At 40.5% G+C, this 523,857-nt stretch overlaps 2 protein-coding genes and 1 long non-coding RNA gene across 9 annotated transcripts; 2 read left to right on the forward strand and 1 right to left on the reverse strand.

Moving 5' to 3' along the window:
• Window positions 1-68,689: 68,689 nt before the first annotated feature.
• Window positions 68,690-430,919, reverse strand: ctbp1.L (C-terminal binding protein 1 L homeolog). Of its 6 annotated transcripts, none has more exons than XM_041586903.1 (12): window positions 387,481-387,622; window positions 344,013-344,085; window positions 262,497-262,617; window positions 252,555-252,653; window positions 104,000-104,154; window positions 88,103-88,247; window positions 87,734-87,940; window positions 81,134-81,348; window positions 76,530-76,660; window positions 75,867-75,994; window positions 75,091-75,208; window positions 68,690-69,912 (listed from the first exon to the last, which is right to left on the reverse strand). In XM_041586903.1, exons 3-12 carry the CDS (start codon window positions 262,552-262,554, stop codon window positions 69,729-69,731), a joined length of 1,440 nt encoding a protein of 479 aa, XP_041442837.1. In that variant the 5' UTR covers window positions 262,555-262,617; window positions 344,013-344,085; window positions 387,481-387,622; the 3' UTR covers window positions 68,690-69,728.
• On the forward strand, window positions 411,026-415,429 carry LOC108696303. Its single transcript, XR_001932225.2, has 3 exons — window positions 411,026-411,380; window positions 411,469-411,596; window positions 414,896-415,429. It is a non-coding gene; the product is annotated as an uncharacterized LOC108696303 (long non-coding RNA).
• A 30,250-nt stretch (window positions 430,920-461,169) lies between the features above and the next one.
• On the forward strand, window positions 461,170-520,787 carry maea.L (macrophage erythroblast attacher L homeolog). 2 transcript variants are annotated; one of them, XM_018226371.2, is made up of 9 exons: window positions 461,170-461,475; window positions 472,296-472,478; window positions 480,059-480,262; window positions 501,184-501,306; window positions 507,745-507,821; window positions 513,111-513,219; window positions 514,826-514,959; window positions 516,217-516,412; window positions 519,997-520,787. In XM_018226371.2, the coding sequence occupies exons 1-9, from the start codon at window positions 461,407-461,409 to the stop codon at window positions 520,090-520,092; spliced, it is 1,191 nt and encodes a 396-aa protein (XP_018081860.1). In that variant the 5' UTR covers window positions 461,170-461,406; the 3' UTR covers window positions 520,093-520,787.
• The last annotated feature ends 3,070 nt before the right edge of the window (window positions 520,788-523,857 follow it).

A 523,857-nucleotide genomic window follows, 5' to 3' on the forward strand; every position in this document is an offset into this window, starting at 1 on the left:
GATGTTTTTAATGTGGAAAAATCTAATTTTTCATGGAAAAAAGATTTATTCTACCCCAAAGCTGCTAAATCTGAATCTAAAATTACTCCATCTCAAACTTGTCGAGGTCATGTAGAAGTCAATGGAGATGTCCCTGAAATTTTTCGTGAAAAATTGTTGATAAATGAGTTAAATTTATGGAAGGAGTTTGCTTGACTTTGTTTTCATAAAAAACTGAGATTAATTTGAGTTTTGGTGAATAACCCTCTTAGCCTTCTGTTTTTAGCTTACTGTACCAGCCCAGCAGTAGATATATACCATCAAGGTGACCACAGAGCTCCTCATCTTTATTTTCTGTTTAGACGCAGCAAATCCATAGGCCAAATCTAGGGATCTAGAAACAATATATACTCTCAAAACTAGTAATGAATTAGTCACAGGGCCAATGTTTGAAATTGTATTTCAGATTCCAAGTTTCATAAAATTTGAGAGGTCTTTTTCTGTAGCCCATACATTTAAATGCAAACACATATAAGGATTTATTAATTACAGGGGGAAGTTTAAAGGGCAAAATTTTTTTTGCCCACAATGCACCTGCCCCCAGGAGATGTGCCTGCTGCTGAGTTGTAGATCTTTGCATTTCTTCAATGAAGTACATAGAATTCTGCATTGTGAAGGTATGCAGTGTTGCATGTACCTCCAGTGCTCCATATAGCGGTAAATGGGCAGGATGGAGGCATTCATGATATACACGATGCTCTTTGGAGCCTTGTACTTAATGCATCTGGCAATAGGTACAGTATTCCCTTGTGCTTATGAGTATTGCTGTGGATATAACACTGGATTAGGGCACAGACCAGAGAGTTGTTTTGCACCAACAATGCATGTAAGTATGTCAATTGCATGTCAGTACGGTAGGTGTAAAATTTTTAGTGCAGTTTGGAAGCCATGTCACAGGAGGGTGCCAGTGTAAACTGAACATACAGAGCACAAGCTGAAAGTGCTTCAATTTAAGGATCCACCAAGACCTGCAAAAGGTGCTTAATAGTAGCGGCAACCGCGGGTGTATTTTTTTTTTAGTGTGGAACAGGGGTCAGTAGAGAATCAGACTGGGTTTGTTGCTCAAATGCAACTTGAGCTGTTGTGATCTGGTGGTTTTTATTAAAAGAATCAGATGCCACAGTATTTGTCATTGCTAAAATGTAGACATTAAGTATAACTAGGGATGCACCGAATCCAGGATTTGGTTTGGGATTTGACCAATATTCAGCTTTTTCCAGCAAGATTCAGAACTGATTCCAAATCCAAAAAATCATGTGACTTTTCATCACACAAACAAAGAAGTTCTCTTTCCCCCATTGTTTCCCTAATCTACATATGCAAATTAGGGTTCGGATTCAGTTCAGTATTTGGCCAAGTCTTTCACAAAGGATTCAGGATTCGACCAAATCCTAAAATACTGGATTCAATGCATCCTTTAGGTATTCCTGGCCTTTGTATAAGAAACAATTGGAAAGCCCTGCCCTAGAGTTATAGCTGCTTCTTAAGAATTGTTAATTGCACTTTGCATAGACGATGTCTTTTATATTCACTTCTTCCCCTCTTCTTCCCTGTTCTGCCTTTAAAGAAACATATAGTTGAAATTGAAACCACCTCTAGCACCCCAGAGCCTTTGTGTGCATTCTCAGACTTTTTGAAGGATAGAGTTCAGCTCCTCATAGACTGAAATGAAGACCAGGAGCAAAGCTGTATGTGACCGAGGGCAGGGTTCACAAAGCTTCAGAGCAGAAACTCCAAGGTCAAGTCATGAGGCAGGATCAGAATCCATTAGTAGTAGACCAGGGCAGCTGTAAAGGTCAGACAGGCAAAGATCACATTAAAAAAACAAAGAAATCTTCTTGATACTTAGAACTTCATATTAGAGTTTTGCCTGTTGTGGACAAAAGGTTTTGTTTAGAGGATTTCTTCTGCAGTAACATATATACACACACCTATGGATACACTGCTATGGACAAGATAACAGTATACTATATCAAAGTGCATAAGAACAGTAAAATTAGTTTAGAATTATCCCAAGAGGTGAGCTATAGATCAGGATGAATACTATAAAATTATAGGGATTCTGATTTTTATGGTTTACTTTTTATTTCTACACTGTTTACACTGCAAATAATTCACTCTACTATTTAAAATTGTATTATTGAACCAACAAATGTATTTCTTCAGCTGTAATATTGGTGTGGAGGCAGCCATCTCATTGCATTGTGCCTGATTCCGAGAAGGAGCCAGCACTTCAGGATGGAACTGCTTTGTGGCAGCTATTGTTTCCCTTCCATTGTACTTCAATACGACACAAGTCATACCCACCTAGTGGTAGACATGAGAATAGCATCCAAGCAATAAAAAGTTCCTTCAGCCGAGGTGTTAGGTAGCCTTCCCATTGTTCTGCTGATGGGCAGTAGAGAGTGAGCAAATGGTTGGAGGCACATGGGGAATGGACATCATGTAAAATGTCAAAATGAAATCTAAAAAAATCTTTTCTTTTAAAAAATGGATTTCAGTGCAGAATTCTGCTGGAGCAGTATTATTAACTGATGCGTTTTGGGGAAAAAAACATTTTTTCCCACAAAAGAGCAAAGGATCTGAGTGAGAAGGATATGAATATACTGAAGCTTTCAACATTATCTGGCTGCTGCCTCAGCTGATGAAACCAGGCCTGCAATTAAACCACACATTTATTACATTTACTGTGGTGTTTTGTCTCTTCATGGATCACATTTTCCAAACAGCTATTGAAAACACAAGTTTCCTATAGCAGAATTACAGCAACCTTTTGTGACACATGCTTGTATTTTGCCTTTTCTTTGCTCTCACACCATTGTCTTCCTTTGTATTTGTGAGATGTAGGGTGCATATACTACCTAAGAACTATGAAACATTGATGTTGATATATTGCTCCGCTGTATTCCACCATATTGGTTTCCCCCAAGGATGTGAGAAACCCAGCAGCTAAAATGCTGGAAAAGGGATTTACTGGTGATGAGCTAAACTGGTCCATTTAATTTGGCTGAAAATTTTGAGAAACCGCAAAGCTTTTTGCGAAAAGCATCTCAGTCAATGATCAGACACAATAAAATTTTGGTTAAGGTGTTTTTGTGGTTTGCCATGTGTGCAGTCTTGTAGCATACTTGTGGCAGTCGAGTCAATCTTGACATAAAGATGTGGCAGGCAAGTAAACAGATGCAGGGCTGTGGCAGGTGAGTCAACCTTCACGCAGGCAGTTTTTGAAATTTTCATGGCAAAATTGGAACATGGAATTGCAATTGCAAGTCGTTCGAATCGTTCGATTCAAAGTACAATCGGAGTACGATCGTACGATGTTAAAAGTACTTCGACTTTGAATGCCGAAGTAACCTATTCGATCGTCAAATTTCGAAGTTTTTTGCACTTCAAAATTCGACCCTTGATAATCTGCCCCTATATCTTCTTACCAAGGATTGATAATGAATCACATTATGAAGGTAGTGCTAAGTGATGAGTCTGGTGGGAAAAGACATTATTACAGGAGAAGGAAAGCTACCGAAGCAGTTTATTGCCTATAAATTAGCCACAATAGTGCAATCTATAACACTATACTGTATTTATTCTGCAGAATACTTCACCATACCTGAGTAAACAGCTCTAGAAGCTCTCTGTTTGTTTAGGATAGCAGCTGTCATATTAACTTGGTGTGACATCACTTCCTGCCTGAATCTCTTCCTGCTCACTCATAGCTCTGGGCTCAGATTACAGCAGGGAGGGGAGGAGGGAGGGGGGAGCAAACTGAGCATGCTCAAGCCCTAGCCCTGGAGGTTTAAGCTGAAAACAGGAAGTCTGATACAGAAGCCCATGAGTACACAATAGAAGGAAAGAAATGTGGTGTTTCTTTTTACAAAGGACTCAGAGAAACATTACTTTGAGGGTTTACTGGTGTTTTTATATAGACGTTTCTGATTAAGCTTATTTAATTTTAGCCTTTCCTTCTCCTTTAATAGCAGGAAAAGATAAATACCCATTAATAATTGAATACACATTAAAAATAACATCTAGAAATTGGTCATAAATAGAGTAACTAAGCTAAATTATATTCATTCAAACCTACATTGATTGACAGGTCTACCCACAAGGTTAGAGCTTTTATACATTGCCTTTAAAGTATAAGGTATCTATTTTATTTAAAAGAAAAAAATGTTCATAATAATTGACTAATTTTACTCACTGCCTCTTCTCCTCCAACAATTGCATTGTAAACCAAGGAGAGATTAGCAAAGGTAAAATGGAAGTTAAAGTTGTACTTGATGGCAGCTAAATTGCATAAATCCATATTGGTGGGAAAAACAATCCTATTGGGTTTATTTAGGGGCAGATTTATTAAGGTTCGAGTTGTGTTTTCCATGACAATTCAAGTTTTCGAATTGATTTGTTTGGTCAAAACTAAAAACATTTTTGGGTTAACTCAATATTTTCAAGATTTATTATACCTCAACCCTGGAAATAGCTTGAAGCTAAAAACACACTGTCTAAAACCTGTCGAGGTCATGTAGGATTCAATGACAGAGGTCCCTTGAACCATTTGAAGGTGTTGATAGCCTGTATCGTGTTTGAGGTTTTTTGTGAAGGGTTTTGCCCGAAATCTGAATAATTCAAGATTTTTCCAGCGGGTTCCAGCGAGTTTTCGGGTTTCGCTATTCGAACCTGCAGAATCACATTTTTTCCATTCCAGTTTTTTTCTTAAAAAGATATTACTCTAGTTGCAAGTTCGTTCAAGTTCGAGGTATAAAAAACCTCGAATTTGACTTTTGCTAAATAACCTCCTTACTGTTTATTGATTTTTAACAGAATCGGGGGGCATATTTATTAAAATGTGAGATTAGAGCTTAATAACTAACAACTCACCCAAGTTCTTTCTTATGGGATTTTTAGAACGGTATTTATCAATTGGTGAAAGTTAGAACTCAGCTTTGGATAAATGCTGTTTTAAAAATGCCATAGGAATGAATAGAACATGGGTGAGTTTTTAAACATTTTGATAAAACTGCCCTTTGAAGTATTGTAATCTGAACCCAGGTCCTTAGCATTCTGCATAATAAATCTTTACAATTTTATTTATTTGTACTGTATTAATTTTATTTGAGCAATAATAAACCTATGCTATTTGAAAATCTCTCTCTCTCTCTCTCTCTCTCTCTCTCTCTCTCTCTCTCTCTCTCTCTCTCTCTTTTTCTCTTTAAATCTTAGAAAATTGGATTCTAATTCTAAAGTTGCAGACCAGTGTTGGAAAAATCTGGAAGTGTTATTTAGTGAATAAAGAACAGTGGGCTTGCACCCAGGAGAAGAGGTATGACTTGAATGAGTTTGAACATTGTTTCCATAGAGGCTGTGTCATATTTACCAACACTAGAAAAAAGGAGCAAAGCTTTCAGGTCATACGAGGAGAACTCAAATTCAACTCATTTCAGCAGGCAGAAACAACAACATATTTTAGACTTTTACTATTTCACAAAAGATATTTGTGAGAATTAATAATTGTCTGTCTTTTATTAAAACACTATTACTGAAAAATCAAATGTAATTAGTATAAAATTATGGAACAGACTTATAATGCTTTCGGTAGTGTGGGTATGTCCGGGGCAGATTTACAAAAATATGTGCACCAGTGCAGTTGCCTATAGAACTGGTAGACTGATCAAAGATATGTTCTGGTTGGCTGCTATGGTCGATTGCAATTTAGCACCCAACTCTACCTCAGTCTCTGCATATTGGTTATAATTTATTGCAGTGCAAGGCATGGCTTCACGAAAGTAGGTTCAATTATGAGTGAAATCTACCTGAAGCTTTGTTAATGATAATTTAGACTTGAAATTGCATTGAACTTTCAAAAACGAATGCAATTGGTCCTGAGGGTCTTGAAAGTCACTCAGGGATTCAAGGATCTCAAGAGGCGAATAGAGGTTTTCTTCATCAAATGATGACTCTCAATCAATCTGCCTTGAAGCCAGCAACTTTTAAAAACATTTCACTTGAAGGAGCAAGAGATATGCCTTTACCATAGGTCCACATAGAAAGTTGATTCCTAATGTTTTATTGGTGGAAGGCTTCTATGGAGAAAAATATTTCTAACAAAATATGATAGGCCTTGGTCTCCCTCTCAATCTCTATGCTCTTGATTAGTAAATTGAACTTGCCATTGGTTTAATATACCTGGCTTCAGAATAATATGGACTAGAATTACTGATGCTTGATTCTCCTAATCGCCTGGTTGGGAAAATATAACAAATTCAAAATTCTGGGACATAGCAATCAAAAATGGTGACATCACCATATAACCGGTCTCAGTAAATAATAGGAACAATACTCACATAGAAATTCTACATTAGTGATGTTCCTATTATTTGCTTACATAGCATACACTCCTGATTCAGGCCTCAAATTCAGGGGTCCCCAACTTTTTTGTACCTGTAAGTAACATTCAAATGTAAAAAGAGTTGGGAAGCAACACAAGCATGAAAAAAATCTCCGGGGGTGCCAAATAAGGGCTGTGATTGAGTATTTGAAAGCCCCTCTGATGACTGACAGCCTACAGGACAGTACACTTGGTTTGGAATGTGGAGATAGATATTGTGCAGATGGCAACCTTGCTGTCTTCTGGGAATAGTACGACCACAGTAGAATAGATTTTTTTCAGTTGAGAGTATTTTCTGTAACAAAAATGTCTACGGTGGTAATCCGTTTTTCAGGCACCCTTTGAATATAATAGAAGGGAGAATAGGAGTCTAAGTCTCTCTCTCTCTTGAGAAACCTTGTTTAAAGGAGAAGGAAAGTTGTTTAGCACTTGGGGTTTCCAAGTTAGGCACCCCCAAGTGAATTTATTTACTTACCTGAAACCCCGGGCCGGTGCACCTATCAACAGAAAACTGCACCAGCCTGGGGTTATTACAGTGAGCACCACAGACCGATCCTCTTCCGTCTTCTACTTTCTTCAAATTTGAGTTTTGCCCAAAAGAGCCTGACCAGAGTTTAGGAAATAACCCCTAAAATGTCTATTAAACGCCTCTGAATTTACTGCACCACAAATTCTTCTTTTGTACCAGCAATAACCGTATTTGCCAACATTAACAAAAAAAAGTTGTTTTTTTAAAATTGAACATAGAAGTTCCGATGGATTCCTAGCAGCTATTAACAGGAAAGTATTTTAATGAATTAATTATATATATATATATATATATATATATATATATATATATATATTAATATTAATTAATTATTATTAATATATTACATTTCGAATATGATTTCAGTCAAATTTAGCATTTCATGCTAAATCTTCTTCTTCCTACTGCTGAATGGACCTGGCAAGGGAGTCTCATACACACACACACACACACACACACACACACACGGACTGCAGAGGGGTGCACATGTGAATGTGAAGCTCAAGCACAAGGCGTGTGACCTTGCACGTTTAAATGACCACAGAGCTCTTTAGTGACTTCTAAAATCCTTCTAAATTACAGCAGGGGAGATGCAATTCTCTGTATAAAAACTGGTTCTGCTTCCTTGAATTATGTAGTGGATTAACGGTACACGAAAAAAAGGTGTTTTTTTTTTCTTGGAAAAGTTTAAAACTTCTGGTAAACATTTGCCATAGTAAAGTGGGCAGAAAATTTAGGCCAAGAAATATGAGGATTCCAGTGCTTGATTGAAGCAATATCTGCATATTTATTTTAACAAGTGTTTCTTCTTTTGAGCTGCCTTCTCATTTTTTCCAAGCACGCAACGCTTTATAAACAGTTTATCCCTTTGAACCCTGTCAACAATAACCTAAATTGGCTTTAGATTATGTTTTTAAAGCACTGATGAATTCCTCTTCAGCCCCTTGTTGACAAATTTTCTGCATGCAAATTACTCAATTCAAACATGATGTTCTTTACACAGTCAAATCTCAATCAGCTAGCTGTTTACATTTTCAAGTTAAATGGCAGCTATTTTATTATTTTGTACAGGTATGGAATCCTAAAGTTTCTGGGGAAAGGACCTTTCCGTAATTTGGAGCACCGTGCATTAAAACTACTAATAGCACATTAGAAATTAAAATCTCAGTTCCTGTTTCAGGTGGAGATATGCACTTTAATTTCCGTGAGATTCAGCAGCAGACCTCTCATATTTTGTGGGGCACTAGTAGAAGCCTTATAAAGGGGACCTTGAAGTTGGCACAGGGGGGCCCTAGGAGGGTGTGTGCAGGCCCAGTGTCGGACCTGCCCACAGGATACCAGGAAAACTCCCAGTGGGCCCATGTGCCAGTGGGCCTCTTGCTTCTAACCATTTGGCCTATTTCATGGTCGTTCTCTGTTTCTTTATGGGAACAAGAGCTGGAACTATCACGAAAATGAAAATTTAAATAAGCTTCATCATGCTGTAATAAGAAACTTTCTGATTACAATTAATTTAAAATTCTGTGCTGTTTCTGAAATAATCAAGTTCATCTTCACTATCCCTCTCTCAGTATCTGTTTCTCTTCATTCAGGAGTTGGGTGTCAGATGAATGATTCAATATATCTTATAGGGGGGGCTCCTTTTGCCTAGAAGATGTATTAGAGCTCACTCTATTAAAATCACCAGACATCATGTCTCTCTACATGCAGGATTTGTGCAAAAGGCAGTTAATTTGTTGGATTTTGTTCGTACTGGAATCAGTTATTTGAGTGAGCTCTAATACATCTGCTAGGAAAGGAAGCCCCCCCTATAAGATATATTGGATCTGTCAATGAATATCTGACACCCAACTGACAGAATTTTGCGCAATTTGTTCGATCGAACGATCAAAAGAATAATCGTTTGATAGAAAATCCTTTGAATCGTTCGATTCGAAGGATTTTAATCCATCGATCGAAGAATTATCCTTCGATCAGAAAAGTGTTAGCAAGCCTATGGGGACCTTCCTCATAGGCTAACATTGGCCTCGGTAGGTTTTAGGTGGCGAACTAGGGGGTTGAAGAAATTTTTAAAGAGACAGTACTTTGATTATCGAATATTCGAACAATTTTTAGTTCAAATCGTTCGATTCGAAGTCGAAGGTCAAAGTAGCCAATTTGATGGTCGAAGTAGCCAAAAAAAATATTCGAAAAATCTAACAATTTTTCCTCTATTTTCCTCTATTCCTTCACTCGAGCTTGGTGAATGGGCCCCCATGTTTTCATTTTCGCGTTAGTTCCCCTTTAATAATGGAAGAATAGAGTATAGTATGTAGAGAAAAGAGACTAAAGAGATTAAAGGGGTTGAGTGAGGAGAGGAGGTAAAATAACTTGAAAAATGGGCCCTCGGCCTTAGGCTTTCTGGTGGGCCCCTGGCATCCCAGTCTGACACTGTGTGGGCCCCATATGTGGCAGCCCCGGTGGGCCCGTATCCCCCCCCCATTCTGACACTGCAAAAAGATAATAGGGCACCTTAAATGCAAGGGGTGTTCTCTCATTATGGATAAGTTTTATTGTTTTGGCATTCGCCTGTAGAGCCTTTTTTTATGAACTGGGTTCATTTATTTTAGAATTAGCTTATCACCCAGCTGTCTTGTATCTTTTCTAGCCACTTAAGTGAAATGACTGGATCACATAATAATTAAGATGCACAATCAGACATCTCCCCTAGCAATCACTTTCTCTGTTTTTTTTTATAAAAGTACCTCAAACCTTCTGAATATCTCTTACATTATGGCTGACCAAGTGGACGTCATCATTTTAATGTATGAGAAATAATCGTCCCACTACATGTTGGGGCACATTTAGTAAGGGTCGAATATTGAGGGTTAATTAACCCTCGATATTCGACCATCGAAGTAAAATCCTTCGACCTCGAACGAATGATCGAAGGGAAAATCGAACGATTCGAAGGATTTTAATCCATCGATCGAAGGATTTTCCTTCAATCAAAAAAAGCTTAGAAAGCTTATGGGGAAGGTCCCCATAGGCTAACATTGTAGCTCGGTAGGTTTAAAGTGCTGAAGTAGGTAGTCGAAGGTTTTTTTAAAGAGACAGTACTTCGACTATCGAATGGTCGAACAGTCAAACGATTTTTAGTTCGAATCATTAGATTCGAAGTCGTAGTCGAAGGTCGAAGTAGCCTATTCGATGGTCGAAGTACCCCAAAAAAAACTTCGAAATTCTAAGGGGCCGATTCACTAAATTCGAGTGAAGGATTCGAAGTAAAAAAACTTCGAATTTCAAAGTATTTTTTGGGCTACTTCGACCATCGAATGGGCTACTTCGACCTTCGACTACGACTTCGAATTGAAGGATTCGAACTAAAAATCGTTCGACTATTCGACCATTCGATAGTACTGTCTCTTTAAAAAAAACTTCGACCCCCTACTTCGGCAGCTAAAAGCTACCGAAGTCAATGTTAGCCTATGGGGAAGGTCCCCATAGGCTTTCCTAAGTTTTTTTGATCGAAGGATATTCCTTCGATCGTTAGATTAAAATCCAATCCAATTCCAATCCTTCAATTGTACGATCAGGGGCGATCCTGGCCCCTCTGCTGCCTGAGGCAGCAGCAGTTGCTGTTGCCCCCCCTCCCCCAGAAATTCGCTCTTAAAGTACCAGGAGCAGCATTTTTGCTGCCCCTAGTACTTAGTGGGGCGCTGCCGTCTGAGGCGAGAGCCTCAACTCGCCTCATTGGCGAAGCACCCCTGCGTACGATCGCAGTATTTGCGCTAAATCCTTCGACTTCGATATTCGAAGTCGAAGGATTTTAGTTCCTAGTTGAATATCGAGGGTTAATTAACCATCGATATTCGACCCTTAGAGAATCAGCCCCTAAGTGTTTTTACTTCGAATCCTTCACTCGAGCTTAGTAAATGTGCCCCGTAATAAATTGGACAGCACTGCACTTACATGTCAATAACATTCATTAGTTGCCCAAAGCTACTGTACTTTATGTTCTGTTATGGACGGCCTTATGTGAATCAGCTCTGACCCACTGCACCTTGTCTTCAGCAATTATAGCTCTGATCTGGGCCAGTAAACCTGTAATTATAATAGATTATGGATTACTTCTGTCACTCACATTGTTCCATATATTATTTTCCTAGAAATAGGGTGCTATCAATGAGACTGGCCTACCTTGCTTTGGAACCGTTCAGGTGCCTCCAAGTCATTTGGAGACACTATACGTAATAAACATATATAAGATAAATAGATGTAGATGTTCATTTATTCTTTTTAATATCTATCCTATAAAATATAGTATATATACAGTATATGTGGCCCATGGTTTAACCTTGCCATTAGTCAGTTATCAAATAAAATCCAAGGGCATCTGGTTGGCTGAAATGGAGAATCACTTTCTTCAGTCCATGCCTTTGAAATATTAACATGGCATCTGCTGTATGTGTTTGAATCCCAATAAAAATAACAGCCAGATGTAAGCTAAGAATAGGTTAGTTAAAGCGAGCTAACAGGCTGATAAATTGCTCGCGCATACTTGACCTATATAAATTACACCACCGCATTTTAAAAATATGCATTTATGCGTCGTTTTTTTCCAATGGAAAGTATTTGAAACCTGGCCTAATAAATAATTTAAGATGATTTAAAATTATTTAAAAGTGAGATTACTAATAAAATATAACGTTTCTATGGAAAGATTTGGATATGAGAAACTTTAATAAATTGTGAAGCGCTCTCACAAAGATACGGAATCGAATGACAAAGGAAAATTGGTTTATATTTTACTTTTGTGTCTTTATAGATCAAATATTGCAGAATTGCACTGATCAGTCCTATATTTTGGTTAAATCCAGAAATGGTATTATCATAATATGTCTCAAATAAACAGAAACACAGTAGACATAATGGTGAAGGGCCATTGGTCCATCATTAGCAGCCTATATGGGAACATATTAGGGATGTACCAAATCCAGGATTTGATTCAGTGTTCGGCCAAACCCAGGACCTTTGCAGGATTCAGATTTGATTTAACCACTATACTGATTTGGAACCCTTAGGGGCCCATTTATTAAACCTCGATTTTTTTTCTGGTCTAGGTTTTTAGGGGAAAAACTCTTCTCGTGGAAAAATAAAAACTCAAATTTTTAGAAATGGATTATACCTCAAAGCTGCTAAAAATCCTAATCTGAAAATACTTTGTCTCAAACCTGTCGAGGTCAAGTAGAAGTTAATGGCAGGTGTCCCTGAAGTTGACATTGTGAAATGTGCTGTATTAACCAATAAAGTCAGAGTTTTCGTCCGATAATCTGAAAAAGTTGAGTTTCTCAGAGAAAATTCAATAAAACCAAGTTTTCAGAACATTAATCATACAAGGGGAAATTGACGTTGGATTTCTCTGTTTTGTCGCTCCAAATTTTTCGAGAAAAATGATTGATATATAAGTTCAGTTCATGGAAGGGAGTTTGGTCGACTTTGTTTTCATAAAAACGGAGATTAATTTTAGTTAAGCAAAGCTCTGGAATACTGAACACACAATTTGTTCACAGATAATGGCACTTTATTGTGAAAATTTTGGTTCAGATTCTGCCAAATTATTTGTGAAGAATTTAATCAACAAGAAAACAGAGGGGTGTGCTCCCATATCATAAAGTCAGCAACAACAATTTATTAAATAAAAAGTATACTTACAAGTAGCACATCAAGTAAACAAGGCAAGACCAAGAGCACCCTTTGTTTTCTTGTCTATTTGGAGAAAATGGTAGTTTGACCTCCTACGTTGAGGCTGCACCCAAGTCTGACCACTCTTCTGATTCTGTTTGGTACTGCATAGTACCCTGGCCTGTGACCCCGACCTTGCTGCTGTTACCAGCCTTGGTACCTCGTAGCTCGTGTGGTTCGACCTACCCTGTTCCTTGACTTCGCTGACTACTCCTCCATCCTATCCATACACGTTTGGTTCCTGTGCTTACCCAGAACTCTCTCCCTGGTTCTCCCTCAATAAGACCTGGCATTATCTAAGTAGCAGAGGGCTCCACTTGAAGCCAGAGGTGTCTGCTATAGGCAGAAGAGCGGGCCGAGACCGGAACCTTGGAGTTAGTTCTGGGTTTCGGATACCAATCGTTACACTTATTCCCTTTGTCATTCCATTTATTACATGTAACTTCTTTTGTGGACTTATTTGTTTTGATTTTGATGTGTGAATTACTTGGGTTGTTACTGACATCTGGTGTAAATTTCATGTTAATAGCCCCATTAGACTTATATTTACTGAAAAAAACATTGACGTGTTCAATACTTATTTTCACTGCTATAGATGAGAAGTGATGCAGACTTGGCTCAGGTTGTAGTCCCCAGATACCAACATTTGTAAGTTGGCCACAATTTCACATGAAGCAACAATAAGGGGTCCCCTCTTGCAATGTCTTCAGTCTTGCTATTCTGCCATATCATACAGTCATACAGTACCATAACTACATGTCTTTTGCATTGGGATTGCTCAGCTAGACAAAGGGAAAAAATAAGTTGTGTAGGTTCCCTTGATCTCTGATATTGGGTGTTATACATATCATTTTTTCATATTTGTAGGGGATGAAACATTTAGGGGCCAATTCATTAACTTCGACTGAAGGAATAGAAGAAAAAATACTTCGAATTTCGAAGTGTTTTTTTGGCTACTTCGACCATTGAATGGGCTACTTCGACCTTCGACTACGACTTTGAATCGAAGGATTCGAACTAAAAATCGTTCGACTATTCGACCATTCGATAGTCGAAGAACTGTCTCTTTAAGAAAAAACTTCGACCTCCTAGTTCGCCACCTAAAAGCTACCGAACCCAATGTTAGCCTATGGGGAAGGTCCCCGTAGGCTTGGCTACGTTTTTTTGGTCGAAGGATAATCCTTCGATCGTTGGATTAAAATCCTTCAAATCGTTCGATTCGAAGGATTTAATCGAATATTCGATTTAAATGATTATTCCTTCGATCGTTCGATCGAAGTATTTGTGCAAAATCCTTCGACTTCGATATTCGAAGTCGAAGGATTTTCATTCTCAGTTGAATATCGAGGGTTAATTAACCCTCGATATTCGACCCTTGATGAATTTGCCCCTTAGTGACATCATGATCATCATATAATGCCTGTAGATTGTACAGTAGTAAACTTATTTTCTAGGGGTGTTTACTTCGTCTGTATAAATAAAATCCCCCTACATGTACAGATGTAGAAAAAATTCACTGTTCTCACTTTCCAGATTATTGTGGTAGTTTGGATAATATATCCCTTTGCCTTTATAGATTAGCTTGTCAGTCAAAAAGCCATTCGTCATTTAACTTGTTTCTGATGTTTATTTAAGCAGATGTTTGCCTTTAATACCTTTGTAGTAAATTATAGATGGACCTATTCTAAGCACTGTTTCAACTGGTCTAATTTTTCGGGGGGTTTTATGGGTTTCCGTGTGAATTACTTTGCAGGGATCTTGGCAGCCAAAAACATACTGACTTTGAGACTTTTGTTGTTATTCTTCTTTGTTATTGCTTAGTGTATATTCAGGACCATTCACCAACCATTCTGAGTGGATTATTGCCCTTGGTAGTTGGCACTGGCATGTAGTGTAAGCTGAAGGAGTCCTAGGGGTATATTTATCAAAGAGTGAGGTTAGAGATCACCCCAGTCCTCTAAAGTGAAATCCTGCCACTCTCAGAGAAATTGGGATAAAGCCTGATGGAATGTGTAAGGGAATTCCAAAAAAGGGGTGCAGCTCTAATGAACCCTTGAATGCTTGTGCATAAATGTACTCTATCTCATTACTACTCAAAAAGACTCATTATACTCTTTTTACTTCTTGCTCTTCAACATCTCACACATTAGAGTGAGGTGTTGAAGATAAAGGGGGTCAGTGAGTTTGAATATTAGAAGCCCATTTAGGATTGGCAGGGTAGCATGGCAGGGAAAGAGCAGCTGGTGAGGTGTATAAGCCTGACAGTTGCATCTATTATGTATTTGGTGATTGTGTCTGAAGGGGAAGTAGAATACTCAATATGTGACATGATGACAAAGAAAACTAAAATTTAGGAGGAACTTGTATTATTAGAGAATGTGATGTAGATGAAATCCGACATGAAAGTAAATCTCTGCACACAAAAAATTAATTAACGGTACTTTTTCATCTTACATAAGTCTGTAACTATGTCATATATACATACGTTCTTTAAAGCAGACGTTAGGCCCTTTTCTGGTCGTGTTTACACGTTCTGTAAATGGAGTGGAAGGTACTGTGGATACCCGTAGACCTCTTGCAAAGTTATTTTAATTCATGTATATTTAAAAGTCATCATACTCCTCCATGAGCTCATAGTGCTAATCTATGTGTTCTGTATTCACAAATCACTGAGACTTACTTACGTTGGTACTAATACATGACTCATATCTGTGCTATGTAGTATTCAAACACATTATGTAATACTGTTTTTGACCCCTTGGCATATGTATGGTAGCTCGGGGAGAAGGTTCATTAGACCACGTATCAGATCTCAGTCAGTCAGTCAAGACTTCTGATGCATCTTCTTGGCATGTGCCTGTCGCATCCCTCTAAGCTTTTTTGAATGAGGGGGTAGCATACCAGTCAAATACCCTAAAGTTGCAGTTGTTCTGCTGCTCTATAGCAAGAGAGCATCATCTCCTGGGATTTAGATGCATGACTGTAGCAATATGGTGGCAAAGGAAGACTGGTGAAACATTTGACTGGTGGACATTTACTACTATTAGAAAATTTACTATTATTTTAGAAAGAGAAGTCTGCTTGGTTTGGGTTGATTGCTGAATAAAAAAGTTAGCTTCTTGTATAACATTCTGACTCTACTTTTGTTCCATTGAAATTGGTCCTACAGCGGGGGAAAAGCATTGTATTGTACCAATGAATTGTAGAACAAGAAAACAATACTAAATGCAGTCTAGGGTTAAAAGAAACATGAAGAATGACCCGAAATCTCTAAAAATATGTAGGTCTTCTTATTTGTGGCATTACAGAGGTCTGTATAAATTTTAAACTCACTCACTTAGAGACTAATCCAAAATGGTAAACTTTGCATAAAGCTGATGCCCTCTGGGTGCTCTTCCTAAATGTTTTACCATTGGGTCTTCAACCATGTGACGACTGCCTAACTCAAAGTACAAGGAAAGGTAAAATCACAGAGATGCAAAGTTGTTAGACACCCCCCACCCGTTGCTTTCCTGTTAGCCTGGGCTAGTGCTAGTCTTCTTGTCAGGCTCTGCTGGGGTTTGATCCTGAGACCTCCTGGTTGCTGGCTGCTTGCCTTAACCACCTTGCCAGTAGAGCAGCCTGTAAATTCACATTTATTCCTCTGCTGGATCTCTGGATTCATCTCACCCCAGCATCCTAATTGGTGGGTTGAGGTCAGCCAATCAGGGCTGTCCATGTTCTATGTAAGGGCAGCCCTCCTCACAACCAGTGCCTGAGCATTTGCCTTCCAGAGCATTGTGGCTTGCCCCTAGCTCTGGTTTCCTGCTCCAGCTTGTACCTAGTACTTTGTACCTTTCCTTGTCTAGTCTGGACCTTTCTTTTATCTGTCTTGAATCCTGTCTTGTCCTGACCAGTTTTGCTCTTGCTCTTGTTCCAGTCTCTATCCACTTTATTAGTCCCATGTGTTTGTCATTCCGTAATCAGGACCCTTTATAAACCTGCCCCTGACCTTTGCTTTTTGCATTGTGATTTTGCTTCTTAGTCCTGATCTTGCCATGCTGATTCTTGTTCCTGGATTCCTGGACTCTGTTTATGTCTGCCGATTCCTTCTGTCACTGGCTAGTATATTTTTTTATATTTTCATTGAGCACCTGTTTAGTTTAGTTTTAGTCTCATTAAATCCTGTATCATCATGACTCTAAGACTCAGTTCCTCTATTTACAGGTTTATCCCTGGTTCCCCACCATACAGGCTCCCATCTGATTGCTTCAATTCAATGTTCGATCTTTACACCCTCTCTCTACGCCTGCTCCATCTTGTCCTGCACTGTTATTCATCTACTCCTGATCTGCTCCTGATTCTACTTTCTTCGTCTGCACCATAACGTTCCAGCCAACTAATTTTTTCTCTTTTCTCTCTTTTCCCTGATCCTGTCCTTCCTCTCCATGACCTGCCCTTACAGCCCCTGAAGGCCTTGCAATTCCTATCTCTGCCTCCACAGCACCCCGTAACCTATCCTTGACACTTTTTTTAAAAAACCTCCAGCCTGGGTTACAGTTTTCTTCCCTATCCCTTGCATATCAGATCTACCTTTTCTTAGATTACGGGTGTGCCTATGGGTCAGTACTAGGGATGCACCGAATCCAGGATTCGGTTCGAGATTCGGCCAGAATTCAGCCTTTTTCCGCAGGATTCGGATTCGGCCGAATCCTTCTGCCCGGCCGAACCAAATTAGAATCCTAATTTGCATATTCAAATTAGGGGCGGGAGGGAAATTTCGTGATTTTTCTTTGTCAGAAATCAAGGAAGTAAAAAATGTTTCCCCCCTCCCACCACTAATTTAACTTCTTTCGTGAAGGATTTGGGGGGTTTGGCCGAATCCAAAATAGTGGATTTGCATCCCTAGTCTAGTACAATTCATATGAATACATGATCATGCTTTGGAGGGCCTCACTTCTAATATACCCAGTTTCAAATGAGGACTTTCTTATACCTTTGCTAATGTGCAGTCTGCCCAAGTCATGAACCCATGCTCAATAACTGCCAAATATTTTGGATCATGATTGATTTCCTTTAAAACATGGAATGCACAGAGTTTTAAAAGTGTTAATGCTGAGCACAGATTTCAACAAACATTGTAGTGTGAATGTCAGGCTGTCCTTTACTAAGATGTTTTTCTTGGCTTGGCTTTACTTCTCAACAATTTATAGGTCAGCATTGCAAATGTTTTGTTTCTGTCCAGTTTAGCAGGCTTCATTGCATGAGCAGTGTTCATTATGTAAATGCATAGATTGCATATTTTTTTATTTTAGATTCCTTATAAAAAGCCAGGATTAATGAGTATTTCTGTTTCAACGCATTCAGCCAGCATGAAACATGGGGCGTCTCTTACTAAAAACTAATAGTGTAAGTGGCCTTAATCTTAAACCACAGTTGGTAAAATCCAGGGGTTCCCACAACAGAGTTGATCAATCGGCACAAGTCTTGTTCCAAAAGAATCAAATGTTGTTTTATCTATACAATGACAGTCAATGTTTTATTTTATTATTTGTGGCGACTTTTTTTAAATCAAAATACATTGGGGTCAATTGACTTGCAGTGTAGAGAAACAAACAGGAAGGATTAACTGAACTGTGCGTTATCCAGAGGACTCGTTGCTGAATCTCAAATTATATTTGACTATTAAATTGGTTAAGTTACATCCTTTAAGTTATGTTTTAGTATGTTTAGTATGAATGGCTAAATCTAAGCAACTTTTCAATTGGACTTAATTTTTTCTTTTTTATAATTATTCGCCTTCTTCTTCTTCTTTTTCTGATACCTTCCAGCTTTCAAATGGGGGTCACTGACCCCATCTAAAAAAAACAAATGTTTAGTATGAATGGCTAGTTCTAAGCAACTTTTCAATTGGACTTTATTTTTTATAGTTTTTTAATTATTTGCCTTCTTCTTCTTCTGACTCCTTCCAGCAAATGCTTTGTAATTTTTATTGTTAAAGGGATACTGTCATGGAAAAAAATTTTTTTTTCCAAAATGAATCAGTTAATAGTGCTGCTCCAGCAGAATTCTGCACTGAAATCCATTTCTCAAAAATGCAAACAGATTTTTTTATATTCAATTTTGAAATCTGACATGGGGCTAGACATATTGTCAATTTCCCAGCTGCCCCAAGTCATGTGTCTTGTGCTCTGATAAACTTCAATCACTCTTTACTGCTGTACTGCAAGTTGGAGTGATATCACCCCCTCCCTTTCCCCCCCAGCAGCCAAACAAAAGAACAATGGGAAGGTAACCAGATAACAGCTCCCTAACACAAGATAACAGCTGCCTGGTAGATCTAAGAACAACACTCAATAGTAAAAACCCATGTCTCACTGAGACACATTCAGTTACATGAGAAGGAAAAACAGCAGCCTGCCAGAAAGCATTTCTCTCCTAAAGTGCAGGCACAAGTCACATGACCAGGGGCAGCTGGGAAATTGACAAAATGTCTAGCCCCATGTCAGATTTTAAAATTAAATATAAAAAAACTGTTTGCTCTTTTGAGAAATGGATTTCAGTGCAGAATTCTGCTGGAGTAGCACTATTAACTGATGCGTTTTGAAAAAAACATGTTTTCTGATGACAGGATCCCTTTAATGCTTCTTTTTATTACTTCTTTTTATTTATCAATGTATTGAGATTGCATAAATTACAAATTGGAGAGCTGCTGGATAAAAACTAAATAACTCAACAAACCACAGATGATAAAAAATAAAAAACAATTGTAAAATCAGAATATCATACTCTACATCATACTAAAAGTTCATTCAAAGATAAACAACCCACTTAAGAATAAATCACAAGTTAGTGAGTTTGAACTGCTTAGCAGAGCTTTTTTCCTGCTGCTACAAAGTATTGGAGAAGTAAGAACTGACCTTGAAACTTAATTTCATTGATGTTTTGGTCAAAGAAAATAGTAGGAACTGTAACCGAGTGAAAGTTGGAAAAACTGGCCATAATGTCAACCTTCAATTTTCCAACCCTAATACGTGTTAAATAGGTCCATAAATGACAGTTACAGCAATGTTTAAAAAGTATTTCATGTACGTCTCTTCTTATATGAATTTACATGTCCCTTGAGACACTATGCAGATGAGCAGCTAATGTATATTAGATACTGAAGGTTATGGGCAGAAGTTGGTTCATTCAAAATGATATGATGATTATATAACTTGGGCCGTAATGCTTCATATACACAGAATTTCCAAGATGAGACTGCCATGCATGAATGTCTCTGTGTGCTTACAAGCATATAGACCAAGCACATAGTTTAGTAGCCCAATGAGCTTGGCAATGCCATAAATAGTTAAACAATTGAACAACAAACCACCTCCTATGTTATAATAGGCTCTATTTTTGAACTTGGACATCATCCAGGCATGACTCTGTTCCCCACCTACTGACCACCCTGTTAAAAAAAGAACTAAGGCCTTGTTGAAACAACTTTAAAAACTAGAACTAAAGAAAATGTATACTCATCTCAACGTCAAGAGATTTTCTTTCCAAGTCAAAAGTACTCAATTGCCACCTTCTCTTACATTCTGCCCATTATGTCTTCAAATAACGGGTTCATTCTCCACCAAACCTCCAGAAGCAGAAAATGTGTGATATTAACATTCGGGAAAGATGATCATAAAGAAACTCTGCTGAAGCATGGAGAAAGAGGTATTGATGGGAGGAGGTACTGATGTGGCAAGAGACATCAAACAAAGACAATGCATCACACAACTGCACCAAAACAATAACTGAGCTTTAGCATGCTACTTCTCAGTGGCATAATTAACAACGGGTGGTCCCAAGTGCAGGATGTACACATTGTTATATATTGCTGATATTGCATTGTAATAGGCCAACTCAACCCCTAGGCCACAACACTTTAAAGGGATGCTGTCATCGGAAAACATATTTTTTTTCAAAACGCATCAGTTAATACTGCTGCTCCAGCAGAATTCTGCACTGAAATCCATTTCTCAAAAGAGCAAACAGATTTTTTTATATTCAATTTTGAAATCTGACATGGGGCTAGACATTTTGTCAATTTCCCAGCTGCCCCTGGTCATGTGACTTGTGCCTGCACTTTAGGAGAGAAATGCTTTCTGGCAGGCTGCTGTTTTTCCTTCTCAATGTAACTGAATGTGTCTCAGTGGGACATGGGTTTTTACTATTGAGTGTTGTTCTTAGATCTACCAGGCAGCTGTTATCTTGTGTTAGGGAGCTGTTATCTGGTTACCTTCCCATTGTTCTTTTGTTTGGCTGCTGGAGGGGAAAAGGGAGGGGGGTGATATCACTCCAACTTGCAGTACAGCAGTAAAGAGTGACAGAAGTTTATCACATGACTTGGGGCAGCTGGGAAATTGACAATATATCTAGCCCCATGTCAGATTTCAAAATTGAATATAAAAAAAATCTGCTTGCTCTTTTGAGAAATGGATTTCAGTGCAGAATTCTGCTGGAGCAGCACTATTAACTGATTCATTTTGAAAAAATTTTTTCCCCCATGACAGTATCCCTTTAATGCAACCCCAAATGCAGCATGCAAAGTGTAAAAAAGGCTGATATTAGCTATTTCTTTGCACTTTACACACTGTGTTTGGGCTTGTGTAAATTGCTGGAGGCCTTTGTAGTCTGCTTCAAAGTACAGAGACCCGGACTCCCTTCACTAATACAGCTCTGACTGCCTTGGTCAGCCCTGTATTAGTGGCCCACTGATAGCTCATGTGTAGCCAAACCACAGATAGGTCCTTGTTCCTATGTGTTACACAAATCCAGTGGTGCCAAAAGAGTTAGAAGGACATTAGTGGGAGGATTGATGTTTTCTGAGCCTCCCTTTAGTAGTGAAAATGGTTCCTGTTTCATAAAGAAGAATGAAGCTGCCACTATAACTTTCAGGACTTCTTGTCCCCTTTGCTTCCCAGTTCTCTTACTATAGAGTCTTTCTCTTAAAACCTACACCCTTCTCTATCAACTGTATCCACTGTCTATCCACACTCCTAACCAATAAGAAATGCATCCGCTTATTGATCTTCACATCCTTCTACCGTTATGTAGCTCTGTTTTTTCCCATTACATAATGGTCTTTATTTGTTGTTGCTTTTAGAAATCCATCGCTATGTGATTGTTTGCAGATGTTTTTATTTTCCATCATCAAACCAAATATATCAGGGTGGTTTTTAGGCAGCTTTAGTACAATTACCAGCACTTTTCCAATCATCCCCCTGTAACAAGCTGCTTGCAAAACAGAACATCCTTTCTAGCATACTTAATAGTCACATGTATTCCACCAGAAACTGAAACCTGCCGAAACTGCTTCGTTTATGAAATTTTAAATCTATAACACCTGCTTAGTAACCATCATTGTGTTTTTATTCCATGCAGTATTTATTTTCCTGTGGCTTCACGTTGTAAAAAAAAAATATAGAAAAGTATGATTTTTTACTTAATAGCACATTTGATTTTTGTGTTGAACAAACACTTTTTTAAAACCACTAATCCTCTCCTTTACCATTCCAAAAGTCTTTTAAAATGCTGTTCTTTAGTTTCCTGTTGTGATGCCAAGTGGATGAAAGCAGCTGTTTAAGGAGACTGAGATTTAGTCCCAATAAAGGATAAGGATATTTATTCAGTGCATTGCTATATCATAGACATAATCCTTTATCAATGAGACATTGGATCTGGAACCAATAGGGCTTGAGCAACTTACAGTTGGGCCATTTTGTGGTTGGAGAGCATTGCAGTCCAGTCCTTCCTCTTATTGATAGGACTGGAGGGTTCCAGAAATGGAAACTTCCAGCTGTAGTAAATACTGGTGTAATCTCTGTCTATTCATTCTCTCAGATCTGGAAACATCACAAAAGGGGTGGGGCATGCAGGCGCAAGTCTATAAAAAGTAAAAACTGGAGGTGGAAACCAGCATGGTAAGGTCATGGGCAAAGACAGAGGAAGGAAAGCTCAACCCAAACCTACTTGCAACCAGGCAATCATGTGTGAAAGCTGGTCCGAAACCACCCTACCCATGAGATTTAAGGCCAGCGCTCATATCACTATCTTGTATGCCTCAAGGATTGTGAACCAACCTCTAAATACTATAAATATTGTGAAATCATGTGGGCCATTTTAAGGTGTGCTAAGTCAATGTATCACAAGGCACATTCTGACTATTGTTGTTAGATAAGTAATTACTAATTGTTATTAATATTTTGAATGCCTCAGCTCATGGTGATCCTCTAGGAGGTGTCTGTCATATTTTATACCTCTTTCTCTAATGCTATAAGATGATGAAGCTATTGTGATATTGTACCGACTCATCCAGATTTATTTCTGCGTGGTCTGTTAGTCTCTGCACAGTTCTGCTATTGGTCCCTTTGGAGTCAATCTGTACCCCTTGATGGAGTACAGATTGACTCCCTCTAATACAGTGGTCCCCAACCAGTGGCTCGTGAGTAACATGTTGCTCACCAACCCTTTGGATGTTGATCCCAGTGGCTTCAAAGCAGGTGCTTTTTTTAATTCCTGACTTGGAGGCAAGTTTTGGTTGCATAAAAAACAGGTTTATAGCCAAACAGAGCCTCCAGTCGGCTGCCAATCAATTTAGGGCTACCAAATTGCTAATCATAGCCCTTATTTAGCATCCCCAGGAACCCTTTTTCATGCTTGTGTTGCTCCCCAACTCTTTTTGCATTTAAATTTGGCTCTCGGGTAAAAAAGGTTAGGGATCCCTACTCTACTAGATTGGTGGTTCCTTTGCCATTCTGGTGCTGGACTCATCTTGCTGAGGCTTTTCAACTTACTAGTGAATTGTGGGAACAGGCCTCTGAACTACTGTCCATTACTGCACAGCTTTTCGATGATACTTTTCTATTGAGTAATTTATTTATTTAGGTCTAGTGACTGCTGTGACATAAGATCTTACTGGGTCTCCTAAAGTATTTTCTGATAGTTCCCTTAAACTGCCAAAAAAGTGGCAGGGTTTAAATGAGTCAGAGGGGGGTTTTGGGTGGGTCAGGGGATGGACTGGGAGGGTTCAACCTGTTTCCAGGCAGGGGTATGGGGTTCCGCCATCCCACATCTTGTAACCTAGACTGATTTCTTCATGGGGGCTTTTATTTTTACATACATTGTTTGGAAAATTTTGAGATGAATGTACAGAGTAATGATGTTACTATCTTTGATAGATCTTAAAAGGCATGTAAAGGCAAAAAAATAAAATCCAATTTTTACTTTCTTTAGTGAAAAAGAAACCTATCTCCAATATACTTTGATTAAAAAATTTGTACGATTTTTAGAATTAACCTGACTGTATGCAATGAAATTCTCCCTTCATTTACTGCTGTGGATAGGAATTGTCAGACGGTCCCTAACTGCTGAGCAGGGAAACAATCATACTTATGTACAGCAGGGGGAGCCCCCACCTTACTTCCCAGCCATGCAGAACTCAAGCAGCTTTGTTTATGACGATCCCTAAGCAGCCCAGACCACACTGAGCATGTGCACAGTCTTAGTCTTGCAAAGATGTATAACAAAGTTACAAGATGGTGACCCCCTGTAGCCAACTTTGAAAGCATAAATTATTTGTTTGATTAGGCTTGTGGTGCAGTAAGTTAATGTTTATATTTAGTATACAAAATACAGCATTTCTAGCCTTATTCTATTTTAGACTTTACATGCCCTCTTTAAATAAAATAGGCCTAGCAAGGAAAAAAAAAAAAAAGTTTGATGCATAAGTAATTGTAAATCATTTAAGGAATTAGTAAAGTTAAACAATTGGAAACTAGCTGCAATATCTGAAAAGGCAATAAACAATATCATACCTCCCGCTTCTACTTGTTTAGGCAGGACAGTGCAGATTCTGGGGGGTTCAGGGTTTTGGGGGGAGAGAGGACTTATCTATTTGTAATTGGACAGAGCCAAGGTGGATCAGGGCCATTGAGCCACAAAACGTAGTTTTCAATTCAAGAATGTTAATTGGTAAACTATATGTCTAGCGAATGGCTGCAAATAATGTATAACATATTTCCGACTTAGCACACCAACTAGAAGTCACCTTGGAGTTCCCTGACCTGTATAAAAACACTCAGCCTTCAGCCTCTGGATTTTATATGACCATGAAACTCCCGGTGATTTATAATATCCTTATATTTTACAATAGGAGTTACCTTATTCACTTTAAAATATAATATAATACATTGTGCTGTATACCAGAAGCCCAAAATAGCGAGCCTGGGACAGGTGGAGCGGAAGGGGCACATGACTGAGGGGAGAGTAGAGGAAATAAAGGGGTAGTGGTGACAGGCATTATGGGAATTGTAGTATGGAGTAAAAGGGGGCAGGGCTTAACCTTTAAATAAGGGTGAAAGTGCGGGAAATCACCTTACCTGTAGTGGGCACAGGAGAGTCAACGTCCCTCCCTCCTGCCCTATGGAGATGGATTCTTACGTCGCAGCAGTAGCATAGTGGGGCTGCCCTACTGGGTAGCCAAAAAGGGGGCTGGAAGGTAAAGTGAGGTTGGTTGGTTAGGCCTGGGGCGAGGCTCAGGGGGCAAGGAGGCACCGAAAGTGAGAAAACAGGTGACAGAGTCTTAGCCTTAGGCTGGTTAATGGGTTTTGACTAAGAGGGGTTTGAGAAGTTATTGTAAACATTGTTAAATGTTATGTGCAGCCTTCAGCGGCTATTGTTTTTACCCCAAAATGTCAAAGTGTTATGCAGTATTATTTTATGCTGGTATGTTTATTGGGAGTTAAATTGAATAAGTGAATGAAAATGTTCTTTAATAAACAAGCTGCGGGCTTTTTCACCAAAAGATCTGTGAGTGGAGTGTATTTGTGGGTGTTGGGGGATTGCATCAGAATCGAAGCATACTCTAGTCATGTCCACCGTCTTTGAATTCCCTGATACAAAGTTTAAGGACGCTTACACACCCACACATGTAACGTCCTTTATGAAACCATACTGATCTTATACATGAAATGCCGTGAAACTATTGCTCACTAAAAGCAGAAACCATTCTGTTGGCTCATATCATCCGCTTAAATGTGTGCTACCGATAATTCGATTTCCAGACACACTTTTTAAACAGGGATTGAAAAAACAGACTGAGGTTTTAAAGGAGCCAAAAAGGTGAAATCTGAAAGTTCCCGTTCCCAGGAAAGTATGTGAAATGTCTATGAGCAAACTGTCATATGAGAATCCTGTGGAAATATATGAAATATGGTGCAAATTTATGAACAGAAGACATTAGAAGAATGAGGTAAGAGTGAGGTAAATTTCGTTGGCAAATATAAGACATACTACATGACTGTTCTTTTGTTTCTTATCCTTGGCTACTCAAGGTTTTAGATGGATTTTCATGCTGAGGAAAAAAGGCCACTTCTTCAAGGTACATCACTAAGATATACAGTACATAAAACGAAGGCCTTGTTACCACGTCACTGATACTAAAGAAATACACCGTATTGTCTAAAACTTCCAGTCATACTTATGTAGGGACCCATTTGGTTAACAATGTCCCCAAAATCCCTACACTTCCTTACCTCCCTAGTTGCTAGGCAGATGCCCATGTATCTAGTCATTAATTTACATATACCAGTTATTGGTCAAGAGGCTTAATGACCACTTCCTGACACACTTAAATATAGTGCTTGGAAAAGGGTGAATCTTCCTCTTTGGCTCCTGGTGTCTGACCCAGCTGGATGTTTCCAGGGAGCTTGGGTACACCAAGGCCCAGCAAAGCCATTCTGCCCAAGAGGGGCCTGTACCTCTAGTGATAAGTCGGGGAGCAGGGACTCTGTGAATGAGGCCAGCTAGAGCTAGGATACTACCTGTAATAGCACTCTCTAGGAGAGTAAGATAAATAGGTTAAACAGCATGAGCAGCGTGGCTCCATCAAGGATTGTAGCAGCTTCCCTGAGCTATAAGATTGCCTACAGTGACAGGACTGAAGCAGATAGGGTGTCAAGTTTAGATTGTTCTCCCTGACTACTCCACTGTGTAGGATCCGGACCACTGTTGAGGCATTATTGCCTAGAGGGTTATATTTTTCTACGTCCTTAAAGGACATGCAAAAATTGAATCACTGAAGAGCCTTTTTTAAATCTTTAAATCTCTGCCACTTTGGTTGTTAAAAGTTTAAAAGTAAGGCTGCAGCATCCCCTTAATCACTTAGAAACACTTCTACTCCTCTATCCCACTCTGCCCCCTCTCTCAGGAATTTCCTTTGGCTGTTGGCTAATGAGCATGCTCAGTTCTTCTCAGCTCAGATTACTAAACACACCCTCCAGTCTAAGAGCCAATGAAGAGATGGTATTGCTGGTCCCCAAAGAAACTCCATCTGTCTGATCCTATTTTTTTCTCCAAAACACCTCTCCTGAGCTCAGAGTAACTATTACAGTGCTCAATCCAAGCAGGATTTGTCATCATAGTAAATTCTGCCCATGTTCACCTGCATTGTTCAATTGAATGAACTTTACATCGCACATGCGCAGTTTGTAGATATAAATGCATTGATGATGTGTTAGAGGGAAAATGACCACCGAGTCAAAGCTGATATTTGTTTTAGGTAAATGAAATAACACTGGCAAACAGAGGGGGTATATACAGTACAAATAATGTCATTTGGGTGGGGGAGATATGCCCAACTTATATCCATGGTAGGAAAATGAAGGCTTTATGTGTCCTTTAAGGAGCTTTACTGTATTGTTCCTGATCCTCTATTGATTACACAGCGAGTCCTAACTCATACTTACAAACAGAGGCTTTTACAGTAATGTACTATGGTTTGCTTGGCCTTTATTAGCATTTCGGTTTAATAAACCACCTGCCCCAATCCCCTCTTGTGTGTGTGTCTACTGCAGAGCACAGAAAGGTAAAAATACATATTATCTTAAGACAAACATCTGTCTTGTTGCATTTAATAAGTAAATGTATATGTTTAAACTTACAGCCCCTATCTTGTACATAACCCGGGGACTGACTGTATATCTTTGCCTCTGTGCACTGTAAGTAAACCCTGTGGACCATTTGTCTCTAAGAAATAAACTGTTTCTATTCTGTTTTACTGCAAAAACCTACTGGCGTCCTTTCTTTTACCTTTTTATGCACAGTAGCCTGTGGGAGTTGTAGTTGCACTTCCCCATTCCTTCATCTCTTCCACTTGTTAGAGTGTTAGAGTCAAGCGTAACCCATTCTCTATAGACATAGCTGGACATTAACCCCATTGGTCTAATATAGCCTTAAAAAATTGTTACACTTATTTTTTAACAAGTGATATTATAAACTTACAAGGAAATGTGGGATTCTATCTTTATAATAATATATAAATCCCATACCTACTGTATCTAGCGCTGACCTCTTTCCTGTCCTTTCCCAAATAACAGACTTCCTTTCTGCTCTATCCTCCGCTTTGCATATCCCTTCACTGGTTCCTAATTTCCTCGCAAAATCCAATTAAGATTACTAATACAGGTATGGGATCCTTTATCCGGAAACCCGTTATCCAGAAATCTCCGAAGTACGGAAAGGCTGTCTCCCATAGACTCCATTTTATCCAATTAATCCAAATTTTCAAAAATTATTTCTTTTTTCTCTGTAATGATAAAGCAGTAGCTTGTACTTGATCCCAAGATATAATTAATCCTTATTGGAAGCAAAACCAGCCTATTGGGTTTATTTAATGTTTACTTGATTTTAAGGTATGAAGATCTAAATTGTGGAAACATCAGGAAAACCCAAGGACACAAACATTCTGGATAGCAGGTCCTATACAAGATCTGTTATCCACAAAGCCCCAGGTCCTGAGCATTCTGGATAACAGGTCCCATACCTGTACTTGCATTCAGAGACGTAACCATGAAGCCTCTCCCTAGGGGGCATATTTCTAAAGGGTGAATTGTGGGTTTTTTTTAGCAAAAATTCGCCAAAATGACAATTCCCAGTTTTTGGAAGGGCTGCCCCGGGTGAAAAGTTCCTGTCCGGATTTCCAAATTAGGAAATCTGGACAGGACCTTGAAGTGAATGGCATGACGATCAGCCAATCGCTGATCACCATGTCACTGGCCCTCCCTCTGCTTTTTTTTTTCGATAGAAAAAGAGGTGCTAAACCTAGCCTCTTTTTTCCTCTCGTCAGTTCATGCCATTCCCGACCACAAACTTCTCTGGAGCTTCTGTCTCTGGAAGTCCCTAACATCACCTATCAGTCTCTCCCCTTCTCCCCCCAAACCTTCAAATGCTCCCCGAAAACCAACCTGTTTAGAGAAGCATAATCAATCCACCCTGATTGATCAGAATTCAACTTATCATAAAGAATAAACAATTGTTTTCAACATCCTTCTGTCTCAACTGTTCCGCACCCTTTTGATTGTCAGCTCTTCAGCAGGGTTCTCTGATTCCCTTTTTATTCTGTGACCCTTATTGGTTAAACTATAACAATGACCCTGTTTGTTACATTTTACCGTATGGGGCTGTAAAACATGCCGGGGCTGTATAAATAAATGATGGTAATGATGATTCGACTACAGTTTCCTGGAAACACAATTGCAGACAAAATGAGGCATTTAATATAAGATTATCGAGCAGTTTGGCTCATAGTATGAAAATGCATTACTGGGAATGGTTTCACACAACAGAAACATGTGCCTGTTACTTTTCTCTTTGATATTTTAAAAACAAACATTGACTCTTTATTTGAAATAGGATTGCCAGATTATTTCTTAAAAACCCCTTGCCTGTAGAACTGAGCCAACATCTACTGTAGTAATTTAAGCTGCGTCCCTCCTAGGAGCAATGTAATGTCCATTGTCTGTCTGATTTGGTGGCCACATACTGTGAGTAAGCCCCGTACTATCTGTGTATAGAACTGACCAGGCCTCAACAACAGCAACAAATACAAAAGGGTATCCCTCTTTTAGTATGTTGTAGAATTACCAATTCTAAGCAATATTTCAATTGGCCTTCATTTTTATAGTTTTTCAATTATTTGCCTTCTTCTTCTTGACTCTTTCCAGCTTTCAAATAGGGGTCACGGACCACATCTAAAAAACAAATGCTCTTCAAATCTACAAATGTATTGCTATTGCTACTTTTTATTATTCATATTTCTAATCAGGCCCTTGCCCATTCATATACCAGTCTCCATATACCATATACCAGTAATTTGCACCCTAGCAACCAGATAGCTGAAACTGCAAACCGGAGAGCTGCCGAATAAAAAGCTAAATAAGTCAAAAACCACAAATAATAAAAAATGAAAACCAATTACAAATTGTCTTATATTACATCATGCTAAAAGCTAACTCAAAGGAGATCAACACCCTTTAAGGGGCAGATTTATCAAGGGTCAAATTTCGAAGTAATGGGAGCTTCGAAATTCGAATAAAAAAAAGACCAACCGAAATTTATTAAAAAAAAATTGGCTGTATTCAACTGTTCGAAGTAAGATTGTATTAGGTCAAATTAGTTTCAAAGTATTTTCAAAATTGACTCCAAATAGGTTCTAGGTCCCCCATAGGCTAAAACAGCAATTCGGCAGTTTTTAGATGGCAAATGGTTGAAGTCAAAGTTTTAAAGAGACAGTACATGATACATTTTGATATTCAAATTTTTTTTCAAATTCGAATCTAATTTGGACTATTCCTTAGTCGAAGTACACAAATATAGCTCAAAATTCGCATTTTTTTCACCCCTAACTTTCCAGGAAAAAGTGCAGTGGAATTACTATAGTGATATTGTAAAATGGGGGTGCCTGCCCCACTAACAGCCGCACCTGAAGACATGGGATAGAGCTGTGAGCTGCAGGAACTGTTAGTAACAGTCTGTTACATAATAATGTGATGATAATAATCCCCCAGTCATTCCGAGATGATGTTATATCATGTCTTGTAAGATTCTTGGCAAGAACATCATCCTGACTCTTTGGAAATGGTGTTAGAAATTACACAGTGCACTTCATATCATGACAATTTGAGATTTTAAATTGTGTCCAATCTTTCACTAATACCGATGATAGCGCAACCATAGTATTGCAGTAATCATTAAAGTCAATAGCTGATATAAGACTTCTCCCTCCACTCTCAATGAAACCAATTGTTTCCACTCTTTACTTTACATTCAGCCCTATTGGAGCGAATTAACACAAGCACCCGGGGGCAAACAGATTTTTTTATATTCAATTTTGAAATCTGGCACGGGGCTAGATATATTGTCAATTTCCCAGCTGCCCCAAGTCATGTGACTTGTGCTCTGCTAAACTTCAATCACTCTTTACTGCTGTACTGCAAGTTGGAGTGATATCACCCCCTCCCTTACCCCCCCCCAGCAGTCAAACAAAAGAACAATGAGAAGGTAACCAGATAACAGCTCCCTAACACAAGATAACAGCTGCCTGGTAGATCTAAGAACAAGACTCAATGATAAAATCCAGGTCCCACTGAGACACATTCAGTTACATTGAGAAGGAAAAACAGCAGCCTGCCAGAAAGCATTTCTCTCCTAAAGTGCAGGCACAAGTCACATGACCGGGGCAGCTGGGAAATTGACAAAATGTCTAGCCCCATGTCAGATTTCAAAATTGAATATAAAAAAAAATCTGTTTGCTCTTTTGAGAAATGGATTTCAGTGCAGAATTCTGATGGAGTAGCACTATTAACTGATGTGTTTTGAAAAAAACATGTTTTCCGATGACAGGATCCCTTTAAGCAGATGCCCCTTTTTTGTGCCAAGTACAAGTACCAAGATATTCTCAGTAATTGCTGTTGTCCGTGACAAAGTCATTGGGCCCATCCCTGGCCAGAATGGACACTGCTGTTCTTGTAATTAACCTCACACACATAATCCATGTTCTTTGGCTCTTTCTTTCATACCCCCTTGTGCAGGAGGATTCAGCAGGATTGTTCTGCAGGTCATTGGCAGAGAAACAACATCTCACTGCTGCGCTGACCTTATAAAGTGTTTGCAAAACGCTCCATTCCTGTTGGAACATTGTACTGTGTTTCAAAGATTTGTCTGTTTAGGAAATTAAAACAGTATGTATTTTTTTCCTATTGTTTGCCAGAGGGCACATAATCACTTCAAAGCCACGTTTTGTTTCTGCTGTTGTTTCCTTTGCCAGTTTCCTTGGCCTTTACCAGGGCAATTCTTCCAAAAAATCCTCACTTGCACTGCACATTTCTGCTCTGATTTTCCTTCTGTACAAGTGGATCACATTTCCCCTAGCTTTCTTTGTGCATTTTACATTTACATTCTCTATGATTTATGACATCACTGCAGGTGTTTTTCCACATGTACATTTTTAAGTGATTTTCTATAGTTTTTACTTTTTTTTGCTACAAAAATGTCACATATTTGTAGTGTTCAGTTTTTACCTCAGTTTTTGTGTCCCTTCTCGTTTTTAGTATAGGTATAGGACCTGCTATCCAGAATGTTTTTGACCTTGGGTTTTCCTGATGTTTCCATAAATTGGATCTTCATCCCTTAAGTCTACTGCAAAATAATTTAAATATTATATAAACCCAATAGGCTGGTTTTGCCTCCAATGAGGATTAATTATATCTTAGTTGGGATCAAGTACAAGCTACTGTTTTATTATTACACAGAAAAAGGAAATCATTTTTAAAAATTTTAGTTATTTGATTATGATGGAGTCTAGTGGAGATGCCCTTCCTGTGAAATTTCTGGATAATGGGATTCTGGATAACAAATCCCATACTTGTACCATCTATATTTGCTAATATTTGCTTCACAAGATTTCACAGTTAGATTTCGAATGGCTTCGGCCTTCCAAAGTCGTTTTCTCATGAGTCAACTTCGCGCAACTTTGAAAATGAAGTGTTCCGAGTGCCATCCCACCAGTGATTTACATTCTAGCCGACAAGAAGGCATTTAGGAGTGAATAGTCGCCCGAAGAATAAGCGATTTGTCGCTGGGCTACTAATCTTCACCAGCAGCCACTTCTGCCACCACTCTTAAGGTATGGAGACCCAAATTATAGAACGACTCTTTATCCAGAAAACCCCAGGTCCCAAGCATTCTGGATAACAGGTCCAATACCTGTAGAATTAAGTTAATTCAGAGGAATGAACAACAGTTTATGCTTATCTCTCAATTCTGGATTTGTGGTCTTGAGGATCCTTGGGCTCCAGGATAAGATAAAAGCTAAAATGGATTTAGTGTAGAGCTGATGTTTGCCGTAACATAGTAAGTTAGGTTGAAAAAAGGCACATGTCCATCAAGTTCAACCATAAGTCTATATATAACCTGATTAGACAAAATATATGTCCCAAAACCTGTCATTCATTAAAAATATATGTATATATTAGTACATACTGATCCCATATGACCCACCTTACACGTTTCATACCCTCTGGTACTGTATCACCGGTGGGTGATGAAACGCGTAAGGTGGGTCATATGGGGTAAGTATGTACTAATTTTAATTTGATATGATGAAATATTGAATAAAACTTCAGATTTTTAACAAATGACGGGTTTTGGGACATATAACTGTGGGCCGCTGGGAAATTGGCAATATGTCTAGCCCCATGTCAGATTTCAAAATTGAATATAAAAAAAACTGTTTGCTCTTTTGAGAAATGGATTTCAGTGCAGAATTCTGCTGGAGTAGCACTATTAACTGATGCATTTTGAAAAAAAAACGTTTTCCGATGACAGGATTAGTGATGGGCGAATTTGTGCCGTTTCGCTTCGCAAAAAAATTTGCGAATTTCCCGCGAAATTCACGAAATGTCTAAAAATGCGCTAAACTTTCGCCAGCAAATTTTCATGCCCGATTCGCGAATTTGGCGCGTATTCACGCCTGGCGAATAAATTCGCCCATCACTAGACAGGGTCCCTTTAAGGAACCAGTATAATGAAAGCAGGTCTTTCTGAAATGATTTACAGTGTAGATATGGGAAAATTACATCATGCTTATCTCGATTGTCCTTTAATGGCCATTCTCCATGTATACTATGTATGGGTTATGACGTCTATGAAGGTTTTCATTCATACAGGTCATGGTATATCTAGTAGAAGTAAATCTAGACCAAATGGACTTGCTGATTATCATTGAAGACGGTTCACTACTCATCCGAGCAGCTTCAGTTGAACTGAAGATGCTGCTACTAGGATAAGTAGTGAAAAATCTAATCAGTGATTAATCAACAAGTCCAGTTGGTCTAGATTTACTTCTACTAAATATGTTTGGGTTAATTCCTTCCCTTTGATCCTAAACAGAAGACCCTCCCCTATCATAAAACTTTAAAGCCTTCCATCTCCCTTACACAGGTGTCTGAGTTATTGATGTGCGGGCCAATAAATTCGGACCGACCTCGCACCCCAATTAGCCACCTTACACTGCTGGCTTCCGACTTACGGGTTACCGTTTTATATCCGCTTGCCTGTCACATAATCAGCGGGTCTATAAAAGGAACCCAAGAAGTCAGGCTCAGGCGGGCACGGGTGGAGGGAGACCGAATCCGAGTCGGGTGTGGCTCTTATAGCAGGGTCAAACGGGAGGAGCTAACCCATACATAGCTGACATGGTGTTGGCCAAGGTAAAGTGAAATGTTGTCCATCTACTAGTTGTATGCCAGTCCTTTCAGGTTGTACTCTCACCCAATGCCATACACTGTTTCCTTAGGATCTCCTTATGAATAGAGGTAATTGTGGAAGATACGGACCCATAAGTAGAAGAATATGTAACACACCTCATTTATGAACACAGCACATTCAGGAAATATACTGTGGGAAATGTAATTAGGTCATATCACATCAATCATCTCACTCAGTCATCATGGGATTTCATATACAGTGTATTGTGTTTTTTTTCCCATTTCATAGGTCTCTTATCATTTCACACATGAATGTTGAAGCCTGGCTTTCTCAGACATAAGGGACAGATTTATTCTATTTAAGATCAAGTTTTTACTGCGATTCAGAAAAAAAAAAACTCAATCATGATATATTTTCTACAATGTAATTCGAGGTTTCAAACTATTTCAAGATTTAAAAAATTCAGCATCTAAAAACCAACGTTTCAATATATTTTCAAAATTCAGTCTTTTTAGATGTAAATGTGTGATTTCGCAGGCTCATTGGAAATAAAGAGTAGAATGTGATTTTAGTGTGATTTTAAGTTTATGCATTTTTGCATTATTTTATGATATTTGAGTTTTCGAAAAATATATGAGACCTGAAATTTTAAATCTGAGCACCAAATTGGTGCATCAAACATTTCATGGAAATTTTAAGTTTTTATAGACAAAGACAAAATAAAATTGGGCACCAAATTGGTGCATCAAACACTTCATGGGCACCAAATTGGTGCATCAAACATTTCATGGAAATTTTAAGTTTTTATAGACAAAGTAAAAAAGATCCAAAAATGTACCTGCATCATATGGAATGAATATTATGGGCATCTACACCTGTTGATATATGATCAAGGCTTAGCTGGTGGTGTATGGTCAAGAGCCCATATCATGTCCAACACAAGTCCAATACAAGCACAGAAATGGCCTAAATAATAAGCAAAGTATTGTATTTTATGCAAGTTCTGAAGTCAGGACAAACACATTTTGAACTACTTATGCAACCCCAACCTTGGTGCAGATGACTTGTTTTACAAGGGGGCACAAAGACATATTCAATGGCCATATGGCAATGTATACCCAAAGTATTTTATGACCTTATTGATGACTGTAGCTTCTCTGAAAAAAATCCAAACCTAGGGCCAAGTGCATAGTGACACAACTGCGAATTTTCCAAGAAATGATGCAATGAGGATTGGCTGCACTCACAGTTAAAATGATTCCAAAATCAAACTAAGAAATTCTATATTGAATTTCTGCCTGTCTTTGTCTCAGACAGACGTGTTACAGTGGTTAAGATTGTATTAAAACAATAATCAGTCCTTCCCGACAGCTCAGTGGGTTTATTTTTGCCAGTCAGTTTAGATTTTGATGTAGGCGGATCTGTGTTTATCGCTGCCGTATGTAACTCTTTTATGGCAAATAATGAATAGGATGACTGACAGGGTCTTATAGTGCAGTAGACTCTAGTGAAAACTTTCTTCCAGTGCCCAAATTACCATGAAAATGAATGTAACATTGCTTTTATCTTCAGTGAAGTCATAAAAACTACACAGCTGGAGTCCCCAACCTTTTTTATCTGTGAGCCACATTCAAAAATATAAAGAGTTGAGGAGCAACACAAGCATAAAAAAAGTTCCTGGGTAACAAGTAAGGGCCATGACTAGCTATTTGGTAGCCTCTATGTGTACTGACAGCCTACAGGAGACTCTGTTTGGCAGTACACCTGATTTTTATACAACCAAAGCTTTCCTCCAAGCCTGGAATTCAAAAATAAGCATCTGCGTTGAGGTCACTGGGAGCAACATCCAAGGGGTTGGAGAGCAACATGTTACTCATGAGCCACTGGTTGGGGATCACTGCTATACAGTATGTCATCAGAACAGTTTACCTAAAAAATGGATAAGGAGGAATTTGAGGCACCCTAGTAAGCCCTGTACTTGTCAATATATCTACACTTTATCTACAATCCCTAAAATCATACTATAATGGCAGGTAACATTTCACTTCTCCATAAAGATGCATCTTATTTGATTCTACATTGCTATTTGATAACTTTGAGTTGGGTTAAAATGGAAGCTTACATTTAGGGGCAAATAATGAAGACTGAAAAGCAACTATAATCCTACCTTAAAGAAATAACAATAAGATTTTCCTTTTAGTACTCGGTGCATTAGGTTGGATACCAGATAATGCAGGCCAACCCAAATTTGAGCTCTACTAAGAAAGACTATTAAAACATTAAGCAGATACAAGCTTCCTGTTAAAGGATAAAGATGGGTGCATTGCAATAGCAGATTTTTTAAATTAGGTTTTGAGACCGTTAAATAATGATCAAATTGATTCTAGATGTTCAGGACAGCCATGTCAAGCAATATTTAAATATGCAGTCTATTTAGTCTATTAAATTTTAAAGGGGGGGGGGCTGCAATGGCGTAGGAAGACCCCACACACAAAAATTGGTGATGGAACCTATTATCCAGAATTCTCAGGACCTGGGATTTTCTGGATAAGGAATCTTTTTTTAATTTAGATTTCCATACCTTAAGTCCATACCTTAAAAAAACATTTAAACATTATGGGGCCCATTTACTTAGTTCGAGTGAAGGAATTGAGGAAAAATAGTTAGAATTTCGAATGTTTTTTTTGGCTACTTCAACCATTGAATGGGCTACTTCGACCTTCGACCTTAAATCGAAGGATTCGAACTAAAAAATCGTTCGACTATTCGATAGTCAAAGTACTGTCGACCCCCTTCGACCCTCTAGTTCGCCACCTAAAACCTACCGAGGCCAATGTTAGAATATGGGGAAGGTCCCCATAGGCTTCCTAACAATTTTCTGATCGAAGGAATATCCTTCGATCGATGGATTAAAATCCTTCGAATCATAGGAATAGCGGTCAATCATTTGACTTCGATATTCAAAGTCGAAGGATTTTACTTCGACGGTCGAATATTGAGGGTTAATTAACCCTCGATATTCGACCCTAGGTAAATGTGCCCCTAAATAAAGCCAAGAGGAATGTTTTGCCACCAATATAGATAAATGCAGCTTAGATACCATCAAGTAAAAGGTACTATTTTATTACAGAGAAATAATGAAAAAATGATTAAAAATCCTATGTCTGGGTGACAGGTGCACTTTAAATAAAGCCATGAGGAATGTTTTGCCACCAATATAGATAAATGCAGCTTAGTTACCATCAAGTACAAGGTACTGTTTTATTACAGCGAAAAATAAATACATTTTTAGAAAGTTGAAATATTTGATTAAAATGAACCCTATGGATATAACCATCTCGTAATTTGGAGCTTGCTGGGCATTGGGTTTCCGAATAAGAGATCCCATACCTGTATAGGTGTGCATCAACTCATGGAATGTAGAATTGTTTTTTTCAAAGGTGGGTTATAATAAACATTTACTGGATGAAGTTCTTAATAAAGCCAGGTATACAGGGGGCAGAAAAAGATTACAAAATAAAACAAAGATAATTGTGTATCATTACTATGACATTTGATGCTGTGTTTGGGGTGATTAAACAATACTTATTCAACACTAGCCATTTTATAAAGTGCCACAGTAAAGCAAGAGTGGGGTATAAATGTCAGGGACATCTTCATGAAGGCTTAGTACAGCAGACTAGATCACCCAGGTGACCCAATTATTTTGGTGTACTCGCCAAATAAGTTTGTATGTATTGAAAGCATAGTAGAGTTTTTTTTTTACTGTTCTTTCTTTTTGGTTTACTTTCAGGCAGCTTTTCCGTTATTCTCATTGTGACTTGTGGGTGTGTCCAGTGTCCAATGGTCTTGAATTGTCTTTGAAAGATAAATAACCAGCGCAAGTTGGAAACCTCTGGTGGTACCTGGGCATGTGTCCCACTGTTCATTGGTGCAGCAGCCAATTTTCTTTCCAATCCATATCTCTCCCTCTCTCTGCATATGTATTCTCTTAGGGGTTAGTCAGTACCAGGGACAGGGCCCGGGTACAGGCTATGCAGCTGGGTCCCCCCCCTCCAAAAGCTGATATTGCAGAGGATTCGCAGGAATGGGAACCTCCGGCAGGCCCTAAGGGGGTGCGCATCTTGGTGCAGTTGCACCTCCTGCACCCCTGGTAGTTCTGCCAATGGGGATATTTATTAAAGTAAAATGCTAAAAACTCAAAAAAAGTGGAAAAACCCTAAACTTTTTTGAGCTTTATTATACCCGGCGCTGCAAAAAGTCTGAATCTTAAAATCTGCCCTTTGACCTGCCGAGGTTATATATAAGTCAATGGGAAAGGTCCCTATCCTATTTGGAAGTATGTGAGTTCTGCACTGGAATTACCCCCAAAATCCTACTATTTCGGGCTTTTCAGGGAAAAATACAAAAAATCCTGGCTTTTTCAGGCAAAAATCCAAAAAAAATTCTGGAAAAAGCCCAGAAAAATAGAGCAATGTGATTAAATCATGCTTTTTTAATAATAAGTAAGGTTGGATGTTTTTTAATTAAACAATCAGAAAAATTTGGATTTTGATAAATAACCCCCTCAGTGTTCTCCAAAAATCATTCCTTGGAGCTCACTCCCCCCCAAACGCCACATCTCACATTCCTAGCTATTTGTTTGTTTGTGAATGATATATTGTGCTTGGGATATTTTGGCTTTTTGTAATCTCAGCTGGAGCATCCAATGCACAATCTCTTATTATTACTGAATCACGTGGAGCCGTTTCCTGCATTGGCAAGCTGTTCCTCACCTCTAATAATCGGATCCCATTAAAACATTTTCCTTTTGAACAGTAATTCTGTAACTGATATAACAAAGGACATTTGAGAAAGCATTTAAAACGGCCCGGCTCAGTTACAAATCATTTACTATTAGGATACTCAGTGCAACCGCAGAAGAATGGGCTTCCTGTTCCTGCATATGAATAGGGACGTTGTGTGCAGCATAACAAAATCATCCGTTTCAACAATCTAAAATACACATAGCAAATACAAACAATGCGACTGCCCTTGAATATTTCCAGGTTTCCATTCATTATTCCTGTATTAATAATAGTAATCTGAGAAGCTGAAGGAAATATAGCAATGGATTCATGCGTGTAATGCAGCTAGATGAGCGGATTTACATATATGACTTTACTCTGTGGCATTTCCTTGCTTTAATTTATATATATATAACTGTATTCATAGGCTTTCATTATCCAATATTCTTCTAGAATGATGTAGTCAGCATTGTAGTTATAAAACGTTTATCATGCTAGTGGTACAGTTATTAGATATTGAGCCAACAAGAACATATTCCCAGAGCCTCCCCATTACACAGATTATCGGGTAAAAGGCTGGTTTGCTCATGTACACTAAAATTTAGCCCCTCTCTGTAATACTATGCCCCTTGGTCAGACTGGGCGGCAGGACACTGGGAAAAAACCCGGTGGGCCCAGGCGGCCCAGATCTATTCACAATGGCTGCAGTAGATTATGCGCTCTATGACATCCCACCACCCTGATCAGGAAGAGCAGAGAAATGCGCTGGAGGGGGAAGGGAGGTGAGGGGAGTTGCGGCTGGGGCGGGACCTGATGCTTTAGCCCCGGTGGGCCTGGACCCCTCAGTCCTATGTCCGAAGTGTTTCCTGGACCCCTCAGTCCGATGTCCGAAGTGTTTCCTGGACCCCTCAGTCTGATGTCCAAAGTGTTTCATCTATATCAATTAAAGAAAAAATGCTGGAAGCCAATTTTTACCATGTTTCATCTATAACTCTGGAATTGGGTATATTACACTCGTAAACTGTTTTTTAAAATCTGGGTAATGGGTGTAAATATGTAACAATGGTCTTAAAGGAATTCTGTCCTGATTTTTATGATGTCGTTTTTATTTCTAAATTACACTGTTTACACTGCAAATAATTCACTCTACAATATAAAATGTCCTTCCTAATCCAACAAGTGTATTTTTATAGTTGTAATATTGGTGTGCAGGTGCATCTCAGGTCATTTTGCCTGGTCATGTGCTTTCAGAAAGAGCCAGCACTTTAGGATGGAGCTGCTTTCTGGCAGGCTGTTCTTTCTCCTACTCAATGTAACTGAATGTGTCTCAGTGGGACCTGGATTTTACTATTGAGTGCTGTTCATAGATCTACTAGGCAGCTGTTATCTTGTGTTAGGGAGCTGCTATCTGGTTACCTTCCCATTGTTCTGATGTTAGGCTGGGGGGGGGGAATGGAGGGGGTGATATCAATCCAACTTGCAGTACAGCAGTAAAGAGTGACAAGTCACATGACTGGTGGCTCCTGGGAAACTGACAATATGTCTAGCCCCATATCAGATTTCTAAATTATAAAAAAATAAGGATGCTCTTTTGAAAAAAGGATTTCCGTGCAGAATTCTGCTGAAGCAGCACTCTTATCTGATGCGTTTGACAGTATACCTTTAAAGGGCACCAATCATGACCAAAATCATTTACTAAGTAAATACACTATGTGAAAGTTCAAGAAATCCGATTTTTAAAACAGTTAGAATTGTTTGTATGTAAATGATCAGCTCACTATTCATTCTGCAAGATCTCCCCTATCTCCCCTGCAGTTCTAGCTGAGGCAGCCATCTTGGATTTCTCTGGCTCCTCCTACCTATATCTTTCCAGCCAACTGTAGCTCTGAAATCTCGCACATGCTCAGTTCAAATTCCTTGCTTGCTTATCAACTCTTCTGAGGTATTTTCAAATCAGCCAAACCTGTGTGTTAGCTGCTGTACAGTAGTGCTGCCACCTGCTGGAAGTTAGTGTGTGCCCTTCATTTGCATAATAACATCACCAGCAGGGGACAAGATAGGGAAATATCCTGATACTTCTAGTGGAGGAGTTTACTAAAACAAGGCATTCTGGGTAGAATCCTCAAAGCAGTGTTACAATCTGAGCATGCTCCTGAAATTTGCACATTAGAGTCTCTGTTAGAGTCTCAATATGGCCTCCCTCAGTGAAAGAACCCATTTGACAAAGTAAGGGATTTTTTTAAAACCTGCAGTTTTTTCAAAAAACTATATATGTAGTTTGATTAAACGTGTTTAGCTTGTACTGGTCAGATTGTTAATATGTTTTTGATTTTGGTTGTGATAGGTGCCCTTTAAGATTCCTACTTGCCCGTAGCAACCAATAAGCAGGTAGCAGTTACTGGTCAGCAGTCTGAAAATAAACATCTGATTGGTTGCAAGGGTTACTACAAGTTGGCAAATTTAAGACTTTATAGTGCATTGCCCCACAAGGCTTGTTAGTGGTCACAGCTGTGTGTGAAGGCAAGTCACATATATGTCCTTTAGCCCACCCTAACCAGTAATGTTATGTTCTTGACCCAGAAGCTTATTTTATGGCAATGTAGGCAATTTATTATTATTCTCCTGGCTGCATTTTTTAAAATAAAATCCAGACCATAATGAAATCTAAAGATAAATTGGTTAGAATTGAATGTTATCAAAGCATAATTGCAACTAATGAACTGTTCATAAACTTGGGATCAAGTACAAGCTACTGTTTTATTAATACAGAGAAAAGGGAATAATTTTTTATAATAATAATTTGGATAAAAAGAAGTCTATGGGAGATGACCTTCCTGTAATTTGGAACTTTCTGGATAATTAATCTCATACCTCTACCAGTTTGGTAAATATAACTAGACACCTCTTGGTGTGCGAACATGATTAGTGATGAATGAAACTGTCCCGTTACGATTCACTGAAAAATTTGCGAAAGTAGCGAAAAGCTCACAAAACGCTTTGAAGTCAACGGGCGTCAATTTTTTTTTACGCACGACAATTTTTTATGCGGGCAACAATTTTTCTCTCTCCAAATGCATTAAAGTCAACGGGCCTCTGAGACTTTTTATACAAATGCATTAAAATCAATGGGCGTTTTTTCTCATGGCAAATTTTTTTTGTTGCAGGGAATTGTTCTGCGGCAAATAATTTGCACAATAATAATTTGCAAAATAATTTGCACAATAATAATTTGCAAAATAATTTGCACAATAATAATTTGCAAAATAATTTGCACAATAATAATTTGCAAAATAATTTGCACAATAATATTTTGCAAAATAATTTGCAGATGCAGGGTTGGACTGGGCTGGCGCGACACCGGGAAAAAAACCCGGTGGTCCTGGCCCTTATGGGCCCCTGCCGGCCCAGACCCATTCCCCTGCTGGTCCCCAAAAAGAAATATACAGTGAATTGCACCACATGCACATGCGCACAGGGCCCGTCTACAGCCAGGTCAAATCGGACCAGGCATGCACACGAGCCCCGGAGTTCACGCATGCGGCCCCTGTAGGTTTTGAGTAATCGAGTCCGACCCTGTGCAGGTGGCAAAATGCAGAATTCCGCCCCAAATCCATGGTTGCCAAAAAAATTCGCTCACCGAACGTGATGCATTTCTGAACTAATAGGTTTCCAACAGTGTGGGGCAAGTTCATCAAGGGTCGAATTTCGAGGGGTTAAATCCCTCGAAATTCGACTGGGGAATAGAATCGAATAGGCAATTCAGGCGAATTTACGCGCTGGCGAATAGTCGAATTGGCAAATATTCGCCAGGCGAATAGGCGCTCGATCGAATATTCACTCGAAGGATTTTCATTCGATCGAATGCCTTTTTATTCAATCAAAAACTTAGAAAACAAGCCTATGGGACTTTCCCATAGGCTTTTAAAGCAATTCGGTAGGTTTTAGGTGGCGAAGAAGGCAGTCGAAGTATTTTTAAAAGAGACAGTACTTCGACTATCGAATGGGCGAATAGTCGCAGCGTTTTTGCGCTCGATACAGTACTTCGACTATCGAATGGCGAATAGTCGCATCGTTTTTGCGCTCGATCTATTTGAATCATTCTACTCAGGCGAATTTACGCCAATTCGATAGTCGAGGAGCACAAAAAATGACTCGAAATTCGAGCTTTTTTTCCCTCTATTCATTCACCCAAGCTTGGTGAATGGGCCCCTAATTGTGGGGTCAGGAAGGAATTGGATTTCTCCACATGAGGTTTGATTTGCAGCTGGGCTTCTTGGACTGAATTATTTGTAATGTTTGTGTGAACCTGATGGGCTTTTATTCTCATTTTTATTTCCTGTAATTATCTCGACACAGTTGCAGAACCCCAATTAGTTGTTGTTTTAATTTTTTTAATTTAGTGAAAAAGTCAGTAGAAGAAATATCATATTGAAGTGATAGGACTATTACTCAATCTCCACATTTCCCCTTCTCTTTCATAACATCTCACAAAGCAATTTATGTCCCTTACTTCAAAATATTTATTGCGAAAGTTCTCTGTCTGCTTTTATTTGATCCCCCTCTCATCTTTCATCTCTCAAACAGATAATAAATTTCTCTTTTAAAGCCGGAATATTTTCCACTTCTGCACCGATGACTGACCGCTTGTGTTGGAAGATTGTGATGGAATGTCGCACAAATCTCTTGCAAAAGGTAAACAGCGGGGCCTTCAACTTGCCTTAATGCTTTGAAGCAACCGGGTATCAGACTTTTATCCTGGGCACAAATTAATTTTGTGATTTTAAAGGGGACCCGTCACCCAAAAAAAAAATTCCAAATCCTATTTTATCACATTAGTCAAGCAAAATGAACTTAAATTACACTATATAAATTATTTGAATCTTGTTTCCTTCAGTCTGGGAATTCATAATTATAACAAGCAGGCAGGAGCCATTTTGTGGACACTGTTATTAAGACAAGCCTTGTATCATCTCAGAATCTTGTTTGTGCACCAGAATGGGGGACCTGATGTCCATCCCCATGTCCTGGTTACACAATTAAATGGTCAAGAGAACGGGGGAATGTGGGGAGAGCAGTGACATCTAGGAAGTGCTGAATGGAAAGTGAAAGTAATTGTCTGCCCCACCTCTATGCCTAAGGCATAGAGGAGGGGCAGACAATATTTGATTGACAGCTGATATTTTTAAATGAGCTTACAACAGCTATGAATGCTTTAATAAAAAATAGAAATTGGATTTCATGTTTAATTTGAAAAGGACTTTTAGTATACGGATTTTTGTGTCTGGGTGACAGGTCCACTTTAACACATTTAAGTAGATCTGTGAGCATTGTTAAATGTTTGTTCCTCCGCCAAATGCTTTTTAAATAAAGCTGGTCATTTTCCAAACATTTTGTGATTCAGTAAAAAAATAATTGAGAGCATAAGAGTAGAGAGAAAATGAAAAGAGATGAGAAACACAAGGACACTGAGCAAATTTGTAGAAGGACCGTTGCTTCCCAATAGTTCCTACTCGTCTTGAATTTTTCCGTTTATTTCCCCCGACTCGCTCGAGTTTTTCGAGTTTTTGCCTGAAAAGTATAATTTTCTGGCGAAAACCCCCGAAGACCTCAATAACTTGAATTTGAGACACAGTAGGTGACTCTCTCATTGATTTATACATGACTTCAACAGGTCTGAGATGGCAGATTTCCGGATTAGGGCTTTTTGTAGCATCGGGGCATAATAAGCACAGGATACACAGTAGATAACGGATAAGTTCTGAAGAATCCCATTGTATACTACAGAGCATATCTGTTATCTGCTGTGTATCCTGTGCCGTTTCTCCTTTTTCAGCTTTGAATGGCTGCCCCCATGGCTACACAGCAGCTTGTTTATATAAACTATAGTAGTAATATCTGTTATCTACTGTGTATCCTGTGCTTGAATGGCTGTCCCCATGGCTACACAGCAGCTTGTTTATATAAACTATAGTAGTACTTATCTGTTACCTACTGTGTATCCTGTGCTTGAATGGCTGCCCCCATGGCTACACAGCAGCTTGTTTATATAAACTATAGTAGTACTTATCTGTTATCTACTGTGTATCCTGTGCTTGAATGGCTGTCCCCATGGCTACACAGCAGCTTGTTTATATAAACTATAGTAGTACAGAGATAATAGTATATATATATATATATATATATGTATATATACATACATATATATAGTATATAGATAAAACAGTTAATTAAAACAGGGTGATTTTGAGCTCGGAAGAGTTGGAACAATATGCTCAAAACCACCTCCATTCACTTTTATGGCAACTGCCTGCAAGTTGGGGTACCCTAGCTTGTGCTTAAAATTTTAAAGTTTTACAATAAACATGTAAAGTCACAAGTTATTCAGATGTAGTCTGAGTAAGAACAAATGTCCAAAATAGCAACCTTGCCCTCAAGGTACCCTAGCTTGTTAGCTACACATGGGATGGTTTTGGAGAAAAAAAATCCACCCTGTCTGTGCTGAAAAATAGCTGCATGATCCATTCTTTAGATTGTAAGCTCTTGTAAACAGTGCCTGATCCCATTTTTATCCTATAAAACGTGTTTGTTAAATGAGTGCAAATAAATAAATACATGTAAAGTGCTGTGTGTCATGAATACATGATAATGATAAAGGCCTTAGGCATTGCCATTGCCACTCAAATCCTCTGCATGTGCCATAAGCCCTTAGAAGTTCATGAAGGCAATATTTTTGTAGTTTTTATTTTAATTATTTGCTTCTTCTGACTCTTTCCAGCTTTCAAATTGAAAAAACAAACGCTCTGTAAGGCTACAAATGTATTGTTATTGTTTCTTTTTATTACTCATCTTTCTATTCAGGCCTCGCCTATTCATATTCCAGTCTCTTATTCAAATCAATGTGTGGTTGCTAGGGTCATTTGGACCCAAGCAACCAGACTGCTGAAACTGCAAACGGGAGAGCTGCTGAATAACTCAAAAACCACAAATAATAAAAAATGTAAACCAATTGTAAATTGTCTCAGAATATCACTCTCTACTAGTGATGGGCGAATTTATTCGCGAAACGGCCGCGGAAAAAAAAATTGTCGCAGGTGTCCAAAAAAATGGGCGCTGGCGTTAAAAACGGGCATTGGCGTCAAAAACAGGTATCGGCGTCAAAAAACTAGCGTCGGCGTAAAAAAACGGACGCCGGCGTCAAAAATGAGACGCCTGCGCCGTTTCGCAAATTTTTCGTTGTTTTGCGAATTTCACGGGAAATTTGCAAATTTTTTGGCGAATCGAAACATCGCAAATTCGCCCATCACTACTCTCTACATCATACTAAAAGTTAATTTAAATTTGAACCACCCGGAACCTTCGCTATTAGAATCAGATATGCGGAGCTCCATCCTTTAAAGTCACTGGATTGAAAGTGTGGAGATGGGATTAATCTTTTGGCCCCAGGATTCCTTTGCACGGACGTCACAGCGCGTCCCAAAATAATTGATATGTGAAACATTTTATCAGGACACTTCTGAAGAAACGTTCCCAGAGCTCATTCCAGAGCAGCGATATTAGTTCCTATCAGGGCAAGGCAAGGGCCACACGCAATGCTCTACACTAGGGCAGCACATACATAAGTGAATATTGTATATTTGTTACCCTTGTGCCTCAATGGTTTGTTTTGACAACAATGAATGGAAAACCACACTGGCATTCCTTGCGTGATGTGACCCGGCCGATGCAAAGCCCAGCAATAAAATGTATTTCTATCTTTGTACTTGTCCGTCTCTTTCCAGCTCCATCTTCATTCTTCCCTGCCCTTTTATGAGTTCTTTCCAGGCAGTTAGAGGATTTTACAGAGTGAGGACACCGGTAAATCCTCACAGCTGAGACAGGTTTGTCATTTACTGGAAGTCATCTGATGCCAACAACTTGTGCACCATTTACACCTTCCCATAAACTTTGTTTTATTAGACACCGGCCTATTGGAAACCCATGAGACTTCTGTGCCGGGGAGAATCATATTCAGCAAATTCTCTCTCCCCTTTTCCACAACATTTTTATATAGTAATAAAGGTAACTAGGTAAGTAGATAACAACGGCTGGGTAAACGGTGGCAGGGACATTTGTGCATCATTTTTATGAACCAATCTCTAATTTATTGGATTATATTTTTTAAAATCTGAATGTTTCCATGCAGACAAATGTAACAGCACATTGCCATAATTAAAGGAGTGGTTCACCTTTAAGTTAACTTTTAGGGGCAGGCTTATCAAAGGTCGAGTTGAATTTTCGAATTCAAGCTATTTTTGTGTACTTCGACTAGGGAATAGTCCAAATGAGATTTGAATTTGAAAAAAAAAATCAAAAATTTAAATTTATCATGTACTGTCTCTTTAAAAATTCGACTTCAAACATTCGCCATCTAAAACCTGCCGAATTGCTGTTTTAGCCTATGGGGGACCTCCTAGAACCTATTTGGAGTCAATTGGTGGACTATGAAAATCAAAGTTTTTTTGGGGAAAAACTTTGAATCGAATTCGATCGAATGCGCTATTCCTTCGATTCGTAAGATTCGAATTTGGCCGAATACGGACCTACTCGATCAAAAACGGACCTATTCGACCAAAAAAAACTTCGACTTAATTTCGATTGGTCTTTTTGAATTCGAATTTTGATGTTTTTTCAATTCGAAATTCGACCCTTGATAAATATGCCCCTTAGTTTGTTATAGAATAGCTACTTCTAAGCAACTTTTCAATTGGTCTTCAGTTTTTTTTTTAGTTTTTCAATTATTTGCCTTCTTCTTCTGACTCTTTCCAGCCTATTCAGACCCTTTCCTATTCATATTCCAGTCTCTTATTCAAACCAATGCATGTTTGCTTGGACTCCTTACATTATACTACAAAATACTGAAAGGTGAACAACCCCTTTAAATGACTATTATAATATGGTTGATATAAATCTCACATATTTACAAGTTAGTCATCCCACAATATCCTTTTAAAGGTGTTGTTCACCTTTTAGTATGACGTAGAGAGTGATATTCTGAGACCATTTGCAATTGGTTTTCATTTTTTATTATTTGTGGTTTTTGAGTTATTTAGCTTTTTATTCAGCAGCTCTCCAGTTTGTGGTTCCAGCAATCTGGTTGCTAGGGTCCAAATTCCCCTAGCAATCATACATTTATTTGAATAAGAGACTGAAATATGAATAGGAGAGGCCTGAATAGAAAGACGGGCAATAAAAAGTCGCAATAACAATACATTTGTAGCCTTACAGAGCATTTGTTTTTAGATGGGGTCAGTGACCCCCATTTGAAAGCTGGAAAGAGTCAGAAGAAAAAGAAGGCAAATAATTAAAAAAACTATACAAAATAAAAAAACGAAAGCTAATTGAAAAGTTGTTATTTGAATTAGCCATTCTATAGCATACTAAGGGGCAGATTTATCAAGGGTCGAATTTCGAAGTACAAAAAAACTTCGAAATTCGATGATCGAATTGAAAAACTTCGAATTCGAATATAAAATTCAAAGTTTTTTCACCTAATTTGGCAATTGTATGAACGAATAAAAATCTTTTGATGGAACGATTAAATCGAACGATTTTAGCGTACGATCGAAGGTAGAAGGTCCCCATAGGCTAACATAGCCTTATTTATTATTAAAAAGCACAATTTAATCAGGTTAAGAAGGTCACACTGGGAGATTTTGGGGAGATTTAGTCGCCAGGTGACTAATCGGCACTTGTTTGGGGTGACTAATCTCCCTGAACTGCTTCCCTCTGTCTTTCGCCTGCTAGAATGAAAAATCGCCCGTGGCATGTCACTCGCTGCGCTTCGTTTTCCGAAGTCGGCCGAAGTTTCCTCGTGAGGCAACTTCGGGCGACTCGGAAAACGAAGGCTTTAAGCATGGTTTTTAGCATGTTGCAGAATGACCAATTCTGAGCAACTTTTATATTGGTCTTCATGATTTGCCTTTTTCTTCTGACTCCTTCTAGCTTTCAAATGGCCCCATCTAAACCCCATCTAAAAAACAAATGCTCTGTAGGGTTACACATTTATTGTTACTTTTTATGACTCATCTTTCTATTCAGGCCTCTCCTATTCATATTCCAGTCTCTTATTCAAATCAATGCATGGTTGCTAGGGGAATTTGGACCCTAGCAACCACGTTGCTGAAATAGCAAACTGAAGAGCTGCTGAATAAAAAGCTAAATAACTCAAAAACCACAAAGAATAAAAAATGAAAACCAATTGCAAATTGTCTCAGAATATCACTCTCTACATCATACCAAAAGTTCATTTAAAATCGAACAACCCTTTCAACAGTAGATTCACACCCAGTCTCATTATTCCTAAAGACTTTTTATATTATTTTTGGGAATAATTCCTCCTGCCATAGAACAGTCAAGCTGTGCCTTTCTGAACCCGTAGCCACATTATGTTTCCCTGCAGAGGAATTGGCCGTAACAACCTCCTCCTATGATTTAAATATATTTCCTTGCGCAGAGATAAAAAAATAAATAGCTGCTGTTGGAAATGAGAAAACAGATTGAATAGCGGCCCTTACCTTATAAGCTGCATGACAAGTTATCTGGGGTTCAGTGCCAATGAGATGTGACATAATGAAATCTAGGAGAGAAGATATTAACCTTCCTCTGGCAGCACATTGATTAAAGGATATGAAGGCTTCTCTCTAATGTATTGCTGCTGCAATGTGAAATTGTTTTGTAATTAGAGAAACCTAGAGAAATGCTATAATTACATTCATTATTAATAACCTCGTGTTTCACAGGCTGAATGGCAAGTGGAAAGGCTCAGAGACGCTTTATCATTTCGGGAGGCTTTTCTGGGTTCCTTTTATGTTGCTGGATATTTAGGAGAGAGCAGTCCTCTTCATTGTATTGTTTAATGTTGGCCATCTATATCTGAACAACATATATCAGTTTGTTCAGCCATTATCCATCTCTTATGTGTCATTTGTACATGTCAGATTTGGGTTCACAAAGTAAATAAAAAATCTCTTTATTGTTATAAGTGATGGGTATGTGCTGAGAGTCTCAGAGGGAAAATATCGAAGGCAGAACGTGCCAAAAAAGATGATATGGCGGGTATGGGACCTGTTATCCAGAATACTCAGGACCTGGGGTTTTCCAGATAACGGATCTTTCCTTAATTTAGATCTTCATAACTTAAGTCTACTAGAAAATCATGTAAATATTAAATAAACCCAATAGGCTGGTTTTGCTTCCAATAAGGATTAATTATATCTTAGTTGGGATCAAGTACAAGGGACTGTTTTATTATTACAGAGAAAAAGGAAATCATTTGTAAAAATTTGGATTACGTGGATAAAATAGAGTCTATGGGCGATGGCCTTTCAGTAATTCAGAGCTTTCTGGATAACAGGTTTCCCGATAATGGATCCCATACCTGTGCTTCCAATAAGGGTGAATTATATCTTAGTTGGCGTCAAGTACAAGGGACTGTTTTATTATTACAGCCAAAAAGGAAATAATTTTAAAAAATTTGGATTATGTGGATAAAATGGAGTCTATGGGAGACGGCCTTTCCATAATTCAGAGCTTTCTGGTTTCCCGATAATGGATGTAATAGGAGGCATGGATTTCATTGGATTTAAAAGGACTTCCTCTGGCCCATCAGTCCTGATTCACAAACAGAGCTACATAGTAATAATATGTTTATTATGCCTCCCAAATACAAATGGAAGAAAAGGAAACTAGATAAATACCCATAAAAAATGTGTGCAATGTACCCATATTCAGCCGGTTTTTATCCAGGTGGGACATTTAGAGTCACAGTTCAACCCAAAGTCACTTCCAAGATCTAATACCCCATGTAGCACTACTGTCCCCCAAAATACCCCACCTTGACAAGGGGCAGTTGACTCTATGTGGCAGGAACACCAATATATAAGACACCACACAGGGGCCACACACTTGTATCTCAGCCAATATCCCCCCAGTGATGACTTTCCCCAGAAGAATACTCTCCAGAGTGGCACACGGGGTACTGTAGAACTGACACTCTCCACAGCACCTCATGGGCGTTTAGCAGGTAACAGGTTGGTCTTTCTTGGTGCAGCTCATTTCCTGGCTGAGTTAAGCAGAAGCAGCACCTATGCTGAACTCTTCTCTCCTGAACAGTATCTGTGCCAACGACTGGCTGCTGAGTGTCCTTCATGAGTTCTGGTCCATCACTCCAGTTTGGGCACAAAGATCAGGATCCTCTTTCCATTCTCAGCACGTAACTCTGTTTACACTGTAGAGGGCTGTTAAAGGTGCCTCAGTGTAATATTGTTGTTTGCAGATTAGGGGCCCATCTAACTTTTTCAATTATTATTTTTGTTTTATCTTCTTTAAAATTTTATTTTTATTTGCACTGCTGGGTCTGGGTTGGGTCAGGCAGGTGTATGGTACCTGGGAGAAGATTAGACAGATAGACAAGCAGGGTTGGGCTGGGGGGCCCAGGGCCCACTGGGGCTGCTGCTTTGGGGCCCCCACCTCGACTCACCCCCTTCTCCGGCAGGAAAGATGCATTAGCCAGGTCCAACCCCCTCCGCAGCTGCAACCTCTCTCGCGCCACGGGCTAACCTTTTTTCCTCTTCACAAATGGGACTGGGGTGCATGGCGTGTGTCTGAACTCTCTAACAGAGGCGGATCAACCGGGGGGAGCAGGGGGTGCACCCCCTCAGGGCACCCCGGCAGTTCGCGCACCGCTGATTCCCATAGGAAAAAATCACATACGGAGTGGGGTGGGGGGGGCCCGACTGCACGTCCTGCACCAGGTCCCGCCCCCCTTTCTAGTTCCATTACTGCTCTCTAACATGTGTTGGGTTCAGCGGCCAGTGATGTGAATGGTGTCTTAGAGAGCTCACACCAAACACAGTGCACCTGGACCCAGACCCAACTGCGCAGATAAAAATAAATATAAAAGAAAATTCAAATAATGATTGAAAAAAGTTGGATCCCTTGTGTCTCCAGGTGAAGCCGTGGCCCTGATGAATTGTTGTATTTTCTGTTGGGAGTGGGAGTGGCCTAGAAGAGGGGCCTGTGGAAAGTGTAGTGTATGGTAGAGTCCTGCTCGGGTCCATTTTTTGGGACATGTACCTGACCCGTATCTGCAACCCACATTCTTACCCACTTGGAACCGCTACCCGACCCTACCCGCAAGTACCTTATCCGCAACCCGGACCCGCTGACCATCAAGAATCAGGAAGTGCTGTCATTGTAAACCGTCTAGTGTAGGGGCCTCACATCTCATGACTCCACAGCGTTAAGATGCCCCGGCACCCTGGGCATATTTTAGAATGAATGTAATAGTCTAATAGGATTTATCATGAGGATAGTCATGTCAGGACCGGCCCGATACCCGAGGGTCGGGTGGGTTTTGGCCGACCTCGCTTCTTTCCTTGCGTGCTGGCTTCCGACTTCCAGGTTCGTCTTTTATAGACGCCGCGTCTGCTTGCCGCACCCCTTTTGTGACGTCATTGGCGGGGTGGGTCGGTGCGGGTTTATAAAAGCAACCGAGAAGCGCGGATGTGGGGCGGCCACGGGCTAAGGGAGGGCGGGCTACGGTCGAGTGCGGGTCGGGGAAATCCCAAACCGCACATCACTACTTGATGAATTGAGGGAAGACTTGGGTGGTATTAGTTGTGCTTCGTTTGATACTAGCCTTGTTCTTGTGAGGAGGATATAACTGTACAAAGCTCAGTCTGTCTGTACTGCTGTGTCACTCAGGGACAAACATCCTTTGGTCTGTCCCTGGGAAGTAACCCATAGCAACCAATCAGTGATTCTTCCAGCCAGCTGCAGTACTCTGGTTGCCACCGGTTACTGCCCAATGTTTATAAATAAGCCTTTCCTATCACATATATATCTATATTACACATATAGGGTGTTATGTAATAAAAGGCACCAAGTTTGTCCAGGAACAGTAACCTATTGCAACAATAAGATGTTTGCTTTTTAAACAGGTGACCAATACATTCTACCTGCTGATTGGTTCGAATGGATTTCTGCTCCTGGGCAAACTTAGAGCCTTTTATTATATATATGTGATAGGAAATTCTGTAAAATAGAAGGGAAACAGACAGTGCGGCTGGTGGGGATCCATTTGGTGAGCAAGGCCACAGCCCCACCTGCTGGAGACAAGATTTCTCTCATGGGCTGATTTTAATTTGGGGAAGGACATAATAAAGTGACCTTATAAACATTCCAAGGAACATCACTAACACTATTAGTGAAGAAGAAAACTCATTTACTAATACTTCTTTTATATTTCACTTGTGAGGTGTAATTATATACCAGTTACACAGTTAAAGGTTTATTATTTGCCCTTAGTAGGAAAAACAACTCTTGACATGAAAGAGACAACTGGGGCTCATTTATCAACACGGGGCAAATTTGCCCATGGGCAGTTACCTATAGCAACCAATCAGCGATGAGCTTTTTAAAGCCAGCTGCAAGTAAAACAATGAAAGCAGCAATTTGATTGGTTGCCATGCAGTGGCGGAACTACCGGGGGAGCAGGGTGTGCACCCCCCGTCAGGGGTTGCGTACGGAGGGGGGCGGGGGCCCGTCTGCGCGTCACGCACCAGGGTCCGTCCCCCTCTAGTTACGTTACTGTTGCCATGGGTTAATGCCCATGGTCAAATTTGCCCAGTGTTGATAAATCACCCCCACTGTATTAATATGAAACCTCTGCAAGTGATATAGAGCAAGAATAGCCCTCACTGTGAGAAATGCTACAGATTATAGATGCAGTATATTCGGCCTAGGGATATCAAAAGCATATGGAAATCTATTCCAAAATTGGGTGGTTCACCTTTAAGGTAATTTTTATTATGTTATAGAACGGCCAATTCTAAGCAACTTTTCAATTGGTTTTATAGTTATTTGCCTTTTTCTTCTGGCTCTTTGCAGCTTTCAAATGGGCGTCGCTGACCCCTTCTAAAAACCAAATACTCTGTAAGGCTACAAATGTATTGTTATTGTTACTTTTTATTACTCATCTTTCTATTCAGGCCTCTCCTATTCATATTGCAGTCTCTTATTCAAATCAATGCATGGTTGCTAGGGGAATTTGGACCCTAGTTACCAGATTGTTTAAGATGCAAATTAAAGAGCTGCTGAATAAAAAGCTAAACAACTCAAAAACCTTCAATAATAAAAAATGAAAACCAATTGCAAATTGTCTCAGAATATCACTAATCAAAGGTCGAATTTTAGAGGTTTTTTTTATACCTCGAATGAACTCGCAACTGGTTTCTAATTTAAGAAAAAACTCGAATGGGGAAAAACTGGAATCAGCAAATGAATCGAGTTTTGAGCAGGGAAAAAAACTCGAATCGATCAAACTCTCCGAAGAAGACTCGAATATCATGAAGGTTTTTAACATCTTCACATGGTTCAAGGGACCTCTGCCATTGACTCCTACATGACCAGCGACAGGTTTTAGATGGTGTATTTTCATGTATAATGAATCTCGACAAATTCCAGTTTTTTTTAACCCAAAAATGTGAATTTTGACCAAAAAAATGAAAACCAGAACTGCCAGCATTTATCTGCTGATCTGCTGATACCCAAGTGGGGGGGGGGGGGTCTGTGAGTACCCATCTAAATAAGCTTAATGGATTTGGGTTGCTGTCTACTTTGTTTTTAACCCTTGCAGTCCCCGGGGACAATTGGGAATCATTTTATGCACCTGTTTCCATTGTGTATAATAGAAGCACTAAGTACTATTGTAGGGACCCATAGGGTTAATGTGCCCCTATGGCTTTAATTCCCTACACTTCCTGATCTCCCTAGTTGCTGGGCAGATGCCCATGTAGCCAGGCCCGGATTTGTGGAAAGGCCACCTAGGCCCGGGCCTAGGGCAGCAGGATTTTAGGGGGGCAGCATGTGCCAATCCCCATTGTTCCTGTCCCCCCTGGAGGGGACAGGGGCGACAAACGGTAGTGGGCCTAGGGGCGCCCACTATGTAAATCCGGCCCTGCATGTAGCTAGATGTAATTTGCATATCCAAGTTATTGGCCAGGAGGCACTGTGACCACTTCCTGCCACACTCTAGGATAGTGAGTGAGAAGGGATGGATCTTCCTCTTTGGCTTCTGGTTGCTGATCCAGCTGGGTGTTTCCAGGGAGCCTGGGTACCACAAGGCCCAGTAAAGCCATGTGCTCTAGAAGGACCCGAACCTCTAGTGTGGAAGTCGGGGAGCAGGGACCCCGTGAATGAGGCTAGTGAGTGGCAAGAATATAATGTTATAGACTCTCTAGGAGAGTAAGACAGTGAGGGAAGAGAGAGAGAAAGCAGCTTTGTGCTCCGCCAAGGAGGTCTAGCAGGTAGGGTTGCCACCTTTTCCAGAAAAAATACCGGCCTTCTTATATATTTATCTTTTTTTCCCTATTAATAACATTGGGATCAACCATCATTTTTACTGGCCAGGCCGGTAAAATACCTGCCAGGTGGCAACCCTAATATCAGGGAGTAGCTTCCCAGGCTGTAAGATTTGCCTACAGTGAAGGGACACAGTGAATAGAGTGTCAGGCTTTCGGTTCTCCTCCCTGACCCCTCCACTGGGTGAGATCCAGACCACGTGTGAGGTATTTCTGCCTGGAGGTGCTGTACTGCCTTGACTACGTCCTCAGGGAATCTGATATACTGTCTGAGCTGTGTGCCTATATATTCTGAAAATGCCTCTGTACTGATGTAAGTTACCTGTGGATCATTTGTCTCTGACAAATAAAAGTTTATTCTGTTTGACTGCAAGAACCTCCTGGCGCCCATTATTTTCCTGTTTTATTGCACAGTAGCCTGTGGAAGTTGTAGTTGCACTACACCACACCTTTAATCTTCCATGTAATGAAGGCCCTAGCTTGAAGTGTTAGAGTCACGTGTAACCCATTAACCCAGTTGGCCGTGTAGCCCAAAATAGCGTTACACTATAGTAGATACTTTTGTTGCTCTCTTGCAGCTAAGAGCGCTGGGAATTTCTATCATTGGGGTAACTATGTTTCGAATTGTATTATATTATAAGTACAGTACATTGTGAGCTCAGGTAAGTGACAGCAGCCCAGAGCATGAGCAGAAAAGAAGATGGCTACCCATCTTTAGGGTCAGACTGGGGGCCCACCGGGGCTTCTGCCTCGGGCTCAGAGTCCGGCAACTTCTCCCCGTCTCACGTGTTTGCATGTGCGCACATTGTTTTTGCCGCGTCCGTCATCGGAGTGTGGATCTGGGCCCTGCTAAAGGGCTGCGGTTGCCTTGGGCTGGACCAGAACTCCAAAATATCTTGTATAGCATTTCCACCCTACTGCTTTTTTTTAATACTTAGCTCTCATTTAAAAAACAGACACATTTAGGGTCTACCATAGTTTTGGTAAAAACTTTTTAGAAAATCCTTTGTAGGTGTTGGATATAGTGACATCTCTTGTTTCCTATACAGGTATGGGACCTGTTATCCAGAATGCTCGGGACCTGGGGTTTTCCAGATTACTGATCTTTTTGTAACTTGGATATTCACACCTTAAAGGACATGTAAACCCCCCCACAAAAATGTAATCAGTGAACAGCCTCTTTGAAATCTTTAGATAACTGCCATTATGGTTAAAAGGTTAACAGTAAGGCTGCAGCATCCCCTTAATCACTTAGAAATGTTTCTACTCCTCTAACCCACTCGGCCCCCTCCCTCAGGGATTTGCTTTGGCTGATGATTTATGAGCATGCTTAGTTCTTCTCAGCTCAGATTACTAAACACACCCTCCAGTCCAACAGCCAATGAAGAGATAGCATTGTTGGTTCCCATAGAAACTCCAGCTGTCTGATCCTATTTTTTCTCCTAACCACCTCTCCTGAGCTCAGCTTAACCATTACATTGCTTAACCTGTGTAACCTGCATTCTGCATTGCATGAACTTTACAGCATACATGTCGCTGGGTTTAGCCCACAAATATGACTTTTTCAGGCTTTTCCAGCAAAAACTAAAAAAAAATTGTGCAATTCGGAAAAAAAGCCCAAAAAGTTTGTATGATTCTGGTTTTTGCTCGATTTTATTAAATTTTTTTCAAAATCTGATTAGATCAAGTTTTTTTTATTAATAAATAAGATAAAATCGGGCATGGGAGTTTGGTCTAGCTTTTTTTTATGAATATTATGTAGGGATGCACTGAATCCAGGATTTGGTTCGGGATTCGGCCTTTTTCAGCAGGATTTGGGCGAATCCTTGTGCCCGGCCAATACTAATCTGAATCCTAGTTTGCATATGCAAATTATTGGCGAGGAGGAAATCATGTGACTTTTTGTCACAAAACAAGGAATTAAAACATTTTTTCCCTGCCCACCCCTAACTTGCATATGCAAATTAGGATTCGGTTCAGTATTCTGCCAAATCTTTTGCGAAGGATTCGGGAGTTCGGCCGAATCCAAAATAGTGGATTCGATGCATCCCTAATATTATGAAATAAATTCGTATTTTAGTAACCCCCTAAATAAACCCAATAGGCTGGTTTTGCTTCCAATAAGGATTAATTATATCTTAGTTGGGATCAAGTACAAGCTACTGTTTTATTATTACACAGAAAAAGGAAATCATTTTTGAACATTTGGATTATTTGGATAAAATGGAGTCTATGGGGCAAATTCACTAAGATGCGAAGTTGCGCCAGGCGCAACTTCGCCGCACTTCGCCAGGCGTAGTTCCGCCAGGGCTCCGCAAATTCACTAAAATCCGAAGTTGCGCTCAGGGGTAGCGTAAGGTTGCAAAGTTGCGCTAGCGTTGATTCGCTATATAAAGTGAAGTTACGCTAGCGAAGGCTAATTTGCATACGGGGCGAAATTCAAATTTCGTATCTGCACTACAAATGCCTAGAAAACCTTCAAATCAGCAAATAAAAATTTTATTTTGCCCTACACAGGAAATGTAGGGGGGAGGAAGGGGAGCCCCAAAAAAATTTCATCTTTTTCAGCCATCAAGTAGAAAACACGCCAGCGTTTTTTTGGGACTTAGAAAAAAAATTTACTTTTTTTAAACAATCCCTATCTACTCTATTGCGCTTCGCCAGGTCTGAGGTGGCGAAGGAAGTCTAGCGTAAAAGGTAGCGTTCAGTACACTGCGCAAGTTAGTGAATTTGCGTAGTTTCGTCGCTAGCGAAAATTCGCCTGGCGTAAGGTTGCGAAGTAACACTAGCGAAACTACGCCAGCGTTCGTTAGTGAATTTGCGCAGTAGCGAAAATGCCAAACGCTAGCAAATTAACGCTAGCGTTCGGCGCTTCGCGGCTTAGTGAATTTGCCCCTATGGGAGACGGCCATTCTGTAATCTGGAGCTTTTTGGATAATGGGTTTCCAGATAATGGATCCTATACCTGTAATACACGTCGGAGCAAGACAAACGTAAGTAGAATGTTCATATTCCTATTTATTATTTAACATCACAAAATTCTTTTGCTCCCCTCCCCCCGACTCATAACTGGCACTAAGCGCTTGTACAAACTGTGCGACTGCCGAGCTATAGAGTAAATACCATCTGCTGGGAACGTATACAGCTCTCGCTTGCTTGTAAACATTAGCAGGGTTTCATATAATCATCTGCAAATACAATATGACACAGTGATATAACAGCAGCCATTATTCTCCCCGTTACCAGCGCTGCTTTATTGAACAACAAATGCCGACAGTCGCCGCATAATCATTAAACGGGATTATTACAAAGGAGACGGGTCTCTTCTCGAGGGAAACTAGAATCTCATGACAAGACCAGTATTTATTCATGATAAAAAGTCTAATATCAAAACATATCTTCTTTTACGTTGCTATTTTATTATTGGATCCACGAAAGAGCCACGGAGCTCTCCTTTCTCTTAAAGGGGTAGTTTACCTTTACATTAACTTTCTGTATAATGTGGACAAAACATGATATTCTGAGACTATTTGCAATTGATCTTCATTTTATAGGGGTTTTTTTTCAGTTATTTCTCTTTCTGTTCAGCAGTTTATTACTTCAGCAGCAATCTGGTTGCTGGGGTATTATTTACCATAGCATACCTCCCAACTGTCACGATTTCAGAGGGACAGTCCCTCTTTTGAAAGATTAACCCTCAGTCCCTCGTTTGTACTGGAAAGTCCAGATTTTCTCTGCACTGAACAGGCAGAAAAAGAAACAATGTTTCTAACTTAACTGGCTTTTGGCAGAGAGCCCAGAACAGGCACAGCTGCAGATAAGATACTTTTGTAACAATTTAAGATAAGCAAAGAAACAATTGTAACAATTTAAGATAAGCAGGTCTCTTGGGGGAAACTGCAGCTTAAAGGGCAATTCACCTTCATTAGCAAAACTGTAATAACTGAAAAAAACACAGAAATATGGTCCAACTTTCAGAACCTGCCACATTTTGTAAAATAAACATGGTATTTAGGGGGTGGGGCCAAAAAATGGGTGTGGTCAAAAAAATCACGCACTATGCGCAGCAAGTTTTTTGTTCCTCTTTTTATTTCCAAAATGTTGGGAGGTATGACCATAGCAACCTGGTGGCAGGGGTTTGAATGAGAGATCAGAATAGGAGAGGGACTGAATAAAAAGATAAGTAATAAGCAATAAAAATGTAGTCTAAGAGAGCAATCATTTTTGGCTGATGAAGGTCGGCGACCCCCAAGTTGACAAAAGAGGAATACAAATAATTCAAATATTATAAGATATAAATAATAAAGACCAGTTGCAAAGTTGTTAGGATAAGTTTCTTTTTCTATAAGAAACTTAAAAATTAACATGAAAATGAACAATCCTTTTAAAGAGATACTGCCAGCAGGATATCATTGAATTGCATGTTATGCTTTGGGCTTCTTTATTCAATAGAATGTCCTAAGCTCCCAGCTACTAAGGCAATAAAACTTGACTATGCTGCTTGGTGATTTCTGCCAAACCCTCAACAGCCGTTCAGAACACACTGAGCATGTGCAGTGCCACTGACACTCAGAAGATGGACTAACAAGAATAAAATGATGGGGAGCTGCTTTAACAGCCTGGATAATTACTGTTATAGGGGTCCATGGTAGCTAGGGGAGCAAAGCAAAAGAAAAGTAATTATGATTCACCCCTTTACATTTCCATAAGGCAGATATAAATAACAAATAAAACAAAATCAAGTGGGTCTTTAAAGAGGTTGTTCACATTTAAATTACCTTTTACTATGATGTACAGAGTGATATTCTGAGACAATTTGCAACTGGTTTTTATTATTTATCATTTGCGGTTTTTGAGTTATGTAGCTTTTTTATTCAGTTTGCCATTTCAGCACTCTTGTTGCTAGTGTCCTTATTACCCTAGCAACCATGCATTTGGTTGGGGATTCCAGTTGCAGGTGATGCAGCCTATTCAGTAAGTAACCAAAATTGTCGCCCCCTATCCCTTACTGTCCTGAGGATAACGTGGTAGAGTCCTGCAGTGGGTCAGGTACCCGTCGGTTTCCCACTAGTGATGGGTGAATTTGGGCCGTTTCGCCGAAAGAATTCAAGAAACGGCACTGGCGTCTCGTTTTTGACTCGAATTTTTGCGGTGGCTTTGCAAATTTATTCGCCAACGGCGAATCGCAGGAATTCGCCTCAAATTTGCACCGGGCGAATAAATTTGCCCATCACTATTACCCACAACAAAAGCAGGCTCCCTGCGGAATGAGGGGAGGATTTTCAGGTGCGGTTATAGCCGCAGGTCAGGTTGCGGGTCTCTTCTTATGTACTATTGTCTATATTTTGCTCCTTTTAAAGTTTTTAAAAGTTTACAAAACTTGTTTCTGTCCCGCCCACTTTTGATGACATCGCTTCCGGTTTGCAGCACCATCACTTCCTGTTTGATGGTGGTCGGCGGGTTGTGGGTCAGGTTGCGGATAAGGCAGTTGCGGGTCCGGGTCGGTTAGCGGATCAAAGTCGGTAAAGATGCCGGTTGCGTTTCGGGTTGTGGGCTGCTGGTTCAGGTCAGGTCCGGGTCTTAGAAATTGGTTCCGCGCAGGACTCTATAACGTGGTGCTTGAATCTGCTGCCGTCGTCTCTTGTGATAAATAAAATCCCATTCTGTCCTGCCTGATTCTCTCTCTCTCTAATTTGCCAACACTGTCACTGTTTCTAAACTGGATCATTATTTTCCCCGGGTTTTGCACGATTCACACATTAGCTCCAGAGTCGACTTATTTCGGAACCGTAGCCTCCCGTTCCCTTACAGGAGCTGAAATAAAAAGAGACAATTTCCAAGGTGATGTATTGCTAGAAAAACCAAATTAGCCTCCTTACTGAGAGCTCCGACTACTAATAGTGTCACAGTTCATAAACTATTTGCTTTTGCACTGAGACTGAATTTCTAAGCGCCCGGAATTGGGGAGTCGATTCATTAGTCATGGAAGTGCTTCATACCCGCCTCTTAATAAACACTTTCCTTTTTACTGCAGAGACATTGCAACTGTCATCAACTTCATAAAACTTATTTGCTGGATCCGACGTTAATATCGACCGTCTCGGGACATTTCTCATTCCCTAATAAAGGCTTCATGATTATCTTCAGAAGGAACACGTCTCGCAGATTAAACAGCATATCAAAGCAAGACAAGGGGGGTTATTTATTAAAGTCTGAATGCCATTATTATATTTTTTACTATTAAATCCGAATTTTAGTGGAAAATAAAAACAAGAATTTTTCGATAGAGTCTGAAAATCCGTCAGCCGACACTGTCAATGGGAGAGGTCCCTGTCCTATTTGGAAGTTTCTGTGGTCTGCGCTGGAATGAGCCCGAAAATTAGGGATGCACCAAATCCAATATTTTGGATTCAGCTGAAAATCCTTCGCAAAAGATTCGGCCGTATACCGAACTGAATCCTAATCCTAATTTGCATACGCAAATTAGGGGTGGGAAGGGGAAAATATTTTTTACTTCCTTGTTTTGTGACAAAAAGTCACGTAATTTCCCTCCCCGTCCCTAATTTTCATATGCAAATTAGGATTCGGTTTGGCAGGGCAGAGGGATTTGGCCAAATCCAAATCCTGCTGAAAAAGGCTGAATCCCAAACCAAATCCTGGATTTGGTGCATCCCTACCGAAAGACTATTTCGGAAGTTTCAGATGAAAGTTCGAAAAATTCGGGCTTTTCGGGAAAAAGAATTGATCGATTCAGGAAAAAAAAACAGAAAAATCATCCGATTCGGGGTTTCACTTGATTTAATTTGTCCCCGATCTGATTTAATTGTTCTTTTCTAATAATAAATAAGGTCACATTGTGGATTCTAGTTTGGTCTGAGTTTTTTTATTTAAATACTCAAGGCCCAAGGTGTTATATTTTAAATGTTGCTGCTCCGAGAAGCTTAAAATGTGGAGTATGGAAACCTCTGAGGAAGCAACATTTTCTTGGTTTTTATCCCTGTAGAATTATATCTCAGCAGCTTTATGTTGGGTTTATTTGGGTATTTCATCTTAGGCTTTACTAAATAACTAGAATTCTACTTCTCTGATTGGCTGCCGGTAGGGTCTAATCCTAATGGCTTCAAATTAAAACTCCAAAAAGATATGGGTTCATTTGAGCTGAGGACAGTCCTAATCAACATTTCCCATCCCTCAAATCCCCTGGTATTGGAAAATGAAGGTGGGAAAATCAGTTCTTGTTTCCAAAGCTCATGATCTCAAGCTCAACCAGAAAAACATTTTTTTTTAAATAAAAGTGCTCCCTGTCCTTTGTACGGACTCCACAACATGTTAAGCCTTGCTTATAGCAGAGAGCAAATACGCACAGACTCAAAGAAGTGGTAGACATATTAAAACTGTTGCCTTCAACGCCCCAAAGGCCTCCTTAATTGAAAGGATTTGGGGGTTGTCCTGGATAACAAGCGTTGCAGCTCTAGGCAGCGTTAGTCAGTGGCTACTAAAGCTAATGAAAAGGCATTACTTTGAGGAATTGAAACTTTGTAGGTTTCCTGATAAGGCCTCACCAGTGCAGTTTTGGGCCCCGGTTCTGAGGAAGGATATTAAAGGCCATATTAAACCCCCTTACATAAGTGCAATGAATAGGCCTTGTACTGGGTCAACTTTTTGCCTATTGTATTAATCATAAACAAAATCAATTGTTGTTATTTCATGATCTAAAGAGAGAAACTGAAGCTGGGTTTGAAGCATTTGTTCCTTGTGAGGTAGCTAATTAGATTCCCAGGGCATAAATGATACTCCTACATAATGCACTCCTTCTAACAAAACAGTCACAACAAAGGAGGCATGCGCTTGTAATCTCATTATTTAATTTGGGAGGACCAAACATGGAGTAATTCAATGTCCCTGTTTTGTTCTGTTTTACTCAAGAAAAAACAAAAAACATAGATTTATTTTTTTAATGATTAAAACAATAGGTAAAAATAATTCAGTAGAAGCCCTATTTATTGCACTCATGTTGAAATTGGGGGTTTATTGCCCATTTATGTATCAACATAACTTTTATGCAATTCGTGTAAATACTTAAAATAATTCCGTTCAACTGTGAATGATGCCACTCAGTAAATGACTGTAACATACCCATAGCCATGGGAAAACCTTATACAGGCATGGTACCCGTTATCCGGAATGTTCGGAACCTGGGGTTTTCAGGATATTCTTTCTTTCTGTAATTTGGATCTCTATGCCTTAAAGGGCATGTAAAGGCAAAAAAATGAAATCCCATTTTACTTTCTTTAATGAAAAAGAAACCTATCTCCAATATACTTGAATTGAAAAATGTGTACCATATTTATAAAAAACCTGACTGTATGCAGTGAAATTCTCCCTTCATTTACTGCTGTGGATAGGAATTGTCATACGGTCCCTAACTGCTGAGCAGGGAAACAATCATACTTATGAACAGCAGGGGGAGCCTCCATCTTACTTCCCAGCCATGCACAACTCAAGCAGCTTTGTTTATGACGATCCCTAAGCAGCCCAGACCACACTGAGCATGTGCACAGTCTTAGTCTTGCAAAGATGTATAACAAAGTTACAAGATGGTGACCCCCTGTAGCCAACTTTGAAAGCATAAATTATTTGTTTTATTTGGCTTGTGGTGCAGTAAATTCATGTCTATATTTAGTATACAAAATACAGCATTTCTAGCCTTATTCTATTTTAGACTTTACATGCCCTTTAAGTCTGCTAAAAAAATATTCAAACATTAAACCAATAGGATTATTTTGCTTCCAATAAGGATTAATTATATCTTAGTTGGGATCAAGTACAAGCTACTGTTTAATTATTACACAGAACAAGGAAATCATTTTTAAAAATTAGAATTATTTGATTAAAATGGAGTGATTTCTGGATAAAGGGTTTCTGGTAAATCTAGTTAATGATAAATATTACCCAATTTTCATTATTGTTTGGCCAGTTAAATTGAAGTCGTAATATTACTTTCATTCCCACTGGATCCATACAGTAATATCACACACGGTGCAGGTATAATTGTGCCGATGTCTCTGCTGCTGAAGGAAAAGACAATATTCCGGCACATGGAAAACACCGGCAGTGCATTTGTATCACTTGTTCCTGACTCACGTCTGTATGACAAGCGCATCAGAACTTGTTTTTATGAAAGCTGCCATTTCAGGAAGAAAAACATCCTCTTTCTGCCAAGAAGAAAACGATCAGGCTCTTCAATTAAAAGCTAATTAGTAATGTTTTATGTGTCACTCCTGTGCTGCCACGTTTGATTGGCTCATCTTTAACACAAGGAATAACAATAAGGAGAAGATTTATCTGACTGCAATGTGGATAATAAAGCCAAAGATGTGTTTCATCTCGGATCCTTCTAAATAATCTCTAATTCACCATTGGCCCAACAGAAAAAGGAGGATTTGTTCCAGTTGAATAACAATAGCAGAATGTGACTCTAATCCAGTTCCCCTTGCAGAGAAGAAAGGCACAGAGCATACACAGGGTTTTTATCTCCATATTTCTTGAGTTTCACTTGTTAACTTTATACATGGCATGGCTGGCCGGCTAAAGCGTCCACACCAAGGAATGTGCCCCGAGTATGCCTAGAATGGAGCCAACATGAGGACAGTCTAATCGAGTGATCCCCAACCAGTGGCTCATGAGCAAAATGTTGTTCACCAACCCCTTGGATGTTGCTCCCAGTGACCTCAAAGCAGGTGATTATTTTTGAATTCCAGGCTTGGAGGCAAGTTTTGGTTGTATAAAAACCAGGTGCACTGCCAAACAGAGACTCTTGTAAGCTGCCAGTCCTCATAGGGGCTACCAATAGCCAATCAAAGCCCTTATTTTGGCACCCAGGAACTTTTTTAATGCTTGTGTTGCTCCCCGACTCGTTTTTACATTTGAATGTGGCTCACTGGTAAAAAAGGTTGGGGACCCCTGGTCTAATGGGAAGAGCAGCAGATGGTTTGGGTATTTATACTGGCACCTGAGAAAATTCCAGAACCCACAAGAAAATGTTTTTTTTTTTTAAATATTTTTTCTATTTATCTGATTCCTTCTCACACTTTCATATATTTCTCACCTTCATTTTCTTCTTCTGCCTTCTTCCACTCTTTCTTCTCCTAAATTCTTCTCTGACCTTCTATTCTCCTTATCCAAATCTCTCCACATTGCCCTTTATATTTTGCTTCCCCGGTTCCCTTTCTCTTCAGTCTTTTTGCTTTTGTTCACTCCCCCTTTCTCTGTTCCACTTTTCTCCAACAATAAGTGCATTATAATGCTCACACTGCCCAGCAGCGTATATATACTGTATACATATATATATATATAGTCAACTACAAGAGGTCCTCTGCACTCAACCCAATATCAATATATTTAAGACAGAGACATTTTGTGCATACTGCTACTGAAAAATGCCTTACCCTTTAAACAACACAGGGATTGTTTGTCCATATATTGCAATATATTGAAGCTGGCCAACTACGTCAAAGTCATCCCATATCTGGCCAGTCCTACGCTTATATATATATATATATATATATATATATATATATATATATACAGTATATATATCAGCTTCTCACTGCAATGCAGCTTCCTTGTCGCTCTCTTGGTCCAGTAAAAGACATTCCATTGAATACAATTACTGAAAAATATTCCTGACATAGTTGAGTACCAAGAATGATGTTGTGCTGCAACCAACTTAAACTCGACTTAGTTGAGAGCTTGTGGGGGACACAGTGGGTCGGTAGTGGAACAGCAGATGTGGGGATCCAGGACTGACCCCCTTGTTCTGCTCCCAATAATAAACATAGAGAGAGTTGGTGCGAACTCCGCACAAAGTCCAATATTTGTTAATATAGAGCAACACCAATAAATATAATTATGGACCCACTAGTCCACGAGTCAAACAATTAAATTGAGATTTGGTGCGCTGTTAAATGAAATGCCGGATCGATCCCTGTAAAATGTTTAATACACCATAGAGTCTAGTTTTTTTCTTTTATGAACTGGGAAACCGGTATTTCATTCACTAGCGAATTCTCGATAGGCAGAAATGAGCGTTAGCGCATCTTGGCTTTGAAATGTTTGCATAGCTGAAGTAACGCTAGCGAAAAGTCACCAGCGTTCGGCGCCCAGGACGAAACCCCTCATATTAGTGAATTGGCGTAGTCTGAGTGAATTTGCGCAAAGATTTGACCAAATCTCAGTGGTTCAGATTCAGTTTGGATGTACCCTAAAAATTACATGAGTTTAAAAAGTGCTGAACAACATGGCAATTGTTTGTTGAACTCAAATTTGAATATGCTAATTAGGTTAATTGTTCAACCACATCGTTGGTGATGGATCTGGTACATTGCCAATAGGTTACCCCCATACTAAGCACAATTCTACAGTCAGGTTTTATGTGGCACTCAGGGCCGCCATCAGGGGGGCACAGGGGGTACTCCTGTACTGGGCCTGAAGGGGGGCCCGGCTGTGCTGCACTTTTTGAAATAGTCGGGCCCCCCTTGACCTCAAAAAAAAATATTCTCTGGGGCCCCAATTTTTTTTAACTTTTAAGGGAGGCCCAATGTTTGTTTTTTTTTTACAAACATTTTATGGTTGGCCCTGGCACCAAATTTTTTTTTTACTTGTAGGGGAGCCCTGACCACCAATTAAAAAAAAAAAAAAAACTTTTATGGGGGGCCCTTATGCCACTGTTTGTTTTAACTTATAAGGGGGCCCTGACGATCAAAAGCTTTTTATAACCTGTGTGTGTGTGTGTTACCTTTTTTTAGTGGGGGCCCCGAAAATAATGTTGTACGGGGCCCTGTGATTCGTAATGGCGGCCCTGGTGGCACTGATAATGGGGCTCACTCTCACTCTTGGATTGCAGCGTTTGCATCATCCGGAATGCCAACCTCTCTGCACTTGCCTGTGCTATATAAAGTCCTAAAAGTGAATTACTGGCCCACGTGGCATCCATTAAAGGGCAACTATTAGGGATGGGCGAATTTGACCCATTTCATTTCGCTAGAAATTCGCAGTGGCCGAAATGTCACCGACGCCCATTAAAGTCTATGGGCGTCAAAAAAATGTTGACTTGCATCTTTTTTTTGACACACGACGCCATACAAGTTTATGGGCGTCATTTTTGCGGCGAAACAAGGCGGAAATATTCGCCCATCCCTAGCAACTATCATTGAAACATACCCACCCCACTAAAAAAAGCCCCATGCAAGTGTTATGTTGAAGGAAGGAAATTACCCAGTGTGGGGGCCAATGTTTGGTGATACAATGAGCAAGTCTCCTAGCTCCATTATTACATGCATTCAGGTAATAATCCAGGACTTTTTTTGGGGGAAAATTAGTTTTTCTCTACAGGAACCCAGGCCCTCTGCTGTGGGGAAACAGTATTTCCTTTAAAATGGATTGTTCACCTTTAAATTACCTTTTATGTATGATATAGAGAGGGATATTCTGAGACAATCTGCAATTGGTTTTCATTTTTTTGAGTTATTTAGCTTTTTATCCAGCAGCTCTCCAGTTTGCCATTTCAGCCATCTGGTTGCTAGGGTCCAGATTACCCTAGCAACCATGCATTGATTTGAATAAGAAACTGGAATATGAATAGGAGAGGGTCTGAATAGAAATATGAGGAATAAAAAGTAGCAATAACAATACATTTGTAGCCTTACAGAGCATTTGTTTTTTAGATGGGGTCAGCGACCCCCATTTCAAAGCTGGAAAGAGTCACAAGAAGAAGGCAAATAATTCAAAAACTATAAAAAAAGAAAAAATAAGGCCAATGGAAAAGTTGCTTAGAATTAGGGATGCACCAAATCCACTATTTTGGATTTCGGCCGAACCCCTGAATCCTTTGCGAAAGATTCGGCCGCATACCAAACTGAATCCTTAATTAGGGGTGGGAAGGGGAAAACATTTTTTACTTCCTTGTTTTGTAACAAAAAGTCACGCGCTTTCCCTCCCCGTCCCTCATTTGCATATTCAAATTAGGATTTGGATTCGGTTCTGCCGGGCAGAAGGATTCGGCAAAATCCTGGCTGAATCCCAAACCAAATCCTGGATTCGGTGCATCCCTAATTAGAATTGGCCATTCTGTAACATACTAGAAGTTTACTTAAAGGTGAACCACCCCTATAAATGTAGAAGACTACCTGCTATGCTGAACATAATTATTATTTATATTATTATCATTGCACTTGAAGTACAGACACACAAATGAATAAGAGCAATGTGTATTTGTCTGGGATTTTATTTCTTAAAATAATAACTCCTACAAATGGTTACACTCACAAACATGTTCTTAACCCAAAAAACAAACAAACAAAAAAAAAAGGAAATAAAAATATTGCTAGCCTACCACATTACCAGGAAGGAATTAATGTAGGCAATGAAATGGATCTACTTTCAGTAGTCGCAATTTCCCGCACACCGCCATTAATATATACTTTTTTGCAACAACAACGACTGCTGCTTTATTTTTTTTATTTTTTTTCCTTTTTTTTTTTCTTACGAAATTCCTGCTTTTCCCTTAATATCATTCTTGCCATAGTTATCTGAGAAGAGGGGATCCGTGTCAAAATAAGGGAAATGAACCCCCACACACACACACAAAAAAAAAAAAATCCTGTTTTAACTAAATCATAAAAAAAAAAAAAAAAAGAAATGTACAAGACAAGCAGGTAGAAAAAACAATGCACTGTGTGGCTTCCAAAGTAAAAGTGGGATCACGTATTGTCCTGAGAAGTCTGCCAACCGACTGCTTTATTGGGCATATTTGAACATATAAAAGAAAATAACAATTTTTTTAATTTTTTGTTTTTGTTTTTGAACCATAAAAGTGGTTTTGCTGGATGCCTCCCTCGTGTTCTTCCCGGTTGGTAGCTCAGCGAACAAACCCCCTTTTTTTTTTGTTCTAAAAACTGTACACAAACAAAGTACATTCATGATATAATTAACTACTGACTTTTCTTGCGCAACGAAGGACCCATTGGACACAGAACAGTGAAGTTATTCCACCGGACAGGAACAAACTACAATTTTAAATGGAGGGGGAGGGGGGAGGGAGGGAAAAGGTCCCAAATTCTCTCGTCTCCTCCCCATTATGCCGTATATTTGGACCAGTCCCTAAAAACAATAAAGGTCAACTTGTTAAGTTCAGAAGGTTTGCCTCTTTTTCCAAAATCCACATTTCTCTCTCTCTCGGAGTCTTCTTCTTCTTCTTCTCTTCTGTGGAATTGAAGCTTCAATGCCGGTGGAATGCTCATGGGGGGCTACAACTGGTCGCTTGGATGGTCTCTGTCAGCTTCTGGTTTGATGGTCTGGCCGGGAGAAGGAGCATGTGGTGGGTGGGCTACAGCTGGGTGAGCATGTGATAAAGACATAGCACTTGGTACTATTCCTTCTACCGCTGCTGGGAGGCCAGCTGGAGCCACACTTACTACCCCCTGGGGGTATCTGCAAGGAGAACAAACAGGGACATTTACTTCATGAGCATGGAGTTAACATGGATGGAGCAGGGATATCCACCAGGTGGGGTTTTAAAGGAGAAGTAAACCCTAAAAATGAATGTGGCTGAAAATGCCATATTTTATATACAGAACTTATTGCACGAGGCTAAAGTTTCAGCTTGTCAATAGCAGCAATGATCCAGGACTTCAAACTTGTCACAGGGGGTCACCATCTTGGAAAGTTTCTGTGACACTCACATGCTCAGTGGGCTCTGATTGGCTGTTGAGAAGCTAAGCTTAGGCCTCATCACTAATGGTCTGTAATATAAGCTGATGCTACAGGGCTACAGGGCTGCCATGTAGTAATTATCTATATTAATTACTAATCAGCCTTATATTGTGACATTTCTATTCTATGTGTACTGTATATTGTGAGTGGGTCCCTAAGCTCAGTAAGTGACAGCAGCACAGAGCATGTGCAGTGAATCAGCAGAAAAGAAGATGGGGAGCTACTGGGGCATCTTTGGAGACAGAGATCTTTACTGCTAAAGGGCTGTGGTTGCCTTGGGCTGGTACAGAAGCACAAAACATAATGTACAACATTTCTAGCTACTTCTTTGGTTAGGCTTTAGTTCTCCTTTAAAGGGATACTGTCATGGGAGAAATTTTTTTTTCCAAAATGAATCAGTTAATAGTTCTGCTCCAGCAGAATTCTGCACTGAAATCCATTTCTCAAAAGAGCAAACAGATTTTTTTATTTTCAATTTTGAAATCTGACATGGGGCTAGACATATTGTCAATTTCCTAGCTGCCCCAAGTCATGTGACTTGTGCTCTGATAAACTTCAATCACTCTTTACTGCTGTACTGCAAGTTGGAGTGATATCACCCTCCCTTCCCCCCCCCCAGCAGCCAAACAAAAGAACAATGGGAAGGTAACCAGATAACAGCTCCCTAACACAAAATAACAGCTGCCTGGTAGATCTAAGAACAACACTCAATAGTAAAAACCCATATCCCACTGAGACACATTCAGTTACATTGAGAAGGAAAAACAGCAGCCTGCCAGAAAGCATTTCTCGCCTAAAGTGCAGGCACAAGTCACATGACCAGGGGCAGCTGGGAAATTGACAAAATGTCTAGCCCCATGTCAGATTTCAAAATTGAATATAAAAAAAATCTGTTTGCTCTTTTGAGAAATGGATTTCAGTGCAGAATTCTGCTGGAGTAGCACTATTAACTGATGCGTTTTGAAAAAAACATGTTTTCCGATGACAGGATCCCTTTAATGTAAAATTACTGGATAACAGAGGCTATTTAGCATTGCATTGCTGTTCTCCTCTGGAGGAGATACTCTATGGTAGTGATTGTGAGATCAGTTGAAGTCCCCCTTCAGGTCAGTGCCCCCTTAATTCATAACTTAGTTGCAGAAATATTGGTGTATCAGGCATTCAGCCATATCTAGGGCACCAAATATTTCCGCCCGTCTAATAGAGTGAGCTCTAATACATCTTCTAGGCAAAAGGAGCCCCCCTATAAGATATATTGGATCTGACTGTCATTGAATATCTGACACCCAACTGCTGCATGAAGACAGAATGAAGAGAAAAAAATGCTGAGAGAGGGATAGTGAAGATAAACTTGATTAGAATTTTTAATTGATTGTTTTGAGAAAGTTTCTTATTTCAGTATGATGAAGCTTATATTAAATTTTCATTTTCGCGATAGCTCCCCTTTAAGTAAACTTTTGATTCTTAAATTGAATTCTTAAATAATTGCCCCTGGCTTATTACCAAATCCTTCATTTTAATCGTGTTACCCCTTGATAACATTTAGTGAACTGTGTTTGTGATTGGTGTCGGACTGGCCCACTATGATACCCGGAAAACTCCCAGGGAGCCCAGGTGTCCGCTCCTAATCATTTGGCCTATTTCATAGTCATTCCCTAGTTCTGTATGGGAACAAAGAGGCTAAAGAGATGGAAGAATAGATTATAGTAGATAAATTATAGGGTAATGTCACACCTGGAGATTCGGGGAGATTTAGTCGCCCGGCGACTAATCGCCTCTTCTTTGGGGGCGACTAATCTTCCCGAACTGCTTCCCCCTGCAACAATGAAAAAACGCCTGCGACATTGTGAGGAACTCCCTAGTTTCGGACCAGGGACCTGTTGTGTTCCAGGCACTGCTCCTCCTGCTTAAGCCACAGTAGGGGTGCGGTGGGGGCCTGGCTCTAAAATACCTGTTGCTTTGCCTGCCCTCGAATTTCAGCCTGATTCTGCAAAGGTCAGTGATTATTTTTTGTTTAATAAATACCTTTAAGTTACCCAGCACCGTAGCTCCTGTCTGTGAATCCTAATAGTCATCCTAACAGGCATGGCACTCTCCGCGATTCGTTTTCCGAAGTCGCCCGAAGTTTCCTCGTGAGGCAACTTTAGCCGTATTCGGAAAACGAAGTGCCGCGAGGGGGAAGCCGTTCGGGAGATTAGTCGCCCCAAAGAAGAGGCAATTAGTTTTGCTGGGAGACTAAATCTCCCCGAATCTCCAGGTGTGACCTTAGAAAAAGGTTTTCTGGTGGGTTCATGCCATCCCAGTCCAACGCTGTTTGTGATGATTCCGACACCTTGGAATGAACCCCCTCCCCATAGTGTGACCAGACCCTGAGCTGCTGAATGACACCATATTCTCTCCCCACATTGGCCGTTGTGTTTCCTGGGTCAATATTACGGGACATGCAATGTGCTATATAATGGGGATGTTTCCATGACAAATGAGCAGATATGGGACATAAAGAAACATCTACCTGTTAATGTAGCAATAAAGGTCACTTTTTAGAAAGAAACATGATGAGCCGGATGGGCAGCAGATAAGAGGGGACATAATTCCCCGGGGGTGGCCCTGTATTACCAGTGTGACATTTGGGTGGGAAACAAGAGTGAATGTGTGTGGGTTTAGGTTCCTCTCGGCGTCTCATACAGAGCGAGTGGGTTTGCCACTGCAGACAGTCTATTAGCATATTAAACATGAAAGTCATCAATTCGCTCCTTATCTCTCGGTGCAGTTACATGGGGAGGTGGAGCATTCGCCCATGTGACGCACTAAATCCAATTTAATGTCCAGGATAATGGCAGGGTTAAATTATAACGGAGGAGTGAAGACTAAATGGTTCTTCTAATGTTGAGCGCCGGAGTGCAAAAATACTGTAACATGGATACGAGGGATGTTTATTACTGGGAAACTTGCAACCTTGACATGGCTGTAAACTACAGATCCCAGCATTCCTAGCAAGCAAGCAGCATGCACTAATCAGATTGCCAAATGAGAGGATCTTGCACCGATATGTCCACCTTGAGTTGGGCTGACCACAAGGCCTGGAATGCAGGAGATGGGATTGAGGACAACATCAATGAATCGGTGCAGTCCTCAATCTGACGGGAATTAAGCCTGCCCCATCAACATGTGGCTGGTTTTCGGTATGATATCGATTGTGAAGTCCATCGGAGGGCCCCATATACTGGCCAATAAGCTGCTGACTTTGTGTATGGCCACCAGAACATGTTTACTGTATGTCAGTGGAACCATTTTGTGTTCTAGAGATGGCTGTGAGTTTGGTTACGCTTTAGGGGTCTTACAATCATTTAACAAAGAAGGGAACAATAGTGAAAATACATTTCTGTTTTGTGGAAACCCCTCTTTGCAATAGAGGCCCAAACTATGGGGATGCTTCCCCAGCAGGCACAGAGTAAAGAATGGGGGCGCAAAAGATATTTGAGGTGAAAGAACATCTGCTATGCTAGAATAACAGTGATTTGGGGGTGAATACTTATTGTCTGTAATGGGTCCCCTGGGACTTTAGCAGGGTCACTGATATTATTTTCTATATGTGTAACTTTAAAATGAGTTAAGGGGAGCCCAGAATGGATGTGGGATGATAAAGAGGAAACTCTGCCCATTAACACCCAGACACACACCCATCTAGATGCAAGTACAGATATATTATTGGTGCCCATCTCTACTGCACACCAACGATATTCATGTGCAAAACAGAAGATGGATTTAAGGGGATGTGATCATGGGAAAACACGTTTTTTTCAAAACACATCAGTTAATAGTGCTGCTCCAGCAGAATTCTGCACTGAAATCTGTTTTTCAAAAGAGTAAGTTGATTTGTTTATACTTAATTTTGAAATCTGACATGGGACTAGACATATTGTCAGTTTCCCAGGTGCCCCCAGTCATGTGACTTGTGCTCTGATAAACTTCAGTCACTCTTTACTGCTGTACTGGAAGTTGGAGTGATATCGCCCCACTCCCTTTCCCCCCAGCAGCCTAACAACAGAACAATGGGAAGGTAACCAGATAGCAGCTCCCTAACACAAGATAACAGCTGCCTGGTAGATCTAAGAACAGCACTCAATAGTAAAATCCAGGTCCCACTGCAACACATTCAGTTACATTGAGTAGGAGAAACAACAGCCTGCCAGAAAGCAGTTCCATTCTAAAGTGCTGGTTCTTTCTGAAAGCACATGACCAGGCAAAATGAAAAAATGAATAACAAATTACACTTGCTGGTTCAGGAATGAAATTTTATATTGTAGAGTGAATTATTTGCAGTGTAAACAGTGTTATTAAGAAATAAAAAACTACACCGTAAAAATCAGGAGTAAATGTTAAATGCCAAGTGACTACAATAAAGAGATTTGTGCCGGAGCCGAAAGCCTCACCAAACACAGTGTCTCTGCTCAGTCTCTACATATCTGCTGACATGATACCAGATTTAAAGTCAGTGCAGAAATCATGGATGTTAAAGCTCCAGCTCTTGGGCTGACATTGAAGCTGAACTCCTTTTTCTGGGGAACTGTAGGATTTTACATTCCTGGTGACCGTTAAAACAAACCTAACCCAATGAAATCTCCTGCTGCTACAAATATTTACTCCATAGAGTCTTAATATTTACTGCAGTCAGGATCTGCCTGTGCTCAGATATTCAGCAGTTATTTCCCATATCACCACCGTGTTCTGCATACACAAATACATACAGTGCCGTTGCTGCTGGGAAAGCTGACCCCACCTTAGTAGTCACCCACAATTTTGATCAGTAGGTGGGTTTTGAGAATTAACGCCACTGTCTATATACAGTATCTAATGCCCATATTTATCTAAAAGCTATTAAGTAGCCATGTTTACCTGTAGGCACCGCCATTGAGCTCTGGATGAACAACCCCAGGATCCATGCTGGCCCAATGTGTTGCTGCAGTTAAGTGATCTTTATTAACACAGTTTTTCAGGCTGTCAGGAATGCGACCTGTGTTACAATGAAAATAAAATAGAATAAGAATACAGGTAGGGGTTTATTTATTAAGGTCTGAATGGCAAAACCCCCGAAAAATTCATGTTTTTTTACTATAAAATCCGAATATTTAGTGGGGAAAAAATAAATTTGTCTGAGGATGGAAAAAGTCAGAATCAGAAAATCCGGCATCTCAGACCTGCCAAGGTTGCATATAAGTCAATGGGAGAAGTTCCAACGATATCTTGATCTATGCCAAGTTTCATGCAATAATACAAAGATTTTGTGGTTTTCGGGCAAAAATCTGAATAAATCTGAGTTTCCGGGTGGAAAATCCGAAAAAAATTTGCATGATTCGGTTTTTTTTGGGGATTTTTTCCTGCACAGGAAATTTTTGGGAAAATGTAAAACCTGTGCAGATTTGGTTGGAGTAGTTTTCAGAAAATAATGAGAAATTCAGACTGGGCCTCCCCGAGATCTGGAATCCTTATTAATAACTAATCTAGTTTGTATGTAACGTAATTAGTCTTGATTATGGAATGGTGCTAAGGGTTGACTTATTTTTACATGTAAAAGCCACCCGTGTAAAAGTCGCAGGCAGTTTTATGCCGCTCTCATTGTCACTAGTGCAACACTGCTCCCAACTGAGAAATGAGCTCACGGTATCACCCACCAGTAATTGCCCTGCGAATTTCCCTCGCTGCTTCTTCCCGCATCTCTATAGACGCTTGCTCGCTGTACCAAGCCGCGTGTGGGGTACAGATGAGGTTTGGAGCATCTTTCAGGGGGCCCTGGGTGAAGCTGCACAGAAAACAAAGCATGAATGTTATTCTGGATATACAGTAAGTGCCGCAGAGATGATTAGCTGAGCAGATACACTGCAGTTATGGATATATCAAAGCTGAACCACTATTGTGTAATAATTTATTAGAAGGGCATTTCTTTGATGACAGTGTCCGTTGACACTAGGAATGACCAGCCTTATTAAACTACACATATATATAAAACATTTAGTAGTCCAACATAAAATGGTAACTCACCAAAAAATGGAAGAGGCCCAAGTGCACTGCCATGAGCCTTCAGCAAGGAGAGCGGTTCAAACCAAACTCTGTAAAGCAGGCATTCAAATGAAGGCAATCTTCCACCAGGCAATAGGCTATGACTAAGGGTTGGAAACGCGTAAGGCTATATATGTGACATAATAAATAATTTAACTTATTACTATTGCCTGGCCTTCATTTGCGTGCCTGCTCTACAAATTTTTGTTATTAAACCACATAACTCATACAATACTCTTATAGACACTTTATGATCATTCCGACACAACGCACAGTACCTGAAAGGCTCGGATTCATGTACATCTAATGCCGCTCCTCGTATCCTGCCCTCCTTTAAGGCCTGTGCCAGCGCCTTCTCATCCACCAAGCCCCCTCGTGCTGTGTTCACTAAGAAGGCTCCCTGCCTCATCTGTGGGTACAAACACAATTTAGTATGTCAGTGGCACACACACACGAAACATACTCGTATGAACACTAACAGTGTTCTTTGTACAACGTGCGCTCAATACTTACTAATATTAGGCATGAAGTGGCCAAACATACTAAGGTTTATTAATAATAATCATCATTTCAGTGTGTTTGCTTGCCAGAGAAGGGCAACTAGGCGCCAGTTGTAAAACTCTGGTTCGGAGACTCACCCAGTTAAGGTAAAAAATTTGGACAATTGACATCTTCTCTCCTAGATACACCTGAAAGCTCAACTTGAAGGCCAGTTATAGTTAGAATTAGGGATATTGTCCATTTACTCTACTAGATACATCTGAAAGCACAACTTGAAGGCCAGTCATGCCAAGAATAAGGGACAATAGCCATTAACTCTCCTAAAAAACACCTGAAGCTCAGCTTGAAGGTCAGTTTTGGTGAGAATTAGGAATAATGGCCATTTAATCTCTTAGATACACCTGAAAGCCCAGTTTGAAGGTCAGTTATAGAGAGAATTGTGAAAAATGCCCATTTACTCTCCTGGAAACACCTGAAAGCCCATCTTGAAGGTTAGTTATGGTGAGAATTAAAAATAATGCCCATTTACGCTTCAAGAAACACCTGAAAGCCCATCTTAAATGTCAGTTATGGTGTGAATAAGAATAATGTCCATTTATTCTCCAAGATACACCTTAAAGCCCAGACTGAAGGTCAGTTATGGTGAGAATTAGGAATAATGTCCATTCACTCTCCCAGAAACACCTAAAAGCTCAGCTTGAAGGTCAATTATAGTGAGAATTAGGAATAATGTCCATTTACTCGCCTAGATACTCCTGAAAGCCCAGATTGAAGGTCAGTTATAGTGAGCATTAGGGATAATGTCCATTTACTCTCCTAGAAACACATGAAGGCCCAGCCTGAAGGCCAGTTATGGTGAGAATTAGGAATAATGTCCATTTACTCTCCTAGATACACCTGAAAGCCCAGCTTGGAAGTAAGTTATGGTGAGAAGTAGGGATACTATTGATTTACCCTCCTAGATACACCTGAAAGCCCAGTTATGGCGAGAATTAGGGAAAATGTCTATTTACTCTCCTAGATACACTTGAAAGCTCAGATTGAAGGTCAGTTATGGTGAGAAGTAGGGATAATGTCCATTAACTCTCCTAGATACACCTGAAAGCCAAGTTATGGTGAACATTAGGGATAATGTCAATTTACTCTCCTAGATACACCTGGAGGCCCAGTTATGGTGAGAATTAGGGATAATGTCTATTTACTTTCCTAGATATACCTGAAAGAAGTAGTGAAAATGTCCATTAAATCTCCTAGATACACCTGGAAGCCAACTTAAAAGCCAGTCATGCTGAGAATAAGGGTCAATGGCCATGAACTCTCCTAGAAATGCCTGAAAGCTCAGCTTGAAAGTCCATTATGGTGACATTTAGGAATCATGCCTATTTACACTCCTAGATACACCTGAAAGCCCAGGTTGAAGGCCAGTTAGGGTTAAATGTGGGCCTTCAATGAAGGCTTGAACTGAATAAGTTCAGCACTACAAACTAAAAGCAGTAGGTTTAGCTGAATTTCATTCAAGGTTTCTAAAAGAGGCAGTTCAGCTTAATATTAACATTTAACTGAAAATGAGACAATTTGCAGCTGGTCTTTATTTATTATTTGAATTTGCCTCTATCCAGCCTGAATGCTATCTAGTTGCTAGAGGTTAAATGCCCTGGCAATCAAAAAAAACCATAATCCCAAGGCTAATTTTGTTGTTATTCCTTATCTTTCTATTCAGATCCTCTTCTAGTCATCTTTCAGTTTGTCACTCATACCACAGCCAATCAGGACAAAGTTTAAATTCCAGCTGCTGTGGAACAAAAAGTTACATATTTAAAAAAACCACAAAGAATAAAAACAAAAACATGAGATAACTGCAAATAGTCTTAGAGTGTCACTAGAGTGCCATATTGTCTCACAGTAGCTACAGGGACACTTTTGCAGAAGAGCTTGAATGTTTAGGGTAACGATTTTCTACAAAAGTGCTGAGCAATGATCAAACACTAGGGGGAGCCAAACAGCCACTGCAACTAGGGGTGTTCAGCAAAGTCACACTAATGGGGAATGTTCTATTTCAGCTGAACTTATTGCATTTAGAACACAAGAGCAACATATTAGTTTTGCTTTAAATAGCACTGGATTTGCTAACTCTGTTTAAGGGGGAAGTAAAGTCTAAAATAGAATAAGGCTAGAAATGCTGTATTTTGTATACTAAATATAAACATGAACTTACTGCACCACAAGCCTAATCAAGCAAATGATTTATGCTTTCAAAGTTGCCCACAGGGGGTCACCATCTTGTAACTTTGTTATACATCTTTGCAAGACCAAGACTGTGCACGTGCTCAGTGTGGTCTGGGCTGTTTAGGGATCAAAACAGCACAAGTCAAATAATATCTGCCAGAAGACGATACAGCAAGACTGATTAATAATCAGAATCTACAGACTGCACTGGGTCCTGTATTGTCATGTAATCTAATGTGGATTTTATAGTCTTGTATTGTTTAATACAAACTTTTTCAAACTCTGCAGAACCAGTGGCTGCAGCAAAATAAGCCTCCAAATAGAATCCCAGTTTATCTGTTTAAATCTGGCTCCATGATCTTTGTCCCTGCAGCTGGAGTTGGAAACAGTAAAGGGGATGTAGAAGGGATGCAAAAATAAAATCCAATACAAATCTCTACACAGTCGCCGACTGCTCTACAGGGAAACAAACAAAGCTGCTTGAGTTCTGCATGGCTGGGAAGTAAGGCGGGGGCTCCTCCTGCTGTTCATAAGTATGATTGTTTCCCTGCAGAGCAGTTAGGGACCGTCTGACAATTCCTATCCACAGCAGTAAATAAAGGGAGAATTTCACTGCATAAAGTCAGGTTTCTTATAAAAACAGTACACATTTTTTAATAAAGTATATTGGAGAAAAGTTTATTTTTCATTAAAGAATTTTTTTACTTTACATGCCCTTTAAACAGAGTGCAACGCCCAAAATATAATTTTGCATACACGTGTGCATCTGTAGCAGAGTTAAAGTTATATTTAGAATTTGCAAAGAGGAATCAGCATTTCCCATTTGGTTGGTATGCTAAGTATTTGCAAACTATTAAAGGCCCAGTAACACCAAAACGGCAAAGCTCTGGATTTTACTGCTGCCATCTTTTATCTGTTGTCTAAACAAAGCCCAACCCAGCCCATTGTATACACTGGAATCTTACACAATACCTGCCCTGCCCTAAAAAATACACATTTTCAAATGATGGTGTATCTAACTCTTAAATGGGGATTTGCTTTAAAATGAACTTTTATATGAACTTTAATATGATGACGACAGTGCAAGCTTTATATTTTTGTTTACTTATTTGGCTATTTTGCCTCAAAATCAGACTAATACTGTAGTTAGATTTTTCTTATTATGAATTATTTGTTCACACCTCCTGTGCATCTCATGAGGCCCTTCACACAAGTGCAAGGAGAGCGCCCTTAGTGCTCATTTAAAGGAGAAGGGAAGGTTAAAACTAAGTAAACTTTATCAGAAAGGTCTATATAAATACACTAGTAAACTCTCAAAGTAATGCTGCTCTGAGTCCTCTGTCAAAAGAAACACCACATTTCTTTCCTTCTATTGTGTACTCATGGGCTTCTGTATTAGACTTCCTGTTTTCAGCTTAAACCTCCAGGGCTAGGGCTTGAGCATGCTCAGTTTGCTCCTCTCTTCCTTTCCCCCTCCCTCCTCCCATCCCTGCTGTAATCTGATCCCAGAGCTATGACTGAGCAGGGAGAGACTCAGACAGGAAGTGATGTCACACCAAGCTTAAATGGCAGCTGCTATCCTAAACATTAGAGAGAGATTCTAGAACTGTTTACTTGGCTATGGTAAAGCATTCTGCAGAATAAATATAGGGTTATATCTTGCACTATTGTGGCTAATCTATTGGCAATAAACTGCTTTGGTAGCTTTCCTTCTCCTTTAACGAGCAGTTGTTTTGGGGGTCTAGGAGAGCTCGGCAACTCATATCAGAGAACAAAATATATCCCCAAGTGCTGATGAATGCAATTTTTAGTTTTTCCTATATATATATATGTGTGTAACAAAAAGGGTCCGCACACACAGGACTTGAATGAGAAAATAAGTTTGTCGTTTATTCAACGTTTCGGCCCAGTCACATGAGCCGTCTTCAGGAAGTCTTCCTGAAGACGGCTCATGTGACTGGGCCGAAACGTTGAATAAACGACAAACTTATTTTACTTCCATACTATGTTTAACTGCTCCAGCACCTAGGCAACGACAAACTTATTTTACTTCCATACTATGTTTAACTGCTCCAGCACCTAGGCATCCATTTTGTGTTCTGTGTGCACCGACCCCATTATAATATATATAACAGGGTTAAAAAAATGGAGGTACCTGTTTAATGGTAAAGTCGTTGATAAGGTGATGGTTGTGCTCATTTAAGCCGCAGTGCAGGGTTACACAGTCGCTATGGAAGAGAAGGTCCTGCAGGGTGCTGACCCGCTGGAGGCCGAGAGCTCGTTCAATGCCGTCGGAGAGGTAAGGGTCGTAGAAAAAGACGTTGAAACCAAATGTTTTTGCTCGCAGCGCCACCGCTTGACCAACCCGCCCTGCAAAAGAACCAAGCAGAACATACTTAAGATAAAAGAAGACATTTTGGAAAAAACATCTTTTAGCTCAGCCAGTCCCAGTACTTTTCATTGTGCCGCCTTGGAGAGAACGTAAAGCTCAAACCCTAAACTTGTTTTCTGCTCTGTAAATATTTCTCCAATATATATGAATCGTTCCTGTGCCTTTTTCTATCTTTTACTAGCCACCTGCAGAGGGCAAGCAATCACACAGCTTGGGAGGCCTTGAACCACCAGCTTGTGTGCAGCAAGTAAAAGCTGGAAGCGACCCGTTTGTTTTGTGCACAGGGCTCAGAGAAAGTCTACAAGGAAAATAAAAACCATACAGGTCCCACATATGGAATTTAGGCTCTACAGAAGTTTTCCTATAGTATTGACTGTGACATTTGCCTGGAGCTTGCAGCCAGCTATTTCGGTGCCAAATTTGCTAATACAGGTATAGGATCCCATCTGGAAACCCATTATCCATACTGTAATAACAGTAGCTTGTACTTGATCCCAACTAAGAATCCTCATTGGAAGCAACCAGCCTCTACGGTTTATTTAAAGGAACAGTAACGTCAAAAAATGAAAGTGTTTTAAGGTTATTAAAATTTAATGCCCTATTGTGTTGCACTGGTAAATCTGGTGTGTTTGCTTCAGAAACACTACTATAGTTTATATAAACAAGCTGCTGTGTAGCACTGGGGCAGCCATTCAAGCACTGGCTACACAGTAGATAACAGATAAGTACTACTATAGTTTATATAAACAAGCTGCTGTGTAGCCATGGGGGCAGCCATTCAAGCACAGGGTACACAGTAAATAATAACAGATAAGTACTATTATAGTTTATATAAACAAGCTGCTGTGTAGCCATTGGGGCAGCCATTCAAGCACAAGATACACAGTAGATAACAGATAAGTACTACTATAGTTTATATAAACAAGCTGCTGTGTAGCCATGGGGGCAGCCATTCTAGCACAGGATACACAGTAGATAACAGATAAGTACTACTATAGTTTATATAAACAAGCTGCTGTGTAGCCATGGGGGCAGCCATTCAAGCACAGGATACACAGTAGATAACAGATAAGTACTACTATAGTTTATATAAACAAGCTGCTGTGTAGCCATGGGGGCAGCCATTCAAGCACAGGATACACAGTAGATAACAGATAAGTACTACTATAGTTTATATAAACAAGCTGCTGTGTAGCCATGGGGGCAGCCATTCAAGCACAGGGTACACAGTAGATAACAGATAAGTACTACTATAGTTTATATAAACAAGCTGCTGTGTAGCCATGGGGGCAGCCATTCAAGCACAGGGTACACAGTAAATAATAACAGATAAGTACTATTATAGTTTATATAAACAAGCTGCTGTGTAGCCATTGGGGCAGCCATTCAAGCACAAGATACACAGTAGATAACAGATAAGTACTACTATAGTTTATATAAAGAAGCTGCTGTGTAGACATGGGGGCAGCCATTCAAGCACAGGGTACACAGTAAATAATAACAGATAAGTACTACTATAGTTTATATGAACAAGCTGCTGTGTAGCCATGGGGGCAGCCATTCAAGCACAGGGTACACAGTAGATAACAGATAAGTACTACTATAGTTTATATAAACAAGCTGCTGTGTAGCCATGGGGGCAGCCATTCAAGCACAGGATACACAGTAGATAACAGATAAGTACTACTATAGTTTATATAAACAAGCTGCTGTGTAGCCATGAGGGCAGCCATTCAAGCACAGGGTACACAGTAGATAACAGAAAAGTACTACTATAGTTTATGTAAACAAGCTGCTGTGTAGCCATGGGGGCAGCCATTCAAGCACAGGATACACAGTAGATAACAGATAAGTACTACTATAGTTTATATAAACAAGCTGCTGTGTAGCCATGGGGGCAGCCATTCAAGCACAGGATACACAGTAGATAACAGGTAAGTACTACTATAGTTTATATAAACAAGCTGCTTTGTAGCCATGGGGGCAGCCATTCAAGCACAGGATACACAGTAGATAACAGATAAGTACTACTATAGTTTATATAAACAAGCTGCTGTGTAGCCATGGGGGCAGCCATTCAAGCACAGGGTACACAGTAGATAACAGATAAGTACTACTATAGTTTATATAAACAAGCTGATGTGTAGCCATGGGGGCAGCCATTCAAGCACAGGATACACAGTAGATAATAAATAAGTACTACTATAGTTCATATAATGTGTGCTAATGTGTGGTCTGACAACCACTGCTCCAGACTGAGGTATTTATAATAATTATGAAGAGGAATGTTCTAAGACTCAAATGGGGAATGTAATAAAAGTCGCAAAAAGGAAAACAATTTGTACAAATAAAAATAAAAATTTGCATTCTGCAATGTAATACTCTCCCTTAAACTGTTATTGTATTGCGAATTCTAATTGTGCATTGCCCACTTTTAAGAAGAGCTTGAAGGTGTCGTAATCTTCTGGAGCAAACATAACTTTTTCAACAAGAAGTTTTATTACATTTACTGCGCACTGGCGCAAACTATAAAATTCTAGGGATGCACCAAATCCAGGATTTGGTTCAGAATTCGGACAGGATTCAGCCTTTTTCAGCAGGATTCAGATCCGGCCGAATCCTTCTGTGAGGCTGAACCAAATCCGAATTTGTATATGTAAATTGGGGCGGGGGAGGGAAATCATGTGACTTTTTGTCACAAAAAAAGGAAATAAAAACTAGGCCAAACATTAATGAACTTGGTGCACTATGCCAGTAACTGTACCATTATAAATCAAAATGAAAAATATATATAAAAAAATATAATGAGGAGAAAAATACTCACAGTTCATGCGTTTCATGGGCACTTACTCATAAGCCTTCCCACCCTAATTTGCATATGCAAATTAGACTTTGGTTCGGTAAGCGGCCAAATCTTTTGCGAAGGATTTGGGGATTCGGCCGGATACCGAACCAAATCCTAATTTGCATATGCAAAATTGGGTGGGAAGGGGGAAAATTACTTCCTTGTTTTGTGACAAAGTCACACAATTTCCCTCCTCATTCCTAATTTGCATATGCAAATTGAAATTCGGTTCGGCCAGGCAGGATTCAGCCGAATCCGAATCCTGCTGAAAAAGGCCGAATCACAAACTGAATCCTGGACTCGTGCATCCCTAGTAAAAAACGTTTTCCCCTTCCCAAATGCAAATTAGGATTCAGAATCAGTATTCAGCCAAATTTTTCCCGAAAGATTCAGGGGTTCGGCGGAATCCAAAATAGTGTTTTTCGGTGCATCCCTATAAAATTCGCAAACCTTACACTGTCGGAGGAGGTCACTAAACGGTTTCCGGGTTCAAGTATATTGAATCGGCGCAAAGCAAAAATTTTTGCGCAAAGGCATAACTTTTTGCATTTCAAATATTTTTTCCGTTACCGACTTTTATTACATTACCCCAAATAATTTGTTCCCCTACAAAGACCCGGGTGTCCTTTTTTGTCCATCAGAGAGAAGTGACTGTGTTTGCGCCCCCCACCCCTTACATTCCAGCAAAATGCTTGCAGTTATTTCAAATACTAAAGGAAATAAAGAGGTTTAGTGCTCTGTTATAGTTCCATCCATCTTCTCCAAAGTCCCAGCCCTCTGGTGGCACACGCAGTTGAAAGAACCACCCTTCTAAGATTGATTTGATTGCAATCCATCATATTTTGCCTACAATATCCCTACAAATAAGGCAAAGCTGTCGGAAGGGATGTGAGGGAATATTGCAGTCTGCTTAGTGGATGTCAGTCTACATAAACGTCGATAGAGCAGGGCTAGAGTCCTGCGCAGGTCCATTTTTTGGAACCAGTACCCAACCCATACCCGCAAAGTGCAATCCGCAACCCGCATTCTTACCCGATTGGACCCGCTACACGAACCAACCTGCAAGTACCTTATCCGCAATCCGGAACCGCGACCCGCTGACCATCAAGAATCAGCAAGTGCTGTCATTGTAAACCGTAAGTGACATTATCGGAAGTAGACGTGATCAGAAAAAAGGAGTAAATATAGTTATTGAGAAGACCCGCGGCCCGACCCGCAAAACCGCCGACCCGCGTCTATACCCGCACCCAGAACTTTTACCAGCAACCCACAGGGTAACGCATGTTTTTGTGGGTAACCCGCGGGTACCCGACCCGCTTTAGGACTCTAAACAGGGCAATATATTTTATAATATCTCCATACTTTTACAGAGAATGCCCTGACCATGGCAACAAGGTCAATAATTAGGTTCCACACTGTCATCCAATCAGACTGTGAGGCAAAGAAATCAGGCCGTACCCTGGCGATATAACACTTTCATACAAACTCATGGATGGATGAGGGTTCAGTGCCCACAACTTTAATCCTAAACCATAGCAGCCAATAAGCCAAAAAACGAATCATAAATAAAGAGACCTATCCATAATCCTTTAAGTGCAGTTTTCCTATTCCTCTGACAAGGGACAGTTAAGCTTGTGTCATCTTCTCAGAAGGAAAACAAACTGCTAAGTGGGTTGTTGGCACACGGAGCTTGTTTTTGGATGTATCGCTGCCTCAGATAAAACCAGTACATTTATCAGTATTATGCTGGTGTAAAACTTATTCGATTACATACAACTTCAACAGTGATTTATGCCAAAGGGACAAAGCCAAGCCCAGTCGTTATTGATTAGAGAAGCACAGCTACGATTCATAGTTCCCTCTAGGTCACTGATGAGTTTTAGTGCAATACGTGGGTGGTGAGGGCTGCAATATGGTGATTTATGGGTGCATGTTGGCTGACTTTGATGTCTTTTAAACATTAGCAGGGAGATATTTCTGCCCAAATTCCCATGTATCTGTAACCTAGGGGTTCGTTTGGGGTGACCAAAAAGTGTTTTAAAGTATAAAAATATAATGCAGTGTTGCCCTGCACTGGTAAAACTGATGTGTTTGCTTCAGAAACACTACTATAGTTTATATAAACAAGCTGCTGTGTAGCAATGGGGGCAGCCATTCAAAGGAGAAAAGGCTCAGGTTACACAGCAGATAAGCTCTGTAGAACATAATGGTGTTTTCTGTTATCCACTATTTAACCTGTGCCATATAGTCTTTTTTCAATTTCCGCCATTGCTACACAGCAGCTTGTTTATATGAACTATAGTAGTGTTTCTGAAGCAAACACACCAGTTTTACCAGTGCAGGGCAACAGTACATGATATTTTCATTACTTTCAAACACTTTCATTTTTTGGTTTTACTGTTCCTTTAAGTTAGGGCAAGACAGTGCTGAAATCAGTGAGAGTCCACGTTTCTCTGCTGAAATCTGCCGAGTGTGTTCGAGCAGGAGCCAACACAGTTTCCAGATGCCACCGCTGAAGAAGATAAGAAGAGGATTCTGCTAGCGATCTCATTTCAGCCCCGTCTGGCTCTAGTCTTAAACTTACAAAGTATGTTCTAACTACTCTCTCTCCGTCCATCCATCTACCTTTCTATCTGTCTGTCTATCTATCTATCCATCATCTCTCTCTATTTATCTATCCATCCACTCATCCATAATCCCTCTCTCTCTCTATCTATTGCTCTCTCTATCTCTCCACCCATCTACCTTTCTACCTACAGTATCTCTCCATCCATGATCTCTCTATATATTGCTCTCTCCATCCATCCATGCATCCATCCATCATCTCTCTTTCATTCTCTCTATCTCTCCATCCATCATCTCTCTCTCTCGCTCTCTATCTCTCCATCCATCTACCTTTCTATCTACTGTATTTCTCCATCCATCCATCATCTCTCTCTCTATCCATCATCTCTCTCTCTATCCATCCATCATCTCTCTCTCTATCCATCTATCATCTCTTTCTTTCTCTCTCTCTCTCTCTCCATCTATCTCTCCATCTATCTATGTATCTATCATCTATCTATCATCTATCTCTCTATCTATCTCTCCATCCGTCCATATACCTATCTATCTATCTATCTATCTATCTATCTATCTATCTATCTATCTATCTATCTATCTATCATCTATCCATCCATCATCTCTCTCTTTCTCTATCTTTATATATTACTCTGTCTATCTATCTATCTATCTCTTTCTCTATCTATCTATCTATCTATCCATCCATCATCTCTCTCTTTCTCTATATATTACTCTATCTATCTATCTATCTATCATCCATCTACCTATCTATTTATCTCTCTATCTCTCTCTCTCTCTCTATCTCTCTCTATCTACTCTATCTACTCTATCTATCCATCCATCATCCATCTACCTTTCTATCCATCCATCTATCTATCTATCTATCTATCTATCTATCTATCTATCAACATGCTGTCAGCATAGAGAAAAAGGGATGCGTATGCAGAAGAGCTTACCCAGTCCTATAATGCCTAAAGTTTCCCCGCGGATCCGTGCTGCCCCAGAGGCCACCTCTCTGATCTGCTCCACGCTCTGCACCCTAGTTCCTTCTCTTAATGCTTGATGCAGCCACGTCGTTCTCCTGTATAAGTTTAGAATGTGGCACATAGTCGAATCCGCTGTTTCTTCAACAGAGGCTGCTGGCACATTACACACTGCGATACCTGAAACACAGGATATATACATGAATACAATGAGAATTTTATTCTGTGGAAGATACTTTTTTTTTTCTAAATATCTGTCGACTTTCGTTAACCACAAAAAAAGAAATGAAATAGACTGTAATTTTAATGGAATGTTTGAATATGTTGCCATGCTGTTTATACCTAGATCCCCGGCTGACTTTATATCGATGTTGTCAAACCCACTTCCAATTCGGACAATTATTCGAAGAGCTTTGAACTTCTCCAGATCTTCCCTTGTTAACGTGATTGTATGATACATCAGGGCCCCCACTGCTTCATTTAGTACCTGCAAATGAGACGAGACATTTTTAACTGAGGAGGTTTCTCCTGCACAATTTAAAAAGAATACCGATTGGATACGCCGTATACGTGTGAACGAATGAAGGACTTCTAGCTTGATGTGCTCAAGTCAATGGGAATACAAACACAATGGACAGGTAGAGGCATAGTTGCCTGACAAATGACCATAGTGAGCATAGTGTCATTCCACGGCCTTCATATTCGGGTCTACACTATGAGCACTGAAACTATGCATTACACTGGGAGCCCATAGTACCAAGCCACAGCTTAGCCTTTAAAGTGATGTCATGATTTTTATGGTGTCGTTTTTATTTCTAAATGACACTGTTTACACGGCAAATTATTCACTCTACAATATAAAATGTAATTCCTGAACCAGCAAGTGTATTTTTTAGTTGTAATATTGGTGTGTGGGTGCATCTCAGGTCATTTTGCCTGGTCATGTGCTTTCAGAAAGAGCCAGCACTTTAGGATGAAACTGCTTTCTGGCAGGCTGTTGTTTCTCCTACTCAATGTAACTGAATGTGTCTCAGTGGGACCTGGATTTTACTGTTGAGTGCTGTTCTTATATCTAGCAGGCAGCTGTTATCTTGTGTTAGGGAGCTGCTATCTGGTTACCTTCCCATTGTTCTTCTGATAGGCTGCTGGGGGAAGGGGGGGTGATATCACTCAACTTGCAGTGCAGCAGTAATGAATGACTGAAGTTTATCAGAGCACAAGTCACATGACTGGGGGCTCCTCGGAAACTAACCCATATGTCTAGCCCCATGTCAGATTTAAAAATTAATTATAAAAAAAATCAGTTTGCTCTTTTGAAAAAATGGATTTCAGTGCAGAATTCTGCTGGAGCAGCATTATTAACTTATGGGTTTTGAAAAAAACATGTTTTCCCATGACATGTGCAACACCACATACTCCCCCCCCAACAACCCTTGCTGAATGTTCCATAATATAAACTGCCAGGTCACAGCTACATTTATTTTAATGTTGCTTTAGGCGCCTCTCCTGTTCTTATGGAGAGACTGTTAGACATTCTCGTGAGAAGAAGGACCCTAGGAACTCCTTTATACTGACCTGTAACACTTGAATTTAGTGTAACTAAATTCCCCAACAACAGCTTATTCGTAACCTGCCTGGGACAGGCTTCTCTTTCTAGCTAGCCTGTCTATTTCACCACTCCTAAGGGGGGTTCAATAACAGGATCCGATATGTATACATTGTTCATCATCATGGTGTCACTTTACCTACTTCACTCCTTTCCTTAAAAGGGATCCTGTCATCGGAAAACATGTTTTTTTTTCAAAACGCATCAGTTAATAGTGCTACTCCAGCAGAATTCTGCGCTGAAATCCATTTCTCAAAAGAGCAAACAGATTTTTTTATATTCAATTTTGAAATCTGACATGGAGATAGGCATTTTGTCAATTTCCCAGCTGCCCCTGGTCATGTGACTTGTGCCTGCACTTTAGGAGAGAAATGCTTTCTGGCAGGCTGCTGTTTTTCCTTCTCAATGTAACTGAATTAGGGTTGCCACCTTTTATAAAAAATTTTACCGGTTGCTGGGGGGGCCTCAAATGGGCGGGGCGTGGCGTCAAAAGGTTCGGGGTGTGACATCAAAAGGGGCGGGCCACGCGACGGAGACCCGCGGACGCTAGAAGAGGCAAAAAAAAGGTAAGTTGCAGGGGATTGGGGGCAGGCCGAGGGCTCCTTTTGATCGTATTACAAATTTACCGGCAGCTACATTGCCGGTAAATTTGTAATACCGGCCCCGGCCTTGGCAGGTATTTTACCGGCTAGGACGGTAAAATACCGGCTGGGTGGCAACCCTAAACTGAATGTGTCTCAGTGGGACATGGGTTTTTACTATTGAGTGTTTTTACTTTTGAGTGTTGTTCCAGGCAGCTGTTATCTTGTGTTAGGGAGCTGCTATCTGGTTACCTTCCCATTGTTCTTTTGTTTGGCTGCTGGGGGGAAAAGGGAGGGGTCGATATCACTCCAACTTGCAGTACAGCAGTAAAGAGTGATTGAAGTTTATCAGAGCACAAGTCACATGACTTGGGGCAGCTGGGAAATTGACAATATGTCTAGCCCCATGTCAGAATTCAAAATTGAATATAAAAAAATCTGTTTGCTCTTTTGAGAAATGGACTTCATTGCAGAATTCTGCTGGAGCAGCACTATTAACTGATTCATTTTGAAAATTTTTTTTTTTCCCATGACAGTATCCCTTTAAGGCACAGAGCTTCTTACTTAATGCTCCAGGCTGCCCAGCACATCCACCACCAGGACCAGGCGCCATCCAAAGAGAAACAGTTTTTTTTTTGTGAACGAAATCCTTCAGAAAGTGCAAAAACTATCATGCACACTTCTCACTTGTGACAATTTCTACCGAAAAAGCCTTGGATTTAGCCAAATTTTGGATTTGGTGTACTCCTAGTGCTTAGACAGACTTACTTTCCAGAACATATAGGGACGGCTATGTTCTTTCACCCTGGTGCTATATAACCTTCTGAACCCAATATTGCCAGTAAATTCTCATACATTCTGTCCCTGACGGGTTTAAAGAATTCTTAATTTAGATGCCAAGAGCACGTTTTGCCTTTCTGCACTCAACTTGGAAAGTTTCTTCATGACAATAAAGAGACAGAACAGCCTTGAAGGGTCATAAAGTAATGGGAAATCAGTGGGGAACCTTGAGTTATATAACTGCAGGATTTCACATTCCAAACCCAAGCTGGTCATGCCAGAATCCAATGATCCTCTCGTTCTCGCCTCCCGCTGCTCTGAATTCCAGCACTGACTGAGCTTAAATGGTTACAAGATGTTGACGTGTCGTTATTTGCAAACAAGCGTCATCCACAATGGGCTCCTGTAGGATATTATTAGCGGCACTGTGATTTCCCATTATCCTCACATGCTCTGTGATCTGTAGTCAAAGGACGGAATCTGACTTTGTTGCTTGTAGCATTAAATACAACGAGGCAGGGAAAGCGTACATTAGGATTCCAACACACACACATGGATAATGCATGAGAGATGAATATGTCTGTAATAAACCATTTCAAGGGAAAATGAACACAAGGGCAAGCGCCTACTACTCAGTGGTGACGGGGGATCTAAACTTGACTTGATATCAGAGCTGTGAATGTTTGACAATACACATTTCAGAAAGCATTGCAAAGGGCAATTATTTTCCAGTACAACTGGACTTAGAACTTCTCACTATGAGATTTTCTGCTATTCCCATGTATAGCAATGCAGGGACATAATGCTTCATCACAATAGCCTAAAGCAGTGATCCCCAACCAGTAGCTCATGAGTAACATGTTGCTCTCCAACCCCTTGGATGTTGCTCCCAGTGGTCTCAAAGCAGGTGCTACTAAATGGCCGATCACAGCCCTTATTTGGCACCCCAGTTGCTCACGGATTCTAAAGGTTGGGGATCCCTGGCCTAAAGGGCAACACATTTAATAAATGATTACACACCTGCCGGACTCTTGCTCTGTGTGGGTCATGTGTCACTCGCAGCCAATCCAAGAAAAGCAACACAAACCAACACGCAACCCAAATTGTACTGATAGGTCTTAATACGTTTGTGCAGTGGGGGTTGGTTTGTAGGGGTTTAAATTAATGGCCTTTGTTCATTGTAAACTAAGTGGTTTTTGGCTTGGCAAATGATGCAGTTCAGTAATGGTAAGTGTGCCTTATTAATGGACAATGCATACTTTTTGGGGGTTTCATGTCCCTTCACATGAATCTAAACACAGCGCTAAACTTTTCACTATTCTCAAAAAATTGTCACTGGCATTCTCACACTAAAGAAAATTCAATTGACACTTGATAAACACCAGAGAACGGAATAAACGAGAAATGCTCTGCAACATTTCTCATGCGGAACATTTGACAAGATGAAGCTTTATAATTAGATAAATCTTCCTCTTTTTGTTAGAAGTAACCCCAACAATATCTCATCATCTACATATCGATATAAATGGCTCGTACATGCAGCAAATCTTGGCAACCATCTTGACCACCTAGTGTGAGGGTCTAGAAAAAAGATTATTGCTTATCCATTGAACTCTGATTGTTCAGATCGTGATCAGTCAGTCTTGATGTTGAGACCAAGTGAAGATCACATTCAGATGTTGTTTCCGATGGAAATCGGAATGCATCCAGACCAGTTTAATCACTTCTGATAAAGCTGACCCTGGTTTGTGGGTGTTGGGTGACATTTAATTGTCTCTTTTAAAACCTTTTTCATTATCTGGTTCCTATTCGGCTCGGAGATACAGTTCTGGAAATGGAAGAGCTTTGCCGAGATGAAGAACGAGTAGATACTTCTGTGGGTTGGCTTATGTCCATCAGGTTCCAGGAAGTCTTGTAGACAAGTTGGAAAAGTCAGATCCACTGTCTCACGGCAGATTGAGGTAAGGATTACTTTTGTTGCCTCTAAGCTTTTTCTTAGTTTCCCTTTTCAAGTTTTAGCATTCTCCAGAAGAAGATGATGGTGTTGCTTTGTGTTTCAAGCATTTAGTAATGTCAGACACTTAAAAATAAGCTTATAGAATGGATATTTCGTAGAGTATGTTGGATATCCAGGCCCAGGCAGTATTCTTCTATATTCCGGTGCTGTAGGTCTAATTAGGTAGTTCACAGCTTGTTTGGGTAAAACAACTATTTATTAGTATGACAGTAGGCTGATTTATTAATGAAGATGGAGAATGTAATTTGCATCTATATCCCTCATCTGGTAACCAAGACAGGAATTGATGGAATAACTCAAGCTCTGTTTCATATCTTTAATGGGGATGTACTCTGTTCTCTTTAACACGCAAGGTGCTACTGGAGGTTCTTGCCTTCCAAGTCATCCACATTCAAAGTGTGTCAGTGTGATAATCCATTTACTGGAAACAAGCAGGGAGTGCATTCAAGTGACCAGTGACAGTAAAGGAACAGTAACATCAAAAAATTAAAGTGTTTTAAAGTAATTAAAATATAATGTACTGGTTTTTCTACACTGGTACAACTAGCGCCGATTCTGAGGCTCCTGCAATGCCACCCCCCCTCACCGGCTTACCTGTCGGGGGGGAGGCTGGAACGCTATTGCGGAGAGCGCAACTGCTCTCTCTCGCAATAGTACAGCCGAATTTCCGGTTTAAAAAATGGAAATTCGGCTCTTAAAGATGCAGGAGCGGCTTTTTGCCGCCCCTGGAATCCTCTCTGGCGCTGCCGCCTGAGGTGAGCGGTTCAGCTCACCTCATTGGCGGAGCGCCCCTGGGTACAACTGGCGTGTTTGTTTTAGAAACACTTATAGTTTATATAAACAAGCTACTGTTTAGCCATAAGGCCAGCCATTCAAAGCACAGGTTACATAGCAGATACCAGATGCAATATGTAGACTCTAATGATGTGTGGGTCGGGAAAAACCAGCTGAACCCCCCGTCATTTATAGAACTGCACCGCCCTGCCCCACCGATGACATCACAAAAGGAGCGGGGCAGGTGCGAGCCTAGAAAACAGGAAGCCGGAAGTCGTCAGTCTAAGGTCGTGGGCGGGAGAGAAGGCAGAAATGCTCAACCCAATCCTGCCCATGACCTGCAAGAGGAGAAGTGAGTCCAACCCGCACATCACAAGTAGAATCCCATTGTATTCTATTACATCTGTTATCTGCTAAGTTCCAAGTAGCCTAATTGTATAATATAGTAGTCTTTCTAAAGCAAACACATAACTTTTACCAACGCAAAGCAACCCTATTTTTTTTATTAAGATCACAAAATTTACAGAAAAGTTTTAAACATTTTAATTACATAGCTCTCTCAAGCTGGCAACACAAGTCAGCCAATTTGCACAATCTCAGCCAGACTGACCCTTAACCAGCCCATGTGTGTTTCTAACGTGATGGACATTACCCACTTTTGCCCTTCCATTTATGCGGCTGTTTATTCTGCCTTTTTTTATTGAGCAGCCAGGTCCTACACATTTTCACAGGTCTCTTACGGGCTAATGTGTTATGTTAGAGCAAAAAAACTTTCGCAAAGTCCATTGCGAATGTTAGCGACCATGTTTGCTTGCTTTTTGACCGATTACAGACCTCAACGACTTATTCGTAAAGTTTGTGACCAAATAGCTTTTGAGAACATTCATAGTGTTTGTAATACAATTTTGCAGTCGCAAAGCGTATTTAATGAAACTCCAGATCAGGTGTTAGCGCTAACCTGTGCTTAGTGATATCAGATTTGCCAGCAAATTATTTTACATTGTGAGCAGCACTAAACATTCGCAAAAACGCCATTTTAAACAACACTTGCAATTTTTGTTTATTTGTTCCTTCTCTAGAGCACTAGTCACTCCAGATGGTTATATCAGTCAATCTGAAGGTTCCTTCCAAATTCACATCCCTCAGTCCCCAGTCAAGATATACACAAATAAATGCCAAGCTGTCAGGTTTGAAAATCATGTTGGGAGATGATCACATGTGAATATGTGTCCTGAAATCAGCCAAGCCGCTCAGCTGCTGCATTCATCAAACATGGTCCAACAAATTCATCAAATATGGTCCTACAACTTCATCAAATATGGTCCTACAACTTCATCAAATATGGTCCTACAACTTCATCAAATATGGTCCTACAACTTCATCAAATATGGTCCTACAACTTCATCAAATATGGTCCTACAACTTCATCAAATATGGTCCTACAACTTCATCAAATATGGTCCTACAACTTCATCACATATGGTCCTACAACTTCATCAAATATGGTCCTACAACTTTATAAAATAGGGTCCTGCAACGTTATCAAATATGGTCCTGCAATGTTATCAAATATGGTCCTCCAACTTAATCAAATATGGTCCTACAACTTCATCAAATTTGGTCCTACAACTTTATCAAATATGGTCTTGCAACTTCATCAAATATGGTCCTACAACTTCATCAAATATGGTCCTACAACTTTATAAAATAGGGTCCTGCAATGTTATCAAATATGGTCCTCCAACTTAATCAAATATGGTCCTACAACTTCATCGAATATGGTCCTACAGCTATAAAATGAAGCTGGCTATGGCCAAGAACTTGCACTTGTGGCTGTAGCCTGACCACTTTGGGCAATATGATATTCAGGTTTAGCCATGGGAGGGATGTAACACTTAAAAATCTAATAATGCATGTAATCCCTTTTATCCTAATGTAAAATGCACAATAGATTTCACAAAATAGGCATCACACAATTCCTTTCCCTCTGCCTTTTAATGATCATTTGAGTCAGGAGATCTCTTTCCGTCTTTACACTGTTTAAATGGAATAGCACTTAATTAAAAAAAAAATGCTCATCTGCCGCTGACTGCTCCCTGTAAGCCCTTTGGACACACTGTATAATAAATTGTCATCATTTCATCTTGGATTACAATAAAAAAAAAATACAATCTGCACAAAGCAGACAATGCCTCCAGGCGCAAGCCATGGCCTGACAGAAAACCTAGAATGTTCCATGAGTGGAGATTGGTATAAAGAAACAGTGGAAAGTGGGCAGAGCATTTCCGAGCCAGGAGGAACGTCTCTTATTCAAATGAGTGTTTAATTAAAGCAATAAGGCAACGGAACTGTTGCATGTGACAGATACCCTTAAATTCCTTCTCGAAGTGTTGTTTGGCTGAAGTCTTTGTGTTTTTCACGTTTGACATTATGTAGTGAAGCAAGAATATTCTATTGTGGGCACTTTCATTCTGCCTCCCTTTTCCTGTTTAATTAGCAGGGGCCATGTTTCTACAGGCGCACGGACAAACGCTCCCGTTCCAGTAGGGGTATGTTTCATTCTAATCCAGGGGCCTGCTGACATTCGTTTCGGTTGGGCTTCACACTGAGCTTAAGGAAGGCAGCAGAATCGGCCTGACAAGAGGCAAGAATCAATGCAATTATATTTACATGCTTTCACGCGTCTGGGCGCTGGACAACGTGCCAAATCAGCACCTCTAGATACACTGCGTTTCCAACTCCTCGCAAATTAATGGACCTCTTTTGAAAGCGGACGTGCAGTTACATGTCCTGGCCCGGCTCCAAGTAGCAAGGTCTTCCAAAATTAAACCCATTGGAGACAGGCCGACATTCACTGCCCTGATGGGAAAGCAGCAGGTACTGTGTATTGAGGCTGAAGCTATTTTCTTGCTCACTTCACTAAGGCTACCCCCTGATATAAAACTGTCAAGAAGGAAAATAGCTGTCCTTTTCTTTATTCGGCTTGCTGTGCGAAAAGCTTTCTAACGACACAAGGACATGAATACACAGTAATCTGCAATCCTCAAACACCACCAAGGACAGCCCTTTTCTACAATTACCAGCCATAGTCCAGCGGCCTTCTACAGTCCTTCCACTAGTAGCAATCTCAAGGTGGCTTGTTTAAAAGCGTCCTTAGAATGAAGCCTATATTTTACTTAAATGTCAGTACACTTTAGCAATGTGGAAAAGAAAACCAACAACAATTTTACTTTTCCTCTTATCTAGTCTATGCATGTGCATCACATAATGTATGGCTTGTAGCAGCTGAGGGTTGGCCTTCTGCTGACATGTAAGAACGAGTAGATGTAGATGGAGGTAAGGGAGGGAGAAATTTGGATAGTAGTGATTATATAGTAGGAGGATACTACTGAAGCGAAGGAGGTAGAAGACTAGGTGTATGGTAACATGTATATAAGAGGATATTGTTCTGGTAGGAACGAGAAAGGCTTGGGTTATTGATAGCCGTGAGGTGGCCTGCTGGAATAACAGAGGATCTCCCAATGGTCCCCAGCAAAGCCCTTTCTTGTATTTCTTACTATGTCATGTCTTTCATTTATCATTGCCTTCATCTAATTGTTAGAAGATTGGGAAGCCCTCAATGCCCCAGTTTTCTGGTGTGGTTTGAGTAAATGCTATTGTGGAAGAATAACATTAAGGTGAAAATGGTAGAGGTTTGTTTTAAAGCTCACCAGAAGGTAAAGTAGGGTTGCCACCTGTCCGGTTTTGACCCGAACAGCCCGGTTTTTGGAAGGGTTGTCTGGGTGAAAACTGCCTGTCTGGATTTCCAAATTAGGAAATTCGGACAGGACATTGAAGTTAATGACATGGCGATCAGCCAATCGCCACGTCATCAGTCCCGCCCCCGCCCATCAGCCTCCCCCTTGACGGCACCAGCCAGCACACAACGTCATCCATCCCGCCCCCTGCCCAGATTCACACAATTGAAAAGGTGCCAACCCTAAGGTAGCATAATATAATGCCTTGTTTATCGAACCGAGTTAGAAAAATGGTTGGATGCATGTTTACACACGGGTAATACTGCTAACGTGAGTAATTTTAGTAGGTTAATGTAAACTTTTAAGTGATGGAGAGAACTGGATGGGTGTGGACTAAGTTACAGCTGCAAAGAGACTGGGCTCATGCCAAATTCTAGGTGGCAAGTTAAAATTAAGAGGGGTGGAGGGTAAATCTGAGGTGGGTTAATGTTCATTTGCTGTTCAGAAAATAACGGGTATTGGGACTTAGTATTAGGAATAGTGTTGGGTCTGCTGTATTTTAGGGTGCCAGGCTAATGATTTGAGACAGACTGATCTTTGAATAAGTGGTATTTATTTACAAAGAAATTAAAAGGTATAAAATAAAAAGGGAACTTACTAAGATGGAGGGAGAAAGAAAGGGATAAGGAAAGGTGCAATAGAGGGAAATGGAAAGTGCCTAAACTAACAAAGTATTTACAAATGCTCTTTGTATGTCCATGAGGAAGAACATTCAAACAAGTATACTAACATTTCCCCAGGACAGCCACACCCTAAAGACAGTCCCAGCCAATCAGGTCAAAGTTGGCTGTTTTTGGAGATGATTCATCTCTTTTTAGATAGACAAGGGAGTGAACTCAAGTCAGGATGAATTGTGAATGAAATCCCATAATTCAATGTTTCGGGTATCCCTTTGTTGACCAGCAGAGTCTCATTTCCTTGGGAACTTGGGAATCCATACCAGTGTGTCCAATTATTTGCATCTCTTTGATATGGACATTACAAGGATTGTTTTATGGCAGGATGGCTGTTGTCCAGACTTGCACCTTCACAGTTGCCATTGGTGAAAAGGAAGATATCTGTTAGCCCATTGTGTGTATGGGGCTTACTGTGAAATATCAAAAATTGAATATTACAGGTGGGTTACGGAATGGTGCAGAAAAGAACAGCATAAATACTGAGCTATAGAGAGGAGTTAGTGCACCATGAAGGACAACATTAAATGAAGGGTCCTGCTTGTACAAACACACTTTTAACTGCCTTTTCCAGGCTACAAAAATGATCATATACTTGTCCAGTTCCTCTGCTCTGTCCTGATATATTCAGCAGATTGTATGGACTTACATTGGCACTGGGGGATGGGATCTCCACACATGATAATTGGTGGCAACAGTAGACTAGATATTCTCTATCCAGATTGAATATACCCTGGTATTTTAAAGGGGTGGTTCACCTTTAAGTTATCTTTTAGTATGTTATAGAATGGCTAATTCTAAGCAACTTTTCAATTGGCCTTAATTTTTTTATTCTGTATAGTTTTTGAATTTTTTCTTCTGACCTTTTCCAGATCTCAAAAGGGGGTCACTGACCCCATCTAAAAACAAATAGCTCTAGAAGCTGTTTGTTTAGGATAGCAGCTGCCATATTAGCTTGGTGTGGCATCACTTCCTGCCTGAGTCTCTTCCTGCTCACTCATAACTCTGGGCTCAGAATACAGCATTGTTACTATTAGTGTTTGTTTTAGAGGAAAACCATATTTCACATTATTTATGGGGATCATTGGGAAATTATTGCTCGTAAAGGAGAACTAAACCCTAAAAATTAATAGGGCTAAAAATGCCATATTTTATATACAGAACTTATTGCACGAGGCTAAAGTTTCAGCTTGTCAATAGCAGCAATGATCCAGGACTTCAAACTTGTCACAGGGGGTCAACATCTTGGAAAGTGTCTGTGACACTCACATGCTCAGTGGGCTCTGATTGGCTGTTGAGAAGCTAAGCTTAGGGCTCGTCACTAATTATCCAGCAGAAAATGAGCTTCCCCTGTAATATAAGCTGATGCTACAGGTTTGCTGATTATTAAATTCTGATGCTAATTGCACTGGTTTCTGTGCTGCCATGTAGTAATTATGTGTATTAATTACTAATCAGCCTTATATTGTGACATTTCTATTCTATGTGTACTGTATATTGTGAGTGGGTCCCTAAGCTCAGTAAGTGACAGCAGCACAGAGCATGTGCAGTGAATCAGCAGAAAAGAAGATGGGGAGCTACTGGGGCATCTTTGGAGACACAGATCTTTACTGCTAAAGGGCTGTGGTTGCCTTGGGCTGGTACAGAAGCACAAAACATAATGTACAACATTTCTAGTCACTTCTTTACTTAAGCTTTAGTTCTCCTTTAAAAGCAAAAGGAAAGGTATAAATAAATCAACACAAAATAATAGAGGCAATGGAATGAAAGACACTAAGGGACAGATTTATTAAGGGTCAAATTGTAAATTCAAATTTTAATTTTTTTGTTTTTTGGTCAAAATTCTCAAATTCGAATTGGTAATATCCAAACTCGTTTGGAATTTTAACTTGGGATCAAATTCGAAAATCAAGATTTATCAAACCTTGGCCCTTGGAAAACATAGAAATAAATTAGAAAAATTCTAATTCAACTATTCGCCACCTGAAACCTCCTGAGTTCATGTAGAAGTCAGTGGAGGAGGTCCAGTGACCCCATCTGAAGATGTTAATAGCCTTCCTGGCATTCAAGTTTTTTTCAGAGAAAAACCTCGATTCGAGTTTAGTCTAATTCAATTCGAATTAGATTTGAGTTTTCGGGTCTGTAATATTCGTTTGAGTTTTAGATATTCAATATTTTTTATCAAATAACCTCCAAATCGAATTTCGAGTATATTCGAGTTTTAAAAAAAGTCAAATGGATTCGAAATTCGACCTTTGATAAATGGGCCTCCAGTCAATTTTATTAAAATTTGAAACTCAGAGGGGGTTAAAAATAACAGGCATAGAAATAGTAGAAGATGAGGAGAGAGGGGGAGATTGAGCGAATAGTCTGAGGAGACGGGAGACTCATTGGATCTATAAGTTAAAGACAATGGTACCGAATTGATTGAATGTGGACATTGATCTGGCAGCATTTATGGTCGGAAATAATTGAGTATCATTATGAACTTTTACATGTGATTTTAGGATGTTTTTAGATAAATGGGGAATGTTGATTAATTGTAATAAGGGTATTAACTAAGTGTAATAGAGCATATAATGAACTTTCATTTTTATTAAATTATTATGGGGTTGGGAGATTGGATAATAATAAAGTAGGGATGCACCGAATCCAGGATTCGGTTGGGGATTCGGCCTTTTTCAGCAGGATTTGGATTCGGCCGAATCCTTCTGCCCGGCCGAACCGAATCCAAATCCTAATTTGCATATTCAAATTAGGGGTAGGGACAGAAATCACGTGACGTCACAAAACAAGGAAGTAACAATTTTTTTCCTTTCCACCCCTAATTTGCATATGCAAATTACGGTTCGGTATTCGGCCGAATCTTTCACGAAGGATTCTGGGGTTCGGCTGAATCCAAAATAGTGGATTCGGTGCATCCAATATCGGGGGGGTTAAGTGTGATGAGAATAAGAAGGAAGTGAGGAACGAGGAAAGAAGTCCTTGAGAAAGCGGATTGGAGTCCGCGAAACGCGTTGGACAAAAGTTAGGAGTCCAAACTAAGTAACCGTTCCAAGAAGAGTGTGGGCTTGAGAGAGCTCAAAGTCCTGATCCCTGAAGGACCAATTGCTGGTACAGAAGTGAGGCTGGAACGGAGCACTAAACACACGCGGAGTGGAACAGAGACCAAGACGCATGGACAGATAAGGAACTTATATGATTTTATTTTATCCTGTGAGTGTCATTTATAAGCGGGGATTGTGTTGAACTACAACGAAATACTACACTTAGAAAGGATTCCCTGTTTTTGACGCTATATTATTTTTAAATACAGATATCCGAATATTCGGAGAGGGAGAACTCCATTACTAAAGCGGCAGAACGGAGAAGTGATTTTTTGAATAGGTGCCGATTCCTGCTAAGCTCCACTCCAAGAAGCGCCGCGGGTGTTTAATTGGTGTTATTTAAATTTGTGTTTGTTTTTTTCTACAAAATAGTGGCCAGAAACCCCACAATCTAGGAAAGCTTTGAACAAACAACACCCCCAATGTTTGCAAAGTTCGTTCGCCTCTTGCTGCCCAAAAGAGGATTGTAATGATGCAGAAAAGCTAAGGGAGCTGATAAGGAAGGCTGTGGCCAGAAGGCATGAGACAATGGCAACCTAGGCATGGCTGAAACTGCAACCTAAAATAATAATACTACTAAACTGTGCATTAATCTCATAAATCATTAGACAAAGGCATAACAAAAAGTAAAGTTGACCGGTCATATAAATCCTTCATTGACGCAAGAAACTATAAATAAATATTTCTACAAAAGATCCTCACGTCCAGGGCAGCCATCAGGGAGGGACCAGAAACGGAACTAGAGGGGGCGGGCCCTGGCGCAGGACGTGCAGCCGGGCCCCTCGCCCCCCTCCGTAAACCCGGAACTGGCCAAGATATGCGCAGCTCGCGGACTGCCGGGGGGCCCTGAGGGGGTGCGGGTCCTGGCCCGCTCGCACCCCCTGCTCCCCCGGTAGTTCCGCCCCTGGGGGGGGCAGGGGGGAGAGTTGTAGGGGGCCCGAGGGTAAGGGGGGCCCGGCCACGCCACACTTACTTGATTAGCGGGCCCCCATTTTTCTGAGAGCTGCTGACTTCGGGAAGGCATGGACGTTAAAGGGGCTCTGGCCACCAATTTTCTCATAATGTGGGGGGGGGGGAGCTGGCCACCAATTTTTTTTCCTCATGTGGGGTCCTAGCCACCAATATTTTTAATGGGGGGGCCCTGGCCACAAATGTTTTTTATGGGGGGCCCTGACCACCAATATCTTTTTATTTTTTATTAACATGTGGGAACCCCAGCCACCAATATTTTTTTTTGTTTTTTTACTGTGTGGTGGGGGGCGGACCTGTGGGGTGGGGAGGGCGGACCTGTAGGTGGGGCTTGAGGTGGGTGCAGCCCAGGAGGCCCAGGAAATTTTGTCGTATGGGGCCCTGCGATTTCTGATGGCGGTCCTGCTCACGTCACATGTACTGCGGGTACAACAAAACTGCTATTAGATTGGATCTTATTTTCCTATAAAACCAAACTGATATAAAAGGCAACTAGTCAACCTCCAGCCCAAGTTGGTTACTTATCGGCCCACCTTTATGTCCAGGCTGGGGATTTAAAAGGTTTTTCACCTTTGAGTTAACTTTTAGGGGCAGATTTATCAAGGGTGGAATTTCTAAGTAATGGGAGTTTTTTTTTAAGTTCCCTAACTTCGAAATTCGAATTAAAAAAGACCAATCGAAAATTCCGGTGAATAGGTCTGTGTCCGATCAAATTAGAATCATACGAATCGAAGTAACAGCACATTTGATCATATTTGATTCGAGTTTTTTTAAAAAAAATTTTTCAAAGTCCATCGATTGACTAGGACGTCGCCATAGGCTAAAACATCAATTCAACAGGTTGTAGATGGCGAATGGTCGAAGTTGAATTTTTAAAGTGACAGTACATGATAAATTTAGATATTCAATTTTTTTTCGAATTCAAATTGAATTTGGACTAATAATTAGCTCAAAATTCCAAATTTTCACTGCGACCTTTGATAAATCTGCCCCTTAGTATGATGTAGAGAATGATATTCTGAGACAATTTGCAATTGGTTTTTATTTTTTGTGGTTTTTGAGTTATTTAGCTTTTGATCCTGCAGTTTGCAATTTCGGCAATCTGGTTGCTAGGTTCCAAATTCCCCTAGCAACCAGGCACTGATTTGAATGAGAGACTGGATTATGAATAGGAGAGGCCTGAATAGAAAGGTGAGGAATTAAAAGTAGCAATAACAATACATTTGTAGCCTTACAGAGCTTTTGATGGGGTTAGTAACCCCCACTGGAAAGCAAGAAAGAGTCAGAAGAAGAAGGCAAATAATTCAAGAACGTTAAAAGATAAATAATGAAGACCAATTAAAAAGTTGCTTAGAATTGGCCATTCTATTACATACTAAAAATTCACTTAAATGTGAAACCCTCCTTTAACAGGATTCAAAATCCCAATGGGCAAGCACAGCATTGACCCGTTTTTGTCTGCAGAGGCCAATGTTGTGATCCAGTTGTTGGTCCAGGAGCCAAAGGCCAGTAGAACACAACTTGGGCCACCACATGGACGTCAGGTGAATGCCCGGGTTTAGTTCTGAAATCCTATGTAGCATATGCGCTGAACAATACAGTAGTTAGGATCAGATCTGTAAATCAGATTGTACATAATACCAAGAAAGGGAAGTGGTTACATTTAAATGTTTGCACTCGTATTAAGACTTATCGTTTTAAACAGGAAGTGAATTGACGATGATCATCACTGAAATGACAATTCTTCATATGAATGTACAGATATTGTGTATGAGCTGCTTCTTGAATGGACTCGCCATTCTTATGAACTGATCTTATAATAGTGGATGGTGGCCAGGGGGGACCATGGTACAAGAATTCTCAAAATGACCAGCCAGCCTTTAGCCCCGTGTTTTCTGCACACAGGACGGGACGAGCGCTAGTGCGTTGGTTACCTTTTCGTGAATTTCTTGTGTAGACTGTGCGTCGCAGAAAGCCACTGTGGCCACGTCCTTCAGAATGGGCATCTCTACGGTGCAATCTCTGCCGTCCAGCAGTGCTACCAGGGGGCGCGGGTGCATGGGCCCATTCATAATTGGAGGTCGAATGCCTGTGACAAAAGAGAGAAGCAATCAAATGAAAATGCAATATAGCAAATCCCTAAAAATTCAGTTTGGGGCAGATTTATTAAGGTTGGAATAGCTTTTTCCTCGAAAATTGGTCACAACTCATGTTTGGGTTAAAAAAAAATACTAACCGTTCAAGTTTTATTAAAAAAAACTATAATATTTGAGATTAATTATATCCCGACCCTGGAAATAGCTTCAATCGGAAAATACACCACCTTAAAACTGTCAAGGTCATGGAGACGTCAATGGCAGAAGTCCCTTAAACCAAGTCCCTTCACAATTTGTGTAGTTAAACGTTCGCACAGACCGACTAATACACACACACACTTTCATTACAGTTGTTTGCCTTGAGCTATGGAGAGATTTGCTTAAATACAAAGGTTATTTGGTTCCGGTACACACTTCTGTCTGTGGATCCATGTAACAGAAATATGGGATAATTCTTCCATCTCATGTTTTGAACCCAAGCCAAAGCCTTGAATGTTTCCCCAGGCTCTGACCTGTTTTTACCATTACATAATTCTGGTTTAAAGTAGGCACCAAATCCAAGATTCGGCCAAGATTGGGTTTTTTTCAGATGGATTCAGGCAATCCACGTGCCTGGCTGAACCAAATCTGAATCCAAAAAAATCACGTGAATTTTTGTCACACAAACAAGGAAACCAGACATTTTTTATCTGTGCACTGAGCTTGCGGCTCCCTTTCCCCCTTGTTTACCTAATTAATACACAGTATACAAATTAGGGTTCGGATTCGGGTTTGCCCAAATCTTTCACAAAGGATTCAGCCGATTCTTAAATTTAGTGGATTTTGTGCATTCCTAGTTTAAAGACTTCTACTAACAATTCTGTACAAAGTACCCCGTTTAGTTTCATTTGAAAACTGCCAAACTCCCTTTAACGATACAGGTGTGGGACCTGTTATCCAGAATGCTAGGGATCTGGGGGTTTCCTGATAACAGATCTTTCTGTAATTTGGATCTTCATGCCTAAAGTCTACTGAAATAAGAAGTACAAGGTTCTGATTTATGATAACAGGAAAAAAAGGAAATCGTTTTTAAAAAATTTGAATTACATGGATAAAATGGAGTCTATGGTAGACAGCCTTTCCGTAATTCGCTACGAATTGATACTAGGAATTACGGAAAGGATTAAACGGAAAGGATACTAGGAATTACGGAAAGGATGTCTACCATCTGGATAACAGGTTTCCAGATAATGGATCCCATACCTGTACCCATACACAGGCAGCTATAGGCTGCCGACAGATTAAGTCAGATTGGGCAGTCTATGGGGCTTCCGCGATCGATATCTGGCCAAAAGTCAGGCAGATGTCAATCAGGTGGGTTTAAAAATCCCGTCGGATAAAGGACTGAATCGGTTTGTCAATGCGGCCCTTGACCTGACTGCCCGTTTTGATCCGATTGTTGGGCCCTAGGGTGGGTAGGGGTGCCACCTTTTAAAATAATCTTCACCGGCAGGTGGAGGGGCGGGGTTAAAAGGGCGGGTTGTGACGCTAAAGGGGGCGGGGTCGTGACGCGCTATTGGCTGGCCGGGTCGTGACGTCAAAGGGGATGGAGCCAAACGTGCGCATTTGGCAAGAAGCCCAGAAAAAAAGGTGAGTTTGGAGCAGGCTGGGGGCAGGCCACGGGCTTTTTTTTAGGTGTATTACAAATTTACCAGCAGCTACATTGCCGGTAAATTTGTAATACCGGCCCCGGCCTTGGCTAGGCCGGTAAAATACCGGCCGGGTGGTAACACTAAGGGTGGGCCCTGTTGGGTGGGCCTATAGGGGAGAGGTTGCCAACTCTATGACCAGATTAACACATACACAAGAGATTCAATTAAGTGGCATTTTTCAAATTCCCGGCAGATTTAACCACTGAATTAAAGTTTGTGGGGAAAAATACAGTACCAAAAAAATTTAGTTTTTTTCATGCTTTCACATACAATTCATTAACGTCTCAGGTTTCATTTCAACTGAAAAGTTAAAGAGCCCCCAGTCAGCTTGTTATTTGAACTGCGAGCCAAGTTCATTGCAGAGGCAAAAGGAAAACAGGAAAAAGGAAAAAAATGGAGAAAAGACAAAAAAAAAAAAAAGTCAGGACTGGTTGACTGAGATTAAGCCAGTAACAACAGAGTGCTGTCCAAACACAACAGGCACAGGCTTGGCCCGGCTGATCAGGTTACATGTAATCACAATAAAAAGAAAAAAAAAAAGACACAAAAGAATTACTGTGCAGGAGTTTTGCTCAAACCACAAGCAAACGATGCGTCCAAAGGTCTCGGGTTGTTGTACAGAGAGATACGAAGGAACGGAGAGACAGCGGCAGAGCAAGGAAATATATTTACAGCAGCTTTTAAACACAGTCTGGCCCAGCGAATTGTGGTGTTTAATGTCAATAACAATCACTCCGCAAAACCGCAATGGCTTCTCCCATGGAGTTATTAATAGATACAGTCATTATTTAGGGGTTGCACCAATTCAAAGAAATCCTCCTCTACAATATAATCTGCTTCACTACCATCAGCCTGGTTACGTATACTACTGCCACATATCTCATACCTCCCAAATGTCCCGTTTTTCATGGGACAGTCCTGATTTTGACAGCTCAACCTGCAGTCACTGAAATGTCCCGACTTTCTCTTTGATCTCCTGCACTGAAGAGCCAGAAAAAGATTCAAAGTTTCTAAAACTTAACTGGCTTTTGGCAGAGAGCCCAAAATGCGTGGCAGCTGCTCTTAGATACATTTGTAACAGTTTAAAATAAGCAAAGAAACAATTGTAACAATTTAAGATAAGCAAAGAAACAATTGTAACAGTTTAAGATAAGCAGGTCTCTTGGGGAATCTGTGACTTGCAGCTTAAAGGGCAATTCACCTTCATTAGCAAAACTGTAATAACACATGAAAACCACAGAAATGTGTTCAAACTTTCATAACCTGACAAATTTTGTAAAATGAACATGGTAATTAGGGGGTGTGGTCACAAAATAGGCGTGGCTAGACAATTTCCCATGCGCTTCGCAAGGCAGAACTTTTTGTCCCTCTTTCTATTTCCAAAATGTTAGGAGGTACGATATATAAAGGGGGCATATTCCCTTTGACACAATTCAAAGGAGCAGTAACACCAAAAAATAAAAGCATTTTAAAGTAATTCACATATCATGTACTGTTGCCCTGCTTTGGTAAAAGCCATGTGTTACACACAGCACAGCAGCTTGTTTATATAAATTATAGTAGTACTTATTTGTTATCTACTGTGTATCCTGTGCTTGAATGGCTGCCCCGATGGCTACACAGCAGCTTGTTTATATAAACTATAGTAGTACTTATCTGTTATCTACTGTGTAGCCTGTGCTTGAATGGCTGCCCCCATGGCTACACAGCATCTTGTTTATATAAACTATAGTAGTACTGTTATCTACTGTGTATCCTGTGCTAGAATGGCTGCCCCCATGGCTACACAGCAGCTTGTTTATATAAACTATAGTAGTACTTATCTGTTATCTACTGTGTATCCTGTGCTTGAATGGCTGCCCCCATGGCTACACAGCATCTTTTTTATATAAACTATAGTAGTACTTATCTGTTATCTACTGTGTATCCTGTGCTTGAATGGCTGCCCCCATGACTACACAGCAGCTTGTTTATATAAACTATAGTAGTACTTATCTGTTATCTACTGTGTATCCTGTGCTTGAATGGCTGCCCCCATGACTACACAGCAGCTTGTTTATATAAACTATAGTAGTACTTATCTGTTATCTACTGTGTATCCTGTGCTTGAATGGCTGCCCCCATGGCTACACAGCAGCTTGTTTATATAAACTATAGTAGTACTTATCTGTTATCTACTGTGTATCCTGTGCTTGAATGGCTGCCCCCATGGCTACACAGCAGCTTGTTTATATAAACTGTAGTAGTACTTATCTGTTATCTACTGTGTATCCTGTGCTTGAATGGCTGTCCCCATGGCTACACATCAGCTTGTTTATATAAACTATAGTAGTACTTATCTGTTATCTACTGTGTATCCTGTGCTTGAATGGCTGCCCCCATGGCTACACAGCAGCTTGTTTATATAAACTATAGTAGTACTTATCTGTTATCTACTGTGTATCCTGTGCTTGAATAGAATTCATCCATATTTTTTAAAAATTATTTCCTTTTTCTCTGTAATAGTAAAACAGTTCAAATATATAGGGCATGCTAAAAGTTTTACAACAGACAATTCAGCTAATATACAGTACACAAGTAGCTCCACTTATCACATCTAGGGTTGCCACCTGTCCAGATTTCACCTGAACAGCCTGGTTTTTGGAAGGGCTTCCAGGGTGAAAAGTACCTGTCTGGATTTCCAAATTAGAAAATTCAGACAGGGCATTGAAGTGAATGACATCGCGATCAGCCAATTGCTGATCGCCACGTCATCAGTTCCACCCCTGCCCACTGCTTTCAGCCTACCCCCTACATCATCAGCCCGTCCCTTGCCCATTTTTGCCCAAAAAAATAAACGGTGGCAACCCGAACTAGTGATGTGCGGGCCGGCCCGAAACCCGCGGGACCCGCTGGTCGGGCGGATTCAGGTCGACAACTGCAAAAAATCTTCGGGTCGCGGGTGGGTCCGGGTCAAGCTCTTCTCCTGCTCTCCCCACCTGCGACCTAGCACTTCCGGAGCCGAAATTCATAGACTTACGCCACCCCTCCCATTTTGTGACGTCACTGCGGGGCGGGCGCGGGTCTATGAATAGAGGGGCAGCAGCGGGCCGGGTGCAGATTGGGAGGAGGTGGGTTTGGGTCGAGAAATTCTCGACCTGCACATCACTAACCTTAATCACACCTACTGTAGAAGTTGTGACTATTCTCCCTTATAGGTAGGGATGCACCGAATCCAATATTAGGTTCGGGATTCGGCCAAGATTCTGCCTTTTTCAGCTTCTGCTTCGCCGAAACAAATCCGAATCTTAGGGGTGGGGAGGGAAATTGCGTGACTTTTGGACACAAAACAAGGAAGTAAAATGTTTTTCCCCTTCCCACCCCTAATTTGCATATGCATATGCAAATTAGGGTTCGGATTTTGTTTGGTATTCGGCCGAATCTTTCACAAAGGATTCTAAATAGTGGATTCGGTGCATCCCTACTTATAGGTGAAATTTGTTCTCACAGGCAACTATAGAGGGGGCCTGGTACTGAAGCAAAGCAGAGCACCAGGCAAATAGCCAGCCAAGGGCACATGTTGATTCTGATGCAGAGGAAACTCCTACACTCAAGGTGTATGTGAGAGAAGAGGAAGTCCTTTATCCTTATCTCTGCCACTCTCATAATAATAATATGACTTCTGAAAGACTTTGAGCTTGAATAAGCAAAGGACGGCCCTTCTGTCCATCAATGGCTTCCGCCCTACACATGTTCCGCCGTTCATTTTAGAACTAGTGCAACAAAGAAGAATTGTACCCGCTGAACCCATTTCAGCCTTCAGTTTCGATAACCGAAATGTAGCTGATAGCAGCAAGTTTTGCACAAAGCAGTAATTATTTGGCATCTGGGTGTCTGTTTGTCTTCTCTATTGACACTGGGGAGGGGGTGGAGGGGTTACCTGCTCTAATTTGATGGCTTGGGTCACAGCCTCCCTTTGTTATGTTTAACTTTCCCAGACTAACCCTTGCCCAGGATATCAGCCTCCTGCACAACGGAGACTAATTGGCTTATTAATAGGTTAAACCCTCTCACCTTTTCACCCTGGGACTTCCAGAGAGACTAGTTGAACACACTTTTCTCACATTCATTTTCTGATTTTTTAAATAAAAAAAGTCTGACCAAACTAGAATCCACAATTTGACCTTAATGGGATCCTGTCATCGGAAAACATGTTTTTTTCAAAACACATCAGTTAATAGTGCTGCTCCAGCAGAATTCTGCACTAAAATCCATTTCTCAAAAGAGCAAACAGATTTTTTTATATTCAATTTTGAAATCTGACATGGGGCTAGACATTTTGTCAATTTCCCAGCTGCCCCAAGTCATGTGACTTGTGCCTGCACTTTAGGAGAGAAATGCTTTCTGGCAGGCTGCTGTTTTTCCTTCTCAATGTAACTGAATCTGTCTCAGTGAGACATGGGTTTTTACTATTGAGTCTTGTTCTTAGATCTACCAGGCAGCTGTTATCTTGTGTTAGGGAGCTGCTATCTGGTTACCTTCCCATTGTTCTTTTGTTTGGCTGCTGGGGGGGGGGGGGTGATATCACTCCAACTTGCAGTACAGCAGTAAAGAGTGATTGAGGTGTATCAGAGCACAAGTGACATGACTTGGGGCAGCTGGGAAATTGACAATATGTCTAGCCCCATGTCAGATTTCAAAATTGAATATAAAAAAATCTGTTTGCTCTTTTGAGAAATGGATTTCAGTGCAGAATTCTGCTGGAGCAGCACTATTAACTGATTTATTTAAAAAAAAAAAAAAAAATTCCCATGACAGTATCCCTTTAATTATTATTTAAAAAGCACAAATGAATTGGTCAAGGAAAACGCGAAAAAAAACATATGAAAAATCTTATGGTACAATTTTTCAGAGGTTTTTCCAGCATTGTTCGATTTTTTCCAGGTTTTTCCATGAAAAGCCTGAATTTTCCAGATTTCTGCCCAAGAAAAAGTCAGATTTTCAGGCTAATTCTAGCGCAGACCACATAAATATGCAAATAGAATTGGGACCTCTCCCATTGACTTATATACAACCTTGGCAGGTCTGAGATGGTGGATTTTCGGATTCAGACTTTTTGTATCCTCGGGGTATAATAAATCTTGAAAAAAAGTTTTTGACTTAATATTTATTAATAAATAACCCCCTAAAAGATTAAATCTGTTTTTCCAATGGCAGCAAATACAATTTTATAGCCTGTTTTATAGCGGAGTGATCAGTCAGGAATAAGATATGACCTGAAATCTGGCAGGATCACTAGATGATCTCTCAAAAATGTTCCGCAACCTGCCATTAATGTCCAGATGGTTGAGCAGTATGGTTGAACTGGGCCTTTATGGCCATCTTTAAATACTAAGACCATTGTACTGTATACAGCTTATTTGTTATCGTCCTATGCAGAAGAAGACATTTTTTGCACACTTACATGGTGTAAGTTTTACCTTTGGCAATTTCTGTGGTTTATAATGCTCACATGCAGGCAACAAATCGACCCATGTGATATTAGCCTTTATTCATAGCCTCCTTTTTGTATCCACGCCAACATTGAACTCCTCCCCAAAAACTACAACAAACACCCCTAATCTGTTGGCCTGTGAATGGCCACCTTTAAAAGGGGAGGATCAGTGATATAAAGAGGGTGGATTAGTGTCAATTAGGAATTCATTTGGAAAAGAGATAGAGGGGCAAGGGGAAAAAAGCGGCGACCTGGAAGCAGAGATTGGGACAGGCTGTAGGCGGAATAACAGTAAATTAAAAATTTAATGGTGAAACACCAGGCAGATGGCAACCCTACTCTCGTCGGAGGGCCCCATCCACTGCCTAATAAGTGTCCGACAGTCTGTTGGTAGCTTATATCAGCCTGTTTATGGCCACCTTTAAAAGGGGTGGATCAGTGATATAAAGAGGGTGGATAAGTGTCAATTAGGAATACATTTGGAAGAGAGATAGAGGAGCAGGCAACCTGGAAGATTGGGGCAGGCTGTGGGCGGAATAACAGTAAATTAAAGATTTACTGGTGAAACACCAGCCAGTGGCAACCCTACCATTGACCCAAAAATCTCTCCAACTAAAGTACTAGAACTGGCCAGAGACATACAGAATGTAAAATGTCCTGATGATCCTGAATGACACCTATGTACCAAGGATATCAGTTGGTTAGTCGATTGGGCATGTTAGAGAATCTCATCTAGAGATGCAGCATGTTGCCCAATGCAGTCTTCTTCATTTCTTGTTGTTCCAACTGTTCGAGCTGTTGGCCCAAATGAACAGAATAAAGACAGCCATACTCTGTAACGGACAACACGGGGTAAGGATAATGACAAATCAACATCTACGATGAGTGAAACTGTCCACAAACTAGAAATACTACGATCAAAAAAATAAAATTAAAGAAAAATCAAACCACCACATTTGCAATCAAACATGCAAGGCACGGCTCCCTGCCAATTATGACTACAAGGCATAAAATAAATATGAACACAGATGGGTTTCGAAGAGCAGCAACAGAGGCTGAGAGAAATTCATTGAGAAATTTCAGTGGGAGCCAATTACAGTTTTCTGATATAAATACTAATTATAAAGCGAGAGAGAGAGAGGGGGGGGTATTGTTTTCATATTCATGCGGCCTTTGAATGCGGAATGCTAAGAGGGATTAGTGCATAAAAACAACTGTGTCTCTATGACAACACGGGGAAAATGGTAGCTGGGCTCAGCGCATCCGATTTGCACAAGCACTATTTATTCATCAATTAGATACTGTCGTCGTAATTGGAGTTTTACAGAGCAAGCAATAATTCACTTTCAATCTCGAGGGAAAACAACAATAACAAAGACCTGAACAGTGTGAAGTTTGGCACACAAGGTTCTCTGGAGGGGCTTCAATTTATCTACTGTATCTCTCTGTTTGAGACAAATATCTGAATCTATCCCCCAGATCAATTGCAATGGCTCGTGTCTTTTAAAAGGAAAAAATATATATGTGATGAGAAGGAGTTAATTGTCTCTACTGCGAGGAAGTACAACCCATGCCCTGTGGGAAGAAGGTGTTTTTATTTGGTGCAGGGAAGTATGGGAATTTCCTCTTCACTGTTCTATAAAAGGAGAGGGAGCACGTGGTTCTGTCTTTGGGAAAGGGGTGGAATGTTCCTGAAAACCATAAAATTGGCCAGACATGGTGCTTCGTTGGGCCTCCCTCACAGATATCTGTAAGAAAATGCAGCAGATATCAGTCGGGAAGGTTTAAAAATTCTGTCGGGCTCCTTAACGTGGTCCTCGTCACCTGACACCTGTTGTATTGAATTGTGATCCGATCATCTGGCCCAAAGGCCAAATGATCAGTCAGCCGGGTATCAACGAGCAGATTTTTAAATGTATAGCCATGCTAAGGTCCAAAACCCTAGTGGTGTTGGTCTGGTCCATCTTGGTATGGGGAAAATCCCCCCTCCAGCCAGGGTTGTCACCCGTCTGGTTTTCAGGAGGGCTGTCCAGGTGAGAATTGCCTGTCCAGATTTCCAAATTAGAAAAGCCAGACAGGGCTTTTAAAGGAGAAGAAAAGTGCCAAAAGTTAGGCACCCCCAAGTCATCATATTTACTTACCTGACTTCTTGGGCCGATGCTTTATATCAGGAGAAAACTGCACCAGCAAGCACCGCGGAGTGATCCTCTCCTGGCTTCTTCTTGCGGCTGGGCATGCACAGTAGAGCGAAAGGCCGAACTTTAAAGGGGACCTATCACCCGAAAAAAATATTCCAAAACCTATTTTATCACGTTAGTCAAGCAAAATAAAATTTAATTACCCAATATAATTTATCTGAATCTTGTTTCCTTTGGTCTGTCTAGCTATTTCATTCTACTGTTCATGCGTCTGCCCCAGGAAGAAACTTGAAGAAAGAAGAATCGGGAAGAGGATCACCAGTGGTCACTGGTATAACCCCAGGCCAGTGAAGTTTTCTCCTGATAGGAGCACTGGCCCAGGGTGTCAGGTAAGTAAATGCGATCACTTGGGGGTGCCTAACTTTTGGCACCACTAAGTAAAAAGAACTTTACTTCTTCTTTAAGTGAATGACACAGTGATCAGCCAATTGGCAATCTCCATGTCATCAGGCCCACCCCTCGAAAAAGGTTGTAGCTTGGGTTTTGTCGGAATTGGGAGAGGGTGCACCTGAAATCGGCAACAGGGACCCTATGAATCAGGATTTGTAGACAGTAGCAGGTCTTGGTCATGAACTCCTCGGTAACTTATAATATCCTTATATTTTACAATAGGGGGAACTTTATTCACTATATAAACACATACATACATAGACTGAAGTTGGCAAAAGTACCTGCGTCAAACGAAGTCTCCGGGGCAAATGTATCAAAATGTGATTTTAGATTTCAATAACTAAAAACTCACTCCTGTTCTATTCATTCCTATGGGATTTCTAGAAGCATATGTATCAATTTGTGAAAGTTAGAAAATCCCATAGGAATGAATAGACTGTGGGTGAGTTTTTATTTATTAAAATCTAAACTCACATTTTGATAAATCTGCCTCTCCATTGTCAATAAAAAGATTTGTACAAACTTTGCAAAAAAAAATCCCCATGTTCAATTCTGGGCTAACTGAAAAACAATTAGATAACAAAGATTCCCAGCACTGTCTCACATCACATCAATCCTTTTCCTATGGAAATCCAAGACTCCCCAAAAGGACGTAAAGCCTGAGAAAGAAAAAGTACAAATGGGAACCATATGGGCAGCGCCTTTAAGACAAAAGACGGTTTTATTGCTGTTCTTATTGACGCTTGTCTCCCTTAGCTTTTAAATGGATAATTACCCAACACTCTGAATTAGAGTAAGAACCACTCAGTAGACAAAAAAATAAACGGACACACAGAAAAAGTGATTACAATTGATCTTGTAATCCATGGAATTGTGATAAATAAATCAACAGTGAAGCATTTAGTAGGATCTGGTACCAATTTTCTAATTACCAATATCCGCTGATCTCTGTACAATGTTAAGATTTCTCAGATTGTCTAAAATATTTAAATTAATTATGCAAATTGCATACATACATACATACATACATACATAGACAACTACATTCTATATAATATATACATTTATGGACCAATTTTACATGTTTGCAACACTTCATTTAATAATAGTCTAAACCAAGGTTTATAGATGGCCTGCTATCCAAGAAATTCAACTCGGCACTCTAATATGTAACTTGACTGAGCCATATTACAACTGCATTCGATTCAGGAAGGAGAATTCCACTTGCCCAGAGATCTATGCCAGTGTGGGGCTGTAGGGTGTGGGGGTGCTCATGCCATTTAGGGTAAGGATTTGGGGAAAAGGGTCTAGTTGGTCCTCTAGATACACATAAAGGCCAGCTTGATGATCCCTTGGGGTAAAAACTCAATTTATTGTCTTAAATAATCTTGGAACCATAGCTAAATGAGTGATACGCCAATGTATTTCTATATCTGTAATCATTAGGGGTGCACTGAAGCCAGGAAGCGCTACAGGATTCGGCCAAATAGAATCCTTAAAATCATGAGACTTTTCTTCGTACAAACAAGAAAGTTAAAGTTGTTTTTAAACCGCAGACGCAGTTCTTTGTAAATATGCTTAGGTGGGTTTGGATTTGGTTTGGGATTTGGTCAAATCTTTCATGAAGGATTCAGAATCCCAAAATAGTAGATTCGGGGTATCTCTAGTAAATATGTTATGCACTGTAAGGGTGGTCTAACAAAAGGTTGGATCCTCAAAAGGGATCAACTAAAGTCCACCAACCATTCAGTGGAAATGCTCCAGAAGAAATGACAATAATCTGTTAAAACAGTCACTGGTCAACCATACGGCTCCAAGTATTTTCTTTTATATAAACGAAGCCATGTTATGTAATCTCTTGAACTCTTTTATAGACATTTACTGAGGAGATCTAATATGTTCAAAACTGACTTCTCTCTTGAACTCTTTTATAGACATGTACGGAGGAGATATAATATGATCAAAACTGACGTATCTGAGGGATGCTATTGCTTTCTACAGCTTTAGAATGTGAATCGGCCGGCGAGATGGCATTCGGATTGATTCGTTTTCCGAAGTTGCCTCACGAGGAAACTTTGGGCAACTTTCGGAAAACCGAAGAAGAGCTGGTGGAAAGGCATTTTGTAGAGATTAGTCACCAGAAGAACAGGAGATGTCGCAGGGCAACTAATCTTCCCCGAATCCGCACGTCTGCCACCACGCTTAAGTCCATTAGTTTTAAGTCCATTAGTAATTTGTCTTGAGTTGGTTGGTCAAACTATGGAGGAGTTGAACAAATGCTGATCAGCCAAAACAGACACTGGGTTGACAACTGGCTCCCCTCAGTGCATGTATGAAGCCATCTGCCCAAACATTGCCATACTGGCCCACAAGTTCATCTAGTGCAGCAGTAAATTGAGTAAGTGGAATATGACCAACCACAGGTTGAGGGCATTAGTATGGACATGTTTCATACAACACCTTTTAACCCGCAGGGGTCTAGCTGTGATGGTCTACCCTCAGCAGGTTAAGGTTAGTCAGTATGTGCTCAAAAAAGTCTGCCACGAGAATGGTTGTGCCACCAGCATGCAGCTAACGAGGCCGTGAGCAGGAGTAATTTGGTGATTGGCTAATACTACATTCGCCTGAATAGATATTCTTGTCAGTATTATATTAATTGGGAATTCATGGAATCCATTATTTAGATTCCAAAGAATAATGGGTTGGTTTTTATATTTTTCACAAGCTCGCAGAGAACCTCTTGCACAAGCACAGATATATATATATATATTCTACTCTTGTTCCCTATCCAAGTGCCAGTCAAAAGGTCTTAACCGAATTCTCCTGGGAGCTTTCATTTTTCAAATGCCACCACACTAGGATTACCAGTGACATTTTGATGAATGTCATGAACATGTTTTTGTTTAGATTATTGTACCATATAGAATTCATTAGCCAGGTAATTAAAAAAAACAAAGAAAATTCAATTCCAAGAGTCCGTTATCTCAAAATATGACCAACTTAATAAATTAGTACATACTTGGCCACAACTTGAACAAGACACAGCGCATCCCATTACGTCAAGCCACTGTCCTAAGTGGCCCCCAAGACGGTTATTATATAGTGAATAAAGTACCCCCTCTTGTAAATTATAAGGATATTATAAGTCACTGAGGAGTTCCATGACCATGTGAAAACATGGAACTCCGAGGTAACTTCTAATATCCTCATATTTTGCAACTGGGGGTACTTTATTTATTATAATACACAAATTTCAGTGAGTCATGTGACAGAAATGACATCAGAACTCATCAGAACCGTTTATAACTGATGACATCAGAACTGACCGTTTATAAGGATATAATTTACAAGATATTCATAGATTTTGTGTATTATACTGTTATAATACACAAGAACCACGAATATGGGAAGGCAGTTTAGGGAGATTAGTCGCCCGAAGAAGAGGAGATTTGTCGCTGGACGACTAATCTCCCTGAATCTGAGCGTGTGTCTCTGCCTTAATTTATAATAATATCCTTATATTTTACAACAGGGGGGACTTTATTCACTATATAATATAGATCAAAAGTGTGTGATGATGTCTCTTTCACATGTGGGAGACCTATAATGCTTACAGCTCATTTTTAAATCGGTTATCTATACAGTATTTAGTGAAATCTCCTTTATATGGGTGACTGAGGGGCCCCCAAAGCTGCCATTGACAATTTACAATGGAGTACCAAATCAAAGTGGGCCCAGTAAGGGGTAGACTGGGTTGTAATTGGCCATGGGCAGGCCGTAACACAACTACATCTGTAAAATTGTGGTTTGAGGCCTAGAAGCTCAGGTTTCCTTCCAAACCTTTATTTTTTTAATGCAACTGAATCACCATCAATTAGAATAAATCCAATTTCATAACTTTATTCTGTTGATCTTTTGCTTGCGGTGGAACATTTATCTCCAAGAAGAGCCAGCTTTTCCAAAGTCATTCTAACATCCTAAAGCGCGGTTCTATAAATCTCACTTAACACGGATTTCTTTTTTTTTTTTTTAGGAAGCCTAGTAAGACATGCCACTGTCCTCAGTTTACTTTCATTCTAGGAAGGACGAAAACTTTTAAGACGCTGGGAAATCTGCCAAAGTAAATATCAGACACATCCCAAGCATCTCCACCTCCAGTTTGTGGGGCCTCCTACACACTGGAAAAGTCTCCCTATGCGCAAGCAGCACGCTTGCCAACCAACGCCTAGCATTCAGCTGGTATTGTGTCATTTCCCCCCTCTTTGAGGACAGGGCCCTATGACAAATACTTAATGCAGTCATCAGCTCCTTCAATTATTCTAACCTGAAAAACCAGGAGATGTCCAATAAGCCCAAACCAAGCAATGCAGCTAACAAACACATTTACTTTCAAGCTCTTACCACAGAACTGAAATACAAACAAGCACTTATTATACAGATGCACATTTGGCTGCACCACAATAAAAGACATCACTTGTCACTTGACCAATCTTCAAATATTAGCTCTTAGCTAAGGGCAAGTCACTCCAGAGGTTCCAGACACATTTGGTTCAGGAGTCTGCATCCTAGCAGGCGTAGAGTACAATAAAAAGAAAAAATGGTGTCTCTATATAGCACTTTGTGCCGAGAGTACCGCCAAAATTGCCAGACCAACGTTTTTTTTTACCTTTTTGGTTCAAACCCCCAAATTTTAGAACTTCATTTGGCCAGGGCTCCTCTTACGCCATAGCATGGTTACAGATACATAGTAACATAGTAAGTAAGTAGGGATGCACCGAATCCACTATTTTGGATTCGGCCAAACCCCCGAATACCGAACCGAATCCGAATTTGCATATGCAAATTAGGGATGGGAAAAACATTTTTTACTTCCTTGTATTGTGACAAATTTGTGACAATTTCCCTCCCCACCCCTAATTTGCATATGCAAATTAGGATTCGGTTTGGCCTGGCAGAAGGATTCTGCCGAATCTGAATTCTGCTGAAAAAGGCCGAATCCTGAACCAAATCCTGTATTTGATGCTTCCCTATAAGTATGGTTGAAAAAAGACACACGTCCATCAAGTTCAACCTTTTTACTTTTTTCAATCCTATAAGAAAGAACTACAATACATTAAACAATGTTGTATTTGCTATACAACCAGTTCCATGAACATCTAGAATAACCAATGACATGTCTATTATACCACTAACCACCATAATCCAACAGGGGTGGGACCTGGCACCTCTAGTGTGCACAACCAAGTGCATCAGTAAAGGTGGCCATAGACGCACCGATAATATTGAATGAAATACATTTTGGTACGATTTTCGGTGTGTTTATGGTGGGAGAAGAGCTGAACGATATCGGCAGAAGACTTGAATATCAGTCCTCTCATCAATCAGGCTGGCCGGGAAACTTTGAAGGCACCGGAACATCAGCCATTGTTAGTGCTGAATCGTCAGATACAGGTAGAATTCTATTGTTTCTATTTGTATATCTGACAATTCAGCTCTACACGTGTGTATTGAAGCAAACAATCTTTCCTGGAAACATCTTTTCCAGGAAAGATCGTAATCGTTACATCTATGGCCACCTTAAATCTGTTCACAGATGTGACATAAACAATAATACCAGATACTGAATTGAGAGATACCTTAAAATGGAATGTTCCCATCTTGCAGAGTCCAGTCCAAACCTTTTAGTGCCCTTTTAAAGGGAAGCTCATCGTGAAAATAGAACTGACCAAAATTACTGTTTATTGTTCTGATAAACCCGTCTCTTGGGTACGGCTTGAATCTGCCTGAGGAAAACGCCACAGTTCTTTATTCACTATTTACTTTAAGTTATATTGTCCCATTAGGATCTGCACCCATAAAAGCATGCTTAGCATTCTGTTCCATGAAAAATATTACTTAAATATTGATTTATGAGAGAATGTACCCTTAATATAATAAATATCTGAATGAAAAGAATGAAACAGGAGGGTGATTTAGACAAGCTGTTTGTTGACAATGTCTTGAGATCTAGTGATCACCAGCTAAAGGTCTACTGGTAGATCCCGATCTACACCCTTGTATTAAAAGGTAAAAAGAGAGTTCTGATAAATACAGGTAGATAGAGAGCTGCAGAGTTCTCCACTGGCAACCTATAGTGAACTCTATTTTCACCATTTGCTAATAATGTCACTTAGACTTAGTTTCATTTTAAGGACAATAGAACACTGTCACATTTAATGGAAAATAATCATATTTCATAACTTACAAACCTTAGTCTGCTCCCTTAAAGATCAATCCTCCATTACAAGTTTTTTTAAAGGCTTAAAATTATACAAACCAACTATGAAGAACAAATGGTTGTACTTTGGTGCCTACGTACAACAAATATGCACTTACATTTACAGCTGGCGGAACAACCACAGACAATGATCAGGCCTAAACCAGTAGTTGAATGCTAATAATTTGAATCTTTGGCGTTGCCTTGTTCAATAGAAATAAAGATGCAAGGAATTGGTGTATTGGCGGATACCGTCAAACAATGAACAACTTTTATGAACAATGAACAATTTTACATTTTCCTCTTATAATGTTCACTAGGTCCATTTTTCATTAGCTAATAACAGTTGGCAGGTCTTGGGGACCCAATTATGGCCAGCTCCCATATCTAGTGCATAGGAGCATAAGTTTCAAGCAAGCATTATAAAGGACAAATAAAAGCATATGACTGCACTCCGTGTCTAGGGTGTCACCTCTTGGCAACAATGGGAGTCAGCAGGAGAGAAAGCTCAAGAGAACAAAAACAGAGCCAGGGAAGGGGATTCCGAGCGCAAACCAGAGCAAGTCATAGAAGCCGTCAGTCAAATGACAGAAAATACTGCTGGTCCACTTCAATTCAGCTTCAGTAATCCCATGGATAAAGACATTGGACAAATTGTCCTAATTATCAGTTCATCCCCAGGACCTTTCACTAGAGCTGCCAATCCAAGTTGAAGAACAAGACAATACATTGTCTAACACTGCACACAAGCAGACAATAGCAGTTTACAAATAAAAGAGTATAAAGTACTTGCAGGGCCAGGGAGGTGAAGGAATAAAAGCCTGAAGGCCTTACAACACTGGAGGAACTGAAGCATTACTTGGAGAACAGTTGTTAAGGGTAGGAGCAGGAAGTAGATATAGTAGAAAGGATGTAACAGCAGCATAAAAAACTCAGCATATGAGACTAAGGGGTCTATTTATCAAGCTGTGTAACACACTGGAGAAAAGTATTACTGGTGATGATGACCATAGCAACCAATCACATATTTGTTTTGTTTTCTAACTTGTAGGTGACTGTTGAAATCGAATTGCTATAGGCAAAATCACCGGTGATGGTTTTATCCAAAGTTTACATTATAAATAGGCCCTTAAATGATGTTAGGAGTGATGGCCGTGAAGACCAGTTTGGGTCACATTTGGAGAAGATGTCTACATGCTCTTCTAACCATGACCAAATAATGAAACTCAAAGGGGCACTTGAACTCGAAAAGGCCAACAACCACTGGTTTTAAAAAAAGGACAAGATGGTGAATGTCAAGAAAGTATACTTTAGAGTTAAGTCTAAAACATCCTCATCCGAGAGGCAAAACGTTTTCCAAAAAAAAACTCTGAAAGTCCAGTTGCTTTACACCTAACTCTACTAGATGCTGTATATGATGACCAGGACGAATGAGAATCTCCATAGACATAAGACAGGAAAGACTAGGAGTTTGATGTACCTGCTGAACACAAAGAAGAATATTAGAAGCAAAATGTAATTGCTACATAGAAGGAGCAACTAAAGCGTGAAATACTTGCAGTACAGAAGGAAGAACTGAAGCACAGAGTTCCAGCAGCGGAGTGGGGGATATGAAAATATAAAATATTTCACTATATAAATAGGGCCAGAAGCAAGTACTTGCCATGTAGAAGGAGGAACTGAAGCATGAAGTACTGGCAGTATGAAAGAACGAATTGAAACACAAATTACTTTCAGTATAGAAACAGGAACTCAAGCATGAAGTATTTGCAGAAATGATGCACAAACAGCCTTTGGTGGGCAACAAGCAATGATCTAACAGCCACAAAAGACAAGGAAAGTCTTGTTATAACATTTAGGTCTTAATCCATGGATAAGTTGTCACAGCTTGACTGGATTTGCACTGGTAACACTCAATAAATAGAACAAAGGCACCGGGGGCAGGTGTACAGTATGTTGTTATCCTGCTGAAAAAGTGAGGTCCCCAACCTTTTTTAGCCGTGAGCCACATTCAATTGTAAAAAGAGTTCGGGAGCAACACATGCATGAAAAAAAAGGCATGCCCCTAAATCCGGCCCTGCAAACAATTCCAGACCAAGCCAGCAGCTTATGGGCCCATGTATGGAGCCTGCCCTACCTGATTACAAATTTGCCATTTATCAAAACACCATTGGAAGAGGACCACATCAACACACCAATGCAGTCTCTAGAAAGTCCGTAGTATCATCCGATCACTGGCCCAGGGCCCAACAATTAAATCAGTTCTAGCACGTGGCAACCCAAATTGAGTAAAGGTGGACGGCCTTCTAAGACTATGAATAATTCCTGAAATCCCCAGGAGTACTTCATCCTGCCCCCCAAAAACAATTTCAACCAGCAGTTTTATAGACAAGGCATGGACTACCTACAATTTTGTGTAATACAATCATACCAGGGCTTTGTGATTATATCCAATAAACTTTCCTATTAAACAGACAGCACAGTCCAAGTGTTTTTTTTGCATTCCTTGCGCATTTTAACATATTTAATTCTACGCATCCAGGCTCCATGAGCTTGTAACCAGTCCAAGTTATTTTCAGTTGAAAACATAGCAAAGGCAACTGCCCCTTTAAGGAGTCTATGTTACAATGGAAATGTTAAAAAGTCTTAAATGGATTTTTTTTTTATATGATGTATCTTGGCCTGACTACTAATGTTCAGAAATGCTTTCAAACGTTTTGCTCAAAGATAAGATGCGAGTCCTCCGGGGAACATCGGTTCAGCAATATGCAATGTCTTTACAACAAAATCAATAAATCCATTTCAAATTCACCCAGGAAAAGAAAAGCAATTGCAAAGGCCAAGGAGAAGGAAAATCACAAATTCAATAGTAGCGTGGAACATTCACGGCTCCTTGAGGTTCTATTAAAGGTGCTCTAGACGAGTGAGGAGAAACCTAGTAAGCCACATTATAGATCTCCTATTAAATCACAATGCGGTGTTAGAAAGGTCTTGTACTCAATTAATGCTTAACGGGCTGGGCCTAACGTAGAGACACAACAAATGTAGTTATATTTTAAGAAGGCACTTTATTGCATCTGAACCCTATCAATCAATATCTCCTGCTATCTTCCAGATATTCATTGACAGTTGACAGTTAGATCCAATATATCTTATAAAGAGGCTCCTTTTGCCTAGAAAATGTATTAGAGGTCACTCTATTAAAATCACCAGACATCATGTCTCTCTACATGCAGGATTTGTGCAAAAGGCAGTTATTTTGTTTGTACTGAATATAGTTATTTGAATGAACTGTAATACATCTGCTAGGAACGGGAGCCCCCCCCCCCCCTATAAGATATATTGGATCTAACTGTCAATGAATATCTGACACCCAACTGCTGCATGAAGACAGAATGAAGAGAAACAGATTCTGAGAGAGGGATAGTGAATATAAGCGTGTTTATGTCAGAAACAATACAGAATATTTAATAGATTGTATTTACAATGTTTCTTATTTCAGTATGAGGAAGCTTATATTAAATTTTAATTTTCACAATAGTTCCCCTTTAATGAAGGCCTACGGTGGGTGGCTCCATCATGGCACAAAACAATCATTATGCAATTATGTGGGGGCTCTTCCATCAGGGGCAAAGGGACACAAGAATACAAAGTTTGACATATTACTTGACTCTATAAGATGTGCCGAGCAGTTTCTGCAATGGCCACTTTGTATTCATTTAGTGACCATATGGAGGCAGCTATTTGGGTGACTAAAGCCCATTACTGATGCAGACAAGAGGGGGCTAAGAGGGGGATTTCATTTATTAGAGTAATAAATTAGTATGAGCCCCATTCACGTGCGCATCATTTAAATACAGATTAAACAGATGAACATTTTCACGTTTGACTCGTATTTTCTTTTCGTGGTGCTTTGTAATTAGGAGCTTTATAGGCAATGAGGGAATATGACAGCATACCATAAATAAAGGGTAATTTATAGAGAGACCTTGGAACTTATTGAAAATGGAAAGAAACAAAGAGGGGGAGAGTCATTCACCGTTTATCTAGATTTGGTGCAGCAGTAGAAATGGTGATTAAAGGAACAGTAACACCAAAAAAAACTAAATTAAGTTCAAAGGAGAAAAAGCTCAGGTTTACATAGCAGATAAGTACAGAGTCTGTTATCCGCTATTTATCTCTATTTTAGTTGCAGCCATTGCTACACAGCAGTGTGTTTATCTGCACAATTGTAGCTTGTCAATAGCAAACAGTATTAACAGTGCAGGACAACACTATGTTAAAACTAGGGATACACCGAATCCAGGATTCGGTTCGGGATTCGGCCTTTTTCAGCAGGATTCGGATTCGGCCGAATCCTTCTGCCTGGCCGAACCAAATCCGAATCCTAGGGCCAGGGAGGGAAATTGCATGACTTTTTGTCACAAAACAAGGAAGTCAAAAATTATTTCCCCTTCCCAACCCTAATTTGCCTATGTAAATTAGGATTTGGATTCGGTTCGGTATTCGGCCGAATCTTTCACAAAGGATTCGGGGGTTCGGCCGAATCCAAAATAGTGGATTCTGTGCATCCCTAGTTAAAACATGTTCATTTGTTGGTGTTGCTGTTCCTTTAAATAGAACTATACAAAAGTAGAAGCATAAAGATATCAAAAATAAACACCCAACGCATTTCAAGCTTACACCTGCTAAATACAGTAGATGGCACTTGTGCAGAAAGACAACTCTGGTAGGGGTCATTGTAGGTAGCCTAGACCACTGTTACTATTACTATAACACTTGTACGTAGCTACCCTGTCTGGAGTTATATTGAAGCTCAGGCGATTTACCAGTGGTCCAATGAACAGTTCCATAGTCTTCAAGGCTTAAAAGTAGTCAGGTAAATAGTAGGGCTAGATAAAAAAAATGGGGGTAATTGGGTGAAGAATGCCTTGACATGTGGCACTTTGAGGTTGAAAGATTTTTTTATTACTTTATTGCAGTGATCCCCAACTAGTGGCTCATGAGAAACATGTTGTTCACCAACTCCTTGGATATTGCTCTCAGTGGCAACTGAATTGTACTGAATTTAGTTATTTGAGTGAGCTCTAATACATCTTCTAGGCAAAAGGAGCCCCCCTATAAGATATATTGGATCTAACTGTCAATGAATATCTGACACCCAACTGCTGCATGAAGAGAGAGAATGAAGAGAAACAGATGCTGAGAGAGGGATAGTGAATATAAACTTGATTATTTCAGAAACAATACAGAATATTTAATAGATTTTATTTACAAAGTTTCTTATTTCAGTATGATGAAGCTTATATTAAACTTTAATTTTCACAATAGTTCAGTTGGCCTCAAAACAGGTGATTATTTTTGAATTCCAGGCTTGGCGGCAAGTTTTGGTTGCATAAAAACCAGGTGCACTGCCAAACAGAGTCTCCCGTAGGCTGTCAGTCCTCATAGGGACCAAATAGCCAATCACAGCCCTTATTTGGAATCCCCAAGGAGACTTTTTCATGCTTGTGTTGCTCTCAACAATTGAATGTGGCTCACTGGTAAAATAAATGTTGGGAACCCCTGCTTTATTGGAAAGCTTGGCTGCACAATAACATCTGTTCCCTCTGGCCATTGATCTATAGGTTCTCCAAGCTTTGGGGTGACGTATGGCTGAAAGGACTCTTAATTGCTGGGACACCACAGCTGGGAAAGGTCCAGACTAGAGAGGCAACTCCTGCACCTCTACTGAACTTTCAAAAACTATACAGCAATAGCCCATCTGTCCATAAACAAGAGCCTATTCCCAAGCAGGTCATCCTGCCATCCCCTACTCTATTAACTATTCTAAATAAATACCATAGGGCTGTCTAGGAAGCATCAATTGAATTGTGTTCTATACATTTCAACACAAGACAGCAGGGCCCCTAGGGACCAACAAAAACCACCCAATAATTCTGCACATGTAGTGAAAGAATTGACATTACTGTCTGTTAAAGGGATTCTGTCATTTTTATGATGTGGTTTTTATTTCTGAATTACACTGTTTACACTGTAAATAATTCACTCTACAATATAAAATGTCATTCCTGAACCAGCAAGTGTATTTTTAGTTGTAATATTGGTGTGTAGTTGCATCTCAGGTCATTTTGCCTGGTCATGTGCTTTCAGAAAGAGCCAGCACTTTAGGATGGAACTGCTTTCTGACAGGCTGTCGTTTCTCCTACTCAGTGTAACTGAATGTGTCTCAGTGGGACCTGAATTTTACTATTGAGTGTTGTTCTTAGATCTACCAGGCAGCTGTTATCTTGTGTTAGGGAGCCACTATCTGGTTACCTTCCCATTGTTCTGTTGTTTGGCTGCTGGGTGGGGGGGTTTGGAGGGGGAGTGATATCACTCCAATTTGCAGTACAGCAGTAAAGAGTGACTGAAGTTTATCAGAGCACAAGTCACATGATTGGGGGGCAGCTGGGAAATTGACAATATGTCTAGCCCCGTGTCAGATTTCAAAATTAAATATAAAAAAAATCAGTTTGCTTTTTTGAGAAATGGATCTCGGTGCAGAATTCTGCTGGAGCAGCACTATTAACTGATGCGTTTTGTCCCATGACAGTATTCCTTTAAGAACTGCCACAAAATTACTTTAAATCAAAACAAAGAAAAAATAAAATCAATGATGCCTATTTTTATATGGAAACGATTGGCGGCACACAAGAGGTTGCAGTGTTTTTTTTAGGAATTACAGGAATGAAGAACGAGGAGCAGCGGGAAGAAAAGGAGTTCATTAAGGGGTTAGTGGCAGATGGTTGTAAGAGCCTTCCCTACGTCATAATCAGATTTTACAATAGGGAAGAACTGGGGAATGGAACAGGCAAAAGCCATTGTGTGCCTCAAACAGTCTCCTTATGTTAGGGCAGTGGAACACGAGAAGCTTTTTAGGCACCATGTCGACTAGGTCATGTAATTGTGGTACAATGCCCGCGATCCCTAATAAATAAAGAGGGGAAGCACTTCATGTGGCACAGCCATTGGCCTACAGAGCCTCATCTTAATGGTAATCAAGGTAATAAGGCATTAAAAAAAACACTGGATGCACCTCAGACAATGTAGAACGTATATGGGATACTATGGAATGTAGCTACACCCTGTTGACTTCATGGGCATCAAGCAGGTTACAATAATAATACGGTTTAGCCCCCGTTAAACACAACTTTGTACCCACCACATACCACTAGCGGGTTAATAAGTGTGTCTCCAAGTGACAAGAGAAATACAATATATTTTAATATCACTCATCCTACTGTACTTCCTATAAGTAGGGCTGCAAATAAATGCTCACCCCAAGCCTCACCCTAACTGGCCTTCAGGTTTGGCTTCCAGGAATATACAGAAAAGTAGATGAGCTCTCATCCCAAATCTTACTCTAATTAGTCTTAAAGGGGACCCGTCACCCCAAAAAAATTATTCCAAATCCTATTTTATCATGTTAGTCAAGCAAAATGCACTTCAATTACACTGTATAAAATGTTTTTTGAATCTTGTTTCCATCAATCTGGGAATTCATAATTATAACAAGCAGGCAGGAGCCATTTTGTGGACACTGTTATTAAGACAAGCCTTGTATCATCTCAGAATCTTGTTTGTGCACCAGAATGGGGGACCTGATGTCCATCCCCATGCCCTGGCTACACAATTTGTGGGGAGAGTAGTGACATTTAAGAAGTGCTGAATGGAAAGTGAAAGTAATTGCCTAAGGCATAGAGGAGGGGCAGGCAATATTTGATTGACAGCTGAGATTTTTTAAATGAGCTTACAACAGCTACAAATGCTTTATTAAAAAAAGAATTTGGATTTCATGTTTAATTTGAAAAGGATTTTTATTATACAGCTATTTATATCTGGGTGACAGGTCCACTTTAACACTGCTATTCGCTGCTTGAGACCCCATAGTGGGGAGGCGGGACTGCAGTTTTGGGATCTGCTTCTCTACAATCACACATATTGCATTCAGTAAGGGTAAGGCCACACTAAGCGATAGCGCGGCGATTTGACTCGCGGCGACTTTTCGCCGCGACTTTTAATCCGCAATCGCTGGCGAAACTTTGGCGCTGGCGTCTATGGGGAATCGCGCAAAACCGCCAGCGTAAAAACACACGCGGCGATCTTTTTTCTATTGTCGCTTGAAATCGCCTAGCGAGGCGATTTCGAGCGACAATAGAAAAAAGATCGCCGCGTGTGTTTTTACGCAGCGATTCCCCATAGACGCCAGCGCCAAAGTTTCGCCAGCGATTGCCGTTTAAAAGTCGCGGCGAAAAGTCGCCGCGAGTCAAATCGCCGCGCTATCGCTTAGTGTGGCCTTCCCTAAGGGTACAGTCAGGGGCGTAACTACAGAGGAGGCAGACCCTACGACTGCAGGTGGGGCCAGGAGGTATAGGGGCCCATAAGGCCCTAATTCAATTTCAATTTCAATAAATATTGGCCCAGTAATTTCTAGTTACACCACTGGGTACGGTTACATTTGCATTAGTGATTTGCATTAGTAATGTGCGGGTCGAGAATTTCTTGACCCGTACCCAACCCTAACCCGCCCCCTCCCAAACCGCCCCACGGGCCAGGCCCGCTGTTGCCCTCTATTTATAGACCCGCACCCGCCCCGCAGTGATGTCACAAAAGGGGTGGGCTGGGGCAGGCGGAAGTCTATAAATTCGGGTGCCAGAACTGCTAGGTCGTGGGCGGAGAGAGCAGGAGAAGAGCTCGACCCGGACTCGCGACCTGAAGATTTTGTGCAGGAGTCGGCCCGAACACGTCTGACCCGTGGGTTTACCCTGCGGGTCCCGCAGTTTCGGGCCGACCCGCACATCACTAATTTGCATAATAGTTAAAAGACACTTTTGATACATTCTATTACTAATGCACAAATATCTGAGCCTTTAGCAGAATAAACAACACCCCCCCCCCAGCCAAGATCAGAAAATACCATAGCAAATTAATGTCCGTCACTTCCCAATTTCAGCTGAACTGTAAGAGTAAATCAGAGTCACACTATTCCTGGGTGGATAAATACATTTTTCTCAATCACACCACACATTTAAAATTGTGAAGACCCCCCCCCCCACCAGCGCTGCTTTTACACCCGGAACCCATCTTTTATTCATTTCAGAGCCAGCCTCCAAGGCTCCCTGTGCTTTATACAAGCCACTAATCAAATGCAATGAGATGTAGCATTCACCTCTTTATATGCAAATGTGCCCCACCGGGTATTGTTCTGCTCGCTGAGCAAATAGGTCAGAGGAGGAATAAAAATATGACACATCTAGGCCTTTCAGGAAAGCCAATATTTATATCTTTTTTCTAGCCAATGACATTGTTTGTGCAAAGGTTTTAAAGAAGGCAGCCCTACAGATGTTACTGACTACAATTCCCAGCAGCCACCAACATAAAACATCAGACACAGTAGGTATGGGACCTGTTATCCAGAATGCTCTGGACCTGGGGGTTTCCAGATAATGGATTTCTGTAATTTGGATCTTTATACCTTAAGTCTACTAGAAAATCATATAAAGATTAAATAAACCCAATAGGCTGGTTTTGCCTCCAATAAGGATTAATTATATCTTAGTTGGGATCAAGTACAAGCTACTGTTTTATTATTATAGAGAAAAAGGAAATCATTTTTAAAAATTTGGATGGTCTATGGGAGACCGGCATTCCATAATTCGGATCTTTCTGGATAACGGGTTTCCGGATAATGGATCCCATGCCTGTATCAGAAACTAGGGAGCCTCTTTAGTCGGAGCACAGTTAATAAAGCATAAATGTCCTAGGAAGCGAAGCATCATCATTGTAAACCTTTTTATTACAGAGAAAAAGGAAATCATTTTAAAAAATTTGGATAAAATGGAGTCTATGGAAGACCGGCATTCCATGAAACAGATCTTTCTGGATAACGGGTTTCCGGATAATGGATCCCATACCTGTATCAGAAACTATGGAGCCTCTTTAGTCGGAGCACAGTAAATAAAGCATAAATGTTAGAGGAAGTGAAGCATCATTATTGCAAACCTTATTATTACAGAGGAAAAGGAATGTGGACAAAAATTTGGATAAAATGGATCTTTGGATAACGGGTTTCCGGATAATGGATCCCATACCTGTATCAGAAACTACGGATCCTCTTTACTTGGAGCACAGTAAATAAAGCATAAATGTTCTAGGAAGTGAAGCATCATTATTGTAAACCCACTAAATTGCTGCCCTAAGGGTGCGAAATTCACATTATTCAGAGGTTTTCTGCTCAGTCGGCCACCATGTGCTCCCGGCAGCGCCACGGTTAATACATACGCCTCTCCCGAGGAAGGATTACCATACAACTTACATTTTTCAGCCGCCAAAGGAAAAGGAAAGTTCCAGGCGTGCATTCTAAGCGCCTACCAACACCACTAGAGGCGATTTCCTTCCCGAAACTGGAGAAAGCAGGTTAGATTTCCAAAGCCGCTGGAGATTCGCATTCGGGGAAAAAAAAAAAAGGCCTTAAATGGAAAACGCCGGGTCCTAAGCGTTTCTGCGACAAAAGGCAGATCCTTTGTAGATTCTGATCATAGGCAGCACATCTTATTCACTGCAGAATGCTGGGCTCACAGTGCTGCGCTGGGGTCCCTGCTCCATCTAAATCTCGGCAACCAGGAAAAGAAAAAACAAATCCACAGAAATATGAAAAAACCATCAGGTGGAATCAAAGTCTCCGCTCAACGTTTAACTTCAGCCGCCGGGTATTTCTTTTTCTGCTTTTTTTTTTTTTTTTTGCTGATCCCAGCAGTAATCTTTCCTTTACGAAATGGATTTTATTTCCCTTCTCTTGGAAAGTTCTTTAAAAAAAAAAAAAAAAAAGAAAAAAAGGAAAGAAAATCCCATAGCCACACGATATATATATATATTTATATATAAATTTTTTTTTTCGTTGCCGGAATTATGATCTCAACGAAATGTGTTTCTACTGCCAAAGGGGTGGGGAGTGGGGGGGGGGGGTGTTTAGGGAGGAGAAAGTTCCCTTTTCAGCTCTACAAAATTCAGCCTGTTTGCTTTAAACCAACATGTGTCAGCAGAAGTCTAAACTGAATTTTAACCCCTCGGCTGCCGCGCGGTGTCGACCCTCCGCAAAGCTAGAAAAAAAAAACGGATTAACCTGTTCACAGCTGACTTGCTCCGCAGCGAATCAAACGCAAAGGAACAGCGGAAAGACCAATCGCAAAAAAATACATTTGTAGACTGCAACAAACTTCCTGGCACAAATTTTTTTTAAAAATCCGATTCGAAAGGCTGAATTCTTACAAAATCCATTCCAATATGGGATAAATAGTAAGCAGTAAAATTAAACGATGGAACGGTGAATAATTCGGCATATGGAGTCCAGTGCTGAAAATATCAGACGCTGTTCCTCCCCACGACTCCAGCAGCTGTATTATAAATAACCTTTTATTCTCCAGCAAAAACCCTTTTAAAAAATGTACTGAGTCGCAACACACACTCACACACAAAGCCAGAGAGAAATGAAGCCAGAAGGAGGAGGGGGAAGGGACAATTACACACACATATTGTCACTGAGCTCACAGTCTCATTCCAACAATAACAAAAAAAAAAAAAAAATCCACAATATAGAAAAGTATAATTAAAAAAAAATCCAATCAATGAAAGAGTTAAAAAAAAAAAACAGGACATTACCTAGAGGCAAACCCTTGTTTAGCAAGTGAGAACTTCCCATGGAGGTGTGTGTCCGGCCTCTCTAAAAATGAGTGAGATATGGAAAATTAATCCTAAGCATATGGCCGCCACTTCAAATTTTCCCAGAAGTAATGCACACATACATGGGGATACACACTCACACACTCACACACACAGACCCAAATGCAGACTGTCTGTGCAAGTGGGAGAGGCCGGAGGAGGGAGGAGCCAATGCTTTAAACAGAAATGATCCTCTGGTTTGCAGACAGGAGGGCTCCTGTAAAAGGCAAGCGGGAGGGCGAGAATGAAACAAGAGCAAGAGGGGATCACTGGCTAAAGGGGAAGTATCGCTGTACAATAGATGGGCATATACATCAAACATCCTGATTACACAGCGTTTTCACCAAAACAGAAGGGAAAGAGAAGTCTTGTCAACAGAGCTTACAATCTAAAAAAAAGGAGAGGAGGGCAGGAGGCGCACAAGCTGTGGGAGTTATTAGCAATAGCAGCATCAATATATTTCACAGGGCTGTACATAACTGGCACACTGATATACAGACAAAGCAATGGGGTCAGTAAAACAAAGGACCTGCCCATAAGAGCTTGCAATCTAAAAAAAAAAAGGAGAGGAGAGCAGGAGGCACAAGCGGTGGGGTTATCAGCAATAGCAGCATCAATATATTTCACAGGGCTGTACATGACTGGCACACTGATATACACACAAAGCAATGGGGTCCGTAAAACAAGGGACTTGCCTGTAAGAGCTTGCAATCTAAAAAAAAAAGGAGAGGAGAGCAGGAGGCACAAGCTGTGGGGTTATCAGCAATAGTAGCATCAATATATTTCAAAGGGCTGTACATAAGGTCACATGACTGGCACACATATACAGACAAAGCAATGGGGTCCGTAAAACAAGGACCTGCCCGTAAGAGCTTGCAATCTAAAGCAACAGGTTGGTTCTGTGGACGTGGCTTGAACTGATACACGAGTCACAGCAACTGCATTTTTAGGCCATTTTTGCCACTTATTTCCCATACGCTGGATAGCAAGCAGGACCCGTGCTAACTGTTCATAAAGTTAAAGTGTCAGGCAATGAAATAAATGATGGGCTTAAATGGCACAGGAAATGACAAAGATAAATGGTGGAAGTTACTAGAAACGTATTATTACATTCTGCAACATTCAAGTCAAAAGCAACCTGCACATTACTGCATCCTTTGGCTGGGAGCAGTCAGCGCCCCTCGGCATCCTGGGAGTTGTAGTTCACAGTGACTGGGGAGCCTAAGCTTACATAGGCAACCCTTCTTTCCTGTAGTGATCATTAACTGGCAGGTCAAATGATCTTTAGACCACCAATGCACAACCTGCTGATGAACTGCAACTCCCAGCATACCCTACTGAGAGCCTTTTATTTTTCAGTGGATGTTGGGAGTTGTGGTCCAATAGCAACAGGAAGAGGCATGTTGGACAGCACTACCCCTTATAGATGGATGGGCTGAAATCAGTGGCCCTTTCACTTACTATAGAAGCCTTTGGGAGCAGCCTACTTACCTTTTGTTGCAATATCCCTATTTTACTATTTCATTGGCCGGATCCCTGTTATACAGCACTGCTGCAGAATATTTTGATATTTAATATACCGAGAATAATCCTGTCTGTAACAAACTCCATATGATACGGCCATACAAGAGCTCACATGGAAATTATAGGATCCCACAAATGATTTCCACCATGTTGGATCAATATCTGCCATTATAGAGAGGATGGTTATTGCCCCATGCATGGCCTATTGAGTCTTGAAGTGTGCGTAAGTACTGAGCATTCTGGGTAGTTAGGGCCTGTGTGCATGTGCTGTGACACCAGCGATGCACTGAATCCACTATTTTGGATTCGGCCGAACCCCAAATGCTTAGTGAAAGATTTGGCTGAATACCAAACTGAATCCAAACCCTAATTTGCATATGCAAATCAGCTAGGGGAAGTGTGCACTGTGATGAAAAGTCACATGATTTTAAAGATTCGAAATAATAATCCGGCCCTGGTTACAAAAGTATCAAAGTGCAGCTGCCACGTATTCTGCGCTCTTTGCCAAAAGCCAATTAAGTTTTACAAACTTTGTATCTTTTTCTGGCTGTTCAGTGCAGGAGATCAAAGAGAAAGCTGGTAAGAATCCGGGACTGCGGGTTGAGCTGTCAAAATCAGGACTGTCCCACAAAAAATGGGACAGTTGGGAGATATGCTGAAACTGAATCCTATATTCAGTGCATTCCCTACTTTAAATTAAGCATGGGAAAAATGGGAAATATATAGATTATGCTAAACTACAACTCCCAGGTTCTCACTGATAGCTGAAGGCCAGGTTTCCTCCTACACCCCAAAAACATACAGGCAGGATAATTGTCTCCAAATAAAAGAGAGCACAGTATGTGATAGCGACCTTAGACTGTCAGCTCCACTGGGGCAGGGACTGATTGGAATGATGTCTGATCATCTCTCTGCTGTGGAGAAAAGGTGGGCAAACATGTAGCGATCCTCTCTTTGGCGATATCACCAAACGTGCGGAACTTATAGTGTATGGCCAGCATTAGTCAGTGCTACTGTATATATAAAGCATAGTCATTATTATTTAAAAAGAAAAACTTGTTTTTAATAAAAATATGAAATGTAGAAGCTAAAACTCTATAGAAGCCATAACAGAGTCATGTCAGGCTGCTGCTAAGGGAACAATTCTTTTTGTAATGAAAAGGGATGAGAGGGAAAAAGGTTGAAGTCGGGAAGGTGAAACACAGATTTGTTTTGACTCTTTCAAAGATTCGTTAGTGGCTGGGTCAGCTGACTCCAGTAATGCAGCACACGCTGAACTGTATGTGAGAGGCGTTTATCAGCCAAACAATCAGGCCTAAAGAATGGGCCTTAATTACATCTGCCAGCCCAAGCTGCACCCCCAGTCTTAGCAACAACAAGGACTAACGCCCTGCTGCAGCCACTTCTACATATGGGAATCACACACAGGCACTGAGGATACTTAATATCCTCTTAATATTACCCATGGGTTCCTCATTGAGTAGCCTTGTTTCCAAAAGAAATCAATATTTTCTGTGACCATATAAAGGCACAAGGCCGAAGGTGGAGTTATACAGAGAATTCTCAGTATCACTCATGTATTATAAGGGATAATGTACCCCCTACTGTAAATGATAAGAATATTAGAAGTCACTGAGGGCTCTGTGGCCATATAAAGGCACAAGGCTGCAGGCTGAGTTATACAGGGAAGTCTGAGTATCACTCATGTATTATAAGGGATAATGTACCCCCTACTGTAAATGATAAGGATATTAGGAGTCACTGAGGGGTTGTTCTGAGACCATATAAAGGCACAAGGCTGCAGGCTGAGTTATACAGGGAACTCTGAGTATCACTCATGTATTATAAGGGATAATGTACCCCCTACTGTAAATGATAAGGATATTAGAAGTCACTGAGGGGTTGTTCTGTGACCATATAAAGGCACAAGGCTGCAGGCTGAGTTATACAGGGAACTCTGAGTATCACTCATGTATTATAAGGGATAATGTACCCCCTACTGTAAATGATAAGAATATTAGGAATCACTGAGGGGTTGTTCTGTGACCATATAAAGGCACAAGGCTGCAGGCTGAGTTATACAGGGAACTCTGAGTATCACTCATGTATTATAAGAGATAATGTACCCCCTACTGTAAATAATAAGGATATTAGAAGTCACTGAGGAGTTGTTCTGTGACCATATAAAGGCACAAGGCTGCAGGCTGAGTTATACAGGGAACTCTGAGTATCACTCATGTATTATAAGGGATAATGTACCCCCTACTGTAAATGATAAGGATATTAGAAGTCACTGAGGGGTTGTTCTGTGACCATATAAAGGCACAAGGCTGCAGGCTGAGTTATACAGGGAACTCTGAGTATCACTCATGTATTATAAGGGATAATGTACCCCCTACTGTAAATGATAAGGATATAAGAAGTCACTGAGGGGTTGTTCTGTCACCATATAAAGACACAAGGCTGCAGCCTGAGTTATTCAGGGAACTCTGAGTATCACTCATATTATTAATTATGAAAGAATGCATATGACTGCTTGGGCAAAATGTGTCAGCATAACCTTAAAAATGTGCTAAAAAATTGTCAAACCTTATGTTTCCCGTCTTAATCTTTTGTCTCACTGCAGCCGTCAATAACACATCTATGTATAGGTATGGAATACCCTATCCAGAAACCCATTATCCCGAAAGGTCTGAATTACAGGAAGGCCTTCTCTCATAGGGGCAAATTCACTAACCTGCGGAAATTTGCCAGCGACGGCTTCGATCACATCGCCACACTTCGCCACGCAAAAAATAAGTCAGGACAACGCTAATTCACTAAAATGCGAAGTTGCCTCCAGGACGCCGAACGATGGCAAAGTTGCGCTAGCGTTAATTCGGCAAGCAAAGCGAAGTTGCGCTAGCGTTGGATAAATTGCATACGGCGGGAAGTTAAATTTCAATGGATGTATATGTTGCAGCAAATACTTTACATTACACAAGCCTAGGGAACCTTAATAAAAGAAAATAAAGTTGTTATATTGCCCTACACATGAGCCCAGTGTATAGTTTATGTGCCATATGTAAGGAAATGTAGGGGGGAAGCCAGGTACCCTAAAAAAAATTTACGATCTCTTGCAGCCGATCACCCTGAAAAACTGGAAAGTCGCCAGCGTTTTTTGGGACTTAGAAAATTTGGGTAGTTACGTCCATTTGCCAGAGCGAAAATTCATCTGGCGTTAGAGTGCGAAGTAGCGCTACAATCTATCTCCTTCGCTAGCGAATTTACGCCAGCGCGCGAATTGTTACTCACTGCGCCATTTAGTAAATTTGTCCCATAGGCTCAATTTTATCCAAATAATCCAATTTTTTAAAAATGATTTCCCTTTTCTGTGTAATAATAAAACAGTCGCTTGTACTTGATCTCAGCTAAGATATAATTAATCCTTATTGGAAGCAAAACCAGCCTATTGGGTTTATTTAATGTTTACATGATTTTCTAGTAGATTTAAGGGATGAAGATCCAAATTATGGAATTAACGGAAGACCCCAGGTCCCAAGCATTCTGGATAACAGGTCCCATACCAACAGTCTTTCATCCAAGGTAGGGAGACAATTGCAAAGGGTATATGTTACATTCTTTCAAATATTTTAATTATAACACTAATGGACAGGCATATTATGAAGGGAACTACACTGCAGTCTCAATTCCCAACAACACAGCGGAGCTCACGGAATCACCATTAAGTGCAAAGTGAAACGTTACCTCTAGTAATGTCATTAAAATAAAAGCTCACCCCCTCCGTACATATAACAATTCCTGTGCCAGGCACAAACAGATGAATAGAGACCATTCATCGGAATCCAGATCAGTACAGAATTATTCTACGTTTTTCTCTTTTTTTTCAGTTGCAGACACCAATTTAACCACAGCCAATACAAATGACAGGATTAACGTCGACTGAAACCTGGGGTGATTCACTCGTTTCTGCCTTCCTGGCCCAGAAATATGTTAAATATGGCGGAAAAGATATTGCTATTGGGAAAGTGAAGTCCCCGCAGGCTGAGCCAAAATGAACTCATGTTCCTCTCTCAATCCACACAGAGAAAAATCAATTTTCTGATTCATTTGGAACATTCAGAAGAACCTGGTGCTACTTTACACTGTTTACAGAGGATTTATTATATGATTTTTTCCTTCAAACTGTGTTAGGCAATAAATCAAAGGGATATTGAGAAATTGCCAGATTGCTGAGGACTTGCTAACTGTGCTCCATTCCATTTAGCTTCCAACTGTCATGTTCTCCACTTTGCCTCAACTACATTCACAAGCACTTCTCTAGAAGCCCCACCTCTTCTCCAAAGGCCCTACCCTAATTACAGAGATTTTCTACAGTACGTAATTAGGTAAACATGAAAAATTTGTATAAATCTGAAATAAGAAACATTAAGAGCCTTTCTAAATGTAATATTCTGTATCACAATTGAAATTCACTTGTTTACTCTTCACTACCCGCCTCCCAATAATGTGTCTTTCTACATGCAGCTTTGTGTTGGAGTCAGTTATTCTGAAAGACAGTTTGCTCTAATACACAGGGGCAAATTTATAAAAATGTCTGATGAATGTAAGAGCTCGCCATGGAAAAACACACCCGAAGACTTGCCAACTGTGCGCCATTCTGTCCCGACCTACAGCTTCCAACTGTCATATTCTCCATTGTGCCTCAACTACATTCACAAGCACTTCTCTAGTAGCACATCCCTTCTCCATGCCCTAATTATGGAGATTTTCTACAGTACATAGCTATGTGAACAGGAAAAATTTGTATAAATATGAAATATGAAACAATAAGAGCCTTTCTAAATGTAATATTCTGTATCCTTATTGAAATTCACTTGTTTACTCTTCACTTCCCGCCTCCCAATAATGTGTCTTTCTACATGCAGCTTTGTGTCAGAGTCAGTTATTCTGATATAATACACAGGGGCAGATTAATCAAAATGTGAGATGAATGTAAGAGCTCACAATGAAAAAACTCACCCACTTTCTATGGAATTTTTAGAAACATATTTATTGACTGGTGAACTTTTACTTTCACCCATTGGTACAGGCCAGTCCGACTGACTCAAAGTAAGGAACAGCTAAAGGCAGATCCACGGAAGCCACTTCTTAATTAAATATTATAACCACCATTTATGATTCCATATCAGCAATTATAAAATGAGCAGTGAAAAACATTCTCCTGTCACTACCCAACCTGCTGCAATAGGGTAACGCCCAGCTGACTAAATCTACTGTATGTACCATAGTGGAGCATCTTTAATTTCCTACTAAATACAAATGCTGCCCTGCAGGAACAATAAACAGCGAGGTCAGGTCACCTTTTTAAATACGTTCTGAGACTGGACTTGATTTCCCATAGTAGCAAAAAGTAGTTTTCACAAGCAAAGTCTGCGGAGAGAACAGGATCAGCCTGGACACAGTGCTCCAAATTGTGTGTGACCCTTTAATTAAGAATTTGAGGATGCAAAAGGTCCTTTTGAGCCCAATTACTTCATAACTACCATGTTTCTCAACCGAAAAGCTTAATCCTCCCATTGGTGGAACAATGTAGCAATTATCAGCAACTCCACCCGCCTTTCAGTTACTTGTCTCAGTGCGTTTGTGAGAATTATTCCCTAGCACCAGTTTCACAAAGATCTCATTGCCCACGTGTTTCACAGTCTGCTGCTTCTACAACTCCCAACATTCCCAAACTAAGAAGCAGCAATACGTGTGAGGGTTTGTTGGCCAAAAACCAAAGCATAGACCACTCTAGAAGCTGGTTCTGTCACCTGCACCAATGCCCATCCTACTGGATTCTAGGATAAATTCCTAAATTTTAGTAATGCACCAAATTATGTATGCAAGATAAAAACACTCCCTTGATGTCATTAGTTATAATGACATTATAAAGTCACTTGTGTCACCTGACTCATTGAAAATACAGCATTTTATATGGTTACAGAACCCCTCAGTGACTTCTAATAATTTACAGTAGGGGGTACATTATCCCTTATAATACATGAGTGATACTCAGAGTTCCCTGTATAACTCAGCCTGTAGCCTTGTGCCTTTATATGGTCACAGAACAGCCCCTCAGTGACTTCTAATATCCTTATCATTTACAGTAGGGGGTACATTATCCCTTATAATACATGAGTGATACTCAGAGTTCCCTGTATAACTCAGCCTGCAGCCTTGTGCCTTTATATGGTCACAGAACAGCCCCTCAGTGACTTCTAATATCCTTATCATTTACAGTAGGGGGTACATTATCCCTTATAATACATGAGTGACACTCAGAGTTCCCTGTATAACTCAGGCTGCAGCCTTGTGCCTTTATATGGTCACAGAACAACCCCTCAGTGACTTCTAATATCCTTATCATTTACAGTAGGAGATACATTATCCCTTATAATACATGAGTGATACTCAGAGTTCCCTGTATAACTCAGCCTGCAGCCTTGTGCCTTTATATGGTCACATAACAACCCCTCAGTGACTTCTAATATCCTTATCATTTACAGTAGGGGGTACATTATCCCTTATAATACATGAGTGACACTCAGAGTTCCCTGTATAACTCATCCTGCAGCCTTGTGCCTTTATATGGTCACAGAACCCCTCAGTGACTTCTAATATCCTTATCATTTACAGTAGGGGGTACATTATCCCTTATAATACATGAGTGACACTCAGAGTTCCCTGTATAACTCAGCCTGCAGACTTGTGTCTTTATATGGTCACAGAACAACCCCTCAGTGACTTCTAATATCCTTATCATTTACAGTAGGGGGTACATTATCCCTTATAATACATGAGTGATACTCAGAGTTCCCTGTATAACTCAGCCTGCAGCCTTGTGCCTTTATATGGTCACAGAACAACCCCTCAGTGACTTCTAATATCCTTATCATTTACAGTAGGGGGTACATTATCCCTTATAATACACGAGTGATACTCAGAGTTCCCTGGCCTGAATGCTGAAACTGAAAATATAAATAGAAGTTACTTAGTTTATTTCATTGTGTTTTAAAGGGGTGGTTATAGAATGTCTAATTCTAAGCAACTTTTCAATTGGTCTTCATTTTTTCTAGTTTTTGCATTATTTGCCTTCTCCTTCTTCTGACTCTTTCCAGCTTTCAAATGGGGGGTCACTGACGCCATCTAAAAACAAAGGCTCTGTAAGGCTACACATTTATATTTATTGCTACTTTTTATTACTATCCAGGCCTCTCCTATTCATATTTCAGTCTCTTATTCATATCAGGGCATGATTAAAGGGTAATTTGGACCCTAGCAACCAGATGGCTGAAATAGCAAACTGGAGAGCTGCTGAATAAAAAGCTAAATAACTCAAAAACCACAAATAACAAATTGTCTCAGACTATCGCTCTCTACATCATACTAACAGTTAATTTAAAGGTAAACAACCCCTTTTTAAGGGACAGTTTTAAACCATTGCCAGATATAGAAGAAATGAAACTCCCGCCCACATCCCCAGCAGCGACCCTGCTTTCAGTATCTTCTCATTCTCAGCAGATTTGGTGCCAAATAAGAGGCCACAGTATCTGCTGGTGCAGAGAAAAGGCCGAGCAGGAAGGAACCGGCAGAGCAGATAAGGGAGTAAACGCACGCTCTCTGTACACAATGTAATGAGAGAAACAGTGAAACGAGCAGGAAATGTTTGTTCCAATTGATAAAAAAAAAAATGTATATTCAGCTGATGGAAACTCTGAAGCCTCATCATCATCGTCATCATCATTTATTTATATAGCAAACCCTGCTCAGCATATAGATCTGTCTATAGTTCTGTCCTTACAAAACACTTTGGGCACTTTCCCAGGCCCGAATGAATGACAAGGCAGTCAAAGCCGCACCCCCCATTATGACATCACATTCTATGATAAAGTTATAAACTTAAAGATAACAGAGAGGCATTATAATATCAGTCTGATCTGAGATAAGGCACAGCTAAAGTCCACATTAAAGGGGAACTCCACCCATCAATGGTCTTTTGTGAACTGAAAGGCAACGTCATTCGCAGCAACTTTCTAGTAGATTCCTGTCATTTGGAAATGTTTGTTTATCCCTTTCTGGCTCTGCTGGGAGCAGCCTTGAAGCCCGTATGCTATTACTGCTATTGGGTTGATTGCAGTATATACACAACACTTTAAGGGTAAGGCCACACTGGGCGTTTTGGGGAGATTTGGTCGCCTGGCGACTAATCACCTCGTCTTTGCGGCGGCCAATCTCCCTAAAATCATCAAGAGGACTCTTCGGACGACTTCGGAAAACTAATCGCCGCGTGCGATTAGCACCAGCATTTTTCCAATTTAGCCGGCGCAGAGTGAGGGAAGGCGTTTGGGGAGATTGGTCGTGGCAAAGACGAGGCGATTAGTCGCCAGGCGACCAAATCTCCCCAAAACGCCCAGTGTGGCCTTACCCTAAAGGAACAGTAACAACAATAAATTTAAATGTTTTAAAGGGGACCCATCACCCAAAAAAATAATTCCAAATCCTATTTTATCATGTTAGTCAAGCAAAATGAACTTTAATTACACTGTAAAAAATGTTTTAATCTTGTTTCCTTCCGCCTGGGAATTCATAATTATAACAAGCAGGCAGGGGCCATTTTGTGGACACTGTTATTAAGACAAGCCTTGTATCATCTCAGAATCTTATTTGTGCACCAGAATGGGGGAGCTAATGTCCATCCCCATGCCCTGGTTACACAATTAAATGGTGAAGAGAACTGGGGGAATGTGGGGAGAGCAGTGACATGTAGGAAGTGCTGAATGGAAAGTGAAAGTAATTGTCTAAGACATAGAGGAGGGGCAGACAACATTTGATTGACAGCTGAGATTTTTAAATGTGTTAACAGCTATGAATGCTTTAATAAAAAAAAAAAAAAAATTTGGGTATCATGTTTAATTTGAAAATGACATTTATTCTACAGCTTTTTATGTCTGGCTGACAGGTCCACTTTAAAGGAATAAAAAATATAGTGTAGTGTTGCCCTACACTGGTAAAACTGATGTGTTTGCTTCAGAAACACTACTATAGTTTATATAAACAAGCTGCTGTGTAGCAATGGGGGCAGCCATTCAAGCACAGGATACACAGTAGATAACAGATAAGTACTACTATAGTTTATATAAACAAGCTGCTGTGTAGCCATGGGGGCAGCCATTCAAGCACAGGATACACAGTAGATAACAGATAAGTACTACTATAGTTTATATAAACAAGCTGCTGTGTAGCCATGGGGGCAGCCATTCAAGCACAGGATACACAGTAGATAACAGATAAGTACTACTATAGTTTATATAAACAAGCTGCTCTGTAGCCATGGGGGCAGCCATTCGAGCACAGGATACACAGTAGATAACAGATACGTACTACTATAGTTTATATATATATATGACTGGCTGTGTAGCCTGCAGGCGTCTGACACACACACACATTCGACATTTGGAGGAGCCATGCAAGGATCGACAACACAGGATACCATCCGAGATAAGCTATTACAGTTGACCTTAGATCTATAGTTTATAATATCACTATTACCATGCAGCACCTAATGTTGTAAATCTCATAATGGAAGCCGGTCAAGTCTAGTATTTCACAAGGCGATGCTCCATGCCAAATGTACAACAGTAGCATCCCCCGAGGCAGTTGATATGTATATGAACCGTGATAGTAAGCTGATTTGTGTAGAGGCACAACAAGTATAGGTCAGTTCCAATGAAGGTGTACCCAGTGGTGGCATAAGAGTCCACAATGGATGGCATAGCAGGCAATGGACTGAATAGACCATGTAATATTATTCTATTACTTGTTCCATCACGGCTTTACAACACATAGTTCATTTCCAGAGAGCAAATAAAATCAGCGATTCCTTAATATCCTTATTTTTTATTCCATAAGTTGAGTTCAAGTCAGACAATCATCTCTGTCACAACATTGAGACAAACTATATCTGAGCTGATATCTAAGAGCATTATTTATGTGCGAAAGACCTTTAGTTGCTTCCACTCAGTCTGGTGTATCTCCATACCTAACTTCCACCCTAGTAACAAAAAATAGGTACAACAATAACGAGACATACGTTGTGCTGCTATCTTACGGAATACATTATCTGTTCTTTATTATGGAGGTCCATGATGCACCCCCGACCTGAGCTGAGCAAGGCATAAAGGCCGACTTAGATAGAACATGTGTTTCAATGGAAAGAACACCAACGTCGTTCCACAAAATTAATTATAGGTCCAACATCTAATAATTGAGTAATATCATATACTTAAGACGACTTATTGCGTGTGCGAACGAATGCTGTTTGTCTTTAAAGTCAATGGTGGGACACAGACACTGACATACTACAACCATACATATATGAGTTCACATTAGTGAACCTTGATGAAAGTTTCTTAGAATTGGCAACTCTATAACATACTAAGGGAGTTATTTAGAATCCGAAAATAATGTGAACACTACGACCAAATCCGCACCGGTTTTTCCCCCCTTATTAATCAATGCATATTTCCAAAAATTTCCTGTGTGGGAAAAAACTTGTAAAAAAAAAAAACTAATGGTACAATTTGATGCCCAAAAAATTTGGTTTTTTTTGGATTTTTGCCAGAAAACCACAAAATCTTTGGATTATTGCGCGAAACCCAGCGCAGAGCAGGATATCCTCGGCACTTGACTTCTACATGAACTCGGCAGGTCTAAATTGGAGTACTTTTTTATTCTGACTTTTAACACCCTCTGGGTTTAATAAATCTCGAAAAATTTAAGTTTTTTTTTCCCACTAAACATTCTGATTTTACAGTAAAAAAAAGAAGAATTTTTAGAGTTTTTGGCATTCAGACTTTAATAAATAACCACCTAAAAGTTATCTTGTTGATCGGTATGTCACAGAATAATGGCGGATAAAAAGGAGAGAGGGAAGGAGAAGTTGCAGCCGAAAAACAAGCTTTTGTAACATATTGGGGCAAATTCACTAAGATACGAAGTTGCGCCAGGCGCAACTTCGCCGCACTTCACCGCACTTCGCCAGGCGTAGTTTCGCCAGCGCTCCGCAAATTCACTAAAATCCGAAGTTGCGCTCAGGGGTAGCGTAAGGTTGCGAAGTTGCGCTAGCGTTGATTCGCTATGTAAAGCGAAGTTACGCTAGCGAAGGCTAATTTGCATACGGCGCGAAATTCAAATTTCAATGGAGGAACACGTATCAGCACTAAAAATGCCAAGAAAACCTTCAAATCATCAAATAAAATTTTTATTTTGCCCTACACATGTGCCCACTGTCTAGGTAAGTTGCCATGAGTCAGGAAATGTAGGGGGAAGGAGGGGAGCCCCAAAAAAAATTTCGATCTTTTTCAGCCTATCAGCCATCATGTAGAAAACACGCCAGCGTTTTTTGGGACTTAGAAAAAAATGTGACTTTTTTTGAAACAATCCCTATCTACTCTATTGCGCTTCGCCAGGTCTGAGGTGGCGAAGGAAGTCTAGCGTAAAAGGTAGCGTTCAGTACACTGCGCAAGTTAGTGAATTTGCGTAGTTACGTCGCTAGCGAAAATTCGCCTGGCGTAAGGGTGCGAAGTAACACTAGCGAAACTACGTCAGCGTTCGTTAGTGAATTTGCGCAGTAACGAAAATGCCAAACGCTAGCGAATTAACGCTAGCGTTCGGCGCTTCGGTGCTTAGTGAATTTGCCCCATAATGATTGGAAACACAAATACGTCGCTAGCGAAAATTCGCCTGGCGTAAGGGTGCGAAGTAACACTAGCGAAACTACGCCAGCGTTCGTTAGTGAATTTGCGCAGTAACGAAAATGCCAAACGCTAGCGAATTAACGCTAGCGTTCGGCGCTTCGGCGCTTAGTGAATTTGCCCCATAATGATTGGAAACACTAATAACAAACATATATCTACAATTCTATTTGAATTTAGACTGCACGTGGCTGCGAAATATTTTGAGCTTTTAGTTCTGTTTAGAAAATCAAAGACAAAGGAAATCAGGGGTAATCATGCCTATTGAGTCACCGCGGGTTCCTTGGCTACAGTGTGGCTACTGTAATCTAAAGGCCTCGTTCATGGCATGTCAACATTGCAGTCCCAATAACAAACCCATGAATCCTGTTCTGCATAATAGTCACTGGCATCACCTTGTTTATAAGTTTTGTGTTTGCATATTCATCTGGGCGTGCAACCTGCAACTGCTTACCCATAAATACAGCTTTAGACTTGCTTTGTTACAATGGAGTCCCGAAGAGCAGTCGCAATAATACCGCCATTATTATAATGTAGCAGTACCGTGGGCAGTTAGGTGCCTTCCCTTATTAAATTCTCTGCTACCTTTACCAACCACTTGTCACTATGACTTAAAGAGGTGGTTCACTTTTAAGTTAACTTTTAGGGGCCCATTTACTAAGGGTCAAAGTGAATTTTCTAATTCAAAAACTTCAAATTTCTAAGTAATTTTTGGGTACTTCGACCATCGAATAGGCCAAAATTAGATTTCAAATGAAAAAACATCAACTTCGAAAATCTAAGTACTGTCTCTTTAAAAAACAGCGCCTGCGACAGTTCGCCACCTTAAACCTGCCGAATTGCTGTTTAGCCTATAGGGGACCTCCTATAACCTTTCTGAATCTTTGCCTAAGTTCTGAGTAGTCTAAGTATTTTTTTTTTTAAATCGGTCGAATCAAACGATTTTGTAGATCGATCGAACAATTTTTACTTTGACCGAAAACTGCCGTTTTCGATAAAATACTTAGACTATCGAAGTATCAAATTTGATGGTCGAATTTCGAAGTTTTCATAGTTACATAGTTACATAGTTAAATTGGGTTGAAAAAAGACAAAGTCCATCAAGTTCAACCCCTCCAAATGAAAACCCAGCATCCATACACACACCCCTCCCTACTTTTAATTAAAATTCTATATACCCATACCTATATTAACTATAGAGTTTAGTATCACAATAGCCTTTAATATTATGTCTGTCCAAAAAATCATCCAAGCCATTCTTAAAGGCATTAACTGAATCAGCCATCACAACATCACCCGGCAGTGCATTCCACAACCTCACTGTCCTGACTGTGAAGAACCCCCTACGTTGCTTCAAATGAAAGTTCTTTTCTTCTAGTCTTAAGGGGAGGCCTCTGGTACGGTGATCCACTTTATGGGTAAAAAGGTCCCCTGCTATTTGTCTATAATGTCCTCTAATGTACTTGTAAAGTGTAATCATTTCCCCTCGCAAGCGCCTTTTTTCCAGAGAAAACAACCCCAACCTTGACAGTCTACCCTCATAATTTAAGTCTTCCGTCCCTCTAACCAATTTAGTTGCACGTCTCTGCACTCTCTCCAGCTCATTTATATCCCTCTTAAGGACTGGAGTCCAAAACTGAACTGCATACTCCAGATGAGGCCTTACCAGGGACTATAAAGAGGCATAATTATGTTTTCATCCCTTGAGTTAATGCCCTTTTTTATGCAAGACAGAACTTTATTTGCTTTAGTAGCCACAGAATGACACTGCCCAGAATTAGACAACTTGTTATCTACAAAGACCCCTAGATCCTTTTCATTTAAGGAAACTCCCAACACATTGCCATTTAGTGTATAACTTGCATTTATATTATTTTTGCCCAAAGTGCATAACCTTGCATTTATCAACATTGAACCTCATTTTCCAGTTTGCTGCCCAGTTTTCCAGTTTAGACAAATCACTTTGCAAAGTGGCAGCATCCTGCATGGAACCTATAGTTCTGCACAATTTAGTATCATCTGCAAAAATAGAAACAGTACTTTCAATGCCCACCTCCAGGTCATTAATAAACAAGTTGAAAAGCAAGGGACCTAGTACAGAGCCCTGCGGTACTCCACTAACAACACTGGTCCAATTAGAAAATGTTCCATTTACCACCACTCTTTGTAGTCTATCTTTTAGCCAGTTCGCTATCCAGGTACAAATACTATGTTCCAGGCCAACATTCCTTAATTTAACCAGTAACCTTTTGTGTGGCACTGTATCAAATGCTTTAGCAAAGTCTAAGTAAATCACATCCACTGCCATCCCAGAATCGAGGTCTCTACTTACATTCTCGTAAAAAGAAATTAATTTAGTCTGGCAAGATCTATTACGCATAAAACCATGCTGGCACAAACTCATAGTATTATGATTTGCTATGAAGTCCAGTATCTTATCCTTTATTAACCCTTCGAAAAGCTTTCCTAATACTGACGTCAGACTAACTGGCCTATAGTTTTGAGGCTGAGAACGGGATCCTTTTTTGAATAGAGGCACCACATTAGCAATTCGCCAGTCTCTTGGCACAATACCAGATCTCAATGAATCCTGAAAAATTAAGTAAAGAGGTTTGGCAATCACAGAGCTAAGCTCGCTAATTACCCTGGGATGAATACCATCTGGCCCTGGACCTTTGTTAATCTTAACCTGTTCAAGTCTCTTTTGAATTTCTTCTTGTGTGAACCATGCATCATTAGTTGTATTACTAGAATTGGGAGTGTTAAGAAGGAAACCTTCACTTACTGGTTCTTCATTTGTGTAAACAGATGAAAAATACGAGTTCAGAATCTGCGCTTTTATTTTGTTTTCATCAACCAGCTGATCCCCCTCTGATAGTAAGGGTCCCACCCCTTCCTGCTTCATTTTTTTACTATTGACATATTTAAAAAATAATTTGGGATTTTTTTTACTGCTTGCTGCAATATCCTTTTCTATAGCAATTTTAGCTTGACTTATAGCTTCTTTGCATGATTTATTGGCCTCCTTGTACCTTATAAATGTTTCGGCTGTACCAGCTAACTTGAAAGCCTTAAAAGCACGTCTTTTCTTACCCACCTCAACACCAACGCTTCTATTGAACCAAAAAGGTTTTGCTTTGCAACGACGTTCCTTGCTTACAAGTGGAATATACTGACAAGTATATTTATTAAGCAGCATTTTAAAGACTTCCCATTTTTGTTCTGTGTTTAACCCTGTGAAAAGCATTTCGATCGATAAAATAATTCGACTATCAAAGTATCAAATTCGATGTTCCAATTTTGACGTTTTTTAACTTCGAAATTCGACCCTTAGTAAATGTGCCCCTTAGTATATTGTAGCATGGCTAATTCTAAGCAACTTTCCATTTGGGGGTTATTCATCAAAATCCATGGTTTCTTAAAATAAAAAATTCCAACCAAACTAGAATCCATGATTCAAACGTATTTATTATTAAAAAAAAACATGATTTAATCGGATCGGGGGAAAACTCGATAATATCTAGCGGTTTCTAGAGGTTTTTTTCAGAATCTTATGACTTTTTTTGAAAAGCCTGAATTTTTTAGATTTTTGCCCGAAAAGCCCAAATTTTTCAGATTTCCGGGCAAATTCCAGCACAGACCACAGAAACTTCCAAATAGAATAAGGACCTCTCCCATTGACTTATATACAACCTCAGTCTAGGATAGCGGATTTTCGGATTCTGACTCTTTGCAGCTTCAGTCTTTAATAAATCCCAAACAATTTGATTTTTAAAAATTAAACCAAAAAAATTTGAGTTTTGCACCAAAAAGCACAACCGGACTTTTTTTGTTTTATAGTTTTTGAATTATTCGACTTTTTCTTCGGACTCCAGCTTTCAAATAGGGAGTCACTGATCCCATATAAATAAAAACAAACCCTCTATAAGGCTAGACATTTGGGGGGTTATTTATCAAAGATCGAGTTGTTTTTTCCACAAAAATTTTGAGTTTTCTGGGGTGTTTTTCAGTCAAAAATCAATTTTTCAGGCTTAAAAAAATATTTAATTTTTCAAGATATTTTTTTTAAAGCAACCCACATTTTTAAAGATTTAAAGTTGATAAAGATTATACCCTGAAACTGCAAATAGCTGGAATCTGAAAATACACCATCTAAAACCTGTCGAGATCACGTAGGAGTCAATGGCAGAGGTCCCTTCAACCATTTGAAGATCTTAATCGCCTTCATGATGTTTGAGTTTTTTTCAGTGGGTTTCTAATGGAAATTCGATCAATTTGAGTGATTGTAGGTTTTGAGTTTTTAATCCAGATTACATTTGAGTTTTTTCTTAAATTAGAAACCATTCGAGTTGTTAGTTCATTCGAGGTCTAAAAAAAGGCGCACAAAGCTCTAAAATTCGACCTTTGATAAATAACCCCCTTACAGTTAATGTTACTTGTTATTACTCATCTTTCCATTCAGGCCTCTCCTATTCATTTGCCAGACTCTTATTCAAATCAATGCATGGTTGCTAGGGTAATTTGGACCCTAGCAACCAGAGCAGCTGGAGAATACTTATTTAAAGCCAGAAGAAGCTGCAGACTAAAAGGGACTAGAAGAAAGGCAAGTAAATCTACTTGCAAACTGGACAAAAGGACTTAAATAATACAAAAGGAACAGACTGAGGAGTCAAAAATCAGAACAGTGCTTAGATGAGGCTCAGGCTACTAACCCTACTACATTCAAAAGGGATTTCTGAGGATTCTGATGCAGAAAATAGGAGTATATCTCCTTGCAACATTTCTCTGCAACACTCACACACACAGCATGGGGCGAGATGTTGCCCAGAGGGGGTGTTTGCACATTGTTATTCTGTGTATAAACAAACGAGGAAACATGAAACCCATTCATTGACCTGTCTACAGGCACAAGCCAGATGTGGGTGATGTTTAACACAGCCTGAGCACCAGGAAAAGCTAATGGGAATTTGAAAAATGAAATGCCAGCTGCAAGGAAACCATTTTTTTCCACCATAGCTCACAGTGAGGTGTGGCAATCACACTACTACTTGTAACATCCATGAGTAACTGGTTCCCGAGCATCATGAAAGCCTCTACACATCATGTTAGAAAGTTCCACAAGTTATGTGTCTATGAAGGTTTTCACTTATCCAGGTCATGGTGTATTGAGCAGAAGTAAATCTAGAGCAACTGGACTTGCTGAGTAATCATTGAAGACATTTCACTACTCATCCGAGGTTATTTGTGTTAAGGTGGAGAAACCATCCCTAAACAGAGGAGGGAGCCTTCAACGCCACCTGTCTGCTACATACAATGCATCTTTTCATGCAACTTTCACTAGTAACACCTGTCTCTGAGTTGACTGACACCTTGGTAATTCTATCACAGTAACTACACAGCATTCATAACCTCTGTGAGTTTCACTTGTCATCTCTCTGGATAGTTACACTGCACCATTGTGATTGAATTATTGGAAGAGTTTATATGCCGAGGACTTCCCACACCAGTCAGTTGAACTGAAGAAGCAGATGAGTAGTGAAACATCTTCAATGATTAATCAGCAAGTCCAGTTACTCTACATTTACTTCTTCTAGATACACACGTTTGATGTGCATTGCCAAGTTCTACTGATCCAGAATTCCTGCAGCGCTGATGATAATAGTCGCTGGGAAGGGAGTGTGACTGTGGGATAGCACAGGTATAGTATGGAGAGATTGTGCCTATAGTAACAGTGGATAATAGTCTCTGGGAAGGGAGTGTGACTGTGGGATAGCAAGTATGGTAGGGAGAGATGGTGCCTATAGTAACAGTGGATAATAGTCTCTGGGAAGGGAGTGTGACTGTGGGATAGCAGGTATAGTAGGGAGAGATGGTGCCTATAGTAACAGTGGATAATAGTCTCTGGGAAGGGAGTGTGACTGTGGGATAGCAGGTATAGTAGGGAGAGATGGTGCCTATAGTAACAGTGGATAATAGTCTCTGGGAAGGGAGTGTGACTGTGGGATAGGCAGGTATAGTAGGGAGAGAATGGTGGCCTATAAGTAACAGTGGGATAATAGTCTCTGGGAAGCGGAGTGTGGACTGTGGGATAACAGGTATAGTAGGGAGAGATGGGTGCCTATAGTAACAGTGGGATAATAGTCTCTGGGAAGGGAGTGTGACTGTGGGATAGCAGGTATAGTAGGGAGAGATGGTGCTCTATAGTAACAGTGGATAAATAGTCCTCTGGGAAGGGAGTGTGACTGTGGATAGCAAGGGAATATTACTGTAGGGAAGAGAGTTGCCGTTCTATCGTAACATGGATCTATAGTCTCTGGGAACAGAGGAGCGTGGGGATAGTCCGTGGTGAGATAGCAGGCGTATCTAGGGAGAGACTTGGATGCCATAAGTAACAAGTGCGCATCAATCGTGTCCTCTGGGATTAGGAGTGCTGAGGTGGGATAGCAGGTAATAAATGTGGACGAAGATGGGGGGTGCTATAGTAACAGTGGGCATAATTAGTCTCTGCGGAAGGGAGTGTGGCTGTGGGATAGCAGGTTATAGGTAGGGAGAGATGGTGCCTATATACAGTCGGATAATTAGTCTCTGGAAGCGAGTGCTGACTGTAGGATAGGCAGGTTATAGTTAGGGAGAGATTGTGGCCTATAGAACCAGTGGGAATTAATAGTCTCTCGGGAAGGAGTGTGACGGTGGGATAGCAGGTATAGTAGGAGAGATCAGTGCCTATAGTAACAGTGCCATAATAGTCTCGTGGGAAGGGAGGAGTGAACTGTGGATGAGCAAGTTATAGTAGGGAGATGATGGTGCCTATAGTAACAAGTGGATAATAGTCTCTGGGAAGGAGTGTTGACTGTGGGATAGCAGGTAGAGTAATTGGAGAGATGGTGTCTATAGTAACAGTGGGATAATAGTCTCTGGAAGGAGCTTGTGACTGTGGGATAGCCCAGGTATAGTAGAGAGAGATTGGTGTCTATAGTAACAGTGGATAATAGTCTCTGGGAAGGGAGTGTGACTGTGGGATAGCAGGTATAGTAGGGAGAGATGGTGCTCTATAGTAACAGTGGATAATAGTCTCTGGGAAGGAGTGGACTGTGGATAGCAGGTATTAGTAGGGGAGAGATGGTGCCTATAGTAACAGTGGATAATAGTCTCTGGGGAAGGGAGGTGTGACTGATGATAGCAGTATAGTAGGGAGAGATGGTTCTATAGTAACAGTGGATAATAGTCTCTGGGAAGGGAGTGTGACTGTGGGATAGCAGGTATAGTAGGAGAGATGGTGCCTATAGTAACAGTGGATAATAGTCTCTGGGAAGGGAGTGTGACTGTGGGATAGCAGGTATAGTAGGGAGAGATGGTGTCTATAGTAACAGTGGATAATAGTCTCTGGGAAGGGAGTGTGACTGTGGGATAGCAGGTATAGTAGGGAGAGATGGTGCCTATAGTAACAGTGGGGATAAAATCCTGTGGGGAGGAACTCAGGTTACTAGTATGCATGGGCTACTTTAAGACCCTGGTAGTACCAAAGTCAGTGCTTGTTTTCAAACTTTAATATATGACATTAAAAGGGAACATAACATATAAATACAAATGCAAGCCATGCTCGCTAGGGTAGCAGCCTAATGTTTTATTTCCATCACATTAAGATGAACAGCTCACGACCGATCTCAACAGAGTAATTAACAGACTACAAACAAACTAATATGAAGCTGCCAATCTTCATTGTGTAAGATTCGGATTCTTCAGAGCGGACCTGCCTTACGGAAAACTAGAGGTCACGGCTAAGTATCAGGAACATGAGTGGCCCTTACGGGCTAAGCATCTGATTAGGGCTGATAAATAACCATGAATACTAAGTGGGTGCCCAGATCTCATGGGAATAGCGTGGGGTGCTCACTGCATGGGGCTACAACTGACCAAAGAGCAGGCTGTACAGTGAGTAGGAGGAGAGATGAACCCAACAAACGCTGACTGTTATTCTATAAACACATAGAAACCCACAGGAACCCTCAACACGAGAACTTCATTGTTCCTTCTACGTAGGGAGCCACGCTTGAAATATCAGATTACATAAACTAAGGGGCACACTTACTTAGCTCGAGTGAAGGATTAGAATGAAAAATACTTCGAATTTCGAAGTTTTTTTTGGCTACTTCGACCATCGAATTGGCTACTTCGACCTTTGACTACGACTTCGAATCGAACGATTCGAACTAAAAATCATTCGACTATTCGACCATTCGATAGTCTAAGTACTGTCTCTTAAAAAAAAAACTTTGACTATCTACTTCGCCACCTAAAACCTACCGAGCACCAATGTTAGCTTATGGAGACCTTCCCCATAGGCTTTTTAAGTAATTTCTAATCGAAGGAAAATCGTTCGATCGATGGATTAAAATCCTTCCAATCGTTCGATTTTTTCCTTCGATTGTTTGTTCGAACTAAATGCGGTAAATCCTCCGACTTCGATATTCGAAGTCGAAGGATTTTACTTCGATAGTCGAATATCGAGGGGTAATTAACACCTTACATTTAATCTGCTTCAACCCAGCCCTATCAACTTGTCAGGAGCTGTGGGGAGGCTCGGGGCAATAAGGCAGACAGAGCAGCAGCTATTTTAAAGGGAGTGGTTCACCTTTAAAGGAACAGAAATATCAAAAAAATTAAAGTATTTTAAAGTAATAAAAATATAATACAGGGTTGCAATGCACTGGTAAAACACTACTATTTTTTATATAAATAAGATGCTGTGTAGCAAAGTAGAAAAGGCTCAGGTTACACAGCAGATAAGCTCTGTAGAACATAATGGTGTTATCTGTTCTATTTAACCTGTGACATATAATCTTTCTTCAACTTTCACCATTGCTACAGCAGCTTATTTATATAAACTATAGTAATGTTTCTTTATTTAATAGTTTTTTAGTAATTCACCTTCTTGTTCTAGCTCCTTCCAGGACCTCATCTAAAAAACAAACACTCTGTAAGGCTACAAATGTATCGTTATTGCTACTTTTTATGACTCATCTTTCTATTCAGGCCTCTCCTATTCATATTCCAGTCTCTTATTCTATTCAATTCATGGTTGCTGGGGTAAATTGGACCCTAGCAACCAGACAGCTGAAATTTTAAACTGGGGTAGAGCTGCTGAAAGTTAAAAAAAAACAAATAAAATGAAAACCAATTGCAAACTGTTTCAGAATATCACTCACTACATCATTCTAATAGTTTTTTAAAGCTGAACATCCCCTTTATCTATATCAGTAATTACAGACACACATGCAGGAAATGCACCATTCTCACACCTCGCATTACTGGCTTCCAGACAGACCTCTAACCACAGGCAACAAAGAGTCTGTAAATGACCAGGAAATAAAATGATTATGAATTATAAGTTCATCGTTCATCTACTACCTTAAAGGGGAAGTGCTGTCTCTTCTGGCATATGATATTGAGCTTATTAAATGGAAAGTTTAGCTTACGATTCGCATAATTTTAGCAATGGGATTCCAAATCGGTTTCTTTAAAAAAAAAAAATGATGAGGTTTTCTTGTGTTAACGGCTGTCTGTTGCTAGGGTCTTAGTGTCGGACTGGGTTGCCAGGCGCCCACCAGAAAACCTTAGATCATGGGCCCACTTTCCAAACAGTTAATCCTCCTCTCCTCACTTAACTTCATTATTCTCCAAGTTCGCCTGGCTTGAATTTGCGGCGAATTACCGCCGCAAATTCAATAAAATCGTGACTCTCCTGCGAAATCGTTGCGTCAAAACTATTTGGACGCCCATTGACTTTAACGCCAGAGTCAAAATTAACACAAGCTATTTTTCGGACGCGCATCCAATATTTTTTTTCAAAAGGTTTTTTTCTCAAAATTTTTTGCCGTCAAAACTGGAGAAATTCGCCCATCACTACTCAGGTCTGGACAATGGATCTTTTCATAATTTGGATCTTCATACCTTTAGACTAATAGAAATGTAAACATTAAATAAAGCCAATAGGCTGGTTTTGCCTCCAATAAGGATTAATTATATCTTAGTTGGGATCAAGTACAAGCTACAGTTTTATTATTACACAGAAAAAGGAAATTATTTGAAAACATTGGGATTATTTGGATAAAATGGAGTCTATGAGAGACGGCCTTTCCGTAATTCGGAGCTTTCCGGATAACAGGTTTCCGGGTAACGGATTCTATACCTGTATAATCTGAGCGCTGCCGTGTTGCTATAAAAGACAAATAAGCATAGGTTATTGGTTCTTAGAATGCTCCAGGCTACAGAAAGCATGCAGGGAAATTCAGTTCATTCCCAGCTGGAAGGCTGCAAGTTGTCCAGCTCTACTAATATATTCTGTTTTATTTGTTTGAAACCTAATACATCATGTATATGGCCTGGTCAGCTTGTCTACAAACTACACATCTAAAGGACATGAACTGAACATACACGTTTTTCCCACCATGGCCCAAATGGGATAGCAGTATAGAGTTGAATATGAATTATTAATTATTCAGCGTAATATACTTCCCTCCCTGTGCCATGTCAGTGTGTCCTTGCCTGCTTTCTATCTTGCGGTGTATGGAACGGAGTATGAAGTACGTAGTCAGCGCTTAAATGTTACTTTTTCCTGTATGGTGGGAGTGGAGGGCAATCAGAGAAGAAAATAATAATACCACTTACATGGAGGAGATTGTAGAAAAGGGTCACCATCAGAAATCAAGGAAAACCATACTATTTAGTAAGCAGGGTCCTTCCCTTAGGAGGCCTGGGTTATTAACATACTGCATGTCTGTGTGGGGTAATCTTCCAGAAAATTTAAATCAAATAGATCCCCCGATTTACTTTTATTAGGGGACCCGGAAAAAAAAACAGTGTAAAATCCTGGAAAATGCAAACTCAGAGAAATGAATTCTGCATGATATATTGACGGAACTACAAAACACAGTGTAAAACGAGGGAAACTCAGAATTAGGGTAAATAAAACTAAGGTTTCACTGTATTATTATGAAGGTCAAACCCTAATTGCCCCAGATTAGGAGCAATGTGTCTATATTTTAGGTAGCCACTAGGGATGTAGCGAACCGCCGAGTATGTGTTCGCGAACACCGGCAAAAAATGCGAACAGTTCGCGAACAGTTCGCGAACTTCGAACATCCGAAAATCGTTCGATTCGAACGATCGAAGGATTTTAATCGTTCGATCGAACGATTTTCGTTCGAATCGAACGATCGAAGCCATTCGATCGAATGATTTCATTCAATCCAATGGCTTCGATCGTTCGATTCGAACGAAAATCGTTCGATTTTAGCGATCGAATGGTCGAATGGTCGAACGATTTTGACGCGAACGCCTATTGGCGAACGTCGCGCGACGTTCGCGAACTTGCGGCGGACGCGAACAGCCGATGTTCGCGCGAACAAGTTCGCCGCAGAACAGTTCGCTACATCCCTAGTAGCCACAGAATGGGAAAGTATTCTGTGGGAAAAAATGATAAAATTAAAGCCCAGTATTTTAGACCAGTACTTGGAGAGAGGCAAGTAGGAGCCTGGACTGGCAATCTGTGAGTTCTGGTAAATACCACTATCACTATCTACTGGGCTGTATGGACCTCTGTGTACCTGAATTGCCAGGGCCTATTTTAAGTACCAGTCCAGCTGGCGTAGAGACTATTATATTTTGGGAGATTAGGAGCAAACCAACTACTTTCAGAATTGCTAGGGAAGAGGAAAGTATATTCTAAGAAACTAAAAGCAACATTCAGGGGCCGATTCATGAAGCTCGAGTGAAGGATTCGAATTAAAAAAACTTCGAATTTCGAAGTGTTTTTTGGGCTACTTCGACCATCGAATGGGCTACTTCGACCTTCGACTACTACTTCGACTTCGAATCGTTCGATTCGAACTAAAAATCGTTCGATTATTCGACCATTCGATAGTCGAAGTACTGTCTCTTTAAGAAAAACTTCGACCCCCTACTTCGGCAGCTAAAAGCTACCGAAGTCGATGTTAGCCTATGGGGAAGGTCCCCATAGGCTTGCCTGAGATTTTTTGATCGAAGGATATTCCTTCGATCGTTGGATTAAAATCCTTCGAATCGTTCGATTCGAAGGATTTAATCCAACGATCGAAGGAATAATCCTTCGATCGTAGGATTTGCGCTAAATCGTTCGACTTCGATATTCGAAGTCGAACTATTTTAGTTCCTAGTCGAATATCGAGGGTTAATTAACCCTCGATATTCGACCCTTCATACATCTGCCCCTCAGTTTCACTCAGGAGAGAGATTAGGAGCAAAGCATCTACATTTTAAGCAGCTATACCGGGGGCCCCCAACCCTTTTTACCAGTGAGCCACGATCAAATGTAAAAAAGGTGGTGCATGCAAATAGTTCCTGTGTGCCAAATAAGGGCTGTAATAGTATAATTTGGGAGAATATGTGCAAGCAACTATAGTCTGAACTACTAAGGGAGAGGCTAGAGCAAACAAGGAGCAAAGCAAACACATTTTAGGTAGCTAGAAAATGGGCAAATATATTTCATGTACAGGCAAAGCAAAGACCCGTCCAGGACCCAAGAGAAGTGTCCCAGTTCTGGAATACTAGGGGCAAGGCATACCCATTCTAAGGAGCTAGGTAAGTGGCAATTAAGTAGCACCTATGAAAAACACAGACATTGCTGTTCTAAAAATGTCTTGTTAATAAATGGATTAATGCAGTGCTAAATATAATGCCCTGGATTTATGAGACATTTACACAAAGGATTTAGGTCTGTGGTCGAAGCTATTTAGGCAGCAAGAAGTTATTGAACGCTGGGTGGGAGTGCCGGTATGATATTTAGGTAACGGGAGAGACATATACTGTCTGGGAGGGTCAGGAGAGGGACTATACTTTGGGGGCAAGTGCAGAATTTATGATATTCTGGCAAACCAGGATTGTAAGCCCTTCCATTTCAAGGGCATATACAAGGGCCTTAAACTGACTAGAAAGCGGCAGAAAAAGTCCACAGTTTCCAAAAAAAATGGCTGACATCTGCCCTGGTTTTGTTTAAACAAATCATTTTCTAATTAAAATCAACCGGCCCATATTTTCAGAGTGGCCCACATTAAAGGGGAACTATCACAAAAATGAAAATTTAATATAAGCTTTAGCATATAGAAATAAGAAACTTTCTAAATATAAAAATATTCTGTACTGTTTCTGAAATAATCAAGTTTATCTTCATTATCCCTCTCTCAGCATCTGTTTCTCTTCATTCTCTCTTCATGCAGCAGTTGGGGGTCAGATATTCATTGACAGATCCAATATATCTTATTTTTTGCCTAGAAGATGTAGTAGAGCTCACTCTATTAAAATCACCAGACTTGACGTCTCTCTACATGCAGGATTTGTGCAAAAGGCAGTTATTTTGTTCGATTTTGTTTGTACTGGAATCAGTTATTTAAGTGAGCTCTAATACATCGGCTAGGAAAGGAAGCCCCCCATGAGATATATTGGGTCTAACTGTCAATGGCTGCCATCTGCAATCATTTCCTAAACTTCTTTGGCTTCACTTCTCCCAAGGGTTCTCAGGGCAACCCAACACCACTTGAGCTACTGGTCTGAGGGGAACCGTATCATAAAAAGTCTAAGCAATTCATTACTTTGATAATACCCCGTTGATGAATGGTTCCTGTTGGGCAGTTAAGGAAGCTTAATGGGGGTGTCCAGAAGGTCAAGAAAATCCTGTCGGTTGCAGTTGGGTGGATGAAAACAACGTACAAGTGCACCAATAAATTATTTAAGGGCTTTTTGTCCCAGCAATTCTTGGGCTAAACATATTTTCTTCTTTGTAAGGAAACTGCCCCATCATCAAAACTATTGATTTACTAAAAGCCCAGGGAAATGATAATAACCAGGGATGAGATTGTCTTTCGCTGCAAGTCTCTGCAACCAAGTATTCTGTCCGGAGAGAACAGCTGGATAATGTAGATTTGGTTCAAAACATTCCCACACAAAAGATTTTTAAATAGGAAGATACTCTGGATTTTAAAGGCATAATATCACCTTGGATTTATTTTTCACTATATAATAGTCTCTATATTAGCTACGGATACTTCTGTTAAATGTAGATTTATTTTCAGTATTCAATACCCTGCTCCCAAAGCTCAAGCTGTCGGCACCAGGTTGAGGGTTCAAACGAATGAACAGAATTCAAGGACAGTAGACAAACTAAAAGGGTCCGTACATGTGCCATTATAAGCAGGTTACTGGCCTGTATATGTGGCAAAAAGGACAAACTGGGTGACCGATATCTTGGCTAGATGATCCAGAGGAAGACAAAAAACTCCATCTGAAGCCTCTCCAATTTGCCTCAGAGGAGGGAAAAATTCCTTCCTGACTCCAAGATGCAATGGGACCAGTCCCTGGATCAACTTGTACTATGAGCTATCTCCCATAACCCTGTATTCCCTCCCTTGCTAAACACCATCCAACAAAAAACAAAGCGAGAAGGCACATAAACAGGCTGCCATAGACGTGGGATCCATAAGCCAAAATGGTTAAAAGTTCAAATTTTATTCAAAGATGTTGCAATAAAAACATAGTGCAAACACAAATACGTTGCAGGCAAGGTGAGAGCATGGCTTGACGCGTTTCGTGACTCAAAACTAGTCACTTCCTCAAGAAGCCAATGCGCCTTCTGCCAAATACCCATATATGTGGCTTCCCCCCCCCTACTGTTCAATTGGGGAATTGATAATGAATGGAATAAGTTAGTGATATAAAAGTGATATAATTATATAATTAAATTATGTGATTAAATACTACATAGACAAATACTTAAAAACACAGTCACTACTATCGCCCATAACAAATAAATTAGTAAAATGAATACACGGACCTTACAAGTAGAGATTATTCTGAACTTTTAGGAGCTTGTAATATTTTTAAAATATTATTGAAAAAGTAAGGAAAGAGTTGAAAGAGTAAACAACATCCAACCCCTTCTTATACCTATCTAATGTATCAGCCTGTACCACTGATTCAGGGAGACAATTCCACATCTCCACAGCTCTCACTGTAACAAACCCCTTCCGAATATTTAGCTGGAACCTCTTTTCTTCTAATCGGAATGGGTGACCTTGTGTCAGCTGGAAAGACCTACTGGTAAAGCATTAGAGAGATTATTATATGATCCCCTTATATATTTATACATAGTTATCATATCACTCCTTAAGCGCCTCTTCTCCAGTGTGAACATCCCCACCTCGGCCAGTCTTTCCTCATAGCTAAGATTTTCAATACCTTTTACCAGCTTAGTTGCCCTTCTCTGTACCCTCTCTTATTTAATAATGTCCTGTTTGAGAGCAGTAGTGGTGTGCACGTCTTTGTGAAACCTGCAGGACACATGAAAGTCAACAAATAGTTCTGGTTGCAGATCTTAGGAGGGTGGTAGGCTGAGATTGTTATGTGTTCTTTTGCCCCACTGCCAGACCCAGGTCAGGTAGTATTGGAGCCTATGAGTAAGTGCCCAAACAGGCACAAAATGCGTTAGGCCTTCACCTATAGTGTCCTAATAAATGCTTTTGAACTTCTTACTACCTTTGGTTGACTTTTTTTGGGAAACTCGCAATTTATCGGTTTCTTTCCCATAGACTGGGGTGAACTGTGAGTATACCCTCTCCCTTACATTATTTTTGGTTTGCTCTTACTATTGAACCCCAATTTGGCTTTTTGCACCATTTCATTTTGTTGTTTCAGGTAGTATTGTAGCATGGCATCCCCAGCTCCCCCTCACTCTGCATGCCAGTCCTACCTTGCTTGGTTCACAAGTTGGTTGCCTCATGCACCTCACTGCACCAGGCAACACCAGTTTCCCTTGAGGCACATGCCCCTTCTGCTTACCCTGGCCATGATCAACAGAGGTAATGCTGCCTCTTCAGTGACATCCCCAGGCACATCCCACACCTCTCCAGGCCTATATCCTGCCTACTTCTGACATCTCAAGAGGGTTTGGATCAGGTATGGGTATATAAAGCTTGGCCTGATGCTGGGCTGGATTGCCTATGGATCAAGGGGCAAGTGTCGGTTGGGAAATTCCTTAAGCTGGCCATAGACTCAAAGATCCGCTCCTTTGGCGACATCCCCAAACGAGCAGATCTTTCCCCGATATGCCATTAACGGCATGGCTATATCGGGGGTAATTCGAATGTTCAGCCGTATGGCTGAACGATCGAATTACGATACGCCAAGGGGCTCCAACGGGTCGGTCGGTTAAAAATCAAACCTTCCCGATCTATATTGTGGCCAGATATCGATCGGGAAGACCCGTCGGAAGCCCCCATACACGGGCAGATAAGCTGTCAAATTGGTCTAAACGACAGCTTTATCTACCCGTGTATGGCCACCTTAACCCATGTATCACTATACACAATTTGACCTTTGCACCAGCCACAAAATCTATACCTGCTTATTGTATAGAAGAAAGGCAATCTTACTTACTGACCTCCTACTCCGATGCAAAACTATATTTTCAAGAATAATTCCTTTAGAACAGCAACAAAAAATATGAAGCGACTGAAAAGAGTTATTATTTGTGGTTCAAACTATGAGTTCTGTGAAGGTGACCTTCCCCTTTGATTTCTTCCTCTGTCTGGCCTGGGAATGTGCCGTGCTTCCTATTTATGTCTGAGCCTTGAGTGTCCATGATCTCACTGAGAATCATTGTTTCCTTCCCCACGTGGAGGCTTCTTTGTGAAGTATTGTATTATACACAGCTCTCGCCCTTGCTTCAGCTCATTCCCCCGTGCTTGGAAGGCTTGGCTACTCATACCCACCAACTGCTCTTCATTTGTAATGGAGCGGAATGTAAACTTCTATCTGGTCACTAAACGGGAAGAAATTATGAAATAAACCAAAAATCTGGAATTTTCGTAATCTGCACTCAAACCGCCCAATGAAGAAACAGGCTGCAGGTTTCACACAGGCTGTGGCCCCAAGATATAAAAGGCCACATTCTTAAATGCAGGTGGGGTGAAACACGCCAGAAAACATTTAATTACCCCCAAGCACATTACATAAGAGGACCCATTCAACTGTTGGGGGGTTCCCTACTCTCTCCCTTCCTATTCTGAACAACTGGCAACAGGTCAGAGGAAGTTCAGTGGCGCCTACATGAATCCCATAGAGGCAACGAACCAAGTCTATTATATTTAATGTTGCCCTACCTTAGAGTTCACTATACAATAGACAGGCACCATAGGCTACTCAACATATCTGAAAAAAAAATATGCAGTTTCTTTTAATCCAACAAATTCCGAGAATGGAGTTCAGGTCCCTCTGGCTAAATGGCCATTATTGTCCTTTGTGTAACATAACAGGCTACAAGTTAAAGTGCACTAACGTCCAGCCATCAGCCACCCAAGGAGCAGAGCCGTGAAGAGATTAAAAAGGAACAGATAAAAATAACCGACCAAGGGAAAGGGTAAAATGAAAATGAGACTGGCAAAGGCAGCTCCGATGAAAGAAACAGCACGGCCATTAAACTGGATAAGTGAAAAGTTCAGGATCTGCTAAACTGCAATGAATAAGAGTCTAATTAGTCTACAGAGAAATCTGTCATCCTATATACTAACCGAAGGTCTATCTATGTCCCGAGTGGAGGGGAGGCAGATGCGCACGCAACTTCGGTTAGGATCTATGAGATGCGCACGCAACTTCGGTTAGGATCTATGAGATGCGCGCGCAACTTCAGCCGAAAGACATAGATGCGGCCTTCGATTAGCAGATGTGCTGGAAGGTTAGGATCAGAACAGGTTAGGATCGGGGAGGCAGATGCGCTGGAAGGTTAGGATCTAGGGAGGCAGATGCGCTCACCGTCTCCTTCTGCCTCCCGCCGCCTCTTCTTTCCTGCTCACTCAGGCGGCGACCGCTGGAAGGTTAGGATCTAGGGAGGCAGATGCGCTCACCGTCACACTAGGGGAACCGGTTGCGTACCTGCACGAAAGTCTGTATAAGCGTCGGCCATCTTGCTACTCCTCTGCGACTTTGTCATCCGCCCACTGCCAAATCCGCCCACTAAAGTCTGTATAAGCGTCGGCCATCTTGCTACTCCTCTGCGAGTTTGTCATCCGCCCACTAAAGTCTGTATAAGCATCGGCCATCTTGCTACTCCTTTGCAAGTTTGTCTAATGGCGGCGCTAGCGTCACTCTAGGAGGGGAACCGGTTGCGTACCTGCACGAAAGTCTGTATAAGCGTCGGCCATCTTGCTACTCCTCTGCGACTTTGTCATCCGCCCACTGCCAAATCCGCCCACTAAAGTCTGTATAAGCGTCGGCCATCTTGCTACTCCTCTGCGAGTTTGTCATCCGCCCACTAAAGTCTGTATAAGCGTCGGCCATCTTGCTACTCCTTTGCAAGTTTGTCTAATGGCGGCGCTAGCGTCACTCTAGGAGGGGAACCGGTTGCGTACCTGCGTGGGTGGCCATTTTTAGCAAAACGGGCTATATTATCTCCAAAAAATATTGATGTTGACATGATAAACAACCAAGTGATTGCATTACTTCCTGGACAAAGCTGTGTCTTTCTGAGTACTGACTGTATTGATTCTGAAGACGAAAGTGAGAAACTTAACTTCCCATTAGAATATTTAAACACTATCAACAATGCTGGATTACCACAACACAATCTTATACTCAAAGTAGGAACAATAGTCATGCTGTTAAGAAACCTTAAGGGTAGGGGCACACGGCGCGATTTCGCCGCGATTCTGCGCTAAGCGAGTTGTCGCTGCGTTTTTTAAGCCGAAATAGCTTTGCTAACTTTGGCGCTGGCGTCAATGCAAATCGCGGCGAAATCGCTGCGCTAATTCACACGCGGCGATTCGTTTTCTATTGTCGTCCGAAGTTGCCTCGCTGAGCGTTTCCGGGCGACAGTAGAAAAAGAATCGCCGCGTGTGAATTAGCGCAGCGATTTCGCCGCGATTTGCATTGACGCCAGCGCCAAAGTTAGCAAAGCTATTTCGGCTTAAAAAACGCAGCGACAACTCGCCCAGCGCAGAATCGCGGCGAAATCGCGCCGTGTGCCCCTACCCTAACACTAAGCAAGGTTTATGTAACGGTACACGGTTGGTTGTGAAGAGCATGAGACAAAATGTTATCAAGGCAGAAGTGCTTACAGGATCCCATAGCGGTGATACTGTTTTGATTCCCAGAATTGACCTTACCAGTTCTGACCAGGAATTACCTTTTAAACTTAAACGACGACAATTCCCCATTAAGGCTGCATTTGCCATGACAATCAACAAATCACAAGGACAAACATTGGATAAAGTCGGCATTTACCTATCTGAGCCTGTGTTTGGTCATGGTCAACTTTATGTTGCATTTTCAAGAGTGCAGCGTTCATCTGATGTTAAAGTCAAGATTTTAAGTACAGCTCACCAGGGAGAACTCATTCAAGGACAGGAGAACATTTTCACAAAAAATGTTGTTTATAAAGAAATTTTTCAGTAACACTTTACTACCAATAAACTCAAAATTTAAGAATTCTAATAGCAGATAGGTAATAACAAGCAATAGGCACAGATTCACTCTACATCCCCACAAATTAGCGTCGCCAGTTGCTGCCTGGGGATGCCGAGTGAATCAGCACCCATCGCATTTTGCTGCCTCACTGTTGTTACCATTCTTTCATTAACGATTCTTTAGAGAATCGGGGGTTTACTGGTTGTTTCAGAAGCCTTGCCTTCATACTCAGCCCAAACCTTTAAATATATAAATATGCAGTAACGTAACTAGGTGGGGGAGGGCCCTGGTGCAGGCCATGCATCTGGGGCCCCCCACTTCTCGTCGTTTTTCTTTGCGGCTACAGTGGGGTGCGATCTGCCGGGGGGCCCTGCGGGGGTGTGGGCCCTGGTCCAATTGCACCCTCTGCTCCCCTGGTAGTTACGCTTCTGTAAATATGGTGCCAGAGTGACCCCCAAAGAGCTACCGGACAATTTATAGCTTGGGAAGCCAATTGATTTCCAGCAGTGAGGTGGGGGCTGAAATCTATCGCTAATAGTTCCGAACTCAACTGGGCTGATTCCAGTTGCTACATGTACCCCAACCCCTCTTCATCTTAATATTATTGTCAGACATGGCAGATTTACAAGAGGTCTCCGGGTTGGAACGGTTTAGGGGAATAAAGAAATAAACAATGGATCAGGCAAGTCAAAAAAAAGGCAATTATAGAAGCTAAACTAGCCCTGCTGCAGGGATATATTAATAGGGGGTATCTGGATGGAGATACAAAGGGACTTTGGCAAGGCAAAGTAATCCCATTATAGAAACTAACAATACTTCCCAAAAGCAACATCTATACATTTTTAAATGTGGGAGTAAGGTTTAGTCTCTCTTAAAGGCTACACTTAAAGAAGTAGGAAAGGCTAAAATTAAGCAAGCTTCAGAAAGGTCTAAATAAATACACCAGTAATGCTGCCCTGAGTCCTCTGTCAAAAGAAACACCTAATTTCTTTCCTTCTATTGTGTACTCATGGGCTTCTGTATCAGACTTCCTGTTTTCAGCATAAACCTCCAGGGCTAGGGCTTGAGCATGCTCAGTTTGCTCCTCTCTTCCTCTCCCCTTTCCCCCTCCCTGCTGTAATCTGAGCCCAGAGCTATGAGTGAGCAGGGAGAGACTCAGGCAGGAAGTGATGTCACACCAAGCTAATATGGCAGCTGCTATCCTAAACAAACAGAGAGAGCTTCTAGAGCTCAGGTATAGTAAAGCATTCTGCAGAATAAATATAGTCTTATAGCTTGCACTATTGTGGCTAATCTATTGGCAATAAACTGCCTCGGTAGCTTTCCTTCTCCTTTAAAGGTAACATTTAACCCAGAATATTGCAGGTCTTTATACAAATATCACATAAAACAGGCCACATTTTTGTGTTACAGACTGTAGAATCTACACCTGACACCTACAGGGGAACCATGTTGCTTTACAAACTTACACAAATAACACTCAAAAGATGGCTTAACACGATTAGAAGAGTTCCTATGGACAACCTCGAAGGCGTGGATCATTACTGTTATGGGGCTGCTGGATTTCTGATAAAAAATACATCATTCTTTTTTGTTCTCCTTTAAAGGAAAAGGAAAGGCTGTTTGCACTTGGGGGTGCCAAATGTTAGGCACCCCCAAGTGATTGTATTGACCTGAAACCCCGGGCCGGTGCTCCTATCAGCAGAAAACTGTACCAGCCCGGGTTATTCCAATGAGCACCACGGAGAGAACTTTAGCTAAAAAGTCGGTTATTTCGTTCTACTGCGCATGCGCTTACCCAGGGAAATTTGAAGAAGACGGATGAAGATCTCGCCGTGGTTAGTGATGGGTGAATTTATTCGGCAGGTGAATAAATTCGCGAAACGGGCTTGAAAATTCAATGGCGAAAATTCGCCGGCGTAAAAAAAAAAAAAAGGATGCCGGCGTAAAAAAAACGGACGCTGGTGTCACAAATAAGACGCCGGCGTCAAAAATGAGACGCCAGTGCCGTTTTGCTAATTTTTCGCTGTTTCATGCGAACCGCAAATTCGCCCATCATTAGCCATGGTGCTTGCTAGAAAAACCCCGGGCTAATGCAGTTTTCTGCTGATAGGAGCACTGACCAGGGTTTTCATTTAATTCAATACAATCACTTGGGGTGCCTAACATTTTGCACCCCCAAGTGCAAACAGACTTTCCTTCTCCTTTAAGACTGCATAATATATACAGTACACTACACAAGCCATGAATATCCTGTAAATTATATCCTTATAAATGGTGCTTAGTGATGTCATTGGTTATAATGGGAGCTTAGTGATGTCATTGGTTATAATGGGAGCTTAGTGATGTCATTTCTGTCACATTTCTGTCCCTGTTGCAAAATCTGAGGATATTAGAAGTTACCTCTGAGTTCTATGTCTTCAGCCTCGTGCTTTTATATGGTCATGGAACTCCTCTGTGACTTAAAATATCCTTATATTTTACAAGAGGGGGTACTTTATTCACTGTATACATTTTTTCTACAGGTCATGTAACCACGCAAGTGAAATTTCCTGTTTCCCTCCTCACAAAGATCGCAGTGTTGGTTGAGCGGATGGAGTCAGATGTTGTACTGTAATAGGAAATACATGAGAGAGCCCCTCACTTGCCACTTTCTGCACTTCCAGCCTCAGATGACAGATGAAAATGAATGGAGAGCCGAGAGCTGAAAGCTCCATTATCTGCCTTTGCACAGCTGCACCCACACCCTGTTCCAGGGGCCGCTCTGTCATTTGTCATGGGGAGAGAATACGCAGCAAGAACCTGGATTTGAGCTCAATGAGGCGTTACGTGGGCTCCTTAACAAAAGAAATCAGCTTTCCTTGAAGTTTTCTGCTGGCAGAGCCGGATACTGTGGTGCCTCTCGACAACCTGCTTGACTGATATCTGCCTACAAATCATCCAGAAATTAATGTGGAAGGTAGAAAATGCATCGGGCCTGAGTCAGGATCGTCTGCCTGGGGAAAGATCTAACCCACAAATGTAAATGCTTATGTAAATAAGATCTCCAATAAAGTGGATTGTATATAGACAGCTTATCAGTGGATATATATGGGTCCATCCCACACAGTATCAGCCCATGGGTTGTCGTGTTCTTCTGCCACCTCCATCCTGTTCCGCTCATTGAAGCAACTGCCAGAGTATTATAAACCAGGCCAAACAGGAGTAGGGTTTCCACCTGGCCGGTATTTTACAGGCCTGGCCAGTTAAAATAATGGCTGATCCCAATGTTATTAATAGGGAAAAAAGATAAATATATAGGAAGAACGGTATTTTTTTCCAAAAAGGTGGCAACCCTAGTCTGGAGGGACAATGGGAAAAAATCTGGTGGGCCCCGCAGACAGGGATTTGACTTAGGCTGGAGCTTGTGACTCAGATGGGGGACCTCTGTGGTGGGGGGCCCTGAAGTGGCAGCCCCGGTGGCAGTGGTGTAACTAGAGATTGGGTAGCCCCCCCTGCAGACAAACATGGGGTCCCCCTTGCCGAACTAATGGAGCACATGTATACCTCGCAATAGGTAAAAGTATACCTATGTCCACTATCACCACCTCCTCCCTCTCGCTCTAATAAAGTCCACAATCCCCAGCTGTAACAACCCCCTTCTCCCTGACAGCCCCAGTACAACATACCCAGCCCTTCTCAGTCCCGCCTCCTCAGGCACCTCTCTGACAGTTAGGGTTGCCACCTGGCCGGTAAAAATGATGCTTGATGCCAATGTTATTAATAGGAAAAAAAGGCAGGAATATAGGAAGGCCGGTATTTTTTTTCCAGAAAAGGTGGCAACCCTACTGACAGTTTGCACACAGTATGGCCCACCCTAGCGGTGCCTCCCCTCAGAGCCACAGCTCACCAGCCAAAGGGGTTTCCGTGGTGACAGTCCATTGCACCCACTCAGCGCCGCTTGCCTGGATGTGAGGTCAGAAAACTGGGCGTTCTGGGGATTGCAGTTCAGAAGCCAAGGAAATCGCTGTCAATGAGCTTGATCAGTAACTGATTCATAGCATAATATTCTTTAATTGGAGCGTGCCCGTTTAATCTCAGCCTCAGCATGGAACACATGGCCATCTTTGATGTATTGTGGCCGGACCGGAAAGGTGCAAAAGCTGGTGGCAGCGCCGCTGCTCCTCAGGACTTGGGGCCCTAAGGTGAGATCCTGCGGGGCTGTTATTTATGCCACTGCCCTGTGGGCCCCACACATCCCAGTTCGACACTGATTCTAAATGCAATTTAGTTAAAGGAACAATGTAGGTCTCTATTAAAAGATATTGCATAAAACAGCTCATATGTAAAACCCTGCTTCATGTAAATAAACCATTTTCATCAAAGGTGCTTTTGCCAGAGGCAAGTTCTGGGCTTCCAGCTACAGTCTGCCTAGTTATTAGCCAATGTTATCACCCTGGAGATACACATTTATTTGCATTATCCCCATTGTGACAGCAACCATACCACCACTGTATAAATGGAATACTGGCAACATAAACAAAAGTGCACTGGTCACGCTGGGGTTAATTTGAATAATAAAGCTCATGCTATTCCACTCCAATGCACAGCTTTGGGGGGGGGGGTATGCCGAATTAGATGAAGCCTTATAATTTAACATAATTATCTGGTTATTATACAACAAAATGATCAGAGTCCTGAGGGCCTCCTCCACCCATTGCCACTCTATAGGCATATAATGCAGACCATCTAAATGTCCCATTTTTCGTGGTACAGTCCCAATTTTGACAGATCATCCCCCAGTCCTGGATTGTTACTGAAATGTCCAGACTTTCTCTTTGTTCTCCTGCGCTGAACAGCCAGAAAAAGATACAATGTTTCTGAAATGTAATTAAGTAAGAGGCTTTTGCCAGAGAGCCCAGTATACTCGGCAGCTGCACTTAGATATTTTGTAACAAGTTAAAATAAGCAAAGAAACAATTGTAACCATTTAAGATAAGTAGGTCTCTTGGGGAAACTGTGACTTGCAGCTTAAAGGGCAATTCATCCTCATAAGCAAAACTATAAAAAACACAGAAATGTGTTCAAACTTCCATAACTTGCCAAATTTTGTAAAATTGAACATGGTTATGAAGGGGTGTGGCCACACAAATGGGCGGGGTCACAATTATTTTTGTCACTCTTTCTATTTCCAAAATGTTGGGAGTTATGATATTGATTGGCTAATAATGCAGTTAGCTCTGCCCTCTCCTGGATTCTTCTGCAACTTCTCACATCAGATTCTGGCTCAGTATTCCGCTGGTCTGCAACCCAACTATCTTTACCAACCTGGCGAGATAAATACAGAGCTAGTGAGATTAAACTCAAGAGTAAGCATAATGGGGCAGGACACCATTACTTTAGTGTTACTAGTAATAAAGAGACAATATATATTTAAAAATACAATTCACTTCTTTCTAACTATGCAATAACACATATTGTTATATATTCAGCTGTAGTGTATTAACATGTGCTGGGACTGCCATACTGCTAGCAGGAATTAACCATTGCCATTAGCCTTATATGGCCATGGAACTCCTCAATGACTTCTAATATTCTTATTGTCTGCAATGGGGGTATGTTACCACCTACAGAACACACTTGGTGGGATTTGCCCCATGAATAAAAAGCAAGGAAATCTCTACTTTTATGCTTCTCCTAATGGGTCAGGATAAAGTCCCTATGATGAGGCGTAGTGGCAAGTTTAAAGGAGAAGGAAAGCTACCAAAGTGGTTTATTGCCGATAGATTAGCCACAATAGTGCAAGCTATAACACTATATTTATTATGCAGAATGTTTTACCATACCAGAGTAAACAGCTCTAGAAGCAATCTTTGTTTGTTTAGGATAGCAACTGCCATATTAGTTTGGTGTGAAATCACTTCCTGCCTGAGTCTCTCCTTGCTAACTCATAGCCCTGGGCTCAGATTACAGCAGGGGGGGGGGAAAGGAAGGAGGAGAGAGGAGCAAACTGAGCATGCTCAAGCCCTAGCCCTGGAGGTTTAAGCTGAAAACAGGAAGTCTGATACAGAAGCCCATGAGTACACAATAGAAGGAAAGAAATGCAGTGTTTCTTTTGACAGAGGACTCAGAGCAGCATTACTTTGAGGATTTACTGGTGTATTTATATAGACCTTTCTGATAAAGCTTACTTAGTTTTAACCTTTCCATCTCCATTAAGGCATTCAGCTAAGCAGGTTTGGCTGTCAGAGGCACCCACGCTGCTTCATAATGACTGACAGGCTCCCTAGCATGCAAAGGGTTACACTCTGCATCCAAGTACATTTTTTTAACAATTAAGCCAACAATCTGGGCCTAACGCTTCCATGGATTATTTATCTAGAAATCTAGGTCACTCCTAATTATCCCCAGGCTAGGACAGCATTCCAACCAAGGGCACATTTGTTTAGCAAAAAAAAAAACAACAACAAAAGTTATCCTACGTGAACATGGAAACAAACAGCATTCATCTTGTTACTGGCGTCAATCAGGGCGGAATGGGGGGGACTCACTGTCAGCTCACCCCCAATGTGATGCTACCGATACCAAACCCACTGTAACTAATAGCTGAGCTGCTGGGTTGGATTTCTAACATTTCAGGTCAAGCCTTGAGCAATCACTGCAATCAGCATGAGCCATTAAGTTGATAAGTAGGCCACCAGAAAGTGAGGCACCATCAGTGCTGTGTCTAAAGGCAACCGTAAGTTCCTTTGTTTTAAATGAAAGAGAAACTGCCATTATTATTTAAAGTAAAACTATACCCCTTGAACAATGTAGGTCTCTATAAAAAGATATTACATAACACAGCTCATGTGTAAAATCCTGCTTCATGCAAATAAACCATTTTCATAATAATATACTTTTTTAGTAGTATGTGCCATTGGGTAATAATAATAATAAATAGAAAATTACCATTTTAATAAAGGCCGCCCCCTGGGATCGTAGGATTCACGCTGCACACTAACATACCAACAAACCATACATGTTAGGTCACATGAGCCAATTAACAGACAGAGTTGTGTCTTTTGCTTCCACACTTCTTCCTGTTACAGATAGAGCTGCAGTATTTCTGGTCAGGTGATCTCTGAGGCAGCACACAGACCATCACAAAATGGTGGCTCAAGGCAAGAGATGTAAAAGGGCCATATTAACTTAAATATATATCCCAGTTTGATAAGATTCTTTAATATGTCACTTAATATGATATAAACAGCCCCCACTAGCCCACTAAATACTGACTTTCTATGGCACCTTAAAGAAGCCCCTCTGCCATTTTCCAGAACCCACAGATTGCCAGTCCGGGCCTGGGCTCAGTTAGTGTTACTGATTATAATAGAAAAAAAAACAAGTTTTCTATTAAAACCAGTTACTGCTCCTCCATGTTCCTTCCATGTTTTCCTATATATATATATATATATATATATATATATATATATATATATATATATATATATATATATATATATATAAAAACATGCAGGAGCACACCCTAAAGTTGTTAGCAACTTGCCAGTGGATATTGATATTGATATTCCCGTTGAGTGCGGTACTATGTCACTATATATATATATATATATATATATATTTATATATTAGATCATTTAAGAGCACTCACGGGTGTTGTGAAGAATACTTGTAACACTCCAATAAAAAAGTATTCTTCACAACACCCGTGAGTGCTCTTAAATGATCTAATATGCTAATTCCTGAAGTAGCACCCCGGGGCTTGACGTTTTGAGGGTGAGTGCCGGTTCTACTACACGATTTATATATATATATATATATATATATATATATATATATATATATATATATATATATATATATATATATATATATATATATATATATATATATATATATACATACACACACACACACATACACAGGTATGGGATCCGTCATCCAAAAACCCATTATACGGAAAGGCTGTCTCCCATAGACTCCATTTTATCTGAATAATCCAAATGTTTTAGAATGATTTCCTTTTTCTCTGTAATAATAAAACCGTTGCTTGTACTTGATCCCAACTAATATATAATTAATCCTTATTGGAAGCAAAACCAGCCTATTGGGTTTATTTAATGTTTACATGATTTTCTAGAAGACTTAGGGGCTGATTCATTAACTTCGAGTGAAGGATTCGAAGGTAAAAAGCTTTGAATTTCGAAGTTTTTTTGGGCTACTTCGACCATCAAATGGGCTACTTCGACCTTCGACTACGACTATCGAAGGATTCGAAGTAAAAATCGTTCGACTATTCGACCATTCGATAGTCGAAGTACTGTCTCTTTAAAAAAAAATTCGACCCCCTAGTTCGGCAGCTAAAAGCTACCGAAGTCAATGTTAGCCTATGGGGAAGGTCCCCATAGGCTTGCCTAAGTTTTTTTGATCGAAGGATATTCCTTCGATCGTTGGATTTAAATCCTTCGAATCGTTCGATTCGAAGGATTCAATCGTTCAATCGAAGGAATAATCCTTCGATCGCAGAATTTGCGCTAAATCCTTCGACTTCGATATTCGAAGTCGAAGGATTTCAATTCCTAGTCGAATATCGAGGGTTAATTAACCCTCGATATTCGACCCTTGATGAATCGGCCCCTTATTGTATGAAGATCCAAATAATGGAAAGATCCATTATCTGGAAAACCCCAGGTCCCGAGCATTCTGGATAACAGGTCCCATACTTGTATAATGCTTCCACTACATTAGCCTTCAGCTCAGCTGAGTTACCCCGTTACGAGAGTCTGGGAAGGAGACAAACAAGTAGTGAATGGTGTAGGAAACACAGTGCAGTGTAATGGCCTCCTGCAGCCCCCAATGTTCCTCCCCACACATTCTTATATGATATAATAAACATTCAGCCATATTTAAAGCCTTTGCGGCGAGAAGGTGCTGATGTTTCTGCCACAGCTGTGCAGTGTCAATAGATCCAATAAATCAGTCATGGGTTATTATAGGAACCGGGTCATACCAATCAGAGACATGTAGGGGAGCTAGAATCCTTACTATACCAATGCGCCCCTGCCCCTAACATCTGAACATATGGGCATTTAGAATATGGGCACAATGAAATACAAATTTGTACTCCCGAGAAAACATGGAATATACATATAAAGTTACATTTTCATTCGTTCTTGCTTGGCAGTTGGATTTTTTGATTATTGTGTTGGATATTTATTTCAGTGGGATAATAACACCCAGAAATGTGCCAGTAGGGATCTTTCCTGGGCCGCAGGTCCCTTGGAGAAATGGAGCTTTCCCTGGTTTGCACGAACTACCCCACCTGAATGAGTTCATTATGGGATGCAGGAGAAAATACCAGGCCAGCAAGAACACAAAACCAACACACTTATTACAACATAACACTGTGCAACACTGGTGATAGCAATGTTCCTCCAAATCTCCCCAGTACATAACTCCTGACATTTTGGAAATAGAAAGAGGTACAAAAAGATTTGCTGCGTGGAACACGGTGAATCAGTTTTGTCCACGCCCATTTTTATGACCCCCTAATTACCACATTCATTTTACAAAATTTGGCAGGTCATGAAAGTTTGAACACATTTCTGTGTTTTTTATGTGTTATTATAGTTTTGCTAATGAAGGCGAATTGCCCTTTAAGCTGCACAAGAGACCTGCTTATCTTAAATTGTTCCAATTGTTTCTTTGCTTATCTTAAATTGTACCAAATGTGTCTAAGTGCACCTGCCACGTATTCTGGGCTCTCTGCCAAAAGCCAATTACGTTTTAGAAACTTTGAATCTTTTTTTGGCTGTTCAGTGCCAGAGGTGTGGGCTAACAGAGCCCGCAATCCAGTTGGGGGAAACTAATTATTTTTCAAGCAAATTGCCCCCACCAAGAGCTCTCAATGTGGGTGGCCATGTTGAGGAACACGCATGCGCATAAGGAGCGAGTGCCGCAACTACTCATTACACGTGTGTGACATCGACTTGTGATACTGGATCATTATGCACATGGGCCCAATGCAAATGGCAGCCTACAACAGGAGCTCCCTTCCGGTGCCGGATGACCTAGTGCTGCTGGAGGTTATTTTTTTTGACAAAAGACTATTGTATCCCCCAACCAAAATGTAAATGAGTGCTATGACTTTAAGGGATCGTTCACCTTTAAAGGCCCCCATACACGGGGCCGATAAAAGCTGCCGACAGACTTGAGTCGGTAGCTTATTGGCCGATGTGTGGGGCCATCTGGCAGTCGGGCCGATTCCAATTGGGCAGGTTAAAAAAATCCTGTCGGATCAAGGCCACATCTTTTCATTAATGCGGTCCCTCAATCCAACCGCCCGTATGGCCTCCATTTTGATCTGATTGTTGGCCCGTCGGGCCCATGATTGGATCAGCCCGATATCGGCCACCTCAATGTGGGCATATCTGGAACATCGCCAAACCAGCAGATCTTCCTGTGTATGGCCACCTTAAGTTAACTTTTAGTATGTTGTAGAAGGGCAAATTCTAACCAACTTTTCATTTGGTCTTCATTATTTTGTTCTTTATAGTTTTTTAATTATTTGCCTTCTTCTGCTAACTCTTTCCATCTTTCAAATATCCTCATCTAAAAACAAATGCTCTGTAAAGTTACAAATTAATTGTTATTGCTACTTTTTATTAGACAGTAAGAACTATGGATAAAGCAGATGGCACTCACGTAGCAGTTGTGCTAATATTGAGATCACAAACAACGTTTCGGGGGCTCCTCCCCCTTCCTCAAGTGTGCTCACACATGTAACAAGGATACAGGTATATATTGGTGCAGGGAACTACAACTCCTCCCTTCTAATTAACAAACGTTATATTGTGCATAATAATGTCGACACATAGTTAAACTGACTATGAAGATTTTCATTCATCCAGGTCATATATCTAGTAGTGATGGGCGAATTTGTGCCGAAATTCGCAAAATGGCGCCAGCGTCACGTTTTTGACGCCGGCGTCCGTTTTGGCGAAAAAAATTTTTGACACAGGCGAATTTTTACTAATTCACTAATATCTAGTATAGGTAGATCTAAAAACAACTGGACTTTATTAGCAGAGTCATGCAGGCATTACACAACAGTAAGATTTCACTTTCACAAGTCTTCATTGATTACTCAGCAAGTCCAATTGTTTTTAGATTTACTTATACTAGAGACATTGTTAAACTACGCCTCCCATATGTTTAAACAATATCGTTCCTCGATAGTGATGGGGCAATTTATTTGCCAGGCGCTAATTTGCTCCGAATTTGCCCATTTTGCAGCGTAAAATCACCGGCGTCGGGAAAAATTTTATGCCGGTTTCGATGACAGCGCCAATTTTGACGTTGGCGACGATAAGCGGACGCCCATTGACTTTAATAGGCGCAGGAGTCAACTTTGATGCCGGCACCCGTTTTGATGCGGGCGAATTGTTCATATTCCCATCTCTTATGCTAGGGTAATTTGGACCCTAGCAACCAGATTGCTGAATAAAAAAGCTAAATAACTCAAAAACTACAAATTATAAAAAATTAAAATCAATTCCTAATTGTCTCAGAATATCACTCTCTACATCAGGGATCCCCAACCTTTTTCACCCGTGAGCAACATTCAGATGTAAAATGAGTTGGGGAGCAACACAACAATTAAAAATGTTCCTGGATGGAGCCAAATAAGGGATGTAATTGGCTATTGGTAGCCCATATGTGGACTGGCAGCCTACAGGAGGCTCTGTTTAGCAGTACATCTGTTTTTTATCCAACCAAAACTTGCCTCCAAACCAGGAACTAAAAAATAAGCACCTACTTTGAGGCCACTGAGAGCAACATCCAAGGGTTTGGGGAGCAACATGTTGCTCACGAGCTACTGGTTGGGGATCACTGCTCTACATCATACTAAAAATTAACTCAAAGGTGAACAACCTCTTTAAAGGGAGGTCTAAAACGAATGTATCAAACTGGTGGCTTAAGTTGGCACAGACAGGCAGATCTGGGCCCAGTTTGGCCACCCACGTGCCGGGTCAAATTGGGTTGATCCGATCATTGACCCTAGGGTCAACCATCATTATCATAGGGCCAACAGACAGGGGCGATCCTGGTCCCTCCGCCTGAGGCAGCAGCAGTTGCTGCCGCCCCCCCTCCCCCGTGCGCTTACCTTTTTGCACCTGAGGGGGTCCGGGGGGTCCACCAGGGCAGCAGAGAGGGCCAGTGCACTAGCGCAGAGAGCCTAACTGCGATCTCTGCTCTAGAAGAGCCGAATTTCCGGTTTGAAAACTGGAAATTCGGCTCTTCTACAAGGAGCGGCATTTTTGCCACCCCTGGTACCGAGTGGTGCACTGCCGCCTGAGGTGACAGTCTCAAGTCGCCCCATTGGCGAAGTGCCCCTGCCTACAGAGACCCGCCAGATGAGGGTATCAACGCTTCTTGTCCGACCGTATTTTCAAGCTTACCAACTTGATATCCAGCTAATTTATAGTCACATATTGGTCTGGAAGCAGTCCTGGATTTGCAGCAAGGCCACAAAAGCCCGGGCCTAGGGCAACATAAATGAAGGGGTGGCCAAAAAGGTAATTTTTTGATTCTGAAGCACAAGAGACTTGGAACTCCGCTAGTACTCTGCTAGGAAAGGAAGCCCCCCCTATAAGATATATTGGATCTAACTGTCAATGAATATCTGACCCCCAACTGCTGAATGAAGAGAGAATGAAGAGAAACAGATGCTGAGAGAGGGACAGTGAATATAAACTTGATTATTTCAGAAACGGTACAGAATATTTAATTGATTATATTTAGAAAACTTCTTATTTCAGTATGCTGAAGCTTATAGAGAATTTTCCTTTTTGCGATAGTTTCCCTTTAAAGAAAACAGTTAAAAAGACATAGCCATAGATACAAGCTTTTATTTCTGTTCTATTCTATTTGAAAACAATACATTTCTTGACAGTATACCATATTATGGATTTCACTAAAGGATCACATTGATGTTTTACTATGAACCGGACGGAACCTTTCCAGTTAATATTCATTTTCGGCTCCTGAGCGACAGAAATCCTATTTATTGTGTCTCTAGGTGGGGACACGGTCGCCATTAACTAGGCAGGAATGTAGGCACAAAAAAGGGAAATAATAACATGCCATGCGTCGCCTCCTCCAGATGATTTGTGATCTCGCATCCAAATGAAAACATTATATGAAACTTAAAAAATCCAGCACACAATTTAACATGAAACCTCTATGGAGCCGCAGCAGCACAATGCGATGCTCGGCATAATAATTCAATTTCATTTAAGTATCACGTACGGGTCAGCTCAGAGGCAAAACAGTGTATTTAGCAACAAGATGACAACATGTTTAATATGATGATAAGACAGGAAAGGACTCATTGAATATTCAGAGAATTCCTGACAAGTCTGAGTGACACAGAAGCCAGTAGGCCTCAGTAGGGGATGGGAGGCAGCAGTGCTGGGCTCCCAGGGACTCATTATTTATATCAAATAGGATGATCTATGACCTTTCAACTGCCAGCACCCTCAATAGCCAACAGCTGTACTTCAACAACCTTGAAAGGGGTGTAGGTTGGGCAACGCTTAAAGGAGAACCAAACCCTTGCTACTAAAATCCCCTACCCCCCACCCTACATAGACTCCCTCCTTGCTCCCCCCCCCCCAGCCTAGGGGGCACCTTTGCTAAATGCCCCTAACTCTTTACTGACCCCTCTGATCCCTACAGATTCAGGTCTTCGGAGTTCATGGGAGCCATCATCTTGTCTTCGGTAATCTTCTGGAATAGATCATATTCCATAGTCGGAGCAGTTTCCTGTTTTGCGACAACTGCGGATGCGGCGAAAGTCACGGAAATTGCTGAAGCGCCAGAAAAAGACCAGAAGATTACCAAACCGGCTGAAGATGGTGCCCGTGAACTCCACTGGACAGAATCTGCACCGAGGGGTAAGTAAAGAATTAGGGTAATTTAGCAAAGGTACCACTTAGGCTGGGGGGAGCAGGGAGGGGGGTCTCTGTAGGGTAGGGGGTAGGGGATTTTAGTAGCAAAGGTTGTTTCTCCTTTAAAGGAGAAGGAAAACTGGGGGGCGCATGCACACACTGTCCAAGATGGCTGCCACTTGAGAAAAGCTCTGCACCAGCTGTGCAGTTTTAAGCTACCGGACGCTACCATTGGCACCGAATTGGCTCTCAGTCACTACAGCGATTAGGGGAATCCTCTAGCTAAGCGTATGTATAGCCAGTTGGGACCCTTTCTTCACTGACATCGGGGACGTGCCCAGTCTCAGACGTCCTGGAGAGGCCTCAACGAACTGCGACATCACCGGAAACAATTGCAATGGTGCCTCAAAGCAGTTTATTTGGGAGCCGGACTTCACCTTCCTCGGAACAGGGTGATGCTTCATTCTCCTCGGATGAGGTACTCGTAGGGAGATTTAAAATTCTGCTTCCACAGGAATTAGAAGCTACGGCCAACAAAATTACAACGGATCTCACTAAACAAATGGCGGATCTGGGCCAGTGTATTAATGATGCGGAAGCTAAAATGGACGATATTATAACTGTGATTGACTCTCATGAACAGGACATTATTTGTTTGCAAGCCCAATTGAGGAATAACAATAACAATTTTGAAATATAAAGGAGAAGGAAAACTACCAAGGTTGTTAATTGCCAATTGATTAGCCACAACTGTGCAAGTTAGAATGACATTTTTATTCTTTAGAATGCTTTTCCATACCTGAGTTAACAGCTCTAGACACTGTCACTGTTTGTTTAGGATAGCAGCTGCCATATTAGCTTGCTGTGACATCACTTCCTGCCTGAGTCTCTCCCTGCTTGCTCATAGATCTGGGCTCAGATTACAGCAGGGAGGGGATAGGGAGAGAGGAGCAAACTGAGCATGCTCAAGCCCAAGCCCTGGATGTTTAAGCTGAAAACAGGAAGTCTGATACAGAAGCCCATGAGTACACAATAGAAGGAAAGAAATGCAGTGTTTCTTTTGACAGAGGACTCAGAGCAAGATTACTTTGAGGGTTTACTGGTGTATTTATATAGACCTTTCTGATAAAGCTTACTTAGTTTTAGCATTTCCTTCTCCTTTAATAGTTTAGTTGACCTTTTGATTAACTATGGGACTTTTTTAAACTGAAAAAAGATCAGCATGGCTGCCAAATATTATGGTTTCTAAGCAATGAACATCAGTAGGTGTGTTTTAGATAGGACTCAAGGACTCAAGTCCTAACATTCCTGGCTGGAAAATCCCAGCCTCTCTTTCAGGCCCCCGACATTACAGAGATGGTTCATCATATACTTCAGTTCCTGCCCCAATGGCATTTATTCTCCTTATCTAGGGTTGCCACCTTTTAAAAAAAAAACAATTACCAGCCATGGTGGGGGGCGGAAAAGAAAGGGACGGGGCGCAAAAAGGGGCGGAGCCACGGGAGTAGCGTCACAAAAGGGGCGGAGCCATGTGGAGTAGCGTAACAAAAGGGGCAGGGCCACCGCCCGAAGCCGACGAAAATGTACATTTTCATCGGCGGGCAGGGGATTTTGTAAATGGTATTACAAATTACTGGCAGCTGCATTGCCAGTAAATCTGTAATACCGGCCCCCGGCAGGTGTTTTACCGGCTAGGCCGGTAAAATACCAGCTGGGTGGCAACCCTATCCTTATTACAAAAACACACATCCAACCTAGGCCCTACTGGGATTATCAGGTGGCAACTAGCCTATAGGTACTTGGCTCACCTAGATGATACCAGTGTCGGACTGGCCCACAGGAATACCAAGAAAACTCCCAGTGGGCTCAGGTGTCAGTGGGCTTCTTGCTTCTAACCATTCGGCCTATTTCATGGTCATTCCCTGTTCCTTTATTGTAAAAAAGAGGCTTAACAATGGAAATATAGTATAGTAATAATAAAGTATAGTAAGGAGATATAAAAGACTAGGAGAATAAAGAGGTTGACTTCAGAGAGGAGGAATAATAGTTTGGAAAGTGGGCCCATGGTCACAGTTTAACGTTGGGCCCACCATCTAAAGTTTTCTGGTGGGCCCCTGGCATTCCAGTCCGACACTGGATGATACCCAGGCATTTTAAGCAGAAACAGAGACACTATGCACACAACATCTTGGTCAGGCTCCACACAATGTCCTTCCTCAGGTGAATGTTGTACTTCTTTATACACTGTAATTATCTATTGTGTATAAAAGTTAAGTATTGCTCCCTTCTCCCAGATTCATCACGGTTCTTTGAAAATGTATGTTTTCATCAAGCTGATGGGTGCAGAATTAGCCCGGGATGAGGATACCGAAACTGTAGCAAGGAAGACATAATGACATTGGAAAAGTGTGACATGAGTGAGCAGAAATGTGTCTTGTTTATTTACAGAATGGCAGGAGGAAAACAGAAAATCGGTCACATCAAACTAGACTTCCAAGGCAGAACCAGCCATGAAATTTACGAGAAAGGGCACAAGGCATGAGAACTGTGGGTTGACTGTACATCTTTAATTGTTTATTCTAAAAGTGATACTAAAATGTTGTCCCCCCCAATTCCAATCAAAATATAACCAAACGCCATTGGCTTGGCATTCCACCACTTTTCTATAGAGGGCGGCTACTACTGGGGCCAATATAATCCAGGATGGAACCAACAGTCTCCCCAGGCCTGGTCCAGAGACCTAACAGGGGCCTAGAGTGGCACGAGTGCAGCAGCTCCATTTGTTTTATCTGATCCTTTAAAGGAGAAGGAAAGGCTAAAACTACACGTAAGTAAGCTTTATCAGAAAGGTCCTTCTACCCGGCCGAACCTAATCCTAATTTTGATATGCAAATTAGGGGCAGGAAAGGAAATTGCGTGACCTTTTGTCACAAAACAAGGAAGTAAAAATGTTTTCCACTTCTCACCTCTAATTTGCATATGCAAATTAGGATTCGGTTCGGTATTCGGCCGAATCTTTCGCAAAGGATTCGGGAGTTTGGCCGAATCCAAAATAGTGGATTCGGTGCATCCCTAATATAAATACACCAGTAAACCCTCAAAGTAATGCTGCTCTGAGTCCTCTGTCAAAAAAAAAAACCACCACATTTCTTTCCTTCAATTGTGAACACATGGGATTCGGTATCCTGTTTTCAGCTTAAACCTCTAGGGCTAGGGCTTGAGCATGCTCAGTTTGCTCCTCTCTTCTCCTCTCCCTGCTGTAATCTGAGCCCAGAGCTATAAGTGAGAAGGGAGAGACTCAGACAGGAAGTGATGTCATACCAAGCTAATATGGCAGCTGCTATCCCAAACAAACAGAGACAGTGTCTAGAGCTGGTTACTCAGGTACGGTAAAGCATTCTGCAGAATAAATATAGTCTTATAGCTTGCACTATTGTGGCTAATAAACTGCCTTGGTAGCTTTCCTTTTCCTTTAACCTAAATGATCAGTTACCATTAGAAATACAATCCAAACACAATGAATTATCACGTGCCAGCAACGCTAATGAATTTAATTACAGCAGCAAGTGTTGGAAGTGCAACAAAACTAAATTATGGCCCCTCTAATAATTCCATGAGCCCAGTACAGCGATGAAAAGTTCTAATAACCTGCCTGCTAACTGGGCCCTACGGGGCAGCAAAAATAAGAGCAATTAGGAATAAACGCAGACTCTGAAATAAGTACCAACTAATGATAAATTCTGATCTATTCTGCCTGGACTTTGTGCTTGTACAAACACAAACATTCAGCAAACCTGAGGAGTGGTTGCACATCATTATTGTATGTCCCCGACTAGTCCATATTCGTTCACAAAAAAACAGCCTTCTGCAAAAACATTGTTGAACCCTTTTTAATCAGTAGAACTGGTACAGGTTAAGTGACCTTGCTCAAGCTGAGTGACTGAGGCTCAATATCTGCCCCAGGAGTTCATATGGGTTTGCTCTTGGTACACTCTTCTCCTTCAACACTGCCCCTAGGATGATTGCTCACAAATGGGCTTATGTAATAAAAGGCACTAAGTTTGCCCTGGGGCAGTAACCCATAACAACCAATCAGCAGGTAGCATTTACTAGTCACCTGTTTAAATGCAAGAATCTTATTGGTTGTCATGGGTTACTGCTCCTGGACAAACTTAGTGCCTTACATTACATATGGGGGATAGTGTCTATACATATAGGGGGTTATTTACTAAACTCTGACTGCAAAAAAAAATATAAAAATCATGTTTTTTTACTATAAAATCAGAATTTTTCTAAGGTAATCAAACCTAGTCTGTTAAATTTTTCTCTCCTATCAATACTCTGAACTGATCTCGAGACTTGATATAATATATTGTGAAATTATACATAGGAATATACCGTTATGTTAACTTTGAATTTATTTCCTTTTCTTTCTTCTACTGTTTCTCTTCTCTCCTCATTATATGCATGTTCTTTTGACACCAATAATTAATATGCATCCATGCTTGGACGTGCCAACTGTCCAAAATATGTAAAACGTGCTTTGAAAACGAATAAAAACATTTTGGAAAAAAAAAAAAAAAAAATCAGAATTTTTAATGGGAAAAAAAACCCACAAATTTTTTGGGATTTATTATGCCCCAAGGATGGAAAAAGACAGAATCTGAAAATCCGGCATCTCAGTCCTGCTGAAGTTGCATATAAGTCAATGGGAGAAGAAAGATATCTTGATCTGCTCTGGGTTTCATGCAATAATGCGAAAATTTTGTGGTTTTCTGCAAAAATCTGACAAAAAATGTTTTTTGGGGGGGGGAAATCCAAAAAATTCTTACGAGTATTTTTCATGATTTTTCATGCAAACAAAACTTTCAGGAAAGTGTATTAATAGATAAGGAGAAAAAAAACATACGGATTTGGTCAGAAAATATTGAGATAAATTCGGAATTTGATAAATGGGCCTCATAGTCTTTAATAGAGGATGCACCGAATCCAGGATTCGGTTCGGGATTTGGCCAGGATTCAGATTCGGAATCCGAATCCTAATTTGCATATGTAAATTAAGGACAGGTAGGGAAATCACATGACTTTACTTTACAAAAGAATAATTTTTTACACTTTTTCCTTTCCTGCCCCTAATTTGCATATGCAAATTAGGATTCAGTTTGGTATTCAGACGAATCTTCCACCAAGGATTCGGGCGAATCCCAAATAGTGTATTCGGTGCATCCGGAGTCTTTATGACAATCAAATATAGCCTTGGGTAAAATATCTTTTTGGTATCCAGGGTCAGTGACCCGGATAACCAGAGACCATTTTAAAATTCAGGTTGAAGAAAGCTGAAAAACCTCAAAATAACACAGTTGAAGACCAACTCATAGTTAGCACTGTCTATATTGTACTAAAAGTTATATTATAGGGATTACCACTACATTGGATTTTTGGTAGACAGTTTCAGGGCTGAATGAAAGGCACAAATATATACAGAAAACCGGCTAATTGCCTCTGAATATACATAAGTGACGTGTCATTCATCAAAGAACAGAAAGAAAGAAAACATATTCTTCATGACTATGGAGGAATAAAGTAGGCGTATCTTCCTACAGTGAGCTACACATGAAATGACTGAACCTGAAAAGGCCTATTCAACTTGAAACTAGTTGGCGGAATTGACGTTGGTTGCTCTGTAACAATGAGCCATTGTTCTGAGACCTCGAGAGCTGTCTCGCTACTGGCCAAGCCTGGGCCAAGCAATATTAACCCATTGGAGAACATTGCTCTGGCTTTATGTGCACTGCTGCTTTTCAATCATGGGGTTTGTGGGACCAGCATGATTGATCACATGACAGTCAATCTAATCTGAATTAGGATTGTGGATACTGGTCACTTTGGTTTTAATTGCAGTTTGACCTACCAAGGGAGGAGGGTGGGTTTTTAGTTTGAGAAGGTTACCAATTTTAGGCTTTCCACTGGAGAACTTATTATATATGAACATACAGAGGCCAAATCTTGCCTAAATCTCCATTAGTTAGGTAGCAGTGCTGATCTTATGATTTGCATCTTCTAGTTTGAAAATAACTGCATTATGCTGACACTTTAGTGCATTACCAGTCATGTTGGCATGTTCCAATTAGTGATAAAGCAGCAGATATGAGGGGTGAACTAAATCATTTGCTGTTTAATTATAGAACTAAGACCAAACAGACGACAAATGCTGTCTAAAGGGAACAACATATTCTATAGTAATGTCCTTCTACATCACAATGAGCCTCCCTGATGCACCCGTGTTTAAACTGAATTAGTCCCAAGCCACGGTATCAACTGAGTCTGAGCATTATACCGGTCTGCCCATAGGAAACACTTTTAAGGTTTTTTTTTTACATAATCGTGATGTTACTTATGTAGGGTTATGAAAATCTTAGACACCCTTACACTTTACAGACAGGCACATCCCTAGTAATATGGACACCTCAGTGGGTCCTTATGGGGACCTTGTGCTTATGTAACCCCTGTAGTTCACACAGTGTACACCAGATGGCACTGTGCCAGAGTATAAAAGGTTTAGGAACCATGTGTTCTGGGTCCATTGCTTTAGCCCAACCAAGCAGGCTGGAAGGGAATGGGTAGTGCTGACCCTAGGCGCCTTGGCCCTAGTAATTAGACAGCTATACTCGTTTTATAGATCGCTCTAGGAGTGATAGAGAGGTTGTTTAGTTTAGCAGCTCAAGGCTCCGCCGAGGAGATTAGAGGGATTAAGATCCCAGGGTATTACTGACCCAGAGTAAGGAACCAAGTGTTGAGATAGGGATGTCAGGAGTTCCCCTAGTCTGCCACTGGAAGATATCCTGAAAACTGGGCAATACCCATCACATGCTGTCAACGTACTCTCTGCTGTATATTCCCTAGCCTGTGGGGATTCAGCCTATACGTGCTGTGAGTATATGCTTCCTTTATGCTGCTGTGTATGTTCTATACTCCATTGTGGATCAATGTGCTAAATGATCTATGTGCTATTGTACAGTGCTACGCAATATGTTGGCGCTATATAAATACATGTTAATAAATAATAATAATATTGTTCAATAAATACAGTTTTTTGTTCAACTGTTAAAGAACTACTGGCGCCCATCATTGTGCTATCGCACCAAGTTACAGTTACACTACACCCATGCCTCCACACCGTTGCGAGGGCTTGCCCCTGAAAAAGAGAGCTCATCCGTGGTCTCAGCTCACGAAGGAAAGTAGCTAAAACTGCCCTAGCACAAGTCAGTTTACTATAGCGCTACGCTTACAACAGAATTTTTATCTCCGCATGGCAAGGGGTCCATCTGGTTTGGTGTGCGCCATGTTCATAGTGAAAGTATCATGTGTTACACAACATAATATGCCCTTTGTACCATTTTAAGATTTCCAACAGATGCTGGGCACAGGGTAAATGCCCTCTCTACCCTAAACTACCATAATTTCAAAACAAATATATTATTAAAGTCCTTTTATGAAGGTCTTAACAGGCCCAGATTTGTGGAGAGGACACCGAGGCCTGGGCCTAGGGCGGCATCATTTTAGGGGGCAGCATGCTGCCCAACCACACCCACATTGGTCCAGAAATACTGGGGATGCGCAGGAGATACAATAGTTTTTTAAATTTCCTGTGCGCCAATCCCCGATGATGAAAATTTGAGCGAATAAAAGTAAGGGGGACAGGGGCGATGAACTTCAGCAGGCCTAGGGGTGCCCACTATGTAAATCCGGCCCTGAGTCTAACATACAATCTATTGGGAAGAAGAACTGCCAACAGTACAACCGATGGAACAAGCAATTATGGGGTAATGAGGTCTCTGGGCCCTGCTTGAGAGAACGTATAATGGTATAAGAAGCAGGCAGACAAAGTGGTGGACAACCTTGGCATCTGGTGGTGGAACTAAGGCCTATATCACAAGGGGCACATCTAAAAGGGCCAGACAGACCTCTGCTCTGAAATGATCACTTCACTGCCACTGTTGTTGGTGCAGTTACAGCGGTGGTCAAATCCCCCCGTATGCCATAGCCCTAAACAATTGCACTGATAACTAATCTTCTACTTATTTATGCATTGTGTATGTCAGAAGATTTCACATGCCACCCAAAGTGATAAACATGGACCAGTTTCTGAATGGACAGCCACTGTATGGCATCATTAGGTCCATTTATTCATCTGTAGGCTACACTCAGGGGGGTTATTTATCAAATACCAAGTTGTTTTTTGCTCAAAAAATTTGAGTTTTCGATGGTATTTTTCAGTCAAAACTTGAATTATCTAGTTAAAACTCTAAATTTTAAAAAAAAGTACTTGAATTTTTCAAGATTTCTTATAACTTCAAGCTGGAAATAGCTTGAATCCAAAATACTTCATCTAAAACCTGTCGAGGTCATGTAGAAGTCAATGGCAGAGGTCCCTTGAACCATTTTAACATGTTTGTAGCCTTCATTGATGTTCACTTCTTTTTTTGGTGGGATTCACTTGAAAACTCAATCATTCAGTGATTCAAGTTTTTTCCGCAGAAAACTCGATCAATTTGAGTATTCCAGGTTTAACCCCGACTACACTGATTCGAGTTTTTTACATTCCAGTTTTTTCTTAAATTAGAAACCATTCGAGTTGTGAGTTAATTTAGTTTCTAAAAAAGCTCACAAAGCTGTAAAATTCATATACAGGAGAAAATCTTTTCTCCAGGTCTCGTGAAATACATCAACCAATCAGATGTTTGCTTTTTAAGAGGAGACCACCGAATGCTATCTTAAGATGGTTATTATGTGTTATCAGAAATGGAACAAACATCATTGTGAGATCTTTACATCTTTGAGAATATATCATGAAAGTGGAGGGTCCATTGTTCAGCCTATATAAAAAAATGCATATATTGGGAGATGTTGCCCTCTTGTAATCCACAGACAAGTGTTTGATATGCAAGACATGTAGAATATCTCATGTTAATTTGTTATAAGAGAGCAGAATATTACAATTAGTATAAATTATATTATAAAATGAGTTGTGGCTTGGAACAGAAAAGAAACCCTGAAAGCAAGAGAAACACACAATAGGGATAAGGTTCTCTCTGGAACCCTGCCACTTCAACAAAGATGATATCAACTCTAATCCCTCCAGATGTGGCTTTTATTCTCAAAGTGCCTCTGAAATTTCTGAGACCTCGAAACCCGACTGCAAGAAACCCCTTATTTGTGTTTTAGGGAATAACATAGCCTTTTGGGAGCTTTGTTTCTATTATATTAATTTTCCTTAAAAGGATATAAATAAGCTCAGGGCACATTAAGAATGAGGAGTTGACATAGTGCTCACTGCAGATTAGACACAGTTGAAATTTCAGAAGTTATCTGTGGCGGTGGCCACCATTAGAAATCACAGGGCCCCATACAAAAAAAGTTTTCTGGGCCCTGCCCCCAAGCTCCTCCACAGATCCCGCCCACCCCACAATTAAAAGACCACACACACACACATAGAATATTAAATTAATACATTGGTGGCCAGGGTTTTAATAAAACAAAAAACAGTAGAAGTGAAGTGGTGTTCAGTAGAAGTGAACTCATGGCTTTGGGACTTCAACTTCGGCTTCTTTTGCAGCTTCAGGACTTCTACTTTGACTCCTTTCATGGCTTCGGGTCTTTTCACTGCTTTGGGACTTCAACTTCGGCTCCTTTTGAGGCTTTGGGACTTCAACTTTGGCTCATTTTGTGACTTCAGGACTTTAACTTCGGGTCCTTTTTAGGGATGTAGCGAACTGCCGATTTGGTGTTCGCGAACGCCGTTCGTGAACACCGGCAAAAAATGCGAACGTTCGCGAACAGTTCGCGAACTTCGAACACCGCTAAAATCGTTCGATCGAACGATCGAAGGATTTTAATCGTTCGATCGAAGGATTTTCATTCGAATCGAACGATCGAAGCCATTCGATCGAATGCTTTTCATTGGATCGAATGCTTACAATCGTTCGAACGAATGGAAATCGTTAGATTTTTAGCGGTCGAAGGAATTCGAATGGTCGAATGGTCGAACGATCGAACGCGAACTCAAACTGCGAACGTTCCCAAACGTTCGCGAACATTCGGCGGACGCGAACGGTCGAAGTTCGCGCGAACTAGTTCGCGGGCGAACAGTTCGCTACATCCCTAGTCCTTTTGCGGCTTCGGGTCTTTTCACGGCTTCAGGACTTTAACTTTGGGTCCTTTCGTGGCTTCTGGTCTTTTTGTGGCTTTGGGACTTCAACTCAGCTCCTTTCGCGGCTTCAGATCTTTTCACGGCTTCGGGACTTCAACTTCGGCTCCGTTCGCGGCTTTGGGTCTTTTTGTAGCTTTGGTACGACAACTCCAGGTCATTTTGCACCTTTGGGTCTTTTCGCGGCTTCAATTTTGGCTACTTTTGCAGCTTCGGAATTTAGTCTCTTCGAGAATTTATCTCTACGGCGGGTTCGGCACGACTTTAGCACTGTCAAGGGGGGGCCCCACTATTTCAAAAAGTGCAGCACTGCCGGCCCCCCTTTAGGCCTGGTACTCCGCGTGTCCCCCTGATGGCCCCCCAAATGGTGTCCCCATTTGACCCCCTCCCTTGCCAGATCAGTGCATGTGCAGATGGTTCAGCAGAAGATCCAGGCACCCAAATCCTTAAATCTAGCTGTAGACTCTTTTTTTACTGTAAATTTTTATTTACTTACCATAGACACACCCATAGGCCTCAGATTCAAATTAATTGAGCAGGGACATGGAGCCCTTCAGCCAGTGTGCCCACTAACTGTAAAGCATCAATTTCCCAAGTATTAAGTATCTTTAGTATGTGCAGATTATATGACCCACATCACTACTGGGGCGGACAGGAGCTGCCACTACACCCAGGCTCCCCCCCCATGTGAGTGTAAGAGTGATGGGGGTTCCATTGTGGAGGGTTCCAGATGTGAATCTTAACCTGGGGGCTCATTATTACTAGGGATGCACTGAATCCAGGATTCGCTAAAGATTCTGCCTTTTTTAGCAGGATTCAGATTTAGACGAATCCAAATGCCTGGCCAAACCAAATCTGAAACCAAATCCAAAAAAATCACATGACTTTTTGTCAGATCAAGGAAGTCAAACATTTTTAACCGTGTATGTTCTCTTTCCCCCTTGTTTCCCTTATTTACATATGCAAATTCGGATTCGGTTCTGAATCTTTCACAAAGGATTCAGCCAAATCCTAAAATAGTGGATTCTGAATAGCTGCCCCACTGGCCCACACCTGACAGTTTTTGAATATGGCTTTCAGCAAATGCAAGCTATAAAAGAGGGGGAGAGATTTCCATGTTCTCTATATATTGCTAATCTATTGAGTATCAGTGCAATTTCAGTACAATTAAGCCTAATTACCAAACCGAGTCTGTTCTCTATTAAATCTGTGTTTAAAGGTAAATAGGATTAGAGGCCTTTCTTGGGTGCTGGCCAGCAAGCCAATAGGCTGGGATATATTGCTGGCATTAAAAACATAACTATAGCTGGACATTAATTCTCTAAAAGAGAATCCAGCTGGGAAGGGTTATATTGAAATACACACTGGCGATTGGGGGAGAAAAAAACAGACGGAATGGGCCATTTGGAGATTGCACGCCAGGCCTGCGACTGAGAAGAAAGGGGTTGTGGCCTAAAGCAGTTACAGACAACTTGTGTATAATTCAGTGCTCCCACAACTTTCTCCTCCGTCCAAACCAATACAGGAAGGTTGACCAGATCTTGTGGCCATCTGGCAGAAGGGCTAATTGAGGCACAACATGGCAGGGCAGGATACAGGGGCCCTAATTAAAAACAGAATCCCACATCAGTGCACTAGAATTTCCATAGCACTTTCCCTAAAGGGGAACTATCGCAAAAATGAAAATGAAATATAAGCTTCATCATACAGAAAAAAGAAAAAATCGAAATGCAATCAATTAAAAATTCTCAATCATTTCTGAAATAATCAAGTTGATCTTCACAAGCCCTCTCTCAGCATCTGTGTCTCTGCATGCAGATGAATTAGAGTCCATTCAAATAACTGATTCCAGCACAGTCAAAATAACTGCCTTTTGCACAAATTCTGCATGTAGAGAGACATGATGTCTGATGATTTTAATAGAGTGAGCTCTAATACATCTTCTAGGCAAAAGGAGCCCCCCTATAAGATATATTGGATTTTACGGTCATTCAAAATCAGACACCAAGCTCCTGCATGAAGACAAACAGATGCAGAGAGGGGGAGAGTGAAGAATAAGTCGATTATTTCTGAAATTATTCAGTTGATTATATTTAGAAAATTTCTTATTCCAGTTTGATCAAGCTTATATTACATTTTCATTTTTGGCATTAGTGATGGGTGAATTTGTCCCGTTCACAAAAAATATGTGAAACGCGAATTTTGACGCCAAGTCAATGGGCGTCCGAATAATGTTGACGTGCAACGGTTTTGTTGCAATCGACTTTTCCGACACGCATCCAAAAATTTTTGAGGCAGGCGGATTTTCTCTAGGGAATTTTAGCGACAGTTTCTCAAATTTATTCACCGGCTGCAAAACGTGGGAATTGTCCGCAAATTTATTCACCCATCTTCGAATGGAAAGTATACAGTATACAGCAAGAATTGTATGTGAACTCCGGTACTCCATAGATGTGGTTAAAAAGAAAAAACTTTATTTCACATTAATCCTGATGCGTTTTGTGTCACAATTAATGTGAAATAAAGCTATTTCTCTTTAAGCACGTCCATGTATCTGTGATGGTTCTCAAATATCCAGGTCATGGTAAATCTATAGCTACTGGACTTGCTGTGTTTTCTTTTCTCTTGAAGTCGTTTCTCTAGTCATCAGACCAGGGCCGCCATTAGAAATCACGGGGCCCCGTACAACAAAATTTTCGGGCCCCCTTGGCCCTGCCCACACCAGCCCCCAAGCCCCGCCCAGATCCAGCCCACTCCACACAACAGTTAAAAGACCACACAGACATCAACGCTACAAGGTAACCCCCCCCACACACAAGTGGTGCCAGGGCCCCCCTTAAAAGTTTTTTTTAAAAATTGGTGGTCAGGGCCCCCTACAAGTTAAAAAAAATAATTGGTGACCAAGGCCCCCCCCATAAGTTAAATAAAAAAACATTGGCACCAGGGCCCCCCCCCAAAAAAAATTGAGGCCCTAAGAATATATTTTAAAAAAAAAAAACATTGGTGCCAGGGCCACCCTTACAAGTTAAAAAAAATTGGGGCCCCAAAGAATATTTTTTAAAAAAAAACATTGGTGGCAGGGGCCTATAGAAATACTAAATTAGTACATTGGTGGCAAGGCGAATAAAAAAAAACAAAAAAAAAACACATTAGTGTTCAGTAGAATTGAACTCATGGCTTCAGGACTTAAATTTCGACTGTTTTTGTGACTTCGGGTATTTTCGCCGCTTCGGGAGTTCGGCTTTGGCTGTTTTCGTTGCTTTTTGTCATTTCCACATAAAGGCTGTTCGGGAGTTCGGAAATGGCATGGGGAGTGGCTTGACTGTTTGGCCTTATTGAATGTGGGTTGGAGAAGAAGGGCTAAGCACCCGAACCAACGATATATAGTGGTGAGAGTTTGTTTCATGAACGTTCCCCTCTTTTATAGTAAGAGAACATCAAGAGTAGTTGATGTTGTGTGTGCTTCAACCACCTTACTTAACCTTGTGAGTTGGGTGCCCTTGCAAGGGGTTTACATAAAAAGAAAAGATACTGCTGCAGCACCTCTTTGTTGCAAAAAGTGAAAACTTGAATTTATTAGGTCAGACAACCAGGCAACGTTTAGGGCTTACTCTCGCCCTATATCCAGCCCCTCTTTCATACTAAGCAGCAAGGAACATACGGTGCTTTGCTTGTGATACATCGTATTCATGAGTCCGATTTTATTAATTTTGTTTATTGTATTTTTTCTCCCTTGCATCACACAATGGCTGTAACACCCGCCACTGGTTTTGAGCGCCGGCGCATAAGCGCAGGCACGCGTCAACTTGGGCGCCGGCGTCGAGGCGCCCGCGCACGTCAAATCGGATGCCTGCGCTGGAATGGATGTAATGACCTCTAATTTCGGCGCCTGGCTTCCTATTGGTCCCTGATGTGTCTGTCTTCCTCAGCCTGCTCCTGATTGGTTCCTGTTCCCTTAAATACCTTCCTCTTCCTCCTCACATTGCCCAAGCTGGCTTCAGTTCCTACTGTTCCTGCTAAAGCCCTGGTTGTTAGAGTTTCCTGGTTTTGACCCTCTGCCTGTTTTCCTGACCTCCGAACCTTCGCTGCCTGAATTCGACCTCTGCCTGCATCTAACTACGCCTTAGCCTGACCCCTTGGTACTTCGCTTCTTTGAAACCCGTCTTCTGGAAACGACCTTTGCCTGCACTTGACTACGCCTTGCCTGATTCCTTGTTACTTTGCTCCTGGTAACTCGCCTGGCTTCTCTACCACCTCCGCAGCAGAAAGCCCAGGGCCCCAAAAGGGCGTCGGTGAATACCGGAGCCGTAGAGAGGTTCCTGTTACCATCAGTTCTCCTGGATCAGCTACCTTCCTCCGGGATCCGTGTAAGCAGATCGTTATAATGGCTTAACAGTTATTTCTAAAACAATTTCCCTACTGATTTTTAATTTCCTAGCTTAATACACCTGAATTTTTCCCAACAGTGAGTAAACCATTGGCTGGGGAAGAACCTAGAGAGATTCCCGATCTCTGCTACCACTCTACTTGACCATAGAAGAGAGAGAAGAGGAGAAACAGAGCACAGCAGAGAAAATACAAATAAATAAAGGTCCAGTACAAAGAGCAATTGGTCCTTCTCACATTATGGACATTATCCTCTCCTACCCCATGAGAAGTTTTCTTTACTGTACCCTTGGCATCTGCTCCTGTGTGCGGCTCACTCCATTGTGCAGGAGAAGGAATACGAGAAAGACAAACAACCCCATCAGGTGGAACAGAAAAAAAAAGCCATTTTTGAATTGTGAAACAGATTTCTTTCTTGCTACGGTGTCAGAATCCATTTGCCAGCCGCTCAAGCAGAAGGCATCTTAAAAGAGCATCTGCCAAGAGTAATGTCCCCACTTCGGGAACAGATGTAAAATTACTTTCGTCCTCTGGAGAAGGAAATAGCATTGCAATTCTTGTGAAGCCATCACTGAATCGCCGCATTGCTTGACCTTCACGGGCCGGCCTCACACAGTGAGATATCTCTACATACCTCGCAAGGCACAAATGTAATGGGAAAGGGGGAATTACAGAGCAAGGAAACCAGAGGATGGTCTGTAGTTTAAAGAAGGTAATGTTATATGGGTCTAGTAATTAGGGATGCACCAAATCTAATATTTTGCATTCGGACGAACCTCAGAATCCTTCATGAAAGATTAAGCCAAATACCGAATCACATCCTAATTTGCATATGCAAATTAAGGGTGGGAAGGGGAAAACATTTTTTACTTCTTTGTTTTGTGACAAAAAGTCACGCGATTTACTTCCCCGCCCCTAATTTACAAGTTAGGATTCAGATTCGGTTCGGCCGGGCAGAAGGATTCGTCCGAATCCTGCTGAAAAAGGCCGAAATCCCGAACCGAATCCTGGATTCAGGTGCATCCGTACTAGACTAGACACTTCTCTATGTAAACACACACTTATTGTGTCTTTTGTTTAGTTCTCCTTTACACTCTTTCATTCTATGCTTACTTACATACATACTCCCAAATACACATACACTTTCCCTTATCACTACCATACACACCTTCACATTTCAGTTACACATGTATACACACTATTGTGCAACTGCACATATCACTCTACTTTGTTTTTAATTACAACACCTGACTTCTACTTTTCTAAAATGGGCGTTGGTTAAGGCAGTCTCTCCCTCTTAAAAGCCGCTCAGTAGTTGGCGGGGGGAGGATCTAGCACAGAGTTTGAAACCAAAGCACAGGAGATGTTTACATAAAGAATTGTTACTACACAGAGAGGTAATATTCCTTTTTTACTATGACTAAAGATAAATAAGTTAGGGACCACCATGTGGGGTTTTACCTTGACGTGGTACGGTGGCTTATCAATATTATGATCATAACTTTGTAACAAAAAAACCCTGTTTCAAAATTACATGCACTGGCATATTTACTTGAATTACTTAGACAGGGCTTTATACTTTTTGAAATTGGCCTCAGGTCTGCATCCACAACCCCCCCCCCATAGTTATGCATCCGTACTAGTAACCTTAACATATACTGTATATACAGAGCAGGACAAACAAATATAAATGTTTCTAAACAAGCAATTATAATGGGAGAGAAGAATGAGCTTAGTTGAGGCAGCTCAAACAAAACCAATTCAATCTTAAGGACAACAACATTCTAAGGTACAGGGGTGATAAATTGTTAGGAGTACAAATCCTAATGTTTTCCAAGGGCCAGTATACTGCTTCTAGGATGGGAAGCAAATCATCTCTATGTTCTTCCATCTCCCAATGACTTCTTACATGGACTTGGGCAGGGTACATGGGCAGGACTAGCTGACTTCCAGCAATTCCATTAAAAAGCCCAAATAAAAATTCCTTGGAAGTTGGAAGAATATGGTGGCTCTGTGCCCCCCATTCCAGCACCCCATGGAAGTTCGTTTTTAGTATCCAACAATTTAAGGATTCCTTGTCCTTTAAAACAAGCAAATGTAAGAGGATATACGCCGCTTTATAGTAAGTACTCACTCTATACCCAGAGAACCTGTACATGATAAACGGGACAATTTCAGGGACTATAAATGGGTACCCAATATCTCACTGTAGAATAAATTGTACATACTGTAAATGATTTATTACACTATAGTCTGTTCTTTGGGTTTGCATTATGCTGCTCCGAACCGACGAAATTGGGGGAAGTGGAGGTCCTGCTGAAGAGTGCATTCATCTGATACACAGTTCACACAATATTAATGCCTGCGTAGGGTGATGGGGGAGCGGATATAAGGTGCCCATAAGTTGAATATCACCGCATCACCCTTTCTTTCTCCTTGTCTCTCGGTGGCATGTTTGTAATGAGAAGCACAGTGAGCAATGTTCAGTGAATGATACCATTTACCTCTTGTGAGTACCTAACATAAGAGATTACATCGAGGAGCCATTTATCCTTGTAATACAGAGCTTCACTCTATGCGTTTCATCTGTCTTCTCTGAGGTTTATCACTAGCCAGTTTTCTCTTATTATCCTTGCTTCAGGAATAGGAAGGACGGTAACAAAGGCCGGAAGAATGGGAAAGCAAAAGAGCTAAAAAAAAAAAAAAGAAAGCAAAGAAGCAGGAGATGTGGAGGGATGAAGACGGTGAGAATTGGGTGGTGAAACTAAAGGTGGCCAAGAGATCTGGTTGATTAGTGACCTTGCCAAAGAATGGATCTCTCCCAGATATGCCCACATTGGGCTGATCCGATCGGATTACAACGAGGAGAATACAGGTCGTCGGACCGCGGACCGCTTCAGTGAAGATTTCTAAACCTGCCAGATCGACATCTGGATGATTGTTGGCCAAATAACGATCGGAGGAAGGGCCCCAAGAAGCTGCTGATTAAGGGTGGTGGCACACAGGGAAATTTAGTCGCCTGCGATAAATCTTTGCTACTGTGGGCGACTAACGTCCCTGAAATGCCTTCCCATCGGCAAGAATGTGAATAGCCGGCAGGGTGGCATACGTGTCCCATCAGTTTTCCGAAGCCGCCCAAAGTTTCCTTGTGAGGCAACTTTGGAAAACGGAAGCAACGCTTATGTGATCTCGCTAAACATTCACATTCTTGCCGGTGGGAAGGCATTTCGGGGAGATTAGTCGCCCACAGTAGCGAAGATTTGTCAAAGGCGACTATAGGGGCCTATGGGGGACCTCCTAGAACCTATTTGGAGTAAATTGGTGGACTTTAAAAAAATCTTTTTTTAGATCGAATCGAATTTGATCGAATACGATGTTACTTTGATTCATACGATTAGAATTTCGAACAAAAACGCCTTTTCACCCAAAAAATAACTTTGATTAATAAATTTCGGTTGGTCTTTTTTTATTCGAATTTCAAAGGTTTTTTTTTTTATTTGAAATTTGACCCTTGATAAATCCTAAGGGTCCAATAGTAAATTCTAATTCTCTAATTTTTTTGTGTCAAAATTCACATTCGAATTTTAATTCCCTATTCCAATGTAAATTCCAATGTGAGATTTATCACAACTCAAATTTTTTTCTTAAATAACCCCCCATTCAAGTTGTGATTGAATTCGAATTTATTAGAGTAAAAAAAAAAATCGACCTTTGATAAATCTGCCCATTACCGTTTTGTATCAACAGTTTGGGATATGCCCTTTCCCATTTCAGCACAGTAATGTCCACCTGAAACCTGCCAAATTGCTGTTTTAGTCAATGGGAGATGTCCTGGGATCAATCTTGAGTTGTTTGTAGTGATGGGTGAATAAATTTGTCTGGCACAAATTTGCGACGAATTTCCGTGTTTCCGATTTTCACGATTTTTTCGTGAAAACTTTCGAATTGCTTGATTTTTTCATTAAAACATTCGAATTGCTTGATTTTTTTAGTAAAATAGTTAAATTTTTTTGTAAAAACGATTGAATTTCATGATTTTTTCGTGAACTTTCCGATTTCAAGATTTTTCGCCATTTCACGAAATTTTGTGGGAAATTCGAAAAATTTTCAGCAAATCGAAACGTGAGAAATTCGTTCATTACTAGTTATTTGCAGTAGTGATGTTCGGGCTTTTCCTGCCCTAGCCCGACTTCCGGGTTCCCTTTAAAGACCCGCGCCGGCCCACAAAAGAGGCGGGGCAAGATGTGCCCGTCTATAAAAGTTCATCACGGAAGTTGGAAGCCGGCGTTTGGAAAGTCAGTCAGAAGACCTCAACCCGATCCCGCCCAGACCCATGGGAGTCGCGTTTTTAAAACTCTAATCAAATTAGAGTTTAAGAAATTTGATTTTTTTAATAAATTTCGATCGGTTGAATTTTGAGTTCATGGGAGTTTTTAAAAAAAATATTGAATAAAACAGATAAAATAATCTCTCCCCCCCCACCCTTCACCTTCAGACTCACGATTAACACTTCAGTAATAACATTATTAATTAAGAGCCGGGGAAGGACGTTTTGGTAAATGAAGCAAAATGTTCTAATCTTTCCCCGTGTAACTTCATTAAAACTGACAGGAAACCAAATATCACCATCTGTCAGGTAGCTGTAAAGTCTCTTAAAACAGCTCCGGGGAAGCAGCTTAACTCACAGCAAAGTGGAGGATATTGCAAGCGTAGCCTTTAATTCATGGGACTAACCAAAAGAAAGGGTGTTTCTCTATTGTGTATATTATGCACTCGGCCTAGCCAAAGCCCTATGCACCACACATAAGCAGCATGGACAGTGAGAGGCCTTCAACTACAACCCTACAACCATCCATTGGAATATGATGGGATAAAATTCATTAATCCCCAAAAGTGTTGTCCCCTACAGTTGTTAGCCCCCTGTATTAGTAACCAACAGATAAAAAAAAATAAAAAAATATGGTGAGGCCCAAGTACCCATAAAGAATAAGTAAACCTTTAAAATAAGTGAATTTAAAATGAATGTGAGTGCTTTTCTAAGCGCTTTTGTCATTCACATTTTTTTTTTAATTCCAAGATATTAAAGGATACATGTACTGTTAATATGAATGAATTTTGTTACAACAGCGCCACCTGCTGGTCAGTTTTCCACCAGTCTGACCACCAAGTAGTCAAGGAAGTTGTCAGGAGAGAGAAAGAGGCTGCTCTGATGTTCTTCTGCTTAGGAAAGATTTGAGAAAGGTTTCTAATTCCTTTCCTAACCGAAGAACATCAGAGCAGCCTCTTTCTTTCTCCTGACAACTTCCTTGCTCTTCCTTCCTTAATATCTTGGAATTAAAAAAAATAAATAAATAAATGTGAATGACAAAAGTGTTTAGAATAACACCCACATTCATTTTGTGAATTTCACAGGAATTTTCGCTGGCGGTTTCGCGAATTTATTCGCCAGTGGCGAATCGCGGGAGTTTGCGTCCCATCACTAGCAATTGGTTTTAATTTTTTATATTATTTAGGATTTTTGGGTTATTTTGTTTTTTTATTCAGCAGCTCTCCAGTTTGTAATTTCAGCCATCTAGTTGCTGAGGTCCAAATTCCCCTAGCAACCATGCATTGATTTGAATAAGAGACTGAAATATGAATAGCAGAGGTCCTGAATAGAAAGAGGAGTAATACAAAGTAGCAATCACAATAAAAGTGTAGGCGTAAAGAACATTTGTTTTTAGATGGGGTCAGTGACCCCCATTTGAAAGCTAGAAAGAATTAGAAGAAGATGGCTAATAATTGAATGGCCGCGAAACGTGGAAATTCGCGCCTGGCCTCATTTGTTAAGGTCACGATCTTATAGTTCACTCCATCCCCCCCCCCCCCCCCGAGACCAGGCCTGGACTGGGAGTCAAAATAGGCCCTGTCATTCCAGATGCCCAAACAGCCTGCTACCAGCCCACTATATGGTAACTTTCTATGGAGTCATACAGCAGCCCCTCTGGCATGTGCCAGAACCACAGATTTCCAGTCCGGGCCTGCCCGAGACACATTGGCTCACGCCCCAAGCTCCCTGGTACTGGATCCCCCATGAACTAGGAGCCCTGGTCCACTGCCCGTATAGGCCTAATGGCCTAATGGAGTCTACAGTTTTTACCCACTAGAGGGAATACTATACATGTTTTTTAACTACTGATGTGAATAAAATATATTTTTTTACTTAATAGCATGTTTTGGAGAAATTATTGAGATTGTGGTTTTACCCACTCATGTCAGCCCCAAACTGAAAAATGAAACGACTAAAACTAGCAACAAAATGTATTGAAAACTGACAAGTTATCTGGAAACCGTTTTCCAAAAAGCTCAGAATTACAGGAAGGCAGCCTCCCAGGCCCGGATTTGGGGAGAGGCCCCCTAGGCCCGGGCCTAGGGCGGCAAGATGTTAGGGGCGGCAGCCGCGGCAAGCAGGCCCCCTAACAACCTCAAAACCCAATGCCTCCAGCAATTTGAAGATGCAAAAGAGACATTAATGCAGCCCCACCTCGTTAAAACAATTCATCTGCACCTATACAAGCCAATTTTATATACATTACCTGCAATAATTGTGTAATTTCACAAAGATATAAAGAATGCGACGGCGTGACTGGTCTGCTTGCACAAGCGTTTATATGTAATGAGGGGCGAATTTGTTTGGCAGGCGCGAATTCGCGGCAAATTTGCGTGATTCACCGCCAGCGAATAAATTCGAAAAATGTCCGTAAAAAACGAATGCTGGCGTGTGAAAAAATGGACGCCGGCATAAAACACAGCTTCGTTTCGTGAATTTTGCGGGAAATTCGCTAATTTTTTGGCGAAGCGAAACGGCGCAAATTCGCCCATCACTATTTATATGAAGTCATCCAGATAGTTGGGCCCATTGACCTACAAACATGGATAAAACATGGGTGAATCCAGGCAGACGTTTTAAAGCTGCAAAATATCTTTATTAAGGAAGCGTATCACACAACATGGTTCGGGCAAAGCCCTTGGGTGATACACTTCTTTAATAAAGGAATTTTGCAGCTTTAAAATGTCTGCCTGGATTCATCCTGCATCTACAACCCTTCTTTGATTAACTACTCAGTACAGGATACCCCGTGGGATGAACAATATATAATCCAAGGGTGAGCTGCAGAGAAAACGTATTGAATTGAAATGGATAAAACATGAAATACACTAATATAGGATAGAAAGCTGAGGGTCCCCTCAGCTGTTAAAGGTTAAACCCTTCTCTGGATACAGCACAACAAAAAGTTCATTGTAGAGGTCAATTTCCCCTTTAAATAACCTTAATGTATGACAAGCACCAGGCAGTTTAATAGGGGCCACAGAATGAAGAGCGGGCAGCAGTGATGGAGAAATGGAGAAGAGCTTGATTCTTTTTCTTTTAGACAAAACCAGCAAAATGGGCAGATTTGGAGAAAGCAAAGCAAGAAGCGAGCGGCAGGGAAATAAAACACATTAATGGCACGGCGCATTGATTTTCCTCAAGTCTTGGAGTGCAAGGACTGCTAGGAAGTTAATAGCTTCAAAATATATATATCATCTCATGACTTGCAAACACAGCACCCCTGGCCCAGGCTCAGATTCATATTCCCTTCGCCCAAGGGACTATATATTATTTATATATATATATATATATATATATATATATATATATATATATATATATATATATATATATATATATATATATATATATATATATATATATATATATATATATATACACATATAGTCCAACAGTTATTTCCAGCACTCCATTCCGTATATCAATCTATGACCCAGGTGCTATCCAGACGTGCTTCCATATACAAAAACAGATGCACACCAGGATTTAAAAGATATTAAAAAAATTAATTTTATTTGATACATTTAAAATAGATCAGGTCAACGTTCCGGTCTCCATCTAAGACCTTTGTCAAGACCCTATCTATTTTAAATGAATTATTTTATTATTTAATTTTTAGAGTATTTTTTGTGTATATATATATATATATATATATATATATATATATATATATATATATATAAACACATACACACACATATATACACAGTAGAACCCTCATTTAACATTTTTTCAGGAAAAATGGTGTAAAATCCAAGAAAATGTAAAATGAGGGAAATATATTATTTATATATATATATATATATATAAATAAAATATATAGGCGGGACCACAAAACAACAATGTAAAATGAGGGGAAACTTAAACGCACATTTATATAAATATATATACACATCAGATATACCAGCTTGTGCACTGAGATGTGAGTAATCCTGCAGAGGCAATTATTGGGATATGGAACCAATGACTAAACAGCTGACACGGCGCACAAGATTTCTGCTATTTAAAATACTGAGCCAGCTTCCAGCATGCATCCCCACAGTCAGCTCTGCAAAGAGATTGTGCAGCAGTTTGGACTACAATTCCCAGCAGCCCCCAGCAGTGTGAGCTATGGCAGATGCATAGAAATCAGAACATCTCAGTGCTCCAGGAGGTCTGTAACAGGGGTTTGTCCACCACTGATTAGTCTCTGAAGCATGCTGGGAGTTGTAGTTCAATCACAGCTGCAGGTTGGAAGATAATTAATGAAGCCGTGACAACCTTCAATCCCCTAAACAAACAAGAGAGGCCACCCAGACAAACTCTTGTCCCCAGAGGGGGCCCCCCCACCCGCAACACTATATTTAACATCACAGGAACCACAACACAGAGATTAACCCCTTTGAGCGCCTGCTGGGTCTGCAGCCTGAACTCTTCCCTTAATGCACAGAAGCCAGATTATATTATCTGCATTATATATACGGCATTTTGTTTCAAGGGAAAGGCAGCTTCTTTACCAATCAAACTTCTGCAGAAGAATAAAGAATACACATGCATTTAGAGCAGCCAGCCTGCATTATACAATATAAATCATAACATCATGAACAATAGAAATACCCCCTCCCCATAATACCCGCTCTGATCAAGCCATTTGTGTGCAGCAAGTAAATGCAGATTAGACTGTAAAATATACAAACCACCCCCCTTTTCTTAATCCATTTACAAGACACACACACACAGCATGGGATCAAAGGCACCCCACCCACTGCTGGAGATAAAGCCCCTCTAGGGGGCTCAGCTTCAGCATTGCCCTATCCCCATGATAAAGAAAGGCAAAGGAAAACATTGCAAATAAGAGATAGGTACAAACCTTGCATCTCCAACCTTTACAGGGATTTTTCCCAAACAGAATTTGCTAGGGCTTGTGAAAATATGAAGCAGGGAAGCAGGCGGCCAATCAGCACGTACAAACACATCACAAGAGCCAATGGGAGGCAGCCACCAGCTGCATGCCGACCAATGACACGAGGGCTGACTCCTCCAGTCACACAAGCAGAGAGAGAAAGAGAGAGGAATGGAGAGAGGAGGGTGGGGAGAGGGGCAGAGAGAAAGAAAATAAAAAAGCCTCAGTGGCAGCTGAAACTGCCAGGGAGGGAGGTGGGTGGAGAAGCTACGGCTGCAGGGTGGGGAGAAAAAAAATGGAGAGGGGAGGGAAAATAGGTATTAAAGTTAAAGGGAGACAAAGACAGGAGTCATTTCCAGCCACTAGTATTGCTCCATGGAAAGGACAAAACTCCCGCAGAAGTTCTCTCTCATCAACAAGTACCGCTGCCACCTTTTCTGGAAAAAAAATACCAGCCTATATCCTATATTTTTATGGTTTTTCCCTATTAATAACATTGTCACCAAGCAGCATTTTTACCGGCCAGGCCGGGAAACTACTGGCCAGATAATAACCCTATCAACAAGCCTTTCCACTGCAACGCTGGATCTGTAGGATCATCCAGAGGACAAATCAATACATATCACTTTAAATGGGTTGTTCACCTTTGAGCTAACTGTCAGTATATTCTGAGACAATCTGCAATTGGTTTTCATTTTTTATTATTTGTGGCTTTTGAGTTATTTTGTTTTTTTTTTATTCAGCAGCTCTTCAGTTTGCAATTTCGGTAATTCGATTGCCAGGGAAACACTTAGGGATGCACCGAATCCACTTGGTTAAAGATACAGCCGAATACAGAATCTGAATTCGCATATGCAAATTAGGGGCAGGAAAGGAAAAAGTGGAAAAAATTCTCCTTTTATGATGAAAAGTCACGTAATTTCCCTACACGCCCCTAATTTACATATGCAAATTAGGATTTGGATTGGGTTTGGCCAGGCGCAAGGATTCAGCCGAATCCCAAACTGAATCCTGGATTCGGTGCATCCCTAGTAATACTTATACTAGCAACCATGCATTGGTTTGAATAAGAGACTGGAATATGAATAGCAGAGGCCTGAATAGAAAGATCAGTAATAAAAAGAAGTGATAACAATACATTTGTAGCCTTACAGAGCTTTTGTTTATTAGATGGGGGTCAGTGACCCTCATTAAAAAGCTGAAGAGAGTCAGAAGACGAAGGCAAATAATTCAAAAACTATACAAAACAAATAATGAAGACCAATTGAAAAGTTGCTTAGAAATGGTCATACTAAAAGTTAATTTAAAGGTGAACCACCCCGGTCATCGCCCTCCACAAAAAATATTCTGCATTATGAATTGTTATTCTAAGCAACTTTCCCCATTCATTACAAATTCGTTTGTATTTGTCATTGAAAGCAGCATCTGTCTGTCCCTATTCTCTGTGCAACAATGTAGCCACAGTCCCTTCCCTTGTTTCTCTGTTCAGTCAGATTCCCTGCGTTACACTGTTGCCTGAATATAAACAGCCAGAGACACTGTAACAATAATATTTACAAATAACTGTAAACGCGTTGAGCTTGTGCAATGCATGCGGATGGGAAAGTTGCTTTTAAACAACGTTCTGCACCAAATGGTGTTTGGGTGGAGTTGCCCTTTAACACTGCATGAAAGAATAATTGTATCATTCATAACTAGGGCTGTAACGTTCCCCCCCATCCCTGTCAGGGCAGGTGGTCTTCTAGGGAAGGAATCTTCGTGGATTTATCACTGGAGGGACGGTAGCCTAAGTATTTGTAAATTGCCAGCCATAGCTGCCAGCATTAACATTTAAATGGGAATGCTAATGGGAAATGCACTGAGCTGTGCTGAAATGCAGGCAGCTCAATATCAGGTGCACGGCTCTCTCTCCAGCCGGGATTTAGAGGGAATACACCTGTGGGAAAGTAGCTTTTCCGCCCAGCTCTGAACAATGCTCTCTCCCTATAGAAAGACACAGCTCCTAGGTTTATGACTTTAGGAAAAGGGAACTGGGCTTCTTGGAGTTAAAGGAGAAACAAACCATTTAGGGTAGGACTACATGGACGTTTTCAGTGCGATCCGATGTGCTGCGACAGAACGTGCAGCGTCTGCATCCGACAGCCATGTCGCATCAACGCGGTGACAATTCTATCTCTTACCTTATTTCTGTCGTATGTGTTTTTTCGCAGGCGTTTTGTTGCAGTGCGTCAGATCACGCCGAAAACGTCCATGTAGTCCTATCCTTAATAAAAAAAACCCTACCACCCACCCACCCTGCCAGCCAAATGCCCCTGCAGGCCCCCATGCATGGGCCGATAAAAGCTGCTGACAGACCGAGTCGGCAGCTTATTGGCCTGTGTGTGGGGCCATCCAACAGGCTTCGTGAAACAAGCAGATCTTTCTCCGATATGCCCACATTGAAGTGGTCGATATCGGGCTGATATGATCGTGGGCCCTAGGGCCCAATAATCAGATCATAATGGATCCGATATAGGCGGTCGAATCGCAGGACTGCGTCGATGCACCAAAACTGAAGAAAATCGACGAAGCGCCAGCCTCATTCCGAAGATTACCGAATCGGCTGAAGATAGCGTCCGTGAACTCCGCTGGACAGAATCTGCAACGAGGGGTAAGTAAAGACTTAGGGGCATTTGCCCGGGGGCAGCTAGGCTGGGGGGGAGGAGGGAGGGTGTCCATGTAGAGTAGGGGGGTAGTGTTTTTTTTTATTAAGGCTTTGTTTCTCCTTTAAGCTTAGGCACCTGGCTGGGCCCTAGGCACCTGGCTGGGCACCGCATCGGCTGAGTGTGTGCTCGAGTGCGCATGCGCCAAAAAGTGTGCTCAAGCACATGCGCAGAAGTGCATTATTACCAAAAAATATGGGGAGAGACAGGACTGGACAATGGGGTAGGTGTCAGAGCAGGTACGTGCCTGGCGCCCCCCCAGCTTTGCGCCCTAGGCACGTGCCTACTCTGCCTACCCCTAGTTCCGGCCCTGATTCAATCGGATTAAGCAGGGCTGGGCCAGGTGCCCTAGGCAACCCGATCGGCTAACCCTGCCCCCCACGTGTGTACCTGTGCCCACCATAACATACAGTAAGAGGAGGGCAACAAAGAGAAAGTGCAGGGGAGGGAGGGACAGAGGGGGTAGGCAAGAGCTGCAAAGGGGAATTAATCCGGACTAGGGGTAGGCAGAAGAATCGTGAACAGGCACCTGCCCAGCTCCCCCACAGAGTTGCGCCCTAGACAGGTGCCTCCTCTGCCAACCCCTAGTTCTGGCCCTGGAGTTGAGGACCGCATGGGTTAATTGGTGTGATCCTCGATCAGACCACCCGTATTCTTCTCATTATGATCTTATCGTTGGGACCTAGGGTCTACAATCTAATCAGCCCGATATCGCCCTCCTCAAGGTGGATACATCGGGGATTCATTTTCATGTTTCCAAAATTGTAGGAATGCTCTGAAGCCGAGTTGACAAAGGGAATGGATAAGAGTCAGTTATTATTATTATTATTATCATGTAATTATATAGCACCAACATATTTTGCAGCGCTGCATTATATTATTAAGCTTAGATGACTAGCGCGTGGAGGCCTCTGGGTAAATAATTGTTACATATGTGGCATGTTGGGTAGAAAAAGTAAGCTAATGCCATTATACTGGGTCTATAAATAGAGGGGTGCAGGCGGGTGTGTGTGGATCGGGTGTGGGTTGAGGTTTTCTTACCCGCACATCACTAACTGAGAGCACTGGGACGATCCAGAACCATACGAATGTATCATCCCTTCACCCCAAGGGGCAGATTTTATCCAGCGTCCACTTCGCACCCATCGCAACACGTCGACAGGCGCAAAATACGCTACGAATACACTAATTTGTCTCGGGCGTCAAACACTGGCGACATTTCACTAGCGTTACTTCGATTGTGTGAGCATTTCATATCGAAGATGCGCTAACGTTCATTTGTGCCTAACGAAACTTCGCTAGTGATCTTGCGCTTAGGTCAGTTTGCATAGGGCGGGAAATTTAAAGTTGTATGGACGTCTTTATTATAAATGTTGCTGCAAATGGTTTGAGTTACCGGTTTTTATTACAAATGTCCAGGGAACCTTAATAAAGATAAGTGAGTTAATAAAATGCCCTACACATGAGCCCACTATAAAATTAGGGGCATATTTATCAGGGGTCGAATTTCGAATTGAAAAAACTTCGAAATTTTAATTCAAAAAGACCAACAAAATTTAAGTTGAAGTTTTTTTTTAGTCGAATAGGTCCATTTTCGATCTAATAGGTCCCCATTAGATCGAATTCAAAATCGAAGTTTTTCCCAAAAAAAACTTTGATTTTTCAAAGTCCACCAATTGACTCCAAATGGGTTTTAGGAGGTCCCCATAGGCTAAAACAGCAATTCGGCAGGTTTTAGATGGCGAATGGTCGAAGTCGAATTTTTAAAGAGAAAGTACATGATAAATTTCGATATTCTAATTTTTGAATTTTTTTCAAATTCGAATCGAAGTGACAGAAGATTGAGGAAGATGTAGCTGCTTTTTAGCACTTCGCCTGGTCTGAGGTGGCGAAGGCAACTCTCTCAAAAGAGCTAACGTTCATTAAAATACGCACTTTAGTGAATTTGCGGAGTAACGTCCGTTCGCCCGAGTGAAAAGTCACCTGGCAATGAAGTGCGAATGACCGCTAGCGACGGTACCTTTTAGTGATTTGCTGATGGGCGAAAAGCCTCTTTAGTAAATCTGCCCCCAAATATGAAGTTGTGGAAGGGATTAAAGAAAAATCTTCAGGGGCACCTACTCCAGCCTAATACCACAAATCCTTCAACAAATGTAAAGTGCTCTGGGGGGTTTTTTTCCTATGATTATTTGAAATTTTCGGTTCTGGTCCATTTGTAGTTATGATTTTCTTAGCACAGTAAGTTTATTGTAAAGAACAGCCCTTTGCCTGCCTGACTTGATTCCGACTGAACTAAAAACATTGTGCTTCTTGCCGATGCTGCAAAATGCTGCCGTGCTGCAAAAGTTCCACTGAAACTGGCATTGTCAATAAAGAATAGGAAAAAACCAAGAAGAAAAATCTCTATTGATTCATTCATTCTCGCCTATTATATTATTGGAGAACAGTAACATCAGCGGGGGAGCTAGCCATTTGCTTAGCACATTCATACGGAAGACAAAAATAAAGCTGGGGATATTGATCTGAATGCTACACATGAGATCAGCTTTAAAGAGTTAACTTTTAGTATGTCGTAGAGAGTGATGTTCTGAGACAATTTGCAATTGGTTTTCATTTTTTATTATTTGTGGTTTTTGAGTTATTTAGCTTTTTATCCAACAGTTCCAACTGACCCTAGCAACCATTTCTTGAACGAGAAACTGGAATATACTGGAAGTAGCAATAACAATCACTGTGTGGCATTACAGAGCATTTGTTTTTCGGATGGGGTCAGTGACCCCCATTTGAAAGATGGAAAGAGGCAAAAAAAATAATAATATAAAAACTATAAAAAAATATAAATAATGAAGACTAATTAAAAAGTTGCTGAGAATTAACACAGTAACATAGAAAGTAACATAGTAAGTTAGGTTGAAAAAAGACACACATCCATCAAGTTTAACCTTTTAACTTTTTTTAACCCGCCTAACTGCCAGTTGATCCAGAGGAAGGCAAAAAACCCACCTGAAGCCTCTCCAATTTGCCTCAGAGGGGGAAAAATTCCTTCCAGGCTCCAAAATGGCAATGGGACCAGTCCCTGGATCAACTTGTACTATGAGCTATCTCCCATAACCCTGTATTCCCTCACTTGCTAAACACCATCCAACCCCTTCTTATACCTATCTAATGTATCAGCCTGTACCACTGATTCAGGGAGACAATTCCACATCTTCACAGCTCTCACTGTAACAAACCCCTTCCCAATATTTAGCTGGAACCTCTTTTCTTCTAATCGGAATGGGTGACCTTGTGTCAGCTGGAAAGATCTACTGGTAAATAAAGCATTAGAGAGATTATTATATGATCCCCTTATATATTTATACATAGTTATTATATCACCCCTTAAGTCCCTCTTCTCCAGCGTGAACATCCCCAATTTGGCCAGTCTTTCCTCATAGCTAAGATTTTCAATACCTTTTACCAGCTTAGTTGCCCTTCTCTGTACCCTCTCTAATACAATAATGTCCTGTTTGAGTGATGGAGACCAAAACTGTACGGCATATTCTAGATGGGGCCTTACCAGTGCTCTATACAGTGGAAGAATGACCCCCTCCTTCCGTGAATCACTGCCCCTTTTAATACAGCTCAAGACCTTATTTGCCCTTGATGCTGCTGACTGGCATTGCTTGCTACAGCCAAGTTTATCATCTACAAGGACTCCAAGGTCCTTTTCCATAATGGATTTGCCTAGTGCAGTCCCATTAAGGGTATAAGTGGATATTTTTACATCCCAGGTGCATGACTTTACATTTATCAACATTGAATCTCATTTGCCACTTAGCCGTCCAGATTGCCAGTTTGTCGAGATCCTGTTGCAAGTGCCACATCCTGGATGGAATTAATTGGGCTGGATAGTTTTGTGTCATCTGCAAACACTGATACATTACTTACAATACCCTCCCCTAAGTCATTAATGAATAAGTTAAATAAAAGTGGACCCAAAAAAGATTTGAGGGGTTTATTGCAACATTAGGGTAACAGCATTGCCTTACGCATTTCAGGAAACATTTCCTTACGCGTTTCAGGAAACACATAAGGAGATGCTGTTACCCTAATGTTGCAATAAACTCCCTCAAATCCATACAGAGTGCCGCCTGATTTGTTTATTTGGACCTGTATCACAGCTGGGACGCTGGTAGCTGAGCACACAGAGTTTATGGAGCTGATTGGAAGGACATCGTGTGGTGGGGTGAGTCTTGAGCAGTCACATACTTATTGACTTCCTTATATCGGGAAATTACCCGAGGATTGGGGCCACCAGGAGATCCTCTGGGCCATAGGGATCAAGGCAGAAGGATGACCGCTAAACCCTAATTGCATTTAAAGCTTATTACCTTGATTTTTGTGAATCAGGCCTGTTAAAATATATTCCCCTACACCACGGGGCCGATTCACTAACTTCGAGTGAAGGATTCGAAGTAAAAAAACTTCGAATTTCGAAGTGTTTTTTGGGCTACTTCGACCATCGAATGGGCTACTTCGACCTTCGACTACGACTTCGAATCGATGGATTCGAACTAAAAATCGTTCGACTATTCGACCATTCGATAGTCGAAGTACTGTCGCTTTAAGAAAAAACTTCGACCCCCTAGTTCGCCACCTAAAAGCTACCGAACTCAATGTTAGCTTATGGGGAAGGTCCCCATAGGCTTTCCTAAGTTTTTTTGATCGAAGGATATTCTTTCGATCGTTGGATTAAAATCCTTTTCGATTTTCGAAGTCGAAGGATTTTAATTCCCAGTCGAATATCGAGGGTTAATTAACCCTCCATATTCGACCCTTGGTGAATCGGCCCCCACGTGTTCCAGGGCCAGATTTGAATAAAATAACGCCATACACAATCATTTGCAGAGCCTCTGACAAGGCTGGAGGGGTAATAAATATCAATAGGAGGGCAGCTCGTAGCTGGGCAGCCCATTTGTCACCAATCTAAGTAACACCACTACAAGCCGTCTCATTTTGTTCTTTGTGAATGATGAATAAATCTAGTTTACACCCCGTGCAAGTGAAACACCAGCAGATCTGGCGAAGCTTTTATTTGCAAGGTGCCCCGTGCGTGGCTGCAGTCGTAGTAGTAAAATGTGAAAAACAACCAGTCGCGGTGACAAATGACCCATTCCTGTGACAATCGATAAACTGACCCACCCGGTGAATGAAATACAGATCATCAGGCGTCCGTTTTTATTAAAGAGTCGTTGTGTGATAACCAAGTCATGGGGAGGCTTCCAAGCATAAGATTAAATGACATGCCCAGCAAATCTGGAGTTGTGAGATAAAGCACAGGAGTAGTGTGAGCAGTGGAAGCCGGTGCAGCAGCCCTGACAGTCTATAAAAGGCCTTTTACAAAGCATTAAGCCAAATAATGGCGGCTAAATTCTCCAAGAGCGCCGGGTGCAAAATACGCTGTTGGACTTGCCATGATAATTATTTTTTTTTTTTTTACATTTCTCTGCATCGCACTTATTATTTATTCTTGTTTTCCCCCCACAAACAGCTTGTTAGTTTTATTATTTGTTCCATTCAACGCTAAATCACTTTCAGCCAGTGAATATGATTATGGGAAAATAACACATTATAATGATTGTTATTCTAACGGAAGCAGGAGAGTGACAATTAATCATTTTTATTACTAATTGCCAACAAACTCTAGAGGTGTAGAAAAACAATGATATGAGCTCGCAATACAGGAGCGCTGATGTGACGTGTGCTGCAAAACTATGGGAGCAGATAAAATCATGGATAAAAACATCTGATTGGATGATTTCACCCTAATATACAGTGAATAAAGTACCCCCTATTGTAAAATATAAGGATATTAGAAGTTACTGAGGAGTTCCATGACCATATAAAAGCATGAGGCCAAAGTGACTTCTAATATCCTCCTATTTTGCAACAGGGGTACTTTATTTATTATAACACACAAGTTTCAGTGAGTCATGTGAAAGAAATGACATCACTAAGCTCAGATTATAACCGATGACATCACAGCACCATTTAAAGGATATAATTTAGAGGATTTTCATGGCTTTTGTGTATTATATAGTGAATAAAGTAACCCCTCTTGTAAATTGTAAGGATATTATTCTCGTATTATGCAACAGGGGCACTTTATTTATTATAACACACAAGTTTCAGTGAGTCATGTGACAGAAATGACATCACTAAGCTCAGATTATAACCGATGACATCACAGCAACTTTTATAAGGATATCATTTACAGGATATTCATGGATTTTGTGTATTATATAGTGAATAAAGTACCCCCTCTTGTAAATTATAAGGATATTATAAGTTGACTTCTAATATCCTCGTATTTTGCAACAGGGGGTACTTTATTTATTATAACACACAAGTTTCAGTGAGTCATGTGACAGAAATGACATCACTAAGCTCCTATTATAACCGATGACATCACAGCACCATTTATAAGGATATCATTTACAGGATATTCGTGGCTGTTGTGTATTGTATACGTATATATAATGGGGGTGGAATCATTCAATATGAACTCACATGCTGTATATAAAAATATATACACACGCAGACACATATAAAACTAACTGTAGCTCTTGAGATCACAATGGCCTTGGTTTATTCTTGTCCAAGAAATCATACAAGCTCCATTTGACATTAATAGAATCAGCCCAACATCAATGCTCTCCCCATAAAGAACCATTTGTGCTGCTTCTAGTTTCTCAGTTCCTAAAGGGGACGACCTCTTGTTCTTTTCTAAGTGAAAAAAGATCCCCCCACACAATCTGTCTATAATGTCCTCTAATGTACTTGTAGAGTAACCATGTCCCCTTGCAAGCGCCTTTTCTTCAAATTAAACAACCCCAACCCTTATAATTTAAATCTTCCATCCCCTTAAAGGAGAAGGAAACCCTTTTGCGCAAAATCCCTCCTCCTCCCCCGTAGGTCCTCCTCCCGTTCGGCCTACCTCCCCCCCCCGGGTAAATGCCCCTAAGTTGCTACTTACCCCTCGGCGCAGGTCCTCTCCCGTGGATTTTGCAGGCGTCATCTTCTCCCTTGCGGTTTTCTTCCTGGAATCCCCTGGCGTTTTGGCAGCGCATGCGCAGTAGGAGCATTTGCCGATTCAGCTCTACTGCGCATGCGCCGAAAGTCACGAAGTTGGCGAAAAAAGAAATCAGAAAACTTCGTGACTGCAATTTTCGGGGAATCCAGGAAGAAGACCGCACGGGAGAAGATGGCGTTTTTGTCCACAATGCATTTGTTCTCCTGCCATTTCCCCTTCACCATGTGGGAATAAGTTGTGTGTCGTGATGGGCGACTAAATCCGACAGGTGCAAATTCGCAGCGAATTTCCTCGTTTCGGCACCGGCGTCAAAAAATTTTGGAGGTGCATTGGAAAAGTTGCTGGAGTCAAAACCGCCGTGCGTCAACAATATTCAGACGCCCATTGACTTTAACGCTGGTGTTCAAATTGATGCAAGCGTCAGAATTGACAACGGGACAAATTCGCCCATCACTAGTTGTGTGCCATGTTCAGTGCAATCTGGGTGCATGTATTATGGGGGCAGCACTAGGGATGTAGCGAACCGCCGATAATGTGTTCGCGAACGCCGTTCGCGAACACCGGCAAAAAATGCGAACAGTTCGCGAACAGTTCGCGAACTTCGAACATCCGAAAATCGTTCGATTCGAACGATCGAAGGATTTTAATCGTTCGATCGAACGATTTTCGTTCGAATCGAACGATCGAAGCCATTCGATCGAATGATTTCATTCAATCCAATGGCTTCGATCGTTCGATTCGAACGAAAATCCTTCGATTTTAGCGATCGAATGGTCGAACGATTTTGCCGCGAACGCCTATTGGCGAACGTCGCGCGACGTTCGCGAACTTGCGGCGGACGCGAACAGCCGATGTTCGCGCGAACAAGTTCGCCGGCGAACAGTCCGCGACATCCCTAGGCAGCACACTATGCAAACCCAGAATTTAAGGCCTGTCTCAGCTGCCTGCTCTGTCTGCTATTTGCACCTCATGGGCAAATCCAAGTGCAACACTATCAAGGTTGCAGAACAGATAGGGCCAAGTGTCACATGAAAAGCATTTTAATAGGTGTAAATTTAAGGCAATTAAGTATCTAGTGCTTGAGGCTATCAATACTTAACAAGGACTCACAGATCTGGATTTGTTTTACATATCCTTGGAAACTATTGGTAAATATTAACAAATTTAACATTTTCAGTTTTATTTCAAATTTTATTTGTTCTTAATTTTTAAAAATGTTCTACCGCAGATCAAATATTAATAGTAATTTGAGAGCTCAATGCTGCCAAGATCAAACTAATGGAAACATAATTTTTTGTTTAAATCAAAATATTTCACTCCACTTACTCGAAAATTCTCCATTTTGAAGTCACCTCTAAGGGGCAGATTTATCAAGGGTCGATTTTCGAAGTGGAAAATACTTCGAAATTCGACCATCGAATAGAATCCTTCAAAATTAGATTCGAAGTCGGAGGATTTTATTCATCGTACGATTGTACAATCGTAGTACGATCGTACAATCGTAGTACGATCGTACAATCGTAGTACGATCATACTTCGAATCGTACGATTCAAACTATTTTATTGTATGATCATACGATTTTCCTTCGAATGTAAAAAAATTGCTCTGGAAGGTCCCCATAGGCTAACATAGTAATTCGGCAGGTTTAAGTTGGCGAAGTATTGAAGTCGAAGTTTTTTTAAAGACACAGTACTTCGAATGGTCGAACAGTCGAACGAATTTTACTTTGAATCCAAGTAGAAGTAAATTCAAAGTCGTAGTATCCTATTCGATGGTCGAAGTATTAAAAAAATTACCTTAGTAAATCTGCCCCAAACTCAATATTAGTTATAATTAACGATATTAACAAAAACATTTTCTCGGTTGTTTTCACACTTGAGTCATTTCAAACAATGAATACCTGAAAAAAAATCCACAAGAAGCAATATCACATGTGAAATTTGCCCAAAAAAATCAAGGAAAAATTGTAAAAACTTTGATAAATATCCTGCACATGAATAATTTAAATTCGGCACTCAAACTATGTACAAAAAGTTTAAGAAGAACTGAGAATTAAAAAATAAAGCAAATAGTCTTAGGGGAAGATTTACTAAAATTCTAATACAAACATAAATAAAATTCCACTTGCAGAAAAAAAACAAAAACTTCAACCTCAAATATTTATAAAAAAAAAACTTGAATCACAAAAACTGAAATGTGTATATCTGTGAAACAAAAATCACATTGTTCCATTCATTCTTTAAAAATGGACGTTGAATTATGAAAAAGCTGTAATGTTGAAAATTCATTTTGCGTTGACTTCTATGGAAGCCTACTGGTTTTTCGTTGCCCAATTTCATTTTAATATTTGATTTTCACGATAAATTCAGGGTCAGAAAATGTACATTTGAAAACATTCAAATTTAGGGGTTACTCATTCATTTTTTTTTTAAATCATGGCAAAAACATGAGTTTTAGTAAATTAGACTTAGCCGCTTAGACAACCGCTGCCTGCTCTATATCATCAAAGTAATTTAATGAACTACCCCTTTAAAGGAGAAGGAAAGCTACAGAGGCATTTTATTGCCAATAGATTAGCTGCAATAGTGCACGCTAGAATGCTATATGTATTCTGTAGAATGTTTTACCATACCTCAGTAAAAAGCTCTAGAAACTCTCTGTTTGTTTAGAATAGGAGCTGCAGTATTAACATGGTGTGACATCACTTCCTGCCTGAGTCTCTCCCTGCTCTGGGCTCAGATTACAGTAGAGAAGGGAGGGGGTGGGGAAGAGGAGCAAACTGAGCATGCTCTTGCCCAGGGCAATGAGGTTTAAGCTGAAGGCAGGAAGTCTGATACAGAAGCCCATGAGTACACAATAGAAGGAAAGAAATGCAGTGTTTCTTTTGACAGGGGACTCAGATCAGCATTACTTTGGGGGTTTACTGGTATATTTAGATGGACCTTTCTGATAAGGCTTACTTAGTTTTAACCTTTCCTTCTCCTTTAAGTACGGCAGGGCCCCAGCTTTTGTTTCAAACTGTGGCTTTAGGTTCTCTTTTGCCCATTTTTCCTAAAAAAATAAGAACAAAGATCTTAAAATGCCCAATGTGAAGGAGTTGTGTGCAACAATTCCACGCAGGTTTGTTATTTTATTTCTTCCTTCTTTTATGCAAATATATTCTGAACCATTTCATGTGAAGGCCAACATTAAAGTCATTGTTACTGTCAACTCCCCTGTATCTGCGGTGGAACAATTTCCCTTTATAATTATAAACATTACATTTCAGTTTTACTGACGCACTGGGGTTTATGAAACCAACCTCCTCACACCACCGAAACTCAGTATAATAATAATAGGAGTATATATAGATATATATATAGATAACTAGATAGACTGGAAATCATTGCTTTCATTGGTTTGATTAAAATGTGCATTTGTTTATGTAAGTGAGCAAAGCCTAGGTGCTAGCCTTACCTGCCAAGACTTCTCAGCACAGAAAAGTGAAAAGTACTAGAATATATCTCTGCCTCTGTAGAAATCCTAGGGAAGACAGTCTGTTCTAAGCACAAGCCCATAACAAGGACATTATGGAAGCAGAAGGAGTACAGGATCAGCATATAAATAAGCAGAAAATTCAGTAAATTAAAAAAAGAGGAAAATTAAAATTTGGATTTATTTGCAGACTACTGACCTAAGGGGGAAGCAAGAGCTTCTTCAAACCTAAGGGGCAGATTCCCTAAACAGCGAAATGACTAACGGTAGCAAAACAGAGACAGACGCTAGCGATCATTCGCACTCTTATCGCCAGGCGAATTTTCGCTCTGGCGAATGGACGTAACTCTGCAAATTCACTAAGATGAGGATTTTATTGAATGTTACCTCATTCAGGTGAAGTGCAATGGAGTGCATAGGACTTCCTCAATTTTAAGTGCAAAATTTTATTTTAGTACCAAAAAAAAATTTCGAATGATTTTTTTGGCTACTTCGACCATCGAATTGGCTACTTTGACCTTCGACGACGACTTCGAATCAAACGATTCAAACTAAAAATCGTTTGACTATTCGACCATTCGATAGTCGAAGTACTGTCTCTTTAAAAAAAACGTTGACCCCCTACTTCGCCACCTAAAACCTACCGAACTGCCATGTTAGCCTATGGGGAAGGTCCCCATAGGCTTTCTAATGTTTTTTTGGTTGAAGAAAAATCGTTCGATCGATGGATTAAAATCCTTCAAATCGAACGATTCGAAGGATTTAATCGTTCGATCCAACGATTTTTCGTTCGATCGAACTATTTGCGGTAAATCCTTCGACTTCGATATTCGAAGTCGAAAGGATTTACATTCGGCAGTCGAATATTGAGAGTTAATTAACCCTCTATATTTGTCCCTGTGTAAATCTGCCCCTAAGGTGCAGATTTACTAAAGGGCGAAGTGGCTAACAGTAGCAACAATTCGCCAGCGTTACCGCCTGCAGGGACATTGTCAATTTACTAACGGGCGCAGGCGTCACTTCGCTAGCTAAAGAGACGGGTGTTAGCGGTCTTTCGCACTCTATCACCAGGTGACAATTCACTCTGACAAATGGACGTTACTCTGCAAATTCATTAAAGTGCGGATTTTACTGAACGTTACCTCTTTCTTCAGAGTTGCCTTCGCCACCTCAGACCAGGAGAAGTGCATTAAAGAAGCCACATCTTCCTCAATATTCTGTCACTTACATTATATTCTGTGAGCCGCTGGCTAGGGATGGGCGAAGTTGACCTGTTTCGCTTCGCCAAAAATCGCCAACGCCCATTAAAGTCTATGGGCGTCAAAAAATGTTGTTTGTGAAATTTTTTTTAACGTGCATATTTTTTTTTTGATGCACAACTCCATACAAGTCTATGGGCGTCATTTTTGCGGCAAAACAAGGCTGGCGTCTGATTGCCTGCAAAAGACCTAACAAACATTTTCTGGGTAACCAGTTTCCCCCACACATTTGCCAACATACAGTATGGAACATTCGTTTTATAGTGGGCTCATGTGTAGGGCATTAGAATAACTCTATTGTTTGTATTAAAGTTCCCTGGACCTGAGTTTTAAAAAGTGGAATATGTAAGTATATGCAGCAATGTTTAACATAAAGACGTCCATACAACTTAAAATGTCCCGCCCTATGCAAATTGACCTGAGCGCAAGATCACTAGCGAAGTTACTAGCGCATCTTCACTATCAAATGCTCGCATTGCCGAAGTAACGCTAGTGAAAAGTCGCCAGTGTCCGCCGCCCAGAATGAAACTCTGCATTTTAGTGAATCGGTGTAGTCTGAGCGAATTTTCGCCTGGTGAAGTGTTGCGCTGTGGATGCTGGTGAATTTTCGCCGGTTAGTAAATCTAGTAAAGCAATTTACAGTTGCAAGAGTAGTTGCGTTACTATGATGCAACAGACATAATTACTTGCCCTGAAATGAGTAGAGTAATAACAGCTCTCCATCTTCTGGTTGAGGTTGGTAATGCAAGAAATTCTCCTAAATACAATATCACCCATTCGTTCAACCAATTCACCTATCCTTTTAGTTGACAAGCACTTGTAGCTTCCATTTTATTAACAGGGAGTTTTTCGGGCACCTTAGAAGGGCCTTTCTTCTGCAAACCTTGGGACGGTGTGTTGGTCACACCTCTGCTTTAATTGCACATCAGTCTAGAGGGATCATTCACTTCTGTCGCAGCCACAAGTGCAAGAGCAATAAAGCTGGCCACACACTAGAAGATATGCTTAGAGGGATCCTGTCATCAGAAAACATGTTTTTTTCAAAATGAATCAGTTAATAGTGCTACTCCAGCAGAATTCTGCACTGAAATCTATTTCTCAAAAGAGCAAACAGATTTTTTTATATTCAATTTTGAAATCTGACATGGGGCTAGACATTTTGTCAATTTCCCAGCTGCCCCTGGTCATGTGACTTTTGCCTGCACTTTAGGAGAGAAATGCTTTCTGGCAGGCTGCTGTTTTTCCTTCTCAATGTAACTGAATGTGTCTCGGTGGGACATGGGTTTTTACTATTGAGTGTTGTTCATAGATCTACCAGGCAGCTGTTATCTTGTGTTAAGGTGGCCATACATGGAGAGATCCGCTCGTTTGACGATCGGATCCTAATGATGCCTAACGGGCGGTCGGATCGCGGGACCGCATCAACGAATAGTCCCATTTTGTCCCAGCCAATCGAGATCTGGCCGACTTTCGGCCAGATCTCGATCGGTGAAGCCCGTCGGGAGGCCCCATACATGGGCCAATAAGCTGCCGACACGGTCTGTCTGCAGCTTTTATCGGCCCCTGTATGGCCACCTTTAGGGAGCTGTTATCTGGTTACCTTCCCATTGTTCTTTTGTTTGGCTGCTGGGGGGAAAAGGGAGGGGGGTGATATCACTCCAACTTGCAGTACAGCAGTAAAGAGTGATTGAAAGTTTATCAGAGCACAAGTCACATGACTTGGGGCAGCTGGGAAATTTACAATATGTCTAGCCCCATGTCAGATTTCAAAATTGAATATAAAAAAATCTGTTTGCTCTTTTGAGAAATGGATTACAGTGCAGAATTCTGCGGGAGCAGCACTATTAACTGATTCATTTTGAAAAAATGTTTTTCCGATGACAGTATCCCTTTAAGCTGACCTTTCCCTCCCAATATGCCCACATTAAATGGGTGATAGTGGGCTAATCGGATCATTCTTTAAGGCTGGTGATGAGAAACACTTTCAAGTTGTCTATGGCATTGGATATATGGGGGACAGACTGACTGCCATTACTTGTGGAAACTACAAGTAAACACATTTTGCAATGATTGGTCCAAAAACATACAGAAATGCGATCACATTCTTTGTATAAACCTTGAAAACCATTCAGGGCCAGCCTAGGAAATAAAGGGGTAATGAATCTCAAATAAAGTAATCAATCTGCATTATTTGAAATCAAATTTGACAAGCAGACTTAAAGGGGAACTCCACCCAAAAAAAGTTTTGCAGCCAGTAACTGCCTCTGCCACAGCGCTGTCTGTAGACCCAGTGGTGATTGAGCCCTAGCATGTGCCATTGTGCAAATCTGAGTATACCAGAGAATCCTGAGACCCTACATACTGTATATCATCAATAAACCCAAAATTTGGAGTTTAAATTTGCCTGCAGTCTGGCACACTCTCTTCAACAGCACTTGGGCACTGTGCAAAATTATAATGCAAGTCGCCATGTTTCACGCCCAAAGAGGTTTTTTACAGAATTCCAGTGCAACAGTGGGTGCCCGCTAGATAACACTGGCTGCAGCTTGCACGTAATGTACCAATAACTCAATTAATTTCTGCACCATCCTCTTTGGTTTATGAAATCTCAGCTCCTGCTCCCAAATCATGGAAAATATAATGGCTAAACAAAACCCTGCAATGCTTAACCTCTAGGCTGTGGTGCATCTCTGCAGGAAACCATTATGGACTCCCTTAGTCCCAACACTCTATTACCTTTCATTTAAAGCTTTCTAAGTTATTCTAAGTTACAGTCCTTGACTAATAGGAGGTTCCGTCCCGTTTCGATACTGTATTCTGCTTTGCACGTTTTTGTCATACTGGGAGTAGCCACTGTGCTCTCATACCACATCCGTGTTGACTTTTTCCAGTTCAGTGGAGTCGCTCCATGCTGCTCTCTGGCCTCCTTTTGCCATACTTGTCAGGAAACAAGTGTCTAATTGACCGTCATGATGGAATTCCAGGAGCATATTGGAGAACCAGTAGGCATCATCTCCAAATCTCACCCTAACTGGCCTTCAAGCTGAACCCCCAACTATTGCTCTGTCATAGCAAGGGGAGCAGCTCCACAGTTTGGACACACCACTGCCTCCATGCTACTCTTTGGCCTCCTTTTGCCATACTTGCCAGGAAATAAGTGTCTAATTGACCTTCATGCTGGAATTTCAGCAGCATATTGGAGAACCAGTAGGCATTATCTCCAAATCTCACCCTAACTGGCCTTCAAGCTGGACCCACAAGCATTGCTTTGTCATAGCAAGGGGAGCAGCAAGGGGAGCAGTCTTTAGGGAGATTCTGTGGTTCCTTCTGACCCCACCCTTAGTGGAGCTAAATCTCCGTGCATCCCCCTTAAAACTCTGCTTAGCAACAAGCAACCTATGGGCTATTAGCAGCTGGCTCTTGAATATCAGTGTAGGTGGCAGATAAAGCTCCCTATGCAAGCACTACATACCATAATTCACTTATTATAGGTATATTTTCAGTCTCTTTTTGTCATTTCTCCTAATTAGAACGTGCTATCCGCTCATATCTTTGCCGCAGCTAACAGAGAAAATTCATTTCTTTGAGCTGATAATTCTTCTCTTGCCCATTTATATTGATTTTAGTTTCTACACATCCCTTGTAGTTCAGGCCTGCAGGGAAGGATTATATATGTAGGTTCAGGCGTGAATTGCCTTGCTGTTTATCACATTCTACAACATGCCTCGGTGTGATAACTTAAATTTATCTTCTTTCGTTTTTCCTGGTTAAATGCTGACTGTAAGACTCACACCAATGACTTCTGTTCAAGCTCTGGTATTTGTAGTTCATTGAAAGCATGAGAGTCATGAGGTTAAAATAATATAATGGATGTATCTGAGGATACTCCACTAATCATTTTCTCTACAGGGTATGGTCCCTCTGGTGTCCCCTCCGCTTGCACTGATGGGTAAGTAGAGGCTAAGGGTATATTTATCAAAGAGTGAAGTTAGAGATCAACGCAGTCCTCTAGAGTGAAATTCCGCCACTTTCCATTCATTTCTATGGGATTTTGAAAGGTGTATTTATCAAAGGATGAACTTTCACCCATTGATAAATACTCTTAAATGAGTATGAATGGAGAGTGGCAGAATTTCACTCTAGCGGACTGTGGCGATCTCTAACTTCACTCTTTGATAAATATACCCCCTTATCTCCTTTGCTCGTTACTTTTGATATTTAGGGGTATATTTATCAAAGAGTGAAATTAGAGATCGCCACAGTCCTCTAGAGTGAAATTCCACCACTCTCCGTTTACTTCTATGGGATTTTTAAAAGAGTATTGGTCAATGGGTGAAAGTTTGATAAATACAATTTCAAAATCCCATAGAAATGAATGGAAAGTGGAAGAATTTCACTCTAGAGGACTGTGGCGATCTCTGACTTTACTCTTTAATAAATATACCCCCAAGGAGTCTGGAGAGACTCTATAGCATCTTGTAAATGGACCAACTAGAGGAAGAACCTGGAATAATTCGCAAGATGGTTCAGGGGGGGAATTGAAGAGACCCAGGAAACCTAAGGTGGAGAAAGTTAATTTACCAACTATTTGGTGTTGAGGGGCAACAGCCTAAAAGGCAATAATGGCGATATTTGGGGTTTATAGTCCCCTATCAGAAGGATTAAATGGGGCTGTGAATATGCACATGTAGGAATGGTCTGACCAGGCCCGGATTTGCGGCAAGGCCGCATAGGCCCGGGCCTAGGGTGGCAAAAAATAGGGTGTGTGCATCCCCATTCAATTATACCAGCTGCACCGGCGTTTATTCGCCGGCGCGCTGGAAAGGCGGGCGCTAGGACCGCTCGGCCGCCAGGTCGGACCGCGCGGCCGCCTGGTCGGACCGGCAAAGAAATCCGGCGCTGGGTCTGACATTATTGGAATATGGCCAAAACCATAAGGACCAGCAATAGGAACAAAGAGGAGGCACATGGATATTTGGCTCATTTCTGTATATTTGATGATATTCCATACAGTAAGATCATAGTGTTATGTCTAGCATAAGTCTTCTTTTCCAAAGTTCCAATTAGGCAAATAAATTCCTTCTACGTTTATCTCAATTAAATGACCTCACATGCCTTCCCCCTTTTGAATACAGATTCCGTTCTTCAGCCCCATACTACAGCTAAACTATGTCCTTGGCCTCTGCTTCAGGCAATAACAAAGGCCTGTAAAAAAAACAAATATAAATCCCGAAGGCAGAGAGACAGAACAGGGAGATCAATGTTATGAGATTTCATCTAAAATCTAAGTGGCACATTCAAGAGCTCCCATTCACAAATATCAGCCAACAGCGGGGACAATAAACTGCCTGTGTGACCTCCCCTGCTCTGGACTCAGTGTTGCTGATCAATTCTGATTTTCTTAGGAAATATTGTCATTCTTTCAGTTCTAGTGCTTTCTACAATATTTTATCTGTAAGCATGCTCTGGCTTTATGTATTGCTGGTCTTCCTCCCCTCTCCTTGCTACGTCCATTCATAATCTTGCTTTTACGTTTTAATTTTATTTACATGAAGGTTAGTGATGGGCGAATTTATTCACCAGGCGCAAATTCGCGGGGAATTTGCGTGATTCGCTGCCAGCGAATAAATCCGCAAAAACGCTGCGACAATTCGTAAAAAAACGGGCGCCGGCGTCAAAAACTAGACTTTTTCGCCATTTTGCGAAATTCACGTGAAATTCACAAATTTTCCGGCGAAACGGCACAAATTCGCCCATCATTAATGAAGGTTCAATAAATGCCAAAACAGAGCAGAAACAGAGCAAAACAGAATCATTTAAGTAAATTAAAGAAGAACTAAACCCTAAAAATAAATGTGGCCAGTAACGTAACTAAAGGGGGGGGCGGGCCCTGGCCCGGGACGTGCAGCCGGGCCCCCCGCCCCCTTCCATATGCCCAGAATCAGCCCTGGCCCAATTGCACCCCCTGCTCCCCCGGTAGTTACGCCACTGAATGTGGCTAAAAATGCCATATTTTATATAATGAACTTATTGCACCAGCCTAAAGTTTCAGCTTGTCAATAGCAGCAATGATCCAGGACTTATCACGGGAGGTCACCATCTTGGAAAGTGTTTGATAATCTGACTAATTTGACAATCCCAGTTAGGCGTAGATTTGGGAATAGATGTAGAGCAGAATTGTTGTTCAAAAGGTAATTTGTGATCAGTAAAGCAGCTTGACTGAATCACCCTTCTGTCTTATTCTTTTCATTCAGATATTTATTCTGTTAAGGTTACATAAGAAATAGTTTTTTATTTATATATAAGTAATATTTTCCAGGAAACAGAATGCTAACAACGCTTTTATGGATGTAGATCATAATGAGACAACATCACTAAAAGTATACATGGGTAAAAGTATGGGCACTAGGGATGCACTGAATCCAGAATTCGGTTCGGGATTCGGTCAGGATTCTGGTGTTTTCAGCAGGATTCGGATATGGCCGAATCCTTCTGCCCAGCTGAACCGAATCTGAATCCTAATTTGCATATGTAACTTATGGACAGAGAGGGAAATCGTGTGACTTTTTGTCACAAAACAAAGAAGTAAAAAATGTTTTCCCACCCCTATGCATATGCAAATGGTTTGGTTCGTTAGATGGGCGAATCTTTCACGAACGATTCAAGGGTTCAGCCAAATCCAAAATAGGGGATTCGGTACATCCCTAATAGGCACTGCTAAATTATAGGTTCAAAACATTTTAGATCAGTGTTTTTATGTATCTTTATCGGATTTGGATATGAACCCAAAAAGTCCAATAAAAGCATGGTCCAGTAATTAAGTGGTGCACATAGGTACACCCAACCACTAGCTTTTCATATAAGACCCAAATATTCCTAAAAATGTCTATATATACAAATATGCCATATATCTGGCATATGCTAAAGCCTTAGGGGTAAATTTACTAAGTGGCAAAAATCGCCAGTGATGGCTTTGCGGCCACCGCAACACTTCACCAGGCGAAAATTTGCTCAGACAAATACCCAAATACCCCAAAAAAAATTAAAGGACTTTTGCAGGCTATCACTTTTGAAAAAAGGAAAAGACGCCAGCGTTTTTTGGACTTAGAAACTTTTTCCACTAAAAAATATGATGCAAGTAACAGAGGATTGAGGAAGATCTATACACTCCAGTGCACTTCGACTGGTCTGAGCTGGCGAAGGCAAGTCTGGCGAAAGAGGTAACGTTTAGTAAAATCTGTCTCTTAGTGAATTTGCAGAGTAACATCCATTCGCTAGAGCAAAAATTCGCCTGGCGAAAGAATGCGAATCACCAATAGCAGCTATCTCCTTCACTAGCGAAGTGACGACTGTGTCTGTTAGTAAATCTGCGAAGTCCCTGAAAACGGTAACGCTGGCGAATCTAAGTCACTTTGCCCTTTAGTAAATCATCTGCCCCTTAGACTGTAGGAGAAAGCTGAGAGATATAATGCAGAAGCCTGATTGTCACGGACTGCAGATTGCTGGTCAATTACAGGTCTTTCCGTCTGATAATATAGAGTGCAGACTCTCAAGGTTAAGAGTGTCAGAGCTTTTGATGGGCCCTGCAGCATTTGTTACCATGTGTGTTATGACTAGTGATGGGCGAATTTATTCGCCAGGCGCGAATTTGCGGCAAATAAATTCGTGAAACGGGCGTGAAAATTTGGCCATCTGCCCATCACTAGTTATGACTACAGCTTTGATATTAAAAGCTAATTTAAAGGTAAAACTTCACCTTTGATACTAGAAGTCTCACTTTATCTCCTCAACCTTTTATTTCAGGGCCAATATAACCACAGGTAGGGGAGCTAACATGATATTAGTAGTCTTAGGTTTGCTCTTCAACCTTTAGTTATACTATTCCCTCTTCTTATTCTTATATATTTTTATAATGCTTTGCTGAAGTGTCTTATTCGCTGTGCCACTGGCACAACCTGCATGTCAGGACTCCATAATTATTCTCCTTTCCACAACTGTCATGGCAGTGTGTATTTTCTTTGGTCAATATCTGAAAATGCTAAAAAAAACGAATGCATTTTTATAAACTTGAGGCGGTCTCTCTTATGTTCACCCACGCAATCATAAGTTGAAATGAAATAAAACAAAAAGACAGGATATCCAAACAACATAGAGAGGAAGTGACTGCACGGGGGAGCAAGCTCACAGCCCGCTGTAAAGTGGAAACACTTTGCAAAAACAAATATCAGGTTGGAAATAAATTCTACTGGGTGAAAGTGAGAGATGACAGATGTAGAAAAGCCATGTTTGTCCCAGTTCCAGGGTCCCTTGATGCCCAGCCAGAGCTGTATAGGAGCAAATCGTTACATGAAACTGTAAATGTTGGGTAAATGTCCTTCAGGGCACTCGCTTTTCCTCCCACGTGAAACTGCCACAATTCTATAGAAGAAATGACAGCTTGCCTTGATGTTTTCCATTTGGTGGATAACCCTCCAAGTAACCCTATTCCAACTTATTAAGGCAGAAAATTAAAATATAAGAGCTTGGGTGGGGGGGATTATGTTTTATAAGTGGCTTGTCCAAGCCAAGAACAGTGAGTGCTGCAAGACCCAATGACTATACGGGTGATGGTGATTTGTGGAAACAAATACTGTAATTGTTAGTGATCCCCAACCTTTTATACACATGAACTACATTCAAATATAGAAAAAGTTGGAGAGCATCACAAGGAAAACTATATCCCCCAAACGATGTAGGTCACTATAAAAAGATATGGCATAAAACAGCTCATATGTAAAACCCTGCTTCATGTAAATAAACCATTTTAATAATCATATAAATTGTTTTAGTAGTATGTGCCTGTCGGTCTGTGTGATAATCTATAGGTGCACTCTTCTGCTGAGCCACTGGAGGCATTCCGAGTTCACACTCCATATAGACCTGTGGTCCCCAACCAGTGGCTCGTGAGTAACATGTTGCTCCTCAACCCCCTTGGATGTTGCTCCCAGTGGTCCCAAAGCAGGTGCTTATTTTTGAATTCCAGGCTTGGAGGCAAGTTTTGGTTGTATAAAAACCAGGTGTACTGCCAAACAGAGCCTCAATGTATTTTGACAATCCACATAGGGGCTATTAATAGCCAATCACAGCCCAGGTTAGGCACTCCCTAGAACTATTTTCATGCTTGTGTTGCTCCCCAACTCTTTTTTACATTTGAATGTGGCTCACGGGTGAAAAAAGGTTGGGGATCCCTGATATAGACCATTGCTCTCTCTGTTTCCTCAGTCTCCACCCTTATGCACGTTAAGGCCAGATGTCTACAATTTGGTAATTATGGGCAGGGCAGCCATCAGGGGGGGAAAGGGGGGAGAGTTGTAGGGGGCCCCAAGGGTAAGGGGGGCACCTACAACTTACTTGATTATCTGGGCCCCCCATCTTTCTGAGAGCTGCTGACTTTGGAAAGGCATGGACATTTAAGGGGCCCTGGCCACCAATTTTCTTATAATGTGGGGGGGGCCTGGCCACTCATTTGGGGTCCTAGCCAACTATATTTTTAAATGGGGGGCCCTGGCCACAAATGTTTTTTTATGGGGGGCCCTGACCACCAATATCTTTTTATTTTTTATTAACCTAGCCATCAATATTTTTTTTGTTTTTTCGTTTTCGCAGCCCAGGGGGCCCAGGAAATTTTGTCGTATGGGGCTCTGCGATTTCACGAGGAAACTTCGGGCAACTTCTGAAAACGCAGCGCCGCATGTGCTTTAGCACAGGCAACTTTTCATTATAGCGGATGGAAAGACACGAGGAGGCAGTTTAGGGAGATTGTCTCCCAGAAGAAAAGGTGATTAGTCGCCAGGCGACAAAATCTCCCCGAATCTCCTCGTGTGAACTAACCCTCAAAAACACAACGTAAAAATGGTACATGTGACCTCGCCCTTACAGGTGCTACTGCCTCTTCACAACATCGTCTCATGGTTGGAACCCCACTGTAGTTACTGTGCCTCATCTCATGAAATCTTTAAAGGAGTGGTTCACTTTTAGTATGTTATAGAATGGCCAATTCTAAAAAAACTTTTCAATTGGTCTTCATTATTTATTATTTTTATAATTTTTAAAGTATTTATCTTTTTCTTCTGACTTGTTCCAGCTTTCAAATGGGTGTTTTTTGCTAAAAAAAACCAAATGCTCTGTTAAGATACACATTTATTGTTACTGCTACTTTTTATTACCCATCTTTCTATTCAGTCCTCTCCTATTCATATTCCAGTCTCTTATTCAAATCAGTGCATGGTTGCTAGGGGAATTTGGGCCATAGCAACCAAATTGCTGAAATTGCAAACTGGAGAGCTGCTGAATAAAAAGCTAAATAACTCAAAAACCACAAATAAAAAAATGAAAACCATTTGCAACCTATCTGGATTTCACCCGGACAGCCTGGTTTCTGTTGGGATTTCCAAATTAGGAAATCTGGACATGACATTGAAGTGAATGAAATGACGATCAGCCATTATCAGTCCCATCACTGATGTCACTGGCCTGGCCTTTATGTCACCGGCCTGTCCCATGTCCGTTTTCTCAAGAAAAAAATAAGTGACAACCCTATTTGCAAATTGTCTCAGAATATCATTCTCTACATCATATTAAAACTAAAGGTGAACAGCCTCTTTAAAGGCATCTTCCTATTGGTAGGGGGGTGCACATTGAGATTTCGACTGTTGGATTCAGTTTCATAAGAGAAAAATTGTTAGAAAAGAGGTAAATTCCTAATAAAATAGAATGGAATAGAATAGAATGATACCATTATAACCATAGCTAGAATCTCAGCCAAAAAGTGTAATAGAATTGATGATTTTAAAGAAAAAGACGACAAGGCTGAACATTTTCATGGCATTTCCCTATACAAGTGCAAATGTGACTATGTAGGTAAATCAATATTATCCAAAACAAGTTCTTTAAACCTTACATATAGGGGCAGATTTATCAAAGGTCGAAGTGAATTTTCGAATGAAAAAATTCGAATTTCAAGCTATTTTTTGTGTTCTTCAACTAGGAATAGTCCAAATTCGATTTGAATATGAAAAATATAAAAAAAATTCAAATTTCAAAATTTATCATGTACTGTCACTTTAAAAATTCAACCATTCGCCATCTAAAACCTAGCTGTTTTAGCCTATGGGGGACCTCCTAGAATTTGGACTCAATTGGTGGAATCTACATTTTTTTGGAGAAAATCGATATGATCGAATGCGATATTCCTTCGATTTGTACGATACGCATATGGGCCTATTCGACCAAAAAAAAACTTAGACTTAATTTCGGTTGGTCTTTTGAATTCAAATTTCGAAGTTTTTTCAATTCGAAATTCGACCCTTGATAAATATGCCCCCTAGTGATGGGCGAATAAATCGGCCTCTCACAAATTCATGGAGAATTTCCACAGTTTGCCCCCGGCAAATAAATCCGCGACTCGTCAAAAAATATAGGGATGCGCGCCTTAAAATTGCAGCCCGTTGTCTTCAAAATCAAGTTTTTGGACGCGCATCCAAAATTGGACAATTTTAAATTTTCGATTTTCATGTTCATTTTTCACCAGTTCGCGAATTTTCCAGGAAATTCACAAATTTTTTGGCGAAGTGAAACGGGAGAAATTCGCCCCCTCATTACTTACACATTATGACTCAGAAATGATATATATGTATGTATATAATAAAGTTCCTTTAAGAGAGTTTGAGAGTGACAGTAAAAGCAGACATGAGGTTTGTGCCTATAATGGATACAGAGCTGTAACCCAACCATTTCTTTACCATCAGATTCTCATTTGAAAACCTCAAGTATTTGACACGTAATTATAACAGCTGCATGTGAATAAAAATAGGGCAGTGCATAGGAATCTCTGCGGCCGTTGTATCACCGCGTGCTATTGAATATAGTCTCAAATTGATGTTTTTATTGGCGCGGTGCATATGGGAGCGGGTTTCTTCTGGCTGCTTTGCTTTTAAATCAAGAGCATAGTTCCAAAAAACCCCGGCAAATGCGTGTACTGGAACGTTTGTAGGGTATCCGTGTCCTTTCCACATGATAAACTCTAGAGTGACGGCACAATATTGCCTCTGCATTATGCTCTAGGTGTGACCTTGCTGGGCAGCGGGCTGGCTTCATTGCTGTCAAGAACAGCCAAATAATTCGGGATGTTAAATGATTTCAATTAGCACAACAAGGAAGCAAGCTGCTTCCTTTATTATATCTATTGATTTCTCTTTGATTTAAAGGGAAACTAAAGCCATCATCTGTTCGGGGGAGGGGGAGTCGGCCTTGGAAGTAAAGTGATGCCACAATGGTGGATATAATTATCGTTCTCTTTAACAGACTCCATTTGTGCTATTCACACCCAGCTCAACGGCATTTCTTCTCTACTTGAAACAGTTAATCATTGCCATATGAGTGGAATTTTCCATTTGAAACCCATTATTTGTGGGAATCCTGATCCCCTTAGAGATGATGATAGAAACCACGGTTTTTAGTATAATTCATGCACTTTATTGATGGAAAGGTCGAGCTGGTGTATAAGGCACATCATTATTATCACTATAGAGTATCGAATAAATATTATGGGAATTTTTCTTGTGGACATATTTGAACACAATGATATGCACTTTATAATAGAAGCTGGTAGGAGACTATCAGAAAGGGCACATTTGCACAGTGTTCTAATAGAATAGCACATGATACTATTTGTATATTGCACACAATTGTAATAGAAGAGCACATTAAATTTATATTGGACAAATTGTAAAAAATTAATTGAATATATGTTGTTTTTCTCTGCACAGTGTTAATTCTTTGGTGCCTTATATTCTTGTGGGCGTATCTGTATTAAATGGTGTATGGCTGAGAGAGAGGGACACACACCCCATAGACAGTTGTTTCACCTGGTGCCTGAGCACAATACAACACAATACAACACAATACAACACAATGCAACACAATGCAACACAATGCAACACAATGCAACACAAATACAACACAATACAACACAATACAACACAATACAACACAAGCAATGCATAAAAACGGCACTCAAAGTATTTGCAAAATCAATCTTCCAAAGGTTTATTTTGCTCAACGTTTCGGTCCCCTACATGGATATATATATACACATACATATGCGGATTAGTATCAGGTAATAAAAGTTCAACTGTAGGACTTAATATCCATTTTAGACAATGTGTATTATGATCAGAGCAGTCATTTTTAAAATGACAATTAGGGGGTTATTTATCAAAATCCAAATTTTTCTCTTATTTTTTAAGTTAAAAAAGCCCGACCAAACGAGAATCCACGATTTGGCCTTATTTATCATTGAAAAAACTCGGTTCAGAAAAAATCTCGAAAAAAATCTGTTTTTTGCAAAGAATAACCCCCCACCGTTTTCAGATTTTATGCCCGAAACGCTCTCATTTTTCGTGAAATCAAAACCATCGATTTTTGGCTGAAACGTTGGCCGATGAAGTATTTTCGGACTTTGAGCAGCCTTGGGGATAATAAATCACGAAAACATTTTCCAACAAAAAAATTCAGATTTCGTAGTAAAAAAAAACTCAAATTGTTCAAGTTTTTGGCATTCGCAATTTAATAAATAACCACCCTTAAAGGGGTTGTTCACCTTCCAACACTTTTTTCAGTTCAGTTGGACAGTTCACCAGAAATAAAGACTTTTTCCAATTACTTTCTATTTTCTATTTGTGACAGTTTTTCTGATATTGAAGTTGAAAGTGCCATTTTTCACCTTCCAAAGCAGCTCTGGGAAGGGGAGGGGGGGTCACCGACCCTGTAAACTGTTCTAAATTGATACATTTAGTTGATACATTTCTTATCTTTGTCCCTGCTGAGCAGAATCTCTGGGTTTCATTACAGGCAGCTGTTAGAATTGATACAATAGTTGCTAATACTCCAGAGATGCTGCTGAGAAATGGATCCAGTGTCGGACTGGCCCACCGGGACACCGGGAGAAATCCCGGTGGGCCCCAGTCCTTGTGGGCCCCTGTAACTACTAGTTCACGTGCTACACTATTTTTGAATTTTTTTCGTTAGGATTTGGATTGTGCGCTCTGGTTTTGAGCGCTCCGGTTTTGTGTAGTCCCCCAGTTTTATGGGCCCCCCCGCTGGACCTAGTGGGCCCCGCTGTCACTGCTCCACCTGGGCTTGCACCTGTTAGCTATGATGTGCTGTTCTTCTTCCGGTCTCCCTGCTGTGCTCAGGATCGATTGTGCAGCTTTCTTTCAGTTTTGCCTGATGATGTCACTCCAGCCAGGCAGGAATCAGTGAGCAGCGTGTTAGTGAGGCAGCTGCTGAATACAGAAGTGCTAGTGAAGTGTGGTGGTTCCTTGCTATCTATGTGTGTGCTGAATTGATCTCCTGGATATTCTGCTGCCTTCTTGACCTCTCTACTGCCAGTTCATTCCAGTTGAATTTGATCTGCCTGGCTTCTACTGTGGTGAGCAAACGATCTGGGGGGGGGGGGGAATAACATGGAACATGGAATTACCCCACATTACCCACATGAACTATTTAATCCTGAGTGCCACCACCAATTTGTTTAATTTCATTTTACATTTAACCCTGGACGTCTTTTAATTTCTGTGTGCTGCCCCACTTTTTTTTTTATTTCCAGTTGCTTCATTTCTCTACCCCTGGTTGAGCTATGCATTTTTTTACTGGGACTGGGGTGGAAGTGCTTAAAATGAATGAATTAAATTTTTATTAAATAAATGAAGTGCTTACTGTTTTTATTTGATTGATGAGGTGTAATATGATTAGGTGCGGCACTGCGTTAATTAATGAGCCCCAGTGTTTTTATTTTCCTTTCCTTTCAAGATCAATCCCCCTTGAGTAGCCCTGTTCTAAAGGCATTATTGCCTTTAGAACAGTTAATGAATTACAAGTTGATTAAATGTAATATATATCTATAATATTGTTTACCTATTGGCACATGGGCTGATGTCTGGACTTTTCATAACAGCTGTTATCACATTTCAATCAGTCCCTGCCCGATGAGCTTACAATCTAAAGTCCCTATCACATTCCCGTCAGTTCCTGCCACAGTGGTCTTACAATGTATAGTCCCTATCACATTTCCGTCAGTACATGCCTAGTGAGTTTACCATCTAAGGTCCCTATCACATTTGCATCAGTCCCTGCCCCATTGAGCTTACAATCTAAGGGCCCTATCACATTCCCATCAGTCCCTGCCCCAGTGAGCTTACAATCTAAGGTCCCTATCACATTCCCACCAGTAACGGCCCAATCAGCTTAGAATCTAAGGTCCCTTTCACATTTACATCAGTTTCTGCACCACAGTATTATTGAATGTTAAAGAAAGGTGGCAACTTGATTAATCTATAGTAAATCCATGCAAACAAACATTAACATAACCAAGCATACCATGCAGATGCAAGGTTCTAGTCACTTAGTCTGATCGGTAAATTAGTATTTTCCTCACTAAATACTAAACTTACCCATCAGAATTTTCACCTGCAGCAGTGCTAAGGACAGTGAGGTTGAGGGTGATGTGATGCTGATTCAGTTAATGACTATAAGAGGAACTTGGATGATTTCTTGGACAGACAGAATATCAAAGGATATAGTTATCTACAGTTAGTTGTATGCATATGTATTTGCAGAAACTTAAAATATATGGTACATCTATTTGGGCAATTGCATAAACACTTGATACTGAATTGCTTGAGGATGAATTTACGGTTCTGTGTTTTTAAATATAACATATTCTTGTTGCAGAATTCTGAAATCATTTAGTTTCTCGGTGTAAGTAAGACTTATTGGTGTAAAAAAAGTTATTTAATGACAGGCAAGCAGATTATGCACTGATGTTATCAGGGAAAGAAAGATAATCATTGTTATGGCTTGTTATTTGTTGGTATGAAGCAAAAGACATGCTACGATTCAGCATGATGGCATGGCTTTTTTTGTGCATGGTGTATCAGTTTGAATCTCAGTGTTTTCTTGCCTGTATCACAGTTTGGTATGCATTTCCTTTATTTTCCCTTATGGGCTTTGTGAGTAAATGGAGGGGCCCTTCAGATCAGATTCTCTGGTGGGCCCCAGGTGCCCCAGTCCGACACTGAATGGATCAACTAAATGTTGTAAAATTGTAGCAGATTATAGAGTGCACCTGAATTACTGAGCTGCCAGACTCAAACACCAGAGACACGAACATTCAACTTTAAACTTAGATTTCGGAAAAATGGTAAAAAATTAAAAATGGAAAGTAATTGGAAAAAGTCTTTATCTGAAAACAACTGAAATGAAAAAAGTGTTGGAAGGTAAACAAATTAAACTTCAGGCCAAACAACAATTATATAATGTCTTATTGTTCTACGTGTTTAGTTGTCCGTAGCAGCCCCCTATCATTCAGTAAGTGTAACGCTTCTATTACAGCCCTATCCCCAGCCAAGATTGACGATAAACAACATTCCCCAGAATTCCCATCCCTGAAGCACCTACCCAGGCAGAACAGTTGCCGAGGGTTAAGATAAGACGGTGCTTTATAGAAGCCACAAATAAAATAAAAATAAGACAACATATAGGCACCTGTTAAAGAGCTACACAATGGGACTACACAGCTGTCAGGTTCACTTAAACACTAATGGAATGAGAGGAGCTTTCCCGACTGGACTTCTTCAGCATAAAATTGTCCCTGCTGCTTCCCATTGACTTCAATGAAAACTGCCGACAGTAAAGGTATAGGGAGCTCTAAGCCTGAACAAGTGTATGAGTCTTTTCAAGCCAAGAGCTGACTTTATTGGCAATGTCAACAGGTTCCCATCAGAGGTAACACAGTGTCACTTCAACACTGGCTTCAAAGAAAATGCCTGTTTTAATGATGCTGTTGGGATCAAAATCCAATAATAGACAACTAGTTCAACTGCACCCCTCTGTGAAGTTGCTAGCACTGGAAAGCAAAAAAAAAAACCCATGCGTTAAGCTCTATGGGAAAAGAAGTGCAATGAAAGGGGGATGAAGAAGAAAGCCGTGTGGGCCAAGTGGCAGCTGGGCATGTGGACCTGACGGATAGTGGAGGAGACTAGAGACAGAAAGATCATCATGGGTTAAGGAGAACTGGGAAGGAGAACTGGGAAGGGGGTTTATTTTTAGGCAGGGTACTGGGCTAAGTGGTATTGGCTTGGCCCAGTTCTGGGTGCCAGTCTTCACCAACAACACCAGATTGAGTATTTTCTGCTACGAACTCTGATCAAATCCGCTCGGGTTTTTTACGCTTTATTTATTATTACATTTTCCCGAAAATTTGCTTTGCAGGAAAAAATCTGTTTTTCACGTTTTTTATGAATTTTCACCCGAAAACTTCAGGGTATTGCACGAAACCCAGCGCACATGAAAAAATCATTGGGACTTCTCCCATTGACTTACTGTATATGCAACCTTGACAGGTCTGAGATGCCGGATTTTCTGATTTGGACTTTTCCATCCTCGGGTATAATAATTTTCAAAAAAAAATCGAAAGGACTTTATAAAAAAAAAAAAAACACGATTAATGATTTTTGCATTCGGAGTTTAGTAAATAACCCCCTTAGCGTAATGTTGAGCAATGCAAAGAGGAAACTGTATTTAAAGACATATTGGTGCCAAAAAAAGGGGAATTCATGCATTCATGTTGTGCCAAACGTGCACCCCCAGGAGGGATTGGCTGACGTGAGGTATGGAGACGGACGGGAAGACATTGACTTGTGGTACGATATGATTTATTTTTCACAATTTTGTAATTAATTGCTGTGGTGATTTTGCACTAATAAATGTCTGAAGTGGGCTAGTGTGCATGTTTTTTTTATTTTGCTACAGAATGACTGACAGATAGTATTAGTAAGCCTGATTTTCCTCTTGCAGAGAAATGCACTTTGGGGCTAAATGAAACCTCATTTGAACAGGGCAGGAGCCTGCGGGACGTGGTGTGAATCAACAAGCCCCAGTGCTACAATGCTCAGGATTTCCAGCAGTGGAGGAATGCAAGGCAATCGGGCGGCCACATTGCACTCATGACTACACGCTGCTCCGCATCTTTATTTGGCAAAGGGAAAATTGCTTAAATTGCTGCTTAATGCAAAGAAAGCTGCGCTCTTTATTGCCCGTGAGATGCCAAATGTGATTGTGCGGCACAGACACTGAGCCACCTGAGTTCAAGGAAAGCAGTTCAGTTCTTTGTTACATTCCGAAATACGGGGATCTGTGATTCCTTCTGTGCTAAACCCCAGATAAAGGCATAAATATGGGTTGCAGAAGTGGCAGAATAAAGCTTGAAAAGCACTCGTCTCTCAATAAATCTTCTTCCGTCACTCAATCACACATATCTTAAGAAAGTATCTACTGTATTATTACTCCTTTACAAAAAGGGTCACTTTTAGGACAGGGCTCTGATGGGAACCTTGTAGATCAGTGATCCCCAACCAGTGGCTCGTGAGTAACATGTTGCTCTCCAACCCCTTGGATGTTGCTCCCAGTGGCCTCAAAGCAGGGGCTTATTTTTGAACTCCAGGCTTGGAGGCAAGTTTTGGTTGTATAAAAACCAGGTGCACTGCCAAACAGAGCCTTACTGTAGGCTGACAATCCACATAGGGGCTACTAAATGGCCAATCACAGCCCTTATTTGGCACCCAGGAATATTTTTCATGCTAGTGCTGCTCCCAAACTCCTTTTACTTCTGAATGTTGCTCACGGGTTGTAAAGGTTGGGGATCCCTGTTGTAGACCAACAACAGATTGGATTCCTTGCACATATAGCAGCAATAACTGAGAGAACAGAAGAGTGCAGAAGACATTATATAGTGAATAAACTACCCGCTTTTGTAAAATATAAGGATATTATAAGGAATTCCATGACCCACGAGGGTCGAAGGCCGAGTGTTTTTATACAGGTCATGGAACTCCGAGGTGACTTCTAATATCCTCATATTTTACAATGGAGGATACTTTATTTATTATAATACACAAGTTTCAGTGAGTCATGTGACAAAAATGGCATCACTAAGCTCCAGTAATAACTGATCATTAAGCACCTTTAATAAGGATATCATTTACTGTAGATATTCATGGCTCTTGTATATTATATAAGAATATATGTTTAATACCCCATTAGTGAAAACTGCTGTGTCCTTGTCTCTGATAAATGCATCGGGGCAGTGACATCTTTGTGCTCTGCTGAGCATAAACCACATTCCTTGCACTTCCCAAGGCGAGCCTAGCACTGTGCTGCATTTGGAAGGGAGAGCACCCAAGTTAATAGCCGCTCTCAGAACAAATCTTGTCTGTAGGCTTTTTAGTTTTAGGGCAACCAACTTCATTTCAGCCCTAATAAACAGCCATTCATTTTGCCACAATGCAGCCTGCCACCAACACACTCACTAGCAATACAGAGCAGAGAGTATAAGGGCAGCTGGCTTAAAGGTGTGGGTCACCTTTTATTTAACTTTAAGCAACCTTTCAATTGGTCTTCATTATTTATTTTTCATAGTTTTTTAAAATGATTTTCTGACTCTTTCCAGCTTTCAATTGGGGATTGCTGACCCCATCTAATAAAACAAAAAACACATTTTCTATAAGGCTACAAATGTATTGCTGTGGATTCTTTTTATTCTTTTTATGACTCATCTTTCTTATCATACTCCTATTCATATTCCAGTCTCTAATTTAAATCAATGCGTGGTTTCTAGGGTAATTTGGACCCTAGCAACCAGATTGCTGATATTGTTAACTGGAGAGCTGCCAAATAACTCAAAAAAACACACATAATAAAAAAAAGAAGACCAATAGCAAAATGTCACATAATATTACTCTCTACATCATACTAAACTTATTTTAAAGATGAACAACCCTTTTAATATTGACAGTTATCTAACTTTTAGCTTCTGGCTTAAAGGATAAGTAGACCTTGCTGATCAGGGTGTTTTTCTAAGCACTTTTGCAATTTACATTATTTTTCTTTTTTCAGTTTCAGAGCTATTTGAGTTTTTATTAACAAATAACGTAGCAACATAATACGGGTATGAAAGACACAGAAAGTCAGATCATAGCCATATAGACCATAGCAGTGTCGGACTGGGACACCAGGGGTCCATCCAAAAACCTTTGACCAGGGGCCCACCAATTAATCTTAGACCAGGGGCCCACTCTTAGTACTGTTATTCTTCCTCTTCCCACTTAACCTCTATTCTCTTAGTCTCTTTTCTTTATATACTATACTGTTATTCCATCTATTTAGCCTCTGTTCTCATAGAAATAGGGAATGACCATGAAATAGGCCAAATGTTTAGCAGCATGAGGGACCACTGACATCTGGGCCCACCGGGACTTTTCCTGGTATCCTGGTGGGCCAGTCCGACACTGGACCATAGACGTTACAATTACGATCTTTCCTGCAAAATATGTTTCCAGGTAAGATCATTTATTTCAAAACAGAAGTGTAGAGCTGAATGGTCAGATATACATAAAGAAACAATAGAATTCTACCTGTATCTGACGATTCAGCACTAACAATGGCCGATGTTCAGGTGCCTTCAAAGGCGCCCAATCGAAATTTTCCTCTCGGGCTTTACACTGATATGCTATTAACATTATCCAGATGCTCCCAGGCAAATCTCGGTTCTATTAACGACCCTTTCTCTAAGAAAAGCTCTGACAATAAAGGGTCAGAGAACGCACACCCCGTTGCTTCAAACAATAGAAGGCTCCCTTGCATTTTGGGGAAACATTTGGGGTATATTGTGCCTAGCCCTATTATAAAATGAGACCCTTGGAGCAGAGCTGGTGCCTAGAAAGTGGTACCATATCAGTAGTAGAAACATCTTCTATTGTGAAATGGCTTAAAGGAACAGTTCAGTGTCATACTTCTATAAATAGCTGCCAGTTAATGCTGAGAGATGTAGTTCAATAACAGCCAGACTCCCCCCCCCAACCTTTGTTGCATTGCCCCTCTTTTACTCCAGTACCTGGCCTTGGTGACGCTGCTGTCTACTAGTACTGAAAGGGTTACCGATATCTTTCCATTGCATAATTATAACGTGCAACTGCCTGTGGGGGAAGCAATTTGTAGCATGGCTCATGGCAAGTAGGGCCACTAACATTCACAGGGGTAGATATACTAAGCGGCGAAGATTCGCCAGCGACGGCTTCACAGCCAATGCAACACTTCGCCTGGTGAAAATTTGCTCAGACAACGCTAATTTACTAAAATGTTATGTTGCATCCAGGCCGCTGAATGCTGGCGAATTTTCGCTATCGTCACTTCGGCAATCAAAACGAAGATGTTCTAGTGTTCAATTATGCCTTCGTTATAGGTCTTCGCTCAGGCTAATTTGCATACAGTGGGAAATTATAAAGCTGAATGGACGTATATGTTGCAGCAAATACATTACATTACACAAGTCCAGGGAACCGTAATAGAGAAATAGAGTTGTTATAATGCCCTACACATGATCCCACTGTATAGTTAATGTTCCATATGTTACAAAATGTATGGGGGAACCCGGTTACCCAAAAAAAAATGTAAGGACTTCTGCAGGCTATCACTCTGAAAGAAGGAAAAGATGCCAGTGTTTTTTGTACTAAAAAATATGATGTAAGTGACAGAAGAGTGAGGAAGATCTATACACTCCAATGCACTTCTCCTGGTCTGAGCTGGTGAAGGCAAGTCTGGCGAAAGAGGTAACGTTCAGTAAAATCCGAATTTGCGGAGTAACGTCCATTCGCCAGAGCGAAAATTCACCTGGCGATAGAGTGCGAATGACAGCTAGCGTCTGTTTCTTTCGCAAGCGAAGTGACGCCTGCGCTCGTTAGTAAATCGGTGAAATGCCTGAAAGCGGTAATGCTGGTTAAACGTCGCCAGCCTTAGTCACTTCACCCTTTAGTAAATCTACCCCATAGTTAGAAGTTGTGTGTCAGATAGTCCAGTTCTCTTTTAGTTACAGAGAATAATGAGCGGGGAAATGATAGGAAACAACTCCCCCTGCTGTTGCATTTTGTGCTGCTGTATTTGTGTCATGAAAGACAACAGAACTGGGGCATAAGAGCAGTTGCCTAAAAAAACACCTTTAGTATGTTATATATTACAGCTTTTTATGGCAGATGCATAAAATTGACAGTGAAGCTGAGGGGTAGCACTTTGCACATGAGCAGTACACTAGGTCTTTCTGTGCATTGGCCGATGGAGGATTGTGGGGCTGGGCCAAGGTCCAGGGCCTGGGGTAATACCAGACTGAAATACAGCCCAGACCAAAGTTACATCAGAGGGGTCCTGGTCCATAAATCGAAGTCCCATCTTGAGGGGAAAAAAGGTGGTATCTTCAGCCTGTAAGCCTTCCGCTGTTGTTGGACTACAACTCCCTGCCAAAAGCTTTACCTTACTGGAATGGTTAAATACTGTAAGTCATAAAGACAATTGTATTTCTACATTCACAGTCTTAGTCCCAGAGTCGGATTGGGGTGTCCAAGGCCTACCGAGGCTGCCACCTTATGGGCCCCCATCCCCGTTTCGGACCTCCCAAACCCACTTGTGCCCCCCTCACCGACCTCCTGCGTACCTTTTGCGGCCATGATGGGAGGGGTGAGGAGTGGGCTCACAATTCCCAGTGGGGATCGGGCCTGGCTTGGCAGGGACACCAGGGTTTTTCCCGGTTTCCCACCTGCCCAACTTGGTCGATTGGTGCAACTAGCCAGGTATCTGAGCAGAATGTGCACCCGGGCTGCCATCTTTCCACTTTTGCTCCCTCCGGACATGTAACTCGAAAAAATTCCCCTGCTCTGTCACCCGTGATGCTTACCAGTAGGGTTGCCATTTTTTTTTGGGGAAAACGGAAAGGGGCGGGCCAGTGACGTAGGGGGCGGGGTAGGTGATATCAGGGGCAGGTGTGATGACGTGGGAATCAGCGTTTCATTCACTTCAATGTCCTGCCTGGATTTCCTAATTTGGAAATCCGGGCAGGAACTTTTCACCCAGGCAGCCATTCCAAAAACTACGCTGTCTGGGTGAAATCCAGACAGGTGACAGCCCTAGTTACCAGCCACACCCCTTGCTCTGCTCCCACCAGTGATATAGTGAATAAAGTACCCCCCTACTGTAAAATATAAGGCTATTTTAAGTTATAGAGGAGTTCCATGACCCACGAAGGCCGAGTGTTTTTATACAGGTCATGGAATTCAGAGGTGACTTCTAATATTTTTTTTAATATTAATATTTTTTTTATTCTAGTTATTATAATACACAAGTTTTAGTGAGTCATGTGACAGAAATGACATCACTAAGCTCCGACTATAACTAAGGACATCACTAAGCACCGTTTATAAGGATCTAATTTACAGGATATTCTTGAATAAAGTACCCCCTCTTGTAAATTATAAGGATATTATAATAACCGAGGAGTTTCATGACCATATAAAAACACTCGGCCAAAAACCGAGTGTTTTTATACAGGTTATGGAACTCCGAGGTCTTATACCCTCATAATTTGCATCTGGGGGTACTTTATTTATTATAATACACAACTTTCAGTGAGTCATGTGACAGAAATGATATCACTACTCAACGTTTATAACTGATGACATCAGAACTCACTGTTTATAAGGATATAATTTACAAGATATTCATGGCTTTTGTGTATTATATATATATATATATATATATATATATATATATATATATATATATATATATATATATATATATATATATATATAAATACAGATGGCTCGTAATAAAGATGGTAGCATATTTTCTTTTCAAATCCCTTGATAGGCAGAGTGCGGCTGTAGGCATCTATCCCACTGTGGGTTTATTATTTCTTGGTGCCTAATGAATTGCCATTAGCCTGAGCTGTTTGTTTTGGAAAGGCTGAAGCAGTTCATCAGTAGGGAATATCCTATTTCTGAATTCATGCAATAATTGTAATTCTGGCTGGACGTGCCCAACTGACATTCGACAAAAATGAATAAATGGATTTCAGTCCCCCCCCGCCGTGCCAAGGTAAGTAAATATAAACTTTAAAGGGCTACCGTGCCTTCGTTTTTTTATTCTCCCTTTATGGAAATATTAAGAGTCATTTATGTATTATTATTTACTGTGATGGAAATGTAGTTTACTGTTTCAGCCTTACCTAATCTGCCACTGTCTTATTGACCTCCACCATCCTCCCACACACTCATATCATGCTAACATTTCATTACTGTTAAAAACTGAACACTCCAGGCACTGGAACAGCAGCAACAGATCCTACGTTTGCTGATAATCTGTACTAAGAGATAATGTGGGTCTAAGGCAGTATAAGTATTCCCCTGTACCAAGCACAATTCAGCAGGAACAGCTCCTTGAAGGGGTTGTTCACCTTTAAATTACCTTTCCAGTATGATGTAGAGAGCGGTATTCTGAGACAATTTGCAATTGGTTTTCATTTTTTATAATTTATGGTTTTTGAGTTATTTAGCTTTTTATTCAGCAGCTCTCCAGTTTGCAATTACAGCAATCCGGTTGCTAGGGTCCACATCCCCCTAGCAACCATGCATTGATTTGAATAAGAGACTGGAATATGAATAGGAGAGGCCTGAATAGAAAGATGAGTAATACAAAGTAGCAATAACAATACATTTGTAATCTTACAGAGCATTTGTTTTTTAGATGGGGTCGGTGACTCCCATTTGAAAGCTGGAAAGAGTCAGAAGAAGAAGGCAAATAATAAAAAATAAAGAAAAAATTAAGACCTGTTGAAAAATTGCTTAGAATTAACCATTCTATAACATGAAAAGTTAACTTGAAGGTGAACCACCCCTTTAAGTTTGCTCATAACCTGTATAGTGAGCTAATTCTATGCCAGTACAAGGGCAGAGACACACGTGGAGATTTGGTGGAGATTAGTCGCCCAGAGACAAATCGCCTCTTCCCGCCGCCTAGAATATAAATCACCGGCGGGATGGCACTTGAATCGCTTTGTTTTTAGGGATACACCGATTCCAGGATTTAGTTTGGGATTCGGCCAAGATTCTGCCTTTTTCAGCAGGATTCGGATTTCACGAGGAAACTTCAGGCAACTTTCAGAAAAACCCGCTGGTGATTTATCTTGCCGGCGGGAAGGCAGTTCGGGGAGATTAGTCGCTAGAAGAAGAGGCGTTTTGACGCTGGGTCGACTAAATCTTCCCGAATCTCCATGTGTGTCTCTGCCCTAAATGTCCTCCTCCATTAAGTACAATTCAACAGGAACAGCCCCCTAAAGTAGCAGTTTAGCGATTCTCCTGTACAAATCACTGTTCAGCAGGAGCCAAGGGCTTTTCTGCCATGAGGTTCAGTTACTCACAGCTACAAAAGTCTCCTCAATGTTTTTTTTTTTTCTGTAACTGGAAATTCTGTTGTTTTGTGTTAGGAGAGCAGAACTGCACCCTCTACACTAGAGACCCCACACCCCCTGCCCCTTATTCAGGTGCAGGCAGGGGCGCTCCGCCATTGAGGCAAGTTGAGGCACTCGCCTCATGTGGCAGTGGCCCCCTGGTTGCCAGGGGCGGAAAAAAAGCCGATCCTGGTAACTAAGAGCCATGCAGAGACCATGTTGCGCAATTACGCTCTCTGCACTAGCGACGTGGACCCCCTCCGACCCCTGTCCAGCACTGAAGGTGAGTGACGTGGGGAGGCAGGGGAGTGGCAAAAACTAAGGCCGTCTCATGGGGCAAATTGGGCAGGATCAGCCCTGGGTGCAGGAGTGGTAGGTGTGGGGGACGTCAGGTTGGACAAGAAGCACCTGAGACAGGAACAGTTAGAATTGCTCATGTCCACTACACAGAGGCAGACATACTTTTTTTTAAATTCGGCAGCCTGATTTGCCTCCCCCAGTCTCCCGCCATGGAAGAGCATTGGAAAGGTACTGAAAATCAGTGTGCATATTGATTGTATTCATGAAACATACTTGCACTAGAGTCCTGCAGCAGGTCGGGTACCCTGCGGGTTGCAGGTAGAAGTTTCGGGAGCGAGTATAGACGCAGGTCAGTGGTTCTCCGGGTTTGCGGGTCGCGGGTCTTCTCAATAGTGAGTTTTACTCCTTTTTTCCTGATCACGCCTACTTCCAATGATGTCACTTCCACAACCAAACGCTAATTAGTGTAATCTTTACCTAGAAACAAACTTCCAGTTTACAACGACAGCACCTCCTGTTTTACACATTTTTTTCTGATCACGCCAACTTCTAATGATGTCACGTCCGGTTTCAATGACATCACTTTTTGTTTCTTGGTGGTCAGCGAGTCACAGATTGGGTTGCGGATAAGAAACTTGCAGGTTGGGTCGGGTAGCGTGTCCAAGCGGGTAAGTTTGCAGGTTTCAGGTTGGGTTTAACAAATTGGTTCCAGGCAGGTCTCCCACTTTTTCCCACCCAGCCTGCTCTGATGTCAATGTCCCTACTGAGGCTCTGAACCTTGGCACTAATTCCAGGATTCCAACAATGGGCTGCATCAATCACTGAAAAAGACTTGCATCAAAACTTTTCACATCTGACCTCAATTTTTGAGTGAATTTTATGGAAGTGAAGCAATTCCCTTCATACCTCCTAACATTTTGGAAATAGAAAGAGAGAGAAAAAGAATTGCTGTGCATAGCGCAGCCCATTTTTGTGGCCACACCCCCTAATTACCATGTCCATTTTACAATATTTGGCAAGTTTGAACACATTTCTGTGGTTTTTATGTGTTATTACTGTTTTGCTAATGAAGGGGAATTGTCCTTTAAGCTGCAAGACAGTTTCCCCAATAGACCTGCTTATCCTAAATTGTTACAAATGTATCTAAGTGGAGCTGCCATGTATTATGGGCTCTCTGCCAAAAGCAAAATAAGTTAGAAACTCTGTATCTTTTTCTGGCTGTTCAGTACAGGAGATCAAAGAGAAAGTCGGGACATTTCAGTAACAATTTGGGAATGTAGGTTGAGCTGTCAAAATTGTGACTTTCCCACAAAAAACGGGACAGTTGGGAAGCATGATCCCCTTGCCGAAAACGGTAGCTGAAAGTTTTGCGAGATTTTTTGGCTAACATTTTCTGGCTGTCCCTCTGCACATGCTATGATCAAACCTAGAAGGTTGCTTTTGTCTCGGGTGCTACTTGTCACACTTGATGCCCCAACACTTTTTGATGCAACAGGCAAAACGCAATGTGCGGCTGCAATGATGTTCCAGGTAAAATTGGTGCATTATGGGAAAAGAACAAGGTGATTTGCTTTCAAAAAGTGCCCTATGCACTACATTCGTAAATGAGATATACAAGCACTTCAGACATGGCCCTCTTAATTTATTGACAGTTACAGATACAATATGTAGTACAGGTATGGGACCTGTTATTCAGAAAATTCGGGACCTGGAGTTTTCTGGATAACATACCTTAGGTCTGCTAGAAAATCATATAAACATTAAATAAACCCAATAGGCTGGTTTTGCTTCCAATAAGGATTAATTATATCTTAGTTGGGATCAAGTACAAGTTATTGTTTTATTATTACAGAGAAAAAGGAAATCATTTTTAAAAATTTGGATTATTTGGATAAAATGGAGTCTATGAGAAAGGGCCTTTCCATAATTCAGAGCTTTCCTGATAATGGGTTTCCGGATAACGGGTCCCATACAGTACGGTATATAGAAACACTGGCACCCCAAAACTCACCCTAACTGGCTGTGTTCCCTTAGCCTACTACAAGGTTACAGATTTATGGGAATAACCTGCTATAGCTCCAGTCAATAAAATATCAGATTATTGTGAACCCCTATCTAACTGGCCTTGAAACATCCCCAGTGTCGGACTGGCCCGGCCAGTCCCCCGTCCCGATTGTAAAAACTGTTTTTATATGTGCCGCGCAGCGCCATTTGCGCATGCGCACGGCACCTTTCACTGAGAAGCGGCGCCTACGCGCAGGCGCACCGAGCAGCGCCTTTGCGCATGCGTGCTCGGCGCGTAATAGTAGGGAGGCAGGGGGTCGGAGGGGGCCCTGGACAGTAGTCCCGGTGGGTGCCGGGCCCCCCAGTCCGACCCTGAACATCCCTACTCCACCCCAGGCAGCCACACAGTTTGGGCATATTTTTCTGTACATCTATATACACCCTTTTCAACCTGAGCAAAATAAATTGAAAAATATGCTAAAAATCCATTCTGCATTTAAGAAAATGCATTTAAAGGGATACTGTCACATGACATGGGGCAGCTGGGAAATTGACAAAATGTCTAGCCCCATGTCACATTTCAAAATTGAATATAAAAAAATCTGTTTGCTCTTTTGAGAAATGGATTTCTGTGCAGAATTCTGCTGGAGCAGCACTATTAACTGATGTGTTTTGAAAAAATTTTTTTTTCCCATGACAGTATCCCTTTAAAAAAATGCATTTTTCTTATAAGGCAGTACCTGACCAATATTTTACTTTTAAACTTACAATCTTACAATTAATTAGCTGAGTTAGCTATATTGAGCTCTGTACAAACAACTCCCTCCATTTACCCATTGTTGTGACTGCTCTGGTTTACAGAGAAGCAGCAGTCTATTATTATCTGTGCACTGGGAATCTAGTGTAATAACAAAAAACAATGTGATGGAAACAAGTATGTTTGGCACAGGGGCTAGATAAGAATCCCTGTAGCACTGGTGTTGGACAGTAAGGGCTTTTATCTAAAGGCAGCTAGTTAGCTACACAAAGACCCGTGTAGGGTTAAATACAGTTGCACAGAGGAAAGTTGAAGGCAGCCATTCTAAGCGATTAAACCGAGCACGATAACTCGCTATATATATATAATACACAACAGCCATGAATTTCCCGTAAATTATTTCCTTATAAACGGTGAGTTCTGATGTCATCAGTTATAAACGGTGAGTTCTGATGTCATTTTTGTCACATGACTCACTGAAACTTGTGTATTATAATAAATAAAGTACCCCCAGTTGCAAAATATAAGGATATTCGAAGTTACCTCAGAGTTCCTTTGGCCTTGTGCTTTTATGGTCATGAAAATCCTCGGTAACTTATAATATCCTTATATTTTACAAGAGGGGGTACTTTATTCACTATATGTAACAGTCCATAGAGGAGTCGGCACTCTCGATACTTGGTTCAAAAACACGCCTGGTTGCAGTGTCCAAAATTTAGAGTATCTATCCCACAAAGAAGGTCCGCACTCTCAAGCCGAGGCCGAAATGTTAGTTTTTTAGTTAATAAAACATTTTTTATTTTGTTTAAGACCTGAGAGTGTGGACCTTCTTTGTGGGATATATATATATATATATACATACAATATTGAAGAAATCTTTTTTCAGTACATCAATCCGACATTTCGGCCTCGAAAAAAGCCCTAATGTGGGCCGAAACGTCGGATTGATGTACACATTATATCACTTCATCTCCTGTGCCCAGATGCATCAAGCAGCGCTACATTTAGGGGCAGATTTATCAAGGGTCAAATTAAAAATTCTAATTTGAATTTTCGAGTTTTTTTTATGGTCAAAACTGTCAAATTCAACTAGGGAGTTATTCAAATTCAGATCGAGTTTTTCAAAAAATATCTAATTTGATTTCTGAGATTTATCATACTCTGGTCCTTTAAGAACTCGAATTTGACTTTTCGCCACCTAAAACCTACCAAATTGCTGTTTAAGTGAAATGGAGACACCCAGGGATCAATTTGGAGTTGTTTGCAGCCTTCCTTAATTCTAATCGAGTTTTAAAATTTGAATAGAATTTGATTCAAATTCAATTCGAGTTTTCGGATCAATTCTATTCACTCGACTTTTCGATTGTAATGATACATTTCGATTGGTCGAATTTTGAGTTCATGGGAGTTTACGGGAATTTTAAAAAACTCCCATGAATTCGAAATTCAACCCTTAATAAATGAGCCTCCCTGACGAAGCATGTTACATTTCATCCTCAAACACAGGAGTTTGTATGAATGTTCTTGTTTAAAAATGTCCTACACCTTAGATAATCTACAGCTCTGTTTAGACTGTTAATATACATTCCTCATCTTCTTAATGCCGCACGAAAGCCTCAGCTTTTTTCAGCATCTCTTATGACAGCAAATGACGGGTTGAGGGCCGCACAGGGGGGTAGATACTCATTCTTGCAAAGAAACTTGGCAGACGACTAAAGGCAAGGCCAGACGTGGCGTTTTTGCTGCGTTTTTACGTTGCATTTTTAAAAAAGAACAGCCAGGCATAAATACGCATAAACTGCACTACCACTGAAACGAATGGAAAACGCACTATGGCAATTCACGCAGGACGTTTGCAAGCCGAAATCCGCCACAGGACGCCAGTACGTCAGGAAACTACCAGATCAATAGACTCTATGGGATCTGCACGTTTGAAACCACACTTTGTGTAAATACGCAGCGTATTTTAAATATGGCGTCCAAATTCTCAATGAGAACAATGAGAAGTGCATGTTGGGAAAAGAATCTTACGTGCTGACAAACGCATGTTAACGGTCGTATGTGGTTTCAGTGGCGTATTAAGCCTGGCTGTTCTTTTTTAAAAATGCAATGTAAAAACGCAATGTAAAAACGCCACGTCTGGCCTTTCCCCAACTGTAGGATAGCCAGACCTTCTGTTTATAGTATCCAGAGCACAGAACAGAACCAGTTACCCAGTGGAATGCTGTCCTACAATGGCATTTAATCAAATGTAGTACAGGTATGGAACCTGTTATCCAGAATGCTTGGGAGCGGATAAAGGATCCTATACCTGTAGAAGAAAAATACGCAGTATCTTGTTTCATTCAATAAGATTTATAGCAATCTATAGGTGGCCATAGATGCACCGATAATACTGTACAAAACTCATTTTTGTATGATATTCGTGAGTATATGGTGGGAACTGAATCAAACCATATTGGCAGAAAACTTGGATATCGGTCAGATCGTTGATTGGTCTGGGCATAAAAATTTGATTGTGCACCTTTGAAGACACCCGAACATCGGCCATTGTTAGTGCTGAATCATCAGATACAGGTAGAATTCTATTGTTTCCATATGTATATCTGACCATTCAGCTCTACATCACTGACTTGCCCCCCAAATTCACCAACCCGCCCACTGACATCTACGACCCACCTCCTTTTGCCGGAATTTTTCAAGTTAAGTTATTAAGTTAAATCTGCCTAAGAATAGTGCGGGTACTGGAACTGTTATCTGGAAACCCAGAAAGCGCTGAATTACAGAAAGGTTGTCTCCCGTAGACTCCATTTTATCCAGATTCTGAAAAATTGTTTCTTTTTTCTGTGTAATAATAAAACAGTAGCTTGTACTTGATCCCAACTAAGATATAATTAATCCTTAATGGAAACAAAACCAGCCTATTGGTTTTATTTAATCTTACCTGATTTTCTAGTAGACTTAAAAAACTTGTTAATAGTGCTGCTCCAGCAGAATTCTGCGCTGAAATCCATTTCTCAATAGAGCAAACAGATGTTTTTTTTAATTTAATTTTAAAATGAGGCTAGACATATTGTCAGTTTCCAAGCTGACCCCAGTCATGTGACTTGTGCTCTGATAAACTTCAGTCACTCTTTACTGCTGTACTGCAAGTTGGAGTGATATCACCCCTCCCCCCCCCCAGCAGTCTAACAACAGAACAGTGGCAGTGGCGTAACTAGATATTACTGGGCCCACAGCAAATTATTTTTCAGGCCCCCAAAATTTACCAATATTTATTGAAACTGTATATGAATTAGGGCCTCGTGGGGCCCCTATACCTTCTGGGCCCCCGTGCAGGCGCAGGGTCTGCTTCCTCTATAGTTACGCCCCTGAACAGTGGGAAGGTAACCAGATAACAGCTCCCTAACACAAGATAACAGCTGCCTGGTAGATCTAAGAACAGCACTCAATAGTAAAATCCAGGTCCCACTGAGACACATTGATTAGGAGAAACAACAGCCTGCCAGAAAGCAGTTCCATCCTAAAGTGTTGGCTCTTTCTCAAAGCACAATGGCCTTAGATGGCTGTCTACACACCAATTTTACAACTAAAAAAATACACTTTCTGGTTCAGGAATTAAATTTTATATTATCGAGTGAATTATTTGCAATGTAAACAATGTAATTTAGAAATAAAAACTGTGCCCTAAAAATCATGACAGAATCCCTTTAAGGTATGAAGATCCAAATTACAGAAAGATCTGTTATCCAGAAAACTCCAGGTCCTGAGCATTCTGGATAACAAGTCTCATACCAGTACTTCTATACACCCTTTGGAAGACTGAGGATCCCACCAATAAGACCTTTCCACTCAACCTTAAAGCAGCCCTGATTTCTTGACTAAATCACAGCCTCTATGAATGAGTATGCTTCCTTGTTTTGGCCTGTAGGAGTTAATTTCCGTTAATCTAGTGTTATGGCATCAGAGCATTCATTATATCAGGTACAGTGTGCTTGACCTTAAACAGCAGCCAAGATAACAGTTCAGCCATGTACTGAGCACGGCAAAGAATGGTCATCAATTAAAAACACGATCATGAAGTCTGGCCATTTGCCGATATTAAACAGAAATAATTCCCAAGCGAGAGAGAGAATAAACTACGTCAAGAAGGCCGGGGCTTCCAAGTGCATTATGAGGATCTTTTTTAAAACTAAAAAAAATAAAAGCAAACTATTAAATTCAATTACAAGAATTCTTTTCCCACTGACAAATTGAAACAATGAATATTTCTGTATCTGTGGCAAATACACTATATTATCCTAGCAGCTTGTAGCCACGGAATATAATCATATAAATTTAATTAAAAATGACAAAGAACGATATTGTCCCCAGAACAACGCAGTGTATATTCTATATACCCCTTCTACAGACATGTATCAAGTGTTATTAAAATAGCAGATATTTATGGGTGCATATCTATTGCATTGTTTTATAAATATTAGCCTGTGGTTTTCAATTAACGAAAAGACAAGAACCGTCAGCAGAGCGTTTGAGTTGTATTATTATGATATTCATTTGGGGGCATTGACCCAGGGGCATGAGATCACAACTAGAGTAGGGGCCTAAACAGATTCAAGACATCTAGTACAGGTACAGGATCTGTTATGCGGAATCCCGTTATCGAGAAAGCTAAGAAATACGGAAAGGCCGTCTCCCACATTTTATCCAAATAATCCAAATTTTTAAAAATATTTTCTTTTTTCTCTGTAATAATAAAACAGTAGCTTGTACTTGATCCCAACTAAGATATAATTAATCCTTATTGGAAGCAAAACCAGCCTATTGGGTTTATTTAATGTTTACATGATTTTCTATTAAACTTCAAGATTCAAATTATGGAAAGATTAGTTATGTGGAAAACCTTGGGTCCCAAGCATTCTGGATACCAGGTCCCATAGCTGTAGAAGTAAATCACTGAAGACATTTCACTAGTGATGGGCGAATTTATTCACCAGGCACGACTTTGTGGTGAATTCCCGTGATTCCCGAAACAGCAGCGAGCCGGTGCATTTTCACCAGCAAATTTGCACCGGCGTCCAAAGAACAGACCCTCAGCATCAAAAACGAGACGCCAGCCTAGTTTCTCGAATTTTTCGCCATTTTTTTGCGAATTTCGCAGGAAATTCGTGAATTTCTCGGCGAAGCAAAATGCCCCGAATTCGCCCATCACTACGTTTCACTACTCATCCAAGCAGCTTCTCCAGTTCCACTGACAGGTACAGGAAATACTCGGCATATAAACGCTTCCGATAATCCAAGCACAATGGTGCAATGTATGACTGGAGACCACGTTATCAGTCCCTACCCTCACAGCACCCACCCCCCAATGTCACCACCCTGCCCCTCCGATGTCACTGGCCCGCCCCCCCCCACATCACCAGCCCGCCCCTTGCCCGTTTTCTTCCAAAAACCCTCCGCCTGTCTCTTTAAGTTATATGACACAATGGGAATTCTATCACAGTAACTACACAGTATTCACACCTCTGTGAGTTTCACTTCTCAACCATTTTTATAGTTACCTTGCACCATTGTGATTGGATTATTGAAAGAGTTTATATGCCGAGGACTTCCCACACCAGTCAGTTGAACTGAAGAAGCTGCTCGGATGAGTAGTGAAACGTCTTCAATGATTACTCAGCAAGTCCAGTTGTTTTAGATTTACTTCTACTAGATATGACCATGACCTGGATGAATGAAAACCTTCATAGACTCAAGACGGTCAACCCTAGGCATTACAAATGCCAACTAGTGATAAGTGGATTTATTCACCAGCCATGAATTCACGGTAAAATTCAAAATTTCGGCATGTGAGAATTTTTCGTGAGAAATTTGACGTGGAAAAAGTCGATGAGAAAAAACGCCCATAAGAAAAAATGCCCATAAGAAAAAACGCCCAATGACTTTAATGCATTAGGGAAAAAAAGCCACCATAAGAAAAAATGGCCATGGACTTTAATGCATTTGGAGCAAGAAAAATTGTCACGAGCGTAAAAATTTGTAACGCATAAAAATGGCCATTGACTTCAAAATTTTGCCTTTTCGCAATTTTTTTCGCAGTTTCGCAAATTCTTCGGCGAAGAGAAACGGGACAGATTCACTCATCACTTTTGTCAACCCTAACTGCCACAATCCCTCAACTAACTGAGCCACTCGGCAATATCGATCGGCAAATTTGTCTCCGCGAAAAATTGTGAAACGCATCAATTTCGACGGCCCACGACAATTGTTATAAGCGCGCCTATTTTGGCCAAATGCATTTAAGTCAATGGGCGTATGAATAACTTGGATGCGCGACAATGTTTCTGACGTCCACCTACATTTTCCACGCGGCCGATTTTTCGCCGGCACATTTTTGCAGCAGTTTTGCGAATTTATTCGTCAGTGGTGAAACGCGGAAAATTCGCTGCAAATTTGTGCCTGACGAATTTATTCGCCCATCACTACTGGGCAATAGTCGAAGTTGTAATTAACAAAAACTGGAGCATGTCTCATGACTCCATTATACAAATAACTACTTGGATTGAAACAACTCACACTATTGGTTCTTAGTAGATATATACACACACCACAACTCTCCACAAGATATACAGCAAACCAAATAGTACAGACTGTGGTTTCCAACTAGCTCTTAATGTCCAGTTGCCATTAACTTAATTCTACTAGATACCTCCAACGAGCTGTAATAATAAATAATAAAATTCTGATACATAACATCAAATAAAGCAAAGATGGCTATTTACAAAAACAATAGATAGGAATGAAAAGTAATGAGGCACCAGTAGTGAGGGGCGAATTTGAAAAATTCGTGAATTTCACGAAACGGCGAAAAATTGACGCAAATTTCGCGGGCGTTTCGCAAATTTATTCGCTGGCGGCGAAACGCCCAAATTCACCCCTCACTACTGGTGCCTCATTACTTTTTATTCCTATCTATTTATCGCGCCTGGCGAATAAATTCGCCCAACACTAGGCACCAGCAAAACCCCTGTTATAATAAAGTTTACTCTTGTGCCATATAGTGATCAAACATAAGTATCTGATGATCTTTTACCTGGATCAGTAGAGCTGCCAATCATTGACCAGGGGGTTGCGTTACCACTGCCCGAGGAAACAAGAGCATGCTGTGCCCTCCATGATAAAGGGTAGGGTGCTGGAAAATACAAACAAGTAACAAGTATTACAGGACATATAAGATTGACTATTGCTCTCTCTATTAATTCTGTTGTTTTGTGAAAGATCTAACAAAGGTAAAACCTTGAATAATGTCGTTCACTGCCTCTTCTAATCAAGGGTTGCGAGGAGAAGCTTATGTTTTTCAAGTTTTCGAGTTTTTTTTGTCAAAAATCAAATTTTCAGGTTAAAAAAATACTCAAATTAAATAACCCCCTAATAGTTAACTAAAAGGTGAACCCTTTAAATGAATTGTTCAGTGTAAAAATAAAAACTGGGTAAATAGATAGGCTGTGCAAAATAAAAAATGTATCTAATATAGTTAGTTAGCCAAAAATGTAATGTATAAAGGCTGGAGTGATTTGATGTATAACAAGTCAGTCAGAACACTACTTCCTGCTTTTCAGCTCTCTTGGTTTACACTGACTGGTTACCCTGGCTACCAGGCAGTAACCAATCAGAGACTTGAGGGGGGGCCACATGGGTCATTTCTGTTGCTTTTGAATCTGAGCTGAATGTTGAGGATCAATTACAAACTCACTGAACAGAAATGTACCATGTGGCCCCCCTTCAAGTCACTGACTAACTCAGAGTTATAGAGCTGAAAAGCAGGAAGTTGGATTCTGGCGTTTTTATTAGACATCTGTTCACTCCAGCCTTTATACATTACATTTTTGGCTAACTAACCCTATTAAAAACATTTTTTATTTTGCACAGCCTATCTATTTACCCAGTTTTTATTTTCACATTAAACTGTTCCTATAAGTCCCAATTATAATCACACACACACTATAAAGTATTCAAATATCTTGGAAATCAAAATAAGTCACTTAAAGGGCATGTAAAGTCTAAAATAGAATAAGGCTAGAAATGTTGTATTTTATATACTAAACATAAACATGAACTTACTGCACCACAAGCCTAATCAAACAAATAATTTATGCTTTCGAGGTTGGCTACAGGGGGTCACCATCTTGTAACTTTGTTATACATCTTTGCAAGACTAAGACTGTGCACATGCTCAGTGTGGTCTGGGCTGCTTAGGGACCGTCATAAACAAAGCTGCTTGAGTTCTGCATGGCTGGGAAGTAAGGCGGGGGCTCCCCCTGCTGTTCATAAGTATGATTGTTTCCCTGCTCAGCAGTTAGGGACCGTCTGACAATTCCAATCCACAGCAGTAAATGAAGGGAGAATTTCACTGCATACAGTCAGGTTTCTTATAAAAACCGTACACATATTTAATTAAAGTATATTGGAGATAGGTTTCTTTTCCATTAAAGAAAGTAAAAATTGGATTTTATGTTTTTGCCTTTACATGCCCTTTAAAGGGCATGTAAAGGCAAAAAGATGAACTCCAATTTTTACTTTTTTAATGAAAAAGAAACCTATCTCCAATATACTTTAATTACAAAATATGTACCGTTTTCATAAGAAACCTGACTGTATGCAGTGAAATCCTCCCTTCATTTACTGCTGTGGATAGGAATTGTCAGACGGTCCCTAACTGTTGAGCAGGGAAACAATCATACTTATGAACAGCAGGGGGAGCCCCCGCCTTACTTCCCAGCCATGCAGAACTCAAGCAGCTTTGTTTATGATGATCCCTAAGCAGCCCAGACCACACTGAGCATGTGCACAGTCTTGGTCTTGCAAAGATGAATAACAAAGTTATAAGATGGTGACCCACTGTAGCCAACTTTGAAAGTATAAATTATTTGTTTGATTAGGCTTGTGGTGCAGTAAGTTCATGTTTATATTTAGTATACAAAATACAGCATTTCTAGCCTTATTTTATTTTAGACTTTACATGCCCTTTAAACAATGTTGTCGATGGCTGTGTTTCCAAAATAACAGCGAAACCCAAGAAATATCCCAAGATAAATGAACTGTGTTCCGTGCTGCGGTTAAAAATTTCCATCATTTCTCTCGGGGACAAACAGACGATTTACAAATTAAAAAAACTAAAGGGTTGTTGGTATGACTTCACCTCCTCCTCCTCCGTGCCTTTACTAATGCAATTTGAAAATGGAATATTATCATCCAGAAGGCCTGAGCTGTGAGAAGGGTAATGACATCCAAGTAGAAACGTTCTGGAATCTACATCTGTCAGGCGCATGCAGTTCCAATTTTCCAATACATAATACATGATCAAATTTTGATGTTTCAGAGGGAAGAAAAAACTATTCTCAGAGCAGAATAAAAACATCTATTGAGCGATGTTTCAGTTTCAGCAGCCTGAACTGATTTATATGCAAAGGGGAGGCTTTAAAGGAGACAATGTCTAATTTAAATAATGTACATCTCTCTGTATAACTTGGGAAACCACACAATATAACGCTTGGCAACACAGTGCCTTTATTTATGTGTGCTGGCCCTTTATTTGGGCTTCTTTGAGATCCCACTGCATAATGACACAGGAAAATGTGATTTATTTTGCAGAATTCAGAAGATCATACACATCGTACATCAAGGGGCAGATTTATCAAAGGTCGAAGTGAATTATAAAATTAAAAAACTTTGAATTTCGAAGTAATTTTTGGGTACTTTGACCATCGAATAGGCCAAATTCGACTTTGATTCGAATTGGAAATACTTTGAATATTCGGCCATTCGAAAAGTACTGTCGAAGTACTGTCTCTTTAAAAAACTTCGACTTTGCCACCTTAAACCTGCCGAATTGCTATGTTAGCCTATGGGGACCTCCTAGAACCTATAGCCAACATTTGGCTATGTTTTTAGAAGTCAAAGGTTTTTTTTTTGAAAATCGTTCGTTCATTCGATTTAATCGTTAAAATCGTTCGAACGATTTCTACGATCGATCGAACGATTGTAATTCGATTGGAAATAGCTAAATTTAAACAAAAAAAAACTTTGACTATCGAATTGTTCAATTCGATGGTCGAATTTAGAAGTTTTAGCACTTCGAAATTTGACTCTCGATAAATATACCCCCAAGTAGACAACATACACACAGAAAGGGATGGAGTGTAACAATGATCATTGTACCCCTATGAGCCCCTATTAAGTCTTCTAGAAAATCACTTAAACATTAAATAAACCCAATAGGCTGGTTTTGCTTCCAATAAGGATTAATTATATCTTAGTTGGGATCAAGTACAAGTTACTGTTTTATTATTACACAGAAAAAGGAAAACGCTATTAATAATTTGGATTATTTGGATAAAATGGAGTATATAGGAGACGCCTTTCCATAATTTGGAGCTTTCTGGAAAACGGGTTTCCGGATAACAGATCCCATACCTGTATTTCTAAGCTACAGCATAGATTGTGCATGAATAACCGAGGGAGAGAAAGGACAATGCTTTTTAAAACATGTTATCCAACATTTGGCAATGTTTGATTTTATCCCTGATAAACTGCAGTCTAAGGGGCAGATTTATCAAAGGTTGAAGTGAAAATTTAAATGAAAAAAATTCAAATTTTAAGCTAATTTTTGTGTACTTCGACTAGGGAACAGTCCAAATGCGTTTCGAATTTGAAAAAAATTTGAAAATCAGAATTTCGAAATTTATCATGTACTGTCTCTTTATAAATTCGACTTCGACCATTCGCCATCTAAAACCTGTCAAATTGCTGTTTTAGCTTATGGGGGACCTCCTAGAATTTGGAGTCAATTGGTGGACTGTCAAAGATCAAAGTTTTTTGGGGGGGAAAAAGTAGAATCGTACAATTCGAATTCGCAATTACTGCGGTTTGTCGATTCAAATCCGATCTAAACTGACCTATTTGATTGAAAACAGACCTATTCGGGCAAAAAAAATACTTCAATCTAATTTCGGTTGGCCTTTTGAATTCGAATTTCGAAGTTATTCAAATCCGAAATTCGACCCTAATTGTCATGGGTTTAGTTTTTTGTTGTACAGGTATGGGACCTGTTATCCAGAATGCTCTGGACTTGGGGTTGTCAGGATAAGGGATATTTCCATAATTTAGATCTTCATACCTGAAGTCTACCAGAAAATCATGCAAATGTTAAATAAACCCAATAGTCTTGTTTGGATCAAGTGCAAGCTACTTTATTTTTATTACAGGGAAAAATGAAAATTATTTTTTAAAAAACTGTATTATTTATATAAAATGGAGTCTATGGGAGACTGCCTTTCGGCCAATATTGCCAGCTATACTTTGAAACTAAGAAAGGAAAAAATATATATATATATATATATATATATATATATATATATATATATATATATATATATATAAATGATCAGTTAGTGGGTTAAATAGTAGGATATCCTGAATATTGACCTATTTGCATCCAGCATAAATACACTAAGGGCGACTAATCTCCCCAAACTGCCTTCTTGCCAGATAGAATCAACATCGCCAGTGGGATGGCACTCGGCCGAAGAAGAGGCGATTTCTCGAGGGGCGTCTAATTTCCCAGAATCTCCACGTGTGTCTCTGCCCTACACAGCTAAATAACAACATAGTACCTTAGAAACCCTTCATCATCTTGTTGCTTAGTTAATCTAAATGTGTTATTCACCTTTAAATTAACTTTTAGTGATATTCTGCAACATTCTGGGAGAATTTGCAATTTGGCTCTCTAACTCTGAGTTAGTCAGCGACTATAAGGGGGGCCACATGGGACATAACTGTTCAGTTTGCAATTGATCCTCAGCATTCAGCGCAGATTCAAAAGCAACAGTCCCATATGGCCCCCTCAAGTCACTGATTGGTTACTGCCTGGTAACCAATCAGTGGAAACCAATAGAGCTGAAAAGCAGGAAGTAGTGTTGTGGCTATTATGTTACACTTCCAGTCACTCCAGCCTTTATACATTACATTTTTGGTTAACTAACTATATCAGAGACTTTTTTTATTTTGCACAGCCTATCTATTTACCCAGTTTTTATTTTTAAACTGAACTGTTCCTTTAAAGGTGAACCACCCCTTCAGTATGATCACCTTCTACAATACTGTACAGCCCCTAAATCTTTACAATCTTTTAATTGTGTTTGGAAAATCTGAATACTAATATTGAGTCTATTAACTGGAAAGAGTATATATATATATATATATCAAGAATGACAAGCAGATGTATCCCCCATTTTTCCAAAAATAACTGCCCAGCAGGACACATACAGCCATTCTATCATCATGATTGCCCCAGTCCTCCCGTATCTATATATATAATATAATTAGCACAGACCATTGGAATCTGGTCATGGAAGATACTGCAGGCGCCTGCTTCACAAAGCTTAATGTTTCTCCCTATACCGCTATATGATGTTTGTAGAAAAGGAAAGGCAGGTGCTGGAAATATGTTTTCCTTCAGTTTGAAATAAAATGTTTCCCTATAAGCAGACAGTTAGTAGATGACAGCTAGAATAACTATTGGGTCACGTCATTTAGGCTGTTCCAAGGCAGATCTGTCACATTTCCAGAATCATATTCCCGTAAGTGACAATATAATAAATCATATCTTGCAAAAGACAAGGTACTGATGTGAATGACTAGGGAAAGATAGAATAAGCCATTATTTTGAGAAATCCTATGAAAACAGACCGAACAAAGACAATTAGGCTCCCAGCCATGTGCGTGGTTTGTGCCTAAGCATCCAGCAGCTCTGGTGGAATAGAAGTGTTATCCTATGCTCTGATCTAAGTGCCAAAGAGACAAGAGGAAGGAGGTCCCTGTCCCGCAGAGCTTACAATCAAAGGCATATCCTAATCAAAGTGAGCTCTATCTATCAATATGTGGTACTCCACACAGGTGGAAACCAAACAAAGAGCACGAGGAAATAAAGTATTAGACCGATAAATTAAAAAGTTTAATGAAACGTTAATCTTGTTGAAGAAAATACTATGGGCACTGTCACTCCCAATTTAACTAAATTACTGGGATATTTTTAACTGGTGACTAATGCTTAAGGCGTAAGGAGTTTTGGATTTTGCAGTGACCTGTCAGTTTAGCAGAGACCACAAAAATACAAACAATGACCAGTGGGAAAATGGATCCAGTTATTATGGATTAGTCCCTGGGATATATGTGTTGCTGCAGAGAAATGTAGGGCAGAGTGTAGGGATACACTTCAGTTTAGAAGACTTTGCAAGACTTCTATAAGGATTAAATCACACTTTGCTCTTGACAAAGAAAGAGATAAGAGCTAGATTGATTGATTGATTGATTGATTGATTGATTGATTGAGTGATGAAAGATAAATAAATGATGGATGGATAAATGATAGATAGATAGATGGATGGATAGATGGATAGATGATAGATAGATAGATAGATAGATAGATAGATAGATAGATAGATAGATAGATAGAGAGATAGATAGATGATAGATAGATAGATAGATAGATAGATAGATAGATAGATAGATAGATAGATAGATAGATAGATAGACAGATAGATGATAGATAGATAGATAGATAGATAGATAGATAGATAGATAGAGATGATAGATAGATAGATAATAGATAGATAGATAGATAGATAGATAGATAGATAGATAGATAGATAGATAGATCTGATACTCAACTGCTGCATGAAGACAGAATGAAGAGAAACAGATGCTGAGAGATTGAGAGTGAATATAAACATGATTACAGTACAGAATATTTAATTGTTTGTATTTAGAAAGTTTCTTATTTCATTATGCTGAAGCTATTATTACATTTTCATTTTCACAATAGTTCCCCTTTGAGTAAAATTACTATTGTAAGGATCTTGCTATAATCACAGAAGCAGCGCCGGGCCAGTCTGGCCTGTGGCAGCGCCCGATAGGCACGTGCATGCATGAAAACGTGCGCACGCAAAAAGACGTGCGTGCACGAATACGCGCATATGGAAAACAGTGCAACAAGGAAGAGAGCGGCAGCAGGCACCGGACCAGGAGTAGGAGGCAAAGAAGGTGCGTGACTGGCGCCCCCTCCTGCATTGCGCCCTAGGCACGTGCCTACCCCTAGTTCCGGCCCTGCACAGAAGTGTCCAGAAAAGCACCAAATCGTAGCTGAATTTTCCTTCCATCCACTCTTTGTGCCGCCCCCCCCCCATAGGTCACATTACCGTGGATGTGGAAATCCTTTACAGAATAAAAGAACTAAAATTAGCAGTGTTATGCAAGAATAAATACAATATTAATCTTGTATATAATGAGGTCCTTGAGTCATCTCTCTGGTCTCCTTTCCAGTCCGTGTTATTTCACTGAGAGATGCAAAGTGACCTTCAAGGCTGCGCCTGTTTGTTTGCAGAGTATGAATAAAGCACTTACTGTCTTTTAATTACAGCATCAAGGGAAAAAAAAAAACATTGTGACTCCTGGGCGCTTTATTCCTACTGCTTAATCCGAGAATTGATTTTCTGTAGCATTCACTGTTGTTTCAGTGCAAGTGTAACAGGGGTTGGTTAGAGAACTGTAGGATGTACATGAAAGCCATGTTGTCTACTAGAAGAAAACCCTAGGGTAGAGTCTTGCGTGGGTCCATTTTTTGGGACCCGAACCCGACCTGTACCCGCGACCTGCAATCCACAACCCGGACCAGCAACCCGCATTCTTACCCGCTTGCACCCGCTACCCGACCCTACCCGCAAGTACCTTATCCGCAACCCGGACCCACGACCCGCTGACCGTCAAGAATCAGGAAGTGCTGTCATTGTAAACCGGAAGTGACGTCATCGGAAGTAGACCAGAAGAAAGGAGTGAATATCGATATTGAGAAGACCCGCGGCCCGACCCACAACCCGCAAACCCGCCGACCAGCAGGTATACCCGCACCTGGAACTTCTAAATGCAACCGCAGGTTTTTGTGGGTAACCCGTGGGTACCCGCGGGTACCCGACCCGCTGCAGGACTCTACCCTAGGGTGATATTGTAAATTCCTTCTCATTCACACTCATACAGAAAAGCACTGTGCAATATCTTGGCGCTCTATAAAGACATTATTATTAATAATACTAATAATAATAATAATGATATAACAGAAATGGGAGATGTTTCTTAACCTTATTTTAACCCAACACATTTGGATTATATCTGGTATAGCAGAATTCAGCAGTTTACAGCAGATATATACACCACTTATCCTCCATTTCTGCTTAAAGGGGTCGTTCACCTTTAAATTAACTGTTAGTATGATGTAGAGAGTGATATTTTGAGACTATCTGCAATTGGGTGTCATTTTTTATCGTTTGTGGTTTTTTGAGTTATTTGGCTTTTTATTCAGCAGCTCTACAGTTTGCAATTTCAGCAATCTGGTTGCTAGGGTCCAAATTCCCCCAGCAACCTTGCACTGGTTTAAATAAGAGACTGGAATATGAATAAGAGAGGCCTGAATAGAAAGAGGAGTAATAAAAAGTAGCAATAACTATTAGGGGCAGATTTATCAAGGGTCGATTTTCGAAGTAAAAAATACTTTGAAATTCAACCATCGAATTAAAATACTTCGAATTCGAATATCGAATTCTAACTTTTTTCATCGAATTTGTGTATTCTGCGGTCGAAGTAAAATCATTTGACCGATTTTATCGTACGATCGAACAATTTTACTTCGACTTCAAAAAACTGTGAATGTGAAAAATGTTGTAGAAGGTCCCCATAGGCTAACATAGCACTTAGGCAGGTTTAATTTGGCGAAGTATTGAAATCAAAGTTTTTTTTAAAGAGACAGTACCTTGATTAAAGAATGGTCGAATATTCTAACTTTTTTACTTCGAATAGAATTCGAAGTAAATTCAAAGTCGCAGTATCCTATTCGATGGTCGAAGTATCCAAAAAATTTTACTTTGAAAATTCTCGAATTCACTTCAATCTGTGATAAATCTGCTCCTAAATGTGTAGCCTTACCGAGCATTTGTTTCTTAAATGGGGTCAGTGACCCCCATTTTAAGCAATCCGGTTGCTAGGCTCCAAATGACCCTAGCAACCATGCATTGATTTGAATAAGAGACTGGAATATGAACAGGAGAGGGACTGAATGGAAAGATAAGTGATAAAAAAGAAGCAATAACAAGCAAATAGCCATTTGCTTTTTAGACGGGGTCAGTGGCAAATAACTAAAACATTATGAAAACAAAAAAACGAAGGCCAGTTGAAAAGTTGCTTAGAATTGGCCAGTCTATACCACGCTACAGGGCAGATTTACATAGGGTCAAATATGGAGGGTTAATTAACCCTCCATATTCGACTGCCGAATGTAAATCCTTCGACTTCGAATATCGAAGTCGAAGGATTTACCGCAAATAGTTTGATCGAACGTAAAATCGTTTGATCGAACGATTAAATCCTTCGAATCTTTGGAGAAACAGATCTTTACTGCTAAAGGGCTTTGCTTGCCTTGGACTGGTACAGAAGCACAAAACATCATGTACAACATTTCTACCTACTTCTTTTGTTAAACTTTAGTTCTCCTTTAATTTAAAGGTGAACAACCCCTTTAATTAGCATTATTAGGCATGGTGCGCATTGGGCTGGAAAGTAATTTGCATGTTTTTTTCTTTTTTACAGAGGCAAAATGTTTGGAAAGGTTGTAAAAACATGAGTACTAATAATAACAATAAAGTGGACTGGTTATTGCTTCTTCATTTGTCTTGATTTTTAGATTGTTTTCTAGATTCCTTCTGTTTATAATTTCTTCTGTACGTTCTCACTCTGACATTGAGGCACTTGATGACTAAGCCGTGATGGCTACATATTGCCGCAGGGTTTCTAGGGGAAATACGTCTCTAAAGATGGCACATTAGACATGTAAGTGTGATGTGGGTGCACATGGCTGCACACTGAATAAAAAGGAGGGGCCTCTCCGTACATATTCTTCAATTCCAAAAAAAAAAATTTAATTGCCACTAACCTTCAAATATCCGATCTAATCTCTGCCGCTTCACTTTGTGTTTGTCCATGAAAGACATGAGCCTCTCGTGGTTAATGTCTACCGCAGGAATAGGTCGACGGGGATTCTTTCTTGGATTCACCTGCAATGAGATGAACAATACACTTTATCATTCATGGCTGTAACAGGAAAACAAAAAGCAAGTGCAATCAATCTGAATAACTCAATTTAAGGACAGAGACACACGTGGAGATTCTGGGTGATTAGTCGTCGGGGGGCAAATCGCCTCTTCTTTGGGCGACTAATCTCCCCGAACTGCCTTCCCGCCGGCTAGATTCTAAATCGTCGGCGGGATGGCACTCGGATTGCTTTGTTTTCAAAACCTTAGGATTTCGGAAAACAAAGTGCTGCCAGTGGCATCCTGCCGGCGATTTCGATTCGTGCCAGCGGGATGGCAGTTCAGGGAGATTAGTCGACCGAAGAAGAGGCGATTTGTCGTCGGCTAGAATCTAAATCGCCGGTGGGATAGCACTCGGATCACTTTGTTTTCCAAACCTTAGGGCGATTTCTGAAAACAAAGTGCTCCCAGTGCCCTCCCGCCATCTAGCCGGCGGGAAGGCAGTTCAGGGAGATTAGTCGCCCGAAGAAGAGGCTATTTGTCGTCAGGCGACTAAATCTCCCCGTGTGTCCCTGCCCTATCGATGGCAGCAGAATATGTTATAGATTAGGTCCCAGTGGACACTTTTCCAGCCCACCCACCTGCTGGAGAATGGAGGCAAGTATGTTAAAACTATTACTAGCAATACAGTACTTGTACAAGTATGGGACCTGTCATCCAGAATGCTCAGTACCTGGGGTTTTCCAGATAATGGATCTTTCAGTAATTAGGATCTTCATACCTTAAGTCTACTAGAAAATCATGTAAACATGAAATAAACCCAATAGGCTGGTTTTGCCTCCAATAAGGATTAATTGTATCTTAGTTGGGATCAAGTACAAGCTACTGTTTTATTATTACACAGAAAAAGGAAATCCTTGTAAAAAATGTGGATTATTTTAACTTCCCGCCGTATACAAATTAGCCAACGCTGGCGCAACTTTGCTTCACTTGGCGCAGTAATGCTAGTGCAACTTCTCCAGCGTTGTCCTGGCGAATCTACACCTTGCGAAGTGTTGCGATGTGAGCGAAGCCGTTGCTGGCGAATTTACGGAGGTTAGTGCATTTGCTCCTATGGGAGATGGCCATTCCGTAATTTGGAGTTTTCTGGATAACAGGTCCCATACCTCAATTACACACGCACACATATCTAAATATCCAAAATATCTGTTCATATTCCAGCACCACCTTCAGCTTCATGAATGTTCATACTGGGACACAAATATATTTAAGGACAAGTAACAGGAGAAAATTTATAAAATACTAATGTGGATTGTAATGGATGTATCACATTTTTTATTCCTTTTCTTTGGGGATCAAAATAAAGTCATAGAATTAACATTGCAACCCACAAACAGGCTAAAATTAATTATTGACCTTTTCTGCTCAGAAGAGAAAAAAATTGTATATATACGGGGGGATTATGGAAACCCACTAGAAATAACATGGTGACTTATTTTTGGGTTAGCACCCAGACCAAACCACATGGGTTAATAGGAGGCCAGCAGGGTAGCATCTGAGGGGGTTATCTACTAAACCTTGAATTTTGAGGCAAAACTCCAATATTTTTTAAAAAAACTCAAATTTTTCGAGATTTATTAAAGCCCAATGCATCAAAAAGCAGGAATCTGAAAATCTATCATCTCAGACCTGCCAGGGTTGTATATAAGTCAATAACAGAGGTCCCTATTCTAATTGGAAGTTATTGTGGTCTGCGATGGGTTTAGCCGGAAAATTCGATTGTTTTGTACTTTTCGGGAAAAAAAACCCAAAAAAACGCAGGATTTGGAGAAAAAGCCGAAACAATCGTACAATACGATTTTTTATATGATTTTTTCGAGTTTTCCCTGAACTGATAAAATCGAGCATTTTAAATAATAAATAAGGTCAAATCAGGTTTGGGAGTTTGGTCACGTTTTTTTATTACAATAATGAGATAAAATTGGATTTTAGTAAATAACCCCTACGTGTCTGCATTTACTTTAATTCTATTGGTTAACGCCATTGTTCCCAGAATGACAGCTCAGCAGGCAAAAAGTTAAAAGAAAACCCTAGCAACCCCAATGGAAGGCACGCTAGTACAGTAAATACAGTGTGGGTAGGAATAGGTGAAGGGCAGCTAATGGCAAAAGGAAACTATAAGGTGGAAGAAGGAAAAGGGGAGTCAGGCGCAATTATATAGAGGGTGAGGCAGGGGTTAAAAGAGAGAAATGGGATAAATATACAGTATTGAGGGAAGGGACATAATCAGCAGAGTAAGAAGTGATGGGATCTTTGATTTGGAATGCTTGGAGCCTAGATGGACTAGCTTCCACTGAAATACAAGAGAGCACCAGTTACTGATCAGACCCTCAGTCTCAGCTGGGGAGGAAGACAGAGGTGTTGTAGAACTATACTTCTGATCTGTTTAAAACAGGATTTCTGGCTGCCATGAATTATTTTTGATTAATATTGAGGAAGATTTAGCTGCTTTGTAGCACTTTGCCTGGTCTGAGGTTGCAAAGTCAACCCTGGCAAAAGAGGTAACGTTCAGCGGGCTACTTTTTGGGCCATTAGCTTGTCTAATGTTCCAAGCCTGCGTATCCCAATGCATGTTGGGTAATGTAGTTTTTGTTTAACATTTTGCCAACTGCCAAGTTTAATGTAAGACTACAATACCCAGCATGCAATGGGACTGGTGAGTTACCAGATTTTGGGCTCTGTACTGTGAGGGGGATACAGACATCAACAAACTAATGCAGTCATCTATCCCCTCACAAGATTCAAAGGGGGGATACAGTAAAACGTACATCATAGACAACAGAAATAATACAAAAGGTGCCTAATTTATTAAAGTTGTGGTAAAGAAATGCCTGGAATATTATATATGCTATAGATGAATTAAAAAAAAATGAGAGAAATAGTGGGCCCTACTGACTGAGCTCCACAAAATCTCCTCTGTTTTGGGCGATGGGACGTGTCATAAGCACCAGCATTTTGTACTTCCAGAAATTGTCCGATTTTATTGAGAGATTTGTTATGGCAGGGTTTATGGGTTTATGAGAAGAAGAAAATGAGTTTGCTGAGCAGCCAACAGCTGTACCACTGGGCCCAGGTAACATGACAGTGAACAGGTTGGAAGCAAAGCCTTAAGGTTAATGGGTTTATTCACAAGGGTCAATAGAGAGAGACGTGTAGTCACCTTCCAACCCAGCACTGGATCATGCCGGAGTCATTTTTTTTTTATCTTTGTAGATGACAGGGAGGATTTATTACATTCATTCCAGAGAACCTAAATTCTGTCCTTTCATAAGAGATGTGGCAATATGTCTTATATATACAGAGCTGCTCTATTTGTGTGTGTGTCACTGTGTGTATGTGTATCAGTATGTGTGTGTAACTGTGTGTGTGTCACTGTGTGTATGTGTATCAGTATGTGTGTGTAACTGTGTGTGTGTGATTGTAGGCAGTCGTGTAACTAGATGTTACTGGGCCCCACAGCAAATTCGTTTTAGAGCCCCCAACATATACAAACATACCTCCCAACTGTCCCTTTTTCAGCGGGACAGTCCCGCTTTTTGCAGCTCAACCTGCAGTCCCAGGTTTGTACTGGAAAGGCCCGACTTTCTCTGCACTGAACAGCCAGAAAAAGAAACAACGTTTCTAAATGAATCGGCTTTTGGCAGAGAGCCCAGAAGAGCCACAGGTGCAAATAAGATACTTTGTAACAATTTTGAGATCAGCAAATAAGTAACTTATTTAGATAAGGGGGTCCCTTGGGTGAAGTTAGACTCACAGCATAAAGGGAAATTTACCTTCATTAGCAAAAAAAATGTATGTGGGGTGAGCAGGACTAACTCATTTTTAAAATAAAAGAAAGTTTTTACAAAAGCTTTTCAGTAACAGAGATAAAAACCAACATCTCTAATAAAGACATATATATGATCTACATGTACCCACCCTATTCAAATTGACTTAAGCGTAATAGTACTAATGAAGTTTCGCTAGGCAGAAATAAACGTTAGCTCACTATGAAAAAGGACGAACTAATCGCTCGGCTGCCCAGACACAACTTCGCATTTTAGTGAAGTGGTTGTGAATTTTTATCCCTGTGTGTTCTGGGTAAACTAACATGTCTGCGGATGGTTACAGATTGGAAGTTCAAGGGGTGGTTTACCTTTAAGTTACCTTTTAGTATGTTATTGAATCTTTCCAGCTTTCAAATGGGGGTCACTGATAGAGATGTCGCGAACTGTTCGCCGGCGAACTTGTTCGCGCGAACATCGGGTGTTCGCGCTCGCCGGAAGTTCGCGAACGTCGCGCGACGTTCGCCATTTTGGGTTCGCCATTGTTGGCGCTTTTTTTTGCCCTCTCACCCCAGACCAGCAGGTACATGGCAGCCAATCAGGAAGCTCTCCCCTGGACCACTCCCCTTCCCTATAAAAACCGAAGCCCTGCAGCGTTTTTTCACTCTGCCTGTGTGTGCTGAAGAGATAGTGTAGGGAGAGAGCTGCTGCCTGTTAGTGATTTCAGGGACAGTTGAAAGTTTGCTGGCTAGTAATCGTTTTGATACTGCTCTGTTATTGGAGGGACAGAAGTCTGCAGGGGTTTGAGGGACATTTAAGCTTAGGTAGCTTTGCTGGCTAGTAATCTACCTTCTACTGCAGTGCTCTGTATGTAGCTGCAGTGGGCAGCTGTCCTGCTTCTGATCTCATCTGCTGACTGCTGCAATAACAGTAGTCCTTGTAAGGACTGCTTTTATTTATTTTTTTGTTGTTTTACTACTACTACTACTACTACTATAAGAGCCCAGTGCTATTAGTCTAGCAGTGTTGGGGAGTGGGACTGGTGTGCTAATCTGCTGCTCCTAGTAGTTCAGCAGCACCAACTTTAATTTTTTTTTTTTAATATTCATTTTTTTTTTATTTTACTTTTTTTTATTTTACTACCGCTGTAGTAGTGTATAAGTTGACCTTTTAGGCATTATTTGCCCTGTAGGCATTATTTGCACACTGTTTTCTTCAACCCGCCATCTAGCTGTGTGACCTTGTTCACATTCTGTCTAAATATCCATAATATTACCGTCTCCAGAAAAAACACCGGAGTGACTTTTTTCAAGCAGCCATAATATATTTTACGTAATCCGTATCCACCGCTGTAGTAGTGTATACGTTGACCTTGTAGGCATTATTTGCACACTGTTTTCTTCAACCCGCCATCTAGCTGTGTGACCTTGTTCACATTCTGTCTAAATATCCATAATATTACCGTCTCCAGAAAAAACACCGGAGTGACTTTTTTCAAGCAGCCATAATATATTTTACGTAATCCGTATCCACCGCTGTAGTAGTGTATACGTTGACCTTGTAGGCATTGTTTGCCCAGTTTTTTTGGCCGCAGCCACTGAAGCACAGAGGCCAGAAAAAATATGCCATATAAATGCTGAAAATAGTCATTTTTTGCCATACGTTGACTCAACGTATATGGCAAAAAATGACTATTTTCAGCATTTATATGGCATATTTTTTCTGGCAACTGTGCTTCAGTGGCTGCGACCAAAAAAACTGGGCAAACAATGCCTACAAGGTCAACGTATGGCAAAAAATTACTATTTTCAGCATTTATATGGCATATTTTTTCTGGCAACTGTGCTTCAGTGGCTGCAACCAAAAAAACTGGGCAAACAATGTCTACAAGGTCAACGTATGGCGAAAAATGACTATTTTCAGCATTTATATGGCATATTTTTTATGGCAACTGTGCTTCAGTGGCTGCGTCCAAAAAAACTGGGCAAACAATGCCTACAAGGTCAACGTATGGCAGTTGTTTAAAGAGAACAGTAGATTACTAGCCAGCAAAGCTACCTAAGCTAAAATGTCCCTCAAATCCCTGCAGACTTCTGTCCCTCCAATACAGAGCAGTATCAAGCAGATTACTAGCCAGCAAACTTACTATCATCTGTCCCTGAAATCACTAACAGCTCTCCCCCTACACTATCTCTTCCAAGCACACACAGGCAGATTTTTCAGATACATTTTTGCCCTTGATCCCCCTCTGGCATGCCACTGTCCAGGTCGTTGCACCCTTTAAACAACTTTAAAATCATTTTTCTGGCCAGAAATGTCTTTTCTAGATGTTAAAGTTCGCCTTCCCATTGAAGTCTATGGGGTTCGCGAACCGTTCGCGAACCGCTCGCATTTTTGCGCAAGTTCGCGAATATGTTCGCGAACTTTTTTTCCGACGTTCGCTACATCCCTAGTCACTGACCCCTATCTAAAGAACAACTGTTCTGCAAGGCTACACATGTATTGTGATTGCTACTTTTTATTACTCATCTTTCTATTCAGGCCTCTCCTATTCATTTTCTTATTCAAATCAATTCATGGTTGTTAGAGTAATTTGGAACCGAGCGACCAGACTGCTAAAATTGCAAACTGGAGAGCTGCTGAAATAATAATAATAAATAACTGAAAAAGCACTAATAATAAAAAATGAAAACCATTTGCAAATTTATCTATAATCTAATATCATACTAAAGGTTAATTTAAAGGTGAGCAACCCCTTTAAGGGTCTGGCCACACGGGCAGATTAGTCGCCAGGCGACAAATCTGCTCTTTTTGCGGCGACTAATGTCCCCGATCTGCCTTCCGCCAGCTAAAATGAAAATCGCCTGGGGGCAGGCACATGGAGTGCTTCGTTTTCCGAAGTCGCCCGAAGTTTCCTTGTGAGGCAATTACTGGCGGCTTCAGAAAATGAAGAGCTCCGTGTGCCTGCCCCCAGGTGATTTTCATTTTAGCTGGCGGAAGGCAGATCGGGGACATTAGTCGCCGCAAAGAAGCGGAGATTTGTCGACTGCCGACTAATCTCTCCGAATCTGCCCATGTGGCAAGACCCTAAGGGGCTGATTCACTAAGGGTCGAATATCGAGGGTTAATTAACCCTCAATATTAGACTAGGAATTGAAATCCTTCGACTTCGAATATCGAAGTCGAAGGATTTAGCGCAAAGTCTGCGATCAAAGAATTATTCCTTCGATCGAATGATTAAATCCTTCGAATCGAACGATTCGAAGGATTTTAATCCAACGATTGAAGGAATATCCTTCGATCAAAAAAACTTAGGCAAGCCTATGGGGACCTTCCCCATAGGCTAACATTGAGTTCAGTAGCTTTTATCTGCCGAACTAGGGGGTCGAAGTTTTTTTTAAAGAGACAGTACTTTGACTATCGAATGGTCGAATAGTCGAACGATTTTTACTTTGAATCCTTCGATTCGAAGTCGTAGTCGAAGGTCAAAGTAGCCCATTCGATGGTCGAAGTAGCCCAAAAAATACTTCGAAATTCGAAGTTTTTTTACTTCGAATCCTTCACTCGAATTTAGTGAATCGGCCCCTAAGTGATTGACAATTTATGTGTTTGAAAGATTTGGAGCAACCAGCTGAATCAGTTTGTTCATCATTAGCTATTTTTGGTTTTTCTTCTGATATGGGGTTATTAGATAACAATTTAAGCGGAGTTGAAATTCCACTATATCCACCTTTTCTTCCTGTATCTATATTAATGGACGTGCTCTACATCTCGAAACACTCTCTAAATTAAAGCTTTTGAAATCCTTTGTTCAGAAACACAAACCTGCCACGAGCTCTGGTAATTTCTCATTTTCAGATTTATTTTTAAGCATAAAACCAAATACAAAATGGCATATATGATAGCGTCAGTCTGAGACATAAATCTGAGAAACGAATTAAATGAAGGAAAATGATCCCGCTGCTCAATGCTTCAATGGAAAATCTCCAGAGAGGCAAAACAAATAACCTCAGTAACTAAAATCATGATGAAATGCAACACATAATAAGAAGAGAAAAACACAACGCACAGAATAAAGAACCAGAAGGCCTTTCCCTTTATCATTCCAATAAAGCTCCTGGTGGCCAAACAAATCGGCCGTCTCATTATTTATCAGAAGTTCCGAGTGTAAGAATACATTAAGCTTTTGGAGTCAAGTCAGAAGCACGGAATCCAAGAGGAAATGTGGACAGAGAAATGGGAACGAGGGCCAAGTTTGGTTCTGTAGCTGGAATGGAATCAGCAACTAGAGAAATATGCAAGAATTATACAGGGATTTATTTTGCTTCTATAAAATCCATCTCAATGATGCACTGTCCTTGTGTTTTTTCTTACTTCTTTAATAGCACTTCTACTAACCTTTTCACAGAAAATTTCTTTTTTGGGTTAATATAGACCAAGTAGACCTTTGCTAGAAAATGGTTCTGTGTTCTAAATCCATCCCAGTTGCCCCGGGGTCTGACAGACTTTTAGTTACAGCCACGAGAGCGGCAAAGAATAAATAAATCTCTAAATAAAAAAATTTCCCCTTTAGAAACTCGACCGGAAAAATTTGAAGTGTAATAAATCGGTCCCTAAGGGGCAGATTTATCAAGGGTCGAATTTTGAAGTAATGTGAGTTTTTTCGAACTCCCATAACTTCAAAATTTAGAGGAAAAAAAGATTAGCTGAAATGTATTTAAAAAAATCTTTCTGAATAGGTTGTATTCCAATCGTTCAAATTGAAGTAAGATCGTATTCGATCTGCTTCGATTGAAAATTTTTCCAAAAAAAAACATTGATTTTTCAATGTCTACCAAATGACTCCAAATAGGTCTGAGGAGGTCCCACATAGATTAAAACAGCGATTCGGCAGGTTTTAGATGGCGAATGGTCGAAATCCCATAGAAATGAATGGAGAGTGGTGGAATTTCACTCTAGTGGCAGAATTTCACTCTTTGATAAATTTACAGAGACAGTACATGATAAATTTCATTATTCGAATAGTCAAATTTTTTCCTAATTTTGGCCTATTCCATAATTGAAGTACACAAAAAAAGCCTGAAATTCAAATTTTTTTAACTTCAAATTTTTACTTTGACCCTTGATAAATCTGCCCCTAAGTGTTACAATTTGGTTGGGTTAACTACTAAGGTTTCAGCCCAAAGCCTGCAAAAATTGCAGGAATATATTCTAAACTAGATGTTGGATGTGCCCAATAGAGCTATTGTTTAAAATTGTTAAATATTTCTGCATTACAAAGAAGCTATTTCCCTGTTGTATTATTGTTGTGAGTAATTGAAACAGGTGCTGAGCTGTCCAGACAACTCCCCTTGTACCACGGCACCAGCAAAAACAATATTCAATAATAATAATCAATATTTTGCTGCCAATACTTCAATTATCAGTTTGGAGCATAGACAAAATCATAGCCTTCCCTTAACTTTTGTCTCCCAATAAACAGTTTGGCATCAACTTCTGAAACTGATGGTTCCATAAATACAGAACATAACTCTGGTTCCATTCCCATTTCAATGTTACTGTTTGTGAAGTTTCAGAAATATCCTAAAAAAAAAGACCAAAAATATAAAAATAAATATGTTTCTCCCTGAAATAAACTTTTTACAGGGTAATTATTCTTGTCTAGCCCCAGGAATGATTATACAATTGGCTCCCTTTAAGGGTCCTCATCCACAGCTGCTGGTCCCCAACTCCCCATCTTTCTTTTGCTTCATTCAACACAATCAAACCCATAGTAAAATTTAAAAAAATGATCTTGAATATTTGGGATAAATATTTAGTAAAATCAAAATTCAGCAGCTGCCTTGACAATCGAAACACTGTATAGAGGCTGCAACACATGTTGCCCTTATTGTATCCTTTTAAATTAGATTCTAATATTTTTTATGTACTTGAAATGATAGAAAAATACGATGAAGATTGAAGATTGTAAGCCTCTAGGGTAGTCATCTTGATATAACTTTCAATCTTTCTTACACACTTTCTTTTTATATCACATGTAGATTGATCTACCTCAGCAACACCATGGGGTAGAGTCACTAATGGACGAGTTTTTGCCAGGCGCAAATGTATATGCAGAGTTTCGTCCTGGGCGCTGAACGCTGGCGACTTTTCGCTAGTGTTACTTCGGCTGCGCAAACATTTAATTCTCTAGTGATCTTGCGCTTACGTCAATTTGCATACAGCGGGTAATTTAAAGTTGTATGGAGTTCTTTATTATAAATGTTGGTGCAAATGCTTTGTCAGGGGTCACCGACCTTTTTTGGACCGGGGACTGGGGGTGGGGTCGGGGATGGGGTCGGGGATGGGGTCAGCAGGATCAGGGTTGGGGTCGGCGGGGGTTGGTCAGGGTCAGCAGGGGTTGGCGGAGGGATCGACAGCAAGTTTGGACGCGCCAGCACGCCTCATTTTTGCGCACTGGGCTCGGCAGCCCAGTGCGGGAGTGAAGTGGGCCGCGGCCCGGCGGTTGGAAACCCCTGAATTTGCATATTCAGGCGCATTTGCACTTGTAGAAGTGGTGCGAGGGGTGCGAAGCTGATGCTGGCGATAATTTGCCAGTTAGTAAAGTGTTTCGATTTTGCTGAGAACATGGGGGTATATTTATCAAAGAGTGAAGTTAGAGATCACCACTGTCCCCTACAGTGAAATACCGCCTCTCTTCATTAATTTTTAATGGGATTTTTAAAGGCGTATTCATCAAATGGTGAAAATGAAAGTTTACTCTTTGATAAATACGCCTTTAAAAATCCCATAGAAATGAATGGAGAGAGGCGGTATTTCACTGTAGTGGACTGTGGTGACCTCTAACTTCACTCTTTGATAAATATACCCCATAGTATTTGGCCGGCTCCTGTAAAAAAGTGATAGAATATGGCTGAATACTGAACTGAATGGTGGATTTGTCTCACACCATATACAAATATTTTGCTGTGGTGCATTGTGTGCAGTGTGAGAGTCATGTGATGCCCATATCAATTTGCTCCATCTGCAGGCGACCATAATTCTTATCCATTCTTAAAAGCCTCCATTACTTTTAAACTGCCATTCAGTAAGACAATTGGGTGCCATAGACCAGGGGCCCCCAACCGCCGGGCCGTGGCCCAGAAGTGTGCAGGGGACACTCCCGCAATGGGCCGCCAAGCCCAGTGCGCAAAAACGAGGTTTGTCGGCGAGTCTAAACTTTCTACTAACCCCATCCGACCCCGCCCCTTGCCACCCCCATCTCCGGGGGACCCTGGTCCCCGGTCCAAAAAAGGGTGGAGACCCCTGCGCTAATTCACTAAAATGCAAAGTTTCATCCTGGGCGTCGAGTGCTGGCATTATTTTGCTAGCGTTACTTCGGCGTGCAAGCATTTTATAGCAAAGATGCGCTAGCGTTCATTTGTGCCTACCGAAAACTCGCTAGTCAATTTACATAGGGCAGGAAATTTAAAGTTGTATGGACGTCTTTATTATAAATGTTGGTTTAAGCATTTTGATGTAAGTGACAGAAGAAAGATGTAGCTGCTTTATAAAACTTCGCCTGGTCTGAGGTGGCGAAGTCAACTCTGGCGAAAGAGGTAACGTTCAGTAAAATGTGCACTTTACTGAATCTTTGAAGTAACGAAAGAGCGAAAAGCTGCCAGCTGATACAGTGCGAATGAACGCTAGTGTCTGTCTCTTTCACTAGCAAATTTGCACCTGCCCCTGTTAATAAATCGTCAATGTCCCTCCAGGTGGCAACGCTAGTGAAATAACTATGTCAAGACAGCCAAGACAGAATAACAGAAACACAGGTAGAACGCTAAATACCGTAATATCCTCCTTTCGTTAATCATCCTTGCTCCGGTAGGTTATATGCCGAACACCACTCAGAAAACTGCCCCACGTACAAATATGTTGTGTTCCAACAATAAATAGGAGGATATCAGTGAACCGATAAAGGTTAACATGACGCTCATGCACATCTCAAATAATAGATCACAGTAATATGAACAGCAGATTCATTTTCCTCCTCTGAAATTACAGTTTATGTCCAGCCTTTTTTCTTTCCTAAGTGACATCTTAATGGATTATAGAAATAACGTTTTGCTCGTTGACCACAGGATTCAATCACCGAGTAGCAGCTGAGAAGGCTAAAGATTTCTCTTTTAGGCTGCATCAACCTCATGCTGCCAACACAATCAATCAACTTCCAAAGGATTTGTTGCTCTCCCCTCTCTCTCAAGCCGCATCACCTCCAGAAGGACTTGTCATTACCAACGTAAGGAAAGGTTTGCGGACTTTCAAGAAACTCCAATCAGACCTGGAACCTGTAGTGTTAAAGTGAACCTGCTATTCTAAAAATATAGGATATCAGAAGTCGCCAATGTGTTCCATGACCCTACAAAGGAACATAGGGGCATATTTACTAAAGAGCGAAGTGACTAACACTGGCGAAAATTCGCCAGCATTATCGTTTTCAGCGACTTTGCCGATTTACTAAGCCTGAGCGAAGACGAACGAAGTTGCGCTAACGAAGTTGCGCTAGGCATAATTGAACGCTAGCGCATCTTCTCTTTGATTGCCAATGTAACACTAGCAAAAATGCGCCAGCGTTCAGCTCCCTGGATGCAAATTCACATTTTTAGTAAATTAGCGTTGTCTGAGCGAATTACCGGCTGGCGAAGTGTAGCAATGGGTGTGAAGCCATCGGTGGGCCAGTGCTCCTATCAGAAGCGATGGGCAAATTTCTCCCGTTTTGCCGAGAAATCCGCGAATTTCCCGCAAAATAAGCAAAACGGCGAACCGCGAATTTTGACACTGGCGTCCAAATATTTTGGACACCGGTGCTGGCGACAATTCTGACGCCCCTTAAAGTCAATGGGCGTCTAGAATTGTCCCCGGCGTCAGAATTGTCGCCAGCATCGGAATTGGCGCCGGCATCAAAAATATTTGGACGCCTGTGAATTTTCGCTGGCGAATTTTTGCTGCAATTTCGCAAATTTATTGGGAAATTCGCCGCGAATTCGCACCTGCCGAATAAATTTGCCCATCATTACCTATCAGCAGAAAACTGCACCAGCCCGGGGTTATTCCAGCGAGCACCACAGATCGATCCACTTCCGGCTTCTTCTTTCTTCTCACGGCTGCACATGCGCAAAGACGCAAAGAGCGGATCGTACGAATCGAGGATTTTTGGACCATGTGTGGAGAGTCCCGTCATTTTTCGTCCCACAGAGATCGGTCGTTTGGTCTATCGAATTAAAAAAATAGGTTAAAAGATTTCTGTTGGCTGCCGATAATATCTCTGCATGTATTGCCGGACATAACTATCGTACGATTGCTGTCAGGGGCAGAACATTGGCTGATCTGTTCTTTTACTACTTTATTTCATTGGAATGGTTAGTGCCAAGTCGAGAGATGGGGAAGTTTGATCGTTCGCGGATTCAAACGATCGGATCTTTGCATCTATGGCCAGCTTCAGAGTGAAATGCCGAACTTTAACGAAAAACTCAGCTATTTCATCCTACTGCACATGCGTCTGCCCCGGGAAATTTGAAGATAGAAGAAGCCGGAAGATAAGCACTCTGTGGTGCTTGCTGGAATAACCTCAGGCTGGTGCAGTTTTCTGCTGATAGGAGCACCGGCCCGGGGTTTTAGGTTAGTAAATACATTCACTTGAGAGTGCCTAACATTAAACGACTTTACTTCTCCTTTAAGCAACAAGCTTCCTCTGTGCTGTCCATGGGAAGAGAGTAAGAATGAGAGAAGAAGTAAAGCACATCAGACTAGATGCAGAATAAAGTGTTGGTCTCCTTTCCATATTGATGTCCAAAAACAATCATTATTGTGAAGCAGCAGAATGGCTTGGGTTTGGGAGGTAGCCATTGCCCTGTATGAGAAAAATAAAAACTTGTATTTCTCTTTAAGACCAAGCAGGATAATCCACTGAGCCGGATCTCACCGAATGGGCGAAGAGAGAGGCTGCATTTCAGAATGAATCCATGACTGTGTAAACGTGCAGTGTACTGGGAGAACTAGAATATCTCTGACAGCCAGGACACTTGATTTAGCATCAGCGAGCCTTTGTATGTATGTGTTGTTTTACTGGAAGTGCTAAACATTCCTCTGCACATGTCAGACTGAAACAAATTATAGTGCCACACAAGCACGATAGGAAAAACACTATTGAGGGCAACAAAATCCCTATAATTACCGGCACGCTGGTTATTGCAATTAGCAAATCACCATAGGAGCAACTACATCAGAAAGGAATGTAAAAAAAGATAATGAAATAACCTGTAAATTAAAATAAAAAGTCTAACTTCTCAAAAATATAAAAAAAATCGATTGAACGATCGAAGGATAATTCCTTCAATCGAACGATAAAATCCTTCGAATCGAACGATTGGAAGGATTTGAATCCAACAATCGAAGGAATATCCTTCGATCAAAAAAAGTTAGCCAAGCCTATGGGGACCTTCCCCATAGGCTAACATTGACTTCGGTAGCTTTTATCTGCCGAACTAGGGGGTCGAAGTTTTTTTTAAAGAGACAGTACTTCAACTATCGAATGGTGGAATAGTCGAAAGATTTTTAGTTCGAATCCTTCGATTCTAAGTCGTAGTCGTAGTCAAAGGTCGAAGTAGCCCATTCGATGGTCGAAGTAGCCCAAAAAAACCTTAGAAATTCAAAGTTTTTTTACTTCGAATCCTTCACTCGAATTTAGTGAATCAGCCCCTTAAAGTTAATTTAAAAGGTGAACAACCTCATTAAAAAGGAATCTTCAACTTCAACAAATGAGAGCATTTCCTCAAGTGGGATAACATCAGAATATGTGACCATTCCAGAATCTGTGTATCCCTAACTCAATGCCCAGACTAACTTTAAACTGACTGACAATTTCATTTCTATCTTTTCCCCTATTATCTTCCTCACAAACAGATTGTTGTGCCTTTATTAGTTATTTTCTCTAACATGATTGCTCTCTGGCAGCTTTTGTTGGCTTCTACGGAAGCTCTGAATGGTTCTGTAAGCACAATGGTTCCCCCACCCCCTCTCTGTTTTTTTGATTCATTTCTGTTGGACTTGTTTCCATTTGTCTGACAAACATTTTACAGATTTTCCTATTTATTTTACATGGTTTATGCTCAAAGAGATTGTTTCTCAGTTGAGGGGCAGAAGCAATGAACTTGAAAATGAGCATTCCCCTTTTACATGGCCTCAGTATAGAACCCTTGGCAGCCGCTGTTAGAGAGAGCCCAGATATTAATGGTATTACTCTTAAAGGTGAAGGAAAGGCTAAAATTAAGGTCTATATAAATACACCAGTAATCCCTTAAAGTAATGTTGCTCTGAGTCCTCTGTCAAAAGAAACACAGCATTTCTTTCCTTCTATTGTGTACACATGGGCTTCTGTATCAGACTTCCTGTTTTCAGCATAAACCTCCAGGGCTAGGGCTTGAGCATGCTCAGTTTGCTCCTCTCTCCCCTTCCCTTTTCCCTGCTCCCCTCCCTGCTGTAATCGGAACCTAGAGCTATGAGTGAGCAGGGAGAGACCCAGGCAGGAAGTGATGTCATACCAATATGGCAGCTGCTATCCTAAACAAACAGAGAGTTTCTAGAGCTGTTCACTCAGGTATGGTAAAGCATTCTACAGAATAAATATAGCAATCTATCTTGAACTAAAATGCATCCGTAGCTTTCCTTCTCCTTTAATTCTATGCAGGTCAACATTGCTCTTCTTGCCAATGATGTGTTACCAACACTATCTAACCCTATGGTATAATTATCTAATTTACATAATATGCTAGACACATACAGCTCTTTTTCTGGTTATAAATTGAACATAAGCAAAATGGAGGCTTTTCCAATTCATAGCCCATCCAGAACTCTGACGGCCCTTAGACTTAATTTTAATTATAATTAGAAAAATCAGTCATTACCCTATCTGGGCATTCAATTAGCAGTGAATCAGCTTCAGCTATATAATCTTAATTTTAAGGCTTTAATACAGTAAACAAAAAACATTCATCCGAAATGGTCTTCATATTCTATCTCATGGTTTGGGAGAATGGCAGCGATAAAAATGAGCAGTCTTCCAAAATGTCTTTATTTGTTTAAAACTTTAACAGTGGCAGTCCTATGGAAGGTGTTTCAAGAAATTCAAAGTATACCTCACAGGTTCCTATGGAATTATCCCAGAAAAAATATTGCTACCCCTTTTTCATTACTTTCGGCAGCACAATTGACCCTCTGCATATAGAACTCATTAACAGTGGAGCTAATGGGATATGCAACACTATGAATACCCCCCGCTAATTATTTAACAACTTTTTCTTAGAGATTTTCTACGTTGGAAATGTGGATTATTGATATGTACAACATGAAAAACTGTAGTTTTATCACAGCTATTGAGCCTTACCCTTTTTATTCCTACTGTTGCTCTCCTATATTGGAGTTGTAGCTCCATAAACTCTTTAATAAAAATTTATGGTGTGGAGATTGCCAATTGGCTTTTTTTGGGTCTGGACAGGTGGCAACCCTACTTGTGACCCCATCATTGCAAGAACTGAGATATTGTGCCACCCAGGTTTTGATTAATAAATGTCATTTAGCAAGCAATAAAATATAATTCACCATCTACAGGAACCACGTATCATTATTCCTTCTCCACCAACGTTACCATTGACTATGCCTTCATGCAGGTAGAGAGATTTTGAAATGCCAATTATAACTCCAGAGAACAAGTTTTCATTGCTCCAGGGTCCAATTCTGGTGACTTTTATTGCATCTGATAACCCATAATAACCCCATGCTCCCTATGAATAGTTCATGTAGTGACTTGTTTGGAACTCAACAATGAGGGGCGGATTCACTAACTTCGAGTGAAGGATTCGAAGTAAAAAAAATTCGAATTTGGAAGTGTTTTTTGGGCTACTTCGACCATCGAATGGGCTACTTCGACCTTCGACAACAACTACGACTTCGAATCAATGGATTCGAACTAAAAATCGTTCGACTATTCGACCATTCGATAGTCGAAGTACTGTCTCTTTAAAAAAAAACTTCGACCCCCTAGTTCGCCACCTAAAAGCTACCGAACTCAATGTTAGCCTATAGGGAAGGTCCCCATAGGCTTTCCTAAATTTTTTTGATCGAAGGATATTCCTTCGATCGTTGGATTAAAATCCTTCGAACAGTGACGTAACTAGAGGGGGGCGGGCCCTGGCGCGGGACGATATTCGTCCCTTGGTGAATCGGCCCCTGAGTGTTTCAACTGACAATAACAAACAAGGGAAAGTTGTGCTCACCACTACTTTTTAAAACCATTAGGCGGGGGTGCAATGAGGGTGTGACCACAAAATCACATATAGTCAACTACAAGAGCGTAGGACTGGCCAGATATGGGATGACTTTGACGTAGTTGTTCAGCTTAAATATATTGCAATATATGGACAAACAATCCCTGTGTTGTTTAAAGGGTAAGGCATTTTTCAGTAGCAGTATGTACAAAATATCTCTGTCTTAAATATATTGATAATGGGTTGAGTGCAGAGGACCTCTTGTAGTTGACTATATGTATTTTGTGGTCACACCCTCATTGCACCCCCGCCTAATGGTTTTATAAAGTAGTGGTGAGCACAACTTTCCCTTGTTTTTTATAGTTTATACAGGAGCAGTGACCAGGTCCATGTTGTAGCTCCCACCCTTCCCAGCTATAGTCAGGTGATCCCACTGGTGTCTAATAAAAGGGCAACCAAGTTTGGGAGTTTTACTTTGAAAGCAGCTAGTAAGTTGCAGGTAAAACTTAGTCCCTTTGTAAAATGTATAATGAAGCAATTGAATTCTTAATGAATCAGATGAAAATTAAGCGTAGGACTGGCCAGATATGGGATGACTTTGACGTAGTTGGCCAGCTTAAATATATTGCAATATATGGACAAACAATCCCTGTGTTGTTTAAAGGGTAAGGCATTTTTTAGTAGCAGTATGTACAAAATGTCTCTGTCTTAAATATATTGATAATGGGTTGAGTGCAGAGGACTCTTGTAGTTGACTATATGTTTCAACTGACAAGTCATTTAAGACAGACCATTCTATCTAGAGTGTCCTATAAAGGATTATGTGGACCCATCCAGTACAAATCACTACTGTAAAATAAAGATGTCCAGGTGATTGGTCAGGATCTACAGCTCAGGGTGGTGGTCACCTGGTGAGCAATGATGAGATCGCTGGCTCGTTCTGAAATGCCTTGGGCATATTTGTTTCAGGGTGAATACTGAGCTCCTCACAGTTCCTCAGGGGGAAAGTTCAAAGCTTGAATACTTTTTGTAGAATTTTTAGTAGCTTGTTGCGTATATAATTGAGAAGTCCCCCCTCTGGTATTCTTAGATAATGGAATGGTAATCTTGGATTGGTTATCTTGGATAAGTATGACCCATGTGTATATTACTCACATATAAGGTAATGGGCTGGATGAAGTTTCTTGAGAACACATTACTCTATCGTTCCTCAAGTGAAAACTTATGGGTGAGATTCAATTTGAGGAGAATATACTTCTTTTTTCCATAGACTTTAATAGATCTTTCATACAGGGTTGGACTGGGCTGGAGGGACATTGGGAAAAAACATGCTGTGCCCCACCAACCTAGACCTGCTCCAGCTGTGCAGTCCCCTGACCTTCCCCTGCACGGATTGCGGCGACAAAAAGGGAAGACAAGGCACTTGACCAGGTACGTGCTGGGGAGAAGTGGGGTGGAGGAGGGTTGTGGCACGGGGCATAGACCTCATGACTGGGGGGGACCCTTTGTGGTGTGTGGGGGCCCCTAAGGTGGCAGCCTTGGTGGGCCCTGGACCTCCCAGTCTGATGCTGCTTTCATGTGATAAACAGTGAGATAAATTTTACTCATTGAATAGCATCTGGCTCTAATCCAAAACTGAATTAGGTGATAAACTTTCTCATCAAATTGAATCTGGTCCAATATGCTTAACGCTTAGGGGCCAATTCACCAAGGGTCGAATATCGAGGGTAAATTAACCCTCAATTTTCGACTGGGAATTAAAATCCTTTAACTTCGAATATCAAAGTCAAAGGATTTTAGTGCAAATAGTTCGATCGAAGGAATAATCCTTCGATCGAACAATTAATCCAACGATCGAAGGATTATCCTTCGACCAAAAAAATTTAGGAAAGCCTATGGGGACCTTCCCCATAGGCTAACATTGAGTTCGGTAGCTTTTAGATGGCGAAGTAGGGGGTCGAAGTTTTTTCTTAAAGAGACAGTACTTCGACTATCGAATAGTCAAATAGTCGAACGATTTTTAGTTCCGATTCTTCGATTCGAAGTCGTAGTCGAAGGTCGAAGTAGCCCATTCGATGGTCAAAGTAACCCAAAAAACACTTTGAAATTCGAAGTTTTTTAACTTTGAATCCTTCACTCGAAGTTAGTGAATTGCCCCCTTAGAGTACTATACCTTGCATAAAACTTTATCAAGGACAAAGAGCAACTCATGTAAAGGAGGCTTGAAACAGGAATCTACTCCATTGCATTCTGTTCATCCACTGAAAACATATGTCAGATTTCACAATTTCCAGTAAGGAACAGAGTTAAATGCAAATGTTTGGGCTCTACACCTCCCCCATAAACCATGAAGACTAAGAAGAGCAGAGGAAGCACAAGTCTGTTTATATTGGTCATGAACTCAGAGATGTTTCGGTAACATTGTCAGACAGACTGTAAAAACTGTGCAGCAACCAACATCAATGTAATTTACACTTTCTGCTCTTCTGCTGAAAATATTTACAATAAGAAGACAAATAACATGTTCTAGGGAATTCTTTCATTGTTTAACTTTGTTTTTTCTCTTCTGTGATCACAGATAAATCCTCCTGCTTAAAATCCCAGGTGAGGGGAATGCAAGGTTTCTCATTCTAGAAAGTTAATCCATTATATTCACTTTCTAAATACTGTCTATTCTGTTAAACCCCCAAGGACAAACACTCAGCCACATTGTTAAAATCTATTTGTAAATTATGCGAATATAAATTGAAAAAATTTGCTAAAACTCCTCTAATGAAAACAATTTTATATAGTCAGTTAGCTCCCTCATGAAAAGGAATACCTTTACCCACGGCTACTATAGGCATCATCTCTCCCTACTATACTGTACCTGCTATCCCACAGTCACACTCCCTTCCCAGAGACTATTATCCACTGTTACTATAGACACCATCTCTTCCTACTACACCTGCTATCCCACAGTCACACTCCCTTCCCAGAGACTATTATCCACTGTTACTATAGACACCATCTCTCCCTACTATACCTGCTATCCCACAGTCACACTCCCTTCCCAGAGACTTTATCCACTGTTACTATAGACACCATCTCTCCCTACCTATACCTGCTATCCCACAGTCACACTCCCTTCCAGAGACTATTATCCCACTGTTACTATAGGCACCATCTCTCCCTACTATAACCTGCTATCGCCACAGTCACACTCCCTTCCCAAGAGACTATTATCCACTGTTACTATAGGCACCATCTCTCCCTACTATACCTGCTATCCCACAGTCACACTCCCTTCCCAGAGACTATTATCCACTGTTACTATAGGCACCATCTCTCCCTACTATACCTGCTATCCACAGCCACACTCCCTCCCAGAGACTATTATCCCACTGTTTACTATAGGCACCATCTCTCCCTACTATACCTGCTATCCCACAGTCACAGTCCCTTCCCAGAGACTATTATCCACTGTTACTATAGGCACCATCTCTCCCTACTATACCTGCTATCCCACAGTCACACTCCTTTCTCAGAGATTATTATCCCACTGTTACTTTGGGCACCATCTCTCCCTACTATACCTGCTATCCCACAGTCACACTCCCTTCTCAGAGACTAATATCCCATTGTTACTATAGACACCATCTCTCCCTACTATACCTGCTATCCCACAGTCACACTCCCTTCCCAGAGACTATTATCCACTGTTACTATAGGCACCATCTCTCCCTACTATACCTGCTATCCCACAGTCACACTCCCTTCCCAGAGACTATTATCCCACTGTTACTATAGGCACCATCTCTCCCTACTATACCTGCTATCCCACAGCCACTCCCTTCCCAGAGACTATTACCCACTGTTACTATAGGCACCATCTCTCCCTACTATACCTGCTATCCCACAGTCACACTCCCTTCCCAGAGACTATTATCCACTGTTACTATAGGCACCATCTCTCCCTACTATACCTGCTATCCCACAGCCACTCCCTTCCCAGAGACTATTACCCACTGTTACTATAGGCACCATCTCTCCCTACTATACCTGCTATCCCACAGTCACACTTCCTTCTCAGAGACTATTATCCACTGTTACTATAGGCACCATCTCTCCCTACTATACCTGCTATCCCAAAGTCACACTCCCTTCTCAGAGACTATTATCCACTGTTACTATCAGGCACACCATCTCTCCCTACTATACCTGCTATCCCCACAGTCACACTCCCTTCCCAGAGACTATTATCCCACTGTTACTATAGGCACCATCTCTCCCTACTATACCTGCTATCCCACAGCCACTCCCTTCCCAGAGACTATTACCCACTGTTACTATAGGCACCATCTCTCCCTACTATACCTGCTATCCCACAGTCACACTCCCTTCCCAGAGACTATTATCCCACTGTTACTATAGACACCATCTCTCCCTACTATACCTGCTATCCCACAGTCACAGTCCCTTCCCAGAGACTATTATCCACTGTTACTATAGACACCATCTCTCCCTACTATACCTGCTATCCCACAGCCACTCCCTTCCCAGAGACTATTACCCACTGTTACTATAGGCACCATCTCTCCCTACTATACCTGCTATCCCACAGTCACACTCCCTTCCCAGAGACTATTATCTACTGTTACTATAGGCACCATCTCTCCCTACTATACCTGCTATCCCACAGTCACACTCCCTTCCCAGAGACTATTATCCCACTGTTACTATAGGCACCATCTCTCCCTACTATACCTGCTATCCCACAGTCACAGTTCCTTTCCCAGAGGCTATTATCCCACTACTACTGGGATACCACAAAACATGAAAAGAGGAGACAAGGGGTAGAATCCAATCATATAAAAAGAGTTATGGAAGGATGGAAGTAAAGAAAATAGAAGGTGAATGTTCGAAACATTCTGGCAGTGGTTTCTAGGGCTTCTCATTGTGAGCCCAAACAATAAAACAGATTTAGATAAAAGACGGGTACAAGACAAGTGGCTTTTAGCCTATACCACTATATGTATTTTATTTTATTTAGGAAAAAGGAAAAAACATTCAGCCTACGAGCACAATTTTGCACAACCTGGCTATTATCCATTGCTGGGAGCAATTCTTGTGACTGCAAAGCTACATTTCACCTTCAGAAACCATTTGCAAATGTCAGTGGAACTGCAGCTCTGGTTAATACAAAAGCTGAGTCACAGCAAGACAATCTCACAACATACTTTTAATCTAAGAAAATGCATAAAGGGCATCACATTTTACCTCGCTGATTATTTTGTACCCTTTTCTGTGCCACACTGTACCTGCTGCAGGCAAGTTGGATTTCATGAGCCATGCTGTATTTTTCCAGTCCAGGAATAGAAACTGTAAACTAGTTCTTTATTACAGAAACAACCAAATATTTTGGGAATGGTCCCAAAATAAAGAAAAATAATAGATAAATACAGGCAGGGATGGAGGGTAATATTTATGATTGGGGTTACCAGTAGACGGAATTCCATGTGAGGGTTTATATGATTTGGTATTATACGGTAAAAAAAAAAACCTGCTTTCTATCTTTGATGAACGTAGCACTGTATGTATATTTTTTTCCCCTAAATCTCAGATTTGTTACTTAGTTATCTGGCTCCAGCCAATACCTGTCACCCTGACCGTTCATTAGAAGTGAGCCTGGCCAACAGGTAATGACTGGCAATTGCTTAATGACTAGGGATGCACCGAATCCACTATTTTGGATTCGGACGAACCCCCGAATCCTTCGTGAAAGATTCGGCGAATCCGAACCCTAATTTGCATATGCAAATTAGTGATGGGAAGGGGAAAACATTTTTTACTTCCTTGTTTTCTGACAAAAAGCAACGCAATTTCCCTCCCCGCCCCTAATTTGCATATGCAAATTAGGATTCGGATTCGGTTCGGCTGGGCACAAGGATTCGGCCGAATCCGAATCCTGCTGAAAAAGGCCGAATCCTGGCCGAATCCCGAACCGAATCCTGGATTCGGCGCATCCCTATTAATGACGCTTTTAGACAGCTGTATTAATAACTTTTATACTAAAAAAGAAAGGTGCCGTACAGAGGGAAAAGGCACACCGAAGATATTAATAGTAATAAGGGAAATGTGCTGAAATGAATCACTGTTACTCAAAGAATATGTAAATAGTAGTTCTAGCTGAGGGGATGACATTATTTCCTAGCGAACATATTGCACATTATCTACTGATCATAAACTGGCTCCAGGCTGTACTGCAATGAGCGTTCATTTTCATTTTGTGCATTTCAGCATATGTCTTTTTAGTTACATAGTAACATAGTAACATAGTAAGTTAGGTTGAGAAAAGACACACGTCCATCAAGTTCAACCTTTTAACTCTATTTTAACCTGCCTAACTGCCAGTTGATCCCGAGGAAGGCAGAAAACACCATTTGAGCCTCTTCAATTTGCCTCAGAGGGGGAAAAATTCCTTCCTGACTCCAAGATGCAATGGGACCAGTCCCTGGATCAACTTGTACTATGAGCTATTTCCCATATTCCTGTATTCCCTCACTTGCTAAACACCATCCAACCCCTTCTTATACCTATCTAATGTATCAGCCTGTACCACTGATTCAGGGAGACAATTCCACATCTTCACAGCTCTCACTGTAACAAACCCCTTCCCAATATTTAGGTGGAACCTATTTTCTTTTCATTGGAATGGGTGACCTTTTGTCAGCCCATTACCTACTGGTAAATAAAGCATTAGAGAGATTATTATATGATCCCCTTATATATTTATACATAGTTATCATATCACCCCTTAAAGGAGAAGGAAAGCTACCGAAGCAGTTTATTGCCAATAGATTAGCCACAATAGTGCAAGCTATAACACTATATTTATTCTGCAGAATGCTTTACCATACCTGAGTAAACAGCGCTAGAAGCTCTCTCTGTTTGTTTAGGATAGCAGCTACCATGTTAGCTTGGTGTGACATCACTTCCTGCCTGAGTCTCTCCCTGCTCACTCATAGCTCTGGGCTCAGATAACAGCAGAGAGGGAGGAGGGAGGGGCAAAGGGGGGGAGAGGAGAGAGGAGCAAACTGAGCATGCTCAAGCCCTGGCCCAGGAAGTTTAAGATGAAAACAGGAAGTCTGATACAGAAGTCCATGAGTACACAATAGAAGGGAAGAAATGCTGTGTTTCTTTTGACAGAGGACTCAGATCAGCATTATGTTGAGGGATTACTGGTGTATTTATGTAGACCTTTCTGATAAAGCTTGCATAATTTTAGCCTTTTAGTCTTTCTTCTTTAATCACCTCTTCTCCAGTGTGAACATCCCCAACTTGTCCAGTTTTTCCTCATAGCTGTGATTTTCCATACCTTTTACCAGCTTAGTTGCCCTTCTCTGTACCCTCTCTATAAAGCCAGTAAAAATCAATTTGACTGTTTAATGAACCAACCAAAATGCCGTGAACCATAAGCCCACTTCGATTAGGGTAGACATTAAGGTGAACACTTAGTACTACAACTGAATGGATGATTAGTGTTATCATGTATCTGTATCTGTAACTATATTGGGAGCTAAACCTTGACCTCAGTGGGGGTCAGAAAACTACTTATTTAGAGTCAAGTGACAGAGGTTAGTATAAATTTCTTTTGGGATAGTTCTGACTGCAGTTATATTTGTCTTGACCTGTGGTGATGTGCGGATCGACAAAAATTTTGACCCGCACCTGACCCGAACTCAGTCGAAACCTCCATTTATAGACCCAACCCGCCCATCTCTAAAAAAAAAAAGGGGATGAGGCAGGCATGTGCCTATAAATGGAGGCTGCTGGAGCCAAAAGTTGGCCGAGTATGTTTCTGTGCAGGGAAAGTAGTAGAAGAGCTCAACCTGAAATTGCCCACGACCCGCAAAATGTTTGTGGAAGTCGGCTAATCTTCAGGTAAACCTGCAGGTCTCGTGGATATCAGCCCGGCCCACACATCACTACTCACCTGTCCTGATCCTTCCTCCAGCTCAGTGTATATATAATGAATAATGTACCCCCTATTGCAACATATAAAGATATCACCAAGGAGATCCATAACCGTATATTGTCACAAGACCAAAGGGGGAGTACTTATATTCCATACTCTCCTGGTGTATTATATATTTGATATATGTGTCCAGTAAGTTCCAGAAAAATTTGCAAAACCACAACATTTTGACAAAATACATTGGAGTCAATGAAAAGGGAAAATTATACTGCAGATTAGTGTTTTTGGCAGCTGGTTTACCACAGGCTTCCTGATCTCTCCAAATGACACTTGGCACACAATGAAATGCATATGTTAGATGTGCTGATCTTGATGCAGGGATGGCAGGCCAGGGAGTCAGTCTTGCACCAGGCGAGAAAGTATGATTATCCCTAATCACAATGTCTTAACCCAATAATCACTGTATCACATCCATCAGACCAGTGGAGATTCCCATTACTTTTGCCAAGGCTTAATGTTGATGCCTATGCCAATTTACAAAATGCAAGTGAAACAAGTGCATTCTATAAAAAAATAAAAAATATATATATTTATCTGTATTTTTTTCTTAAATCTAAATGGGGAGCTACAATATCCAAAAACAGAAGCTGCCACTTCAGGTGTTTTATACCCTTGATGTTATAAGCATAAAAGATCTGAAAGAAGAAGAAGATCAAGCTCGAAGTGTTCATGTACTCCTGCTCTCCTAAACTGTATTGACTGATGTGTTTGCTTCAGTTGATTCTATTTAATAATACAATTTATCACCACTATCCGCTGAACACATTCTCACTTTTATACTCGGAGCATACATATTGATTTAGAACACTTTAAGACAATATTGACTGAACCGCTTAACCAAATCTATCGAAATGTGCACAGGCAAATTGAATTGTTGAAATTTTTTCAGATTCCAGCAGAAATGTAAATGCCTTATTCTAGCATTAAGATGTTGACAAATCACTCAGCGCCTTTTAAAGGGCCAATAATCAACATGGCCTTGTGATGATCAACTATTCCCATGTGAAGTTACCATACTTTGAGTATTGGGAACTCTACTCTAGTTATCTGTGGTGAATCCTCAACCTCACATATTCATGTCAAGGCTCCCCATGAGTCCCAACATTTGCTTAACTTGTACTAGTTCACAAAAATCATATTAATTGCTCATTAATCCACAGAATATGGCTTACAGTTCCAAATTATGTGTTCATCCAACAAATCTTATTTCTCTAATTGATCTCCAAAAAATAAGCATTATTTCCCAATCTTTCCCTAACTGAAGCTGGCCATAGACGCAAAGATACCGTCGCACGAAACAAAGGTTTGTACAATTTTCGAGCCGTATGTGGATCGTCCCAACATTGTTTGCACCATTGCGATCGGTCGTTTAGTCAGTCGGACAGGTTAAAAGATTTATATCGGCTATGGATAAGATCTCTATCTGACGATATCGATGGGTGCCTTTTGTACGATTGCTGCCTGTCAATCAATGGCCAGAATATCGTCTGATTTGTTATTTTTCCTACTTTATTTAATCTGAATGGTTAATGGTAGATCGATAGACTGAAACGAAGAATAAAAAATGCTCATCTATGGCCAACTTTAGATTTAGACTGTGCCCCTATCTATGGTCATTTATGCAATAAGGTCTGGATAGAATGTCCAACTGAGTATCTATGTAGCAGATGATATTCAGTGTACATAATGTTTTTAGGTGAATCGTTGATGGAAAATTTAAGGACTTGTAGATAACAGATTAAATTTTATGTAGCAAACATCCTTTGCAGCAGCTACAGCCAACAAGATATTGACTGCAAAAAATGTGTAGACTTTTTGGTAGTAGAGTGATATTCTCTATAGAGTGCTGGTTAGGTGTCCTCTAGAGCAATGGTCTCCAATCAGTAGCTCATGAACAATATGTTGCTCACCAATCCATTGGATATTTCTCCCAGCAGCAGTGTCTTATTTTTAAATTTTTGGCTTGGAGGCAAGTTTTGTTGCATATAAACCAGGTTTACTGCCAAAGAGAGCTCCTGTTGGCTGCCAGTCCATATTATGTGACCAATTAGCCAAGAAAAGGTTGAGGAACCCTGCTCTAGAGTATGCAGATATTGGTCTCTAGTATACATAAAAGACATTATGGACATTAGGGTAGATTTCAACTGGAGCTACTTTATCACCTTGCATGTTTTTGGAGTGAGCAAGGAAACCAGAGCACCATGGAAAAAACCCACACGTGCACCTATAGAACATACTAACCATACAAACGCTTTGCCCTGACTGGAATCAACCCAAGACCCCAACACTGCAAGACAGTAATTACCCACTGAGACACCGTGCTTAAAGGACAAGGAAAGTCTAAAATAGAATAAGGCTAGAAATGCTGTATTTTGTATACTAAACATAAGCATGAATTTACTGCACCACAAGCCTAATCAAACAAATGATTTATGCTTTCAAAGTTGGCCACAGGGGGCTGTCATCTTGTAACTTTGTTAAACATATTTGCCTGACCCTGACCCCGCACATGCTCAGTGTGGTCTGGGCTGCTTAGGGATCGTCATTAACAAAGTTGCTTGAATTCTGCATGGCTGGTAAGTAAGGCGGGGGCTCCCCCTGCTGTTCATAAGTATGATTGTTTCCCTGCTCAGCAGTTAGGGACCGTCTAACAATTCCTATCCACAGCAGTAAATGAAGGGAGAATTTCACTGCATACAGTCAGGTTTCTTATAAAAACGGTACACATTTTTTAATTTAAGTATATTGGAGATAGGTTTCTTTTTCATTAAAGAAAGTAAAAATGGGATTATATTTTTTTGCCTTTCCTTGTCCTTTAAAGGTCATGTAAAGGCAAAAAAAAAAAATCCCATTTTTACTTTCTTTAATGAAAAGGAAACCTATCTCCAATATACTTTAATTAAAAAATGTGTACCGTTTTTATAAGAAACCTGACTGTATGCAGTGAAATTCTCCCTTCATTTACTGCTGTGGATAGGAATTGTCAGATGGTCCCTAACTGCTGAGCAGGGCAACAATCATACTTATGAACAGCAGGGGGAGCCCCCGCCTTACTTCCCAGCCATGCAGAACTCAAGCAGCTTTGTTTATGATGATCCCTAAGCAGCCCAGACCACACTGAGCATGTGCACAGTCTTAGTCTTGCAAAGATGTTTAATAAAGTTACAAGATGGTGACCCCCTGTGGCCAACTGTGAAAGCATCATTTATTTGTTTGATTAGGCTTGTGGTGCAGTAAGTTCATGTTTATGTTTAGTAAACAAAATACAGCATTTCTAGCCTTAATCTATTTTAGACTTTACTTCCCCTTTAAAAACATAGTTTAAAACATGGATGCCTTATTAGTAGCCGAGAAGTCGGAAATTCATTGGTATGTTGTTATAATCCAGGAATAGGTGGGACACTTTAAGTCGCCTACTTGTGAGTAAAAATTCCCTTTGATGGCAGCAAGGGAATTGTATCTCTTGAGTATTTTCTCTGAGCTACCAGCTCCACGATGTGTAAGGCTTTCATGGAATTTTTACAGAGATGTAATACATACACACGATTCTAAGAAAACTTGATTTCCCCTGGGCATTGTTCCCACGTTTGTTTCAGGCTTTCACCAAGATACCTCCCCAAGGAGCAGCTTATGATTTAATTACTAGTTCCTTGCTAGATTATCTACATCTTCCAAAGCATTAAATTGACTGTCAAAGGGTGAAACAATTTAACCGAAACACTCTTTTCTTAGTTTATATATACATATGGAAATATCATTCCTGAATATGCAGACTGGTGCACTGTTGCCAGGGGATTAGTACGCTAGGATCTTGCCTGCCCTTAGGTCTTGAGAAGTCAACAGAGGTTCTGTTACTGAATAATTTATCAAACCATATTTATATGCAATGTAACCACATCCCAAGTTCCTAATGATTCAGTCTGAATATTTATGACAATTACATGCATTTTCTACTATTTAATCCCTCTCTGTCCATACACTGAACCATTTAAAGGAGAACTAACCCCTAAAAATGAATATGGCTAAAAATGCCATATTTTATATACAGAACTTATTGCACGAGGCTAAAGTTTCAGCTTGTCAATAGCAGCAATGATCCAGGACTTCAAACTTGTCACAGGGGGTCACCATCTTGGAAAGTGTCTGTGACACGCACATGCTCAGTGGGCTCTGATTGGCTGTTGAGAAGCTAAGCTTAGGGCTCGTCACTAATTATCCAGCAGAAAATGAGCTTCCCTGGCTGTAATATAAGCTGATGCTACAGGTTTGCTGATTATTAAATTCTGATGCTAATTGCACTGGTTTCTGTGCTGCCATGTAGTAATTATCTGTATTAATTACTAATCAGCCTTATATTGTGACATTTCTATTCTATGTGTACTGTATATTGTGAGTGGGTCCCTAAGCTCAGTAAGTGACAGCAGCACAGAGCATGTGCAGTGAATCAGCAGAAAAGAAGATGGGGAGCTACTGGGGCATCTTTGGAGACACAGATCTTTACTGCTAAAGGGCTGTGGTTGCCTTGGGCTGGTACAGAAGCACAAAACATTTTTGAACTGGTGAATCTGTAGGGACATGCTGGGGACCTTGCCAAAGGTCACCTATGCCTGATCACCATGTTATCTTCCTCTGCCCTCGTGTTCTTTTAGCCGAACCTGGTGACATCTCTGCTCCTGAAGCAAATTCTATATTATTTTATTTCTCCAATGCAAAGCAGAATTTTAATAAGAACTGCTACAATTGCTTGGTTTTCAGCATTTTTCCACGACTTTGATCATTAGGAACTGTGGCTCTAATGATCTTTCAGCACCCTCTGCTGTTCACTGGTGAGGAAACCATGAAGCCATATTAAACCATGAAGCCATATTGAATGGACATTTTGTCTTATCTTTATTCATTCCATAAAGTTCATCAGTGTAAAGCTTAAATGGGTAGTTCACCAATAAGTAAACTTTTAGTATGTTATAGAATGCACAATTCTAAGCAACTTCATGTTATTATAATGTATAGTTTTTAAATTATTTGCTTTCTTCTTCTGATTCTTTCCAGCTTTCAAAACGGGGTCACTGACCTCGGCAGCCAAAACATTATTGTTATTGTTACTTTTTATTATTTGTTTTTCTATTCAGGCTCTCTCCTATTCATATTCCAGTCTCTCATTCAAACCACGGCCTGGTTGATGGGGTAATTTAGTCCCTAGCAACCAGATACATGCTGAAATTCCAAAATGGAGAGATTAGAAGATACTTGCAAATTGAATATAACTCTCTACATCTTACTAAAAGTTAATTTTAAGACTTAAATCTCATCACAGTGATGGGGCCACTGGGCAAAGACAGACTTATTGGAGCTCCATTATAAAGAGTACTCTTTAGCCTATTACACTTTGGATGTTACACAACTATATCTTCTATTATTATTCCACAGTCTTGAGTTATAGGTGTTTATTGGAGTTGTACTTCAATAAAAATCCGAAGGTCCACAAGTTTGGCATCACTAGCCTAAAGCGTATCTTTTCCTGTATTTACCTTCTGTGTCTACCTTGCCAAAGCATACCTGCTATTATAAGAATTTTCTATCTATGGATGCTTCTTAGTGGTACCCCTTTATTGTTGGAACTGAGCCCAGTCTCCCCTCTTTGCAGTGTCATACTGGGATGACAGGGGCCCACCATAAAACCTTAGGCTGAGGGTCCTCTTTCCAAGCTATTATACCTCATCCCCTCACTCTTCCTCTTTATTTTACTAGTCTCTTTTCTCTACATACTATACTCTACTCTTCCATTATTAAGCCTTTTTGTTCCCATAAAGAAATAGGGAATTACTATAAAATAGGCCAAATGGTTAGAAGCAAGAAGGTCCAATGACACCCGGGACCAACGGGTATCCCGATGGGCCAGTCCAACACTGTTTACAACCCCTTAAGGCAGCGATTCTTAACCCATGGGCCAGTATCCAAAAATGGGCTCTATGCTGTTTAGAGTGGTTCATCATTAGGGATGCACCAAATCAATCATTTTTGGATTCAGCCAAACACCATCCTCCACGATAAAATACAAACTGAATACAAACCTTAATTTCCATGCAAAATACGTTTTCATGGGGTCAAATTTTATCGTCGAATAACTTTAAGGATCTTGATTCGGTTCAGCTGAACACTTGGGATTCATTCAGATCCTGCAAAAAAATGTTGACACTTGGCTAAATCCTGGATTTAGTGCATCCCGAGTCAACATAATCCTCTGTAAAAATGTGATAATTCCTACTGCAATAGAAAACTGTAGGTGTACGACTAGTGTGTGTTGGCGCTGTATAAATTTGGAATTACAGATGAGAACAGTGACACTTGACAAAAGGCAATCCCTCCTGCCGGTCTAAAGGTGGCCATAGATGAAGAGATCCGCTGGTTTGGTGATGTTGCCAAACGAGCGGTTCTCTCCCCGATATGCCCACATTGAAGTGGGTGATACCGGGCTGATCTGATCGCTGGACCACATAAATGCACAGATGGGGTCGTGGTCTGACAGGATTTTTTAACCTGCCCAATTGGGATCTGGCCGACTTTTGGGCAGATATCGATCGGGAAAGCCCGTCAGATGGCCCCACATGGTTCAATAAGTTGCCGACTCGGTCTGTCGGCAGCTTTTATCGCCTCGTGTATGGGGGCATTAAGGCCTGTCCCCAGGTTCCATTTATGGGTGAAAAGCCAAAAATGGCCATTTAATCCAGGATAAAGAAGAGGCTGTCTAAGGGAAGCAGCCCTGAATTATCCCTAATTTATTGTTGTTGTTTATTTAAATAACTTACAGTGGAGCTCAATTTTTCCTGGGCATGGTTTTATTTTATTTAATGATAAAGCCATCCAACTTCCATTTTAAAAGAAAATTATTGATGATCTCCTGGAAGCTATGTTGGTGCCCACTTGTATAAAGAAATGTGGCCAATATCCTATGTGAAAAAATAAGAGACCACTGGAAAGAAGTGTTCGATACAATCAAAGAGATAAGACCCAAGAAGTTCACCAAATGCATAGAGACAGTACTATTCAGCCTAGATAACTATACACAAAAGCAATAAAGGACAAATTTATTATCCATATGCTACAAGCAGCAAGAGTGGTGATTCCAAAACACTGGAGAAGTCAGGAAACACCACGTAAAAATGAATGGATAAGAGAATTAGAAAATACAAAGGTAATGGAAGAATTAACAGCAATAAAAAATGGGACAACTAAAGCTTTCCGAAAAGTATGGGAAGACTGGATACAGCACACTAGCCCAGAGCTCAGGTGAACCAACCATTTAATATCCTAGATCAGTAGTCAACAAAGAAAAAGGTCACAAATTAAACTCTAGACCTGCTTCTATACCTCCATAACTCCCTACTTCCATACTCCCCTACCCCCATGCCTTTACCCCACCCTCCTACATCCAACTAATCCCACCTTTACTTTAATGATTATAATATGTTCAGTAGCAATACGATGTTAATAAAAGTGAAAGACAAGAAACCATAGCTTAATTTATGATAAGAAAGTGAGAAGAACATAGCAGTAATGTATATGGACCTACTGAACACGAGATTGACAATATGCATGTGACATTTGGATGAACCCTGTTATAAATCACCTTCTTTCTTTCTGTATCCCCCTATTAATATGAAAAGCAAAAATAAAGACTTACAAAAAAAAAAAAAAAAAAGAAATGTGGCCAAAAACCTGGCTTCCAGCACAAATTCAGGCATTTCTGGCAGTTTTTCGAGGCTATACTGCCCATCAAACTTCCATTGTCATGACCAGTTGAAAGTGTCATCCCCAGCTGCATTAGATGTCAGTAGCAAAGTGCTGTTGTAAGAGTCACTAGTATCATATTTTATTTCTAATTCTTTTAAATAATACCAATGGTTACCTGCAAGGCCAGTGAAATGTTATTAATGGAGGTTTAATGTCACAGAGATTCTGTTCTACCATCCAAGGATCGTATTGTTTTTACAGATCGGACACAATATCACTTCATCACCAGCTTTTTTCTTTTTCATTTGTTATTTTTGTACCATGCAGATTAGTGTGCCAGAAATATAAATAATTAACCTAACCTTTTAACTTTCATTTCTTTGCTAAAGGTCAAAACTGTCGGCATTCATAGGCTTCTGCTTAATCACATCAGCACATGCATGCCCAAGGCTTTATTGAAATCATGAGAAAGAGAGTGCGTAACATTCATTAAAAGGAGACAGCGTCCATTTCAGCGAAATGCTTTTTGACACTCCGTAGTCAAATACACATCTGAAAATGGAGAATAGAAAACGTTTTGGAATAGTTTAATGGCGGCACCTGCAATGTCATTGTCATCTATCTGTATTTCCAATTTCAAAAAAAAAAAAGAAGAATGAAGACCATAAACAGCATAGAGCCGTGCAATGTGTTGGGTTTAACCTTTTTAAAGCAAAACATGTCCAGGCCCATTTAGATGAAGAGCAAAGTGTTTTCCAATTAAAGAGAAAAGGAATGCAGAGTTAAAGGCAAGTTTATGACCATCCTGTAAGCTCTATTGATCAGGACACACTTTACCTACTGTATAAATCAGTATTTGTATGTAATCTGTAAGCTTCATGTATACACCCTTCTCTTGTACAGCACTGCGGAATATGTTGGTGCCTTATAAATACAGTTAGGTCCATAAATATTTGGAATGTGTGATCCAGAGCTTGGGGTGGGTAGGTGTGAGCAGCAGTTAAGATTTGTACCTTGTAGCCAGTGCAGGAGTGGAGCCTAAAATGAGTTGCTCCATTACAGAGGCAGATAGTTACGTATCTAAACAGTATTTAACTCCACAGGAGAATTGGAGATGTTCCAGTTTATGGATTCAAATACATAGGATTTGGGTGGAGGTATTGAAGTGTTCTCAGGACTGCCCTAGTGTGTAGAGTTTATGCACTACACCAGGGTTCAGCAACCTTTACTATTAAAAGAGCCATTTTGACCCCCTCGTCCACTAAAGAAAAATAGAGCCGCAAAACATAACACAGCTTATAAACTTTTTAAAGTATTAACCTTTTTTTAGTTTTAACTGTTACAACAACAGAATACAACAAACAGAAGTGCAGTGTGCATGTGTAGACCTACTTTGAAATAAATGAAACACTGAATAGCCCTATTAAATGCTAGTGTTCTCATCTGTTTAATGTGACTTCTGTTTCTGAAGCTGCTTGCTGATCTTCCTTCTCTTGTCTTGAGTGTGTGACCACGGAAAGGACCAGGATGAATCATCTTGCTGCGGCTCGGTCTTGCCTTTCACTCCTGGGACGTCTATACAGCCCTCGCACCTGCTGGCGGCTTCCTGCATGTGCGACCACGGTAAGCTAACCACGGTCTCACACTCAAGAAGCCACCAGCAGGTGCGAGGGCTGTATAGATGACAAGACCGAGCCACAGCAAGCAGGATGAAGAGCCGCATGAGGCTCCGGAGCAGCGGGTTGCCTACCCCTGCACTACACTGAGAGTTCTCTATCATTGATACTGAAATATAGAAATGTCAGTGGATATATTAATTGTGTTAATACATAACTGCCACCAGCCATATCTATATAAAGTGTGCACCACATACCCCAACATAATCTTATGATACCATATCTGATATTTTGGGGCATCATTCACTACTCACAAACCACTTTTGTTCTTTGTTCAAAGGACCCTTTATCAATTCCACCCACCTTTACCAACCTACAGTCAAACGTTGACATACAAATAAACTTGCAGGAGCCCATTATATTCCCTAAAGACAAAAGTATTATCTCTATATAAAGGACATATAATTAATTATCAACCAATGACAGATATCAACTCACCTCCCCTATTAAAAGGGCTCCTGCAGAATTAAGATTAGTACCAAATAGAAAGGCACCAATTCTAAGAAAGAAGATTGATAATGCTCAGGGTAATCCAGTTATATAGTATACACACACATACACTCTCAGATGACTTTGTCTTTTTTTTCTGTTAGGGGTGCCATATACACAATATAAATATTGTACCGTACCTCTGTAACCTTGTGTAGCTCTGGTATCCTACAGCTCGAGGGAGCACTGCTAAACAAATGCGTTTCCACATGTGATTACAAGCAAAAATGTGTTATCTTTAGTGCAGAAGATCAATATCACTTCCAACATCCCCATAAATCTGCCATGAGCATCTCTTAGAAAAGCAAACAGTCTTATGAACTGAAATCTAGAGGACAGCTTCATAAAGTAAGAAAAAGCAAACAAAATATTTTCATGCTAAATTCAGTTTTTTCTTAAAAAGTTACAGCACGAAGAATACAGTAGGGTTCCTGCATTTCTTCCAGTTTCATTCCATTCAATTAAAGTATTTTTCTCACCTTGCAAGTGCCATTCACTAAGGTGCTTGCAGGACACACATAATGTAAATGGAACTCATGAAGTTCTAATGCTAAAAGTCTTAAAATATAAAGATTTTACCTTATTCTCCAGTAGATCAGAGAAAAAAATTAGTTTTTTGCACATAAACGTGATCCCATTAATTGCTAACTATATAGAAATATTCTAAAGCTTTCTAGGAGGTGCCTTCTTCAGGCAGGAATTTAACAACATGAAGCAGAAAGTACTGGACATACAATATATATATATACAGGACATATAATATATATATTTATATTTACAGAAACCCATACTTGCCGATCATTGTTTATACCATGGGTTTCCAACCTTTTTTTTTTACCCGTGAGCCACATTCAAATATAGAAAGAGTTGGGGAGCAACATAATCATAAAAATGGTTGCAAGAAGGTGCCAGATAAGGGCTGTGATTGGCTAGTGGTAGCCCCTATGTGGACTGGCAGCCTACAGGAGGAGCAGCAAATAACATGCGTGCCCATATTTTCCTTTTTTCTGTTTGTATTTTCGGCAGTGTTTTAAATTATTCCCCCAGTTATGTGGTCTATCAATATATAGAGGGTGCTTCCTGACTGCCTTGGGGTCATGGTCCCAAGAGCTATAAATAGATATTTCTATTGCAGACACAACTTGTACAGAGCATAGACATAAAACGAAGCCAGAGTAGGCATCCTTCTACAACGAGATCTGTAGGCTCACTTGAGGGTACAGTAGAACTGTAACACAACATGCCTGTAGTAACATAGTAAGTTAGGTTGAAAAAAGACACATGTCCATCAAGTTCAACCTTTTGACTATTTTATGCTGCCTAAATACTAATTGATAAAGAGGAAGGCAAAATACCCCATCTGAAGTCTCCTCAATTTGCCTCATAGGGGGAAAAATTCCTTCCTAACTCCAAAATGGCAATGGGACCAGTCCCTGGATCAACTTGTACTATGAGCTATCTCCCATATTCCTGTATTCCCTCACTTGCTAAACACCATCCAACCCCTTCTTAAAGCTATCTAATGTATCAGCCTGTACCACTGATTCAGGGAGACAATTCCACATCTTCACAGCTCTCATTGTAACAAACCCCTTGAATATTTAGGCAGAACCTCTTTTTTTCTAATTGGAATGGGTGACCTTGTGTCAGCTGTTACAGGACTACCGTTTTGAAATAAAAAAATAACAAAAGTAGTATAAAGGTGATAATTTAGTTAGCCAATAAAGGTATCACTATTATACCATGTTTGTTATTATTTTATTTCAAAACGGTTGCTCTGTAACATTTTTACTGGCTAACACGGTACAGCTGGAAAGACCTATTGGTAAATAAAGCATTATAGAGATTATTATATGATCCCCTTATATATTAATACATAGTTATCATATCACCCCTTAAGCGCCTCTTCTCCAGCGTGAACATTTGCCACTTAGCTGCCCAGATTGCCAGTTTGCCAAGATCATGTTGCAAGTGCCACATCCTGGATGGAATTAATTGGGCTGGATAGTTTTGTGTCATCTGCAAACACTGATACATTACTTACAATACCCTCCCCTCATTAATGAACAAGTTAAATAAAAGTGGACCCAATACCGAGGGAATAGTGTGATGAATGAAAATATGATTTTATGGAATGAAATAAATACTGCAAAAGGAGCCTTTAACACATGTTAAGATAGACAAGATAGACTTTAGCCTACAGGGATTCATTTACAAATTAACCGTGAGTAGGCCGAGTTTGTGCTACAATAAACAGTGGACAACAGCTCTTGGCTTCCTGACTATTTACAGAAAAAAGACCTTGGCCCAGGCATCGTCACACCCAATATGGTGGATACAACAGACGCTGTACTCCACCCAAACCAATTTTACGAAATATGGGAGGGATCATCAATTTGTTCTGAGAGGTCCCTATGGACAGGTCGAGTTAGCTTGCGTAGGTTGTGAAGTCTGATTAGTTCAGAATACCCAAGAAATGAGCTTACACAGGATGGCTCAGTAGAATCTCACAGAAGACTTTGAAGTGCCTGGACAAGTATCTTCTTCTTCTTTGTCAATTCTCAAAACAAAGCCAAGTATTAGGTGTTTAACTGTTTTAATTCGCTATAGTAGACTTAGCATTGTGTTTGTCAGTCTCCATTTTGTTTAGTAAAGTTTTATCAGCCATAGTGTGGGCATGTTTATTTCCTTGACATTTACTGCAATTTCTGAACTTAATAGTGTCCTTAGCACTACAATGCCCTTATACCTTTGACATGTATTCATGATAACACAACATATCTGCACACATATGCTCTCTATGGATCTATAGCATGGATTTTTACTACATCATGAAATGACCCCGAGTCTTAGACACATTTTTGACGAATCTAGAGGGGAATGCGATTGCTTCAGATAACTTTGATCTGCAGCACAAAAGGCAAGCTCTAAAACTTGCAGAATGTTCTCTGCTGCCTAATTTTTCAAGAACATGCTAAAACACAAAATGACAGTCTAAGCAAAACCACAGATTGGGCGTAATTGTCGGAATATGGCTGGCAAAGTGCCTAGAAAAGAAAAGTATTCTTGGGCACTTGGGAGTAGGTGACAACAGAAAGCTTGCGGCTTAAACAGTGATAAAAGTGCCGTTGCTCAAAGAACGCTCAATAGTGCTCAATATAAAAAGGCTTTTTATGTGCAGCTGGTAATGGATCAAATCATATTTGTTTCTTTACCAAGTGATATTACATATCTCACAGCATCAGTTTGATATTGTACTGTGATATTACACTTTTTATTTGTAAAGATTAGAATGATTAGCATATAAAGAGAGATAAAAGCATTGCTAGGAGAGAATGGGTTTAGCAGGAAGTCACACCTAATGATGAGATATATTAGGAATTTAGGAAACAGTTAATTTCCCACCAATTGTCCCTCTTTTCACTGGAGAACATTCTGCCATATTGTTAGTTACAAGTATAGTGCTTCATTCCGCAGGAAAGACATTATGGTTTGGGTTGACAGAAAGAAAACCTCCTACTTGCCACGATGTCTGTTCAAATATTACAGTTGTTACAATCCATCTTTATTTGTCTATTTGAGGGTCCCCTTCTTTCTTTTCCCAGTCTAGTCATACCAATGCAACATTATAGGCAGCTCACCCCAGCCAAGACTCCATTTCCCACAATGCCTTGCATACTCTGTGATTAACAGACCTGCAAAGAATAACTGGAGTGGGAACGGGAGTCTTGGAAGGAGATAACTTGTCGAATTGATTTGTACTACAGGTATAGGACCCGTTATCCAGAATGCTTGGGTTTTCCAGATAACAGATCTTTGTCTTTAATTTGGATCTTCATACCTTACGTCTACTGGAAAATCATGTAAACGTTAAATAAACCCAATAGGCTGGTTTTGCTTCCAATAAGGATTAATTATATCTTAGTTGGGATCAAGTACAAGCTACTGTTTTATTATTACAGAGAAAAAGGATATTTTGAAAAATTTGGATTACTTGGATAATGGGAGACAGACTTTCTGATATTCGGAGCTTTCCAGATTTCCGGATAATGGAATCCATTCCTGTATTATATTCATCTTCTAGATCTAGACTGTCATGTAAACTTCTGGCTGAATGCTACGGTCATTAAGGATATTTTAACATAACTGAATACTAAAAGGTATTCGCTAATGTGAATTGGGCAATGTACCCTGTTTATGTGTGCTTTACATTCACATTTTGTTTCTATATGTTGAGTATAACACAGTGGTAAAGGATATTCTGCACAGTGAGCCCTATTTATTGCATGTTAGTACTTATTCATATAGTAACATACCTGAAAACTGACTCTATTGGCCGCACGCTGAGCTTTTTTCATAATGGTAGTGCCATTGTCTTAGGGTAGTGCCAGGCATTGTGGATCTCGGCATGTGGAGAAAGGCAGGCCAAGAATCAGCTTCTCCGCTGTGAGATGTGCCTGCACTCTAATATATGTCTCAGCTCATCTGCCTTCACCCGAGCCGAGGCAATGTATTTGAGTGCAGGCAAGTCGAGCAGGCCGAGATCTGCAATGTCTGGCATCACCATACTCAGCCAAACACTTACTTTCTGTAGGTAATGGCAGGTGTTTATATCTGCTGTCATTTTTCTGCCGGCATCACGGTTCCTGCCATTGATTTGATAGGAGGTTGCCATTGAACTCAATATAATGCACCAGAGGTAGTGATAGCCTTTCTCTGCCAGAACAAATATAACCATGGAGAAAAGGCAACTATACTTTTCCTTTCTTTGTGTTTCAACTTGAATTGAAGGCTATGTCACTCATTATCATCTGAGTTGGAATGGCGTCATTGTTAGGAACTTACTTCAACTTGACATTTACATGCCACTCTTTGGGTGCAAGTGCGATTTATGTAATCCATCAGGATAGGTTAGATGGCCGCAACTCTATTTGTTGCTAAGGCATAAAGTGCAAGGAGCGTGTTTACTGTGTGTCAATAAGCACAATGATTGCATCAATTATTTTGCAGCCACAGGCTGTAGCCATAAATGAGCTTTATGTTATCCAATGTTTTAGCCAGTGGTTTGATCAGATCAGTGTGAGACTGAGATGCCAGGGGCCCACCAGAAAACCTTAGACTGTGGGGCCACCAGAAAACCTTAGACTGTGGGGCCACCAGAAAACCTTAGACTGTGGGGCCACCAGAAAACCCTAGACTGTAGGGCCACCAGAAAACCTTAGACTGTGGGGCCACCAGAAAACCTTAGACTGTGGGGCCACCAGAAAACCTTAGACTGTGGGGCCACCAGAAAACCTTAGACTGTGGGGCCACCAGAAAACCCTAGACTGTAGGGCCACCAGAAAACCTTAGACTGTGGGGCCACCAGAAAACCTTAGACTGTGGCGCCACCAGAAAACCCTAGACTGTAGGGCCACCAGAAAACCTTAGACTGTGGGGCCACCAGAAAACCTTAGACTGTGGGGCCACCAGAAAACCTTAGACTGTGGGGCCACCAGAAAACCTTAGACTGTGGGGCCACCAGAAAACCTTAGACTGTGGGGCCACCAGAAAACCTTAGACTGTGGGGCCACCAGAAAACCTTAGACTGTGGGGCCACCAGAAAACCTTAGACTGTGGGGCCACCAGAAAACCTTAGACTTTGGGGCCACCAGAAAACCTTAGACTGTGGGGCCACTAGAAAACCTTAGACTGTGGGGCCACCAGAAATCCTTAGACTGTGGGGCCACCAGAAAACCTTAGATTGTGGGGCCACCAGAAAACCTTGGACTGTGGGACCACTAGAAAACCTTAGACTGTGGGGCCACCAGAAAACCTTAGACTGTGGGGCCACTAGAAAACCTTAGACTGTGGGGCCACTAGAAAACCTTAGACTATAGGCCCACTTTCCAAACTGTTCTCCTCACTCAACCTCTTTATTCTCCTAGTCTTTTATCTACTTACTATATTCTTCCATTATTAAGCCTTTTACCCTCATAAAGAAATAGGGAATGACCATGAAATAAGCTAAATGGTTAGAAGCAAGATGCTGAACGATACCTGGGCCCACCGGTTGTTTTCCTGGTATCCCGGTGGGCCAGTCCGACACTGGGTGAGCCAAATACAAGGTCTATTTGTACAGGCACCTGCAGATTATTCTACTTCTCTCAGAAAGGAATACATTCAAATGTGTTGTTTTAGTGTTTTTCATATAGAAATAGTTCAGATAAAAATTATATATATTGGTATATCATCTCTTGTCTGGAAATGAGTTTTCTAGAAAGCTCCGAAATACAGAAAGGCCATCAACCATGGTGCCATTGTAATCAAATAATCTTAATTTTTTAAAATCATTATTTTATTCTCTGAAATAATAAATGGAACTTTGTACTTGATGGTGACTTACCTGCATGAATTGATATTGAGGGCAAAACACTGCCACTGTGTTTGTTTAATGTTTTAATGGAACATTTATGGAAAGATCAATATCCAGAAAACGAAAACCTCCAAAAGTCCCAAACATTCAGGATAATAGATCCAATAGCTGTACAACATTCACATGAATGCACATAAATAAATTATACATAAGAAATATATTTATGACACAATATTTTTTTGTTAATATGGTTCTTCAAATTCTTCATCCAAAATGTGCTGTTTGCTCTGTACATTTATTAAAATCATTAATGCCCTTTATCAGGAATCTCCCCAGTGTAGCCAGATAAATGCTCTGATAATCTTAATAAGCTGATGTAAATACCTTCCTAAATGTGATGTCTAATCATGTTCTAAAAGCCTAGAGTCACAGATCATTTTAATTGGCACTAAAATATTAACTGGCTGTGTTTCTTGTCACTGAAACACAAATAGAGGAAAGGATCTTGTCTTTCTGCCAGGGACATGTGTCCTGTAAATTAAATATATCTTAGGACATATTTTCAGCTGTGTGCTCTCCATTTGTATAGTGATGTAACTATAAAGAAAGCAGATCCTGATGGTCTCAATTGTTTGAGCATTAAAAAAATGAGTCCATCAAAAAACACCAAGTTCAACTCCAGTGCACATATAAATACTCATACTCATACTGACCTATCTATAAACATGAATAAACTATATACTGTATATATATATATATATATATATATATATATATATATATATATATATATATATATATATATATATATATATACCAATATCTATACGAATTGTAGATTTTAGTATCACAATATCCTGATATTATGCTTGTGCAAGAAACCATGCAAATCCCATTTAAGGGCATTAAAGGAGAACTAAAGCCTAACTAAAGAAGTAGGTAGAAATGATGTACATTATGTTTTGGGCTTCTGTACCAGCCCAAGGCAACCACAGCCCTTTAGCAGTAAAGATCTGTGTCTCCAAAGATGCCCCAGTAGCTCCCCATCTTCTTTTCTGCTGATTCACTGCACATGCTCTGTGCTGCTGTCACTTACTGAGCTTAGGGACCCACTCACAATATACAGTACACATAGAATAGAAATGTCACAATATAAGGCTGATTAGTAATTAATACAGACAATTACTACATGGCAGCACAGAAACCAGTGCAATTAGCATCAGAATTTAATAATCAGCCCTGTAGCATCCTCTTATATTACAGACAAACCCCATTTTCTGCTTGATAATTTGCAGCTGCGCAAAGAAAGAGGAAGATGAAAGCGGTATAACCCCGGGCTGGTGCAGTTTTCTGCTGATAGGAGCACCGGCCTGGGGTTTCAGGAATACAATCACTTGGGGGTGCCTACCATTTGGCACCCCCAAGTGCACGAAGGCTTTCCTTCTCCTTTAATAGAATCTTCCATGATATCTTCCCCCAGCAGGTCATTCCCTAACCTCACTGTCCTCACTGTGAAGAACCACCTACACTGCTCGGGTGCATTGAACCTTTTTATGGATCCCTCTATAGAGATCCCTCTATCTGTCTTTAATGCTCTCTAATGTACTTGTAAAGTGGAATCATGTCCCCTTGCAAGCTCTTCTTCTCCAGAGTAATCAACCCAACTGTGACAGTCTACCCTCATAATTTAAATCTTCCATTCCCTTAAACAGGTTAGTTGTACATCTCTAAACTCTCTCCAGCTCATTAAATCTCTTCATAATGACTGGAGCCCAGAGCTGGGCCAGGCTCGCCAGGCGCCCTAGGAAACCTGGCTGGTCAACGTGCCGACTGGAGTGTGCATGCACAAATTGATGCTAGTGTGCGAATCAGCGCTAGTGCGCATGTGTGAATCGACGCTTGCGCGCATCAACAGGCACGCATGCGTGAACTGTTGCTTGGGTGCTTCAATGCTGGCACGAATCACCACAGAGAGAGGGGACTGGACTAGGGGTAGAAGGCAGGTAAGGTGTGTGCCTGGTGCCCCCCCCCCCCAGGCTTTGCGCCCTAGGCAGGTGGCTATTCTGCCTACCCCTAGTTCCGGCCCTGCCGGAGCCCAAAACTGTACTGCATACTCTAGATAAGGCCTTACCACAGTCCAGAGGCAAACGTATGTTTTCATCCCTTGAGTTAATGCCATTTTTAATGCAAGACAGTACCTTAAGCACTATAAGTAAAAGGGCAGTGGATAACTAGTTGTAGTCAAATTTCTAAGAGCAAAGCACAGCAATTTCCGTGCAACATAAAAGTTTGGTGCTAAACTAGGCAAAATAACCTCATGGTTTTGCACATGTGTGTGACTCATGCCAGCAACGTGTTCTTTGCAGTGGTGTAACTACAAGGGAAGTGGCTTCCCTTGTAGTTACACCACACCACAATTCTGGGCTGGGGCCAGAAATTTTTTTTGTAGGGGAGCATGGTCCCCAAGTTACACTACTGGCAATGTGCTTTAGGTACGAGTGTAACAGTAACTAATCATTTTGTAAAAGTGCTCTAGGGATTCCCAATTTAGGGAAGGGATGTCTATTTCATGCTGGTATTTCGAATACATCATAAAAACAAAAAATCTAAAAATAAATGTAAACTACAAATGATTGAACCAAAAACTAAATTCATTTTTAAAAAGATTTTGTTGATGGAAACCCAGGGTTTGGTAATTAGGGATGCACCACTATTTTGGGATCCCCAAATCCCAAATCCCTCATGAAAGATTTGGTCGAATACTGAACCAAATTCTAGTTTACATATGCAAATTAGGGCTAGGAAGGGTAGCGAGTGGGTAAAAATGTCCTTTTCTTTCAACATCCTTGTTTGTGTGCCGAAAAGTCGTGTGATTTTAAGAATTTGAATTCCTTTCAGCCAGGAACTTGGATTCAATTGAATCCAAATCCTGCTGAAAAAAGCAGAATCTTGAAATTAATCCTGGATTTGGCACATCCCTAGTGGTAATACACATTTCGAATAAAAATTAACAATAATATAATCACACAAAAAATATATAATTAACACACTATAAAAAAGTAGTAACATGTTTCATTGTTGGAGATGCTAATAATATTTGACTTTATTTGAATAAAATAATTACTTTCTGGCATCTGAAAGGTCACTCATTCTATTGGAAGTCACATCACGAGTCTTGTCACGATGTAAAGTATCGAGAATGTACGACAAACACTTTTATTTAGGTCATGTAGCTCTTTATTTTAAATCCCTTTGTTTTGGAGTAGGGGACGTATTGGTTTTTTATACAGGTTTTACATGAATTCAGCGTGATTCTAATATCCTTATGTTTTTGAGCAATGGCTGCATGTATGTAGGGAACAGGTTTATTAAGAGACAGAGGGAGCTGGGGTTATGAGAAGCAGGGAGGCCACCAAAATGGGATATAGGGAGACTGCAACTAGGGGCTCCATAACAGAGGGTCCTAAGAAGATAAAAGTGTAACAAAGGTTATGGGGCAGGTGGGGTTTAGGTGAATAGTGGTTGGGGTGGATCAGGGACTTGGCCATGCCATTTATTTTCATTGGGGTTCGATACTACGTGTTGGCAAGACCCTCTAACCAGGGGCCCAAGTAATCAATGTGTTAGTAATTGGACCCCCCTTGGAGGGAGGGCCATGCTAGCTTGGTAGTATGGGGTCCCATGATTCCTGATGGCATTTCTGGTGGTTGCACCTTTATAGAAGGGTAATGACTGATTCCTCAAAAGTACTTTGTTGAAAGTTACTACTCAGGGTCCACTCCTATATCATTAACTGGTGGACATGCCTTCCAGTCAGTAGTGGTGGGTTTGATATACTATACTTGTCACATGTGCTATTTAATGGGAGCTCTGTCCATGGAAAGGAGGTTAGTCCAGGTGTACAATGCTGCCATGTCTATGTGCAAGGAGAGACAATTTACATCTCAAGCTTCAATGTAGTAATATGCAGAAATTCAAACTGACAAAAATAATGTATATTGTGTCTTGTATGCTCGTGTATGATCACCCATTGGGGAAATATATGCATTCCCTTCTCTTCAGCCTCTGTATTAGTTTAACATACATGAAGAAAAATATAGCCTCAAGGACAAATGATACAGTAGGCATATGTATAGAATGTACAGAGTTCTGAAAGCTGTATGTCATGTTATGAAAATAGAATTACAACAATGTCATAAAGAAATAAAACAAAACCTAAGGTAACAGCACAATGACTGAGGATCTCAAGGAAAGATAGAGTGTTCACTTGCACAAAAGCCACATTTGTATAATGAATAAAAATAAATTCATACATAGAGCCACAAACCCACACAGTCTGGAGAGCAGTAGGTTCTGCACCCCCAAAAACATTATTCAGTGAGCAGCTGTAAGTACTGCCACCTACACAGATTATACAAGCAGTGGGCAATAGAACCCCAAGCATATTGAATAATTAAAATAAGTGGGCAATGGCTTTCCAAGTACATAATGCACTCAGAGTAGTCAATACTGGTATCACAAAAAGAAATTAGTTTTTTTCTTCACCCCTCCAGTCTCTATAGCACCTCTCTTCTTTTTCAATTTTAAGCCTACTTTACCATTCTTACTATCCACAGGGCAATGCTGAATTATGCCCTCCCTAATATGGCTCTAGCAATAACAGAAGCCTTTTCACAGTCAACCATTTGCCTTTCACCATAGTTAAATTATGTAGGTGTAGTAACAAAAGCAACCAATCGGCCATTAACTAATCAACAATTAGTTTTGATATTCCTATAACTAATGTAAAGGTCCATAGGGTTAACTTCTATGTGTTCTGGAAATCCCCTACAAGTTGGAAATTACCTGGTGTGGCAAACAACGATTTGGGCTTAAATTGGATATGGAATAGGGAGTGAGTCCTTTTTCCCCAGTGAAGTGTGCATTGGCAGTTCCAGATTTGGTCCTATTATTTATAAAGGAGAGTTGACATGCTCAGTCTCTTTGTCTTCCACCTCCTCAGGAGGGGATGGATGCTGTGGGAGCAAAATGGAAGCTAGGCCCAATGGACGGTGAGGCCCTTGGAGGACTTGGGGTATGGGGCCCTGAGCATTGTTTAGAGCTGGAGGAGATGGTCTAGAGCCCGTGGCAGCAGAGAAATAAAAAGGAGTGGCCTGGTGATGGACAGGCTTTGGTGGGATCTCACTTTGGATAAGTGTTGAGAGCTTAGCCTGAAGATAAGGAAAGAGACTGGCCTGAAGGACAAAGATTTCGTGTGGATGCCTGTGCCAGTTCTGTGTGAGCCCCGGTGCATGTTCTGCCTGAGGGAGGGTATTGGAAGGCTCCAAAGTGTGTCCCCTGTATGAGGACAGGTTTTGATCATGTGCCTGCTATGTGGGAGCTACTGCCTTGTCCAAAGGAGAGGTACTTTGGGGTAGGTAGCGCTACCTAGGGTAACATAAAGAGCTCTGAAGAAAGAAACTGTGCCAGGGTTGGGACTTACCACATAGGAACCCCATTGTAGGGTTTGTAGGGCTTGTAATTGTCTGAAAAACTTGAGGTTTTAGAGGTTTTTCACTTTTTTTAGTAAATTATTCAGATTTTGTTTCATACTTTTTATACCATTATCTTTTAATAAATTTCTTGGCATTCTTGCTTTTAGAGAAAATTTGTATATTTGTGGTTTCAAAAAATTATAAAATGAGACTGATGATAAAAGGGCCTCCCAGTGTAGGCCATGTTGTTTCATAATTTGCCGCCATCCCCCTTTGAACATAATTTACTGAGGGAGCCGGAGAATGAAAAGGGCATTGTTCTTCTTCAAGACATTGTATGATGAGGCTAATACTAATGTTTGATGAAACATTGACATTTCTTCTGTTCTGCTACTGAACTCATCTTCAGATTTGTTCCTAAAAAACAAATAGGCTCTTCTGTTTATAAAGCAAACCCTTTAAGGAGGCATGAAAGTATTGATAAACCTGAGGCATGTGCCAATAACCATGGGAGACAGTAAACACATGCTTAATGTTCACACTGAGCTGCTGTTGTTGATGTTCAAAGGCTTTTCAGCCAAAGGCAGGAAGGTCAACAGCAAATGAGCAAAAGGTGACCAGTAGTATTCTCCTGTTTAATGTCTAATAAATACAGGTTTTAATAGGATACCTTTTCATCCTTAATCACCCTAATATGCAACATACGTGACTTAGTTCATAACTTTTTATTGTTGGCATATCCATGAAGAGAAGCAGTGTATTTAAAAAGAGATCTGATTGTCTTTCAGGAGGAAGATGATGATAAAACCTAAATAATGCCATCTTTGCTTCAGTGTAGAAAAAACATACCCCTAGATGGGTTATCTTTAGCTACTGTTTCCTTTGTGGATCTTCAAAGTATTTGAAGAGAACTATCCATTTCCAGGGTCAGACTGGGTCTGCTGGACACCGGGAAGAAACATGGTGGGCCCCAGCCCAGACCCGCTCCCTGCATAAAACCTTTGGTGCAGCTTCCGACCTCCTTCCCTGCCACAAGAGGAAGAAGGTAGGCACTGGGGCTGGAGGGGGGTTGCAGTTCGGGCAGGGGGCCAGAGGGGGCCGGAGGGGGCTTTGTGTCCGACACTGTCCATCTCATAAGGGTAAACAAAGCTGTTTAATGCTTTGCAACTATGGGGCATATTTACTAAAGAGTAAAAGTGAAAACTTTGAATAGTTTCATCGAAAATATAGATGCCCCACAACAAGCTTTAGTGAATAAATGTTGTAGTGGTGAAAATTCTCTTTGCATTGGCTTAAATTAACATCGCCTCTCCAGGTGAAATTTCTCCAGTGAATATTCTCCAATTTACAAACAGCCAAACAATAAATTTTGGCCAAAGGAGATTCCTCCAGGTTCAGGCTGTCAAACTTCCACTATTAAGATAAAGTAGCCACTTTTGAATCTCATTATCTACATCAACCCCATCATGCTATTTTTCCCACATATATCATTTTCCCATCTACAGTTGTAGGAAAATATACTGAGAATTTATGTCAGGAGAAAATTCATCACTTTTCTCTTGAAAAAGTGTACTTACGATTTTTACTAGATAGGGTACAGATGAAGCCACTTTGGCTTGTATGTTTGACACAGAATAACTAAACACAGATATCCCACTTGCCCCATTTAACACAGAAAATTGTGTCCCAGCATCCCATCTAATTAAAGCATTTGCCATTGTGAACAGTAGGGATGGGCAAATTTGATCTGTTTCTGCGAATTGTTTTTGATGCGCGTCTTTTTTTTTTTACGCACAACGCTATACAAGTCTATGGGCGTCAATTCCGCGGCGAAACAAGGCGAAAAAATTCGCCCATCCCTAGTGAACAATGGTGCTTTGGTATGCTAATGAAAAGGTTAAATGCATTAACCTGCATTAAGATAACACAGTTTCTTCAGTTAATCTCGAGTCATGACGCATTTAACACACAAATCCAAATGTCTGCATCAGTATGTGTTATGAAATTATACCTAGTGAGTTGAGGTTAACTTTTAGAGAAAATAAATTTTGGTAAAAACTGTATATTTGGATTTCTATTTTTTCACAAATTGTATTTTTTCTCTAAAAATTCAAGTTTTTTTTTTAAATTTCTCTGAAACTCTAAAAATTTGAGATTTGTTAAGTGTAAAAACCACGAAAAACCTCAAATACAAGACCAACTAAAAGCAGTCGAGGTCCCATAGAAGTCAATGGGAGATGCGCTGATAATATCGGACTTTGTTTTATCCATTCAGATTTTTAGAGGTTTTCAATTTTTTTTGCAAGCAATTGTCCATAATTCTTTTATATTTGGATCTTTAAACTTTCATGGCATTCAAGATTTTTCGGACCTTTAATAAATGGGCCTCCCCTTGATGTTATGTTTATATCATGTTCCAAGAACTGAGTCTGAATTAGTGATGGGCGAATTTATTCGACAGGGGCGAATTTGCGCGTTTCGCCGCCAGCGAATAAATTCGCAAAACGCCCGCGAAAATTTGCGTCAAAAAACGGGCGCCGGCGTCAAAAACGAGACGCCGGCGCCGTTTCGCTAATTTTTCGCCGTTTCGCGAATTTCGCACGAAATTCGCGAATTTTTCGGCAAAGCGAAACGGCGCAAATTCGCCCATCACTAGTCTGAATCCTTGGTGCTCTCACCCTTATTTAAACCCCACTTTTTTCTAGTTTCCCAAGTAAGTCCTATTATTTTGCTTGTTTTTGTTAAACTTTACTGAATTCCCATGCGTTTACTGTAATTGTTTCAGTTGCTTGCCAGCATTTCGGTTGAATGTACAAAGAACAAGAAATCACAGTGAAAATTCACGAGTGACAATCTAACAATTTGTAGCCAAGAGGCAACCTCGGCTCGTTCTGATGCTACTCTATACTGGAATATATCGGGCTTCTAGAGGATGCTTTTATTTTTGTGAAGGGGAACAGAGAAACAACAAGTGCTAAGTGATTCACTTGAGTGGAGAGCCCTCTGCCATGTAAAGCTGCATTTAAGGGGCTTTAGAGTATGTTATTTACTTAACAGCAAAATGAGATACTCATCCATCATTCACTGCGCTACTATTACTGTATTAGTTATTTAACCTTCTGCTTGACTAATGATTTATTGTTTATCTTGATTCATTAAATCAATTCATTAAATATTATAACTTGCATAAATCCCACATTTTTTTAACATCAGTACCTGTCATATATTGCTTTCCCTGCCTCTATATCACTGACTTAGTAGCAATCATTACCCATACTGCACTTCTCACATTTCCCCTCCTCCTTCTCCCTGTCTTGGGTGTGTAAATCAGGTCCTTCTTCCTGGTGCATGATGACAACTTCCTCAAAATGGCTCCCTCCCCTGTGATTGTAGATTTGGAAAGAAGGAAGGAAACAAGTTTACACTAATTTTTTTTTAGTAGAAATGGGTACAAGTTATTTAATAAACACAATTAAAGGGATTTTGAAGTATTTCATAGGGGGCAGTGCCCCTTTAAATTACTATAGGATGGGCTCTTGAAAAAGTTCTTGGTTTGTTTCACTTTCTTCTTTTCCCAGCAGGGGTATTTTAGAGGCTTTTTCCCCATACAGGTGTTTCAATGAGAAAGCATTTTTTAACATTAGAAATAAATGAATAGAAAGAATAAAAAGTAGCAATAACAATACATGTGTAGCCTTACAGAGCATTTGTTTTTTTAGATGGGGTCAGTGACCCCATTTGAAAGCTGGAAAGAGTCAGAAGAAAAGTATTAAAAAAAAAGAAAAAATTGAAAAGTTGCTCAAAAATAGCCATTCTATAACATACTAAAAGGAAACGTAAAATCCACTTCTTTAATGTTTCTGCATTCCAGTCAAAAATCGGGAAGCCCAGCAACACATGGATCCAGAGCAGTTGCATCTGTTGGCAGGGAAGGGGTTACTCCCTTTGTATATGCCTAGGACCCTACTGGCAAAAAAAGGAGGTGTTGCAGCCTTGCGCTGATCTATGTATGAACTATAAGCAATAAGTATCCATCAGCTGTACTGCGTCACACAGGTATTTCCATTTATTGGTCTATTATCATGAGACTTTAGGGACACAAAGGCAACAAGCAACTGATTCTCTAAAGAGCAGTGCCGCTCACATCTTGTCTATTACATGGAATTGTCAGTTACTCTCTATGTACAATATACAGTTATATATATATATAAAAATATCTAATATACTCAGCGGGTCTTTAGAACACAAATAAAGATATTTATTGCTTTACATGAATAAATCCAACATTTTGGTGGCAACAGCGTGACCTTTCTCAAGGACGTGTGTATCCACGGGCGATATTGATACACTGGTATCTCTTTCTTTTATATATTTTCTCTCTTTTTTATAACATACTTTGTCATACAATATTTAGCAATGTTATTAGAGGAAAACATAAAATGCAAAGGTTACTGATTCTTTCAGAATATACGTATGAAGGAAGAAGATTGTAAAGATAATATTCAGATACTAAGCGATGGAGTTAAATACATATTTGAAACCATTGCAGGAGCTAAAATCACAGGCATATCGAAACAACTTCAAAGTAATCATGACATTTATCTCACAAAATTAGCATTTTCTGTTCTTATAACTAAGAGTTGCCATCTAGTGATCACATGCACACACTGCAGCTTGATGGTCCTGGAGAATGAAAAACAAAAGGCCTGGACCAGTGGCGTAACTAGATATTACTGAGCCCCACAGCAAATTATTTTTCAGGCCCCCAAAATGTTTAGCGTTTGACTTGTTTTACCCATATTTATTGAAACTGTATATGAATTATGGCCTCAAGGGGCCCCTATACCTCCTAGGCACCCCTGCAGCTGCAGAGTCTGCTCCCTCTTTAGTTACACCCCTGGCCTGGACCTTGGATCTTGGGTGTAACCAGAGTTGGACTGGGGTGCCTGAGGCCCACCAGGAAAACTGATCTCAAGGACCTACGCCCCCCCCAGTACAAAATAGTATCCACAAAAATGACCATTTTTATATGGAAAAGAAGGAACGTCAGTAGCAATATTACGTTCTGAGGAAGTGCCGGTTTACCAAGGCATGAAACGCGTAAACTTTGGCAAATTATGTGTGCCTAAATAAAGGCAAATTTTTATAAAGACAGCGTTCTCCATGAATTTTCTAGGACAGAACAATGTTGAAGAGTAACAGTGTTTGATTCGTAGCAGTGTGGTACGGAGTTACCGACCTCTCGCTAGTACAGTGGCCCCGAGGAGACTCCATGTAATGCCATACAGACTGGTGAGCTCTGCTGAGATAATTCCTTGTTATTTTTGTGGGGATATATTTTTGCCTGTCAAGTGAAGTACCAGCTATAAGCTCTTCTTCTTAGATCTGCCCTGTAATTAGATTTGTGTTGCACAGGCACGATCCAGTTTACAGAGCTGCCCATCTACTAGTACATGTGCACCGCTTGGGGAGATGGGTTATGTGCAGACACAGGCGCTCAGAATAGTCATCAGTGTCAAAGAAAGGTGCTGTATTCTACATATGCATCGCCATCCACTACATCATTAATTACAGTGGCGAACCTGCTGACTAGCTGCCTGCCACAGCTCTGCGCTAGTGCACTGCTCCTTCCTGTACTTAGTGATGTGGACGGCAGTGAGCCCACTGGCCAATCACTCACTCGTCTTGCACCAATGCAACTAGAGGACCAAGGCGCCACCAAGGCTGGAGCCCACTGGGTTTTTACCTGGTGCCCTGGCAGGCCAGTTAAACCCTGGCTTTAACTATGGTATAATTCTATAATGGTATAATTTATTAGGGCTTGATAAAAGTCGCTAGCCCAAAAATGCTGCCTGTTTTGTTGGCACAATAAATCACCGTCACCAGATTCGGAGTGCTGCAGAATGTTTTTCTTTTGAGTTATATGTGGGTCCATGGCAGTGGGACTAGCTGCTTGCACCTGACCTGAACAAGCGGACTGGTATTAATGAGCATTGTCCATATTGTCTTATGTATGTTGTAACTCAATACAGGTATGGGATGCATTATCTGGAAACCTGTTATCCAGAAAGTTTTGAATTACGGAAAAGCCATCTCCCAACTCCATTATAAAAAATGAATCCAAATTTTTAAAAATGATTTCCTTTTTCTCTGTAATAATGAAACAGTAGCTTGTACTTGATCCCAACTCAGATATAATTAATCCTTATTGGAAGCAAAACCAGCCTATTGGGTTTATTTAATGTTTACATGATTTTCTAGTAGACTTAAAGGAGAAGGAAAGCTACGGAGGCATTTTATTGCCAATAGATTAGCTGCAATAGTGCAAGCTAGAATGCTATATTTATTCTGTAGAATGCTTTACCATACCTGAGTAAAAAGCTCTAGAAACTCTCTAGTTTAGGATATCAGCTGCAGTATTAACATGATGTGACATCACTTCCTGCCTGAGTCTCTCCTTGCTCTGGGCTCAGATTACAGCAGAGAAGGGAGGGGGCGGGGGAAGAGGAGCAAACTGAGCATGCTCTTGCCCAGGGCAATCAGGTTTAAGCTGAAAACATGAAGTCTGATACAGAAGCCCATGAGTACACAATAGAAGGAAAGAAATGCAATGTTTCTTTTGATGGACCTTTCTGATAAGGCTTACTTAGTTTTAACCTTTCCTTCTAATTTAAGGCATGAAGATCCATATCATGGAAAGATCCGTTATCTGGAAAAACTCCAGATGTGCTCCAGACCCTTCAACTGATACTGCAAACTGAAAATGTCCAACCCTGTTAATAACCCTGTTAATAAGTATCCATGGCCAAACAATGTAACTCCAGTGCCAGGTCCTACATATATAATCATATGATTCTATTGCAACCCTAAAGGTGAAAGTGGCTTTGTGGTTGACACCCATGGAACAGAATATTTCTCAGCCTTGCAAGTTTACATGTAATTTGGAGCAGCTTTAACAAAAATAATCAATGAAACGGTTGGAGTTGTCATGAATAGCAAGCAGATCCCTACATTGAAAGAGCCAGAAAACAATGCAGTGAAAAGAGAAAATAATGATAACATTGCTAATGCCGCTACTCGGCACATCACAGGGCACAAAGGCACAGAAACAATGGATTAAAGCAATGGAAGAGATGAAAGGTTCTAATTTACTTTTCCTTCAGTTTCATACACAGAGGTTGCTAAGGTTGGTTCTCTGTATAAAGCAAAAACAAACAAAGCTTAGATGCACGTTCCATTTTTCAGGTTTACTGCACATACAAACAACAGCACTGGCATTATCTCCATGAAATGCTTTGTAAAGAATTATCAGCAATATATAAGCTCACTCAACACTTAGGTAACGGACTCAGTAAAACAAGAAGAATGCACATCTCCTGTCATTTTATCTTCCTTTCAGAAAGAAAAGAAATAAGTGTAGCAGGTAATTTAGATGTTTTTTTCCAGTTAAAAAAGAGGTAACAAACTGGTTTAAACCCTTTTGGTATAAATGACTGGGAATCAGGTCCCAAATAGCCCTCCATCCTAGTATCATAGGCAATACCTGTTTGCAATACCTCCCAAATGTTGGGTTTTCAAGACAACGTCCCAAATAATACAGCTGGCACTGGGAATAGTTCTGTGAATCTGAGGCATGGCTTAAACTGTTAATTTCAAAATGTGAATAGTGAACATTATTGTGAGCTACATAGATACCTGGCACAGAACCTTCATGTAATGTTGTATACTGCCATGGTACCATGCACAGGTTGAGGTGCATCCTATATAAGAAAGCCTTGAGTAGTTGCCAAAAAACATTCTAAAGATGGAAAGGTCTGGGCAAAATTCAAGTAACATTACATATTCTGTATGAAAGTCATGAGCCTGTCAGAAGGAGGAAATGAGTGTTGGACTGTGGGCCCAACAGGGCTTTAACCTCCGGACCTCCCAGCCACAGGTCCTCAACTCCAATTGCTAAACTTGACAGCAGCCTACAGCTTCCATTGCCCCTTCCGGTCAATGAATGAACATTCCATATAATGAAGGCCATTGTCTCAAAGGGCAGATTCATCATTTTGCAAAGACAAAAAATCAGCCACCTAAATCCTGCCGAGATGACAAAGAAGTCAATAGGAGCACATACAAACACATTGAAAAGTCTTATTTTTGCCCACAATTTTCTGCTATTTGAAAATTGTGTAAAAATGCTATTCCCCCCCCCCAACTGCAAATTATTTTGATAAATGTGTCTCAATTATTCAGTATAACACTTGGGAGTCTCTATTTTATGCTTAGCCAACTTTGGGCCAGATTCTATTCAATGAGAAAAGTTAGCTCCTGGTTTATCACGTGAAAACTCATGTACAAGATTCAATTTGAGGAGAAAAAGGTTTTCTGAATTGAATTGCATCTCAGATTGAATGTCGTCCATGAGTTTTCACGTGATAAACCTTTTTCTCACTGAATTGAATCTGGTCCTTTATGAGTCATTCATTATTTGCTTTGATGGAATCCCTCTTCCCGTTTTTTTTTGTTATTGTTGGGACATAAGAACTAACATTATGGCAATAGAGTTACAAGAAAACACAATGTGAATCTAGTTGAAACCCGCAGTAAAATCAAACCAACAGTTCTTACAGTTTTTACCTTGGGTAATTTTTTTTTTTAAACACTGTTGGGTGGACACAAGTATAGGAATGAATAGCTAATACACATTATTATATATTTTTTTTTTGACGGATAAAATGTTTTCTTCTCTAAACAACCTTTCAAAATAAAAATATACGTTCCATAGACTGTAATATGCACTTACAAGTAGAAAAGGATTTGCTTTGAAAAGGATTACAATATTCCAAGCGGCTTAGCTCCTTTTGAAAAAAGCCAAGGGGAAGACATTGGCTTCACGTCATGATAACAAAGACAAACCAACACTTGTGTCTGTAATGTGGACAAACAAACACTTGTGTCTGTAATGTGGACAAACCAACACTTGTGTCTGTAATGTGGACAAACCAACACTTGTGTCTCTAATGTGGACAAACCAACACTTGTGTCTGTAATGTGGACAAACCAACACTTGTGTCTGTAATGTGGACAAACCAACACTTGTGTCTGTAATGTGGACAAACCAACACTTGTGTCTCTAATGTGGACAAACCAAAACTTGTGTCTGTAATGTGGACAAACCAACACTTGTGTCTGCAATGTGGACAAACCAACACTTGTGTCTGTAATGTGGACAAACAAACACTTGTGTCTGTAATGTGGACAAACAAACACTTGTGTCTGTAAAATGGACAAACCAACACTTGTGTCTGTAATGTGGACAAACCAACACATGTGTCTGTAATGTGGACAAACCAACACTTGTGTCTGTAATGTGGACAAACCAACACTTGTGTCTGTAATGTGGACAAACCAACACTTGTGTCTGTAATGTGGACAAACCAGCACTTGTGTCTGTAATGTGGACAAACCAACACTTGTGTCTGTAATGTGGACAAACCAACACTTGTGTCTGTAATGTGGACAAACCAATACTTATGTCTGTAATGTGGACAAACCAACACTTGTGTCTGCAATGTGAACAAACCAACACTTGTGTCTGTAATGTGGACAAACCAACACTTGTGTCTGTAATGTGGACAAAACAACACTTGTGTCTCTAATGTGGACAAACCAAAACTTGTGTCGGTAATGTGGACAAACCAACACTTGTGTCTGCAATGTGGACAAACAAACACTTGTGTCTGTAATGTGGACAAACAAACACTTGTGTCTGTAATGTGGACAAACCAACACTTGTGTCTGTAATGTGGACAAACAAACACTTGTGTCTGTAATGTGGACAAACAAACACTTGTGTCTGTAATGTGGACAAACAAACACTTGTGTCTGTAATGTGGACAAACCAACACTTGTGTCTGTAATGTGGACAAACCAATACTTGTGTCTGTAATGTGGACAAACCAACACTTGTGTCTGTAATGTGGACAAACCAACACTTGTGTCTGTAATGTGGACAAACCAAAACTTGTGTCTGTAATGTGGACAAACCAACACTTGTGTCTGCAATGTGGACAAACCAACACTTGTGTCTGTAATGTGGACAAACAAACACTTGTGTCTGTAATGTGGACAAACAAACACTTGTGTCTGTAAAATGGACAAACCAACACTTGTGTCTGTAATGTGGACAAACCAACACTTGTGTCTGTAATGTGGACAAACCAACACTTGTGTCTGTAATGTGGACAAACCAACACTTGTGTCTGTAATGTGGACAAACCAACACTTGTGTCTGTAATGTGGACAAACCAACACTTGTGTCTCTAATGTGGACAAACCAACACTTGTGTCTGTAATGTGGACAAACCAACACTTGTGTCTGTAATGTGGACAAACCAACACTTGTGTCTGTAATGTGGACAAACCAACACTTGTGTCTCTAATGTGGACAAACCAAAACTTGTGTCTGTAATGTGGACAAACCAACACTTGTGTCTGTAATGTGGACAAACAAACACTTGTGTCTGTAATGTGGACAAACAAACACTTGTGTCTGTAAAATGGACAAACCAACACTTGTGTCTGTAATGTGGACAAACCAACACATGTGTCTGTAATGTGGACAAACCAACACTTGTGTCTGTAATGTGGACAAACCAACACTTGTGTCTGTAATGTGGACAAACCAACACTTGTGTCTGTAATGTGGACAAACCAGCACTTGTGTCTGTAATGTGGACAAACCAACACTTGTGTCTGTAATGTGGACAAACCAACACTTGTGTCTGTAATGTGGACAAACCAATACTTATGTCTGTAATGTGGACAAACCAACACTTGTGTCTGCAATGTGAACAAACCAACACTTGTGTCTGTAATGTGGACAAACCAACACTTGTGTCTGTAATGTGGACAAAACAACACTTGTGTCTCTAATGTGGACAAACCAAAACTTGTGTCGGTAATGTGGACAAACCAACACTTGTTTCTGTAATGTGGACAAACAAACACTTGTGTCTGTAATGTGGACAAACAAACACTTGTGTCTGTAATGTGGACAAACCAACACTTGTGTCTGTAATGTGGACAAACAAACACTTGTGTCTGTAATGTGGACAAACCAACACTTGTGTCTGTAATGTGGACAAACAAACACTTGTGTCTGTAATGTGGACAAACAAACACTTGTGTCTGTAATGTGGACAAACAAACACTTGTGTCTGTAATGTGGACAAACCAACACTTGTGTCTGTAATGTGGACAAACAAACACTTGTGTCTGTAATGTGGACAAACAAACACTTGTGTCTGTAATGTGGACAAACAAACACTTGTGTCTGTAATGTGGACAAACCAACACTTGTGTCTGTAATGTGGACAAACCAATACTTGTGTCTGTAATGTGGACAAACCAACACTTGTGTCTGTAATGTGGACAAACCAATACTTGTGTCTGTAATGTGGACAAACCAACACTTGTGTCTGTTATGTGGACAAACCAACACTTGTGTCTGTAATGTGGACAAACCAACACTTGTGTCTGTAATGTGGACAAACCAACACTTGTGTCTGTAATGTGGACAAACAAACACTTGTGTCTGTAATGTGGACAAACAAACACTTGTGTCTGTAATGTGGACAAACAAACACTTGTGTCTGTAATGTGGACAAACCAACACTTGTGTCTGTAATGTGGACAAACCAATACTTGTGTCTGTAATGTGGACAAACCAACACTTGTGTCTGTAATGTGGACAAACCAATACTTGTGTCTGTAATGTGGACAAACCAACACTTGTGTCTGCAATGTGAACAAACCAACACTTGTGTCTGTTATGTGGACAAACCAACACTTGTGTCTGTAATGTGGACAAACCAACACTTTTGTCTGTAATGTGGACAAACCAACACTTGTGTCTGTAATGTGGACAAACCAACACTTGTGTCTGCAATGTGAACACAATGATGACAGCTCAAGAAGGGAAGAATAAAAAAAATGGTAGAATCTATTATAAGGCATCAAGCATACCGCATTCCTCATTCAAATTCTTCAAAGCACTACAGTCAGAAAATGTTCTTCGTTGACCTTAGCAAAATATTCCTTGACCTTTAATTACAAAGAAATCTTTACAGAAGATACTGATCTTTGGCAGGTTCACAAATCTGCACTACTAGAAAATCATATTCAGTTGTAGTGTATACAGTTTTTCCAATTCTCCTTTCATTTCTAGATAATGACGTTAAAAAAATAAAAAGCCGCGGCTACATGTACCGGCACAAAGGCCCCATGAAAATGTAAATTGATTAGGTTGACTTCTTTGGAAGAATGAGATCTTTGTCGTTGGTGATTGGTGATCTAGCGAGAAAAGCGAAAAAAAAAAAAGAATGTATTTATGTATGAAACATGTTCTCTTTATTGTCACGGCCCTCAGCAGAACAGAAACACATTCACTGGGCTCAATCTCACAGCCTTTTGCAGAACATTGCCTGTAACAACACACTGCCAGGGGGGACACACGCTCGCAGGCATCCCTCCTGGGCCCTGGCTGGCACTAGGGATGTAGCGAACGTCGGAAAAAAAGTTCGCGAACATATTCGCGAACTTGCGCAAAAATGCGAGCGGTTCGCGAACGGTTCGCGAACCCCATAGACTTCAATGGGAAGGCGAACTTTAACATCTAGAAAAGACATTTCTGGCCAGAAAAATGATTTTAAAGTTGTTTAAAGGGTGCAACGACCTGGACAGTGGCATGCCAGAGGGGGATCAAGGGCAAAAATGTATCTGAAAAATCTGCCTGTGTGTGCTTGGAAGAGATAGTGTAGGGGGAGAGCTGTTAGTGATTTCAGGGACAGATGATAGTAAGCTTGCTGGCTAGTAATCTGCTTGATACTGCTCTGTATTGGAGGGACAGAAGTCTGCAGGGATTTGAGGGACATTTTAGCTTAGGTAGCTTTGCTGGCTAGTAATCTACTGTTCTCTTTAAACAACTGCCATACGTTGACCTTGTAGGCATTGTTTGCCCAGTTTTTTTGGACGCAGCCACTGAAGCACAGTTGCCAGAAAAAATATGCCATATAAATGCTGAAAATAGTAATTTTTCGCCATACGTTGACCTTGTAGACATTGTTTGCCCAGTTTTTTTGGACGCAGCCACTGAAGCACAGTTGCCAGAAAAATTATGCCATATAAATGCTGAAAATATAAATTTTTTTGGTTGCAGCCACTGAAGCACAGAGGCCAGAAAAATTATGCCATATAAATGCAGAAAATATGCATTTTTTTGGTCGCAGCCACTGAAGCACAGTTGCCAGAATAATTATGCCATATAAATGCTGAAAATATAAATTTTTTTGGTTGCAGCCACTGAAGCACAGAGGCCAGAAAAATTATGCCATATAAATGCAGAAAATATGCATTTTTTTGGTCGCAGCCACTGAAGCACAGTTGCCAGAAAAAATATGCCATATAAATGCTGAAAATAGTCATTTTTTGCCATATACGTTGAGTCAACGTATGGCAAAAAATTACTATTTTCAGCATTTATATGGCATATTTTTTCTGGCCTCTGTGCTTCAGTGGCTGCGGCCAAAAAAACTGGGCAAACAATGCCTACAAGGTCAACGTCGTTGACCTTGTAGGCATTGTTTGCCCAGTTTTTTTGGCCGCAGCCACTGAAGCACAGAGGCCAGAAAAAATATGCCATATAAATGCTGAAAATAGTAATTTTTTTGGTCGCAGCCACTGAAGCACAGTTGCCAGAAAAATTATGCCATATAAATGCTGAAAATATAAATTTTTTTGGTTGCAGCCACTGAAGCACAGAGGCCAGAAAAATTATGCCATATAAATGCTGAAAATATAAATTTTTTTGGTTGCAGCCACTGAAGCACAGAGGCCAGAAAAATTATGCCATATAAATGCAGAAAATATGCATTTTTTTGGTCGCAGCCACTGAAGCACAGTTGCCAGAAAAATTATGCCATATAAATGCAGAAAATATGCATTTTTTTGGACGCAGCCACTGAAGCACAGTTGCCAGAAAAAATATGCCATATAAATGCTGAAAATAGTCATTTTTTGCCATACGTTGACCTTGTAGACATTGTTTGCCCAGTTTTTTTGGTTGCAGCCACTGAAGCACAGAGGCCAGAAAAAATTAAACCAGTAGGGTTTGCACCCTAGTTTGTAACGGTGGCGGAGGGAGGAGGAGGACGCTAAAGGACAGCTGTGTGTGGAGTCATGAGGCTTGAAGAGAAGGACAGCTGCATAGAAGTCAGAACAAGTCTTCCGGCGTGCAGTAACCCTCCGAGATCCACCCCTCATTCATTTTAATAAAGGTCAGGTAATCGACACTTTTGTGACCTAGGCGAGTTCTCTTCTCAGTTACAATCCCTCCTGCTGCACTGAAGGTCCTTTCTGAGAGCACACTTGAGGCTGGGCAAGACAAGAGGTTCATGGCAAATTGTGACAGCTCTGGCCACAGATCAAGCCTGCGCACCCAGTAGTCCAGGGGTTCATCGCTCCTCAGAGTGTCGATATCTGCAGTTAATGCCAGGTAGTCCGCTACCTGCCGGTCGAGGCGTTCTTTGAGGGTGGATCCAGAAGGGTTGTGGCGCTGCCTTGGACAGAAAAACATTTGCATGTCTGACGTTACAGACTGGCCAAAGGGCTTTGTCCTTGCAGGTGTGCTCGTGGCAGGATTACTGGCACCTCTGCCCCTGGAATGTTGATGAGTTCCTGAAGTGACATCACCCTTAAAAGCATTGTACAACATGTTTTGCAGGCTGGTTTGTAAATGCCGCATCTTTTCGGACTTGTGGTATGTTGGTAACATTTCTGACACTTTATGCTTGTACCGAGGGTCTAGTAGCGTTGCGACCCAGTACAGGTCCTTCTCCTTAAGCCTCTTGATACGGGGGTCCTTCAACAGGCATGACAGCATGAAAGACCCCATTCTCACAAGGTTGGATGCAGAGCTATCCATCTCCGCTTCCTCATTATCAAGGACTGCATCATCCACGGTCTCCTCCCCCCAGCCACGTACAAGACCAGGGGTCCCCAAAAGGTCACCACTAGCCCCCTGGGAAGCCTGCTCCTGTTGGTCCTCCTCCTCCTCCTCCACAAAGCCACCTTCCTCCTCTGACTCCACTTCTGGCACCTCTCCCTGCGTTGCAGCAGGTGCCTGGGTTCGTTCTGGTGATTCCGACCAGAAATCGTGCGCTTCCAGCTCCTCGTCACGCTGGTCTACAGCCTCATCTGTCACTCGTCGCAAGGCACGCTCCAGGAAGAAAGCGAAGGGTATTAGGTCGCTGATGGTGCCTTCGGTGCGACTGACCATATTTGTCACCTCTTCAAAAGGTCGCATGAGCCTGCAGGCATCGCGCATAAGCACCCAGTAACGGGGGAAAAAAATCCCCAGCTGTGCAGATCCAGTCCTACCACCCAGTTCAAAAAGGTACTCGTTGACGGCCCTTTGTTGTTGCAGCAGACGTTCCAACATAAGGAGCGTTGAATTCCAGCGAGTCTGGCTGTCAGAAATCAAACGCCTGACTGGCATGTTGTAGCGCTGCTGAATGTCAGCAAGGCGTGCCATGGCTGTGTAGGAACGTCTGAAATGGGCCGACACCTTTCTGGACTGGGTGAGAACGTCCTGGAATCCTGGGTACTTGGAGACAAAACGTTGGACTATTAAATTTAACACATGTGCCATGCAGGGCACATGTGTTAAATTGCCTAGTCTCAACGCTGCCAACAGATTGCTTCCATTGTCACACACCACTTTTCCGATCTGCAGTTGGTGTGGGGTCAGCCACCGATCGGCCTGTGACTGCAGAGATGACAGGAGTACAGATCCGGTATGGTTTTTGCTTTCCAGGCACGTCATCCCCAAGACAGCGTGACAACGGCGTACCTGGCACGTCGAATAGCCTAGGGGGAGCTGGGGGTGCACAGGTGTGGAGGAGGAGAAGGAGGACCCAGCAGCAGAGTAAGAAGAAGAAGAAGACGAGGTAGAGAGCGATGGAGGAGTAGAGGTGGTGGCAGAACCGCGTGCAATCCGTGGCGGTGACACCAACTCCACTGTTGTTGTTGAGCTACCCATTCCCTGCTTCCCAGCCATTACCAAGTTCACCCAGTGGGCAGTGTAGGTGACATACCTGCCCTGACCATGCTTGGAGGACCATGCGTCAGTAGTCATATGGACCTTTGGCCCAACACTAAGTGACAGAGATGCGGTAACTTGGCTCTGCACATGTTGGTACAGGTGTGGTATTCCCTTTTTAGAAAAAAAATTGCGGCTGGGTACCTTCCACTGCGGTGTCCCAATTGCTACAAATTTGCGGAAGGCCTCAGAGTCCACCAGCTGGTATGGTAAAAGCTGGCGGGCTAAGAGTGCAGACAAGCCAGCTGTCAGACGCCGGGCAAGGGGATGACAGTCAGACATTGGCTTCTTACGCTCAAACATGGCCTTCACAGAAACTTGGCTGGTGGCAGATGACTGGGAATGGGAACAGGTGGTCAAGGTGGAAGGCGGAGTGGAGGGTGGTTCAGACGGGTCAAGGAGAGCAGAGGTAGAGCAGTAAGATGCTGGACCAGAAGGAGTGTGGCTTTTAGTTTGCCTGTTGCCTTTGAGGTGTTGCTCCCAAAGTGCTTTGTGCTTGCCGCTCATGTGCCTTCGCATAGAAGTTGTACCTATGTGGCTGTTGGGCTTACCAAGGCTCAGTTTCTGACTGCACTCATTGCAAATTACAATGCTTTTGTCAGAGGCACACACATTAAAAAAATCCCACACTGCTGACTTTTTGGAAGTGTGCGATCTGGCGGTAACAGTAGAAGTTGGCGGAGTTGGCGGTATTGGCGGCAATGGCGGGTGCGTTGGCCGGCTGAACACAGGTGCCGATACATGTTGTTGCCCTGCTGATCCCTGCGGGCTGTCCTCCCTGCTTCTTCTAAGTCTTATTCTCCTACTGCCTCTCTGACTCTCCGTCTCTCCATCTGAACTACCCTCCTCTTGCTCTCTTCTACTAGGCACCCACAAAACATCAATCTCCTCATCATCATTCTCCTCAGATGCATCAATTTCTTCTGACACATCACAGAAGGAAGCAGCAGCGGGGACCTCCTCCTCATCACTCATTATGTCCATCTCTATCGTGTTCTCTGCCAGAATTAAATCTGGTGTAAGGTCCTCATCTCCTTCATCTTCTTCTGGCAATAATGGTTGCGCATTACTCAGTTCAAGAAACTCATTGGAAAATAACTCCTCTGACCCCAGTGAAGAAGGGGCACCGGTGGTGGAGGAAGTGTTACGTGGGGTGGCCATAGCAGTGGAGGATGAGGAGGATGTTGTGGTAAAGTTAGAAACGGTAGAGGATGGGGTGTGCTGTGTAAGCCAGTCAACTACCTCTTCAGCATTTTGGGAGTTCAGGGTCATTGGCTTTTTAAAACTGGGAAATTTGCTAGGGCCACAGGATTGCATAGCAGCACGGCCCCTAGCACGGCCTCTGCGTGGCGGCCTGCCTTTGCCTGGCATTATTTTTAAAAAAACAACAACAACAACAAAAACTCAGTTGGTTTTTCTGGAAACGATAATACACACAGCTAGATGGCGGGTTGAAGAAAACACTGTGCAAATAATGCCTACAAAGTCAACGTATACACTACTACAGCGGTGGATACGGATTACGTAAAATATATGAATGCTGCTTGAAAAAAAGTAACTCAAGTGGTTTTTCTAGAGACGATAATATTATCAATATTTAGACAAAATGTGAACAAGCTCACACAGCTCGATGGCGGGTTGAAGAAAACAGTGTGCAAATAATGCCTACAAGGTCAACGTATACACTACTACAGCGGTGGATACGGATTACGTAAAATATATGAATGCTGCTTGAAAAAAAGTAACTCAAGTGGTTTTTCTAGAGACGATAATATTATCAATATTTAGACAAAATGTGAACAAGCTCACACAGCTCGATGGCGGGTTGAAGAAAACAGTGTGCAAATAATGCCTACAAGGTCAACGTATACACTACTACAGCGGTGGATACGGATTACGTAAAATATATGAATGCTGCTTGAAAAAAAGTAACTCAAGTGGTTTTTCTAGAGACGATAATATTATCAATATTTAGACAAAATGTGAACAAGCTCACACAGCTCGATGGCGGGTTGAAGAAAACAGTGTGCAAATAATGCCTACAAGGTCAACGTATACACTACTACAGCGGTGGATACGGATTACGTAAAATATATGAATGCTGCTTGAAAAAAAGTAACTCAAGTGGTTTTTCTAGAGACGATAATATTATCAATATTTAGACAAAATGTGAACAAGCTCACACAGCTCGATGGCGGGTTGAAGAAAACACTGTGCAAATAATGCCTACAAGGCCAACGTATACACTACTACAGCGGTGGATACGGATTACGTAAAATATATGAATGCTGCTTGAAAAAAGTGACTCCGGTGTTTTTTCTGGAGACGGTAATATTATGGATATTTAGACAGAATGGGAACAAGGTCACACAGCTCGATGGCGGGTTGAAGAAAACAGTGTGCAAATAATGCCTACAAGGCCAACGTATACACTACTACAGCGGTGGATACGGATTACGTAAAATATATGAATGCTGCTTGAAAAAAGTGACTCCGGTGTTTTTTCTGGAGACGGTAATATTATGGATATTTAGACAGAATGGGAACAAGGTCACACAGCTCGATGGCGGGTTGAAGAAAACAGTGTGCAAATAATGCCTACAAGGCCAACGTATACACTACTACAGCGGTGGATACGGATTACGTAAAATATATTATGGCTGCTTGAAAAAAGTGACTCCGGTGTTTTTTCTGGAGACGGTAATATTATGGATATTTAGACAGAATGTGAACAAGGTCACACAGCTCGATGGCGGGTTGAAGAAAACAGTGTGCAAATAATGCCTACAGGGCAAATAATGCCTAAAAGGTCAACTTATACACTACTACAGCGGTAGTAAAATAAAAAAAAGTAAAATAAAAAAAAAAAGAATATTAAAAAAAAAAATTAAAGTTGGTGCTGCTGAACTACTAGGAGCAGCAGATTAGCACACCAGTCCCACTCCCCAACACTGCTAGACTAATAGCACTGGGCTCTTATAGTAGTAGTAGTAGTAGTAGTAGTAAAACAACAAAAAAATAAATAAAAGCAGTCCTTACAAGGACTACTGTTATTGCAGCAGTCAGCAGATGAGATCAGAAGCAGGACAGCTGCCCACTGCAGCTACATACAGAGCACTGCAGTAGAAGGTAGATTACTAGCCAGCAAAGCTACCTAAGCTTAAATGTCCCTCAAACCCCTGCAGACTTCTGTCCCTCCAATAACAGAGCAGTATCAAAACGATTACTAGCCAGCAAACTTTCAACTGTCCCTGAAATCACTAACAGGCAGCAGCTCTCTCCCTACACTATCTCTTCAGCACACACAGGCAGAGTGAAAAAACGCTGCAGGGCTTCGGTTTTTATAGGGAAGGGGAGTGGTCCAGGGGAGAGCTTCCTGATTGGCTGCCATGTACCTGCTGGTCTGGGGTGAGAGGGCAAAAAAAAGCGCCAACAATGGCGAACCCAAAATGGCGAACGTCGCGCGACGTTCGCGAACTTCCGGCGAGCGCGAACACCCGATGTTCGCGCGAACAAGTTCGCCGGCGAACAGTTCGCGACATCTCTAGCTGGCACTATCCAGATGTAGCATTTTCACTTAAACCCTGGTTGGCGGGATTCCCACAGGGAACACTATACCCTCTAACTCCTAGTTGGGGCCATAGCTGCCCATACTAATTACCTCTCTAACTTACTCTTCCTAGAATGTACTATTACACCACTAGGCCTCACACTACCTAGGCTCAGTACCTCTTCCAGGAGATGACTCTACTGCTGCAATGCCCTCTGCTCATCTTCGTTCCCATGATGCATCTCTGAAATCACTTCTTGAAACCTTCCCTTCTATAACTTTCTATTCTCCACCCACTGGGGACTTTCACTTACAACTGTTATCTAGCTCCCCTTAGTGGCCAACCTAAATATATGTATTAACCATTACTTAAACACTTATAGTAAACCATTAACATTTTACGCTATTACACACCTTTCACTTGGGGGAGCCCTCCACTACTCAGATGCCACAAGGTCTTAAAGTGAGAGAACAAGGGCATGGGTTCTGGGCAGGCAAGGGACCCAGAGCATACACAGACAAAACAGGGAAGGAGCAGAGTGTAGTCAGAGGACAGGCCGAGGTCAATAATCAGAAAAACAGCAAAGTACCAAATCGGAATCCAAAAACAATAACAGGCAACAGGCTCAGACAGAGGTCAGACACAGAAATCGCACCCAGGAAATTAGAAAGCAGAAAATTTGTTGGGCAATTAAAAATAGGTAATGGCACCTTTAACTTTACACCTTGCGTGATGACATCATTGCAGCGAAACATCATCATACAGCATCATATAACGTAAAAGACCGATCACGCCTGGTGCATGCCAAGCAGATTGCGGGCATCCCCGCGAACGGAGTGGCGGGTGTCCCCACTGCACCACTGGACCACCAGGTATCGTAACACATGCCTCATTGTAAATACACAAATACATGCTGCTAAATGTAGCTGCAAGAGTAATGCCGGTAAATTTATTTTCAGCACATTTTATTCTTTCTTTTTTGCACTTGAATGGCCTTCATACATTGACCCTCATTTTGAGCATCCCCACATTGTGATTTACGGCAGTACATTTCTTGCCAGTTAATATTTTGGAGTGTTTACTTTATCCCATTAAATTTTATTGTACATTACACAGTCTCTCTTCCCAAGTTGAAAGAGGCAGAATGTAATGGAGTTAAAAGATGTACTTCTGAACATAAGAGCTACTATAATCTGGTTTTATGCGGGATAAATCATCCATGCAGCACAGCAGCACAGATAACAATAAAAGCTCTCGAGAAACACTTCTTCGGCTGCCTTACTTCTTGGTGAAAATGTTCATAAAATGTTCGAAAAAGAAACTATCCATTTTGCACCACAAAACTATTACATTTAGCCTTTTACAAAAGCATTTTCTAAATGGGCTTAATGGATCCTACCAAGTTAATATAGAAAATTAGGATTTAACTGAATTAACTCCGTATGAAAACAAGAAATTGTGTGCGACCATTTTTCAAATGTAGCAAAAAAAGAAGCCTTATAATTATTAGTGGGAGTAATATGCATTAGCTGATATAAGGATATTTACAAAGGTAGCAAAAAAAACTTGCTCTGAAAAACAAAAACCAGGACACCAAGGGGCAGATTTATCAAGGGTCGAAGTGAATTTGAGGGAATGTTTGAAGTAAAAAAATTCGAAATTCAAAGGAATTTTTTTGGATACTTCGACCATCGAATAGGATACTTCGACTTCGAATTCGATTCAAAGTAAAATCGTTTGAATATTCGACCATTCGATAATCAAAGTACTGTCTCTTTAAAAAAAACTTCGACTTCAATACTTACCAAATTAAACCGGCCGAAGTGCTATGTTAGCCTATGGGGACCTTCTAGAGCAGTTTTTTGAAGTCAAAGAAAAATCGTTAGATCGATGGATGAAAACATTCAAATTCAGTGAAAAAAATGTAGACTTCGATATTCGAAGTCAAAGTAAAGCCATTCGATGGTCGAATTTCGAAGTATTTATCACTTCGAAATTCGACCCCTTGATAAATCTGCCCCCAACTGTGTTTTACACCAACTTTGAGTTTTTCCAAAATATACAATTATTATTATTAATTCACAATAATTTGCTAAACAAAAATGGTAGACTGGAAGCAGTATCTGTGGTCTAGGCTTAACTGAGAATGCAAATTTAAACCTTTTTAACACATGTGCAAACCCATAAGTAATGTTTAATTTTTTCTTGTTTTGACTTGCTGGACAATGATGTTGCTGCCATAAAGCATATTTCAGCTTCTTTTGTTCACCATAAAAGAAATGGAAATATAGCCAAGTGTTTTTTCCAATCCTGTTCTAAACCCTCCCATTCTGACCCATCTTCCTAAACCCTCTTATGAATTTGCTATGGGCAAGCCCCAGTAATTCTATAGGCTTAAAGGGGACCTGTCACCCAGACATAAAAAGCTGTATAATAAAATTACTTTTCAAATTAAGTATGAAACCCAAATTCTTTTTTTATTCAAAAATCTATACACATTATAAACACGTTAAAATCTCAGCTGTCAATCATATATTGCCTGCCCTTCCTCTATGCCAGGCAGGCAATTAGGCCAGGCAGAGCAGGCAATTGTGCACTTCCTTGGTATCACTGCACTCCTCACATTCCCCTTCTCTCCTCACCATCTAATTGGTTAGGCAGTGCAAGGACATGGACATTAGGTGCCCCATTCTGGGGCATAAACAAGATTTTGGCACAATGAAAAGCTTGTCTCAATAAAAATGTCCACAAAGTGGCGCCTGCCTGCCTCATGTGATTTTGAATTCCAGGACTAACAAGATTTAAATAATTTATAAAGTGAAGTTTATTTTGCTTGACCAACATCATAAAAAAGGAGTTGGCAGGTCCCCTTTAAAGGAACAGGAATAGTATTGCTGCTATAAAGCATATTTCATCTTCTTTTGTTTTCCAGAAAGGAAGTAGCAATAGCCAAGTGATTTTTCCGAATAGCCAAGTGTTTTTCTGACCCTCTTCCTAAACCCTCCCTCCCTGACTTTTTTTTAAATCCTCCCTCCCCTACCATCTTCCTAAACCTTCCCTCCTCAACCATTTTCCTAAATCCTCCCTCTCCAACCATCTTACTAAACCTTCCCTCCCCAACCATCTTCCTAAGCCCTACCTCCCCAACCATCTTCCTAAACCCTCCCTCCTCAATCATCTTCCTAAACCCTCCCTCCACGAACCTCTTCCTAAACCCTCCCTCCCTGGCCCTCTTCCTAAACCCTCCCTTCCCAATCCTCTTTTTAAACCCTCCGTCCCCAACCATCTTCCTAAACCCTCCCTCCCCAACCATCTTCCTAAGCCCTCCCTCCCCAACCATCTTCCTAAACCCTCCCTCCTCAATCATCTTCCTAAACCCTCCCTCCATGAACCTCTTCCTAAACCCTCCCTCCCTGGCCCACTTCCTAAACCCTCCCTTCCCAATCCTCTTTTTAAACCCTCCGTCCCCAACTATCTTCCTAAACCCTCCCTCCTCAACCAAATTCCTAAATCCTCCCTCCATGACCCTCTTCCTAAACCCTCACTTCCCAATCATCTTCCTAAACCCTCCCTCCTTGACCCTCTTCCTAAACCCTCCATCCCCAACCAACTTCCTAAATCATCCCTCCTCAACCAAAATCCCTAAACCCTCCCTCCACGACCCTCTTCCTAAACCCTCCCTTCCCAATCATCTTCCTAAATCCTCCCTCCCTGACCCTCTTCCTAAATCCTCTTATGAATTTGCTTGACTATGTACAAGTCCCAGTAGTTCTAGTCACTTCAAGAAACAGTAACACAAAAAATAAATTAAAATAATAAAAGTAAAGCAAAATATAATGTACTGTTTCACCTGCACTGGTACACTACTATAGTTTATATAAACAAGTGGCTGTGTAGCCAAGCCATTCGAGGCACAGTTTCCATAGCAAATAACATATGCACTCCCATTGTATTCAATTACAGGGCTGATCTGTTATCTAATGTGTAATATGTGTCTTTTCTCCTTTTTCAGCTTGAATGGCTGCCCTCAAGGCTACAGAGTAGCCTGTTTATCTACTATAGCACTACTACTACTATAGAATTCTTTCTGAAGCAAACCAAAAACCTTTACCAGTACAAGGTAACAGTACATTATATTATATAATTCTAAGCCATGGCCGGAACTTCTCTTCTTTAAACATTGCTGTAGCTGAAGGTATTTTTTATCTGAGGGCAACATATTCTTCCATAGCCACCCAACTTAATTAAAAGCACCATATGCCTGGAAACCAAAACAATATGGTGGCACAGTGCTCAAAGTAATAATACCCCAGGCCACTGCATTTTCTAAAAAGAAGTACCAGACTGAGGCAGGAAGTAAATAAATACTATGGTGTGTGGTGTATGAGTGGTGGGTATCTAATGATTTGGCACTCTCCGGTGGCTCTCTTATTGAATCTCCTAACTGCTACTTATTATTGTCATCATCCTATGTCCAAATGTGTTTGCAACCCATGTATCTGTGCCCCTATTCAGAAGTTGCTCTACATTGTGCCCTCATATTCCATCCATGTATCTCCATTCCCACCAGCATCAAATAGCCACCTTTCCCCACTGCCAGTGAACCCTCACGTAAAGGAGCCATAAATATCAAATGGTCTTTTTTCTTAATCCCCCCCCCTGTGTCCATGTTATCTCCTTAGATCCAGTTTAACTCAAATGCTACATAATTACATACACCGTAAGAGCATTAAGCATGTTATATGGCTGTTTTTCAGAAGCCGTAGAAAATCGGCTATTGCGCTTCTTCCTAACAAACCAACTGTGCGAAGTAATGAGTAAATAGGAAAATTGTTAAAATTGCTCTTAAAAATATCACATTCAATGTCACAAATAAAGTTACGCCAAGTTCTAGAAACAGCTCTGAGTATTGGGTATAGGTGGTACCATTAAAACGATGCAATGCATAATTACATTTCAGAAAACTTCAAAGTCTATTGTATCCATATAACAACCTAACTGCTGCTTCTGTGAACTCCATCGGCGTATTCAATTAGAGCTTTGCTTTTTCAATGTTTAAACTGAATTAATTAGTGGACACCAAAGAATTTTATTTGATGGCTGTGCAAGAACAATAAGATCAAAATATGAAGTGTTCCCCCCCCCGTCTTTGAAGTGTGTGGTTATATTGAAAACAAAATCTGGTTTAGTTCTTTCGTTAGTGTGTTCATTATGGAAGCTTCAGTTTAGAAGATGAAAAGATTATTTAACCTAAAATAACCTTTCAGAATAGGGCAGACCTGATAACTGAATTCATGTCTACATGATGTCTTCTAGATATTTTAAATGACAATCCATCCCTAAATTGATGAGACAGCCTAACACACTTAAATTGTCCCTTAGGAGTGAAGCATATGGCTAATGACTAATACACATGAAATGCTCTTTGTTACTGTCTTTATGCCATTCCATTGTCTCTGTGTTTCAGAAGTTGGAGTGGAAGTATCTTCTTTGAAGACCAAATGTGTCTACACTTCTTACATTATATTAAACTCATTTCTTCCTTCCCTACAGATAAGTACCCTGCATAGTAAGTGACTATTATCAATAGGCACGCCTAATCTAGGGTCCCCATAGGGACTGAAAGAGTTTCCTATGTCATGTATACCTGTGACCCTCACTTTGTTTTCTATAAAACTATTTATCACTATAGCCTAAGTGCCCTACATAGTAAAGGCTTTCCAAAGTGACACATTGAACCTTATAAACAGGAATAATTTTTGGAGATTCCAACTACATGGTCAATATGTGTTAATCTATACTTTGTTATTTTTTCTTACATTACTAGCCCTTCTTATACACATTAAAGACAAATACAAAATGAACAAAGTCCTTTAATAAGAGGTACAGTATCCAAGAGGCTTAATGGGGCAGATTTACTAAAGGGCAAAGCCAAAATTTGCCAGAAATTTCATCTGCAGGAACATCGCCAATTTAGTAACAGGCGCAGACAACAATTTGCTAGTTAAAGAGACCGTCCCTATTGCAGCTTTGCGTCCTATTACCAGGCGAATTTACGCTCTGACGAACAGTTGTTACTACGCAAATACACTAAAGTGTGAATTTTACAGAACGTTACTTTCATCAGAGTTTCCTTCGCCACCTTAGACCTGGCGAACTGATAAGATGACGCTACATCCTCCTCAATCTTATGTCAGTGACATCATATCCTGAATGCCGGAAAGTCATAAAAGTTCTAAAAAACACTGGCTACTTTTGATTTTTTAAAGATGGATTGCCTTCAAAAGTCCTAACTATTAAAGATTTTTGTGTTAACAATGTTTTTTTCCAACCATTTGAGGGGCATACCACATTTGTTTTAGGGTGGGCTCATGTCTAGGGCATTAGAGGATGTTTTTTTATCTATATTTTGCTTCCTTGGACATTTGTAATAATAATAAGTGGCCACTTCATCAACATCTCTAATAAAGACATATATACGACCCATATGCACCCGCTCTATTCAAATTGATCTAAGCATAAGAGTACTAATGAAGCTTTGCTAGGCAGAATTGAATGCTAGCGAAAGATCACTATGAATTAACGTTAGCAAAGCTTCGCCAGCATTTCAGCTGCTGAAACGCAACTTCGAATATAAGTGAATTAGAATACTGGTGACAAATTTGCACCTGGTGAACTGGCGTAAAGTGTGGCAGATCGTTCACTAGTGAAAATTCAGCCTTAAATGACTTTGCCCCAAAAAGTGTTGGATTGGGGCTGCCGCATGGGAATACCCCCAGTTGCCAGCAGAAGAAGCGAACCTTAGTCGCCAATTTTTTTCCCGGTGTTCCTTCAGCCCAGTCTGACCTTGGACATAATCCCCTTATTATGTCTAGAAAATACCTTTTTGGAAATGAACGAAGAAAGTGGTCGATGGAATAACTGGTGATGTCTTCTATAATGAACCTACTGAGGGTGATATATAGAATTCCTGCGCGTATGGTTTGGTATAGATCCAATTTCTACCTTGGGGGGCAAGTTATATCTATTAAATACATTTTCAGTAATTCCCTTTACCCTATGGTGAAGCTTTTCAATCCGAATCAGAGTGGAATGCTCACTACCACAGAGTAGACATGATCCTAGTAATGTAATGTAATAACAGGTACATGGTCTACTCGTTTAGTTCACATTTATAGATATTAAGCACAAATTGATGTACTGTATGTACCGCATCATTCTGAAATGTTTCAGCTGAAAGCACCAATAGAACATCTGAGTAAAGTCAATTTAATTTGTTCAGTGATCAGCAGAAAATTGTAAAACCAACATCTATTTAGGAATCGACAGTTTAATTTCATAGTTTAGAGCTAATCAGCCTTGGAAAACAAGGGCCATTTTCAAGTCAGTGACATCACCATTACAGCAAAAAGCTTAAAAGAATAACCAACATCACTACACTGGCAGGGGATTAACCTTTTGTGAGTTCTTAATGCTAAATCTGATTGAAATTTCTCTCGTGCCGCAAATCAATTTACTGTAAAAATTATTTTTAGTGCGCTGATAAAGGTCTCTTGGCATATTTGATAGCTTTGGAAATAAAAAGAAGGAGCCTTTTACTTTCAACAGTAAATGTGCTGACTTGAACGCATTGGGGGGAGATAACAAAAAGGAAATGAAAATTAGAATTTGGCTGACGAAAATGAATTTCACAAAAGATAATTTCCTTCTTAAGGTGTCATTTCCCCCTCCTGAACTTGACATTTCTTATACGTAAAGAGATGTTTGTGCTGTGAAGGAATATTACCTATTTATGGAGAGCATTTTTACAAGGCTGTCTTTTGTCTTGACTGAGATAGGGTTGTGGCTTTGACCATCCTTTGATATGTAGAGAAGTAAAAATAGTTAATGTCAAGGGAAAGGTTTGGAAGACTCAAGTTTCTCTTCTGCCTTAGAGAAGTATTTACATAACATGAACAAATAAAGGCAAGGTCAGTAGAAAATCAGTCTATGGACATTTCCCCCATGGACAGAGGACAGTTGCTGGATGGAAGATTGGAGGAAAGGTTACAACATCAGCATAGGGAGACTTTGATTAATGCAAGGGCAGTCAGGTTAAGGGCAGTTAGCAATCGATTGAGGTAGCTACATGATGCCATTTTGAGGTCAGGATGGAAATTATTTCCGCAGTGAATCCCCATCCTTGAGGTTTCAGAACGTTTTGAAACTGCGGAATACAACGATCAAATATAATATCTTGTTTTAATACATAGACACAAAGTACATACAGTATTACTCTGATGTTCTTGAAATGTCCCAGTATTACAGTAATCATTTCAACAATTTTGACATAATTATCAATTTGTGGCAAATATTAATTAAAAAAAACATATTGCATCCATGGTGGATAAAGGAGGCGTTCCTGTTCTTAAGTGATAAGGAAAATTAACATTTTTCCATCAAATTGATGTTCTTTATAGACTTTTATCTTATAATTGACATATTTTGGGCATTCTTTAATGAAGATAAAAAATGAAGTAGAATGTGCTGGAAATGTAACACTTGCTTCAAAATGGGGATCTTAAAAAGAAGAGTAGAAGAGAAGAAGGAAATATCTCCTCGTTTGACCAGATGTGATCAGTTTTACTATCAGACGGGTTATAGAGTACATACATTGAGTTATAGTCTTATTGTCAACAATATATCAAACACAAGTCTTCCCGGGTGTATTTTGGGGCGTTCATGTTCTTAAGTGATAAGGAAAATAAAATTGTTTCCATCAAATTGATGTTCTTTATAGACTTTTTTCTTATAATTGACATATTTTGGGCATTCTTTAATGAAGATTAAAAAGGAAATAGAATGTGTTGGAAATGCAACACTTGTTTCAAAATGAGGATCTTATAAAGAGAAGTAGAAGAGAAGAAGGAAATATCTCATCGTTTTACTATTAGACGGGTTATACAGTAAATAGAGTACATACATTGAGTTATAGTCCTATTGTCAACAATATATCAAACACAAGTCTTCCCGGGTGTATTTTGGGGCGTTCATGTTCTTAAGTGATAAGGAGAATAAAAATGTTTCCATCTAATGGATGTTCTTTATAGACTTTTTCCTTATAATTGACATATTTTGGGCGTTCTTTAATGAAGATAAAAAAATGAAGTAGAATGTGCTGGAAATGTAACACTAGCTTCAAAATGGGGATCTTAAAAAAAAGAGTAGAAGAGAAGAAGGAAATATCTCCTCGTTTGACCAGATGTGATCAGTTTTACTATCAGATGGGTTATAGAGTACATACATTGAGTTATAGTCTTATTGTCAACAATATATCAAACACAAGTCTTCCCGGGTGTATTTTGGGGCGTTCATGTTCTTAAGTGATAAGGAGAATAAAAATGTTTCCATCTAATTGATGTTCTTTATAGACTTTTTCCTTATAATTGACATATTTTGGGCATTCTTTAATGAAGATTAAAAATGAAATAGAATGTGTTGGAAATGCAACACTTGTTTCAAAATGAGGATTTTATAAAGAGAAGTAGAAGTGAAGAAGGAAATATCTCATCGTTTTACTAGATGTGATCAGTTTTACTATTAAACGGGTTATACAGTAAATAGAGTACATACATTGAGTTATAGTCCTATTGTCAACAATATAGCAAACACAAGTCTTCCCGGGTGTATATTGTCTTGCAAGAAATAGAAATACTTCCATTAAACTACCTTTTACTCGTCAAAAAAATCTGGCACAAGTCAGAAAAAAAATTTTTGCACAAAAGTCACGGGGTTTTTTTGGAGGAAAACTCGATTTGAATTTGATTCGAGTTTTCGAACTGGAACTATTAGATCAAATTTTAGAATTTTTTCATAAATAACATACCATTCGTATTGTTCACATTATTCACATTATTCTAAAATTGGAACTTTGATAAAAATAACCCCCTATCTGTCACACAGTCGGAACAGTAAGAAACAGTAGGGGCACTTCATGCATCAGAATATATATGCAATATGTTATATATAATCACACGATTCTTTATTCTACATTCTTTTATGTTCTTTACAGTGTTACATAACCCCTATTGTATAAATAAGTGATTTTGTAAGTAACATCAGTTCCTTTGTTATCCATTATTAGGTCCAACCCTATTTTGTTACAGACGCCTGCATTACATTTACTCATCCTGCGCATTTTAAAATGTATTTAGATACTCTGAGCAGAAGGATTACTACCAATGAATACATTGAATACAAAAATATGCAAAGGGTCACTTTTGAAAATATAGATATTTTCCTGCTTTGCGGTGTGTATTCACACATTGAATAATTTATTATTAAGTACATGTCAAACCAGCCTTCAATCCTATCACAGTTGCATAGTTGAATAAAAGGCAACAGTTCATTAAATTCAACCCTGGTGAATATATGCATTTACATTGGTGTGCTCTGGAGATATGGGCCTTTCCAAATCAATTGTAATTTCATCCATATTTCATGCATGTTTCTACTTTACATTATGGAAAATATAAGTTTTTTGTTAGAAGCCTATAACTTACTACAGTTGTCCTAAAAAAAACAATATTTGGTTTTCCTGGGTAAACCCAGCAGTGCATTCCACAACCTCACTGTCCTCACTATGAACAACCAGCTACATTGCTTCAAATAAAAGTTCAAGTTGAAAGTGATGGCCTCTGGTGCGTTTAACATTGTTATGGGAAAAAAGACCCCCTGCTCTTTGCCTGTAATGTCCTCTAATTTACTTGTAAAGAGTAATCATGTCCCCTTGCAAGAGCCTTTTTTCCAGGGAAAACAACCCAACCTTGACCTTGTCTGTCCTCATCATTTAATAAAGAACCACAAAGAACCACCTACACTGCTTCAAATGAAAGTTCAGTAATCAAGTTTAAAGAGATTGCCTCTGGTGCGTTCATCGTTTTTATGGGGAAAAAGACCCCTGCTTTCTGCCTATGATGTCCTCTAATGGTACTTGTAAAGAGTAATCATGTCCGCTCGTAAGACCCTTTTTCCAGGGAAAACAACCCCAACCTTGACCTTGTTGTTCCTCATTGTTTAATGAAGAACCTCAAAGAACCACCTATACTGCTTCAAATGAATGTTCAGTTCATCAAGTTTAAAGGGATGGCCTCTGGAGCTACCTGTTGTTCAGCCTGGAGGACAATGAGTTGATGGCCACCTTTGGGATATGTAGTAAATATGTATTTGCTGCAAACCCTGTTCTATTAACTCAACTGATTAAAGACAGTACAGAAAAAAATAGATATAGTTAAAACAAGCAGAAAAATTTGTTGAAAGAAAAGAACTTGCGGATAAATGTATTCAAAGGGAGAGTCTGAGACAAGGTTATAAAAAATGGCAGGACACTTTCCAGTGCTTATTTTAAAACTTTCTTAGTAATGTAAAATGAGACAGAGAAGAACTTGTTTTCTTAACACTCCCAGCTAATGATTCACATCACACCTAAAATGTAACTTCTTGTTTTATACCCTGGGTTGAAAGGAAACTACACACAATATTTGGCAGAACCAGTACATAAAAGAGAGAAAGAAATCAACAGTGCTCGGCTTATGATTCATTTAAAGTTGATCGGCTGATAAAATGCCAGCACCCAATCTAGCCCATAATTTAAGGTTGACTGGCTGCTAGAAACAAAATACAGCCATCATGTTCACACAGAAAAGAAAGAAAGATTGTCAGCAATATTTCTCTCCTCTCTGTGGGCAGATGAAGGCAATAAAAATGTCAAATGTCTCGAGTACAAAGAAGTGGAGATGTTTTGTCAGTACAAACCTGCTGCCTTCATCAGTCCCTCCTCTGAAAAATTAGTTCCATATCTTTGGCTCAAAGCAGTAACTCTAAAGGTGACCATAGACACACAGATCCTATTGTATGAATCGAGGATTCGTACGATTTTTGGATCGTGTGTGGCGTGTGCCGACATCTTTCGTCCGGCGGAGATCAGTCGTTTGGTCGACCGGTCAGGTTTGATTTTGACCAGACCGATCCCGCTGGAGCCCATGGCACATCGTAATCGGATCGTTCGGCCATTCGGCCGAACAATCAGATTACCCCCGATATAGCCATGCTGGTTAATGGCATATCAGGGAAAGATCCACTCGTTTGGCGATGTTGCCAAATGAGCGGATCTTTGCGTCTATGGCCACCTTAAGGTCTCCAGTTATGACTGATAAGCTGTACACTTAAGGTGGCCATACACAGCCCAATAAAAGCTGCCGACAGACCAAGTTGGTAACTTATTGGTCAGTGTATGGGGGCCCTCCGACAGGCTTCCCCGATGACATCTGGCCAAAAATCAGGCAGATGTTGACCGGGCAGGTTTAAAAATTCCATCAGATCAAGGACCACATTGGTTCGTTGATGTGCTCCTCGCTTTGACCTCCTGCATTCCTTGCGTTGTTCCCAGTCCGATGGATGGATGGAGAACTCAAGGTGGGCATATTGGATAAAGATCTGCTAATTTGATCTGCCCACGTATAGCCACCTAAACTCCACTAACATGACCAATATTTCATTATCAAAGAATATAGGTCTTTCAAATGAGTTGTCCAAAGAACACAAATGTTGTAAGGGATATAGTACTGCTACTAAAATGTATAAGGAGGATATTAGCTGTGACTTCTATACGTACAATGTATTGTGAAATGTAGGAATCAATCACAACAGCAGGTTACCTGCAATTCAGCTGTTTATTGTGTAACCACACAACATGTTTCGGGCCTATTGGCCCTTTTTCAAGTGTGTACAACCTAGTGTGAAATGAACATATTTATACACCACATGTGTTGCTGTCCCACCCACCAATTAACAACCAATGGTACAGTTTTTAGGATAATAAACTACCTGTTTTCCTCCACAGATATTGAAGACAGCCCAGTCTAGAATAAATATCGTTATAGTACTCGCAATATAGAAACCAACTAATGGTAAGATAGAACTAATTATACCTAAGATGAAACATTTGCAGACAAGAAAGTTATAAATAAGTACATAAATTATGTTTTTTTCAAGTTATTCAGGGTAGGCTTAGAATAGAGCAGTACCATGTGTATATATACAGAAAACTTATATATATATAATTATTTTTAATTTCAATGGGAAAAACTTCTTTGACTTTTTAAGGATGTTTAGACACTATGCCATACATATGGAGATGGACACATGGACACTGAACAGGGGCACACGGACTTACCACTTAAGAAATTCTCCAAGATGTTAATAAGGACTTAAAGTGGACCTGTCACCCAGACACAAAACTCTGTATAATAAAAGTCCTTTTCAAATTAAACATGAAATCCAATTTCTATTTTTTATCAAAGCTGTTGTAACCTCATTTAAAAATCTCAGCTGTCACTCAAATATTGTCTGCCCCTCCTCTATGCCATGGGCATAGAGGCGGGACAGACAATTACTTTCACTTTCCATTCAGCACTTTCTAGATGTCACTGCTCTCCCCACATTCCCCCGTTCTCTTAACCATTTAATTGTGTAGCCAGGACATGGGGATGGACATCAGGTCCCCCATTCTGGTGCACAAACAAGATTCTGAGATGATACAAGGCTTTCCTAAAAAACAGTGTCCACAAAATGGCTGCTGCCTGCTTGCTATCATTTTGAATTCCCAGACTGAAGGAAACAAGATTCAAATAATTTATACAGTGTAATTAAAGTTCATTTTGCTTGACTAATGTGATAAAATAGGATTTTGAATAATTGTTTTGGGTGACGGGTTCCCTTTAAGGGTTAACTATCCTGTTGGTTGTTAATTGGTGGGCGGGACAGCAACACATGTGGTGTATAAATATGTTCATTTCACACTAGGTTTTACACACTTGAAAAAGGGCCAATAGGCCTGAAACATGTTGTGTGGTTACACAATAAACAGCTGAATTGCAGGTAACCTGCTGTTGTGATTGATTCCCACATTTCACAATACATTGGATCTATATAGGGTGCCAGAGACGGAGCATCCAGGGAACCATCACAAGAAGTGAGCAACAAACGCTAATCAGTGTAAAAACCCTCTTTTATAGACTTCTATATGTACATCCCCTGGTGCAATATGCTTCCCTAAGTGAAGTGTGGGTCATCCCAAAACTCATAAAACCCAAAGGATCAGGTCAAGTTCTAGATCTCCTTGCAAGGTCTCTCCGAGTCTCCTCTGGTGATGTGACCACCTATACTCTGCCTATCTCCAATGTCATAAGAAAGGCCAGTAAAAGCATTTAATAATATTATATTTTTCTTTTTTGAGAAGCTATCTTTGCATTTTTATACCAACCACCCCCCTCCCCCTTTGTGCAGTCATACTTCAATGTGTCAGTCATGCGGTTGCCTATTTTGCACTGTCGTTATTATTATTCTTGAAGAGCCCTCAGTCTTTTTCTCGGGATTAGGAAGCTAATCACATTTTGCTTGGTGTTACAAATGGAATATAAAATGAATGATTTGTGTACATTTATATTCAATATTAACATCTGAAATCAAACCTGCAGGCCTGTCTCTTGCCGGATGGATGTGTCAGCTCAGAACGGTAGAACTTGGCTATATTTAGAGTTAAAGTTGGAAAATGTTTAAAGTCGTATGACGTCTTCTCAAAAATGATTTCCTAACCACCTATTGGATTACAGAAAGAAATCCAACCAGATATATATTAAATATATACATTCTTAAGAAAGGAAACAGAACATGTTTGACTTTTTTTTCTTGACTTTTAAGAACCACGGGTCATGTACAAAATATAAACATGGATACTATTATTATATTTTCGCAGCAAGCACTGCTGTCAGTCCAATTAACATCCACACTCTATTATTTCCTATTAACGTACCACTTTCTTGTAAGTCTTCAGCCTCTTCCGGAGGCCCTGCTCACTAATCCACGGGTTTAGAATTTTCCTTTGTCTGAAAAGAAAAAATTAGAATCAACACAACAAAATATATATGTAATGTATATAAGAAAAGGGTGGGGAGTGAGGTTCGAACATTAATAACTTTACAAGTTTTGGTTATGGTTTGAATGTTTTTCATTGTTGTGGGTTGAAATATGTTTGTTCCTGAAGACGGAAAAGCATCATCAAAAACTTTAATATTATAAATGTGCTATTTTTATACAGGTATGGGATCTGTTATCCGGAAACCCGTTATGCAGAATGCTCCGAATTACACAAAGGCTGTCTTCCATAGACTCCATTTTATTCAAATACTCCAAAATTGTAAACATGATTTCCTTTTTCTGTGTAATAATAAAACAGGAGCTTGTACTTGATCCCAATTAAAATATAATTAATCTTTATTGGAAGCAAAACCAGCCTATTGGGTTTATTTAACGTTTACATAATTTTCTAGTAGATTTAAGGTATGAAGATCCAAATTACTGAAAGATCTGTTATCCGGAAAGCTTCAGGTCCCGAGCATTCTGGATAACAAGTCCCATACCTGTACCTGGGGGCAGATTTATCAAATGAACTCAAATAACCTCAAAATTCGAATCATATATTATTTAGGTAAAAAATCAAATATCTAAAACTCGAACGAATATTAATAACCAGAAAACTGGAATTGAATTGGAACCAAAGTCAACTAAACTCGAATCGAGTCTTTTCTCCAAAAAAAAACTTAAATGTCAGGAAGGCTATTAACATCTTCAAATGGGTCACTGGACCTCTGCCACTGACTTCTACATGAACTCGGCAGGTTTTAGGTGGAGAATAGTCAAATTTAAATTGTTCCCAGGGTCCAGGTATGATAAATCTGGAATTCGAATTCGAGTTTGGATTATTCCCAACTCGAATGTGTGAGTTTTGACCAAAAATCCAACTCGAAAAATCGAATTCTAATTTAAAATTTAACCTTAAAGGGATCCTGTCATCGGAAAACATGTTTTTTTTTCAAAACACATCAGTTAATAGTGCTGCTCCAGCAGAATTCTGCACTGAAATCCATTTCTCAAAAGAGCAAACAGATTTTTTTATATTCAATTTTGAAATCTGACATGGGGCTAGACATTTTGTCAATTTCCCAGCTGCCCCTGGTCATGTGACTTGTGCCTGCACTTTAGGAGAGAAATGCTCTCTGTCAGGCTGCTGTTTTTCCTTCTCAATGTAACTGAATGTGTCTCAGTGGGACATGGGTTTTTACTATTGAGTGTTGTTCTTAGATCTACCAGGCAGCTGCTATCTTGTGTTAGGGAGCTGCTATCTGGTTACCTTCCCATTGTTCTTTTGTTTGGCTGCTGGGGGAAAAGGGAGGGGGTGATATCACTCCAACTTGCAGTACAGCAGTAAAGAGTGATTGAAGTTTATCAGAGCACAAGTCACATGACTTGGGGCAGCTGGGGAATTGGCAATATGTCTAGCCCCATGTCAGATTTCAAAATTGAATATAAAAAAATCTGTTTGCTCTTTTGAGAAATGGATTTCAGTGCAGAATTCTGCTGGAGCAGCACTATTAACTGATTCATTTTGAAAAAAATGTTTTTTCCCATGACAGTATCCCTTTAATACATCTGCCCCTTACTGTGTAATCTACATAAAATTATTACTAAGCCTATACAGAGCTTCCTGTAGCCAGATTAAAGTGGTGTAGTAGGCCTTCATCTATCAAGTTCAAGTTTCTTCAAACCCACATGCAGCTTTTTTATAGACTGCTTTATGTCCACTCAGTAATTTAGTATATCTCTAGGCTGAGGTTCCATTACTTATCAATCATATAGGTTAATATTTGGGCCAACATAATAATTGTCAGCCTTCTCCAGTTCAATCCTCCCTTGGAGGTTCAACTATTGATCAGGTCGTGTATTCGTTTGTAACAATGTTACAGATAAAGGTGAACATTGATGTATCAGCCAGTAAACCATGGTGGCAAGAAAATCTGGGGCAGCAAATATGTCTCACTCTAACTGACAATCAAATTGGACTTTCAGGGATATCTAGGAGATCAAACTGGCTTTCACCCAAAATCTCAAATATTAGCCTCCAGACTGAGCTACAATTACTCCAAACACACCCTGGGAACCATTGGTACAGAACCAATGATCTATAGACGGAGTGACAGTGTGTAGAACTGTGAGTCATCTGAACCAATTGTCTACATGAAATGTTCTCCATTTACTCTATGTTGGCTCATGACACTTTTCTATGCAGGCTATAATCATCCAAATATCTACTGAAAAGCAGCCCAAAAATTTACAGGTTTTTAATCTTTTTTAAATTCAGATCTCAACCGTATGTTTTCTGAGAAAATCACTAAGCCCGCAGTTCTGCTCACTGAGCAAATCCAGAAACGATGTGAGAAACTTAAATCCATCTGATATCTTCATGTATTTATTTCTGCCACCACCATGCAAAGCATTTCCCCCAGGGTCCATGTGTCTCAGCCAGTTGTCAGAGTAATTTCATTTTACAGAAATAAAGGCAAATTGAAAAAAACAACATTCTTTCCCTTAAGAATGCTGAGTAACATAGGGGAATATAATATCTGAGACAGGCAAATAGTGAGAGAAATGTTTACCACCTGTCAGGGAGCCGGGAGCCCCCTCTGGGGAGTAGTCCGGATCTAGGAGGAAGCCCCTCAGGAGGGATCAGGATCGTGGTATCCAGGGATAAAGCAGAAAGGGTAATCGAGTTCAGGCAACAGGTCACAAGGCAGGCAGAATAGAATCAAAGTCCAAAGTCCAGGCAGGGGGTCAGCAACAAGAGATCAAACAGGAATATCCTCAGGGATAACAGGAATAGGCAACAGGGAACCCAGGAATCAATACAGGAACAGATCCTATTTTCGGGCGCCATCTTGGCGTCTCAGGCGTCCTTTTATATTTGAATTTGGCGCCCTTGCGCCAGCGTCAGCGCGCCTGCGACCGTCGCGCCGCGCTGACGTCACGGCGCTGGCGTCGGAACCCACGTGGGTTGACTGGGCGCCGCCATCTTGGATTCTTCGCCGCCGGGAGCGGACGCGACTCCTCGCGCTCCCGGCGGTCTTGACAGTACCCCCCCCCTCACGGGGGGCCTCAGGACCACCGGGACTTGGTTTCTGGGGAAACTTGGAGTGGAAGTCTCTTACCAAACGAGGAGCATGCACATCACGATGTCCCTCCCAAGAGCATTCTTCGGGGCCAAAGCCCTTCCAATGGATGAGGTACTGAAGGGACCCTCTGGAGATTCTGGAATCAAGGATTCTCTCCACCTCGAATTCTTGTTGACCCTCCACAGAGACAGCAGGAGGAGGAGATTGGACACCAGAGAAACGGTTGGAGACGGTGGGCTTCACCAGGGAGACGTGGAACACGTTGGGGATTCTCATCTCTGGTGGGAGTTGAAGTCTGATGGCTACAGGGTTAATTATCTCCAAGATGGGGAATGGACCCAGGAACTTCGGACCCAACTTGGGAGATGGCACCTTCAAGCGAATATTCCTGGAAGAGAGCCAGACAGTATCACCCACCTTGTAGGGAGGAGAGGGCCTTCTATGGCGATCCGCGAAAGTCTTGTGGACTAGAGCACACTTCTCCAGATTAGACTTGGTTGCAGCCCAAATAGCAAGCATATGGGCTGTCAGATCATCTGCAGCCGGGACGTCCGACAACACGAAGTCCTGAGGAAAGGCTTGAGGGTGCTGTCCATACACCACCATAAATGGAGACCTTCCTGTGGAGGAATGACATGCATTATTATGAGCAAACTCTGCCCACGGGAGGAGGTCAGACCAATCGTCCTGGCAAAGAGACACGTGGTTCCTCAGGAACTGTTCTAAGGCTTGGTTCACACGTTCAGCTGCCCCATTCGTCTGCGGGTGGTAGGCAGATGAAAATTTAAGTGTTATTCCCAAGTCTTTACATAGAGAACGCCAGAACTTGGCGGTAAACTGGGTGCCTCTGTCGGAGACGATCTCCACCGGGAAACCATGCAAGCGGAAGATGTACTTAATAAAGAGTTGGGATAATTCCACCGCAGAGGGTAACTTCTTCAAAGGGATGAAATGGGCCATTTTGCTGAAGCGGTCAATGACAACCCAGATCACAGTATTCCCACCGGAGGGAGGAAGTTCGACAATAAAGTCCATAGAGAGGTGCGTCCACGGACGAGAGGGAACCGGCAAAGGCTGTAACAACCCGCTGGGGCGGGAATGGCTAGGCTTAGAAGTGGCACAGACATTACAAGCAGCCACAAAGTCCTTTACATCCTTGCGGATATCAGGCCACCAGACTAGGCGCCTCAAGAGTTCAAGGGTCTTGGCCGGACCAGGATGTCCAGCTTGTCTGGAGCAGTGGGTTTGTTGCAGGATGGCCAGGCGAAGTTCTGGAGGGACGAAGGCCATGCCAATCGGAGTATCTTGAGGAGCCGAGGACTGCCCAGCCAGAATCTGGTCGGCAAATTGGGGATACAGAGAGGCAATGATCTTGACTGGTGGAATGATTGGTTCCTGCCTCTCAGGGTCACGGTCCACCGGAGTGAAGCTACGAGACAAGGCATCGGCTTTCAGATTCTTGGAACCTGGGCGATAAGTCAAAACAAAGTTAAAACGGGAAAAGAAAAGGGCCCACCTGGCTTGTCTGGGATTTAGCCTCTTGAGGGACTGTATAAACTCCAGATTCTTGTGATCTGTGAAAATCTGGACAGGAATTTCAGAGCCCTCCAGGAGGTGACGCCATTCTTCAAGGGCAAGCTTGACTGCTAAGAGTTCTCGATTTCCGACATCATAGTTCTGCTCTGCGGATGAGAACTTCTTGGAGAAAACGCACAGGGGTGCAATTTTCCATCAGTGGAGTGTCTCTGAGACAGGATAGCTCCGGCTCCGACTTCAGAAGCATCAACTTCGATGCAGAAGGGTAGTGCAGGATTGGGATGTCGGAGAACAGGAGCGGACGTGAAGGCCTCTTTCAAGGACTGAAAGGCTTCTATGGCGGATTGAGGCCACAGGCTGGGTTTACCCCCTTTCCGGATGAGGGCCAGGATAGGTGCAATGCGGGAAGAGAACCCCCGGATGAACTGTCGATAATAATTAGCAAATCCGATGAACCTCTGGATTGCCTTGGTACTCAGTGGGAGAGGCCACTCCTGGATGGCCGACACTTTCACGGGGTCCATCTCAAATCCCTCTGGAGAGATAATGTATCCTAGGAAGGGGATCTTGGATACCTCGAAGACACACTTCTCCAACTTGGCGAAGAGAGAGTTCTTCCTCAGACGAGAGAGTACCTCCTTCACCTGGGAGCGATGACTTTCAAGGTCCTTGGAAAAGATCAGGATGTCGTCCAAGTATACGACTACGAACCTTCCTAGGAGATCTCGGAACACATCATTAACAAACTCCTGGAAGACGGCAGGGGCATTGCATAGGCCGAAGGGCATAACAAGATATTCATAGTGCCCATCCCGAGTGTTGAATGCCGTCTTCCATTCGTCACCCTCCCGGATGCGAATGAGGTTGTAGGCCCCCCGGAGATCCAACTTGGAGAAAATCTTTGCCCCTTTCAGCTGGTCAAAGAGCTCGGCAATCAGGGGCAGGGGGTACCTGTTCTTCACGGTGATCTTATTCAGACCCCGATAGTCTATACAAGGCCGAAGGCCTCCGTCCTTCTTCTCCACAAAGAAGAACCCAGCCCCTGCAGGAGAGGTAGAAGGGCGGATAAACCCCCGCTGGAGATTTTCTTGGATGTACTCCTTCATAGCGGTAGTCTCTGCAGGAGAGAGAGGGTAGGTGCGCCCTCTGGGGGGCATAGCTCCTGGCAGGAGTTCAACCGGACAATCGTAGGAGCGATGTGGGGGAAGGAACTCTGCCGACTTTTTACAAAAGACATCGGAAAATCCCTTGTAAGTGGAGGGCAAAGTTTTTAATTCCGCAGAGGAGACATTCACCTTCTCGAGGGGTTTTGGCGGAAGGCAATGTTGCAGGCAAAATAAACTCCAACGAGAGATCTGCCCAGTGGACCAGTCTATGGAGGGGTTATGCAGACGTAACCACGGAAGACCCAATATTACTGGAGTAGAGGGACAGGGAATGATGAAGAATGAAAGTTTTTCTTGATGCAGCGCCCCAACTTGTACAGAAAGTTCCGCCGTGAACTTTGTGACGAATTCAAACTCCAGGGGTTTGTCATCTATGGCGGTAATTCGCAGGGGTGAAGACAATGGAAGCAGGGGAATCTTCATGCGTTCGGCAAAAAAGGCATCCATGAAATTGCCATCCGCTCCGGAGTCGAGGAAGGCCCTTTCGAAGATAGATTTACTTGCCAGGTGAATCTGCAAAGGAAGGAGGAGTCTGCGTGAATTTTTTTGATACTTCTCCTGAGGCCCTCGAGTGATGCCCCCTACATGAGAAACCTGAGACATACCTCGGGGTACAAAACTCTTGGCTTTGGCAGGACAGGTGTTGGCAAAATGGGAATGCCCACCACAGTACAAACAGAGACCTGCCATACGTCTTCGGAGTCTTTCCTGCTCGGAGAGGCGAGCCTTTCCTACTTGCATAGGTTCCTCCAGAGGAGACGTGGACACATGAGTCACAGGGACAGCGGGTGCTTGCAGAATCGGCCTTTGAAAGCGAGGGGCCAACATGGGAGAAAATCGTCTGCTGCGCTCTCTCTCCACCTGGTGTTCTCTGAGACGGGTGTCAACCTTAATGGATAGAGCGATCAGCCCTTCCAGGGTGTCAGGAGTCTCTCTGGAGACGAGATCATCTTTGATGCGGATGGATAGGCCTTGGTAGTATACGGCCTTGTAAGCGTCATCACACCAGGAAGTCTCCGCCATCAGAGTTCGGAAGTCTATAGCGTACTCATTGACACTGCGGCTTCCCTGCCGGAGCTGCAAGAGACGGGCAGGGGCGTTCGTAACCCGACCTGGAGCATCAAAGACTATGCGAAAAGCTTGGAGAAAGTCTTTAACATCGTAAGTCACCGGGGAATTCTTCTCCCAAAGAGACGTTGCCCACTCCAGTGGCTTGCCTTCCAATCGAGACATCACATACCCCACCTTGGAACGCTCACTTGGAAACTGTGTGGGTTGGAACTCAAATTGAATTTGGCATTGTGTGGCAAATCCCCTGCAGGCTTGTGGGTCCCCACTGAAGCGAGGGGGAGGTGGAATGCGAGGCTCACCTGTCGGGTAGCTTGCGTTCGTAGGGGCTGCCGCCATGGGGGATCTCCAGTAGGTGGAGCAGTGGAAGGCTCAGAAGGCACTTGAGCTAGCAGGATATCGAGTGCTTGCCCAATGCGAACCTGCTGGTTTTCGTAGTCCTCCATGCGGGATGCCAGTCCGCGGAGCGCTCGTCCGACATGAGGTGTGGCTTCCTCAGAAGGATCCATGGCCCGAAAATAATGTCAGGGAGCCGGGAGCCCCCTCTGGGGAGTAGTCCGGATCTAGGAGGAAGCCCCTCAGGAGGGATCAGGATCGTGGTATCCAGGGATAAAGCAGAAAGGGTAATCGAGTTCAGGCAACAGGTCACAAGGCAGGCAGAATAGAATCAAAGTCCAAAGTCCAGGCAGGGGGTAAGCAACAAGAGATCAAACAGGAATATCCTCAGGGATAACAGGAATAGGCAACAGGGAACCCAGGAATCAATACAGGAACAGATCCTATTTTCGGGCGCCATCTTGGCGTCTCAGGCGTCCTTTTATATTTGAATTTGGCGCCCTTGCGCCAGCGTCAGCGCGCCTGCGACCGTCGCGCCGCGCTGACGTCACGGCGCCGGCGTCGGAACCCACGTGGGTTGACTGGGCGCCGCCATCTTGGATTCTTCGCCGCCGGGAGCGGACGCGACTCCTCGCGCTCCCGGCGGTCTTGACACCACCCAACAGCAGCGGTGACTGGTTACTCTCTAGTGATTTTAGTTGATTCTCAAACAACCTTTGGGTGAAAGTGTCACAACAATGGATACCCTTGAAGTGATCAGTGGTGAATGAGTTTTTGGCAGTTTGGTAACCTGGATTAAGGATTTTGAAATCTGCCATAAAGCAACACTCTAGTGTAAGAACACCTGCTGCAAACTAGTGTAAGAACACTTGCCACAAAATCCTGGTGTTTGCTTGGACCTTGCAGTAAGTAACAACTGTGTTTTCTAGGGTCCACCGGAAAACTTGACACCATGGGTCATTTCTTAGATAAGATTAGAAAGAAGGTGAAATAAGAAAATGTTTATAGGCTGATGGGAATTCTCCTAGACTGGCACCCACAAGGGTCTGTACCCACCTGGAGAACCTTATTCTAGTATTACAACATTTGGTAAGGGCTGATTATAACTGTTGGCTTATTGTTTTGTTCACCTTTAAGTTAACATTTAATATGTTGTTGAATGGCTAATTTTAAGAAGCTTTTCAATTCAACCATTTTTTCTTTTTTTTATAGTTTTTGAATTCTCCTTCTTCTTCTTCTTCTGACTCTTTCCAGCTTTGAAATGGGAAGTCTATCTCCTTTGCTAGCGAAGTTATGCCAGCGACCGTTAGTATATTGGCGAAGTAACGAAATGACATCACACTGCCGAATTTCGCTAATGTTAGTCACTTCACCCTTTTGTAAATCTGCCCCTCTGTTTCAACTCTCAATGTTTAAGGCTTTCCTTGGAATCTGATAGGATTCAAGGAAGTTCAGACCTTTTCCAGACCATAAAATACACTTGGGAAAATGTATAAATTTTCTGCAAATTTGCACCCAATACCATTTTTGCCTTTATTCTTCTATCTGCAACAGCTGAAATCCAGTTACTAATTGATTGCCAATAGTTAAGGCTCAGGGGCAGAACTAGTATAACTCAGATAACTAAAAGATAAAGGGCCAGATTCAATTCAGTGAGAAAATATTATCTCATGGTTTATCACGTGAAAACTCATGGAAGAGATTCCATTTAAAGAGAAAAAACTTTTCTCCAAATTTTGTTTCAGTTTCTTTCCATAGAAAATTTCACGTGATAAACTGTGAGATAACTTTTTCTGAATTGAATTGCATCTCAAATTGAATCTAATCCATGAGTTTTCAAATGATAAACCTTTTATCACAGAATTGAATCTGGCCCATTATTGGAAAGAATATTAAATTAAAACATGTTATTTTTAACTAAACACACAATCATGATACAGAAATTATTCTTTATACTTTACTACAGAGGAATCTAGTGTATTATCAGAATGAATACATTGTGACTATTGATTGTGCTCTATGGAAGGCATATACCAAGGTGGAAATCTCAAGACTTTTACATTGTTCTATAGCACTTTTTGAAATATATTGTTGCATCTTTTACTAAAACTTTTGTCCTTAGAATTTTGTCATGGGAAAACATGTTTTTTATTTTTACAAAATGCATCATTTAATAGTGTTCTTCCAGCAGAATACTGCATTGAAGTCATTTTTACAAAAGAGAAAACAGATTTTTGAAATCTGACATGGGGGCTAGACATGTTTCCCAGATGCCCTCAGGCATGTGACTTGTACTCTGATAAATTTCAGTCACTATTTACTGCTTCACTGCAAGTTAGAGTGATATCCCCCCCTCCCTTTCCCCCCAGCAGCCTATCAGCAGAGCAATGAGAAGGCAACCAGAAAACAGCATCCTGACAACTGCATTGCTAAAAATGCTCTCATACCCCACCAAGTGGTAGATATAAGAATAGCACTAAACAGTAAAAATCCAAGTCCGGTTAACCCAAATCACAACTCAGATTCAATGAGTTGGAGAAACAATAGCTTATCTGAAAGTGGTTCCATTGTGAAGTGCCGGCTCTTTCTGTAAGCACGTGACCAGGCAAAATCACTGGAGATGGCTGCCTACTAGTGATGTGCGGGTAGAGAAAAACTCAACCTGCACCCGACCCAAACCCACGCCCACCCGCGCCTGGCTTTCCCCCTCCATTCATAGACCTGTGTCAAAAAAGAGACCTATAATACCAGAAGCTGGAAGTAGAAAGCCGACAGTCTAAGGTCGCAGGTGGGGAGAGCAGGCAGAAGAGCTCAACCCAAATCCGCCCATGGCCTGCAAACGGTGCAGCGAGGTAGGCGCAAACCCACCATAGTTACATAGTTACATAGTTAAATTGGGTTGAAAAAAGACAAAGTCCATCAAGTTCAACCCCTCCAAATGAAAACCCAGCATCCCTACACACACCCCTCCCTACTTTTAATTAAAATTCTATATACCCATACCTATATTAACTATAGAGTTTAGTATCACAATAGCCTTTAATATTATGTCTGTCCAAAAAATCATCCAAGCCATTCTTAAAGGCATTAACTGAATCAGCCATCACAACATCACCCGGCAGTGCATTCCACAACCTCACTGTCCTGACTGTGAAGAACCCCCTACGTTGCTTCAAATGAAAGTTCTTTTCTTCTAGTCTGAAGGGGAGGCCTCTGGTACGGTGATCCACTTTATGGGTAAAAAGGTCCCCTGCCATTTGTCTATAATGTCCTCTAATGTACTTGTAAAGTGTAATCATGTCCCCTCGCAAGCGCCTTTTTTCCAGAGAAAACAACCCCAACCTTGACAGTCTACCCTCATAATTTAAGTCTTCCGTCCCTCTAACCAATTTAGTTGCACGTCTCTGCACTCTCTCCAGCTCATTTATATCCCTCTTAAGGACTGGAGTCCAAAACTGAACTGCATACTCCAGATGAGGCCTTACCAGGGACCTATAAAGAGGCATAATTATGTTTTCATCCCTTGAGTTAATGCCCTTTTTTATGCAAGACAGAACTTTATTTGCTTTAGTAGCCACAGAATGACACTGCCCAGAATTAGACAACGTGTTATCTACAAAGACCCCTAGATCCTTTTCATTTAAGGAAACTCCCAACACATTGCCATTTAGTGTATAACTTGCATTTATATTATTTTTGCCAAAGTGCATAACCTTGCATTTATCAACATTGAACCTCATTTTCCAGTTTGCTGCCCAGTTTTCCAGTTTAGACAGATCACTTTGCAAAGTGGCAGCATCCTGCATGGAACCTATAGTTCTGCACAATTTAGTATCATCTGCAAAAATAGAAACAGTACTTTCAATGGCCACCTCCAGGTCATTAATAAACAAGTTGAAAAGCAAGGGACCTAGTACAGAGCCCTGCGGTACTCCACTAACAACACTGGTCCAATTAGAAAATGTTCCATTTACCACCACTCTTTGTAGTCTATCTTTTAGCCAGTTCGCTATCCAGGTACAAATACTATGTTCCAGGCCAACATTCCTTAATTTAACCAGTAACCTTTTGTGTGGCACTGTATCAAATGCTTTAGCAAAGTCTAAGTAAATCACATCCACTGCCATCCCAGAATCGAGGTCTCTACTTACATTCTCGTAAAAAGAAATTAAGTTAGTCTGGCAAGATCTATTACGCATAAAACCATGCTGGCACAAACTCATAGTATTATGATTTGCTATGAAGTCCAGTATCTTATCCTTTATTAACCCTTCGAAAAGCTTTCCTAATACTGACGTCAGACTAACTGGCCTATAGTTTTGAGGCTGAGAACGGGATCCTTTTTTGAATAGAGGCACCACATTAGCAATTCGCCAGTCTCTTGGCACAATACCAGATCTCAATGAATCCTGAAAAATTAAGTAAAGAGGTTTGGCAATCACAGAGCTAAGCTCGCTAATTACCCTGGATGAATACCATCTGGCCCTGGACCTTTGTTAATCTTAACCTGTTCAAGTCTCTTTTGAATTTCTTCTTGTGTGAACCATGCATCATTAGTTGTATTACTAGAATTGGGAGTGTTAAGAAGGAAACCTTCACTTACTGGTTCTTCATTTGTGTAAACAGATGAAAAATACGAGTTCAGAATCTGCGCTTTTATTTTGTCTTCATCAACCAGCTGATCCCCCTCTGATAGTAAGGGTCCCACCCCTTCCTGCTTCATTTTTTTACTATTGACATATTTAAAAAATAATTTGGGATTTTTTTTACTGCTTGCTGCAATATCCTTTTCTATAGCAATTTTAGCTTGCCTTATAGCTTCTTTGCATGATTTATTGGCCTCCTTGTACCTTATAAATGTTTCGGCTGTACCAGCTAACTTGAAAGCCTTAAAAGCACGTCTTTTCTTACCCACCTCAACACCAACGCTTCTATTGAACCAAAAAGGTTTTGCTTTGCAACGACGTTCCTTGCTTACAAGTGGAATATACTGACAAGTATATTTATTAAGCAGCATTTTAAAGACTTCCCATTTTTGTTCTGTGTTTAACCCTGTGAAAAGCATTTCCCACTTAATATGTTGCAGAGATGCCCTTATACTGTCAAAGTTTGCACGTCTGAAATTTAGTGTTTTAGTTACTCCCTTATAGAATTGCTTCTGCAACAGAATCTCAAAGGAGACCATGTTATGATCACTATTCCCTAAATGCTCACCCACACAAATGTTAGAGATGAGTTCAGTATTGTTAGTTATTACAAGGTCCAAAAGAGAGTTATTCCTAGTAGGTTCTTGAACGAGCTGGAATAAAAAGTTGTCATTCAGCATATTTACAAACCTACTAGCTTTTTCTGTCTTAGCAACCCCATTACCCCAGTCAATGTCTGGATAATTGAAGTCACCCATAGCAACAACTTGACCCAGCTGTGAAGCCGCTTGTATCTGCAAGAGTAGCTGGGCTTCATACTCGACACTTATACGAGGTGGTTTATAGCATACACCAATGATAATTCTTTTTGATACCTTTTGCCCAGTCGAAATCTCTACCCAGAGTGATTCTACACCCTCACCAGTGCCAGCTATTTTTATTTCTTTAGCGCATGGCTTTAATTCAGGCTTTACATACAAACCCACTCCTCCACCCTTTTTAATCCCTCTGTCCCTCCTAAAAAGGGTGTAACCATTTAAATTCACAATCCAGTCACATGTTTCATCCCACCAGGTCTCAGTGATACCAATTATATCATAATTTTTAGAGCATGCAATTAATTCTAGGTCTCCCATTTTACCTGACAAACTCCGTGCATTTGCCAGCATACAGCGGAGGTTACTACTTTTACTTTTGAAATGTGCATTACTTAGTGAAGAATTATACGTTAAGTTAGTATTATTCTGTTTTCCTTGTAACAGAGGGACCTCCTTAGCTGGTAAACTGTATGCCCCCCTCACTCCTCCCCCATGACCCCTTACTAACCCCACTACCCCGTCTACACTAGCTTCCCCATAATCCTTTATCTCACCCACCCATACCCACGGTTCCCACAGGTATCGGGCCAGCCAGTACATCCCTACTGCCTACACACCAATATTACAGCTAAAAAGTCATTTATTGGTTCAAGAATATCATTTTACATGGTAGAATTACATGCAATGTACACAGTGTAATTTACTAATAATGATACCATAAAAATCAATAAACCCTTTTAAAGCTTTTGGAAACGGAATTCCAGTTTCTCTGCTCTTTATTGCAACTTTGGTCTTTCAGTTGCCTTTCAGTCTATGTCGAGGCAATTGCTTTACTTATGTTAAGGGTATGCCAGATAATTTATTCCTTTTTTTAACATACACCCCTTTTGTTAATTAGAATGGAACCCTTTTCTTTCTACGATTAAAGTGTTCAAACATCATGAGGCTGTTAAATAATTTAATTTGAAATTATTACAATTCCAAACAGAAGAATAACAATAAAAAGAAGACTAGTTCTACAGTACATTTCAGACTAATTACTAGTGTCATCAACTTTCTAAAAATAAAATTTTAGTCCTACCTTTCCCGTTAACAAAAAAAAAGCATAAATAGAATAACCTTTATGGCTACAGCTAAAAGGTTTAATTTCAACTGATTTGAAGTTGTTCCTATTACCCAAATGTAGGTCTAAAAATACTGACAATTTCCTCTGTACTACTTGATTCAGTTCAATCGCACAGCTTGACGTCCTGCTAGATTATTCGACATGCAGCGCAATCCATATTTTCCCTTTCTAAAAGCTAACACAGGTTTTAGTTATTCCATGATAAGTAAGAAAAGTGACATTCGGAAACCACAAAAGCCATATATCTGTGTGTGTGTTTCGTTGTGAGTTTGTCTATTTTAAAGGGGAACTATTGCGATAATGAAAATTTTATATAAGCTTCAACATACTTTAATAAGACACTTTCTGAATACAACCAAAAATGCTGCATCATTTCTGAAATAATCAAGTTTATCTTCACTATTCCTCTCTCAGCATCTGTTTTTCTTCATTCTCTGTTCATGCAGCAGTTGGGTGTCAGATATTCATTGACATACCTCCCAACATTTTGGAAGTAAAAAGAGGGACAAAAAAATTTTCCCCGCACGTAGCGCAGCAATTTTTTGGACCACACCCCTTTCTGTGGCCACACCCCCTAATTACCATGTTTGTTTTACAAAATTTGCCAGGTTATGAAAGTTTGAAAATATTTCTCCTTATCTAAACTGTGTTTTTGTGTCTCAAAATTGTTACAAAGTATCTTATTTGCACCTGTTAGCTGTTCTGGGCTCTCTGCTAAAAGCCAATTAAGTGAGAAACTTTGTTTCTTTTTCTGGCTGTTCAGTGCAGAGAAAAGAGGGACTTTCCAGTAAAAATGAGGGACTGCGGGTTGAGCTATCAAAAGAGGGACTGTCCCTCCGAAAAAGGGACAGTTGGGAGGTATGCATTGACAGTTAGATCCAATATTTCTTATAGGGGGCTCCTTTTGCCTAGAAGATGTATTAGAGCTCACTCTATTAAATCACCAGACATCATGTCTCTCTACATGCAGGATTTGTGCAAAAGGCAGTTATTTTGTTAGATTTTATTTGTACTGGAATCGTTTATTTCAATGAAAAGGAGCCCCCTATAAGATATATTGGATCCAACTGTCAATAAATATCTGACAACCAACTGCTGTATGATGAAAATTAAGAAAAACAGATGCTGAGAGAGGGACAGTGAAGATAAACTTGATTATATCAGAAACAGTACCAAATTTTTAATTGATTGTATTTAGATAGCTTCTTATTTCAGTACGATGAAGCTTGTATTACATTTTAATTTTCACAATAGTTCCCTTTTAACAGAAAATAGTTTGTCCTCTGATTTTATTTGAAGATAACAAATATGTTACAAACAGCTATGGATATGACAGATGTGATGTTGCTGAGATGATAACTCTTTCCCCGATGGAAATCACTTTGTATTCTAGCCGCCAAACGTTGACCTACAAGGCACTGCAGATCATAACTAATCAAAAGGAGAAGTCATTCATTCCACCGGTTTTGGTGAGTGTCTCTATAAAAACCATAATATCAAGGCATTGCTCTAAATAGCACTGATTTGGATAAGACACTGGAATATGAATAGAAGAGGGTCTGAATCGAAAGATAAATAATAAAACAATAACAATACTTGTGTAGCCTTTCACAGCATTTGATTTTTACATGGGGTCAGTGACCCCTCATTTGAAAGCTGAGAAAAGTCTAAAAAAATTTAAAACTATACAAATAAATAATGTCATTGAAAAGTTGTTTAGAACTGACCATTCTATAATATACCAAAAGTTAACATCTTCGGAATTATTTATTAAAATTTAAAATTTCTTATAATATTCTGAGAAATAGTCTGACCAAATCTGCACTGATTTTTTCCCCTTGTTCATCATAACATTTTCCCACAAATTTCCTGTGCAGGCAAAAATTTGATTGAAATTGTGAAACATATTTTTCTAATGCGGCGCCCAATTTTTTTGGATTATTGCCTGAAAACCAGTAAATCCTCAGATTATATCAATTATCAATTATAAAATATCAATTTTAGCATATTTTTCACAAGTCAGGATCAGCAAGGTGTCACCTATCAAATCCGCCAGTTCCATCATGGGATAAATAGAGTATCCCCTATGGATAAATGACGCATGACTTGTTGCGCACTCTACTTTGCAACCACAAGTTCTGTGAAATAATGCTGTATTGTGGGTAAAAAAAGATGGCTGCAAAATTTTCACTTTGCCCTTGTTGGTTCTCATTGAAATGCATAACTGCAGCCCCTAACAACCAGTTTGTTTTAATTGGTCTTCTACCATTTAGAAACTAAAAATAAAGATTTGGTTGGGTGCTATAGGCAAATGCACTCTTTCAAATTAGCACCAACCTTAGGGGGTTATTTATCAAAGTCCAAATTTATCTCAATATTTTCTGCTACAAACTCAGATCAAATCCGCTCTGGTTTTTTACGCTTATTTATTATTACATTTTCTTGAAATTTATTATTACATTTTTACGGAAAAAAATCTGATTTTCATGATTGTTTTTTCAGATTTTTCATACGATTTTCAATTTTTTTTCCCGTAACCTCAGATTTTTTACCGAAAACGCCAGGGTATTGCACAAAACCCGTCGCACATTAAAAATCATTGGGACTTCTCCCATTGACTTATATGCAACCTCGACAGGTCTGAAGTGCCAGATTTTCTGATTCCGACTTTTCCATCCTCAGGGTTTAATAAATTCCGAAAAAAAATTTTAAGAGTCTGATTTTATAAAAAAAAAAATCACGGATTTTTTTGTGATTTTTGCATTTGGAGTTTAGTAAATAACCCCCTTAGTGTATCAGCCCATTTTATCAATGAGCCAGTGCAATTGCCAGAAGAGCACTCATGCCTACATTTTCCTACAATAGGAAAAAAGGGTAACTCTATCCAAGTTCTAATGGGTCTATTTTGTGTTTCTTTATTAACTAAATAAAAGAGTTATTGGAGCCCCAAAACAAATTAGGTAATATTATCCAAGATCTGGCTTGCCTACTGAGTACCGACTACTTTCCAAATCTGTGCGTGTGTCTAGTGTGGTAAAATGGTGCAGTTATGCTGGGGTTCCCCACAGCATAGGCATGAATGTGGCAATCTGGAACTTGAGAAAGGGGAGCATTTCTTTGACACCCCTTCCCCACAATTTCTTAAGAAGTACTGTCTGTCCTTTAATTTAATGCAAGCATTGCCTGCTATACTTACGTATCCCCTCAACTTGCTTACTGTTGGGGGATACAATCTTCTCACAGGGCAATATTTGGGTCGCATTTATGAATTTTAAGGGGCCCATTTACTTAGCTCTAGTGAAGGAATAGAGGAAAAAAACTTCGAATTTCAAATGTTTTTTTTTGTCTACTTCGACCATCGAATGGGCTACTTCGACTTCGATTAGAACGATTCGAATTAAAAATCCTTCGACTATTCGACTATTCAACTAGTCGAAGTACTGTCTCTTTAAGAAAAAACTTCGACCCCCTAGTTCGCCACCTAAAACCTACCGAAGTCAATGTTAGCCTATGGGGAAGGTCCCCATAGGCTTTCTAATGTTTTTTAGGTCGAGCAAAAATCGTTCGATTGATGGATTAAAATCCTTCAAATCGAACGATTCGAAGGATTTAATCGTTCGATTTCATCCTTCGACTTTGATATTCGAAGTCGAAGGATTTAACTTCGACAGTCGAATATCAAGGGTTCATTAACCATCAATATTCGACCTTAAGTAAATTTGCCCCTAATTGTTAAAAGGAATTTTAGTTAAAGGGTTTGAAACATAAAAACTGAAAATTCAGGAGAAAATAGGTCCTTGCCATAAACTTACATTCCTACTTCACATATATTTATTTACTATTTGCTGTAAAATGTGCCTGATGTTATAAGACATTATGTAGCTTGGTTATTTTGTGCAGAAAGCCGTCTCAGAGCAAAATGTCGGCTACAGAAATGCATTTTTTTATTGTTATTAGGACATCAGTGGGTAATTACAATTTTCTGGATTGATCTCTTTTGTTCGCTGGCACTGGAGGCAGTTAAACCTCAGCAGATACCAGAGATATATGTAAATCCATAACTATCTGAAATATTAAAGAGGATATAGCATGATGTTAACGTTAACTACATTACTGGATTTCTCAGAAGCACAGCTGACGATGACTAGATTTTGCATAGGATGCTCTCACGCAGCACCAAAAGCATTACATATTTTCCCTGCATCTAAATTAGAATTATGCCTAGACAGATGGATTGTGAAATGCTTTTACATTATGTTCCTTTTCCCAAACTAAGTGCAGTGTGCCTATTGATGCAGGCTAAGGGCAATAGGTGCAGTGCAGATGCACCAAATGATTCAGGGGTTGTTAGCAACTCCCTGGTTCAGAACCTTGGGCATACTGGACCCTGCTCCTCTGGGTTGAGCCACAGAAGGCACTATGCTTGGAACCTGTTGGGTATCTATTTCTTTTGTTCCTATTCCCTAACCCACACCATCAGTCCAGCTAATTAAAGGGATATTTACGCCTGCCACTTCTAACAACCTGCCCTGGATCAAAAGCTCTTCTACTGTGATCAAGCTCCTGCTCCTGAGTTCCTAATATCTTGAATTTCTGCATCCTAAATGTCTGTGTCCTGAAGTCCTCATCTGCTGTTCCAGCCCTGTCCTTGTTCCCCCATTATCCGTGGTTTCTGACTTCTGGTTGGACTCCCTGGTTTCTGACCCCTGTCCTATTATTGGATTTCTGCCTTGTCTGCTGCCTGCCCAGATCTAGTGCCTGTTTATTTGCTGCTTGTCCTGACCAATTGCCTGAACCTGGACTTTGCTTTTCTGTCTGCTCCCTTACACTTCTGCAGATGTGTGTGTTTTCAATTTTCATTATTATACCTGAACAGTTTGTGTCAAACCTCCATCATGTTAGCAAAGGGTTACACAGCAAATCGGCTCCTTACTAATAATAGAACCAGCAACAGACATACGTCACTCTCACACCAAAAAATTTCAGCACATTTGCATGCAATTTGCATTGAGATGCATTCATTCTGACACATCAGCTATAATTGTGCCTGACGTAACTGCAACTAGGCTGAAATTCTGGGGGGAAAATCCTGCATTTTTGGTAAAAAACATTATTGCACTTTCATTACTACACTTTCGGCCGTAAATTGCCCCTATATTGTCCAAAGCTCCTCTTGTTAATAATAATTCTTGGGAAAAAAAGCTGAATATTATTTGAGGGATGACCAGTCAGATTTGTTTTAATACTTCAAAGGTCTGTCCAGGTTAAGACTGCCTATCTGGATTTCCAACAGGCAACAATCAGGACTAACTTTAAAAAAGACTCTATAGTAGGTTTACACTCATTAGCCACACTTTTGGTTTAGCCAGACTGTGTGTTTCCCTGGAAGGTCCGCCCCTGGCCTCCTCTAGATTTTAAAAAAGAATGGTGCAGCGATCAGCCAATTGATGATCGCCATGACATAACCCTGCCCCCAACATCACATGTACACCTATGGACTGTCACCTGCTCCTGACATCATCCGTCTAACCTTGACATCACCAGGTTAATCCTCTGCTTGGTCTGCATAGAGGCAGAAAGTGGCAACGCTCGGACAGATACAAACAGTATTGGCCAGTGTATGATGTCCTTAAATCTTTAAAGTAAAAATAACACCAAAAAGAAAACTGTTGTAACGTCATTAAAACATAATGTACTGTTGCCCTGCACTGGTATGAGTTATGTGTTTGCTTCAGAAAGCCTACAATAGTTTATATAAACAAGCTGCTGTGTAGCCAATGTTCCTAAATTAAATAAAGTAAATTATAATTTTTCCCTCTTTTCTATCCCCATTTTGTCTCGGCAGTTTTCCCAAGAGAAGTGGGGAACAAATGATACAGAGATGGGAAAAGAAAGGAATTTCCCAAATCAGACATTTAGGGGCACATTTACTAAGCTCGAGTGAAGGATTAGAATAAAAAATACTTCGAATTTCGAAGTATTTTTTGACTACTTCGACCATCGAATTGGCTACTTCGACCTTCGACTTCGAACTGAACGATTCGAACTAAAAATTGTTCGACTATTCGACCGTTCGATAGTCAAAGTACTGTCTCTTTAAAAAAATACTTCGACCACCTACTTCGCCATCTAAAACCTACCGAGCACCAATGTTAGCCTATGGGGAAGGTCCCCATAGGTTTTCCAAGCTTTTTTTGATCAAAGGAAAATCGTTCGATCGATGGATCAAAATCCTTCTAAACATTCGATTCGAAGGATTTAATCGTTCGATCAAACGATTTTTCCTTTGATCGTTCGAACGAAGGAAATGCAGTAAATCCTTCGACCTCGATATTCGAAGTCGAAGGATTTTACTTTGACGGACGAATATCGAGGGTTAATTAACCCTCGATATTCGACCAATAGTAAATGTGCCCCTTAGTTAATCCGAACACAGGAGAATATTTTCCTTGAAAAGTCATTAAAGAATGTTATCAATTAGAAGAAAAATATAAAGTGACATATTTTCAAGTAAAAAGAGGCATCAAGTTTTTGGGTAATAGGTATTTTATTTTGCTCTTTAAACATCATTTTTATGACTCATTATTTAGTTTGTTGGAGAACTCAAACTTGAATAAAATTCAACAAATATCCCGTTTACTTTTGTCTCACAAAGATTTTGATCCATTGAATAATTCTGGGGAAAATGTTCTTAGTTTTAATAATGAATATTAAGATCTTTTCTAAAGATCTCTTAAAAACAATGCAAAATTATAAGAAAAACGTCTACCCTGAATCTTGGAGGGACCAACAATATAGATTCTTACATTTGGGTTATAAAACAATGTTCTGTGATTCTTCTTATTTTAGAAAGGAATCTTATTGCCCGCAATGTAAGAGTTATAATGTGGATGTTTTCCATTATATCCGGTCATGTCCATATCAAGACATTTTGAGATAGCAATCAGGAATTTATCAGGAAAGTTACTAATTTTAAGATTAAACTTGTCCCACAATTTGCTCTTCTTGATCTTATAGAACATCTTCATGAATCTGGGAAAGAATTACCTCCTAATATTTCTGTTGAAATGATAAATTTTTCTTTTTGGTTGTAGCAGCAGCACGGAAGACAATTTTTTACACTGGATTAAAGATGCTGTTCATGTATTGGAAATGTTTGCATGATGCAGTTAGAGTTAGAGGGTTATTTACTAAACTCCAAATGCAAAAATCACGAAAAATGTGTGATTTTTTTTAAAAAAACAGACTTTTCTGAAAAATCCAAAATGTATTAAACCCCAAGGATGGAAAAGTCCGAATCTAAAAATCCTGCATCTCAGACCTGTCAAGGTTGCATATAAGTCAATGGGAGAAGTCCCAATGATTTTTTGATGTGCGCTGGGTTTCGTGCCATACCCAAAAGTTTTCTGAGTTTTCTGGCAAAAATCAAGTGGAAAATCAAAAAAAAAACCTTGAAAATCGGCTTAAAAATCTGAAAAAATTGTTAAAATCCGATTTTTTTACCGCAAAGCATATTTTCGGGAAAATTTTATAAATAAGCGTAAAAACCTGAGCTGATTTGATTGGAGATTGTAGCAGAAAATTTTGAGATAAATTTCGGACTTTGAAAAAGAACACCCATAAAGTAGGAAACCCATCAATAAGGAAACAATTTCAGTCAAAATGGTCTATCTACTAAGAGACTTTAGAAGGGACAAAAAAGCTATTTATTTATAATTTAAGGGAAAAAAATTGAGATCTGTAAAGATATTGTCATTGTTTAAAATTGTATTTAAATTGTCCCATTCACTTAACTCAATAGAAAGGGGCCCATTCACCAAGCTCGGGTGAATGAATAGAGGGAAAAAAGCTCGAATTTCGAGTCGTTTTTTGTGCTCCTCGACTATCGAATTGGGGTAAATTCGCCTGAGTAGAATGATTTGAATAGATCGAGCGCAAAAATGCTGCGACTATTCGCCCATTCGATAGTCGAAGTACTGTCTCTTTTAAAAATACTTCGACTGCCTACTTCGCCACCTAAAACCTACCGAATTGCTTTAAAAGCCTATGGGAAAGTCCCATAGGCTTGTTTTCCAAGTTTTTGATTGAATAAAAAGGCATTCGATCGAATGAAAATCCTTCGATCGAATATTCGATCGTGCGCCTATTCGCCTGGCGAGTATTCACCAAATTCGACTATTCACCAGCGTGTAAATGCGCCCGAATTGCCTATTCGATTCTATTCCCCAGTCGAATTTCGAGGGATTTAACCCCTCGAAATTCGACCCTTGATACATCTGCCCCAAAATGTTTGTCACTGTAGTGACAATATTATATTCTTGGGCCACATGGTACTGTAGTTGGTAGTTTTTAGTTATGATTCACTATTAGAATGTACTAGTTTTTAGTAATGCTGGTACAGATGAAGCCACTTGGATTTGTGAGATAAATGCGTCATGACTCATGGTTAATTGAAGAAACTGCGTTATCTAAAGTCATCTTAACTCATTTAATGCATTTAACCTTTCCATTAGCATACCAAAGCACCATTGTGAACAATGGTGAATGCTTTAATTAGATGGGATGTTGTGACGCAGTTTTCTGTGTTAAATGAGATAAATGGGATATCTGTGTTTAGTTATTCTGTGTCAAACAGACAAACCAAAGTGGCTGCATCTGTACATATATTTCTATTAATATATTTTGTTTAATGTACTTTGAAATTGTTATGTCAATTTATTGAATTAATTGTTTTTTTTTTTTTTTGCTGGATTATTATAAAATTCAAAAAAAATTTAATTGAAAAGAAAGAGGGGAAACCCATGCAGACACATGGAGAACCTACTGGGGAAAAAATAAGACCAATACAGCACTGAATATAAAAAAATAAGATATTTGATTTAAAATTCTTTCCATGCTAATGGATAATAGCAGTGATTTATTCTTATTCAATCAAACCTGCAAATGTAAATGGAATATTGGCTGCCTCTCGTTGACACAAGTGAAATGAGTTCTACTTGGCTTTATCCTTTTAGTTCACATATTACTTTCCTTGCAGACGGCATCAGAATTCAGAGAGGGTGCTGCCAGCCTTGTTTTTTTTTGGGATACGGTATCACAATTTAAAATGCTCTGGCTTTATCTGATAATTATGGCAGAAATGTAAGTGGATAAATATATAGTCTTCCCAATTTCAAATGACAGCCCAGGCAGTGAATACAAACGCTATCCGATGATTAAGCGCCAGCCTAATGCGCTCGGAACTATATTCCTTTTTCTTCTTCTTTTCAAATAAATGTAATAAGAATGTGTTAAACGTAATTCAGTTAAGTACAAGCACATTATTATCTCGCGGAGCCACTCAATGTGCATTTGAGCAGCAAGACAAACAAATACTGTCACATCTGAATACCTAATATTAATATCACATAAATTACCTACTGTTTACATTTTTCTAAGCAGCCAGCTATCCTGTTATTTTACATCCAGTAACTAAGCAACCATGATAATTCTAGGCAAGGCCTTGTGTCCATTGCTACCCTTGTTCGACATTTGATCTGTGCTCTCCAAGCAGAAAGCCTAGGATCTTGATTTGTGCAGAATATAAAATGAGAAAATAAACTGGGCAATTTAAGTTGATTAGCATACCCTGGGTGTGTTTCCTTGCAGATCTTCAAAGCAAAAAAAAACATTTAAACAAGAAAATGGTTTCATTTACTGAGATTTTTCTTGATACATTGGCATAATGTATAGGTGAAACGCTTCCACAATCACTTTGTTATTGTCAGGGCACGAAGGCTCTGGTTGGAAATTACGGACCAAGGAGGAAGTAGCAGGCACCAAGCACAGTTCAAGGTATCCAAGGGTTAAGAAGTTCAATGTAGTCAAGTCCAGGCAAAGGGGCAGATTAGGCAGCAAGGGTTCAATAATCAATGAAACAGGCCAAGGTCAAGATCAGGAATCAGAAGAAATAGTAATTTAGAGCACCAAGGAACACACAAGGTAGAACCTATAATTGGGCAAGGTCTGTAGGGCTCTGGCATCTTTTAAAGACAAATGAGCTGACGTTGCGCATTTACGCTGCACATTTTCGTCATGACTCCACAAACGTTTTGACGCATTGGCGTCAGATTGTCACGGTTTGCCTTGTGTCTCCCCTGAGCACTGCCATCTTGCCTGCAACGCAGAACAAGAAAGGCGCACCAGCCAGCGATCCTTACAGTTATACAATGTAAGGTATTGGGCCTGTTATCCAGAATTCTGGGAACCTGTGCATAACAGATGTTTCTTTTCTTTGGATCTTCATACCATAAGCCTACTTAAGAAATCATGTAAACATTAAATAAACCCAATAGGCTGGTTTTGCTTCCAATAAGAAAACTACAAGTCAACATACAGTACTAACATTGGGAATATGCACAATGCCAAGAAGATTCTTATTGGAAATCGGGTTATTGGCTTGTTCAACAAAAACTTGCCTCCAAGCCTTGAATTAAAAAATAAGCATCTGCTTTGAGGCCACTAGGAGCAACATCTAAGTGGTTGGTGACTGTTGTATGGGTTAAGCATATTAAACACAGGCAAATTATTTATAAAATGTATTTTAAGGTCATGGCCAAATTCTAGGTAGAGTAGGCAGGGGCAGAACTATATCTGGCCTCCTTCCATCATAAAAATGTTTTGCCTTGTGAAGAAACAGGTCCAGGTCAGATCTCTACTTGGCATGTTGGGTGCAGGTCTACTAAACTAGATCCATGCAGAACCCTTCTTCAATCCAATGTATCAAGAATTCTTAACCTTTAATAAATTTGATAAAAAAAAGGCCACTTGACAGTCCCGAAAAAGAAAGAAAAGTTAATAAACCTTGAGGAATTGTGTTGGAGATATATCTGGATGACATTTATAAACCTATGCCCAATTTAAAGCCAACAAACATGGTCTTCGCATTCAGACTTGCATAACAATCAATGTGATTGAACATATCTTGGAGAAGTAAATATCCCTTCCTTTGCCCAAATGGGATATAATGTAGGAAATGAGAAACTGGCCATTACTGGAAACTTGTATTGGTAATAAAATAGGATAAAAAAGTGAGAACATTTCTTAAAGGGGACCCGTCACCCAAACAAAATTATCCAAATCCTATTTTATCATGTTAGTCAAGCAAAATGAACTTTAATTACACTGTATAAATTATTTGAATATTGTTTCCATCAGTCTGGGAATTCATAATTATAGCAACCAGGAAGGAGCCATTTTGTGGACACTGTTATTAAGGCAAGTCTTATATCATCTCAGCGTCTTGTTTGTGCACCAGGGGACAGGGATCCAATGTCCATCCCCATGCCCTGGTTACACAATTAAATCGTTAAGAGAGCTGGGGGAATGTAGGGAGAGCGGTGACATCTAGGAAGTGCTGAATGGAAAGTGAAAGTAATTGCTTGCCCCGCCTCTATGCCTAGGCATAGAGGCGGGGTAGGCAATACTTGATTGACAGCTGATATTTTTAAATGAGTTTACAACAGCTATGAATGCTTTAATAAAAAAAAGAAATTGGATTTCATATTTAATTTAAGAAGGACTTTTATTATACAGATTTTTATGTCTAGGTGACGGGTCCACTTTAAGAACAAAATAACTCATGTTCTTCAGAAAGTTGAGGAATACATTGACTTTTTTCTGCTGTCAAAGGCTATTATGGAATGAAAATGTTCCCTCATTTTTCAAATAACAGAACAGCATTTCTCAGTTTAGACTTTCTCTCTGTGTCTTGGGCAGAAGCAGAAAGAAGCAAAACGAATTTCCACTCGAAAAAAAAAACCTTACATTTCCCATCAGTGTTAAATGTGTCAGGAACTCTATTACTGTACAGTAAGGAAATCAGCCCGGCCTGGGCATATTCCCATTAAGAACCAGCAGCATTATTATTATCTTTTATTTACACTATATAGCACTGACATGTTACACAGACCATTACAGAGATTGTCTGTCACTCACATTAGTCCCCAGTTGGTTGCTATGGGTTACTGGACCAGTAAACCCATTAACTTTTGTTATTTTTCATATAAGTTTAAAGGAATTTTTCAGTATAAAAATAAAAACTGGGTAAATAGAGAGGCTGTGCAAGATAAAAGGCACTTGAATTTGGGGCATCCCTAACCACAATGATTACTCATCATTTATAGTCATGAGCCAATTTTTTTGTCGTGTTTCACCGTGAAAATGACGCCCATAGACTCCACTTGGTGAAAAAAATGACACACAACAAAAGAAAATTGTCATGCTGCAAAAAAACAAAAAAAACAATGCATTTTGGCGAATTTTCGCTGTTTCGCAAATTTTCAGAGAAGTGAAATGGGTCAGATTTTCCCATCACTACGTCACAAACTCTACAGACACAAGATATTTCAACAATGATTTAAAGTGGAAAAATATATCAAAAACAGAAGATTTTTGAGAAAGATTATTTTGTACAGATCAAAATTTTATAAATGCTACAATCTTGTGATTGTCCATGAATGAACAATGTAGGGGATTCTCCAAGAACACAGGCCCTGGAAGAGGAACTTTCCTGAAGAATCCGGGACCAACAGTAACAAGGCTCACAAGCTCATAGCTATAATCTCCTGCAAGCTGTGCTTGTGTTAAAGGAACAGTAACATCAAAAAATGAAAGTGTTTTAAAGTAATGAAAATATAATGCAGCGTTGCCCTGCACTGGTAAAACTGTTGTGTTTGCTTAAGAAAAACTACTATTGTTTATATAAATAAGCTGCTGTGTAGCAATGGGGGCAGCCACTCAAAGGAGAAAAAGCTCAGGTTACACAGCAGATAACAGATAAGCTCTGTCTGTCTAATGGTGTTATCTGTTATCCATTCGTTAACCTGTGCCATTTAGCCGTTTTTCAATTTCCGCCATTGCTCCACAGCAGCTTGTTTATATGAACTATAGTAGTGTTTCTGAAGCAAACACATCAGTTTTACCAGTGCAGGGCAACACTACATTATATTTTCATTACTTTAAAACACTTACATTTTTTGGTGTTATTGTTCCTTTAATACAACACTTGTCCGTGGGTAAAAAAATTCTGCAGGCCCAACAGACTGATAATAATTTAAAGATTACATTTTTAAGTTGTTTTTTTTTTAATTCAAAAAACGTTATAATCTCAAATATATGCTTTTTTTAACGTGATTGCATAAAAATGCAAAAAAAATTAAAACACAGCAAAATCATGTTCTACCAATCTATCATTTTTAATGAGTCCGCCAAATTTCAACTTAGTTCTGAAAATTTTTGCCAGTACGATTCCCATTGCCAGTATTTGGATGCTGAATTTTTATATTCGAGGTTTCAAGTTGTTTGCACTTGATAAATCCTGAAAACTCTGAAACTTGAATTCAGGATTTTTGCTGAAATATAATACTTGAAAAAAAAAGTTGTATTCGATTGATGACAAATGGGTCCCGTTAGAATGGCACGAAAGGCATATGTTTGAAGATAGTAATTTTGTTTCTAGAGATTCTGATTATTTGACACAAGCTCTGTGTATTCAGAACTCACCAAGAGTCAGGATACCAAAACAAACGAATCACAGAGTTTTATAGACTCGGAAACATATGACATGAGAACTTACTAGTACAGTAGTAAAAAAAGAATTACCGGTGGGAGAACATGAAGATATCTCTCCACAACACAGAAAAACATAGAACTGCTCTTACAGCCAAACAGGTGGCTCTGCCCTCAAGACCAGGGTACTGACCAAGGCTAATTTGAGAACAGAAGCCATCCAAGAGCTCCAGGCAGAATCTGCCTACACATAATTTTTTTCTCTTATTTTTTTTAATTCTCAATGCTGAAAATTAAAATGGCTAAAATGAACTTCAATGGAGAAATTCTAGTAGCCAGATTTGGTCATTCTTTTTGGGGGTTATTTATCAAAGTCCAAATTTATCTCAATATTTTCTGCTACAAACTTCGATCAAATCCGCTCAGGTTTTTTATTTATTATTACATTTTCTCAAAAAAGTTGCTTTGCAGGAAAAAATCTGATTTTTTTCCATTTTTCATTCAATTTTCATGCGAGACCTCAGATTTTTGCCGGAAAACTCTAAAAACTTCAGGGTATTGCTCGAAACCCAGCAGACTTCTCCCATTGACTTATATGTAAACTCGACAGGTCTGAGATGCCATGCCAATTAATATTTTATGTCATGCAAATCTAAAGATTCTGTTGTAAAGCTCTAAAATATATGTAACATGGTACTTTAGCTAGGAATTCTACCCATACTCCATCACTGTAACAGAAATCAGTCTAACACTGGAATTGTGTTAACGCTGTCTCGTTATTCCAAATAAACATCTGCTCATAATGGGATGTGACAATCTGCCAGCATTGTATAAAGCCTCTAATGACTGGTTGCCATTAAATACACAATACAATTGTGCTCAAAATTCACATTCATTTTTACAACCTTGGCTCCTTCCTACAGGAGGAGGATATAAGAGCAGTCTATAAGGGTCAATGCAGTTTGTGTGAACAATGTGGGAAGTGGGTCGTTAGAGGGAATAGATGGCTTTCTGGAATTCTTTTTATCCTCAACACATTTCAAAACCAACAATTCGGCTTTGATGGAAAAAAGAGCGATTTCATGTGCATTAAACTGCAGGCAGCCCTTCTATAGACTCCTCAGTATTTCACTTACTCTTCACTGTCATGCAGGTACTCTCTGTACTCACTCAGAACTGCATCATAAATGCACCCTAAAGGGAAAATATTATTTATTTTAGTAAATAATTCAGTTTATTTTGGTAAATACCATCATGATCATCTCAATTTTTTTTCAGGTTTCGCAAATTATTCGGCAAAGCGAAATGGGACAGATTTGGCCATCACTAGTGCTATCTATCATCACCTATCATCAGGGTCTTTGCTACAATTTGCACCTCAATCTGAATTTAAAAGATGCAGACTGTAGTGCAGCCCTATTTTTTCCACTGTACATGCCTCCTCCAGCTGGCCGTCTAAGAATACAACACCACCAAACTCTGGCAGCAATTAATTCATGGGGCAGTGCCGGATTTACATAGCGGGAACCCCTAGGCCTGCTGCTGTTTGTCACCCCTGTCCCCTACCCTTCATTCGTGCACATGCACTAATTTTCATCATCAGGTCTGGAGCACTGGGGATTGGCACACAGGAAATGTAAAAATCTCATGAGCAGCACTAGAGCTTTCAAACCAATATGGATATTCCATGGATATTCTAAAATCCTGCCACCCTAGGCCCGGACCTTGGTGACCTTTCCACAAATCCGGGCCTGCATGGGGGGGAGTGAAGATTCTTTTGCACAAAAGAACAAATACCTGGGGGCAGATTCACTAAAGGGCAAAGTGGCTAACGCTAGTGACTTTTCGCCAGTGTTGCCACCCACAGGGGCATCACCAATTCACTAACAGGCACCAATTTGCTAGCGAACGGGATCGTCAGTTCATTCGCACTCTATTGCCAGGCAATTTGTTGCTCTGGTGAACGATCGTTACTCTGCAAATACACTAATTTTAATGAACGTTACCGCTTTCGCCAGAGTTTACTTTGCCACCTCAGACCAGACGAACTGCTAAAATGAAACTACATCTTCCTCAATCTTATGTCAGTGACATCACATCCTGTGTGCCGAAAATGCATTAAAGTTCTAAAAACTTTTCACTTTTTTAAGTGGGATTGGCTGCAACATTGACCTCAACCAACTAAACATCTGTGGCATGAAATTGAATACCTACAGTAAGCCAGTAAGCCTGATCCCCAACATTCAGAAAACATTTGTATACAGCACAATTGCTACTTAATATTTTCAACTCCCGTTGACATCTACATAAAATTGCCAGTGTTTAGATGCTGAACTTTTACATTCAAGTTTTTTTACGCTTAATAAATCTCGAACATTCGTATTTTAGAAACCATATTTGTGAGTTCAAATACTAATAGATTGGCCCCTTAGTGGAAAGCCCTCCATGAAGAGTAAATGCTAAAGGAAGATTTAGCACCAGCTTCAAATGAATAACCTTGATTTTGGAATTAATTGTACAGCAGCTCTCTACATACTTTTGGCCTATGGAAAAAAGGTTTCAATAATCGAAGTACTGTCTCTTTAAAAAAAACTTCGACTTCAATACTTCGCCAAATTAAACCTGCCGAAGTGCTATGTTAACCTATGGGGACCTTCTAGAGCAGTTTTCTACGTTTTTTGAAGTCGAAGAAAAATCATTTGATCGAACGATTCGAAGGATTTAATCGTTCCATCAAATGATTTTAATTCGACTGCAGGATACCCAAGTTCACTGAAAAAAACTTTGACTTCGATATTCAAATTCGAAGTATTTAAATTCGATTGTCGAATTTCGAAGTATTTTTGACTTCGAAATTTGACCCTTGATAAATGCCCCATGATGTCTGGTGAGTTTAATAGAGTGAGCTCTAACACATCTTCTAGGCAAAAGGAGTCCCCCCTATAAGATATATTGGATCTAACTGTCAATGAATATCTGACACCCAACTGCTGCATGAAGACAGAATGAAGAGAAACAGATGCTGAGAGAGGAATAGTGAAGATAAACTTAATTATTTCAGAAACAATACAGAATATTGAATTGATTGTATGTAATTTATAAATGTATTATTTATTTATTTATTTATAAATTATTGATTTCACTGAAGTTTAGTTGTTTTTTCCCCATTTTTTAAACAACTTGAGTGTTTACATAAATAAGCACACAATTTAAATATTTCCATTTTTTAAAAACGTATTTAAAAAACTCGAAAAATTGAAAATTCGGTAGCGTTCTAAACATGAAACCATAGCTCCCCCAGTTAGCTATTACCTTACTTTGGTGGATGATCATACACATCTATAATAGTAATAATAAAAGAGGTTTTCAGAAGGAAATAAGGATATGTGTTCTGTATGGTGGAGGGGGTTATTTTCTGTAACTATGCATTCTGACGTATTTATATATATTTGATACAATTTTATTTTCATGAGTGGTTAAAGATGCTCAGGACAATTTTTAGCTTCCCTTGTAAGCACAGGTATGGGACATGTTTTCCAGATAAGGGTTTTTTCTGTAATTTGGATCTCCATACCTTGAGGTCCATTTACTACAATTGAATTTTTTTTCCATGAAACTCTAGCTATCATTTTTTTAATAGCTCTAACAATTTGAGATTTATTAAGTTTAAAAAACACAAAAAAACACAAAAACCTCTAATACAAAACTTCGCCAGGTAAAAGGTCCTATAGAAGTCAATGGAAGCTGCGCTGATCCTATTGGGCCGTTTTAAATCAATACGATAGTCTAAGTTTTTGTTTTTTTTAAATTTAGCTGTTTTTGATCTAATTAAAATTGCTCGATCAATCGTAGAAATCGTTCGGATCGAAAGATTCGAACGATTTAATCGAACGATTTTCAAAAAAAAAACCTTCGACTTCTAAAAATGTAGCCAAATATTGGCTATGGGTTCTGGGAGGTCTCCATTGGCTAACAAAGCAATTCGGCAGGTTTAAGGTGAAGTGTTGAATTCGAAGTTTTTTAAAGAGACAGTACTTCGATTTTTGAATGGTCGAATATTCCAAGTTTTTTCAATTCGAAACGAATATTGGCCTATTCGATGGTCGAAGTACCTAAAAATTACTTCGAATTCAGACTTTTTCCATCCTCGGGGTATAATAAATTCTGAAAAATTTGTGATTTTTTTTCCCACTAAAAATTCAGATTTTATACAAAAACAACACAATTTTTCTTTGGCATTCAGAGTTTAGTAAATAACCCCCAATATATTTACAACCATAAGAAAATGCTAGAAAAGAATGATAAATAAAGAGAATTTGACTATTTTTTTTTCTCACTACTGAATAAAAAGGATTTTTTTTCTTGACCTTTGATAAATCTGCCCCTGAGCCTCTAACCAAAATTGCGATTTCTGTATATTTTTATAATTAGAATTGCAGCATAAATCCATAAATTGTGCTCTGAGCAACCTTTGGAAATATCACATATAAATCTGGAAACTCCGGTCGTCTAGTATATAAATTACTAGGGTATCACAGTCACAATTGCTTCATGATAATATCCATGCAGAAATAAGGTCATAATAATGTATTCTTTCCCTTTTATGATAATCATTTGTTAAATGTTTAATGTTTCTGTAGGCACCAATTGCTCTGCCGTTTGCTTTATTCTGCCCCAGCCTCTTTCCCAGCTAATCTGTTATTTATACCCAGTGAGTGCGCGCGAGAGCGAATACATTCCCCGTATCATTACCAGTCTATACTCAAAGAGGATTTATAGATTTTATAGAAAAATATTCAGAAATGGAAGAACCTGTTAACTAGCAGCAAAATGAGATTCTGAACAATCTTAAAATCAACAGTAAGATTTGATATTTTTTGGCAAATTGGTCTTCCTTTTTGATTTTTTGAATAATTTCATCTTTCTCTGTAACTTGCAATATAAAATTGAATATGCATGTAGGGTCTTGAGGCTACCTTCTGTTGCTATTAAAACCTCTCCTACGCACGGTCCAGTCTGCCTTTAAAACCACCGCCCCGTTGCTATGATAACTGTGGACCTAGCAACCGGACACTGTATACGTTTCAGACTCAAGAGCTGCAGAAAACAACTTAAACTGAAGACCACATAGAATGGAAAATACATAACGATAATAAAAATGTTTTATAATACCATTGTCTTCCATACTATGCTTCAAGGTGAACATCCTCTTTAAATTAGTCCATACCATTTTTTCTTAAGGGAGCTACACAAATTTGACATATTTATGAAAAAGATTAAAAATGGATAAAAAATAGATGTTTTTAATTTTTGAAATGAAATGACTCTTTTGCCTTGGATAAATATTGGATATATCTAGAAACAGAGCTGCCATCAGAAATCTGGGCCCTCCTCATCACCCCTCCCCCCACCTATCAGTGCAAAGGCCACACAGGCACAAGTGCTAAAACATTAAAGGCCCACTACAAGTTAAAGAAAAAATTCATTAGTGGCCAGGGCCCCTACAAGTCATTAAAAAAACCCATTGGTGCCAATGTTCATGCAAGTTGTAAAAAATGTGGCGCCATGGCCCCTATAAGCCAAATTATTTTGAAAAATTGGTGACCAGTGTCCCTACAAGTTATATATAAAAAAAAATGGTGGCCAGGGTCCCTACAGGTTATATAAAAAAATTGGTGGCCAGGGCCCCTATAAGCCATATAAAAGAATTGGTGCCAGAGTCCCTACAAGTTATACAAAGCAAATATACTAAAGGGCAAGATGGCCGTTGCTAGCGAAAATTCACCAGAAATCCAATCCGCAGGAACATCGCCAATTTACTAACAGGCGTAGAGGAGAATTCACTAACAAAGTTTCACACCCTTTGGCCAGGCAAATTTTCACTCAGGTGAACGATTGTACTTTGCAAATTCATCAAAGTGCAAATTTTCTATTACGTTACCCCTTTCACTAGAGTCTGCTTCACCAGGTTATACCTAGCGAACTGATTAGATGAAAATACATCTTCTTCAATCTTACAGTATGTCAGTGACATCATATCCTGTATGTCGAAACGTCATAAAAATATAATAAATAAAGTTATTTCATATTTTAAAGTGGGATTATGTTTAAAAATTGTAACTGTTAATTTATTTTAACCATTAAGGGGCATGGAACATTTGTTTTAGGGTGGGCTCATGTCTAGGACATTAGAGAATCTCTTTTGTCTTTATTTTGCTTCCTTGGACATTTGTAATAATAAATGGCCACTTCAAGCAATTTAACCAACATCTCTAATAAAGACATATATATTACCTACATGTACCCACCATATTTAAATTGACCTAGCACAAGTGTGTTAAATGACCAGTAACTAGTGATGGGCGAATTTGTGGCGTTTCAATTCGCAAAACAGTGAGAAATTTGCGAAACGGTGCCAGTGTCTCGTTTTTGACACCGGTGTCCGTTTTTGAAGCTGGCGTCCGTTTTTTTGGACGCCGGCGCCCATTTATTTACGGTGGCGAATTTTTCGCAGTGGTTTCGAGAATTTATTCGCCGGTGGTGAATCGCAGGAATTCGCGCCTGGCGAATAAATTCACCCATCGCTACCAGTAACATAAATTTTTTTTTTTAAAAAAAAAAGTTTCGTTAGTATACAACGAAAAAAAAACCACAAAGACAAATTAAACTTTGAAATCAATGTCTTTATTAAGAAATAACTTAACGAAACTCCTCTTCCTATAGCCAGGGAGGTGAAATTGAGCGTCGCTCGAAGAATCGTTGCCCTGTCGCCTTTTCATCTTTTTTTTCCTTGTATATTAACACATTTTTTTAAAAACATTTTATGTTACTGGTCCTTTAATGAAGTTTCGCTAGACAGAAGCGAATGGTAGCGAATGTTCGCTAGGAAATGCACACGCTGGCGAAACTTCACCAGCATTTGTCAGGCAAGACATAACTTTGCATTTTGATGAATTTGCATATGCGCTGCGATTTAACATTTGACGAAGTGTGGCGGAGCCTTCCGAGGCGAAAATTCACCGTTTAGTAATTTTTTCCCCTGGGGTGCCAGATTTAATATTGCTTGAGCTTCCAGTTAAGTTCAAGAATTCACTTGCAGTTTCTATAGACAAATGTTAGAGCAATAGTAAATCTGACCCCCCGTGTGTTTCATGTATAGGCACTGCCCCTTGGGCCACATGTAAGTGACACCCGTGTTACACCTTCATGACTCCCCTTACACAGCAAAGGTAATTTGTGCCCTATCCACACGCCAGGGCATAGTTTTGTGCCTTTAGCATCGGGTGCAAAGATTTATGTTGGGTGGCAGTTATTGCAGTCGCATCTGTTGCGAAATTTAAATGCATTATAGGCAAAAAAAATGGCAGCCAGCATATTTTCACTGTACCTAAATGTATTCAAAAGTAAATATAAAAGAACATTATGGGCCCATTTACTTAACTCGAGTGAAGGAATCGAATTAAAAAAACTTCGAATTTCGAATGATTTTTTTGGCTTCTTCGGCAATCGAATTGGCTACTTCGACCTTCGACTACGACTTTGAATCGAACGATTCGAACTAAAAATCATTCGAATATTCGACCATTCAATAATCAAAGTACTGTCTCTTTAAAAAAAACTTCGACCCCCTACTTCACCACCTAAAACCTACCGAGGTGCAATGTTAGCCTATGGGGAAGGTCCCCATAGGTTTTCTAACAATTTTTTGGTCGGAGATTTTTCGATCGATGGATTAAAATCCTTCGAATCGAACGATTCAAAGGACTTAATCGATCGTTGATCGTTCGATCAAACTATTTGTGGTAAATCCTTCGACTTCGATATTCGAAGTCGAAGGATTTACATTCGGCAGTCGAATATTGAGGGTTAATTAACCCTCGATATTCGACCCTAGGTAAATCTGCCCCTATATGTTGAGATTGGAAATTAGGTTTAACAAGTATATAAATATAAAAATATACTTTCAGATTCAGCTGGAAAACTGGGACAATGGACATAAATATAGAACCAATTTTGTATATTTTATGAGAACTAATATTTGCAATCCATTTGGCCAGTTACATCATGCAAAAGCATAAAACAGTTAAAAATGTAAATCTATCAAATCTGATGAACAGCAGTAATACAAATCAAATCGTCTGAGCCTTGGAAAATATTCTAGAGTGTAACAACTTAACATCAGCCACAGATATAGAAGTTTTCTGGCAGAGTAAATGTTATTTTTCATATTTGATTTTGAGTAAAACAGGCTACACATTCAATACCAGATATAAAAACATGTAAGCGCAGACCTTGACTCTTAAACATAACCAACTCAATGTGCTTTTAAATAATGCATGATGATTTTGCTTTATTTGTGGCCCAGAGATTTTTTTTTCCAGCATCCTTGTGTCTGATATTTATAATATTTATGAATTCTTTCCTGGGGATTATCTATATCTACTGTTATACAAGTGACAAGAAAAAAAAATAAGATTAAGAATAGAAAATCCAATGTCTCATGGATATAAAACAGGGTAGACATTTCTAATCTTCTATTTTACATTTTGATTTTTGTTTAGAAGAACTGCTTCAAAACTTTGATATCTGATAACCGATACATATATTTAAGGGGTTATTTACTACAATCCAAATTGATCTCATATTTTATTTAAAAAAAAACACAATCAAACGCCCATGCCCGATTTTATCTTATTTATTAATAAAAAAAACTCGATATAATGGGATTGCAGAAAAACACGAAAAAATCGAGCAAAACCCCGAATCACTGCAATTTTTGGGGCTTTTTCCCTAATTGCTGGCTTTTTACTGAATTGCTAAAATTTTTAGAGTTTTTGCCCAAAAACACCTAAAAAATAGAATTTTTGTGCTAAAGCCAGGCACCCAAATTAGGATTGGTGCCTATCCCTTTGATTTATACAGGACCTCACCAAGGGGCAGATTTATCAAGGGTCGAATTTCGAAGTTAAAAATACTTCAAAATTCGATCATCGAATTGAAAAAGTTTTCTTCATCGAATTTGGGTATCCTGCGGTTGAAGTAAAATCGAACGATTCCAAGAATTTCAGCGATCGATCGAACAATTTTACTTCAACTTTCAAAAACTTAGAAAAATGCTCTAGAAGGTCCTCATAGGCTAACATAGCACTTCGGCAGGTTTAATTTGGCGAAGTATTGAAGTCGAAAGGTTTTTTTAAAAACTTTGATTATCGATTGGTCGAATATTCAAACAATTTTACTTCGAATTGAATTCGAAGTCATAGTATCCTATTCGATGGTCGAAATATCCAAAAAAAATTACTTCGAATTTTGAATTTTTTTACTTCGAAAATTCCCTCGAATTCACTTTGACCCTTGATAAATCTGTCCCCTAGTCTGAGATGGCGGATTTTTGGATTCTGACTTTTTGCTGCATTGGGGTATAGTAAATCTCAAAAAAATCAAGTTTTCTTTCCTCCAAAAATTTGAGTTTTCAAGTGAAAAAAAACTTGAATTTTTCAAGATTTTAACATTCGGATTTTAATAAATAACCCCTTTAATTAATTATTATAAAGTCTATGATAAAGCAACAGTGGGACAATTGGTTGTATGAACCCTCACCCCCCCAGGAACCAATTTGTAAAAGAAAAGGCTAAAAGAGTCGTTACAGCACCAAATCTATCATTTTTGGATTCAGCAATATCCTACAAAATGAATCTGTTTTCAGTTTTCAGTTGACCAGGACTTTAGATTCACGTGATTTGAAATATTTGGATTTGGTTCAGCTAAACATGTGGAGGCCGATTTCTTAAGGGTTGGATTTTAGTGATTTTAGAGGTATTTGAAACCACGACTAAACTCGCTTTCTCTAAAACCATGAAGGTCATGAAATGTATTAAAAATCCAAATTGAAAAAGCATGAACAGGTAAAGTCATGAAAACTGCAACTTTTTCGTATTGTTGCACAAAAATATAAAAACAAAGAATCAAAGAAAGATCTCCCAGTTGTAAAAGGGACATCTACCATTGACATTTACATGATTTTGACACGTTTTAGCTGGAGTATTTATCTTGTTTGGAATTGTCGCGGTTTTGTCGGATAATATATCCCAAAACAAGACGCACTTTTTTCCCCACCACTTTATCAAATTTTTGCCATAAAAAAGTGTGACCCGAAAAAGTTTTGGTTTAATAAATAAGACCCTTAAGAAGAGAGCTGCTTTTTAGTCTATGGATTTGGTGAATCCTAGAACTTTTTGTAGGGTTCATATTTAGCCAGATCCATAAAAATCCATAAGGGCTCTTACTAAAATGACAATTATTTCAAATTGATCGCCACAACTTAAAGAATTTAGAAACCCTTCAAAATTCGGGACAGACATTAAATTTCCTTGATTATATTATAATGACATTGGCGGATTTAAGAAGGTCTTGATAAAAAAATATGTAAAGGTTAATAATATATCAAAACAAGATAGTATTCATATTTAATTCCTGTGGGATTTCCTACACACACCACTAAACCAATATCCTGCACTGTGATTCTTACCCAATAGTGTCTACAGAACCAAAATGATTAGAGATGATGCTCCAATCACATGGGCCCACTTAGTTGTTTGAAGACCCTGAACTGGTATCTGCTAAAAGTGATTATCAAGCTCAATGGGCATTCCAGTGTCGCCCAGGCCATATACACACATAACATATCAGAATTAGTGATGGGCGAAATAAATTTGTCAAGTGCGAATTTCTGTGTTTTGCAGCCGGCTAATACATTTGCGAAAATTCGCCGCCATCAACATAATGACTTCTGTCATTGATTTCTATAGGACTTTTGCGGGTTTTAGCTTAAGTATTTTCAGATTCAAGCTATTTCCAGGGTCAGGGTAACTGTATAATACATTTCAAAAATTTCTAACCCAAAAATTCGAGATTTGCCTGAAAAATACCCTCAAAAACTCAAATTTTTCAGGTAAAAAATAAATAGCCCCCTAAGTTGTTATTCTGACACCAGTCCACCAATTACTTAAAGGAGAAGGAAACCTAGTCAGCGCAAAAACCCTCCCCCCCTCCCCTGTGTTGCTTCCCCTCCCCCCTGGCCTACCTGTCTTGCTGGGCAAATGCCCCTAACTTGTTACTTACCCTTCTGCGCAGGTCCAGTCTACGGATTTGACCGACGCCATCTTCTTCCAAACGATCTTCTTCCTGCTTTGACCGGTGCATGCGCATTAGGAGCATTTCGCCGGTACGATCTACTGCGCATGCGCCAACAGTCACAAAGTGAAATCGGAAAACTTTGTGACTTTCGGTGCATGCGCAGTAGATCCGTGCCAGCGAAATGCTCCTACTGAGCATGCGCCAAAACGCCGTTCAAAGCAGGAAGAAGATCGCGTGGAAGAAGATGTCGTCTGTGAACTCCCTGGACTGGACCTGCGCAGAAGGGTAAGTAACAAGTTAGGGGCATTTGCCCAGCGGGACGGGTAGGCCAGGGGGGAGGAGGGAGGGTGGGCAACACACATGAGGGAGGAGGGTTTTTGCGCCAACTGGGTTTCCTTCTCCTTTAATCTCCTTCCTATATAAAGAATAGTTGTTGTTACCCATAAGACCCAGTACTGTTGTGTCATACTTGCTAAGTGTGACATTATAACAAGCTTCTCAAGATTCAACTGTTATGTCTATTAAATAAATTCAGTTATTCTGAAGACCCTTGTCATGGAATCTTGATTAATAATAAGGTTCTGGTAAGCAAATTAGCAACATTCGAAATTCTATTAGTAAACCGAGCCACAATCCAATAATATATGTGCCGGAAATTGCCAAAAGAGTATCTCCACAACCACAAGGGTATATCAAGCCAAAAGTTATATACAAGAAAAGGGATTTATACTCTTAGAACCGGCTGAGTTCTAAGATAAGATATTTATATCAACATGTGTATGAATAAACAGGCAATGTTTATTAGACAACCGTGCCAGGGAATCACAATACAAATAAAAACACTTAAAACCAATTAGAGCTGTTAAGTAAAAGAAGGGCCTCCTCCTATTTTAGTTATAACAATCTATAGAGCTTAATTCAAGTAATGCGCATATCAACATCTAACGGGGCTGATTCACTAACTTTGAGTGAAGGATTCGAAGTAAAAAAACTTCGAATTTCGAGTAGTTTTTTGTGCTCCTCGACTATCGAATTGGCGTAAATTCGCCTGAGTAGAATGATTCGAATAGATCGAGCGCAAAAACGCTGCGACTATTCGCCCATTCGATAGTCGAAGTACTGTCTCTTTTAAAAATACTTCGACTGCCTACTTCGCCACCTAAAACCTACCGAATTGCTTTAAAAGCCTATGGGAAAGTCCCATAGGCTTGTTTTCCAAGTTTTTGATCGAATAAAAAGGCATTCGATCGAATGAAAATCCTTCGAGCGAATATTCGATTGAGCGCCTATTCGCCTGGCGAATATTCGCCAATTCGACTATTCGCCAGCGCGTAAATTCGCCCGAATTGCCTATTCGATTCTATTCCCCAGTCAAATTTCGAGGGATTTAACCCCTCGAAATTCGACCCTTGATGAATTTGCCCCGTACTATAATGCAGAAATAAAGGACCATGAAGTTGTCAATTGAGGTGTCAAAATTTCAACGTATGTATCCATAGGTCCAAACTGCAGTTAGTGTCCCATGTTGTTTAGGTTGTAAAAAATAACCTGCAATTAATTTATAAAATCCTAGTCATGCGTAAATATCTTGATCCCTTGTGATGATCCTGTTTCCTGACCCAAAGGAAGATCAAATGTGCCAAGTTAGGATGGACATATATATATCTACTGTATATACTCGAAGTCCGGTGTATTCACTGTTACCGGATTGAGAGTATTTCTCGGTGCAAGAGTCAGAATAGCTTCATACAATATTTCAGAAGGACTCGCACTCCATTTTTTTGTGAATAAATAGTGCTTTATTTAATGCATATCCAACGTTTTGGCCCTTGTTAGGGCCTTTTTCAAGGATTCCTTGAAAAAGGCCCTAACAAGGGCCGAAATGTCGGATATGCATTAAATAAAGCACTATTTATTCACAAAAAAATGGAGTGCGAGTCCTTCTGAAATATTATATATATATATATATATATATATATATATATATATATATATATATATATATATATATATATATATATATATATATATATATATATATATATTGAGGGACTTGTAACATAGACCTTAAATCTATACTCAAGTTTCTTACTTTGTAACATAAGTATTACAATCAATGACAACTTTATGTAAAATATGGAGAGGCTAAGATGAGTAATTGTTATTAATATTTTTTAACTCCTTATTTACTGCTCTTTGGGGTGGTTGCAAATAGATGTGGCTACTTTGAATGGTAACTATGTATGGATTTTTGTTTTATATTACTATGTGTTTCGTTGATGTGAAATTGAAATACTTGACGCATGGTGATGATGATGATGACATGTCAGACAATTAACTTTTCCCACCAACATTTGTATTTAATGCATCCTCTGTGCTTTTCTATACTTTGAGAAAGGTTAGTCCTTTAGTCAATAAACATTTTTATTTATTTTTTAAGACCTGAGAGTGCGGACCTTCTTTGTGGATTGATATTCTAAAAATTTTGGACACTGCACCCACTGTACTTAGTGACGAGAGTGCCGACTCCTTCACAGTCTACTATATATATATATTCTATAATAGCAATGATTCTCTGGGAAATGCTATTTTGGATGAGAAGGAAGGAATGAAAATGTATTTTTCTGAACAGCTGGAACATAAGTGAAGATTGAGCTCCTTGTGACAAAGGAATGACGAGCCTAGGAGAGGACAATCAGGTCTGTAGAGAAGACTCGTAAACGGATCATTGCTGATATTAAATAAAAAGAAATGAAATGTGCTTTTAGCATGTATATTCTCTCACTGCGTGTCCCTTTTGCCCACAGGTATCCGAATTGCAGTGAATGTCTTGCCAAGGGTTTTTAAAAATGCAATATTATCTCTCTTCCAACTCAGCCATTCAACATGGTTCTTCATTACACGGACATTTCTCCTTGCTATAATTACAATGCACAATGTTACTTCTTTGTTTGTTCCTAAACCCCCAGAATAATAGCAAGCTCGCTAGTGCTACCTAAACTGCTATTCATTGAGATGCAATCACTTATTTCCTATCTGCAAAAAACCTGAAAAACTTTTTTACCCCCATCTTCAAGGGTAAAAATGAAGAGGCCAAGGGTACATCTTGATCTATTCCATTTATATTTCAATTGTAAAAGAATCCAATTCCAAGAAAACTCTGCTTTCCAAATTCCAGTTTTCAACATTGGCATTAATATTTTTGGGTTGGGTGGTATCCAATGTTTTTGTCTTACCATCATTGAGACCAATGCTTATTAATGACTGACTCACTAGCCTCAGTGTTAGTTGAAGAAGATTCTTCACTAAACATATACTAAGGGGGTCATTTACTAACAATCGGATTTAGATTTTTTTCCACAAATCTCTAAAAATGTCTGGTTGTGTCATTAATTTAAAAAGCTCTAAAAAATTTGAGCTTTATTAAGGGGCAGATATATCAAGGGTCGAAGTGAAAGTTCTAATTAAAAAAATTTGAATTTCGAGCTATTTTTGTGTACTTGACTAGGGAATAGTCCGAATTCTATTTGAATTTTAAAAAAAATGCAAAAATGAGAATATCGAAATTTATCATGTACTGTCTCTTTAAAAATTCAACTTCAACCATTCACCATCTAAAACCTGCCGAATTGCTGTTTTCGTCTATGGGAGACCTCCTAGAACCTATTTGGAGTCAATTGACTTTGAAAAATCTAAGTTTTTTTTAAAAAAACTTCAAATCGAATTCGATCGAATACGATGTTACTTCGATTCATATGATTTGAATTCTAACGAAAACGGCCTATTCACCCGGAAAAAAAAACTTTCGATTTTTTTTTTTGATAAATTTCGGTTGGTCTTTTTTTAATCGAAGTTATGGGAGTACAAAAAATCTCCCATTACTTCGAAATTTCGACCTTTGATAAATCTGTCCCTAAGTGTAAAAACCACGAAAATCACTAATATAAAACTCTGCCAGGTAAAAGTTGTCGAGGTCCTATAGAAGTCAATGGGAGCTGCTCTGATCTTTTTGGGCTGCTCTGCATCAGTTTGGGCTTTTAGAAGTTTTTGTATTTTTCTTTCACTGTGCAGAGTTTAGCGTAATTTCCCATTCGTAATTTTTTTATTTGGATTTTACAATAAATCTCTACATTGTATGGGCTCATTTATTTAACCTCAATTTTATCTGTTTTTTTGTGGAAAAATAAAAACTCACATTTATTTATGACCCTAAGCTAAAAATCCGAATGCTCCATCTCAAACCTGTCGAGTCCAAGTAGAAGTTAATGGCAGATGTCCCTGAAGTTGTTTCTTGACATCGTGATCTGCGCTGGATAATCCGATAAAGTTGGGGTATACATCCGCTAATCCGAAAAAGTTTTAAAAGTTATAAAATTTCCAGTGAGATATCTTTAATCATATAATATATAATTAAATACAAATATAATTAATTATTATAAGTACTGTAGTATTTTATGTTGTGCTAAATGTATGAATTTCAATATTCGAAATAGTCGAATTTCTTTCAAATTCGAATCAAATTTTGACCTATTCGATAGTCGAACCGCACAAAAATAGCTTGAAATTCAAATTTTTTTATTTCGAATTTTCACTTTGACCCTTAATAAATCTGCCCCTAAATCTACTAGAAAATACTTTAGACAATGATATAAAGCCAATAGGCTGGTTTTGCCTCCAATAAGGATTAATTAAATCTTAGTTGGGATAAAGTACAAGTTACTGTTTTATTATTATACAGAAAAAGGAAATCAGTTTTGAACATTTGGATTATTTGATTATTATGGAGTCTATGGGAGAAGACCATTCCATAATTCGGAGCTTTCTGGATAACAGGTTTCCGAATAAAAGATTCCTTACCTGTACTATTATTTTGTTTGTGGCTTTCTGGGTCTTACCTCAAACCTCAGTTATGTGGAACCTCTTTCCTTTACTTCAGTCAAGCTGCTGCCAGAGGAAGTAATTGCTTGAGGAAAGGGAATTCTGGGGAATGTAGTCCGTTCTCCATCTAGATGCAACTCGGATGTGGGTAGAGAGTAATAGTAAACCTGTTGGTAAAATAAATCATTTCTATTTGATGACTCCAGTCTAAACAATTGTTTATTTTTTATACTTTTTTAATTATTTGCCTTTTTCTTCTCTCCAGCTGGCACCGTTTCGCGAATTTTTCGCAGTTTCGCGAATTTCACGGGAAATTTGCTAATTTTTCGGCGAAACGTCCCAAATTCGCCCATCACTATCTGTAAGGCTATAAATGTATTGTTATTGTTACTTTTTATTACTCCTTTTTCTATTTAGGCCTCTCCTATTCATATCCCAGTCTCTTATTCAAATCAATGCATGGTTGCTAGGGTCATATGGACCGTAGCAACCAGACTGCTGAAACTGCAAACTGGAGAGCTGCTGAATAAAAAGTTAAATAACTCAAAAACCACAAATAATAAAAAATGAAAACCCATTGCAATTTAATTGTCTCGGAATTGTCTGCATCATGCTAAAAAGTTAACAACCGCTTTAAGGCTTTTAGATTTTTCCTCCCAGCTCCACCCTATGAGCCAGACGTAACCAAAGGCATTAGAAAGTGTCCTGTTTATATCAGGTTATACCAGAGCATTGAAAACATATGACATTGACTAAAGGTAGAGCTGCATAGATTTCACAATAACACTGTCCAATATGGAAGTATATTTGTAGCATGCACATATACAGTAGGGTTGCCAGATATTTCCTTTTAAAAAATACCCACATACTGCATGGCTATTACGTACTCCATATGTAATATATTATTATAATAATTTGTGATACAGATTGCACAGCTTTTTATGGATCTACTTGCTGGTTACCTACAGATGCTCATGAAATGTACCTAATACAGGGAAGCATGATTTCTAAATAGCCTAAAAACAAAGTTTTGGTAATTAAAGTGGTACATTTGGGGATGCTTTTCGCTGCCAATTTTTTGGTTAGCTGTAGGGATGGGTGAATTTTTTCGCCTTGTTTTGCCGTGGAAATGACGCCCATAGACTTGAATGGTGTGCGTCAAAAAAAAAAAAGACGCGCATCAAAAATATTTTGCTGGCGGCCAATTTTTGGCGAATAAATTAGCCAGGCATGGATTCACGGCGAAAATCTGTGTTTCGCCACAGGCAAATTAATTAGAAAAACTGCGGTGAAAATTAGTCGGTGGAAAATAAGCAGCAACAAAAAAAATTGACGCGCGTCAAAATGATTCGGACGCCCATTTGGACAAAATATTCGCAAGTACAGAAATTGTCGCTCGTGTCAAAATTGACGCTCATCAAAATTATTTGCTCATTTTTTGCCGTTTTGTGAATTTTCCGGTAAATTCGTACATTTTTCAGCGAAACACCACAGATTCGTCCATCACTAGAATGGATCAAAATTGCTTCACCTAATGCCATGGGACAATTCAATAGCTTGTTGTTCCACACTGCAGGGTCAGACTGGGACAGCAGGACACTGGGGAAAAAAACAGTGGACCCCACCGGCCCAGATCCGCTCCCCCCTGGCTGAAACTCTGCGTTCCCTGACCTCGCTCTGAAAGTGTTAAATGCACAGTACCAAATAAACACAATAGGGGTCATTTACAATGGTTTCTGCAGTGTGAAAAGTGTAAAGAAAAAGTCCACCATTGACCATTTTTTTGCACTCACATTGTGTGGAGCATTTGAAGAATGGTTGGAGAACTCTGCCCTCCTTTTCAGAGCACAGAAATCTGTGACATGCCCCTTGAATCAGGCGCTGCCTGAATAAGGGGAGGAAGGACTTGTGCCCAGTATGTCAAGCCAAAATCATCATTTTCATTTCAGTGCTAGTCGTCATATAACTTAAGGTCCATTTGTTTGTTGAGCCAAGAGCAAAGGATCTGGTTATAATGAGACCTATTCAGAGAGAACTTCATAAGTCGCCTAAAGGATATTCAAACTTGCCCAGTATATATATATGGGCATTCATGTGCCTGGTAATGATCCATCATGTTATTGGGCCAGAACCCTTGCCCATGTATGGAAAATACTCATTTAAACACAATTCAGTCAAGGGAGAAGATGGTACATGGAGGAGCAGATAGTTTGCATCTGTACAGACTGTGCCTGCAGAATTGAACGCTAGAGCACCTTCGCTTTGATTTGCTCGCATTGCCGAAGTAACGCTAGCGAAAATTCACGAGCGTTCGTTGCCCTGGACCCAACTTCGCATTTTAGTAAATTTAGGGGCAAATTTACTTATGTTCAAATATCGAGGGTTAATTAACGAATATCGAAGTCGAAGGATTTACCGCAATTCGTTCGATCGAACGAGAAATCGTTCGATCGAACGATTAAATCCTTCGAATCGTTCGATTCGAAGGATTTTAATCCATCGATCGAATGATTTTCTTCGACCTAAAAAAGATAGCAAAGCCTATGGGGACCTTCCCCATAGGCTAACATTGACTTCGGTAGGTTTTAGGTGGCGAACTAGGGGGTCGAAGTTTTTTTTAAAGAGACAGTACTTCGACTATCAAATGGTCGAATAGTCGAACGATTTTTAGTTCGAATCGTTCGATTCGAAGTCGAAGTTGTAGTCGAAGGTCGAAGTAGCCCATTCGATGGTCGAAGTAGCCAAAAACAACATTCGAAATTCGAAGTATTTTTTATTCTATTCCTTCACTCGAACTAAGTAAATGGGCCCCTTAGCGTTGTCTTAGCGAATTTTTACCTGGCGAAGTGTTGCGATGGCTGCGAAGCCGTCACTGGTGAATTTTCGCCTCTTAGTAAATTTTACCCCCATATTAACCGATTCTCCAGTGTATGGCCAGTTTGATACAAGGCTGAATCTGCCTTAACAGAAGCGGGGGTTCATAAAGCAAGAGGAAATTAATTCTATATTTACATTATTATTAGACAAATTGAACGAGGGAATAAAGAATCAGGGTATTTGTATGCCTTTAAAAAAAAAAATCCACACCAAGATGCCTGAACCCTACACAATATTATCAGAAGAAAATGTAAATTGTTCATTAAAGTACACAGACTCAAATAATCAACAACTCATTTTAATCTTATTAAGAGAATCCTCATTAGGACATTACTATCAGGCTGAAGCAGTGGGTATTTATGGAGCATTCGCTGATCTCTGCTTCAATTTAGTGAGACATTTCCAATTTATTTACTTTTACAATATTCCCAGCACACAGCCCAGGAAACTTTAACCTGCGAGTCCCCGCTCCCCACTGGAGGTGCTGCACTCTCACAGCTCTAGTCTGCTTCTGCACTTATTAACTCTGGCCCTCCTACCCTTAGGACCTTCTAGGCATCATTAGAAGATCATTAAATGCTGTTATGTCTCCATTCAAGGCTCCATGCTGCATGTACCTTTCCATTATGGGAGGAATGCAAAATACAAGAAACATTATTAGTATTCAACCTTTGACCAAATCAAATTCTGGGAATTTTTTATTTTTTTTGCAAAGCTCGGCATTGCCAGCTGAACCTGGAAACCCCCATAACAATGAGTTTGTTAAAGGGATTCTGTGGTTTTTATTTCTAAATGACACTGTTTACACTACCATATAAAATTTCATTTCTAACCCAACAAGTGAATTTTTTTTTAGTTGTAATTGTGTTGTGTAGGTGCATCTCAAATCATTTTGCCTGGTCATGTGATTTCAGAAAGAGCCAGGAACTGCTTTCTGTCAGATGGTTGTTTTTCCTACTCAATTTAACTGAAGGAGTCACAGTGGGACCTGGATTTTTACTATGGAGTGCTGTTCTTAGATCTACCAGAGAGCTTTTAACTGGTTACCTACCACAAATAAAAATAAATATTAAAAGAAAACAGAAATATTACATGAAAAAAAGCTAGATGGGCTCCTGATCACACTGGGCCCCTAGGCTATAACCCAGGGGAGCCTGTGCATTTGGCCACATAACTTGCCCTCTGATGACCCATCTACTAGTGTAAAAAACATCCATTATGTAGTCCTGTTGACCCTCCTGAATGTGAGAAGCAAAGGGGAGCATGGTCTGGGTATAACAGGGCATCCTGCAGATGTGGTCACAAACCACCCACGTTGGGTTCACTGGAGGTTGATGTATCTGAGCATATTGCATCTGTACACTCAACCTCTGGTATTAAGGGCAAAGTGTTTATGGTGGAACCTAATAAACAGTATATATAGAGCTGAAAGGGCATGCACAGACAGTATAAAAATGAAGGTAGATGCCCCTGCAGCTCCAGTTCTTTGAACAAAAAGACCCTCATTAGGGACTCTGTATCCCCTTGTTCAACATAAGCATAACATGATTTTTGACTATTGTTTCAATCGTGAAAAATGTTTTGTTATTTCTTGAGTTAAACAGGGCAGACAGGGAAACTGAAGCTACTCCATGTTTGGTCCTTGTGAGTTAGATTGTTTAATTCCCAGTGCAGAGATAATCCCCCTGCATAATGCACTTCTGCTTTCATGTGCACCGGGGCTCTAATTAGTAGTTAGATAATTGTTCTTTACATAGTTACATAGTTACATAGTTACATAGTTACATAGTTACATAGTTAAATCGAATTGAAAAAAGTGCATCGCGTTCAAACCCTCCAAATGAAAACCCAGCATCCATACACACACCCCTCCCTACTTTCACATAAATTCTATATACCCATACCTATACTAACTATAGAGTTTAGTATCACAATAGCCTTTGATATTATGTCTGTCCAAAAATCATCCAAGTCCCTCTTATAGTCATTAACTGAATCAGCATCACAACATCACCCGGCAGTGCTTTCCACAACCTCACTGTCCTGACTGTGAAGAACCCCCTACGTTGCTTCAAATGAAAGTTCTTTTCATCTAGTCTGAAGGGGAGGCCTCTGGTACGGTGATCCACTTTATGGGTAAAAAGGTCCCCTGCTATTTGTCTATAATGTCCTCTAATGTACTTGTAAAGTCTAATCATGTCCCCTCACAAGCGCCTTTTTTGTCTTATTTCAGTACCAGATCATTATTCTCACCTGGAGCTGGAGCAGCTATGCATTATATAGGGAACACAGAGGAGAGATCCTGGTATAATAAACAAATATTGGAAATATTTAGTATCCCACGGGACATTATTAAAAAGTATAGAGTTATCTTCCTGCTTAACTTTGTTTAGCACAGGGCAATGCCCGTGACATCTTTATTTACAACAAATGATCAAACCCAGTGCAGTTGCAACTCATCTTGTTGTTATATTAATAATTGCTGTATGGGCATAATTCTACTTTGCCTATTTGGAAATTGATAATATAACAACAAGACCAGTTGCCAATAGACCATGTCCCTGCTGGTAACTGGATTATCACAGAAGGGCTATGAGAAATGATAAAGAATATTATTAACACCTTCATAGAAGCCAGAGGAAATAAAGGGGCCTTGACTACTATAGGTACAAAAACTCTATAGTCAATGTAAAACTATTGGCAAAAAATCAAAGTAGGAATACAATATATATATATATATATACTGCTTTGAAAAAATAATCTAAATTACATGTGCAAAATAAAGCACCACTATATCACATAATTCCTGCCTGAATCAATGGAATATCCTTGAATCCTGTTTTGGGTTGAAAATCCTTTAAACATGATAATATCCTTAGCAGTCATAGCGTAGTACTTAATTCAATATTATATTAACAATTAGATAATAATGACAATTGCAATTTTTATGAAAATAAGCAGAAAAACATCTAAGCTCCTGTATAGGACTAGGCCAGTTCTAGAAGGGCCCAACATGGTTAAGACAATAACAGGAGGCTGACAATAGCACATTGATGGTGAGGTCTGGGGCAAAAGAGATTTAGTCCTAGGACTTTTAGCTCTTGTTATTTCAACAGCAACTGGGCAAAAAGTCTCAAGTTGCTTTGCCATCTTTCCGTAGTCTTTGCATCTTATCTTAGAAACTGTACTTGTGCAATTTAGCACCTATGTTAGTAAATGAGCCCTGCTGCCTCCTATTCTTCCTTCCTGCAACTACTGCTCTTTCCTTTAAATACAACTCATTGAGGCTCATTTATAAACACAGGGCAAATTTGCACCTGGGCAGTAACCCATAGCAACCAATCAGTGACTGGCTTTTTTTCAGCCATCTGCAGGTTGAGCAATGAAAGCAGCCCTCTGATTGGTTGCTATGGGTTACTGCCCAGGTGCCCTGTGTTTATAAATGAGTCCCTGTGTGTTGCCACCAGAGACACCTATATTGGCACTGGAAGTGTGGGCCCCCAAATCATGATTACAATGTAATTCTCCTACCGCACACCTGTAGTTCACCAATCCTGCAAGCTGGTGGTGCGTTCCTTCCGTTGACCCGGCCGGGTCCCTTAGCAACCAACGTGTAAAAGAAACGGATCCGCACACACACCGATTAGTGCAGTCGGGGATTATCCCCTTTTAATCAGCCACCAAACATGATGTTTGGTGGCTGAATAAAAGGGGATAATCCCCGACTGCACTAATCGGTGTGTTTGCGGATCCGTTTCTTTTACACGTTGGGCCCCAAATCATGAACATACCTAGGGCCCTGATATATCTTGAACCATCTCTGATTTTTCGTTAACTGCATTTATTTTACAGTTCTCATCTCTGTTGCAAAGATGCTGAAAATGGCACCGAAGGAAAGACCTAGTTCTCTGGTTAATTGCTCACACGCAGAGCATTACATTAGCGCAACACTAAGAGCAGCATTTATCTTAACAATGCGAGGAAGTAACTACTTAGACTTTGGCACACTTGGAAGTTCCCTCATGGATCCAAATAACACATTTGCAGCCAGTTTTATTAGTGACTGGGAAAATGTGTCAGATAGAAAATTAGGGAAAAAAAGATAAATTACAGGCAGAAAGCATTTAAGGTTATTATTCCGCACAAAAGGCTTCAAGCTTTATTTTCTGTCAAAATTTGGCAACCATTAACAAACTCGGAGATAGGAGGAACTTCCCCAGGGGAGAAGAGCCTGTAGCTCAACTGCGGGTCTCTCAGGGTTCAAATAACATTAAAACCAAAATAACATGATTTAAAAATTGTATTGTCATATGTCAGTTATGTAATACAGATCTCTGTGTGATACGATGCAACATCCAATAAATGAGGAGGAAAATAGATGCAACTTTTCTTTAGATCCTGAGATTTGTCTACATGGAATTCATTGAGTTGTCAAATGTCAGCTTGTTACACAAATGTGAACTGTGGAGATTTAAAAAAAAAAATCCGCATTAGCCTGGCAGCTTCAAACTGCAACCTTTCACCAGTTGATCATGAAATACAACATGCAGAAGCCCCCACTTCTTAGGAACTATTGGCTTCCAAGCTTTCAACAAAGAGAATTCGCTGTCAATTCTGAGTTGCTAAGCACATTCCGCTGAATTGATGAGGTATGTAAAGAAAAAGATAAACAGAGGGAAAAACAAGAAAAGCATTTCGGGTGAGGACACCCTAACAGAGGAATTGGTGGAGTAGAGGAGTAGAAGAAGTGAGTGATAAATGATGAAGTTGTAGACAAAAAGCAGGAGACGGAGAGGAAGAAGAAGAGAATGACTGAGAGGTTGAAGGTAGAACATAGAGGAAGCTATAAAAATAGAGAGCAAGAGAAACTTAAAGGGATACTGTCATGGGAAAAAACATTTTTTTCAAAACACATCAGTTAATTGTGCTGCTCCAGTAGAATTCTGCACTGAAATCCATTTCTCAAAAGAGCAAACAGATTTTTTTATATTCAATTTTGAAATCTGACATGGGGCTAGACATATTGTCAATTTCCCAGCTGCCCCAAGTCATGTGACTTGTGCTCTGATAAACTTCAATCACTCTTTACTGCTGTACTGCAAGTTGGAGTGATATCACCCCCTCCCTTTCCCCCCCAGCAGCCAAACAAAAGAACAATGGGAAGGTAACCAGATAGCAGCTCCTGAACACAAGATAACAGCTCCCTGGTAGATCTAAGAACAGCACTCAATAGTAAAAACCCATGTCCCACTGAGACACATTCAGTTACATTGAGAAGGAAAAACAGCAGCCTGCCAGAAAGCATTTCTCTCCTAAAGTGCAGGCACAAGTCACATGACCAGGGGCAGCTGGGAAATTGACAATATGTCTAGCCCCATGTCAGATTTCAAAATTGAATATAAAAAAATCTGTTTGCTCTTTTGAGAAATGGATTTCAGTGCAGAATTCTGCTGGAGCAGCACTATTAACTGATTCATTTTGAAAAAAAAAATGTTTCCATGACAGTATCCCTTTAAGAATGGGGAAAGTTGATGAAAAAGGGATAAAGAAAAGGGACTAGTAATGTAGATTAATAGATTAAAAATGATGAATAGATGATAAGAGTATGGAGAGGTAGGACAAATGAGAAATGAGTAGAGTTGGTGGTCAATAAATAGCATGTGGGAGGCAGAATGGAAGAGGACAAGCAAGAGTAGAAAAAAAGAAGAGAGAACAGGCAAATACAGTAGAGAGAAGGGATGCACCAAATCCACTATTTTGGGTTTCAGCGGATCCTCAATCTTTAATGAAATATTTGCGAAATCCAAAACATAATTTGCATACACAAATTTGGGCAAGGAAGGATTAAAAATAATCCTTGTTTATGCAGCATGCACCCCCCAACACACAATTTCCTTATTATTGTAACGAAAGATCAAATGACTTTAAGGTTTTGGATTTGGTTCAGCCAGGCACTTGGATTTGGTGAATCAGCATCCTACTGAAAAAGGCCAAAGTCCAGGGGAACCCTGAAATGAATCCTGCATTTGGTGCATTCCTAATGGAGAGAGAGGAAAATAGGTGGGATAAGAGTGAGGGGATCAAAAGAAAAGAACAGAGAGTAATACATTGGAGAAGTGGGGGGTAAGTTGGAAGAGGAAGAAACACAAAATAGGGTAGAGTGATACAAAGGCTTAGGAGCAAAAGAGACGCAATTGCAGTGTGGAAGTCAGGTAACAAAATAAACAATGGGGGGCAGAAAAGTTAAGAGAGGGAGAAATAGAGAGGACAACTGAAACAGACATGGAGTAGTGGGGAGAGGTGGGGGCAGGATAGGGTTGCCACCTTTTGCCGAGTGTCAGACCAGGAGGGGCAGGCCTGATGACATTGGGGGTGGGTCAGATGACTGATTACTGCTCCATTCACTTGTCCGATTTTCGTAATTTGGAGACCTGGACAGTCAGTTTAAACCTGGACAGCCCTCCTGAGAACTGGGCTGTCTGGGTGAAAACCGGACATGTGTCAACCCTGGTGCAGTATAAGGATCAAAGGTGCAGAGTGTAACAGCACAAAGCAATAAGAGGGTGTGGGCATAGGGTAGGACTCTCCTTTATGGAATGAAGCTCTTAATTTTAGATCTATTGTTGCAAATTTCTCAAAGTTTCTATGGTAGCCAGCCAGCATTTAGTGGTTCTGCCTGCAAAATGATGCCAGGGTTGGACACTGCTATTGCTGGTCACTGGAACATGTGGGTACAGCTGTGTTGGTTTACAGCTGGGCAGTCTCTCTGATCTTCCATTTGTATAAAAAGAACCTAGCTTGGAATTCTGAAGCAAACACATCAGTTTTAACAGTGCAAGGCAACGATACACTAATAATTATATTTTAAAACACTTTCATTTTTTGATATTACTGTTGCTTTAACAGCCACCTGTGTAAACCAGAAAGGGAACAGCCGCTGTCGTAAATGCAGAGCAGGGTTTCTTTCTGTCTGCCAACCGCAAAGACGGCTTCCAGAAGGACCAATAACAGCTGATACTGCTGGGCCAATGGGGTGCCATTTGGGGAACATGCCCAGTTTTGTCTGCATATCTTTGGCTGGCTTTGTTTGCCCTCACAGTGGAAAGGACTTGGGAGTTCGGCCGAATCCAAAATAGTGGATTCGGTGCATCCCTAACAAAGGTGCACATAACAACACACATCGTATGGAGATCCACTCATTTGGTGAGCACACCAGGCAACTGTATCTCACCATGTAGGGTCAGTTATAAAGAGGGACCTGGAGAGAAGGAAAGAAAAAAGTGGGAGGGAACAGGCAGGGCTGCTTTGCCAATGAGGCGAGTTGAGGCTGTCGCCTCAGGGGGCAGCACCCCACTAGGTACCAGGGGCAGCAAAAATGCTGCTCCTGGTACTTTAAGAGCGAATCTCTGGGGGAGGGGGGCAGCAGCAACTGCTGCTGCCTCAGGCAGCGGAGGGGCCAGGATCACCCCTGGGAACAGGGAGCAAAAGTGGGAGAGATAGGGAACAAGGCATTGATATAGATGGGAAGAAGGACCCAGAAAGAGTAAAGGTGGCCATAGACGCAAAGATAATATCATACGAAATACAAGTACAATATTCGGTGCATGTATGGTGGAAAAAGAGCCAACGGCTATTGCAGAAGACTTGGATATCGGTCGACTCGTCAATCAGGCTGGACGGATAATTTTGATCGGGTGCCTTTGAAGGGACCCAAACATCCGCCATTGTTCAGAAACATCAGATACAGGTACAATTCTATTGTTTCTATCTGTATATCTGACGATTCCGCTCTACACGTGTGTATTGAAATGAACGATCTTTCTTGGAAAGATCTTTTCCAAGAAAGATCGTAATTGTTACATCTATGGCCACCTTTAGAGCAGTGAGAGCAAACATAGAGAGGAGGTAAAGATGGGAGTAGCTAATGAGGCAAAATATAGGGAAATTAGAGTGTTGTAGAGTGTGAAGAAGACTCTGGGCAGAGACTGGGATATATCAAGGCTTTAGAGAATAAATAAGGGAGGCAAAAGCAGGGCAATAGGAAATGAGGATCACCAGTGGAAAGCAACTATGCTATAGTAAGATTTTCTATTATCAGTTAATTTCACAACATGCTCCCGCATATAATAAGAGGTTGAGTTTGACTGTGTCTCGTTTTTTTCATTCTTCCAACATATCTAAGTGCCAGCAGCATCAAGCCGCGTCATTAACAGCAGTGCAGGTCCCACAGAGCAGGGAATGTTGTTGATTGTTATCATGTTCAACAGAGCAATATAGAAATAAATCAAGATTCTGTATGCGCTTGAGCACAATGCAGGGCTACCGAGCCGTCGTTGTCAGATGCGATGAAAAGACTAGATCTGTAAATATGTTAATAACCAAACAAACAAAAGGAGCCTCAACACAGAGATAAGGTTTTATTAAGATTTAATTAGGAGCACCAAATGTACTAATGCGTCTCCTCTGAAAAACACAAAACTGCTTGATGAATGTTGATAAAACAGCCTGTTAGGCAGCAGCTGAAAGACAAGCGAGCGCTCAGTACTTAGTGGATGCGACATATGGCAATAAAGACTCCATAATAAAATGATTCTGCTGAGCGCAAGAGAGATTTTAGTTCCTTTGCTAAACAACTCTGCGGCTATGCCTGCTATCTGTTAATGTAAGTGTTGGCATGACTTTGCCAGTTCCAGCTCCAGCTTCAGGCCGACTTCCGAGCCAGAACAAATGTTCAGCTCTTGCTCCAAGCTGGGCCAGTAAGTTCTGAATCAGCTGCTCACGCTAGTTTTACCCACATCAAATGCATTCCATTTGCATATCATCTCTTAAAAGCAGGGGTTCCCAAACTTTTACACCAGTGAGCCACATTGATATGCAAAGAAAGGTGGGGAACAACACAGGCATGAAAAAAGTTCTTGGAGGTGCCAAATAAGGGCTATTTGGTAGCCCCTATGTGGACTAGCAGCCTACAGGAGAGTGAGGGCTACTCACCCTGGTGGTCTAGTGGGCCGGCAGGGATACCAGCCACGCCGGTCTTCCTCTTCTCAAACGCACGTGCGGCGCGCCTCTGCTTGATTTAAAGGCGCAGTCATGCTGGCGTGATGACGCCAGTGCGCAATGGTGCAAAATTCAAACATTATAAAAGCAAACGCCAGTGTTTAATTCTTTGCCCATTATAGAATTTGTTCCTCGTGAGTTCCCAGGTGCCTCTGTGCTGTATAGCTTCTGTTGTTCTGTTCTGTTGTGACCCCTGCCTGTTTTTGGATGATTCTGACTTCTGAATCCTGACCCTTGCCTGGTAACCAACTCCACTTATTCCGTATCCCTTCTGATTGATCTCCTGGTTTGACCCTTGCCTGCCTGACTCCATTTGTGCTCTGCCTGCCCCGACCCGGCCTGATTTGACTACGCTTTCTGCCTACGCCTTGTACCACGACCTTCTGCCCAAAAGACTTTGCATTACCATTGTGCCCCTTTGCTCGTTCAGAACCCTTCACTTGGCACCTTTCTTAATAAGACCTGGCGGCATCCGATTAGCCGATGGCTCCTCCCGATGTGAAAGGCGGCTGTTAAAGGCAGAAGCAAGAGCTGAGAACAGGGTGCTTAGCATTGGTTCTGAATTTAGGGTGCCAACCGTGACAAGGAGGTTCTGTTTGGCAGAACAAATGATTTTTATCCAACCACAATTTGCCTCCAAGCCTGAAATTAAAAAATAAGCACCTACTTTAAGGCCATTGAGAGAGAGCAACATCCAAGGGGTTGGTTATCAACATATTGCAACTGGTTGAGGATAAACTTTTTAAAGCATCTAAATGAGCAGAAGAGCCACCTCCAAGCTCCAGAGACACTCTGTGGGACATTCACTAAGATTCGTTGTTGCACCAGTGTCCACTTCGCCACACTTCGCCAGGCGTATTTTTGCCAGCACTACGCAAATTCACTAAAATCCGAAGTTGCGCTCAGGGGAATCGTAAGGTTGCGAAGTTGCGCTAGCGTTAATTCGCCAAGCAAAGCAAAGTTACGTTATCGATGGTTAATTTGCATACGGCGCCAAATTGAAGTTACAATGGAGGAATATGTAGCATCACTACACAAGCCTGGGAAACCTTCACAACAGCAAATAAAATGTTTATTTTGCCCTACACATGTGCCCACTGTATAGTTAAGGTGCCATGAGTTAGGAAATGTAGGGGGGAAGGAGGGTAGCCCCAAAAAAATTTTTGATCTTTTTCAGCCTATCACCCATAAAAAATGAAAAAACGCCAGCGTTTTTTGAAGCAATCCCTATCTACTCTATTGCACTTCGCCTGGTCTGAGGTGACGAAGGAAGTCTGGTGAAAAATGCGCACGTTAATGAATTTGCGTAGTTACATCCGTTGCGCAAATTCGACAGACGTAAGGGTGCGAAGTAACACTAGCGAATTTACGCCAGCATCCATTAGTGAATCAGCGAATTAACGAAAATGCGCTACGCTGGCGAATTCACGCTAGTGTTCGGCACTTTGTCCTTTAGTGAATTTGCCCCTCTGGCTTTAGTATGAAAGCTCCAGAACAAAGTCCATAAAAAGTCTCATCTGAAGTTCCAGGTAATGGAGATTGCTCTAATGCAGGTCATGCAAATCCATGTCTCATCTGGCATCTTGATTTCAACTTCCCCACTATCTTGGCATATATGTCACTTTGGGGGTATTTTTGTTAGACCATCCTGTGAGGTAAGTAAATCACAGTTGGCCTATCCAAAAAATCAAATGCAAGTGAATCCTACAGATGAATGAATGGTAAATTAGCAGATTAGGAAGAGAGAGGAGCAGATCCACCTCACTTCTTGTCTGATCTTCCATGGACCTGAAGGGTTGCTATCTCAACATCCCTATAGATCAGGGGTCCCCAACTTTTTTTTTTACCTGTGAGCAACATTTAAAGGTAAAAAGAGTTGGGGAACAACGCAAGCATGCAAAATTACCATAGGGATTCCAAATAAGGGCTGTGATTGGCTATTTGGTAGCCCCTATGTGGACTGGCAGCCTAAAAGAGCCTCTGTTTGGCAGTACATCTGTTTTTATGCAACTAAAACTTGCCTCCAAGCCTGGAATTCAAAAATAAGCTCCTGCTTTGAGGCCACTGGGAGCAACATCCAAGGGGTTAGTGAAATATAACGTTGCTCACAAGCCACTGGTTGGGGATCACTGCTCTACATGATCAAATCTCACCATATTCATCTGTTGGCCTGTTGGTAGATACTTGTTACTACAGAGGAAACTTGGCCGCAGGGATATGAGGCCATAATTAATGAGAAATTTCAATATATATTTGTAAAAAAGGACAACCTCTGGATTTGTTGAGGGCCCTAAAATTGATATGCTGTGGGCCCAGTAACTTCTAGTTAAACCACTGGGTTTTGGAGTTGAGCCATAACCTCAGACATAAATCATGGACAGAACTGCTGCATTGTATAGGAAAGAGGCTTCACCATTTGATCACAACAACAAATGTGACTATAATATATTCAAAACGTAACTTGGGAATTTTTCCAAAATTGCTATACTTTACTAAACATTACCCATTGCCTCATGGCATAGATACTCTCTGTATGATACTCACTATGTGCAGGGCTATAATACAACAGATTTGCTTTTAGAGTAGGGTTTAAGGGCTTTTATCAGTAGGGACAGGGGTGTTTTTTGGGCATTTGCTTTCTACTTCGGAGCACCACTCCCTTCCCAGAGACTATTATCCACTGTTACTATAGACACCATCTCTCCCTACTATACCTGCTATCCCACAGCCACACTCCCTTCCCAGAGACTATTATCCCATTGTTACTATAGACACCATCTCTCCCTACTATACCTGCTATCCCACAGTCACACTCCCTTCCCAGAGACTATTATCCACTGTTACTATAGGCACCATCTCTCGCTACTATACCTGCTATCCCACAGTCACACTCCCTTCCCAGAGACTATTATCCCACTGTTACTTTAGGCACCATCTCTCCCTACTATACCTGCTATCCCACAGTCACACTCCCTTTCCAGAGACTATTATCTCACTGTTACTATAGACACCATCTCTCCCTACTATACTTGCTATCCCACAGTCACACTCCCTTCCCAGAGACTATTATCCACTGTTACTATAGGCACCATCTCTCCCTACTATACCTGCTATCCCACAGTCACACTCCCCTCCCAGAGACTATTATCCACTGTTACTATAGGTACCATCTCTCCCTACTATACCTGCTATCCCACAGTCACACTTCCTTCCCAGAGACTATTATCCTACTGTTACTATAGACACCATCTCTCCCTACTATACCTGCTATCCCACAGCCACACTCCCTTCCCAGAGACTATTATCCACTGTTACTATAGACACCATCTCTCCCTACTATACCTGCTATCCCACAGTAACACTCCCTTCCCAGAGACTATTATCCCATTGTTACTATAGGCACCATCTCTCCCTACTATACCTGCTATCCCACAGTCACACTCCCTTCCCAGAGACTATTATCCACTGTTACTATAGACACCATCTCTCCCTACTATACCTGCTATCCCACAGTCACACTCCCTTCCCAGAGACTATTATCCACTGTTACTATAGGCACCATCTCTCCCTACTATACCTGCTATCCCACAGTCACACTCCCTTCCCAGAGACTATTATCCCACTGTTACTATAGACACTATCTCTCCCTACTATACCTGCTATCCCACAGTCACACTCCCTTCCCAGAGACTATTATCCCACTGTTACTATAGGCACCATCTCTCCCTACTATACCTGCTATCCCACAGTCACACTCCCTTCCCAGAGACTATTATCCACTGTTACTATAGACACCATCTCTCCCTACTATTCCTGCTATCCCACAGTCACACACCCTTCCCAGAGACTATTATCCCACTGTTACTATAGGCACCATCTCTCCCTACTATACCTGCTATCCCACAGTCACACTCCCATCCCAGAGACTATTATCCACTGTTACTATAGGCACCATCTCTCCCTACTATACCTGCTATCCCACAGTCACACTCCCTTCCCAGAGACTATTATCCACTGTTACTATAGACACCATCTCTCCCTACTATACCTGCTATCCCACAGTCACACTCCCTTCCCAGAGACTATTATCCCAATTGCATTTTTCCAATTGCTTTCATAAATGAGCACTACAATCTCAGTGAACAACATTGGCAAGTAGGTAAGTGCTCACGAAGCACAGGGGTAGTATCAGCAGTGCAGAGAACACAAGTGAAATAAAACTTATAAATTCAGGAATCAGGTGGTGGGGTTTTTTGTTTGCTACTCTTATTAAAATGCCGTTCAACATTAAAGTTCTTACCTTTTCTCATTACAGAAACACCCCAGAAATTGTTTTAAATGACACTTGGGCCAGGTGCCTAACCGTTTTAATTCTCAGTGGAGTATTTAGCAACCAAGCTCTGATATTTTTAAAGGGGCCAAGTTATTAAATAGGAACTTGGCATATGTTTGCATATATTTGTCGGTATGCAGAAGAACCCGAGTCTTTATTTAGTAGACACAGCAGAAAGCACGGCTTAAAGCTAAACCCAACATCACAACAGCACATGCAGCATCTTCTGCTCCAAATGGTTTACATTAATTTGGGAATGAAACCACATTCTTAAACAATTGCTTTTATGGAAAAGGAACTCCAACGTCTCCAATTCCTTTTAGTTTTTCTGAAAGGCAACCAACTTTGATGTGGGCGAGCTTGAGTCAATCTGGAGTTAATTCCAATATTGTAATATAAATAAGGCCGGACCAACCTGTAGCCCATCGTAGCATAAGAATTGTTCACGACTATTCAAATCGAGACAGATCCGTGTGCCAACTGCAATAGGCACAGCAGCATAATGTGTAAAGCTCTTTAGAAAAGACACTTTACACATTCATCTTGTTCTTGTTTCCCTGGATCCGTGCCATTGTACTCTTGTAACCCACAGTATTCGCTGCACTTCACTATGTTTGTTTAGGCAGTAACAGGCTTGTAAGTACAGTATATTATGTTATACACATGAAGAACACAAAACAGGAAAAGAACAGCAGCTCAGTTAGCGGCAGATTTCTCTATAAACTGAGTTTGTTTCTCAGGTGCCTTATTTCTTTCGAGTGGATATGACTTGCCCTTTAATATGTCAGATACCGTCACATCGCACCCGTATACAGATGGAGCCCACCGTGTTATTATTGTTGTTGTGCTGTAGTTAAATCGCCCTATTATAGAGGCACCAAATCCATCAATTGGATTAATCTCTTTATATACTGAATACATATAAATTTGTATATTCAAATTTGGAAAAAAATATATACAGGTATAAGACCTATTATCCAGAATGCTTGGGACCTGGGTTTTTCCAAATAACGGATCTTTCTGTAATTAGGATCTTCATACTACTAGAACATCATGTAAACATTAAATAAACCCAATAGTCTGGTTTTGCCTCCAATAAGGATTAGTTATATCTTAGTTGGGATCAAGTACAAGTGACTGTTTTATTATTACAGAGAAAATTAAATGAAACATTTTGATTATTTGGATAAAATGGGAGACATATGTGACAGATCCGATACCTGTATTGTGAACAAAGGATTCAGTTGTCCAGCAAAGTGAATGACTTTAAAGTTTCGGATTCAGTTCCTGAAGCTGAACATTTTACACTGATCCCTATGGGCAAATTTACTAAAGGGCAAAGTGAGTAACGCTGGCGAAACTTCGTCTCTCAGGCAATTCGCCAATTTACTAACGGGCGCAGGCGTAACTTCGCTAGCAAAAGAGACAGACATTATCGACCATTCACACTCTAACGCTAGGCGAATTTTTGCTCTGACGTATGGTTGTTACCAGGCCCGGATTTGTGGAAAGGCCACCTAGGCCCGGGCCTAGGGCTGCAGAATTTTAGGGGGGCAGCGTGCTGCCCAACCACACCCAAATTGGTTCAGAAACACTGGGGATGCGCTGGAGATACAATAATTTTTTTAATTTTCCGTGCACCAATCCCCATTGCTCCAGTCCCCCTGGAGGGGGGCCTAGGGGCGCCCACAATGTAAATCCGGCCCTGGTTGTTACTCCGCAAATTCACTAATATGTGGATTTTACTGGACGTTATCTCTTTCGCCAGACTTGCCGCCCAGACCAGGTGAAGTGCAATGGAGTGTATAGATCTTCCTTAATTTTTAGTGGAAAAAAAAACGCTGGCGTCTTTTCCTATTTTCAGAGTGAGCCTGCAAAAGTCCTTAAAAGTCTTTTCGGGTAACCGGATCCCCCCCCCCACATTTCATAACATATGGGACACAAACTATACAGTGGACAATATAACAACTCTATTTTATTTATTAAGTTTCCCTGGACTTGTGTAATGTAATGTATTTGCTGCAACATATACATCTATGTAACTTTATCATTTCCCACCACAAGCAAATTAGCCAACGGTAGCGTATCTTCGGTTCGATTACTGAAGTAACGCTAGCAAAACTTCGCCAGTGTTTGGCGCCCTGGTCGCAACTTCGCATTTTAGTAAATTAGCTTTGTCCGAGCGAATTTACACCTGGCGAAGTGTTGTGATGGCTGCAAAGCCGTCGCTGGCCTATTTTCAAAGGTTAGTAAATTTGCCTCCTAGGATTTGGCCAGATCCTGATGAGAATTATGCATATAGTGCAGTCCTACTGTACATCCTACCAGGGCCGGAACTAGGGGTAGCAGAGTGGGCACGCGCCCTAGGGAAGGGTGCCAGGCATGTACCTGTTCTGTCGCCTACTCCATGTCTGGTCCCCTCTCTCCCCAACTATGTGTGGTATTTTCCAGTCATTTTGCACCACGCATGCACACACGATGATTTGTATTTGTTACACCCCTTTGACATCACGCCCCTCCCCTTTTGACATCACGGCCCGCCCCTTTTGCCATCACAACCCGCCCCTTTGTGTCCCTGCCCCCCAGCAGCCGGTAAAACATTTTAAAAAAGGTGGCAACCCTACTTGTGCCCAATACTAGCAGGCAACAATGCTGAGAGTCTTGGCAGGAGGGTTGAGGGTTCGGTGCAATTCAGTGTATGTTTGCAAATCAGTTTTGAGGTTGTGTAATGAAAGGTGCAAGTTTGCTCCAGGTAGTAACCGAGAACAGCACAATTCCGATGTCTTCTTTTAAGCAAGTGGCCAGTAAATGCTGCCTGCTGATTGGTTGGTATCGTTTACAAGGTTTGACCCTGTTGTTACGGCCCCAGTTTGTCTTTCTGAAAGTTTGGAGACATGTACCGGTAGCTATGGAACCATTAGCTTTTAGTTACTCCACCACCATCTCTGTCTCTTCATTGGCAAAAATATATGTCTCAGTGTCAGTCCTGAATTAACTTTTGAAGGAGCAGTTATTTCTGAAGTATTTCTGTTGTACTTTGCAATTGGAATAAACTAAAATATGCATGGATATAAAACTTGCCAGTGGATTAATTAATTGAATTATTTGACATATACCAGCTCTGAATCACAGGCTGCAAATGGGTCTGGGCTGGGTATGGGCCAAAGTTGCCCTCTTATTGAAACTCAAATGTTGGGAGGAATATAACTACCAACAATAACAATTCTCAATCTTCTCAAACCAAATAGGACAAATATTTTGCTGTATTTTGTTCCGACATATGATTGTGCTAAGGAATTAGCTGCCATCAAGAAGGAAGAAAAACTTTTTAAAAGGGTTTTTCACCTTTGAGTTAACATTTAGGGGTACTGTATACTTATTGTGCTGTGTAAAATGAAATTCCCCCGAAAAAAAGGTTCAAAAGCTGTGTAAAATAAATGAATTTATCAAGGTGTGTGTAATTTTACGCCATGCAAACGCCAGATTTGCCACCGTTATTTTACATTGCTTCTGGTGGAAGTCCCTCTAAGTAAAAAGTAAAAAATGTACGCCGTTTTTTACACTACAAAACTTGATGTGATGTGTGGTGTTTTGTCCCGCTGTTTTGTACACCACATTATAAAAACGCCCCTTAATATGATGTCGAGATATTCGGAGATAATTTGCAATTAGTGATGGGCGAATAAATTGGCCTGGCACTAATTTGCGGCGAATTTCCGAATAAATTCGCAAATCTCCCGTGAAAATTCACCAGTGAAAATTCGCTAGTATCAATTTCCGATTTTCAAGATTTTTTCGTGAACTGTCCGAATTTCAAGTTTTTTTGTGAAATTCTTTAAATTTCACTATTTCTGAGTGAAAAACTTCAAATTTCACAATTTTTGAGTGGAATTCTTTTAATTTCACGTTTTTTGCGTGAAAACATACGATTTGCACGATTTTTAAGTGAAAACCATAAAATTTCACGATTTTTAAATAAATACCTTCAAATTTCAAGATTTTTGAGTGAAAACGTCCGATTTGCACGATTTTTCATGAAAACTTTTGAATTTCACAATTTTTTCTGGAACTTTCCGATTTCAAAATTTTTCGCGGTTTCGCAAATTTTGCGGGAAATTCGCACGTTTTTCGGCTAGAAAGTCACCAATCACTATTTGCAATTGGTTTTCATTTTTTATTATTTGTGTTTTTGAGTTATTTAGCTTTTTATTCAGCAGCTCTCCAATTTCAGCAGTCTGGTTGCTAGGTTCCAAATTACCCCTGCAACCATTGATTTGATCAAGATTTTTTTGTGAAAACCTTCAAATTTCACGATTTTTGAGTGAAATCCTTAAAATTTCAAGATGTTTGAGTGAAATCCTTAAAATTTCACGATTTTTGAGTGAAAACCTTCAAATTTCACGATTTGTGAGTGGAATCCTTCTAATTTCACGATTTTTGCGTGAAAACATCCGATTTGCATGATTTTTAAGTGAAAACCTTCAAATTTCATGATTTTTAAGTGAAAACCTTCAAATTTCACTATTTATGAGTGAAATCCTTCAGATTTTTTATTCAGCAGCTCTCCAATTTCAGCAATCTGGTTGCTAGGTTCCAAATTACCCCAGCAACCATTGATTTGAATAAGAGACTGGAATATGAATAGGAGAGGCCTGAATAGAAAGATGAGTAATAAAAAGTAGCAATAACAATACATTTTTTTTAGATGAAGTCTGTGACCCCCATTTCAAAGCTGGAAAGTGTCAGAAGACAAAGGCAAATAATTAAAAGAATATTAAAACGAAGGCCAATTGAAAATGTAATTAGACATTCTATAATATACTACAAGTTAACTTAAAGGTGAACCACCCCTTCAATGTTCCTTTTGCTAATTAATTTACACAAAAGATTTTAGTCTTCTATTAAGTTTTACAGACAGCAAGCGCAGAAGCCTAAAAGATTCTAAAGGGACACAATCACTTTTGTTATATGCCTTTATGTATCTATTTATAAACTATTTCATATTCATATTTATATTTTAACCCAGCCAATAACGAATATTAATTGATGGATTCTGAATTCTGCCAGCAGGGGGAGCATACAGGAAAATGTAAGAACAGGAACAAGGTTCTAATAAAATCCTTGGAAAAGATTCTAGACGTTATTGAAACCGACTTGGCATTCTTATCACCTTGTTGTAGATATACAAGACTTAGCTACTGGCAATTTCTCCTTGGGCAATAAAAACTTCCATGCCAGATAAAAAATGTGGTGCAGGGTGAAGCGTGAGTAAATGACTGACATATACAAGCTAACCCTGTCCTTACTGTTTGCCCGTGCTTACTCATTCCTCCCAACTGTCCCATTTTCACAGAGACAGTCCTTCTTTTGACGGCTCAACCCACAGTTAGTACTGGAAAGTCACAATTTTCTCTGCACTGAACAGGCAGAAAAAGAAACAATGTTTCTAACTTAATTGGCTTTTGGCATAGAGCCCAGAACAGCTACAGCAGCAGATAAGATACTTTTGTAACAATTTCGAGATAAACAAATAAGTAATTGTAACAATATAAGATACAGGTCCCTTGGGAGAAGTAAAGTTGGCCATAGACGCAAAGATCCGATCATACGAATTATCGTACGATCGGACTTCCCCATCTCCCGACCTGCCACTAACCCTTCCGATCAAATACTGTAAAGTAGTAAAAGAACAGATCAGCCGATGTTCTGACCCTGACAGCAATTGTACAAAAGTTTATGTCCGACCAAAGCTGGTGACAGTCTCCCACTGAAAATCGTACGATCGGCAATACACGCAGAGATATTACCCGCAACCGACAGAAATCATTTAGGGCTCTTACTGACGAGCGGTTGAAGCTGCGCTCCCCTGCGTTCCGTTTTTCTGCCTTCAGCCGCAGGGGAGCGCAGGAATAGACGCATTTAGCTTTTTTCAGTCAGTAAGAGCCCTAAACCTGACCGATCGACCAAACGACCAATTTCCGCCGGATGAATAATGCCGGGACTCTGCACACACGGTCGAAAATCGTACAAATCGAGGATCCTTGCGTCTATGGCCAGCTTTAGTCTCAGAGCTTAAAGGGCAATTCACCTTCATTAGCAAAACTGTAATAACTGAAAAAGACCACAGAAATGTGTTCAGACTTTCATAACCTGCCAAATTTTGTAAAATGAACATGGTAATTAGGGGGTGTGGCCTCATAAATGGGCGTGGTCTTTTTTTTTTCACTGCGCTCTGAGCAGCAACTTTTTTGTCCCTCTTTTTATTTCCAAAATGTTGGGAGGTATGGCTTACTGTTTGGGCAATAAGAACAAGTTTCGGGTGTGGTCTACATTAGCTCCCTGATTTGCACATCCCTCAAGAATACAAAATGACACACAGGTCTCTGAGATAGAGTGCACAAACCTGCTGAAAATGTTCCATTTGTACAAAGGGCACAACATACAGAAAACATGAAGGATTGCTCCTTTTTGCACTTTGCACCCTATCCTGTACTAAATAAATGATCCAAATACTGTTGCTTTAATTTCTGCTATGAGTTATATGCGGTATATCAAACAGTAGAACGGGTTTGCTTAAAGCAGCTAGCTCTGCGTTTATAAATACGTTTAGGGTTGCCACCTCAGCACTATAAAACCAGAAGCATCTGAAATCTGCAAGTTGAAGGGTTAATTGGCAGATAATTCAGAACCGTACTGCAAGGCAGCCCAGAGGTCAACACAATGTGCCGCATGCGACCAGCATAATTGCTAATTATTCATGCATAATGGAGAGTTTGTAGGGTGAACAAATCTTCCCTTGGAATGTGGACACTTAAGAAGAATAATTGCTGCAGGTTGGGGAGTTTATGCCTTGAGGGAAGGTGAGGAACTTGAATCAGGCGGCACTTTAACAAGGGCAGTAAATAGATAACAGGACAGGTAAGACCAAGGTGGGGTGGAATAGGGTCTACTGCCTTACGGAAACTAGAAGTTCCAGGGCTGTGTCCACATCCAGAATGTATCCGCAGTTAAATGTGTCAGCCTAATTGCATATGTGCCTAGTTTTAAATGGATGAGGTGGCAACCCTGCTGGATTACTATCTTGGATGAATATATAGTAGAAAATTAGATGGCACATACTCAGGCAAATGTGCAAAAAACTTGTAGCTTATCGAGATCCAAACTACAAGTTTTTTGCACCTTTGCCAAAGTGTGTGCCATCTGATTTTCTACTATTTACAGATTACGGAAACCAAGGTTTGCAGCAAGGTTTCCAGATTGAGCACCACACAAATACACACACAGGTTTTGCATTACCACTGATTGAAGATAAATATCTTGAATAAACACCTGGACTGTCAGTAGCTTTGTGTTTATCAGGCCCAGATTTCTGTCAAGGTCACAAAGGCCCAGGCCTAGGGTGGCAAGATTTTAGGGGCAGCATGCTAGCCGCATTCTAAGCAGTACTGTGGATGGGAATGCGGTGGGAACTGGCGCATGTATGCGTGCACTTAGAGTTGGGGGTGCTTGCAAGGGCAGGCAGCAGGACCCTCTGGCCTTGGGGAGGCCAAACTGGAAATATGGGCCTGGTGTTCATAGGTCCTCCTATCTGTTTTTAGGCCTCACCAGCAGTGTAAGTTTTTGGATCAGTACAGATAGATCAGCAACTAGGTGAGTACAGATGATGCAACTAACTGTTTATTGACTGTTGCTGTGTGTCTATTGCAGACTGAGCTGTAGTGTGATTGTGTCTCTACAGACAGTTTTGGCAAACTGGTGTGTGGCGACCCTGAACAAGTGATCAAATCAAAACGAATGATCCAAAATGGAAAACCAGGCTGTCCAATAACTCTGCTGGTCTATGGACATATTGTACCACCAAGACTGGTATGCTGCAACAGTTTCGGTGGACAGCACTGCCCTAGTCTATAAATGGGACGGGATTTCATGATTCAGTCTTGGGCGTCAATATGAAGGAGGGTAAGAGGGTGGATGTTGCTGGAAAGCCTAAAGTAGAAGGATTCAGTAAAGAAAAAGAGCCCTGCAGGTAAGAAGATCTCCACAGTGGAAGCCAGGGAGTGGAGTCCTGTGAATGAGGGACTTAAGGTGGCCATAGATGTAACAATTATGATCTTTCTTGGAAAAGATCTTTCCAAGAAAGATTGTTTGTTTCAATACACACGTGTAGAGCTGAATTGTCAGATATACAGATAGAAACAATAGAATTCTACCTGTATCTGATGATTCAGCACTAACAATGGCCGATGTTTGGGTCCCTTCAAAGGCACCCGATCAAAATTATACGTCTAGCCCGATCGACGAGCCGACCGATATCCAAGTCTTCGATATCAATATTGTACGAAAATTTGTTTTGTACGATATTATTTGCTGCATCTATGGCCACATTTAGTGTGAGACTTGCTCCTGATATAGGATACCATAGATTAAATAGTAGTATGGCATTATCTCCCCAGGTAACCTCCATTTAAGCACTTAAAGGGCATGTATTCTAAAATAGAATAAGGCTAGAAATGCTGTATTTTGTATACTAAATATAAACATGAACTTACTGCACCACAAGCCTAATCAAACAAATAATTTATGCTTTCAAAGTTGGCTACAGGGGTTAAACATCTTTGCAAGACTAAGACTGTGCACATGCTCAGTGTGGTCTGGGCTGCTTAGGGACCGTCATAAACAAAGCTGCTTGAGTTCTGCATGGCTGGGAAGTAAAGCGGGGGCTCCCCCTGCTGTTCATAAGTATGATTGTTTCCCTGCTCAGCAGTTAGGGACCGTCTGACAATTCCTATCCACAGCAGTAAATGAAGGGAGAATTTCACTGCATACAGTCAGGTTTCTTATAAAAACAGTACACATTTTTTAATTGAAGTATATTGGAGATAGTTTTCTTTTTCATTAAAGAAAGTAAAAATGGGATTTTATTTTTTTGCCTTTACATGCCCTTTATGTATTAAGGCCTAGGAAAGTATACTATACTAGCTTACTTAGACTAGCCTACTGTGTCCTGATACACTGAGCCAGGTTCCTAGGTTAATCATCTTTTTCTTAAATATACTCTTCAACAATAAAGTTCATGTCATTCTTTCTAAGAACCACTGTCACATAAATCGTTGTTAAGAAGTGAGACATGTGTGTCATTCTGCTTGGAGACCCTTTAGTGTGGACCAAGCTGAAGAAAACAGCAGTCACTACTAGAAACAGAGGGAATGATGCTCCAGGTGGGAAATATGATTTCAGAACATTTCCTCAAGCTTGCAGAGCAGGTAAAGCCTTTATCCACAACTAAATGAGAATCACTGAAATGAGTTGCCTAAGGAAGCAATTTCTAGGCTCACGGTGGTGGTATTTCCCACGTGCCAAAGCCCAATCCAATGGACAAGTGGTCAGCCATAGGTGAAACCTACACAAACAGATGACGGGTGTGGATTTAAAAGTGTTACTGCTTGGCCTGCTTGCACGTGCCTCTGTTGTCTGTCCCTAGTAAGCACTTGTTTTACTAAAGCTGCATATACATCATTTTTGAATGATATCTATGTACTATGGACATTGGTCAGTTTAAGGATAGTCATGTTTAATCTGGCGATGAACCATATCTGTCAATATATAGGCTCTAGGGATGAGTTTCACCGCAGAAATGAAAGACGCACGCGACTTAAATGCGTTTCGACGAATTTTCACCGGCAGCGAAACAAGTCAAATCCGCCCATCCCTAAGCTCATTGGCAGATAAGGTAGTGAATAGGAGCCTTTATGCTTTTTATATACTGTATGTCTGCACCAGATTTCAGAAAATTCAACCAGAGGCTGCCCACAGGCTCCATATTCAGATCACTCCCCATTTACCCCTATAGCCTGGTTTCTGTTATTACTGATTGGTTGAAATCTCCTCCAATCAGGAATTTCCAGACATTAAGGGGCCCATTTACTTAGCTCGAGTGAAGAAATAGAGGAAAAAAACTTCGAATTTCGAATGTTTTTTTTGGCTACTTCGACCATCAAATGGGCTACTTCGACCATCGACTACGACTTCGAAACGAACGATTCGAACTATAAATCGTTCGACTATTCGACCATTCGATAGTCGAAGTACTGTCTCTTTAAAAAAAAACTTCGACCCCCTAGTTCACCACTTAAAACCTACCGAAGTCAATGTTAGCCCATGGGGAAGGTCCCCATAGGCTTTATAAGTATTTTTTGATCGAAGAAAAATCGTTCGATCGATGGATTAAAATCCTTCGAATCGAACGATTCGAAGGATTTAATCGTTCGATCTAAATCCTAATCCTTCGACTTTGATATTCGAAGTCGAAGGATTTCAATTCGCCAGTCGAATATCGAGGTTAATTAACCTTTGATATTTGACCATAAGTAAATTTGCCCCTAAGATTTCTAAAATGGAAAGAAATTCAAATAAAATGAATAGAAATTGAAAGAATGAAATGCGATACACAGAAAAACAACAGTAAATGAAGTAGGACAGAGAAGTGGCAATGTAAGCGGGGGGGTCTGGACAGAAGAGGGTAATATTTTTTCAATATCTTTGATTATAGGGGTAAGATTAATAGCTGATCTATATGTATACTAGCAATAAAATATTTGAGGGCCCCCAAAATTTGGCTTCTTTGATCTCAGTCTGCCACATGGCACCCAACAACAGATCTGTAAGAGTGACCTGGAAATGTAAATTCCACAGTAATGGCAGTCAATGGTTTATTATTTAATTCTAAAAAAAAAACAAATATTCCTTCCTGCTGCAAATAACCCTGTCCTGCTGCTTGGCAGTTGGACATTCCAAACTGTTGTGTAAATCCTGGGTTCTCAGTATGAGTAAGGTGCAGCAGAAAAGAAACTGTTGGGTAGTGATTGGCGAATTTGGGGCGTTTCGCTTCGCTGAAAAATTCACAAATTTCCCGCGAAATGGCGAAAAATTCGCGAAACGGCGCCGGCGTCTCGTTTTTTCATTTATTCGACAGGCGCGAATTCCTCAATTTTTTTGGACGCCGGTAAATTTTCGCTGGTGAATTTTTGCGGCGGTTTCGCGAATTTATTCGCCGGCGGCAAATCACGGGAATTTGCCCCTGGCGAATAAATTCGCCCATCACTACTGTTGGGCTGTGGGTGCTCAATAAAAAAAAAACATGAAGATATTATTTGTATTTGTTACAGATCTGTATCTGGAATTAAAAAGAAAACGTAACAAGAGTTCCCTTATGGCCTGGAAGCTGGGCCAGCGCTCTTCAAACTGGCACACTCTGCAAAATCTGGAGTAGGCACCTGTCCCCAATGACAAATCTGATGTTGGCAGCCTTCACCAATAGAAAAAAAGAACACAAACTATCATACAGCAGAATACATTCAGTTCAAGAGCCCACTTGCTGAATATGTATGTTCCACACATCCTGAATATGAAGTGGGGGGGCATGTTACTTATTTTATATGACTTCTCTTTTAGTGTTTTGGCTGTATTAGCCTAATATAAATGGAGTCTATAGGAACGTATTGGAAGGGTTACTGCCTGCTCTGCTTTCATTCCCCTACAGAAATAAGGATTGATAGCATTATATGGGTGTCTAATATACAGAGTTAAAAAGATGGTTCACCTTTAATGTAACTTTTAGTATGTTATACAATGGCCGATTCTAAGCAACTTTTCTATTGGCTTTCGTTATTTATTTTTTAAAGTTATTTGCTTTTTTTCTTCTGACTCTATGGAGCTTTCAAATGGGTGCCGCTGACCCCTTCTTAAAAGCAAAGGCTCTGTAAGGCTACACATGTATTGTTATTGCTAATTTTTATTAATCGTCTCTCATATTCCAGTCTCTTTTTCAACTCAATGCATGGTTGCTAGGGTAATGTGGACCCTAGCTACCAAATTGCTTAAAATGCCAATTGAAGAGTTGCTGAATTAAAAGCTAAATAACTCAAAAACTGTAAATAAAAGAAAATGAAAACCAATTGCAAATGATCTCAGAATTTCACGTTCTACGTCATACTAAAAGTTATCTCAAAGGTGAACAACCCCTTTAAGTGTACTCTCTGCAGAGTTAGGGATTGGTAGCACTAGATAAGTGCCTAAACATATATGGACAGATGATAGGGGAAAGTGTTGAAGGAATAACTGCCTGCTCTCTCTAATTTCCCACCAGAAATGGGACTGGTAGCACTAGATGGGTGCCTAATATATAGAACAGTACAAGAGGGAATTGTCAGAAGGGTTACTGTCTGCTCTGCTCTAATTTCCCTACAGAATTAGGGACTGATAGCACTAGATAAGTGCGTAATATATAGAGGAGAGATGAAGGGAAAGTGTTGGGAAGGTTGTTGCCTTGAATTTTGAGAATTAGGGATTGGTAGCACCAAATAGGTTACTAATATGTATATAGCAGTACAGAGAAAAGGGGAAAGTGTTGGAAGAGTTACTGCCTGCTCTGCTTTCATTCCCCTACAGATATAGGGATTGGTAGAAATAGATAGGTGCCTAATATATAGGGGCAGACAAGGAGTACGTGTTGGAATATAGCAATACAGAGAAAACGGGAAAGTGTTGGAAGGGTTACTGCCTGCACTGCTATCATTCCTATACAGAAATTGGAATTGGTAGCACAAGATAGGCACCTATTGTATAATAACAAAAACAAGTAAATGTGTTGGACGTGTTACATGTTATACTGGGTTGAACAAATTGATATCATTTCTACCCCCTCATATAGTGCTGCAGCCTTGCCAGGGGCACTTCTTCTATAACACTAGCCCTGCCTCAGTGACATCATACAGCACAACAAGCTCTAGACTTGCTATGATGGGAGGCCTATAACCTTGCATTGGAGCACCGCAGTTCCCCTTTAATTCCAATTCAAACCCATATCCATGTGTATGAAAACAGAAGTCTTTATAACCCTGTAAATCTCCTCTGGCCATTTTTAATAATTCACCAGTGGCGATTCTCATGCAAATGAGAACGTCGCCTTCTTTAAGTAGCCTTTGTTTCAGACTGGCCATAAATGAAGTCCGCAGAGCGATGCTACTGGAGCTGCACTGATAGTAATGAATTCAATAAAGCACGCAAGTCTGCCTTAAATTTCAGCACCCAACATCCATCTATTATTAACAGTTTTATTTCAGTGCTGGAGAAAGCAAGGCCTGAGAGTAATATCACTGGGATTTGCCTTTCAGATTGGTTTATTCTCTGGGCATCAGATTGTCACTGATCCTATTATTAGGATGGCACTTATTCGGTAAGTGCCAGCGTGTATTCCGCTCCTCCTCTGACTGTTTGTTGCCTGTGCCTCTATCTGGTTTGAGATTGTGTTTCATGTGTGGGGGCATTGCGCTGAGTGTAATGCTATTGATTGGCATGGATTGGCTGTGTCGGAACAATTCCTCAATACTGAAAGAACTTCTTCCTAGGTGGCATAATGAAGAACCGTTATGGTCAGACACAACTAAATAGTGTGCCATTGGGTCAGGGGAACAAGTGCTGTCATGGTCAGACCCAACTGCATAGCGTGCCATTGGAACAAGTTCTGTCCTGGTTAGAAGCAACTCTACTGGGTGTCATTGGGTGAGGGGAACAAGTCCTTTCCAGGTCAGAACCAACTCCAGCCTGGAACAAGTCCTGTCCAGGTCAGACCCAACTGCTAATGGGCCATTGGAATAAGTCATGTCCTGGTCAGAAGCAATTCTACTGGGTGTCATTGGGTGTGGGGAACAAGTCCTGTCCAGTTCAGACCCAACTCCCCAGAGTGCCATTGGAACAAGTTCTGTCCTGGTCAGAAGCAACTCCACTGGGTGTCATTGGGTGAGGGGAACAAGTCCTTTCCAGGTCAGATCCAACTCCACAGTGTGCCACTGGAACAAGTCCTGTCCTGGTCAGACCCAGCTCCACAGTGTGCCATTGGGTGAGGGGAACAAGTCCTGTCCAGGTTGGACCCAACTGCATAGTGGGCCATTGGAATAAGTCCTATCCTGGCCAGACCCAACTCCATAGTGTGCCATTGGGTCAGGGGAACAAGTCCTGTCCAGGTCAGACCCCAATCCACAGTGTACCATTGGAACAAGTCCTGTCCTGGTCAGAAGCAACTCCATTGGGTGCCAGTGGGTTAGGGGAACAAGTCCTGTCAAGTGTAAAGTCCGTTGAAACCTTCCTTCCTGTTCTCAATCTGGTAGAAAGTTTTCAGGTCCCTGCCTGCCATTGGCCAAGGAGCTGACCAGGTAACCTGCCAATCAAATTGCTCCAATAATTCTTAATTTTCCTGGATGCATTTGTCATTTTTTACTTCCCAAGACCTTGCTGAGCAGAGAAAATGTTATTTTAGGTGCTCAGGTACAAGGTAGTGGGGTATGAACAGGGCCGCCATCAGAAACGTTTGGGCCCCGTACAAGTTATTTATATGGGCCCCCCATGAACACAATTACAAAAATTGTTGGCCACGCCCCTTGTGCAGAAACCTCACATTTGCTCCAATGGCCACTGCCTCCCCTCACCCACGCTAGTTTCTTTATAGTAGACAACACAGGCAGACGAGGATGTGAGGTGGAACCACACAGAATACCTGTTGGGGGTCTGCTGTATGATTTCACCGTGATACTGGGGTCACTGACCCCTGAAAAGGAGACACATTTAAAAAAAATTGCAGGTTAGTCTCAGCACCTCCCAAAATATAACACACAAACCAAATACCAGTTAAAAGCAAAGGTTTCCTTTCTTTTTTTTATGATGCCAAGGGGGATAATAGTTATGGCAAACTACCCTAATACTCCATCTGTGGCAGAGAAACTAGAATCTGGCAGCACTTTCCAAACACCAACACAAGCGGTGTTCCTACAGCAGCGAGATTGCAAAGAGAGGGTCACAGCACTGATATGGTTAATATCCAGAAAGCTCTGGAATACAGGAATGCACCTCAGTATATCTGTGAGATAATGTTATTTACCTAGTGCCTTTTATATATTGCTAGCTATATAGCCCAATAACATTTGCTATTGGTAAATAAATCACAGCCTAACAGCCTGCAGAACAAATGCTTCTATCCTTTACTGCAAATACACTTTAAAAGCAATAACCGAGAGCAAATGAAATCTGGTGCACTTGTGGAAAGAAAATATTAAGGCTAGTTGACGGTGTTGCTTTTGTGGCTGCTACTTGGTTGTAGCCATGTATTTGCAAAAATGGGTGGCATGTATATATATAAATGGTACTGAAAAGACTTCTTTAATAAGGGTTCTCATCATAGTGATCCATATGGGACTGGCCACATCTAGAGGGCATCGTTGAGCAATTTAATTACAACAAAAGGTGCTATTTACAGTGAGTTTAACAGATGAGTGTTTAAGGCTAAAGAGCATGGACATATGAAGGAGGCTAAAGATTTAATTTAAGGTGAATCCTGCATTGTTGTTGCATTTTCCATTTCCTTCAATCTGGAAGGTCTTTATTGGCCAGGGGAGTCAGCTGTCCCTCATCCCTAGGTAAGTAACCATTGGGTTCTAAATCTTTGGACACTACCTGATAGACAGGGTGGATGGTTCTGGAGAGCCTGATGTTGGAGGCCTCAGCAGGAGAAAAAGGTAGGACTAGTATGAGGTTAATATGTGGTTAAATCCTGTTATAGTACACTCAAGGAGTGACAGCCCAGCTGAGACTAGTTAGCAGAGCAGCCAGAGGCTCCAACAAGGAGAGCAGAATAGAACTTTGGGTTTAACCGAGACTCAATCAGATATTCTCAATCAGATATTCTCAATCAGATAGGCTCAGGGATAGAGGGATTCAAAGAACCATCACTTTGAGGGCCTTGTGCTCTGGGGACTGAACACTAACGCCCTGCCGATACCTAATACATGGAAGTAACTATTAAAATAGTGTGAAGCAATTGTATACTGTCCCATCTGATGTAACATCTAGTTCCAGCACCTTAACTGTTATTTTAAAGAACCACTGGTGCCCAAGTTATTGAACACTTGTACGGTGTATGTGAAGTCAGTTTGGAAATCCTTCCTCCATACTAACAGTGAGGGCTTGCCTGAGACAGAGAAGTACTGTGTAACGTGTGCTCTGCTGGAAGTTACAGGGAGTTGTAATGAGCAGGTAGTAGAGGCACCCTAAGCAGTTCCAGCCCTGACCATAGGTCACTCTGCTGAAACGTGTACGGCTATGATCGATAGAGAAGCAATCTGCAACAGACAGAGGAGTATTGATTGCTTTTACAAGAAGTGGTAATCAAAATGATCTACAATGTATGACCCACGGTCCATAGACATGAAACATGTTACCTTGACCAAACTGGCTTCTACCAGAGGTTGTAAAAAATGATCAACAACATTCCTCTTTATTAACTGACCACTTGGAAGGCTGTTTGTGTTGCATGGGCATTCACAGAAGATCATTTCAACAATTATTTATAATCCCTCCCCCCATAGCAGTCCTTCAGTTACAATTAGGGGTTTGCTTGAAGGTGCAAGCCAAAATAGTCCATTTGAATGTGTTTAAAGGGAAACACGGGCGTCCTACAGTACAGGTTAGGTTACTCGCTATCATTTGTGTATTATAAGGGATAATGTTCCCCCTACTGTAAATGATAAGGATATTAGAAGTCACTGAGGGGTTGTTCTGTGACCATATTAAGGCACAAGGCTGCAGGCTGAGTTATACAGGGAACTCTGAGTATCACTCATGTATTATAAGGGATAATGTACCCCCTACTGTAAATGATAAGTATATTAGAAGTCACTGAGGGGTTGTTCTGTGACCATATAAAGGCACAAGGCTGCAGGCTGAGTTATATTGGGAACTCTGACTATCACTCATGTATTATAAGGGATAATGTACCCCCTACTGTAAATGATAAGGATATTAGGAGTCACTGAGGGGTTGTTCTGAGACCATATAAAGGCACAAGGCTGCAGGCTGAGTTATACAGGGAACTCTGACTATCACTCATGTATTATAAGGGATAATGTACCCCCTACTGTAAATGATAAGGATATTAGAAGTCACTGAGGGGTTGTTCTGTGACCATATAAAGGTACAAGGCTGCAGGCTGAGTTATACAGGGAACTCTTAGTTTCACTCATGTATTATAAGGGATAATGTACCCCCTACTGTAAATGATAAGGATATTAGAAGTCACTGAGGGGTTCTGTGACCATATAAAGTCACAAGGCTGCAGGCTGAGTTATACAGGGAACTCTGAGTATCACTCATGTATTATAAGGGATAATGTACCCCCTACTGTAAATGATAAGGATATTAGAAGTCACTGAGGGGTTCTGTGACCATATAAAGGCACAAGGCTGCAGACTGAGTTATACAGGGAACTCTGAGTATCACTCATGTATTAAAATGGATAATGTACCCCCTACTGTAAATGATAAGAATATTAGAAGTCCCTGAGGGGCACAAGGCTGCAGACTGAGTTATATAGGGACAATAGTCCTGCATAATGAGCAAAGCATAAAAGTAATAATAGTAACTTTAGTGATAATGTTCAGTATTTCTAGCTAGATAGTGATTCGTGTACATACTTGGCTTTAATTAAAAATCATACAAATCAGCCGCAAGGGCGACGTTAAAGTTAATTTCAATTATATTTTTAAGCTCCTAACCTATTTCCTATATGCGATCTTACATATTGTGGCATATGCTGTGCAAAGTACTTCTGCATCCCGGTCATCACTTCAGGTTAATTATGGTGAAATTGTATGTTGTCCAAAAGCGCTTCCATGGCACTAAACATATTAACACATAAAATGTTAAGGGCTAGTGATGGACGAATTTGCTTTTTGCGTCCAATGTCTCGTGAATTTTGCGAAATGGCAAAAAAACGCGAAACTGCGCTGGTGTCTCGTTTTTGACACCGGTGTCCGTTTTTGATGCCGGCGTCCGTTTTTTGACACCGGTGTCCGTTTTTTTGGAGAAAATGCACAGGCGTTCATTTTTGTTTTGACGCCCGGTGAATTTTCGCGGCCGTTTCGTGAATTTATTCACCAGCGGCGAATCACGCAAGTTCACCGTGAATTCGCGGCTGGCGAATAAATTCGCCCATCACTATTATGGCCTTTAACAGCCCAGTTAAGAGGGCCCTCGCCTTAAAATATTACATTAAACTTGTGTTCATACAAGAGACTCATTTTAGTAAGACCTCTTATCCCAAGTATTTTCATGCTAATTTCCCATTTCCCATTAGCGAGCCAGGAAAGTAAACAGACGGGAGTGGCGATCCTTATACATAAAAATATTGGATTTCACCTCAATAAACATATCGCAGATCCACAGGGTCATTTTGTAATTGTTACAGGTGAAATCCAGGATACCCCTGTCACATTGGCCTCTACCTATTCTCCTAACACCAACCAAGCACAATTTTATAGACAATTCTTTTTATCACTAGCAATACATGATCATGGACAAGTAATAGTTGGAGGAGATTTTAATGCAGCATTGCAACCCAACCTAGACAGACATGACCCACACAATTCTGCCAAGCTGCCTACAGATCCTGCAGCTAAATCTATAAGGGCACATATAGCAGAAAATAATCTTACAGATGTATGGAGGGACAGGCACCCTTTTAAAAGGGCATACATCTTTTACTCCCACCCAAACAAAACGTATTCCAGAATAGACTATATCTTCTGTTCCCAACAACTCCTCCTTAATGTATTAAATTCCAGTTTGTTATATTGCTCATGGTCAGATCACTCCCCAGTCAAAATGACCATTACAGGTATATATATATGTGCAAGCTAACCAAAGACTGTGGAGACTAAATCACTGCTTACTATACATAGTATTGTAACCGAACTGGAAGCAGAACTGTCAAATTATTTTGAAACAAATGTAACAGAGGATGTAAAAATGTCTGTGATATGGGAAGCGCATAAAGCATATATAAAGGGCATGTTTTTGAAACTGAGAAGCTCATGGAAAAAACAAAGAAACAAATTAATAGAAGATCTCACTAACGAATTGCACCCATTAGAACAGTGGTCCCCAACCAGTAGCTCACGAGCCACATGTTGCTCACCAACCCCTTGGATGTTGCTCCCAGTGGCCTTAAAGCAGGGGCTTATTTTTGAATTCCAGGCTTGGAGGCAAGTTTTGGTTGTATAAAAAACAGGTGTACTGCCAAACAGAACCACCTATAGGCTGCCAGTCCTCATAGGGGCTACCAAACAGCCAATAACAGCCCTTATTTGACATCCCCATGGACTTTTTCATGCTTGTGTTGCTCTCCAATTCTTTTTACATTCAAATGTGGCTCACGAGTAAAAAAAGGTTGGGGACCCCTGCATTAGAACAATACCATTTATAGGATGGATTGATAGGCCCACTATATAACTATCTAACCAACACCACTCCTATAATGGAACTTAAATACATTCAAGACTGGATGTTGTTTTCCTACTGTATATGCATTACATAAATGTGATGAAAATCTAATAAAACACAAATGTTTTATAAAAAAACAAATCATATAAATAAATAAATAAATAAATAAAATATAATACTTTTAGCATAGGTAGGTTAATCAGGGGTGTCAAACGCAAGGTGCTCCCTGCAAGTTTGATATCTGCAGAATAAAGATTTTCATATTTAGTATATTTACAGGGATGAATATGCATGTGGCATTCTCACAAGGGATATATTTGTTTACTTGCTGCTGAACGCCATTACAGAAACCAGTGCGAAAAAACGTTCAAATCTGTTTTAGCACACATCAACCATCAATGGGACCCCCCCTTGTTCCTGGTGGCTACTGCATCACCTCTGAGAACAGCTGTAAATTTGTGGAGGGAGATTTACTTTGGACTGTATAGCTACAGTTTTCAAGAATGAAATTTACACCTGCTTTGAGGAGCTGTTACTTTTAGTATTACCAATATGCACCGACTTACTTGCACCTATCGTAATAATGAATAATGAAACTTTAGTCGTGCATTCACCCATCAACATACAAACGCAACTTGCTGTGAGTCACTAAAGTGGACACTAATTAGTGTAACCATTCATTACTGGTGCCCAAGCTGCTGCAAACACTATGTAGCCACTGCCAGCTATTATGTAGGAATCATTAAGAGCAATTTTGTGGGTAAAAAACATGGCAACATATGTTCATAAGAGGCCCTTATATGATCATGCGGCCAATAATATGCATTGTAGGGTGGGCATTTATTTCTGGTCAAAATGGGAAGACTAGGTCGCTGAGCAGGTTGCGGCCCTTTGGGGAACTAACCTTCAGGCAGCGCCCCCTAAGCACATTACAAGGTCACAGATTTAGTAAAACATTTGTATCAGTCATTCAGCCATAATTCCAAAGAATATCTAGGACAGCAAACAGTTTTCATCCCAAATCTCACCCTAACTGACCTCCTAGCTGGGCTTTGAGGAGCATCTAGCAGAGCTAATAGGCATTCTTTCATTCTTTGGCCTTCAGTTTTAGATCCTCCAACCACTGCGACTTTAGGGGTCCAACCCCAGAGCTTGGACCTGTAAAGCCTATTCTATAGTCTGTTCAGTGTCAGACTGCCATAGTAAAGCTGAGGTTATGGAAAGATAGCTAGATAGACAATCACAGAGATACATGTGTAACAGCAGAAGGTCATTTTGCCCCCTGTTATTGAAGCTTAAAGGGATACTGTCATGGGAAAAAATTAGTTTTTCAAAATGAATCAGTCAATAGTGCTGCTCCAGCAGAATTCTGCACTGAAATCCATTTCTCAAAAGAGCAAACAGATTTTTATATATTTAATTTTGAAATCTGACAAGGGGCTAGACATATTGTAAATTTCCCAGCTGCCCCAAGTCATGTGACTTTTGCTCTGATAAACTTCAATCACTCTTTACTGCTGTACTGCAAGTTGGAGTGATATCACCCCCTCCCTTTCCCCCCCAGCAGCCAAACAAAAAAACAATGGGAAGGTAACAGATAACAGCTCCCTAACACAAGATAACAGCTGCCTGGTAGATCTAACACTCAATAGTAAAAACCCATGTCTCACTGAGACACATTCAGTTACATTGAAAAGGAAAAACAGCAGCCTGCCAGAAAGCATTTCTCTCCTAAAGTGCAGACACAAGTCACATGACTGGGGGCAGCTGGGAAATTGACAAAATGTCTAGCCCCATGTCAGATTTCAAAATTGAATATAAAAAAATCTGTTTGCTCTTTTGAGAAATGGATTTCAGTGCATAATTCTGCTGTAGTAGCACTATTAACTGATGTGTTTTGAAAAAAACATGTTTTCCAATGACAGGATCCCTTTAAGTTGGCCATAAGCGTGGTGATTTGCTTATTTGGCTAAGTCACTAAACAAGCAGTTTGGCCACCTGTGCAGTCTGTGAGCCTACAAAGCACGAAACGCATAAGGCTACTTTTTTTAGATTCTCTTTGTTAAATAAATTGCTTTTTAACGGCATCAAATATTGGAGTAAGTCCGGTGTGTGACAGCCCACTACTAAATACAAGTGTGACAATTGCCTCCCCAAGCTGAAGGTCTGGGGCTTGAGTACCTGGACCCCCCGTTATTATTGGTTAGTTAACGTTGTCATCTACTACAATCAACTCTGGATGCCTTTTAGGAAATATGTTCACCAGTGCAGTCTTACAGGTCACAAGAACCCCCTGGTTAATGTGTCTGAATTGTCAAACATAGCAAACCCCTAAATACATTTTTGCCTAATGAAAGAACATTTCATTTTAAGCAACTTTCCAATACACATTGTTTTTGAACGACTTAAACGTTATTTGAAAATGTACTGCGTACTGAAATCAGTATATGTCTCTTCCTGTGATTAGCATTGCTCATTATGACTATTGGAACAATATAGCAAAGGCCTAGGAAAGAGCAAGCAAGGCATTGTGGGATGAAGGCCCAACAAAGCAAGTGAGCCCTTTGAAAGTCTGTTACAAAACCCTGCAAGGGTTTGTTGTAGCTTCTATGCAGCAGACCCCACATACTTGAGTAGAGAAATATAACTATTATTTTGGAGAGATGTTTTGTTTAATTGTTATTGATTGGTAAACTGACAGAGCATTCTACCACGTTTCTTATAATTTGGCCACTAGAGGGTAATAGTCATGACAGTTTGGGGAGGTGGTTACTGTGTCAGAGCAATCATGGATATATATATATATAAATATTAATATACTTCAATACACATTTGTAGAAAAATAAAGGAAACGGGAACCAGTGGTGTAACTAGGTTATTTCATTATAGTGATGTAAATGAGTGAATTCAATCCAGTGCCCTAAAAACTCTGGTAAATTACCAAAATATATTGAAATTGCTTAGTAATTAGGGCCTTACTGGACCCTTTACACCTCTTCCTCTGTAGTTATGCCCTTTGCTTATAAACTATAGTTCCCCTTTAACATAAGAATGTTCCTTCTGGATCAGTATTTAAGTAACATACCAGTTCATGCTCATGGAAAGCTGATAGAGATTAAATCTCTAGCCCAATTAGGCAAAGGTCCATTTAGCTGTGTATGGGCAGAGTTGCACATCCAGGCTTTCTACAGCAGGATCACAGCTCACTCGTTATTAGCTTGTATGGCAGATAATCACCCAGATTCCTGCCATGATACAAAGAAAAAATGTGTATCTGGGAGGCAGAAGGCTTGTGCGTCTACATATAATTAACCTTACTTCTCGTTACTCCCCCACCATGAACTATACCGCAATATAAAATGTTTATTGATCCACTGCCGAACTGGTTTGTGTAAAGCACATTCATTAAATCACACACATATAAGTACTGCCATCAGAAATCATGAGGCTCGTAATATTTAGCAGAGCCCTCTGCCCAGGGGAGACTTCTACCTGCCTTGGCTCCCTAGACAGTGGCTCCAATTAAAAAATAAACTACATTTCATGTCTGACCATGCCATTAAAACACCCCAGTCACACACCAGTGTGTTAAGAACTAGGGATGCCCTGAATTCAGGATTCAGTCCGGGATTTATCCAGGATTCAGCCTTTTTCAGCAGGATTCGGATTCGGCCAAATCCTTGCATATGCAAATTAGGGGTGGTAAGGGAAATTACATAAATTTTTGCCACAAAACAAGGAACTTAAAAAAATTCTACTTTTTCCCTTCCCAGCCCTAATTTGCATATGCAAATTAGGATTTGGATTTGGTTCAGTATTAGGCCGAATCTTTCATGAAGGATTCAGGGATTTGGCCTAATCCCAAATAGTGTATTCGGTGCATCCCTATTAAGAACAAACCCATGGTCCGCCCAAACCCCACCCACTTCTCTCTTCTATGTTCAGGTTTGCCAGAATAAACCTTATTTACAAAATATTCCCTTATATTAATGCATGTATTTCCATTAATCAATTTAACATGCTAAGTCGGATGCCTTATTTCAGGGATAGTCCATCTACATCCTTCCAACTATTGTTAACTATTGTTAACCAATAGTTCAACAACAGCTGGAGGAATGTTTTAAAGAGAAGATTAGTGATGGGCGAATTTATTCGCCAGGCGCGAATTCACGGCGAATTTGCACGATTCGCCGCCAGCGAATAAATTCACGAAACGCCCGCGAAAATTCGCTGCAAAATTCACCGGCGTCAAAAACGGGTGCCGGCGTCAAAAACGGGCGCCGGCGTCAAAAAAACGAAATTCGCGAAACGGCGAAAAATTCACGAAACGGCGCCAGAGTCTCGTTTTTTACTGCCGGAGCAAATTCGCCCATCACTAGAGAAGATATATTCGCAAATGCAACTTAGTGTTAAACTGCTCTCCTGAGCACTTTTGTCATTTACATTAATTTATTTTTATTTTCATTTTTATGACATCTAGCTGTCAAACAGTGCTACAATAACAATGTGCACTACAGTTGCCCCCTGTTTTTCGGTCAGGACTTGGACTTTTAAGTTACTGATGCAGGAATTGTCCTGACTCTTCTCTGCTTGGTTCTATCATTAAAGGGGAACTATGGCGAAAATGAACTGAGATAAGAAACTTTCTAAATACAATCAATTAAAAATTCTGTACTGTTTATCTTCACTATTCCTCTCTCAGCATCTGTTTCTCTTCATTCTGTCTTCATGCAGCAGTTGGGTGTCAGATATTCATTGACAGTTAGATCCAATATATCTTATAGGGGGGCTCCTTTTGCCTAGAAGATGTATTAGAACTCACTCTATTAAATCACCAGACATCATGTCTCTCTACATGCAGGATTTGTGCAAAAGGCAGTTATTTTGTTAGATTTTGTATGTACTGGAATCAGTTATATTAATGAGCTCTAATTAATCTGCTAGGAAAGGAAGACCCCCTATAAGATATATTGGATCTAACTGTCAATGAATATCTGACACCCAACTGCTGCATGAAGACAGAATGAAGAGAAACAGATGCTGAGAGAGGAATAGTGAAGATAAACTTGATTATTTCAGAAACAATGCAGAATGTTTAATTAATTGTATTGAGAAAATGTCTTATTTCAGTATGAGGAAGCTTATATTACATTTTTATTTTGGCTATAGTTCCCCTATAATGTCACACTGAGAGCTAGAACTGAGCAGAGAAGCATCTGGAGATGCTTCCTGTCCGGCCCATGCCTGGTTAGAACAACAAGGGGCACCAGTGTTACATATTTTTATAACATTTTATAATGAATCATTTGAACCATTCAAACATTCTGAAGCTGGACATAAATATTTAACAGGTACACAGAGATACCAAACCTGATCCGTACAAATACAGTGTGGTAACAGCCCCCGGCCACAACCCCATTCTGCTCAGGACACGCCCAGGACATGCCCCCAACAGTGCACTTGGCTCCAGCTACTTCTGGAGATTTGGGTGACATTTCTGTGGCAGGGGTAAATTGAAATGTGGGTGGTAACTAGAATTGAGCAAACATGTCTGGATGCAGGTAAATTGATATATAAATAACCTCAACTTCCCTTATGCCTCAGGCAAATAACATTCTAGGACGTTCTTTTTATATTTTAAAGGGGTGGTTCACCTTCAGGTTAACTTTTAGTATGTTATAGAATAGCCAATTCTAAGCAACTTTTCAATTGGTCTTCGTTATTTATTTTTTCATAATTTATGAATTATTTGCCTTCTTCTCCTGACCCTTTCCAGCTTTCAAATGGGGGGGGGGGGTCACTGACCCCATCTAAAAACAAATGCTGTGTAAAGCTACACATTTATTGTTAATGCTACTTTTTAATACTCATGTTTCAGTTCCAACCCTCCCCTATTCATATTTCATATCCGAAGGCGAAAACATTTTTCACTTCCTTGTCACGTGATTACCAGCCCCACCCCTTATTTGCATATGCAAATTAGGATTCAGATTCGGTTCAGCCAGGCAGAAGGATTTGGCCGAATCTGAATCCTGCTGAAAAAGGCCAAATCCCGAAACGAATCCTGGATTTGTTGCATCCCTAGTTGCTAAGGTATTTTGGACCCTAGCAACCAGATTGCTGACATTGCAAACTGGAGAGTTGCTGAATAAAAAAACAAAATAACTTAAAAACCACAAATAAAAAAATGAAATCCAATTGCAAATTGTCTCAGAATATCACTCCATACATCGTACTAAAACTTTAATCGTAGGTGAACAACGCCTTTAACTGCCCTCCATCTTTATGGTTCTAACTGATGTACAGGGGTGTAACTACAGAGGAAGCAGACCCTGCGGCTGCAGGGGGGCCCAGGGGGTATAGGGGGCCCCATGAGGCCCTAATTGATGAGCAATTTCAAGATTTATTGATAAAAAAGGACAATCTCTGGATATGTTGGGGGCCCTAAAATTAATTTGCTGTGGGGCCCAGTAACATCTAGTTACGCCACTGCTGATGTATCCTGCAGTATGGCATTTATACTGCTCCCTGGTTGCCAGGCATTAGGGGGGGAATCACAGGGAACTGGAGAGACTGCAATACAGAAGGGAATATAATAATATTTCACGGGTCAGCATCTCAACTCTGAGTTTGGCCAGAGGCAAAATAAAGAAATTGACTTAAAAAAATAATAGTGAAAACCAACTGAAACACTTTGGTTTTTTTTTGATACACCTAGGGGGTTATTTATTAAACTCCGAATGTAAAAATCACGAAAAATTTGTGTTTTTTTTTTTTTATAAAATCTGACTTTTAAAAACATTTTTGTCGGAATTTATTATACCCCGAGGATGGAAAAGTCTGAATCTGAAAATCCGGCATCTCAGACCTCTCGACGTGGCATATAAGCCAATGGGAGAAGTCCCAATTATTTTTTGATGTGCGCTGGGGTTTTGGCAATACTCCGAAGTTTTCAGAGTTTTTGGGTGAAAAATCCAAAAAAAACCTTGAAAATCGGACGAAAAATTTGAAAAAAATCGTGAAAATCGAATTTTTTCCTGAAAACAACAAATTTTCGGGAAAGTGTATTAATAAATAAGCCCAAAAAACCCATGCGGATTTGGTCGGAGTTTTTTTCAGAAAATATTGAGATAAATTCGGACTTTGATAAAGAACCCCCCTAGTTTCTTTCTTTCTTTCTTTTTTGCACCTGCCAAACTTTCTGAAATATCCCACAGATCCCCGAGCCTCCCTGTAACGTTTGTCCGTCTCTCAGTGCAAGTGATGCAAAAGGGACTGACAGACGGGGAAATATGAAATGCAAAGAAGCCGCATCTCCGTGTGCTCTGGCACGTTACACAGAAATAAAATAATAAATCACACTCGCTGTTTCCTCTGTGCATCGTCCTATTCACACGCGCCGGCTAATGGCAACAATAACCAAAATCAGAGGATAATGCAGTTATTTCTCACCCCACACACACCCCTTGTCTTTGGGCAACGGAACCATCGGTGTGACTTGTAGCAATAAACACATGAGCCTACAGTGCTGGCCACCGGCAGACATTGTTGTCCTTTCAGAACATGAAGCCTCTCGCTCTCTCTCGTCGCACACACACCGACATGGAGCCCCTAAACAAAATCATCCTTTCAACCCTCCCTCATTAACTCACCTCCTTTGGGATGGGGAGGGGGGTGTTAAAAAAAATATCCGAGCCAAACCCCACTCTCTTCACGCAACACTCTATGGCACGGTGGCTCCCTCCGTCGCTCTGCGAAGAAGCTCCAACTATTAATTTTCCTGCTGCTAATGATCTGATGTGGAGTTATTCTGACCGCGATTCTTCTGCTTCCACAATAGCCGATCACTGTCAGGACCTTTATTGGGACTTTTGTTGGATACTGGGAATTCTACGCACTCTCCCCGCATTATACTTCACTGTACCCGTGTGTGTGTGAGTGTATACGGGGGGGGGGGTGTTATTTTAACCCCTTCAAGGATGCCATAAACTGTGTCTTAGCAACAACATGCTAAATTTCATTTGTGAGATGATTGGCCACTATGGATCTCTCTCCCTCTGTCTCTCTGAAGATGAAGCAGGCGTTAAACTACGACTCCCAGCAACCCTCGACAGCTGGCGGATGATTAGGCCACCCTTTGACATAATAAATTATATTTTTTAATTTAAAAGTCCAGTTTTTGTGCCAGTCTACCACTGAATTGAGAATGTATGATATCACCCCCCAAAGCTGAACATCTGGGGCTTGAGCACCTGGACCCCCTGTTAATATTGCTAAGTGGACCCCACTGCTCAGCAGCTTACAATACTGGATACAATCTTTCCCTTTTCCACCTCCCTTCACGTTATCCCTTTACACAAGGGTTGGTGGGAGTTGTTCTAAAAATAAATAAATAAAAACAGCTGTAAGATAAGCCGGTTAGCAACATGGTCACATCTGACCCCAAGAACTTACCATCTAAAAGCATAAAACACGTTACAAGTGAACGCATGCTCAAACAGGTGATGGAAACAGAAAAAAAAATTCTTTCTCTTTTTTTTTTTTACATTTCTGTCCCCAAGCCAAAGTATTACCCCCCGCTGCATTTAAACATTCATCCACATATTTATTCTCTCTCTCGCTTAAAAAACCCTCCCCTTCCCCAGCAGCAACACCCCCCCCCCAGCATCCCCCTTGCCATCATTCCTGGAGAGAAAATAAGGAATTAGAATAGAAAAAAATCCCCCCGGTCCCTGGGCAGCGGGACGAGAAGGAAAAAGACCCCCCTCCAGCCTGGGATAAAGAATGGAAACATGAATAAACAAAAACATGGCGAAAGTGGCCTGAGGTTGTTACATTGTGTCAGAGGATTTTCTCTCTCCCCCTTCTCTCTCTCTCTCTCTCTTTCTCTCTCCCCCCCCCCTCTCTCTCTCTCTATGCTTAACATCAAGGCTTTTGTTATAGGCAAAGCGGTCATTTGCATGGAGAACCAACAGGGCTTCTTGTTCCTCTCCAGCATATCCACATTGTTCCCACTCCACACTCTCCCCGGACACAGGGAAAGGGAAGGCGGGGGATATATGGATTAAGGATACTGGGGATGAGGGGGTGCAGGTTTGGGGGGGGGTAGGATGGAAAGAAAGAAAAAAGCGAACCTTTGGAAGGCTGCCCCAGCCCTGGAGTGTTGCGTGTCGCTGCCTGCGCTCTGCTCTGCACTGAGACAAGATCAGCCTGAGATTAACAAGTCCATTCTGCTCTATCAGCCAGTGACAGGGACGCACAGGGGGGCTCACACGCAGGCAAACTTTATATCCCCCCTACCAGCCAGCACACGCACACATACATATATATATTTATATGGGAAGAGTTAACAGTTCACACTGCTGGATAAATTGCCCACCAGGAGAATAACTGTCGGATCCTTGGAGGATGAAGAAATGTGGGGATGTAGAACTTCCCGGCGACAATGGGAGGGACATCAATCTATTTAGATAGGGGGGGAATTCAAGAGGTGTAAGAAGCAGCTAATAAAGTTTGTAGGGCCCGCAGCTCAACAGGTGGAAAGAAAAGAAATTCTGAAATTCTTTTGGACTCCATCAATGTTCTGTGAAGGCGCTGTAAAGGTTGTATTACGTCTACATGTGTGTATAGCAATGCAGGTGTCAGGGGAAGGACTCTAAAGGTGGCCATAGATGCAAAGATCCGCTCGTTTGGCAATATCGCCAAACGAGCGGATCTTTCCCCAATATGCCATTAACAAACATGGCTATATCGGGTGTAATCGATAACGATGTGCCGTGGGCTCCGGCGGGATCGGTCGGGTCAAAATCAAACCTGACCGATCTCCGCCGGACGAAAGATGTCGGCACACGCCACACACAATCCGAAAATCGTACGAATCCTCGATTCGTACGATAGGATCTGTGTGTCTATGGCCACCTTAAGGGGCAGATTGGGAAGAAGTGTAAAATTAGAGATCCCCAAATCTCACCCACTTTCTGTGGGATTTTTTGGAAGCGTATTTATTAGTGATGGGCTAATTTCTCCTGTCTTACATTTCACGGAAAAATCGAGCAATTCAAACTTTTCAATAAAATCGAGCAATTCGAAAGTTTTCACACAAAAAATCGAGCAATTTGAACATTTTCACAAAAAAAATCGAGCAATTCGAAAGTTTTCACTAAAAAAATTGAGCAATTCGAACGTTTTCACAAAAAATCTAGCAATTCGAACATTTTCACAAAAAAAACATGAAAATCGGAAATTGATGGCTGCCAATTTTCCCCGGCTAATTTTCGCGGGAGATTCGCCGTGAATTTTTGCCAGCCGAATTTATTCGCCCATCACTAGTATTTATCAAATCGTGCACAAATTGATAATCGGGATTCTAATAATCCCATAGGAATGAATAGAAAGTGTGTGAGTTTATCTGTGGGAGAGCTCTAATTTCACACACTGGTGTAACTATAGAGGAAGCAGAACCCACAGTGCTCCCCACTGCTCCTCTGAAAGAGGCTGGGCGGCACGCCACCCCTAATATTTTGCAGCCCTAGGCCTCACCACAAATCCGGGCCTGTGTATAACAGATAAGAAGAGCAGGGGTCAGAGGTTGGGACTGTAACTGGGGTAATTTGTATAGTAAGTTGAGATGAGGTCAGGGGAAGGGGCTATGCCTGTGGGACAATGTGTATAGTAAGGAGATATTTGTCAGGGGACAGGTGTAACTGGGGGAGTATTTGTTGGCAGGCCTGTACAATACCTGTGGGGTATTGTATACTAAAGCAGAAAATCACCTTTAAATTAACTGTTACTATATTATATTTGGATTAGATCATTAGGATCTATACATCTTAACCCATCGTGTAGCTGAGATGAAAGCAACCTCTAGCCAATCAGAAAATTAGGACTTTCCCAGAGCTAGAAGTATCCCATAGACACTCAAAATATAAGGACTTTTCTAGAGCTAGAAGTAACATGTAGCCAATAAGCATTTTAGGACTTTTACAGAGTTAGTTACTGTAGCAAATCAGAGTATTAGAAGCAACTTTAAGTCAATCAGAAAATTAGGAATTTCCTAGCTCTATAAGCAACCTGTAGCCAATCAGAAAATTAGGTATTTCCTAGAGTTAGAAGCAACCTAATTCTAGTGCTAGAATTAAGCTTTAGTTCATCAGAGTATTAGGACTTTCCTAGAGGTAGAAGCAGCCTGTAGCCAGTCAGAAAATTAGGATGTTCCTAGTGCTAGAAGGAAGCTGTAGCCAGAGTATTAGAATTTTCCTAGAGCTAGAATCAACCTGTAGACAGTAAGAGTATTAGGACTTTCCTAGTGCTAAAATTGTAATGGAATCTGAGCTGGATAACCAAGATGGCGTCCAAGATGGTGGCTTCCTGGTTCCTCACGGACGCAGACGGATGATGTCGACCTCTTCCCACACTCAGATTGGTCGCCGGCGACGGAATGGGCGTCTGCGTCAATAATGGGCGCCGGCGTCAGTCGCACACGTCAGCGCGTCAGTCGCTGACGTCAGCGCGTCCGCGCATACGTCATGACGCCGATGCGTCCAAAATTGGCGCCAAACCTGGGCCTTTATAAGGGAACTCCGGACAGTCATCAGTGCCCAATTATAGGTTTAGTTTACTACTCCTGGGTGTGATTCATTGCAAACTTCTTGTCTATTGTGTACCGACCCTTGCCTGGAATTCTCGACCTTGAACCTCTTCTGCCTGGACTGATCTTGTTGCCTGTTTTTGACCATTCTTCTGTCTCATCCTCTACTGTACTGCGAACTTGGACATTGTTATTTTCCTCCCTTGGTCCTCACTACTCCTGAGGCCTTTGGCCTTACAAAAATTAAGCTATAGCTAATCAGAGTATTAGGACTTTCCTAGAGCTAGAATCAACCTGTAGCCAGTCAGAACATTAGGACTCTCCTAGCACTAGAATTAAGATGTAGCTTATCAGAGTATAAGAACTTTCCTTGAGCTAGAAGCAACCTGTGACCAGTAAGAAAATATGGATTTCATAGTGCTAGAATTAAGCTTTAGTTAATCTTAGTATTAGGACTTCCCTAGAGCTAGAAGCAACCTGTAGCCAGTAACAGTATTGGGCCTTTCCTAGTACTAGAATTAAGCTGTAGCTAATCGGAATATTAGGTATTTCCTAATGCTATAAGCTATTAGACTTTCCTACAGCTATAAGCAACCTGCAGCCAATCTCAATTTTAGAATTTTCCTAGAGCTAGAAGCAACCTGTAGCCAATCTGAAAATTAGGACTTTCGTAGTGCTAGAAGAAAGCTGTAGCTAATCTGAGTATTAGGACTTTCCTAGTGCTAAAAGAAGCTGTAGTCAGAGTATTAGAATTGTCCTAGATCTAGAAGCAACCTGTAGAGCATTAGGACTTTCCTAGTACTAAAATTAAGCTGTAGCTAATTGTAGTATTAGGACTTTCCTCGAGCTAGATGCAACCTGTAGCCAGTAAGAGTATTAGGACTTTCCTAGTGCTAGAAATAATTTGTAGCTAATCGGAGTATTAGGACTTTCCTAGTGCTAGAATAAAGCTGTAGCTAATCGGAGTATTAGGACTTTCCTAGTGCTAGAATAAAGCTGTAGCTAATCGGAGTAGTAGGACTTTCCTTAAGCTAGAAGCAACCTGCAGCCAGTCAGAAAATTTGGACTTTCCTACTGCTAGAATTAAGCTGTAGTTAATAGGAGTATTAAGACTTTACTAGAGCTAGGAGCAACCTGTAGCCAGTAAGAGTATTAGGACTTTACTAGTGCTAGAAGGAAGCTGAAGCTAATCAGAGTATTAGGATTAGGACTAGCATGGAGTGGAAGTGGTGGGGACAGCATTAGGGCTACTGCCTCAGGAATGGGGCTGGTGTTTACAACACAAAATAACATTGGAGAAGAGGGGGTACCGGCAATGCATGAAAGGATTGGACCCCATATAAGGAAATTTAATTATATAAACCAGGGGTGTCTTTTTTAAGGCCCTGGTGTAATTGCTGAACTACAAAGTTTCACCCTGTACAACTGAAAACATCTGTGGGGTTGCCCAGCAATTTACAGTTCACATCATTTTCAACATCCAACACAAGGTCTTGGCTTCCACATCTGTCTTAGTAAATTCCTTTGACACAACAAGCCCGGCGTTCCTTTCCAACATGTTTGCTCTGTGGGAGCTGCTCTGCGTAGAACACAGGCCATGTTTTTATGTGCCATCCCAAAGCCGCAGAGACACAAAAAAAGGCTCGGCACCAATCACTGAATCTTTGAAAGGTACTTAAAAAAAAACACAACAACCCTCTGTTAACAAGATGCTACACGACTGCTCTTTGAAAACATAAATCTGATAAAGCAACTTCTCTATTATGCTTCAGAGGATGAAGTCTTATCTTACATAAATGCCATCTTTTCTACAGAAATCTCCGGGAACCCTCGGGAAGTGTAACTCAACCTGCCCATTAAAAGCCGTAATAAACAAGAAAATAAGCTTTGCAGACACACTCTTCCGACAGCCAAGCGTGCCTTAGCTACTCCGTGTCTTGCTACAGACCTACAGTTCACTCTAATTACAACTAAACTACAGAAAATAAATACCATGGAAAAAGCCTTGTTATGAGAATAAAATAGACTGCTTTGTTGAACCTTGGTTTCCCTGAACTCTCAGTAAAGAACTTATCCACAGTAAACTCTTTTAATTATCTAAGCCGCATCATAGGCCCCCAGATATTGTACTCTCCCCCATCTTTTCAATGCACACATGCACATACTCATAACAGTGCACAGACAGTATGATGGCCGGGGTCCTGAGACTTATTCGGACCAAGAAGTTACTATTTTCTGCTGTGGGTTTCCTGTAGGTATTCTGGTTTCCTCCCACACACCTACTACAGGTATGGGACCTGTTAGCCATAATGCTCGGAACCTGGGGTTTTCTGGATAATGAATATTTCCGAAATTTGGATCTTCATACCTTAAAGGGCATGTAAAGGCAAAAAAATAAAATCCCATTTTTACTTTCTTTAATGAAAAAGAAACCTACTGTATCTCCAATATACTTTAATTAAAAAATATGTACTGTTTTTATAAGAAACCTGACTGTATGCAGTGAAATTCTCCCTTCATTTACTGCTGTGGATAGGAATTGTCAGACGGTCCCTAACTGCTCTGCAGGGAAACAATCATACTTATGAACAGCAGGGGGAGCCCCCGCCTTACTTCCCAGCCATGCAGAACTCAAGCAGCTTTGTTTATGACGATCCCTAAGCAGCCCAGACCACACTGAGCATGTGCACAGTCTTAGTCTTGCAAAGATGTATAACAAAGTTACAAGATGGTGACCCCCTGTAGCCAACTTTGAAAGCATAAATTATTTGTTTGATTAGGCTTGTGGTGCAGTAAGTTCATGTTTATATTTAGTATACAAAATACAGCATTTCTAGCCTTATTCTATTTTAGACTTTACAAGCCCTTTAAGTCTAGTAGAAAATCATATAAACATTAAATAAACCCAATAGGCTGGTTTTGCTTCCAATAAGGATTAATTAGATCTTAGTTGGGATCAAGTACAAGCTATTGTTTTATTATTACAGAGAAAAAAAAGGAAATATGTTTTTATATTTTGAATTATTCAATTAACATGGAGTCTATGGGAGATGGCCTTTCCATCATTTGGAGCTTTCTGGATCTTGGGTTTCGGTTTAACACACGCTATACTTGCATACAGTCAGGTTAAAGGGTTCTGATGAAATTGACCTTAAATTAATCCTTTAAATTAATTTTTTGTATGCCATAGAGAGTGATATTCTGAGACAATTTGCAATTGGTTTTCATTTTTTATTATTAGTGGTTTTCTAGTTATTAAGATTTTTATTCAGCAGCTCTCCAGTTTGCAATTTCAGCAGTCTGGCTGCTAGGATCCAAATTCCCCTAGCAACCATGCACTAATTTGAATAAGAGCCTGGAATATTAATAGGAGAGGCCTGAATAGAAAGATGAGTAATAAAAATCAGCAATAACAATACAGCTGTAACCTTACAGTGCATTTGTCATTAACCCCAATTTGAAAGCTGGAAAGAGTCTGCAGAAAAAGGCAAATAATGCAAAAACTATAAAAAATAAAATGAAGACCAATTGAAAAGTTGCATAGAGCTGTCTATTCTATAACATACTAATAGTTAACTTAAAGGTGAACCACCCCTTTAAAGTGTTGTTTGAATGTGATAGGGACCTTAGGGCAGCAATGTAATAAATGTCCTTAAGTTAAGCAACCAATCAGTAAGTTGTTTTACTGGTCAGTTTTTTGAAAACAATCATCTAATTGATTTCAATTGGTTAGTGAAAATAATCACCTGGCACAAATTTGCGGCGAATCTCCGAATTTTGCCGCTGGCAAATAAATCCGTGAATCTCCCGCAAAATTTTGCCAGCGTCAATTTCCGATTTTAACAATTTTTCCGTGAAAACATTTGAATTGCTGGCTTTTTCCGTGAAAAAGTTTGAATTGCTCGATTTTGACATGAAAACTTTCGAATTTCACCATTTTTTCATGAAAACATTCGAATTTCATGATTGTTTCGTGAACTTTCCGATTTCGCAATTTTTAGCAAATTTTCCAGCGTTTCGCGAATTTTGCGGGAAATTACCACATTTTTCGGCGAAGTGAAACGGGAGAAATTCGCCAATCACTTGTCAGTAGATGTGGCCTAATTTAAGATTTTTCAAGGGTAATTTACGTCCGCAGTTGCACAAAATTTCCCATAGTCATCAAAATTTGCACTTCTGTACACAGTGAAACCTCAATTTTACATACACTAATATTACAGGTGTGGTTCACCTTTAAGCTAACGTTTAGTATGTTATAGAATGGACAATGCTAAGAAACTTTTCAAACTGGTCTTTGTTATTTTTTTTATAAGTTTTGAATTATTAGCATTCTTCTTCTTCTCTTTCCAGCTTTAAAAACCCATCTAAAAAACAAATATATTGTTCTTGCTATTTTTTATTACTCCTCTTTCTATTCAGGCCTCTTCTATTCATATTCCAGTCTCTTATTCAAATCAATTCATGGTTGCTAAAGGAATTCGGACCCTAGAAACCAGATTGATTAAAACTGCAAACTGGAGAGCTGCTGAATAACTCAAAACCCACAAATAATAAAAAATGAAAACCAATTGCAAATTGTCTCAAAATATCACTTTATACATCATACTAAAAGTTAACTCAAATGTGAACAACCTGTTTAAATTTTCCTGCATTTTACACTATTTTTCTTCGGTCCCACCAATATATTCTGCACAATGCATTTCCCTGATTTTACATTTTCCCAGGTTTTCTTTTTCTGGCCTCCTGACTAATGGTAACTGGAGATTCTTCTGTAGTTGCAACTGGCATCAACAGGCCCTCCTGCCTCCTTCCAAATTGATGCAGGGGAACTCTGAAGCTACTGCCACCTCCCACAATGCCGTGCCTCAAACACAGGGGTGCCCAATAGGTAGATCGGGATCTACCAGTAGACCTTTAGCTGGTGATACTGATCTCAAGACACTGTCCACAAACAGCCTGTCTAAATCACCCTCCTGTTTCATTCTTTCAATTCAGATATTTATTATGTTAAGGTTACATAAGAAATAGTTGTCTGTTAAATATAGCAATATACATTTTCTCATAAATCAGTATAATATATAAGTAATATTGTACACAGGGTGCATAATGTCACATGCATGCCAATGCTGGAAATGGCACCAACATGACTTAGAAAGTTTACAGCACAATTGCATCAATAGACTCCATTTTATCCAAATAATCCCTGTAATAATTAAGCAGTAGCTTGTACTTGATCCAAACTAAGGTATAATTAATCCTCGTTGGAAGAAAAAACAGCCTATTGGGTTTATTTAATGTTTAAATGATTTTCTAGTAGACGTATGGTATGAAGATCCAAATTACAGAAAGATACTGTACGTTATCCGGAAACCTCCAGGTCCTGAGCATTCTGGATAACAGGTCCCATATCTATACATATATGCTGAAAATGATATGTTTAACTGCATTGCTTTAGAGGTGTGCTTAAAGGAGAACTAAAGCCTAACTAAAGAAGTAGCTAGAAATGTTGTACATTATGTTTTGTGCTTCTGTATCAGCCCAAGGCAACCACAGCCCTTTAGCAGTAAAGATCTGTGTCTCCAAAGATGCCCCAGTAGCTCCCCATCTTCTTTTCTGCTGATTCACTGCACATGCTCTTTGCTGCTGTCACTTACTGAGCTTAGGGACCCACTCACAATATACAGTACACATAGAATAGAAATGTCACAATATAAGGCTGATTAGTAATTAATACAGATAATTACTACATGGCAGCACAGAAACCAGTGCAATTAGCATCAGAATTTAATAATCAGCAAACCTGTAGCATCAGCTTATATTACAGGGGAAGCTCATTTTCTGCTGGATAATTAGTGAAGAGCCCTAAGCTGAGCTTCTCAACAGCCAATCAGAGCCCACTGAGCATGTGAGTGTCACAGACACTTTCCAAGATGGTGACCCCCTGTGACAAGTTTGAAGTCCTGGATCATTGCTGCTATTGACAAGCTGAAACTTTATGCTGGTGCAATACATGCATTTTTAGCCATATTCATTTTTAGGGTTTAGTTCTCATTTAAATAGCTGTTTTAACTACTATGGGGCAGATTTATCAAAAGTCGAAGTGAAAAATCGAATTTAAAAATTCAAATTTGAGCTAATGTTTGTGCACTTCGACTAGGGAATAGTCCAAATTCGATTTGAATTTGAAAAAATTAGAAAATTCCAATATCAAAATTTATCATGTACTGTCTCTTTAAAAATTCAACTTCAACCATTCGCCATCTAAAACCTGCCGAATTGCTGTTTTAGCTTATGGGGGACCTCCTAGAACCTATTTGGAGTCAACTGATGGACTTTGAAAAATCAAAGTTTTTTTTTTTTAAAAAAAACTTCGATTCGAATTCGATTGAATGTGCTATTTCTTTGATTTGTACGATTTAAATACTGACTATTCACCTGCAGAAAAAAAAGTCGAAAAGTCGAATTTTTTAATGCATTTCGGTTTGTCTTTTTTTATTTGAATTTCGAAGTTATGGGAGTTCAAAAAAAAACTCCCATTACTTCGAAATTCGACCCTTGATAAATCTGCCCCCTATTGTACTGTTAAATGGACTAGGAGAATACTTATATGACTATTATGACTATTATGTATTATTAATGTAACATATGCAACACATTGATGTTGCCAGTAAGCACTGGGCATGCCATAGGTCAGGGATCCCCAACTTTTACAACCCGTGAGCAACATTAAGAAGTAAAAGGAGTTGGGGAGCAACACTAGCATGAAATATGTTCCTGGGCTGCCAAATAAGCGCTGTGATTGGCCATTTAGTAGCCCCTATGTGGATTGTAAACCTACAGTAAGGCTCTGTTTGACAGTGCACCTGGTTTTTATACAACTAAAACTTGTCTCCAAGCCTGGAATTCAAAAATAAGCTCCTGCTTTGAGGTCACTGGGAGCAACATCCAAGGGGTTGGAGAGCAACATGTTGCTCACGAGCTACTGGTTGGGGATCACTGGGTCATAGAGAACGGCACACTGGTATTTTTGCTACCAGGCATCATCACTCCATGTTGTTCCTTTACAAATATGCCCCTAATTACCTTTAAATTATTTTATTGGATATTCTGTTCACTGAAAACAATTTCTTTTCTTTTTTTTTTTACACCTATTTGAAGCCCTGAGAAAACACATGCACCTTCTGTTGGGTTGCGGTAGCAGCAGCAAACGAGTGGTCATTAGCAGCAGTGTGCTCGTTAAAGGCAAAATGACCGTTTTTCCGAAACTTGCCCAGTTGCCTTAATGCAGTCATGCTGTTTCGGGTCCCCAAAAAAATAATAATAATCTAACAAGCTTACAGAGTTTTTGGAACAGCAATGCAATTAATCATACGATCTTTGATAGTAAAACATAAACACATGTTGACCTAATGCTTAAAATCCCTTTTTAATGATTTCCCTTTGGTAACTGTCTTTTTTTTTTTTCCTATTTCTTGGCTGATTTGAGCACTTTGATTCATTAGGAAATGTTGTTATGCTCTGGGGAAATGGTGTACTTTGTGTTCCTCCTTTGATACAAAGGGGATTTGAAAACCTTCTGAGTTTAAAACGCGCCTTCCAATCCGTGTCAGCCTCTTGATGCATTTTGCCACACATCTAAATCAAGTTGCTAATGAAGCTTAATTAAAATATGCTCTCGTTTGGGAGGCTGATAATGCAAACGCCCTCCTCCTTGAACAGTGGCATCCGGTTATTGAAATGGTGCCAGCGCTACAATGTATAGACTGTATAAATATTTATACACATCGCTCCCCCTCAATAAATGAGTTGACATTCGGCAATTAAAACTGCCTGCGTACAGTTGCAGTACTTAAAGGTTAAAGATAGACATGCTCCCTCTTGTGTTCTACTAAGGATGCATGCTGTTCCCTCTGACAGATGATGGTGGTTCAGCCATCTGTTCTATATAGAAACGATGCAGTTGGCCTTGCTATTTCTGACAAATGCTTATCAAAAGGCGTCAATTAAAGGTGGGCATGGCCGTCAAGCCAGATTCCACAATACTGTGCCATTAGCTTATATCCACGCGGTGGAACACTCGGAAGAGTTAAATATTCATGATGCTGCCTCGCGTTCTTCTTTGAGTGCCTCTCGGCAATTATTATTATGAATGCAATGCTGGCTTTGTAATAATATCCAGAGCAAATGGAATAAATCAGAATTTTAAGAGTATATTTTTGTGGGAATCATTAAAGCTCCTAAAGGCACGGTACAGATTATTGTTAGCATAGCCGCGGATACATTATCATGCATACGTACATATTTTGCATTACACTGTCTTAAAGGTATATTGTCATTTACATGAAAAATGAGTATTAGGAAGCTAAAATGTTGGAGCAAGGCACTCAAAAGGTCACGTAGCGATCAGAGGAATGTAGAGTAAAAATAGAAATCTTTATTGGTATAAACTGCTCATGCCTGACCCATTTCGTGTCAAAGACAATTAGGGGCAGATTTATCAAGGGTCGAAGTGAATTCGAGGGAATTTTCAAAGTAAAAAAATTCGAAATAATATTTTGGATACTTTGACCAGCGAATAGGATACTATGACCTCGAAGTAAAATCGTTCGAATATTCGACCATTCGATAATCAAAGTTCTGTCTCTTTACAAAAACTTTGATTTCAATACTTCACCAAATGAAACCTGCCGAAGTGCTATGATAGCCTATGGGGACCTTCTAGAGCATTTTTCTAAGTTTTTGGAAGTCGAAGTAAAATCATTCGATCGATCGCTGAAATCCTTCGAATCGTTCGATTTTACTTCGACCGCAGGATACCCAAATTCGATGAAAAAAACTTTGACTTCAATATTCAAAGTCGAAAGTATTTCAATTCGATGGTCGAATTTCGAAGTATTTTTAACTTCGAAATTCGACCCTTGATAAATCTGCCCCTTAGTCATGGGCCACCTACTTAATTTGGTGAGTTATTCTACTGGTGAAGTTCTTGCTTAAACATATATGTTTGTCTTAAGTGAAAACTGAAACAACGTCGTGTTTAGTTTAGTAGTGAGTTAGAAGTTTTTGAGGTTGCAGTATGCACATGTTCATACCTCCCAACTATCCCGTTTTTCGAGGGACAATCCCTCTTTTAACAGTTCAACCCACAGTCCCTCGTTTGTACTGGAAAGTCAACTTTTTCTCTGCACTGAACAGGCAGAAAAAGTAACTAACTAAGTTTCTAACTTAATTGACTTTTGGCAGAGAGCCCAGAACAGCCACAGCTGCAGATAAGATACTTTTGTAACAAATTTGAGATAAGCAAATTAGTAATTGTAACAATATAAGATAACAGGTCTCTTGGCAGAAGTGCTTAAAGGAAATATGTTTAACCTTTAATAATCTGCCAAATTTTGTAAAATGAACATGGTGTGGCCACAAAAATTGGCGTGGTCAGAAGATTTGCCGCACTGCACGCGACAACTTTTTTGTTGCTCTTTTTATTTCCAAAATGTTAAGAAGTATGACATGTTTCCATTTGCCACAACATCTCATTCCAAATCCAAGGGTATTAATATAAATTATTATATTCAACCACAAGAGACACAGATGTCCGACTCCACCAAAACTTTACACTCAACATTACCCATTCATAATTCATTATTAATGCAAGCTTGTTTTTTAGTTGGTGACTCTCAGGTGAAGTTCAGACACAGTAAAGAGTTATACTACATAACAGTCCGGTTTTGGAAACCTGGCGAGCACTGTATGTTTTCTACTGTCCCCCAAATGCCCTTTTGAGCTATGGGCTTTTAGCAACAACCAGAAATAACCCCATTTAGGATACCAGAAGGTCCAGGCCAAGGGTGAAGATCAAAAGTCGAGCAAAAGGTCAGCACAGTTAGAAAGATACCACAGTGATCCCTTTTTTAAAAGGGGATTTTGAGCCAAATTGTGCTTCTCTTCTTAAGAAGAGTAAACCAGGGTATCGTCAAGTTAGACAATGGAAAAGGACTGATTGAAGTCTCGAAAAACATCATCATACCTCCCACCATTTTGGAAATAAAAATAGGGACAAAAAAATTTGACGTGCATAGCACAGTGAAAATTTTTGGACCACGTCCATTTTGTGGCCACACCCCCTAATTACCATGTTCATTTTACAAAATTTGGCAGGTTATGAAAGTTTGAACATATTTCTGTGTTTTTTTTCATTTATTACAGTTTTGCTAATGAAGGTGAATTGCCCTTTAAGCCATGAGTCTAACTTTTCCCAAGGGACCGCCTTATCTAAATTGTTACAATTACTTATTTGCTTATCTCAAAATTGTTCTTATTTGCACCTGTTAGCTGTTCTGGGCTCTCTGCCAAAAGTCAATTAAGGTAGAAATCTTGTTTCTTTTTCTGGCTGTTCAATACAGAGAAAGTCGGGAGTTTCCAATAAAAACACGGAACTGCGGGTTGAGCTGTTAAAAGCGGGATTATCCTGCTGAAAACAGGACAGTTAGGAGGTATGAATCATTATTAAAATCCTGGAAAAGCTTATGTATGTTTCAGAGACCAAAGCATATTAGTACATCTATTTCAGAGGCCGAAGTATATGACTGTAAGTGGGTTATTTACTAAAACTCGAATTTTTCTGGTTGAGCTTTTTGAGGCAAAAACTGATATTTTTGGTGAAAAAAACTAGATTTCTTGAGATTTATTATACCCCAACAATGCTGCAAAAAGCCTGAATCTGAAAATCTGCCATCTCAAACCTGTTGAGTCAATGGGAGATGTCCCTATCCCAATTTGAAGATATTGTGGTTTGCGTTGGGTTCAGGCCGATAAGCCAAAAAATTCAAGGTTTTAGGGCAAAAACCTGAAAAAATTGAATGATTCAGGAAAATATCACAAAATAAACGTACGATTCAGCTTTCGGCTTGGTTTTATCACGTTTTTTCCTGATCTAATTAATTCAAGTTATTTTAAATGATAAATGGGGCAAAATTGTGGATGAGGGTTTGGTCAAGCTTTTTTTATTCAAAATATGAGAGGAAAAAATGGATTTTAGTAAATAACCCCCTAAATATGTAATAACCAAAAGTTCATCAGGAATGGGTGAGGTTGTGGACATCTGAAAATGTATTAAAAGAAATGCTAGAAGAATATGGTCTCTCAAGCTGCCTCTCCCTAAAATAATTATCTGCCTTAGTAAAAAGATTTATGAGTCCTTAAAAGTCAGAGATAAATCCTGAGCATTCTAATGATGCTTAACGGGGCCTTGATATAAGGCTGCAACCAGAGCTTCATTATTCAAGCCAGTTTGTGCTGCCAGGATACAAAATTCAGTGATGTATTATCCATCAGATAGAGATACTTGACAGATATGATGCAGCTGCGAGGAGGCATGAGAAACATGGCCAATAGAAGACCTTCTTGAAAGTGGCAATGAAGGCAACTGAGCCAACAAAACAATAGTTTTGTTGGAAGTCTAGAGGTGGTCTGCAACCACCCTCAGCTTTTGACAAACTATAACGCCCAGCATCTTCCAGGAATTGTGGTTCAACAGCAACTAAAAAGTTGCAGGTTGGACCTGCTTTGGAGCCTTAATTTAGATCTCTCAATATCTTAAAACAAAGAATCTCTACCGAATAGTGAGCAATATTATTATACCGTTGTCATTAAGGACCATCAGTATTTCCAAGCACAAAATAAAACATGCTATTTTGTGTGGTCATATCCCAGGGTGTCAGGAACTTGATCTCAATATCTTGTGAAGATCACTAGAAGCAAACAGGGCAGCAGCTAGAGAAATAATTCTGAACATTATATCAGTGAATTGCAGAAGACACACTATAGTCTTGCAGGGCAGGAAAGTCGTGCATGCAGGGCCAAAAAAAGCTTCTTTAACACCTCAGAACCTTCTATATTGGAGAAAAATAAAATGTATTCTGTTACCTGCATATCTTGTAGTAACCATAGAGTTCTATAGATCTTGGGTAGGTCTTTAGTAGTGATGTGTTCCAGGGCAAATCTAACTTTGAGGGGCCTTATTATTTGTTCAACCAATAGCCCTTAAAAGGCATGTAAAGGCAAAAAAATAAGATCCCATTTTTGCTTTCTTTAATGAAAAAAGAAACCTATCTCCAATATACTTAAATGTGTACCTGACTGTATGCAGTGAAATTCTCCCTTCATTTACTGCTGTGGATAGGAATTGTTAGACAGTCCCTAACTGCTCTGCAGGTAAACAATCATACTTATGAACAGCAGGGGGAGCCCCCACCTTACTTCCCAGACATGCAGAACTCAAGCAGCTTTGTTTGTTTCCATGTAGCACTGTCAGTGACTGTGTAGAGATTAGTATTGGATTTTATTGTTGCATTTACATCCCCTTTACTGCTTCCAACTCCAGCTGCAGGGACAAAGATCATGGAGGCAGATTTAAACAGATAAACTGGGATTCTATTTCTAGAGTTGGAGAAAGTTTATATTAAACAATATAAAAACTATAAAATCCACATTAGATTACATGACGACACAGGACCCAGTGCAGTCTGTATATTCTGATTATTACTCAGTCTTGCTGTATCGGCTTCTGGCAGATATTATTTGACTTGTGCTGTTTTGATAATTTACGACGATCCCTAAGCAGCCCAGACCACACTGAGCATGTGCACAGTCTTAGTCTTGCAAAGATGTTTAACAAAATTACAAGATGGTGACCCCCTGTGGCCAAATTTGAAAGCATAGATGATTTGTTTGATTAGGCTTGTGGTGCAGTAAGTTCATGTTTATGTTACGTATACAAAATACAGCATTTCTAGCCTTATTCTATTTTAGACTTTACTTTCCCTTTAAACTTTTTTGGACTGAATTTACAGCTGGTAAGTAATTAAGTAAGCTGTTACGTTGTGGCACTGCACTGTATATTAAAATAGTTTTATGACTTGATTTTTTTTCCTTTTAGAATAGGGCAAACAATATATGCTTCTGATTATTTACTTGGAAAAAATATTTACTTATATTGACCTTGCCAAAAACAACAGAGGCTTAGGTAAGGCTGAAACTTCAAGCTGAGCCGGTATTGCTTACTGTCCCGAGGTGGGTAGCAAAGTACTTATATAGCTGATATATATAAATGAATGACTGTATGGTTGAGTAGCTATGGCAAGGAGTTTACTAATTGGCATTTCTTCTACAATAGAGTAGCTCCTGAATCTGGGGAGGTGCTGCTTGTCAGCTACTGGGATGGCAAGAGATAGAAGGTGCTGGGAATCGAGTACAGGTATGGGACCTGTTATCCAGAATGCTCGGGACCTGGGGTTTTCCAAATAAGGGATCTTTCTGTAATTTGGATCTCCATACCTGACATCTACTAGAAAATAATTTAAACATTAGAAATAAACCCAATAACGATTAATGATATCTTAGTTTGGATCAAGTACAAGGTACTGTTGTATTATTACAGAGAAAATTGAGTCTATAAGTGACGGCCTTTCCATAATTCAGAACTTTCTGGATAATGGGTTTCCGGATAACGGATCCCATACTTGTACCTCTAGCTGAGCTCTTCTCTTTAAGGATACTGGTCCTATATTCTCTATGCCACGGCTCTTATTATGTTTAGTCTTACAAGTCCACGCCCTTAGGGTGATTAAATTGTTTTAAAGAGGTCTAATGTTTTTGTGTTTTTTAAACAATTGGAGTAAAAAATGTTTTTTAGTGAAATCAGAAAATATGTTATGCTTTATTATGCAGAGTGCCCAAATATGTTTTGCCCAAATAAAAAAGGGTTTCTTTAGAAATCTAGTTACCCTTTAATATACAAATAGATTTTTAAAAATATATGAAATTCATCTGTGTGTTGCAATGTACAGAAAAGCCACGACATCTCTATGTATTTGGAGTTCCATAAAATGTTTCTAAGCAAGGCTGTACAATTCATCTGCAATTATTGCTGCATTTCTAAAGAAAAAAAAAAAGGTCATATAATATATAATGAACCAGTCTAAAGTTTCAGCTTGTCAATAGCAGCAATGATCCAGGACTTCAAACTTGTCACAGGGGGTCACCATCTTGGAAAGTGTCTGTGACACTCACATGCTCAGTGGGCTCTGATTGGCTGTTGAGAAGCTAAGCTTAGGGCTCGTCACTAATTATCCAGCAGAAAATGAGCTTCCCCTGTAATATAAGCTGATGCTACAGGTTTGCTGATTATTAAATTGTGATGCTAATTGCACTGGTTTCTGTGCTGCCATGTAGTAATTATCTGTATTAATTACTAATCAGCCTTATATTGTGACATTTCTATTCTATGTGTACTGTATATTGTGAGTGGGTCCCTAAGCTCAGTAAGTGACAGCAGCACAGAGCATGTGCAGTGAATCAGCAGAAAAGAAGATGGGGAGCTACTGGGGCATCTTTGGAGACACAGATCTTTACTGCTAAAGGACTGTGGTTGCCTTGAGCTGGTACAGAAGCTTGAAAAGCTCAGAGGCATTTGCCGGTATGAAGCTACTGTGCATGCGCCCGAAAGTCACAACGTTTCCAAAGTTTTCAAATGCTTCCTACTGTGCATGCGCCACCAAATGCCAATCACTACAGGAAGAAGAGCGCTCGGGAGAAGATGGCTGCCGTGAACTCCGCTGGAGAGGACCTAGAAGGAGGGGTAAGTAAAAAGTTAGGGGCCTTTGCCCGCGGGGGGGGGGGGGTAGGCCGGCGGGGGGAGGGAGGGGGGCCTATGCAGGGGAGAGGGATGGATTTTTGCAAGCACCTGATGAAGGATATCTATATCCGAAACATGTTGTGAGAAATAAATTACACTGAATTTGCTGTGGTTCTCCAGAGTTTTGTGGCTGGACGGGGATACTACTCTGTTGATGATACATATGGAGTGAGGGACCACCAAAAATGTATATTGATTTGTGAAGTCCACATCTCATCCATTAGTACCTTTCCTATGTAACCATTTTTTGGCCACCCCCTGTGCCATAGGTTATACATTATACTTCTTACCACTACAGGTCCTGAGTCCCCTTTGCTAAGTGAAAGGGTACTGGGAATTACCTCTCATGGCAGTGCCTCCACCTAATGGGATCCGGGAATACACCTGCGGGTGACTCTATTAGGAAACAATAATCAAAACACTGTTTGCAGTAAAACACACACACTTTATATAAAAGTAAAGGCAAAGTAAATATGCAGTTCACATATTACTGGCCCACTCCCTTGGGGATATTTGCAGTCCCATCCTGGCACCTCCTTGCCAGGCAAAGTCCCATTCTCCACTCCTGGTGGACAAAGAGTCTCAGTCCCTTTTCCCCAAAGAGCTTTAACTAAATACCTCTCCGGCTGGACAGAGGTAGTTGCTCCCAAGTACAGGGTCGTACTGGACATTGGGTGCCCACCAGGTTCCAAACATCTAGGGGTCCCCCGCACACATGCGCAAATGCTTAAACAGTTTGCCTTTTTGGGGGGGCCCCGCAGAAGGGGGAGGGGGTCTGGGTCGGCGGGGGCCCACTGGGTTTTTTCCTGGTGTCCTGCCGGCCCAGTCCGACCCTGCCCACGTAGCAGGCACATCAACAACACCTGTATCTTTACAGGAAAGCATGCTGGATCCTCCCAACTCCTTCTTAGCTCTACATCTTTCAGCAGCTTATATTCACTCTGTCCTCAGTGAAGTAGAAAGCAGCAATGGCTGTAAACACATGGCTCTGCCTTTATCAAAAAATTTGCGCAGCAGCGACACCTTGTGACACCCTCCCCTCCCTTTACTCTAGGTCCGTAGCTGGACCGGCAGGGAATTTCCCAACATGTGGTTTTTGTATTAAGGGACATAGGGAATGAACCCTATGGATCCCTACACCTATATAAGGTACTCAGAACAGAGTTATAACCCGCAGTCGGGTCAGTCGAATACTCACATCATATGCTTGTTAGAATTATTTGTAATGTGAAAACTCAAATCATTATCTGAAAACTGATCAATCATCACTGTAAAATCCATCTCGGAACCTGACCACACAAATCGTTTGCCCTTTTGCCAATTTTTGACAAAGCGAAATGGCAATGCAACAAGAACAAAACACAGTGTGCAAAGTGGAAAAAAATAGCCAATTGCTGCCTTTTTTGCACTTCAAGAGAAACAGTAAGAAATTTGTAAGAATTACAGCTGTACAATTATTAGCTGAAAGAGGGCTATGGGAGATGGCCTTACTGTAATTTTGAGTTTTTTGGATAACAGATTGTCTACCTGTACTGAACAATGTCAGCTTGTGAGAGTCAGAGACATTCAGTTGCAATTGGGGGAGGGGATGGAAACTGTATAGTATTTACCTTCAAGGGTGGTGGCACACGTGGCTACTCTGGGAGATTAGTTGCCCAGCGACAAATCTCCTCATCTTCAGCAACTAATCTCCCCGAAATGTCTTCCCCCCTGGCTAGAATGTAAATCCTTGGCGGGCTGGCACTCAGATCGCTTCAAGTCGCCCAAAGTTTCCTCGTGAGCAACTTCGGGTGACTTCGGAAAAATGAAGCGATCTGAGTGCCATCCTGCCGGCGATTTAAATATCAAATACCGAGTTTGTGAGGCTTGTGAGGTTTTTTTCTACCTCGAAAAAATTCACAACTTGAATGTTTGCTTATTTATGAAAAAACTTGAATTCAAAAAGCTTGAATGAAAGCAATCAGGGGAAAAAACTCGAATACTGGCATTGATCGAGTTATCAGCAAAAAAAAAAAAAATCAAATACCTTGAACTGTTTTTGAGCACAAACCACTAAAAAAAACAAAAATCATGAAGGCTTTTTGCAGCTATGGGGCATAATAAAAGAGTTTTTACTGAAACACAATTTTTTGGGAAAAACTTGACCTTTGATAAATAACCCCCTAAATGGTTAACATTTTAACATTTCAGAATCTGTACCGCACCAGAGACAGGAGTACTAAACTTTAAACTGAGATTTTGTTAATACGGTAAAAAATAAAAACCGGTGAACAATCTGAAAACAATTGAGCTGAAAAAGTGTTTGGAAAGTTAAAACAACTTTAATCATAGTGATGCCACTGATTTAGTGTAGCATTTTTAGACACCAGATGGCAGTATTTACAATTGTTGCGACAAACTGTGTCTGTCTTGCAGTCAGCTATGAACTTATTTGCTGTTCACAGAACTGTAGACTATAAAAAGAATAAAAGAGAACCGAAGGTTTGCCATACAATGTATATATTGCTCTTTCTGCTTGTTCCTATATTTCCTACTTCATCGCTAATAACCCTCCAGCCTAATACTTTTATATATATATATATATATATATATATATATATATATATATATATATAGATAGATAGATAGATAGATAGATAGATAGATAGATAGATAGATATAGATATAGATATATATATATATATATATATATATATATATATATATATATATATATATATATATATATATACATGCTGCCCTATAGACACATTTTATCAGTTAGCTAAACAGTCTTCAGTCTTTTAAACAACTACATGATTTGGATATTAACAACATTAAACCATAATATAATATGTCTAAACTATTTTAGGGTTTAACACAAACTAGAAATGAACAACAACAGGATTATAAATACATGTAAAGTGGATCAAATCCATATATAAAACTTTACAGAATGAAAGAAAAATCTTAACAACTTTCCAACGTGCATTCATTAAAAAATCTATTGGTTTTAAACGTATTACTATTAGTAAACACTGAGGGGCAGATTCACTAAGCGCCAAATTTGCGCTAGCATCCGCTTCACTCACATCACAATACTTCGCCAGGACAACGCTAATTCACTAAAATCCGAAGTTGTGTCCAGGGTGCCAACGCTGGCGAAGTAGCGCTACTGCGGCAAGCGTAGCGAAGTTGCGCTAGCGTTGCCTAATTTGCATACGCAGGAAGTTAAAGTACAATGGACGTTTATGTTGCAGCAAATACATTACACTACACAAGCCTGGGAAACCTTAATAAAAGAAAATAAAGTTGTTATATTGCCCTACCCATTAACCCAGTGTATAATTTATATGCCATATGTTAGGATATGTAGGGGGGAAGCCGGATAACCCAGAAAAAATTTACGATCTTTTGCAGCCTATCACCCTGAAAAATCAAAAGTCGCCATTGTTTTTTGGAACTTAGAAAAATGTTCAACTATTTTTTGAGGAAGTCTTTTCTACTCTATTGCACTTCGCCTGGTCTGAGATGGCGAAGGCAAGTCTGTCGCAAGAGGTAACGTTCAGTAAAATCCGCATCTTAGTGAATTTGCGTAGTTACGTCCCTTCGCCAGAGCGGAACTTCACCAGGCAGGGAGCAAATTACCGCTAGAGTCTATCTCCTTCGCTAGCGAAGTTATGCCTGCACCCATTAAAAAATCAGCAAAGTAACGAAATTACATCACGCTGGTGAATTTTCGCTAACGTTAGTCACTTCGCCCTTTAGTAAATCTGCCCCTGAGTGTCTGCCTCTTTCTGCACTGTTCTTTTTACAGTTTTGAAACAATGTAGCAGAAGGCTCTGTCCAAAACTCACATTTCCCTGGAATGTTTCTTCACAGCTATTTTGATCAGCTGGCTTCTGCTGCATTGTTTTAACAGCTTTCAAAAGCAATTACATTTAGGGCAGATTTACATAGCGTCGAATATTGAGGGTTAATTAACCCTCGATATTCGACTGCCGAATGTAAATCCTTCGACTTCGAATATCGAAAGGACTTACCGCAAATAGTTTGATCGAACGAAAAATAGTTTGATCGAACGACCATTCGATTCAAAGGATTTAATCCATTGATCGAACGTTTTTTCTTCGACCTAAAAATTGCTAGAAAGCCTATGGGGACCTTCCCCATAGGCTAACATTGCACCTCAGTAGGTTTTAGGTGGCGAAATAGGGGGTCGAAGTTTTTTTTAAAGAGACAGTACTTCGACTATCGAATGGTCGAATAGTCGAACGATTTTTAGTTAGAATCGCTCGATTCGAAGTCGTAGTCGAAGTAGCCAAAGTAGTCACTCGAGGGAAGTAAATGGGCCCCCTAAAATAACTTTGAAACCAGTGAAAATTTTGGAAGCACAGAATCCAGGATTCGATTCAGTATTCGGCCATGATTCGCCCCTTTTCAGCAGGATTCGGCCAAATCCTTGTGCCTAGCCAAACCAAATCCAAATCCTTAAAATCATGTGACTCCTTTGTCACAAAACAAGGAAGTGTGCTCTTTTTCCCCTCCCCCTCGCTCATTTGCATATGCAAATTAGGATTCAGATTCAGTCAGGTATTCGGCTGAATCTTTTACGAAGGATTCGGGAGTTTGTCCGTATCCAAAATAATGGATTCGGTGCATCCCTAGTGAAAATGTATGTTGGGAAGCTGCTTAGCAAGACATTTCCTTCCACTAGGCAAAATAATATTTTGGAGTTGATGTAACAATAGTGAGCTTGGACAGTCTGTGAAATGAGTGATATCCAAATAAAAATAATAAAGCATGTTGCTAAAGACGCAATATACACTGCTATTTAGAAGTTCCAGGGCCAGAACTAGGAGTAGGCAGAAGAGGTGGTAACGGTGGTGGGCGCTACAAACATCTTGTCTCTGCCTATGACAAGTTTCAGCCCGACTGTAACAATCTGTAACTCTTGCATCCAGGAGCTAAGCAGAAATACAGATAAATGGAGGGCACTCTAGTTGATTCAAAATATGTATATTGAAACAAGGTGCAAAGAGTCCCAAAACACCCCCATAAGGTAATTTTAGTAATTCTATTTAACTATTAAAGTGATATCGACACGTTCCTAAAAACATGTCAGTATCAAGGAATTGCTGCACCAGGAATAAGCCCAATGGGGGATTGCGCCACCCCCAGCCCAGCGTCACTGAAACAGCACAGAAGATCTTTTAGCAGTGTCGGAGGTTCAGGTAAATGCATGTTCGCGGGGCTGGGGGCAGCTATGATGGGGGCTTTCAGGGGAACTATTCTGGGTGCAAAAACTACTTGATCCCCACCCTATTCCCCCCATTGGCCCCCTCATTGCTTTATCCCTCCATAGTACCTTAGTTGAAAAAGAGTTGCTGGCATTAATCTTGGCATATTCATGTTGAGTAGCACAGTGGAGCTCTGGGGATTTTTGATTAACGAGGGTTTAATTCTCCTTTAAGGGCCTGCACACTTAAAAAAATGAGGTGGTCTGTGGAAGTGAAGAACTGGACATGAAATCACATACCCAGAGCTGAGAAGTGTTCTCGAGACAGTGGATGACTGGCGTCCAGTCTAACAGGGTATTTATGCTGCGGACAATTTCTAACCATCCAGAATTCCCCTTGAGAAAGGCTTTCGAACGATTAAATTGTTCGAATCGAACGATTCAAACTATTTAAACGTACGATCGAACAACTTTACTTCGATGTGTAAAGACTTAGAAAATGGTCTAGAGGGTCCCCATAGGCTAACATAGCACTTCGGCAGGTTTAATTTGGCAAAGTATTGAAGTCAACGTTTTTTTAAAGAGACAGTACTTCGATTATCGAATATTCGGATATTCAAACTATTTTACTTCGAATCGAATTCGAAGTAAATTCGAAGTCGTAGCATCCTATTCGATGGTCGAAGTATCCAAAAAATTACTTCGAAGTAGTAGCCTGTGTCTGCCACCACTCTATAACTTGTGTGTCTGAATGATGCACAGGTTAGAGGAAAGAAGGGTAGATGGAAGGGGACGCCATTGTACACCCATGAATACAGTGGTTCTGAATATAGGCAACACTGTATTCATCAGTCGCAAGGCTCCAGAATTGAGCACAGTGGCTTGTGCCGTTTCATATATGCTGAAAGGCAGGGTGCAAAGTGTAAAAGAAAGATGTCAGCTATTGTAGCTATTTTTTAATTGTATTAATGGACAGTGTCGGACTGGCCCACAGGGATACCAGGAAAAGTCCCGGTGGGCCCAGGTGTCAGTGGTCCCTCATGCTGCTAAACATTTGGCCTTTTTCATGGTCATTCCCTATTTCTATGAGAACAAAGTGGCTAAATAGATGGAATAATAGATTATAGTATGTAAAGAAAAGGAGAATAGATGAGTGAGGAAAGGAAGAATAATAGTACTAAGAGTGGTCCCCTGGTCTAAGATTAATTGGTGGGCCCCTAGTCAAAGCTTTTTGGGTGGGCCCCTGGTGTCCCAGTCCGACACTGTTAATGGAACATGGAAGGTAAATGAATGAATAGCCCAATTATCAACCTTTATTTGTATAGCACCAGCAAGTTACACAGCGAATTACAATAAAAAAAAACCTGCATAGGACTGCTGTGTATGAAACACAGTTCAGCAGCTCTGTACCTTATTACTATTAAGACAACATTATATTGGGCCTATAGCAGCCTTTTAATGCAACCGTCCCCCATCATACTTTCTTGACATCACTCTACAACACAAGATATAATTGAATCAGTGAAGGAAAAATACCTGACCTGCACCTTCTATAACATACTGGTCATTATATCTAATATAATAGGAGTTCTCTAGGCAATGTGCAAATCTGAAGGAGAGAACAAGAGACTTCCAGTTAAAAGAGAGAGAATTAGAAGTGGATGCTACCAGGTAAGCTGCAAATAATGCTAATAGATCTGTGAATGTCTCACAGGGACCAAACATATTGCTGATTGTTGTCTCTTATTCATTCCCTTTCCTGGAGACATATGGCTCTATGCTGAGACCCTGTCATGGATTTATCATTCCCTAAACTGCAGCCTTGCTTGTGATTTGCTGAAGGAATGTGGTCAGTGCAGCAGAAACCAACTGACAGCTGAGCAACTCACAGGGAAATATTTAACACTAACCAGCAGCTGTTTTTTTTTCAGTAACTGCCCAGAGTCTTCAGTAAGTGAATAAATCTCATGCATGGCTGCAGGCAGGTCCTAATGCTGTACCCAGAGGCCACGTGAAGTACACAGATACTTGCAGCTACTCTTGCATATTGATCATATACTGTATGTTACATGATGCAGGGGGTGGATGCAGAAAGGGAGCAGGTATGGGATCTGTTATCAGGTCTGAAAGGGGAGCTCTTGTGAACATATATTTTACATATTTATTAAAGGATGCCATTTTAGTAGAATTAATTAAAAATTCTGCATCATGGCTGACAAGCACCCCTCGGATACATGTCCAAGCAGCAGCAGCAGCAGCAAAGGGGAACAGATCAGCAGAGGGGAACAGATGCAAATGCTGCAGAGAGAAAAGGTAGTGGAGTTACCCAATTATGTCTTTTAAATAGAGAAACATTTTTAATAAAATTCTATTTAGAATAATGATTTAAAGGAGTCATATTGAGTGAAAAACAAGAATATGCCAGCTCATTATGCTCTTTTAAATGTAGAAGGAAAGTGCTGAAATAAGTAGTGTTTTAAAGATCTTGATGTCTTGATAAGGTTCTCTTCTGGCCCTACCGGGCAGTGTTATAGAGGGTGAGGGCGGAGTTGTGTCATTTTGGGGTGGGGCTTTGCATTTCAGAGCCGGTTGTACAAGGAAGGGACTGCGGCAATTTGATTAGGTGAGTAGGCAGGATTTGGGGGAGCTGAAAGAGGGCTTTGGGGGTGGATCTGAGGCAGACCGAGGGTAGATCTGAGGTGGTTTGGGTGCAGAACAATAGGGATTACAAATTTACCAGCTAATACATTGCTGGTAAATATGTAATATCACATACCTCCCAACTGTCCCTTTTGAGTGGGACAGTCCCGCTTTTGACAGCTGAACCCGCTGCGTGGATTTGTACTGATAAGTCCCGGTTTCGCATTGATCTGCTGCACTGAACAGCCAGAAACAGATACAAAGTATCTAACTTAATTGTGTCTGGGCAGACAGCCCAGAATAGATACTTGGCATTCTTTTGTAACAGTTTGATAAGATAAGAACTTGAACTCAGCTTAAAGGGCAATTCACCTTCATTTACAAAACTGTAATAACATATAAAAAAAACCCACAGAAATGTGTTCAAACTTTCATAACCTGCCAAATTATATAAAATTAACATGGTAATTAGGTGGTGTGGTCACAAAAATGGGCGTGACCAAAACTATTTTGCCTCGCTACGTGCGCCAAGTCTTTTTGTCCCTCTTTCTGTTTCCTAAATGTTGGGAGGTATGATATCAGGCCTGGCATTGGCTGGTATGTTACTGGCTAGGCCAGTTAAATACGGGCCAGGTGGCAACCCTACTCACAACCCTTGATACCAGGGTAATAAAAAAGGTATAACCACTCAAGATTTCTTTTGATCAATTTCATTCATTATCTGTTAAGGATTAAATAGGTGGTGAGTCCTTAAGGTAACGACTAACTGTTCTTACCAGAAACAGGGTATGTAGGAGCAGGGGGAATTGGTGAAGATATAGGAACAGAAAATAGCAGGATGGATTGGGCAAAGGGACATAATTAGGCAGGACAGACTCAGGAACAGGACTGGCACAACAGTAAGAACGAGGGACAAGCCACAAAGTTCAAGCTTAGGCCAACGGTCTGACAAGGAATTGGGGCCAAGGAAGGGTTTAAATAGGGCTTGGCCAGCTCTGACTGACAGACCAATAACACTTCTGGGTTGTAATTGGAAGGCAAAGTGAAAACCTGAGCATGAATCATAGATGAGAGATCTCACCAGTTGCTCTCCTGGCATATTGTTAAGGAGAGTGACAAGAAATTTGTAGGATCCTAGGCTCTTATTTTGTCCCTAAACTGAAAATTCTGTCCCTTATTTGCAGAACACTGGGAATCTCTGACACCACTGTGGAATAATGGTCTAAAAAGTCATGATTATTATTGGTCAATGTCATCCACTGTCTTCTTCTAAATTAGATCTTTTTGCCCCTAAATTGTAAAAAATCTGGCACTAGTTTTCACATAACCCTAGATGCTAAAAACTCAAGGTATAATTTGTAAAATAATGGCGCGTGCTTGCCCAAAAAAATGTCACTGTTTTGTCCATGAACCTGGCCCTTGTTTGAACAAAAACACTTGAGACCCTGAGATGTCATCATAAAAAAACACATACCTCCCAACATTTTGGAGACAGAAAGAGGGACAAAAAGATTTGAACTTTTTTGACCATGCCCATTTTGTGGCCAAACCCCCTAATTACCATGTCCATTTTACAAAATATGGCAGATTATGAAAGTTTGAACACATTTCTATGGTTTTTATATCATTACAGTTTTGCTAATGAAGGTGAATTGCCCTTTAAGATGTGAGTCTTCATTATCTTATCTAAAACTGTTACAAAAGTATCTTAAGGGATACTGTCATGGGAAAAAAAACACATCAGTTAATAGTGCTGCTCCAGCAGAATTCTGCACTGAAATCCATTTCTCAAAAGAGCAAACAGATTTTTTATATTCAATTTTGAAATCGGACATGGGACTAGACATATTGTCAATTTCCCAGCTGCCCCAATTCATGTGACTTGTGCTCTGATAAACTTCAATCACTCTTTACTGCTGTACTCCAAGTTGGAGTGATATCACACCCTCCCTTTTCCCCCCAGCAGCCAAACAAAAGAACAATGGGAAGGTAACCAGATAACACCTCCCTAACACAAGATAACAGCTGCCTGGTAGATCTAAGAACAACACTCAATAGTAAAATCCCATGTCCCACTGAGACTCCTTCAGTTACATTGAAAAGGAAAAACAGCAGCCTGCCAGAAAGCATTTCTCTCCTAAAGTGCAGGCACAAGTCACATGACCAGGGGCAGCTGGGAAATTGACAAAATGTCTAGCCCCATGTCAGATTTCAAAATTTGAATATAAAAAAATTGGTTTGCTCTTTTGAGAACTGGATTTCAGTGCAGAATTCTGCTGGAGTAGCACTATTAACTGATGCATTTTGAAAAAAAACATGTTTTCCGATGACAGGATTCCTTTAAGTATGTGTTCTGGGCTTTCTGCCAAGAGCCAATTACGTTAGAAACTTTGTATCTATTTCTGGCTGTTCAGTGCAGCAGATCAAAGAGAAACTCGGGAAATAATAATGCACTTATTGTTACTTTTTATTCCAATGACCCCTTGTTTGTTACTACTAATTTATTGTTTTTGCTGTACAGTGTTTTGCCCTCAAGGGGCACTTTACAAATAAAAATATACATACATACAAATATCAGTACAAATCTGGGACTTCGGGTTGAGCTGTCAAAAGCGGGACTGTCCCAATCAAAATGGGACATTTGGATGGTATGTAAACACTCAAAGTAACCTTGCTCTGAGGCAAATGGGAACCAGGGCCGGATTTACATAGAGGGCGCCCCTAGGCCAACTGCCATTTGGCGCCCCTGTCCCCTCCCCTTTATTCGTGCAAATTTTCATCATCAATGGGGAAATTTAAAAAAATATTGTATCTCCAGCGCATCCCCAGTGTTTTTGAACCAAAGTGGGTGTGGTTGGGCATCATGCCGCCCCCCTTAAATCCTGCCGCCCTAGGCCCGGGCCCAGGGCCGGCCTTAGGCCAATTGGGCCCAATTGGGCCCCGCACCACAGGGCAGCACAGATAATATTTCCCTCAGCACATGATGCTGCCTGGCCTGCCCCCAACTTTGAGAGTCCAGCCCATCCCCAAATCCATAGGTCTAGCCTGCCCCCAACTCTCATAGGCCCAGCTTTTCTCCAACCTTGATAGGCCCTGCCTGCCCCCAATCCAACAAAGCCTGCTCCCAAGCTGAATCGGCCCAGCCCCAAACTAATTGGCCCAGTCCACTCTCCTATTTCCTCCCTCTCTCTCTTACCCTGTGTGCCCCTATTATGTTACCTTGTCTGCCCCTTTCCTTTCTATTTTGTGCCTGTATGCCCTTATTTTCCTAAATACTTGGTGTGTCAGTAGCCAGCAACACTTTGTCTAGGGGCCCCGCCAACATGGTCCCAATTGGGCCCCACATGTGATAGGACCAGCCCTGCCCGGGCCTAGGTGGCCTTTCCACAAATCCGGGCCTGATGGGAACCATCCCGCACGGGTTTCTCGGATCGCCTTCCAATTCCTTTTTGTCAATTTCCTACATCAGCCATTGTTTAGTCCCTAAATTGTGAAAAAAACTAGCAATAGTTTCCACATATGACCCCAGGACCCTCTAATACCACAATGATAAGTGTGTCTAAAAACTCACAATTACATTTAGTCAATGAGGGTCATTTATAAACACTGGGCACATTTGCTCCTGGACAGTAACCTATAGCGACCAATCAGATGATTGCTTTCAGGGCTCAACCTGCAGCTGTCTTAAATAAAGCTAATCACTGATTGGTTGCTATAGACCAGGTGCAAATTTGCCCAGTGGTTGTAAATGAGCCCCATTGTCTCTAATTTAAGATTAAAATGGCCTCTGCTTGCACAAACAATGAGGCTCTGTATATTCAGCAACCACCACGAAAAAAATGTCGCCTTGAGCTTTATACGAGCTGTATGCAGGGGAACTGACTGGAATCAGAAACATCCAGCCTGCAGTTAAAGCTAGCTAGTTATGTTCTCCATACTTCCGGGTCACGCCCTCCAAAGGCGGCGGAGCTGTGTGATGTCACGTTCTCGCGAGATGAGACTTGCATGTCAGGGTTTTAGCTGGCTGACCGGAGCCGAGGAGCTGGACATTTAAGCAGCGATCTGGGACTGCTGGCTGTGTTAAGAAAATTGGGGCCTGTCCCGCGAGAATGGAGACTAGTTCGGGATGGCACTGATTACCCATGATGCTCAGGGCTGTGGGCATGTAGCCTCCAGCTAATTCTGGCCAGCCCCTCCCCCTTCCTAATCCAAGATGGCGGTCCAGGAATCAGATGCTCAGCTCTCAATGGCTCTGAAGGTTCAGGAGTACCCAACTTTAAAGGTGTGTCATGCTGCCCCTTGTCTCTGGACAAACAATGCCCCCGCCTTTGGGCAGCAGCCAATGCCAACGGGAAGGGGTTAAATCATTTAGGGCTCAATTGCGCTGTCAGCCCTCAGCCTGTACCAATCTGATTGATGGGGGGGGGGGGGATGTTCACCGTAAAAAAGGGGGGCTTCTCTGTGCTGGGTGGTGGGGAGGGGTAAACTGGCCCCTTTGTCTGAGAGAACATTCCCTTCCTCAGCAAGTCTGCAGCAGCTCATTAGTGTGGAGGAATCCTGTGCCCCAATTAGGGATGTAACTATACTGGAAGCTGCTCCTAAGACTGCTGGGGGGAGGGGCGTGATGTCAGGAAGCATAATCTATAGGGACCGTGATGCATAGGAAGCATAATGTATAAGGGGCATGATGCATAGGAAGCATAATGTGTAGGGGGTGTGATGTATAAGGGGTGTGATGTATAGGGGGCGTTATGTATAAGAAGCATAATGTATAGGGGTGTAATGTATAGGAAGCATAATATATAGGGGGCATGATGTATAAGGAGCATAATGTATAGGGGTGTAATGTATAGGAAGCATAATATATAGGGGGCATGATGTATAAGGAGCATAATGTATAGGGGGCGTGATGTATAGGAAGCATAATGTATAGGGGCGTAATGTATAGGAAGCATAATGTATAGGGGGCGTGATGTATAGGGGGCGTGATGTATAGGGGGCGTGATGTATAGGGGGCGTGATGTATAGGGGGCGTGGTGTATAGGGGGCGTGGTGTATAGGAAGCGTGATGTACAGGGGGCGTGATGTACAGGGGGCGTGATGTACAGGGGGCGTGATGTACAGGGGGCGTGATGTACAGGGGGCGTGATGTACAGGGGGCGTGATGTATAGGGGGCGTAATGTATAGGAAGCATGATGTCTAGGGGGCGTAATGTATAGGAAGCATGATGTCTAGGGGGCGTAATGTATAGGAAGCATGATGTCTAGGGGGCGTAATGTATAGGAAGCATGATGTCTAGGGGGCGTAATGTATAGGAAGCATGATGTCTAGGGGGCGTAATGTATAGGAAGCATGATGTCTAGGGGGCGTAATGTATAGGAAGCATGATGTCTAGGGGGCGTAATGTATAGGAAGCATGATGTCTAGGGGGCGTAATGTATAGGAAGCATGATGTCTAGGGGGCGTAATGTATAGGAAGCATGATGTCTAGGGGGCGTAATGTATAGGAAGCATGATGTCTAGGGGGCGTAATGTATAGGAAGCGTGATGTCTAGGGGGCGTAATGTATAGGAAGCGTGATGTCTAGGGGGCGTAATGTATAGGAAGCGTGATGTCTAGGGGGCGTAATGTATAGGAAGCGTGATGTCTAGGGGGCGTAATGTATAGGAAGCGTGATGTCTAGGGGGCGTAATGTATAGGAAGCGTGATGTCTAGGGGGCGTAATGTATAGGAAGCGTGATGTCTAGGGGGCGTAATGTATAGGAAGCGTGATGTCTAGGGGGCGTAATGTATAGGAAGCGTGATGTCTAGGGGGCGTAATGTATAGGAAGCGTGATGTCTAGGGGGCGTAATGTATAGGAAGCGTGATGTCTAGGGGGCGTAATGTATAGGAAGCGTGATGTCTAGGGGGCGTAATGTATAGGAAGCGTGATGTCTAGGGGCGTAATGTATAGGAAGCGTGATGTCTAGGGGGCGTAATGTATAGGAAGCGTGATGTCTAGGGGGCGTAATGTATAGGAAGCGTGATGTCTAGGGGGCGTAATGTATAGGAAGCGTGATGTCTAGGGGGCGTAATGTATAGGAAGCGTGATGTCTAGGGGGCGTGATGTATAGGAAGCGTGATGTCTAGGGGGCGTGATGTATAGGAAGCGTGATGTCTAGGGGGCGTGATGTATAGGGGGCGTGATGTATAGGAAGCGTGATGTATAGGAAGCGTGATGTATAGGGGGCGTGATGTATAGGAAGCGTGATGTATAGGGGGCGTGATGTATAGGAAGCGTGATGTATAGGGGGCGTGATGTATAGGAAGCATAATGTATAGGGGGCGTGATGTATAGGAAGCGTAATGTATAGGAAGCATAATGTATAGGGGGCGTAATGTATAGAAGGCATAATCTATAGGGACGGTGATGTATAGGAAACATAATGTATAAGGGGCGTGATGCATAGGAAGCATAATGTATAGGAAGCATAATGTATTGGGGGCGTGATGTATAAGAAGCATAATGTATAGGGGGCGTGGTGTATAGGGGGCGTGGTGTATAGGGGGCGTGGTGTATAGGGGGCGTGGTGTATAGGGGGCGTGGTGTATAGGGGGCGTGGTGTATAGGAAGCATGATGTATAAGGGGCGTGGTGTATAGGAAGCATGATGTATAAGGGGGCGTGGTGTATAGGAGGCATAATCTATAGGGACGGTGATGTATAGGAAACATAATGTATAAGGGGCTTGATGCATAGGAAGCATAATGTATAGGAAGCATAATGTATTGGGGGCGTGATGTATAAGAAGCATAATGTACAGGGGGCGTAATGTACAGGGGGCATGATGTATAGGGGCGTAATGTATAGGAAGCATGATGTATAGGGGCGTAATGTATAGGAAGCATGATGTATAGGGGGCGTAATGTATAGGAAGCATGATGTATAGGGGGCGTAATGTATAGGAAGCATGATGTATAGGGGGCGTAATGTATAGGAAGCATGATGTATAGGGGGCGTAATGTATAGGAAGCATGATGTATAGGGGGCGTAATGTATAGGAAGCATGATGTATAGGGGGCGTAATGTATAGGAAGCATGATGTATAGGGGGCGTAATGTATAGGAAGCATGATGTATAGGGGGCGTAATGTATAGGAAGCATGATGTATAGGGGGCGTAATGTATAGGAAGCATGATGTATAGGGGGCGTGATGTATAGGAAGCATGATGTATAGGGGGCGTGATGTATAGGAAGCATGATGTATAGGGGGCGTGATGTATAGGAAGCATGATGTATAGGGGGCGTGATGTATAGGAAGCATAATGTATAGGGGGCGTGATGTATAGGAAGCATAATGTATAGGAAGCGTGATGTATAGGGGGCGTAATGTATAGAAGGCATAATCTATAGGGACGGTGATGTATAGGAAACATAATGTATAGGAAGCATAATGTATTGGGGGCGTGATGTATAAGAAGCATAATGTATAGTGGGCGTGATGTACAGGGGGCGTGATGTACAGGGGGCGTGATGTACAGGGGGCGTGATGTACAGGAAGCATAATTTATAAGGGGCGTGATGTATAGGGGCATGATGTATTGGGGGCGTGATGTATAACTATAAAAAACAAATAAAAATTTGCCTGCATGTTATCACACACAGCCAAATACGTGAAAGGAGGCATCTTCAGGTTGACCGTTGCTCTGCTGCATGTGACTCGGATGAATGGAGCAGATCTTCTTCTCTCAGCATTTTTATCTCATGACTGATCAGAGCTTGTTTTCCAGTAGACAAAGAGGGTCCTTATTCTGTCTGTAAAAAGTTATGTGCAGAAGGCAGTCATCTATTCTCTGAAATGACCGTAGTAATACATTTCATTTTGTGTAACATTATTTGCGGAGTCTCTGGATAAATATGCTATAGGAATAAAAGAACAACAACAGCCAAATGGAGCATCTATTAAGCTAGCCACAGCCTGGCAGATATTTGCCTCTGGCTTGGCTGCTTTCATTTGAGTGGGGCCATAATAATGAGCCATGGTCAGTTACATATCTGCTGTTGGTCAGGTATGAATTGGGTAGGCTAAAAGATCCCTTTGGGTAATGACTGCATGGAGCCCAGGATAGGTGTCAAGGGGCCAAATGTGATTATTGGCTTGTTGGCTAAACTATCCGTGCAAAGGCATAGTCTTGTTTGGTAACCTTGGCAACACCTTTAAAGGAAGAGTTCAGTGTAAAAATAAAAACTGGGTAAATAGATAGTATGTGCAAAATAAAAAATGTCTTTAGGGATGCACCGAATCCAGGATTCTGTTCGGGATTCGGCCTTTTTCAGCAGGATTCGCCCAAATCCTTCTGCCTGGCCGAACTAAATCCTAATTTGCATATGCAAATTAGAGGAGGGAAACTGCGTGACTTTTTTCACAAAACAAGAAAGTAAAATATGGTTTCCCCTGTAGATATCAGGGTTTTAGATTTAAGGCATAAGTGGTTATTATCAAAGAACAAAGATTATAGAACATGACACTAGTACTTATACAAGAATATATTATACATAAATTCGAATACGACATTTCTCGTACGACATCCCCTTCCCATTTGTTTTTAGATGGGGGTCAGTGACCCCCCCCCCATTCGAAAGCTGCAAAGAGTCAGAAGAAGACAAATTATTTAATAAACTTATACAAGAATTTATATTATATTATATATATATATATATATATATATATATATATATATATATATATATATATATATATATGTATATATATATGTAATTATATACATAAATTTGAATACATTTCTCGTACGACATCCCCTTCCCACCCCTAATTTGCATATGCAAATTAGGATTCGGTTGCTATTCGGCCGAATCTCTCGCAAAGGTTTCAGGGGTTCGGCCAAATCCAAAATAGTGGATTCGGTGCATCCCTATTTTTAATATAGTTAGCCAATAATGTAATGTATAAAGGCTGGAGTGAGTGGCTATGTAACTGGTTTTCATTTTTTATTATTTGTGGTTTTTTAAACTATATTTCTTTTTTTTTTTTTTTTTCAGCAGCTCTCCAGTTTGCAACTTCAGTAATCTGGTTGCTAGTCCCAAATTACCCTAGCAACTATGCATTGATTTGAATAAGATACTGGGATATGAATAGGAGAGGCCTGAACAGAAGGATGAATAATAAAAAGTAGCAATAACAATACATTTGTAGCCTTACAGAGCATTTGTTCGAAAGCTGCAAAGAGTCTGAAGAAGACAAATTATTTAATTAACTATTAAAAAAAAAAGAAAAAGATATGAAGGCCAATTGAAAAGTTGCTTTTGTATAACATAATAAAACATAGAAAGTCCTATATAAATAACCTGTTCTCGATAGCGGGTTTTCCGTATAAGGGATACCATACTAGTATCATATTGTTCACATGGTGGCCAGCTATAAATCTCCTGGTTGGTGGCCAGACAAAGTTGTAGCAGCAGCTGTATATACACAGGCTCTCCACTTCACATGACATGACAGCCTGCAAGTAGCATTGCTCCTGGTTCAGTTACTAACAACTGTTTTTTTGGACAGCAACAAAAAAAAATGTTTTGATCCCCGAGTGACAGAAAGACGAAGCGCAGCTCAATTATTTAGGAGCAGAGAGTTTTGACACTGAGAAAATACATTGGCGCACAGCAATTCTAAAGCGAAAACATTGTATTTAAATTGAGCCCCCCGCTGATCCTACATGTTCTCTGTACAGAGCGGAGCCATGACTGATGGTAAATGAGTAAAGCAAACATCTTACATGGCTGCTTGAATAATGACATAAGGAGAATTAAAGGGATTCTGGCATGCTTTCAGAAAGACAATCACAAACGCGGACCAGCGTCTGGGGCAACGGAGGGATCAGAAACACAATATGGTGTTGTATATTCCGATTGGGTTATATAACGCCCTGTGTGTAGATATAGCTCCTATTTGTGCAATTATTAAAGTGAACTGTTCTTTTCTCTTTAAGTCTGACAACACCGCTTCACTCCAGTAACCTTCACCAATTTAGCAGGAATGCCTAATTACAAGACCCAATCTGGGGATAGCGCATATAATATTTCCCCGGTGTGGATCCTCCTCACAATGTACCTTTAGCTCCGGAAAGGGAACATAAAAATTCCATTGTATAATTCTATTCCATAGTATAATTCTGTTTATTAAAAAAATTTCTTTAAAAATTTTGCACTCACATTTGCAATGAGGTTTTAATCACATGTAATGCCTTATGCAGGTTTAGTGTGGCGATTTTGCCGGCAAGTTGGATTCTCCTGTTTTCAGCACTTTAAGCTGGCCATAGACGCAAAGATCCGCTTGTACGAATCCTTGATTCATTAGCTTTGTCGGACATAACTTTCGTACGATTGCTGTCATGGGCAGAACATCGGCTGATCTATTCTTTTGTACTTTTTTAAACCTGAATGGTTAGTGGCAGGTCGGGAGATGGGGAAGTCCGAAAGTTCGTGGATTCGAATGATCGGATCTTTACATCTATGGCTAACTTTAGGATGGAACTGCTTTCGGCCAGGCTGATGTTTCTCCTACTCAATGTAACTGAATGTGTCGCATTTGGACCTGGATTTTACTATTGAGTGCTGTTCCTATATCTACCAGGCAACTGTTATCTTGTGTTAGGGAGCTGCTATCTGGTTACCTTCCAATTGTTCTGTTGTTAGGCTGCTGGGAGGAAAGGGATGTGGTGATATGCAGTTAGGGCAGAGACACACGTGGAGATTCGGGGAGATTAGTCGCCCAGCGACTTCTTCTTCGGGCGACTAATCTCCCCGAACTGCCTTCCTGCCGGCTAAAATCTAAACCACTCTGAGCGATTGGTTTTCCAATTCGTTTTCCGAAGTTTCCTTGTGAGGCAACTTCGGAAAACTAAACTTCGGGCGCGTTTTCCGAAGTTGCCTCACAAGGAGTCTAAACCCGCCGGCGGTTTCAATTCTAGCCAGTGGGAAGGCAGTTTAGTTGCCGGAAGAAGAGGCCAGGGAACTGAGGCCATCTCCACTCCACTCCACTGAATCTCCACGTGTCTCTCTGCCCTAAAGAATGACTGAAGTTTATCAGAGCACAAGTCACATGACTGGCGGCAGCTGGGAAACTGACAATATGTCTAGCCCCATGTCAGATTTATGTTTGCTCTTTTGAGAAACAGATTTAAGTGCAGAATTCTGCTGGAGCAGCACTATTTTTTGAAAAAAAAAACATTTTTTCCCATGGCAGTATCCCTTTAAGCTTAACAAAGAAATAGTATAGCAATGTTGTAAATTATGTTTTGGGCTTTTGTGTCGGCCTCAGACATCCATGCTCTTAAGCAGATCTGTGCATCTGACCCCAGTAACTCCCCATCTGCTTTCACTGCACATGCTCTGTGCTGCTGTCACTTACTGAGCTTAGGGACCCACTAACTATCTACTGTATATATAATATAAAAGTCACAATACAAGGCTGGTTAGTAATTAGTTGAGCTGCTGGCTTCTTTGACATATGAACCTCATTTTCTACCTGATTTGGGATAACACCTAAGCTTAGCTTTTCAATAGCTTCCCAGAGCACACTGAGCATGTGCAGTGTCACTGACACTCCTAAAAAAAAGCCCAAGATGGGAGTTCCTGTGTACAACCTTGAAGGCCTGGATCATTTTATAGAGATACTGAACATTAAAAGCATTGTTAACTTTTAGTATGTAGTATAGAAAGATATTCTGGCTCTGGTTTTCTTTTTTTTATTATTTGTGGTATTCAAGTTATTTAGCTTTTTTATGACCCCCATTTGAAAACCTCATGTCAGGATTACAGTCATTTATTCAGGCTTTCTGTATCAGGCTACACATTTGAAAGGATCCGTTTTGGAAAAATAACATCGCAAGATCTCTGCCCAGAAAATGAGTTGGCTGTAGGTAAAAGCATTCCCCAGCTTGCAAGAGGAACGGCTGCAGAGTGAGAACTGTTTTGGAACAAAAGGTCATCTTCGGAATTTGCTGGCAGTTTGGTCTTTCATGAATAGACTTCTGTGTTGCAAAGCAACACTTAAGATTTAATAAGAAGTTTTATTTTTTTTGTTAGAAACTCGTAATGGAATAATAACAAATGGACTGTGTGGTTTCATATCCATATACAACACCTGTGCATATGCAGCGTTTCTCTGTGTGCATAAACTACAACTCCCTTCATCCCACCTGGCCTATTACATACGCACGGCAGACCAAAATCCACATCCCATATATGAGCATTCTGATTTCTATTTGTCTAGGTCCATGTGCGATATCCCATTCCGCTTTGCTTTGGTTTCCTTGCAAAGTCTTGTGCTAAAGCTTGAAATGGCAAAGGGCCAATCAATGCGGTAAACTCGAGCCAACTGAGCATTCTGAATCCCTCCAGACCTTTACAAATAGCAGCACTGCAAAGTTATTCCTCAACCACTGGTTCCATAAATTATATGGGGGATCCTCGCTTGCTGTACATAGATTATTCACGAGCCACTTGAATTTTAACCTTGTCGTGTGGCAACTGTCATTTGGCATGGGACCAGTATATTCTGTGTAGCACACAGCTCAAATCAACATTCTCACTCTGTGCTAACATTTAATCAGATGTGGAATAATACAATTAAAAAATAAATGCACATTAGATATTTGTCTAATGGAAACGTTAACGGGTAGTTCACCTTCAAACAACAAGTTGTATTCAGATAAATAGCCAGAAATTCCAACTTTTTTCAATTACTTTCTATTTTCTATGTGTCACCGTTTTTCTAATATTGAAGTGTCGTTTTTCACCTTCTAAAGCAGTTCTGGCGGGGCGGGGGGGGGGGGGGGGGGGGGGGTCACTTACCCTGTAAACTGTAAACAGAGGTGTGTTTGTTTAACACCTCTGTTAAATTCTGCACTGAAAACCGTTTCTCAAAAGAGCAAACAGGTTTTTTTTATATTCAATTTTGAAATCTGACATGGGGCTAGACATATTGTCAATTTCCCAGCTGCCCCAAGTTATGTGACTTGTGCTCTGATAAACTTCAATCACTCTTTACTGCTGTACTGCAAGTTGGAGTGATATCACCCCCTCCCTTTCCCCCCCAGCAGCCAAACAAAAGAACAATTGTGTGCTTTATAATGGCAAAAATTCTGGAATTTTTAAATTAAAACTAAAACAAAAGGAAAGTAATTCAAATGCATCCCCTATTGAAAGGGGTGTTTCAGGTTAACTTTTAGTATGTTATAGAATGGCCAATTCTAAGCAAATTTTCAATATATATATATATAATTTATTTATTTTTACAGATTTTGAATTTTATTTGCCTTCTTTTTCCTGACTCTTTCCAGATTTCCTAATGGGGGTCACCTTAAAAAAACACATGCTCTGTAATACAAATGTGTTATTGCTACTTTTTATTACTCATCTTTATATTCAGGCCTCTCCTATTCATATTCCCGTCTTTTATTCAAATCAATAGATGGTTGCTGAAACTGCAAACTGAAAAGCTGCCCAATAACTCAGAAACCACAAATAATAAAAAATGAAAACCAATTGCAAATTGTTTCAGAATTTCACTCTCTACATCATACTAAAAGTTAATTTAAAGGTGAACAACCCCTTTAATTTAAGTTTTAGCAAAAGCATATCAGGTGTAAATGGTCCCTTTAAAGGGGTTTAAGGCTCCCTTTAAGGCTGTCATGTGCCTAAAGGCTGCAGTTTGCACTCCATTCTCACAACAGATCTGCTCTCCAGAGTTGAGTAGGTTAACACAGTAACTTTCAAAACATCCCTCCTAAATTGATCCTTGCTCTAACTTCTCTTTTTAACTTTCTTCTCATTATGTTGCTTATTCTAGAAATATTTTTCTTTCTCTTAATTATACCTGTAGGCCACGTGAATGTGCCTGGGTCTAATTATCCAAACAATGGGAATAAATGAAGTGGAAATACTAGAGTATGAGGTCAGATTATTTGGCTGATGGGGGCCAAGCTTTTTACAAAGGCATAAATGAAATGATGGGGGTGAAGCTACAGAAAGAATATGATTTCCAATTGCTTGGCTAAATGAATGGTTATTAAGTCTCTTAAGGCATCTTTGCTTTAGATTAGAAACACTTAGTTAAGGAAAACTATACCCCTCAAACAATGTAGGTCCCTATAAAAAGATATTGCATAAAACAGCTCATATGTAAAACCCTGCTTCATGTAAATAAACCATTTTCATAATAATATACTTTTTTAGTATTATGTGCCATTGGGTAATCATAAACAGAAAATTGCCATTTTAAAAAACTAGGGCCGCCCACTGGGATCGTATGATTCACGGTGCACACAAACAAACTATACATGTTAGGTCACATGAGCCAATTAACAGACAGAGTTCTATCTTTTGCTTCAACACTTCTTCCTGTTACAGTTAGAGCTGCAGTATTTCTGGTCAGGTGATCTCTGAGGCAGCACACAGACCATCACAAAATGGTGGTTCAAGGCAAGAGATGTAAAGGGCAATATTTACTTGAATACATACTCCATTTTGATAAGATTTTTTAATATGCCACTTGAAATATTCATTTTGGGGGTATAGTTTTCCTTTAAGAAAATTTAAACACTATTATTCATTCTTCAGATTTCAGCCATTTGCAGTAATAAGAGCGTTCTGTCTTGTGGGGTAAATATGCGCCAGCTTTGCACACTGTTCAGAAAGGATTTTGGTCCATAGTTCCAGACATGTGCTCTAGTCAAATGGCACTTGGGCATCTCGGTTTTCATATAGGGACCACTAAACTGGATTGTGATCTGGGCTTATATACCTCGGAGTTCCATGATCTGTATAAAAATCACTCGGCCTTCGGCCTCGTGTTTTTATATGGTCATGAAACTCCTTGGTAGCTTATAATATCCTTATATTTTACAAGAGGGGGTACTTTATTCACTATATATATTTTACAAGAGGTGGTACGTTACTCACTATATATTTTACAATAGGGAGTACATTATTCAATTTATCCATCTGTATAGACTGAAGTAAATAACCTATCACTATATAGAGTTTCTAAAAGCAAGACAAGCGTGCAATCGCATTCTTAAGTGAAACATCTGCTTATTTGTAGGTACCATATGAAACGCTAAACAAGCGCTTTCGGGCTGCCCAGAAGAACATCGACAGAGAAACGAGCCACGTCACCATGGTTGTGGCTGAACTAGAGAAGACGTTGAGCAGCTGCTCCGCCGTGGACAGTGTTGTTAGTCTGCTTGATGGCGTTGTTGAAAAATTAAGTGTTCTTAAGAGAAAGGTAAGCTCCAGTCACTTGTATTCTGTATGTAGTGATATTTAACTTTCACATGTCAGCCCCCAGCCATAAGAAATACTGAATTGAGCTGAACTGCACAGTAAACCCTTGTCCTCCATTTACCTTCAGCTACACACAACTCTGTAATAATATATTTATTTTTGGCACCTTTTTTCATAAGCCCAGCTCCTTGATCTCTCCATTTAAAAGCATTTACTTTTCTATGCCAAACTTTAGGGGTGAAATGTGTGTTTTTACGCCCTACTATATGCTTGAATTGTATGAACTCTGTAAAAGATTCAAGTCAAAACGAGCATTTTTGGGCCGCAGAATTCAGTTCTGAGTGGCTTTTGTGTGTGTTTGAATGGTACTTTTTTGTACACTAAAAATGCTGTTTTCAGAAAATAATAGCCAACTAGCTTAAAGGAGTTGTTCACCTTCAAATTAACGTTTAGTATGATGTAGAGCGTAATCTTACACCATTTGCAATTGATTTTCTTTTTTTATTATTTGTGGTTTTTGAGTTATTTAGCTTTTTATTCAGCAGCTCTACAGTTTGCAGTTTCAACCATCTGGTTGCTAGGGTTCAAATTCCTCTAGTAACCATGCATTGATTTGAACAAAGGACTGGAATACGAATAGGAGAGGCCTGGATAGAACGATGAGTAATAAAAAGTATCAATAATAATATATTTGTAGCCTCACAGAGCATTTGTGTTTAGATGGGGTCGGTGACCCCTATTTGGAAACTGGAAAGAAAAAGGCAAATAATTCAAAAGCTTTAAAAAAAAAAAAAAATAAAAATGAAGCATTTGAAAAGTTGCTTAGAATTAGCCATTCTATAACATACTAGAAGTTAACTTAAAGGTGAACCACCCCTTTTATGGGTAACTTTACAATTGCTATTTTCTTGCACAATTAAAGCAACGTTCAAATATTCATTGAACACTAGTGAAAGCGTGTCTTGTCTGCTTGCAGCTGCAACGTTGTATCAGTAGTCAGAACCATTTGCAAATAACTTCAATACCACTGAAAATTTGAATTCAAATTGGGACGTTGCTTACCATTACATTTCCCTTTATAATGCAAAACATTAGCTTTCCTTGAATGAATAATATTTAACATGGGGCTACAGGAGTATTGGCTCTTTAAAACCGAATGGACTTCCAAGGAATATTTTAAAGGGATACTGTCATGGGAAAAAATGAATCAGTTAATAGTGCTGCTCCAGCAGAATTCTGCACTGAAATCCATTTCTCAAAAGAGCAAACAGATTGTTTTATATTCAATTTTGAAATCTTACATGGGGCTAGACATTGTGTCAATTTCCCAGCTGCCCCAAGTCATGTGACTTGTGCTCTGACAAACTTCTATCACCCCCCCCTTTACCCCCCAGCAGCCAAACAAAAGAACAATGGGAAGGTAACCAGATAACAGCTCCCTAACACAAGATAACAGCTGCCAGGTAGATCTAAGAACAGTACTCAATAGTAAAATCCATGTCCCACTGAGACACATTTAGTTACATTGAGAAGGAAAAACAGCAGCCTGCCAGAAAGCATCTCTCTCCTAAAGTGGAGGCACAAGTCACATGACTGGGGGCAGCTGGGAAATTGACAAAATATCTAGCCCCATGTCAGATTTCAAAATTGACTATAAAAAAAATCTGTTTGCTCATTTGAGAAATGGATTTCAGTGCAGAATTCTGCTGGAGTAGCACTATTAACTGATTCATTTTGAAAAATAAACATGTTTTCCGATGACAGGATCCCTTTCAGAATCCTTCAGTGTTCCCCATGCCTATAATCATAAGCCATGCCTATAATCATATTACCATGCACGCTAATGCAATGAAGTAGAATTTCAGGTTTTTCCAGAGGCTTTAAATGCCTTTCTGTGTGATCCTGATGATTAATTCCTGTTATATCCATGATAACTATAGTAATTCTGGTCCATGCTTTGCATATGTTGCTTCATATAGTTTGGTATTTGTATAGGGGTGGGGTAATATGAACAGGCAAGTAAGTCAATGAGTATAGACAACAGACCCAGAAGCTGCGGGGGTGTTTGGCTATTTTAAAGATTCTAGCTAATGAGGGGCATTTACATCTACAATTGCAGTGACCAAAGTGCAATTTCAAGTGCTTTTTTTTTTTTTGTTCACATAATGCAGTGTTTTTTCCCCATAATTTCTGTTGAAAGTGGCCATATTTGCCAAAATTAAAGGGATACTATACCCCTGAACAATGTAGGTCTCTATAAAAAGATATTGCATAAAACAGCTCATATGTAAAACCCTGCTTCATGTAAATAAACCCTTTTCATAATACAGGTATAGGATCCGCTATCCGGAAACCCATTATCTAGAAAGCTCAGAATTATGGAATGGCCGTTGCCCATAGACTCCATCATAATGAAATAATCGAAATTTTTAAAAATGATTTTCTTTTTCTCTGTACTAAAAAAACATTTCCTTGTACTTGATCCCGACTAATATACAATTAATTCTTATTGGAACCAAAAAAAAGCCTATTACCGTATATACTTCAGTATAAGCTGAGTTTTTCAGCATATATGCTGAAAAAGTTTACCTCGGCTTATACTCGAGTCAGCGGGCAGTAGCTGAGATTGCAGTCACTTTTAATCATTCCTATACCAACAGTTCGCTTGGGGAGAGACTGAAATATCACACAGCGCCCTCTGTTGGTTATATGAAAGAAAAACAGTGCGCCCTCTGTTGGTTATATGAACGAATAACAGTGACTGCAATATCACACAGCGCCCTCTGTTAGTTATATGAAAGAATAACAGTGACTGCAATATCACACAGCACCCTCTGTTGGTTATATGAAAGAATAACAGTGACTGCAATATCACACAGCGCCCTCTGTTGGTTATATGAAGGATTAACAGTGATGGCAATATCACACAGCGCCCTCTGTTGGTTATATGAAAGAATAACAGTGACTGCAATATCACACAGCGCCCTCTGTTGGTTATATGAAGGATTAACAGTGATGGCAATATCACACAGCGCCCTCTGTTGGTTATATGAAAGAATAACAGTGACTGCAATATCACACAGCGCCCTCTGTTGGTTATATGAAGGATTAACAGTGATGGCAATATCACACAGTGCCCTCTGCACATGGTAGTGGGACAATGCACACAGTAATCCGTTTGGCAATTCTCTGTCACCATCAACTTTGCAAAGAAGTCCGGTTGATCGCGGGGGGGGGGTCGCTTGGCAGAATGTGCACTGCTGGGAGACAGGGCTGTAGTTGTGTCTTGGCTTATACTCGAGTCAATAAGTTTTCCCAGTTTTCGTAGGTAAAATTAGGTACCTCGGCTTATACTCGAGTATATACAGGGTTAATGTTAAATGATTTTTTAGTAGACTTAAGGTATGAAGATCAAAATTATGGAAAGATCGTTAACTGGAAAACCCTTGGTCCCGAGCATTCTGGATAACATGTCCCATACCTGTAATATACTTTTTTAGTAGTATGTGCCATTGGGTACTCCTAAATAGAAAATTGCCATTTTAAAAAATAAGGTCCGCCCCCTGGGATCGTAGGATTCACGGTGCACACAAACACACCAAACAAATCATACATGTTGCTTAAGTATTCATTTTGGGGGTATAGTTTCCTTTAAGCCAACTATGCATGCATTTTGTAGCAAATGGATGTCTGGCTAGCGCCACTTCCAGTGTTAAGCGTGAGAGTAACATCTGTAACCCTGGGCAAGGAAACCCTGAAGCTACCGGCCAGGAGGTGATGGTAGTTCCAGGGTTCCCCTGCGGCAATAGGCTTAGCAGCACTTTATTCAGAACCAAAGTCAACTATACAGAAGAAGTACATTTTGAGGCAAGTACCTTTCATGAATGGGGTTTAACACGCAACTCACTGCAGGGAAAAGGGGGGGGGGAACTTCACTTGCGGTCATAAACATGACCTTGTTATAACTTCCCAGTGTTTTTAACTGAACAAGCTCTATTTGGGTCTGGACCTCTGAAAGCCAATCTCCTGCCCCGGTGTCAATCCCAGGAGAGGGGGGTTTGAACTTCAGGACAAGTGCATTGCCCGTAGCAACATGTAGGGGGTTATTTATTAAACTCCGAATGCCAAAAACCTGAAAAATTCATGTTTTTTTTACTAAAAAAACTAAATTTTTAGAGGGCAAAAAAAAAAAAAACCATACCATGAAGATGAAAAAAGTCTGAATCCGAAAATCTGACATCTCAGAACTGCTGAGGTTGCATATAAGTCAATGGGATATCTTGATCTGCGCTGGGTATTCGTGCAATAATTAGGGATGCACCGAATCCACTATTTTGGATTCGGCCGAACCCCCAAATCCTTTGCGAAAGATTCGGCCGAATACCGAACCGAATCCGAACCCTGATTTGCATATGCTAATTAGGGGTGGAAGGGGAAAACATTTTTTACTTCCTTGTTTTCTGACAAAAAGTCACGCGATTCCCCTTCCCGCCCATAATTTACATATACAAATTAGGATTCGGATTCGGTTCGGCCAAGCAGAAGGATTCGGCCGAATCCCGAACCGAATCCTGGATTCGGTGCATCCCTAGCAATAATCCTAAGATTTTGTGGTTTTCGGGCAAAAATTGGAAGAAAATCCGATCGATTAGGTTTTTTTGTTTTTTTTCCCCGTACAGAAATTTTTCGAGAAAATGTATTGATAAATATGGGGGAAAAACCCATGCGGATTTGGAGTATTTTTCAGAAAATAATGAGATAAATTCGGACATAGATAAATGGACTTCCCCATGACCGGAATATACCACCTGTTACTCTCATGTCTTCTCATGTACCTATGGAAGTGCCCTGCACAAATATAGCACTGAATTGGCGAGATCTTTAGCACCTTGATCTTTATCATATCCCATAGCTGTATTTACAAGCTACATACGTTCTTTTCTATTGCTGTTCCTCTTTATTACTAAATGGGTACCTGCCGAACATTGGCTTAGAAAATGAAGCGTCTGTCTGATGTACTTCAAATTGTCATTCTGCATGTGTGCCAGCCATTGAAGTGCAGCGAGTGAAAGGCAATTGGGCATCAATCACCCAGACATTCATGTCACTTCTTGGATTTGGTGTTGGCATAAATGCTTTTCGATTGACCAGCTCCACGACATTGACAAATGGGTGTTTGAGGGAGTCTGGTTTTATCTACAGATTGAAAGGTATGAAAATTTACTGGTGGGGGGGGGGGAGTTGCACAAATTGCCCCCTGTTTGCCTGTAATTCAAATCTCTGTACAGATCCATGCTAGGCTTGCTTGATCTCCTGGTAGAAGTTAAAGGGATATTGTCATGGGAAAGTTTTTTTTTCAAAACACATCAGTTAATAGTGCTGCTCCAGCAGACTTCTGCACTGAAATACATTTCTCAAAAGAGCTCCATTTTTTATATTTAATTTTGAAATCTGACATGGGGCTAGACATATTGTCAGTTTCCCAGCCGCCCCCAGTCGTGTGACTTGTGCTCTGATAAACTTCAGTCACACTTTACTGCTGTAGCAGTCTAACCGCAGAACAATGGGAAGGTAACCAGATAGCAGCTCCCTAACATAAGATAACAGCTGCATGGTAGGTCTAAGAACAATACTCAATGGTAAAATCCAGGTCCCACTGAGACACATTGTTACATTCAGTAGGAGAAACAACAGCCTGCCAGAAAGCAGTTCCATCCTAAAGTGCTGGCTCTTTCTGAAAGCACATGAACAGGCAAAATGACCTGAGATGCACCTACACACCAATATTACAACTAAAACATACATTTTCTGGTTCAGGAATAACATTTTATATTGTAGAGTGAATTATTTGCAGTGTAAACAGTGTAATTTGGAAATAGAAATACAGTACACAATAAAAATCATAATAGAATCCCTTTAATTATACACAGGAGAACTTAACCTTAATATTTAAAAAAAAATGGATCTGTGTTTTACTCTGAGGACAGCCTCGCCTTGTTTAACTCTCTTTTCAGGGGCAAATTAAAAAGTTGTACAGGTATGGGATCCATTATCCAGAAACCCGTTATCCAGAAAACTTCCAATTATGGAAAGGCCATTTCCCATAGACTCCATTATAATCATAAAAACTAATTTCCTTTTTCTCTGTAATAATAAAACAGTAGCTTGTACTTGATCCTCCAATAATCCTTATTGGAGGCAAAACCAGTAAATTGGGTTTATTTAATGTCTCCATGATTTTCTATGAAGATACAAATTATGGAAAGATCGCTTGTTCAGAAAACCCCAGGGCCGACCATTCTGGATAACGGGTCCCATACCTGTATTCTGATGATAGTGTTCCTTTTTCATACTTGGTCTGTCAGCCGCCTTGTGTTTCCCGCAGTTCAGCTAGAGAATAAGACTTTTCTTTTTCGTTTCACTAACATAATATTTGAAGAATTTCCTTGGGAAAGAAAATGCAGAGGCATAATTATCAAGGGTCGAATTTCGAATTCACGTGAGTTTTTTTTTTTTACACTTCCATGAACTCGAAATTCGACCAATCTTAATTTTATTACAAAAATCGAATTTTTAAAACTGATGAATAGGATTGACCTGAAAACTCAAATCAAATTCAATTTAGAGTTTTTTCTAGAGCTTGAATGTTAGGAAGGCTGCAAACAACTCCAAATTGATCCTTGGACCTCTCCCATTGACTTAAACAGCAATTAGGCAGGTTTTAGGCGGCGAATAGTCAAATTCGAGTTCTTAAAGGGATGCTGTCATGGGAAACCATGTTTTTTTTCAAAACGCACCACTCCAGCAGAATTCTGTACTGAAATCCAATTCTCAAAAGAGCAAACAGCCATGTGACTTGTGCTCTGATAAACTTCAGTCACTCTTTACTGCTGTACTGCAAGTTGGAGTGATGTCACCCCCCCCCCCCAGCAGCCAAACAACAGAACAATGGGAAGGTAACCAGATAGCAGCTCCCTAACACAAGATAACAGCTGCCTGGTAGAACTAAGAACAGCACTCAATAGTAAAATCCAGGTCCCACTGAGACACATTCAGTTACATTCAGTAGGAAAAATAACAGTCTGCCAGAAAGTAGTTCGTTTCTAGAGTGCTGGCACACATCACATTACCTTCCCATTGTTCTTTTGTTTGGCTGCTGGGGGGGGGGGAGGGAGGGGGGTGATATCACTCCAACTTGCAGTAAAGAGTGATTGAAGTTTATCAGAGCACAAGTCACATGACTTGGGGCAGCTGGGAAATTGACAATATGTCTAGCCCCATGTCAGATTTCAAAACTGAATATAAAAAAAACTGTTTGCTCTTTTAAGAAATGGATTTCAGTGCAAAAGTCTGCTAGAGCAGCACTATTAACTGATGCGTTTTGAAAAAAACATGTTTTCCCTTTAAAGGGCCTGTGTATGATTAATCTCGAAATTCGAATTTTTTTGAAAGACTTGAATCGAATTTGAATAACTCCTTAGTGGAATTTGACAGTTTTTTTGATCATAAATTAAATTCGACTCTTGATAAATCTGCCCCGCAGTGTGTGTTGTGCTAACATCTTGGTGCTGTATAAAACAGGCGGTGGAATCCATCCAGGCAGAGGACGAGAGCGCCAAACTGTGCAAACGGCGGATCGAACACCTGAAGGAGCACAGCAGTGACCAAGTGGCGGCCATCAATATGTGGAAAAAGAAGCGTATGGACCGCATGATGGTGGAACATCTCCTGCGCTGTGGCTACTACAACACGGCTGTGAAACTAGCCCGGCAAAGTGACATTGAGGTAAGCTTTGACGTTCAAATTCAAATTTCTGTTAGATTGAGATCACAGGATAAAGGAAAAATCTAAACAATCCCCCCAGTGGTTATTCAGTTGACTGAAAAGGGCACCAGTTTGTTCTACTATCTGTTTCTCTTCATTCTCTCTTTATGCAGCAGTTGGGTGTCAGATATTCATTGACTGATCCAATATATCTTATAGGGGGGGCTTCCTTTCCTAGCGGATGAATTAAAGCTCACTCAAATAACTGATTCCAGTACAAACAAAATCTAACAAAATAACTGCCTTTTGCACAAATCCTGCATGTAGAGAGACATGATGTCTGGTGATTTTAATAGGGTGAGCTCTAATACATCTTCTAGGCAAAAGGAGCCCCCCTATAAGATATATTGGATCTAACTGTCAATGAATATCTGACACCCAACTGCTGCATGAAGAGAGAATGAAGAGAAACAGATGCTGAGAGAGGAATAGTGACCATAAACTTGACTGTTTCAGAAACATTACAGAATATTTACTTGATTGTATTTAGAATGTTTCTTATTTCAGTATGCTGAAGCTAATAATACATTTTCATTGTTGCGATAGTTCCCCTTAAAGCATAGAACACACACTGCTTTTCCTAGATTCGGTGCTCCCCCACTATGTGCCCAACCCAGGGCCTTGGAGGGGGGTACAAGAAGAAAACTGCAAGATGCCAGTTCTCACTCTAGTATCAGTGTGTTTTTAAAGGAATTGTTCAGTATAAAAATAAAAACTGGGTAAATAGATAGGCTGTGCAAAATACAAACTGTTTCTAATATAGTTAGTTAGCCAAAAATGTAATGTATAAAGGCTGGAGTGACTGGTGTCTAACATAATAGCCAGAACACTACTTCCTGCTTTTCAGCTATCTTGGTTTCCACTGATTGACCGGGGGGGCCACATGGGTCATAACTGTTGCTTTTGAATCTGAGCTGAATGCTGAGGATCAATTGCAAACTCATTGAACAGTTATGTGCAGTGATGGGCGAATTTATTCGCCAGGCTCGAATTCTCTGTGAATTTGAGTGTGTCGCCTTCGGTAAATAAATTTGTGAATTTGCCGTGAAAATTCGCCGGCATCAAAAAATTAAACGGACACCCATTACTTTAATGTGCGTCAACTGTCCAAAGTGTTGCCGGCGTAAAAAATCCAGTTTTTTGAATTTTTCTCCCGTTATTGCATGGCGAAGTGAAACGGTACAAATTTGCCCATCACTAGTTATTTCCCATGTGGCCCCCTTATAGTTGTCACTGACTAACTCAGAGTTAGAGAGCTGAAAAGCAGGAAGTCGTGTTCTGGCTATTATGTTACACATCCACTCACTCCAGCCTTTATACTGTACATTATATTTTTGGCTAACTAACTATATTAGAAACATTTTTTATTTTGCACAGCCTGTCTATTTACCCAGTTTTTATTTTTATACACTGAACCAATCCTTTAAAAGAAGAACATCAGCCTTGGGGTAAGGGAAGGAGACTGGACAATGCACAGATAAATTTGTATGGACTTGTCTAAATTCTAAATGTTGCTGTTAATGTGTGATACACAGCAGGAGAGATTGCTTTATGAGTGTACTTACTGTTGGACCAGCACTGCAGTAACATACACACATTCCCAGAGCTCTCCAACGCTGCATTATGCATCTCGACTTCATTTCCCAACTTCACATCATCAAGTTTTAATACGTTTCATTTCATCACCTCCTTATAAGAGCCTGCAAAAAAAAAAAAAAAAAAAAACTTGAACTTTTCCCTCGGTGAATTCCTTTATGTCGAGTTCTCTGGTTTTTTTTTTTTCCTGTGGAAATAACGAGGCTGGAAGCCGTACATCAACAGGTGCTGACGGCAAAATCTGTGCTAATCAAATCGGACTATTGGAGTAATTTGTTAATGGCTTTCAGCTCTCTAATGAGGTGATAAACAGAGCAGAGCTGGAGAAATAGAAGCGGCCGTAACAAATGATTTTGATCGAATGCTCCATAAAGATGGCTCATCGGCACAGGCTTGTTAGACTGAGTAATGATCTTATTTGAATTTCGTTATGACCTTGGATTCCAGCACTGGGATCAGAGGTGCTTTTTTTTTTTTTTTTTCGTTTTTAATAATGTAGACAGACACAGCCCAGGCTTTGAAATGGGGGTATTTGTTAGTTAATTGCTGTTGTTTATATGTATTACACTGGCTACAGCTTGTCACATAAACTGGTGCTTGTGTATACTTCTTTTATTACTGTTATTACGGATGCACCAAATCCACTATTTTGGATTCAGCTGAATCCTTCGCAAAAGATTGGGGCGAATACCAATCCGAATCCTAATTTGCATATCCAAATTAGGGGTGGGAAGGGGAAAACATTTTTTATAGGGATGCACCAAATCCACTATTTTGGATTCGGCAGAACCCCGAAATCCTTCGGGAAAGATTTGGCCGAATACCGAACCAAATCCTAATTTGCATATGCAAATTAGGGGTGGGAAGGGGAAACCATTTTTTACTTCCTTGTTTTGTGACAAAGTCACGCGATTTCCCTTTCCCGACCCTAATTTGCATATGCAATTTAGGATTCGGATTTGGTTTGGCCGGGCAGAAGGATTTGGCCAAATCCGAATCCTGCTGAAAAAGACCGAATCCCGAACCAAATCCTGGATTTGGTACATCCCTTATTTTTTACTTTCTTGTTTGTGGCAGAAAGTCGCATGATTTACCTCCCCACCCCTAATTTGCATATGCAATGCATATGCAAATTAGGATTCGGATTCGGTTTGGCCGGGCAGAAGGATTCGTCCGAATCCTGCTGAAAAAGACCGCATCCTGAACCAAATCCTGGATTTGGTACATCCCTAATTTTTTACTTCCTTGTTTTGTGACAAAAAGTTACTCGTTTTCCCTCCCTGCCCCTAATTTGCTTCCGCAAATTAGGATTCGGTTCGGCCGGGCAGAAGGATTTGGCTGAATCCTACTGAAAAAGGCCGAATCCCGATCCGAATCCTGGCTTCGATGCATCCGTAGCTATAATACACATAGTAAGGTGGTTGAACTAAGCTTTACTTTTAGTGCTATTTCAGTGGCATCTCTTGATTCCTTGCAGAATGCCTTTCAAGATATGCAGTAGTATAAGGATGGGGTAAATGAAGATATATAAGGGCTTAAAGGGGTTGTTTACCTTTGAGATAACTTTTAGTATGATGTAGAGAGTGATATTCTAAGTAGGGATGCACCGAATTCAGGATTTGGTCCGGGATTCGGCCAGGATTTGGCCTTTCTCAGCAGGATTCGATTCGCCCGAATCCTCCTGCCTGGCCGAACCGGATCCAAACCTAATTTGCATATGCAAATTAGGGGTGGGAAGGAAAATCGTGTGACTTTTTGTCACAAAACAAAGAAGTAAAAAATGTTTTCCTCTTCGCACCCCTCATTTGCATATGCAAATAAGGATTTGGTTCGGTATTTGGCCGAATCTTTTGTGAAAGATTCGGTTGTCCAAAATAGTGGATTCGGTGCATCCCTAATTCTGAGACAATTTGCAATTGGTTTTCATTTTTTATTATTTAAGGTTTTTGAGTTATTTGTATATTGGACAACTCTTCAATTAGCATTTTAAGCAATCTGGTTGCTAGGGTGCAAATTCCCCTAGCAACCATGCATTGATTTAAATAAGAGACTGGAATATGAATAGGAGAGGCCTGAATAGAAAGATGGGGAATACCAAGTAGCAATAACAATACATTTGTAGCCTTACAGAGCATTTGCTTTTTAGAAGGGGTCAGCGACGCCCATTCGAAAGCTGCACAGTCCGAAGAAAAAGGCAAATAACTATAAAACTATAAAATAAATAATGAAGACCAATGAAAAAAAGTTGTTTAGAATTGGCCATTCTAGAACATACTAAAAGTTTACTGAAAGGTGAGCCACTCCTTTAAGGCCTGTACCCCAAATCACCCCCATTGCATGGTACAGGTATGGGATCCGTTATCCGAAAACCCTTTATCCAGATCTGCATTACAGAAAGGCCCGTCTCCCATAGAATTTAGCCCCCACCCCTCCCAGCTATAGTCAGGTGATCCCACTGGTGTCTAATAAAAGGGCAGCCAAGTTTGGGAGTTTTAACTTTGAAAGCAGCAAGTAAGTTGCAGGTAAAACTTAGTCCATGTGTAAAATGTATAATGAAGCAATTGAATTCTTAATGAATCAGATGCAATTTGAGCGTAGGACTGGCCAGATATGGGATGACTTTGACGTAGTTGGCCAGCTTAAATATTAGGGATGTACCAAATACACTATTTTGGATTCGGCTGAACCCCCGAATCGTTCACGAAAGATTCGGCCAAGAACCGAATCTGAATCCTAATTTGCATATGCAAACTAGGGGTGGGAAGGGGAAACCCTTTTATTCTTCCTTGTTTTGTGACAGTCACACGATTTCCCTCTTAGGATTTGGTTCCGTATTCGGGCGTTTTTTTTTTTTACGAAGGATTCTGGGATTTGGCCGAATCCCAAATAGTGCATTCAGTGCATTGCTACTTTTGGCTTCCTGGATTTTCAAACCACAACCATTTAGTAATACTGGCAGGTTTCTACGGATTTTCATAAGAACCTGTCGGTATCCCTTTAATGTTAATGTGGACTGACTACCCCTTTAATGGTAGTGCGAGAAGCATAGTATGGAGTAGGGCTGTCCAACTGGAGGCCTGTAGGCTGAACTTCGCCCTCCAAAGAATTTTTATTCCAATTTTCAAGTATTTTTTATGGTTAAAACTGTCAAATTTGACTAGGGAGTTTTTCAAAAAATTCTAATTTGATTTTCGAGATTTATCATACTGTGGCTCTTTAAGAATTCAATTTCGACTATTGGCCACCTAAAACCTGCTGAATTGCTGTTTAAGTCTATGGGAGACATCCTGGGATCATTTTGGAGTTGTTTGCAGCCTTCCTGACATTCAAGTTTTTTTTTCCGGAGAAATAAAACTGGAATCGAGTTTTTAAATTTTGAATCTAATTCGATTCAAGTTTTCGGGTCGATCCTTTTTTAAAAAATTCGATTTTTATAATCAATTTCAATTGGTCAAATTTCGAGTTTATGGGAGTTTTTAAAAAAAAAATCGAACTTATTCGTTTGATAAATGGGCCTCTACGTGCCCCTGGATTATAAAGTTATATCCCCTTTTCACTTTTTAAAAGGGATTAACACAATAGGAAGACTATGGGGAAAATTTACTTATGGTCAAATATCGAGGGTTAATTAACCCTCTTTATTCGACTGCTGAATTGAAATCCTTCGACTTTGAATATTGAAGTCGAAGGACTTACCGCAATTATCCTTCAAATCGTTCGATTCGAAGGCTTTTAATCCATCGATCGAACGATTTTTCTTCAACCTAAAAAAGCTAGCAAAGCCTATGGGGACCTTCCCCATAGGCTAACATTGACTTCGGTAGCTTTTAGGTGGCGACTAGGGGGTCGAAGTTTTTTTTTAAAGAGACAGTACTTCGACTATCGAATCGTCGAACGATTTTTAGTTCGAATCGTTCTATTCGAAGTCGAAGATCGAAGTGGCCCATTCGATGGTCAAAGTAGCCAAAAAAAAACATTCAAAATTCTACATTTTTTTTCTTCTGTTCCTTCACTCGAGCTAAGTAAATGGGCCCCCTATATGTAGGTAAGGCTTGTGGGCAGCCTCCCTGGGAAACAGTGGCAGCCGAGACATGTGAGACAACTTCGGTCAACTTCGGAAAATAAAGCGTTTCGAGTGACATCCCGATGGCGATTTTAGATTCTAGCCGGCGTGAAGTCAATTCGGGGAGAATAGTCGCCCAGAGAAGATGCGATTTGTCGCCGGGCGACTAATCCCCCCCGAATCTCCATGTGTGTCTCCATGTTAGGGGAGAAAAAGAAAATAATTATACATTCAGTTTTCGATGCTTCCATTAGGCAAACACAATGGTAAATAAGAAAGATGGGGGAGTGTCCCTTTAATATAACTTGCATTGTGTATAAAACATCTATATCTGCATATGCACATCGCACATTTATTAAAAAATATATATAGATGTTTGTTAAACATGGGTAAAAATAAAACAGTTTTCAAATGATTCATGTGCAAATGTAACTTCCTTCTTCCTTAATTTGTATTTTCACCCCGTTAAAGTGCTTGGAGGAATGTGCAGACATTTGCTGGAAATACGCCTTCACAGCTTTGCTACCAACTTAAAATGATTACAGTTTCTCCCCATCTGCGTTTTAATGGGCACATGAAAAAAAAAAAAAAAACCTCCGAATGCAAATATATAATTCTCATTATGTCATATTGCTTTCCTAAAATGAACAAAGTGCTAAGTGACTAATTGATACCCTTGTCTGTGTGCTTTGTGTGTCTGTGTAAATGGTTTTATCTGCAGAATCTGTCATTTATTCCCTTTCATGCAGCCCCTCATTACAGATCCAAGTGTGTTATGAATAATTCCTGTGGATTATTTCGTTTTGCTCCCAGCATTCTGTTCTGAGATGTTAAAAAAAAAAAAAAAGAACATTTCTCGGAGGCCCCAGAGGGCAGCTCAGACTCTGTTAGATAACACCGCAATTAGTGGAAATCAAAGTAAATATTGCCTGGAAAATCAAATGCTATTAAATATTGGCTAATTCTTTTATTGATGCTCCAGCATTACCCTCTGCTTCCTGCCTTAAAGGCACGGAGTCTCCTGGGCTGCCACCGTATGATTTTTATGGCTTAAATACACATTTAAGAACAATATACCGTAGTGCTTCTCAATGACTGATCAGTTGAGAGAGATATATATATATATATATATATATATATATATATATATATATATATATATATATATATATATATATATATATATATATATATATATTTTACAGCACTGCGAAATATGTTGGTGCTCTAAAAATACACGTTAATAATAGTAATAATATATATTTATTATTATTATTATTGTGTATTTTTAGAGTATATAATTCGGGATTCAGCCTTTTTCAGCAGGCTTTGGATTCTGCCGAATCCTTCTGCCCGGCCGAACCAAATCTGAATCCCACATGCAAATTAGGGATGGGAAATTGTGTGACTTTTTGTCACAAATCAAGGAAGTAAAACATGTTTTCCCCTTCCCACCCTAATTTGCATATGCAAATTAGGGTTTGGATTCGGTTTGGTATTCGGGCCAAATCTTTGGCTAAGGATTCAGGGGTTCAGCTGTATCCAAAATAGTGGATTCGGTGCATCCCTAAAAAAAAAACATAAAAAAAGCTGGTCAAGCACATTATTATTCGTCGTACAGTGAACATTCAGATATTGATTTATGTTTTAATGCAACAATCTAAAACTAACATCCAGATTTAAATTGTAGGATTAAAGTGGGAAAATCACAAATCTGACCATGTTCTGTCCATTCATTGACCGACACAAATCTTGTTGAAGTTATGTCCTGAAAATAGTACAGGTGTGGGACCTGTTATCCAGAATGCTCTGGATTTGGAGTTTTCTGGATAACTGATCTTCTAATAATTTAAATATCCAAATCTCCATTGTCTACTAGAAAATCCTCTAGATATTAAATAATTTGCTTCCAATAAGGATTAATTATATCTTAGTTGGGATCAATACAAGCTACTGTTTTATTATTACAGAGAAAAAGGAAATCATTTTTAAAATTTTAATTATTTGAATAAAATGGAGTCTATGGAAGACAGTCAACCCGTAATTCGTGGGTTTCTGGATAACAGGTTTCCGGATAATGGATCCCATACCTGTAGTGACGGTCATCCATGGATATTGCCAGATAGGCAACACATGCAAAGCTATTATCTTTATCCAACAGAAATGTTATAACCTGTCTGATCGACTTGACGTCTAATCGCAGTGGTAGGAAAATTACTAGGACTATTATTCGGAGCCCACGCACTGTCCGAAAAATGAATTTTGTTTTGGACGATTAGATTGGCACATGTGTATTTAGCTTAAAGGAGAAGGAAAGCCGTTAACCACTTGGGGGTGCCAAATGTTAGGCACCGCCAAGTGATTGTATTGACTTACCTGAAACCCCGGGCCGGTGCTCCTATCAGCAGAAAACTGCACCAGCCTGGTGTTATACCAATGAGCACCACGGAGCAATCCTCTTCCGGCTTTTTCTTTCTTCAAATTTCCCGGGGCAAATTCATGCGAAGTTGAACGAAATAGCGACTTTTTAGTTAAAGGAGAATTCAACACGTAATAAACCCCCCAGCCTACCTGCCCCCTCCCCGTGCAAATGCCCCTATTTTTTTACTCACCCCTCTGTGCAGATTCTGGCCTCACGGGCGCCATCTTCTTTCTTCTTTTTCGGAAGTTGTGTCACATGCGCAGTTTGAGTATTAATTTCCGATCCCAAACCACTGAGCATGCACTGAAAGTCACTAAAATTTCAGAAAATTTTCTGGAAATCTTCGTGACTTTCGGCACATGCGCAGTTGTTCAGGGCAGGAAATTTACTCCCAACTGCGCTTGCGCCGAAAATGCCGTCAATACACGAAGATTACTGAAGAAGAAGATGGCTGCCATGCATTTGCCTGGGAGGTCAGGTAGGCTGGGGGGGGGAAGAAGGAGGGGGGGGTCTACCGATTTTTAAACTATGGATTGAATTCTCTTTGAGGTTCGGTTTTTCGTTCTACTGCACTTGCGCAGCCGCGCAAGGGAAAGAGGAAGCCGGAAAAGAATCAATCCATTGTGCTCACTGGAATAACCCAGGGCCATTGCAGTTTTCTGCTGATAGGAGCACCGGCCCGGGGTTTCAGGTAAGTCAATACAATCACTTGGGGGTGCCTAACATTTGGCACCCCGAAGTGCACTGCGTCTTTCCTTCTCCTTTAAAAGGGTAAAACTTGCTATAGTTAAGACCTGCAACTGTTGGTACCAAACCCACTGCCTATGACTAAGAGGGTATAGGCAGGGCAGCCATCGGGGGGCAGGAGGGAGAGTTGTAGGGGGCCCCGAGGGTAAGGGGGGCCCGGCCATGCGGCACTTTCTTGATTAGCTGGGCCCCCCCGCTTTCTGATTGCTGCTGACTTGGGGAAGGCAGGGCGGGAGCACAAGGGGAGGTATGTTCTGTCCATTACTTCCCCTTATTGGTCACTGAGTTTAAGTCCTGGTTGAGCTGCTTAGGGATTGGATAGTTAAGGTTTGAACTTCTCTACCAGCTCATCCAATCGCCATGCAGCTTTACCAGGACTTGAAATTCTGTGACCAATAAGGGAAGAAAATGCTGTCACTGGAAGAAGATGCAGCCACCTGTGCTCCCCTCCTCCCTTCTGTAGTTGGCAGCTTACTGACAGCAGGTGGGCCACACTAATGAAGTAAGTGTAACATGGTAGGGCCCCCCTAAAGGTAACCCTTTGTGGTCCCTGTTGTGTGTTGGGGCCCTGGGCACCAAATTTTTTTTAAACTTCTGGGGGGGGGGGCAAGTTTTTTTACATGTATGTTTAAGGGGGGCCCTGACAACCAATTTTCTTACAAGTGGGGGGCCCTGGCCGACAGTTGTTTTTCACCATGTGGGGTTCTAGCCACCAATATTTTTTAATGGAGGGTCCTGACCACAAATGTTTTTTTTATTAACATGTGGGAACAATATCCACCAAAGGTTTTTTTTCTTTTTTTTTTCTTTTTTTAGTGTGTGGTGGGGGTGGACCTGTAGGTGGGGCTTGTGGTGGGTGCAGCCCTGGAAATTCTTTCGTATGGGGCCCTGCTATTTCTGATGGCGGCCCTGGGTATAGGTACATGAAACAAATCAGTTCTGAACTAAAGGAAGCTCTGATTTATTCTTTGTAGTTTCATTAAAACTTCTTTGGATTGATTTGGTGTACGGACTCATTTGAACAACCCCTTTAATTTTGTTTACCTGTTATTCGGCCAAATCTACAGTATTATACCTTCATCAAAACTAGGAAAACCAAATCTGGAGGAACGGCAGTAATGTTATCTCTACTTCTTAATAGGGATGGGCGAATTTTTTCGCCTTGTTTCGCTGCGAAAATGACGCCCATAGACTTGTATGGCGTCGCACGTCAAAAAAAAAAATGATGTGCGTCAAAAAAATTGACGCCCATAGACTTTAATGGGCGTCGGCGACATTTTGCTGGCGGCGAGTTTTTGTCGAAGCGAAAGTGGTCAAATTCGCCCAAGCCTACTTCTTAACATATCCATTAGCTTTATACAGTAGCTCAGTAACCATGAATCCTAGCAAACTCTACTTGGGGTGTGTTTGTTTGTACACACAGCAATTACATTCTGCCATTATATTGTCCGCGTATTGTTGGTAGACAGAAATCTGATTTTCTCTTGGCAAGGGGTTCTTGATGGTGACCCGTAAGCAATAAACTCCTTTGCTGCTATAAAACAAATTGAATCTATACCCGTTATGCTCCTTCCAGTATTTCAGGTTGCCAAAGCTACGGTGCGTTCAGTAGTGCAAATTATGATGAAAATCCTCAGGAAAAAAAAAAGATTTTCTCAATATTTGTGGATCAGAGGATTAGATGAAAAACTCTTGCAACAAAAGATATGGTTATATAATAAAGAAAAAGCCGTTTAATCACTGGAGACCAAGCTTTTATATTTTTCCTCTTGATCTAACATCATAGTGGAACTTCCTCCCAGCTGTAACCGTGAAGCAAGCAAGACTGTAGCAGATTGTCTTCTCTGTGACCAACAAATAAAATACTGAAAACGTAGGGAATAATGGATCCAAGTGTTAAAAAAAAAAAAATAGCATAAATGTTATTCATGGAGCACTTATTTTAAGGAGCAACTGGTCTAATGGGATGGGCAAGGTGTGGCATTCCCTTGCTCGTTCTTATCTCAACATTTATTTTATTTTTACATTTCACTTAGTTCTGGGCTAAGAGTCATTGTAATCGAATTACACACCGTTCTTAGTGTTACAGGATAGATTTTTCTAAAAGAATAAAACATGACCTAGAAAAACAATTGAAAAAAATAAATAAAAACGAAACCCAAGGCCATGATTGGCACCAGGAGAAAAGCGGATCGTAATAAATGGTGCCGCAGCAGCTCCTTTCAAATTGTGATAAGGGCAAAGTTGCAAAGCGGCCCCGTGAAAATTCTCGCTGACAGCCGTCATTAGGAAGCTACACAAATAATGGCTTGCGTTAATGTTCCTTCCTTCAAACGGAAAATCGCTGGAGATTTGAAAATAAACGACGTGATGGGGATGAAAAGGCAAAGGAAGAATTATTTAAAATAAATGTGTCAGGTCTGTGCAGAAATCTGTTTATTATTTCCATTCTCTTTAGCAAAGCTTCGGATTTCTTCAGCTGCCATAGGCCACGCATCATCTTCCCCACTGCATAACAGAAGACTAGGGGGCAGTCGAATAGTAAATTCAAATACAAATGTTCAAAATTTACACATTCAAATTTTAATCCCCCTATTGGAATGTAAATTTGAATGTGAGATTTATCACCGCTCGACCATTGTAACAGGCCTAATTCGAATATTTGCCTCCTAAAACCTGCTGAAATCATGTACAAGTCAATGGCATAGGTCCTTGTGTGATCATCACACCTTCCCTGAGGAAGCGGTCAAGGGAGACTGCGAAACGCTTTGGATATTGGAGCAGTTTGATTTTTTCATTGATCACGGATATTGGAGCAGTTTGATTTATTCATCGATCACAGACTCAACAGGAGAAACCTTCCTGGACCCAGAGAACTCTGGACTTTTATTTTGCTTTGGGTGCTACGTGCTTTATGATCTGGTGATCCTTGTGAGTAGAAAATAGTTTGTTTTATGGTGATTTTTAATATTTATTAAAGCAATATTATACTATATTTTGCTTATATCTTCATTATATTACTTGGTGGATGACTGGAGAAAACTTATAAGGTGAAGAACAAACATTACTACATGCATCAAAAATCCAAGAAATCTTGTGAGTATATACCCGAAAGGGGGAATCTTGAAGAATATCACACTGGTGGATCTTCTGCAATATAGCTCTCCAGGCACCATTTTTAAACACTCTGTGGCTCTAGGGGCTTAATTGCTTATCTTAATTGAGACAATACTACTCTATGTGTGCGCTTCCTTTTGCATTCTATTTCAGATTTCCTGTGTCGTTTTAACCTGGTGTGAACGGTTATATTCAAGGAAGCAGCCCCCCCCCTTTTTTTTTTTGTCAATAGTGCAGTGGCGCGGTATTGGTATAAATTAATTATACCTCTTTCTATCTAAAAATTTTTTATAATGGCAGAGGTCCGTTGAGCCATTTGGAGAGGTTAATAGCCTTCCTTACATTCAAGTTTTTTTTTCCTGAGAAAAATTCAATTTGTATTAATACAATACTGATTGAATATGATTCGAATTTTCGGGCTTGAACCATTTGATTGAATATTAGCCATTATCCATTTTTCTTAACCTCCCAATCGAATTGCGAGTATATTCCAATTAAAAAAAAAAAATTCACATGAATTCAAAATTTGACCTTTGATAAACAGTCCTCTAGTAGTAAGGCTGCTTTAAAGAAAAACAACTTGGACTTGCTCACAAATAGATCTTGAGATATTTACATGCCTACTAGTACCGTATATACTCGAGTATAAGCCAAGTTTTTCAGCCCCCAAGATATGCTGAAAAACTCTACCTCGGCTTATACTCGGGTCAAGCGCAAAAACGGGCGTCCAAGAATAGTTGCCGGCATCCAAGAATGGTCTCCAAGAATATTCGCCGGCATCCAAAAACGAGACGCCGGCACCTCCAATGGGAGCAGAAACACTCAATTTTTTGATTGAAACTTACCAGAAGCTGCTGCATTTCTCACCCTAGGCTTATACTCGAGTCAATAAGCTTTCCCAGTTTTTGGAGGTAAAATTAGGTACCTCGGCTTATACTCGGGACGGCTTATACTCGAGTATATACTGTAATAACTTTTGGATTTGGCCAAAGACTGAATTGTGTTCAAAAGACTCTGCCGAATACCAAATGGAATGCTAGCCCTAATTTGTATATTTGAATTTGACAAAAATACTATTTTCTTTAATTCTGAACACAAAATTCTCCAATGTCCCTAGCTTTAAAGCCGCATTATTTTAAGGATTCAGTTAATTAATTTCAGCTGAAAATGTAGAATTTGGCCAAATCCTAATTCATGCAAAAATGTTTTTTTCTGCAGCAAGCAAGACATGCTAAGGGTCCTTTAATCGAGAGATTCTTTTTTTTAATATAATTTAATATAAGATTCATCACATTGAAATAAGAAGCTTTCTTGATATAATCAATTAATTCTATACCGTTTCTGAAAATCAAGTTTGACTTTACATCTTTTCTCTCTACATCGGTTTCTTTTCATTCTGTCTTCTTGAAGGAGTCGGGTGTCAGATTTTGATTAACCGTTAGACCAAATGATTCTTTTAGGGGGGGACTCCCTTTTCTGCAAGAGCTTATTTGCTTTCTATGCAAATTCCCATCTGGAAAGATCATCATCAACATGAGTGCATTCAGCCGACTGCCAATTTGACAGTACACCACGAATTCCTAAAAGTCACTGGTGCCCAACTGTACCATTGTCCTAGCACCAGGATAGCTTTCATCTGTAAGCAATTTTGAAGACCAAAAGAAGAGTACAGGCAATCACGTTGATGGCAGGTTAAATGTTTTTTAGTGGCCTAGCTCATTGCCTGCTATGGTAATTGACCTGAAGGAGATTTCACCCACCAACTCAGATTGTCAGCTTGGTTATTTGTTTCAGGAAACCAGTCTTGACCCATACAGCCATCTTTATCTAGTCCCGAGTCATATAAAGCTTAGTTTAATGTGGTTGAATGATAAAATGGCAGTTCTGACCCAGTACGTTTGATTCTTGTGTTTAGTTAGTTCTGCTGAGTATGTCCATGGTCTAAAGTTCTTTCCACTGAGAAGGCAATTCAACTCCTTACATATTTGCCTTTTCTATTAAGAGCTGATAATGCTGCTTTATACTCTGACTGTGCCTTTGTTCAGCCCAGAGCGATTCCAAATAACTGTCATATTCAGAATATTTCAATTGTATGTGTTTTTTTTCCCCTCCAGCCTTGCTCCTTCAGAAATGCATCCACTTTAAATGTGCTGGAACAAGTTCATTTTTATGTTAATAACAAACATTCGTGGGCCTGGATTATTGTGTTTTTCATGACACTGAATTATACAGTTCCCCACAGAGTTTTCTTCTTTCTTCCCTTTTCCCTCTAAGAATGAACTGTCACAGCGTGACATATTTATGCACTTCCAAATAATCTCTGCGGATGCCAATTCTAAATAAATCAGGTTCATCGCTCATTTGAAGACTCCCCGCTTTCCTTCGCCGCTGTTCTGAGAAGCGCGGCACCAGTTCGCGTGCGCCATTTACTTTGGTTGAAAGCGAAATACCTTCAGCCGTACATCGGCTCCTCTTCAACTCGCTGCTGTTTTGATGAATTTAAATGTAAACCCAAATGTTTTAACCTGTGGAAGTATCGATTTAATGCCTGGAGATTCCATCACCGTCCCACAAATGTACATGGCTCTATAAATGGTTCTGATGCTTTTGCTCAGGAGATCCAGACCATTTGGTTACTTGAAATCAGATAACCATGGTGGGCGTTGGAGAAAGTGAGGACCCAGGAAGTTTTTAGCTCTTTAAAAAACTTGTGGATAAGCTTCAACTTTATTTCCCTCTGTGTGCTGGGGTTTAAAAGCAAATACCCTCTTTACCCCCTTTAAAGGAGAAGGAAAGTTGCCAAAGCAGTACATTGCCAATAGTCAATAGCCACAATAGTGTAAGCTATAAGACTATATTTATTCTGCAGAATGCTTTACCATACCGCTTAAGACGTTCTCTCTGTTTGTTTAGGAGAGCAGCTGCCATATTAGCTTTACTTCCTGCCTGAGTCTCTCCCTGCTCATTCTCTAGATCTGTGTCAGCACAATACTCCCCCGGTATGCAGGTGCATGTTCTGTTGTGTATTTGATACCAGCATGTATTTGTGAAGCGGTTGATGGCGGAGCTCTCCCTGGTTCTCCGAGTCTCCTGACCGGTCGCAGCTATCGCGAGATTTCGGCTACTTCACCGGAACAATCCATCAAATACAAAATTGAGTACTCTCTGTCAGCTCTGACCGATCCAAACAGGAGGCGTTGATATTAATAGCAATTCGGCTTTATTAAATCACACAGTGTGAGAATAAAACAGTGGTGGCGCAAACTCCAAAACCTACACGTTTCGTGCCCCTAGATTCGGCACTTAACCCTGAGGAAGAGCCGAATCTAAGGGCACAAAACGCGTAGGTTTTGGAGTTTGCGCACCAACTGTTTTATTCTTACACTGTGTGATCTAATAAAGCCGAATTGCTATTAATATCAACACCTCCTGTTTGGATCGGTCAGCGCTGACAGTGAGTTCTTAATTTTGTATTTCTATGTTTTTGTTGCGGCCACCAGTCACTGCAGAATATCCAATAATATAGTGAACGGCACCTTTTGTTAGAGTTAAAAAGCCTTTATTTAGATATGGCTCCGACCAAACACAGCAACGTTTCAAGCCGTTCCCCAGCTTTTTTTCAAGCTAACACATATGGTCACTTGGACTTCCTTTTAAACACATTTAAACAGTGCCATCTGTCGAACATATAGATACAAGGTCTCAAAGTAGCAATAATCATTTATAAATATAACAACCTTGTATCCGTTTTAGTAAATGCATCCACTTGAAAAGGAAACCAACTTTTCTTCAATGTGCGCTTGTCACATTAATCTGTAAAAACACAATGATTAAAATTAGAATAAGATCCAGATCAATTTAAAAAATAGAATGCATATCAAACTCTCTAGTCAGGCCATTAGGGGCTAGGGTTTCCAGGCGGCAGATCCAAAAGGCTTCCTTTTTAGGAGCCTCTTCACTCTGTCCCCTGCTCACTTATAGCTCTGGGCTCAGATTACAGGAGGGAGGGAGAAAAGAGCAAACTGAGCATGCTCAAGCCCTAGCCCTGGAGGTATATGCTGAAATCAGGAAGTCTGATACAGAAGCCCTTGTGTACACAACCGAAGGAAAGAAATGGAGTTCCATAAAATGTTTCTAAGCAAGGCTGTACAATTCATTATTGCTGCATTTCTAAAAAATGCCAAATATTATATAGTGAACTTATTGCACGTCAATAGCAGCAATGATCCAAGACTTCAAACTTGTCACAGGGGGTCACCATCTTGGAAAGTGTCTGTGACACTCACATGCTCAGTGGGCTCTGATTGGCTGTTGAGAAGCTAAGCTTAGGGCTCGTCACTAATTATCCAGCAGAAAATGAGCTTCGCTGGCTGTAATATAAGCTGATGCTACAGGGCTGATTATTAAATTCTGATGCTAATTGCACTGGTTTCTGTGCTGCCATGTAGTAATTATCTGTATTAATTACTAATCAGCCTTAGGCTAAGGCCACACTAGGCGATAGCGCCGCGATTTGACTCGCGGCGACTTTTCGCCGCGACTTTTAAGCCGCAATCGCTGGGGGAAACTTTTGCGCTGGCGTCTATGGGGAATCGCGAAAAATCGCCAGCGTAAAAACACACGCGGCGATCTTTTCTCTACTGTCGCTCGAAATTGCCTCGCTAGGCGATTTCGAGCGACAATAGAAAAAAGATCGCCGCGTGTGTTTTTACGCTGGCGATTTTCCGCGATTCCCCATAGACGCCAGCGCAAAAGTTTCCCCAGCGATTGCGGCTTAAAAGTCGCGGCGAAAAGTCGCCGCGAGTCAAATCGCGGCGCTATCGCCTAGTGTGGCCTTAGCCTTATATTGTGACATTTCTATTCTATGTGTACTGTATATTGTGAGTGGGTCCCTAAGCTCAGTAAGTGACAGCAGCACAGAGTATGTGCAGTGAATCAGCAGAAAAGAAGATGGGGAGCTACTGGGGCATCTTTGGAGACACAGATCTTTACTGCTAAAGGACTGTGGTTGCCTTGGGCTGGTACAGAAGCACAAAACATAATTTACAACATTTCTAGCTACTTCTTTAGTTAGGTTTAGTTCTCCTTTAAAAACCCAAAAACAATGCTGATGGTCCTTGTTCCCAAACACTCAGGATTAGATGAGTCAGTGATGCTCTGTAGCTATACGCTGTCTTGCACAAACTCCATTATCTTCTTGCTGCTTCGGAGGCTTTCTTGTGGTTAGCACATTTCTGTATTTGTGGAATTTATGATGCTAGCCAAATCTGGGCGAGTGTTCGGATTATTTCCTGTATGGAGCTATTTTAGATATTTTGGCACATCAGCTAGAAATACTGGAGCAGCTGTTCTTTAGTCATTTGCTGGCTCCGATTGTTTTCCCTTCACTTTATTCGCTGGTGCGGAATGCAGAAATAAGAGGGGTGCAGTAATGGTTTAGGAGAGAAAATAAAAAAGCCATGGTCACTCGCCTGGTCTTGATTTGTAAAAAGCCCTTTTGTTTGAGCGCCACCCACCAGTAACTCGGCAAGTGGTATTTGTTTAGTATTATAGCTTCAGAGCTACGATTCCTGCTCCGTGACATGGAGATTTGTTAAAGGAAAACTATACCAACGAACAATGTAGGTCTCTATAAAAAATATATTGCATAAAACCCTGCTTCGTGTAAATAAACCATTTTCATAATAATATACTTTTTTAGTAGTATGTGCCATTGGGTAATCATAAATATTTTAAAAAATAAGGGCCACCTCCTGGGATTGTAGGATTCACGGTGCACACAAACAAACCATACATGTAAGGTCACATGAGCCAATTAACAGACAGAGTTGTGTCTTTTGCTTCCTCACTTCTTCCTGTTACAGTTAGAGTTGAAGTATTTCTGGTCAGGTGATCTCTGAGGCAGCAAAGAGACAAAATGGTGGCTCAAGGCAAGAGATGTAAAAGTGCAGTATTTACTTAAATATATATTCCAGTTTTGATTCTTTAATATGTCACTTAATTTGATATAAACTGTTGCTTAAAAATTCATTTTGGCGGTATGGTTTTTTATTAATATGGAATGGAACATGAATGGACTATACCAGATGTCGCCCGAAATTCTCCAGCTGTTGTCTATCTTTTGCTCTCTGCTTTCCTACCTGAAAGATTCTGGGTAGTGTGTCTTCTGCTGGAGGAGGGTTATAGGTCAACTAATCTCATGCACATATTTATATTTAATAGATTTAGCTCACAGAGCCTAATTTGCTTGTGTATTTCTGCTTAATAAGCCTCACCCTTAAAGGAGAACTAAAGCCTAACTAAAGAAGTAGCTAGAAATGTTGTACATTATGTTTTGTGCTTCTGTACCAGCCCAAGGCAACCACAGCCCTTTAGCAGTAAAGATCTGTGTCTCCAAAGATGCCCCAGTAGCTCCCCATCTTCTTTTCTGCTGATTCACTGCACATGCTCTGTGCTGCTGTCACTTACTGAGCTTAGGGACCCACTCACAATATACAGTACACATAAAATAGAAATGTTACAATATAAGGCTGATTAGTAATTAATACAGATAATTACTACATGGCAGCACAGAAACCAGTGCAATTAGCATCAGAATTTAATGATCAGCAAACCTGTAGCATCAGCTTATATTACAGGGGAACCTCATTTTCTGCTGGATAATTAGTGACGAGCCCTAAGCTTAGCTTCTCAACAGCCAATCAGAGCCCACTGAGCATGTGAGTGTCACAGACACTTTCCAAGATGGTGACCCCCTGTGACAAGTTTGAAGTCCTGGATCATTGCTGCTATTGACAAGCTCAAACTTTAGCCTCGTGCAATAAGTTCATTATATTTAGCCATATTCATTTTTAGGGTTTAGTCCTCATTTTAAAGGACATTATTTTGTCAGGTTTGAATTCCAAAGACAATTATTTGTGTGACTTGTCTTCCTGAATAAAATCAATATACTCCTGTGTCTGACCAAGACTACATTTAATGATTACTAATTAATATGACCAATGAAGATTTCTTGCATTTTCTTTTTGTATTAAAACCTCCCATTAGACGACATTATTTCATGGGGCAGAGAAAACCATTGATACGTTTCTCTGAATTTGTCTTAATTCTTTAATATTCTCAAATATGTTAGGAACATCTCCATAACTCCCCAATGTGTGCGTTGCAGTATGAAAACCTACAGCCCACTCAGATTGCCCTTTTCCCTTCCTTTTTTGTTTTTAATTTACAAAAGAAAAACCTGTTATTGAACAGTTGGAACGAATGTCTTTTTTACGGGGACCATTAATAACATTAATCTCCATCGCTTTATTCACTGTTTATGGTTTCCTTCGCCATGACATTCTGAAACAAAATCCATTATCCTGAGCGTATTAAGGAAATAAATGAAGTTTTTATAATGTTAATTCTGGCCGGGATTTTGTAATACGGAATATATCTTTACACCAATTAATTGTAATCGTAATGGGCACATAAAGGCTGTTGTTAAATCCCTATTGCCGAGGGAGTTGTTTTAAACTCTAAAGATCAGCGCTGGTTGTAGAGCCTTTCGCCTTTCCTAGCAGTTTCTGGGAAATTAGGGGGTTGGATTATTTTTGTTATAGGCTATGAAGGGGTGGTATTTTGCGTGGTTTTTTTTTTACGATGTTTCTATCCCTTGCCTTCCTTAAAGGAGAACTAAACCCTAAGTATGAATATGGCTAAAACTGCCATGTTTTATATAGTGAACTTATTGCACGAGGCTAAAGTTTCAGCTTGTCAATAGCAGCAATGATCCAGGACTTCAAACTTGTCACAGGGGGTCACCATCTTGGAAAGTGTCTGTGACACTCACATGCTCAGTGGGCTCTGATTGGCTGTTGAGAAGCTAAGCTTAGGGCTCGTCACTAATTATCCAGCAGAAAATGAGCTTCCCCTGTAATATAAGCTGATGCTACAGGTTTGCTGATTATTAAATTCTGATGCTAATTGCACTGGTTTCTGTGCTGCCATGTAGTAATTATGTGTATTAATTACTAATCAGCCTTATATTGTGACATTTCTATTCTATGTGTACTGTATATTGTGAGTGGGTCCCTAAGCTCAGTAAGTGACAGCAGCACAGAGCATGTGCAGCGAATCAGCAGAAAAGAAGATGGGGAGCTACTGGGGCATCTTTGGAGACAGATCTTTACTGCTAAAGGGCTTTGGTTGCCTTGGGCTGGTACAGAAGCACAAAACATCATGTACAACATTTCTAGCTACTTCTGTATTATTTCTTCTTTAAAAACCTGTACCATTCTTACTACTTTTCATATATTATACAGGCAGTTCATTTAAATGGAAAGTTATAGTCCTAGGCAACCACAGCCCTTTAGCAGTAAAAATCAGTGTCTCCAAAGATGCCCCAGTAGCTCCCCATCTTCTTTTCTGCTGATTCACTGCACATGCTCTGTGCTGCTGTCACTTACCAGAGCTGAGGGGGGACAAATCACACTGCATAATTTAAAAATCAACCCTGTATCATCAGCTTTGTGATAGACGCATCTCATTTGGTGCAGGATTTTTAGCAACTCCTAAGCTCATCTTCTCAACAGCTTTCCAAAACTTACTGAGCATGTGCAGTGTCACAAGATAGCCTGCCAAGATTCAATATGGGGAGCTCCTGTGAACAGCTGTGTAGGCCGAGATCTCTACTGTTATAGGGCTGCCGAACCTTTGCGCTGGTTCACTAAATTCAGTATATAAAATACAAAGCTTCTAGCCGTATTCATTTTTTTTAAACATTTTACTCCCCCTTTAACTTCAATTGTAATGGAGTATTTTCAGTTTGTCATTTTTATATCTACTTGATTTTCATCTCCTTTCCGAAAATATATTTTTAGGCATCTCAAGTATTCATTTGAACTAGGCATTTGGAAGTATATATTTAAAACATATCTGTTTCTCTTTCCTTAGGACTTAGTGAATATTGAAATGTTTCTGACTGCCAAGGAAGTGGAAGAGTCTCTGGAAAGGCAAGAAACCATGACTTGCCTGGCCTGGTGCCACGATAACAAATCAAGGCTTAGGAAAATGAAGGTATGTAATGTAGACTGATCCGAATGCTGCATCTTCAACTATGAAACCTTTCGCAGCACATTATTTCGGTTATTGAACTTAATTGACTCAACTATAGGGAACTTAATTGACTCAACTTAATTGACTCAACCAGTGGCTCGTGAGTAACATGTTGCTCTCCGACCTCTTGGATGTTGCTCTCAACGGCCTCAAAGAAGGATCTTATTTTTGGTTGTATAAAAACCAGGTGTTCTGCCATCAGAGTCTCCTGTAGAATGCTAGTCCACATAGGAGCTACTAAATAGCCAATCACAGCACTTATTTTACACCACCCAGGAACTTTTTTCCTGCTCAGTTTGCTCCTGACTCCTTTTACATGTGAATGTGGCTCATGGGTAGAAAAGGTTGGGGACCCCTGCTATAGAGGGTGGTAAAAAGATCAGTCTCGTAAATAGTTTTCTATATAGATAATTAATTTATATATCCAACAAGCTACCCATTGCTTTCTGCCACCCTATTGCTACCTGCCCATTTAGCTACCTTCAATAAAGATACTGACAGATATGTGTTGTATATCAGGCTAAGATGTGTTTTCCTTTTCATGATAATCCTGGAAACTCATTCTTGGTATTTAAAGTGGTAGATCCCAAACTATAGGGCTCCCCTCCACCTCCAAGGTGTCCCAGACCATTGAATAGGGGCCCGGCCTGAAGGCTAGTTTTGGTAAGATTGTGGGGAATGCCTGTTCCGTCTTCTGGAAGCCCAACTTTGAGGTCCGTTAGAAGTAAACATTGATTTACCTCCTCCGATGAAGCATCCAATGACATGAATTGTGTTAGGAGGGAGGAGCTCAGGGACCATAAAGCTTTGTGGTACCTCTTCCCATTTGGTATTGTTGACTTTTTATGTTTGTTTGCTTAATTTTCTCTGAATTTGATTGTTTTGTGCAATCAAATAAACAAATATTATTATGGAAGCATCGATTTACTGGCCTAATTCCCTATTCGATGGCTGATACAGCAATGCGTTAAAGGAGAATTCAACCTGTAACGTAAAAAAGCCCTACCCCCTACCCTGCGTAGACCACCCTCCCTCCTCCCCTTTTTACTTACCCCTCGGTGCAGATTCTGTCCTTGGGAGTTCATGGCCGCCATCTTCTTTTCTTCATATACTTTGGAAGTAGACCGTCGGTTTTGGCGCATGCGTAGTTGGAGTAACTTTCCCGAACAACTGCGCATTTGTTTGTGAAATTTTTTGTGACTTTCGGAAATTTTTGTGACTTTCGCCGCATGCGCATTTGTTCGGGACCGGAATATTACTCCAACTGCGCATGAGCCGAAAACGATGGTCTACTTCTGAAGTTTAACGAAGAAAAGAAAATGGCGGCCATGAACTCCCGAGGACAGAATCTGCACCAGGGGTAAGTAAAGAGTTAGGAGCATTTGTCCCGGGTACCAGGTAGGCTGGGGGGGGGGAGGTGGAGTCTACGTAGGGTAGGGGGGTAGGGTTTTTTTATGTTACGGGTTGAATTCTCCTTTAAGATACATTATCTTCGTTGCCATTGGTTTCTCCCCAAGCATGAATTAGCTCATTGTTAGTGAATAAGCCCCAGTGTAAAGCAGTTATACTACAGAGGTTGCCAACATCTATTGCTTGCAGCAGCAAAGCTTTATAGACTCTTGTAGAGTGATCACCTAGCACTTTTCACTTACTTAATGCCGGTAAACATCAAGTATAAGGGATTGTTTTATTACAGAGAAAGGTTGTCAGTTTAAATAGGAATCTCTGCATCATTCCTGAACTTTCTGGATAATGGGGTTCCTTCCCTGTATATCTGTATACGTCATCTTGTCAGATAGCGGGCTCCTACTGTATTCCAGTACCTTTCTAGGTAAGCTTATTGGAGTGTGAGCATCTAATCATTTAGGACAATTTATGCAGAGCATTAAAAGGACCATTAGGAATGCAAAGCATTAGACTAATTATAATTCAAATATTAGCAGAGCCAGCTGCCAAACCCAGTAGGAGCAACAACAAAAAATGTTGTTCTGAACTTGGGTGGAACCTGTTAGCGAAGAACATACAGTAGAGAAACCTTTGCAGTGAGTAATGATTCTTCATGATCACAATTACATACCCCTAAAACTCACTTAAAGGAGAAGGAAAGGCTAAAACTAAGTAAGCTTTATCAGAAAGGTCTATATAAATACACTAGTAAACTCTCAAAGTAATGCTGCTCTGAGTCCTCTGTCAAAAGAAACACAACATTTCTTTCCTTCTATTGTGTACTCATGGGCTTCTGTATCAGACTTCCTGTTTTCAGCTTAAACATCCAGGGCTGGGGCTTGAGCATGCTCAGTTTGCTCCTCTCCTCCCTCCCCTTTCCCTTCTACCCTCCCTCCTGTAATCTGAGCCCAGAGCTATGAGTGAGCAGGGAGAGACCCAGGCAGGAAGTGATGTCACGCCAAGCTAATATGGCAGCTGCTATCCTAAACAAACAGAGAGCTTCTAGAGCTGTTTACTCAGGTATGGTAAATCATTCTACAGAATAAATATAGTGTTATAGCTTGCACTATTGTGGTTAATCTATTGGCAATATACTTCTTCGGTAGCTTTGCTTCTCCTTTAAATGAAAAATAATAAAGGTGACCTAATGGCAGCACTTCTCTAGACTCATTCCATTGGCTTTCTATCTTAACCAAAGGCAAAACTGTAGCAACCGCCTTACGCTGGATTTGTGGGTCCCTCATCACGCTCAATGTGTTGGGTTTATGATCTGGAAATGGATTAATCTCGCCCTGTGCAAAATTCCTTTAAAGACAAATTAAACTTTTTATAGTTCATTAGCCCAAATCAGCACCCGATTACAGCAGTGTACAAAGTTATTAAATGTCTGTGTTGATACATGATGATGTTCACCAGGACAATTTGGCTTTAAAGCCAATTTCTCTTTTGAGACCTTTTATTAAAAAAAGAAATGCATTCTTCTACTGTTATTTCTTTTGTACCGTCAGGCAGAACTAAGTCTAATTATTTTAGCGTGCAAGTTGGAAGTAATTGTCCCACTGTAGTAATGAGTTGGCAGCACTTTCATCTTCACCTCTCTCACAACAAATGTATTTATTGTAGCAGGTGAAATGCACTTACATTGTAAGTCCTGGGTTTAAAACATTCTGCCTCTTATAAAGATAGAAAAGATAGAAAGATCTCTTTGGCTGATGAAGCAGTAGAAAGGAGAGAGAGAAACAGTGCAAAGACCAACTTGGCACTGATGTAAAGTAGGGATGCACCAAATCCAGGATTCAGCAAGGATTCAGCCTTTTTCAGGAGGATACGGCGGAATCCTTGTACCTGGCCGAACCGAATTAGAATCCTAATTTGCATATGTCAATTAGGGGCGGGTAGGGAAATCACTTGACTTTTCGTCACAAAAGAAGAATTTTTTCCACTTTTTCCTTTCCTGCCCGGTTCGGTATTCGGCCGAATCTTTCACCACGGGTTCTGCTAATCGGCTGAATCCCAAATAGTGGATTCGGTGCATCCCTAATGTAAAGGTGGCCATATACTATAGGATTACACCAAAATGGGTGATATCTGCATTTAAAGGATCAGTAACATAAACATTTTTTAAAAAAAATTTGTTTGTACTTAAAGGGCTTGTAAAGGCAAAAAAAATAAAATCCCATTTTTACTTTCTTTAATGAAAAAGAAACCTATGTCCAATATACTTTAATTAAAAAATGTGTACTGTTTTTATAAGAAACCTGACTGTATGCAGTGAAATTTTCCCTTCATTTACTGCTGTGGATAGGAATTGTCAGATAATCCCTAACTGCTGAGCAGGGAAACAATCATACTTATGAACAGCAGGGGGAGCCCCCGCCATGCAGAACATGACGATCCCTAAGCAGCCCAGACGACACTGAGCATGTGCACAGTCTAAGTCTTGCAAAGATGTTTAACAAAGTTACAAGATGGTGACCCCCTGTAGCCAACTTTGAAAGCATAAATTATTTGTTTGATTAGGCCTGTGGTGCAGTTAGTTAATATTTATATTTAGTATACAAAATACAGCATTTCTAGCCTTATTCTATTTTAGACTTTACATGCCCTTAAACGAAAAAAAAAAAAACAGCAAGACACTTATAATTTTAAATTCCCAAAGAATAACTAACCGATTCTCTGTTTGCGCTCCTCTTCAGAAATGGCAACAGGGCGACAATCCATTGTGCGGTGCTTATTTTCTCTTCCCTGGCTATCCTCCTATAGAAGGCAGGAAGGAGAAATTGAGCGCCGCACAATGGATTGTCGCCCTGTCGCCATTTCTGAAGAGGAGCACAAGCAGAGAATCGGTAAGTTATTTCTTAATAAAGACTTTGCAAATTTAAAGTTAAAAGTGTCTTGGTGTTTTTTGTTTAAGTACAAAAATTTTTTTTAAAAATGTTGTTTGTTACTGGTCCTTTAATACGATTGTTGGCCCTGGGGCAAACGTTCTGATTACATCAGCAGGTATATGAGCAGGTATCTGCGGACAGACCCCACTAGCCTATGCAGTACCTGATACGACGGGAAAATCAGAGCTTGCCCCATCAACATCTTGCAAATTTTTGTCCAAATATCAGTCTGGTGGGCCTGGCTGAAGTTCCTATACACGGGCTGATGAACTGCGGAATCGGTCTAAAGGGTCTGAATCAACAGGTTAAATCTGCCTGCATATCACGACCTATAGACAAAGAAAAGTTGATGGCAAAGGATATCAAAGCTAGCCATGCATACAGAGATCCGCTGATTTGGTGAGGTTGCCAAACTAGCGGCAGTGTCGGACTGGCCCGGCGGGACACCGGGAAAATACCCGGTGGGCCCCGACCCTTAATGGGCCCCCGCCGGGCCAGACACCTCTCCAGATAGCTTTAAAAAAGTTTCCCTCCCGCAGCGCCGATCAGCGCAGCGCCTTCTGCGCATGTGCCAGGCGCCTTCACGCTAGCGTGCCAAGCGGCGCCTTTGTGTGCGCGCGCTCAGCGCGTTGCAGTAGGGGTTGGGGGGCGGGTCGGAAGGGGCCCTGGACAGTAGTCCCGGTGGGCCCCGGGCCCTCCAGTCCGACCCTGACTAGCGGAACTCTACCTGATATGCCCACCATGACGTGGGCGACATTGGGCTGATCCGATCGTGATCTGATGCAGTCCTTGATCTAATGGAATTTTTAAACCTGCCCAACCGACATCAGCTCGACTTTCGAGCAGATACCGATCTTGGAAGCCCGTTGGGATTCAGCCTTTTTCAGCAAGATTCGGATTCAGCCGAATCCGAATCTTAATTTACATATGTAAATTAGGGGTGGATAGGGAAATCGCCTGACTTTATCATCACAAAAGAAGAATGTTTTCCTCTTTTTCCTTTCCTGCCCCTAATTTGCATAGGAAAATCTGATTTGGTTCGGTATTCGACTGAATCTTTTACCAAGGATTCGGAGATTCGGCCGAATCCCAAATAGTGGATTCGGTGCATCCCTAATATAAACACTCAAATAGTACTAGAAATTCCTTTCAATCTATTTATTATTATCTCTGGAATACAATTCATAGAAATGTTAATGAAATAGTGGTATAATTTGATTTTGAAACCACTTGTCCATGTTACGGTTTCATATACAGGTATGGGATCCGTTATCCAGAAAGCTCCAAAAAGTCTCCCATAGAGTCCATTTTAGCAAAATAATCAAATTTTATCAAAATTATTTTCTTTTTCTCTGTAATAATAAAACAGTAGCTTGTACTTGATCCCAACTAAGATATAATTAAAGTCACATAAACTGGTATATTTACCCTTGTTGTATATTTCTGGTCTCCAAACCCTTGTTTCCATCCAAAACAACGTATTCAATCAGTCCAAGTAGATGGGTAAAGAAACCAATCAGCGCAGGTGTACTGCTACAAGGTGCTTTTATTGAATACACGACATGTTTCGAGCTTAAAAGCTCTAGCTTAATAAAGAGCTTTTAAGCTCGAAACATGTCGTGTATTCAATAAAAGCACCTTGCAGCAGTACACCTGCGCTGATTGGTTTCTTTACCCATCTACTTGGACTGATTAAGATATAATTAACCCTTATTGGAGGCAAGACCAACCCATTGGGTTTATTTAATGTTTACAAGGAAACTTCGGGCGACCTCGGAAAACGAAGCGCCGCGAGTGCCATGCCGCAGGCAAATTCTCATTCTAGCAGGGGGAAGCATTTTGGGGAGATCATTTGCCCCCCAAAGAAGAGCGAGCAGTCGCCAGGCAACTAAATCTCCCCTAATCGCCCAGTGTGACCTTACCCTTAAGGTATAAAGATCCAAATTACGGAAAGATCCATTATCTCGAAAACCCCAGGTGCCGAGCAGTCTGAATAACAGGTCCCATACCTGTACATGGAAGAGACTCCATGCTAGTGACCATTCTTGACTTTTGTTTCGCACAGAGCTGTCTGGAATTCAGTTTGAGGATCCAAGAGTTTATTGAACTGATTCGACTGAATAAGAGGCTGGATGCCGTTCGGTAAGGAAATTTGAGCTGAAATTAAACAGTGCTAACCTAATCAACATTTGAACACAATCCTCTAAATGTCGTTCTTTCATCCAGAAAACTGTTAAAGGCGACATATTGGATAAATGGAAAAAGCCTAATTCTGTAGGCAGTTCTGAATAATGTGTGGTGTTTGTCTGACATTGAGCTACAAAGTAAAGTTATCTTTAAAAATAGCCCCTTTATAAATAAATAATTTCTCCCTGTCGGTGTTGCAAATAAGGGGTGGGTGTGTCTTAATGGTCCCTGCCAGAAGCAGCCAATCACAGCCCAGCAGTCAGACAATAAATGCAGACTTCAGTTCCCTATCAAGTCAGCCTAGTTGATGATTGGTTCCTGTCCTACAGTACTGCCGGCTTCCAGAGAAATTCAGAGGACAGGAAGTGGAACAGATGGGCGGGACTAGTTGGGATTTTGCAGGAATTTTCAATAAAGTAACCGGAAACACTGCTTATGGATGCACATTCCTTCTATATCTAAATGAATAAAATGCACTGGCACATTCTTGTTTTTCTATAAAATGTCTCCTTTAATAATATTTAGTAAAGAAAAAAAAAAATTCTATTTCTTGTTTTTCGTGTCACTGTGTGTAGTTTACTACAGCTTGTACCTTTAGGGGGTTATTTATCAAGGTCCGAATATCTGAACCTCGAATAATTTGTAGTTTTCAGAGAAAAAAAAAACGACTTGTTAAACACATGATTTGTTAAAAACGCAGAACCCGACAACTCGGCATCTAAAAGCTCTCGTGGTCCTGTATAAGTCAATGGGGAAGGTTCCAGTGTCTGTGCTGATGTCTGTAACAATATCTGGTGAGTTTGTGGTTTCTGCGTAAAAATCTCAGAAAAAATCTTATATGCAAAACTCTGAACATTTTTTTTCGGAGAAAGCTCAGAAGTTTGCCCAACCCTATTTTTTTTCTGGCTTTTTTTCTTTATAAATAATCTCCATTCGGGCAATCGGGAGTTGCTCAGATTTCTAACTTAGAAATACTGAGATAAATTCAGACCTTGGTAAATAACCCTCTTACCCCCATATGTAATAAAAGGCACTAAGTTTGCCCAGGAGCATTAACCCATAGCAACCAATAAGATGTTTGCTTTTGAACAAGTGACGAGTAAATGCTTCCTACTGATTGGTTGCTATGAGTTACTGCTCCTGGGCAAACTTAGTGCCTTTTTTTACATAACCCTCTTACCCCCAAATGTAATAAAAGGCACTAAGTTTGCCTAGGAGCAATAACACATAGCAACCAATAATATGTTTGCTTTTAAACAGGTGACCAGTAAATCCTACCTGCTGATTGTTTGCTATGGGTTACTGCTCCTGGGCAAAGGGAAAGCATTATATTACATAACCCTCTAAGTGTCATTACCTGCAGGAACTAGACCTTTACTTGTATGGAACCAACTAGCAGAACACTGGTCATAACTAGACGTGGCTTAGAAATTGGCAGTGTCCCAGCATTCCCAATTCTGATTTGGCCCATCTGGTCTTCGTATAATTTAATTGAAACCATTAGAAACACATTTAATAAAATCCGGGTTTATTAAAAAATGCAACGTAGCATCAACAGTTAAGGGATGGTTCACATTTAACTTTTCAATTGGTCTTCATTATTTATTTTTTACAGTTATTTGTCTGACTCTTTCCAGCTTTCAAATGGTAGTCACTGACCCCATCTAAAAAACAAATGCTCTCTAAGGCTACAAATGTATTATTACTCCTCTTTCTATTCAGGCCTCTCCTGTTCATATTCCAGTCTCAAATCAATGCATGGTTGCTAGGGGAAGTTTGACTCTAGCAACCAGACTGCTGAAATTGCAAACTGGAGAGCTGCTGAATAAAAAAAAACACAAATAATAAAAATTAAAACCAATTGCAAATTGTCTAAGAATATCACTCTCTACACCATACTAAAAGTTCATTTAAAGGTGAGCCACCCCATCAGGATCACATAAAATTGGGTGAGAAATAAACTCGCCCTAAAATTGCATAATATTTTCTTTCAGTGGGGCTGCAAAATCTTCATTTGAAAAAAAAAAAATAAATAAAAAAACTCCAATGTCAAAATAAGCGTGAATTTTGAAAATAAAACTTGAAGGGGGGGATCTCCAAATTATTATCATAGCCTATGACTAAGGGCAAAGACACACGCTCAGATTCAGGGAGATTAGTCGCCCAGCAACAAATCTCCTCTTTTTCGGGCGCCTAATCTCCCCGAGCTGCCTTCCCCTGAAATGAAAATCGCTGGTGGGATGGCAATCGGGGCACTTCGTTTTCCAAAGTCGACCAAAGTTTCCTCGTGAGGCGACTTCCGAAAACGAAGAGCTCCAAGTGCCATCGCGCCGGCGATTTTCATTCTAGCCGGCTGGTGGCAGTTCAGCGAGATTAGTCACCCCGAAGAAGAGGAGATTTGTCGCCGGGCGTCTGATCTCCCGAATCTGAGCATGTCTCTGCCCTTATTTGTTTGCTTATTTGTTTGTTTGTAACACGAAATGGGTGTGGACACAATAAATTGTAACACTTTGATTCAACTGCCTGGTGGAAGATTGCCTTCATTTGAGTGCCTGCCTTTAAGAATTTTTGAATACACTTTCCACTGAGTGGGGAACCCAAACTGGACAAAAATCTGCTTGATTTTGACAACAAACACGCCAACATGTGCCTGTTTAAGGGCAGCTTTGCTTATGATTGCTTGTGTTATTTATAGGCATTGCTCTCTGTAATATATATAAGTAATGTGTGTGCAGAGCAAGCAGTTTGTCCAATATCTCTCTGAAAAAGAGCCGACATGTGATTGCCGGGGTTGCCTTGCTCTGTGAGTAAAACCTGGAACGGACACTTTGTAGTGGCACAGCTGGGGCCTAAATAAGCATAAAAGCATTGGCTACTGCCTGCTGACTAACCTCTAGAATGGCATCTGAGCTGTTAAGATACAATTGATGGTAGCCTTCAAGAAAAAAAAAATGCAAATTTATTAACAGCGGTCTACAAACTTATGATATGATGCGAGACCATTAAGCAGCGCTTCAGTAGATCAGCATAAAGTATATTTGGAAAACTGCGCAGCCCTGAGCTTTAACGATTACAACTATAAAATATGCAATTAAGTGAGCAAACATTGAAGCTGCCTGCACTGGCCGACTATTTCTCAGTCTCTGTTATACACAAGAGCCCCAATACTAACCGAGACCCGGATTCTAACAGGTATGGAAACCTTAAAGGGATACTGTCATGGGAGAAAAAATTTTTTTCAAAATGAATCAGTTAATAGTGCTGCTCCAGCAGAATTCTGCACTGAAATCCATTTCTCAAAAGAGCAAACAGATTTTTTTTATATTCAATTTTGAAATCTGACATGGGGCTAGACATTTTGTCAGTTTCCTAGCTGCCCCAAGTCATGTCACTTATGCTCTGATAAACTTCAATCACACTTTACTGCTGTACTGCAAGTTGGAGTGATATCACCCCCCTCCCATTTTCCCCCCAGCAGCCAAACAAAAGAACAATGGGAAGGTAACCAGATAACCGCTCCCTAACACAAGATAACAGCTGGATTCACCAGACTGTTCAATCACTGTGCTTCCGTCCAATGAAGCCAATATCAAATAGAACAAATAGTGATGAATTTCAGTCCAACGCAGTGGGTTGCTGCAAAATCAGTGCTTTATTCAACACAACATGTTTCGAGCTAGGCTCTTTGACAAAATGTCTCCTTTAAAGGGGTGGTTCACCTTTGAGTTAACTGTTAGTATGATGCAGACAGTGATATTCTGAGACAATTTGCAATTGGTTTTCATTTTTTATTATTTGTTGTTTTGGAGTTATTTAGCTTTTTATTCAGCCGCTCTCCAGTTTGTATTTCCAGCAATCCGGTTGCTTGGAACCAAATTACCATAGCAACCATGCGCTTATTTAAATAAGAGACTGGAATATGAATAATATATGAAAACTGAAAATAATAATGTGAAAAGTGTTCAGTGAATTTGCAATTGATCCTCAGCATTCAGCTCAGATTCAAAAGTGACAGTTATGACCCATGTGGCCCCTCCTCAAGTCACTGATTGGTTACTGCCTGGTAACCAATCAGTGGAAACCAAGACAGCTGCAAAACAGGAAGTAGTGTTCTGGCTATTATGTTACACATCCAGTTACTCCAGCCTTTATACTAGGGATGCACCGAATCCAGGATTTGGTTCGGGATTCCCCTTCCCACCTCTAATTTGTATATGCAAATTAGGATTCTGATTCGGTTCAGTATTCTTTTGCAAAGGATACGGGGGTTCAGCCGAATCCAAAATAGTGGGTTTGGTGCATCCCTACTTTATACATTACATTTTTGGCTAACTAACTATATCAGAATTTTTTTTTTATTTTGCACACCCTATTTATTTACCCAGTTTTTATTTATATACTGAGCAATTCCTTTAAAGGCACCACTTCATCAGTAACATGCCCGGCATAGATAAAACTCTTGCTGTGCCCAATAGCCAACCAGCGCCGTTCCTATTGATTTCATTATTTGCTTTTGAGTTTACCGCAAAGAGAGCGCCCATTAAAGGCTGCAGAACAATATCTTGCAGGTGTTCTTGCCCATTGAAGAACATGCCATTACTTGGGGAGGCACAGGCACATACATCTTGACTATATTCATATTTAGGAGGCTCGTCACTATTTCCCTAGGCACCGAGACTTCGTATAGCTACACTACAGCAACAGTTCTCTCCTTGTACTGCTGTTTAAAATATATTAGTACAGTTTATGTGCTAAACACTGTAAAATAGTGACTTTCCTTGACTTAATTGGGGCAGTCTGCTGGATATATTAGGAAAGGTTGCATATATATTTAATGTGTATTATAGTGTTCATGGGAGCACATTGGCAATGGAGTAGGAGCAATATCTTATTTAGATATATGTGTCTCATTTTAAAAGGGTTTATTCTCATACACTGGCATACATACATACATACGCACTGTGAAATGCAAACAATATATGTGTATTTGAGAGGGCCGGATGCAGAGACGATAACTTCGGGATCCAAGGCCAAGTGCTTCACTGTAAATGGCAGTTCAGTTTGTTTTCTCCATTTATAGTGGAACAGCAATGTGGGATGTGCGGACCCCTGGCCTTTCTGCTGTTCAAGAGCTTCTTGTTTTTACTCAGGGCCTAGATAACAATTTCTTCTACCTTGTTGATACATTTTCTAACACCTTTAATTGTACTGACGCACTGATGAAGTTGTCGCTTCTCTCCCCAGACACGCAAGAAAGCATTTCAGCCAGGCAGAGGGGAGCCAACTAGATGAAGTTCGCCAGGTGATGGGGATGTTGGCCTTTCCCTCCGACACCCACATCTCTCCTTACAAGGTAATTGTATGTGACTCCTCTGGGTCAACAATTAAATCTTGTTTTATAAAGACAGAAATGTTGCCTTTGTGTTGCTGAAACATCGCCGCCCTGCTGTTCTAGGAGTAGTGCTTCTAGGAGAAGTTTGTGTTTAGCATTATCATTGTTGCCTATGCTACTAATGCTATTTACATGAAGCAGGGATTTACATAGGAGCTGTTTTATGCAATACATTTTTGCAGATTTACATTGTTTGCGGGTATAGTTTTCCTTCTGCAAGCATGCCATTCTGTATACGTGTGATTTATTTTTTATGTGGACCAAGATATGCTAAAAGCAAAAATGTCCAAAGTCTCTGGAACTCCCCCTTTAATCCAACCCGAAAAAACTCATTCTCCTCGAGCGTAATATTCAACCAAAAACCAATAGACTTTGGGGGTCAGCGCTAAAAAGCTAAGGAAAATCAGAATGTAGCAAATAGAGAACTTATGGTGTAGTATTTTTTAGAGAGTTGAATTTAAACACCTTCACCTATTTATGCACTATACATTATTGTGTTCCTGTTTTATATTCAAACACCATGTGCTGATGATAGGTGGTAACTACAACTCTCTAAAAAATACTACACCATAAGGCCTCTATCCGTTTAGCCACATGCAGTCCAGTCCAATCCAACAATTCCATGATCACAAGGCTAATTGAAGGGGAGCAGGCAGTTAGAGGTCAATCCTGACAGAAGTAGGGGCACTTAGTCCAGAATGAAATAATTCCATCCTAAATTAAACATTGGCCTGTTACCTTCTCCAGCAGGCTGTGGAGCTTGTTCCATAAAAGATTGGAGATTCCTACGACCCCCAGGAGCAGGGATGTAAATCAGTTGGATAGAGCAACGTCCAAGCCAGAAAATGAGGCAAACAATATGGCACCTCTAAGGTTCCGGCATGCTAGAGATAGGTTGTATGTAGAAACTGACGCACGCAGGGGCTGGTTTATCAAAGGTAGTTGGGGCCTTAAGGCAGAGGAGACTTATGGAAGCTGCTGGAAAGCCGAAATCAACAAGAAAGTGACCCACCAGTATCCCCTTTAAGCTCACTTCTTATTTTAAGGATTTTTGAAAATTTACCATTGAGAGTAATCTCACAGATACGACTACTTGCTGTGTTACTACAACCATGTTTTGGTGTGTGCCCTTCCATTAGTGGGGAAGGGGGGTCCTCGGCAAAACCAGCAGCATGAGTTAATGTTAAGACAAATCTCAAACTGCCATTTTATTGATCATGTGGGCCCTATGAATGTCACATGTGGCCCATGAAGCAGCATCTTATCAGCTCATGAAGGTCAAATAGTTGCTTTATTGCAAAAAGGGACAACGATGATGCAATTCAAAATAAATAATAGGTTTTGTAGGATAGATTGCTTTGTGACATACTAACAGGTATTTTAAAGGTGAACTTCCCCTTTAATAGCCCGGTATTCTGGGAAATGTTCATGGTGTTTTGGTGCTGTCTCTCAATCTGCCCTGCACTTTGCACTCAGTGTTTATATTTCATATTATTACTGTTGTGTGACAACCATAAAAAGCAATGAAAACACAGCTGATTTTTCTGCCTTTGCTGTTTCTCAACAGGATCTTCTGGACCCGGCACGGTGGCGAATGCTTATCCAGCAGTTCCGTTATGATAACTACAGGCTGCATCAGTTGGGGAATAACTCTGTTTTTACTATAACCCTTCAGGCAGGCCTCTCGGCCATTAAAACACCGTATCCTTCCAAACTCAAATGGAAAATTCAGCGTAAAAATTTCTGGGGTCAGTGGTGTAACTGTAAAGGAAGCAGACCCCAAAGAGAGAGAGGGGGGGGGACAGGAAAGAACCCTTTATACCCATTGCCATATTTGTTCCAGATTTTGGCTGTGCGAGTACTAGTGATGTGCGGGCTGGCCCTAAAACCTGCGGGACGGGCAGGTTCGAGCTGACTCCTGCACAAAATCTTCGAGTTACAGGTGAACTCTTCTTCTGCTCTCCTCGACCTAGCACTGCCTGCTTCTGACCCCTAAATTTATAGACTTGAGTCCGCCCCTTTCATAACATCACTGCGGGGCGGGCATGGGTCTATGAGTAGAGGGGGAACAGCGGGTTGGGAGGGGGCGGTTTAGGGTCGGTTGCGGGTTAGGGTCAGTTGCGGGTCGAGAATTCCTCAACCCACACACCACTAGTCAGTATGGCCATTATTGACCCAACTGGCAGCCTACTGGGCAGAGTAAAGGTGGCCAAACGAGCGGATCTCCCTCCGATATGCCCACCTTGAGGTGGGCAATATCGGGCAGATCCGATCGTGGGCCCTAGGGCCCAACGATCGGATCCTAGCATTCGGTAAACGGGCGGTCGGATCGCGGGACCGCATCAACGAACAGATGCGGCCGCGATCCAACGGGATTTTCTGTCCCATCCGATCGAGATCTGGCCGACTTTCGGCCAGATCTCGATCGGGGAAGCCCGTCGGGGGCCCCCATACACGGGCCAATAAGCTGCCGACACAGCCTGTCGGCAGCTTTTATCGGCCCGTGTATGGCCACCTTAACAGTCTATTTGACTGACTGTCAGATTGGGGCTCATTCAAATATTTATTATAAAGGATTCAAATTCAGTTGTACAAGGCCTGCATTAGGCCATTAATAAGGTTTGATGAGTATTCCCCCTCCCCCCATCTTGTAAGATTGTTGGATCTTGTGCTAGTCAGCACATTCCAAACTCTGGGTCTGACTCCACTTGGAGGGAGGCTCTGAGCTTTGGTTGAGGGGCCATTCTTCACCCTAAAGGCCAGTTGGGGGGAGGTTTGGAAACAACTATTGGTTTAGTGATTTAGAGTTTTTGAATGTAGACTGACAAGGAAGTCTAATAATTCTCCCTCAACCCAAGTGCAGGAGAAATAGAAGGGGTTGAAGTGGAGCACAGGCTCATTCTACCACTGGAAACAATCATCAATTGGCACCATTCCTTGACCGTCCCCTATAAACAGACAGTGCTACAAAGAGGATGGAACGTCAAAGAATCCAGACTGCCCCGTGTGCGCCAAATCTCTAAATAAATTAGCACAGCCCCTGCCTATGGCTCACTGCGCCAACTCCCGGCTGGTCTGTAAGATTTCAGGAGATGTCATGAATGAGAACAACCCTCCCATGATGCTCCCAAATGGATATGTGTATGGCTACAATGTAAGTGCTCTTTATAGCCATCTGTCTATTGCCTTCACTCATTGAGGTATGCCATGTGAGTGCATAAAGAACGCTGGGTAAATGGCCAAAAAGATCGGATGCACAAGAGTGCCCATTGTAACCCAGTCGGCCGTCCAATCTTACCTCCAGACACGCTGAATGGCGGGTTCGAGTGGGAGCCTACGGCGCATTCTCTTCCGGCACCCATGGAGCACTTGGTTTAGTCGCATGCGCGCTCGGTTTTTGGTGCAGATAAAAGCGACCCCTGCATGTCCACATTTGGCACATGCACACCTGATACTTCCCTCCAATTAAACTGGCACATGCTTCCAATTGGACGCTGATTGTTCTATTGTTTAGTTATTGGTCCCTTTCACTGTCCATCTCTTATCCCCTTCTCCCATTGGCCCTTTTTGCCTTAAATAGTGGCTTCCCCTCCTTGCCCAAGCTGGCTTCTGTTTGTTCAGTTCCTGCTAAAGCTTTGTTCGTGATTGCTACTTTTTGACTCCCGTCTGCCTTCTGACTCCGATCCTGCCTAAGCCATGTCCGTGTTTGATATTCTTGGTTTGACTCCTGCCTGGCTTCCGACTCCGATTCATGCTGCCTGTCCCGAACCTTGCCTGGCCTTGACTTCAATTCCACCTTCTCCTTGTTTGCACTGCGAGTATCCAAGACGTGTTCAGGTTCCCAAAAGTATGGGGCCCCAAAAGGGCGTCGGTGAAGACCAGGGTCGTCAGGGGTGACCTTCACCTTCTGCACTGAAAGGTTCTTATTAGCGGTCTCCTTGGGTTCCTTGTTAACTAGCATTACACTCCTTAAAGGGGTTGCTTTTAGATTGTTCACCAGAAATAGAAATTTTCTCCAGCTCAGTAATTCAGGTGCAGACTCTAAACTGTTACAATTTTGCTACAATAGTTGATACATTTCTCAGCAGCATCTCTGGAGTATTAGCAACTATTGTATCAAGTCTAACAGCTGCCTGTAATGAAACCCAGAGATTCTGCTCAGCAGGGACAAAGATAAGAAATGTATCAACTAAATGTATCAATTTAGAACAGTTTACAGGGTCAGCGACCCCCCTTCCCAAAGCTGCATCAGAAAGACAGACGTAGGTGAATGATGGAACTTTCTAAACTTCAATATTCGAAAAAACTGTCACAAAGTGATTGAAAAGTTCAGGCGAACTGAAGTGTAGGGGTTTTTCAACTTTAAATAAGCTTTTAGAATGATGTAGAGAGGGATATTCTGAGGCAATTTGCAATTGTTTTTATTATTTGTGGTTTTTGAGTTATTTAGCTTTTTATTCAGCAGCTCTCAAGCTTGCAATTTCAGCAATCTGGTTGCTAGGGTCCAAATTATGCTAGCAACTATGCATTGACTTGAATAAGAGACTGGGATATAAATAGGAGAGGCCTGAAAAGAAAGATGAGTAATAAAAAGTAGCATCTTCATAGTCTTAATAAAAAGTAGCAATAACAATAAATGTGCAGTCTTACAGAGCATTTGTTTTTTAGATAGGGTCAGTGACCCCTAATTGAAAGCTGAAAAGAATCAGAAGTAGAAGGCAAATAATTCAGAAACTATAAAAAAGAAAAAATTAAGGCCAATTGAAAAGTCCCTTAGAATTAGCCATTCTATAACACACTAGTTCTCTTAAAGGACATATAAACCCCCTCCACAAAAATTTCAGTGAACAGCCTCTTTGAAATCTTTAGATAATTGCCACTCTGGTTGTTAAAAGGTTAACAGTAAGGCTGCAGCATCCCCTTAATCACTTAGAAATCCTTCTACCACTCTAACCCGCTCTGCCCCCTCTGTCAGGAATTTGCTTTGGCTGATAATTTATGAGCATGCTCGGTTCTTCTCAGCTCAGATTACTAAACACACCCTCCAGTCTAACAGCCAATGAAGAGATAGCGTTGCTGGTTCCCATAGAAACTCCAGCTGTCTGATCCTATTTTTTTTCTCCTAACCACCATTCCTGAGCTCAGCTTAAAAGAAAAACAAACTCAAACTAAGTAATCTTCGGAATGAGACCAGCATATCGGGGCATGCGCAGTTGGACCAATTCTCTGCTTTGTGACAACTGTGCATGCGGCGAAAATCACTAAAATTGCAGAAGCACTGGTCTCATTCCGAAGCTGCTGAAGATGTCGCCCATGAACTCTGATGGACAGAAGCTGCACAGAGGGGTAAGTAAAGAAGTTGGAGGCGGGGGGGAGCTAAGCTGGGGGGGAAGGGGGGTCTATGTAGAGTAGGTGGGGTTGGGTTTTTTTTTATTAAGGGTTTGTTTCTCCTTTAACTCTTACAGTGCTCAACCCAGCAGAACTTTTTATCAAAGTGTATTGTGCCTGTGTAACCCTGTATTCTGCATTGCATGAACTTTACAGCAACATACATGTCTCAAAGTTACTGATGATCTGTCAGAGGGAAAATGGCTGCCGCGTGAAAGCTGCCATTTGTTTTAGGAAAATGTGATGGCGCTGGCAAATGAAGGGGGAATATACGAATGTGGCTTGGGTGGGGAAGATATTCCCAACTTATATACATGGTAGGAAAATGTAGGCTTTAAGTGTCCTTTAAAGGAGAAGGAAAGCTCCAAGACCGTTTATTGCCAACAGATTAGCCACAATAGTGCAAGCTAGAATGCAATATTTATTCTGCAGAATGCTTTACCATACCTGAGTAAACAGCTCTAGACACTGTCTCTGTTTGTTTAGGATAGAAGCTGCCATATTAGCTTGGTGTGACATCACTTCCTGCCTGAGTCTCTCCCTGCTCACTTACAGCTCTGAGCTCAGATTACAGCAGGGATGGGAGGAGGGAGGGGAGAGGAGCAAACTGAGCATGCTCAAGCCCTAGCCCTGGAGGTTTAAGCTGAAAACAGGAAGTCTGATACAGAAGCCCATGAGTACACAATAGAAGGAAAGAAATGTGGTGTTTCTTGTGACAGAGGACTCAGAGCAGCATTACTTTGAGGTTTTACTGGTGTATTTATATAGACCTTTCTGATAAAGCTTACTTAATTTTAGCCTTTCCTTCTCCTTTAAAGGTGAATCACCCCTTTGAAACATCATACACAACATGCTTGCATCTGTTTGCCCTCTTTGGGGTATATTTATCAAAGAGTGAAATTCCGCCACTCTCCATTCATTTCTATGGGATTTTTATAGGCATATTTATCAAAGGGTGAACTTTCACCCATTGATAAATACGCCTTTCAAAATCCCATATAAATGAATTGAGAGCTGCGGAATTTCACTCTAGTGGCGGAACTTCACTCTTTGATAAATCTACCCCATAGATTCTAGCACCATAGAATAGAGGATAAAGCCAAGAATATGGATAAAACGGGTCTCTGTTACACATAGTTGAAGGGTGTGTAAAAGCACAGCCCACCTTGCGCCCATTTATGTGCAACTTACTAACACATAACTACAGCTTTGGGTAGCAAACCGTTCTTAGTCCTTTAGTAAAAGAGCCCTGTAATTCCACATAGAATGTATAATGAATGGATCTGATGAACACGGCTGCCACTTGTGTAGAGTCCAGTATATTCATAATCTGCCCCTGTTACTTTTCAGTCTCTGCTTTCTATTCGCCAAGACGACAAAGTCGTTTGCCCCAGAACCAAAGAGGTCTTCAACTTCTCCCAAGCTGAGAAAGTCTACATCATGTAGATGTGGGAACCCCCTCGTGCCTCTCGACCTCGCCCCGGAGCATACCCAGAGTGCTCGGCAGAAACGCACAACGGGCGGCACCAGCGACTGTTACGTGGTTGCATTTATACTTTCTTGCGACCAAAGATTAACGAGCAACAACAACAGTACCTGCGTCAAGGAAACGTCCACTTCCAAATGCAAAAAAAAAAGAGAAACATTTGTACTTGAAATTTACAGTTTTGATTGTGAGAGTTTTGTAACGACTGACGCTCCTGAAAAGTTCTCCTTTATGAATTCAGCCTTTTTAACACTTATTTGCTCTCGGGACTTGCAATGCTTGGCCCGTTCCTCAAGTTTGAGGTTCTAGGGTTCTACTTTTTATTTTGTAGAGATCTTGGGATCATATTATTAGTGCTAACGCCTTATATTTTGCTTTGAGAATGTATTCACAACTAAATCAAAACGTATTCTTCCACGTCGGACCTACAGTTCCCTGCGATGGCTTTGACAGAGCTTTGCCGACATTCGAAATAACTGCACATAAGCAACAGCCGCGGTCCTGATCCGGTATCTCTGGATTGCAACGTTTTCAACCAACAGCCGCAAAGGAAGTTTTAGTCTTTGTAACCTTAAGGAAACCTTGCTGTAGAAATTTGTATTTAGTGCTTATTTTTGCATGTTGGTGTTCAACTAATAAAATATTGTTCATTTAATTCATGGCTCTGGGGTTTTTTTTTTTTGCATTTCAAAAAATATGCATAATACCTTGGATTTGGCCAACCCCCCGAATCATTCCCAAACGATTCTGCCGAATACCGAATCTGAATCCTAATTTGCATATGCAAATTAGGGGTGGGAAGGGAACATTTTTACTTCCTTGTTTTGTGACAAAAAGTCACGTGATATCCCTCCCTGCCCCTAATTTGCATATGCTAATTTGGTTTGGCCGGACGAATCCGAATCCTGCTGAAAAAGGCCGAATCCCAAACTGAATCCTGGATTTGGTGCATCCCTAGTATACAGGGGATTATCTCCTTGAGGAGTCCCTGCGAAGAAATTAGATGGTAACAAACTCTATCAAGTTTGAGTAGCAGATTGGAGCTGCTGAGTTCCTATTGGGGCTGGACACTGTCAATCTGCAAAATCGTGATGTAAGTGTGAATACAGACACCATGTTGTATGCAGGCCATTTGCTAACTGTACTATATCCAATTATTATTATAGTGGTCGATAAGATTTCATTCTATGATGTTCCCTTCTTCCTATAGGAGAGATATTAACCCCAAAAGTGACATCACATCTGGAGACGGATCAACTGAAAAGAGGGGGGGTAGTGGTCCTCAAATTAGCTTTTATTTTGTTTCTCGTTTCATTATTTAGCTGTTGGCAGCCCACCCAAATACCTCTTCCGGTCAGATCATCTGAATCTCAACCACTCCACAGTGGGGGGAAAAAAATATACAGGTATGGGATCGGTTTCTAGAAACCAGTAAACCAGAAATTTCCAAATTACAGGAATGCCACCTCCCATAGGGGCAGATTTACTAAAGAGCGAAGTGACGATTCGCCAGCGTTACTGCTTTCAGTCACTTCGATAATTTACTAAGGGGCGCAGGCATAACTTTGCCAACGAAAGAGACAGACGCTAGCGGTGTTCCACACTATCGCCAGGTGACTTTTCGCTCTGGCGAATGGACGTTACTCCGCAAATTCACCAAGATTCGGATTTTACTGAACGTTATCTCTTTCGCCAGACTTTCCTTCACCACCTCAGACCAGACTAAGTGCGTATACTGTATCTTCCTCACTCTTCTGTTACTTACATCATATTTTAAGTGGAAACATTTTCAAAAAACACTGGCGTCTTTTCTTTTTTCAGAGTGATAGGCTGCAAAAGTCCTTACATTTTTTTTTTTTTGGGGTTACCGGGTTCCCCCATACATTTTCTAACATATGGAACATGAACTATACAGTGGGATCATGTGTAGGGCATTATAACAACTCTATTGTCTTTATTAAGGTTTCCCAGGCTTGTGTAATGTATTTGCTGCAAAATATACGTCCATTCAACTTTAAATTTCCCGCTGTATGCAAATTAGTCTGAGCAAAGACCTCTAAAGAAGTTCTGCTATCGAGGTTGAACGCTATTGCATCTTCGCTTTGATTTCCAAAGTAACGCTAGCGAAAATTCACCAGCGTTCGGCGCCCTGGACGCAAATTGACATTTTAGTAAATTACCGTTGTCTGAGCGAATTTTTGCCTGGTGAAGTGTTGCCATGACTGCGAAGCCGTCTCTGGCGAATTTTCGCCGCTTAGTAAATTTACATAACTTAACAAAGAAATCCCTGAAATTAACATAGAAACTGTATTGAACTAAGATGTATTTCTTATTATGTATGATCTACATGCTGGCAGTGGAAAGGTTTAACTGCCAGCAACATCAACATACCTCCCAACTGTCCGGTTTTTCGCGGGACAGTCCCGATTTTTGACAACTCAACCCACAGTCCCAGATTGTTTCTATTTGATCTCCTGCACTGAACAGCCAGAAAAAAAGATACAACGTTTCTAAAACTTATTTGGCTTTTTGTCCAGAATATGTGGCAGCTGCACTTAGATACATTTGTTACAATTTAAGATAAGCAAAGAAAGAATTGTAACAATTTAAGATAAGCAAGTCTCTTGGGGGAACTGTGACTTTCAGCTTAAAGGGCAATTCCCCTTCATTAGCAAAACTGTAATAACACATAAAAACCACAGAAATGTGTTCAAACTTTCATAACCTGCCAAATTTTGTAAAAAGAACAATTAGGGGTCGTGGTCACAAAATGGCCAAATCTTTTTGTCCCTCTTTCTGTTTCCAAAATTTTGGGAGGTATGCAGCAAGCCTATAATTTTGGCAGCTGGCCACAAATTCTCACAGTTAACCATTTGTGTCACACTCCATGTTTGGAATATACAAAGGGAATGTGACGTAAAGATGCAGTAAAAATAGATCTGCACGTGCTGCACAAGAACGACTTTGGTTCCATAACTAGACGACTGCCGTGTCGCTGCAATTTTAACACATTGCTTTAAATAGCTAAAAAAACAAATGAAAATGGGCTTTTTTCCTCCTGAATATGTTTTATTTTAGCGCCATCTCCTGGGCTTAGCAACAATCTGAACTGAGCTGCTACCGATTCAACAATTTTCTTGCAGCACTACCATTGCCTGGATTCAAGGGGTTTGTCACCTTTCACTTAACTTTTTGTATCATGTAGAGATGGATATTCTCAGACAATTTGCCGTTGGTTTTTATTATTTGTGTGTTTTTTTTTTGTTTTTTTTTAATTATTTCACTTATTGTTCTACATCTCTCTAAGTTTAGAGTTTAAAGGAGGGGTTCACATTTATATTAACTTTTAAAATGTTACAGAGTAGCTCGTTCTAAGCAAATTTTTGATTGGTCTTCATTTTTTCTTTTTTTATAGTTTTTAAATGATACCCTGCCCTTTTTTGTATTTTTTTTTTTTTTTGCCTTCTTCCAACTCTTTCCAGCTTTCAAATGGGGGTCACTGACCCCATCTAAAAAACAAATGCGCTGTAAGGCTTCATATTTTTTATTGCTACTTTTTCTTACTCATCTTTCTATTCAGTCCTCTCCTTTTCACATTCCAGTCTCATATTCAAATCAGTGCATGGTTGATAGGGACCCTAGCAACCAGATGGCTGAAATTGCAAACTGAAGAGCTAAATAACTCAAAAACCACAAATAATAAAAATGGCAAATTGTCTAAGAAT

This window comes from Xenopus laevis, chromosome 1L (genome assembly GCF_017654675.1).
Source record: "Xenopus laevis strain J_2021 chromosome 1L, Xenopus_laevis_v10.1, whole genome shotgun sequence".
Taxonomy (NCBI): domain Eukaryota; kingdom Metazoa; phylum Chordata; class Amphibia; order Anura; family Pipidae; genus Xenopus; species Xenopus laevis.

Bases quoted from the DNA above. Each gene is read 5' to 3' on its own strand.
- maea.L (XM_018226371.2), top strand. From the start codon at position 461,407: ATGGCGGTCCAGGAATCAGATGCTCAGCTCTCAATGGCTCTGAAGGTT. The intron at 501,307-507,744 runs GTATGTAATGTA...TGTTTCGCACAG, and splicing joins CAAGGCTTAGGAAAATGAAG to AGCTGTCTGGAATTCAGTTT. The intron at 516,413-519,996 runs GTAAGTGCTCTT...GTTACTTTTCAG, and splicing joins GATATGTGTATGGCTACAAT to TCTCTGCTTTCTATTCGCCA.
- ctbp1.L (XM_041586903.1), bottom strand. From the start codon at position 262,554: ATGTCTTTCATGGACAAACACAAAGTGAAGCGGCAGAGATTAGATCGG. The intron at 75,995-76,529 runs GTACTGTGCGTT...TTTTCTGTGCAG, and splicing joins CATGAATCCGAGCCTTTCAG to CTTCACCCAGGGCCCCCTGA. The intron at 75,209-75,866 runs GTGGGTGATACC...ATTGTAACACAG, and splicing joins AATTCGCAGGGCAATTACTG to GTCGCATTCCTGACAGCCTG.